This window comes from Sphaerodactylus townsendi, linkage group LG09 (assembly GCF_021028975.2).
Source record: "Sphaerodactylus townsendi isolate TG3544 linkage group LG09, MPM_Stown_v2.3, whole genome shotgun sequence".
NCBI lineage: Eukaryota > Metazoa > Chordata > Lepidosauria > Squamata > Sphaerodactylidae > Sphaerodactylus > Sphaerodactylus townsendi.
The window spans coordinates 14,569,870-15,143,875 of NC_059433.1; the positions used below are offsets into that span (position 1 = coordinate 14,569,870).

General features: G+C 50.0%; 5 protein-coding genes across 11 annotated transcripts in view; 4 read left to right on the forward strand and 1 right to left on the reverse strand.

The window, feature by feature from the left end:
- Positions 1-57,398: 57,398 nt before the first annotated feature.
- On the reverse strand, positions 57,399-215,648 carry PIGN (phosphatidylinositol glycan anchor biosynthesis class N). Its single transcript, XM_048508505.1, has 28 exons — positions 215,552-215,648; positions 211,426-211,665; positions 205,199-205,458; positions 202,719-202,840; positions 199,448-199,546; positions 195,778-195,884; positions 193,658-193,782; positions 192,181-192,311; positions 189,301-189,417; positions 186,334-186,374; positions 185,352-185,411; positions 180,608-180,700; positions 174,332-174,387; positions 170,264-170,342; positions 163,761-163,937; positions 160,076-160,215; positions 159,132-159,231; positions 158,938-159,030; positions 157,763-157,854; positions 155,341-155,452; positions 141,661-141,769; positions 138,160-138,262; positions 135,724-135,826; positions 132,949-133,047; positions 96,882-96,955; positions 87,536-87,578; positions 84,738-84,790; positions 57,399-58,478 (listed from the first exon to the last, which is right to left on the reverse strand). Exons 3-28 carry the CDS (start codon positions 205,423-205,425, stop codon positions 58,355-58,357), a joined length of 2,679 nt encoding a protein of 892 aa, XP_048364462.1. The 5' UTR covers positions 205,426-205,458; positions 211,426-211,665; positions 215,552-215,648; the 3' UTR covers positions 57,399-58,354.
- Positions 215,649-215,862: 214 nt separating this feature from the next.
- Positions 215,863-301,912, forward strand: RELCH (RAB11 binding and LisH domain, coiled-coil and HEAT repeat containing). 5 transcript variants are annotated; one of them, XM_048508034.1, is made up of 30 exons: positions 215,863-216,387; positions 222,499-222,588; positions 226,002-226,061; positions 230,098-230,169; positions 230,276-230,331; positions 230,592-230,705; positions 232,677-232,877; positions 233,457-233,548; positions 235,447-235,734; positions 240,858-240,933; positions 243,040-243,135; positions 258,290-258,402; positions 259,150-259,240; positions 260,395-260,466; positions 261,076-261,216; positions 262,442-262,606; positions 263,754-263,901; positions 273,941-274,097; positions 275,234-275,357; positions 276,139-276,187; positions 278,115-278,194; positions 280,506-280,612; positions 281,669-281,768; positions 286,288-286,370; positions 287,319-287,382; positions 289,063-289,201; positions 289,351-289,467; positions 290,931-291,019; positions 298,655-298,725; positions 301,366-301,912. In XM_048508034.1, the coding sequence occupies exons 1-30, from the start codon at positions 215,943-215,945 to the stop codon at positions 301,484-301,486; spliced, it is 3,621 nt and encodes a 1,206-aa protein (XP_048363991.1). In that variant the 5' UTR covers positions 215,863-215,942; the 3' UTR covers positions 301,487-301,912. The 5 variants fall into 5 exon arrangements, with proteins under 5 accessions (XP_048363991.1, XP_048363993.1, XP_048363994.1 ...); XM_048508036.1 differs by lacking the exon at positions 286,288-286,370 and adding an exon at positions 287,001-287,083; XM_048508037.1 differs by lacking the exon at positions 226,002-226,061.
- A 16,050-nt stretch (positions 301,913-317,962) lies between these two features.
- On the forward strand, positions 317,963-385,619 carry TNFRSF11A (TNF receptor superfamily member 11a). The gene is given in 11 exon segments (XM_048507309.1): positions 317,963-318,302; positions 353,410-353,491; positions 357,509-357,634; positions 360,628-360,701; positions 360,704-360,776; positions 361,732-361,825; positions 363,095-363,186; positions 364,757-364,864; positions 371,803-371,855; positions 377,135-377,933; positions 384,090-385,619. Coding segments are annotated over 11 exon segments (1,971 nt in total). The 5' UTR covers positions 317,963-318,248; the 3' UTR covers positions 384,506-385,619.
- Positions 385,620-405,825: 20,206 nt separating this feature from the next.
- Positions 405,826-438,287, forward strand: ZCCHC2 (zinc finger CCHC-type containing 2). 3 transcript variants are annotated; one of them, XM_048507885.1, is made up of 14 exons: positions 405,826-406,825; positions 410,646-410,751; positions 412,920-412,996; positions 415,456-415,527; positions 417,573-417,685; positions 418,742-418,836; positions 420,840-420,923; positions 421,771-421,828; positions 422,805-422,937; positions 423,313-423,377; positions 426,348-426,442; positions 430,635-430,763; positions 433,937-435,403; positions 436,222-438,287. In XM_048507885.1, exons 1-14 carry the CDS (start codon positions 406,007-406,009, stop codon positions 436,263-436,265), a joined length of 3,357 nt encoding a protein of 1,118 aa, XP_048363842.1. In that variant the 5' UTR covers positions 405,826-406,006; the 3' UTR covers positions 436,266-438,287. The 3 variants fall into 3 exon arrangements, with proteins under 3 accessions (XP_048363842.1, XP_048363843.1, XP_048363841.1); XM_048507884.1 differs by having other exon boundaries at positions 405,828-406,825; positions 436,364-438,287; XM_048507886.1 differs by lacking the exon at positions 430,635-430,763 and having other exon boundaries at positions 405,827-406,825; positions 436,364-438,287.
- Positions 438,288-510,835: 72,548 nt separating this feature from the next.
- The window catches only part of LOC125439401 (PH domain leucine-rich repeat protein phosphatase 1-like), a 108,740-nt gene continuing 45,569 nt past the window's right edge, over positions 510,836-574,006 (forward strand). The window contains exon 1 of the mRNA XM_048508507.1: positions 510,836-512,409. Within this exon, the coding sequence (XP_048364464.1) occupies positions 511,179-512,409 (1,231 nt within the window). The 5' untranslated portion in view covers positions 510,836-511,178. The remainder of the gene's footprint in view (positions 512,410-574,006) is intronic.

Below are 574,006 nucleotides of genomic sequence, written 5' to 3' on the forward strand. Positions count from 1 at the left end.
TGCCCCATCCCCCATTGTTTCCAATGGGAGTTAATAGGAGATGGGGCTACAGTTTTGAGGGTCCATAACTTTGGCCCCCCTGAACCAAACTGCACCAAACCTGGGGGGTATCATCAGGGCAGTCTCCTGATGAGACCCTGAAAGTTTTGAGACTGTGCCTTCAGAAATGTTTCCCCCCCCCCCCCCCCTGCCAGCCTGCAACCCCCACTGACAGCAATACAGAAAACTCAATGCAGAACAAAGATTCTTGGGCAAATTTCTGGGATGTTCCTGCAGGGGGCGTATTTTTGGATGTATCAGCACCAAAATTTAAGGGTATCATCTGGAAACTGTCCTGATGGGACCCCCCAAGTTTGGTGCAGTTTGGTTTAGGTTTGGGACCCCCCAAGTTTGGTGCAGTTTGGTTTAGGGGGTCCAAAGTTATGGACCCTCAAAGGGGGTGCCCCATCCCCCAGATTGTTTCCATGGGCTCCACTCGCTCTCTGCCCGGCATGCCTATGAACAGGAAAAAGGAAAATGGGTTCCTTTAGAACTACTGCAACCTGTTATACATTTGCGGTGCAGAATCCACCTGTGTTTGGGAGAAAGACTGCCAGGACAAATTTGAATTTGGGCAAAGACAAAGGGAGAGGGAGGGAGAGAGAGATGAGTTAGATGAAGGCGAAGTGCCTCGCTCGTTCTGGGAATCTGATGCCGGATCAGCAGTTATGCTGTCTGCTTTCAAACTATTCTGCTTGTAGATGTGTAAATAAACAGACATCACCCAAACGCCATAAATCTCCAGTGTTCTGTCAACCAAAGGAAACTGAACTCTTCAGCTCAGCCCCAGGTTTTCTCACTCAACAGGGAAGTGAGGAGTGCATAACAATATTCCGAACGCCTGCTGAGGTATGTGTTTGTGGAAGGGGGAAGTACCATGAAGCGTAAACGCGCCGTATTAACACAATTTGGGGCTGCGAGGATCTGTGATTATAAATTCCAGCTCCGGTGCTCCCTGTGGCCTTGGGCTGGCCATTAATCTGCTCTGGTTCTGGTTCCTCATCCATGAACAAGCTACTTTAATACCTACTTGACTTCCCAGGTGCTGTGAGGAGTCATGAAGCAGGAAGGAGGTAACAAGAGGAACCCAGCTTCTTTCCCTCCTGGCAGAGCCATCCCAGTCTCAATAGAAAGCAGTTTTTCAGTTGGGGATAAGGGTTGTCAGGTCCCACACTGTTGGGGAATGGGGGGTAGGGTTTCCGGATCCAGTTTGGGAAGTTCCTGGAGATTGGGGGTGGGGGCGGAGCTGGGGGGTGGACAGGGACCTCCGTGGGGCTCAATGCCAAAGGGTCCATCCTGCCCAGCAGTAATTTTATCTGTGGGAACTGATCTCTGTAGTCTGGAGATGAACTGTAGCCCCAGGGGATCCCCGGGTCCCACCTGGAGGTTGGCATCCCTAGTTGGGCCTAGAGGTCCCCCGGGATTACAGTTTATCTGTAATCCCGGAGCAGCAGTGGCGTAGGAGGTTAAGAGCTCGTGTATCTAATCTGGAGGAACCGGGTTTGATTCCCCACTCTGCCGTGGAGCTGTGGAGGCTTATCTGGGGAATTCAGATTAGCCTGTGCACTCCCACACATGCCAGCTGGGTGACCTTGGGCTAGTCACAGCTTTCTGGAGTTCTCTCAGCCCCACCCACCTCACAGGGTGTTTGTTGTGAGGGGGAAGGGCAAGGAGATTGTAAGCCCCTTTGAGTCTCCTGCAGGAGAGAAAGGGGGGATATAAATCCAAACTCTTCTTCTTTTTCTTCTTCTTCTATCTTCAGACTACACAGCAATCATTTCCCCCGGAGAAAATGGCTGTTTTGGCAGATGGACTCTATGGCACTGTGTACCACACTGAGGTCCCTGTCCACCTCAAGTTCCGTTCCCCCATCTCCAGGCGTTTCCCAGTGTGGAACTGGAAACCCTCCCCTCCCCCATGCCAGTGGCCAGAGGGGGACCTGGCAGCCCTACCGTGTATACATTCACAGATAACTCGTAGATAGAGGCTTTATGTTTACTGGTGGATTCCCTCAGAGTAAGGCCCAGAGCAGGCAGGTTGAAAAACCGAGAATGGTGCTGAATTCAGAGGAGGGAGGAAAACGTTCATGGTGATGGAAGCAGAAGTGCAACTGGGCAACCCGCAGGTGGCGGCAGAATAGTTGCTCAGGAGGCTGGGTTCAGCTCCTCTTCGCAGTGCCCCACACTGCTGCCCAGAAAAAGTGCAGAGAAGGGCAACGAGGATGATTGAAGGAACTGGAGCACCTTCCTTATGAGGAGAGGCTGCAGCGTTTGGGACTCTTTAGTTTGGAGAGGAGACGTCTGAGGGGGGATATGATTGAAGTCTATAAAATTATGCATGGGGTAGAAAATGTTGACAGAGAGAAATGTTTCTCTCTTTCTCACAATACTAGAACCAGGGGGCATTCAATGAAAATGCTGGGGGGGGGGGGGTTAGGACTAATAAAAGGCAATTAGGACTAATAAAACGTCTGATTGGTGTTTGGAATATGCTGCCACAGGAGGTGGTGATGGCCACTAACCTGGATAGCTTTAAAAAGGGGCTTGGACAGATTTATGGAGGAGAAGTCGATCTATGGCTCCCAATCTTGATCCTCCTTGATCTCAGATTGCAAATGCTTTAGCAGACCAGGTGCTCGGGAGCAGCAGCCGCAGAAGGCCATTGCTTTCACATCCTGCACGTGAGCTCCCAAAGGCACCTGGTGGGCCACTGCGAGTAGCAGAGTGCTGGACTAGATGGACTCTGGTCTGATCCAGCAGGCTAGTTCTTATGTTCTTATGTTCTTATGCCCCACTTCAAATAAGCCCCACCCTTTTCAGCATTGCCCTCTTCCCAAAACAAGTCCTGAACGATGAATAACAACTGATATTTACTATTGCCTTTAGTCTAAGCACTTTCCTTATAATAATGCCAGTAATCCTGAATTAATTAATGCTGCATTTTAGTTGGGGTAGGGTTTATTTTATTAGAGCTGTTTTAATCCATATTTATTGTATTGTATTTGATGTTGTGCTCTATCTGTGTTGTTCACCGCCCTGAGCCCTTTGGGGGAGGGCGGTTTATAAACCCAAGTAATAAATAAATAAAATAAAATAAATAGTGAAGATTCACAGTTGTTTTAGTTAAGAAGTGAATTAGGACCTAACTGTACTTAACATCTTCCTTGGATCTTCAGAGGCCTGATTCAGAACAGGATCGGTGTGCAGGGTGAGGGCGTAAGCCTTCCCCCAATACCAAAAATGGTCCTGGGTATTTTCTATTTGCCCCACTGCGGAAACCTAGACACAGCAATCAGTTCATATAAGGCAAATAGCCGCTCTCTGAGGCCATTTCAGTTCAGGAAAACAGAACAAGAGGAAGTCTTAAGCCCCCTTTCCCCACATGCCATGGTCCTGATTCAAACCAGACACTTGGGATAGGGTTCCTAGCTCTGGGTTCAGAAATACCTGAAGATTTTGGGGCTGAAGTTTGAGGAGGGGATGATTTGAGGACAGAAATGACTTCAATGGGGTATAATGTCATAGAATTCACAGTCCAAAGCAGCCATTTTCTCCAGTTGTCTGTTGCCTGAAGACCAGTCATAATCCAAGAAAATCTCTTGCCACCACCTGGAAGTTAAACTAGAGCACAGGAGTCAAACTTGCAGCCCTCCAGATGTTATGGACTACAGTTCCCATCATTCCCTGTCATGCTGGGAAGGTGGCTGCAAGTTTTGACACCTATGAACTAGAGCAATTTTCACCAATACGGGCTGGCAGTCACAAAGACTAAAAAACTTAGAAATGCTTTACTATTGTCTAATTTATTATTATGTATTAAGCAAACATCTGAAGTTTCAACAAAGTGTACTGTGGTGTGGGACTTACTCTTCAGTCTCCACTATGACACTTAAATAGTAACAATCTAGATATATATAAATCTATCAGTGCGTTTTTCTGATGACAGGAAATCTCCCAAACTACTGGACCGATTGCTTTGAAATTTCACACAACGTCACATTCACGTGCAGCCAGGTTTCCATACTGTTTCCACACCTCCAGTTATTGTGTACATGCCACACCTGTGACAGTTGGAACCACAGTTCTGTTCCGCAACAGCACCATCTGCTGACGGTGAGAGGAACACTCTCTGATACGGGGGAAACAACCATGCCTTCGTTGAAAACTGCTGCCATCTGGAGTGAAAAAGATGGGGCCCGCCATCTGGACATGGCCCACCCACCCTAGCGGAGGAAGGGGAAGGTGACGGCAGGTCTGGGGGTTTGCTGGACCAAACGCTCTGAAATTTGAACACAACGTAGCTCATGCCTCCCAGTGTGTTTTCAGCTACATAATTCGCCTGCAAGGGAAGGGAGTGAAAGACAGGGCCCGCCACCTGGACATGGCCCACCCACCCTAGCAGAGGAAGGGGAACGTTAGGGAGGGATGGGGCAGGGTGCCATGCAAGGGAACGGGAGAGAGGGAGGGGAGTGAGGGGCCCCTTGCCCCTCCCCTCCCTTGCAAGCATTGTGCAATGACACATGTTCGAACCGTTTGCTTCCCCTTTTCTTTCTTTTCTACTTCACCAGACTGAGCCACAGCAATGCATGGCCAGGCCCGCTAGTACAATATACCAGAATATGGGACTTGTCTCTCAGTCTCCACTGACATTTAAGTAGCATCAATACAATATACAAAATGTGCGACTCAGTCTTCACAAATACACTTTGTCATGTCAATACTATACACAGCAGCCTACACCTAACACAGAAGCTTTATGGTATGCTACAGTTTCTCAAGTTTGAAATAGATAATATCGCTGCTGTCCCACGCAACTGTACGCTGTGTTGAAACTTCAGATGTTTGCTTTGGATATAGTAGTAAAGTATATGATAGTAAAGCATTTCTAAGTTTTTATAAGATATTCAGTCTTGTAACTGCCCGCCTGTGTTGGTGCAAATTGCTCTAGTTTGGCTTTAGTTGCACTAATCCCCTAGTATTGCAACATGGTGGACCCACCTGGAGGAACCTGGGGGCTGGGTTTCAAATATGGCAGCCCACATCTGATCAAAAGTGCTCTCAGCAGACCCAGGGAAAGTGTGAGGAGAATGTAGCTCTTTATTCAGTACCTAAACTTGCCTTTACATAAGTTATATTCCGTGACTCAATGTTCCTTTTTTCCTGTGTGCCTGTGACTTAAAGTTTCCAGTTGTCCTTGATTTGTAATCAGACTTTAGAGATTAGTTAATAACTCCAGTGTTGCTTCATAAACAAAGATAAGATGAACCCTACAACACTTTTATGGCACGAAGAGTATACTCTTAAACACAGAGGCCAACTTTGAGGCAGTCTGTGTGCATAAACAAGCAGGGTGAAGAACGTGGTTTGCTACATTTACAATAACCTTGGACGGGGGGGTGGGGGGTGGAAAAAAGCACAAAAATCTTTTATTTTTAGAAAAAGCAGGAGGATGACACACCTGAAAACACCGTTGGTTACTCTATAAACATCCTGAATAGGCCTTTCTGCCAAAGGCATAGGCCGGATGTTTAAAGGACAAACAGTGTTTTCTGTCGAGATGCCATTTTAAGAGCTGCAGTCGTGGCCTTCAAGCGCTATTGCAAGACAGAGGTCTGAGTGCTATATAAACCTTTCGGGGGCCTAATTTGAAACTCAGTGGGCCTTTATATGAGGGATCTTCCAACCTTCCGGTTCATTTAGTCAGCTGGAAACGATGCTGGAGAGTTTGCCTTTTGAGTGGTTCCCATTGTGGACAGCGGTTCTGGCTGACAAGCAAAAATCTATTGCCAGTGCTGGAAAATGATTGCTAATGTACCTAGCCAGTGATGGATTTATCTATAGGCTTGGCAGGCTGAAACCTAGGGCCTCAAAATCTTAGGGGGGCCTCTGGCCAAGATGTATAATGTTTTTGAAGAAGAAGAAGAAGAAGAAGAAGAAGAAGAAGAAGAAGAAGAAGAAGAAGAAGAAGAAGAAGAAGAAGAAGAAGAAGAAGAAGAAGAAGGAGAAGAAGAAGAAGAAGAAGAAGAAGAAAAAGAAGAAGAGGAGGGAGGAGGAGGAGGAGGAGGAGGAGGAGGAAGAGGAGGAGGAGGAGGAGGAGGAGGAGTTTGGATTTATATCTCCCCTTTCTCTCCTGCAGGAGACTCAAAGGGGCTTACAATCTCCTTGCCCTTCCCTCCTCACAACAAACACCCCAGAGGCAGATGGGCCTGAGAGAGCTCTGGAGAAGCTGTGATCAGCCCAAGGTCACCCAGCTGGCATGTGTGGGAGTGCACAGGCTAATCTGAATTCCCCAGATAAGCCTCCACAGCTCAGGCGGCAGAGCTGGGAATCAAACCACGGTTCCTCCAGATTAGACCGCACGAGATCCTAACAACCTACGCCACTGCTGCTTATCATGACTTTTATCATGGCAGGCCTTTCTCACACATGCAGACATAGTGCCCTGTAGTCTCTAAACAGCCCTTCAATGATTTTCCTTGCATGCCATTTCAGAATAATACTGCCTTAAGCTGAGAACTTGACACCAGCATTGATTTCTGTATTGATTTGGACTTCACTGAAGTGGACCCAATTTTGTGGACCCCATCTTGGGGATGGGGGATGGGCGGGGCCTCACAAGTGGAATAGCCTAGGCCCCAGGGCCTCTCTTCATCTAAATCCAGCACTGTATCCAGCTACAAGGGCAGAGCACCAATCAGGAAAAAGGTGGCCGTTCCTGTGAAAATGAAACTTAATGGCCCTCAAATTGGGGAGAGCGGAGATGTCAGTTTTGCATGATATGTTGGAAATCGCTTTGAGCAATAAGAAACAGCAGTATGGATGTAGAATAAATTAATAAACAAGCCCAGGAGGTCTCACGGTCCCAGAATCAATCAGAGCAGGGCTGATTCCATGCTAGTCATTCAGTCCAGAATTGCAACTCATTTTCCACAGGCAATTCACTGTACTGTAGCATTTTCTGTGGGGTTTTTCAGACTTGATTTTTGTGATTAAAAAAAACCAACAACTTTAAAACACAATTGTAGTACCAAACTACCCTGGGTGGTTCTGCGTACAGGTGGAATCCTGCTGAAGAATCAGTTTTCTATAAGGATTTTCGTAGTCCCCGCGATAGACCCTGAATCTAGCTTCTAACAGGTCAGACACAGTACAGACTGCAATTCCTAGAAAAGACCAGTTCAGACAGTCAGAAGACACACGAAACAAGCTTCAGACTACACCCTCTGTCCATATTTTATCCTGCTTAACTATGTATTTCTAGAGGGGTTGCTAGGTCCCCTCTGGATTGGGGGGGGGGATCCAGATTGGGAAACTCATGGTGATTTGGGAATGGTGCCAAAGGCAAGGGACCCCAGTGGGGTACAAAATGACATACAGTCCACTGTCCAAAGCATTCATTTGTTTTCCAGAAGAACTGATCTCTGTAGTCTGTAATTTCAGGGGATCTCCAGATCTCACCTGGAGGCTGGAACCCCCAATTTCTAGTGTTTCCAGCATTCAGAGGAGATGGGGGGGGGGAGTGGAATTGATGACAAAATTCTCATTGTAAATTCATTGTGTCACGTTCTCTCAAAATTAGTGCTGGGTAAGGCTCTCTAATCCAGGCTCATTATATATTATATTTATGTGTGTGTGTGTGTGTGTGTGTGTGTGTGTGTGTGTGTGTGTGTGTGTGTGTGTGTGTGTGTGTGTGTGTGTACACATCAAAATCCACAAAGCAATAATTCCAGAATCATCATGTTGGTGCAATTTTGTCCCAGTAAAGACAAAAGATCTAATGCATAGCGGCATCCTAAAAGGGTGTTTTATGGTAAGGGATTTTCTTACTTGTATTGTTACTAGGGTTGACCAATGCCGAAAATATTCGGTAAAATTCAAATTCGGCTTTATTCAGGTATAAAATTATCTGTATACCTGAATAAGCCGAATACCATATTTGGTATACCCGAATATATTCGAATATCCCAAATAATTTGGGTCTGTCTTAATTTTTTTTTTGTATTTTTAGGGTTTTTAAGGTTTTCAGCATGTAGGGAGTACATTTTTAGGCTAGTGACACCCAAAATTGCAGGGTATTTTCAGGAGACTCTCCTGATGATAACATCCAAATTTGGTGAAGTTTGGTTCATAAAATTGGGCTCCCAAAGGGGGTGCCCCCATCCCCCATTGTTTCCAATAGGAGCTGATAGGAGATGGGGCTACCCCTTTGAGGTTCCATAAAATTGGACCCCCTAAACCAAGCTTTACCAAACTTGGGTGGTATCATCAGGAGAGCCTCCTGAAGATGCCCTGCAATTTTGGTGCCACTAGCTTAAAAATGCACCCCTGACAGGCTCCCCTAGGTAAGTACTGGGGGGGGGATTTTCTGTGGGGTGGATTCTTTAGGGTTTTTCTCTTTTTTTCTTCTTCTGAATTTTACCGAATATTTTCAGTATTGCTTAACCCTAGTAACAATACAAGTAAGAAAGAGAAAAAACAAACTAAAGAATCCCCCCTCAAATTCGACGGCATTCGGGGATTGTGCTGGGCTGTTTAGGAGAGTCCAAAATGATCCAGCGCTCGATCCTTGATGCTAGGAAGGTGTGTGTGTGGGAATTGAAAGACTTGCTTTCTGTCCTGTTTTCCCCCATCCCACCTTCCAACAATGCTACCGACTGGCTATAGGAAGATCAAAAGCAGTCCAGCAGTCAGTCAGCATTATACCAGGAAGAGATTATTATTATTGTGTGGGAAGAGATTGAAAGACTTACTTTCTGTCTGTTATCCCCACCCTTCCCATAGTAGCATGACTAGTGCTAGGCTGCTTAGGAGAAGTCAAAGAAACAGTCCAGCAATCCAGTCAACAATGCTGAGGAAAAGAGTGTAAGCAGGGTTGGGGAGAGAAATGAGACTGAAAGATCCTTCCCCTTCCCCCAGGAATTGGCTGCATTCTGGAGTCCCTTTAAATGATCCCCGCATGCAGCTGATTCCAGGAGGAAGGGGGGTGGATTCTTTAGTTTGTTGTGTTCTGTCTTTACAAACTAAAGAGTCTACCCCCTTCCCCCAGGAATCAGCTGCATCTTGGGGGATGGTTGCCAAATGATCCCCGCATGCAGCTGATTCCAGGAGGAAGGGGGGTGGATTCTTTAGTTTGTTGTGTTCTGTCTTTACAAACTAAAGAGTCTACCCCCTTCCCCCAGGAATCAGCTGCATGCGGGGATCGTTTAAATGATCCTCGAATGCTGTCGAATCCTGAACGTCAACAAGCCGGTCCGAATACTTTGTATTTGGGCCCTTTGTATTCGGGCTGAATGTGGTCCGAATATGCCCGAATCGCCCCTAAATTGGGCATATTTGGCGATTTGGCCTATCCGAATTGCCAGGCCTAATTGTTACTTCCACAGGAGATGAAAACACTGACATGGACTGAGGGATGGTATAGCACTAAAATATTGGTACCTTTCCTATCAAAGAAAAGAATTTTGAACTGGATGTTCTAATGAAGAAAGAAGCAGTATTAAAACCATGCTGGGTCCTTTGACAGTGTTTCGGTAGCAAAGAAGAATCCCAAAAGTTTTTCTATCTCTTTTTTTAAAAAACAGCATCCGACAAGAGTGTTGCTTGTTCTGATGGCATTTCAGGATTTCTTTTTGACATGCACAATGTTCAAGGCCTGGGCTTTCCAATAACTGAGATCACTTTTCTTTACCCTTGGTTTCCCAACCATTGACAAGCAGCTGTGGAAATATTTCATAAATGACAGGTTGGAAGGTCATTTGCAGAAATGTAGATACATTTGAGCCTTTTTATGGTATTCTGGTATCCCACTAGAAGGCGGGAGGGGAGGACATCTGAGATCTTGGAGAACTTTTTCTTGCTCTTCCCACATCTATGGCATTGAAAATGGACTGGACCACTGTCAAATTCTAAGGATTACTGTAATCATGAAGGTCTTTCTGTCAACCTAGAAAAATCAAAGGTTCTGATATTTATTTGTTTGTTTGTTTGTTTGTTTGTTTGTTTGTTTGTTTGTTTGTTTGTTTTATTGAATTTCTATACCGCCCTTCCCCGAAGGGCTCAGGGCGGTGTCCATCAATATATAAAACAGTTAAAATCCATTCCGCATTTATCTCAGTTAAAACCATATATAAATTATTAAAATTCTGATGGCAATTAAAATTGTTTCCCCTTCCCCATTTCTTGTACCCACGGAGGCCAGATATTTGTCACAGAGTGTGGTGTTATCCCGGCTAATGCAAATGCCTGAAGCCCGGAACAAGGATCCGTTTTACAGACCCTCGCGAAACGCTCTGTATGATCCAGCAATTCCCTGATCTCACCTGGGAGCCTGTTCCACCAGGTAGGAACCAGGGCCATAAAAAGCCCTAGCTACCTTGTAGAAGGCCAGCTTGGGACGCCACTTTAAGGGGCCAGGGATCACCAGAAGGATCCGCCTCCGAGGAAGCGGAGGGAGACCTAACGGAAGGCGATATAGGGAGAGCGGTCGATATAGATATGCTGGTCAAAATAACGATTAGAGCCATTTTAGTTAAAGGAAAAGAGGGCGAATCTTCAGATGGCATGTAATCTATAGAACAGGTTAATCAATTAATACTTGGGAATCTATCACAGAAATCACATATGGATCTGGTGGGGAATGCAGCCTTGGAAGTCGAGAGGACAATTTTAAAATATTTTTATACAGCAAAAGGCGAGTTTGCTCCCTCGGCTTTAAAGGTATATAATGCCAAGGTCTTTTCTATCAGCTTCTGCATGGTCCGGAAATTTGGATTGCTGATACCTCTGACAGAACAGACGATATTCAGTATAATTTTTTTCGATGCTTACTGTCTCCTAGATCTGTCTCAGACATAGTGCTGAGAGCTGAATTGGGTAAACTATTGATGGAGGCGAAGTCATGAATAAACATTCTTTTTAAAAGTTAAGATCTTAAAATCTGAGGATAGGCTTACTTTTTCTCATACGGGCAGATACACACATTATCCAATGGAATAATTTATTGGAAAAGAAAATGAAATGTTTAGGAATTACAAATGATATACTAAAGGCTACGGACTCCTTATAAATAACTAGGCCCATGGTGGCGAACCTTTGGCACTCCAGATGTTATGGACTACAATTCCCATCAGCCCCAGCCGGCATGGTCAATTGACCATGCCGGCAGGAACTTAAGATTGTTAACAATCCATAACTATCTGGAGAACAAAATTAAAACCACCAGGCTAAACTGCTAATCAAAACATGTGTAAAGAAATTGGATTCTAATAGTAAATTAGTTAAGACCCATAAGACACGCTTGGCCTCCTTAGGTATCTATCGCTTGACATTACCAAAGCTTAGGAGAGTTTTTATTTTGTCAAGAATGAATGCCCTTCCTTTGGCAGTTTTGGAGGGCAGATGTACAAAATGTTCCACAGCCAAATAGAACATGTAGATGCTCACGTGACAAAGTTGAACTTATTGAGCATACGATCATGGAGTGACTTATATTTCATGAGCTGAGGGCCAGTTTAATTACTCCTTTATTTTAAAATATGGAAATTTCTAGCAAGGCATCAGGTGGTCCTCGTGTGCAGGTGATATGGCTGTTACCAGATATAGAAGAAGAAGAAGAGTTTGAATTTATATCCCCCCTTCTCTCCTGTAGGACACTCAAAGGGGCTTACAATCTCCTTACCCTTCCCCCCTCACAATAAACACCCTGTGAAGCAGGTGAGGCTGAGAGAGCTCCGAAAAGCTGTGACTAGCCCAAGGTCACCCAGCTGGTGTGTGTGGGAGTGTACAGGCTAATCTAAATTCCTCAGATAAGCTTCCACAACTCAAGCGGCAGAGCTGGGAATCAAACCCAGTTCCTCCAGATCAGAGTGCACCTGCTCTTAGCCACTACCACTACGCCACTGCTGTTCTGTTACTTTGTCCATGGCAACGTTCACAGGGGCAATAGTTAAATACCAGAAGAATAATACTAAATAAGTCATTTTAAATTTTTTTATATTTTCTGCACAAGGCTGTTGCTGTGTGAGCAGACAAAGACAGACACACAGATAGATATGGAGACGGGCAGGCAGAAAGACACACGTATTAATTTGACTATTAGATTTTCAGATTCTGAGCAGATGTGGCTCTTTTGGAGCTAAGCAGAATTTCCTTCGGTTTGATAGCTTTTTATTCTAGAAGCCTGAATAGCCGTTGCAGTGTTGTTAAAGCTGGCGAATAAGAAAAAAAAACTCTGTTCAGCTATTGTGTTGGTTTTGTGGAGCTAAATGAGGTGATTCAACGCATGAATGTTGATAAGTATGGCAACATGATGATTTGCCCCAGTGAATTAGCCTCCACATTTCAAACAATCCCCGATAAACTTCCATACCATTTCAGTCACAATGTTTTACCACATGAGTCAGATCCTAAATTCAGCAGTGTTGCATCAAGTGATCTAATCAAACATACATCAGATGATGTATCTATAAACCAACCCCGGGTCTTCTGACTTCTAGATGTATTTTTAATTTCTCAAATGTTTTAATTTTTCCCCCTTGTTTTTTATGTGCGGACCTTGCAGAAAGGCCACGTAAAAAAATGCTTTAAATAAACAAATTGGGGGCAGTCGTTTTTAAGGCAAACAACGTGTATCACGATCAGTCCCTGAGCTCTAAGCCATCTGGCATTCTCCCTGTCAGATTAATGATGCTCCTCAAAACAGCATTACATCATCTCAGCCACCACGTCTTGGTTCTGACTGGAGATCTTCGACGTCTTCTCTTCCAGACCATCTGGGATTTGATACGAACAGAAGCTAGGATGGTGTTTATCTTCACTTGGAACCTGTAACCGAGCCCAAGGCTACAAAGATGGCAGGTCTGGCTGTGCAGTTAAAACCTTCTAACTTCTTTAGAAGATTTTTGGATTTATATCCCTCCTTTCACTCCTGCAGGAGACTCAAAGGGGCTGACAATCTCCTTGCCCTTCCCCCCTCACAACAAACACCCTGTGAGGTAGGTGGGGCTGAGAGAGCTCCAAAAAGCTGTGACTACCCCAAGGTCACCCAGCTGGCATGTGTAGGAGTGTACAGGCTAATCTGAATTCTCCAGATAAGCCTCCACAGCTCAGGCAGCAGAGCTGGGAATCAAACCCGGTTCCTCCAGTTTAGATACACTAGCTCTTAACCTCCTACACCACTGCTGCTCCCAAGTTGAGTTTACCAAGTTGAGGTTGATTAAAATGGCTGCTGGGGGAAGGGGTGGCTCGTGTAGGTTGTCCCACCTCCAATGCAACTCCAGATCATTCTAGGCTTAGCATTAGTCTCTGAATAATTTATAACAATTGTTCAATGAAGGAACAAGCATGGCATCATGCAGAGGAGACTAAATTATCATTATAACCAAATCTGCCTGTCACAGAGTTCTTCGTACTCCTGTAATGTCCTGACAGAAAGAAACACTCCAGTGGGACCATCCCTTCTTACCTCTGGTGAGGCAGGAAGAGCATCTGCTCCAAACGATGCCTCAGTGACTTTAATTTCCTTCTCCCTTAGCTATTCCTAATCTACTCATTTGACTGCCTTGGAGGGATCTGACACAAGGGGGAATGGGGAAGCCAGAGACTGTGACTCTCCCATCCTCTGCTGCTTTAATATATCTTGCAAAGGCACTTAACTTCGGAGCACACTAAATATAAACATGACCAGCCCAGCTTGGAAGCCTTTTGTGAGTAAACAGTTTGAGAGCCAAATAAATGGATGTGATAAAAACTCCCTATTTACTGCTCAAAATTTTTGGATCAAAGGAGCTTGCAAGAAGGAAAGGAAAAAAGGTTGAAAAGAAAAGCTAGGCCCTAGCAACAAAAATTGTTAATGGAGCATTTAAATTTTGAACAAAGCTTATGTAAGTTCACTGCCATTCTTCACATTCAGCACGTGACATCTTTCCCTCATATTCTGGGGGTGGCCATTGGGAGCCCCCAGAGCGAAATACTTGGGTCCTGCTGCTAGCATCATTTTGTAAGCTAGCATGACTATGTAGTAATGCCAACCTCCAAGTGGTGGCTGGAGATCTCCTGGGACTACAACTCATATCCAGGCAACAGAGATCAGTTCATCTGGAGACATAGCTCAGAAGAAGAAGAAGAAGAAGAAGAAGAAGAAGAAGAAGAAGAAGAAGAAGAAGAAGAAGAAGAAGAAGAAGAAGAAGAAGAAGAAGAAGAAGAAGAAGAAGAAGAAGAAGAAGAAGAAGAAGAAAGAAGAAGAAAGAAGAAGAGAAAAGAGAAGAGAGAGAAAGAAGAAGAAGAAGAAGAAAGAAGAGGAAGAAGAAAGAAGAAAGAAGAAGAAAGAAGAAGAAAGAAGAAAGAAGTAGGAAGGAGGAAGAAGACAGAAGAAGAAAGAAGGAAGAAGGAAGAGGAGAGGAAGAGGAGGAAGGGGAGGAGGAGAAGGGGGAGGAGGGAGGAGGAGGGGAGGGAGGGAGAATGGTGTGGGTGGTGGAGGGATGGGTGGGTGGATGGATGGATGGATGGATGGATGGATGGATGGATGGATGGATGGATGGATGGATGGATGGATGGATGGATGGATGGATGGATGGATGGATGGATGGATGGATGGATGGATTTATACCCCATCATTCTCTCCTGTAACAAGACTCAAGGTGGCTTACAAACTCCTTTCCCTTCCTCTCCCCCCCACAGACACCTTGTGAGGTAGGTGGGGCTGAGAGAGTTCCAAAGAACTGTGACTAGCCCAAGGTCACCCAGCAGAAATGTAGGAGTGTGAAAGCACATCTGGTTCACCAGATAAGCCTCTGTCACTCAGGTGGAGGAGTGGGGAATCAAACCCAGTTTTCCAGATTAGAATCCACCTGCTCTTAACCACTACAGCATGCTGGCTCTCTTTGGAAGGTGGACTGTGTCACATTATACCTCACTGAAGTCCCTCCCCTCTGCAAACCCCTCCCTCCTTGGGCTCCACCCCCAAAACCTCTAGGTATTTCCCAACCTGGAGTTAGTTGTTAGAATATCAGACTGGAGGCTTGTTCGGTTACCTTGGACTACTCATATACTTTCAGCCTAATATAACTCACAGGGTTGTTGTGAGAATAACACAGAGAAGGGAAGATTGTTGTTAGATAGTTTGGGTCCCCACTGAGAACCAAGACAAATAAGGTACAAATGAAGTAAATTCACCTCCTTGAAACATTTCCTGGCCACAGATATTTTATCTCCATTGGTATATGGAGATCTTACTTAGTGGATCTTAAATATAAAATTTGAAATCTCACCAGAATTGTACCTACTAGGTTTAGGGATTAAGAAGATTGTAAACATGAATATTGAATTATTGTTGTATATTTCTAAAGCAGCTAAAATATCACGACCAAAAATGTGGAGATCGGATAACTGTCTAGAAATAGAAGATTGGCTTCTAAGGATTACAGACTACTTCTATTTGGACAAGATGTCAACAAGGATTAAAGACCTACCCTTCACTAGATTCCAGAAGACGTGGAAGGATTATGTAGTATATCTGGAAAATAATTGCAATGAACAATTGATTAACAAATTTCTACAAGAATGATATATAAAAATAGAACATGAAATAATAGCATTATTAGAAGGATAACTTCATAGAACTTCAAACTATACCTTGGCAACTTAAAAAAACTACTTGGAGATTCTCCCGATGAGTTGGGAAAGTCAACATTAAGTGTATATAGCAGTGGTGGCGAACCTTTGGCACTCCAGATGTTATGGACTACAATTCCCATCAGCCCCTGCCAGCATGGCCAATTGGCCATGCTGGCAGGGGCTGATGGGAATTGTAGTCCATAACATCTGGAGTGCCAAAGGTTCGCCACCACGGGTATATAGGCTTTTTTTTTTCTTCTCTTGCCCTCTCTCTTGCTTCTCTCTTTTCACATTTTTTCATCATTGTTCTTTTTAATTTTAGTATGTGCATGTCAGTATTTGTTTATTTGTTCAGTTATGTTTTGTTATTATATAAAATGGAACTAATAAAAATACTTGGGGTGGGGGGGAGAAACAATTCCACCATTATGTGATTTTTCTCTCTTGTTTCAAAAAGTACTACCGGTATGTTGAATTGATTCTCCAATGCTTCACAGCCTCGTGCTACATTCTTCGTGCACTCAGTGCTTTGAAGATTGGCTGCCCCCCAAATAAAAGAACAAATAAAGAAAGGCTGCAAATAAACAAGCAAGTGAGCTCAGAAATTGGTGCCGAGGAGAAAGTTCAGGGAAGAAGAGAAGCGTGGAAAATGTAGTCAGTAGATCACATGGCAATTGAAGATGTTTTCAAAATGTTTCAGCCAAAGAATTGTTTTAAAGGGGGATTCATTTCAAACGTTTTGAGACTGGAAACAAAACGTTTGGAGGTAAAAACAATATGGAATTCCATGGAGGAAACATTTTATTTCCTGCCTCAAAACATTTTAAAAGGTTTGTGGGGAAAGGGCCATTGTGCTATTGCTGCCTCTGACAAATATCAAAGGTCACATTTTTTTAAAACTTGGGGAAAGGTTGGCCTTAGAGAATCTCACCTTGGTAGACTTCCTCTAGGGCTGCTAACCTTCCAGGTGGGCCCTGAAGATCTTCTGGAATTATAACTGATCTCCATAGAATCATAGAGTTGGAAGAGACCACAAGGGCCATCAAGTCCAACCCTCTCCCTTGCAGGAACACATAATCAAAGCACTCCTGACAGATGGCCATCCAGCCTCTGTTTAAAAACCTCCAAAGAAGGAGACTCCACCACACTCTGAGGTAGTGCATTCCACTGTCGAACAGTCCTGACAGTCAGGAAGTTCTTCCTAATGTTTAGGTGGAATCTCTTTTCCTGCACCTTGAATCCATTACTCCGTGTCCTAGACTCTGAGGCAGCAGAAAACAAGCTTGCTCCCTCTTCGACATGGCATCCCTTCAAATATTTGAACATAGCTATCATGTCTCACCTTAACATTTGCTCCTCTAGACGAAACATCCCCAGCTCCCTAAGTCTCTCTTCATAGGGCATGGACACCAGACCTTTTACCATTTTGGTTGCCCTCCTCTGGACACATTCCAGTTTATCAATATCCTTCTTAAATTGCGGTGCCCAGAACTGAACACAGTATTCCAGGTGAGGTCTGGCCAATGCAGAGTAGAGTGGTACCATTACTTCCCTCGAGCTAGACACTATACTCTTATTGATGCATCCCAGAATTGCATTGGCTTTTTTGGCTGCCATATCACACTGCTGGCTCCAAAAGAGTCCAGACTATAAAGATCAGCATCCCTGGAGAGAATGGCTACTTTGTAGTGTGGACTGTATGACATTGAACCCTGCTGAGATCATTCCCTTCCCCAAATCCTGCAATTGCAAGTCAGGGGCAGAGCAAGGGGGAACAGCGCCCAGGGCATGTGTGCAGTGGCGTATCTGCCTAGGGACAAGGGGTACCCCTTGTCCCCGGGCGCCACTCTTCTGGTCACGTGGGGGCGCAAAATCGGCCCCCCCACGTGACCAGAAGTCCTGCTGTCTTGTCATTTTTGCGTGCCTCAACCCCGTCCGAGGCATGCAGAAATGATGAGGCAACAGGACTTCCGGCTGCCTCCTAGCACCCTAGACCTTGCCCATGTCCATATCCATGGTGACATGGGAGGGTTGAGGAGTGGGGGGTGGAGCCTGGGGCATCAGGGGGTGGAACTGGGGTGGTGGGCAGCAGAGCCTGGGAGAGGCAGAGCCTGGGGGGCATCCTGGAGACAATTTGTCTTCAGGCACCTTTTGCCCCTGGTACGCCACTGCATGTGTGCATCCTGTGCCCCTGCCACACCCCAGTCCTGCCCAGGAATGTTCCTGGAATGCCCCTGCCATGCCCCCAGAATGTCCTGAAACACCACCCCCCTGCCATGCCCCCACAGGGGCGCATCCCCAGTGCATCAGGGAGGCCCTGCCCCCTTGGCTCTATTTGGTCAAAACCACAGTTCTCCAGATCAGAGTGCACCTGCTGTTAACCATTACACCACGCTGGCTCTCAAACTATAGTTTAGAAACCCTAGTCCAGTGATGGCGAACCTTTTCGAGACCGAGTGCCCAAACTGCAACCCAAAACTCACTTATTTATCGCAAAGTCCCAACACGGTAATTTAACCTGAATATGGAGGTTTTAGTTTAGAAAAAATAGTTGGCTCCGAGGCACGCGATACTCGGGAGTAAGCTGGGTGATAGTTGGTAGCTTTGCTTTGAAGCAACCATGCAACGCTTTGAACGGGTGAATCACGACCCTAGGAGGGTTTGCTCAGAAGCAAGCCCCATTGCCAGCAACCGAGCTGACTCCCAGGTAAAGGATCACGCGTTAGTTCTTCCCATGAATATCAGTGGGATTTAACAGCGCTTAACCACTGTCACAAGTCTCCACCTTGAAATCTTCAGGAATTTTCCAACTCTGAATTGGCAGCCCTATGGGCTAGCCAATGAAAGATGATATTTTATGTAACCTGCTATAGAAGTTGAATGAAGCCTGTCTTTAAACATTGGTATAAATAAGAAAGCAAGAGAAAATGAAAGATCTGTGGAGTCTGTGAATGGAACTATACCCCTGAGGGGAGGACAGAAACAAGAAAGTTGGACTCCCTGCTAAATACAGCCTTTATATACTTATGTACATTTGCCAATACTATTACTATTTTCAGGCCGTTTCTCAATGAAATAAAAAAGCTCTGATTTGTGCAAAAAATCAACTGTACTTTATTAAATGATACACATCTCTGTCAGGCCATCCTTCTGCAAGGGACGGAGATTAAAATAAATTCCTAGAAATCCGCAAGCATATCTGAACAAGATGGAAAAAAATATCCCGAGGCAGAACGAGGTTGGCTTCTGTTCTTGCCTTTTTATTTAAACATGTTTCTGTGGAAAACAGCGTGTTCTAGAAGAGCTCTTACTCAAGGCAAAATGGAAAATTTGGTTGGTTCGTTGGTTTTTGGGTAGCCAGTGATGAGTACAGCTGTTGTTACACAATTTCGACAAACAAAGGTAAACAACTTCAGCAAGGCTGGATCTATGGCTACAGTCACCTGACGTATCTGCGTGGCTCCGCTGCCTCTAGGGAAATGGAGGCAGCTGCAGACAAGATGCTAAGCTGGCTAGCTATTTGAAGGTTAACGTTTCAGAAAAGCCTTCTGCCTCCAAGTGAAGTCAGGGAAACAGAACCTGCTGCAGCTATTTTAAAAACAGTTTCCTCAGTGGTGGTTTCTGGAACATTCAGTGCCTAGATGTAGAGTCTACGCAAGGGACTCCCAGGTGCGTTGAGCCTGTGGGCCTTTTTGGATTTTGAAAGCAGCAGTGGGCACCTCCACAAAATGGCTGCCGCCTGTGGGTCACAGCTGTCCACAAAATGACTTCCATGGGATCTATAAGGAGCAGCAGTGGCGTAGGAGGTTAAGAGCTCGTGTATCTAATCTGGAGGAACCAGGTTTGATTCCCAGCTCTGCCGCCTGAGCTGTGGAGGCTTATCTGGGGAATTCAGATTAGCCTGGGCACTCCCACACACGCCAGCTGGGTGACCTTGGGCTAGTCACAGCTTCTCGGAGCTCTCTCAGCCCCACCTACCTCACAGGGTGTTTGTTGTGAGGGGGGAAGGGCAAGGAGATTGTAAGCCCCTTTGAGTCTCCTACAGGAGAGAAAGGGGGGATATAAATCCAAACTCTTCTTCTTCTTCTTCTATAATGGAATGCTGGAGGTTCTAAGTTGAGTGTCTTCTTAGGATGGAGAGTAGTCGTTTCTAAATAGCTGCTTCCTACAGACGTAAAGTTGATTTTTCCTCAGGTCTTCTGAAGAGCCTCCCATTCCAGTGAGATGGAGGAAAGCCAGGGTTGGCTTTTTAGCAGTTTCAAATTTGGGTGCTGTGTGGTTTCCGGGCTGTATGGCTGTGTTCTAGCAGCATTCTTTTCCGACATTTCGCCTGCATCGGTGGCTGGCATCTTCAGAGGATCCTCTGAAGATGCCAGCCACAGATGCAGGCGAAACGTCAGGAAAGAATGCTGCTAGAACACGGCCATACAGCCCGGAAACCACACAGCACCCAAGTGATTCCGGCCGTGAAAGCCTTTGACAATACATAGTTTCAAATTTAATCTAATTTTCAAAGCCATAATTCCCTCTGCAATTGGCTCTCTAATGTGCCCCCCAAGAAGTGGTGCTGGGGCTCTCACCCCCCCCCCCCCTGCAATAGCACTCCTTGGTACACCACTGTCCACTGGTCTCGTCAAGGTCAGTGTTGTGTCCTCTGACAGCCAGTGGCTTTCCAGGGTCTCAGAAGGAAGTAATCACTTACTGCTTGGTCTTTTTAGATGGAAATGCTGGGCTTTGAAACTGGGACCTTCTGCATGAGAAGAAAATGATCTGCCGAGAGGTGGGATCCAGCAGGTTCTCACAGGTTCCCGAGAGTAGGTTCCTAATTATTTGTGTGTGCCGAGAGGGGGTTACTAATTGGTGATTTTGCCACGTGATTTTTGCCTTAGTTACGACCCTCCTCTCAGCAGTAGCATGCAGAACTTGAAGCAGTCTAGCAGGAGGTGCACTGGCGTGCGTGGCAGCCTGTGCATGCGTGCATTCGTTTCCCGCCCAAGGACCGGCGCAGCGGCTGCGTCCTTGCCACAGCCCCGCCCAGGAATGCCTCGCCCCTGGAATGCCCGGCCACGCCCTTCGTCGTGCCCCGCCCAGCCCCATTGGCGCTACGCCACAGTTTGAATCCCACCACTATGGGAACCTGTTACTAAAATTTTTGGATCCCACCACTGGATCTGCCATGCAGTCATGGCTCCACCCCAGCAAACCTCTCCAGTCAATACGTTTTAACACTCCTGGCTTTGGCACAGTGAATTTTAACTATCACAGATTTCTCCAACGGCGAAATTTTGTTTTTAATTTGCACGGAGCTGGAGCTGGGGTAGAGTATGGTGAACAAATGCCCAGAGAGACCCAAATGCCAGTGTGGTAGCTGACATCAGTCAAGAGATAACCCTACGGTATACTGTAGTAAGCCTGCCAAAACTGATCACTCAATGAGCCCAGTGGATTTTATTAGGATACTGTTGCCGTACTGTAAATGTGAGCAAGTGCGTTTCAAGTGAGCTCGGCCCTGTTTCCTGCCTTCAAAAAGAACTTCTACCCAAACAGGCAGGTTCTATAATAGATGTAACAGCGGAAAGTGGAAAGAAATTGGGGCTGTAACTGCATTTGCTAGGTTGTTTTTTTTAAATCCACTTTGGCTTCTATGTCTTTAAAAGCAGCGTGACCTGTGGCTATTAGGTGGCTATAATTATCTTCTTATCAAGGAGCCGCAGACGCCTGGTTCAGTCAAAGTTAGTGACCTTGACTGAATCTTTTCTTGTCAGAAAGATAAAGCGATGGGCGAACCAGTACAATACACTAGCTTATCTTCTGGATGTGAAGCTGGTAATAATTATACCGGAACAGGCCCAGTAAATAAAAGTGATATCTAAATGCCCCCAGGGGCACAACGGATTTCTGTCTCTGGCTCTTAGCAGATGCCCTGCACTGTGCTTGCTTTAACTCTTCCCACACAGAGCCTTGGCGACTCGTACTGCCCTCCCCCCAGCAGTCTGGTGAGTCAAGAAAGATGCTTTTTTTTCTACACATCTCCCCAAGTGTGTCAACCCTGCTGCTGCCTCCGACTGTGTCAGACTCGAATGAATATCACATCAGCCGGGAGGCATTGGTGAATCAGTTGCATCATAGGGAAGAAGACAGCGGCGCTAGATTGAGGAGGGAGAAAAGCGCTGTTTCAGCACTCGGGTTGCTAGGCTGCCACCTCGGCACAAGAAATCCAACCAGCCCCACTCGGCCGATCGCGAGAAGCCGACAGAACTGGACTTGCCCATCTTCCCCGAGTATATTTTCAGATGGGATCGAGGTCATTGGCAGTTCCTTAGAAACACGGGTGGGAGAGGCTTTTCCTAGCTCGGAGTTGGGAAACTCTGGCCCCTTCCGCACACGCAAAATAATGCGTTTTCAAACCACTTTCACAACTGTTTGCAAGTGGATTTTGCTATTCCGCACAGCTTCAAAAAGCACTGAAAGCAGTTTGAAAGTGCATTATTCTGCATGTGCGGAATGAGCTTCTGTCAGGATGGGAGAATGATGCTGTGGGCCACTGTGGATTCTCACTGGGAAGAACAGAGGTATGTGTATGTACGGCAGGGGTTGGAAACTTTGATCATTCAAGAGTCGAACGGCATCACAGTTCACAGCAAGTGGTCCACACAGAGCCAGCCAAAGAAGCCTCTTTGCACAACTGAAAATAGCAGCCCCATTGGCGCTATGCCACTGTTTGAATCCCACCACCGTGGGAACCTGTTACTAAAAATTTTGGATCCCACCACTGCCTCAATTAGCATATATCAAGCAACATCACCTCCAGAACCAAAGGGACGTGGAAAGGAATTGTGCATTCCCATACAACCATATTCCCAGAATCTTTATTGGCCATGTGCTTAGCAGCAGCCCAGCACACCTGAAATCCAAGCATGCAGAAAGGTAGTACTTCAGGAGTTGGCCCTTTCACAGATTCTGCCTGCAAAGATGTTAGCATGCCAGCAAACCAAAGAGGGGCCGTGGGGGACAGGAGGGTTACATTTAGAATCATAGGATCATAGAGCTGGAAGGGGAAATACAGGCCATCTAGTCCAATCCCTTGCACAATGCAGGATCAACCTAGAGCAGTGGTGGCGAACCTTTGGCACTCCAGATGTTATGGACTACAATTCCCATCAGCCCAATTGGCCATGCTGGCAGGGGCTGATGGGAATTGTAGTCCATAACATCTGGAGTGCCAAAGGTTCGCCACCACGGACCTAGAGCATCCCTGACCTTGGCTCCCTGAGCGGAGGACCGGCCTTGCGTGCCAAGAGAACTAGGCTGCCAGGACACCGCCTAGCACACGTGCCAGGATTTTGCCTATCCCTGTAATTGTTTGCAACGATTCTCCTGGCAGGCAGGTAAAAGGGTGAAAAAAAATCTCTGGTGCCCCCAGACAGCTGTTCAAAGGCACAGAAGCCCTGCTGGGGGGGAAAATCCCCCCCTCCCGCACATCCCCGTACCATTCAAATAATTAAAAGTAATTTCCCTCTCTCCCTGGCCACAACAACTTTTTTTTAAAATGAGGCTATAAATATGAACCTATGCCCCTGTCGTGTGTTCCCCAAACTATATCATATATACCTCCGCCTTGGGCCCTGCAAAATGTTGCCGTCTCATATTATATAAATTACTGTAGCATGACTATCGCTACTTTTTGCAACGGGTTCCCTTATACCTGTCTTGTTCAGTTCATGCCCTTATAGTTCAGTTCACAAATTCAGGAAATTAATCACTTGTGAGGCTTTGGTGTCCCTGAGAGAGTCGTAGCTTAAATTTTGTGACAGAGATTAATTAAACAGAGCTCACTGGGAGGATTTTCTTCGTTCTCTTCCCTAGAAGGCAGACATGCGACAGCAAATAACATGGCTGCTATAAACCCCTTGAGATATAAGGGAAGGCACAAGCTTTTAGCATACAGTTACAGCTTACATATTTTAAAGTTTACAAATTATTCAGCTGAAAAACTTACCCACAGGTGTTACTGTGAAGGGAGTCTTCATTACTGCCGAAGTGGGAGATAAAGGAATTGCAGCTCTCCCTCCCTTTCCCCCCAGTCTTGCCCCCTACACACACACCACACACACACTGATCCAAGTAGCACACCTGAACTTCTGCTCTTAACATAAAATGAACAAGAGGGCAGAGAAGTTTCTAGCTCTTTGGTTGCATAGATACAGTGGTGGGATCCAAAAATTTTAGCAACAGGTTCCCATGGTGGTGGGATTCAGACAGTGGCGTAGCGCCAATGGGGCTGGGCTGGGCTGCAGCGAGGGCGTGGCTGGGCATTCCGGGGGCGGGGCATTAATAATTTCTCTGTTACTGTAAAAAACTCTTACTGTAAAAAAAAAGTTCCTAATTTCCAGCTGGTATCTTTCTGTCCATAATTTAAACTCATTATAGCAAGTCCTATCGTCTGCCAACAGAAACAACTACTTCTCCTCTAATTGACTGCCTGTCAAATACTTAATACTTTTAAATACTTAATTTTGTTTCTAGAAATCAAAAGAAGGATACTTTCCTTAAACCAGGAACTTTACCATATTTCTAAAACATGTTTTTAAAACATCCCAACAGGGAGAATTATCCCGTTTTCTACCTTAAGCTACCTTAAACTAATAGCCACGCAGGAAACAACAAGGACTTGATGATTTTTGGACCTAATGGAATTTCTAGCGGAAAAGCAGACCCAATTAAGTAACCCCCTCTCGTACACACAAATGAATTAGTAACCCATTCCTAGGGAACTGGTGAGAACCTCTGCGTAGATATGAGAAATGTAGGAGCCTGCACATGCTTCATATATCTCTGCAACAAAAGAACTAGAACCCCACTCTTTTATTTTAGGGATGTAAAGCAGGAGAGCATACAGGAATTGCCAATATCTCATTATAATGCTAATAGACAGCTATCTTAACTATTTCTGATTTTTAAGCTTCCTGACTCCTCTGCCTCCCCGACCCCCAAAAGGTCCATAGGAGGCATGAAATTGCTGACCTATAAATAATGTAAATAAATAGAAAGCATAAATTACAAGTGGTTTGTGTGAATTGGTGCCATTTATCCATCATCACAGAGAATGCAATCCCACTTATACCCAAAAGCAAAAATCGTGCCAGAGAGCAGGTCAGATACACCGGCCGATTACATCTCCACAACGAGGCAACTTTAATGTTTTTTCTCCAGACGCATGTTTCCAAAGCTCCAGATAACTGTTTTTGAACAACACTTTTCTGCATTCGCTCAAAGCTGCAATGCCTCTCCCTTTCCTCAATTCTTAGCTCAACCCTCAAGCGGTTCTCTTTTATGATTTGTTCCAATCTAAACATTTCCCTTCTAAGGATATTTCTGGAATGTGGAAACAGCCAGTGCTATTATTAGCACTAGATCACCAACATGTTTGAGCTCTCCTCTGGTAGCTTGGGCTTGGTAGAGGATTGTGCCCTCTGCATTTGTCTGAATGGGACTTTCACAAAGAGTAGGGGGGGATTCCTGATCACAGCAACTTCATGACTCTGTCAAGAAAACAAGAAACTACAGATACTTTTCACCATATCTTATACAGTATAGCACTGAATTTGATTTTTCCTACAACCACTCTCCGTTGCTTACTCTAAGGCGGCATCTTGGTATTTCAGTTCTTCTCTAAGGAGTGAAACATTTGGGAATCTAATTTCTAGCTTGTCTCAAAAAAATCTCTCTTTTCATCCCTAGCACCTATCCAAGCAAGGAGAAGCCATTCTGGGGAATACATTTTATAGCTTCCTCATTACTTCAGACTAGCCAATGCGTTTATTCCCATATAAATCTATCCTTCAATGCTTTGTTTCCCCTCTTTCCAGAAAGATGAATCAGTTTCTCTCTCTCTGTACTGCAGAGTTCCAGCCTAGTGCTGCCAATACACAGAGATGTCTTTTTTTTGGCCCTCCTCTCAGCCACCTTCTAGCAACCCCGTGGGTTTTCCTAAGCAAAGAAGATTCTCAGAAGGGGTTAAGTAGCTTATTGCCTCTGTGTAGTGACCTGTGAGACTGTGTAGTGACCTGAGACAGGAGCAGCAGTGGCATAGTGGTTAAGAGCAGGTCTATCCGGTATCTAGAGCAGGGTCTACCTGCAACCTCGCGGCTTCTCCAGATATTCATGGACTACAAGGTTCCCACCAGCCCCTCGCCAGCATAGCCAAGTGGCCATGCCCTGGCGGTGGGGCTGATAGGAATTGCAGTCCTGAGCTGCCTCTGAAGAGCCTGATTCCAGGCCAATTGACTAAGTGGAACAAGGGTTTGATTCCCTGCTCTTGCGCTTTGAGCCGTAATGGAGGGACTGGGGGAATTCAGATTAGCTTCCGGGCACTCTTCGGCCACACACACCAGCTGGGTGACCTTTGAGCTAGTCACAATTCTTTGGAGATCTCTCAGCCCCACCTACTTCTGGGGTGTTTATTGTAATGGAAGGGAGTTTATGAAAGCCTTTGAGTCTCCTTACAGGAGGGGGGGGGGGGATATAAATCCAACTCTTCTTCTTCTTCTTCCTTGATGGTCTCCTATCCAAATACTTTAATGAGGAGCCGACCCTATTTAGCCTTCTGAGGATCTGATAATACTCAGGCTGGCCTGGGCCATTCCAGATCAGGGCAAGCAAAGAAGGATGCAGTGACTTTATTATTGGATAAACCTCTAACTTATTTCTGCAATGAGGGTACCATAGATGTGAAAGATTTAAGCCTTCTATCTGTCCATAAGATGCAGATTTTATGCAGTGGAAAGAGATGAGCAGGCGTCCTTTGTGCGTTTTGCCCTCAGTTTCAGTGTCCTCAAAGGTTACGACATTGGTAAGTTGTAAGAAAGAAAGAAAGAAAGAAAGAAAGAAAGAAAGAGAGAAAGAAAGAGAACAGGAGAAAAAGAAAGAAAGAAAGACAGAGACAAAGAGCGAAAGAAAGAAAGAAAGAAACAACGAGAAAGAAAGAAAGAAAGAAAGAAAGAAAGAAAGAAAGAAAGAAAGAAAGATGTTAGCTTATGCGGCAGGATAACATTTATGATATTATTTTAATTTTTTTGCTTCCTTTTCAAATATGTATGCATGGCAGATAATGGGATGTAATAATAACTGGAGTCTCAATTCTTTGCTATTTTCAGTATAAGATTCCGCTTTGAATGATTTATTCTTTGGAGATCATCACCAGTTTCAACAATAACACCTCTTTTCATAATCTTGCGATGTTAAAGACATGAATATTAGGAGGACAGTGCAGCAAATTAAAATGTATAATAATAATGTGTGCTTCAGGATGGTTTAACAACTGCAAATGGGTGCTAAAAGCGTGCGGTCTTCGAATGGACCTGATACTATTACACAGATGACTGTGAAAGTTTGAAGTCTCTTAAAATACTCCTAGAGTAAATATTTTATAGGAACATACAGGAAACACATGGCCTCAGTGGCCTCAGTTCTGAACGGTATGCTTCCATGTGCTTTGCTACATCCTCCACTGAGATTTCTCTACAGTGCTCTCTCTTAGGGACCAGAGGTGGGATCCAGCAGGTTCTCACAGGTTCCTGAGAGTAGGATACTAAATTGACCCCAGTATGTGCGAGAGGTTACTAATTGGTGATTTTGCCCACATTTGATTTTTGCCTTAGTTGTACACCCTCCTCTCCTGGCAGTAACCCTTGATGAACTTGAAGCAGTCTTAGCAGGAGGTGGCAGCTTACGCCTGCAAGTGCATTAGTTTCGCTGCCCAAGGACTGGTAGCGAAAGGCTGCGTCCTTGCCACAGCCCCAAAAATTTGGGAATGCCCTTGCCCCAGAATGCCCGACCATGCCCTATCATGCCCAGCCCATCCCCGTTGAAGCTACGCCACAGTTTGAATCCCACCACCATGGGAACCTGTTACTAAATCTTTTGGATCCCACCTCCTGCTTAGGACCATCTACTTGGGGAACTGAAAGGTAGATCTTAAGTTTCTCCGTGGTTGGACTACAGACGCTTTGGGAAAGCGTCTTACCTAGTATTGCCCTGGATATTATTACCTGGAATTTCAACCTGGTAACTGGTGGATTACGTTTTGTGTCATTGCAATCTGATGTGGTGAGGTTAGCTTATCTTGAATCTCCAAGAAGAGTAGGCGCATATGCACCATTTCCTTTCTTCGGAGCTGGGGTGTGTGAATGTGTGTGTTATTAATACATTTAAAGGTAAAGTTCCCCATCAATCGTAGTTCGAATTCTGGGGAGTACCTGCGTACAGCAACAATTTCATAGGCAAGCTGTTTTGTGGTGAAGTAGTTTGCCATTGCTTTTCCGGCTATTCTTTTTACCCTAGCTATGAGCTAGTAAGTACTCCATTTACTGACCAAGGAAATATGGATGGATGGCTGGAGTTGACATCCATGCTTCAGCTGCCAGGATAATATCTGCGACTCCACGGGGGCGAACTCTCCCTGACTGTGTGTGAGTGGCAGTGCAAGCGGTGAGTGGCATACAGCTACTCATTAGAGGGAATATACATACATAGAGGAATAGCGCATATTACATAGGGAATAGTTAAAGGTGACCAGATGGTCAACTTTGGTGAACAAGGACAGGTGGGTAGGTGGGTGGCTGCACCTGCACTTGTACAGCATGGGGCATATGACCTTCTGGGGTGCTTCCGTTTCCCCACCTGCATGGTACGAGAAAATGGGAGCACCCTTATAGTTGCCGCACTACTGGCATAACCGCAGCAGTCTTGAGGAAGGCCGTGACTGCCGCACTACTTAGCGGAAGGCAGTCGGCAACCTTCCAAAATCGGGGCACTGGAAAAAACGGCGGGGCGTGGGACAAAATTGTTTTAAAGCGGGACTGTCCTTACCAAAAGCGGAGCGTCTGGTCAGCCTAGGGAATAGTATACATGCATACTATTGAGGGAAATAAATACTCCTATATATATATATATGCTTCCCTCTAAGACCGTTCCTTAAAGGCAGAATAATACTCGTGATGTACATTTAAAAGCTTCTTGATTCTCCCCAAATAAAAGCCCTACCCTGCTCTTTCTTCCACTTCATTGGAGCAAAGTTGCCGGTTACAGCAGAAACACAGTTCACCTTTTGGATCTGCAGGGAATAAATCCATTTGAAATGAAAGATGCACCCTCCCCAACATTATGTAGCTGTCATCCCAATGGCAGCCATTTTGTTATTTGCCTCTACTTCCAAGGCAGTAGATCACCTCCTAGTAGATCACAAGGCAGTGATCCCCTCACTAGAAAACACCAGTGGGGGGTGGGTGGGTTACCCGATCAACGGTTGGAAACCCTTGGAGATTTGGGGGGTGAAGCTTCTGGGGAGGACAGAGACCACCGAGGGGAGTACACTGACATACTGCCCTTTCTTCAAAGCCTTCTTCATTTTCGCGAGGGGGACTGATCTTTGCCATCTGGAGATGAGCTTTGATTCTTAGGAGATCCCCAAGTCTCACTCTGGAAGCCTGGCATTATTACCATGGCAGCTTTTTGTGGGGCACCCATCACCTTCAAAGTTCAAAGCATGCCCAGAGGTTGAGCCTAAGATTCAGGGCTTGCTGCAAAACTGTTGAGGAGTGGTCTTTTTTTTATTGATAATTTTTAAGCTATAAAAAAAGTACAGCGGCTATAAGTCTCTCAGTCAAGCGAACATATGTCATCGAGGCTACCTAGAGCTATTAAACTAGTGAGATAATATCGGTAGAACTTCGCCAACATGGTAATGACTGCATTTGGGGCGCCCAATCTGTCCGAATTTAGCGCGCACTTTTAACTTTAGGCAGGTCCTTAAAATATCCTGTGGAAATCCGCAATGGAAATTTAAGAATTTTAAAAATTGCTTAATTTTAGGCTGGACAAGGATAAGTATTCTGGAGACTTCTGGAGAAAATGGCGGCTTTTGAACAGATGGAGCCTTCAAAAAGGAGCGCCATTAGCTATAGAGCAGCGCTGCTTGCGTGCAAGACGAAGACAGGGTCTAGTTCTAGCCTCTCCACCAGCTTCTAGAGATCTTTAATTCCTCAGGCAAACTGGTTTGGGTCTCTCTTTTTTTGATCTACTACCTCTGACAGTGGCGCCTGCGCTCAAAGGGGCCAGTGACACACCAGGCATTACTTTGGCCCTGATGCGAAGTGACTGGAGACGTAATGAGGCATGAGAGCATATCGTTATTACGCGGCAGAGCGAGGACGCATGTGATTTGAGTTATGCTACGCTCTGACCTTCTGATACTAACCCAGGATCAGTAAATGTGTGTGTCTGCTGTTTGGCTTTTAAAAGCTGCTTTTCCATTTCCCATCACCCTCCATTCTCCTAAGCATTTTTTGTAAAATAATAATGTTTTTAAAACCAAGTTAAAGTATTTCACATTTAACAGCCATTTCCACTGATTCATGGGTTACCTTTTCCTACCTCGCATTACATCGGTAAGACTCTTCATCCCACTGATCGGAATTGGTGTGTGTGTGTGTGTGTGTGGTATTATTGTGTAATGTGTGTGTGTGTGTTGATGATTGCGGCGTATTATTGATGTGTGTATTGGTATTATTGATTGGATCATGATCCTCGTTTCATTATAGCACAAGAATTAGCACTGGTGGAGGTAATGCTGAGCGCCAATCATGGAGCTTGAGAGACCAGTTCACGCATCTGAATGTTTATCATTCCTTGCCAAGGACTCACAGCCAGAGGTGGGGATCAACCAGGTGAATTCTCACAGGTTCGAGAGTAGGTTACTAATTCATTTGTGACGCGTGCCGAGAGGGGGTTACTAATGCGGTGATTTTGCCGCGTGATTTTACCTTATGTGATGGCAGCCCTCCTCTCAGCAGTATTAGTCATAGAACTTGAAGCAGTCTAGCAGGAAGTGCACCCGGCAATGCGTGTAGCCTGCACCCTGCGTGCGGCATCGTCACATTTCCAGCTTAAGGACGGCATGGCGGCTGCGTCTGCCACAGCTAACCGCCTCGTTTTGTGATACTTGCCCGTACAGGAATGGCGAGGCCGCTGGATTGCCCTTTGCACCCCTCCCATTACGTGGTGCTATGCCACCGTTTGAATCCCCACCATCATGGGAACCTGTTACTAAAATTTTTTCACGGATCCCACCTTAACTGCTCACAGCTAAAATGCACCAAAACCAACTCCAAATTTGGATATGGGTATTGGAGTGATGACATGATGGAGATGCTGTGAAATTTCTGTCTGTAGCTTTTGATCTATGATGGCTCACTGACTTTTATGCCAGTCACTGCTGGAAGGGAGGAACGCACTTATCCCGATCACATAAAGCCTCATAAACTCGGCTTTCAACTGTGGCTACCTGAATAAAAAATTCTGTCTCCAGTAGATAGAAATAATAAAGCTGCACATAAAGCTAACCCCAGTGCCATAGAAAACCATAAGTAGGCCAGTCTTAATAACTGAGAGACCGAAGATCATAGATTTTAATAAGGAATTTTTGCTCTTTCAGTCCATTTTTTTTTACTTTTCTGGATAATTTGGTTTTATTGGGCTATTATTTCTAAGTCAGGTCTACAACCAGGATAATAAGCCTGGGGGCAGATTTGTTTTTCTCTTTCAACATAACTCTGTTACACGGCCAGTGACTATCATTTATTAAAATATGAATGTTTAATAATAACAACAACAACAACAAGCAATTCGAACAAATGCCATCAAAGCCAGAATTGAAAAGTCAACTACAGATCCCAAGTGCAGACTCTGCAAGGAAGCAGACGAAACAATAGATCACATACTTAGCTGCTGCAAGAAGATCGCGCAGACGGACTACAAGCAGAGGCATAATACTGTTGCTCAGATGATTCACTGACATTGCCACAACTACCATCTGCCTGTGACAAAGAACTGGTGGAATCACAAACCTGAAAAGGTCACTGAAAATGAACATGTAAAAACTACTCTGGGACTTCCAAATTCAGACTAACAAAGTTTGGAGCACAATGCTCCTGACCTCCGCGATTGTGGGAAAAAAAAAGTGTGGATAGTCAATGTTGCAATCCCTGGTGACAGCAGAATTGATGAGAAGCAATTGGAAAAACTTACACGATACGAGGATTTGAGGATTGAACTACAAAGACTCTGGCACAAACCAGCAAAGGTGGTCCCAGTGGTGATCGGCACACTGGGTGCAGTGCCTAAAGACCTTGGACGGCACTTAAAAACAATGGGCGCTGACAAAATCACCATATGTCAGCTGCAAAAGGCCACCCTACTCGGCTCTGCACGCATTATTTGTCGATACATCACACAGTCCTAGATGCTTGGGAAGTGTCCGACGTGTGATATAATACAAAATCCAGCATATTGATCTTGTTTGCTGTGTATAACTGTTTTTGTATCAATATGATGATGATGATGACGATGGCGGCGGTGGCGGCGGCGGCGGCGGCGGCGGCGGCGGCAGCAGCAACAACAACAACAATAATAATAGTAGTAGTATTGGGTTGTTTCCAGTCAGCCAACAGGGAACCAGTCAGCCAACAGGGGAACCCTCCTTCAGTCCTGGCAAAACACTTCAGAGCCAGATTTGCCAATACTGCATCTCTGATTTGGGTGCTGTGTGTTTTCCGGGCTGTATGGCCGTGTTCTAGCAGCATTCTCTCCTGACGTTTCGCCTGCATCTGTGGCTGGCATCTTCAGAGGATCCTCTGAAGATGCCAGCCACCGTCAGCCATTCTGCCATAACTCAGCTTCCACCAACGTGAAAGCGCCGACAATACACTGCATCTCAGAGTCTGCCATAGGGACATCGTGTCCTTTATAGATTTATTTTAACTTTTAAGATCTCCATGGGGCCAATCCTAGAAGAGACCATGGCGAGGGGGGGGGGATGAAGGGCTGCTGTCTACCCCTCCCCTTTAGTGCTGTTTTGAAGAGCCGGATCAGCTGTGCAATCTTCATGGCTCTTGCAAACAGCACGGATGGGAGAACCATCTTCTCCCTTTCTGATGACCTATAGAAGTGGTTATTAACAAACGAAAATACAGGGACCGTGAATAAACACAAAGAGAGGCTGCGCCGAGGCTCGCTGCTAAACCCTGCGAAATTAAAATGTCAAACAGCACCGCGGATGAAAGAGTATTAATAATCCCTTTAAAAATGTCTTGGATTACATTATGTAAAGCCTGATATCTGTTATTACCTCAGCGCTGGTCCTTCGCCCCTCCGGCTGTCCTTATGCTGATCATCCTAACAGCTTTCTTAGCTCTGGGTCAAGAACTGCCACTCCTGTCAAAAGAAATTTTCTAATGAACTTGCTGTGGGGGACCTGACGGATGTGTCAGAAGTGCCCAGAGAAGGAAAGGCGAGGTGACAGTTTTGCCATTACAGGACAAAAGGGTTAGGGAGGGGCAATGAATATTGCAAACTTACAAATGGGGCTGCTGGGAAGGGAAAATGTATGCTGTTCACACAAATGGATGCAACATCAGGAACCCCAGCTGGATGCAGGGGCGAGAGAACTGTAACCAGAGGTGGGATCCAGCAGGTTTTCACAGGTTCCCGAGAGTAGGTTACTAATTATTTGTGTGTGCCGAGAGGGGTTTACTAATTGGTGATTTTGCCATGTGATTTTTGCCTTAGTTACGCCCCTCCTCTCAGCCGTAGCACGCAGAACTTGAAGCAGTCTAGCAGGAGGTGCACCGGAATGCGTGGCAGCCTGCGCCTGCGTGCATTCATTTCCCGCCCAAGGACCGGCACAGCGGCTGCGTCCTTGCCACAGCCCCGCCCAGGAATGCCCCGCCCACGGAATGTCCACCCATGCCCCCGTCGTGCCCCGCCCAGCCCCATTGGAGCCACGCTACAGTTTGAATCCCACCACCATGGGAACCTGTTACTACAATTTTTGGATCCCACCACTGACTGTAACTGTAAATTATCTTATGAATTGTGCACAAGAGGTGGTATCTGATAAGGAGAGCAGGACTTCATCATGACCAGGCCTGCATGGTATGTATCTGTTGCTATCCCTTGGGGGCTCAAGTGGGGCTGCCAGGTCCCGGCACCCCCATCCACCAGTGGAAGATGGGGGGTGTGGAGTTGACAGATGCAGGCTGGGAAACTTCGGGAAATCCAGGGGTGGAGCCTGGGGAGGGCAGGGACTTCTGTGGGGAATAATGCCGTTTATTCCACCCAGCAAAGCAGCCATTTTCTCCCAGTGAACTGATCTCTGTGGTCTAGAGATGAGCTGGGATTCCAGGGGATCCCCGCATCTCACCTGGAGTCAAGGATCGAATGTTTGCGTTTGGTCTCTCCCACCATCTTTTTTCTTGTTTTAATCTTCCAAGTACAAAGAAAACCATCAGGTCTGGAGAAACGTCACACGTTGCCTTTTTTGAAGGCATACGGTCAAACATTAGAAACAGAGATGAATGAAAACCCAGAACATATTGTTTATCAGAGAGGGGTTCTTCCTGATATGTTGTCAGCGCACAGGAAGCTTGACGGAGGTAGAAAAGTAAACATCCAACTCTCCCCATCTGCAGCAGCCAGCAAGGATACAGTTCAGGAAAATATTTACCACAGTTCATCAGTTGTATACTCATGCTGTCTGCAAGCTCGCTCCAACCTTCTCATGGCCCTCAGCAAAATACTATAAAATCACAATTTTAGCACCATCGGCGCACAAGTTGTCCTTCTTTCCTTCGCTGACCTGAAGGAAAATCTCCTCTTTGCTTGTTGTATGAATTAAACCACTAAAACTAGTTTCCTTTATATAAATTACTAACAGCCCAATCCAGTACCTGGGGGCAGCTGGGGGCTGCTGCCACACTGCCTCGAAAAGGCTTCCAGGCAGCACTTGGAGGCAGCTAGGAAAAAATCCACCATCCAGAAGCCCTTCTTAATGGAAGAAGAAGAAGAAGAAGAAGAAGAAGAAGAAGAAGAAGAAGAAGAAGAAGAAGAAGAAGAAGAAGAAGAAGAAGAAGAAGAAGAAGAAGAAGAAGAAGAAGAAAGAAAGAAAGAAAAAGAGGTGTTTGGATTTATATCCCCCCTTTCTCTCCTGCAGGAGACTCAAAGGGGCTTACAATCTCCTTGCCCTTCCCCCCTCACAACAAACACCCTGTGAGGTAGGTGGGGCTGAGAGAGCTCCGAGAAGCTGTGACTAGCCCAAGATCACCCAGCTGGCGTGTGTGGGTGTGCACAGGCTAATCTGAATTCCCCAGATTAGCCTCCACAGCTCAGGCAGCAGAGCTGGGAATCAAACCCGGTTCCTCCAGATTAGATACACGAGCTCTTGACCTCCTATGCTACTGCTGCTAATGGAGTTATGCCATCCTTTGAGGCGGCATAATTCCAAGATCTGGACCAGGGTGTTCGTGGCCCTAACCCCCGGGTGCAAGCTGACTAAAGTTGGCTCCGCCACTGGTAAAACCCCGTCCCCCGTCCCCCTGCACTAGCATCTAATTGGATGCCTCCATGCTCTGCGGTGGCCCCAACTTCCAGGTTTTGCCACTGTGGAGCTGAGATGTGGTCAGGTGCTGATGCCAGCAGGGCCCATTATGCCCAGAGGAGAGAGTAAAGTGTCAGTTTGGTCATCCACTGCTACCTAGGGACATTACACACACACACCCCAGAGGTGGGATCCAGCAGGTTCTCACAGGTTCCCGAGAGTAGGTTCCTAATTATTTGTGTGTGCCGAGAGGGGGTTACTAATTGGTGATTTTGCCACGTGATTTTTGCCTTAGTTGCAGTAGCCTGCAGAATTTGAAGCAGTCTAGCAGGAGGTGCACCGGCGTGCGTGGCAGCCTGCGCCTGTGTGCATTCGTTTCTCGCCCAAGGACCGGCGCAGCAGCTGCGTCCTTGCCACAGCCCCGCCCAGGAATGCCCCGCCCCCGGAATGCCCCGTCCCCGTTGTGCCCCGCCCAGCCCCATTGGCGCTACACCACAGTTTGAATCCCACCACCATGGGAATCTGTAACTGAAATTTTTGGATCCCACCACTGCCCCCATCTGAATTGTGCTGCCCATCATGTATGAAGAATTATGACTGATTTTCACAAATCAATACCTTCCCCATCCCTTTTTTGTCTGATGGGGAAGTCTTCTGCATGTTGTCGTCATCTGGGAGGGAAAAAGAGAGACTTCAAAAGTGTCAAAGAACTTGCTGCTGAAGACAACTTAACTTTCTCTTTGTAAGTACCAACAAATCTCAAGTTCAACCTTGGTGGGGGGGGGGGATTTCATTTTTCTGCCTTGTGTTACAGGGGACTACTAGACTGCAGACCCCCCAAACCCCTGCCTCTGCTTCCTTTCACCTGTTGACTAGAGCTGCCAGCTCTTGGTTGGGGAATGTTTGGACATTTTGGGGGTGGAGCCTAAAATGGGTGGTGTTTGGAGAGGGGAGTGGCCTTGGCAGGGTATAATCCAGTGATGGTGAACCTTTTTGAGACCGAGTGCCCAAATTGCAACCCAAAACCCACTTATTTATTGCAAAGTGCCAACACGGCAATTTAACCTGAATACTGAAGTTTTAGTTTAGAAAAAAACAGTTGGGTCTGAGGGGTGCGTTACTCAGGAGTAAACTTGGTGGTAGTCGGTGGCTTTGCTTTGAAGCAACCATGCATCTCTTCCAATGGGTGAATCACGACCCTAGGAGGGGTTACTCAGAAGCAAGCCCCTTTGCCAGGTAATGCTTACTCCCAGGTAAAGGATTGTGCTTTTGTTCTTTGCATGAAAATCAGTGGGGTTTAACAGCGCTTAACAGGGTTACCTACACTGCTTCCCCAAAACTAGGTTTTAGGTTTAATGCTAATAATCGAGCCCAGCGGCCCAGACCAGCCTAGATGTGGGGGGGAGGGCACTCTGTTTGCACGTGCCCACAGAGAGGGCTCTGAGTGCCACCTCTGGCACCCGTGCCATAGGTTCGCCACCACTGGTATAATCCCAGAGTCCACGTTTGCTGCAGGGGATCTACCCACTGACCCATCCCATCTCCCAATCCCACCCTACCCTGCTTTCTTGCATCTATCTTTTTTTTCTCTAGTTTTCTCTCTCTTCCCATCCTGGGATCACTTTCCCACACTCCAGCCTTTTCTCCGCTCCCTTTCGACCGGCTCTAATAAACCCGATTCGGATCTTTCTCTCAAATTGTTGGGTTTGCAACAAAATATTTATATCATGACATTTGTACACATGACAGGCTGTTGCTTCATTGTCACTTAGCTGAAAACTCGAATTCTTATTCAAGGAAGATAAATAGAAATCACACTAAAGTCATTTGCTCTGGTTGGATAGCGAAAACACAAATGCCAACGCTTGGGAGAAACAAACACAATTTGAGTGTTCTGTGGTGCATTCATTTTTGGAAGGCATTTATTTTCGCCCTGCATCCATTTTCAACACCCATCAAAGAAAACCAAGGATCTAATAATACATCCACTCTTTCTTCTGCTGTGTCACCAGTATTTCTACCAGCCATAATGTTGTTGTTTTTTAGGGGCGTTTTAAGAGAGGGTGGACTGAGATAAAGATATGGTGACGTTATGAGTCTAGGAATGGCTGGACAACTTTTGTTCATTGACGATAGAATTTGTGAAACCCATCGATGATCTTGGTGGGGGAGGGGAAAGGGTTAGCTGCATCAAAACATTTTCACTGACTAAATCCAAAATTGCACTCACGATGGAGGTTGGCTAAATTATAGGCTAATCTTGCTCTGAAAACGGTGAAGATGAGAAATGCGATTCATCTAACTTTAAAGCTGCTAATGAAGACGGTCAATATGCATGCAGCTATTTTTAATTTCGTGTAATTGATTTGCAAGTCTGCAGGGACAATCCAGGCCTCTACTGTGTTCTCCCCTCCCATTTTGCAAGCCTCCAGCTCTGTCCTCGAAAGGGAACCGAAAGGACCCTGTAATGCCTCCTGCTTAGAGAAGCTGCTCATTGTACACACACACACAAACAAACAAACACACAAACACACACACACACACACACACACACACACTGGCCCTGCTGCAGAACGTTACAGCCAAGACAGAACCTCGGCATTAAAGCTAATTTGCCTCTGTTGCCACTTTCTGACCACACTATCTCAGCTACCGCCTATGAATAATTCTGTCCTTGGTTGCTTTCCCGTTCAGGGCAAATGTCTTGCCCTTTACTTCCAAGGCTGTCTGCAGTTTTCTTTGGCTCTCATCTCTGCTGACATCTCCTCCCACACTCCTAACCCACACTCTGTCCTGATTTAACCCTCTTTTACCCACTGTCATCTTCAGGTTTTCACCCACGTGTGGGATTGTTTTCTGTTTCTTTGGTGAGTCGCTGTCAAATGATTTTCCTGGCAATGAGCTGAAATGTATGAGGATTTCTGATGCCGAGCCCTCGGAACTAAAGTGAAGCCTGTGGTTATAGCTTTGAGCTGCTGATGTTCAGAACTATTTTGTTTTTATTTACTTCATTTATCGCCCACTTTTCTCCCCAACGGGGGTCTCTCCTCTCTTCCATTTTAGTCTCACAACAATCCTGCAGGTATGTTAGGCTGAGATTATGTGGCTAGCCCAAAGTCACCCTGGGAGTCTCCTTAGCATAATGGAGATACAACCCTGGCGCTCTGATGTCTTAGTCCAATAATGTATACTTCATGGCCTCTATCCTCCAGACCACAGGGAGGTATTCCTTCAGCTTCAAATATTATATTAGGCACAGGAAGAATTTCGAAGTAATTCAATCTCTTTATCACTACTCAACTCTTCCTCCAACATGTTAAAAAAAATCCAGCTGTCATATGTATTGTCAAAGGCTTTCACGGCCGGATTCAACTGGTTGTTGTGGGTTGTTGTGGGCTGTGTGGTCTACCAGGCCACGGCACACAGCCCGGAAAACCCACAACCATCAGCTGTCATAGTTACCATCAACAGTTCAAAAGCACAAAAGCAACCAACATTTTCTCCAGGGCAGTGATCTCGATTGCCTGGAGGTCAGGGGTCACTCTGGGAGATCCTCAGGCTTCATCTGGAGGTTAACCATCCAAAAAGCACCTGTTCTGTTCTCCAAGCAAAACTGTTTCTGGTGCCCTGTGCCCGGCCAGAACAGAGTGGGAGAGTCACAAGCAAGGTTTAACAGTTCAAATAAAAGGTTTAATATTTAGAAGAATGAAGACCCTAACTCCTCCCAGGGTCTGTGTAAAATAAAATACTTGCTTGACTGGAGACTTTTGTTCTTTCTTTGACTGCTTCCAGGAAAGTCCACTTCTTTAAGTTCCTTGAGTTTTTATCAGGCTACTATTCTCTGTAAACCTCAACTTTGTGCTCTCTGTACACCTTTGACATGGCAAAATGCTGCTGCCTCTTAACTCCTTGGGCCCCTGAACTGAACTGAGTTAAACTCCTTGGGCACCTGAACTGAGGGAATTTTTAGATTGGAACACTAGACGCTGAACGCCATCTATCTATCGTAATTTATTATATTTATCAGAAATGTTTTTATGGTTGCCGCTGCTTTTAAATGTTTTAACTGCTTATATTGACTTCTCTTGTGTTGTACACCGCCCAGAGCCCTTCGGGGATGGGGCGGTATAGAAGCTCAATAAATAAATAAAATAAAATAAATAAAAACAGGGGCATCGCTGGGAGATAACAGAAAGACTGTTTCTTAAACTTCTTAAAGGGACAGGGCAGTGGTGGGATCCAAAAAATTCTGTAACAGGTTCCCATGGTGGTGGGATTCAAACTGTGGCATAGCGAAAATGGGGCTGGGCGGGGGACGATGGGGGCATGGCTGGGCAATCAGGGGGCGGAGAATTCCTGGGTGGGGCTGTGGCAAGGATGCAGCCGCTGCGCCGGTCCTTGAGCGGGAAACGAATGCACGCAGGCGCAGGCTGCCACGCACGCTAGACTGCTTCCAGTTCTGCGCGCTACTGCTGAGAGGAAGGGCGTAACTAAGGCAAAAATCACGTGGCAAAATCACCAATTAGTAACCCCCTCTCGGCACACACAAATAATTAGTAACCTACTCTCGGGAACTTGTGAGAACCTGCTGGATCCCACAACAGGGGCTAACTGAAATTCCTTCCCTTTGGAGTCTATACAAAGAACTAAACCCATGCTAGCTATGGGAAACTTATACTTAACAATGAAAATAATAAAGGCTTCTGTGGGGGCATGACAGTGGCTAATGGTATTAATGTACCAGTGTCCCTAATATTCAATATACATTCACTTAAACAATTACAAATAACCTTTTATACTGTATAACATAAACAATATCTACACAGATTTATTACTGTGTGATAATTTACATGAAGAAACATAAACCAAATAGTCCTCTACAAAGGACTCACAACAACATATTAATACTGAACAATATCCATATGGGCTGTCACTCCCCGGTTGTTGAATGACTTCCTGTTATCTTGTAATTTTCCAAAAAATCCTTTTTCAAATAGGCTACAAAAAAAATCCTTAAGGGTTTTTTTCCCCCTTAGCTATATAAGAACTGGCTTTCCAAGATAGAGGCTCTGGCCTGTTACTTCGCTCTGCGAGCCCTTTGTTGAGGGACTATTTGGTTTATGATAATTTAAGTGAATATCCCCAGTGTGTTATGCAGCTCTTATTCAGGAAGAGATTTATCTGGTATGACTTAGAGGCACTATCCATGTTTGGAAACAGAGCTCGGCTAAGCCTTCATAGAAGGAGATATAATATGTTTCACCGCTAAATAAATTCCTTTGAAGAAGATCGATCCCTGTTGTGCATTATTTGCTTTGCCCCTGGTAATTTGTCTGGATACAGATGACCTCTTTAGCATGTTACGGCACTCAGCTGTACCTGATGGCAAGTGAAATTATCTTTAGTCACTTAGCATAAGGTGACCAGACCTTTGAGAACCGGGACAGGGGGGTAGGTGGCCGCGCACGTGTGCGCGCGGCCACAGGAGCGCACTGCCTTTTGGGGCTTGCCGTTTGCCGCCCTGTCACAGGGCAGGAAACAGCAAGCCCCAGAAGGCCGTGTTCCTGCGGCCGCGTGCAGGGGAGGCTGCCGCACTGCCTTGCGCCCCAGAAGGCAGTGCGGCAGCCTCCCAAAAATCGGGACAATTTGAAGAACCCGTGGGACACGGGACAAATTGTTTAAAGGCGGGACTGTCCCGCCAAAAGCGGGACGTCTGGTCAGCCTAACTTAGCAGGAAGATACAGACAGCCTCTCTACGTGAAGAGAAAGAAAAAACAAACTGCAATGAAGTTCAGACGTGTGGCAAAATGGTTAAACTGTGAATGAAATGCAGACATGTGGTGAAATGGTTGTCTGTATTTAGCTCAAGAGCGGGATTAATCTCTATTCTATGAGCCAGGAAATATTGCAGACCATACCTCAATAGATCCATATTGGAAAAGGAGTTCTGTCAAATCTTACTGAGGCAAGGGTGTCCACAGGGAATTACGTGAGGCCTGGATGACTTAGTGAAAAATAAATCCCTGTTCTTTCATATTTTAAAGCACTTTTTCTTCAGCGCTGAGATTTATTAAGACATTCCTTCTCCCACAGTGTCTTACTCACCACTATATGCATGGTTTTAAAAGATAAACACACCATCGAAAAGTTTAAAATCTTGGTAAATGGTCTCTGAGGAGGAATTGTTGAATTAATATGGTTCGAATCTATGCAATAATTGGCTTGGAGGAACTAGCCTGCTAATGATATCAAAGTGCTATTTAAAAAGGGTGAGAGCACAGGTCTGTCTCTAGCAATAGAATGTGTTGCTCTCCTCTCTCCATGTTTCCACTAATAAATATCTGCATATGTCAGTTTTATTCACATTTCCGTCAGTTAGTGGTTAACTGTCAATGACCCATTCTGCACAAGTCACCTAAAATGTTTGCAACATGTTTTCAATCCCCTACCCTTTACCTCAATGTTTGTCTGCACTTAATCCCTTTAAATGATTCATGGCTATTGTGCGGCGTTTCCCCCTTTTTTGGAGGGGAGGGTTATTTGTAGAATTGATACTTCATTGTTTCAATACTTCCTAGCTGCGATTCTCTGTAGCTACATGTGCTCAATAGTTCAAAGATTTAAGCTTTAAAAAAAAGGGGGGGGGAAACCAAAGAAATGATTAAAATAAAGAGAATGGAGTGACCTCAGGGACCCGATAAAATGGCACCAAGGAGGAAGTTTGGGGACAATACAGAGACGTGGAAAATGGCAGCGGGAAAGATTAAACATTTCAAATATGCTCACACAGCAAGGGAAGATGTCTTGAAAACATTTCAAACCAAAGAATCATTTTAAAAGGGTATTCAGATAAAACATTTCCAGGCTGGAAATAAAATGTTTTTGGAACCAAAGGGGGGGGGGGGGAATGCAGAACGCCACAGAGGAAACGTTTTATTTCCTGCCTGAAAGCATTTTAAAAGTTTGTGTGGAAAGGGCCTAGAGGGAAAGTGTTCTTATCATACATCAAGGGAACCACTGACCGCATAGGAAAACTGATGAAGAAGCATAACCTACAAACAATCTACAGACCCATTAAGAAAATTCAACAAATGCTACGTTCAGCAAAGGATAAGAGGGATCCTCCAGCTACTGCAGGAGTCTACCGCATACCATGTAGCTGTGGACAAGTCTACATAGGAACCACCACCAGCCGCGAAGGCGGCGTCAGACACGAATCTTGAAAGAACACAAAAGGCACTTACTGCGAAACTGTACTATTTCAGCCAGAAAAATCCAGCAATAGCAGAACACAAAATAAACCAACCTGGACACAGAATATTATTTGAAAACACAGAAATTCTGAACCATTCTCCGACAACCACTCACGATCCGTGGACTACACAGAGAAGCCATTGAAATCCACAAGCACATGGACAATTTCAACAGAAAGGAAGAAACCTTGAAAATGAACAGAATTTGGCTGCCAGTGTTGCAAAACGCTAGAGTCAAGACAGTGATTAATCAGCTCCACACAGACACAGGATGACTATAGACAATAAACAATCAAAGGGAACAAAGGCTAGACTACTTCTATTCAGATGCCTCACCTATTGATCTTGCTATCTCCGTTGTTACTCACATGCTACGCTTCATTGTTACTCACTTGCCAGGCCACTCCTATTCAGATCCCCTCACCTATTGACCTTTACTCACAGGTATATATACTCCCCTTGCTTTCCTTTCCTACTATCAGATCCTCTGAAGATGCCAGCCATAGATACAGGCGAAACGTCAGGAGAGAATGCTGCTAGAACACAGCCATACAGCCCAGAAACCACACAGCACCCCAGTTGCCATTTCACTGCTGAATTTCTGGTTTCACACCCTGGTTAAATGGAACTGTGTGCATGCATAATAATTGCTAAAAATGGTATCAACCATGGTAAAGGATGGTTAGAGAAGTGATGATGGTCCTCTTAAATTAAAAGGGAGCAAGAAATACAACAGCCCCAAGTCATAAGATTTGTTGATACTTGTAAGATATAAGTGTATTACAAAGTATCTCAGAGCCATACCATGTCAACGTCAAGATTTTGTTGGTAAACCATGCAATCTTGATATTAGCCAACTTCTACCCCACCTTAGCGCAATCCAGATTTACCTCCGCAAACCTTCTTCAGATTTACTGACAACTTCAGCAACATTAATAGCTCCTGGTAAATACCAGCATTCACAGAGTTTGATTTTACTATAACCTTCTTGTTTGATTTATAAAATATGCTATACTGGGATGGAAAACAATGTATAATGCGACATTTGTCAATATGCAAACGTATTCATTTCAACCACATTCATCAGTTTCTCGTGTAAACAAGTCAACTCACCATCCACATGATTCGGTCATGATTGCAAACAATACATTTCATGAAATTCTCAAAATAGCTCCAGAATCCCTAGGAAAATAACGTTTAACTCAAAACATATTTACTGTCATTCAAATATTGGTTGACAATAGTCATCCGCTCTTGGCAGGCATAAATCCTGATGTGATACAGATCCCATCCACAGATGGAATGAGTTGAGCTGGTTGAAGGATTGAAACGCTTTGGGATCAAGGTTCAAGGATGGAACCCAGAAGGCAAAAGGTGGAGCAAAGAGAAAATACTAATTCATCTAAGGTTCCAGCATAGACACACACTCAGAGAGTCTGAAAAGGTATCAGGGAAGTATTGAAAGCAGTTACAGTATTTAGAGAAACTGCTTTGGAAACCCAGAAAAAGCCTGGATTCAGTGGTGGGATCCAAAAATTTTAGTAACAGGTTCCCATGGTGGTGGGATTCAAACACTGGCGTAGCACCAGCTGGGAGAATGGGCGAGGAGACACCTGATGTGGGAATTGTGGCCGGGAATTCTGGAGGCGGGAATTCCGGTCGCGGGGGGGCTGTGGCAGAGGATGCAGCAGCTGTGCCAGTCGCCTGAGAAGGGAAGCCGAATGCACGCTGGCGGAAGGCTGCCCTGCGCCAGTGCACCTCCTGCTAGACTGCTTCAAGTTCTGCGTGCTACTGCTGAGAGGAGGGGCATAATGAAGGCAAAAATCACGTAGCAAAATCACCCATTAGTAACCCCCTCTCGGCACACACAAATAATTAGTAACCTACTCTCGGGAACCTGTGAGAACCTGCTGGATCCCACCTCTGCCTGGATTGAATGTAACAGGTAACATTGGCTACAAGCCTAATGCTGTAAATATTAAAATGCTCACTGCAAATCCTTTTGGCTTAAATGACACAGTTAAGAACCAGACTGCCTCCTATTCTCTCCATTATTGGAAAAAAATTATTTAGAGAATGGCCAGAATGGTGAGGAGGAGCTCTGGTTAGGGTTGCCAACCTCCAGGCGGGGCCTGGAGAGTTCCTGGAATGACAGCTCAGCTCCAGATCAGTCTCCCGGGGGGGGGGGGGGGAAATGACTGCTGTAGAAGGTGGACCCCGGCATTATATTCCAGTGCAGGCCTTCCCCAAACCCCAAACCCCACCCTCCCCAACCCGTCCTTCTAAAATTTCCAGGAATTTCCCAACCCAGAATTGGTAACCCAAGCCATGACTCCGTGACAGAGCATCAGCTTTCCTTGCCGAAGTCCCCGAGTTCGATCCTCAGCATTGCCAGTTAAAAGAATCAGACTGTTTGTGGGCCTTTCCCCACTTACCTTAAGCCCCGCGGTACTTGAGGAGAGTAGCGCGGGGTCCCCCAGCACTCCCCACGAGAGGGGCGGCACCAGCGCAGCCGCCCCGCCAGCTGCAGCTAATCGCACCCCCCCCTCGAAAGCGCCAAAGGCATCCCTGAATAGCTCTTGCCAAAGAGAGCGCCTTTTGATGACCTCTGCGCCAGAGCGCGAAGTCGTCTGATGAACGCTGCCAGACGCACGCTCCAGGGATGCCGCGCGCTGGGAATTGCGCGCAGCGACGCCGGCTGAGGGAAAAGTGGGGAAAGGCCCTATGATGGAAAATACCTCCCTCTCAGATAGCCACAGCCATTCAGAACAGACAAGGCCAAGAACAGTCAGGCCGCTGCAAGACCAGATGACTCAGGACAAGCCAGCTTTGTGTGCTCAAGTCATTAAACAAATATGAGATTTATTCTGCCCTCGCCCATAAAAATGGCTGCCCCGGCTTTAAATATCCGCGGTGCTAAACAAGCAATTATGTTTTCAGCAGCCTTGAAAATCGAGCAGACCATATTTTTCCAATCAAGCACCGAGTTGTTAATTACCCCGGCTATGATGTCAGCGTGGCGCTTAATTGAATGCAATTACTTCTGGAGGCCAGGCCACGATTGCATGAACGACCCGCGCCCGGTCCCCGCTGCCTCTTATCGGAACCGCTTTGCTGCGGAGTCCTCTGCTCTCTTCAGTCCCCGTTAAAAAGCCTGACTGAAGCTCTTTAGTGAACAGGGCCCATTTAAATGCCGCTTGTTAATATATACTAACTTTTATGGGGAACGTTTCGTGCAACAGCGCGGGAACTTATTACTTCCCCTAATTCCCTTTACTACACGAATGGAACAGGCCACGAATGCCAGCCCTGGTAGTTGGACATGACTGGTTTCCCGCAGGCATGACTGGTCGGGTGGCAACTGCCCAGAGGAAAAGAGGCACGCTTTAAGGGAGGGCATTTTTTCCCTCCAGGCCTTTTGCCAACCTTGTCTTTGTCTGGGGCAGTGATGGCGAACCTATGGCACGGGTGCCAGAGGTGGCACTCGGAGCCCTCTCTGTGGGCACGCACACACAGAGCTTGTCATGTGGGGGGGGGGTGGAAAAAGCCCCAAACACACATGCATCTAGGGTGGCCTGGGCCACTGAGCACGACTTGCGCGCACCGTGGTGAGCAGGGAGGACTCAGCTAGCTGGCCTGGTGCCTGTGCTCCACATGCGGGGGGCAGAGGAGGCAGAGATGTTAGAGAGGCACAGAGCAGTGTGCACGGGACTTGCTGGAGGCTAGAGCAGGCTGGCCCCTGCTCGAGCGGGTGGGGCGGAGGAAGAGGGAGCCAACCGTTTTTTCTAAACTAAAACCTCAGCATTCAGGTTAAATTGCCGGGTTGGCCCTTTGCGGCAAATAAGTGGGGTTTGGGTCGCAATTTGGGCACTTGGTCTCAAAAAGGTTCTCCATCACTGGTCTGGGGCAACATTTGATCTGCGCCTGTTGGGATGCCCCAAAGGACGGGACAAGGAGGGGAGAAACAGGGAGACGGAGGAGGGGTTTTAGGATTTAGTGAGCTGAAGTGTGGCAACTGAGCGGCGGGAATGAAAATGAGTACAAACCAAGTGAAAAGGATAGCATTGGAGTAAGAGAATGGAGGTGCGTAGGAGGCAGCCATCAGTTTTATTTGAATGTGGAGGGGGAGAGGAAACGGAAGGAGAGGAAATGAAACAAACTGGGGAGGTACAACAGACAATGAGACAAACTAAACTGGAAAGGTAGAACAGAGCCCATCTTTGTTACTTCTTGAGAGTCAGCGTGGTGTAGTGGTTAAGAGCAGGTGGACTCTAATCTGGAGAACCAGGTTTGATTCCCTGCTCCTCCACATGAGTGGAGGGCTCTTACCTGGTGAACTGGATTTGTTTCCCCACTCCTACACATGAAGCCTGCTGGGTCCCTCAGCCCCACCTACCTCACAAGGTGTCTGTTGTGGGAAGAGGAAGGGAAAGGAGGTTGTGAACTGCCTTGAGTCTCCTTACAGGAGAGAAAGGCGGGGTATAAATCCAAACAACAACAACAACTCTTCTTCTTCTTCTTCTCTTCCTCCTCCTCCTCCTTTCTCCTTGCCAAGATTCCCAATCACTTGGTGGAATTCGAGACTTTGGAGCCTCACTCCTGTACCAAACAGAAATTTGCTTCTGAGCCTGTGGGAACCCAACTCATCCGTTCCCACATCCCATTTGCTCAACCTCACCAAACAAATGAACAGGCTTCCAGACACATCCGCTGAACTGGTTTCTAGGACAAACTGGTTCAATAACAGTGGAAAGGGGAAACTAGTCTGAAAATTCCACCCTAGTAGTAAGAAAAAGTAAACGCTGGCTACCCTCTGTGGGATTCAAACCATGTTGTCACCAACCAAACACAATTGTTTGCTGGTTTGGGTGGGTTTTCCGGGCTGTGTGGCCGTGGTCTGATGGATCTTGTTCCTAACGTTTTGCCTGCATCTGTGGCTGGCATCTTCAGAGGTATATCACAGAGGGAAGTCTGTTTCATACTGTGTCTAAGTGAGAAGAGAAAGTTTAGTGTGGTATATTGTTCATGTCACAGGGTGGAAAACCAATCATTAAGTGTTTGGGTGGAACTTGCTATGCAAAGGTGTGTTTGAGTCAGTGGTGGGATCCAAAAATTTTAGTAACAGGTTCCCATGGTGGTGGGATTCAAACTATGGCGTAGCGCCAATGGGGCTGGGTGGGGCATGATGGGGGCGTGGCCGGGCATTCCGGGGCGGGGCAGTCCTGGGCGGGGCTGTGGCAAGGGCGCAGCCGCTGCGCCGGTCCTTGGGCGGGAAACGAATGCACACGGGCGCAGGCTGCCACGCATGCCAGTGCACCTACTGCTAGACTGCTTTAAGTTCTGTGCACTACTGCTGAGAGGAGGGGCGTAACTAAGGCAAAAATCACGTGGCAAAATCACCAATTAGTAACCCCCTCTTGGCACACACAAATAATTAGTAACCTACTCTCGGAAACCTGTGAGAACCTGCTGGATCCCACCTCTGGGTTGAGTGCATTGTATTGCGGGTGCAGTCTGACATAGTAAGCTTCTGAATTGTCCAGAATTTCAGTGTGAAACAGACTTCCCTCTGTGATACACCTCTGAAGATGCCAGTTACAGATGCAGGCGAAACATCAGGGACAAAATCCACCAGACCACGGCCACACAGCCCGGAAAGCCCACCAGAACCAGTTGAATCCGGCCATGAAAGCCTTCGACAATACAATTGTTTGCTTCTGGTTCCACACTGATTTTACACTTTGTGTAAAAGTTAAGTTCCTTAGAAATCAGTTGGGACTTACTCCTGAGTAAATATTGTCAGATTTGAGCTTTAAGCACCAAATGAACAAGCAAATAATTCTAGTATTAACACAGCGACATCAGGGCAACAGAGTCGCATAAGCACACAGCCAGAGGAATTATTGTTGGTATACCAGTAGATAATAACTATGGTTAGCTTAACAACACCAATAGGGTACCATTACCAGTATTAGTTATATGATGTAAGCACCCAGGGATGATGCAGAATATTTCACAGTTATTAACCGCTTTAATTAAAAGTTTGTAAACGTGATCTTATTTCCTTGCTGAGATAGTTCTTCCCATATTTTATTTTTCTGGTCTCCAAGGGTGGAACATCGTTTACGTAACTCGGCCCTTATTTTTCCTGTGTGCTTACTTTCCGTGTAAACATAACTTCCTCTAACAAAAACACAGAAGACTTGCTCAATAACTTCAAATACTCCTCCAAACTATATTTACTCAAAACTGAGCCTGCCAAGTTTGGCTTAAGCTATGACAAAACTTGATTTGGGTTAACATTTTGGTTTGTGCATTTTTTTAAAGGCTCCAATTTTGCTAAGGCTGCTGGTAACAAATTCTCTTTGAAACTGGAGGAAGAACTTAGTTGCAAGAAAGAAGTCCAATTGCTTCCTGTGGGACTTGGTTAACCGCCCGACTTTAGCTAGATGCGGATCGGAAATAAATTTTAAATAGGTGCTGGGGCGGTTTTACAGCCCCTTTTCAGATAAACTGCTCATTCTCCCATATATTTTGTAACGTTTGATTGATGGCTGCTCTCTACTCCAGACCTACAGATTAGGCATGCAAATGTGTGCAGCACCTTCCCAATTAGGTGAATGAAGCTGCGAAAACATCACCCATAATGTCACAGTTCATTTGCCTTAACTGGAAACACGGACATTAAAAAACAAGAAACACGCCAACATGCACCGCTTTCTTCTCCCCTCCAGCACCAGTTCAGGATTTTTTGTTGAGTGGGCATCTGAAACACTAATACTTGATGCAGGCCAAAAAAAGTCAGAGTTAAAGAACAGAATGGAAACTTTTAGTTCCCAAATGACTAGTAACGACACACTACCTGTGACTTCTGTGCAAATGCTCTAGAAGAGATCACACTTTTTGAGGAGTATGAAGAAGAAGAAGAAGAAGAAGAAGAAGAAGAAGAGGAGGAGGAGGAGGAGGAGTAGTTTGGATTTATATCCTTCCTTTCTCTCCTGCAGGAGACTCAAAGGGGCTTACAATCTCCTTGCCCTTCCCCCCTCACAACAAACACCCTGTGAGGTAGGTGGGGCTGAGAGAGCTCTGAGAAGCTGTGACTAGCCCAAGGTCACCCAGCTGGTGTGTGTGGTAATGTACAGGCTAATCTGAATTCCCCAGATAAGCCTCCACAGCTCAGTTGACAAAGCTGGGAATCAAACCCGGTTCCTCCAGATTAGATACATGAGCTCTTAACCTCCTACGCCACTGCTGCTCCTAACTGTGGTCAATCGAGATCCTTTAAAATGGCCCCTTCAAAATGTTTACCAAAAGAAAAGCATGCATCTTCACTCTCTATTTTTCTTGCACGGGTAGCTTGCAAGTCATAAATCACTGCCCCGCCCCCACAGGTTCATATGTCAGTGAGCATGACCAATCGATAAACAGTTTGTTAATTGCAACTGGAACAACATTTGTAAGGTTATTGGGAGGCATTATATTTATTAGTTAGAGGTTCCAAGCCAATTTGCTCATTAGGAAAGGCGACCTCCCTGAAATGTGTGTGTTTTTTTTTAAATGCTGAACTGGAGTTATGCAAGTTTTTGGAGCAGCCAAAATTTTTTTTACTGCCCAATATAGAAAATTAAGACTGGACTGTTAAGGCCACAAGAAACAGCCATTTGCTGCCAGTATGATTTCAGTTGATTGGAGCCCATGTAGGTATGTTCTAGGCTGGTGAGTTCATCTGTGGTGGGGAAACCCTGGCCACGTGTGGTGTCCTTCACTCTAAGCATACATTCCCTTCAGTTTCAATTTTCGGTTACACATATATTTCCCACTCTTTGGCAGTCACCCTGCCCTCAGATCGGAGAATCTCTGCATTTTCCGAAAGGTTTTTAAGTGCGGCTTTTCCTCTTCCTTCTCAGGGAAAGTGAAGGAGATCAAAATGTGGTAAGCTTTCTTCAGGTTTCCTCCCTCCTCCCTGCCTTCCACTGCCCACTCCACAGTAGCTCCACTGCCCACTCTTTAGGCCTCCATTGCAAAACAAGCAGAAGGGGTTCTTTTTTTTATTTTTCAGGTGGTCTATTGCTGGAGCGCTGAACCAGCTAAATTGACAAGGTTGGTTTGTGAACTAATGCTAGACCAAAGATGATAACAACAACAATAAAACCACAGGGAAACAAAGGCTGATTCCGCATGGGCCAAAAACAGCGGTGTGAAAATGGTATGAAAACAGTGTAAACCCTTTTACACTGTTTTAAACCATTTTACACTGTTTTCACACCGCTGTTTTTGGCCCATGTGGAATCTGCCAAAGAATCTATTAATCAGGAAACTGACACTGCAGAGAAATGTTAGAGAAGCAACTGCTTCTCAGCTACAGTGCCTGCATACACAACCCCTGGGCAGTAATAGGAGAATGTTGAGCATGTTCTGTGGCAGAGGTCCCCAACCTTTTTGGCAAATTTGAAATGCTGATTCAGTGTGGTAGATGCAGCAGCAAAATGGCTGCCACAAAATGGCTACCATAGGAGGTGGGCCCAGCCACAAAATGGTCGCTATAGCTTTACTTCAGCAAAACGGTCCAGATCTTTGTGCTATTGTGACAGCTGCCGCCAAAGCCACATTTTGAAAAATCTGCACAGGCAACCAACTCTCTAGTAGTCAATCAAAAGACCTACCTGGCCTCACCCACTTCTTGAAAGCCCTTGGCCAGCATTGGTGACCCCTGCTCTATGGGGCGCATGCGAAGGTGGCAACTCCAGGAGAGAAACTGTGGGCAGTTTGGGGACAGAGTGTGGGGAGGGGATGGAGCTCAGCAGGGGTAAGATGTCTGATAGTGTTCATTCTCAGAAGCAGCCGTTTTCTTCAGGGGAACCTGATCTTTGTAGACTGGAGATCAGCTGTGATGCCGGGAGAGCTGCAGGTGAGCAACCCCCTGTGCATGTTGGGTTGAGGGTCAGCAACCTGTGGCTCTCCAGATGTTCATGGACTACACTTCCCATCAGCCCCTGCCAGCATGGCCAATTGTAGTCCATAAACATCTGGAATTGTAGTCCATGAATTGTGGTCCATGAACATCTGGAATTGTAGTCCATGAACATCTGGAGAGCCGCAGGTTGCAGACCCCTGGAATTGTAGTCCATGAACATCTGGAGAGCCACAGGTTGCAGACCCCTGGAATTGTAGTCCATGAACATCTGGAGAGCCACAGGTTGCAGACCCCTGGAAGATGACCAGATAAGCCTGGTGGGAACCAAGGGCAGCCTCTCAATGTCCTAAAAATCTTCTAAACTCTGGGAGATTCTCTGGCTGACATCACAGTATGGGAAGGGCTCCCCAAAGACCAAATACGACCTGCAGCACTGTTTAAAACGCTCAGCAGGAATTCCATCCTGTGACGCTTTCAAGTGCTACTAAATGTCAAAACGTTCTCTTTTTCAAGCTACTGACAGACGATCTCTTGCACGATCAATTTACTCAGCCACAGAATTAATTAGATCCTTTTTTTCTGTTCCTTGCCAGGTCTGATGTTGAGATGACCTCGTGTATGTGTGTACTGGCGAAAGTGCCTTTTCAGCAAACGTCCCAATAGCAAGTAAAGCACCGCCCTTGATAAAAGTCTAACACAAAGGAAGAAAGAGAAGTGAAAACGGGCTTCCCTGTGCTTTTTAACCTCCTCAGTAATCGCCTTGGGCAAGGATGGAAGAATAACACATTTTGGACTTGCTTTATGCCCTGGGTGGGGGCACGGTCCCACAGCACGACAGCTGGCGAAGACCGCTTAACCTAGCTGAGTTCTGCCAGCTTCGAGACTCATGCTAAAGTCACATAGGCAGCCCAAAGACTTCTGCCTGCTTCCACCCAGAGGAAATCCGGAAATAGCAGAGCCAATCAGACTCTCTGTAGGGGGATCTATAAAATGGCCCGGAAGATGATTTTGCTAGTCATGAAGTTAATGAAACGGTTCTAGGAAGTCAGCTGAGGTCATTGACACAGTATCCTGCAAGAACACAGAAGAGGGAATTGGGCGGTTAACTTTTGTGGGTGTATCATCAGAGTGGAGACACTTCACGTCATCTTTCCTGATCCATGCATTTGTACATATGTAAAAACTAATCCTATCCCTCCCCACGCGCACAGGGTAAGAAGCATCATAGCTAGTCCAGATCTCTAACCAGCAGACCTGTCTTCTGTTCAGGCCATATTATTTCATAAGTTCTACCTGGTACAGATTTATACATTTTTCTCTTTACATCCCCGCCATCCATTTTTTGCCTTGTAATTTTTTGTCTTGTAATTTTGCAAAAAATGCAAATTGCCTACCCTTATGCAAAACTAAAGTCGGCTGCCAATGGGGTATGTGAGTTTCATGGATTTGCTATGGTTCCTTGGTGCTCCAGAGATGCTGCCATGTGCATCTAAGAAGAAGCATGTATGCTTATGACTTGCGTTGGGGGGGGTGTGTGTGGATCTCAGAGGTTGCAAGCATTCGGTATGAGCAGGAGCCGTCTCGAAAGTCTCTCTCTGTGTGTTGATACCGTCCGATCTAATTTCAGAGACAGAGTTACGGAAAACGGCAAATACCAACTGTGTCATATCACAATTCACGGCTAAATGCATATGCTATCTGCTCTCAACGAGGCAAGCAGAAGATCTGTCAAAAGACAGCAAGAAGCCTGTCACAGCGAATGTTTGGCCCACAGATCGTCACAGATCTCTGCATATATTGCGCTTTTCAATTTTGCAGAGGTCGACGGCATAGTTGCCATGGTCACCAAAAAGCCCATCTCAGTAGAGGCAACCATATATCAAGCAAATGTCTGCTTGCACGCACCGACTGCACGCACCGGGAGTGTATGGATTTTATTCACTCTGCCACAGGTGTGCCACTAATAAGCCAGCAACGGTTCTTGTAGCATTTTGAGAGCCAACATAGGGGAGTCCAACTCACAGCCCTCCAGATGGTCATGAACGACAATTCCCATCAGTCCCTCCCAACAAGAGCATTGGCTATACTGGCAAGGGCTGATGGGAATTGTCGTTCATGAACATCTGGAGGGCCGCGAGTTTGACACCTGTGAGTTAGAGGTTCAAACTGTAGTGTGGGATTATTCCCCGCAGCCTAAGGGAAACTATCATTGCAATGCAACAAGAATCCCCTTTCTGCTATGCAAGCTTGCTGGGTGACTCTAACCTACCCCACAAATTGTCATGCAGATTAAATGGGGGAAAGGGTTAAGCCCCTTGGGATCGCTATTTATACCCTGACTTTCTCCCTACCAAAGTAAATAAAATTTTAAAAAATCCAACAAACCAGATCTTAAAAGATTGAAAACCACCCCGGATTGTAATAATCATGGATAAAATTGCAACTTTAAAGCAAGTAACCAGCAGGAAAAGTATACAGAACTCTTTGATCAGCAACACACGCTGTTCACTGATTTTTGGAACAAGAAGTACCTTATCCAATCTGTAAGAACTAAAAATACTGGACTTGGTGTAAAGCCTGGATGAAAATATTTAGAACCTGGGACAATTGATCATTAACATAATGCATTGTCAAAGGCTTTCGTGGCCAGAATCAACTATAATGTTCTTGGGATCACAGTGTAGTAAATATAATTTATGTTCATAGTAGAAACATTCATGCAAAGTGTGTCCCGCCAGTGCATGGCTAAGAATTAAACTGCATGCTTTTCTATTGCACATTGTGGGCAAGAACCTATAATCAATGTTGAGGGAAAGGATTTAGTATTCCCATGAAACAGACATAGAACCGGGGGGCTTGTCCACTAGGACTACTCAGACATTCAATGTTGTGATGCTCATATTGGACTATAGCAGTGATGGCGAACCTTCTCGAGACCGAGTGCCCAAATTGCAACCCAAAACCCACTTATTTATCGCAAAGTGCCAACATGGCAATTTAACCTGAATACTGAGGTTTTAGTTTAGAAAAACCAGTTTGCTCCGAGGCGTGTGTTACTTGGGAGTACGCTTGGTGAAGCAACCGTGCAATGCTTCGAATGGGTGAATCACGACCCTAGGAGGGTTTACTCAGAAGCAAGACCAGCCTAGATATATGTGTGTGGGGTGTGTGTGTGTGTGGTGATTTTCCACTCCCCCTACATGACGAACTCTGTGTGCGCGTGCCCACAGAGAGGGCTCTGAGTGCCACCTCTGGCACGCGTGCCATAGGTTCGCCACCACTGGACTATAGGCTTTAGATATTCCTTCCTACTGAATTTTGGGTTAATATTGCATATCTATCCATTTATATGCGTATATGAAGTGTGCATTGCATCTTTGAGGCATTTGAGGCATTTTTGTAGCCTATAGTACAGTTCATATTTTTGGAGGTCTAATGTAAAAGGGGATTAGACAGATTCATAGAGGGAAGAACCATCAATAGCTAAAGGGAATCTCCACAGCCAGAGGCAGCAAACCTCTGCTTTCCAGTGGTAGGAGGTAATATCAGCAGTAGCGTATTTGCATAGGGGACAAGGGGTACCCCATGTCCCTGGGCGCCCCCTTGTGATGCTGTTTGAGGGTAGATTCCACTGGGAAAGAGTTGGTGGGGAGAGAGCCATGTATGTTTTGCTGGGGGGGTGGGAGGTGTTTTGTGAGCTGGTGCAAAAAATCATTGTTTGGTCGTGGTGGGGGAGGATGGCTGGCCATACCGGGGGGGGGGGGCAAACTCAGGTTTTGTCCCAGGGCTCCAGTTTGCCTAGATATGCCTCTGAATATCAGGGAAGGCACTGGCGGCTGCCTGCAGCACAGCGGCATCTATGTCCTGTTGGCCACTATATTACACTGGATGGTGGACAAGGTGGACCGCCAATCTGATGCAGGAGGGCTCTTCTATGTCTTGCACTGACCCCATCCCCCACACATATACAGTTATACATGAATAAATTCAGCACAGTCTTTATGCCGGACCGGCAGCAAGTTTGCTAATAACTTGACAATAGCTGGCATCAATCCTGCTGTTTATTTAAAATATGTCTCCCCCTAACAGTCCCATGTAAGAAGAACAGCAGCAAAAGATTAAACCAAAGCAGCAGTTAAAAAAAATTAACAGTGAAAACATAAAAGGAAAATATGTTAAAAAGGGAAAACGGGTAAATGACTGCAGCAGCAACCCCTCTCCTTGGATCCTAAAAATAAATAGCAGGAAAAACAAGCAGAAACAAAGCTAGTTTAGTTTTCGGCTTTAAAACCAGTAGTTAAAAACAAACAAGCAGATCAGAAAGTGGTCAAAAGGAGGCAGGATAAATAATTCAAGAATTAAACGGTCTTTGTTGGATGCCTAGAAGACAATGAATGGGAGCATCAGGGGAGTTCCAGAGGCTCAGTTCCTGTGGCTCATCCACTTTGCTTCTGAAAGGGAAGAGCTGCAGGCACATTATCAGGCACGTCCACAGAAGACACCACATACCCTGGTCCCAGATCCTGTAAAGTTTCATAGGCATTTGCCACACAGAGGGTCTTTCCCCACTCACCATTTGTTGCGGGCTATTCAGGGCAAATGACCCGGGGTTCGGCAGCGCTCCCCACCGCACCAGCGGCGACAACGCAGCCACCCTGATTCTGCCGCTCTCCCACCCCCTCATTTTAGGTCCTGGTAGAAGAACACCTTTTGAAAAGCCATACGCCAAGCGCGGGGGTGTGGGGAACTTCGGCAGGCGAGCGCGAAACTGAATTTCGCGCAGTTCCTGGTGACGTGTGCACTTCTCTCCAATCAGGCCACAGCGGGGCAGTTCGTGCGCGTTGCATGGGCAGACTTTTCCTTACTACCATTTTCATTCAAAAAATGGACGTCTGCACGTCGGGTTCAGCGCACGCGGATGAAGAATAGTACATTGTAAATTGTAAATTCAAAATTGTAAAATACGTCTGCACGTCTTCTCAGCAATTCTGTACGAGCAAGCAACCAGGAAGTTCCGCAAATTTTCGCGCGCCGCAAGGAGCGAGCCAATCCCAGCAGAGACCCGCCCTCCCGATCGCTGCCAAATGCGCGGGGTCATGGGGAATGCTGCAATTCTGACCCCGCGTTATTTAGGTAAGAGCAAACTGCTGTGGGGAGCAAGTTTCCGTGCTCGAAAGCAGCGGAGTCAAACGGACGCGGTTTAGATGACCTTCCATTTTTGAAGTGGGGAAAGGCCCAGAGACAAAGTTGCATAGTTTCTTTGTCCTGCTTCCAGTGGCTGCCCTCCCGTCGACCTTTAAAAGTAAATAGCAGTCGATATCATTATAGGATTGTGTCTAGCACGTTTGCTGAATCCCCAGCCTTCGTTTGGCAAAAAGTCTCCATACTCTTCCATTGAGGAGAGATCCCTTTCCCCTTATACCTTGGTAACAAAAAAGGCTAGAGGCTTATTTTCAGTGAAAACTGGGAATACAGACAACCTGACAGGCTTGCTGTTAATGTTAAAGCAAATATTCAATTGCTCATTAAGCCCCAGAGTGGTAGAGGAAGAAAACGGCAACTGCTGGGATAGGGAAAATGGCTGTCCTGTGGGAACATCCTCGCTTTCTCTCACACGCAGTAGAAGCCATTCAACTTTGGTGCAAATCTTTCCCAAGCTGTGCAGCAAATCAATATTGAGAAAGATCAAAGAAAAGCTGGAGGAACCTTGGGAGGGTGTGCTGTGATGTTGTGGGGAAGGGGAAAAACAATCAACTTGCTCATAGCATCAAACCTGGGGCAAATCACAGACATTGAAATGGCATAGCAGGCATGAAGTGAAACCCCTTTCCCCACCAACGTGGTCCCCAACCAACCACCCCGCCTCCACTAGCCTCCCCAGCTTTTTACAAAAATGTAAAGAGACGGGGTATCCTATAAAGCAACGGTTCTCAACCTGGGGGTCGAACGACCCTTTCACAGGGGTCTCCTAAGGCTCTCTGCATCAGTGTTCTCCATCTGTAAAATGGATAAATGTTAGGGTCGGGGGTCACCACAACATGAGGAACTGTATTAAAGGGTAACGGCATTAGGAAGGTATAGAGCTGTGGTGGCAAACCTTTGGCACGCCAGATGTTATGGACTATAATTCCCATCAGCCCCTTCCAGCATGGCCAATTGGCCATGCTGGCAGGGGCTTATGGGAATTGTAGTCCATAACATCTGGAGTGCCAAAGGTTCGCCACCACTGGTATAGAACCACCGCTATAAAGGATTCCCAGCACCTTGACTAATTTTTCATTCATTGTAGTGAACAGAGTGCCAGTGAGAACGGGGAAAAATTTCAGTCCTTGCTCCTCTCTGCATCTTCCTGATAGCCTTTGGGCAGATCAGCGTCTCTCATTCAAATGTAAGTCAGAGGATAAGCATAACAATGGAACTCCTGAGCTTCTAAGAACGGTGAGATCCCAGTGCAACAAAATTCCACCCTTGGCTGTGTCCATGAAGAGATCCGGGTTTTTCAAGTATACCAGAGAGGGAAACCCTCAATAAACAACTGCGACAAAAAGTAAAATTAACCCACAATATTTTCTTATATAAAAAGGACAATTCTCCCAGAAGTATAAAAGGACGCATACCGTCTTCAAAACGAGTAGAATAATAAAAGTCTGTTTCAGCCTTATCACACATATGAAAGCATCCAAATGTGACTTTTCTTTGAAAGTGAGAGAAGACCTCCAAGGAGTGCATACAGAGTAAGGCTGATGTTCCTGCATCCAATCCATTATTAATTCCAGAAGGGAACACTGATTAGGAGACCCAGTGGGCAAAATGCTTGCTTTGCCTACGAGCAACGGGCTTCAGAACAAGCTTGTCTTACTTTCCAAGGTGACTTCTTAGATGTTCTGGTGACGATCTGATTCACAACAGAGCTATCAAGCACAAAATCCATCCTAACGTGCACCATATTCTGTGTGTGCATGTAAATAAGACTCCGATCCTAAAGGAATGTGTACATGTCAAGGTACCCTCTGTAGCATCAAGTTTCCCAGGGATTCTTGAAAGTCATCTGTATTCATCTCTCAGGTTGACTGAAGGTTTTTTTTTTAAAGTCTCCATTGTTTGGTCACAACGAATGGTCCTTGGTTCCTTCCCACAGCTCTAGTCGCTTTGTGGTCAGCAGATGGGCCACTCCGCTTAACAGCATCGAGAAGATGGTGAAGGACATGACAAGGACATAGTGGCTGATGCTGCAGGCGGACAGAAAAAACACTGGTTAGAAGGGAAAAGACCACAAGTCAAGATGCTTATCGGAAACTAAGCTTATTCGTAAATTAGAGCGAGATAATCTTGATTGCCACACCGGCCAGACAGCTCCATCGATCAATATCAGTTTACCAACTGAGTTAGCGACAGCGGTACGGATTGCAGAGACAACACAAAAATCACAGGCAGATTTAATCTCTCAACATGCAGGTTTGTAATAAGCTGGGAAGAACTGCAAACTGCTTACCCGTATATACCGGCGTATAAGACGACTGGGTGTATAAGACGACCCCCCACTTTTCCAGTTAAAATATAGAGTTTGGGACATACTCGCCATATAAGACTACATCCAATGCTTATGGCATGCAGCTGCTGGACGTCCAAAGAATTGTGCTCCGAACAACTTGGGGAAATTTTCCCACTCAGAAGAAGAGGAGAAACTTGACCCCCCCTTTCACATTCACCAAGTTTCCAGATCATCTCTCCCTCTGGGGGGGGCACACTGACAGTCTCCCCGTCAACTGCTCCAGGCACCACCACTGCCTTTCACTCCCCCCACCAAGATCCAGCACAGTGCTGAGGGCAAACGCTGTGCGCCAATGCCAGGGGAGAGGAAGAGCGAGGCGCCGGGCACCCCCAGAGCATGCAGGAGAAGGAGGGAGACCTGCTGGGAGGTCCGTCTGGAGGGAGTAGCCAGCCCCACGGACACCGACAGGGCTGACTCTATAGGTAAAGCATGCACTAGGATCATGGCAGGTGGTGGCAACGGGCTGCAGTTGCACAGGCAGGGAGGCAGGCAGGTGGCTGGCCAAGCTAGAGTAGGGCAAGTTCCGTGTTCAGGAGTGAGGAACTGAACCCAGTGCGCGGGGCGGCAGAAGCAGCAGCAGCAGAGCTGCTGCTCCAGATCCTGGGCGCTCAGTACCACCCGCTCAGTACCCGGCGTATAAGACGACCTCAGACTTTACAGATGATTTCCCAGGGTTCAAAAGTAGTCTTATACCCCAGTATATAAGGTAGAGTGCCATAGTGACCCAAACTACTATGCATACGGATTGCTACCAGGACTGCTACAGGTAAGATTCAGAGCTCCGGGTCACCACGAATTCCCCCTAGGTCCATGCGGCCAGACAGAATAAATTGTTTTTTTTAAAATGGCTACCACATTTTCAAACAGGCCCCAGAACCGATTTCCCAGTCTAAAATCACCACAGCTCACCAAAGAAAGAGAGCCTTTAACAAATACACAGCTTTGGGTCAGAATGACACAGGTGGGACTTCTTTCTAAACAGGGTAATGGGAGCTACCATGCTGCTCGTATACTTCATACAGCCTAGCAACAGAGCGACCACTGGATTATCAGGGAAAGAGGGTGTTGATATCTGGTTTTGGACCATCAAGGAAGTACAGGGGTAAGATCCGGGCTTTGGAACATCTTGACAACACATTACACAACGATAAAATTAACAAGGGCTAGCTGGAGCTTGAGACACCAAGGTTTTAACCTAGAACCAGTTACTCATGCAGAAGTGCGACCAAAATAAAAGACAAGTTAGTTGCCTCTGACTTCCCCAATATAAGTCGAGATGGAATCTGTGAAGAGTTGAAAACAAGCATCACTTTCTGTGTGTATGGAAGCATTTCAGACTCCTGAAGGTTCGTGAATCCCAGTTCATCATGACCAGTGTCCCCTAGATCAGAACCAGTCAGGTCCTTTCCACACGGGCCAATAAGCATGGGTGAAAGGCGGGTTACACGAACCCGTTCACATGGATGGCTGTCCTGTGGTGTCACAGGCTTTTTTTGGGGGGGGGGGGCTCTGCCTCCCTCCGAAGCACAGCTTCAGAGGCAGGCACAACTGACCCCCAGGGCCACAAAATGGCCCTTTGTCCCTGCGTGGCTCCACAGATGGGAGCCGGGGACTGTGATTCCCTTGTTGGACCACAGCCGCCTAACGTGCCTCACAGCCACGGCTGTTTGCTCGGCCACAGCAGCGGGGGCATGTTAAAACAAAAGAACTGCACATAACACAGTTCTTTAAAAACCTGTGGGGGGGATGCGGAGCGGACTCACTTTAGGAGCGGGACCCGTGCGAAGTGTCCCCCCCCCCCACCCGGGTTTTATCCTGCCCTTAACCCGTGCGATGAGCCTTAGTGAGCGAGGGAAAGACACACGCATCTGAGGGAAGATAAATGTCAACGTCCCTCATAAGAACGCGGGGAGCTGCCTTATACGGAGTCAGATTTCTGGCTGATGAAGCTCAGTATTGTTGATTTAGACTGGCAGCTGCTCTCTGGCATCTCAGGCAGAGATATTTCATGTCACCCACTCCCAGGTATCGAACCTGGGATCTTCTGCATGTCAAACAGATGTTTTACCACTAAGCCACAACTCCCCCCCCCCCCGGAACCTGGACTATTGTACCAGTTCCAAACAGATCGTGATCCTTGCTTTTAAACATACATGGGCTCTTGATTTTTTAACGCACAAAATTCACGCGTGGTCCTTGAAAGGGGGTAGTTAGCTACCTACGCAGGCATCTGAGACTTTGCAGAATGTCTAGTATATGCCGCACAGCACATTTACGACGAGTTGCAATCATTATAAATGAACTTGTTTAGGGAAAACGATTCATAACGATTGCAACTCGTTGTAAAAGTGCTGTGCGGAATCACTCTTTCTTAAGTAATAACAGTAGCTCCTTCTAAAAAGCAACCCTGAAAGGAAACACTTCTTCACGCAACGTGTGATTGGTGTTTGGAATATGCTGCCACAGGAAGTGGTGATGGCCACTAACCTGGATAGCTTTAAAAGGGGCTTGGACAGATTTATGGAGAAGTTGATTTATGGCTACCAATGTTGATCCTCTTTGATCTGAGATTGCAAATGCCTTAACAGTCCAGGTGCTCGGGAGCAACAGCCGCAGAAGGCCATTGCTTTCACATCCTGCATGTGAGCTCCCAATGGCACCTGGTGGGCCACTGCGAGTAGCAGAGAGCTGGACTAGATGGACTCTGGTCTGATCCAGCTGGCCTGTTCTTATGTTCTTATGTTCTAATTTGTTTAACTGTGCGGGGCTAAATTAGCATGCTCTGGAATGTTAGTGAGTTTTTTTCTCCCGGCACAAGGCACCTCTAAGGTCAGACGGATTGCAACCCCAACTCAAAGTCGACACCCTGCTTATGAAAAAATGACAATCTTTCCGCTCCCGAATCGCCGTGAAGATGTGCGGACAGCGAGCAGTGCGAAAGAAGAAAACGCTCTCCAAGATTTTATTAGTAAACAGGACAAACAGCCATCCATCAAAGCACACCTGATTACCTCAAAGAGCTGGAGAGTGAAAGGAACGGCAAAGTTTTAAATCATATTAAGAAAGCCGTGCTGCTCTTCCTTAAAAAATAAAGACGGACAACCTCCTCCGTGCCCCCGCCACCTTCGTAACAGAGAAATGGAAAAAGCACATTCCACAAAGAAGGTACAAGTTCAGAAGCTGATAATATTCAATCTGGTTTGTCAACGGGCAGGAGCAGCCGCCCGAACAGCCAGGTCGGCCCCCTTTGGACTCTGCCGTTCACGGGAATGCTCACAATGAACAGATAACAGGGACCTCGCTTCAGAGACAAACCTAATATCCCAACCCAGCTGCTATAGCTGATTTTTTTTTGCCGGGGGGAGGGGGGGAGAGGGACACTTCAGGATTGCTAAAAAATGAACATTTGCTTAAAAATTTGTATCTGGATTCGAGTTAAAAACATCCTGCAGAGCTTTGTGACAGCCACATTCAGAGACTTCTGTGCTTCTCCAAAGGATGGGCTGCCAGCCGGGAATAAATTAGGCCTCTTCACACTTTTGGCAATATATATATATATTGGGATAAGAAAGATCCCAAAAATTGTCATTAAAGAGCTTCTCTATATATAGAGAGAATTATCCTAAGAGAATCTTGTGGTTGCTTTGAAAAATTCAAAGGACTTTATGTCTTCAGATTTCACACGTGTGTATGCGTTGTCAGAGTATCTGATTAGGATTTGAGAGATACGGTTCAAGATCCCCACTCTGCCATGAAAGCCTGCTAGGTAACCTTGGACCAGTCATGCATGCTCAGTCTAGCCTACTTCACAGGGTTGTTGTGAAGATGCAATGGAGGAGTGGAGAACAATGTGCAGAGAATGATGCCCCTATACAGACCCATGGTACAGCTTCATTTGGAATACTGAGTACAATTCTGGTCAGGGGCCCCTTCCACACAAACCTTTTCAAATGTTTTGAAGCAGGAAATATATTTCCTCTATGGAGTTTATTTTATTTATTTATTTATTTATTGTTTAGTTTTATATCCCGCCCTATCCCCGAAAGGCTCTGGGCGGCGTACAACAAAGTTAAATCACAATTCGGCTAAGTACAATCAAGACTAAACAATTAAGATCCAATATAAATAAATTACTAGCTCCCCATTTAAAACAGCGGTTAATACAAGTTTAAAATCGAATTGGGCGCCCAGCAAAGCCATTTTTTAAAACCCTCCCTAAATGGGAAGATTGCTGACTCCATCAATAAAAGATGTAAACAAACAAAGATGGGAGGGGGGCACACCATCAACGGCTGGTTACTCCAAAGGCCCGGTGGAACAACTCTGTCTTGCAGGCCCTGCAGAATTCACCGAGGTCCCGCAAGGCCCGGACAGCTGGAAAAAGAGTGTTCCACCAGGCTGCGGCCAAGGCCGTAAAAGCCCTGGTCCGCGTGGAGGCCAGCCGTATCATTGAGGGGCCGGGGACCACCAGCAAATTGGCCTCTGCTGAACGCAGAGGCCGAGTAGGGACATATGGTTCCACATTGTTTTTACTCCTTTTGTCTCCAAAAACTTATCTGCAGCCTCAAAATGTTTTAAATGAATGTCTTTTCAAAACGATTCTTTGGTTGAAAAGTTTTCAAAACATCTTCAGCGGCAAGTGAGATTTTTAAAAGACATTTTCCACACCTCTACGCAGCCTTTCTCTTCAGCGCCATTTTCTGAGCTCGTTTGGTTCCCCCTCACCTGTTTCTTTGCACCTGTTCTGTTTGGGGCGGGGGAGCTAATCTTTGAAGCCTCAAGTATATGAGGCATAGAGAATCGCAGCACGAGGTTGGGAAGCAGAGAAGCATCGATTCAACACCTACCTCCAAAGAAAAAAGGGAAAAAATCACATAATGGCAGCCATGAATCGTTTTGAGGGGGTGAGTGCGGACATACATTGTAGTAAAGGGGAGAGGGAATTGAAAACATTCTAGAAACGTTTTAGGTGATTTGTGCGGAAAGGGCAAGGGTATCTCATGAGGACATTGTAGAGCTGGAAATGGTACAGAAGGGGGCAACCAAGTGGATTAAGGGGTTAAAGTACTTTTACTAGGAGGAAAGGCTAAAGATTCTCAGTTTAGAAAAGTGACAACTAAAGGGGGAACATGATACAGGAGTATAAAATTATGTACGGGGTAGAGTGAGGGTAGGCAGAGAGATCTTTCTCTCCCCCTCCCAAGCTTGAGGGCTTCCAATAAAGCTGACGGGCCGTAGACTCAGGAAAGACCAAAGAAAATCCCTCCTTACCCAACCAGTGATTAAAATGTGGAATTTGCTGCCAGAGGATGTAGTGATGGTTGCAGGCAGAGACACATTTACAAGGCGATTAGACAGATTTACGGGGGACAGGATGCCAGAGTAGATGGTCTGACTGGGCTCTTATGATGTAAGTCACTTTGGTTACCCACTGCGGGGAAAAGTCTGGGTATAAAAATAATAAATACATAAATGAAATACACAAGTTAAAATACATAGCCTAATGCAGTGGTGGCGAACCTTTGGCACTCCAGATGTTATGGACTACAATTCCCATCAGCCCCTGCTAGCATGGTCAATTGGCCATGCTGGAAGGGGTTGATGGGAATTGTAGTCCATAACATCTGGAGTGCCAAAGGTTCGCCACCACGGGCCTAATGTAATGTCGAAGGCTTTCACAGCCAGATTCAACTGATTGTTGTGGGTTTTCTGGACTGTGTGGCCGTGGTCTGGTAGAGCTGGTACATAGCCTAAAATAATCTTATTCAGCGAAAAAGGTCTGTTTTCTTCAGGAGACTCTTTTCTGCTTGGCCCAGAGTCCTCCCAGCAAGCTGCCAGGGCAGAGTGGCTTTCCAGATCCTGGTTGCCCAGATTCTGCTTCACGTATAGAACTTTCACACATTATTATTTCCAAATAAATGCTCAAAGTCATGGCATGAAAGAAAGTACGATTCTGAAGGTTTTCTACAGCCTGGATACCAGCTGTGTATAGCAGGCCCTTTCTGAGCAAACCTTTTAAAACGTTTTGAGGTAGGAAATAAATCGTGTCCTCCATGGAGTTCTGCACTGTTTTTCCCCCTGACGACCAGAAAACGTTTTATTTCCAGCCTTAAAATGTTCTAAATTAATCACCCTTTAAAATAACTCTTTGGCTGGAAACATTTTTAGAACAGTTTCACTTTCTGTGCAATCTATTTCCTATGTTTTCCACACTTCTGTGCTGTTCCCAGATTTCCTCGGCACCATTTTATCATGTTGTTACCGCCCAGGAAAATAAACAAAATATTTTCCTGAGTCAGGTTGTCTGACTACACTGGTTCGATGCCCTGACGCAGAGACTTGCGTGGCTCAGAAGCCTCCATAAAGCTCACAGAGAACGCTTATGTATGATTGTGCCAATGCTATATGGTTTCCCTCTTGCTTGTGCCATTCTAGGATGTAATAAAAGCCCCTTTAGAGTTGAATTTATGATTTTCTTACTGCTTAGGATTTTAGTTTGACTAGGCCCCCAGTTAGTGTAAGGTTTTGTTATTATTAATTTAGGAGAGTCTTGCCTATAAGCATATGTATTTATCCCTTAAGGTTTCCCTAATGTTTAAGCTTAGAAATGTTATTTTTGAAATTTGTGTCTGATAGCAAAAGCAGTAGCCTGTAAGGGCTGATATTAAGGGACAAGAAAGTTGGCTCTGGAATGCAGCTTAGACCAACACCCAGCCAACTCCGTAGCAAAGACAAAGACCCTCTTTGGACTTGCAAATCAAATCTGTTGCCAGCACCCAGAGGTCCCCAGCCGTTGGAAGACATGCAGGGACCACCATTGGACAGTTTGAACTTTTCTTTGTTGCAATAATGTGAGGCGGGAGCCTCAGGGTATTACTAAAGGAAACAGCCATCTGATAAAGGAGATAGCTGGGTGCGGTAGCGAGCCCACCTGGATTTCTTGAATGAACTGTTATCTGCTTTCCCTTCAGCACCATTGCGAGATCCCGCGAGAAGATGTTTGACAGCGGGATTTTGCAATCCCATTCAGAAGTTGTAACTGTATCTTGCTTTTGTATTGTTGTTTTCTTATTGGTGTTTGGTGAGGGACTTGCCCCCTCACCTCCCCTTTTCCCTGCCCCTTTGCACCTTTGAAGTTTTGGAATAAAAGTTCTTGCACTGGGTTGCAAGAGCGCGATTTCTCCTGCCCGAGCTGTGACCATCCCCTGCAAATAAAATCCTTTTGCTTTGAAGAACGTCAGCTTCCTGCGTCTCATTAAGTTGCTGAGCTGAAATCACTTGTTGTTACCCGAGCAGCGGCGGTAACAATGTCACTGAGCTCACTCCGTTCCCCCTCGCCTGTATTTTGTTGTGATTTTGTTTGTTTTTCCATTTTTGAGGGGGTGCTCTTCCACGCATGACTATACAAGATATAGAAAACCGCAGAAAGAAGCTGGGAAGCATTGAAACATCAATTCAACTAATAAGTCGAAAAGGGGGGAGGGAACACAACAACAGACATGAATAGTTTAAAGCGGGTGACTGCAGACAAACATCGTGGTAAAGGGGGAGATTGAAAACGTTTTACAAACGTTCTAGGTCAGTGGTGGCGAACCTTTGGCACTCCAGATGTTATGGACTACAATTCCCATCAGCCCCTGCCAGCATGGCCAATTGGCCATGCTGGCAGGGGCTGATGGGAAATGTAGTCCATAACATCTGGAGTGCCAAAGGTTCGCTACCACGGTTCTAGGTGATTTGTGCAGAAAGGGCTGAAGTTGCCCGATCAGCCTCTTCATAGTCAAATCAATTCTCAGAGCCAACAATTGGCTCTCAGGCAGGGATTTTTACAATGCTACTACGCAAGATCAAGTTACGGCTAGCAGGGGTTGGTGACAGTCATCTTGACTACATGTAAAAACCTGGATTCTGAAAGGATGTTCCAGGGGTCACTTCTGGTCTCTTGACCTCTGCTAAAATTTAAAACATCCTGCCATAAAAACCTGGACTACAAATCCCGGGCCTTTCCCCACTCTCGTCGTTCCCCTCTATGCCACGCGCTGTTCTCAGCGCGCAGCATCCCAGGCGCCGTTAAGAAGAGCGCCTGGGATGCTGCTGAGGGGCGCGACAGCAGCAGCTTCGGGGCGGCTGCGCTGTCGCCGCCCCTCTCAGTGGGGAGTGCCGAGGGACCCCGCGCTACTCTCCTCGAGTAGCGCAGGGCTTAAGGTAAGTGCGGAAAGGCCCCCCAACTCCTCTGTTTCATTTTTAAGGCCTTGGTTAGCATGCTGCTGACCACAGTGGGGAAACCGAGAAGTTCTAGCCAGATAAGAAGTGTGGAAAGGTCACAGCAAAGGGTGAAAAACAGCTTAATTCAGGAATGTTAACCAGATTAGTTTGGGTTGAAACTCCATGTATGTTGTTTTTGTTCCTTTTTTAAACACTTAATTTTTTCAAAAAGGCTGTCCAACTCACCCCAAAGGGGATAAATATTTTTATCTACAACTCTGTGAAATTAGCTATATCAGATTGGCTTTAAGGAGCGCTAGAAGCAGACGCTCAGAGGACTTTATTGCAAATAATTCTTCCCTTTAATTCTGATCCCCTGGGTTTTGTTGAGGGAAATCCTGTTTTTCTTCCAGTCTGGCAAGATGCAACTGCGGGTGAGCTGGTCTCTATTAGCTGGACTAGCCCTTTTGAAAAAAAATGTGGAGGAGAACCCCTTGGAATCCCATATTATCCCATTCCAAAATGGGGACTGACGCTGAGCGGCACACGGGCAAAGTGGATGCTCTCTGCGACAGCTGCTCAGCAGAGCTGAGGCAATGGATTGTTGTCACGCTAATTAAAGCTTACAAATGGAGCTGCTGGCCAGGGCCCCTTCCGCACATTCATTCATTCATTCATTCATTCATTCATTCATTCATTCATTCATTCATTCATTCATTCATCAAATTTATAGGCCGCCTCATCCCTGAAGGGCTCGGGGCGGCTCACAACACGGCTGTTTTCCAAAACAGCAAATCAATACAACATAAAATCTAAACCCATTAAAACTCAAGCAGCAACTAATAACAATAAATATAGATTAAAACAACAAAGATTGTGTAAAAACACACACGCAGGCGCCAGATCTAAAGGCCAAAAGAAAAGGGAGGGGAAAGCAGGGCCCAAGATGGAGTCAGGGCCCTACCAAGATGGAAAAAACAGGCAGCTTTAGTTTCAGTTTCAGTGGGGGGCGATAGAACCGCGGCCGGCCCCTCCAAAAGCCCGGTGGAATAGCTCCGTCTTACAGGCCCTGCGGAACTCACCAAGGTCCCGCAGGGCCCGGACAGCTGGAGGGAGAGCATTCCACCAGGCAGGGGCCAGAGCCTTAAAGGCCCTGGCCCGGGTCGAGGCCAGCCGCATCGCCGCAGGGCCAGGGGTCACTAGCAGAACAATGCACTTTCAATCCACTTTGCAGCTGTGCGGACTAGCAAAATCCACTTGCAAACAATTGTGAAAGTGGATTGAAAGTGCATCATTCTGCATATGCGGAAGGGATCCACGAGAAAAGATGGGGTGTGATTCTGGAGCTGCTTATGAAATCAAGGGGAACAGGCTGGGATTGGAGACTGCATCCCACAAGCATTTCCTAGAATTTTAAACACCTTTAAATGTCCCTACTGTGGAACTGTTCCATTCTCTTTCCTCCTGAGCTGATTATCCAAAGATATAGAGAGGCCTGGTCTCTTAGGGGCCTTGTTTTCATTAGTCCACTTGTACAATATTCTGCTTTCAACAAACCCTTCCTTCGAACAGGCCTTTGGGGGAAGTGAGGATGAAAGAGAAGAAGAACATTGGATTGACACCCCTGCTTTTCTCAACTATACGCTCAAAGTGGCTGACAAACTCCTTTTCCCTTCCTCTCCCCCTCAACCGAAACCCTGTGAGATAGGTGGGGCTGAAAGAGTTCTGAGAGAACTGTGACTGGACCAAGGTCCCCCAGCTGGCTTCATTTGCAGGAATGGGGGAAAAAACCAGTTCACCAGATAAGAGCCTGTCGCTCATGTGGAGGAGTGGGGAATCAAACACCAGATTAGAGTCTACCTGCTCTTAACCACTACCCCACACTGGCTTACTGAGCTGCTGGCCTGAGATCACCCAGTGAGCTTCACATCATGGAGGGGATTCGAATCTGGATCTTCCAGACACTAGTCTGATACATACTAGTTTACATACAGACAGAACAATGAAATGCATTCCCCCACAATGAGCTCAGCTGCTGGTTCCATTCAGAGGTGGGATCCAGCAGGTTCTCACCAGTTTCCAAGAGGGGGTTACTAATTGGGTCCGCTTTTTCACCTCCACACCCTCGCCTCCCCGAGAGGCATCCTGCCTTTGAACATGAAGGTTCCATATATCAATTGCAACTAATAATGTAACTCCCTGAACTGGGTTAATCCCTGTCAGGTACTGCAATTCATTGATTCTCAGCCTTTCGTGCCTTTTATCTCACCAGTCTCTATCAAAGAACCTGTGTGTTTCACCATTGCTGTGTTCAGATTTCTGAGTTGGGGCATTTTCTATAATGTGATAATGATTTAGAAATGACCTAGTGCAAAAAAAAAATTGGGGGGGGGTCGTGGTGGGGTGGCTGCCCATGGGGGGGCATCCAACGCAGGTTTTGCCCAGGGCTCAGGTTTGCCTAGGTATGCCTCTGCCCCCTTTGCTGAGGGGGGGGGCTGGCGAGGGAACCTGTTACTAAAATGTTTGGATCCCACCACTGGTTCCATTCCTGGGAGGGTGCGCCTCACCTCCCACCAACCAAACAGGAAGAGGGTTTGGACTCACTGGATTGGGAATGTCATAGGCTGTTGGATATGGCGGAGCTCTTTAAACGCTAGTACCATGGAAGACCCTTTCCTATCAGGTTCATCACACTGTTCAAATGCAACGTTTAAGGGCTTGCAACCACTGGTGGGATTCTATTAATCTATCTACTGGTTCGGTAGATTTCCCCCCTCCCGCCGCCCCCCCTTCCCCCATCTCACACTTACCTGGCTGCTGTGGAAGAGGCCGGGCTTCTATCACTGCCAGGGGATCTGGATCTGCCTTTTACTTTTTTCCAGGCTTTTCCGGGAGTCTGAAAGGCCCCAGGGCTGGAAGCGAATGGCCTTTCAACACCCAGGAGAAGAATGGTGCCTCGGCTCCAGGCTCCTCCGGGGCTCTAACAGTTCACTTGCTTTTCCTTCCCTTAGGTGGTGGGATGCAACTGGTTCGGCGAACCAACTCTAATTTAGCGACCGGTTCTGACGAACCGGTGCGAACTGGCTGAATCCCACCTCTGCTTGCAACTATGCAGTGGTAGTTGGGAGGCAGCATCAATGGCCCAGGGGGTTCATTCCATGGGAAAGATCAAAGCACTGGGCCCTCACCCATACGACTACAGGCCTTTAAAAATCACTGGAGTGCTGTGGAATGAACCTATGGAAAAGTGGCATTAATGTATCCTTTGGATGCCACCAGAACAACACTGACACCCGCAGGCCTACATCCAAAAACCCCTGAGCAGGGGAGGAAATGGGGAAGATCCAGTGGTGGGATCCAAAAATTTTAGTAACAGGTTCCCATGGTGGTGGGATTCAAACAGTGGGGTAGCACCAATGGGGCTGGGCGGGGCACGACGGGGGCATGGCCGGACATTCCGGGGCGGGCATTAATAATTTTTGTGTTACTGTAAAAAACTCTTACTGTTAAAAAAAAGTTCCTAATTTCCAACTGGTATCTTTCTGTTCATAATTTAAACTCATTATAGCAAGTCCTATCGTCTACTGCCAACAGAAACAACTACTTCTCCTCTAATTGACTGCCTGTCAAATACTTAATACTTTCGAATACTTAATTTTGTTTCTAGAAATCAAAAGAAGGATACTTTCCTCAAACAAGGAACTTTACCGTATTTCTAAAACATGTTTTTAAAACAGCCCAACAGGGAGAATTATCCCGTTTTCTACCTTCGCTAACCAGCCACATAGGAAACAACAGGACTTGATGATTTTTGGACCTAATGGAATTTCTAAAGGAAAAGCAGACCCAATTAGTAACCCCCTCTCGGCACACACAAATAATTAGTAACCCACTCTCAGGAACTGGTGAGAACCTGCTGGATCCCACCTCTGGGAAGATCCTAAACAGCTGAATACCACCAGGGCTGAATTTATGTCTCATTTGTGTGCAGGTATGTCGGCTGGGTGTGGCCAGAGGTGCTAGCCACTTGGCAAGAGCTCTTGGCCAACAGGCTGATGCCCACAGGCTGTTTGCATTTTAATTCTTTTATTTCCCCCTTTAAATTGCATTGTTTAATTTGATGGTCGTTCCTGTATTTTACCATTTTCTATAAACTGCTTGGGGTCCCATCAGTGAGAATATCAGCACAGAAAATCCCAATAAATAAAATATGAGCCTTTGGCTTTTTTAGTTACTTTCTCATTAAGTTGTAAATCTTATTATTTTCCAGAAGGTGGAGGAAGGATGCTTTGGGACTGCTAAATTTCATAGATATAGTTCAGTGGTGGCGAACCTATGGCACGGGTGCCAGAGGTGGCACTCAGAGCCCTCTCTGTGGGCATGCACGTACAGAGTTCGTCGTGGGGGCGGGGAATCACCCACACACACACACACCTAGGCTGGCCTGGGCCGCTGGACTTGATGTGCATGCACCTCAGTGAGCTCCAGGTGGCTGCTGCCCGGGGGGGGGGAGCGAAGCGGCAGAGATGCTAGAGAGGCGCAGAGTGGCGCATGTGGGACTTGCTGGAGGCTACAGCAGGCTGGCCCCTGCTCGAGGGGGTTATTCAGGTTAAATTGCTGCGTTGGCACTTTGAGATAAATAAGTGGGTTTCGGGTTGCAATTTGGGCACTCGGTCTCGAAAAGGTTCACCACCACTGATATAGTTCATGTGACACCCACAAGGTTCTTCTTAGTTTATGACAACAATGCTATTTATTATTTATAGCCTGCCTTCAATGTACTCGATGTTTTACAGAAACAAATACCATGGCTGCCCAGCTCGCTCACAGCTGAAAAGAGCGCGAGGGAAGAAAAAGGACAATGTTTCTTTGCAAATGAATAAATAAAAATAAAACGCGCACATGCTAAGGAAAGCAGAGGAGATGCCAAGCAGCGAGGGAGGTTTGCTTATTCAGGCACACTGGGCAGACCCAAGAGGCTGTAAAGACCATGAAAGACAGCCGGTCCATTTCCAGTGATTTGCAAAAACAGAACACAGCAACACATCGCCCGTGCAGTGTTGCCCCATCGTGAGTGACATTTGTGAGAAATGCACCAACAGGCATCTCCTCCTATCATGCCGTCTTGAGACATGCATGGATTCAGGACTCCCTAAGTTGCAAACCCCAAGGTCTCATGGGAAGTGTCGTTTTTATTGTGTGCATCTACATATCTACCGGAGAAATTACCAGACGTGGTCAGTATTTTCGTTGAAACCATCTGGCAACCATATGCCTGCCTTGCCCACTGCTCCTCTGCACCCCCTTCTTCCTCATTGTATCGGTGCAGAAATGCCAACCCAATGAGAATCCCCACCCCCTACTCCCTAGATCTGAGTTACAGCTCAGTTGTTGGAGGGATGAATGGGAGGGGGGTGCCAATTTCATGCCAGCATTTGGGGGCAGCATTGATGGGCTGGACACAGAATTTGCACATGAAATATCTGCCTGAAACTGATGAAGGGTCAGATATTATTATTTTTTTGCTCTGATGCTGTAGGAGGCCCACAAGTTGTGCTCAGGAAGAGTCTGACATTACATGGATTCTCCCCAGAAGAGTGGGGGCCACGCAGTGAACCACCGGAGGAAAAACCCCTGTGTGGAAGCAGCCTTGGTTAAGAAACCAATTAACACAGACATGCACATCGCCTGGTGGCTCCCAGATCAAAGCATGAACTAACACAGTGATGGCCAACCTATGACCCATGTGTCTAAGATGACTCACACACGTGATGGAGCATGAAGCTTAGCCGCAATTGGGGAGATATTATACTTTTTGTACTTTACTCCACTCCTATCCTTTCAAGTGACAAGTCTTAATATATTTATAAAACGATGAGGAAGATTTATTTCAAAACATCCACTTAACTGCAGGAGGCGTTTCATTTTCATGTTCACAAATTCTCCAAGTCTACAGACGACCAGCTCTCTGGGAGAGCCCATTGACTGTGATTCGTTCTTCTCACTGGAAGCTGGACTTGTGAGACTTTGTGAGTTTATTTGTACTATTTGACGACACCATTTTTGTGATTAATTTCTTTCTGGACACCAACATACTGAGAGGTTTATTTAGGTGATCCCTTCAGAGTCGTCTCTAGCATATTTCTGTGTGCAGAGGGCACACAGTGATCCTGTTGACGCTGCCACATTGTTATGTGGTGTTTTCTCTATTGTTCTTGCATTTTGTAAATACTACATTAAACCGCTGTGCGCACATTTGCTGAGTCTAAATTTAGCAGCCCGAGTACAGTTATCTTTATTTTGTAGTGTTTCTTTGTATAATACATGGCACCACATATGATCGAATTGTATTTTTAAAAAACAATTGAATATGTTTCTCTTTTATTCAGGGGGAGGGGGCTGACACGCCAGCAGTCAAGTTCGGCATTTCACGAATTTTCAACACGCCAAACCCAAAAGCTTCGCCATCGCCGAATTACCATGATATTCGCAACAAGGTTGTTTCCCTTTGTGCAAGCCATCAAGCCGTGACCATACCTCCTGAGGCGTTTAGGGGGGGGGGACAAAACAGGGAGGAAAAATGGGATTTATTCCTTCCTTACAAGATTGTGCCGGATGTAGTTGTGCAAGGGAACTCTCGGCAAAGAGGCCGTGGAGGAAAAGAAATCACACTTCCGACAGAATGCAATTAAAAGCAATTCCTACTACATTTGTTATCACATAAAGGCAGCCTGCCAATAGAGCTGAGGCTATCAGAGACAAGGCCTGCCGTGCCCACAGGCAGACTGGCCTGGAAAATTAGTTTTCATGCAGGAGTAGCGTTGTAATTTTAAAAGGAAACAAAAAACCCCCCACATTTCTTGAACAAAAAGTCAGTATCTAGTTAAGACAGGTTGGCAGGATTTGATATTCTTACATCATTATTGCCGTATCTTTGCCTCAGTCCTCAGCAGGTGGAATATCTAAAACACGGCTTCTTCATCTTAGTTTAGGGTAGACTAAGGTGACCAGATGGTCACCTTTGTGAACCGGGGTGGGGGTAGGCAGCCGCGCGTGCAGCCACAGGAGCACACAGCCTTCTGGGGCAGCGCCCCAGAAGGCCGTGCGCGCCTGCGGCCCGTCAATCGCGCTCTTGACAGCGTCGCTGCGGAAGGGGCTGCCGCACTGCTGCTTAAGCCAGAAGGCAGTGCAGCAGCCTCCCAAAAATCGGGACAATGGAAATAGCCCACAGGACGCGGGACAAATTGTGTGAAGGCGGGACTGTCCCGCCAAAAGCGGGATGTCTTGTCACCCTAGGGTAGACCCAATAAGAACATATACAAATCAGTGAGGATTGAAACTGCAGGTATGATTGTAGTACAGCAGAGTGAGAAACTAAACGGACGCAGGAGACGTGCATTTTAAAAATATCTAGACATCTAGACATTCAGAAAGACGATTTGGTAAAGTTGTCCTAGGACTCAGGTCCTTCCCAATGCTGGCATAAGACTGTACGCCTGAATGTTTCACATAAACACATACTCTCCTGAAGGTCCTCGTGAAGATAGTAAACGTCTTCTGCCCACACTTCAGGCCAAAATATTTTAAAATAAGGGACAGGGATAAATAAGGGGCAGTTTTTGTTGCCTGGTCGGAGACTCTAGAATTACCACACTTGTTGCCAAATTCCTAGCAATGAAATCTTTTAAAAATCAAAATATAACAACATTAACCCACCTGTTTCACAGCCGGAATCACTGAGGTGCTGTGTGGTTTCCGGGCTGTATGGCCGTGTTCTAGCAGCATTCTCTCCTGACGTTTCACCTGCATCTGTGGCTGGCATCTTCAGAGGATCTACAGCCCGGAAACCACACAGCATCCCATTAACCCACCTGTTTCATAGTAATTGTTAAAACTGTTTTGATCTTGCCGGCCAATATTACATCTCCTAGCATCCATGTTTTAATTGATATACTTATCTTTACTTCTATTTTGAAGGATTTTAAATATGAGGTCTTAGGAACCGATTGGTAATTCATGTGAATAATTCCTTCTGTACTTTCCTTGAAATCATGTTTGTATTTTGTGACTGATGTAGTTTGATGCCCCCCCCACCCCCCCACCCCCACTTACCTTAGCTGGCTGGAGCCTGCCGTGGGCCACCCCTCAAGCAGCCTGGCAGGGCGGGGCCAAGGAGCCAGTAGAGGCTCCACTGGCTGAAGGATCAGCCTGGCGGGGCAGGACAGAGAGGAGGGGTGTGAGGAGCAATTCTCCGCCCCCCCCAAATGACCAGCTGGCGTGCGCCCAGGGACATGTGACCCCCACATTCCCCGTGACTGCTCCGCCTCTGGACTGGAAGGGTCTGCATTTTAAACCCTCTAGTCCTGAAAAAATCCAGAATCAGCCGTTTGAGTGAACCACTGTGCTCTTGGAAATAGCCTCCTACTTCTTTTCTTCCCCGTTAGTATCATTTCTACTGTTACTACTGGTAACTTTCTACTCCCGTAATATTTTTTTTGATAAAATAATTTTTTTGGGGGGAAAAGTAGCAAAATTTCTTTTACAAGTGACAGAACTTTCTAAGTAACGTCCAATGCTAGATACAGTTTGTCTGTGTTTTGAATGTACTTTTGATTTGTACTTCAGAAATGTCTGTAACGCTCTGGAGCCTATTTTAATATGCCTAATAAAGGTTGTTAGAAAAATAAACAACCAAGATATGTGTCATAGCACCAATGGGTATAATAGACAAGTTTCTGTTATACACAAGGATTGTGACCAACTAGTGGATTAATATTGCAATCTAAATGCAAAGCCACGGCTTGGATCCCATGCACATTTCCATGTGCTGTCCCCCGGAAGCTACATTTCTGAGGGTAATTCGGGCTGCTCTCAGAGGAGTGAATTGGCAAAAATTGTCCTTCCCCAATACCTGTGGAAATCTATACTCTGTTCAACAAGAAGACTTGTGCATCAATCCTCCCCTTCTTCCTGGACCTTCTTTGTGGGGGAGTGTTCCATGGTGGTCCTAGTGTCCACCCATACTTACATCTATATGATGAAAGAAGTATGGTTCTGTTATTCCCTTCCCCAATACCTGTGGAAATCAATCCTCCCCTTCTTCCTGGACCTTCTTTGTAGGGGAGTGTTCCATTGTGGTCCTAGTGCCGTGGTGGCGAACCTTTGGCACTCCAGATGTTATGGACTACAATTCCCATCAGCCCCTGCCAGCATGGCCAGTATGGTTCTGTTATCCCCTGTCCCCACACACAGTTCAAATGAACAAACTTTAAAAATACAGTTGAGGACTGGCCAGGGCAGATCCCACGACCTTGTCTTGAAGATAGAGATTCGGCGACTATGGCACAAACCAGCTGAGATCATCCCAGTGGTAATCGGCATCCTGGGCGCCATTCCGAAAACATTGGGGTGGCACTTGAAACATCTTCAAATCAACAAAATCAACATCTGGCAGATTCAAAAGGCAGCCCTGCTGGGATCTGCACAAATACTACGCCGATACATTACAATGTCCTAGGCCTCTGCGTAAAGCTCAAATGGTAATGAATGGCCAACAATCAGCTAAAGAACTGGCAGCTGTGATATTAAGCAAAAATAAGAAGAATTCAGTTCCCCCCCCCACCCCTGCCTCCCATCTTTGTGCCTGAGCAGAGTCACTTACTTGGACTATACATTAACAGTGCAGTTGAAGTCTTTATATGCCTGACTTTCCAATTACAACACAAAGGTACAGTCTATAAAAAGGTGCTATAAAAAGTTTAAGAGACAACCTGAATAAAGTTCGCTTGGATGCCTGTAGGAAACACAGACTTTTGTCTGGAAATGTAGAAGGGGAAAAAAAGACCCCAAAAGGTTAAAAAGTCCTAAAATTGTCATTACATAAATTATGGTTTATGTGCAGATATCTTAACGGGTAGATTTGAGAGTCAGTTCTCTCATTGTGATGTTGAAGTCATTGGAGAGCTCGTACACACCCTTAATCTCTAAAAACTTGTAAAAACCTTCCATTATCAAGATACATACACACTGAGGCCCCTTCCGCAAATGCAAAATAATGCGTTTTCAAACCACTTTCACAACTGTTTGCAAGTGAATTTTGCTATTCCGCACAGCTTCAAAGAGCACTGAAAGCAGTTTGAAAGTGCATTATTTTGCACGTGCGGAATGAGCCAGAATCTGGGAACATCTCACCAGATCCATGCCTTTGTAAGCAGTATAGATCTTCCAAAACTACAACACAGAACTGAGAAAACATTTACACAAATTCAAGTCATCTTGTACAGATGTCAGAACTTCTACCATTATCTGCTGTAAAGTCTGACAACCTGGCTACAGGTATTTAGGTGAAACCCACAACCAACCTTAGAATATACTGGTGGCACACCACAACTGGTTTAAAGATTTCTAATAACTTGGGAAGAAGGATAAGCTCCTCATGGGAATTAATTTTGTACGCATTTGTTTACTTCATTTGTACCTCATCTTCTGCCCAACGGGGACACAAAGCGGCTCACGTTGACATCTTCGCCTTTATTTTAACCTCACACAATAGTCCCTCTAAGGCTTCCATACCGTTGTGCAGAAACTCGCTCTCACTGAGCGGAACTGAACCACCAGCCAGCTCCCCCCGCGCCCCCCGCAGCCACCCAACCTGTACGGCACCAATATGGTGCCCACACAGCTTGCTGGGAACGCTGTAATAGAGTTATACTCACAAGTATAACTAGTCCAAGGCTACCTAGCAAGCTTCCATGGCAGAGTTGGGATTCAAACCTGGATCTCCCAGATCCTAGTCTTACGGTCTAACTATCACACCATACTTTTTTCTCCTACACCACAATAGCTCTCTAACAAAAATGGCCAGTGAATATCGGCCAGTGGTGGCGAACCTGTGGCACGGGTGCCAGAGGTGGCACTCAGAGCCCTCTCTGTGGGCATGTGCAAACAGAGTCACCCCAGCCCCCCCCACACACATATCTAGGCTGGCCTGGGCTGCTGGGCTTGATTATTAGCATTAAACCTAAGACCTTGTTTTGGGGAAGCAGTGTAGGTAACCCTGTTTGGGGAACCCAGTGTAGGTAACCCTGTTTGGGGAACCCAGTGTAGGTAAGCGCTGTTAAACTCCACTGATTTTCATGCAAAGAGCTAAAGCGCGATCCTTTACCTGGGAGTAAGCTCAGTTGCTGGCAATGGGGCTTGCTTCTGAGTAAACCCTCCTAGGGTCGTGATTCATCCATTGGAAGAGTTGCACGGTTGCTTCAAAGCAAAGCCACCGACTTCTACCAAGCTTACTCCCAAGTAACGCGTGCCTCGGAGCCAACTGTTTTTGCTAAACTAAAACCTCAGTATTCGGGTTAAATTGCCGTGTTGGCACTTTGCGATAAATAAGTGGTTTTTTGGGTTGCAATTTGGGCACTCGGTCTCGAAAAGGTTCGCCATCACTGAGATAGGCCCTCTTCTTGGTCCCTCTTTAAAATCAGATTTCAGATACTTTGTAGAGGTCAGAGGCTGATCAGCTGAACTGTGGGATGCAACATGCCCTTTCGAAAGGAACAGAGGTGACATTGCCCACACCTGTTGTAGAGAAAGTATCTGTATTAGCCTAACCGCAGCCATTTTATTTTAGCTTCACCGCAGCCATTTTATTGTGAACTTTGCAACAGCTTAATCACAGCCACAGCCCTTCTGTTGTAAGTTTTTCATGAAACAGTTCTTGAAAATAATTGCCTATCTTTGGCTTCCCACCAGCTCTCCCATCCTGGTACTGAGTAGTTAATTGAAGGCCTTGGCCCAGCTGCATAAAGTTTTGCTAACGGTTGAAACTGCAATAAACCTTCAGCCACAACACCTGATAAGAACAAGGACTCATACCAACTGCCTTAATTAATTGGCATCAATTTGGGATTGGTTCACTGAGATCACCTGATGTGTAATTTCTCCATATTTGCTTTTCAATATTGTAATAGAGGTACCCTTTTTTCTTGCTTCTTCCTGCCTGTAACTACTGATACTACATAATGCTACCTCATGCTGGCTAGAGTCTGTCTTTTGGACTATAAGACCTGCCTGCTTTTTGACTACTAAGCAATCATGGATAAGTTTTATATTTTGATTTTAGTTGGTTCAATAGTTTTGTCTCTGTTTGCTTTTATTCAACTGATTGTATGCATAATATGCCGACTGACTATCGTTTGTTGAATGACACTGCGTTCAATAAACTTCAAAGTTATGTTTTAAAAAAGCAACTTTTTCTCTGAGTCGTGTGTGCGTTCAAAATCCTGACCCACGTTTAAGGAGAGTAGGTAACTCTTCCTCTACACCTGTGCTTTTCATTGCCAGACTGCATTGGCCCCGGCCGTTCCCTTTGACTACTTATCAGAGGGCACTTTGCTTGTAACTCCACTTTTTCCTCTTTCTGATCCAGCCAAGACACACAAAGAAAATCCAAAAATAACCTGCAGTCTATAATGGATAATATGTCCCCATATTTCCTATCTACCTGCATATATATGCAGTTGGAAGTAAGATGGGTCTTTCCTCCTGCCACTGCCCAGCTGATGGGTCTGTCCCACCTCCAACATCCCAGGCAGAGTGTTCATTTACCTTTAACAGCACATAGCTCTGCAACTGTGATGTTGTCTAGGTTCATTATCCTTTTATAGGCGTCTGTAATTAGCTTTTTAGCTACAAAATTCACCCACTGTTAATTTATTGTCTGCTGAAGTGGGTGTTATTTCTGAATGTATTTGTTTTAAATTCTTTACCTCATTTGTTTGTGACAGTTCCTTTCTATGCTTGTTGCATTTTTACCATTCAGGGATTTGAAAGATAATATACAGTGGAAACAGTTTTCTAGGAAAAGTCCTCAAAACAATTCCTTGAAGGGGGTTTATTTTACACTGTTTTGTGCAATAGGTATTATGTTTTGTGTTGTTGCCACTTCATTTGTTGTGCAAACTCTGTGGGAAAAAAACTATTACCAATTGGCCATGCCAGCAGGGGCTGATGGGAATTGTAGTCCATGAACATTTGAAGCGCCAGAGTTGGACACTTCTGGCTTAGACTGTGTGGTTGATCGCCCAGATAATGTTCAGGAAATAGCAGCCACCGATTCAATGGGGGCAGCCATTGCGGCTGTGGGGAGCAGAATAGGCAAAGAAAGGGGCTTGCAGCCGAAAGGCGCCAAATTGCAGGGAGCTGCAATGATTGGCTCCAAGCCCAAAAGGCGGGAGGAGCTTACAGATAAAAGGCGCCACACCCTGAGCCTCGGCCTTCTTGGCTTGCTGAGGCTCAAGAGCGGCGTGACCCACCCACCCTCCCTTAGTTTACCTGTTAAAATTTTTTGATATGATATTGAATGTTAATATGTTATGGAATGTTCTGCCTTGTTGTATTTGTCGCAGCCCGGCGGGTTGGCAACGGGAGTCGCAACATCTGGGGGGAGAAGCCGAGCCAGGCGGCCAGTCTTCTCCATGGTTGTGCCCTGCGGAAGGGCTGGGGGGTGGGGTGGGCCGGTAAGCAAGCCGGTAGGCTTAGCTGGTGCCCGACACCCCAGCAGAAGGGGGTGGGGTGGGCAGGTAGGCAAGCTGGTAGGCTTAGCCGGTGCCCGCTACCCCCAGCAGCAGGAAGGGTTGAAGCCGGGGGTTCGCTCCTGGGGCTCCCAGCTTCCTGCAGAAGTCCCCAATGGAGATTGGGGACTGCATGAAGTTGCGACCCATTTGCTGCCCAGCTTCTGGTTTGGTTTAATTGTTAGCATTTAATAAATTGGGCTGCGGCCCAATCCATTTTTCCAAGCACTGTTGTGGTGTGTTTTATTTGCTGGGGAAGGGTCTCACCATCTGCACGCAAATAGCCATGCGAATCTAGGCCTACGCATATTCACAACTGTAGATGCACATGTGAATGTTACACTTCTCAGTGGGTTTCTGGGGGTGCAGACAATACAGATGAGGGTGAGACAAGAACTTCGGGGTCACTCCTGACCTCACCCCATGCAGGAGGAGGTTTCCATGAGCATCCCCCAAGCCAGTCCTATTTTGGAAGATTCCAACCACGCTCCCAGACACTCTTCTTCCCACTGTTCTGGGCTTCTGGAAACCAATCGACAAACTTAACAATCGATAAGCTTAATGGTGTAAGACAAGTTGTGAATTTTACTGCCCTTGGAAGAAAATTTGCAGCAAGCCCCATGGCTCAGCATGGTAAGTTGCTATACTGCAAAGCTCCGCTTATAACATAGGTTTGATCCCGACAGAAGTCGGTTTCAGATAGCTGGCTCACAGCTGACTCCACCTTCCAACCTTTGAGGTCGGCACAGTGAGTAGCTTGCTGAGGGTAAAGTATAGGTGACTGGGGAAGGCAATGGCAAACCACCTCATAAACATAGTCTGCCTAGTAAATGCCATGGTGTGATGTCACCCCAAAGGTCAATAATTACCCAGACACTGCGCACCCAGACCTATTTGCCTCCGAATGTTATCAACTTCTCAAATCAAAAATTTACTCAATAGGTTTATTACTGGAAGATCTCTGTATGCTGACACCCAGAGAGATCTTCCGAACCTTAAAAAGTAGACTTCTAGAACAGGAATATCATATCTTGTTGGATGGGTGAAACCAAATAAAATCATATGCTCACACCCTCTCTGTCGAATAATACCGGAACAGGGCACATAGCCAAATATCTTGAATTATTAACTGAGACCCCAACAGAGATGGATTATCACGCCAAAGGGCCAGTGATCAATACCTTCCCATGCGACCCGTACAAAGGGCCTCAGCGCATTACTTATCCATCCCTCTCCAGGATCGGGTTTGTCATCACACTGTAAAAATCAAGTGGAGACTCTTGCTCACATTATTCTTGACGGTCCGAGATATGTGGGCATCAGGAATTTCTCTCCCAGGCTGGCCCTAGACAAATCTGAAAGTGACTCTGACTGTTCTGTTGTGGAGCTTCTGTTAAACAACACAGATGTCATGCTCTTGGAAAAAGTAGCAAAATGTCTTTTACAAGTGACAGAACTTTCTAAGTAATGTATACTGCTATATACAGTCTTCCTGTCTGCGTTTTGAATGTGCTCTTGATTTGTATTTCAAAAATGTCTGGCAACGCTCTAGAACCTATTTTTAAATGCCAAATAAAGGTTGTTGTTGTTGTTTGTTAATTACCCATAGGGGACTGTTTTTAGTTTAGGAAAATTTGCTTTCTGTGGGCTGTTGAATACAAGCTTGGATCTAGCTTTTATTTGACTGTGCATCTAGAAAATGTGCTGCCTTCATTAAGCCACACTCATGCAGTCCTGGTAAGTGTTTTTAACACTGTAATCACACATCTCAAACAAAAGCATTTAATAAGAGAGTCAGGGCAGAGCTACAACTTCGCTATTACCAGTGTTAGAGTTCTTCCGTATCTTCTCGAAAATGTGCAGCAAATGTTACCTGTATGCTTTCACAATCTGTGTTACCTTGGTAACATTTCCTACATTGGTCAGATGAGGAAATTAATAATGTGATGTTAAAAGATAGGCAAGTTTGACTGAACATCATGGAGGTGACATTTCCCGATGGCAGCCCCATGTTTATTGTAGTGTGTACTTCTGCCATGACTATCTGCAGAGGTAGGACAAAAATTATCGCTAAGGAAAGGGAAAATAATCAGAGTTGGCTTGGCCATTAACGGAACGCTGTACTGCTAGGATTGCAAACAAGATCTGATATTACTTAATAGCCTCAACAATGATCTGGGAGAAGCCGGGGGAGAAATGGCAGGCCAATTAAGTGCAGAAATAGATCAGGGATATAAATGCCAAAACAAGACATGATATGAAATATAACAAGGAAGTCGTGCAAACAATAGGAGTCCTGGATGACCCAACATACGTAATCATAGGAATTATTCCTGTTAAGAAACACTGACTTTTGCCTGATACACAAACTAAACTGGGTGCAGGAGGAAAGACTTCCCAAACTGTATCAGAAAACAGTCTTTTTAAAACGGCTTCATGGACCAGAATTGTTCTACAACGCCTAAAATTGACGCTTTCCTAAAATCTTTAAGGACACTGACCTGAGAGATTGAAAACAAAAAGTTCTGTAGTTGCAAAGTGATCAGGGGTTATGTTCTGAAATCATTACTAACAAACTATGTCAAGGTCATTGGGAGCAGAAACTGTGTGTGTGCTTAACTAACAACAACCCTAACATACTGGCAGGAATTGTGGCAGCCAGCGTGGCGTAGTGGTCAGAATGCAAGATTGCAAAAGTAAAGATGGAGATTCAAATCCTCAACCCACCACCGAGCTCACTGGGCGACCATGGGCCACTCGCTGGGTGGGACAGATGTTTTACAAAATAAGTGTCAGTAAATACTCTCTCCCTTAGGTTGAGCTAAATGACGACAGAAGCCATCAGAGCTGTGAATGTTTCCCAGAACTTCCTGGGAAAAATAATCAACCAGAGCAGATTCAAGGTGACTATGGGACACTCCCATCTACCTAACTTATATACTCGCGTATACGTCTACTTTTTCAGCACATTTTTTGTGCTGAAAAAGCCCCCCTCGACTTATACGCGAGTGAGGGTCCCACTTAATTCTTGTGTGGCGTTCCCCCTCTCCCGTCTTCGCTCTCCTCTTCTCTGCCTTCCCCTTTTCAGCTGCTTTCTCTGCCTCTGCCTTCTTCTCGGTGGCGGCCAGTCGACCTGGGTGAGCTGGACAAGCTGCAGGATGAAGAGGTCGGTGGCAGAGACCTTGGGATTGGTGAGATGGGGGGTCAGTGGCAGAGATCCCCAAATAGCGCCCAACCATATCTATTTTTATTTTTGAAATTTACCAGCACCTCCTTCATTTCCCACCCTAGACTTATACTCGAGTCAATAAGTTTTCCCAGTTTTTTTGTGGTAAAATTAGGTGCCTCGACTCAAATTCAGGTTGACTTATACACGAGTATGTACATTACTTGATAGAGAACTGTTACAAGATGGCAAGACATCATTTTTACCTTACTTCTGCAAACAAACCTATCGTTCAAACCACCAGGCCAAATTCGCGCATCAAGGAAAGCAGCTTCACAAAATCGTGTTTTCGACCAACGCGAAGCCAATTTCATGACATACCAAACTGTACTTTGGCAATGGGATGGAACCATTTAAACGCTGGCAATTTCCAAACAGACTAGAAAATTCTTTCTGGGTTTTATGGAGAGCAAACTGCATATTTCTTGGAGGAAGGCAGAACTCTTACCGTGTTTCCCCGAAAATAAGACAGTGTCTTATATTAATTTTTGCTCCCAAAGATGCGCTATGTCTTATTTTCAGGGGATGTCTTATTTTTCTGTGTTCTGTTCGTCGGACATGCTTCCAAACAAAAACTTTGCTACGTCTTACTTTCGGGGGATGCCTTATATTTCGCACTTCAGCAAAACCTCTACCACGTCTTATTTTCCGGGGATGTCTTATATTCAGGGAAACAGGGTACTACTATGAAAAGCAGATTGAACATGTAAAAGGTAGCATCACTCATTCAGGGAAGGAGCTCAAATGAAGCAAGGGAGAAATCTAAACATGTAAGTAGGTCATTACTACAATTTACATATCCGGAAGCGAGATGGTGGAAACATTTACCTTCTGGCCTGTGGCAGGTAAAGGAAACGTCTGATTGAAAAGCAAAGAGTGCTCAAGCATTGCAGATAAAAAAAAGAGGAAAAGGGAAAAGAGACACAAGACATTGTACCTTGTTCCGATGTCCAGCCAGCTTCCATAATCTTTAACCAGGAAAAAGAAATGCTGGTGGGAAAGGGGAAAAAACAACAACTTTGGTCAGTCGATAAGTGTTGCACAATGAGATCATGACAAGGCAGAAACCCATGTCCCCAAGATGCTTAGTCAGGGCTTTTAAATCTTAAGGAACACCAGGGCAAGATCCAAAGGAGAATGTTTAACTGTAGGAAATAAGTCATGAGGGAGGTAGACTTGAGCAGGGGAGATGGAGGTTCAAATTCCTTGCCAAATCCTCTGAGCCAAACCAGTTTTGCAAGGATTGTATGCCTGGGGGAACCGGTAAGAGCAGCTACCTGGCATCTTTTCCCCACACTGATATCTACAAGAGCTGGAAAAGATAATGCACATTATGACTGGGGTCGGTTCCTTTATCTCTGCTCCTCTCTGTCAGCTGCTTCTTGCAAGGGATTGCCTGTTTCTGTCTTCTTTTAATGGGAGTCACAGGAGAGATGATGGGCTTTTCCGCACACGTCGTTTCCTTGCTTGGGTGCCCGAACTGTATCCCCCCCCCCCTCCCCGCCTTCCCAGCTGGGTTTATGCTGCCTTTAGTCATCCGTTTCCTATTTCGTCGCTGTTATCTCCAGCTTATTTTTGAAAATAATTGAAGTGCTTGTAAATAAGCCAGAGATACAAGGATGCAATACCGAAGTAACCACTAGGGGAAGCAAAACATGTACAGGAAGGGGAGAAACACCCCCCCCCCCCCGATACAGTACAGGCACATAAGTAACAAAAACAATAAGTGTGCTGAAAAGCCCACTTGTAGCTGCCAGTGATCACTCCACACATCTTTATCAAGCTTGGCCCTCTAGTCTTCAGCATTCCATTCTTCCTCAGCATCAGTTCCTGCTGCGGGGACTTCCCATGGACCCCTGTGTACTTAGGCCACCCAAAGGGGTGGCAATGTCAGGACCAAGCCTGTCAGTGCCCAGATGTCTTGAAGTAAGAATTGCAAATGTTTTCCTGTAACTGCTTTTCTGTTTCCCTCTTTCCTTCCTGGCAACTCCCTGGCATCAGCTCTCCTGCAAGAAGGTGTGAACGGTTCCCAGGTTCTTTGAAGCTCTGTAGTGCAAACTGTAGGGCACATTTGGTGTGGAACAAATGGGGGTGGGGGTTGAAGGATATACTCTCTGGATCTAAGCGGGAGAGCTTAGATTCAGCTTTCTATTGTTACTCTTCGCGTTGTCAGAAATAAACTGCTTTAGGACTTTCCTACGGTCTCTGTTATTTCCACGTTCGAGAGCCTGGCAGGCAAAAGTGCAGGGCTGGAACGACGGCACAGCTGGTGCCAAACCAGGGTGGAAGTCGACCAACATCGGCTCCACCCACAGGGATGCCCCTGCCACTCCAACGCAGCTGCGGGTGGCACAGGAGTGCCAACACGGAGCCCGACACTGCAGCCGATAGTTGCAGGGCACCGCAGTGGCAAGTTGCCAGCAGATGTGCCCTCTGCCAGAATAAGTGCTCTGCTGACATAGGTCCGCCCTACTTCCAGAGGGGGGTTCGCATACCCACACCCCCCAAATCGGGCTGTTAAACTATTGTTGCATGTTACAATTGCAATTTTGTCACAACAAACTCTAGAGAGAATACCATAAAGTGAACCAAACCGGGCCTCTGTCAAGAGTTCATCTAAACTGCTTTTCCTCATAAAACAATTATAACAGACTACCCCCTCATGAATCGGCAATATATGCGAGAATAATTACCTTAAATTTAATAGCAAGTAATTTTGAGCTTGTAAATCTTTCCCTCGCATGCATGGAATTACCTGAACCAATTTAAACCGAATAATAGCCATGTATTTTAAAAATTGATTTGTTTTGGAACCATCAAGGCGAGATGAGCTGACACGCCGGATCAGAGCCCAGAAGAACTACAAAGCATCACACGCTTTGCTTGTTTAAAATTTGTAATTAAAATGATGACAGGATCCCTTATCTAGCATTAGGTATCTTTCGTCTGTAGTAGCCTCTTGTGATGAGAAACGAAACAACAGAAGATACTGTCACTTCAAGTAAGTCCTCAGGGGGGGAAACTGGGACGTGGGACGTGAGAACACAAAAGGATAACACCCCCCCCCCCCCCCCCGCTGCTTTGAAGGTCCTTCCCCTGAAGCAATTTCACAACAAGTAAATACACAGTGACGGAATGAGCGTGCTTTTGGGGGACATTAGCATGACAGTTTGCATTTTTGAAGAGGCCGTTAGGGTTTTAACCATTTTTTAAATCTCAAATGTACAAGGTAGATGTTCAGACAGGTTTCTGCTCCCCTCTTATAATTTTACCCCTCCACGTATCCTCCTACCGTCATATGATCATTGTCATCTCTGCTTCCAAAACAAGAAAGCAGCCCGTGACATATTTTTTCCTTTTGTTCTAGAAAAGATGAAAAATTAAACTAGGCACCTAGGTGCATCCGGCATTCTCTTTCACTCGCGGGTTTGGACATCCACTATGAAATACATGAAGATTCAGGAATGCTCATTTAAAAATAGCACACATTAAAAAAAACCTGGAGTAATAAAGACAATGTCTCTTTTGATGCATTCGTTAGATGATGTGCTAGGAACTGTGATGGGGGGCGGAATGGTTTTTTCTCTCTGCAATTTATGCAGGATTTCAATCCATCTCCCTGCCCCAGTTCTAGAACTTTGAAGTCTGAAACTAATTCAGATATCTCTTGATTGAATTAGCAGAGCTCTCTTGGGTTTTGATCTTATTTGTACAGAATGTCCGACAGTAGCTTACCAAAGCCATGATGTCTGAAATCACAAGAACAATGAGAAAAAGCCTGAGGGGGAGAAACAGAGAGGCGGCATGTCAGAGGAAGACCAGAATTCATAGTTCAACAGAGTGCACCAGCAAAAGCTTCACAGATTTCCAAGAACATGACATAGCCGGTTCCCAGGGTATACTGCAGCTCCCCTTTGATCTGTATTATTATTACTGTTATTAATTTGATTTAATACCTCACTCTCTCCCACCAAAGCAGGCTCGGAAACAACTCACAATATATTTATACAATACAATCACTTAAAACGCCACATATAATATAAATATAATCTCATATAGATAATCTAATAAACAATATACAGATGGTGCTAAATATTTAACCAAGGGTGGAACAACCGACTGATCGTCCCTCCTGATTTAATAAAAAAAGGGGGGAAGGGGGAGAAGGGAGGCCGGCCAAGATAGACTGATTTACTCCCTGATGCTCCCCTTAACTAAAGGCTACATCTTGCAGGCCCTGCGGAATTGAAATAAGACCCACAGGGCTCTGGTCTCATTTGACAGAGCATTCCACCACACTGGAGCCGAGGCCAAAAAGGCCCTGGCTCTAGTTGAAGACAACCGGATACTTTTCGGGTTAGGGACCCTTAGCAGGTTGCTACGGAGGGAGCGCAAAGCTCTCTGGGGAACATATCGGGAGAGGCGGTCTCACCGATACGCTGGTCCCAGACCATTAAGGGCTTCAAATGTTACTTGTTAAATGTGTTGCACATTAAGGTTACTTGAGCTATGTGCACATTGTTCTATAGCAAAACAAAACACCCCCATAAATTATGCACCAAGAGAAACCCAGTTTTGTGATCTGTTTAAATAAAGCCAGTTTTCCGACCGTTCCTAATTTTTGGCGTAATAATTCTACCACAGCCCTGACCTCCAGGGCCCATTTCAGAAGCTGAGCAGGGTTGGACCTGGCTAGTATTTGGATGGGAGGCCACCAAAGAAGTCCAGGGTTGCTACACAGAGTCGGGAAGTGGCAAACCAGTTCTGTTAGTCTCCTGCCTTGAAAATCTGACTGGGTTGCCGGAAGTTAGCTGTGACTTGACGGCACTTTACACACACATCCCACCAGAGGGGAGCCAAGAAGTGCTTGAAAAAGCACTGAAATCCCCTCAAGTTACTGGACAGGTTACCTGGTTTCCCCTCTGATTCTAAGGCCCTTTCCGCACGGACCAAATACAGCGCCTTGGGGATGGCAAAAACGCTGTCCCCAGGGAGCTGTTCGCATGGGGGGCACAGCTGCTTTGCAGCCGCACCGCCCTCACTCCTCCCCAGCAGCGCGAAGCAGCCATTTTCCCACTTCGCTCCCCGAGCGAGGTTGTTGGAAAACGGCGGCTTCCAGCCGCTGCCATGCGAACGGCAGCGGCTGGAAGGTGCCATCCCTCCCCCGTGCCTGATTGACCTACCTTCTCTGCGACCGTCCAGCGCGTCGCTGAGGCCTGGGGACACGCCCCCCTGCCCTGTGACTCCGGAGCGGTCGTGCAGGGCAGGGGGGAAGTGTCCCCTGGCCTCGGCGACATGCCGGACGGTCGCAGAGAAGGTAGGTCGATCGGACGACGGCGCTCCGCAGCGCCGTCTTCCCTTTTGTTACTGGGACCGTTCATGTGAACAGTCCCGGGGGGGTTGGGTCGGCGTCATGTACGCCAACCCAACCCCCAGAGCGGCTGTGCGGAAACGGTTTCAGATTCTGCTAGGCCTTGTGGACATGCCGTTCAAGGCTAGTTCCACAGCCTTAAAGGCTTTACAAGAAGCAAGCAAAGATCCTGAAGATGTACAGCTGAAAGCTTTCATAGCCAGAATCACTAGGATGTTGTGGGTGTTCCAGGTTGTATGGCCATGTTCCAGTAGTATTTTCTCCTGCAGGATGCAGGCAAAACATCAAGAAATAATACTACTGGAACATGGTGTTGATCAGAAGCGTTTATTGAAAAGGTAACGTAGCACCCAGCTTGCAAGAAGCCAGTTCTGCCAGACCCGGCTTTTGCAATCCTCTTTATGAGAAACGAAATCCCCTGTCCTGTTTTCCCAAAGAATGCGAGAAAGAGTTACAGCACAGCCTGAAAGACTCCAAGGTCAGCGACAGAGATAATGTCACCTGGCCATCTGCCCCCACAGAGCAAAGGAACAGCTTCATTTCTCATGGGAGTAGAAGGTGTCAGGGCTAAGCCTTGTTTGGACACCAGGCGTGAGAGGGGAGCGAATGAGAACAAAGCAGGAATGTTCATCGACAGAAGGGTGACATCTAACAGGCAGAATACATATATCTTAAAGCAGTTACATTGGCCCCTTCCGCACACACAAAATAATGCGTTTTCAAACCACTTTCACAATTGTTTGCAAGTGGATTTTGCCATTCCGCACAGCTTCAAAGAGCACTGAAAGCAGTTTGAAAGTACATTATTCTGCATGTGCGGAATGAGCCATTGACAGGCCCGCACTTCAATCACCCAGATGTAAACACCATCTCCAGTTACATGGCCCGACCCTGGAACCAGGAATGCCCCTCAATCACTAGGTGCCATCCCTGATACAGGGCCATACAACCCAGAAAACCCGCAAGATCTTGAAGATGTTGGACTCTGTGGCCAGGACCAGTTTCTGTGCTCACTGACACTGCTGCAGAAACACAGAATGTGTCTTCCTCGTGCTAGAAGTATTTTGGCAAGCGAGGATGTTTCAGAGCACAAACTGCCACACTGCCCAACTAAAAGGGTCTGCTTGGGTAACCAATCACGCTTTCATTTCTCACACATCGCAGCAGAAGGCGTTTGGCACAAGCGTGGGGAAGACCACAGGGAAGAGAAGTCCAACAACATCTTTGAGGCTGCACACGCTTCTGCGATGGGAGTGTGTGGGTGCATCTGGCAAGGAGGCCTCATCAGCTTCAGGCAATAAATTCCATCCGCTCAGCATTACATCAAATCACCGAGGAATGTAAGCAGGCCACACTTTGCTGGAGCTGGAGGCACATTTCTAAGAAAAGTGGTGCCAGATCTGGGACCTGATTGAAAGCTACGCGGCCGGTGGGTGGGGCAACGAATACAGCTAGTCAGTCTGGAAACGAACACAGCTCGTCAGTATGGTATAAAGCCAGGTGGTGGCTGGAGATCTTCTGGGATTACAACTGATCTCCAAATAACAGAGATCAGTTCACCTGGAGAGAATAGCTGCTCAGCCCCCTCCTCCACTGCCAAAATCTCCAGGTATTTTCCCAATCCAGAGCTGTCAACCCTGTACAAAGCAGAGACCGAACAAGGAGCCCTCGGTTCAAATCAACAATTACTACACTGTCTCAGATTCAAGGAAATCAGATCCAAGTATGTGAATCTTACTCCTTTACATTTACCCGATCTCCCCGATCTAATTAGATTACACTACTTGTTGGACAAACCTGATCCTTCTCTCTGTATGATAGTGGCAGACTTTCTCCTGGAAATTACCAAACGCCAGTAGATTTCCTTCGACCTAACATTTATTTCCTGTATTGTATATGCTTTTTAATCCGGTTTTTATTATTGTTGTACTGTTCTCTATGCCAATAAAGGCTTGCTGAATATAAAGGTTCAAATCACCACTCAGCTAGAAATAGCACCACTTGGCCCTATTATCCTTCAGCCCTGTCCACTACACAGGTCTGTGAGATAACACAGTGGAGGGAAGTGCAGCCCTGTGCAGAGGTGGGATGCAGCCTATTCGCACCTATTCGGTAGAACCGGTTACTAAAATTTAACTCCACTAGGGACAAGGGGGTAATCTCTGTCCCTGGGTACAACAAATTTCGTCAAGTGGGGGATGCAAAATCGCCCCCCAGGGCCCCTTGCGGCCCCCTGCCCCCCATGGCACCCCCCCCCCCAAGTATGTATGAACTGTATGAAATAATAGAATACGGTAGTAATTCTATTTATTTATTTTTGTTCACTGGTATAAAGCAGGAGTATTCAAACTATGGCCCTACAGATGTTTGTGGACTACAATTCCCATCAGCCCCTGTCAGCATGGCCAAGTGGCAGGGCTGATGGGAATTGTAGTTCATGAACATCTGGAGGGCCATAGTTTGAAGACCCCTGGTATAAAGGTTGGGAAAGTATTATAGGTAAAGATTTTTCATTTCCCCTTGAAATTTATATTGGAAAGAGAGAAGTTTATACTACTCTTTTAGATTAAGGATTTTGGATCTCTTCCTCTGTTAGTTTTTTTTTCAAGTGGAATAGATAAAGTAGTTATAGGATTCTGAAGGGGAAGTAGAAAGTAGGGAGGGAGGGAAATATGGGAAGGAGGGAGGCAATATAGGATGTTTTAGCTGGGGGGGTTGAGAGATAGACAATTAGATATGTTTGTAATATGTTAACAATTGTAAACAGTTTTTGATTTCTCTCCTTACTTATGTTATTATTTAAAATTAATCAATATAATTATATAAAAAAGAAATAATACACTACCATACGGAATATTGCTTTTTTAATACTTTAAACAGTCATTATTTGAATCTAGAGGCGGGGCAAAGGGGAACTGCACCTGGGGCGCGCACGCCCTGCATCCTTGCCACAGCACCGCCCAGGAATGCCCTGCCCTGGAATGCCTGGCCACGCCCTGTCGTGCCCCGCCCATCCCCATTGGCGCTACGCCACTGTTTGAATCCCACCACCATCGGAACCTGTTACAAAAATTTTTGAATCCCACCACTGGCCCTGTGGCTCCAGGGTTACAGGTCATCTGATGGCAGCAAAGGAGAGTAGGGACAGCAGAGGGCAGCCGAGGCAGAGGGTGAGCAGGGACAGAAGCCGTCGAGCAGAGCTGGAAGGCTGCAGCAGCGGCCACTGGGGGAGATGGAATCCCTTTAGAGTTACACAGGCTTGGGGATCATGGGACAGAAGCTAGCCTCCAACACAAAGGGTGAGACCAGATGTTAGGGACGCCCTTAAAGAGGTCTGGGCTGGACTATGGAAGGTGAGGGGTGGCAGTGAAGGAACCCTAGTCGGCCTGAAGAGGGAAAGAGAGAACAGAGAGCGCCCTGCGTTGAGAGGCTGAGAATAGGCTCTTTGTAAGGAGACCATGCGCTCTAAATAAAATGTCTGAATACTGCAATTGGTGAGTGTATAAGGGAGACAAAAACAGACCCCTGCCCCACACTGAGTTTGCTAAGTGATGTCCTGCCGCAGGGTGCCCAAGGCACCCAATGAGCCCCCATATCAGGAGAATCCCGGGCATGCTGCTCATGGTTCTTTGGAAGTTCAAATGAAGACTAAAAGAAGCCCCACAGTGCAGAGTGGCAGGCTGCGGTACTGCAGCTAAAAGCCCTGCTCACAACCTGAGTTCGATCCTGACAGAAGTCGGTTTCAGGTAGCCAGCTCAAGGCTGACTCAATCGTCCATCCTTCTGAGGTCGGTAAAATGAGTTCCCAGCTGGCTGGAGATAGAGTGTGGATGACTGGGGAAGGCAGTGATGAGCCACACCATAAACAAAGTCTGCCAAGCAAATGTCATGATATGATGTCACATCATGGGCCAGCAATGACCCAGGGGACTTTATCCTTTGCCTTTATCCTATAACAGAGGTGTCCAACTCTGCTGCTTCAGATGTTCATGGACTACAATTCACATCAGTCCCTGCTGATGGGAATGTAGTCCATGCACATCTGAAGCGCAAAAGTTGGACACCTCTGTCCTATAAGGAAAAGCTAACACTACTGCAAGCACTCAGACACTCATGTTATCATTTTGTACATTTTCAGACGTGTTCTATAGTCAAAACCAGATCTGCACAAGGGTCTGAGACCTTGTTTGGAGTCATTTTCCTTCACTCGTTCAGTCAAGTTCCCAATCACAGCAGTAACACCCAGCACTTCTCACAACTCTGGCAGCAGGCCAGTGTTAAGAAGAAGAAGAAGAAGAAGAAGAAGAAAAGAAAGGAGGAGAAAAGAGGAGGAGAAAAGAAGAGAAGAAGAGAAAAGAGAAAGAAAAGAAAGAAAGAAAAGAGAAAGAAGAAAAGAAAGAAAGAAAGAAGAAAAGAGGAGGAGGGAGGAGGGAGGAGGAGAGGAGGAGGAGGAGGAGGAGGAGGAGGAGGAGTAGCTTGGATTTATATCCCCCCTTTCTCTCCGGCAGGAGACTCAAAGGGGCTTACAATCTCCTTGCCCTTCCCCCCTCACAACAAACACCCTGTGAGGTAGGTGGGGCTGAGAGAGCTCCAAGAAGCTGTGACTAGCCCAAGGTCACCCAGCTGGCATGTGTGGGAGTGCACAGGCTAATCTGAATTCCCCAGATAAGCCTCCACAGCTCAAGCGGCAGAGCGGGGAATCAAACCCGGTTCCTCCAGATTAGATACACGAGCTCTTAACCTCCTGCGCCACTGCTGCTCCTTTTATTTCAGATTTACTTTGATCAAGGTGTTTTATTGCATCTCAGAGGGTTTACATGCACTGGGTTTTTCCTCAAACCAAAGTACAAAGAAAAGCCATTTTGAAATTCTATCTCTCAGATTAACAGAACATCGGGTTTTTAAAAAAGAATTGTTCCAGGATGGTAAAGCAATCTCCCTTTATTGAGAGAGTCCAGTTTTGTGAATGGTGGCATGCTGTTTTCCCCTCAGCCTCGAGGCACAAGAAGCCAGCTAGGCGAGTCTTTGGTACACAAGACCGTTTATGCTCCAAAACGCAGATTTCAGCAAATGAGGACTCTGAGCAAATGAACTGAAATTCAGCTAAGGACCTCTTCATTATCTTTATCTTCTCATTAAGTAATTGAAATATTAGGCGACACGGACACTTATTATAAATGGCTAATGACCGGTTTTGCCTGGAAACGGCACGGAAAGAATGCTGCAAACAGCTGACCTAGCAGCAGGGAAGTGAAATGGGTCATTAAGTATAATAATAATGCTATCTGCAAGAATTATTATTATAAGAAGGCTATCAGTTGCAGGGCGAAATTTCATTAAAACGTGCCACACCGTAGCACTAAGTAAAATTATCCCAGCAGATTAGAACAAATAATTATCTCGCTGAGGGAAAAATGCCAACAGAATACAGTCCTATTTACCTCCGTATCAGTTAAATCAACGAAAGCTTTACAAGTTCATTAACAACATGACAAAGTCATGTTTTTGCAGATTAATTTACAAGCTTCGAGGACTTTGGAAATCAGAGGCACAATGGGATGCCGTCAAATCCTTGAAACGACTGTCAAAACATTCTGCAGCAACGTCGCAGAGAAATAAACATATATAGCTACCAACTGGCAAAGATCACCCACAAGAACATTGGTTACATCGCATATAGGATTGTCAGAGGCAAAAGCGTTTGTTGAGCTGATGTTGAACTAACCTCAGTCTTCTCTGTTCACAGGTTAAATGTACCCTCTATTGCAGCATACAGAAAAATGAGTACATAAAGGAGCAGCAGTGACGTAGGAGGTTAAGAGCTCGTGTATCTAATCTGGAGGAACCGGGTTTGATTCCCAGCTCTGCCGCCTGAGCTGTGGAGGCTTATCTGGGGAATTCAGATTAGCCTGTACACTCCCACACATGCCAGCTGGGTGGCCTTGGGCTAGTCACAGTTTCTCAGAGCTCTCTCAGGCCCACCTACCTCACAGGGTGTTTGTTGTGAGGGGGGAAGGGCAAGGAGATTGTAAGCCCCTTTGAGTCTCCTGCAGGAGAGAAAGGGGGGATATAAATCCAAACTCTTCTTCTTCTTCTATACAGAAACACCAATGATAGTTTTAAGATGTCTGTGTTGGACAGAAGGAAATAGCAAGCCTATGGCCTGGCTCAGGCACTTATCAAATAAAGGCAGCCGTTTCACATAGAGAGCCACAGGTATGCAACATTCTGATTTGCATGGTGTCTCCCTCCTCCACTTTTCTTTGAAAAATGGTTGACTGCATGAATAGTCGTCTGCTTGGAGCTGTCGAGTCTCACACCTAATAGTGGAAAGGAGAGCAAATCCTGATTCCCCACCACACTGCCTGCCTGTCACCAACGAGAAAGAGTCTGCATTGGAACCGTATCAAAGTTTTGAGATACTTTATCTGCCGACTCGCTTGACCTGTTTATTGCTGGGTTATATTACTCCAAATGGTAAAATCATGAGCAGTGGGGCAGAGGCGGTTACTGGAAACATCTGAGCAAGCAGAATAAAGTCCAGATGTAGCATTTGTCCTTTCTTCTTTACGGGAAAAAAGTCTGGACTTGTTCGCAGAGGCATTTGGCGAGACCCTTTCATTTTTGCTCCCGTGCCCTTCCCTCATCTTTTTTTATTTGTTCCCCCCTTAAATGGGTTGACCACCTATTGCCTGCAAGGTGCCAATGTGACTGGAATTTTAATGTGATGTGACTTTATTATTGTAAAGCTATTTGTTGTGAGCCCATCTGACCAGGGGAAAATGGAATATAAACCTAATAACCAGTGGTGGGATCCAAAAATTTTAGTAACAGGTTCCCATGGTGGTGGGATTCAAACTCCAATGGGGCTGGACGGGGCACGACGGGGGCGTGGCTGGGCATTCCAGGGCGGGGCATTCCTGGGCGGAGCTGTGGCAAGGATGCAGCTGCTGCACCAGTCCTTGGGCGGGAAACGAATGCATGCAGGCTCACACACGCCGGTACACCTCCTGCTAGACTGCTTCAAGTACTGCGTGCTACTGCTGAGAGGAGGGGCGTAACTAAGGCAAAAATCACTTGGCAACATCACCAATTAGTAACCCCCTCTCAGCACACACAAATAATTAGTAACCTACTCTCGGGAACCTGTGAGAACCTGCTGGATCCCACCTCTGCTAATAACTAAATAATTACCTCAGCACACAGAAAATTAAAACATCAGATAAATTCCATTTTCCAGCCATGCGAGTTTTCTTACACGCCTTATTTGTATTTGAACAAAACTTCAGAATAACACAATATTGAGGATCAAATGGACATTACTGTTACTGTTTAAAGGGTTGGATCCGAAATTTCCTCCTCCCCCTGCAGACAACCGTTCTTGCCCCCCCTCCCCCCGGCCTTTTCCTGGGGTCTCTTGACATCACCTAAACAGAATTTCAGGAGGCCATGGGTTTCATTCTGCTAGCTGTACTTATGATCCAACTCAATACGTACAACCAATACAAGATGTATTGTAAGAATACATTTACTGTTATTAGATCTTTTCAGTTTTGCCGGGGAACATCCAGAATTTTAATCACCTTGAATTTTCCGAAGAACGAACAGAGAAGGGTACAGGATGCGTCCAGTTTAGGGGTTTAGAAAAAAGAGACTGGAGATTTTTCTCTTGCCCCCCCAAAACAACAGCAACTTGAAATGTTTGCTATACCTTTTCGATGGTAGCTGTGTTGTGACTTGAACAGCTTCAAACGCACATGACACAAGAACAAAAGGGATAACGATCTGTTGGGGACACAGAAACTGAATTAAGCTAATGGTAATTAGCCGCTCCAAACCAAATTAATGTTGCTAATATTCACAGAGGCAGTCGAGCATATCCCAAAGTCCAAACATTTTTTTTCTGCTTAACAGACACACAACATTCAGCCGGGGCAGCATCAGTTTCACGGAATACACTTAAGATATACCAACGGGCCTTGTTCCAGTCTATCCAGCATGGTAAATATTTGGGAAACACCATTAAGATACAGAAAAAAGTGTTATACCAGTTGTTTTCGGCTTTTCTGTCTTCAAAGGCCATTTGCTGCACTGAGCAGCTACTGTGAGTAGCCTGCGGTGAAACCTGTACTTATTGGCTATGGAATGCCAATGTTTTGCAGAAGGTTCTGGGCAGTGGTGGGATCCAAATTTTTTAGTAACAGGTTCCCATGGTGGTGGGATTCAAGCAGTGGCGTAGCGCCAATGGGGCTGGGAGGGGCACGACGGGGGCGGGGCATTAATAATTTCTCTGTTACTGTAAAAAACTCTTACTGTAAAAAAAAAGTTCCTAATTTCCAGCTGGTATCTTTCTGTCCATAATTTAAACTCATTATAGCAAGTCCTATCGTCTACTGCCAACAGAAACAACTACTTCTCCTCTAATGGACTGCCTGTCAAATACTTAATACTTTCAAATACTTAATTTTGTTTCTAGAAATCAAAAGAAGGATACTTTTCTCTTAAACAAGGAACTTTACCATATTTCTAAAACATGTTTTTAAAACATCCCAACAGGGAGAATTATCCCGTTTTCTACCTTCGCTACCTTCGCTAACCAGCCACATAGGAAACAACAGGACTTGATGATTTTTGGACCTAATGGAATTTCTAACGGAAAAGCAGACCCAATTAGTAACCCCCTCTCGGCACACACAAATAATTAGTAACCCATTCTCGGGAACTGGTGAGAACCTCTGCATAGATATGAGAAATGTAGAGCCTGCACATGTCTTCATATATCTCTGCAACAAAAAGAACTAGAACCCCACTTTTTATTTTAGGATGTAAGCAGGAGACGCATACAGAATTGCAATATCTCATTATAATGCGACAGCTATCTAACTATTTCTGATTTTTAAGCTTCCTGACCTCCGCCTCCCCCCGACCCCCCAAAAGTCCAGGAGGGCAGAAATTGCGGCCTATAAATAATGTAAATAAATAAAAGCATAAATACAAGTGGTTGTGTGAATTGGTGCCATTTATCCATCATCACAGAGAATGCACCACTATACCCAAAGCAAAATCGTGCCAGGAGCAGGTCAGATACACCAGCCGATTCGGTTCCACAACAGGCAACTGTGTTTTTCTCCAGACGTGTTTCCAAAGCTCAGATAACTGTTTTGAACAACCTTTTCTGCATTCCTTTCAAAGGCAATGTCTCCCTTTCCTCCAATTCTTGCTCAACCTCAACGGTTCTCTTTTATGATTGTTCCAATCTAAACATTTCCTTCTGGGATATTTCTGAATGTGGAAACAGCCAGCATATTAGCACTAGATCACAACATGTTGAGCCTCGACGCTTGGGCGAGGATTGTGCCCTCTGCATTTGTCTGAATGGGACTACAAAGAGTAGGGGGGGGATTCTGATCACAGCAACCATGACTCTGTCAAGAAAACAAGAAACTACAGATACTTTTCACCATATCTTATACAGTATAGCACTGAATTTGATTTTCTAACCACTCTCCGTGCCTCTAGACGGCATCTTGGTATTTCAGTTCTTCTCTGAGTGAAACATTTGGGAATCTAATTTCTAGCTTGTCTCAAAAAAATCTCTCTTTTCATCCTAGCACCATCCAAGCAAGGAAAGCCATTCTGGGAAACATTTTATGCTTCCTCATTACTTCAGACTAGCCAATGCGTTTATTCCCATATAAATCTATTTCATGCTTGTTCCCCTCTTTCCAGAAAGATGAATCAGTTTCTCTCTGTACTGCAGAGTTCCAGCCTAGTGCTGCCAATACACAGAGATGTCTTTTTTGGCCCTCCTCTCAGCCACCTTCTAGCAACCCCGTGGGGTTTTCCAAGCAAGAGATTCTCAGAAGGGGTTAGCCATTGCCTCTGTGTAGTGACCTGAGACTGTGTAGTGACCTGAGACAGGAGCAGCAGTGGCATAGTGGTTAAGAGCAGGTCTAATCAGTCTAATCTAGAGCAGGGGTCTGCAACCTGCGGCTCTCCAGATGTTCATGGACTACAATTCCCACCAGCCCCTGCCAGCATAGCCAAATTGGCCATGCTAGCAGGGGCTGATGGGAATTGTAGTCCACGAACATCTGGAGGGCCATAGTTTGAAGACCCCTGATCTAGAGGAACCAGGTTTGATTCCCCGCTCTGCCGCTTGAGCTGTGGAGGCTTATCTGGGGAATTCAGATTAGCCTGTGCATTCCAACACAGGCCAGCTGGGTGACCTTGAGCTAGTCACAATTCTTTGGAGATCTCTCAGCCCCACCTACTTCACAGGGTGTTTATTGTGGGGGGGGGGGAAGGGAAGGGAGTTTGTAAGCCCCTTTGAGTCTCCTGACAGGAGAGAAGGGGGGGGGATATAAATCCAACTCTTCTTCTTCTTCTTCCTTGATGGTCTCCTATCCAAATACTAATGAGGGCCGACCCTATTTAGCCTCTGAGATCTGATAATACCAGGCTGGCCTGGGCCATTCAGGTCAGGGCAAGCAAAGAGGATGCAGTGACTTTATTATTGGATAAACTCCTAACTTATTTCTGCAATGAGGGTACCATAGATGTGAAAGATTTCGCCTTCTATCTGTCCATAAGATGCAGATTTTATGCAGTGGAAGAGATGAACGAGCCGTCCTTTCTGTGCTTGCCCTCAGCCAGTGTGTCTCAAAAGTTACGACATTGGTGTTGTAAGAAAGAAAGAAAGAAAGAAAGAAAGAAAGAAAGAAAGAAAGAAAGAAAGAAAGAAAGAAAGAAAGAAAGAAAGAAAGAAAGAAAGAAAGAAAGAAAGAAAGAAAGAAAGAAAGAAAGAAAGAAAGAAAGAAAGAAAGAAAGAAAGAAAGAAAGAAAGAAAGATGTTAGCTTATGGGCAGGATAACATTTATGATGTCTTTAATTTTTTGCTTCTTTTCAAATGTATGCATGGCAGATAATGGGATGTAATAACTGAGTCTCAATTTTTGCTATTTTCAGTATAAGATTCCCTTTGAATGATTTATTTTTGGAGATCATCACAGTTTCAACAACACCTCTTTTCATAACTTGCGATGTTAAGACATGACAGGAGGACAGAGTGCAGCAATTAAATGTTAATAATGTGCTTCAGGATGGGTTTAACAACTGCAAATGGGTGCTTAAAGCGTGCTCCGAATGGACCTGATGCTATTACACAGATGACTGTGAGAAGTTTGAAGTCTTTAAAATGCTCAGAGTAAATATTTTATAGGAACATACAGGAAACCCATGGCCTCAGTGGCCTCAGTTCTGAACGGTATACTTCCATGTGCTTGCTACATCCTCCACTGAGATTTCTCTACAGTGCTCCTCTCTTAGGACCAGAGGTGGGATCCAGCAGGTTCTCACAGGTTCCTGAGAGTAGGATACTAATTATTTGTATGTGCCGAGAGGGGGTTACTAATTGGTGATTTTGCCACATGATTTTTGCCTTAGTTACACCCCTCCTCTCAGCAGTAGCCCGCAGAACTTGAAGCAGTCTAGCAGGAGGTGGCAGCTTACGCCTGCGTGCATTCGTTTCCTGCCCAAGGACTGGCGCAGCGGCTGCGTCCTTGCCACAGCCCCGCCCAGGAATGCCCTGCCCCAGAATGCCCGACCATGCCCCTATCATGCCCAGCCCATCCCCATTGGCGCTACGCCACAGTTTGAATCCCACCACCATGGGAACCTGTTACTAAATTTTTGGATCCCACCACTGCTTAGGACCATCTACTTGGGAACTGGTAGATCTTAAGTTTCTCCCGTGGTTGGACCAGACCTTTGGAAAGGTCTACCTAGTATTGCCTGGATATTACCTGGAATTTCAACCGGTTAATTGGATTACGTTTTGTGTCATTGCAATCTGATGTGGTGAGGTTAGCTATCTTGAATCTCAAGAAAGGAAGTGGCGTATATGCACCATTTCCTTTCTTCAGACTCAAGGTGTGTGAATGTGTGTGTGTGTACATTTAAAGGTAAAGTTTCCCCATCAGTCGTGTTCGACCCTGGGGTACCACTGCAAGCAGCAATTTCATAGGCAAGCTGTTTTTGTGGGGTAGTTTGCCATTGCTTTTCCCGGCTATTCTTTACCCCCTAGCTATGAGCTAGGTACTCATTTACTGACCAAGAAATGGATGGATGGCTGAGTTGACCATAAGCCAGCTGCCAGGATATCTGACCCACAGGGGGCTTGAACTCCTGACTGTGTGAGTGGCAGTGCAAGCAGTGAGTGGCATACATACTATTAGAGGGAATACATACATAGAGGGAATAGTATACATAGAGGGAATAGTTAAGGTGACCAGATGGTCAACTTTGTGAACCGGGACAGGTGGGTAGGTGGGTGGCTGCACACGCAGCCGCAGGAGCGCACGGCCTTCTGGGGTGCTTCCGTTTCCCACCCTGTGACAGGGCGGGAAATGGGAGCACCCCAGAAGGCCGTGCACTCCTGCAGCCACGCGCGCGGGAGGCTGCCGCACTGCCTTGCGCCCCGGAAGGCAGTGCGGCAGCCTTCCAAAAATCGGGACACTTGGAAAAAACCGCGGGACGTGGGACAAATTGTTTTAAGGCGGGACTGTCCCGCCAAAAGCGGGACGTCTGGTCAGCCTAGGAATAGTATACATGCATACTATTAGAGGGAAGCAAATACTCCTATATATATATATGCTTCCCTCTAAGACCATTCCTTAAAGGCAGAATAATACTGTGATGTACATTAAAAGCTACTTGATTCTCCCCCAAAATAAAAAGCCACTCCTGCCTTTCTTCCACTTCATTGGAGCAAGAGTTGCTACAGCAGAGCCAGTTCACCTTTGGATCTGCAGGGAATAACCATTTGGAAACAGATACCCTCCCCAACATTATGTAGCTGTCATCCCAATGGCAGCCATTTTGTTATTTGCCTCACTTCCAAGGCAGTAGATCACCTCAGTAGATCACAAGGCAGTAGTCCCCCTCACTAGGCACCAGTGGGGGTGGGTGGGTTGCCCGATCCGGATTTGGAAACCCTTGGAGATTTGGGGGTGGCGCCTGGGGAGGACAGAGACCTCGGGGGAGTACACTGACATACTGCCCACTCTTCAAAGCCTTCATTTTCACGAGGGGGACTGATCTTTGCCATCTGGAGATGAGCTTTGATTCCAGGAGATCCCCAAGTCTCACCTGAAGCCTGGCATTATTACATGGCAGCTTTTTTTGTGGGGGCACCCATCACCCCCCCCCCCCTTCAAAGTTCAAAACATGCCCAGAGGTTGAATAAGATTCAGGGCTTGCTGCAAACTGTTGAGGGAGGGTCTTTTTTTGATAATTTTAAGCTATAAAAGTACAGCAGCTATAAGTCTCAGTCAAGGAATACAAGGCTACCTAGAGGCTTCCCATAAACTAGTGAATGTCGAGAACTACGCCAACATGGTAATGACTGCATTTAGGACGCAATCTGTCCAAATTTACGCACTTTTAACTTTAGGCAGGTCCTTAAATATCCTGTGGAAATCAATGAAATTTAAATTTTAAATTGCTTAATTTAGGCTGGACAAGATAAGTATTCTGGAGACTTCTGGAGAAAATGGCGCTTTTGAACAGATGAGCCTTCAAAAGGAGCGATTGCTAGGCAACTGCTTGCATTAGGGCAGACAGGGTCTAGTTCTAGCCTCTCCACCAACTTCTAGAGATCTTTAATTCCTCAGGCAAACTGGTTTGGGTCTCTCTTTTTTTGATCTACTACCTCTGACAGTGGTGTAGCGCCAAGGGGCCCGGGGGGCGTGACACACCAGGCATGCGCTGATGCAGGGGCGTGACTGGGGCATGGCAGGGGCGCAGAGCATATGCGTGGCAGGGGCGCAGGACGCATGTGCGCCCCGGGCCCAGTTCCCCCTTGCTACGGCTCTGACCTCTGATACAACCCAGGATCAGTAATGTGTGTGTCTGCTGTTTGGCTTTTAAAAGCTGCTTTTCCATTTCATCACCCCTCCATTCTCTAAACATTTTTTGTAAAATAATAATGTTTTTTAAAAAACCAAGTTAAGTATTTCACATTTAACAGCCATTTCCACTGATTATGGGTTACCTTTTCCCCTCCCTACATCCCACATTAAGACTCTTCATCCCACTGATCGGGGTGGTGTGTGTGTGTGTGTGTGTGTGTGTGTGTGTGTGTGTGTGTGTGTGTGTGTGTGTGTGTGTGTGTGTGTGTGTGTGTGTGTGTGTGATTGGATCATGATCCCCGTTCATTATAGCACAAGAATTAGCACTGGTGGAAGTGTGCGGGGCGCAATCATGGAGCTTGAGAGACCAGTTCACATCTGAATGTTTATCATTTCACAAGGACTCACAGCCAGAGGTGGGATCCAGCAGGTTCTCACAGGTTCCCGAGAGTAGGTTACTAATTATTTGTGTGTGCCGAGAGGGGGTTACTAATCGGTGATTTTGCCACGTGATTTTTGCCTTAGTGACGCCCCTCCTCTCAGCAGTAGTGCGCAGAACTTGAAGCAGTCTAGCAGGAGGTGCACCGGCATGCGTGGCAGCCTGCACCTGCGTGCATTCGTTTCCCGCCCAAGGACCGGCGCAGCGGCTGCGTCCTTGCCACAGCCCTGCCCAGGAATGCCCCGCCCCAGAATGGCGGGCCACGCCCCTGGATTGCCCCACCCCTCCCCATTGGTGCTATGCCACCGTTTGAATCCCACCATCATGGGAACCTGTTACTAAAATTTTTGGATCCCACCACTGCTCACAGCCAAAATGCACAAAACCAACCCAATGGATATGGGTATTGGAGATGACATGATGGGGTACTGTGAAATTTCTGTCTGTAGCTTTTGATCTATGATGGCTCACTGACACATGCCAGTCACTGCTGGAAGGGAGGAACATACCCATCCCGTCACATCGCCTTCTCCGCTTTCAACTGTGGCTACCTGAATAAAATTGTCTCAGATAGAAATAATAAACTGCACATAAACTAACCCCCAGTGCCATAGAAACCCGCAAAGGTCTAACTGGGAACCAGATCATAGATTTTAATAGAATTTTGCTTTCAGTCCATTTTTTTATTTTCTGGATAATTTGGTTTTATTGGGCTATTATTTCTAAGTCAGGTCTACAACCAGGATAATAAGCCTGGGGGCAGATTTGTTTTTCTCTTTCAACATAACTCTGTTACACGGCCAGTGACTATCATTTATTAAAATATGAATGTTTAATAATAACAACAACAACAACAAGCAATTCGAACAAATGCCATCAAAGCCAGAATTGAAAAGTCAACTACAGATCCCAAGTGCAGTGGGGGGGGGGTGGGGGGGGGGGGGGGTGGGGGGGGGGGGGGGTGGGGGGGGGGGGGGGTGGGGGGGGGGGGGGGTGGGGGGGGGGGGGGGTGGGGGGGGGGGGGGGTGGGGGGGGGGGGGGGTGGGGGGGGGGGGGGGTGGGGGGGGGGGGGGGTGGGGGGGGGGGGGGGTGGGGGGGGGGGGGGGTGGGGGGGGGGGGGGGTGGGGGGGGGGGGGGGTGGGGGGGGGGGGGGGTGGGGGGGGGGGGGGGTGGGGGGGGGGGGGGGTGGGGGGGGGGGGGGGTGGGGGGGGGGGGGGGTGGGGGGGGGGGGGGGTGGGGGGGGGGGGGGGTGGGGGGGGGGGGGGGTGGGGGGGGGGGGGGGTGGGGGGGGGGGGGGGTGGGGGGGGGGGGGGGTGGGGGGGGGGGGGGGTGGGGGGGGGGGGGGGTGGGGGGGGGGGGGGGTGGGGGGGGGGGGGGGTGGGGGGGGGGGGGGGTGGGGGGGGGGGGGGGTGGGGGGGGGGGGGGGTGGGGGGGGGGGGGGGTGGGGGGGGGGGGGGGTGGGGGGGGGGGGGGGTGGGGGGGGGGGGGGGTGGGGGGGGGGGGGGGTGGGGGGGGGGGGGGGTGGGGGGGGGGGGGGGTGGGGGGGGGGGGGGGTGGGGGGGGGGGGGGGTGGGGGGGGGGGGGGGTGGGGGGGGGGGGGGGTGGGGGGGGGGGGGGGTGGGGGGGGGGGGGGGTGGGGGGGGGGGGGGGTGGGGGGGGGGGGGGGTGGGGGGGGGGGGGGGTGGGGGGGGGGGGGGGTGGGGGGGGGGGGGGGTGGGGGGGGGGGGGGGTGGGGGGGGGGGGGGGTGGGGGGGGGGGGGGGTGGGGGGGGGGGGGGGTGGGGGGGGGGGGGGGTGGGGGGGGGGGGGGGTGGGGGGGGGGGGGGGTGGGGGGGGGGGGGGGTGGGGGGGGGGGGGGGTGGGGGGGGGGGGGGGTGGGGGGGGGGGGGGGTGGGGGGGGGGGGGGGTGGGGGGGGGGGGGGGTGGGGGGGGGGGGGGGTGGGGGGGGGGGGGGGTGGGGGGGGGGGGGGGTGGGGGGGGGGGGGGGTGGGGGGGGGGGGGGGTGGGGGGGGGGGGGGGTGGGGGGGGGGGGGGGTGGGGGGGGGGGGGGGTGGGGGGGGGGGGGGGTGGGGGGGGGGGGGGGTGGGGGGGGGGGGGGGTGGGGGGGGGGGGGGGTGGGGGGGGGGGGGGGTGGGGGGGGGGGGGGGTGGGGGGGGGGGGGGGTGGGGGGGGGGGGGGGTGGGGGGGGGGGGGGGTGGGGGGGGGGGGGGGTGGGGGGGGGGGGGGGTGGGGGGGGGGGGGGGTGGGGGGGGGGGGGGGTGGGGGGGGGGGGGGGTGGGGGGGGGGGGGGGTGGGGGGGGGGGGGGGTGGGGGGGGGGGGGGGTGGGGGGGGGGGGGGGTGGGGGGGGGGGGGGGTGGGGGGGGGGGGGGGTGGGGGGGGGGGGGGGTGGGGGGGGGGGGGGGTGGGGGGGGGGGGGGGTGGGGGGGGGGGGGGGTGGGGGGGGGGGGGGGTGGGGGGGGGGGGGGGTGGGGGGGGGGGGGGGTGGGGGGGGGGGGGGGTGGGGGGGGGGGGGGGTGGGGGGGGGGGGGGGTGGGGGGGGGGGGGGGTGGGGGGGGGGGGGGGTGGGGGGGGGGGGGGGTGGGGGGGGGGGGGGGTGGGGGGGGGGGGGGGTGGGGGGGGGGGGGGGTGGGGGGGGGGGGGGGTGGGGGGGGGGGGGGGTGGGGGGGGGGGGGGGTGGGGGGGGGGGGGGGTGGGGGGGGGGGGGGGTGGGGGGGGGGGGGGGTGGGGGGGGGGGGGGGTGGGGGGGGGGGGGGGTGGGGGGGGGGGGGGGTGGGGGGGGGGGGGGGTGGGGGGGGGGGGGGGTGGGGGGGGGGGGGGGTGGGGGGGGGGGGGGGTGGGGGGGGGGGGGGGTGGGGGGGGGGGGGGGTGGGGGGGGGGGGGGGTGGGGGGGGGGGGGGGTGGGGGGGGGGGGGGGTGGGGGGGGGGGGGGGTGGGGGGGGGGGGGGGTGGGGGGGGGGGGGGGTGGGGGGGGGGGGGGGTGGGGGGGGGGGGGGGTGGGGGGGGGGGGGGGTGGGGGGGGGGGGGGGTGGGGGGGGGGGGGGGTGGGGGGGGGGGGGGGTGGGGGGGGGGGGGGGTGGGGGGGGGGGGGGGTGGGGGGGGGGGGGGGTGGGGGGGGGGGGGGGTGGGGGGGGGGGGGGGTGGGGGGGGGGGGGGGTGGGGGGGGGGGGGGGTGGGGGGGGGGGGGGGTGGGGGGGGGGGGGGGTGGGGGGGGGGGGGGGTGGGGGGGGGGGGGGGTGGGGGGGGGGGGGGGTGGGGGGGGGGGGGGGTGGGGGGGGGGGGGGGTGGGGGGGGGGGGGGGTGGGGGGGGGGGGGGGTGGGGGGGGGGGGGGGTGGGGGGGGGGGGGGGTGGGGGGGGGGGGGGGTGGGGGGGGGGGGGGGTGGGGGGGGGGGGGGGTGGGGGGGGGGGGGGGTGGGGGGGGGGGGGGGTGGGGGGGGGGGGGGGTGGGGGGGGGGGGGGGTGGGGGGGGGGGGGGGTGGGGGGGGGGGGGGGTGGGGGGGGGGGGGGGTGGGGGGGGGGGGGGGTGGGGGGGGGGGGGGGTGGGGGGGGGGGGGGGTGGGGGGGGGGGGGGGTGGGGGGGGGGGGGGGTGGGGGGGGGGGGGGGTGGGGGGGGGGGGGGGTGGGGGGGGGGGGGGGTGGGGGGGGGGGGGGGTGGGGGGGGGGGGGGGTGGGGGGGGGGGGGGGTGGGGGGGGGGGGGGGTGGGGGGGGGGGGGGGTGGGGGGGGGGGGGGGTGGGGGGGGGGGGGGGTGGGGGGGGGGGGGGGTGGGGGGGGGGGGGGGTGGGGGGGGGGGGGGGTGGGGGGGGGGGGGGGTGGGGGGGGGGGGGGGTGGGGGGGGGGGGGGGTGGGGGGGGGGGGGGGTGGGGGGGGGGGGGGGTGGGGGGGGGGGGGGGTGGGGGGGGGGGGGGGTGGGGGGGGGGGGGGGTGGGGGGGGGGGGGGGTGGGGGGGGGGGGGGGTGGGGGGGGGGGGGGGTGGGGGGGGGGGGGGGTGGGGGGGGGGGGGGGTGGGGGGGGGGGGGGGTGGGGGGGGGGGGGGGTGGGGGGGGGGGGGGGTGGGGGGGGGGGGGGGTGGGGGGGGGGGGGGGTGGGGGGGGGGGGGGGTGGGGGGGGGGGGGGGTGGGGGGGGGGGGGGGTGGGGGGGGGGGGGGGTGGGGGGGGGGGGGGGTGGGGGGGGGGGGGGGTGGGGGGGGGGGGGGGTGGGGGGGGGGGGGGGTGGGGGGGGGGGGGGGTGGGGGGGGGGGGGGGTGGGGGGGGGGGGGGGTGGGGGGGGGGGGGGGTGGGGGGGGGGGGGGGTGGGGGGGGGGGGGGGTGGGGGGGGGGGGGGGTGGGGGGGGGGGGGGGTGGGGGGGGGGGGGGGTGGGGGGGGGGGGGGGTGGGGGGGGGGGGGGGTGGGGGGGGGGGGGGGTGGGGGGGGGGGGGGGTGGGGGGGGGGGGGGGTGGGGGGGGGGGGGGGTGGGGGGGGGGGGGGGTGGGGGGGGGGGGGGGTGGGGGGGGGGGGGGGTGGGGGGGGGGGGGGGTGGGGGGGGGGGGGGGTGGGGGGGGGGGGGGGTGGGGGGGGGGGGGGGTGGGGGGGGGGGGGGGTGGGGGGGGGGGGGGGTGGGGGGGGGGGGGGGTGGGGGGGGGGGGGGGTGGGGGGGGGGGGGGGTGGGGGGGGGGGGGGGTGGGGGGGGGGGGGGGTGGGGGGGGGGGGGGGTGGGGGGGGGGGGGGGTGGGGGGGGGGGGGGGTGGGGGGGGGGGGGGGTGGGGGGGGGGGGGGGTGGGGGGGGGGGGGGGTGGGGGGGGGGGGGGGTGGGGGGGGGGGGGGGTGGGGGGGGGGGGGGGTGGGGGGGGGGGGGGGTGGGGGGGGGGGGGGGTGGGGGGGGGGGGGGGTGGGGGGGGGGGGGGGTGGGGGGGGGGGGGGGTGGGGGGGGGGGGGGGTGGGGGGGGGGGGGGGTGGGGGGGGGGGGGGGTGGGGGGGGGGGGGGGTGGGGGGGGGGGGGGGTGGGGGGGGGGGGGGGTGGGGGGGGGGGGGGGTGGGGGGGGGGGGGGGTGGGGGGGGGGGGGGGTGGGGGGGGGGGGGGGTGGGGGGGGGGGGGGGTGGGGGGGGGGGGGGGTGGGGGGGGGGGGGGGTGGGGGGGGGGGGGGGTGGGGGGGGGGGGGGGTGGGGGGGGGGGGGGGTGGGGGGGGGGGGGGGTGGGGGGGGGGGGGGGTGGGGGGGGGGGGGGGTGGGGGGGGGGGGGGGTGGGGGGGGGGGGGGGTGGGGGGGGGGGGGGGTGGGGGGGGGGGGGGGTGGGGGGGGGGGGGGGTGGGGGGGGGGGGGGGTGGGGGGGGGGGGGGGTGGGGGGGGGGGGGGGTGGGGGGGGGGGGGGGTGGGGGGGGGGGGGGGTGGGGGGGGGGGGGGGTGGGGGGGGGGGGGGGTGGGGGGGGGGGGGGGTGGGGGGGGGGGGGGGTGGGGGGGGGGGGGGGTGGGGGGGGGGGGGGGTGGGGGGGGGGGGGGGTGGGGGGGGGGGGGGGTGGGGGGGGGGGGGGGTGGGGGGGGGGGGGGGTGGGGGGGGGGGGGGGTGGGGGGGGGGGGGGGTGGGGGGGGGGGGGGGTGGGGGGGGGGGGGGGTGGGGGGGGGGGGGGGTGGGGGGGGGGGGGGGTGGGGGGGGGGGGGGGTGGGGGGGGGGGGGGGTGGGGGGGGGGGGGGGTGGGGGGGGGGGGGGGTGGGGGGGGGGGGGGGTGGGGGGGGGGGGGGGTGGGGGGGGGGGGGGGTGGGGGGGGGGGGGGGTGGGGGGGGGGGGGGGTGGGGGGGGGGGGGGGTGGGGGGGGGGGGGGGTGGGGGGGGGGGGGGGTGGGGGGGGGGGGGGGTGGGGGGGGGGGGGGGTGGGGGGGGGGGGGGGTGGGGGGGGGGGGGGGTGGGGGGGGGGGGGGGTGGGGGGGGGGGGGGGTGGGGGGGGGGGGGGGTGGGGGGGGGGGGGGGTGGGGGGGGGGGGGGGTGGGGGGGGGGGGGGGTGGGGGGGGGGGGGGGTGGGGGGGGGGGGGGGTGGGGGGGGGGGGGGGTGGGGGGGGGGGGGGGTGGGGGGGGGGGGGGGTGGGGGGGGGGGGGGGTGGGGGGGGGGGGGGGTGGGGGGGGGGGGGGGTGGGGGGGGGGGGGGGTGGGGGGGGGGGGGGGTGGGGGGGGGGGGGGGTGGGGGGGGGGGGGGGTGGGGGGGGGGGGGGGTGGGGGGGGGGGGGGGTGGGGGGGGGGGGGGGTGGGGGGGGGGGGGGGTGGGGGGGGGGGGGGGTGGGGGGGGGGGGGGGTGGGGGGGGGGGGGGGTGGGGGGGGGGGGGGGTGGGGGGGGGGGGGGGTGGGGGGGGGGGGGGGTGGGGGGGGGGGGGGGTGGGGGGGGGGGGGGGTGGGGGGGGGGGGGGGTGGGGGGGGGGGGGGGTGGGGGGGGGGGGGGGTGGGGGGGGGGGGGGGTGGGGGGGGGGGGGGGTGGGGGGGGGGGGGGGTGGGGGGGGGGGGGGGTGGGGGGGGGGGGGGGTGGGGGGGGGGGGGGGTGGGGGGGGGGGGGGGTGGGGGGGGGGGGGGGTGGGGGGGGGGGGGGGTGGGGGGGGGGGGGGGTGGGGGGGGGGGGGGGTGGGGGGGGGGGGGGGTGGGGGGGGGGGGGGGTGGGGGGGGGGGGGGGTGGGGGGGGGGGGGGGTGGGGGGGGGGGGGGGTGGGGGGGGGGGGGGGTGGGGGGGGGGGGGGGTGGGGGGGGGGGGGGGTGGGGGGGGGGGGGGGTGGGGGGGGGGGGGGGTGGGGGGGGGGGGGGGTGGGGGGGGGGGGGGGTGGGGGGGGGGGGGGGTGGGGGGGGGGGGGGGTGGGGGGGGGGGGGGGTGGGGGGGGGGGGGGGTGGGGGGGGGGGGGGGTGGGGGGGGGGGGGGGTGGGGGGGGGGGGGGGTGGGGGGGGGGGGGGGTGGGGGGGGGGGGGGGTGGGGGGGGGGGGGGGTGGGGGGGGGGGGGGGTGGGGGGGGGGGGGGGTGGGGGGGGGGGGGGGTGGGGGGGGGGGGGGGTGGGGGGGGGGGGGGGTGGGGGGGGGGGGGGGTGGGGGGGGGGGGGGGTGGGGGGGGGGGGGGGTGGGGGGGGGGGGGGGTGGGGGGGGGGGGGGGTGGGGGGGGGGGGGGGTGGGGGGGGGGGGGGGTGGGGGGGGGGGGGGGTGGGGGGGGGGGGGGGTGGGGGGGGGGGGGGGTGGGGGGGGGGGGGGGTGGGGGGGGGGGGGGGTGGGGGGGGGGGGGGGTGGGGGGGGGGGGGGGTGGGGGGGGGGGGGGGTGGGGGGGGGGGGGGGTGGGGGGGGGGGGGGGTGGGGGGGGGGGGGGGTGGGGGGGGGGGGGGGTGGGGGGGGGGGGGGGTGGGGGGGGGGGGGGGTGGGGGGGGGGGGGGGTGGGGGGGGGGGGGGGTGGGGGGGGGGGGGGGTGGGGGGGGGGGGGGGTGGGGGGGGGGGGGGGTGGGGGGGGGGGGGGGTGGGGGGGGGGGGGGGTGGGGGGGGGGGGGGGTGGGGGGGGGGGGGGGTGGGGGGGGGGGGGGGTGGGGGGGGGGGGGGGTGGGGGGGGGGGGGGGTGGGGGGGGGGGGGGGTGGGGGGGGGGGGGGGTGGGGGGGGGGGGGGGTGGGGGGGGGGGGGGGTGGGGGGGGGGGGGGGTGGGGGGGGGGGGGGGTGGGGGGGGGGGGGGGTGGGGGGGGGGGGGGGTGGGGGGGGGGGGGGGTGGGGGGGGGGGGGGGTGGGGGGGGGGGGGGGTGGGGGGGGGGGGGGGTGGGGGGGGGGGGGGGTGGGGGGGGGGGGGGGTGGGGGGGGGGGGGGGTGGGGGGGGGGGGGGGTGGGGGGGGGGGGGGGTGGGGGGGGGGGGGGGTGGGGGGGGGGGGGGGTGGGGGGGGGGGGGGGTGGGGGGGGGGGGGGGTGGGGGGGGGGGGGGGTGGGGGGGGGGGGGGGTGGGGGGGGGGGGGGGTGGGGGGGGGGGGGGGTGGGGGGGGGGGGGGGTGGGGGGGGGGGGGGGTGGGGGGGGGGGGGGGTGGGGGGGGGGGGGGGTGGGGGGGGGGGGGGGTGGGGGGGGGGGGGGGTGGGGGGGGGGGGGGGTGGGGGGGGGGGGGGGTGGGGGGGGGGGGGGGTGGGGGGGGGGGGGGGTGGGGGGGGGGGGGGGTGGGGGGGGGGGGGGGTGGGGGGGGGGGGGGGTGGGGGGGGGGGGGGGTGGGGGGGGGGGGGGGTGGGGGGGGGGGGGGGTGGGGGGGGGGGGGGGTGGGGGGGGGGGGGGGTGGGGGGGGGGGGGGGTGGGGGGGGGGGGGGGTGGGGGGGGGGGGGGGTGGGGGGGGGGGGGGGTGGGGGGGGGGGGGGGTGGGGGGGGGGGGGGGTGGGGGGGGGGGGGGGTGGGGGGGGGGGGGGGTGGGGGGGGGGGGGGGTGGGGGGGGGGGGGGGTGGGGGGGGGGGGGGGTGGGGGGGGGGGGGGGTGGGGGGGGGGGGGGGTGGGGGGGGGGGGGGGTGGGGGGGGGGGGGGGTGGGGGGGGGGGGGGGTGGGGGGGGGGGGGGGTGGGGGGGGGGGGGGGTGGGGGGGGGGGGGGGTGGGGGGGGGGGGGGGTGGGGGGGGGGGGGGGTGGGGGGGGGGGGGGGTGGGGGGGGGGGGGGGTGGGGGGGGGGGGGGGTGGGGGGGGGGGGGGGTGGGGGGGGGGGGGGGTGGGGGGGGGGGGGGGTGGGGGGGGGGGGGGGTGGGGGGGGGGGGGGGTGGGGGGGGGGGGGGGTGGGGGGGGGGGGGGGTGGGGGGGGGGGGGGGTGGGGGGGGGGGGGGGTGGGGGGGGGGGGGGGTGGGGGGGGGGGGGGGTGGGGGGGGGGGGGGGTGGGGGGGGGGGGGGGTGGGGGGGGGGGGGGGTGGGGGGGGGGGGGGGTGGGGGGGGGGGGGGGTGGGGGGGGGGGGGGGTGGGGGGGGGGGGGGGTGGGGGGGGGGGGGGGTGGGGGGGGGGGGGGGTGGGGGGGGGGGGGGGTGGGGGGGGGGGGGGGTGGGGGGGGGGGGGGGTGGGGGGGGGGGGGGGTGGGGGGGGGGGGGGGTGGGGGGGGGGGGGGGTGGGGGGGGGGGGGGGTGGGGGGGGGGGGGGGTGGGGGGGGGGGGGGGTGGGGGGGGGGGGGGGTGGGGGGGGGGGGGGGTGGGGGGGGGGGGGGGTGGGGGGGGGGGGGGGTGGGGGGGGGGGGGGGTGGGGGGGGGGGGGGGTGGGGGGGGGGGGGGGTGGGGGGGGGGGGGGGTGGGGGGGGGGGGGGGTGGGGGGGGGGGGGGGTGGGGGGGGGGGGGGGTGGGGGGGGGGGGGGGTGGGGGGGGGGGGGGGTGGGGGGGGGGGGGGGTGGGGGGGGGGGGGGGTGGGGGGGGGGGGGGGTGGGGGGGGGGGGGGGTGGGGGGGGGGGGGGGTGGGGGGGGGGGGGGGTGGGGGGGGGGGGGGGTGGGGGGGGGGGGGGGTGGGGGGGGGGGGGGGTGGGGGGGGGGGGGGGTGGGGGGGGGGGGGGGTGGGGGGGGGGGGGGGTGGGGGGGGGGGGGGGTGGGGGGGGGGGGGGGTGGGGGGGGGGGGGGGTGGGGGGGGGGGGGGGTGGGGGGGGGGGGGGGTGGGGGGGGGGGGGGGTGGGGGGGGGGGGGGGTGGGGGGGGGGGGGGGTGGGGGGGGGGGGGGGTGGGGGGGGGGGGGGGTGGGGGGGGGGGGGGGTGGGGGGGGGGGGGGGTGGGGGGGGGGGGGGGTGGGGGGGGGGGGGGGTGGGGGGGGGGGGGGGTGGGGGGGGGGGGGGGTGGGGGGGGGGGGGGGTGGGGGGGGGGGGGGGTGGGGGGGGGGGGGGGTGGGGGGGGGGGGGGGTGGGGGGGGGGGGGGGTGGGGGGGGGGGGGGGTGGGGGGGGGGGGGGGTGGGGGGGGGGGGGGGTGGGGGGGGGGGGGGGTGGGGGGGGGGGGGGGTGGGGGGGGGGGGGGGTGGGGGGGGGGGGGGGTGGGGGGGGGGGGGGGTGGGGGGGGGGGGGGGTGGGGGGGGGGGGGGGTGGGGGGGGGGGGGGGTGGGGGGGGGGGGGGGTGGGGGGGGGGGGGGGTGGGGGGGGGGGGGGGTGGGGGGGGGGGGGGGTGGGGGGGGGGGGGGGTGGGGGGGGGGGGGGGTGGGGGGGGGGGGGGGTGGGGGGGGGGGGGGGTGGGGGGGGGGGGGGGTGGGGGGGGGGGGGGGTGGGGGGGGGGGGGGGTGGGGGGGGGGGGGGGTGGGGGGGGGGGGGGGTGGGGGGGGGGGGGGGTGGGGGGGGGGGGGGGTGGGGGGGGGGGGGGGTGGGGGGGGGGGGGGGTGGGGGGGGGGGGGGGTGGGGGGGGGGGGGGGTGGGGGGGGGGGGGGGTGGGGGGGGGGGGGGGTGGGGGGGGGGGGGGGTGGGGGGGGGGGGGGGTGGGGGGGGGGGGGGGTGGGGGGGGGGGGGGGTGGGGGGGGGGGGGGGTGGGGGGGGGGGGGGGTGGGGGGGGGGGGGGGTGGGGGGGGGGGGGGGTGGGGGGGGGGGGGGGTGGGGGGGGGGGGGGGTGGGGGGGGGGGGGGGTGGGGGGGGGGGGGGGTGGGGGGGGGGGGGGGTGGGGGGGGGGGGGGGTGGGGGGGGGGGGGGGTGGGGGGGGGGGGGGGTGGGGGGGGGGGGGGGTGGGGGGGGGGGGGGGTGGGGGGGGGGGGGGGTGGGGGGGGGGGGGGGTGGGGGGGGGGGGGGGTGGGGGGGGGGGGGGGTGGGGGGGGGGGGGGGTGGGGGGGGGGGGGGGTGGGGGGGGGGGGGGGTGGGGGGGGGGGGGGGTGGGGGGGGGGGGGGGTGGGGGGGGGGGGGGGTGGGGGGGGGGGGGGGTGGGGGGGGGGGGGGGTGGGGGGGGGGGGGGGTGGGGGGGGGGGGGGGTGGGGGGGGGGGGGGGTGGGGGGGGGGGGGGGTGGGGGGGGGGGGGGGTGGGGGGGGGGGGGGGTGGGGGGGGGGGGGGGTGGGGGGGGGGGGGGGTGGGGGGGGGGGGGGGTGGGGGGGGGGGGGGGTGGGGGGGGGGGGGGGTGGGGGGGGGGGGGGGTGGGGGGGGGGGGGGGTGGGGGGGGGGGGGGGTGGGGGGGGGGGGGGGTGGGGGGGGGGGGGGGTGGGGGGGGGGGGGGGTGGGGGGGGGGGGGGGTGGGGGGGGGGGGGGGTGGGGGGGGGGGGGGGTGGGGGGGGGGGGGGGTGGGGGGGGGGGGGGGTGGGGGGGGGGGGGGGTGGGGGGGGGGGGGGGTGGGGGGGGGGGGGGGTGGGGGGGGGGGGGGGTGGGGGGGGGGGGGGGTGGGGGGGGGGGGGGGTGGGGGGGGGGGGGGGTGGGGGGGGGGGGGGGTGGGGGGGGGGGGGGGTGGGGGGGGGGGGGGGTGGGGGGGGGGGGGGGTGGGGGGGGGGGGGGGTGGGGGGGGGGGGGGGTGGGGGGGGGGGGGGGTGGGGGGGGGGGGGGGTGGGGGGGGGGGGGGGTGGGGGGGGGGGGGGGTGGGGGGGGGGGGGGGTGGGGGGGGGGGGGGGTGGGGGGGGGGGGGGGTGGGGGGGGGGGGGGGTGGGGGGGGGGGGGGGTGGGGGGGGGGGGGGGTGGGGGGGGGGGGGGGTGGGGGGGGGGGGGGGTGGGGGGGGGGGGGGGTGGGGGGGGGGGGGGGTGGGGGGGGGGGGGGGTGGGGGGGGGGGGGGGTGGGGGGGGGGGGGGGTGGGGGGGGGGGGGGGTGGGGGGGGGGGGGGGTGGGGGGGGGGGGGGGTGGGGGGGGGGGGGGGTGGGGGGGGGGGGGGGTGGGGGGGGGGGGGGGTGGGGGGGGGGGGGGGTGGGGGGGGGGGGGGGTGGGGGGGGGGGGGGGTGGGGGGGGGGGGGGGTGGGGGGGGGGGGGGGTGGGGGGGGGGGGGGGTGGGGGGGGGGGGGGGTGGGGGGGGGGGGGGGTGGGGGGGGGGGGGGGTGGGGGGGGGGGGGGGTGGGGGGGGGGGGGGGTGGGGGGGGGGGGGGGTGGGGGGGGGGGGGGGTGGGGGGGGGGGGGGGTGGGGGGGGGGGGGGGTGGGGGGGGGGGGGGGTGGGGGGGGGGGGGGGTGGGGGGGGGGGGGGGTGGGGGGGGGGGGGGGTGGGGGGGGGGGGGGGTGGGGGGGGGGGGGGGTGGGGGGGGGGGGGGGTGGGGGGGGGGGGGGGTGGGGGGGGGGGGGGGTGGGGGGGGGGGGGGGTGGGGGGGGGGGGGGGTGGGGGGGGGGGGGGGTGGGGGGGGGGGGGGGTGGGGGGGGGGGGGGGTGGGGGGGGGGGGGGGTGGGGGGGGGGGGGGGTGGGGGGGGGGGGGGGTGGGGGGGGGGGGGGGTGGGGGGGGGGGGGGGTGGGGGGGGGGGGGGGTGGGGGGGGGGGGGGGTGGGGGGGGGGGGGGGTGGGGGGGGGGGGGGGTGGGGGGGGGGGGGGGTGGGGGGGGGGGGGGGTGGGGGGGGGGGGGGGTGGGGGGGGGGGGGGGTGGGGGGGGGGGGGGGTGGGGGGGGGGGGGGGTGGGGGGGGGGGGGGGTGGGGGGGGGGGGGGGTGGGGGGGGGGGGGGGTGGGGGGGGGGGGGGGTGGGGGGGGGGGGGGGTGGGGGGGGGGGGGGGTGGGGGGGGGGGGGGGTGGGGGGGGGGGGGGGTGGGGGGGGGGGGGGGTGGGGGGGGGGGGGGGTGGGGGGGGGGGGGGGTGGGGGGGGGGGGGGGTGGGGGGGGGGGGGGGTGGGGGGGGGGGGGGGTGGGGGGGGGGGGGGGTGGGGGGGGGGGGGGGTGGGGGGGGGGGGGGGTGGGGGGGGGGGGGGGTGGGGGGGGGGGGGGGTGGGGGGGGGGGGGGGTGGGGGGGGGGGGGGGTGGGGGGGGGGGGGGGTGGGGGGGGGGGGGGGTGGGGGGGGGGGGGGGTGGGGGGGGGGGGGGGTGGGGGGGGGGGGGGGTGGGGGGGGGGGGGGGTGGGGGGGGGGGGGGGTGGGGGGGGGGGGGGGTGGGGGGGGGGGGGGGTGGGGGGGGGGGGGGGTGGGGGGGGGGGGGGGTGGGGGGGGGGGGGGGTGGGGGGGGGGGGGGGTGGGGGGGGGGGGGGGTGGGGGGGGGGGGGGGTGGGGGGGGGGGGGGGTGGGGGGGGGGGGGGGTGGGGGGGGGGGGGGGTGGGGGGGGGGGGGGGTGGGGGGGGGGGGGGGTGGGGGGGGGGGGGGGTGGGGGGGGGGGGGGGTGGGGGGGGGGGGGGGTGGGGGGGGGGGGGGGTGGGGGGGGGGGGGGGTGGGGGGGGGGGGGGGTGGGGGGGGGGGGGGGTGGGGGGGGGGGGGGGTGGGGGGGGGGGGGGGTGGGGGGGGGGGGGGGTGGGGGGGGGGGGGGGTGGGGGGGGGGGGGGGTGGGGGGGGGGGGGGGTGGGGGGGGGGGGGGGTGGGGGGGGGGGGGGGTGGGGGGGGGGGGGGGTGGGGGGGGGGGGGGGTGGGGGGGGGGGGGGGTGGGGGGGGGGGGGGGTGGGGGGGGGGGGGGGTGGGGGGGGGGGGGGGTGGGGGGGGGGGGGGGTGGGGGGGGGGGGGGGTGGGGGGGGGGGGGGGTGGGGGGGGGGGGGGGTGGGGGGGGGGGGGGGTGGGGGGGGGGGGGGGTGGGGGGGGGGGGGGGTGGGGGGGGGGGGGGGTGGGGGGGGGGGGGGGTGGGGGGGGGGGGGGGTGGGGGGGGGGGGGGGTGGGGGGGGGGGGGGGTGGGGGGGGGGGGGGGTGGGGGGGGGGGGGGGTGGGGGGGGGGGGGGGTGGGGGGGGGGGGGGGTGGGGGGGGGGGGGGGTGGGGGGGGGGGGGGGTGGGGGGGGGGGGGGGTGGGGGGGGGGGGGGGTGGGGGGGGGGGGGGGTGGGGGGGGGGGGGGGTGGGGGGGGGGGGGGGTGGGGGGGGGGGGGGGTGGGGGGGGGGGGGGGTGGGGGGGGGGGGGGGTGGGGGGGGGGGGGGGTGGGGGGGGGGGGGGGTGGGGGGGGGGGGGGGTGGGGGGGGGGGGGGGTGGGGGGGGGGGGGGGTGGGGGGGGGGGGGGGTGGGGGGGGGGGGGGGTGGGGGGGGGGGGGGGTGGGGGGGGGGGGGGGTGGGGGGGGGGGGGGGTGGGGGGGGGGGGGGGTGGGGGGGGGGGGGGGTGGGGGGGGGGGGGGGTGGGGGGGGGGGGGGGTGGGGGGGGGGGGGGGTGGGGGGGGGGGGGGGTGGGGGGGGGGGGGGGTGGGGGGGGGGGGGGGTGGGGGGGGGGGGGGGTGGGGGGGGGGGGGGGTGGGGGGGGGGGGGGGTGGGGGGGGGGGGGGGTGGGGGGGGGGGGGGGTGGGGGGGGGGGGGGGTGGGGGGGGGGGGGGGTGGGGGGGGGGGGGGGTGGGGGGGGGGGGGGGTGGGGGGGGGGGGGGGTGGGGGGGGGGGGGGGTGGGGGGGGGGGGGGGTGGGGGGGGGGGGGGGTGGGGGGGGGGGGGGGTGGGGGGGGGGGGGGGTGGGGGGGGGGGGGGGTGGGGGGGGGGGGGGGTGGGGGGGGGGGGGGGTGGGGGGGGGGGGGGGTGGGGGGGGGGGGGGGTGGGGGGGGGGGGGGGTGGGGGGGGGGGGGGGTGGGGGGGGGGGGGGGTGGGGGGGGGGGGGGGTGGGGGGGGGGGGGGGTGGGGGGGGGGGGGGGTGGGGGGGGGGGGGGGTGGGGGGGGGGGGGGGTGGGGGGGGGGGGGGGTGGGGGGGGGGGGGGGTGGGGGGGGGGGGGGGTGGGGGGGGGGGGGGGTGGGGGGGGGGGGGGGTGGGGGGGGGGGGGGGTGGGGGGGGGGGGGGGTGGGGGGGGGGGGGGGTGGGGGGGGGGGGGGGTGGGGGGGGGGGGGGGTGGGGGGGGGGGGGGGTGGGGGGGGGGGGGGGTGGGGGGGGGGGGGGGTGGGGGGGGGGGGGGGTGGGGGGGGGGGGGGGTGGGGGGGGGGGGGGGTGGGGGGGGGGGGGGGTGGGGGGGGGGGGGGGTGGGGGGGGGGGGGGGTGGGGGGGGGGGGGGGTGGGGGGGGGGGGGGGTGGGGGGGGGGGGGGGTGGGGGGGGGGGGGGGTGGGGGGGGGGGGGGGTGGGGGGGGGGGGGGGTGGGGGGGGGGGGGGGTGGGGGGGGGGGGGGGTGGGGGGGGGGGGGGGTGGGGGGGGGGGGGGGTGGGGGGGGGGGGGGGTGGGGGGGGGGGGGGGTGGGGGGGGGGGGGGGTGGGGGGGGGGGGGGGTGGGGGGGGGGGGGGGTGGGGGGGGGGGGGGGTGGGGGGGGGGGGGGGTGGGGGGGGGGGGGGGTGGGGGGGGGGGGGGGTGGGGGGGGGGGGGGGTGGGGGGGGGGGGGGGTGGGGGGGGGGGGGGGTGGGGGGGGGGGGGGGTGGGGGGGGGGGGGGGTGGGGGGGGGGGGGGGTGGGGGGGGGGGGGGGTGGGGGGGGGGGGGGGTGGGGGGGGGGGGGGGTGGGGGGGGGGGGGGGTGGGGGGGGGGGGGGGTGGGGGGGGGGGGGGGTGGGGGGGGGGGGGGGTGGGGGGGGGGGGGGGTGGGGGGGGGGGGGGGTGGGGGGGGGGGGGGGTGGGGGGGGGGGGGGGTGGGGGGGGGGGGGGGTGGGGGGGGGGGGGGGTGGGGGGGGGGGGGGGTGGGGGGGGGGGGGGGTGGGGGGGGGGGGGGGTGGGGGGGGGGGGGGGTGGGGGGGGGGGGGGGTGGGGGGGGGGGGGGGTGGGGGGGGGGGGGGGTGGGGGGGGGGGGGGGTGGGGGGGGGGGGGGGTGGGGGGGGGGGGGGGTGGGGGGGGGGGGGGGTGGGGGGGGGGGGGGGTGGGGGGGGGGGGGGGTGGGGGGGGGGGGGGGTGGGGGGGGGGGGGGGTGGGGGGGGGGGGGGGTGGGGGGGGGGGGGGGTGGGGGGGGGGGGGGGTGGGGGGGGGGGGGGGTGGGGGGGGGGGGGGGTGGGGGGGGGGGGGGGTGGGGGGGGGGGGGGGTGGGGGGGGGGGGGGGTGGGGGGGGGGGGGGGTGGGGGGGGGGGGGGGTGGGGGGGGGGGGGGGTGGGGGGGGGGGGGGGTGGGGGGGGGGGGGGGTGGGGGGGGGGGGGGGTGGGGGGGGGGGGGGGTGGGGGGGGGGGGGGGTGGGGGGGGGGGGGGGTGGGGGGGGGGGGGGGTGGGGGGGGGGGGGGGTGGGGGGGGGGGGGGGTGGGGGGGGGGGGGGGTGGGGGGGGGGGGGGGTGGGGGGGGGGGGGGGTGGGGGGGGGGGGGGGTGGGGGGGGGGGGGGGTGGGGGGGGGGGGGGGTGGGGGGGGGGGGGGGTGGGGGGGGGGGGGGGTGGGGGGGGGGGGGGGTGGGGGGGGGGGGGGGTGGGGGGGGGGGGGGGTGGGGGGGGGGGGGGGTGGGGGGGGGGGGGGGTGGGGGGGGGGGGGGGTGGGGGGGGGGGGGGGTGGGGGGGGGGGGGGGTGGGGGGGGGGGGGGGTGGGGGGGGGGGGGGGTGGGGGGGGGGGGGGGTGGGGGGGGGGGGGGGTGGGGGGGGGGGGGGGTGGGGGGGGGGGGGGGTGGGGGGGGGGGGGGGTGGGGGGGGGGGGGGGTGGGGGGGGGGGGGGGTGGGGGGGGGGGGGGGTGGGGGGGGGGGGGGGTGGGGGGGGGGGGGGGTGGGGGGGGGGGGGGGTGGGGGGGGGGGGGGGTGGGGGGGGGGGGGGGTGGGGGGGGGGGGGGGTGGGGGGGGGGGGGGGTGGGGGGGGGGGGGGGTGGGGGGGGGGGGGGGTGGGGGGGGGGGGGGGTGGGGGGGGGGGGGGGTGGGGGGGGGGGGGGGTGGGGGGGGGGGGGGGTGGGGGGGGGGGGGGGTGGGGGGGGGGGGGGGTGGGGGGGGGGGGGGGTGGGGGGGGGGGGGGGTGGGGGGGGGGGGGGGTGGGGGGGGGGGGGGGTGGGGGGGGGGGGGGGTGGGGGGGGGGGGGGGTGGGGGGGGGGGGGGGTGGGGGGGGGGGGGGGTGGGGGGGGGGGGGGGTGGGGGGGGGGGGGGGTGGGGGGGGGGGGGGGTGGGGGGGGGGGGGGGTGGGGGGGGGGGGGGGTGGGGGGGGGGGGGGGTGGGGGGGGGGGGGGGTGGGGGGGGGGGGGGGTGGGGGGGGGGGGGGGTGGGGGGGGGGGGGGGTGGGGGGGGGGGGGGGTGGGGGGGGGGGGGGGTGGGGGGGGGGGGGGGTGGGGGGGGGGGGGGGTGGGGGGGGGGGGGGGTGGGGGGGGGGGGGGGTGGGGGGGGGGGGGGGTGGGGGGGGGGGGGGGTGGGGGGGGGGGGGGGTGGGGGGGGGGGGGGGTGGGGGGGGGGGGGGGTGGGGGGGGGGGGGGGTGGGGGGGGGGGGGGGTGGGGGGGGGGGGGGGTGGGGGGGGGGGGGGGTGGGGGGGGGGGGGGGTGGGGGGGGGGGGGGGTGGGGGGGGGGGGGGGTGGGGGGGGGGGGGGGTGGGGGGGGGGGGGGGTGGGGGGGGGGGGGGGTGGGGGGGGGGGGGGGTGGGGGGGGGGGGGGGTGGGGGGGGGGGGGGGTGGGGGGGGGGGGGGGTGGGGGGGGGGGGGGGTGGGGGGGGGGGGGGGTGGGGGGGGGGGGGGGTGGGGGGGGGGGGGGGTGGGGGGGGGGGGGGGTGGGGGGGGGGGGGGGTGGGGGGGGGGGGGGGTGGGGGGGGGGGGGGGTGGGGGGGGGGGGGGGTGGGGGGGGGGGGGGGTGGGGGGGGGGGGGGGTGGGGGGGGGGGGGGGTGGGGGGGGGGGGGGGTGGGGGGGGGGGGGGGTGGGGGGGGGGGGGGGTGGGGGGGGGGGGGGGTGGGGGGGGGGGGGGGTGGGGGGGGGGGGGGGTGGGGGGGGGGGGGGGTGGGGGGGGGGGGGGGTGGGGGGGGGGGGGGGTGGGGGGGGGGGGGGGTGGGGGGGGGGGGGGGTGGGGGGGGGGGGGGGTGGGGGGGGGGGGGGGTGGGGGGGGGGGGGGGTGGGGGGGGGGGGGGGTGGGGGGGGGGGGGGGTGGGGGGGGGGGGGGGTGGGGGGGGGGGGGGGTGGGGGGGGGGGGGGGTGGGGGGGGGGGGGGGTGGGGGGGGGGGGGGGTGGGGGGGGGGGGGGGTGGGGGGGGGGGGGGGTGGGGGGGGGGGGGGGTGGGGGGGGGGGGGGGTGGGGGGGGGGGGGGGTGGGGGGGGGGGGGGGTGGGGGGGGGGGGGGGTGGGGGGGGGGGGGGGTGGGGGGGGGGGGGGGTGGGGGGGGGGGGGGGTGGGGGGGGGGGGGGGTGGGGGGGGGGGGGGGTGGGGGGGGGGGGGGGTGGGGGGGGGGGGGGGTGGGGGGGGGGGGGGGTGGGGGGGGGGGGGGGTGGGGGGGGGGGGGGGTGGGGGGGGGGGGGGGTGGGGGGGGGGGGGGGTGGGGGGGGGGGGGGGTGGGGGGGGGGGGGGGTGGGGGGGGGGGGGGGTGGGGGGGGGGGGGGGTGGGGGGGGGGGGGGGTGGGGGGGGGGGGGGGTGGGGGGGGGGGGGGGTGGGGGGGGGGGGGGGTGGGGGGGGGGGGGGGTGGGGGGGGGGGGGGGTGGGGGGGGGGGGGGGTGGGGGGGGGGGGGGGTGGGGGGGGGGGGGGGTGGGGGGGGGGGGGGGTGGGGGGGGGGGGGGGTGGGGGGGGGGGGGGGTGGGGGGGGGGGGGGGTGGGGGGGGGGGGGGGTGGGGGGGGGGGGGGGTGGGGGGGGGGGGGGGTGGGGGGGGGGGGGGGTGGGGGGGGGGGGGGGTGGGGGGGGGGGGGGGTGGGGGGGGGGGGGGGTGGGGGGGGGGGGGGGTGGGGGGGGGGGGGGGTGGGGGGGGGGGGGGGTGGGGGGGGGGGGGGGTGGGGGGGGGGGGGGGTGGGGGGGGGGGGGGGTGGGGGGGGGGGGGGGTGGGGGGGGGGGGGGGTGGGGGGGGGGGGGGGTGGGGGGGGGGGGGGGTGGGGGGGGGGGGGGGTGGGGGGGGGGGGGGGTGGGGGGGGGGGGGGGTGGGGGGGGGGGGGGGTGGGGGGGGGGGGGGGTGGGGGGGGGGGGGGGTGGGGGGGGGGGGGGGTGGGGGGGGGGGGGGGTGGGGGGGGGGGGGGGTGGGGGGGGGGGGGGGTGGGGGGGGGGGGGGGTGGGGGGGGGGGGGGGTGGGGGGGGGGGGGGGTGGGGGGGGGGGGGGGTGGGGGGGGGGGGGGGTGGGGGGGGGGGGGGGTGGGGGGGGGGGGGGGTGGGGGGGGGGGGGGGTGGGGGGGGGGGGGGGTGGGGGGGGGGGGGGGTGGGGGGGGGGGGGGGTGGGGGGGGGGGGGGGTGGGGGGGGGGGGGGGTGGGGGGGGGGGGGGGTGGGGGGGGGGGGGGGTGGGGGGGGGGGGGGGTGGGGGGGGGGGGGGGTGGGGGGGGGGGGGGGTGGGGGGGGGGGGGGGTGGGGGGGGGGGGGGGTGGGGGGGGGGGGGGGTGGGGGGGGGGGGGGGTGGGGGGGGGGGGGGGTGGGGGGGGGGGGGGGTGGGGGGGGGGGGGGGTGGGGGGGGGGGGGGGTGGGGGGGGGGGGGGGTGGGGGGGGGGGGGGGTGGGGGGGGGGGGGGGTGGGGGGGGGGGGGGGTGGGGGGGGGGGGGGGTGGGGGGGGGGGGGGGTGGGGGGGGGGGGGGGTGGGGGGGGGGGGGGGTGGGGGGGGGGGGGGGTGGGGGGGGGGGGGGGTGGGGGGGGGGGGGGGTGGGGGGGGGGGGGGGTGGGGGGGGGGGGGGGTGGGGGGGGGGGGGGGTGGGGGGGGGGGGGGGTGGGGGGGGGGGGGGGTGGGGGGGGGGGGGGGTGGGGGGGGGGGGGGGTGGGGGGGGGGGGGGGTGGGGGGGGGGGGGGGTGGGGGGGGGGGGGGGTGGGGGGGGGGGGGGGTGGGGGGGGGGGGGGGTGGGGGGGGGGGGGGGTGGGGGGGGGGGGGGGTGGGGGGGGGGGGGGGTGGGGGGGGGGGGGGGTGGGGGGGGGGGGGGGTGGGGGGGGGGGGGGGTGGGGGGGGGGGGGGGTGGGGGGGGGGGGGGGTGGGGGGGGGGGGGGGTGGGGGGGGGGGGGGGTGGGGGGGGGGGGGGGTGGGGGGGGGGGGGGGTGGGGGGGGGGGGGGGTGGGGGGGGGGGGGGGTGGGGGGGGGGGGGGGTGGGGGGGGGGGGGGGTGGGGGGGGGGGGGGGTGGGGGGGGGGGGGGGTGGGGGGGGGGGGGGGTGGGGGGGGGGGGGGGTGGGGGGGGGGGGGGGTGGGGGGGGGGGGGGGTGGGGGGGGGGGGGGGTGGGGGGGGGGGGGGGTGGGGGGGGGGGGGGGTGGGGGGGGGGGGGGGTGGGGGGGGGGGGGGGTGGGGGGGGGGGGGGGTGGGGGGGGGGGGGGGTGGGGGGGGGGGGGGGTGGGGGGGGGGGGGGGTGGGGGGGGGGGGGGGTGGGGGGGGGGGGGGGTGGGGGGGGGGGGGGGTGGGGGGGGGGGGGGGTGGGGGGGGGGGGGGGTGGGGGGGGGGGGGGGTGGGGGGGGGGGGGGGTGGGGGGGGGGGGGGGTGGGGGGGGGGGGGGGTGGGGGGGGGGGGGGGTGGGGGGGGGGGGGGGTGGGGGGGGGGGGGGGTGGGGGGGGGGGGGGGTGGGGGGGGGGGGGGGTGGGGGGGGGGGGGGGTGGGGGGGGGGGGGGGTGGGGGGGGGGGGGGGTGGGGGGGGGGGGGGGTGGGGGGGGGGGGGGGTGGGGGGGGGGGGGGGTGGGGGGGGGGGGGGGTGGGGGGGGGGGGGGGTGGGGGGGGGGGGGGGTGGGGGGGGGGGGGGGTGGGGGGGGGGGGGGGTGGGGGGGGGGGGGGGTGGGGGGGGGGGGGGGTGGGGGGGGGGGGGGGTGGGGGGGGGGGGGGGTGGGGGGGGGGGGGGGTGGGGGGGGGGGGGGGTGGGGGGGGGGGGGGGTGGGGGGGGGGGGGGGTGGGGGGGGGGGGGGGTGGGGGGGGGGGGGGGTGGGGGGGGGGGGGGGTGGGGGGGGGGGGGGGTGGGGGGGGGGGGGGGTGGGGGGGGGGGGGGGTGGGGGGGGGGGGGGGTGGGGGGGGGGGGGGGTGGGGGGGGGGGGGGGTGGGGGGGGGGGGGGGTGGGGGGGGGGGGGGGTGGGGGGGGGGGGGGGTGGGGGGGGGGGGGGGTGGGGGGGGGGGGGGGTGGGGGGGGGGGGGGGTGGGGGGGGGGGGGGGTGGGGGGGGGGGGGGGTGGGGGGGGGGGGGGGTGGGGGGGGGGGGGGGTGGGGGGGGGGGGGGGTGGGGGGGGGGGGGGGTGGGGGGGGGGGGGGGTGGGGGGGGGGGGGGGTGGGGGGGGGGGGGGGTGGGGGGGGGGGGGGGTGGGGGGGGGGGGGGGTGGGGGGGGGGGGGGGTGGGGGGGGGGGGGGGTGGGGGGGGGGGGGGGTGGGGGGGGGGGGGGGTGGGGGGGGGGGGGGGTGGGGGGGGGGGGGGGTGGGGGGGGGGGGGGGTGGGGGGGGGGGGGGGTGGGGGGGGGGGGGGGTGGGGGGGGGGGGGGGTGGGGGGGGGGGGGGGTGGGGGGGGGGGGGGGTGGGGGGGGGGGGGGGTGGGGGGGGGGGGGGGTGGGGGGGGGGGGGGGTGGGGGGGGGGGGGGGTGGGGGGGGGGGGGGGTGGGGGGGGGGGGGGGTGGGGGGGGGGGGGGGTGGGGGGGGGGGGGGGTGGGGGGGGGGGGGGGTGGGGGGGGGGGGGGGTGGGGGGGGGGGGGGGTGGGGGGGGGGGGGGGTGGGGGGGGGGGGGGGTGGGGGGGGGGGGGGGTGGGGGGGGGGGGGGGTGGGGGGGGGGGGGGGTGGGGGGGGGGGGGGGTGGGGGGGGGGGGGGGTGGGGGGGGGGGGGGGTGGGGGGGGGGGGGGGTGGGGGGGGGGGGGGGTGGGGGGGGGGGGGGGTGGGGGGGGGGGGGGGTGGGGGGGGGGGGGGGTGGGGGGGGGGGGGGGTGGGGGGGGGGGGGGGTGGGGGGGGGGGGGGGTGGGGGGGGGGGGGGGTGGGGGGGGGGGGGGGTGGGGGGGGGGGGGGGTGGGGGGGGGGGGGGGTGGGGGGGGGGGGGGGTGGGGGGGGGGGGGGGTGGGGGGGGGGGGGGGTGGGGGGGGGGGGGGGTGGGGGGGGGGGGGGGTGGGGGGGGGGGGGGGTGGGGGGGGGGGGGGGTGGGGGGGGGGGGGGGTGGGGGGGGGGGGGGGTGGGGGGGGGGGGGGGTGGGGGGGGGGGGGGGTGGGGGGGGGGGGGGGTGGGGGGGGGGGGGGGTGGGGGGGGGGGGGGGTGGGGGGGGGGGGGGGTGGGGGGGGGGGGGGGTGGGGGGGGGGGGGGGTGGGGGGGGGGGGGGGTGGGGGGGGGGGGGGGTGGGGGGGGGGGGGGGTGGGGGGGGGGGGGGGTGGGGGGGGGGGGGGGTGGGGGGGGGGGGGGGTGGGGGGGGGGGGGGGTGGGGGGGGGGGGGGGTGGGGGGGGGGGGGGGTGGGGGGGGGGGGGGGTGGGGGGGGGGGGGGGTGGGGGGGGGGGGGGGTGGGGGGGGGGGGGGGTGGGGGGGGGGGGGGGTGGGGGGGGGGGGGGGTGGGGGGGGGGGGGGGTGGGGGGGGGGGGGGGTGGGGGGGGGGGGGGGTGGGGGGGGGGGGGGGTGGGGGGGGGGGGGGGTGGGGGGGGGGGGGGGTGGGGGGGGGGGGGGGTGGGGGGGGGGGGGGGTGGGGGGGGGGGGGGGTGGGGGGGGGGGGGGGTGGGGGGGGGGGGGGGTGGGGGGGGGGGGGGGTGGGGGGGGGGGGGGGTGGGGGGGGGGGGGGGTGGGGGGGGGGGGGGGTGGGGGGGGGGGGGGGTGGGGGGGGGGGGGGGTGGGGGGGGGGGGGGGTGGGGGGGGGGGGGGGTGGGGGGGGGGGGGGGTGGGGGGGGGGGGGGGTGGGGGGGGGGGGGGGTGGGGGGGGGGGGGGGTGGGGGGGGGGGGGGGTGGGGGGGGGGGGGGGTGGGGGGGGGGGGGGGTGGGGGGGGGGGGGGGTGGGGGGGGGGGGGGGTGGGGGGGGGGGGGGGTGGGGGGGGGGGGGGGTGGGGGGGGGGGGGGGTGGGGGGGGGGGGGGGTGGGGGGGGGGGGGGGTGGGGGGGGGGGGGGGTGGGGGGGGGGGGGGGTGGGGGGGGGGGGGGGTGGGGGGGGGGGGGGGTGGGGGGGGGGGGGGGTGGGGGGGGGGGGGGGTGGGGGGGGGGGGGGGTGGGGGGGGGGGGGGGTGGGGGGGGGGGGGGGTGGGGGGGGGGGGGGGTGGGGGGGGGGGGGGGTGGGGGGGGGGGGGGGTGGGGGGGGGGGGGGGTGGGGGGGGGGGGGGGTGGGGGGGGGGGGGGGTGGGGGGGGGGGGGGGTGGGGGGGGGGGGGGGTGGGGGGGGGGGGGGGTGGGGGGGGGGGGGGGTGGGGGGGGGGGGGGGTGGGGGGGGGGGGGGGTGGGGGGGGGGGGGGGTGGGGGGGGGGGGGGGTGGGGGGGGGGGGGGGTGGGGGGGGGGGGGGGTGGGGGGGGGGGGGGGTGGGGGGGGGGGGGGGTGGGGGGGGGGGGGGGTGGGGGGGGGGGGGGGTGGGGGGGGGGGGGGGTGGGGGGGGGGGGGGGTGGGGGGGGGGGGGGGTGGGGGGGGGGGGGGGTGGGGGGGGGGGGGGGTGGGGGGGGGGGGGGGTGGGGGGGGGGGGGGGTGGGGGGGGGGGGGGGTGGGGGGGGGGGGGGGTGGGGGGGGGGGGGGGTGGGGGGGGGGGGGGGTGGGGGGGGGGGGGGGTGGGGGGGGGGGGGGGTGGGGGGGGGGGGGGGTGGGGGGGGGGGGGGGTGGGGGGGGGGGGGGGTGGGGGGGGGGGGGGGTGGGGGGGGGGGGGGGTGGGGGGGGGGGGGGGTGGGGGGGGGGGGGGGTGGGGGGGGGGGGGGGTGGGGGGGGGGGGGGGTGGGGGGGGGGGGGGGTGGGGGGGGGGGGGGGTGGGGGGGGGGGGGGGTGGGGGGGGGGGGGGGTGGGGGGGGGGGGGGGTGGGGGGGGGGGGGGGTGGGGGGGGGGGGGGGTGGGGGGGGGGGGGGGTGGGGGGGGGGGGGGGTGGGGGGGGGGGGGGGTGGGGGGGGGGGGGGGTGGGGGGGGGGGGGGGTGGGGGGGGGGGGGGGTGGGGGGGGGGGGGGGTGGGGGGGGGGGGGGGTGGGGGGGGGGGGGGGTGGGGGGGGGGGGGGGTGGGGGGGGGGGGGGGTGGGGGGGGGGGGGGGTGGGGGGGGGGGGGGGTGGGGGGGGGGGGGGGTGGGGGGGGGGGGGGGTGGGGGGGGGGGGGGGTGGGGGGGGGGGGGGGTGGGGGGGGGGGGGGGTGGGGGGGGGGGGGGGTGGGGGGGGGGGGGGGTGGGGGGGGGGGGGGGTGGGGGGGGGGGGGGGTGGGGGGGGGGGGGGGTGGGGGGGGGGGGGGGTGGGGGGGGGGGGGGGTGGGGGGGGGGGGGGGTGGGGGGGGGGGGGGGTGGGGGGGGGGGGGGGTGGGGGGGGGGGGGGGTGGGGGGGGGGGGGGGTGGGGGGGGGGGGGGGTGGGGGGGGGGGGGGGTGGGGGGGGGGGGGGGTGGGGGGGGGGGGGGGTGGGGGGGGGGGGGGGTGGGGGGGGGGGGGGGTGGGGGGGGGGGGGGGTGGGGGGGGGGGGGGGTGGGGGGGGGGGGGGGTGGGGGGGGGGGGGGGTGGGGGGGGGGGGGGGTGGGGGGGGGGGGGGGTGGGGGGGGGGGGGGGTGGGGGGGGGGGGGGGTGGGGGGGGGGGGGGGTGGGGGGGGGGGGGGGTGGGGGGGGGGGGGGGTGGGGGGGGGGGGGGGTGGGGGGGGGGGGGGGTGGGGGGGGGGGGGGGTGGGGGGGGGGGGGGGTGGGGGGGGGGGGGGGTGGGGGGGGGGGGGGGTGGGGGGGGGGGGGGGTGGGGGGGGGGGGGGGTGGGGGGGGGGGGGGGTGGGGGGGGGGGGGGGTGGGGGGGGGGGGGGGTGGGGGGGGGGGGGGGTGGGGGGGGGGGGGGGTGGGGGGGGGGGGGGGTGGGGGGGGGGGGGGGTGGGGGGGGGGGGGGGTGGGGGGGGGGGGGGGTGGGGGGGGGGGGGGGTGGGGGGGGGGGGGGGTGGGGGGGGGGGGGGGTGGGGGGGGGGGGGGGTGGGGGGGGGGGGGGGTGGGGGGGGGGGGGGGTGGGGGGGGGGGGGGGTGGGGGGGGGGGGGGGTGGGGGGGGGGGGGGGTGGGGGGGGGGGGGGGTGGGGGGGGGGGGGGGTGGGGGGGGGGGGGGGTGGGGGGGGGGGGGGGTGGGGGGGGGGGGGGGTGGGGGGGGGGGGGGGTGGGGGGGGGGGGGGGTGGGGGGGGGGGGGGGTGGGGGGGGGGGGGGGTGGGGGGGGGGGGGGGTGGGGGGGGGGGGGGGTGGGGGGGGGGGGGGGTGGGGGGGGGGGGGGGTGGGGGGGGGGGGGGGTGGGGGGGGGGGGGGGTGGGGGGGGGGGGGGGTGGGGGGGGGGGGGGGTGGGGGGGGGGGGGGGTGGGGGGGGGGGGGGGTGGGGGGGGGGGGGGGTGGGGGGGGGGGGGGGTGGGGGGGGGGGGGGGTGGGGGGGGGGGGGGGTGGGGGGGGGGGGGGGTGGGGGGGGGGGGGGGTGGGGGGGGGGGGGGGTGGGGGGGGGGGGGGGTGGGGGGGGGGGGGGGTGGGGGGGGGGGGGGGTGGGGGGGGGGGGGGGTGGGGGGGGGGGGGGGTGGGGGGGGGGGGGGGTGGGGGGGGGGGGGGGTGGGGGGGGGGGGGGGTGGGGGGGGGGGGGGGTGGGGGGGGGGGGGGGTGGGGGGGGGGGGGGGTGGGGGGGGGGGGGGGTGGGGGGGGGGGGGGGTGGGGGGGGGGGGGGGTGGGGGGGGGGGGGGGTGGGGGGGGGGGGGGGTGGGGGGGGGGGGGGGTGGGGGGGGGGGGGGGTGGGGGGGGGGGGGGGTGGGGGGGGGGGGGGGTGGGGGGGGGGGGGGGTGGGGGGGGGGGGGGGTGGGGGGGGGGGGGGGTGGGGGGGGGGGGGGGTGGAGGGGAGGTGGTGGGGGGGGGGGGGGTTGTAGAGGGGGGGGTGGGGGGGGGGGGGGTTGGGGGGGGGGTTGTGGGGGGGGGGGGGGGAAGAAAGGGGGGGGGGGGGGGGGGGGGGGAGGGGTGGAGGGGGGGGGGGGGGGGGGGGGGGACAGGTATATACACTCCACTTGCTTTCCCAACATCAGATCCTCTGAAGATGCCAGCCACAGATGCAGGCGAAACGTCAGGAGAGAATGCTGCTAGAACACGGCCATACAGCCCGGAAACCAAACAGCACCCAAGTGATTCCGGCCGTGAAAGCCTTCGACAATACAATGCACATCATTCTCTTCCTATCCATTTCATCTTCCCAAAAAGCTAATGAGGAAGGTGAGCCAAGTGTGTGTCAATGGCCCCCGGTCTCCCAGAAAGTTTCCACAGCAGAGGCTGAATTCAAACTCAGGTCTCCTAAGTTCTAGTTCAACACATCAATGCCACTACAGGTTGAAAGAAGCCAAGTATCACGTACAAATGAAAACTGAGGCTTATCTGTTGGGACTTATGAACACATTTCTGGAAAGAAAACATGGAACTTTGTTTTTATATACAACAGCAGCAGCAAGAATATTATATGCACAGAAATGGAAAACCCCAGCTATTCGTACATTGTGGGTGAAGGTACTAGAGTAGGCTGACATGGTCAAGTTAGCTTCACTACTTAAAGCAAAGAACTTAATTAAGTTCATGGGCAATTGGAAACCTCAGATAGATTTTCTCAATAAGACAGAAAAAAACAAATTGAAGACTAGTAGTTTTGAAGTTTAACGATTGTTAAATTAAGATCCAACAGAGAAAAATTCTGACATCCTTTCGGGTTCAAGGCAGCGTACAGCAATTTTAAAACAATTTAAAAACCTTTAACATCTCCTCAATAAATACAGTATAATAAGAGGTGACACTTCCAAGTCATCTCAATTTAAACCTGTGCGACAAGGGACACTAAATTTTATTCAGATACCTAACGGCCACGTGGTGAAAATGTAGGGCTTAAGGGTTAATATTTGGTGTAGAAGAAACTGGAAGTCTAAATAAAATAAGCACTTTATAATTCGGTGAATTTCTGTTTTTGTGTATGTTTTGGACTTTACCAAAAATAGAAAAAAAAGACAGCAGCCAAGTATTATCGGTTAAAGGGAAGGGTGGGGAAAGTTTAGAGCAGTGATGGCGAACCTATGGCACGGGTGCCAGAGGTGGCACTCGGAGCCCTCTCTGTGGGCACGCACACACAGAGTTCATCATATGGGGGGCGGAAAATCACACACACACACCCCACACAGACATCTAAGATGGCCTGGGCCACTGAGGACCATGTGCAAGGCACCGCAGTGAGTAGGGAGGACTTGGCTGGCGGGCCTGGTGCCTGTGCTCTGGGTGGCTGCTGCCCAGGGTGGGGTGCAGAGGAGGCAGAGATGCTAGAGAGGCACAGAGCGGTGCGCGCGGGATTTGCTGGAGGCTACAGCAGGCTGGCCCCTGCTCGAGTGGGTGGGGCGGAGGAAGAGGGAGCCAACCGTTTTTTTTCTAAACTAAAACCTCAGCATTCAGGTTAAATTGCCGGGTTGGCACTTTGCGATAAATAAGTAGGGTTTGAGTTGCAATTTGGGCACTCGGTCTCAAAAAGGTTCACCATCACTGGTTTAGAGAGTCTTGGGAGGTTAGATTTTGGGGGTAGGCAAATGGTTCTCCCTACCTGGTCCCCTCTGATTACTTTGGGGCCCAAACTGACCCCCTGGGAACCTGTGTAGGGGAAGCTATGAGATCCCAAACCGGTTCCTGCTGTTTTTGAAAGCTAGCTGAGAGTTCAAGCATTCCTCAGCCATCAGTGAACTCTGCTCAAAAGTACTTTAATCTTGGACAGTTAACTGAAACAGTCACACAAAAATTACATTAATTGCTTTTTGACAGAGGTTAAGAGTTGAGCTCGGCCGTCTTATCTTGTTATACCAAATGTAACGCTGACTGGGTCATTTGCACTTGTGCTGATTATCTCACATTTAGTTAAGAACCAATCACTTATCTAGATAATAATCACATGATTATGATAGACCAGATTTAGAAAAAGATAAGATTAACATTTTTTCTCTCTAAATATGCATGACTGCGATCAGCAAATCAGGTTCTCTCGATGAAAGTCTCAGAATAAGATTAGGTGAAATTTCCGGGTGTGTAACTTTTTAGTGGGTAACTAAAAGCAGCGAGACAAAAGATGAAAGCTGTTTCGGTTTTTAAAGTATTATTTACTATAAAATGGCTAAGTGCTGCGAGGAGCCTTGATAATTTTAGCACTTATTTGATAGATCTTGCACCTGCAATCCTGGTCTTGAAGAAACCGTCCATCATGTTCTATTATATTGCCCTTTCTATGCTGTAGAGCGGGAAAGACTACTTAATCTCATAACTGATCTAGGCAACGCTACAGATGCTGTCAAAACTTTGTTCTTGTTAGACAGTAACTCAACTGTTACTATCGAACAAACTGCTAGATTCTTGTGTGTTGTCATCACTGGACGTTCCCAAATGCTTAGTAGACTCAGTCCCAATTCAGTGCTTAATTTGGTGAATTTCTGTTTTTTGTGTATGTTTTGGACTTTACCAAAAATAGAAAAAAAGACAGCAGACAAGTATCATCGGTTAAAGGGAAGGGTGAGGAAAGTTTAGAGAGTCTTGGGAGGTTAGAAATGTTTTGCTGACTGTTGTTTAAAGTGCAGCCATTTTGTGAGCCGCCTCGAGCCCTTCGGGGGTGAGGCGGCTTATAAATCACAGAATAAATAAAATAAAATTAATTAATTAATATTCCAGCTCTTATGATGCTTGTTTTTTTAAAACTTTTTTACCAGCCAATTTTAATTTCTATTGTATAATTTATATATATGCCATTAAAGGTTTCTTCATCATCATCATCATCATCATCATCATCATCATCATCATCATCATCATCATCAAGTAATTGTAGGGTTAATTTTTACAGGCTTGTATTTCCTACTGTCTTGCATAATAAAAGGAACGATTTATTTCCTCAATACAAGATATAGTCCTGTGCAGGTTCTCGGTCTAGTATGCCGGTTATAGTTTAAAGAACCGAACTCACCCCTTGTTTATTTTTGTTATCAGTTTTAAAGGTTGATAACCATTCTTTAATTGATAAATCCTGGAGAAGTCTGCCGCTGAGTGGTTTACATAGGCAAAGCCTTCTGAAATTGTTTAGTCCAGATTCTCACGTGTGGTAGAAGAAGAAGAAGAAGAAGAAGAAGAGTTTGGATTTATATCCCCCCTTTCTCTCCTGCAGGAGACTCAAAGGGCCTTACAATCTCCTTGCCCTTCCCCCCTCACAACAAAAACCCTGTGAGGTAGGTGGGGCTGAGAGAGCTCCGAGAAGCTGTGACTAGCCCAAGGTCACCCAGCTGGCGTGTGTGGGAGTGCGCAGGCTAATCTGAATTCCCCAGATAAGCCTCCACAGCTCAGGTGGCAGAGCTGGGAATCAAACCCGGTTCCTCCAGATTAGATACACGAGCTCTTAACCTCCTATGCCACTGCTGGTAGCGGGATCTCTCATAACACCGGGAGATTTCCGTGCCACAGCTGAAGTTTCCCCAACCAGGACTTTGCTCAAGAGCAAAAGGATACGAAGAAAAAAGATTGCCTGATGTCATCCACGTGGAGTTGTCGAAACGCAGTTATTTCAGAGGCGTGTGAAAAGCTGAGGGCAGCGAGCTATAAAAGAAAGAGGAAGAGAAATCAATACAGCGGTGTCAGTTGGTTCACGCTGATATTAAAGGTATATTTTCAGAAGAACAAATGACAAATAAAGAGGCTACTGTTTCAGAGAAGCCTGCCTGGGCTGCCAAGGCGGCCGCATCTCCGACAGCTTTATTATATTTTAATGACGCTCTCAAGAAAGTTATTGCTGAAATAGAATGATCCAGTAGAAATATCTCCGTCACCGCAGGTAAGGAAATAACTCCCTGACCTTTCCATTTGCTCTCTTATTTCCCTTTCCTTTCCCCAAACCTACTGGAGAGAGACGTGTTTCCATTATTCACTGAAGTCGTGAGAGGTTTGGCAGCTATAACAAAATCCTCTGGTGAGCGATAGAGAAAAGGAATTGTGCAGATCCATCTCCACAGCAGGCTCGCTTGTTTCTGGTCCGTGCTGCATTGTTTCACACAGTGTATGGCATCAGCACCTCTATGTGACCTATGATAGTTCAAGGCACCTAGCCCAACCCCCTGCTCAGTGCAGGAAATCCAAGGCTAGAGGACCAGGGGAGTATCTTGGGGAGGGATGGGCGTGTCCTGGGAGCCATGCACCTCGGTCATGTGGAGGGTGCACTGGGCCGTTCCCACCTGTCCTCCCACCAACGAAGCAAGCAACAGCTTACCCATCAACCCCCCATTCACTTGCCGGCTGCCTGCCGTTTCTCGTCCCCCCATGTTGCTGCTTGCCCACTCTCCACTGCTTCTCCCACCCTCCCACACTGCTTGCACACCTGCCCACTCGCTCCCCAATGCTTCTCCCACCTCCACTTGTATGCCCACCAGCCACCTGTCTGTTCCCTCATCCCCACCCCCACCCCGCATGCAGCTTGCATGTCCGCTGAAGGCCCGCTTGCTTCTCACTGCCCCCCCTCCCGCACACCACCCACCCGCCTGAATTTCCTCAGGTAAGAGCCACCAGGCAGGGGTGCGGAGAGTTTGGCCAGGTCTGGGTCTGGGGAGCATGGTGCCTGTCTTGTGAAGATATGCCATGGTAGAAGATTCCCTGAAAGATGGCTACCCAGCCCCTGCTGGAAGACCCCCGAACGATGGGGTACATTCCACACAGCTGATGCTAATCCTGATGATCAATTGAAATCTACCCCCTTGTAACTCCTTCCTGCACTCCTTTAAGAGAAACATACTGGGAATGCGAAGAGATAAGGATACAAATTCAGCTAGCCTTTGATGTGGGTGAGCAGAGCACAGTTTCTGTTGCTCCTCGAAGCCTCGGTTTCTCAAGAGCAAATCACCAGAGATTTTATAAACTTCCTTGTAGGAGATCTTACTACACTCCACACCTGCAGCCTTTGTGCGCAGAGAAGGCCCAGGAAAACAGCTGTTTATTAACACTGGGCCTCCTGATTTGGCAAGGCTTGGGAATCCTTGAGCATCAGGTACTGCTGGAAGTTGTTGGAAGTGGTTGCTGAGCACCGGATCTTCTGTCTCTGTGGCCTCCTGGTTGAGCACCCAGTTGGGCTCGCCATGACAGAGAAGGCCAGAGGGACTTTTTGGTGGTGGAGGAGAATAAGCGCTAACCAATGAATGCTCAGCATAAACTAATGCGCACAGCAGAAAACTCCAATTTAAGATACAATCGGAAGCACCACTGGCAGCTAGCGAAGAGCAATATGTTACGGCAGGGATGTCCAACTCTGGCGCTTCAGATGTTCGTGGACTACAATTCCCATCAGCCCCTGCCAAATTGGTCATGCCAGCAGGGGGCTGATGGGAACTGTAGTCCATGAACATCTGAAGCTCCAGAGCTGGACACCCCTGTGTTACAATGAACACGTCAGAAGGAGCCAACGTGTGTCCATTTTATAGAAGAAATTTGGGATGGGTACCTGGATATGCAGTTTTAATCACGCACTCAGCTATATGTGTGTTAAATGTAACATGAGGATTTCTCAAAGCACATATGAAAAAAAAATCAAGTGTGAACTGTACTCCAACATAAGAACATAAGAACTAGCCTGCTGGATCAGACCAGAGTCCATCTAGTCCAGCACTCTGTTACTCACAGTGGCCCACCAGGTGCCTTTGGGAGCTCACCTGCAGGATGTGAAAGCAATGGCCTTCTGCTGCTGCTGCTCTTGAGCACCTGGTCTGCTAAGGCATTTGCAATCTGAGATCAAGGCAGATCAAGATTGGTAGCCATAGATCGACTTCTCATCCATAAATCTGTACAAGCCCTTTTTAAAGCTATCCAATCCAAAACCTTTTGAGATTGTAAACATCTCTGGAATTCTGGCCCGGCAGAGTGGGCGCAGCAACAAAAAGGCTGCCACGGAATGGCTGCCACAGCCACAAAACAATTGCCACAGATTAACCTCAGTAACACAACACAGATCCTTGTGCTTTGGTGGCAGCTGCTGCCAAAGGAACATTTAAAAAAAGATCGACAAAGTGACTCAAATCTACAACAGCCAATTTGAAGCCTTGCTGTGCAGAAGCCCCACCAAGGCCTTACATGATTCCTGAAGCCACATGGCAGGTACCAGAAAAGGTGTGTGTTGGGGGGGGGGGGGGGGGCATGGTGCATTGGGACCCCTGTTGTACAGGTTGTGCATGCATTCCCTGTAACTCTTGGGACAGGCTTCCAGGGTGAATGGGGAGCCTAATCAAACATTACCTTGGGCTTCGGTGAAGCTCTGTAACCTTGCTGGGCTTCTTGTTCCACAATGATCCACATGGTCATCAACAAAGCCAAGGCTGGTGGGAAAAGGGCTTCACATCTACAGAAAAGATGACAAAGGTATCAGTTGGACCAGCGATTCTCAACCAGGGTTCCGTGGTACCCTGGGGTGCCGTGAGCATGTCTCAGGGGTACCGCAGCAATGCTAACGGCCCCCCTCACTTTTGCAGTGTCTCCCACTGGCGCCAGCAAGGACATGGAGCTGGCCCAGAGAGCAGGGCTTGCTGCAAGGTCAGCAGCCACTTCCCGCCACCCCCCTCCCAGTGTTTCCTATCTCCCTGGGAGGGGAAGGTAGGCAGGTGACAAGCAGGGGCACTGGGGAGGGGGGAAGGGGGGATGGCAGGGGTACCATGAGATATAAAGAGTGAGGTCAAGGGTACCGTGACGTCAAAAAGGTTAGGAAACACTGAGTTGGACAATAAAGCAAGGAGAGCGAAGGGATCAAAATGTAGATTTTTATTCCCTCCAAGAAACAGAACATAGGGAGGAGGTGTTACCAAAATGGCTCATGGGGGGCCTCTGTTTTAAGACACTGGTGTTTCTACTCTTCCTGCCAGTCCCTTGGGGTGCCTAGCAGTGCAGTGCCACTACAGGAGCCCATTCCCTGCATTGGCGAGTGTACCGACAAGGACACAAAAAAGCTTGTCTGGACTTGCCCTTGCCTGCACCTGTCTTGCAAATAGCCACCACACCCTTCCTGAAGGGATTAAGAGAACACAGTACCCCTGTAGAGTGTTTCCTTCTCCAGCCCTGGACTATACACTCCTGCAGAGAGAAAGGACTGGTTAACGTGTTTGCCTCAAGTGTTCCTGCCAAATATTGTAGAAACCCAAGAACTTCTTCCTCTGACTAATCTCTCCAATGACCACCTGATTTGTACGGTCGTTGTCCTACAGCTATAATTTAATCAGCTGCCTTCCCCCTTTCAGACACTTCCAACCTTGCACCATCAAGGTAATGCCTCAACCCATTAAATTAACGACCCAGCACTTAAGGTGGATGTTTGTCTCTTGTCTTTCCCCAGAAAGGCAGGACTCCTCTTTGTTCTGGGAAATTAAGGGTCACTCTGCATAACCCTGCAGGGCCCTTTTTCCATATAAGAAGATTCCTTTCCCAGCATTCAGTGTCCAGCACTTCTGAGCCTGCCTTGGGGTTCAGTTGCTGATGCGTGACACCTGCTTCCTGCCTTGCTTCTTTGGAGCCCAGTGCAGGTCGCTGGACTCTGCTTCACAGACACAAAACCACTTCAGGATCTGGTACAGTATCACCCCTGAGAATTCCAGTTCCTCCGCTATTTCCAACCTATCCCCTCAACTCTGCTTATATCAGTGATGGCGAACCTATGGCACGGGTGCCAGAGGTGGCACTCGGAGCCCTCTCTGTGGGCACGCGCACACAGAGTTTGTCATGTGGGGGGCGGAAAATCACCCCCTACACACAGACATTTAGGCTGGCCTGGGCCACTGAGCACGACATGCGCGCACCGCGGTGAGCAGGGAGGACTTGGCTGGTGGGCCTGGTGCTTGTGCTCCGGGTGGCTGTGGCCTGGGGGGGCGGGGGGCAGAGGAGGCAGAGATGCTAGAGAGGCACAGAGCAGTGTGCGCAGGACTTGCTGCAGGCTAGAGCAGGCTGGTCCCTGCTCAAGCGGGTGGGGCGGGGGAAGAGGGAGCCAACCGGTTTTTTCTAAACGAAAACCTCAGCATTCAGGTTAAATTGCCGTGTTGGCACTTTGCGATAAATAAGTGGGGTTTAGGTTGCCATTTGGGCACTCGGTCTCAAAAAGGTTCGCCATCACTGGCTTATATCCTAGGACTGTGTGCGTGTTCTACTGCTTTGGTCATTGTGTGCTTGTCTACTCTCAATATCCCTAAATAAACTTGTTAAAGTGTATTTGCTCTCCTGTGGGATTTCTTGCAAAAGTTGATCTTGGTACACATAGGCAACAAAGATTGCCTGACCTTTCGCTAAGTCAAGAGTCTGCTCTTGCTAATTCCCCCACTCTAACAGGGACAAACTCACACCCATTTCGGGTAACAGACAGGGTAAACAACTGGTCCAGTAACTTACAAGGCCACAGGGAAGGAAAGTCCACAATTCAGTTTCTACGTTTAAGTGAATGGACTTCATTTTCTTATCCTTTGAATGAACCCATCAGATACTGCAGAAACACACACTGGAGGCATGTTGGATTCATGCGGAAGATGTCTTAAATTATCCTGAGGCAATGAATCTTCAGAGGGAAACTCCTCCCCCACCTTGTGGCAACCCGCAATAAGTTTGGGGGTTTCCCCAGTCCTGCCCCCAAGACAGGCTTTGCATGCATAACCTATACATAAAACACAGAATATGCTGAATTTAAAAAAATAGAGTCACCCTGTGCTAAGCAGAAGGTACACGGACATCAGCGAAAGGAATATGCTCAGCAGCCTCATAAAGAGCACGGTGGAGCTTAACAGGGGCACCACCAAGGATGAAGCTGCAACAAATGGAAAATAGATGGTTAGCACATAATTGAATATTTGAGGTCTGGTTAGCCTCGACCAGGGACAGGGCTTTTTTGGTCCTGGCCCCAGCCTGGTCGAACGCTGTCTGATGAGACCAGGGCCCTAGGGGCTTGAGACAGTTCCTTCAAGACACAGCTGTTCCACCAGGCCTATGGTTGTGGTAGAAATAGTAACAACTGCTCCCCCTCTCCTGTTCCCCTCCCCTGCTATCACATTGGGATGTTAGCTGCCATCTGGGGAGAGTACTGAATGCTTAGAACCTAATGAGCTGAGTTGATTAAATAGTAAATGTTAATATTTTTTAAAACCTACATTGACTGACTGTGATTTTAAATGATGTAAGGCATTCTGGGCCTGCAAGGAGAAGAAGGGTGACTAATAGATGTAACAAATATTATTAATAACAATAATCCTTTCCTGGACTGCTCTCGAAAGTGTTCAGTTCTGGTCGCCACATCTCAAAAAGGATATTGAAGAGATAGAAAAAGTGCAGAGAAGGGCAACAAGGATGATTGAAGGATTGGAGCACCTTCCTTATGAGGAGAGGCTGCAGCGTTTGGGACTCTTTGGAGAGGAGACGGCTGAGGGGGGATATGATTGAAGTCTATAAAATTATGCATGGGGTAGAAAATGTTGACAGAGAGAAATTTTTCTCTCTTTCTCACAATACTAGAACCAGGGGCCATACATTGAAAATGCTGGGGGGAAGAATTAGGACTAATAAAAGGAAACACTTCTTCACGCAACGTGTGATTGGTGTTTGGAATATGCTGCCACAGGAGGTGGTAATGGCCACTAACCTGGATAGCTTTAAAAGGGGCTTGGACAGATTTATGGAGGAGAAGTCGATTTATGACCACCAATCTTGATCCTCTTTGAGCTGAGATTGCAAATGCCTTAACAGACCAGGTGCTCGGAAGCAACAACCGCAGAAGGCCATTGCTTTCACATCCTGCATGTGAGCTCCCAAAGGCACCTGGTGGGCCACTGCGAGTAGCAGAGAGCTGGACTAGATGGACTCTGGTCTGATCCAGCTGGCTTGTTCTTATGTTCTTAAAGCTAGTTTGCATTCCCATTCCTGGAAGTCAAAAGGTCTAGCTCAGTGGAAATAGGGGAAGACGCTTTCTTCCCTCTTCTGTAGTGAGAATTCCAGTGAGTACAGTTCAGACAGAAAAATTCACCCTTTTGAATGTACCTCACAAAAAGATAAGACTAATTTGGGAATAAACTTTTTTCCACAAGGTTTTATAACTTCTGCTTGTCGAAAGGTTTACTCCACAAAACTCAACTGGTTTGGCCTATCCAGGAAGACGTTTGCTGGCTGCCTCTGTCAGGAGAGTATTTTTCATTTGGGAATGACAACACCCTGGAAAGGCATCAGGAGAGAAAGAGAAGAAGCCGGTGGAGAACAGAGAAAAAAGGCTGTTGAAGTTGCTGGCGCTATCAACTGAAGTTAGTGCAGAGGTGGGATCCAGCAGGTTCTCACAGGTTCCCGAGAGGAGGTTACTAATTATTTGTATGTGCCGAGAGGGGTTACTAATTGGTGATTTTGCCATGTGATTTTTGCCTTAGTTACGCCCCTCCTCTCAGCAGTAGCGCGAACTTGAAGCAGTCTAGCAGGAGGTGCACCGGCGTGTGTGGCAGCCTGCGCCTGTGTGCATTTGTTTCCCGCCCAAGGACCGGCGCAGTGGCTGCGTCCTTGCCACAGCCCCGCCCAGGAACGCCCCGCCCCTGGAATGCCTGGCCACGCCCCTGTTGTGCCCTGCCCAGCCCCACTGGCGCTACGCCACAGTTTGAATCCCACCACCATGGGCACCTGTTACTAAAATTTTTGGATCCCACCACTAAGTCAATGGTCCCTTCTCACAGATCATGAGGAAAGTGTGAGGCAACAAGACAGAAAAGGGCAAGAACTTTCAGGTTATATATTTATTTTAAACATTTCTATGCTATCTTTTCACACAAACAGGGTCCCCAGGGCGGTCAATGTCATAGCAGTAAAAAAAATTGCATCACCACAATAGTTAAAATAATATGTAATAAACACGTATAAACAAATACCACGAAAAGGAGGGAGGTGCTAAGGTAGCCAGGTCCTCCCAGTCACCGGCTGTGGATTGGGGAGTAGGGTTGCCAAATCCAGGTTGGGGAACTTGTGGACATTTGGGGATGGAGCTTGGAGAAGACAGGGACCTCGGTGGGATAAAATGCCACAGAGTCCACCCTTCAAAGAAGCCATTTTCTCCAGGGGGGCTGGCTCTTGTTGCCTAGAGATCAGTCGCAATCCCAAGAGATCTCAGCCTGAAGCTGGGCTGCCCCAGGATGGGCTATTAAGCTGAGGGCACCCCAAACAAAACAAAAAAAGTTTTCATGCGCTGGATGGAGATGGAATTCCAAAGTTTTGCTGCTGCAACCAAGGAGGCCTTTTCTCAGGTTGTCACCCATCTAATGTCTGATTGCAGGGGCCCCTGAAAATGGGCACCCAAAGACGGATGGAGTGGATGGGTAGATTTATATGGGAGAAGGCAGCCCCTTCCATTCCTGAACAGCAGCACATATACATCAGTGATGGGATCCAAAAAATTTAGTAACAGGTTCCCATGGTGGTGGGATTCAAACTGTGGCGCAGCGCCAATGGGGCTGGGCGGGGCACGATGGGGGCGTGGCCTGGCATTCTGGGCCGGGGCATTCCATGGCAGGGCTGTGGCAACAGCAGCACATATACATCAGTAACAGGATCCAAAAATTTTAGTAACAGGTTCCCATGGTGGTGGGATTCAAACTATGGCGTAGCGCCAATGGGGCTGGGCGGGGCACGATGGGGGCGTGGCCAGGCATTCCTGGGCGGAGCTGTGGCAAGGACGCAGCTGCTGCACCAGTCTTTGGGCGGGAAACGAATGCACGCAGGCGCAGGCTGCCACATGCCGATGCACCTCCTGCTAGACTGCTTCAAGTTCTGCACGCTACTACTGAGAGGAGGGACGTCACTAAGGCAAAAATCACATGGCAAAATCACCACTTAGTAACCCCCTCTCGGCACACACAAATAATGAGTAACCTACTCTCGGGAACCTGTGAGAACCTGCTGGATCCCACCTCTGATATACATGCCCAGGACTGGACCCTGCTGATCTATTTCACTAGTGGAGGTGCATTCATCAAATTGGAGGAGACTTCCCCTGATATAAGACATTCCACTTGCATGTGAGTAAGGCTCCTTCACCAAAGAAAGAACATCTGCTAGTAGTACAGATCAGTGGAAGCCAACCCCCCCCCCATTATAAAGTAACAAAAATAACGATAAACCAACATTTTTTTAACAAGCTTAACATCATTTACATTCAAGATGAATCAAGAGAAAGAGGCTTACCTAATGTTGTCCAGCTTATAATTTGATTTATTAAAGGCAAGCCTTGTTTGCTTTCAAGACTGCTGTGAGTGTTTTTTACAACATAAGCCGAAAGTGCCAAGCTCAGCAACTACAAAGGGAAAAAGAAAAGAAAATAACAGGATTCTCTTAAAGAAGAGGGCCGATCACCAGGTGGGTTCCGCTACACTGCAGTGATTCAAGAGCACTAGAGGATAAAAGTTAATGTTACTGTACTGATTTTCCCTCCTTTAAAATCCAGATCAAAAAAAGAAAGGAGAAGTAAGTAGGTCTGTCTAGTAGGGTCGAGGAGCCGCATTTTAAATGGCAGGATATCATCATAATTATCATCAAACCTTTATTGGCATTTCAGCAATGAGTCAGACATAAACATAAAAAGAACTACAGCCAGAGGGGAAAATACAGTCCAGCATTCCCATTAGGTTTACCACACTCTATGTCATATGTCAGTGGTGGCGAACCTACGGCACGGGTGCCAGAGGTGGCACTCAGAGCCCTCTCTGTGGGCACTTGCAGAGTCACCCCCAGCCCCTCCCCCATACACACAACTAGGCTGGCCTGGGCTGCTGGGCTTGATTATTAGCATTAAACCTAAGACCTAGTTTTGCGGAAGCAGTGTAGGTAACCCTGTTAAGTGCTGTTAAACCCCACTGAATTTCATGCAAAGAACTAAAGTGCGATCCTTTACCTGGGAGTAAGCTCAGTTGCTGGCAATGGGGCCTGCTTCTGAGTAACCGCTCCTAGGGTCGTGATTCATCCGTTGGAAGAGTTGCACGGTTGCTTCAAAGCAAAGCCACCGACTACCACCAAGCTTACTCCCGAGTAACTCACGCCTTGGAGCCAACTGTTTTTTCTAAACTAAAACCTCAGTATTCAGGTTAAATTGCCGTGTTGGCACTTTGCGATAAATAAGTGGGTTTTTGGGTTGCAATTTGGGCACTCGGTCTTGAAAAGGTTTGCCATCACTGTCCTGTGCGGTTCTCTGCCTGGAAACCGGTCAACATCTCCTAGAAAGAAGGGAATGGCTTGTAACTTTTAAGTTCTGGCTGCATCTCTGTTTTAGTTCTGACGATACAAGCTTGATCTGTAAGCCCTTAGCCAATCTTCTGACTGACTGGTGGGCGCTCAGGGTACAGAAAGTCTCCACATCGGGTTTCTCTTTGGACTCTTTGGCCTTGCTTTCATGGGGGGAACTCTTTCAAACTTTAAAAGGGAGGGTATTGGGCTGCTGGGCCTTTCCCCTCACTCTCTGCGGGAATTCCACTTCCCATACACAGTGGGGCTAAGTACCTTCCCCAATTAACTTTGCCGAGCCTTGGAAAATCAATTTCACTTGCTAGGTGTTTGGCAATAACTGTGGGAAGACATCAAAAAATTCCCAATCAACAAAGAGTATGTGCATGCAGTCTGAAATCTGTAGAGTCTATTGGTGTCAATCCCCTGGATCAGGACCCAATAAACACGCGAATGGTTCAAGGATTTTATTGGCAGACTTCAGAGAACAAGGAAGAAGACGATTCTGGCGAAAAGGCGCCAAGCAATTGATAATTTGACCCACACTACCCCACCCCTAGAGGTGGGATCCAGCAGCTTCTCACAGGTTCCCGAGAGTAGGTTACTAATTATTTGTGTGTGCCGAGAGAGGGTTACTAATTGGTGATTTTGCCACGTGACTTTTGCCTTAGTGACGCCCCTCCTCTCAGCAGTGGCGCGCAGAACTTGAAGCAGTCTAGCAGGAGGTGCACCGGCGTGCGAGGCAGCCTGCGCCTGCGTGCATTCGTTTCCCGCCCAAGGACCGGCGCAGCGGCTGCGTCCTTGCCACAGCCCCGCCCGGGAATGCCCCGCCCCCAAAATGCCCGGCCCCACCTCCATCGTGCCCCACCCAGCCCCATTGGGCGCTACGCCACAGTTTGAATCCCACCACCATGGGAACCTGTTACTAAAATGTTTGGATCCCACCACTGCCCACCCCCACATGAGAACAGTACAGTGAAGAGAAGCCCAGACTTGAGGCCCATCCTGGCAGCCCGGCAGAGAGCCAAGCGCCTGCAAAAGCGAAAGCAACTCCACATGCCTCCTCCTCCCAAAGCCAGGCCTGACATTTGGTCATATATTACTTTAAGGTATGTTATGTTACATTTAATTTATAATTGTCCTTTCTATTAATGCAAACGGCAGGATATACACAGGGGGCTATCGATTGTGAACAGAACACATTTGTGGAAATGTTTGGATTTGGGTCCCATTTTTGCCTCTGTTTGTTTATAAACAGACATGCCGTTCATGGTTGATGGCACGAGCCGGGCATTTTGCCATTGAATAAAAAGGATCATCCAGTCAGCTTCCAGGAGGGAACTAAGGACACACACACCCCGCTCCCAAGAATTACTGCTCATCTCCGGACTCCAGAGATCAGTTCCCTTGGTGAACACATGATTGTACTCCTGTCTATCATAGTAACACCATTATCAAATTTGCCGATGACACAAGGTGGTGGGGCTCATCTCTGGAGGGGATGAGTCTGCCTATCGGAGTGAGATGGACCGACTGCTCTCATGGTGCAGGGAAAATAACCTGGTTCTTAATACTAACAAGACAAAGGAGCTTATAGTGGACTATAGAAGGAATAGCTCAGAAATTCAGCCCTTGACTATAAATGGAGATCAAATTTTGGCGGGTGGCTGTTAAGTTTTAAATTTCTGGGCGTCATGATTAAAGAGGACTTGACCTGGGGTGTACAGACTGCCGCGGTGGTTAAGAAGGCCCAGCAAAGACTGTAGTATCTGAGACTGTTAAGGAAGCAACAACTGAATGGAAGCTCCTGGTGTCCTTTTACCGCTGTGCTGATTGAAAGTGTCTTAACCTACTGCATCTGTGTATGGTTCTCCAGTTGCACAGTGGCAGATAGGAAGGCGCTCCAAAGGGTGATCACTACTGCACAGAGGATTATCGGCTACCCTCTCCCCTCCTTGGAAGAACTCTATAATTCCCGAAGCCTAAAGAAAGCCCAAAATATTCTGAGAGACCCGTCTCCTCCAGCACACTCTCTTTTTTAACTGTTACCATCCGGCAGACGATACAGGTCTATCAAAACTAGGACAAAGAGGCTTAGAGACAGCTTCTACTCTAGAGCTGTGGCTATGCTGAACTCCGTGGCTTCGTGTTGATGTGTTTGGGGCTGCGATAGGGATAGGTGGAGGAAGGAGGTGAATTAAAATTTATGAGTCACAGAAAATTGTGTGTGCATCGAGGAATGCTGCTGTAAATTTTGTTGTGCGTGCACAATGACAATAAAATGCTTATGCTTATGAACACGGATGCGTTGGCGGGTGGGCTCTGTGACATTGTCTCGAACTGAGGTCCCTGGTCCTCCCACCTCCAAGTCTCTAGGATATGCAAAGTAAGCCCTAAATATGGGGCAGAGGGGGAAAGCGTTGGGGTTTGTTACATTTGCTTTTAAACCCAAAAAGTTTTTTTAACAATTATCGTAAGCTGGCTTGAACCACGAGGAAAGGCGGGGACATAAATGTAGGAGGAGCAGCAGTGTCGTAGGAGGTTAGGAGCAGCAGTGGCGTAGGAGGTTAACAGCTCGTGTATCTAATCTGGAGGAACCGGGGTTTGATTCCCAGCTCTGCCGCCCTGAAACTTTGGAGAAACATCTGGGGGAATTCAGATTAGCCTGTACTCCACCGCGCCAGCTGGAGTGACAGGCTGATCACAGCTTCTAGAATCTCAGCCCACCACCACAGGGGTGTTTGTTGTGAGGGAAGACAGGAGATTGTCAGCCTTGAGTCTCCATACAGGAGAAAGGGGATAATCAAACTCTTCTTCTTCTTCTTCTTCTTCTATGTACAATATCATCGAGGAACAGTGGCGATACAGGTAACCAAAGTCTCCTCTGCGGGCCACTGTAAAGGTAACTGCTGGCATCAGTCGTTAGGGTTAGTTTTAAAGACTCCACATCAGCAAACAGATGGTAAGAATACTTCATTATTTGTGTGGAATTGCTAATGCAATGATTTCTGGGCACGCTGTTGGAGAACGGAGAGCATAATTTTACTCTTATGTCCACAAGATACATTTTGGGATGTCTTATTCTTCTCATTCGAAAGCCCTGATACGCTTTTTTCCCCTTTTTTCGCAAATGACAGATTCCTAATAAATCCTGTCTCCGCTTTTCCATCCTCTCAAGTTGGTTTTCTTTGCAACGAGAAAGCTTTTCCTTTGAAAAGCCACGAAGATCCTCCAAAGCCAAATGCAAGCCTCATTTATAGGGATGGCAACAACTGTTTAAAATGACAGAGCGGATCATCAAGTGACGTCAACACAGAATGCAGTAATCGTGAGAGGCAAACTCAAAGCATAAGAAGGTGCAGGTTCACCTAGTCCAGGGGTGTCGAACTCTGGCGCTTAGATGTTTATGGACTACAATTCCCATCGCTTACTGCTGGTGCTGGCCAGCCTGTGGGGCTGATAAGTATGGACCCTCATGTTGGTCTCAAGTTAGACCTATCGAACCTCATTGGGTGTGGAGTACTTGATTATGGGTGCTGTACTCTAGAAACTAAGGGCAAAATTGGAGCGAGGGGTTAAAGGGAGTACAAGGGATGAGGAAGGGAGGGATATGCAAAGTGAAACTAAATATGGGACGGGAAGCGTTGGGGTTTGTTACATTTGCTTTTAAACCCAAAAAGTTTTTTTAACAATTATCGTAAGCTGGCTTGAACCACGAGGAAAGGCGGGGACATAAATGTAGGAGGAGCAGCAGTGGCGTAGGAGGTTAGGAGCAGCAGTGGCGTAGGAGGTTAACAGCTCGTGTATCTAATCTGGAGGAACCGGGTTTGATTCCCAGCTCTACCATGGAAACTTTGGAGGCTTATCTGAGAAATTCAGATTAGCCTGTACACTCTGTAAACTGGGTGACCTTGGGCTAGTCACAGCTTCTCCAGCTCTCTCAGCCCCACCTACCTCACAGGGTGTTTGTTGTGAGGGGGGAAGGGCAAGGAGATTGTCAGCCCCTTTGAGTCTCCTGCAGGAGAGAAAGGGGGGATATAAATCCAAACTCTTCTTCTTCTTCTTCTTAATAAAGAAATAATAAATAAAAATGCAGAAGAGTTGACGGAATTGGCAATGTTTAGCCGGAGTCCTGCAGTAATAGAGTAGGATATAAATAAAATAAATAATAGAATAAAAGACTGAGGGGGGATCACACTCTTCAAACAAGAGCTGGAGGAGGGTACTCCTCATGGAGGAGGAGGAGAAAGAAGAAGAAGAAGAGTTGGATTTACATCCCCCCTTTCTCTCCTGTAAGAAGACTCAAAGGGGCTTACAATCACCTTTCCCTTCCCCCCGTTCCCACAACAAACACCCTGTGAGGTGGGTGGGGCTGAGAGAGCTCCAAAGACCTGTGACTAGCCCAAGGTCACCCAGCTGGCGTGTGTTGGCGTGCACAAGCTAACCTGGTTCACCAGATAAGCCTCCACAGCTCAAGTGGCAGAGTGGGGAATCAAACCCGGTTCTCCAGATTAAAGGGCAAAAACTTGTCCTCTGCTGCTCCAAGGGAGATCACTGGGAGATCATCGGACAGGGGCTGGATAGTCACCTACTGACTTTGAATTTCCTGCACTGTGCAGGGAGGTTGGACTAGATGTCCTGAAAAACCTCCTCCAGCCCTAAGCCTCTCTGGCCTCCCTCCCTCCCCACTTACAATTCATGCAGAGGTCACCCATTTGTTTTGATAGCAAGCACTGTACCACCCTCCTGATGTCTTGGATGCCCCCTGAAGAGTTCAGCCACTCCCAGAGCAAACTGTTGATTCATACTTGCATAACTGCATTTCACGCTCGAGTTCAGCCCAAAGGACGACTCAGGAGGAAGTTTGTTTTTTTTAAGAGAGCGAGAGCGATTTGTCAACAGGAGTCGGTTTCAAGCTTTCAGCGTTACAGATTAGAGAGGTAATTAGAGTAGATCATCAAGCAGCAACCATTTGGCAGTGGTTTTTATGTGGGTTTAATGAACTCCGCCTGATGTGCCGTCATGTGACGATCCATAGAGGAAACTGTACGACTCATAACGTTCCCTTCGGTGCCTTTTCTTCCACTACCCCGCCCCAAACATCTCAGACTTTGGATTCAATTAAAATATTGCTAACCTTCCCATATCCAAATGCTACAAAGGTAATCCCAGGTTCTGGCCAACAATAGATTGTTACTCCGTTTTACATCCAAACATTCAGAAAAATAAAAGGGCCGAAGGAATCCAGCCATAAATAAAGGAGTCACGGTTCTTTCTTTACAAGGAAGGCAGTTTCCCGGCCAGCCACCCCCAGCAGACGAAGAGAGAAAGGAATTAGGCAGGGAGAGAGCAGGCTAGAAAAGGCTAAACACATTTGCACATGTTGCAAAAACATACCCAGATGGTTCCATCCCAAGCGAACGACAGCCAGTTCCCCGGTGTGTTTATTTAGTAAACTCACAGCAAGACGGTGCCGGGGTGGTTCTGTTTGCCCCACAACTGGCAAGAGTGCACAGCAACCTGCCCAACTAACTGATCGCCCAAAATTTGCTATACACGCCATTAAAAAACAAAACAAAACAAAAAACAGACAGGCCAGGGCATGCTTGTTTTGGGTTTCTCAGGGCCATTTTCATTACAGTGAAATTCAAATCTGAGCACCGGAGGTATGTCAGTCTCCAGGTGGGACACAGGGATCCCCAGGAATTACAGCTCCTCTCCAGACCACAGGGATCAGTTCCCTTGGAGAAAACGGGTGTTTGGAAGGGGGGGCTCCATGGCCTTGTACTCCACTGAGGTCCCTGTCCTCCCCAGGCTGCACCCTCAAATCTCCAGGAATTTCCAAACCTGGATCTGTGAGCACCCGGGCCAAAAAAGCCGCGCAACACAAACAGCTGCATTAGGACAGGGGAAAGAGAGTGAAGTCACTCTCTTCCACTGGCACCACGAACTCTCTACCAGGGGATGGAAAACATACAGAAAAGGGCAAGCAAAATAATCATGCAGTAAAAGCCCCTTCTCTATGAGGAAATGCTAAGGAATCTAGGACTTTGAGATTGGAGCTATGAAAGAAGATGGTGAAATACAATCATGTATTGACTGCAGAAAGCAGGTAGAATATTTCCTCCCTCTCACAAATTACCACTTAGGCGTACCCAACAAAAGCTGATCAGCCCAAGATTCAGTACAAACAAACAGAAGCATTTCTTCATTCAGCAAGTAGTTTTAACGTCAAGTATTCACTGTCCCGGAAGACAACGAGGGCTACTAACTTAAATGGCTTTAAAGAGGGATTAGACAACTTCATGGAGGACGGATTCACCAACAGCTGTCATACTACAGGACCGTCTCACTCCTTACGTCCCGAGTCGTGTCCTCCGCTCTGCGGAGGCGAATCTACTGGTGGTCCCCGGCCCCTCCATGATGCGGCTGGCCTCCACGTGGGCCAGGGCGTTCACTGCCCTGGCCCCTGCCTGGTGGAATGCTCTTCCTCCAGCAGTTAGAGACCCTGAGGGACCTTGGAGGATTCACTTGGGAGGGCCTACAAAATGGTGCTGTTCCACCCGGAGCTTTTTGAGGGAGGCCGACCGCTGAGCCCGCCCCTCGTGTTGTCCTGCACACTGGCTATCTATTGGACCATCTGCCAATCCCCTCCCTTCCCATGGTTTGATCACTGGGGTTGAGTACCAGACGTCTTCTATTATTAATTAAATTATTTATTGAAGGCTACTACTGCTGCCGTAGTTTTATAGTTTTAAGGCTTTGTATTTTAACTGGGGTTATTCGATTTGTTTTATTGTATTGTTGTTTGTTGTGCACCGCCCTGAGCCCTTTGGGGGTAGGGCGGTTTATCAAATCAAATCAAATCAAATCAAATCAAATCAAATCAAATCAAATCAAATCAAATCAAATCAAATCAAATCAATAAAATCTATGGCAACTAAATGGAACCTCCATGTGCAGAGGCAGTGTGGTTGAAGACCAGTAACAAGGCAAGGCTTGGGCCTTTATGTCTTGCCTATGGGCCCCCTGGTGGCATGCAGTTGGGCACTGAGAGAAAATACTGGGCTAGACCAGGGGTAGGGAACCTGCGGCTCTCCAGATGTTCAGGAACTACAATTCCCATCAGCCTCTGTCAGCATGTGGTGTGCATGCTGGTGAAACTGATAAGAACCAGTTCTGGCACAGCCTGGAGCCACCCAGATTCCTGAGCTAGGCTGGTCCCATTTATCTGAGGTTCCTGTTGTATAAAATGGCTTGTCAGGGAGACACAAAGGGTAAATCCCCCTCATATTCATGTTTAAAATTCACCACAGGTCTGAAATCATGAGTGTCCTGTTATTTCATCCCTCTGGAAAACGGACACATGTATCATATTGTCAGCAGACAAACTTCAAGGATTCCCTGTGGGCAGGAGGAGGAGGAGGAGGAGGAGAAGGAGAAGGAGAAGGAGAAGGAGAAGGAGAAGGAGAAGGAGAAGGAGAAGGAAAAGGAAAAGGGAAAGAGGAGGAGGAGGAGGAGGAGGAGGAGGAGGAGGAGGAGGAGTAGTTTGGATTTATATCCCCCCTTTCTCTCCTGTAGGATACTCAAAGGGGCTTACAATCTCCTTGCCCTTCCCCCCTCACAACAAACACCCTGTGAGGTGGGTGGGGCTGAGAGAGCTCTGAGAAGCTGTGACTAGCCCAAAGTCACCCAGCTGGCGTGTGTGGGAGTGCACAGGCTAATCTGAATTCCCCAGATAAGCCTCCACAGCTCAGGCGGCAGAGCTGGGAATCAAACCCGGTTCCTCCAGATTGGATACACGAGCTCTTAACCTCCTATGCCACTGCCACACACCTAAAAGTTTCCAGATAAGTTAGCCACGGCTGATCCCTGGCTTAACTAGGGTACTGCCGAGTATCCAGTACAGTTGTTAACGCGGGCACATGGGAAGCAGAGCTGGGCAAGATACATCTTAAAACCGGAGATTAATTGCCAAAAAAATAATCCTCAGAGTAACACACATTTCCAGAAAAGGTTAGCACTTAATCGCAATTCCATAAGTTGACAACACCCAATTTACAGTCGGTGAACTGTTTTGTAACTCCCTAAATTCCCCTCTGACTTGAATTGAAGGTGACTCTACTGGAAATACACAGATCAACAATAAAATCAATTACATTCGTTGTGATCCTCATCTGAATTGCTCTCATTCTTAGCGGTAATGCTAATGGCAAAGCCAACATGCCAAATCGGTCGGAGCCAAACTCATGCCAGGGTGGGGAAATAGAAAAAGGATAATCCAAAGCATTTCTAAAGCAAGTAAAATGCTCATTACGAGGCTGTGGCAAATTACACAGGGAGAATGTTTTTTCAGGTAATCAATGCCTTACTTTTCCCATCCACCCCGTATTTACACTGACATCTAGTGGCAGATGGAAACGTGTTTCTCTTTTGCTGAGAAAACAACAAATTGATAGGCCAAACCCTTCCACAAACCTACATACCTGCGGGACTGCCTTTCCCCATATTGCCCCTCTAGACCAGTGATGGCGAACCTTTGGCACTCCAGATGTTATGGACTACAATTCCCATCAGCCCCTGCCAGCATGGCTAATTGGGAATTGCTGATGGGAATTGCAGTCCATAACATCTTGAGTGCCAAAGGTTTGCCACCACGGCTCTAGACCCTTCCGCTCATCAGGGGTAAATCTATTGGAGGTTCCCAGCCCTAGACAGGTTCAGCTGACCACTACTAGGGCCAGGACCTTTTCGCCCCTGGCCCCTACCTGGTGGAATGAGCTCCCAACTGAGATCAGGGCCCTGCGGGACATTGGTGAGTTCCGCAGGGTCTGAAAGACCGAGCTCTTCCGCCAGGCCTTTATATTTCGCCAGCCGGCCTGATCGGAACATCGTGACCTCCCTTGGGTGCCTATTATTATTATGGGGTTTTTATCGCCATCTTTTATCGTTTGTGTGTTTATTTATTTAGTTGATTTACACACCGCTTTCCCCCAAGGGGCTCAGGGCGGTTAACAAGTCATTAAAACACAATAAATAATTAAAACAATCAACCCTTCCAACAGATTAAGAGCCATTTACTTTCGATGGCGTCAGATGTCTTCTCTTCTCCTTGTCTTGTGCCCACAGGAGGCCAGATGTTATTATAGCGATATAGCTCTCAATTAGATATTACCCCGGCTGGCCAAATGCCTGGCAGAACAGGCCCTGCGGAAATTCTGCATATCCCGCAGGGCCCTGATCTCACCTGGGAGCCTGTTCCACCAGGTAGGGGCCAGGGCTGTAAAAGCCCTGGCCCTTGTAGAGGCCAGCCGGGTCGCTTTGGGGCCAGGGACCATTAACAGGTCCGCCTCTGAGTTGGCTGCTATAGTTTTAATCGATGTGGTTGTTGTACTGTTTTAATTGTTTTATACGACGTTAGCCGTCCTGAGCCCTATTGGGAAGGGAGGGAAATGGATGGGTGGATAGATGGATTGATTGATGGATTGATGAACAGCTAGCTAGCTAGACAGACAGACAGACATGGGCGGGGGTTGTGGTTGGTAAATGGTTCCCACTTAGCTCAGAGAGAGGTTCTGACTACCCCATCTCTGGTAATATCTGAACAGTACTTTTAACATAGGAAACAACCAATCTATTTAAAACAACCAGTCTAATAAAGAGTTCTGGGGAATATGAAAACTCACATTCTGCTTTGTGTTATAAGTCTCACCTGCAAGCCATTCCTTTCTCTCCAGATATACAAGGTTCAACAATGGTGGGGAAACATACCGTACTCAAAATACTGTGGTTAAAAAAAGGTTATAATTATACACATTTAATATTATATCTTACTGCATGTACACAGTAAGATATATTTTGCTTGCTTTTAACTTTGTTATTTAAATTTTATTCTGTAATTTTGCTTGCTTTTAACTTTGTTATTTAAATTTTAAGAAATTGCTGCTGTGGAAATTTGTTTTAATGGGGTTAGTTTTAGTTAGTTTTAGTTATGTATTTTATGTGCTGCTATTGGAACTAATGTGGTTAGTTTTAGTTATGTATTTTATGAGCTGTTATTGGAACAGCTGTATTGTGAGCCGCCTCGAGCCCTTCGGGGGTGAGGCGGCCTAATAATAATAATAATAATAATAATAATAATAATAATAATAATAATAATAATAATAATAATAATAATAATAATAATAATAATAATAATAATACGTTTGGTGGGACGGCGCACACCACAGGTCATACAGAAGTCAAGTGGCTCTTTGGGTGAATAGTCATTGCAAATGTGGCTCTCCGTGAGCTACGAAGAGAGTTCAGTGCCACTGCTTTGAATAATGAAACATAACCTATTTTCACAAAATGGTCTGGAGTCATAAGTTCTTCATTTTCCCCCTCAAAATGCCAACTCTGAACAACCATCTTTGTGCTTCATGACAAGAATGCAGGGCAAAAGGCATGTTTCTTTTTGAAAAAAAGATAGAAAATGGTAAAATGAAGGCAGAATAGAACAGTACAGATCCTCTGAAGATGCCAGCTACAGATGCAGGCAAAACGTCAGGAGAAAATGCTACTAGAACACGGCCATACAACACGGAAACCACACAACACCCCCGAACAGGGCTTATTATTATCTATAGCAGTAATTGTGAAAGCCATGTTTCACATTCCCCTCTGAAAACACCCTGAGCGGAAAAAAAAACACCTCCTAATCTCTTAATGTTATAACTATAAAGTGAGGTCTATTTCAGGGGAATGTTAGCAGCACGCTCATATCTTATTTCTATAACTAATTGTTTCTAATATCTATGGGCACATCTGCACTACAAATTTACACAGATTTTAAATCCAATTTAATTAGCGTCCTCCCTGTTCCAAGAATTCTGGAAACTGGAGTTCAGAGAAGTTGTTGAGAATATAGTTCGCAATGTTCCTCAGACCTCAAATTAAATATTAAACCAGTTTTAAGTCAGTTGCAGAGATACACTCTATGTTGCCAAGACTACAAATCATGGAATAATTGTAGAATTCTAAGCCACGAAAGATAATCAAAGTGCAACCACCTGCCACAAAATGGGATCACTTAACTGGCTGGTTTGTACAACTAAACTTTCTCCCTCTACAAAGCAGAAGCACTGAAAAAGAAACCAACCACTTCAATAGACAGCGGACTATTAAGCCTTGCAGAGAGAATTTACTCCAGACCAGGGGTAGGGAACCTGCGGCTCGAGAGCCGCATGCGGCTCTTCTGCCCTTGCACTGTGGCTCCACAAGCCGAGCCGCTGGCCCCATTCTTGCCCACCCTGCAGGCAGCAGGGCAGTCGCACCAACTGCCCATGGTTGGCTGGGCCGTGCCGCGGGCTTCCCCTCTCGCCCGCCCCATTGGAGCGGGGCGGGCGCTTTCCCGGCGCCAGCTTCATCCTTGCCCGCCCTGCAGGCAGCAGGACGGGCACATCCATGCGCTTCTCAGAATGAGCGAAGTAAAAGGTAAAAAAACCCCTATATATATATAGTGTTATCTTTATTTTAAATGTCAAAAATTATTTGCGGCTCCAATTGTTTTCTTTTCTTGTGGAAAACGGGTCCAAATGGCTCTTTGAGTGTTAAAGGTTCCCTACCCCTGCTCCAGACAGTAGCCAGAGAGTCGCTGTAAAAGAAATAAAGACTAAAAGGAACCTCTTATTCAGCTCAAGCCTTTGGAGTAGGCTTTGGAAGTCCTTTTGACGAAATTAGTGCCAACAGCCAGTACACTGGTTCTCTGCGGACGCTCCGACTTCTTATCGGACCTTGGAAGAAATTATTCTGCGTTGGCTACGAAGGACTTTTAAATTGTGCATTTGCAGTTTAGGATTATATTGTACAAAACCTTAACTGCCAGAAGAGAAGCACTTCCTTGTATTGGTGGATAGTGTATATTGTCACATTGTGCCTGAGCTTTTGTATTTTGTGTTGTCTGTCAATTGTATTTGTATGTTCCCACCTGATATAGAGTACTCAGTGGTGGGATCCAAAAATTTTAGTAACAGGTTCCCATGGTGGTGAGATTCAAACTGTGGCGGTAAGCCAATGGGGCACAGGCGGAGACACCTGACGAAGGGGGGGGCTGGGCGAACGACGGCCGGAATAGCCGAGACATTCCCTGGGCGGGGGGAGCTGTGGCAAGAACACAGCTTTACCTAAGCGGTCTTAGGGCAGGAAACTAATGCACTCAGGCGCAGGCTGCCACGCACGCCGGTGCACCTCCTGCTAGACTGCTTCAAGTTCTGCGCGCTACTGCTGAGAGGAGGGGCGTAACTAAGGCAAAAATCACGTGGTAAAATCATCAATTAGTAACCCCCTCTCGGCACACATAAATAATTAGTAACCTCCTCTCGGGAACCTGCTGGATCCCACCTCTGAGAGTACTGCAGTTTCACAGTGTGGTAACCTCGAGGTTATTACTTCTTGCAATGAAAAGGATACCCACAGAAAAAAGCCCAGCTCAAGATGACACAGTCCTATGTACCCCCAAAACATGAACGTACATACCAACAGCAAGCAGCGGGGAAACTCTTTGTTCGTAGCAACACAACCCAGTGAAATATACAAGGCTGTTTTTGGAGAGCATCGGCAAAAACGAGCACCGTTATTAACAATAACTGTGCTGCAGAAGTTACTGACCTGAAGGAGATACAGTTGAAGATCTTTACTACGCAGGTATTTTTTCTTGCTTTTCCAAAGCAAGGCCACCAGGCAGGATGAAGACAGGAAGACCAACAAGCCTGCCGCCGTCCTGTAGGAGACAGAGCGGGCCACTTCAGGATTCATCGTCATGCAGGTAAAGCAATCAAATTCCTAGCACACAACTGAAGAGGATGGATAAAACATTCCACTGAATTTGGGGGACAGGGGAAGGTTCAGAGTCAACCACCGTAGACCATGGGCCTTTCCCCACTTTTCCCTCTACCACCGTCGCTGCGCGCTACTCACTGCGCGCGTCATTTCTGGCGCGCGCCCTGGCTTCCCCACGACCCCGCACTCTGCGCGGGGTTGTCAAAAGGCGCCGTTTTCTCCAGCGCCAGGAATGACGCGTGCTGAGGGGGCACAACAGCGGCGTCGGGATGGCTGCGTTGTCACCGCCCCTGTAGTGGGGAGTGCCCCGGGACCCTGCGCTACTTGCCCCAAGTAGTGTGCAGCAGTAGGTAAGTGGGGAAAGGCCCCATGACTTCCTTTTCAGTCTGGTTCAACAGCTTTATGAAGCCACATTTTCGCCTCAAGCATTAACCTCACAATCAGTTCACCTCTGCAGCAAAACTCTGCCCAAATAAGGACACATTATAAAAGTTTGTTCTTTTTACCTTTCAGTTCACAAATTAGGCACCTTTCCCATGCCAAAAGCCATTTCTGAAAGGTACTGGGATGCGTGTATGAACAACATGATCATGTGGGCTAGAAGAGGAGTTTGGATTTATACCCACCTTTGTCTCCTGTAAGGAGACTCAAAGGGGCTTACAAACTCCTTTCCCTTCCTCTCCCCACAACAGGCACCTTGTGAGGGAGGGAGGGCTGAGAGAGTTCTGAGAAAACTGTGACTGGTCCAAGGTCAGCCAGCAGGCTTCGTGTGGAGGAGCAGGGAAATAAGTGAATTAGGAGAGTGGTGGTCTGGGGTTTATGTGGCCCCATCACCAAGTATGAAAGCAAATGCATTCCTCAGTAGATTGCAGTAGTATTTCTGCACAAAGATCCAATTAGAGAAGGACTACCAGTTTCACTTCCCTTTCTCAAGAACCTCCTCAATCTTACACTGCTCTTCTTCTTCCCCTTTAGCTACTAACCTCTAACCACCCCTCTCAACCACCCCACCCCGCAACTGCCCCGCTCACAGGTCCCCACGACTGCCCCTCCCACAGTAGAATTCTCCTTTGAACTCCCTGTCAATCCCAGTTCTCAGTCCTTCACAGTCTCCATTACTGTTTGGGGCTTTAGGTCCAGAGCACCAATTGTACATTTAGCTGACGGTCACTGCTTAAGAACATAAGAACATAAGAACTAGCCTGCTGGATCAGACCAGAGTCCATCTAGTCCAGCACTCTGCTACTCGCAGTGGCCCACCAGGTGCCTTCGGGAGCTCACCTGCAGGATGTGAAAGCAATGGCCTTCTGCTGCTGCTGCTCCTGAGCACCTGGTCTGTTAAGGCATTTGCAATCTGAGATCAAGGAGGATCAAGATTGGTAGCCATAGATCGACTTCTCCTCCATAAATCTGTCCAAGCCCTTTTTAAAGCTATCCAGGTTAGTGGCCATCACCACTTCCTGTGGCAGCATATTCCAAACACCAATCACACGCTGCTTCTAGAGGCTCCACCCACCCCACTCTTTTGTGATTGACCACCAATCACACGCTGCTTCTAGAGGCTCCACCCACCCCACTCTTTTGTGATTGAGATCTGCAGAGCAATTCTATGCAGAGTTACGCCTTTATAAATCCACTGACTTCTCAGGAGTTAGACAACTGTAACTTTCAGAGGCATCTTTCCTCAGTCTCTTCCTGCCTGCATCATGTTAGCACAGCAGGGGCTTTTCTTCCAGCTTCTTCCAACACAAGAAGAAGCTCTTGATTCTATCAGCACACCAAGTTCTACCTGCCAGCAGTGTCTCTCTCTCTCCATAGATTATTGAAGGGAATTGGAAGTGGAAAACAACCCCAAGCTGTTCTCACAGCCACATTAAATACCAAAATCCACGATAACTTCCCATCTCCAGCGAGAAACCAGGCTGAATCTGAGTAGGATTTCTTTTTGCAAGGAATAAGAATGCAGAACAACTGCTTTTAAATGTCCTTTTCCACAAAAAGCGAACGTAGCCCTCTGACAATGTAGCTTCCACGAAAAGAAAAACTGCTCAAAATTTCGAGGTAATTTAATCACCATCAGCAAATAATGCATTTCCCCATAATTACCTTATTTAAATTCTGAATAGCATCGGCAGCGTCAGAAGGCTGCCAAGAGCAATTCCCACCCAGGCTCAAATTCTATTTAAATCTCTGTACGTTGAATGAAAACACAAACGGAAAAAACATGAAAAGAACGAGTCAGCGCTCTTACACCAGAGGAATATTTTGATCTCTTCCTACAACAGGCAGCCAGGGGAAGACCGACAGGAGCAAACACGACAGAATCCAGCTTAGAACCGTTGTCTGAAATAAACAAATTTGTGAAGAGTCACACGCACAAATGGAAATAATTGTGGAAACTGCAATGCAAAAGTTGAAAATAATTTGAAGAAGAAGAGTTTGGATGTATACCCCACCTCTCTCCCCTGTAAGGAGACTCAAGGTGGCTTACAAGCTCCTTTCCCTTCCTCTCCCCACAACAGACACCTTGTGACCGTGGTGGCAAACCTTTGGCAATTGGCCATGCTGGCAGAGGCTGATGGGAATTGTAGTCCTTAACATCTGGAGTGCCAAAGGTTCGCCACCACTGCTGAGGTAGGTGGGGCTGAGAGAGTTCCGAAGAACTGTGACTGGTCCAATCTTACCCAGCAGGAATAAAGGAGTGCGACATCTGATTCACCAGATAAGCCTCTGCCACTCAGATGGAAGAGTGGGGAATCAAACCCGGTTCTCCAGATTAGAATCCACCTGCTCTTAACCACTACACCACTTTAGGTAAGATCATGCCAAGGGAAAACTTTGGTAGCAGGGTGAAAAAAACTATGCAGGGTCAAGATGCAGCCTAACATCTCATAACAGATTTCTAAGTTGGCCCCAACCCTGTAGGGAAAAAACTGTGTTTTCCATTACACACTATAAGTTATCTAGTCATAGTTAGAGAACCATAGAAAGCCAATATGGTGCAGTGGTTAAGAGTGGCAGGTCCTAATCAGCAGAACTAGGTTCAATTCCCTATTACTCTACGTGAAGCCTGCTGGGTGATCTTAGGTCAGTCATAGTTCCCCCAGAACTCTCTCAGCCCACAAAGGCCCTTTCCCCACAAACCTTTTAAAACATTTTGAAGCAGGAAATAAAACATTTTCTCCATGGAGTTTCGCATTGGTTTCCCCCCCTCCCCTTATGTTCTGAAAATGTTTTATTTCCAGACTCAACACGTTTTCAATGAATCCCCACCGACGGCCAAGAACGGTATAAGATTTATTTTGTTCCAAGACAACCCGCAGGTCCATGGAAGAATTAACAGCAGGTAAAATTCCCACGTAGGTATAAGATGGATAAGACAACCCCTTCCAGCAAAACTATCAGTAGCTCCTGGGCAGAAAATACCTTTGCTTGGGTCCACAGCCGGCTGACCAAAGGCCACATTGAAAAGGTCATCAAGGCAAAGCTGAGTGTGGGCTGGTAGAAGAAGGACAAGACCTAATGTTTACAAAATGAGCAGAGGGGGGTGGGGGAAGAGAGCCATATTAGCAACCATGACATTGACGTCAAAAAAGTGAATTATCTGACACATTACTTACCAATATTTCAATTCCCACAGTGGATGCCAGTAGAAACCCAACAGAATGAGCCCACGGAACGTTCAGGAGGGATGAGGCCAGTGCTTGAATGACGGGATAACTGTTGGAAAAGGTTAAATTGGACAATCTCCGTTAAATTACTTAATTGAAAGTAACTTCTTATTTGGGCGTTGGGGGTTTTCCATGTGGTATGGCCGTGTTCGAGTAGCATTTTCTCCTGACGTTTCGCCTGCAACTGTGGCTGGCATCTTCAGAGGATCTGATGGTAGCTACCATCAGATCCTCTGAAGATGTCAGCCACCAATACAGGCGAAGCGTCAGGAGAAAATGCTACTGGAACACGGCCATATTGTCCAATTTAAGCCCATTTGTCTACTGAAGTGGACTGGAGCCTCCGTACTGCACCGTAACTGTTGCGTTGGCAGAAGAATCCTTTTAACAGACTCATATTTATTTCACAAACCTAGACAGCTTAGGATTTGGAGTCATGGTTTTCAATAACGTTTGGCTTATAGCTTTGAGCGACACATCCAGAGGCAAAATGAAGAAATCCTGCTCATGAAAGCAGTACAGGAAACTGTGTTATTAAAAATTCTGTGTTCACATTCAGTTAAGTTACTACTATTAAGTACATCCTGTCTAGATGTCAGAGGGCCCTTCTTTGCAGTCCATCAGCATCAAAATCACAGGCCATTTGGTGAAAAGGGTGAATGAATGGATTTCAAGATTGCTCTCACTTTTCCTACAAGTTTTTCAAACTTACAAAGTTTTTCAAACTGACAATGTTAGCATTAATTTCTAATATACGCTGCCTTTTTGAGAAGCCAGCTATACTGATCAAGCTGAAAGGTTTCGAGAAAGATCATTCAAGGAAGAAAAACAACTCTGAAGTATTTCAACCACAGCAGCTCAAGAAAATGTGGGCTTTTAATTTTAAAACTTACTCTTTTAAAACTGCAAACCATATTGGTACCGGTAACAGACAATAAATGTAATAAGTCCACGGCAAGCTTTGAACGAGCAGAAAAATTACTATCAGTACGCCAACAGCAGGAAACGCGTATCGGAGAAGACTGCTGATCTCCTGAAAATCAAATAGATATTTGTAAACATTACACTGATTTTTAAAATGTATCTCTTTAATACACCAGGTTTGCAATGTTGAACTACCTTCGCAAATTTTAACAAGTCTTGTGGTACAAAGGAGATACACTGATCAGTTCACACACACACGGATCTCATCTAGCAACTTATTTGCTTAGAACTAGATATTATGACCCAGGGATGCTGTATTTTAAAAAAGGGCATCCGGGGTCAAATCACTCTACTCCATAGGTATCAAACTCGTGGCCCTCCAGATGTTATGGACTACAGTTCCCATCATCCCCTGCCAGCATGATGCTGGCAGGGGATGATGGGAACTGTAGTCCATAACATCTGGAGGGCCGCGAGTTTGACACCTGTGCTCTACTCCATATATAACAAAATGTACCCATATCTCAACGACATTCGACTGTGTGTTTTTCCGCTCCTCCCAACCATAACCAATGCTGTGGAGTAGGACTGTGGAACCCGCTGGAATCCTGGCACTTTGTAAATTCTGTTACACGTTACCAGAAAAGCACAGCTCAACACGGGACTTCCATTTTCAGCAGCAGCCCTGCCCTTACCCCTGTAACGTGACCCCAGAGCTCCAGGTCTTACAAGATCTGTACCGATTCACGTCAGGTGATGGAGCATGTCTACACACCCTTGGTTCCACAAACCAAATTGGACAGCTTGGGTAGCCGTGAAGTTGGTACAATTTTGACCAAAAAAGAGGGACGCTTTTTTACAAGACAACTTTTAAGGAATAGAGAAGCCACAACAGAGAAGCCACATTTGTTTTTGGATTTGGTTGTTGCTTTTTCCATCAAATCATAGCTGATATATGGCGCCCCTGTAGGGTTTTCAAGGCAAGAGATGTTCAGAGGTGGTTTGCCATCATGTGCTTCTGTGTCGCACCCCCAGCGTTTCTTGGAGATCTCCCATCTACATTCCTGCCAGGGTGGGTGGGTGGGTAGGTATGTAGGTATGTAGGTATGTAGGTATGGATGGATGGATGGATGGATGGATGGATGGATGGATGGATGGATGGATGGATGGATGGATGGATGGATGGATGGATGGATGGATGGATGGATGGATGGATGGATGGATGGATGGATGGATGGATGGATGGATGGATGGATGGATGGATGGATGGATTTATTATACTTGTATACCGCCCTCCCCCGGAGGGCTCAGGGCGGTGAACAACAAAACATATAAATAGGCTGAGAGTGTGTGTCTGGCCCGAAGTCATCAAACAAGCTTCCGTGGCAGAAGAGGGATTCAAACCAGGGTTCCCTGGAATGCAGTTGGACATTTTAACCCCTCCATCATGCTGTTTCTTATTTGTGGGTTCTAGGGAGTTGCTAACAGAAAGTTGTTCAAAGATGTGTTTATGTGCTCAAAAGGTTATAAATGCATGTGTCAAAGTTAGGTTATGTTAATAATACTGGACCTTCCAGGGCGCATATTAACATTGTGGAGGAAGGCAACGGCAAGCCACCTTTGCTTATTCACCTGCCTTGGAAAAGGTATGGGTCCCACACACAAAAGAGCACTTATTCTTGAAAAGACGGTCAACATTGAAGTGGCAAAAGTATTTCGAATACTGATACATTCACTTCAGTTACTAAAACCGTGCATTTTAATTAATTGACTTTCAAAAATCTTTTAAAAAGAGGATATTTACAGAGGTAACATTTGAGAGTTTTGGAACTGTTTGAACGCTATTTCAGAGCAAATACCAAGCCTGCAATGTTACCACTCTAATTTCTTTTTGGTATTTATTCAGAAGCCTCAGTAAAGCCAGATTATATAATTTCACACTAAACATTGCAAAAGGCCACAAATGAGCCCAGAATAATGTGCTAGGAAGTCGTTTGAATGCTGAAAGGGCATGAATTTGTACCGGCAAATGAAACAAATCCTTTTGTTACGAGAGCTCTAATTTTCCTCCCCTATAACATTTTAGCTTTAGATTCATCTTTTTCAGCCAAAATGCCTTTTCATTTCCTAATTAAAGGGAAATGACTCGCTTCAGGGTCTGAAATTTGAGACCATTAAAGTCTTAAATGTGAGTCTATCTCACGCAAGGAATTTGAACCATTGATGTACTCCAGGGCCACTCTGGAAAGTAGCAAATGCCAAAGAGTGTTAAAGCCGTGTGGCTCATACACAGAAGTTCCCTACTGCAGTTCGTTTCAAGGGACATCAGTGATCAAGGCAGCAAAGCATAAAAAGGCAGGCTAATGGCCCAAGAAGCTTTTAAAAACTAAAATTTGATGGCAGGATAAGCCAAATCATTTGTGGAAAAAGATGGCTTTTGAGAAAGGATTTCAAGGACACGACCATCTGCTATGAGAAACTAATAGGGACCTCCATGACTGGAAAAAGACAAGGCTCATTCTCAAAGTACCCAAATCCAAGATCAGTCTAACTATTTCATCACCTGTCTGAGTGACTGATACTCTACCTCAGTGGTGGTGAACCTATGGCACGGGTGCCAGAGGTGGCACTCAGAGCCCTCTCTGTGGGCATGCGCGCACAGAGTTTGTCACGTGGGGGGGAAATTCTGAGTAAACCCTCCTAGGGTCATGCTTCACCCGTTCGAAGAGTTGCATGGTTGCTTCAAAGCAAAGCCACAACTACCACCAAGCTTACTCCCGAGTAACGCACGCCTCGGAGCCAACTGTTTTTTCTCAGAGCCCTCTCTGTGGGCATGCGCACACAGAGTTTGTCATGTGGGGGGGAAATCGCCCCCCCCCCCCCATCTAGGCTGGCCTGGGCTGCTGGACTTGATGTGCGTGCACCTCCGCAAGCAGGGAGGCTGGTGGGCCGGGTGTCTGTGTTCCAGGTGGCTGCTGCCTGGGGGGGAGGGGGAGGGTGCTGAGGCGGCAGAGATGCTAGAGAGGCACAGAGCGGCACATGTGGGACTTGCTGGAGGCTACAGCAGGCTGGCCCCTGCTCGAGGGGGTTATTCAGGTTAAATTGCCGAAATGGCACTTTGCGATAAATAGGTGGGTTTTGGGTTGCAATTTGGGCACTTGGTCTCGAAAAGGTTCGCCATCCCTGCTCTACCTCCTGGAGGCCTGGGGAAGGGGAGAGGTTGAGGAGGGGGCAGGGCTGCTGGCAGGAGCCGACTGAAGCTTTAAAGCGGAAGGAAGGGCCAGAGGGAGGGAGGAAGGAAGAGCCCGGCTCCGGAGGTATGGCTTGGGCTGGAAGCCGGGGAAATACGCATCATGGGGCCACCACACCCCTAACCCCCACAACGTGAGAGGGAGGACTGTAGTTATTCTAACGACTGACCCTATATGAAGTTTACGTCACATGTAAACTTTCCACCTGAACCTTTTTTAAACAAATACAGCAGATAAACTCTACCAATTGAAATCCTGCCATGCAGGTTGAAGTAACATCGTGGCTTTGCTGGTACAAGCCCTACAAGAGTTTTGTGTATCAGACACAGCAATGGATTTCTCTGCACAAAACAGCTCAGTCTGAGTAAGCAAAGACCATAGAAGAAAACACATTTTAACTTACTCTGTTTGGGGCACTCCAGATCAGACTTCCCTGTTCCTTTACAATGACCAGAATCACGTAAGAGGTCCACCCCACAAAACTGAGGGCAACGCTGATGCCTAAGAAAAACCGGTCGTAGGTGTGATAATAGGACAGCCCTTCTAAAGCAAGGCTGATCAGCTCACTGCAAAGAGACACCTGTGGATAGGAGAGGAACAAACAAATGTGAAAGTTACCTTATTAGTTGAGAGTTAGACTCGTGGTCTATCACACCCCAGCATGCCTGGCAAGGGAGGGGAGGGAAGAGGAGGGTGCCTGGCATCTGGACCTGTCCCACTCACTCTAGCAGAGGGAGGGGGAGGGGAGGGAGGGGTGGCATGCAAGGGAGGGGAGTGAGTGAGGGGTGGCATGCAAGGGAGGGGAAGGAAGGGGAGGGGAGTGAGTGAGGGGTGGCATGAAAGGGAGGGGAGGGAAAGGGAGGGGAGGGGGCCCGGCATCTGGACCTGTCCCACCCACCCTAGCGGAGGGAGAGGGGAGGAAGGGTGTGGGAGGGAGTGAGGGGAGGGGAGTGAGTGAGGGGTGGCATGCAAGGGAGGGGAGGACCAAACTGTAGTGTGCTGTAGCTGACTGATTCTTCCCTTTGAGGTTCTAAACTCTAATGCAGTGTTTCCCAACCTTTTCAAGGTCAGGGTACCCTTGACCTCACTCTTCATATCTCACGGTACCCCTGCCATCCCCCCCACCTTCCCCTCCCAGGGTGAAGGAAAGCACTGGGGTGGGGGGGGGAGTGGCTGCTGACCTTGCGGCAGGCCCTGCCCCCTGGGCCAGCTCCATGACCTTGTTGGTGCCGGTGGGACACCACAAAAATGAGGGAGACCGGTAGTGTTTCTGCGGTACCCCTGGGACATGCTCATGGCACCCCAGGGTACCACGGTACCCTGGTTGAGGATGGCTGCTCTAATGATAAACATTAGATCAGGGATGTCCAACTCTGGCGCTTCAGGAGCAGCAGTGGCGTGGGAGGTTAAGAGCTCGTGTATCTAATCTGGAGGAACCGGGTTTGATTCCCCGCTCTGCCGCCTGAGCTGTGGAGGCTTATCTGGGGAATTCAGATTAGCCTGTACACTCCCACACACGCCAGGTAGGTGACCTTGGGCTAGTCACAGCTTCTCGGAGCTCTCTCAGCCCCACCTACCTCACAGGGTGTTTGTTGTGAGGGGGGAAGGGCAAGGAGATTGTAAGCCCCTTTGAGTCTCCTACAGGAGAGAAAGGGGGGATATCAATCCAAACTCTTCTTCTTCTTCTTCAGATGTTCACGGACTACAATTCCCACCATGGGAATTGATGGGAATTGTAGTCCATGAACATCTGAAACGCCAGAGTTGGACACCCCTGCATTAGATGGGAAAACTGAGCGGAAGATTGAAGACTCTTCTTTTCCTGCGCATTCAAAATTGCTGTCCACAAACTGTAGGCAGCCCAAATAGCCCAGGTTAGCCCAGGTTTATCAGAGCTTGGGCGCTGAGAAGGGTCAGTCACGGTCAATGCTAGGATAGGAGATGACCAAGGAAGACACAGGTCACTATGAGAAGAAGGCAGTAGCAAACCAGCCCTGCTCGTCTCTTGCCTGGAACTATCTGTGGATGGAGTCAGTTGCGACTCGATGACACGTTCTTCGTTGGTCTGCTTTGCTCCATACAGTGATACGAAAAGATACATTCACAGTGTATTTATTCATTAGGGGAAGAATCTCAGCTGATGTTTTAATGCACTGTCGGTCATCATAGAATTCATCGAGGCATGATATGGGGTTCCAAGGAGGTCTCCCATCCAGAGACTCGTCTGGACTAGACCATGCTGTGCTTGAGAAATGAACAGCACAGGATTTACCTCCACCGCCATTGAAGCCTTGGAGGAAGAGAAGGCCGGACACCACCCCTCCCTACGCTGACAGCGTGAGGGCCCATCAGTCAGGCTGTTAGAGGCCTGCTGGTGCAGGCCAATGATGTGGTCAAGAGGCGGAGCCGGGGTGCACGCCTTTCCCCTCCTTGAGCAGCAACGGGTGTGCCTTCAGACGATGCCCAGAGACCAATTTTTGGTAATGGGTGAATTAGTGACAGTTCATATTGTAATAGACTCAGTTAGGAGCAGTATATGTCCATGGTGGCGAACCTTTGGCACTCCAGATGTTACGGACTACAATTCCCATCAGCCCCTGACAGCATGGCCAATTGGCTGGAGTGCCAAAGGTTCGCCACCACTGGTATATGTGAATGCTCAGGACAAATAATACTTTTTATGTAGTTCTACTTGTTTTTGCATGTGTGCTATCCCCCACACTCCTCTTCAGGAACAACAGGGTAAGCAAAGGCACTGCACAGCTCTACCTTTGCTTTGGTGTCAGACAAGGATGCATTTTATCTCCCTATCTCTTCAATCTATATGCAGAACATTATCACAAAGAAAGCTGGATTAGATTTAGATAAAGCTGCAGCGAAAATTGGTGGAAGGAACATTCACAATTTGAGATATGCAAATGACACCACGTTATGGGCAGAAAATAGTAAAACTTGAAACGACTGATAAAGGCTAAAACAGAAGCGCCAAAGCAGAATTAGAATTGAGCATCAAGAAGGCAAAAGTAATGACTGCAGGGGAACGACACAGTTTCAAGGTTGATGATGAAGAAATTGCATTTGTTAAAGGTTCGTTGGCTCCACTGCCAACCAAAAGGGAGACTGCCATTGGAAGAGACCACAAGGGCCATCAAGTCCAACCTTCTGCCAAGCGGGAACACACATTAAAGCACTCCTGACAAATGGCTATTCAGCCTCTGTTTAAAAACCTCCAAAGAAGAAGACTCCACCACTCTCCGAGGCAGTGAATTCTACTGTTGAACAGCCCTGACAGTCAGAAAGTTCTTCCTAATATTTAGGTCAGTGGTGGCGAACCTATGGCACGGGTGCCAGAGGTGGCACTCAGAGCCCTCTCTGTGGGCACGCGCAAACAGAGTGCCCCCCCACACACACACATCTAGGCTGGCCTGGGCCTGTGGGCTTGATTATTAGCATTAAACCTAAGACCTAGTTTCCTTTGGGATGAAGCAGTGTAGGTAACCCTGTTAAGCAGCTGTTACAAAGCCCACTGGGATTTTCTCATGCAAAAGAACTAAAGTCGCTGCATCCTTTTACCTGGGAGTAAGCTCAGTTGCTGGCAATGGGGCTTGCTTCTGGCAATGGGGCTTGCTTCTTAGTAAACCCTCCTAGTGTCATGATTCACCCATTGGAAGAGTTGCACAATTGCTTCAAAGCAAAGCCACTGACTACCACCAAGCTTACTCCTGAGTAACTCACACCTCGAAGCCAACTGTTTTTTCTAAACAAAACCTCAGTATTCAGGTTAAATTGCCGTGTTGGCACTTTGCGATAAATAGGGGGGTTTGGGTTGCAATTTGGGCACTAGGTCTCGAAAAGGTTCCCCATCACTGGTTTAGGTGGAACCTCTTTTCCTTCATCTTGAATCCATGGCTCATTCTGCACATGCAGAATAATGCACTTTCAAACTGCTTTCAGTGTTCTTTGAAGCTGTGCGGAATGGCAAAATCCACTTGCAAACAGTTGTGAAAGTGGTTTGAAACGCATTATTTTGCATGTGCGGAAGGGGCCCATTACTCCGTGTCCTAGTCTCTGAGGCAGCAGAAAACAAGCTTGCCCCTTCTTCAACATGGCATCCCTTCAAATATTTAAATATGGCTATCATGTCCCCCCTTAACCTTCGCTTCTCCAGACTAAACATCCCCAGCTCTTTAAGCCTCTCTTCTTAGGGAATGGATTCCAGACCTTTTACCATTTTGGCTGCCCTCCTCTGAATATGTTCCAGCTTGTCAATATCCTTCTTAAATTGCACTGCCCAGAACTGAACACAGTACTCTAGGTGAGGTCTGACCAATACAGAGTAGAGTGGTACCATTACTTCCCTCGATCTAGACACTATGCCAGTGTTTACCAACCTTTTCGATGTCACAGTACCCTTGACCTCACTCTTCATATCTCCCGGTACCTCTGCCATCCCCCACCTTCCCCTCCCAGTGCCCCTGCTTGCACCACCCCTCACCTTCCCCTCCCAGGGTGAAGGGAAGAACTGGGGGGGGGGGGGAGTGGCTGCTGACCTTGTGGCAGGCCCTGCCCCGAGCCAGCTCCACGTCCTTGCTGGCACCGGCAGGAGACACCACAAAAGTGAGGGGGGGTTAGCATTGCCACGATACCCCTGGGACATGCTCACAGTACCCTAGGGTACCACGGAACCCTGGTTGAAAATCACTGCATTATGCTCTTATTGAAAGACAGAATTGCACTGGCTTTCTTGGCTGCCATATCACACTGCTGACTCAAACCAGAATGAGACTGAGACTTGGAAGAACAGCCATGAAAAAGCCAGAAAAGTGTAAGAATGTGACTCTGGTGTCTGAGATTAAGAGCTTTTGTGCACTTACTACTTGCCTCAAGGTTGTTTGCTTTGAATGGGGTTTTCCTGCAGTTTTTTGTTTACACAAGAGATCGGGCCAGAATATTCCCACAGTTGTTTGGTCTATTCAGCAGAGGCAAGCTGATGCATAACAACGGCATTTATTTTCAAGGAAGGCACCTCTTTCAACCATCCGTATTAGCGAACAGACAAGAACTAAAAACTGAGACCAAGAGATCCACCCAATAGGACCAAACTAAATCACACAGATAATAGGGGAGGGGCAGAGTCTCCTAATCTATACATACATACACAATAAACATGCCACCCCAGCAGAGCCCCTTTCATCTAAACTATTGCATTTTTTAAAGGTCCTTTTCTTCTTGTCTAAAGTACTTCTGCCGGTCCAACAAAGGGACAAATCCTGAATACCCTGTGGTTTTCATGCAAACTCTTTAAAACACGCGCGCGCGCGCGCACACACACACACACACACACACACACACAAAGCCCTTCCGATAATTCGGAAACCCTGGCCAGAAGAGCAGGAAAAACTGTTGTTGGGTGAGCTGGTGAAGTCAGGAAAGAGCAATAAAATCCAGATGAAGATTTACGGTCATGTTCTGCCCGCATTTGGAAGCCGTGCAGCTTCTCTGCTCTGCGGTGGTTTCAGAAAGGGCAAAAAAAAACCCAATACATAAAAGAAAGTCTACAGCGAGGGAAAGGTAAGCTGGCTGTCAGGGAGAACTCAAGGGCAGAAATGGTGTGCAACGATTCATGTCATGAATCTCTATTACTATGTATGGTTGTGAATGCTGGACAGTGAAGAAAGCAGACAGGAAGAAAGTTGACTTATTTAAAGGGTGGTGTTGGAGAAGAGTTTTATGGATGCTCTGAACTGCCAAAAAGACAAATAAAGCAGGTTCAGATCAAATCAAGCCTGAACTCTCTGTAGAAGCTAAAATGACTAAACTGAGGCTACTGTACAGTTTACATTATTTATATTATTATTACATTATTACATGATTTACAATGGGTTTGGGGAGAGGAGGGGCTTCAATGGGTAGGATGTCAGAGTCCGCCTTTCAAAGCGTGAACTAGATTCTATCACCTGGAGACAGTGGCGTATTTATCTAGGGAACATGGGGTACTCTATGTCCCTGGGTGCCCCCTAGTGGGGGGCGCAATAATTTCAGGTTCATTTGTGTGTGTTTTGAATTTTTTTAGTGTTTTTTCAGGCTACCAGCACCAAAATTTCAGGGATTTTTCAGGAGACCCTCCTGATGATACCAACCAAGTTAGGTGAGGTTTGGTTCAGGGGGTCCAAAATGATGGACTCCCAAAAGGGGTGCCCTATCCCCCATAGTTTCCAATGGGAGCTAATAGAAGATGGGGGCTACACCTTTGAGGGTCCATAACTTTGGACCCCCTGAACCAAACTTCACCAAACCTGGGTGGTATCATCAGGAGAGTGTCCTAAAGATACCCTGAAAGTTTGGTGCTGTTAGCTTAACAACTGCACCCCTGACAGCAGGCACCCTTCAAATTTCCCCATATTCTCCTTTTAAATCGACCCTCTTTGGCATGGACTTAAGGGAGAATGTGAGGTCCCCAGTTTAAACATTGAAATTGATGCTGTTTGGGGGTGGATTCCACTGGAGGTGTTTTGTGAGAGATGATGCTGACATTTGTTTGGTAAATGTTTTGCTGGGGTGATTTGTGAGAGATTTAGATACTTAATACCCACTTGCACTGGCTTGGAGCTGTTTCTCAGGCTAATAACCTACCTTATAGGGTTGGTGTGAGGACAAAATTAGGAAAGAGAATTGGTGGGGAGAGAGTCATGCACGTTTTGATGGGGGTGGGAGGTGTTTTGTGAGCTGGTGCAAAAAATTATTGTTTGGTCGTGGTGGGGGAGGGTGGCCACCCATGGGGGGGGGGGGCAAACTCAGGTTTTGTCCCCAGGCTCCAGTTTGCCTAGATGCGCCTCTGCCTGGAGATCAGCTGAAATGTGAGAAATCCAGCCACTACCTGGAAGCTATTTGGGATGATCCACTTACCGCTTCCTTGTATTTTTCATGTTGAATATAAGTCCTTGCTTTTCTGAGAAAGTCTGTTTGCTCTGAATCAGAAAGAGGCCTGGCACAAAAAAGACAGGGAAAAAAATAGCTTGAAATACCAGTTTTATTTCAACTTTCGAGGAAGGAGAGGCCACTGTGGATAGACTTTAAAAAATTATCTCAGACCTATTTAATATCCAGCCATGCTTAATTTTTACAGCTCTGTTTTCCACTGATCATTGTCGCAGAAGCACATTTACAAAAAAACAAAACACTGCAGGATATTTTTCATTGGCAAGATGGCCCCTTGGGTGCTTTTAACATACAGAGCAACAGAGAGAGCAAAGAGATTTACTGCCAAAATTAAAGTCTCAGGAGAAAGCCATGGAGTCTGAGGAAAACTATGGAAAAGAAAAGCATTATAATGAAGCAGGCCACCTAAAAATAGGACTTTAGATAATATCATTTTTGAAGGAGAGGTGGCACAAAACAATGACCTAAGCTATGGAAAAACATTTTATTTCTTTTTTTCCCCCTAAATATTTCGGTATAGTTAAATAGTTTCAAAAGCTCATTTTGAAACTAGGCCCAAAAGTGTCTGTGAGGCCGAGAAGATCAGGCAGCATACCAACATTTTAAATAAAATTAAATAAAGCTAACATCATACACTCTGCAGTTCCTTTTCTAGTTTAATTGATAGACCACTGAATATGCTAAGTTTGGTTGGCTTATTCCTGCCAACTGGCTGTTTAGCTCCATCTCTCACCGGTCGAAAAATGTGCTTACTGACCTAGTAAAAAGAGTACAATGAGAAGGCGCCTGAAACACACAGATTTGGTTCTGTTACAAGTTAGGGGCTGTAAAATTGGGACTGTTTAGTAGAAATGATGTGAGATTTAAGTTGTACGGGTGATAGGGGGAAACTCTTGAGGGGGAGCAGCAAACACAATGAACCCCAACTCATTTCACAAGTTGGAGAAGCCATAAGGTTTATGCCAGAAACTTGAAACAAAGACCTTTGTGTAACCCCTGAACATTGCTTGGAAATATTTCTATGCTATCCATATGTCTATACCTTCTGGCACCAAATGTGTCTGAATTCTTTATTTTTGACTTCTCTCTGCCATTTCATATGCTCTCTTCTTTCTTAATGCCATGTACATTAAGAGCAGCAGTGGCGTAGGAGGTTAAGAGCTCGTGTATCTAATCTGGAGGAACCGGGTTTGATTCCCAGCTCTGCCACTTGAGCTGTGGAGGCTTATCTGGGGAATTCAGATTAGCCTGTACACTCCCACACAGGCCAGCTGGGTGACCTTGGGCTAGTCACAGCTTCTCGGAGCTCTCTCAGCCCCACCTACCTCACAGGGTGTTTGTTGTGAGGGGGGAAGGGCAAGGAGATTGTCAGCCCCTTTGAGTCTCCTGCAGGAGAGAAAGGGGGGATATAAATCCAAACTCTTCTTCTTCTTCTTCTACATTTCTGATTTGTCTTTTATAATAAGTAGATTTTAGTTTTGAGCCTGTGCCATGCATCTCTCAGGTTTTTTTCCCTGGTTAATATTAAGTTTTATAGAGGAAATAATACGGAAAAGAGGGAATAACATAGAAAAGATTTTGAATGCCCTAAGAGCAAGAGAGATTTTCCTGTAGCCTATAGTTTTAATAAAGGGGTTTAGCGGTCTTGGCTGGGGACTGCTTGCTTTAGACGGCAGGAATCTTTGCACGTTCCCAGAAGTTAACTCTCTGTCACAAGTTCAGCACATAAATCTGCATTACCTGTCACTTTTCTGAATGCAACTGGGAGGTCTGAATTCGTGCTAACAAAATCTTTCAGATCACTGCGTTTATGTAATGCTGAGAAGACCGAGGAGGCTCCAATTACAGCCTCTAAAATCACCACAGCTCATCGAACAAACCTCACAACAGCACAGTCAAAGCTCTTTAGTTCCAATAATATAAATAACATAATTCATGAGCAAGAACAATCAATTGTGTAACTCGACATTAGGGCTAATTGTGCAGAGGCTGATAAATCGTCCCTTGTGAGACGTTACTGACTCTCGCTGGGAGTACACCTGACAAAATTAATGCTTCCACCACATCATTCATGACTCCAGTTAAAAAATACCGAACAGCATTTGACAGCCAAGACGGCAAGTCGGAGATCAAAATGAACCAAGAGGAGGAATCTCAAGGGAGTTCTGGCTGACCAGCAATTCCCTGCCTGTCGCTTCTGTGTGGAAGACCTCGTCGCGGCTGATTATGTTTTCTTTCTTGGGGAGGGGGTGCTATTCAGCCCCATTTGAAATCAGCAGAAGAAAACAAAATCCAAAAAAATCAAATGGAACACTATTAAGCATGCTCGATTCTCTCTCTCTCTCTTTTAAGGATGGTTAAGGATGGTTTTTCCCTGGTTAATATTAGGTTTCATAGAGGAAATAATACGGAAAATAGAACAGGATTCTGCCCAGCACATATACTCTGTGGTATGGCCAGATTGACGTGGCGGTTAGAATTTCACATGACCCAGGTTCAAATCCCGCTCGGCCATGGAATTTCAGCAAGTGACCTTTGGCCAGGCTAACCTCTTTTTTTTCATTCGATGTAAGGGCCTAACTGGGTGAAAAAGTGGGATGATAAAATGTTATAAATAAAGAACTATATAATGTAAATTTTAAAAACCCTGCCTCATGGGTCTATTCTTATACAGCGGTACCTCGAAAATCGCAGATAATCCGTCCAGAGGTTATCGGCGATTTCCAAAACTGATGTATTTCGAGGGACGTCGTTTGCGCACGTGCAACGTCATTGGCACATGCGCAACGGTGTTTGCGTATGCGCAACAACGTTTGCGTACCCTTGGCGGCCACCAAAAATTGAGACGGCCGACGATTTTCGAGTGCAGAAATCGGCGCCTGGCAATCGTCCATTACTGAAATCGACAATCATCGAAGGCGTCGATTTTCGAGGTACCACTGTAAGGGGAAAATGGAAGAGGGGAGAAAGCTGTTACAAGAGACTTTGGGTCCCTTATACAACAATCCATAAACAGAAACAATTTAAAAAAACCTTGTGTGCACATGGAGACTAATAAAAGGCATAGTACAAACTAAAAGGATATGAACAGTACTATTCCATCAAGTTACCTCACTGCAACCAAGGCCCAGTATAGTCATAACGCTGAACGCTAGTCCCACTTAAATCAACAAGCTAAGATTGGAATATGTCTGCATAAGATTGCACTGTAAATATTGTACACGACTGTGGTTTCTACTTGGGTTGAAAACTAAAATCTATAACAAAATGGTTGTATTTATTATAAAGTGTACACAAAAACGTTTGTTAAAAATACAGGTGGTGCCCTAAAAAATCAGCATGAACTTCACACAAATCTCTAACACTGCTGATGCGACAATCATGACCAGTCCAGGATCATATGTGTTTGTGTTCTGACAGGCATGGCATCCTCTTGGAGAGAGATTCCATTGCATTGTAGCTGCTGCATTTCCCATCCTAGACTTATACTCAAATCAATAAGTTTCCCAGTTTTTTGTGGTAAAATTAGGTGCTTCGACTTATATTCGGGTCGACTTATACTTCTGTTACAGAGTGGTTCTTTAGTTGAAGGAGTTAGGAACACTAATACACTTTGCCAGTTTCTCCTTTAAACTAGCCTGGGATCACTTCTTTCACAAGAGCAATTTCCCATTAAACTCTTAGGGATCACCCAACAGCTTTAGAGATATTTCCCTAGATTACTTCCTGATCTGAAATCCCAATGTGTTCCTTTCAGTCCAGAGGAGAATCTTCCACCAAACAGACTACAGCTCACCAGCTGTCTCTAAGCTCCATCTGTTAACTTCTCTTCCAGTCAACTGTCAGAACTCTCCAACTGCCATTCTCAGAATTCTACGTGAACTTCCTGTCAAGTCAAAAGGTTCCATGACTGGGACAAATTCTTATGATACAATTGTCCAACACAACCATCATTTATTGATCATTTGAATTGGTATATGAAAGAAGACAAGAAAAACAGATGTTTTTTAAACCTACAGAATAAAATGCACTTACCTGAATGGTGAGAACAAAAACGGTAATGTTGTTTTCTTCTTCTGAGCCATCTTAACCTGAACACAACAGAGAATAACAACAAACACTGTTTTAAATGTTTCATATACATTAATCAGAAGAAACAAATGCCAGCACCCTACAACTTCAATACCCTCGTTCAAGTCTTCTTCAGGCTTCCTTATGGTTGAGAAAAGCAGGGTATAAATCCAAACTCTTCTTTGTCTTCTATTTGTTTACTTACATTCTACCCCCTGTTAAAATTCTGACACTTTCAACTCAGTCACAGCAATCAAACGATGATCTCTTCTGCACAAATATGCTTTTTAAGACAGAACACTCGAAAATTTTAACAGGGAAAACCATCTCATTGATACCGTATATACTTGCATATAAGTCGAATTTTTAAGCACATTTTTGTGCTGAAAAAGCCCCCCTTGACTTATACACGAGTGAGGTGTATTTTAAAAAATATTTTAGGGTTTTTACTTTGTCAGCCGCCAGGGGGCGCAATTTTTAGGGTAGCGGCACCAAAATTTCAGGAATGTTTTAAGTGAGTCTCCTGATGGTACCACCCAAGTTTGGTGAAGTTTGGTTCAAGGGGTCCAAAGTTATGGACTCTCAAAGGGAGAGTCATCTTGGCCCCATTTCCCACTATTTCCAACGGGAGCTAATAGTAGATGGGGCTACATTTTGAGGGTCCATAACTTTGGACCCCTTGAACCAAACTTCACCAAACCTGGGTGGTATCATCAGGATAATCTCTTGCTGATACCAGCCAGGTTTGGTGATGTTTGGTTTAGGGAGTCCAAAGTTATGGATCCCCAAAGTGTGTGCTCCCATCCCCCATTGTTTCCAATGGAAGCTAATAGTAGATGGGGCTACCCTTTTGAGAGTCCATAACTTTGGACCCCCTGAACCAAACGTCTCCAAACCTGGGTGGTATCATCAGGAGGGTTTCCTACAGATACTCTGTAATGTTGGTACTGCTAACATAAAATTCCTCCCCTGACCAAAAATCCAGTTTTGAAGGATTTTAACTCTTGTGTTTTAGCTTGGTTACTGATTGAGCTAAGGTCTTTGTACTTTTAAAGTTATTGTTGAGACCATATTGTTTTTGTTGACCCTCTTTTCCACTTACAGAGCTAGTTTATTTTCTTTGAAATAAATATTCAAAAACATTTAACCTACTGATGCCTCAAGTAATGTAATTTTATTGGTATCTATTGTTATTTTTGAAATTTACCAGTAGCTGTTGCATTTCCCACCCTCGACTTATACGCGTGTCAATAAGTTTTCCCAGGGTTTTTTGTGATAAAATTAGGTGCCTCGACTTATATGCAGGTCGACTTATACACGAGTATATACGGTACTTTCGAACTGTTTTTCCTTTTTAAAAGAACAACTTCCTTGGTTGTATGGATGGGAAGATATCCTCAAAAGTGTGCAGTCAATGCTTGGTGAAATGTTGCGATCACAGAATAGTTTCCACGGTTCAGATCCATTTATTTTACACATTTTGCTTGAGAGGCTATCTCAGTCATCAGAAAGAAGTCTAGGATGAACAAACATCTGACAACTCCTAAAGAGTCTTTCCAGCTATTAACCCTCCTGGCTTATCGGGACTAAGCTTCCATCTATTATCCCTCATGTACCTCTGGAGAAATATTTTTTCCCCCACCCTTCCTTTTGTCCCCAACCAGGCACCATAGAGCGGGTGGGCAGAAGTTGCAGTGAGCCTGGTAACAACATCAGGGGGAGACAAAAAAGGGAGGGGAAAGAGGGGAAAGGGTGGAGAGATCAAACCAGCCAAAACCCTGTGGGTGGTTTCTTCTGGGCTGGCTGGGAGTCTCTGGGAGGAGGAAGGCTCTGCCTGGGAGAGAAGGCAGCGGCCATTTCCCCGTAGGCCGTGTGCTAGGCCCAGTGATGGGAGCTTCCTCATAAGCAATAGCTACTTAAGCCGAGGACCTACCCCGCTGGACAACAACTAGTAGGCAGGGTATGTGGTAACGACAGGGCCAGAGGACTTGCGGTTTGCTTTTCATTAGTTTGTGTTCCTTGTTGTCTTTGGGGTGCTGTGCCAGAAAAGCTCTCTAAATTATTGTTCTGTTATTAAAGAATTGACTTTGTTAAATCTTTAGCAGGAGTGGACCGTTCTCTGTACCGCGTGTGCTCCCCCCATTTTGGACACGCTAGTGGGAGAGGAGACTGAGAAGTCCTGGTCCTTCCCAGTGGACAATCCAGAAACTGACCAGGTGGTGGCAGCAAACCCTGGAAATAAGATAGCCCTCTCCAGGGAAAGGTTGGCAACTCTGGGAGAGGTCAGAGGGCGAAATAGGGCCTGCAAGCCATAGGCAAGCCTGTTTCGCCACAACCTCATAACAACATCTTGGCACCATTTCAAGGGGGAAACAGCACTGGCCTTGGATTTGACAAAAAAGAAAGATGGCTTCTATCAGGTTTTTGGTGGCACTGTATGCAAAACGAACCAAGCCAAGGGTCTTCAACATAGTATCCATGGACACTACGGCACCTGCCAATAACTTTGTTGGGTCCACCCAGTGTTTTTAGAAAGCCAGCTAGGTCAAGTGGGGTTTTGGTCCAGCAAGGCTTCTAACTGGCTGAGCAGATTTCTAAAAAAGTTGCTTTGGCAGCAGTTGCCACTACAGCACAAGGATCCTCACTGTGTGACCGAAGATAAGCTGATGCAGTCATTTTGTAGCTGGCTGTACCTCCTGTGGCAGCCATTTTGTAACAGCCATTTTGTAGTAGTGCCCATCAAGCTGCGTCAGAATCTGAAAGGTGCCCACAAGCTGAAAAAGGTTGGGGACCCCTGGACTAGGTGATCACTTCCAGAAGTTTCATGTAGATGTTCAAGAGTACCAGGGTTCAGAATCCTGTCAGATCACTTTCAGTGAGTGCATGGTCACAAATTGCTACCTCCTGGACATAGGTGTCAAACTCGCGGCCCTCCAGATGTTATGGACTATAGTTCCCATCATCCCCTGCCAGCATGGCTAATTGCTCATGCTGGCAGGGGATGATGAGAACTGTAGTCCATAACATCTGGAGGGCCACGAGTTTGACACCTGTGCTCCTGGATATACCAAACTAGAAAGAGACAAATGAAGTCACTACAAAGTAGGGCCAACCCATTCTCAAAACTGCAGGCTATGCAGAAGCGTTTGAGGAGAAAATATTTTAAAAGCCACTGAAAGGTAAAGGAGAATGAATAGGAGAACTCCTATCATCTATCTCCAGAGGACAGCTGTCAGAACATGACAGCTAAAGCATGCTGAACTGTAAAACCTGATCCAATTCCAGAGAATTAAGGGATCTGGAAAATCAATATCAGCACGGCATCTCTAACAACAGAAGAGCCCTGCTGGATCAGGTCAGAGGTCCCCCTCGGCTAAAATCCTGTCTCTCACAGCAATCAACCAGGTATTCGGAAGGCTAACAAAGCACAGAGGACAAGGCCATCCCTCGATGTTGCCTTCTAGCCCTGAAGCTCAGAGTATTCCCTCCCCATCTACTTCTGGGGAAGGGTGATAGAGTGCAGTTGCCTCTGAGTTTCTCATAGGTCAGTGGTGGCGAACCTTTGGCACTCCAGATGTTATGGACTGCAATTCCCATCAGCCCCTTCCAGCATGGCCAATTGGCCATGCTGGAAGGGGCTGATGGGAATTGCAGTCCATAACATCTGGAGTGCCAAAGGTTTGCCACCATGGTCATAGGTACTGTGAGACCTGAATTGACAAATGGTAGCTACAAATCTCCCGTTGGGATCTTGCCCTAGAAAGGAGGAGCAGTTGAGAGATCAACCACAATGTCTGAAGTAGTTCTCCTCTTGAGTAAGCAGTGAAAACAAAGGCTCACTTGAGAGTTGAGAACCAGAGTTTTTTCTGCCTCTGCATATGGAGGCTTCCTTGAGTCACCATGGCTAGAAGACACTGATAGACCTATCTCATCTTCTCTTTAAATCTATCTATGCTTGTGGCCATCACATCACTAAATACTGAATTCCACATTTTAATCACTTGTTGAGTAAAGGAGTACTCTTTTGTCCACACTGAATCTACTGTTCTCAACTATTACTCATTCATTTACCTTGGCCAAGAATACGTGATAAAAAGGTAATCAGTAATCGCTCAAGTGCGCTTTGTCCTGCACTAGTTATTTTCTGCACACGGCAAATAAAATTTTCCTTTTGGTTGCCAGGAATCATCCCCGTGAAACGTGCAAACATGTGCTATTTTTGACATTAGCAGTCTCAGTTTTCTTGGCTAGCTTTAATCACTCAGGAGGAGAAAGGTCAAGCAAATCAATGGCAGGATGAGTTATTCCCTTTATACCTTCCAGTGACTGGAGGTAATGCACCAAAACTGGACAAGCAGTGTTACTGGACCTCTCTCCCTGTGAAACCATGAAAATAGTGCTATCAAAGGCCGTTTCCGCACGGCCCTTAAATGGCGCCCTGGGGACAGGATAAACGCCGTCCCCAGGGAGCCATTCGCACACAGGCATTCCTCTCCCAGCGCTTCAGTTGCCCTGGAAAACAAACCCCTTTAAAGGGTTGAGTTTCCCCGAACAGCGGAGCTCTTTCGGGCGCAGCGGTGCTAACAGCACCGCCAGGAACACGTTATTTCTTCGCCCGAATAGCCTTATCCCCGGCGTCCGGCCTGCTGGCCATCGTTGATTATCGCCTTGTCCCTCCGACCCCTGGAGGTCGGAGGGCAGCGTGCATGGCAGCTTCTCGACAGCGCCAGCAGGTCAACGACGTAATACAGTTCCTGAGTGGGACGGGGAGGGGGGAAGAGGCGGCTCCATGCGGAGCCGTCTGCCGTCTGCCGGCCTCCGCCTGCACGCCGGCAGAATTCTTGCCGACGTGGAGGCGCCTCGACGGCCGTGCGGAAACAGCCTAAGTCAACGAAGTTGTCCTAGCTATTACGGGGTTAAATCTCTTCACTTACCAATTGGCTAAAGTTCTGCTAAATGACATCTTGAAAGGAAACCATGTTTTGTTAAGTGCCAAAAACACAGCATAGACCTTCAAGTGGTTCTCGCAGAGCATTCAGCTCAAATTAGCCCAGGTTCTCTCCCACCCAGGTTCTAAGATTCTCCAGGTCATTTCCACTACCTGTAATGCCCAGTTATTCCCCAGGAAGACCCAGATTTGTGGTCTAAGGAGAAAAGGTCCAGGACTAAATGCATCAATAGCCAGAAGCAACATGCCTTTCCTATCTGACTATCAAGAAAGAGTTGGAGTTTTATGGGCTGCTGTTGTTTTATTTGTATGGTTTGCCCCTAACTTATTTGTATTAATTTTGTTGTACACCGCCCGGAGCCCCTCGGGGATAGGGCGGTATAAAAATCGAAATAATAAATAAAATAAATAAATAAAAACAGCAGGACAGAATTGCCAGAGAATACTGGAAACAATTTGAATTGATGCGTCTCCAAGACGGTTCACCCTAGCAGGTCTATTGCCTATTATACAGGCTACAGGACTTCTGAATATGTTCATAAGCCATGGACTGGCTTGAGATTCAACTTCCAAGCATGATTTCATTTGGCAGGTACTGAGCGAAAGGAATGTTCTAGCCTCAATTGTGAAGAAACATAAGCCCCAGTTCTGCAGCTGGGTATAACTCAAGAGTGCATGCCAGCAAGGCACTTTGTGGATTGCCAGCAATAGCCTTTTACAGCTCAGTTAAGAGATCAGAATTAAATTCCAGGGCTAGTTCTACCCTTCTATGAAAGAAAAGTACTGCTTTCACTGGCATTGATCCACATTGGCTAGCCAGAGTTCAACCCTACAAATTTAAAACATTTTTACTCCAGAACAACATCACAATTTCTACGAAACATTTACATGTCAGCTCAAGATCAACCAAAACATTGCATACAAGAATTCAAGTTAATGCTACACAGCGCTGTTTATTTATTAATTCAGTATCACAGTAAACACATTCCAGTTGCAAGAACTTTATTAATTCAATGCCTGTTGAGTAAGCCTCGCTGAAAGAAACTGGATTTACTTCAAAGTAGATCAGCTTCGGCTTGCTTCCTAAAACGCCATCCACAGCAGGACTACTCAAAATCCTGCTCAGATCTATTCAACGGGGCTGACTCCCAGGAAAGTATCCTTAGGGTTCCCCCATAGAGTACATAAACTTGCAAATTCTTGTGCTACCTGCTGTAAGAGTTATGAAAGGTAAGTTGTTCCTCCCTGCAAGTGTTCATGGGAAAGGGTAACGCTTCTGGGTGACAAGTTACCTTGAACTGTTGGAGGATCTGAGCGGCATTTGTAAAGATGCTTTCTGCCTTAAAACGAGCTGTGTTGTTCAGGTATCCCAGAGGCAGAATTCCCTGAAAATAGAATAATATTCATGTTTATGCCCACAATCCAAGCTCAGGGGGAGAAGGGAGACAGCAACCATACATACCGTGTTTCCCCGAATAGAAGACAGCGTCTTATGTTAATTTTTGCTCCCAAAGATGCGCTATGTCTTATTTTCAGGGGATGTCTTATTTTTCTGTGTTCTGTTCGTCAGGCATGCTTCCAAACAAAAACTTTGCTACATCTTACTTTTGGGGGATGCCTTATATTTCGCACTTCAGCAAAACCTCTACTACGTCTTATTTTCCGGGGATGTCTTATATTCAGGGAAACAGGGTAGTAGTCTCTATTAGACAATAAAATATGTTGTTCTGTACAGTTATGGGGGGGGGGGGTTAAATGATATTTTTCCTCCACAATACTCTCTCTGGAGTGGATCCACCCATGGAGCACAATTTTCCCCACCTCCCTTCTCTGCAAAGGTAGAGGAATTTCAGAGGGAATTCTGAGCTGCCATGGGAAGGTGGTGGGCATAATCCTTGCACCCATCAAAACAGCTAGTCTGGGTCTAAGCCCATGTTATCGTTTCTTCTTAGAGGCAGTTCTCAGTTTGGTTCCTGTCTCGTTTTCTCTAATCACAGCTGAGACAAGCGAACGTTGCTGGAAATTGTTGTTGTCGTTTTTCTGGGCTGTGTGGCCGTGGTCTGGTAGATCTTGTTCCTAACGTTCCCAGCGGTGGATGCAGGCAAAACGTGAGGAACGAGATCTACCAGAACACGGCCACGCAGCCCAGAAAAACCACAACAACCGGTTGAATCCAGCCATGAAAGCCTTTGACAATACATTGCTGGAAATATTGATTTCAAACATGGGCATGCCACACTCCGAGAAATCTGCCAGACGCATTTTCCGGAACAGGGCAAGTAAGGCCATCCCCATAGGAAAAATAAGATCAGAGTCGCGAGTGTGGATAAAACCATAGTTCTAATTCCATGAAGTGAAGAAGTGGAGATTATGAAGTGGCCCAGCTTGCCAAAAAATGGACTGCATTCACACCATTGACAGCCTCTGATATGACCACTTGCGGCTCATGCAAGTGATTTGGAGACGTGGCCTAGCAGCCATAACGGGAACAGACGTGGCCTAGCAGCCATAACGGGAACAGAGGTCCTTTCACATATATGCATTCCCTTTTTGTTAGGTACAAAAACTGAGACCCCCTGTTCGGAGATAAATAAGTTGCATTTCAGAAGCCAGGATCAGGAGGCAGGTAACACTCAACAGATTCTCTTTCCCTCGGGATGTGAGGGCAATCTGGCTGTGACCTCTGTCACCCCACTGATCGCCAGGGTTGATTCAGCCAATCGGGCTGGCTAGGCAGGTGCCCCCATCTCCCTCACCACTCCATGTGCGCCCCTCCCGAAGCTGCGCACTCAATGGAAGAGGTTGGCTGGACCATCCCAGATAGAAGGAGTGTACCATTCTTCAGTCAGGGGTATACGATACATAAGAACATAAGAACATAAGAACATAAGAACAAGCCAGCTGGATCAGACCAGAGTCCATCTAGTCCAGCTCTCTGCTACTCGCAGTGGCCCACCAGGTGCCATTGGGAGCTCACATGCAGGATGTGAAAGCAATGGCCTTCTGTGGCTGTTGCTCCCGAGCACCTGGTCTGTTAAGGCATACCTTTGTGATCCTCTGCTAGAACCTCCAAACAAGCTCAAGTTCTCTTTCCCTCTGTCTATGTAACTGAATGTAACAGATTTGAGGACTTCCCTTTATATTTAGGAGCATCTACCCCAAAAGTGCCCTCATGATATTTAGATTTTTTTAAACTGTTTCTCAATACAGGAGCGCACTTATGCTTCCAAGGTTAAACTCTATATCCCTTCTCAAGAAATGCAATGTTGAATGCAAAGGACGGCATACTCAGATGGACTTTGTAACTGTTTCTGGATAAACAGAAACTTTGAGGCACTGTTAACCGGAATGCTGTACCTTTTGCCACCTTAAGGATTAGTAAATTATTCCTCTTTTCTGGAATAATGAAAGGCTGCCAATAGCCGATAAGGTCAAGAAATTCTTGGCAGGTGTGGATTTAGGAGTTCCGATGGCTGTAGCCAAATCATTTGCTCATGTAATTAAATCCAAAGGACTTCAAGTAGGTAACAGTTCGATTATTTAAATTATTTGTGTGTGACTGCGCTTCTGGAAAGATGGAAACGTTGAGCCATTGTTTACTGGTACGATGTACCTTTTGCATTATTAGGGATTTGTGGATTACTCCTCTTTTCTGGGATAATGAGGGGTTGTTAATACCAGATAAGATTAAGAAATTCTTGGCAGATATGGACTGCGGAGTTACGTTGGCTGTAGCCAAATTTTTTGCTCATGCAATTAAATTCCAAGGACGTCAAGTACAATAACTGGTTGGTTACTTGCTTTTTTTTTTTTGTTTATCTAGTGTGACATTGCTCAAGGCCTGTAGGCTAAATGAGCAGTATCATTACAGAAAGTAACTCAGCAGCTAATATGCTCTCCCATGGGGGGAAAAAATAAAGAGATGTCAGGTAATGGACGCAAAACTAGGGTTTCGAGCTCTGGGTTGGGATATGCCTGGAATTTTGCGGGGGGGCCCTCCCCCCTTCTGTGCTTTGCTCCTTGGCTCTTTTGCTCCCTATCTTTTATAATTTATTTTTGCATATTTATTGTTATTTTTAGGGAGGAGTCCAGCCGCTCCCTCCTTTTTGGGGTGGTTTTAAAGGAATTGGGTTACGGGACGCCATTATTATTGTTACTGTTTTTGACCGCTGTTTAAAATGGTTTTAATGGATTTTAGTATATATGGTCACTATTGTGACCCTTGTTATAAATTGTATATAGATAGTGTTGTGCACCGCCCAGAGCCCCTTGGGGATTGGGCGGTCTATAAATTTAAATAGGTAGGTAGGTAGGTAGGTAGGTAGGTAGGTAGGTAGGTAGGTAGGTAGGTAGGTAGGTAGGTAGGTAGGTAGGTAGGTAGGTAGGTAGGTAGGTAGGTAGGTAGGTAGGTAGGTAATTCCCCTGTAATTCCAGGGGATCTCCTGGCCTCAACTCACTGGAATCCTAGGGCAGAGGTGTCCACCTCTGGCACTTCAGATGTTCATGGACTACAATTCCCATCAGCCCCTGCTGGCTATGAACATCTGAAGCACCAGAGTTGGACACCTCTGCCCTAGGCAATGCTGGACTAAGGCAGTTTAGATCCTGTTTAAACTCAGGAAGGCTCAGAGGATGCAAGCCCCCACTGTCCCCCTAGGGCAGTGATGGCGAGCCTATGGCATGGGTGCCAGAGGTGGCACTCAGAGCCCTCTCTGTGGGCACGCGTAAACAGAGTTCATCATGTGGGGGGGGGGGGGAAATTGCCCACGCACACACACATACACATCTAGGCTGGCCTGGGCCGCTGGGCTCGATTATTAGCATTAAACCTAAGACCTAGTTTTGGGGAAGCAGTGTAGGTAACCCTGTTAAGCGCTGTTAAACCCCACTGATTTTCATGCAAAGAACTAAAGCGCGATCCTTTACCTGGGAGTAAGCTTGGTTGCACAGCAATGGGGGCTTAGCTTCTGAGTAAGAAGCCCTCCTAGGAGTTAGAAGTGATTCACCACGTTAGTCCGAAGAGTTGCATGGTTGCTTCAAAGCAAAGCCAGCAACTACCACCAAGCTTACTCCCGAGTAATGCACGCCTCAGAGCCAACTGTTTTTTCTACACTAAAACCTCAGTATTCAGGTTAAATTGCCGTGTTGGCACTTTGCGATAAATAAGTGGGTTTTGGGTTGCAATTTGGGCACTCGGCCTCGAAAAGGTTCGCCATCACTGCCCTAGGGATCCGTGCAATATGCAACCGCTCTCTCCAGTATCACTTTCCACCGCCAGTTGTCCAATGGGCCATTTGTTGGTGGGCTTCATATTTGTGTGTGTGTGTGTGTTTAACAGAGTTCTAGTCCACCTTTCTAGCTTTTCCTTTCAGCAGCTCAAAAAAAAAATGACAACGCAGTGAAACAAGGTGGACACAAGAGCTAGTTTAGAGTCTGCTCAGTCAAGAAACCCACTGTATGAGCTTGATCTGGTTGTTCCTCCTCAGGTTAACCAGCCTCTATGGGTTATTCTGAAGATCAAATACTCCTTGGAGAAAGGACGAGATGACAATGTGATCAACAGAGCTGCTCAGCTCCATCTCTGCTTCCTTCCCTGCCCGAAATCATGCTACCAGTGGGAGAACAGAGCTTTTCCCCACAACGCTCCATAGCGACACGTCAGTGGCTGCCCTGAAGAACACCCCAGAGCTAAGCACGACTGTAGAGAATAAGGCATGGAACGTTCGCTGGCTGGCAACGGCTCTGGTCTGCAAGGCCAGAGTAGCAGCTACTACTGTTGCTAGTGAGGAATATGGCTAGACCCGAAGCCCGATGCTAAAAGGCATTGGAGGTATGATAGTGGAAGCGGGTTCTGGAACTTTCTGCCCTTCTCCCCGAAAAGTTGGTAGGTAGTTAAGTTAGTAAAATATATATATATACTTGTGTAAGTTATATGACACACCCACCCTCACCAAATCAATTGCAATTCCAATAATGCGATGAACTTTTTTACTGATTTATAGCCAAGACAGAAAAAAACCCTACTGCATGGCTTACCACAGAGTTCAGGGGGAAAGGGACTCCAATGAGAGAAGCCATCAGTGGTGCAATATCAGCCTGCAAAAGAAACATGTATAGAGAAAGGCAAAACAGAAATAAAAGTTTATGATATTTTCAGAAGACAGACAGCTATGGCACTTCACAGTTTACCAACCAAAGACGGCTATTTATCAAACCACTGTTTCCATATTTCGGGAGCTGCTGACATTTCATACATTGTCCTACTTCTAGAAAATTCAACACGTAGGTCAAAGCAGCAGAAAGAAACAGTGTTGGTTAGAAGTGCACGGACAAGTTTGCTTTGAAAACTGAGAGACTCTGAGACAGGCAGGCAGGCAGATGGCACACAAAGGTTAAGTTCACCTTGGCGTTAAGCAGATGGGCCACTTCCTAACGATGGAGCTATGGTAATACAAAACCAGATCATCCCATAACCTAGGTTTGTAAACCCACTTCAAACCTTGGTTATAAGCTCCATTAAAGCTTAATGATGGGGAAGGATCAGGTCCTGAGTGGGAATCATGGAACCAATTATGGTAAGGTGACCAGATTTTCACCTTTTTAAAGCGGGACGCACACGCACGCGGCCGCAGGAGCACACTGCCTTCTGGGGTGCTCCCCGGTTTCCTGCCCTGTGACAGGGCGGGAACCGGGAGCGCCCCAGAAGGCAGCGTGGCAGCGCGGGAGGCTGCCGCACTGCCTTTTGGGACGCTCCCGTTTCCCGCCCTGCCGGGAGCGCCCCAGAAGGCAGTGCGGCAGCCTTCCAAAAATCGGGACATTTAAAAAACCCCGCGGGACGCAGGACAAATTGGTTAAAAGCGGGACTGTCCCGCCAAGAGCGGGACGTCTGGTCACACTAAACTATGGTATCAACCATGGCTAGGAGATATAGAGCTTTATATCAATCCATACCGACCTGGCCTATCAACCACAAAACGTGCCTATAGTCATTTTTCAACCCTTATGAAATATTAGATACCTGGTTGACATCCTGTCGCTTCCAGGTTTCCAGTTTCCACTCTATAAACAGGATAAGAAAAAGGAAAAGACAATTTGAGACACAAGGAACAGATATAAACAGATTTGAGGAAAATAAGTCAGGTGAGGTTTAATGAATTGCCAATGCTTCCTGAAGAACATAATGACCTTGTTCCCTACCAAAAGAAATTCATGTCCCAGTTTTACACAGATCTAAGGAAAACTCTAAAGGCAGTTTAAAAACAAAAGTGCAACGATCAAGGCAAAATTACACATTGAAGGAAAAAGCCTCCCAGTGAAATTACAGAAGACATGTTCAGATATATAAAGCCTTAGGCCAGTGATGGCGAACCTTTTTGAGACCGAGTGCCCAAATTGAAACCCAAAACCCACTTATTTATTGCAAAGTGCCAACACGGCAATTTAACCTGAATACGGAGGTTTCAGTTAAGAAAAAATGGTTGGCTCTGAGGTGTGTGTTACTCGGGAGTAAGCTTGGTGGTAGTTGTTGGCTTTGCTTTGAAGCAACCATGCAATTCTTCAAACGGGTGAATCATGACCCTAGGAGGGTTTACTCAGAAGCAAATCCATTGCCAGCAACCAAGCTTACTCCCAGGTAAAGGGTTATGCTTTAGTTCTTTGCATGAAAATCAGTGGGGTTTAACAGCGCTTGTCAGGGTTATCTACACTGCTTCCCCAAAACTAGGTCTTAGGTTTAATGCTAATAATCAAGCCCAGCGGCTCAGGCCAGCCTAGATGTGTGTGGGGGGGGGGAGGCACTCTGTTTGCACGTGCCCACAGAGAGGGTTCTGAGTGACACCTCTGGCACCTGTGCCATAGGTTCGCCACCACTGCCTTAGGCCAACAATTGAATCTTAATCTGAGGCATCGTAAGTATTGCTAATCCAATGAGCTAGGGCTCCACACAGAGGCTGCCATAGTCCGTATGGAGTTGAAAGAAGGGAACCTGGGATCCCTGGACAACCACCAACATCCCATAATGAACCTTTCTTCCATCTATTTCTACAGCTCTCTGGAGTGGGAATCCTACAGCTGTACCTCATGACTCCCTTCCACTAAATCTTCCTTTCACAGAAAAAGACTCCCTCCAAAGCAGAATGGCTTTTTTAAGGGGGAAAGGCTTCTCTGATGAAGAAACCCCTTTCTTCATGGAAGAAAGTGTCTCCCTGTTATGGAGAAACTTGGCAAAAGGGTGTCATGATATCCAATCTCAAATTTCTAATCCTGGTATTCCACTCCTGGGGTTGTGGGCTCCGGATCAGTGGATCATTCTGGATGTTATTGTGTTTCACTAACTGGATTGGAGACACGCCCTCACCTGGGAGTAGAAACTAAGCCAGTGGGCTCCTCAAACCCATGAGATCTATGAGAGGTCATAGGAGAAGGGTTTTCTTCTCCAGTGTGTTGTTAAAGGCTTTCATGGCCAGAATCAACTGGTTTTTGAAGGTTTTCTGGGCTGTGTGGTCGTGGTCTGGTAGTTTTTGCCACTAACATTTCACCTGTATCCATGGCAGGCATCTTCAGAGGTATATCACAGCAAGATGTGTTTCTCATTGTGGAACGGTGTAGAGTGATTGTCGGGTGGGTATATTTGCATATGTCCAGGTGGAGTTCATTTACAGTTGCATTTGATTGTCTCTGGTTTTGGGGGTTTTTAGTACCAGCAACCAGGTTTTATTGATTTTATACTCTTCTTTTTTGTTGAACTGTCCCAGTGTGTGAAGATTTCAATGGCTGCCCTCTGTAACTACTATATCAGACTACACTGTGCCAGGGAGAGAAACACAGGTTTTTTTCATGTCATTGAAGTTATGTTTGTGTGAATTTGGGCTCTGACTGACACCTGAATAGGTACACATGGCCAGCACTGTGGGACCTTGCATTTGTACAGCATCTTGTTTAGAACACACTACCTATAAAACACTACCTCTACAAAGACACTATGTGATATTTACGGGAGTGAAAAGGAGGGTGCTTTTCCCCCGGCCAGTGTCGTCAGGCCTTAATTGATCCTGCAAAGGAATCTGCCCATGTGCTGACAGGCAGTGAGGCCTTGGACTTGCATTCAAATCTCCCATGAGTGATTAACTGGTAAGTCAATTTCAATTTTACCCTTTAATGGCATATAAGTTATTAGTATGTTTCCATTTAAAAGAGAAAACTTTTAAAACATTTAAATACGGGTGTTTAAAATGCTTTCCAAGAATTTAGCCACTGCCAAGGTGATCGATGGATTACAGTCACTTAGCAATAAGCGAGTGGTCTGGAACTTGGAGTGCTCAAGTCTTGGAAGCAACAAAGGGTGAATTAAAATCATGCGCAGGAATTTACTGTAGAGAACCAGCATTCCAGAAGAATATGAGTTATGGTTTCTATAGATCCACATCCGCAACGGCATAGTCTCTGGTGTTTAGGGATCTGGAGGTATCTCCCTGAGGTTTCCGCTGATGGGAAAATATTGAGGTGTGCTAGCATGAATGCACGACGTTGGTTAATGAATAGCAGAGATGAGAGATATTTAGCTCTTGCTCTGTAACTTGGTTGTATTCCGAGGGAGCGAGGAGAGCATACAGCCGCCTTTGTTGGATAGAAACAATGATGTTCCAGATCCCTCAGTCTTTCGCGGATCTGATTGAAAATATGCAGTTCACTATCAGTCCCAACATTGTCCAAATCAAATCCTATGGTTCTGATTTTGTTCTCAATGACTTTAAACCAGTAGAATTGAAAGCTGTCTTTAAAAAGGTTTGAGTTTATATCACCTGCAAGTGATCTAAAATGTATTTTGAGCCAATACTTTATGGTGGCAATCCAAGCTTCTTGATAAGTCTTGGCTTATCAAGGCATATTGAGTTAATTGAAGCAACAAAGTAAGTCTACACAAGCGCCTGAACACTAAACATGCACCCAAACATCATGCATAACACACACAAGTGATCCCACTCACCTTCTAAAAATTTATCTTCAAATTGTTGGGAAGAGACTCGTTGTGGAGATTCGATTCCTGCACCCCAAGCAACTAATGGTGTCAATGTTTCTGAAGGATGACCAGCCCCATGAGATCCTAAGCCCAGGAATGAAAACAAAAAATTAAAGTAATTTTTAGAATAAGTTGCTGGCTTTCTATCACCACACTCCCCATTCAGACTTTCTTGAACGACACATACAAATTGGCAACTTGACCAGAGTCACTGGAAAAGACAATAATGCTAGGAAAAGTTGAAGGCAGCCGGAAAAGAGGGAGAATGAGATGCAGCATGAGATGCAGTGACTCTACAAAGGAACATAAGAACATAAGAACAAGCCAGCTGGATCAGACCAGAGTCCATCTAGTCTAGCTCTCTGCTACTCGCAGTGGCACACCAGGTGCCTTTGGGAGCTCACGTGCACGATGTGAAAGCAATGGCCTTCTGCAGCTGTTGCTCCCAATCACCTGGTCTGTTAAGGCATTTGCAATCTCAGATCAAAGAGGATCAAGATTGCTAGCCACAGATCGACTTCTCCTCCATAAATCTGTCCAAGCCCTTTTTAAAGCTACCCAGGTGAGTGGCCATCACCACCTCCTGTGGCAGCATATTCCAAACACCAATCGCACGTTCCGTGAAGAAGTGTTTCCTTTTATTAGTCCTAATTCTTCCCCCCAGCATTTTCAATGAATGCCCCCTGGTTCTAGTATTGTGAGAAAGAGAGGAAAGTGTCTCTCTGTCAACATTTTCTACCCCATGCATAATTTTATAGACTTCAATCATATCCCCCCTCAGATGTCTCCTCTCCAAACTAAAGAGTCCCAAACGCTGCAGCCTCTCCTCGTAGGGAAGGTGCTCCAGTCCCTCAACCATCCTTGTTATGGCTCTGCAAATGGAGCCGCAAGGGCTTGAGAAGCCACGGCTGAGAATGCTGGACTCGGCTGCCCCAAGCATAGCATTCCGCTCTCTCCCGCTCCCCACCCCAGTCACCTTTTCCCAAGCCCTGCAGGATTTGGGAAGCAACAGCAGAGGGGAGAGCTGAATACTGCATTCAGCTGCTCCAAGCACAGCACTCAGTTCCCCCCACCCACTGCCAAAAAGCTAATAGACCCAAACCATATTCGGTTTTATTGACTCCCAGAGCTGAATAGACTGGGGTTTTGGTTTTGTTTTGGTAAACAAGGATTTTTTTTCCAGTTTTTGGGATGATTTGGGTTTATCCAATCATTACCCCTATTGCAGACCAAGGGCTGCTTCCATGGGCTGCTGTTTTATGTCTGGATTTTCATGCAGCCGTACCTGCATGCTCAATTCTGTGTCCCTTAATGCACTCTCCATCTTTACAAATGGACAATGATACACACAACTTAGGTTCTTTGGTCTCAAAAGGAATAAAACCTGGATAAGGTGGTTACTTTTCCCACCCCTCAGGAAAAGCCAAGTCAAACAACATTAATATAATAATCAAGAAAGGGATTTAGGCGTCTTAGTTGATAGTTCCATGGGAATGTCAACTCAATGCATGGCAGCTGTGAAAAAAGCAAACTCTATGCTGGGGATAATTAGGAAAGGAATTGATAATAAAACTGCAAAGATTGTCATGCCCTTATATAAAGCAGTGGTGCGACCGCACTTGGAGTACTGTGTCCAGTTCTGGTCGCCGCATCCCTCAAAAAAAGGATATTGAGGAGATAGAAAAGATTGCAGAGAAGGGCAAGCAAAGGATGATTTGAGGGACTGGAGCACCTTCCCTCATGAGGAGAGGCTGCAGCGTTTGGGACTCCTTTAGTTTGGAGAGGAGGCGTCCTGGAGGGGGGGGATATGATTGAAGTCCTACTAAAATTATGCATAAGGGGTAGAAAATGTTGACAGAGAGAAATTTCTCTCTTTCTCACAATACTAGAAACCAGGGGCATTCATTGAAAATGCTGGGGGGAAGAATTAGGACTCAATAAAAGGAAACACTTCTTCACGCAACGTGTGATTGGTGTTTGGAATATGCTGCCACAGGAGGTGGTGATGGCCACTAACCTGGATAGCTTTAAAAGGGGCTTGGACAGATTTATGGAGGAGAAGTCGATTTATGGCTACCAATCTTGATCCTCTTTGATCTGAGATTGCAAATGCCTTAACAGACCAGGTGATCGGGAGCAACGGCTGCAGAAGGCCATTGCTTTCACTTCCTGCATGTGAGCTCCCAAAGGCACCTGGTGGGCCACTGCGAGTAGCAGAATGCTGGACTAGATGGACTCAGGTCTGATCCAGCAGGCTTGTTCTTATGTTCTTAAGTGCCATCAAGTCACAACCAACTTATGCCCACCCTGTAAAACTCCACCCCATAGGATTTTCAAGGCAAAAAAGTAACAAAAGTGATTGGCAGCAGAGGCACAGTGGTTAAGTGCAGGTGCACTCTAATCTGGAGAACCAGGTTTGATTCCCTGCTCTGCCACTTGAGCTGTGGAGACTTAGCCTGTACACTCCAATTAGCCTGTGCACTCCCACACATGCCAGCTGGGAGACCTTGGACTAGTCACAGCTTTTCGAAACTCTCTCAGCCCCACCCACCTCACAGGGTGTTTGTTGTGCGGGGAGGAGAAGGAGAGGGGATTGTCAGTCCCTTTGAGTCTCCTTACAGGAGAGAAAGGGAGGGGGTATAAATCCAAACTCTTCTTCTTCTCCTTCTTCTCCCTCCACACAGCAATCCTAGTCTTTCTTGGTGACCTCTCGTCCAAGCACCATGGTTGATCCTGCTTAGCTCCCAAGCTCTGACAAACTTGAGCTAGTCTGGGTTGCTCGTACTGCTACAAGTACTAAGGCTGATCACGCAAGATGATCAGCAAAAGGATTCTTTAAAGTCTCACCCCAATCTGTCATTCCATGGTCTGAGGTCAAGATAAAAGCTGTGTTGCCATCATTTCCATAAAAATCTTCAACTAGTGACACAATTTCTTTCACACCTTCATCAACCTTCCTGATGTTCCTTTTGTACTCCCTACAGAGAAAAGGATGAAAAGGACAATGTTCTCGGAATTATAACAGTTTTGGACCAGAGTCTGATTTTCCAACGCGACTTAACGGAAACAAATAGAGTTCGGTTTTCCTTTCCAGTTTGCATTTCAGCCGTCCCCTTAGATTTATGCAGTCATCCAATTTCTTCTCCAAGACAATTCCTTATGCGAATGACAGAGACAGTTTATCATACAGACAGATAACATTTTGAAAATGTGACTGATTGTCTTCCATCAAACTTCTCCTTTCCACTTTGCCTTCATGAGCTTACATTCACACGATCAGGGGGGGAAAAATCACGATTCTGAAAAGCAGATACGATTTTAAGGAACTCACCAACTTCAGACTATAATTCTGTAAACTCCGTGAAAGAAGCTGTGGCACATTTACATTTAGAATAGTAATAACCACACACGTTCTTCCCCAACCCCATCCCGGGCTACTCGACAAGGAGAGTGCCGTTACTTTGCCTTTAAAGCTCACCAGTCACCAAGAGAGTAGGACAAGACTTTCTTCCCACCAGCTGGCCCAGGAATCCCCCCCCCATCGCCCCAAAATTCCTCACCACCCCCTTTGATGTTTCCATCACTGCTAGGGCGCCCACTTTGGGAATCCCTACTCTAGTACTGAGAATTGTTTTTAATTGATCCTAAAAATTCTACACATGGCATTAAGAGCTCGTGTATCTAATCTGGAGGAACCGGGTTTGATTCTCCGCTTTTCCGCCTGAGCTGTGGAGGCTTATCTGGGGAATTCAGATTAGCCTGTACACTCCCACACACGCCAGCTGGGTGACCTTGGGCTAGTCACAGCTTCTCGGAGCTCTCTCAGCCCCACCTACTTCACAGGGTGTTTGTTGTGAGGGGGGAAGGGCAAGGAGATTGTAAGGCCCTTTGAGTCTCCTGCAGGAGAGAAAGAGGGGATATAAATCCAAACTCTTCTTCTTCTCTTCTTAAATATTTTATTAAACATGGAGTAAATCTTTTCACACCATTACCATGTAACCCACTGGGGTTCTTAGGTCTACCTTTTTTGCTCTCAGAGTCAGAATTTCAGAGTCAGAATTTCAAATCCCATCACCGCACAGATGCATGCGCTTGTTAAAAGGGGTTAACATGAGTGAAACAAAAGTATTAAATCAAACTTGAAAACAAAAAGGGGTTGATCCAATCACAATAATGCATTCTGAAATTCACTGATCTGAATGGAAGAAATAAGCCTGCACTTAAATCTCTCTGATGGACGAGTGGAACTTAAAACTGTTCAGCGGTGGCTGAATTGCACCCGAATTGCATTACGTTTCAAATGATAACAATTAAGACAACATACCTTGAATGAGGTCGGTGAGCATGTCCATTTGTGTCTATCCCTAATAAATGAAGGAAGAAAACTATTTTCTGCCCGTGCAGTTTAGAAAGCAGCGTTTCATTTCTTCCAGCAGAGCTGAAAAAATCCTATGTGGAGAAAAAAATGTTTAAAAGTTAATCTGGACGCTATTTGCTAACACAGATGCCAAACAGGTCACCAAGCGAGCACACAAAAAAGAGATTATTACTTTAAATTCTTTGTAAACAAGAGCTTCTATCCAGTTTTGTAGAAGAAACTGGAAGCGCCACTTTCATTGAAGTCTGGACACCATCTTGTCAAGAACTGGAACAGGGGCCACCCCAGGGTTAACACAGTAGGGCAAGAAATGTTTGACATAATGTCAAGAAACCAAATATGGCAAGAAAAGCAAAAAGACATGAAGTGGATCTGGACGGAATTCAAAGACTGGTTAAACGAAATTGGAATTACAGAAGAAAATTGGATAAGAAGATTGAAAAGAATGGACCTGCTGCTGCACATCTGAAGAAGAAAAGAAGAGGGGGGAGGGAGAAAAAAGGGGGGAAAGGATATGGAGGATGAAATATAAGATGTACAATATAAATCTGTAACAATCCAAAATATCAATTAAAAATGATTTAAAAAAACACAGTAGGGCAAACCATGCCACCATCTTAACTATTTGCTGATTGGGGATGTAAAGTGCTGTCAAATCATGGCTGACTTAGGGCGACCCTGTAGGGCCATGCTGGCAAGGGCTGATGGGAATTGTAGTCCATAACATCTGGAGTGCCAAAGGTTTGCCACCACTGCTGTAGGGTTTTCAAGGCAAGGGATATTCAGCAGGCAACCCTTGCCTGAAACCTCAGGCTCCTTGTTGATCTAATTGGGCAAACCCTGCTTAACTTCCGAGCTCTAATGCAACTAGGCTAGCCTGGCTGACATAGACGGCCTGCCGTCTGCTGAGAACTAGTGTGTTTGTGCACGGCTCTTTTGTCTAAAGTTCTTGGATGGTAGTGGAAAGTTCCATCAAGTCACAGCTGACTTATGGTGACACCATCAGGTTTTCAAGGCAAGAGATGTTGCCTGCTTCTGCAAGGCGCCCCTGAACTTCTTTGGTGGTCTCCCATCCAAGCACAAACCAGGACCAATCCTCCTTAGCTTCCAAGATCGGATGAGATCAAGCTACTTGGGTCATCCAAGTCAGGGCAGACAAACAGAGGTGGTTTGCCATTTCTTGACTCTGTGTCATAATCCTGGACTTCCTTGGTGGTCTCCCACCCAAATCTGATGAAATCTGATGAAACTGGGCTAGCCGGGGCTATCCAGGTCAGGGCCTTTCTTGATTAGAGCCCAGCAAATTTCTCCTAATAACTCCTAATCGAAGAAAAGTGCATTTGGGGACACTGAGGCAATCCCAAGCAGATGGGAGTGAGGCAAGAAATTTGCATGCACCTGCCACATAGAGCCCCATTACTGTTAATATCATATTTCTACACTTCCCTCGCTACACAGAAGTGTACGTAGAGCCTACTACCATGTAGAACAGTGTTGGCGAACCTTTTTGAGACCGAGTGCCCAAATTGCAACCCAAACCCCACTTATTTATCGCAAAGTGCCAACCCAGCAATTTAACCTGAATGCTGAGGTCTCAGTTTAGAAAAAACCGGTTGGCTCCCTCTTCCTCCGCCCCACCCGCTCGAGCAGGGGCCAGCCTGCTATAGTCTCCAGCAAGTCCCGTGTGCACCACTCTGTGCCTCTCTAGCATCTCTGCCTCCTCTGCGCCCCCCCCCCCCCCGGGCAGCAGCCACCCAGAGCACAGGCAACAGGCCCGCCAGCTGAGTCCTTCCTGCTCACCGCAGTTCACGCACGTCGCAGAGGAGGCAGGTTCTCCAGATTCAGTGGCCCAGGCCAGCCTAGATGTGTGTGCAAGTGCCCACAGAGAGGGCTCCAAGTGCCACCTCTGGCACCCGTGCCATAGGTTCGCCATCACTGATGTAGTACCTAGAGAACTACACAGAAATTCAACTACAGTCCAATACAACTAGGGAAACATTGATATAATTGCCAAGTGACACCTAAAATTATATAATACCAGCAAAAGAACACAGCTCTTTATTCACCTTGACATGGTCAAAAACCCAAGTATCGAGTACGGTGGCATCTTCTGCTCCGAAGTCTTCACTGTTAGCTTCATAACAATAGGTGTACACATGATCCCCACTGGCACCTGCAAGGAAGTGCTACAGATGAAGAACCTCAAACTTGTTTTGTTTTTTGCCGTTGCTGTTGTTTTTGGAAACAGAGGAACAGCTTCCTGGCTGAGGTGTAACATGCTTAAAAACAACCAAGTTTTTACCCAAAAAAAGGAGCCAAGATGTCACTACTGTGCAGCCAGCAGGGAATCGAATTTTGGCCACCAATGGGGGAGCAGGACTCGCTTTGTGAGTCCTGCTCCCCCATTGGTGGAGGGCTCATTGTTGGGACATTCAATTCCTTAGCCTTTTATTGTTTAGGATTGAACAAGAAAGTGTTATGAATGAAAACAAAGTACCGTATATACTCGCATATAGGTAGACTTTTTCAGCACATTTTTGGTGCCGAAAAAGCCCTCCTCGACTTATAAGCGAGTCACCCCCTGACCCACTGACCCGCCGCGGTGGCAGTGGGTCGGTGGGTGGGTGGGCAGGAGCCTGCTGGATGCCCCACAGGCATGTGCCCGGCATCATGGGCCCCCAGCTCTTCCCTGCCTGCTCTGGCGTTGTAAGCAAGGAAATGACAAAGCAGCCAAGGGCTGGGGCTGCTGTGGGGATCTTATAAGATGCCTCAATTAATGTGAATTTATTGGTATCTATTAACACTAAAAGAAGAATGGAGAAGAAAATAATGATGCTAAAAGTTTCTGGCAGATTCATAAATACACCACAGTCTGACAACTGAAATTAAGGTTAAACAACATAGATTTCTGTCAGGGTCTGGTAAGCCCTGGGGTTCCTTAAAGTTGTAAAATGTAAGTAAGGAATCAGAGATATGCCTCCTCCCAAGGCAATCGTCAGTCCATAGCCATGGCAGGCAAGTTAGATCCAGAACAGTGTTTCTGTAATGCTGCATTGGATCTAACCCGGCATTCAAATAAATAAAACCTCAGTCACTCACTTCTAAGCACAGTGGCGAAATCCTCAGGCCCGTCTGGGCAAGGGGGATTCTACAACAACAACGAGGAGGAGGAGGAGGAGGAGGAGGAAGAGGAAGAAGAGGAGAAGGAAGAAGAGGAAGAAGAGGAAAAGGAGGAAGAAGAGGAGGAAGAGGAAGAAGCAGCAGCAGCTGCAACAGCAGGAGCAGATTGGATTTATACCCCATCTTTCTTTCCTGTAAGGAGACTCAAGGTGGCTTATAAGCTTCTTTCCCTTCCTCTCCCTTCCCTTCCACAGCTAGAACTGTGACTAGCCCACAGTCACCCAACAGGAATGTTGGAGTGCGGAAACACATCTGGTTCACCAGATAAGCCTCTGCCGCTCAGGTAGAGGAGTGGGGAATCAAACCAGGTTCTCCAGATTAGAATCCACCTGCTCTTAATCACTACACTATGCTGTTGAGTCCTATGTTCATCTACATGCCACATTCGCCTTTCCCATGACAGTTCAGTGAGTGCAAAGCCCCTTTCGAAAAAGCTAAAACTTGATAGTTCAGGAAAAGGGGAAATAAATCCAGCGAGGAACTCAGCCATACCCTCTGCTTTCTTACTGAACAGGTAAGCAGGATTTTAATTTTTAAAAGAATATACTTGCTAAATCCTCCCCACGTGAAAGAAGTTATCTGGAAAATGCTTGGGGGGAAAAAGGAGCATAAGAAAAACTTGATTACAGATTTCTTTTGAAAATGAACTGCTGTTGGTTTTTTCCTTGGAACTGTGAAAGATATGGATGGCTCCCTTTCTGACATCTCCAGAACAGCCGAAAGCAAATGCTGCGTGAACAACTGCCTCCAACGCCTGATTGACTGATGGCACGGATACCTGGAGAGCCCATTTCCATAGGTTCTGCATAGCTTCCCAAAGAAAATATATCTACTGTCACTTCATAGAATGTACTATTCTATTGATAGCATACAGTACATGATTGTTTTTAAAGCTTTCAGTTTTCAGAGGAGGAGGAGAAGAAGAAGAAGAAGAGGAAGAGGAAGAGGAAGAAGAAAGAGGAAGCAGAAAGAGGAAGAAGAAAGAGGAAGAAGAAAGAGGAAGAAGAGGAAGAAGAAGAAAGAGGAAGAAGAGGAAGAAAGAGGAAGAAGGAAGAAGGAAGAAGAAGAAGAAAGAGGAAGAAGAAGAAGAAGAAGAAGAAGAAGAAGAAGAGGAGGAGGAGGAGGAAGAGGAAGGAAGAGGAAGAAGAGGAAGGAAGAGGAAGGAAGAGGAAGAAGAAGGAGGAGGAGGAGGACGAGGGGGGAGGAGGAGGGGAGGAGGAGGGGGGGAGGAGGACGAGGACGAGGAGGAAGAAGAGGAGTTTGGATTTATACCCCTCTTTCTCTCCTGTCAGGACACTCAAAGGGGCTTACAGACTCTTTCCCTTCCTCTCCCCAAAACAGACAGTAGATGGGGCTGAGAGAGTTCTGAGAGGTAGATGGGGCTGAGAGAGTTCCGAGAGAACTGTGACTGACCCACGGTCACCCATCAGGCTTTATCTGTAGGAGCAGGGAAACAATCCAGTTCACTAGATAAGAGTCCACTGACTCTTAACCACTACATGACGCTGGCAGCTAACATACCACAATAGAAAAATGAGAATTCAATAGGACAGTGCTGGGACACCTGAAGAAACCTCAGCAGGCACCCAGTTCAGAATTGAGGAGTGACTTTTTCAAGGTGCAAATATAGATGATCTAAAACAAGTTTAAAAGGAGGGGAAAGCACGAACAATGTTCCATCTTTGGTCCTGACAGCCAGGTTTTGCATAGAATGAAAACGGTACCAGAGAGGTTCCTGGGTTCAAAAGTATATTTCAGCCCTGATATTCAACAGATGACCTTGGTTCAACCATCCTCTTTCAGCCCTTCATTAAAAATACTTTGATCCCATTTTTCCATTTGACATTCCAGGAAGCTCAGCGGACTTCCCAGAGTTAGAAAGAAGGAGACTGTTAGATAAAGAAGGACACGAGTATATTTGAAAATATAGCTGAATATTGATAAACCAGTTACTCAACACTGATAAAATTCTGCAGAGAGAGCATTTGGAATGTAGCAAGGCAGCCATAACAGCTCTAAACCTTTGGATGCTACTTCTTGGTAGGGATTCCTAGAGGTATGTGTGCCTTTACACCAATAAAACCCTGCTTGCTTTTAATTGCTAATGCAACTACAATTAACTATATTTCCAGACAGAGGCTCATTCCGCACATGCAGAATAATGCACTTTCAAACTGCTTTCAATGCTCTTTGAAGCTGTGCGGAATAGCAAAATCCACTTGCAAACAGTTGTGAAAGTGATTTGAAAATGCATTATTTTGCGGGTGCAGAAGGGGCCAGAGAGAGCAAGTAACTTTTCACTGTGCTCAGGAAATAGCTTCATCACCACCAATACAGAGATTAATGATCAACAGTTGTGGCAGGCAGGCCCTTCAGACACTGTGTCAACTGACAAGAATGAGGTAAGTATAATGTATCAGTCAGGCCTAAATTCATATTTATTGACATTGGAAGAGAACGGTCCTTGAGGAACACAGAGAAAGCTTGTTTTGAGTGCAGCATTTCTGTGACAATGCCTTCAAAGTTCTGTACACATTAAGAATAAGACATGCTTACCTTTAGCAAACATAGGGAGAATATCGGGACTCCCCCAACTCCAAGTGTATTGACTTTCATTGAAAAGCGAATCAAATTCCACTGGGTTTTCTTTCCACCCTGTTAGTCAAGTGGTAAATTGTCACTGCAGTGTTAAAGGGAACGCAGCCAAAGCTGATGCCCTGATTCAGAGGGACAAAAGCCAACACATAGAACCGAGACACCTGACTGCATATTGTGGCATTGTTCAATGACAGCACACCAATCTCTTCCAAGAAGTATGCACATTTGCCCCATTGCGCAACAGATGCATTATATGTAATCGGCCACAGTCTGCCTAATAAACATCATAATGTAATGTCACCCCATAGGTCAGTAATGACCTGGTGCCTGCAGGAGATCTTTTTTTGATCTATCAATCTATATGATTTTCCAACATGGACAAAATCTGTGGATACTTCAGTCTCGAGAACAAGCAAGACAGTTCTACAATCCTGAAAAAAAGCAACAGGTTTACAGCAAAATCTGAAATCTTAGAAAGGGGGAGGATTTAAATTCCTCCAAATTATGGAAGTAGCACTTGTAGCTTTAAGAAACTACTGCCTTCTCATTGGCCACTTGGCAGGTTTATGGACAACCACAACAGTATTGCCAGCCTTCAAGCCTTGGTCTCTGTCAGTAAAAGGCAGGGGAGAGGAGGTAGAGCACTTTTCAGGGCGGTTTTAATCTCTGAGGGAGGATTTAACAAGGTCAGGCCTGGCAGCAATTGCTGGGCAACTTGCTACCGTGCAATTTGCATGACTCTCCCAGGCCCAAATTCTTGCTACTGTTCAACAGCTGCCATCAGTTTCAGACTAGATTTAGGATACTGGATTTAGGTAGTCCCAGTTCAAACCACAACTCTGCTGTGGAAACTCACTGGATAACCTTGGGGCAGTTACACATTTTCAGCCTAACTTACCTCACAGAGTTGATGTGAGGATAAAATGGAAAGGAGGAGAATGATGTGTGCTGTTTTGGGTCCCCACTTTAGAGGAAGGTGGGGCATATATGAAATGATATACCTGAGGATATGCGGGAGGTGGAGAGCAGATAAGTGGTAGGCTAGTGGGTGGGCAGGAAGAAGAAACGGAAGCAGGCAAAGACAAGAATATGGGACTTGCCAGAAGGAGAGAAAGAAGAACAGTTATCAAGGTGCAGATGACACCCTTTTCTGTTGATTGAGGGCTGGCTGGCCACTGCCCAGGATACAGTGGCCCAATGTTTGGAGGCCAGGGTGGGATGGCTATGTCAGAGCATGTTGAAATTAAATCCATCAAAGACAGAAGTCTTGTGGCTGGGATGAGGGGGTCCAGACTGGGGATTCCAAATGCCGAACTTAGATGGCAAGGCTTTAACACCTGCCTCGTCCCTAAAGAGCCTGGGTGTGATCCTGGAGTCCTCCTTGTCTGTGGGGGCCCAGGTTGCACAAACTGCCAGGACAGCCTTCTCCCATCTCCATCAGGCCACGCAGTTGGCCCCCTGTCCTGTACAGACTTGGTCACAGTGATCCATGCAACCATCACCGCCAGGCTAGATGACTGTAACTTGCTCTACGCTGGTCTACCCCTTGACACTGCTCTGGAAACTGCAGCTGGTCCAGAACATGGCAGCAGGAGTGCTCACTGGGACACCAGCAAGGGAGCATATCAGTGCACTCCATTGGCTGCACTGGTTACCAGTCGAATTCCAGATCATCTTCAAGGTTTTGGTGCTAACCTTTATGGCCTTGAGCAGTCTAGGACAGTCATATCTTCAGGACAGCCTCACCCTATACTGCCCCCGGAGGGCTCTTCGATAGCAATTTTCTGGGGGTCCCTGGCCCTAGGGATATTTGGTTGAGTTCCACCAGAGCCAGGGCCTTTTCAGCCGTGGCTCCTGTCAGGTGGAACTCACTCCCAGCGGACATTAGGGCCTGCGGGATAGAAACCAATTTCTCTGGGCCTGCAAGACCAAAATGTTCTGCCAGACATACAATCAAAGATGCCGATCCCAAACAGTAATATCTTGGCCCAAAATTTGCACTCCCTCTTCTCATACCCATAAAAGTTAGAGCTGGGGTGAGAATAGGACTGGTATATTGGTAGGTTGTTGCTTAACCGCCATCTGTGGAACTGTATATATTGGAAGATTTTAATTATATTTCTCTGTTAAGACTGTTTTTTAAACATGTATGTCTAGCTTCCCTTCTTTCCCCCGCCACAGAGGTAGGTGGAGTTGAGAGAGTTCTGTGAGGTAGGTGGGGTTGAGGGAGTTCTGAAGAACTGTGACCGGCTCAAGGTCCCAGCAGGCTTCATGTGGAGGAGTGGGGAAATAAACCCAGTTCACCAGATTATTTATTTATTTATTTATTTATTTATTTATTTATTTATTTATTTATTTATTTATTTGTTATTGGTTATTACATTTATTGGTTGGTTATTTGTGTGGATTTGGGTGGTTTATATACGTAGCCCACTCCCGGAGGAGCTCAGGGCGATGAACAAAATATGAAATAGAGCTCATACATCAGATTAAAATTCAGTAAATATCAGTTAATAGGCTCTAATAAAATAAACCCCACCCCATTAAAATGCAGCATTATTAAGAACAACATAAAAGATGGCAACTGCTAACCATTCCCTTAAAAACCAGAAGGAAGGGGCGGTAGGCTCTGCTTGATGTTATAAGGAGGGAGGTAGCCCATCAGCAGCTGTGAAAGGTCTCCCAAAGGCCCGTGGAACAGCTTCGGTCTGCCCACAGGGCCTCTATGAGAACTCACTAAGGTCCTGGCAGGGCCTCCAGGACCCAGCTTTGATGGAAGAAGCACGTTCCTCACCAGGCCGGGGCCAGAGCTGTAAAATTAGAGTCCACCACCCATGTGGAGGAGTGGGGAATTAAACCCGGTTCTTTGGATTAAAGTCCACTGCTCTTCACAGGAAACAGCACAGAGAAAGAGAAACAAGGAGCCTCTGCAAATCTTTCCGTGTCTCCCACTTCTGCAGTTCCTGTTATGGACCTCCCACCACGAAGCATTCACAACTTTTCAAACACTGTTTAGAGCCTAGAACTTTCTAGCATGGGGCAAGAACATTTGAACAAACCCAGAATAGTTTCAAGCAATAGTAACAATGGACAAACCATTCATTGTTCAAACACCCTTGAACCTTGAGTTGAGTAAATCTGACAGATGATATCATTTAACAGTTGGAAGGTAAACATTTTTACACTCAGTCAATAAAAGTTCCTTAGGATCAACAAGCTACTGGCATACCTTTAGCAACAGCACTGACATCCTCATAAAATCCAGCTATGAGGGCAACGTGCCCTGGTCTAGATTCCGTTGGGACACGAGTATGAGATACTCCCCAGCTGCCTTTGGATGTTATAACATTCCTGAAAAGAAAATACCAGGAAAATATGTGCACAGTGTACAGAGGGGATAAGCAGAGGAAGGTTACAATCACCCTTACCCAGAGGTGGGATCCAGCAGGTTCTCACAGGTTCCCGAGAGTAGGTTACTAATTATTTGTGTGTGCCGAGAGGGGGCTACTAATTGGTGATTTGGCCACGTGATTTTTGCCTTAGTTACGCCCCTCCTCCGCTCCTCAGCAGTAGCGCGCAGAACTTGAAGCAGTCTAGCAGGAGGTGCACCGGCGTGCGTGGCAGCCTGCGCCTTCATGCATTCGTTTCCCACCCAAGGACCGGCACAGCGGCTGCGTCCTTGCCACAGCCCCGCCCAGCAATGCCCTGCCCCCGGAATGCCTGGCCACACCCCCATCGTGCCACGCCCAGCCCCATTGGCGCTACGCCACTGTTTGAATCCCACCACCATGGGAACCTGTTACTAAAATTTTTGGATCCCACCACTGCCCTTACCTATGGATTCTACTGCGCAGGTAAGAGGCCTGAGGTAAGTTTTCCACATAATGAGCCCTGGATTTCAAGGGTGAGTCTTTAACTAGGCCTTATATACTTGCCCAAAAAGTAATAAGAGCTTGTTGGTTCCCAAGGCTCTCCTGACCCAGTCAGTATTAAACAAGGTATTTCCCTGGAGCTTCAGGCTCACAACTGGTCTCCAAGAAGTGCATTATTCCAAGATGGAGTAGGAAAGAAATTGTGCGGCATAAGGAAAATACTCTGGGGTGTAGTGGCTAGTCCCAAGAACTCTGTCATATATATTTCCATTAGTGGCTTGCAAGGCAATGTATCACTAGAAAACCCTATAACTATAACCTGAGATGTATCTATTAGGAATTGTTGATAAAAATATAGATAAAGATTAAGCTACACTGTTTAGATATTTGCCAACAACAGCTAGGATTGTTATTATTATTACTATCTACCTTCTCTTTATTTTTAACTGTTATTTACATGTATTTATTTTTAAACGATGCAATAGCTGGAAGTGCCTTTAGTTATAATGTAAATATTAGAATGAAATTTCTGTATCTGTTTATGCATTGTATTTTGTGAATGTTGAAATAAAAACTTATTGCCAAACATACCTCTCTCTCTCCCCCTCTCCCCCTCTCCCTCCCTCCCTCTCCCTCTCCCTCTCCCTCTCCCCCCCCTTGGGCTGTATTCCCCTTGAGGGGGTTAGCACTGGCATTCTCTTTGCCAAATAGCTCAATTTTGGGCATTTTCAGGGGTAAGGTTGACCGCACGTATATCTTCAGCAGTGCTGTCCAGCCACCATTTCTCTGGTCTTCCACGTGGGTAGTGGCCACCAGGGTCAAAGTTTAGGGCCGTTTTTGCTACAGAAGTCTCCTCTAGGCGCATAATGTGCCCGTACCACCAGAGACATGTTCCCCTCATTTTTTTTATAATTGGTGTAATTCCAAGTCTTTGCCGTATGACTTTGTTTGTAACACGATCGAAAAGGATCAGGCCAAGCATCCACCTGACCAGAGCATCTTCATTTCTATCACATGAAGAGTCTGTTCAGGTTTCCGAGTTGTTGGCCAGCATTCTGTTTCACATAGGGCCACAGAGTGGATAACTCTGGTGTAGGGGTGAGCCCCGCAAACCCAGCAGAGCCTCAGAGAGAGCGCGGGAATGCCTGTGCCATCTGTGCCCTTCTGGGTGCACATGCTCACCTGTCACAAGACCCCCATGAGTCATAGGTCATGAGATACCTGACTCACTGTCACAAGATGTCCCGGACAAAGGGGTGCATACCCCCAGGTATGGATTAGGCCCAGACAGGAACGTTTCCTCCAGCACGTACGCAGCCCCATGAGTCATGTATTGTACAGTATTCTCCCGCTCTCCCGCCTCCCGACCCGCCTCTTGGAAAAACCTAATAAAAGGTGCCAGGGACCAGACTACGGCAGATTAGCCAGATCCACGGATCACGCTTCCTGCCACTGGCTTCTCTCCATCGGATGATATCGCTGCATCTCGCCTCTTCCTTGCGACCCTCGCGGGCCGACTTCACTCTGGTGCACATTTTTGCCCTCAGATGTTCAGGTATTCTTTTGTCACACAGGACTCCTGTGGTTTGCCGTCACTTCATCCATGCTGCATTAACTCTAGATTGAGCATCTGGTAGGGTATCCCCATCTGCTGAGACCAGGGATCCAAGATATTCAAACTGAGTGGTCTTCTTCAAGTCCTGGTCGTTAATTTGGATTGTTCCATCTGTTTGAGGGCCACAAAATGTGTTCTTTCTATGGCAAACCCCTTCAGCTTTACTAAAGAATTATACATGTTTATACCTCTGGACTGAGAGAGGAAGGAAAACAAACTCACCTCAGGTAAGGAGCTATAGAAGAGCCATTGTTATCCAGTTCGTAGAGGGAATCTGCCCGCAGGCCATCAGCAACAAAAAGAACTAGGCGCTTTGCAGGTGGCGGCAGCAGAGTCTGATGAGGAGTCATGCCATGAACCAAAGGAGAAGTGAAGTAAATGTCAAAAATCGAGATCAGAAACACACAATGTATGAGGAGACCAGCAGCTATGAAGATTGGCATATTCATGGTGATGAGCTGTCATCGGAGAAAAGTCCAACACTAAGAAGAACAAAACAATAGTAGGTGGTTATTCAGTCAAAGCATTATTACAAACGGACAAAATCCATAGCACAGAAACAAAAAATATGAGAACTATGCGTATCTTACAGCTTAGAGGCTCTTACACACATAGAAAATGCCTCGAGGAGTATGTCATCTCTCTCGATGGATGGATGGATGGATGGATGGATGGATGGATGGATGGATGGATGGATGGATGGATGGATGGATGGATGGATGGATGGATGGATGGATGGATGGATGGATGGATGGATGGATGGATGGATTGGATGGATGGATGGATGGAAGGATGGATGGATGGGTAGGTGGATGGATGGATGAAGGTAGGTAGGTAGGTAGGTAGGTAGGTAGGTAGGTAGGTAGGTAGGCAGGTAGGTGGGTAGGCAGGTAGGCAGGCAGGTAGGCAGGCAGGCAGGTAGGCAGGCAGGAAACATAAGAACAAGCCAGCTGGGATCAGACCAAAGTCCATCTAGTCCACAGCTCTCAAGTCTACTCGCAGTGGCCCACCAGGTGCTGCTTTGGGAGCTCACATGGTAGAAGGGTAGGTAGGTAGGTAGGTAGGTAGGTAGGTAGGTAGGTAGGTAGGTAGGTAGGTAGGTAGGTAGGTAGGTAGGTAGGTAGGTAGGTAGGTAGGTAGGTAGGTAGGTAGGTAGGTACGAACGTACATACAGAAACATATATATTTATGAGAATTGAGTAACAGTGCAAATAAAGCTTTTGAAAGCTCGCAAAACCGTTTGCCACAATAAGGCTACAATCCTAAGAATGCTTTTCCTGGGAGCAGGTGGCAATAAATACTTTTGAGTAGTCCTGCACAGGATTGCCTTCTAAATGCATTTGTCCTTAAGATGCTACAAGATTGTTATTAGATTCTAGAATTTCATTAAACGCTTATATTTTTTGAAATTAAAACAAGAAAGGTCCCCCTGATGACCTTCCAGGGGGTTGGACTTGTTATCCCACGAACATGTTTTCTGATGCGCAGCATGGTAGAAATGGCAATGAAATGACACAAAGTGTTAAATGGTGATAGAGCATATAGGTTTCTGTCCAATAAATACCACTTCTGTGCCTGTTACTGTCTTTTTAGAACTGGATTCAGATGAAAGACAGAGACTTTGAATAAAAATAGTTTTCCAAGATTGTTTACTTGATGCATTACCCTGAGGCAATGACCTTACAACAACTTGATACAATTGCTGATTTAATCAGAGGGTAGCTCCAGTGGAAATTATGGATGTTTGGAGGAGATCTTGTCACATCTCAGGATAACCTGGCTATATACACAATACATGCGTGCTAAGGAAAACAACTGGGATTCCTGGAAAATAATTTCCATTTCCAGAAGATGCAAAAGCAGGGACAATGTTACCTAGATTAACACAACAGTCACAGATTTTTCCTTTATTGTCTAGAAAGGCCTCAGTTGCCACAGTATCCTACCAGGAGTACATTTATTCAATGAAGTCTGCCATGCCTAGATTCAAATATTCCCTAGCTGTGGATCTATTTTATATTGGAAGCCAGAAAGTCTCAGAAATTATGGATATCACCATTATTATTTTGGATGCCAACTGGGTGGACTCTATTCAGAATCGAATTAACCGATAAACCAGATTCATGTAATTATGTGAAATGCTACAGTACGCCACTTTTTCAATCATTTCATCTCAAGGTTAGCTTAAACACAGAGATTGCATTTGTTTGCAAAGGACACAAATCTGGTTAATTCTTGGGTTCAGGCGCTCCTTCCTTATTTTTAAATAAACGGCATTCTAAGATGGAAGACAGAAGTCTTCAAGCTGATTATAATTTGTCACAAAGTCTGGATGCAGGCACTTGGACCAATTGAATTTCTTTTCCTGCAACTAGAAGAATCCTGGCTACTAAAAAGAATCAAGCATAGATTTGTCAAGGTTGCTTTCTATGATACCTAGCGAGCTGGATGAACTAAGCAGACTATTGTTCTTATTAAATACTTCTGATGCTACATTCTGTAAAATGGCTGCGAACTTTCTGCTGGAAATATCCCATAAGCAACACTATGTATGAATCAACTTCATTTGTTATATGTTGCAAGCTTGTATTTTGATGCGATTTAGATGTGATTTTATACTGTTTATGCCAAATAAAGGCTAAATGAATGAAGATTTGTCAAGAGGCCCACAATCAGACTTCGTGACAAATTGGAGTTGGTCCAAATACTCCTGTCTTGAATGTCAGTGTCAGTGGACTATGTGAGGTGAGAGAGAAGCATGGGAACTCTACAACTAACCAGATTGGTTCCCATTAGGAAAGAAGGATAAAGACTGTAACCAGTCATAAAACACCAGTGCAAATACAACTGTTTAGAAATATCGTTAAAACATCACAGCAAAACAATTCTAGCACTGAATGCTCATCAGTGGGAGAAAGGAACACTTCCCCTCCCTCCCTTGCATGCCACCCCTCCCTCCCTCCCTCCCTCCCTCTCCTCCCTCCCTCCCCTAGGGTGGGTGGGCCATGCCACAACAGAAGAGTTGTCTTTGTGTGTTACTTTTCTTTACCTTCAAGGAGTCTCAAAGCAGCTTACAGTCATATTCCCCTCCTTTCCCCACAGCAGAAACCTTGTGAGATAGGCGGAGCTGAGGGAGTTCTGAGAGAACTGTGACTGGGCCTAGGTCAGCCAGCAAGCTTCGTGTGGAGGAGTGGGGGAATCAAACCTGCTTCTCCAGATTAGAGTCCACCACTCAGAGGATCCTCTGAAGACACCAGCCACAAAGGCAGGCAAACCGTCGGGAGAAAATGCTTCTGCAACATGGCCGTACAACCCAGAAAACCCACAGCACCCTAGTTTCTTTACAGTTTGTAGAGTATTGATATAATAGGGTGCTGCCAACATGGTTTTTAGACTGCCGTCAGTTGATTTGTTATGCTGCATACTGAATTTTAAATGTTTTTAGATGTATTTTACGTAATTTATTGGACATGATATTGTATTGTGAACCGCATAGAACAGTGATGGCAAACCTATGGCACGGGTGCCAGAGGTGGCACTCAGAACCCTCTCTGTGGGCACGCACAAACAGAGTGTCCCCGCACACACATCTAGGCTGGCCTGGGCCACTGGGCTCGATTATTAGCATTAAACCTAAGACCTAGTTTTGGGGAAGCAGTGTAGGCAACCCTGTTAAGCGTTGTTAAACCTCACTGATTTTCATGTGAAGAACTAAAGCGCGATCCTTTAAGCTTGGGGCTTGCTTCTGAGTAAACCCTCCTAGGGTCGTGATTCACCCGTTGGAAGAGTTGCACGGTTGCTTCAAAGCAAAGCCAACAACTACCACCAAGCTTACTCCCGAGTAACACACGCCTCTGAGCCAACCGTTTTTTCTAAATTAAAACCTCAGTATTCAAGTTAAATTGCTGTGTTGGCACTTTGCAATAAATAAGTGGGTTTTGGGTTGCAATTTGGGCACTCGATCTTGGAAAGGTTCGCCATCACTGGCTTAGAGCCCTTCAGGGATAAGGTGGTCTATAAAATCCAATCAATCAATCAATCAATAAAGTGCTGAAAGACCAGGAGACCTCTCTGCATGAAGCTGTCTTTAGGCTGACTGACAAGAATATTTCTGCCTTCTATCTCTTCTGCTTACATTGCTGGCCCGTCTATCACCTGCGAAGATTTTTTTCAAGCTACAGAGCTTGTTCCGTTCTGCTGCACCAGGTGCTGTAAGATGAATGGAAATGCCAACGTAATGAGGCAAACGCAGGCCTAGTCTTCCCCCAAAGCCATCACGTCTAACGTGGCAGCTCTTTCAAACTCTCCAAGTTGCAGATGCTGAGCTTGCCTCAGCTAAAAAAAAAACCTGAGCACGATATAAATCTTTATGAAAAATACAGCCATTTGCTTTCTATTTATATTTATGTTTTCAATATAAGGAGAAATATATACAAAGCATTATTCAAATGAAGATGCCATGCCGGCACAAGAGCAGATTGAAGGAGCCAGGACACTCAAAATATGGTTAGTCATCTTTTCCAGAAGGACCACGATCCATGGGGTATCCTGGGCTTGTTGCATAGAATTAAGGAAACGCTACGGAAAATACATTTTCAAAAACTGTCAGCGCCATCACATCTACATTACCAAAGGGGTAGAATTAGCCACTATATTTCTAGGTGACGGGTAAAATGTTTCATTATATTATTGTTTAATTTAAACTGTCAAGGAGATAAGGTACAACTTGCCCTTAAATAAATGGAAATGGGAGAGGAATGGCACTTCGCAATTCTATGTTAAAATATTAAAGTGATATGCAAAAACCGCCACACTGTTCAACTTTAAGAACAAGCTTGGAAGCCAACTTTGAGATTGTATTCAGAAGGCATGCCAAATGGAAGTTATGCAGCCATTTTATTCTAATTTAACCTTCCTTAAGAGGTGTATACAAATCAGCAGCATTAAAATGCTACACAAAAATAACGTGCACCAAGTGCTGCACCAGCTATTGACAAGGGAAATGAGCATGAATAAATTTGCATGATGCTCACTGCAATGCAATAAAACCTACAAAATAGGATTCCATATTTAAATTTGTTGCAGTAACTTGTATTATTTGTTTTAAATTAATGAACAGTCAACGTTTTCATTTAGTGCTTTCTGCATTACAACAAATGTCATGTTTTAAATTGTAAATGTGGTTTAGTAATGCAAATGCAAGGAATAATGCTGCAGAGAAGTACATATTCCAATTCCTATCACTGCACTTATCAAGCTAACTCTTTGATTCACTGATTCCTATATACAAAGTCTCCAAGGGACACAACTGAGTATTATTTGTAATGGTAAGTTGTGAAATGCTTCCATGTTGTGTTTCCAATCTCAAATTATTTAAACAGTTAGAAAGTGAAAGCAATATTTAGAATAAGGGATATATAAAATAGTTAATGAAAACATAGCTACACAAAACAATACAACCAGGGAAGAGGGTGAATATCAGTAACTGGGAGTGCACCAAACAAAACCAAAAAATCGCCACCCACTGGCAGAAGACAATAGAACAGAGATGGCGAACCTTTTTAAGACCAAGTGCCCAAATTACAACCCAAACCCCAGTTATTTATCACAAAGTGCCAACCTGGCAATTTAACCTGAATGCTGAGGTTTTAGTTTAGAAAAAACCGATTGGCTCCCTCTTCCTCTGTCCCACCTGCTCAAGCAGGGGCCAGCCTGCTCTAGCCTCCAGCATGTCCTGCATGCACCGCTCTGTGCCCCTCTAGCATCTCTGCCTCCTCTGCACCCCCCACCTCGGGCAGCCGCCACCCAGGGCACAGGCACCAGGCCCACCAGCCAAGTCATTCCTGCTCACCGCAGTGCGCGCACGTCGTGCTCAGTGGCCCAGGCCAGCCTAGGTGTGTGGGGGGGGTGGGGGGGGTGTGTTTTTCCACCCCCCACATGACGAACTCTGTGTATGTGTGCCCACAGAGAAGGCTCCGAGTGCCACCTCTGGCACCCGTGCCATAGGTTCGCCATCACTGCAATAGAAGAAACAAACAAATCTCCCAATAAAAGGAGTTCCAAAATTCTAGCACATAATGATACAGTACATTACATTACTCAATCCAATCACTGCGGCAATTCTCAGAAACAGGTCTCTTACACAGCAAGGCCTGAAAGTCAGTCACTGGGACAATTCCAAAAGGACACAACATGAGCTTTCTTCATAAAAAGTGTAAGATGAAAGGCCCAGCGAAAATACAAAACGCCATGCAAAACAGAACAGCCTCGTCATGCTCTGATCTGGGTTCAGGCTGATGGTGGACGGAAGCTTGAAGTCCTAGCAGAACTTCACCAATTGGCCATGCTGGAAGGGGCTGATGGGAATTGTAGTCCATAACATCTGGAGTGCCAAAGGTTCGCCACCACGGTTCTAGGATGCTCCCTACTCCCAAGAAAGTCTCACTTACCTTTGTAGGATTCCCTTTCATTGCAGTTCCAGTGACCGTAGTATTTGAGTAGTACTCCAGTTGAGTAGTATTTGTCTAGAATCCCAGTGCTGAATTCTTATAAGGCGTTCTAAAGACAACAGCATTGCTCATCTGACCGTTCTAGATTTGTTGTTAGCCTTGACTCTGGTTTCTTACATTGAATGCTGCCTTTGGGTCGCGTGCCACTGCTACTTCACCAAGCTTCCAACTTGTGCGTTCCTAATAAATGGAGGGTACGCAGAATGAATCAGTCCATGCCAAGTGTTTTGATTTACAACTAGTCTTCCCTCCATTTTTCCTGCTGCTGCACCATGACTGGCTCTTCTGTTAATCGTTATCTGAATTTTTTTTTCCAATCCAAAAACCTTTATTAGGCGTAAACCAGAAGTACCATACATTCCAAGTACAAAAAAAGGATCATTGTTATATATCTTGTAGAACATGGATTAAAAATGTAGCAACTGCTTCAGAAATTTCTACATTAGGGCTGTTCAATAGCTTAGACATTTTTAGTTTGTCTGAGAGAAACATAAATTCTAGGGGTAGTAAAGCTCCCAGATCGGTTCTAATATCATTATACCTCGAACAGTAAAGCAGGATATGAGGGATTGAGTCCATAGCGTTGGGACAGTACCGACAACAACGCTCACTTTGTGGGATGTTAAGGAAATGACCTTGAAGATAGACAGAGGGGAATGAGTTTATTTTTTATTTATTTATGGGATTTTTATACCGCCCAACCCCCGGAGGGCTCTGTTGCACCTTGCTCTTGTCATGACCATCTGCACTTATAATTAACAAGCTGTTCTAAATATACAGCAGGGCTAGATTTTTTTTGGGGGGGGGGGAGGTGATCCCAAAGTATAGAGGGGAACAGGAGCTTTGTGCAGCACTCAGGAGAGATTGGTATTCCTGGTCGTACAGTCTGATCTTTACATGATGGTAAATTTCCATGGCGGCGTTATCTTAATTTCCAGTAGGGTTGGAACAAAAATCTGGGGATCGTCAGGACTTCAATGAACGCATCACCACTCTTTTACAGGGGTTACTGACCTCTGAGAACAACACCTCAGCAAGTGTCTGTTCCAGCTATGCCTGCTCTTCTCTTGCTTTGTCCTGAATTCTTTTTTATCCTTGCATTGGCCGTGACCAACCACAGCACAGATATTACACTGACATTCAGTGCCATCCTAAGAACACTTTCCAGGGGCAAAGCCCCAACAACAGACCTGAGCAGCATCCCTAGCAGAACTCTGCTCAAAATTCTACGACAGGGTACCACCAGTGGAACAGAATGGCTTACTGGCACAAATCCAGTGCCAAACATGTATAACGAAGGTCGGAGAAAAATAAAGAGGACGCGGAAGAGTTACAAGGGATACTTAATGCACATTTAATGAACAAAAAGACTGTTGAGATCTGGTAACAGCAGACACAGTGGAAATGCCACAAAGGGAGAAATAAAACTTTGGAAGATTATATAATTTAATTGCTGGTAGAACCAAGTGAATGAATCAATCTTAGGGTTTTTTCCTTAATAAAGGGAAGTACCTTAACATAAATCAACTAAACAAACAATGAATACTGTAGTACATATTGAATTCCACCAGGGGATGCTGCAAATTAATTTCACCACTGAATTTCTCTTTAGTTCCACCCCATTTTGAATTTCACCACTTAATTTCTTTTTAATTTCACCGTTGAACATCATTCTAAGCAGAGCCAACCAGAACTCCAACCTGCTTAACATAGAAACAATGCAGACACAGTATAGTGATAGTATTGAATACCTACAGTGCCTTGAAACTCTCTAGTGGCCCTAGGGAAGTCACTCAACCCAGCATTCATTTCAGGACTATTGGAACATTTTGGAGATAAAAACCATAAGCCTCTTAGAGGAAGGGCTGGATGAAAATGAAGTAGACAGTATCTACAGCTGTGTTCTCCAGTTGCTAGAGTGTGTACGTTAGTGCATGACACCAATCTCACTGAAACTGGACCAATAGCCACTTGCAAGATATATCTAATAAAAACTGTATGAACATTTTCATGTTTAGTTGCAGAAATATTTCATCACAGAACAAATGCTTTTAAATCAGCTTCCAGAGAAGAAACCAAACAGTAACTACTGGTTCACAATCAGTTCTGGCTGCATCAAGCCCTGCCTGAAACGTACTTTCTGACAACACAAAGATATCTAATTTGGATATCATCAGTGAAAACATGTTCAAGAAATGAAATACCTCTTCACTTTGTAATTAAAATGTGGAATTCACAGCCAGAAGATGTAGTGATGTGCACAGGGGCAGAAAGTTTTCAAAGGGAATTAAGACAGATTCATAGACCTGGATAGATTATGTTTGGGTAACTGTAAATGCGGGTCATTTGTTACATGTTAATATTTGTTGATGTCTTATGTGTTTCAATGGTTTCATGTATGTTTTATGTTCAATGTGTTTTTTTAAAGAAGGAAATTAATAAAAAGTATTATTGATTAAAAAAAAGACAGATTCATAGACCTGTGTTTATCAGCAGCTACTAGCTATGGTAACTGAGCCCTTACATTCAGAGACAGTAAATCCCTGGATACCAGGAGGAAACATCAGAGGATGGTCTTTATGCCCCATTGCAGCTCCAAAGGAACTATTTGGCCACTACATCTGTTCATATGCTGGGCTAGATAGACCACTGGTCTAATCCAACAGGGCTCTTCTTATGTTCTTAATCGGCTGAATTCCAATTGGGGCAAGTCAGCACAGATATCAGCGTGACAGATTATAGTCAGGAACACGAACGTCCAAACTCATACTCTGCCCCAAAACTTGTAGCGTGATCGTAAGCCACTTACTCTCAACCTAACCTATTTTATAGGGTTGCAGGGGGAATAAAATGGAATTAAGAATATGAGGCACCTCCCACTGAGCTAATTGAAGGAAATGTGGGTTTAAAATGTGCTTAATAAAACTATAAATAATTGCTGCAATGGAAGTTATACTTCTACCCAGTCACTTTCTGAGGCTGTTCGGGAGCCTCAGCAAATAAATATTCATGGATTCCGCCCAAAACTTGCTTGGATTAAAGTATAGACCAGTGGTTTCCAACCTTTTTTCCCTCAAGTCCCTCTTGGCAACCCAGTTCCCTAAAATTGTACCCCCATGTTAACAAACCCATTATGCAATTTTTTTTTCAACTTCTCCAGATACCGGACAGGAAACCATGTAGTTTGGATTTGCAAAAAAAATTGTTCACCCACTAAATAACGACAGTACTGTAACTCTGACAACAGCCAAACTCCTATCATATCTAAATAAGAAATGTGAATAATACTTTCTGAGCTGAGGATGAGTCTGAGCATTACTGCTTGTCTTGTTGCTGTTTCCTGACCTATCACTGAATAATGTAACTTTATCATTAATCCCTAATAAAAGTTGACTGACAAAAATAGACTGCCTAGTAAACGTGATGGGACAATAATATAAGTGATATGGGGTCAGGGATTGCGCCTAGTTGATTGAGATGCTTTCCTAGCTTGATGCAGTTGTTACAAAATATATTGTTGGTGATTGTATCTAGTTGATTGAGATGCATTCCTACCTCAATGTAACCACTACAAGATATATGTAACCAGCCTGCTAAATGCTATAATGGGACATTCTTTCCTTGGTCTTTTCTTTACGGCTTCACATGCTAAGTAGATAACTAGGCTTAACCCTGACACTTCTGGTCTCATGGGAAACGGGATGTTTCCATTGCTTTGTGGGGGCAGGAGGCTTTATTTCCATCTGTCGCCAACCTTGGGGCACCCAAACTCTGAAATAACTCTTTCTCACATTATTTGGGGAAACAGAAGGGGGGATTAATTCTGAATAAAGGGGATAGCAAAAGCCAGGTTTGCCAGAATTGGCTTTAACAAGCTGGGTGCTTCGTTGGGTTCCAATAAACGCTGCTGATCAACAATACAGAGTTCATTTATTGATTCATGGTCCGAGACCTAACATATGGGGTGCTTGAACAAGAGACTACTTATACCTTCACAAATGCAAAGCACAAGCTAATTGCACATACATTAACTGTCACATTTATTGCCTTCCCCCGAGAAACTCACTCTGAGCTCCAGTTACAGCAAAACTCTGCGCTCCCTTCCAAAGTGCCCTAATGCATCATCCAGAATGAGGACTCCACACTAACCCGGAAGCAACAAATACCGCGTGGGCCACTCTCGCCTTTCTACCTCTATGGGACAGCCCGGCCAATCACGTGACTACTCAAGGCCGCATTTGCTAATCCCGCCCCCCTTCTTTTCCTAACCAATGGCGCGCGAGGGTTTCTTCCCCCGCCCCCCGGTCGCGCGCGTTATCGTGCGAGAGTCCGGGAACGGGCGCGCGCACTACTCTCGCGAGGATTGGTACCCGGAAGTTGAGCGGGGGAGGAAGAAGGGAGTGATCGGCGGGGTCGCTGCTGTGGTAACGGGGTTCAGCGGAGGCGCCTCTCTCAAGATGGCGGCGGCGGGGGCTGGCGGGGTGAACCCTTTTTTGAGCGACTCCGAGGAGTCGGACGCGGAGGAGAGCAGGCCGGGCGGCGGAGGGGCCAGCAGCGGGAGCGACCCCGGGGGCTCCGCCGCCGCCCTCCCGCCCCCCTCGGCGCTCTCTTCCTGCTCCTCGCCGCCGCCGCCGCCGCTGCAGGCCGAGGAGCCCCCGCGAGTGCCCGTGGACGCCCTGGCGGCTCAGCTGCTGCGCGACCAACTGGTGCTGACGGCCCTGGAGCTGCACACGGAGCTGCTGGAGAGCGGCCGGGAGCTGCCCCGCCTGCGGGACTACTTCTCCAACCCGGGCAACTTCGAGCGGCAGGGCGCGGGCGTCCCCCCGGCCCCCACACCGCCCGCCTCCGCCGCCCCCGGGGCCCTGGCCGGAGCAGGCAAGGACGGCGGCCCAGGACAGCTCAGTAAGTGGCCCCCTCAGCCCGGGACCCGCCTTGCCTTGCCTCTCCCCCTGCCTCGTTTTGGGGGCGACAGCAGCCACATCCACCCTTCAGCTTGAGCGTGGTTATTATTATTCCTTCCCCACCCACCCCCGGGCTTCCTGCCAAAAGCTGAGGACGTTGTACAGCGCTCTCCCCCCACTCCATTTTTATCCTCACAACAACCCTGTGAGGCAGGATAGGGTGAGAAAGAACCGCTGAGGGACCGCATTCTACAGCTTTGTTTTGTTTCCTTGTTTTGTGTGTGACAGCATCCTCATGCCCTTGAGTTTCAGTATTTTTTTTGGTTTGGTTCGTTGTGTTGCATTTTCCCCCCTAGGGCTTTCTTTAAGCAGCTGAGACCATTGGACAGCGCTCTTCCCGTTCCATTTTTATCCTCACAACAACCTTGTGAGGCAGGTGTGTGTGAAGGAGAACCATTGACCCAAGGTTGTCCAGCAAGCTTCACGGTCAAGTAGGGATTTGACCGTAGATTTCTCAGACCTTAGTCTAACCGCACTGTGTCAATAGCATATGTTGGGTCAGTACTGAAAGGGTACAGCCAGAGATTGTGTGCTAGAATTGCCAGTCAGAAGGTACAGCTTCTAAGCAGCAACTGCTCTCATACTCCAGGTTACCTTCTCGTGTTTCCGTCCTTTACATACGTATCTTCATGGGGCATTGCACATGTTCCGATCCTCGAGCAGTGTGAGACTGTCTTGGACCTCTGTGCATCATGGACATAGAATAGTAGCAAAGGTCTTGCTTCACTAGGCTAGGTTGTTGCTGTTAGCTGGATTTTTTCTGCTTCATTATTTGTCTTATGGAGGAGGCAAAAGTTGGCTTTTCCGCTGCTTCCGTGTTTGGTGCTGAGGCATCAAGCCAAGGACTGGAAGAGCTCTCATGGATTCAGACAGTACTGAATTTTTTAAAAGAACTGCTGTAAAAATCTCCACATCTTTGGTTCCTTAACTGGCACTTGGAGTTGTATAATTTTGTTAAACTGGAGGTAGCTTTCTTCATGACTCGTCCATTCTGAATGTTAGCAGGGTTAAAATATGGAAGGGTGGTTGGCACACAGCAATGTCTTTAAAAATGAGCAATCCTGGAAAAGTCTGTCTTAGATTATGACTATGCTGCATGTGGAAATGGGGAAAGTGTTTGAAAATGCTTCAGTAGCCTTTGCTTATCAGGTTCAATATTGTAACGTACCTGTAAAAGTACTTCTGAATTATGATCATCTTGAGGATGGCACTTTGTCGTCTAGAATGTGTGTACTAATGCTGTTTAGATGATGGCACTTGTTGGCTCCAGCAAATTGGATTCTATGGAGTGAAAGAGTAAAATGTTGTAACTTGAAGTCTTCTCTATTTTGAGAAAAGGGCAAATCTAATGAGAATCTCTGCGTTGTGGAAAATTTCTGTGCACATTCATGTGTGTGTATTATTGTCAGTCGCCTTGGATCAAAAAGAAAGGTGGAATATAAATGTTTTACTAGATACCCAGATGTCTACACCAGCCAGGATGCCTCAAAGCTGACCAAATAATTGAGTCACTTTTCTAAAAGAAATGATCAAAATCTTCACCAAATCTAATGTGTTCTAATAATTTTTTTAGCTTGACAAGGTGATCCTCAAACATACCAGTGTTTAGAATTTAACTCTGCAAAGGATTCCATTGTTCGAATGGGAGGTAAAGGTTTTCATTATTACTTTTTGTTCACCTGATATACATATGGGGATGCTTGTGTCTTTCTTGCCATATTTTTAAAAGAGTTGGGAAAATATGACTAACAAAGTTGCATTGCAAATCGCGATTGTGCGAAAATTGACCTTTTTAATTTTTTGTGAACTTTCCAAAGTTTTTCAGTGCACCAAGTCAACTGTAGAATTTTTTAAAGAGTTTCAGCTTGTGAATATGTTGTACCAACTCTTTACCAACCCACCAAGTTAACTTGTTCATTTTTTTTGACTGTGTCGCTATGGATTGGTCAGCTTTGTGGCAAAATCACATTCTAAAAAAGCCGTTTCAAACATCTGTACAGCGAGGACAGAACTTGACCAGTATAGCCAAAGTGCAATTTGATTGTCACTGGTGATGGTATAGTTGGGAAATATGCCTCTCCTCCCGCCCCAAGACAGAAATTAATGAAGCTGTAAAAAATGTTTGATTTCTCTGCCAGTTCATGTTTTCAAAATAAACCTGCAGTAAAAGCAGCCTAGTTACCCAAAGTGAATAGCAGTTCCCCCCAGATGTTCTTGTACTGGCTGCCGCAGCTGCCGCAGCACTACAAAAGACAGCACAGTAGTTGCATTGCACAGGAGCCCCAGTTGATGTGTACTATTGTGGGCCTTAGCTGGCAGTACATTATGATTGCCTCTCCTATTCTCTATGCTCATATACTTTGCAAGGAAAGCAGTGCAGACTGGCGGAAGTGTGGTCTCTCTAAGTTTTCCCGCTCTTTCCACATAGCTCCTCTGCCTTCTGGGCCAGGAAGTGGGTGAAGAGCGCTCTCATCCAGCAGTAGTGCCAGAAAGATGGGCTAGATGGAGCAATTAATACTGCTTCTTAACAGTGAATTATAACATCTTTTTAATCCGGCTGTTGAAAATGAAGCTTTTTTCCCCTCGCAAGAATGACTGTACTTTGACAGGAGCTGAAAATGACATGCTTCTACTCCTACTTCACCCATGCAGGCATTTAGCAGAGTTATCTTACGAAGATCTGTTTCATTCATTTCTTAGTAGCTTTGTTGTGCAATTAGTGCTTAGCAGTGTAAGCAGAGTTGCATCCTTCTAAGGGTGTACCTGTGCTTTGGATTGTGCTGCGGGTGTTATCTGAAAAAGACCATGTATTGTAGGGCAGGTTGTGGTCGCTACTGTAAACATTTTTAAACAAAGCTTGTTTTTCATTAAACATATTAAAACTCTTTAATGCGTGTTTCTTGTTGTATGACTTAACTCATTAACTGTCTGAAATGTAGCTGTTTCTCTCTAATGGGTAATATTAAGATGTGATGGACATAAGTGTGTGGAGTATCATAAAATAATTTCCAGCTTTGGCTGAAAAAACTTGTTCTACCTGACTGTAAATGAGAATTTAAACAGTATTCGTTGCATAAAGTGTTCCAAGACTGACTGGAAAGTTGCACTATGGAAGAGTCTGGGAGTTCAAATTAACATCAGAACTGTGGCCTATGGTTATTTTATCTGCTGCTTTACTGTCATGTTAAATTATTGAGCTCGGGATTAAATATGTAGTTTCACAGATGGTTTGCAGTACAATTCTGAACCAAGTTACCATCTGATCCTGAACTTTCCTTGGACCTCACCCTTAAGTCTGTACATTGTTATTGGAGCAGGGCAGATGGAAGAAAGGAGAAAACTGCTTTTTCTAGATGAAAGTTGATTACATCTTCCTCTTCTTGCTCCATCTGAGTTCTTAGAGGAAGAAGAGCTTGGATTTACATCTCACCTTTCTCTCCTGTAAGGAGACTCAAGGTGACTTACAAGCTTCTTTCCCTTCCACTCCCCACATCAAACACCTTGTGAGGCAAGTGGGGCTGAGAGAGTTCTGAAGAACTGTGACTGGCCCAAGGTCACCCAGCAGGAATATAGGAGTGCGGAAACACATCTTGTTCACCACAAAAGCCTCTGCCACTCAAGGGGAGGAGTGGGGAATCAAGCCCGGTTCTCCAGATTAGAATTTACCTGCTCTTAACCACTACACCACGCTGCAAGGAGAGTCAAGGACTCACTTAACAATTCCATGGATCAGGAGCTGTTAGATGTTTTTTTATTTACTTTGACCCCCCCCCCGAACCAAACTTCACATGATTTTTTAGAAATCCAGTAGACTGTCAGAATAACAATATAATTTTTAAACATTATTAAAACAGTTATTTTAGGGCTACTATTTCAATACATGACAGTCTTGATATTAAAAAGTATTTTGGGGTGCCTTTTTTTCGCATGAATGGATACGTTGTTGAGTGAGACCAGGATTAGTTGTTTTCTTCTAATCACAGTGTACATGGTTGTACATTTTCAATATTTTTGATGTAGCTGCTCCAGTTTTTTTCTTATGGAGTGTGTTAATGGCTCTCTTGTAATATTTTGCTAAGGAAGGAGAAAGACACCCATTAACAACTGGGGTTTGTTTGTTTTTTGCTAAATTGAAAAGTGAAATTGAAGTGCCTGAAAGAAAATATAAAATTCAACCATTTGTTGATGTTAATTCCACATGCTGGTATGATGAGTAATAAAAGTAGAAAAACACTCTCTAGTTCAGTGGTTCTCAACCTGTGGGTCGTGACCCCTTTGGGGGTTGAATGACCCTTTCACAGGGGTCGCCTAAGACCATCGGAAAACGGTCTTTTAATATTTTATATATACCAATTTTATGGTTGGGGGTCACCACAACGTGAGGAACTGTATTAAAGGGTCGCGGCATTAGGAAGGTTGAGAACCACTGCTCTAGTTCTACAGTCAACTCAGCATAGACTTTTAATCTGGGTCTACAGATAGAGAAGCAAATCTCATCTATGGCTTGTAGTACTTTTCACCAACTGTGGCCCTGTCTTGAGATGCAAGATTTGACTGTTGGTCTCCTTAGCACTGATCACGTTCATCTTTGCTGTGCATGGAACTGCCTCTTCCCACAGTTCAAAAGTTTCAGCTGGTTCAAAATATGGCAGCTAGCAGGTGTAACACACAGTGAACAAGTCTTGCTAGTTGTTAAAATATTTATACTGGCTGCTGACTTGCGTCCAGGATCAGTTCAAACTGCTGCTGTTGACCTGTAAAGCCCTGTGGGGCCTCTGAAAAATCACCTTCTTCTATATCACAGGTGTCAAACTCGCAGCCCTCCAGATGTTATGGACTACAGTTCCCATGCTGGCAGGGGATGATGGGAACTGTAGTCCATAACATCTGGAGGGCCGCGAGTTTGACACCTATGTTCTATATGAATCTGTCAGCCCATTGAGGTCATCGGTAGAGACTATGCTGCCCCTGTGTGCTGAAACTGGAATGCACAGTAAAGATGGGGCTGTCTAACCTTTGTGCCTGTGCTTTGCCACTCCCTGCTCACAGTGTGGTGTAGTGTTTAGCAGGTGGCCTTAGGACTTAGGAGACAAGGCTTCAAATTAGCAGTGGTCGTGATGTTTATTGGGTGACCATGGACCAGTCGTAATCTGTCAACCAAGCCTACCTAACGAGGTTGTTATGAGGTTAGATGAAGAAAAAGCCTGTGTCTGCCACCTGGAAGAAAGGTGAGATAAATATAATAAATAAACAAGAGGCTCTTTCATTTTTTTTGTAGGCACCAAACAAAGGACTCTTTTATTCTTCCAAGCATTTTAGTCTCAGAGTCTATTTTTAAACTTCCTTGTCCTTGCTGTATGTTTTTATAGTGTGGTTTTAGGGTCATTTTAGTGTTACAAGGTACTTACAATCTTATCTTCTTTGTTGTGATTAGTTGTGATTCATAGTTGGTGGTTTTTTGTTTAAGTTTATTTACTCAGCCCTGTTGAAACTGTGATTTTAGGTGGTGTTACATTTCAAGCTGCCTTGATTATAATTTGTCAAGAGAAAGGCTATAATAAGCAAATAAATTGTTGAATTCGCATACAACTCCATGTAACTGTAGAATATCATCTTGTAATTAAAATGTGAACTCCGTGTATTTTAGTTTTCCCCCCTTTTATTTTTTTTACCTGACGTTACCATGTTTCTCATTACCAGGGGTGTTGAACTCATTTCCTAAAAGGACTGGATATGACATAAATGTGATCAGGCCAGGGGTGAGGGTGGCTGCCTCAGCTGACCCCAGAACTGCACTGCGGGGGGGGGGGGGGGAACCTGGATTGGCAAGTCCAAAACTGAGATGGGGTGTGTGAGGCTGCCTTGAGAAGGTTTATCACACCCATGAGCCAGCTGAGGGAGCAAAGGTGGGAGAGGGGGTTGCCTCCTCTGGCTCATGGGCCTGATAAGACCCTTCAAGGGGCTGGATGTTTGACAACCCTGGTGTCTGCTGCTCTCCGCTGCTCTTCTTCAGATGATGGCTTTAACCATTTTGAAAACATCCTTTTCGTAGATCGTGCTGGAAGCATTAGCACTCTTGACTCCTTGGACTTCGCAAGGTACTCAGATGATGGGAACAGAGAGACAGATGAACGGGTGGCTGGTGAGTAAAGTTTCAGATAAGAAAAAAACCTCCTGAACTGAAATGATTTTTGATATCCATACCCTTCTCCCCATACATCTCGAGTGTAATGCCTTAAAAATATTTTGAGTTCAGGTTGATGATACTATCCCTTTTAGTAGAAAGAGGCTTTAAAAATCTCCCACGGGGACAATTAACCCTTTATGGTTTTTCTCTCAGTGAGAGGTGTCATCAAACAGAAATAGCAGAAGTCTTTCAAGTGGGTAGTATCAGACCTAGAGCAATAAGGGGCTAAAGTCCACCTGTTACTTCCTGACAGAGCAGACTTTCCCCCCTGCCACTTTTAGCTACTGCCTACTAACACTAATTGCCACTACTGGGAATCAGTGGGCCCCCAAGTATAGCATGGGGTATAGGAGCAGGTAGAAATCTCATGCGCTTTCTGCTTTTGTGAGTGGGGGGAGGGTTAGTATCCAACCCCTTATAAATAAACTAAAGCAATATTAAACATGACATTACAGTGTACAGTTGTCCCTTCCACATCACTGGGTTTAGGGTCACAGTGCCCCCCCACCCAAATCTGGAAGACCAGCATGAAAAAAATTTGCCCTCGCTTTTTCTTTTATGGGGTGTTCTCAAATAAGGTGCAGTCACGTTGCAACCGGGGCGGAGTCACAGGCATATATAGCCATCCGAGCCATGTGCTCAGATTCCAGGGCAGACAAATAGAAGTTGCCCAGAGAAGCCTAATTGCCGTTGCCACAGCAACAGGCCGCCAGATAAACCTGCAGGCCCACCACTCGCTTCCATCTGACCCGCGACAAGCGAAAACCACAATGTGGAAAGTCACAATGTGGGAGGGACAGCTGTGTTTTTTTATTAAATGGCTTCTTGGTTGATCTGAATTAGATTTTGTAAAATTTTAAATTAGAAATTTTATTTCATGTCAAACCAGCCATTGATTCAGAAATCTAAAAAATGACTAATGGGGTCAGCTCAGCAGTGCAGAATAAAGTGGTACCTCTAAACAGTACTAGCATTGAAATTGTTGTTTGCTTCACTTCAGGTTGATGACCTCATGAGTTTCACATTGAGGAAGGCTAGTGAAAATGGATTAGGTTTTATTAAAAAAAAAGGTTTTGTGGTTTTAACAACTGTGATAATAAGCACATTTGTGCACATGTCCTGTCATATTTTACAATTATCTGATCACTGCTCAGTAGGAAAACCCCCCTTGCATGTTGATGCAGGAGATTGGAGTGCACCGAATCCTGAATTCGGCCTTAATTTGGGTGCGTTTTCGGGCATATTCGGGCCAAAATTGACCCTGCCGGAATATGAACAAATCCGAATGCAAGGCTTTCGGGCTTTGGGGGGTGTTTTTTTGTTTTTTGTTTTGCATTTTGGCGTGCAGCGGGCACATTTTTAAAGCTGGCTGCACCAACATTTCAGGGTTTCATCCGGAGACTCTTCTGATGATGTCACCCAAGGTTGGTTAAGCTTGGTTCAGGGGGTCCAAAGTTATGTACCCCCAAAGAGGGTGCCCCCATTGTTTCCAAAGGGAGCTAACAGGAGATGGAGGCTGCCCCTTTGAGTGTCCATAACTTTGACCCCCCCCCGAACCAAACTTCACAAAACTCAGGTGGTATCTTCAAAACAGTCCCCAGATGAGACCCTGAAATTTTGGTGCCAGTAGCGCCCCTGACAAGAACCCCAATAAATGTTCCCAGATTCTCTGCTCTGCAGTTTCTTTGCTCCATTGTAGCCAATGGGGAATTTCTGAATGTGCAAGCAGGCTGCACATTTTTGAAGCTAGAGGCACTAGATTTTCAAGATGGCTCCAGGAGGCCCTCCTGGTAATAGCATTCAGGCTGGTGAACTTTGCTTCTGGGGGTTCAATGTTATGGGCCCCCAAAAGGCGTATTTTGTTTCCCCACACCTACACATGAAGCCTGTTGACTCAGTTCTCGCAGAACTCTCTCAACCCTCCACCACCACCACCCACAGGAGCAAAGTTCACCAAGACTGCATGCTGTTACCAGGAGGGCCTCCTGGAGCCACCTTAAGTTTGGGTGGGGGGGGCAAAGTTATGGCCCACATCTCCTGTTAGCTCCCATTGGAAACAATGGGGGCACCCACTTTGGGGGTACATAACCAAGCTTCACCCAAAAAATCAGACAGAGCCGAATTTTTCAGGTATATCCGAATATGTTATTTATTTTATTCGGGCAGATTAGAATTAGATAATTTTATGCCGAAATAAATCCGAATTTCCAGGGTGTTGACCATGCCTAATGCAGTCTGCATTAGGTAAGAAATCTGGGGATATTTATCCCAAACTCTGTTTTGTTCTTGTTGTTAACCTGCTGTTGCAAGCTCAAGGGAAAATGCTGATTCCTATTTTGCTTATATATGATATTTTGATCATATTAGAAAAGTTCTGTGAGCCAGATTAACTTTGCACAACACGGTTACATTATCTTTTTGGTCTGGAAAATAACAAGATATCCTCTCTGATCATGTAACAGTTGGGTATCCCTGGCTATTCAATTAACTGTCTCCTTCGTCTTTAAAACTTCAAAGTATTCTAGGATCACAGAACAGAATTCACCGCCTTCATTCATAAATGTGAGACAGCTTTAAAGTTTCTGGCAAGCGTCTTAACATTAGGTTTTGAATGCTGGGAAGTCAGACAATCTACTTGCAACTTGAATTCTGTGTAACAATTATATACAGACTGGATATTTGGTCTTCAAAAGAAAATTGAAGCAGCATTTAAATAAGTATTATTTTGAAAACCATCAGAGATTTCTGTAAAAAAAAAGCTTTCACAAAACATAGATTAAGCGATTTTTTGTTTCTTCGTATTTCGTGTAGAGTTCAATTCCTTCTTGCCCCTTCTGTTGATTCTTTAACCAACACCTTCCTGACCCAGTATTTCAAAAGAAAACAGAAATCCACTGTTTAGTCTGGATTCAGATGTCTCTAATGACCTCTAGTTTATTCATGCCAACTTTGAGCATGGTTATTCTCTGGCTTGATGCCAGACTTCCAGGCTTCTGCCTAACCACAGTTTGTTGTGACATCCGGATTCAGACATTTTAGCCACTTGGATTTGTTTCTAGCCTGTAAAATGGGGGTTTAGACTGAGAAAAAAATTGTATTGTCGAAGGCTTTCATGGCTGGACTCAACTGGTTGTTGTGAGCTTTCCGGGCTGTTAATCTGGTTAATCTGGCTTTCCGCTAGGAACAAGATCTACCAGACCACGGCCACGCATCCCACAACAACCAGTTGAGAAACAAATTCATTGACTGTTGTGGATTTTCCGAGCTGCGTGGCTGTGGTCTGGTAGTTTTTGCTCCTAACTTTCCATCTGCACCAATGGCTGACATCCTCAGGGGTATGTCATGGCAATGTATGTTTCTCTCCATAGCACAGTGTGGAGTGACATCTCCCTGTGACATACCTCAGAAGAAGTCAGCCATGGATGCAGGTGAGCAAAAACTACCAGATCATGGCCACACCAGGGGCAGATCTGCTGGAGGGGCATGTGGGGTCACATGTCCCCGGGCGCCACCCATTTGGTGCCGTGGGGGCGCAAAATTGCTCCCCGTACGTGTTCAAGCTGCTGGCCCCGCCACCTCTGTTGAAGGCTGTGCCTGCCTCGCTCAAGCAGGCATAGCATCTGATGGAGGAGGGGGGCCAACACTGGGCCAGGATCCTGCCGTCAGGTGCCCCTCAACTCGAGGGGCATCCGGTGGGCCTGCAGCAAGCTCCTGGCCTGGGGTCATCTGCTGCCGCCACCACCACCGCCACCACCCATCAGAGGCAGGCACAACCTCAGATAGATGGTGGGTGGCAGCTTGATCACATGAGGGGCGCATGATTTTGCGCCCCTCACATGATCAAATGGGTGGCACGAGGGGGGGGGGCACAAAAGAAGGTCTTGCCCCGGGCACCATTTTCCGCCGATATGCCTCTGGGCCACACTGCACGGAAACCCACAATAGCCAGCTGATTCCAGCTATGAAAGCTTTCAACAATACATAAAACAGAGTCATATTTGTTGGAGTGCAGACGTTAGATGTTCCAACAAATAGTGGCTTAATGACTGACTTCCTAAACATGGACGCTGTCAGGTTCCGCTTCGTGTGCAAGGACAGGAGGTAGTAAGAAAGGAGGCGCTTGTGAGCACAAGAATCCAACCGAGCTTGCACTCAGCAAGAACAAAACAAAGCGACATCTTAAATACAGAGTCAAGTAGAAAAAACCCCAGCCTCCAGTTGCTCGGCATTGCCAACAGAAGCCTGCTCTGATTGCACCTTACTCTTGATATAAGCCGCGTAATGTAGCTTTCCCTAAACCAGGGGTAGGGAACCTGCGGCTCAAGAGCCACATGCGGGTCTTCTGCCCTTGCACTGTGGCTCCACGAGCCGAGCCGCCGGCCCCATCCTTGCCCGCCCTGCAGGCAGCAGGGTGGGCACACCAACTGCCCACGGTCGGCTGGGCCGCGCCGTGGGCTTCCCCTCTCGCCCGCCCCGTTGGGGCGGGTGCTTTCCCGGCGGCCAGCGAGGCCGAACTGCCAGCTTCATCCTTGCCCGCCCTGCAGGCAGCAGGGCGGGCGCATTCATTTGCTTCTCAGAATGAGCGGAGTAAAAGGTTAAAAAAAAACCCTATATATATAGTGTTATCTTTATTTTAAATGTCAAAAATTATTTGCGGCTCCAAGTGTTTTCTTTTCCCATGGAAAACGGGTCCAAATGGCTCTTTGAGTGTTAAAGGTTCCCTACCCCTGCCCTAAACCTTTGCCTCGCACTCCCAAAATGGAGGATTCATCCCAAAATGTTTGCACATATATAAATAGCTTTTCTGCTATATATATATAAGAAGCTTTTCTGCTTCTCTTGGCTTCTCTTAAGTGTTTCAGGTATGCCTGCCCTAACAGGCATACCCCCCATCCTTGCTATGGGGGCTCAACTTGGGCTCTAAATTTCCAAGGTTTTGCTGGGTTAATTTGATGCAGACAAAACGAGGAAGCGCTCTGTCGCACCTTGAACGCGAACGAACATATCGTTGCAAAGGCTTTTGTGAACTACGCCCTACTTCAGACACTTGAGGCGTGGCAGAACCTTTTTCTTAAGGTCAGGACTGCTGCCAAGCTCCTAACAGCAATTATAAAGCCTCAGTCGTTCAAAGCAACAGTTTGCTTTTGTTGGACTTTTTGGGGCTCCAACTATGCAATAAAAACACTGTTTTTCTTCACAGTTTATGTTTGTTTTTTTATTACAGCCTAGGATTGCTGGACCCAGGTTGGAAAATACCTGGAGATTTTCGGAGCGGGGCTTAGGGGGGGAGGGGAACTTCAGTGGGGCATAAAGGCACAGAGTCCACCTTCCAAAAGCTGCCCTATTGTCTGAGTGAACTGATCCCTCTCACCTGGAGATCAGTTGTAATCCCAGGAGATCCGTTGTAATCTCCAGCCATCATCTGGAGGTTGGCAACCCTATTACAGCTTTGTGTCACCTTTGCTATGGTTTTGAGCCCACTAGGTGCTTAAAGATGCTAAGAGTGTGAAAAGAGAAACCATGCAGCAGAGTCAACTGTTTTAATGGGGAAACCATGTTACAATCCCAATAGCTGTTCACTGTGTTTGAGCCTCGACAGTCCATAAAATAGTTTGCCGTCTGACATGGGTTGATGTAATATGGGTTTTCTGACTCTCTGTGCCCTCAGTGATGTGTCTGGCTGTTAAACTTCCATTTCCTTAGTGAAATCTCTGACCTTCTCTCTGGCTTGTGTGCTTGCTAATTTGTTTTAAACATTTTTATCATCCTGTTGCAGGGCATTTCTGATCTGCAATTGTTCTGTAGCCAACACTGTTATAGCTTTTATGTGAAGAGATGTCCATTATTCTTAAACTGAATTACTGAATCGGGTGTTTTTAAGTTGAAAGGTTCACTAAATTGTAAAGCTGGCTCCTTTCGTAGAATGCACTAGCAGAGAAAATATCTTAGCACCGTTGTTGTCAGACTTTGTTGCACAGAAATATTTGCAGATCAGCATTGCTGACTACTACAGAATTTTTCACACTTTTTCATCAGATCCTCAGTTGTGCTTTTGTATTTCTGCAGTAAAATTCTGTGCATCAAACAATTTACTTCCATGTAGTAGGTGTGATGTACTATAGCTACCCTGTTCTGTTTTTGAATGAGAAAAGAAATGCAAACTGAGTGAATTTTTTTTCCATACATTCTTGTGACCAAAAGATTGTCCTCAAGAAAATGGAATTTTCTGTACATGTTCTCCACACAGGCCTTCTAATTGAGCTGTTATCCTCAAATACGATTTGTGCACAAAGATCTGAGGCTCTTAAGATATTCCAAAGTAAACATTTTTAGCAATTGGCTGTTGTGGGTTTTCTGGGCTGTGTGATCATGGTCTGGTAGTTTTTTCCTCCTAACGTTTCACCCACATCTACAGCTGGCGTTGTCAGAGGCATGTCACAGTAAGATGCCTTTGTACTGCGATGTGCGTCTGAAGATGCCAGCAGTATATAACGGGCAAAACATTAGGAGCAAAAACTACTACACCAGGGCCACACAGCCCAGAAAGCCTACAACAGCTAATTGATTCCAGCCGTGAAAACCTTCGACAATACATTTTTTGCAATTCGCTGAAAATTAATTATATTTTCATTTGCTGTTTCATTGTGACACAGTTTAAGGTTTGTGATCTGGCCGCCTGTTATCTCAACTGTTAGATTAACCCCTTCACTCTGTTAGTATGGGGCCAGTGTGGGTTTTACACTGGATTAATTTTCTATAAATTCCTACCTGTTGGAGAAAAAAATTGATTAATCAGTATTAAACCACAGCTTGCCAAAACAAAGTAGTCAAATGGGTTTGTTTGAAGAAAAAAAACGAGTCTTTTGTTTCCTAGGGTGGCAGTGGCAGGGTGAGGTGCATTTGATCACTCGGTAAGCTGCTCCGCACAAAAAGCGTCCCACAAAATGTTCCCATTGAATTATTTTTAAATGGCCTCCAGTGTAGTAGCAGTCACATGCACCCTGTTCCCCTTCAGTCTCTGTAACTGCATAGTGATTCCCTTCTGTTTACCAGAGTTGCAGCTAAATAACAGGTACCCTCAATGCAAGACACCCGTATCTTCCCTGTTTCCTAGTTTTAACTTCTTAGCTTTGAAACATTAGTGTGCATTAACACTGTGTGCTAAAGGTCCCTCAAACTTTCCGAACAAGGTAGCGATGGTACAGTGTTTTGCTGAAACCTACAGCATTCCTTGTCAGACAGCCGAAGTTATTAAGACCAGGTTTTAATTATGGAAAATGTTCACCAGTTTGCGTCAGTCTAACTCTGCTGCATGCGTTCATGAGTTCCATAAAGATTGCATGCTTTGTCTTTAATACAAATTGTATTTTATTTTCATACCCATCCTTGCTTTTTTATATTTCATTTTTGTTTCCCTATTCTTGGTTGGATGCCTGTATATGTTTAATCCAAATCCTTGTCCAGTCCTGGAGTTTGAACTACGGAAAGCAAAGGAGACCATTCAGGCCCTCCGAGCCAACCTGACTCAGGCTGCAGGTGGTGTACATAAACCTTTTCCTTAGTATTTGTATTTTGACAAAATAGTAGCGGCTGGAGCCTTACAAAATGGAGATTAATACCTTTTGTGTATTGCTGTTTGCAGAAAATGAAGTTCCTTTGCAGGAATGGAGAAATTACAAATCAAGTCCTGAAATTCAGGTAGGTAACTTCAGACGCTTCACTTGTTATTAGCTCATGTCAGTTTTGCAGTTACTCACCCGCTTCTAGGCAGCAGTTTTCTGATCACACCTTTCAAAACAACTCTGTGACTCATAGGTGTGTGTGATTTTAGCAGTCTTAACACTTTCTGCAGGTTGCAAAACGTTTATACTTTACTGCTGTTCTTAAAATCTGTGGATCATAAGAGAATGGGATCGACATTTGCTAAACCTGTAATATTTGTTTGTTCTTGTTCCTAGGAGCCAATTAAACCTCTTGAAAAAAGAGCTCTCAACTTCTTAGTCAATGAATTTTTATTAAAAAATGGTTACAAGCTGACTTCAATCACTTTTTCAGATGAAAATGATGATCAGGTAAGGTTGCATGTTATTCACTTTCATAGCAGACATTTTTAGCCGTTCATTTTTATGTGTGTTTTCTGGCCTTGCCTCCAACAATTTGCTTCTTCCTTTTTTCAGATTGCCTAGTTAGATCTCTATTTTGTGAAATAAATGGATGCACGGTTATTTTTCTGTTCATGATAGAAAATTAAAAAAAAAATTATAACCAGTCTCTCTATTGGCTGAGCAGAAGTATGCCTGAGCTAATAATCAACATGGCTGTCTCTTTGGACATTAGGAGTGTATGATGATATCACTGTCCCAGTTTAATATTTCATTTATTCAATTTGTACCCCACCCTCCCCTGAAGGGCTCAGGGCGGCTTAACAACAGACAAATCAAACAGCATCAATCATAACATATCAAAAGTAAACAACATTTCAAGACATAGTAGCAAAATAGCAATAACATCTTAACAACAAGAAGCAGTATAGTAAACATCTCAAGCCTGACAATTTGCTAAACCAATAGCAGCAGCACTAAGAACAAATCCACACCTATCCATACTGAATCCATACAATAGCATGGATTGTGAAAATCATTAGTTGGCTACGGACTGTGAATGTGAGAAAATCTTACTGATAACTTATTTAGTACTCTTCCGATGGTAGATCTTGGGAAAATGAAGTTTTGTGTTTTTTAAAAAGCCCTAATTTTGTCCGTGAGATCTTAATGAATGAGCTAGCGGAGACTGACAAAGCTAACCTTAGGTTACTAGAAATAAAAGTGCCCTTGTAACAAAGCGTAGAATATGTAGCTTGTACATTTGATATTTCACACAGACCTCCTACAACACATCTGTACCATGCATCTATAAACAACCACTTTGCCATTTAACAGAACAGTATAAATAACCAACTAGTTTAGGATGAGAAACTGATTCCAGGTTAGCTTGTCTATCTAGGCTTCACTTTTCCTCTAAGCATATTTACATTATCTGTTCTAGAAATAATTCCGTGGAACACATGGAATCTCTTGGGTTTGGTTTGGTTTTTGCTGTTTGTTTTTGGCTGTAATCCAGCTGTGTTTGTCCTTTGGGTAGTTTGCATATTCCATAAGAATCTAGTTTTACTGTCACCGAACAGGCACATCTCAGTCCCATAACAACCTTTCTGGATTTCTGAGGTCATATTAACTTCTTATGGCACATTATTCCCATCCCATCTGACTCCAAATGACTTTTGCACTGTGCCTTCTAATGGCTGAACAGCTAAGGAAATAGTGGTTTTCCTCCTTTGTTTGAAATATCTGTTCTTGCTGGATGCTCACAATGCAGTCTGGATATTTACAAATAATAGGTAGAATAGAGAAATTATGAAATGCTCCCCATGAAGTGGAAAAACATCCTTTTAATAACTTGTATTAAGAAACTGCCATTGCCTGTATTTTGAATTTCAAAATCTGTACCTGTGCTATTTTTTCCCCTTGGTGACCAACTTCCTTGTTCTGCCACGAACTGTACTCTGCATTTTATTGGGTTTGCTGATTGTTGGACCAAGTTGAATATATTACTCTGGATGAATAAATTGTATGCATTCATTAAATCCAAATCACCTAATTCTAACAATTAAGGCTGATCCAGAGAAACTGACCTGGCTGTTAGTGGCGCAAGAAGAAGAATTGTTTTTTATACCCTGCTTTCCTCTCCCTTTGAGGAGTCTCATAGTGGCTTATAATCACCCTCCCTTCCCCTCCCCACAGTAGGCACCTTGTGAGGTAGGTGGGACTGAGAGAGTTCTGAGAGAACGGTGACTAGCCCAAGATCACCCAGCAGGCTTCCTGTGGAGAATCGAACCCAGTTTTCCAGATTAGAGTCCACTGCGTCACGCTGGCTCCCAGTGAATGCAAGCGGTTGATTGCTGTGAGGCAGAGCTTCTGCTTGTGTACATAAGAACCGCTGACAAGAGAAAGCACCATCTATCTTCTGCTTTTGCCCTCCCAAAGGATTTTGAGTTGTGGGACGATGTGGGACTGAACATTCCAAAGCCTCCGGACTTGCTACAGCTCTACCGCGATTTTGGGAACCATCAAATATCTTCAAAAGATGTTTTGGATGTAGCAGTTGGCACAGAAGAGGATGAATTAGAAGCCACCACTCCTATCCTGGAGAGCATTCCCAGATTTGGAACACCACAGTCAATAGAGGTAGCAAAATGTATTTCACTTTTGCATGTTTAAAGATAGCTACCCAGAATACAGGGCAGCAAATTATGTTTTTTCTCTCCATGTCATGTCACCCCATGGGTCATTAATGACCCTGTGCTTGCGGGTCTACCTTAAGAACATAAGAACAAGCCAGCTGGATCAGACCAGAGTCCATCTAGTCCAGCTCTCTGCTACTCGTAGTGGCCCACCAGGTGCCTTTGGGAGCTCACCTGCAGGAGGTGAAAGCAATGGCCTTCTGCGGCTGTTGCTCTCGATCACCTGGACTGTTAAGGCATTTGCAATCTCAGATCAAAGAGGATCAAGATTGGTAGCCATCGATCGACTTCTCCTCCATAAATCTGTCCAAGCCCCTTTTAAAGCTATCCAGGTTAGTGGCCGTCACCACCTCCTGTGGCAGCATATTCCAAACACCAATCACACGTTGCGTGAAGAAGTGTTTCCTTTTATTAGTCCTAATTCTTCCCCCCAGCATTTTCAATGTATGCCCCCTGGTTCTAGTATTGTGAGAATACTACCTTCAATGACTACCTTAAATTACAATTTTTTTCTTTTGTTTAGCAATGTGTAATGGTGCAGAAATTGGAAGATCAAATTAATGCATTAAGCACTGAGAAATGGTCTCTGATGGAACAGATACAAAGACTTGAACGGTATGTAGTGTCATACTGTCACTTGTGAGCTTATTTTGTATCCAGTGGAATGCAGTTGAAACTGATGAAATGATGAATCACTAGATATTCAGTTGCTTCCTTAATTAGCAGCGTATTTTGGTACACTGCTGTCTTGACTATCATAGGAAATGTGGAGCATGCCAGATGTTCACTGGATTATGTGCTACAAATGCATGAGAATAATAGGGCTTGTGCTATGTAAAGTTGCTTGTGCACCGTATACCTTCCTACTCAAATCTCTCTTAGTTGCTGTTTTCAAAGGAGGGGGAGGCTGTAGCGCTGAGAGCGGGTGCTAGTGGTACAGAGATTCTAAGGCTTGAAAATGTGGCAAAGTATTTTATTAAAGACCAGTCTTGGTGATGGTTTTATCAAAGGTAACACCTACTGTTTCAGTTTCATTTCTTCCAATTGCTTTTCATCCAACGCTCTGTAGCATTTTAAAAACTTCTTAGACCTTTTTTCTTTTTGCTTTGAATATTCAAACCCAGTGCAAGCTTGAGATGTCACTACCGCTGTCACCTGCTCAATGTAGATGACCAGGGGTTAGGTCATATTCCAAGGTTGAGGCCAGACAGGGCTGCTCTACCTGTCCAAACCAACCTGGCCCTAGGGATCCATACATCAGCCACCTTTAGACTAGATCAGGGGTCTGTAACCTGCGGCTCTCCAGATGTTCATGGACTACAATTCCCATCAGCCCCTGCCACCTTGGCCATGGTGGCAGTGGCTGATGGGAATTGCAGTCCATGAACATCTGGAGAGCCGCAGGTTGCAGACCCCTGGACTAGATTATGGTATCTTGCTCTATGTAGGGTTTCTCTTGGGCCTACTCCGGAAGCTGTAGCTAGAGGGAATGGCAAACCACCTTTGCTCCTCACTTGCCATGAAATCCCCTTATGGACTACAATTCCCATCAGCCCCTGCCAGCATGGCCAGTTGGCCCTGCTGGCAAGGGCTGATGGGAATTGTAGTCCATAACATCTGGAGTGCCAAAGGTTCACCACCACTGCCATATGTCCTGACTCGGCCTCTGCAAATTTGTTGGTGGTCCCCAGCCCCTCAATGATGTGACTAGCCTCTACCTGGGCCAGGGCCTTTACTGCCCTGCCCCTGCCTGGTGGAATGCTCTTCCTCCAGCCATCAGAGCCCTGCAGGACCTCGGACAGTTCTGTAGGACTTGTAAAACATAGCTTTTGGAGGGGCCAGTTGCTGATTGCCTCCCACGCCATTTCCCCCACAAACCATCATCATTGGCCGCCACATGCGGTGTCCGGTTCCCTCTCGGGGATAGGAGGTTTCTTTCAGGTTGCCATCTAATGTTAGATTTATTTCTTTTTTGAGGCTGTATTTAATTGAGTCTGTTTTATAGATTAGATTGTGATTTGAATTGTTTAATTTTTGTCTTCTGTGCACCTCCCAGAGCCCTTCAGGGGTAGGCAGTATAACGGGAGGGAGGGAGGGAGGGAGGAATGGGTTGTGACTTGATGGCATGTACATACTCCTCTTACATACAGCATGACTGCCACACTCGCCAATAACTCATTTTATAGATTTTCTGTGAATTTTTGTGAATGCCAGGCCTGTCAATTCTTAAGTGGATATTGGAGAATGCAGAAATTTTACTTACCTACTTGCTGGTGATTCGTTATGTGATGTTAAGGAAAGTTCACAGAGCTTTACTCTGAAGCATTCAAAACTGCTTTAGGTTTCTGCCTTGTAAAATAGCCTGCATAAATGCTCCACAAAACATCTTCGGAAAATGCTGCTAATATACTTCAAAGTAGTGATAAATTGCCAGCAGCAACTTATAGCTTGTGCTTCATGCAGCAATCTTGAAGGAGAGAGCTACAACCAACTCTTTTCTTTCCCTCTTGCAGTGAAATAGACTACTTAAGGAATGAAAAAACTGCTGTTCCAGTAATATGTGATTCGGCCCAGTCATCTTTAGCTCAAGTGCCTCTGACATTCCCTGATGATAACGGAAGATATTTGGATATCCAGAGTTCAACTACTGACAGTAACCACGGGGAAACTGAACAGGAAGGGCCTGAATCCAGAATTCCTAAAGACAACACTACAAGTTGTCTCCCTAGTAAGGAGAGAGAAAAACTTCCATCTTGTTCACCTTCCATTAAAGCTGCTGTATACTTTGATAAACCCAATAGGTTAGTGATTCTTTAGAAAGTCTCTCTGCAATAAGAATATCAGTTTTGACAACTTGAATGGGTTGAACGTAAAAGCGGAGCGCTGGTGGGGTGGAGCGGGGCACATGGGGTGGGGCACGTGGGGCGGGGGCAGGCAGCACTGCAGCAGGGGTGCAGGGTGTGCACACATGCCGGGCGGGGTTTCCCCTCACTCCGCCTCTGCTTGAATGCTTACTGTACAAAAGGCATTTAACAATGCATGGGCAATCTGCATTTATTGCATAACCTCAGCAAAGCTTTTATAGGACTTTTTTCCTTTTGGAGTGTTGAAACGGAGCAGCCCTTTTGAGGCGTGAAAATGATACCGTGCCAGGGGTCTTAAGGAAGTGAGAGGCTGTATAGAGTTTACAGAACGTCTGCTATCTAATTATGAAATGCTAATCTGCATTGTGTAAACCAGCTTTCTTGTATTCATGATGCTTAAACTATCTGGACCAGCTGTTCCATAGAGCTATTGTGAATAAGTGTGAAATGCTAATTTTTTTAGCAGCCTGGACTGTGGCAGCAGAAATTGTCAATCAAAGCTCTAGCGGCAAGGACAGTTCTTTCTTGATCTGGAACTATTGAAGTCCGGTCTGCACAATATTGGGTAGAAAGCCATGTGCATGGGGTGGGGGCACAATGTGTAATATATGGGTTGAAGGCAACATGCAAGGATGGGCCCTGGTCTGTGTGCCTTTTCTACAACATGGACATATGGACAGCAGTGGCGTAGTGGTTAAGAGCAGGTCCATTCTAATCTGGAGGAACCGAGTTTGATTCCTGAGCTGTGGAGGCTTATCTGGGGAATTCAGATTAGCCTGTGCACTCCCACACACGCCAGCTGGGTGACCTTGGGCTAGTCACAGCTTTTTGGAGCTCTCTCAGCCCCACCCACCTCACAGGGTGTTTGTTGCGAGCGGGGAAGGGCAAGGAGACTGTAAGCCCCTTTCGGTCTCCTGCAGGAGAGAAAGGGGGGATATAAATCCAAACTCTTCTTCTTCTGTATGCACATTGCTCTCTGATCAGGAACATTTCTTTTTCAACACTCCCGATCCCAGAAGTGGAACCCACATGTCTATCATTTGTGTGCATACACGCAGAATACTGGAATTAGACTGTCGATGCGTAGGTGCACGAGAAGCTATTTTTCCCTTATGCGTGATTGCCTCCCACCCATATTTCACAAGGATAAGGCTATGAATGTGTGTACTGTGTGTGTACTGTGTGTGTACTATGTGTGTACTATGTGTGTACTATGAATGTGGGGAACGTTGCAGTGTTCAGATGATATCGGCAGCTGGTACTTCACATTTGGATGTGCCTCTTTTCTGTGCCGCTGGCCGCCCTCTCTGCCAAAGAGCTTCTAGTCCACTGTGTCTCCTGTCTGGTCCTTACACAAAAAAGAACTCTATGGATCGATGTGTGAGGAAATTCAAGCACCAGAGTGGATAAAGCTTCCAGAGAGGCACATTAAACTGTCTTGCAAGTTCTAGGTATCGAAAGCCTGCTATCTGAAAAGGTTCCACTCTGTCATGTTCTCTTTCAGTGTTCAGCCACCTCTACCCGTACGAGGGTACTGTCTTGCATGCTTTCCTTATTCCCACTAACAGCAGTCAGTCACGTGAAGAAATGCACAGCATGGTGATCAGTGTTGCTGCGTTACAGAAAAGAGCTTGGCGTGTGGGTGCTGCTGTCACCGGCATCCCCACGTCATCCAGAGTGTGCCGCTCTACCCTTGCAGTCTTAGGTCCTCTGCGCAACTGCGACTGTGGGATCACACTTTGCTCCCCAGCCCCACAAAAATATGGCTGGATCCATTCAAGAAGTGTTGTTGGAAGCTCCAGCCCAGCAGCTTAAGCAGCTGCAACCCCACCTCTTGTGGACCACTCAGAAAGCCCTGCCAAAGAAGGCGGGATGCGGCTGTCTAAGGGCCGCTCCAACATGGCCTCTTGAGATGTGCTCTTCCCTGCCTCTTTGGCAACACGTTAAGAGAACTGGGAAGGCGCTGCCACAGGGGGAGGGTTACAGCTGCTTTGGGAGAGGGGGGGCAGCTGCCTGGTGCAGACCCTGCCTCTGTTTTGTGCCAGCCCACCAAATGGTTATGTTAAGGTGGCCCCCAGAGTAAAAGAATATAGACTGCTCCTGATTTGGCACGTTTATCTGTCATATTTTCCCTTTTGTCTGATGGAGTTTAACGTGACGGTTAACAGATGATTAGAAAAATGTTCAAGGGCATTGTGTGCTTTTGTGATCTTGGGTTTGCTCAGTATATGAAGTGCTAGGGCAGTGGTTCTCAACCTTCCTAATGCCACGACCCTTTAATACAGTTGTGGTGACCCCCAACCCTAACATTTATCCATTTTACACTGATGCAGAGAGTCTTAGGCGACCCCTGTGAAAGGGTCGTTCGACTCCCAAAGGTTGAGAACCACTGTGCTAGGGGCTGAAGCATACACAGTGGGTTAGATCCTGCAGAGACTTTCCAGCTGTGCGGGTCCCGAGCTCATTTGCTGCAGTAGAGCTCTGCCAAAAATTCTGCATGATCTAACCCAGGATCTTTAGTTAGCACAAGTTTGTGTCTTTCGATTTATTTGTGTTTGCCTTGATAATAAGTGAGTAGAAATAATCCTCAAGTGGCAGCCAATGTGTTTGGACATTTTCGTTCGCATTTTAAGCTAAAACAAATGCACCTTCACACTGTAACTGTCAGCTGCTGCTGGTATCATTCACAGATAACATTTCTTTGAACAGAGCAGCTGGCTATATTTTTTCTCACTTAAAGCCAAAGATGAAAATGTACTTGATTATAAAACCTTGTTTTAGAAGCTGCCACTTTTCTCTTAAGATCAGAGGTGTCCAACTCTGGCACTTCAGATGTTCATGGACTGCAATTCCCATCAGCCCCTGCTGACATGGCCAATTGGACTGGTGGGAATTGTAGTCCATGAACATCTGAAGCGCCAGAGTTGGACACCCCTGCTGTAGATATAGTGTCAGTTTCCTGAAAACTTCCTTTATATTTTGACAGTGAAAACAACATTCCTTGTGGTCAAATACTCAAATGCTGCTTGGCAAATAGTTGTGAAATGCTCAGATGCTGTTTGTCTGTGGAATGTTGCCTAGAAGCAAGATGGGGGAGGGGCCATTTGGGGCAGTAGCGGAGGGGGGGGGGTTGTGCTCCACAGGTGGAAATCCCTTCCATGCCCAGAAACTTTCCATTAGATTCAAGCCATTGTAGCTGTGTTGAGGTATAACCATGTTTTGTTATTACTCCTTTAAAAATCATTGAATTGAGAGGTGCCTTATAATTTTATTCAATTTTTTCTTAAGAAGCCATGGGTTCAAACCTGCATGCTCATTGTGTGCACTGCTAGGAATTTGCAGATTTGCACTTCTCCAAGTACCAAAGCCTTGTTCTCTCTTACAAATCAGGGTTGTAAAAAGAGTGCTCAGAGCATGCTAAGGCCCAAAAGCTGTTCATTCTGGGGGTTTTTCTTAGTCTGTTCTTCCGATAGCTGCCCCCCCTACTCTCCCCGATCCCACTCCTGAAACTCAACACGGAGCAAACTATCCTATGGCACTTTGGGAGTCGATGAAAGTGACAGAGGAAGCGCAGTTGCATGCAGGGAGCACCTCTCTGGACCCAGGTCATGGGTTTGGATTCCACGGATCTCTTCTACTGGCTGTGGCAGAAGGGTCCTTTTGCTGGTGCAGGATACTCAGAAATGGCTTTTGCATCTAAGAGGGGAAAAATCTCCTATGATAGGAAGGTACCTCTGTTAGCAGAATGGGTCTGTAGGATCCAACCTCATAAGAACATAAGAACTAGCCTGCTGGATCAGACCAGAGTCCATCTAGTCCAGCACTCTGCTAGTTGCAGTGGCCCACCAGATGCCTTTGGAAGCAATGGCCTGCTGCTGCTGCTCCCGAGCACTTGGTCTGCTAAGGCATTTGCAATCTCAGAACAAGGAGGATCTTCTATAACATCACCTGAATGAACAGCTAAGACAGCTACTTAAACTGATATCTTCATGTGCTGTTTTAAGAGGCCTTCTTGTAATATTCCCAGTGTAAGAATTTAGTTGCAATTATCTTGAAATGCACAAGGTCTGTTCTGTAGCCTTAGATGAGGACTGAAAAAAATCTCCCCTTCTCTGTTCTTAGATGCTTTGGTGAAATTATCCAAGATGTTGAGCAAAAAAGAACGTTTTTCAGTGCTTTATTTTCCTCTGGAAATTTGCCATTACTAAAGTTTTATTTTATAAAGCTTATGACAATGAGTGCCACTCACAATGAAATACTAGGCAAGCTGGCGATTATACCTTGAAAACGTACAAGAGCCTGCAGATGTTTTACAGATATGTAAAGGGGGAAATAAAGCCACAAATACAACTAATAAATAAGTTTTTTTTAAGGTATGAAATTGGCTACAAAGGTCAAATCAAAACCAAAATAGTTTTTTTATGTGCCTCCTTTAACAGAGTTGAAGGGGAAATTTCCAATTTGCCTGTCCAGTTTGGAACTAACAAGTGATCCTAGAACCATGGTAGTTCATAACATCTGGAGTGCCAAAGGTTCGCCACCACGGTCCTAGAATGACAATGTGGTGAAGGAACTTAACAGTACTGTTCTAAGCAGAATTTACACCCTTCTACGCCCATTTACTTAAATGGGGTCAGAAAGGTGTGCCTATGTTTAGGGTAGCTGTGCCATTGACCCTACATTGTTGTAAAGTTCATTGTCCAATGGAAGTCAGAATAAAATGCTGGATCAGATTATTCTGTTTTAAGGTGTCAGAATATTCTCTGGATATTTTTCCCAGAAAATGGCGTTCTCTGTCAAATCTTCTGGAAAATGTTCCAATTCCTTTTTGTAAAAAATAATATTTTCCTAGCATTAGCAGTGCCTTTGAATAATGTAACTATTGTAGGAATACTCTTTGTGTCTAGAAAGCAGTTTAAATTTCTAAAGGTATATATATATCATCTCCCTTTTCAGCTTTTCATTGTGAAGCAAATAGATGTTCTCTACTAGTTACTTGCCAATTGTGGTTTTTGTCTCCTACCTTTATTTCCCCAATAACTACCCAAATGCTACACCAGGAAGCTGTCGCCTGCATTCCATCAAGCGTTGCTGTCTTTCTGTCAAATGTCAGCAGAAAGCCGCTTGGGCTCAGAGGTAGGTGTAAAATACTAGTAAAATGTTAAACCTCTGTATCATCTGTGCCTAGGAAACCATTTCAACCCTGCAGTTTGATCTTCGAGGTATACTTCGGGCAGATACTTAGAGCTCTTTTGAGCAGCTGCAGAAGCTATGTGCTAGCTAACATCTGTAGCAGGCCTGTCCACAGAAGCACATAGGAAACGATGTTATCATGCGAAGTGGGGGCTAGAATGTGCAGAAGTAGAAAAATTTTGGACAATTGTATTGTTATATATCGAGAAACTGGTGAAGACAAATATTGATTTAAATAATGACTTAATGTTCATGGGTGTAACGGAAGACAGAAGGGTGGATAAACAATATAGTTATATGTATAAAATAATGATTAAAGCAGCACATGCAACAATAGCCTTGGGCTGGAAAGAAAAGAAAAAATGGACACTTCAGAAATGGTTAGAATATATCTGGGAACAAGTGACACTTGATATTTTTGATATATTTTCCAAAAATAAGACGTGGCAAGATAAACAGAATGAAATTTTGAAGATATGGATAATATACGTGGACTGGATGAAAGAAGCTCGAGTCGATGAAGAAATATGGGAGAAGAGGCTACAGAGAATGAACTTACTGTATTGTCGAAGGCTTTCACGGCCGGAATCACTGGGGTGCTGTGTGGTTTCCGGGCTGTATGGCCATGTTCTAGCAGCATTCTCTCCTGACGTTTCGTCAGGAGAGCAGCAGTGGCATAGGAGGTTAAGAGCTCATGTATCTAATCTCATGTATCTAATCTGGAGGGACCGGGTTTGATTCCCAGCTCTGCCGCCTGAGCTGTGGAGGCTTATCTGGGGAATTCAGATTAGCCTGTACACTCCCACACACGCCAGCTGGGTGACCTTAGGCTAGTCACAGCTCTTCTGAGCTCTCTCAGCCCCACCCACCTCACAGGGTGTTTGTTGTGAGGGGGGAAGGGCAAGGAGATTGTAAGCCCCTTTGAGTCTCCTGCAGGAGAGAAAGGGGGGATATAAATCCAAACTCTTCTTCTTCTTCTACAAAGACTGTACTATCTGAGACTTTTAAGGAAGCAGCAACTGGATGGAAAACTCCTGGTGTCCTTTTACCGCTGTGCTATAGAGAGTGTCCTAACCTACTGCATCTGTGTATGGTTCTCCAGTTGCACAGTGGCGAATAGGAAGGCGCTCCAAAGGGTGATCACCACTGCACAAAGGATTATCGGCTGCCCTCTCCCCTCCTTGGAAGAAATCTATAATGCCCGAAGCCTAAATAAAGCCCAAAATATTCTGAGGGACCCGTCTCATCCAGCACACTCTCTTTTTAAACTGCTACCATCTGGCAGACGATACAGGGCCCTCAGAACTAGGACAAAGAGGTTTAGAGACAGCTTCTACTCTAGAGCTGTGGCTATGCTAAACTCCGCTGCCTCATATTGATGTATTTGGGGCTGTGTAGAGATGGGTGGAGGATGATGATGTATGAGTCTGAAATTGTGTGCATCGAGGAATGCTGCTGTAAATTTCGTTGTGCGTGCACAATGACAATAAAATGCTTATGCTTATGCTTATGCTTCTTCTGCATCTGTAGCTGGCATCTTCAGAGGATCTTTGGCTGTGGCTGGCATCTTCAGAGGAACATCTTCAGAGGATTCCTTCCATTCCTACCATCAGATCCTCTGAAGATGCCAGCCACAGATGCAGGCGAAACGTCAGGAGAGAATGCTGCTAGAACGTGGCCATACAGCACGGAAACCACACAGCACCCCAATGAACTTACTGCTGTTTGTGTGACAAAACTACGAAGAAGAAGTAATGGGGGAGGGAGAAAAAGGGGGAAAAGTATCGTTTGAAAATGCATGAAGAAGGAAAATACTATAAACTGTAAAACTCAAATGTTACAATAAATTTTTTTAAAAATCATGCAAAGTGGGGGAGGCTGCAGGGATGCTATTCATGCGAAGGCATCAGTTCATGCATGTGGAGTTCACCCAGAGTTCTCCCAGGGGCTTGCATGATCCTGCCAGATGGCCCCTGAAAGGGACTCCGGTCTTAAGCACTGTGTCGTGCCATTACTGCCCATAGTTTAAAAAATTAATTCTGCTTCCAGGTGTCTCGGATTGCCGATAGCGAGAAAAGCGTCATGCTCATGCTGGGGCGCTGTTTGCCTCACATTGTCCCGAATGTCCTGCTTGCGAAGCGAGAGGTGAGAAATCCGGAAACGGTTCTGTTTGTTTTCATGTGACCTTTTTTTTAATATTGCTGTACAAGTTTGTAATGTTTCTCATGTGGAAGTCTATTAGTGCAATCACCTTCTTACTTTTGTGCATGCATCTCTGCTCCTAGAGAATGGTTGTGCACCTCTGCCAGGTGAGTTTAGCAAACAGCATGGTCTCCTAGCTACCTATCCTTTTGCTTAAGATCCTGATGGCACTCTGCAAGGCTGTTGTTGTGAGTCCATCTGTTTAGCCCTTAAGTTTGCTTACTTGTGTTAGCCCAACCCACTTCTAGTGCTTATGTGTACTTAAAGTAGACTTAGCTGTGTACCCTGGGGGTGAATTTGTTGCCCTTTTCCCCCTCTGAAATCGGGGATTAGTTGGGCCTGCTGTCTAAAGTATACATACAACATTTAATTTATGACTTTATTTCTGATATGAATCACACTGTTTTTTGGTAAAACGGGATTCGTCTTGGTGTCACTGTCGGTGATGAGAAGCGGCGTATAAGTATTCAGTTCCCTTTTGTAATCGCTGACATTATATTAATGCAGCCTTTTCAAGAAGAATGTCCTAAGCAAATTAACATATGCAATTTAAGGTTTTTAATGTTGACTTGGTGACATTTTTACAAAGCGAAGATCCTGTTGATGGGAGCAATAGTGAGGACTCTGCTTTATTAGTGGCAAAATTTGCATTCGTTACAAACGGATGCGATTGTTGCCATTATGGGTAGAACTTTTTGACCGGTATAAAAAAGACGGCTTGGTAAGCTGAAAATGGTGGGGTGAGGGGAGGTGTAGAGATTACAGCCAGCTTGGCTTTACCTGTTAACCTAGAGGGCTAGTTATGCATTTGGCATTGAAACCTGTTGAGGCTTTTTAGAAAGGTAACTAAGTCAAGAAAGGTGTACTGATCCTTCAGTTGCAGTGCAACTGAGTTATTTCACTTCTCTAAATTTTTCTTTAATGATGAAATCTTGCTTGTAATGACATTCAGTTTTGAATGGCTTAAACTGCATGTCTTGTTAGAAAAAAAATCTCCGACTTCAGTGGTGGTGGTGAAAATCCCAGATCGGTTGTGTTCCAGGATCAGTGACCAATTTCTGGCTGTTGCCGTTCAGCTTGGCAGGATGCTGGTTTAGCTTCTCTTTGCAGCCCTCCTGTTTACACTTGGATATTGTGTTCTATTTCTGCAGCCCTGTTTCCTGCTTATCTTACCCTTGCAAAATCTATAGAAGTAACATTTAAGTGTCATTCTGAACAAATTAGAAATGTATTTTGTGCTTGTCTGTGTTTTTATTTCAATTGGCTTGCATGTGAAACATGCACAATGGTTTTTGAAATGTGCCTTTAATCGAACGCTTGCCATCATCCCAAGACAGTGTTCCTTATTATCATTGGCAGACTTCTGGAAATGGAAGAAAAGAACATTGGTTGTTTACATTCGGTTAGAGCTACTCTTGTACTGCATGAATAGAAGGGTTCTCTTCTTATGCCAGAAGGGGTGGCGATTTCCACGTGCAGCCCTTGGCCGCCCGTTGTGCTTTCTGGGGGTCCGCTACCCCCAGGGTGTTGCAGTTGCCGAGAGAGAGGCAGCAACAGTTTTGAGGGTCCAAGAAAATGGATTTTATTTGTGCATCATCAAAACTAATCCCTCCCCTCCCTTGCATGCTACCCCTCATCCCCTCCCTCCCCTTGCATGCCACCCCTCCCTCCCTCCCTCTCCCTCCACCATGTCCAGATGCCTGGGGGCCCTCCCTCCCCTCCCTTGCATGCTACTCCTCCCCTCCTCCCCTCCCTCACTCCCCTTCCCTTGCATGCCACCCCATCCTCCCTCCCTCACTCTCCCTCCCTTCCCTCTCCCTCTGCTAGAGAGGGTGGGCCATGTCCAGATGCCGGCCCCCTCCCTCACTCCCCTTCCCTTGCGTGCCACCCCTCCCTCCCTTCCCTCTCCCTCCGCTAGGGTGGGTGGGCCATGTCCAGATGCTTGGCCCCCTCCCTTCCTTTGCATGCCACCCCTTCTTAGCTTCTGAGATCTGATGAGTGAAGCATGTGCATTTCCCCTCCCAGCCCTATTGCTATTCAACTAATAATGTGCCAGTGGTTATGCAGAAGTCCACAGTACTGTCTGGCTTCAAAAAGTATAGGTACAGGTATATAACACATGCATGTACACAACATAGCTTTGTTGTGTAGGCTTCTAGCAATTATAAGACTATAATGTATATTAGTAGTACCCGGGTGCTATTGTGCCCAATGGCATAATGAGGAAAACCAACAATGTGGGCAGCGCAACCCAGATGGGGGGCGGGGCTCAGCCTGGCACAGCAAGGCGAAGGCAGCACCATGCTTTCTCCAGAGAGCTGGCAAAGGGAGGAGGGAAATTGAAAAACCCTCCTTCTGCCTGAATTGGACACTTTTGTATGCTATAAGTCTGTGGACGGGGGCATTTGTAGGCTGAAGACCCAGTGAAAGCTGTCTAAATTTGGCTCCACCCCAGGAAAGCCTCCATTCCCCCCCACACACACACACACCAGCATGCTCCCAGATGTCAGCATAGCCTCCAAGTGCTGGGCTATTCTGGGTCAGGGCACCACAGAGCTGGCATTGGCCACCCAGTGGCATATTTACTCTCCCTACTGGCATAGGTGCCTCTTACACCAGCGGGGTGGGCAAGCATGTCAGCATGAGCCCACACCACTTCCATGACCCATCCCTCACCATCTGGTTTGGGCTATCAATGTATCCTTAATCAGTATTTTATACTATAACTTGTCACATGACGTATTCAAATTATGTATTGCACAATATTAAATTTAAAACACGGTAGATATGTGTTTGTCTGTGGTGTTCTGAGTTTTACAGAATGTGTGTCTGTGTATACACACACACACGCTTTGGATTTTTTTGAGAGATCTTCAGATATTAAATAAGGCAGATCGTCTTCTGTACAGGCATCTGTTGGCTATGCTTCTGTTCTCATCAAGTAATTTCCAAAGAACTGTTGAACCTAATTACGTGAGGCCAAAGGGAATTCGAGCTTGCCTGGAGCAGCGGAGTTGCGTGGCAAGCTGTTTTTCAAAGTATGGAATTCTTGAAGCGGTTTGTGTTGCATTGTGAGGCTCAGCTATTCAAAGGAAAAAGTTAAAATTCTGCTGGGCTCGTGTAAACCCATTCTGCCAAAGCATGAACCATGCTTTGGATTCCAGCCAGGCTCAGTAACTTAGTTATTAGAGCTCTAGAGGTATTGTGAACTTTTTGTGAAAAGGCAGCTTTGGCGGGGGGGGCTCCTTGAATCTTTGTAGCCTTTTCTGTTGAACTTTAGTGTGGACTTAGTGGTCCACTGATATTCTAGAATGTGCCATCGCATACCCAATTGCTTAACTACAGATGATAAATGAGCCCTTTAACAGTAGCTAGACTGTAACATAATTAGCATATTCGGCCAGTATTTTCTTTCAGAATTTACCGTATATACTCAAGTAAAAGTTGACTTTTCCCACACATTTTAATGCTGAAAAAGCCCCCCTCGGCTTATACTCGAGTATATACGGTAATTCCAAGATGGCCGCCAGAGCTCTGGCACACCGAGAAAGGAGATCACACCAGCTGTGGCAGAAGCATTTTGCCTGCATCCAACTATGAGTATTAAATTCACCATTCCCTTTTGTGGTTTTATGTAAAGCTAGGCTTGTAAATCCTCCAGCTTTGATAAAGCCACAGTCTTTGCAATTAGAGTTGCTCCATTGGCTCTGAATGCCATGTTAGGTATTACTCTGTGCCCTTGAAATTTGTGTTCTGACAGGCATGGCATCCTCTTGGAGAAAGATTCCATTGCGCTTGTACCCTTTAAAGACTGCAAAATGCAAGTCAAGATTTGTTACGAGTAAATCAGGTCAAGCTGAGTTTTTGTGCAAATTCCTCTCTGTAAAGCAGTACAAATTAAAGCTGAAAAGAGAGGGTCTTACAGTTCTAAGGACAGAAATACCCTCTGTGCTATTTAGCAAGTGTTGTAGGTGACAGAGAGACACTGTAGATCTCCTAATGGCTAAATCTTACCTGTGAATAAAATATGTCCCTGAACATGCAAGGATAAAAGCGTACACTGTTCACAAGGTGGTGCTAACAAACAGTATCTGCTTCCTTTAAAAACAGCCTTGCTTAATGACATTTTTTAAAATCTAGTGAGCCATTTTTGAGGGAGGCCTTGTGGGTACTCACAGTCTTTGGCATGAAGCAGCCACGCAGTCTCCCTTCTTGCCTTCATCCTCTGATCATGAAGATTGCTTTTAGTCAACTTTTCTTACAACCAGTGAGATACCTTCATGAATTTAACAGTATCTATTTTATTTTTGAAATTTGCCAGTAGCTGCTGCATTTCCCACCCTAGACTTATATTCAAGTCAATAAGTTTCCCAGTTTTTTGTGGTAAAATCAGGTGCCTCAACTTATATTCGGGTCGACTTATACTCGCGTATATACGGTAGCTTGACACAAAAGGCAAGTTATTTTTTTTCTGCTGTTTTCTTTGAAGAGCATTTCGCTACCCCATGTCTCAAAGTATCTTTGACACTGAAAACCTCTAGATTTGCAAAAAAAATCTGGTAAGTTTTAGAAAATCAGTTTAAGCTCCATGTCTCAGCCAATGTACATTGTCAGGATGACTGGATTTTTAAAAATCTTGTCTAAATTTTTATCTTTCCTGCTGCTTTTCATTTAACAACATCCTTGGACAAGCTAAAATCAACCTGCCACATGTAGATGCAGGTCTTTGCTGGTAATGGCAGGATTTTAGCTGCGTATTTATTTAAGATGACATTCAGAATTGTCCTTTACCGAATGTGTTGGTAACAACTGTCTCGTTATGGAGTGTGTGTGTGGAGGGGGGAGCAGTTACATACTGGCACATAAGCAGCATCGTGAAGTGAGGATAAAATGCCCGTGAATTGCTGTTGTTTTCGTTAAGACATTTCTAGCATCTCCTTTCCCAAAACGTATAGTATTTATGGACAGAAACCTGGCGACAGAGAAGTGAAAGAAAAGAGCGCAGGCATAGCTTTGGCAGGACTAAATTGCCAATCGAAAATTTAGGAAGAGAATCCAAACACACTTTTTTGTATCCTTCCGGTGAGGAAAATTTCAGGCTTTTTATTCAAAAATAACATCTACCGGTACTTAACAAATATGCTAGAAGTATCTACCGGTACTTGGAATATAATGGAACTGGGGTGTCGTGGGGCTTCCGGGCTGTGTGGCCGTGTTCCAGTAGCATTTTCTCCTGACGTTTCACCTGCATCTGTGGCTGGCATCTTCAGAGGATCTGATGGTAGGAAAGCAAGTGGAGTATATATACCTGTGGGATGTTCAGGGTGGGAGAAAGAACCATTTTCCTGTAAAGGGTGCAATTAGCAAGCTTGATTTGCACGTGTTGGGTGGATCCACCCATTTAGCACGTGAGTAACCATGAAGATAGCATCATCAATTAATGAAGGCAGCTGAATTGTAGTAGCCTGTCCTTTTGATCCCTTTGATTGCTTACTGGCTGGAGACATCCATGGTCTGGGTGGTGTTCATCAGGAGAAAATGCTACTGGAACATGGCCATATAGCTCGGAAACTCCCCAGCATCCTAGTGCCGTGGTGGCGAACCTTTGGCACTCCAGATGTTATGGACTACAGTTCCCATCAGCCCCTACCAGCATGGCCAATTGTAGGGGCTGATGGGAATTGTAGTCCATAACATCTGGAGTGCCAAAGGTTCGCCACCACTGTCCTAGTGATTCTGGTCGTGAAAGCCTTCGACAATATAATAGATCTTCTGTACTGGAGAATATATCACACTTACTGCCTTCGGGCAGAATTTATGTACCCTGAGCAATTCGTAGGTAGCTTTTGAGCCCTTTCTACGTACCTTTCCCGCCGAAGGGATGCCCTTATCCTCCTGCTTTTATCCCCCTGTCCTCTCATGCGTCAGGACACCTCTGCGGAATAAGGTTTCTCACTGTTTCTCCACTCCCATTGATAGAAGGAAGTTTAGAAGCACTGGTGCAGCGATGCAGCGAAGGCTCCAGTCTCCCATAGTATGCATGAAAGACTGTGACCAATGGACGTGGACACTCAGCTAATTCCGTCTGATGCAATATCCGGCTTTCTGCAAGGTAAAAGCATCAGCCTTGTCGGCCCCATAACACCCAGTCTGGATTGCATAACACAACCATGCCAAGAAGAGTAAGCTGATACCTACCCATCTATTATTGGCATCATTCTTCAGTTACTCTTCACTGCAGGAGGGAGGTGGAGGCAAAGTCTGTTTTTAAGTGTGATCGCTCCACACCCCAAATACCATGTTTTCCAACTGGCAGCTGCCTCTATAGTGTTACATTCTGTTCCAGAGGTCTCTAACCCCCTCCCCAGCAGCTTTAAAAGAGGTCTCTAGGAGGAAAGGCAAACCCCACCCTCCCCTCAGTTTTGCAGGTCAATATCTCTCCCCCCTCCGTCAAGCCACAGCTGGCTTATGGTGACCCTCTACAGCAGGGGTGTCCAACTCTGGCTCTTCATATGTTCATGGACTACAATTGGCCATGCCAGTAGAGCAGCGGTTCTCAACCTGTGGATCACGACCCCTTTGGGGGTTGAACAACCCTTTCACAGGGGTCGCCTAAGACCATCGGGAAACGGTCTTTTAATATTTTATATATATATGGTTGGGGGTCACCACAACATGAGGAACTATATTAAAGGGTCGCGGCATCAGGAAGGTTGAGAACCACTGCAGTAGAGGCTGATGGGAATTGTAGTCCATGAACATATGAAGAGCCAGAGTTGGACACCCTTGCTCTACAGTTTTCAAGGCAAAGACTTTGGGGGGTGGTTTTCCATTGCCTGCCTCCGTGTCACCACCCTGGTATTCCTTGGTGATCTCCCATCCAAATCCTAGCAAGGGTCAGGGCTAAGTATTTGTGACTAGCCCAGGGACACCCAGCAAGCTTCCAAGGCGTGAGTGGGGATTCAAACCTGAGTTTCCGGTGTTCTAATCCAACACTATCAGCAGTTGCAAGGTTACACAAGTCTATGCTATATAAGATTATAAAACTATACAGAACTCTTCAGCAAGAACACAGTGAACAAACGCACTGAACTTAGACACTCTGAACTTAGACTCACTCAGAACTTAGCATATACAATGATTTGCATTGTATACATCCAACAAGGATACTTTTCCCCTGCCCTGGCAAGAGCCTCTCATTGGTCTAGAGCAGGGGTAGGGAACCTGCGGCTCTCCAGATGTTCAGGAACTACAATTCCCATCAGCCCCTACCAGCATGGCCAATTGGCCATGCTGACAGAGGCTGATGGGAATTGTAGTTCCTGAACATCTGGAGAGCCGCAGGTTCCCTACCCCTGGTCTAGAGCAGGGGTCCCCAAACTTTTTAAACAGGGGGCCAGTTCACTGTCCCTCAGACTGTTGGAGGGCCAGACTAAAAAAAACTATGAACAAATTCCTATGCACAAATGATTGTAAAATGTTTGATTTCACCTTTCAGCCTTTCTGTCATGGTCTATTTTTAGAACAGTGACCAAAGTATGTCAAGTACAGGGTGGGCTCCAAATATTGTTGGGGAGGCTGTGGAATACCTTCCCCTGTAAAAAAAAAAAGCAGAACTTTCCCAATGAAACATTCCATCTAACCCAGGATCAGGTATCTTCCTGGGTTCTTTCCTCCCTAGCAGCCAGCGGTCGATTTGCCAGCCTGGCTGATGCCAATGGGAGTGAGGCGGAACAGAAAGCCTGAGAGCAACACATGGAGTAGCTGAGAGGGAAGGGCGGAGCAGGCGTTGCCACATGCAAGGTTTCCAACTCTGGGTCAGAAAATTCATGGAGATTTGGGGGTGCCATCATGTAACTGCAATCAACAGCCGTTGGGGCCGGTTCCTCCTCTCCCTCGAGCCCCCACTGCACATGAATGGAGCCATCGCCGCCATGCCTGGTGGGCCGGATAAATGCCTTCAGGGGGCCACATTTGGCCCCCGGGCCGTAGTTTGGGGACCCCTGTTCTAGAGTCACAGTTGAACTCACCAATCATGTTAAAGGTTAACTGCTACTGCACCCTAGACCAGTGATGGCGAACCTTTTTGAGACCGTGTGCCCAAATTGCAACCCAAAAACCCACTTATTTATCGCAAAGTGCCAACACGGCAATTTAACCTGAATACTGAGGTTTTAGTTTAGAAAAAAACAGTTGGCTCTGAGGCATGCGTTACTTGGGAGTAAGCTTGGTAGTAGTCGGTGGCTTTGCTTTGAAGCAACCGTGCAACTCTTCCAATGGATGAATCACGACCCTAGGAGGGTTTACTCAGAAGCAAGCCCCATTGCCAGCAACTGAGCTTACTCCCAGGTAAAGGATCACGCTTTAGTTCTTCACATGAAAATCAGTGGGGTTTAACAGCGCTTAACAGGGTTACCTACACTGCTTCCCCAAAACTAGGTCTTAGGTTTAATGCTAATAATCAAGCCCAGCAGCCCAGGCCATCCTAGGTGGGGGGGGGGGGCTGGGGATGATTCTGTTTGCGCGTGCCCACAGAGAGGGCTCTGAGTGCCACCTCTGGCACCCGTGCCATAGGTTCGCCACCACTGCCCTAGACTGACTGTCTCTGGCCTTTGTTGTTTGGCAAACTTCTGCTGACTTAGAAGATGAATCTTTTGTGAACCTTTCTTTTTTATATATCATGACAAACACCTTATCTGCTATACTGCACAGGCTGACGTAGCCACTACCTACACGTGGACAAATGCTTACCTAAAAGCCTGCTTTCGTTTTGGAACCAAGTATGTTTTTTCAGTCTTAACGGATTCCCCGTCTTCCAGTGTATATCACAAAACCTTTTAAACGCTTTTACGAGTTTTATAAGACCAGTCAGTAAGAGTGTCGTGGGACAATCCTGTACAAAGAGACACTTCTAAGCACGCTGATGCCAGTGCACTTAGATGGGGGTAATTCTGCTTAGGATTGTGCTGTTCACATCAAATTAAAATCTGATTTCCTACATCAGCATTAATATTTCATAAAGAAGTGAATGAGCTGAAGCTGCCAATCTCTACATCTTACTCCGGAGGTCAACTTTATTAATCCCAACAAATTTCAAACTTAGATTAATTCATTTGTCGGAATTATATGAGTTTCTATTTCAGAGCGTCTGGAGAGGGTTGCAGAAATCAGCACTTAGAAAATTTCTGTGGTTTTCCTCCGGTTCCCTTTTAAGTACCCAGGATGAGATTCGTGTCCATTGGCAACAGTTCAGTTTTCTCAAAATCACCTTTGATACCTTTACCCCAGAAACTTCATAGCCACTTAGATCTGAGTAGGACCTTAAAGGCTGGCAACATTTTCAGTGCATAAGTTTGTTCACACACGCGTCGCAATGAAGAGCTGAGTCTTTTTATCCCAGTCAGAAGGTAGGAGAAAAAGAAGAGTTTGGGTTTATATCCAGTGGTGGGATTCAAATAATTTAACAACCAGTTCCGGTGATGGGATTCAAATAATTTAACAACTGGTTCTGCCGAAGTGGTGCGAACCTGCTGAATCCCACCACTGTTTATATCCCCCCTTTCTCTCCTGTAAGGAAACTCAAAGGGGCTTACAACCTCCTTTCCATCCCCCCCCCAACAACAAACACCCTGTGAGGTGGGTGGGGCTGAGTGAGCTCCAAAGAGCTGTGGCTCACCCAAGGTCACCCAGCTGGCATGTGTTGGAGTGCACAAGCTAATCTAATTCACCAGATAAGCCTCCAAAGCTCAAGTGGCAGAGCGGGGAATCAAACCCGGTTCTCCAGATTAGAGGGCACCTGCTCTTAACCACTACACCATGTTGGTGTTGTATCTTTCCATCCTTTACAGCAGGGGTCTTCAAACTATGGCCCTCCAGATGTTCGTGGACTACAATTCCCATCAGCCCCTGCCAGCATGGCTAAGTGGCAGGGCTGATGGGAATTGTAGTTCATGAACATCTGGGGGGGCATAGTTTGAAGACCCCTGCTTTACAGTGTATATTGTAATTAGCTTGACTAGAGCAGAGGGGAAATGCTTGGGGTCAGAACATTAGCATCTTTAATGAGATACAAATTCTGTGACCTTATTCAGCCCCAGAGGAGGTGGGGAGCATCGTTCTGAACCAGCGTGGTTCTATTGTTTCCTCTGGACCTGTCTTGTAGCAGGTTATCCCTTGGTATCATTCTGGCCTAGTTGATTTGCTTCCTTACTAAACTAGGTGAGTGTTTGTAGTAGACCCCGCAGGTGGGAATCTTGTGTGGTGGATCAGAACATGGCTGTAGCATAGAGCTTGGTTATAGACGACGATTTATTTGATCTGTTTTGGATCATGACCGGAGGCACATAGATACATTTGGCAATCAGCAGATTTTTGGTGTGAGGTGGTTTTTATGCTTACATTACGTATTTGTTCAATGGTGTCTAAAAAGTTATTGTGCCAGAACGCAATTAGTGCCATCATCCATGGAGTCACACCCTTCGAAGTCCAGTGACTTTAGTGGCTTAGGAGGGTGTAACTCTGTTTAAGATTACATCGTAAACTGTCAAGAGTGTTCCAGTTTTCCATGAGTGGGTGTTCCAAATCTTCAAGCTTCCCTTCTGTGAACTACCGTCCTTCCTTTCCTGTGCACAGAAGGGTCCTCATTTAGTGGAAAGGGAACCTTAGGTTTTTACACAGCGTCATCTCAGGTGAAGGCACTAGGATAAGTTTTAGAACGACTATTCTAACTTTTGCATCCCTTCAGGATGTTCAGCCACACATCTGAGATTAATTTTGTATGCATGCTCTCAAATATTCCACAGCTGTGTGGGTCCTACATGTCCTTTCCTCACAGCTGCATGCATGCATATGTTCATTCATGTTTTAATTTCACTCTGAGATAGCAGTTCTGTCTTAGGCCCCTTGGAACAAATGAAACAGACATAATTCACTAAAAGTTCATATTCAGTAAATCTTTATACAAAACAAATGCTTAGGTCCAGTGGTGGGATCCAAAAATTTTAGTAACAGGTTCCCATGGTGGTGGGATTCAAACAGTGGCGTAGCGCCAATGGGGCTGGGCGGGGCACGACATGGGCGTGGCCGGGCATTCCAGGGTGGAGCATTCCGGGGCAGGGCTGTGGCAAGGACACAGCCGCTACGCTGGTACTTGGGTGGGAAATGAATGCACGCAGGCGCAGGCTGCCACGCACGCCGGTGCACCTCCTGCTAGACTTCTTCAAGTTCTGCGCACTACTGCTGAGAGGAGGGGCGTAACTAAGGCAAAAATCACGTGACAAAATCACCAATTATTAACTCCCTCTCAGCACACAAAAATTGTTAGTAACCTACTCTCGGGAACCTGTGAGAACCTGCTGGATCCCACCTCTGCTTAGGTCATGCTTCTATTATTCTGCTCATACTCTCCTCCACATGTCTTGTCTTGTTTTCTCAACTGGATTATCACAGTTTACTTGGGAAAATAATTATCTTCTTTCTGGATGAAACTATGGGGAATGAATGGGTCTTTTTAATTAATACAACCAAGCCTTCTTTTGGCCTCTTTTCCAGATATTCTCTACCTGGGTTTGATAAATGTTGCTTTGATGACATTTAATTATTTTTTTTAGCTTAAAGGAGATGCCCTGTAAAATAATCTAACCACAAGTTTTTATGTCAAGATGCTGGGATCATGCCATAAAAATGATCCAGTTTTACAGACTTGAACCCCCACTATCCAAATTAAAACTGTTCGGGTAGAGCAGCCCTCCCTTCCTAAGTTGAATAGTTCAGGCAGTCCTCGAGAAGATTCTCGTAAAATTTGGTATTCTAACAAGTCCCTGGCATTAGCCTTTCCTGTCACACTGAATGTGGTCATTTAAATTAAGTTAGATTTTAGTCATTAGGTTTGAGAGCAGCAGAAGAGTGGAGGTTGCGTTAAGAACCGTACTATGAATAACCCCACATGGAGGCAGAATTGCAACACTTTCTTCCCATGGTGAAAGCTAATAGAACAGTTTTCAGCTAATCAGGCACCCTTCCAAAATTAAATTGTCCTTCACAATGAGCCAGGTGTGTTTACATAGCAGGATCACTGATATCAAAGGCGAGGGAAGGGCAAACGGTCAGCTTGTTAAAAGCCTGTGAAGCTCTGGCAGGCATGGTGTTTTCATAGCCCTGATGGGAGCCCCAGCCCCTCTGTAGCAAGACAGTATGCCATCTGATGTGATGGTCCCAATTACCTACTAACTACCATGTATACCACTGTTGCCTACCTAACATACTGTAAAGCTCCACCCCGTGCAGTGTTCAAAAATGTTTTGGGATGGTCTTTCTGATATCTTCAGTCTAGATTGATCGTCTTCTTTACTAAAGGGGAGGGGAAGAAGCAGCTGGAACTTTAGGGCATGAAAGACAACTGAGTTTGGGGCACATGGGAACAATTTATATAACTGTGACTTGCGCAGAGGGATATCTTCAGTCTGGTGGAAGAACAAGTATAAAATGTTGTTCTAAGAACTAATACTTGGACTTCCAGAAAGCTGCTAGATTAGCTGAAGGAAAAAAGTTATAAAGCCAGCAAAGGAAGGATTCATAATTTGAATCCATAGTTTTCTTTCCTTACTAGAACTCATGATTTTTCAAGGAGAAGTCGATTTATGGCTACCAATCTTGATCCTCTTTGATCTGAGATTGCAAATGCCTTAACAGACCAGGTGCTCAGGAGCAACAGCCGCAGAAGGCCATTGCTTTCACATCCTGCATGTGAGCTCCCAATGGCACCTGGTGGGCCACTGCGAGTAGCAGAGAGCTGGACTAGATGGACTCTGGTCTGATCCAGCTGGCTTGTTCTTATGTTCTTAAGGAGACAGTTAAAGTTCTTAATGAAATGCAGAATTATGGTGAAGTGCCATATATATATTCTCTATGTTCAATGTAAATCTTCTCCTTCTCAACAAAGAAAAAACCCTTTACCAGCACCGTGCTTCATTTTGGCTTTCTCTTGGCAATCGGCTGAGAAAGCAAATTGGAACCGACTGTTTTTGATTAGAAGACGTTCATTACTCTCCAGTCACCCTGGCATAAAGCTCCCTGCTTCGTTCTGTGCTTTCTTTCTGTGCTGGGATCGAAGGTTAATGAAAGCATTTCGGACAACATTATTCATTACTTCCTCTAGGAATTGGTGCCATCTGATTTAGAGGCTGTACGTGGAAATAGAAGTGACGGCCGTGTTTTGCTCTAATGTAATTCCACTAAGAGCAGTGGAATCGTCTTTCCAGATTCTGAATGTTTCGCCGGGGGGGGGGGGGGGGTTTCCAAGCCCCAGGGAAATCTGTATTTCTCTGAATTTAACCCATTTAGTTGGAGAGCACAATGTATATATTGTATAAAAGTATAAATCTGCAGACATTCCTGAATTCCTGGTTTAAGTAGGTCTAAATAAGACGGATCTGTTGTAAACGAGTGTAATTGTGTGAAGGACTAATCTGCACAATGTCCAGAATCTTTCATGTAACGAACGTGTTGAATTGTTCACTCGGAGCCATCGTTCGGACTTTACGAACCAATTCTTCTTCGTGGTTTCCTTCCTGTCTGCATAAACAGCCTTCTGTATCATTGTTTACATACTAATTTTGAGTCTTGGACTCTAGGGGGGGGGGGGGGGACCCTGTAGTTGGAAACTTCAGGCCTCTCAGCAAACTGCAGTTACATTGAAGTGTTTCTAAATTGGGAACTGTTTGTGCTCAACTGTGAGGGAAGGAGGGGAAGGAGGAGAGTACCTAAAACAAACCAGACTGATTTTCATCAGGTTTGATATTTGACGTAAACTCTTGTAAAAAGAAGAGGAAGAGTTGGTTTTTATACCTCACTTTTCTCTACCACGAGGAGTCCCAAAGCAGCTTACAAACTCCTTCCCTTCCTCTCTCCACACCTTGTGTGGAGCTGGGAGAGCTCTCAGAGGACTGTGATTGGCCCGAGGTTATCTGGCATGCTGCATGTGGAGGGACGGGGAAACAAACCCGGTTCTCCAGAGAGCAGGTGGATTCTAATCTGGAGAACTGGGTTTGATTCCCCACTCTTCCACCTGAGTGGCAGAGTCTTATCTGGTGAATCAGATATGTTTCTGCACTCCTACATTCCTGCTGGGTGACCTTGGGCCACCTTGGGCCACAAGGTGTCTGTTGTGAGGAGAGAAAGGGAAAGGCTCTTGTAAGTCACCTTGAATTTTCTTACAGGAGAGAAAGCTGGGGTATAAATTCAAACTAGGGTATAAATCCAAAGCTGGGGTATAAATCCAAAGGAGCAGCAGTGGCATAGGAGGTTAAGAGCTCGTGTATCTAATCTAGAGGAACCGGGCTTGATTCCCAGCTCTGCCGCCTGAGCTGTGGAGGCTTATCTGGGGAACTCAGATTAGCCTGTGCACTCCCACACACGCCAGCTGGGTGACCTTGGGCTAGTCACAGCTTCTCGGAGCTCTCTCAGCCCCACCCACCTCACAGGGTGTTTGTTGTGAGGGGGGAAGGGCAAGGAGATTGTAAGCCCCTTTGAGTCTCCTGCAGGAGAGAAAGGGGGGATATAAATCCAAACTCTCTCTTAAACTCTCCTTCTTTGGCACTGTACTTCATTGGCTTTGTATCAGGTACTGTATCAGAGACTGGGAATTCATCCTTTCACTCCAAGGCTATGATGGACTTGCTGTGATGGATGAACGTCTGTGTACACCATACCTATGTAAGTGTATCAGGATAACTGGATATGAGGTTATGGTCTAGCAGCTGACATCTTTTAATGCATCACACTAGCTCAGTTTCAAGTGTGTCTGTTGCCTTTAAAAAAACACACACAACCATTTCTTTTCTTCCGTTTCCAGTAACAAATTTGCTACGTAAAGCAAACCAAAGTCTCTAACACTGTCTTTCAGTTGCAGCAAGCCTGTAAACAGGGTGTTTGTGACTGCCACCTTTAGATCAGCCTATGAGGAAGCGGAACGCAAGTGTGCATTCAGTACTAGTGACTGGGCTTCATTCTGCTTCTCTTTAGGTGTTAAGTTTTTCTCCATGAATCGCATTGTCGTTTGAGACCTTTTCGCCTTTCCTTCCCCCCTCGCCTCTTTTAGGAACTGATTCCTCTCATCCTGTGCACAGCTTGCCTCCATCCTGAACCCAAAGAGAGAGATCAGCTCCTCCATATCCTGTTCAACTTGATCAAAAGGCCAGACGACGAGCAAAGGTGCGTCCTCTTCTGCCGTGGGGAAAGACGGCCCGTGAGAGAGGAACCAGGCCTGGACCGTTAACTTTTGGCCCTTAAAAATTAAAGCTGCTTTTTGATGCCGGGCTGTTTTGCAGAGGTGTGGATATGGCCGAACTTCTTCTCCGCCGCTTATTTGTTTAGTTATTTATTAGATTTTTATCCCGCCCCTCCCAGGAGAGCCCGGGACGGCGAACATCAGTATAAACCAAATAAAACGATGCAATATGAAACCAGTATAAACAAGCAACCATACCAACTAACAGCTTAAAATAGTAGAACAATAAATGAACAGATGGCGATAAGAACCCCTTAATAGGCACCCAAGGGAGGTCATGATGTTCCGATCAGGCTGGCCGGCAAGATATAAAAGCCTGGCAGAAGAGCTCGGTCTTGCAGGCCCTGCGGAACAAACCAATGTTCCGCAGGGCACTGATCTCGGTTGCGAGCTCATATTTGTCACATCTCCTGTGAGAATATATTTCTTTGATCTCTCGTGGGGATTACCTTCAAATAGGGGGGAAATGTCATGTGTGAATAAGCCTTTTGTGTTACTTTTCTGACTGTCAGAGTGTAAATGTTAACAGCAAACCATTTGGCTATTACCTGAGTGGTCTTTTCAGGCTGCTCCATCTTCTTTTATCCACCTTAAGACCGTCTGTGGGGTCTCTCTAAATAAAGAAATGTTTCATGATTTGAGCAGGCAACCTGAAGATTCTTATGTTGCAGGCAAATGATTCTGACGGGGTGTGTGGCGTTTGCGCGACACGTTGGGCCCACACGTGTAGAAGCAGAACTTTTACCACAATGTTGGGAGCAGGTAATCCGTTGAGGGTTTTTTTTTAAGTTTACTAGCTTCCAAATCTAGTCCCACAGCTGATCCTAGTGAATTATACTATATTTAACATATGTTTCAAAAAAATTGAGTTGGTATATTACAGTGATGGCGAACCTTTTTGAGACCAAGTGCCCAAATTGCAACCCAAACCCCACTTATTTATCGCAAAGTGCCAACACGGCAATTTAACCTGAATGCTGAGGTTTTAGTTTAGAAAAAACCGGTTGGCTCCCTCTTCCTCCGCTCCACTCGCTCGAGCAGGTGCCAGCCTGCTCTAGCCTCCAGCAAGTCCCGTGCACACTGCTCTGTGCCTCTCTAGCATCTCTGCCTCCTCTGCGCCCCCCGCCCTCGGGCAGCAGTCACCTGGAGCACAGGCACCAGGCCCGCCAGCCGAGTCCTCCCTGCTCACCACAATGCGCACATGTCAAACTCAGTGGCCCAGGCCAGCCTAGATGTGTGTGTGTGTGATATTTTCCGCCCCCCACATGACAAACTCTGTGTTCACGTGCCCACAGAGAGGGCTCCGAGTGCCACCTATGGCACCCGTGCCATAGGTTCGCCATCACTAGTATATTAATTCTGCCTGTTCACACCGAGTGGAGGACCGAGGCCATCAGCAATAGTGCAGGGCAATCCAGGATGTTTTGATCTGATGGTTTGAAGTCATGGGTGTCAGTAAAAGTGAAGCACAAGTAGCGGCTCAAGGTGCGGCACTTGGCAGACCCAGAAAATTACTCCAACACAATCAAAATGGGAATATTATTAAAAGTGATTTTCAGCCTAGCAGTTCCTTTCATTCACGAAACCATTGGTGGTTCTTGCATGGCTCTTGTATGTGCAGTGGGAGTCCCTGGTTAATGCTCAATATGTGGGTTGAATTGTGTCAATGAAATGGACACTTGTGTGTGTGAGTTAAATGCCACCAAGTCTCTTCCAGCCTGTGGCAACACTATTAATTCATGTCCTCCCAAATGTCCTGTCATTAACAGCCTTGCTCGGATCATGCAAACTGAGGGATGTACCAACCCGTTTCATTTTTAATGCTGTGTTTTGTGATCGGTGGAACATAGAAATCATTAAAGTGCAACCAAATACTGGAAGGAGTGAACTGCTAATGGTTGTTTTCTTTCCTACAGATCAACCATAAATATCCAGAAAGACGGCTATTAGTGGCAGAATCTTGTGGAGCGTTAGCACCTTATCTTCCTGTAAGCATTGCGTGCAGCTGTTGATATTTCTCTCAGATTTAAGTGTAAATGTTCGTGGCTGTTGAAATCTCTCTCAGATTTAAGTGTAAATGTTGTGTGTGTGTGTTGATACTTTTCTCAGATTTAAGTGTAAGACTTCTTTCAAGGTTCACATGTCTAAAATAGTCCGTATGTTCCAAAGAGTCATTTGGATTCACAAAAGAGGCTTATACTAGTCCAGAAGAGTTTGATATTTTGTTTCTTAGTTCCGGACCAACAGAGTATTGTGCCGTGTCACAAACTGCTTTTGAAGTTTTGACATAGCGTTTGGGAAGATGGCTGTTCCAGAATTGGGCTTGCAAAACAGCTGTGCAGTTAATTTCCAGGACTGATGCTGGTTACATCTATTGGTGGTAATCACAGACACCAAGATGGCCTCCATGGGAAAACGTTCTGTGCAGAATTAACCCAACATTTTTGCAGTGTTTCCTAATTGATAAAAATAATTAGACCATTACAGATGAGCAAACATTATCCTTTGTTTTTCAGTGCGTTGTTGTGTGTGCTATTAATTGACTTGAGCTCCCACTTCTTATATATTGCAACCAGTCTCCACTACTTTGTTTTCAGAAAGAGATCCGTAGTTCGTTGGTACTTTCTATGCTGCAGCAAATGCTGATGGAAGATAAGGCGGATTTGGTGCGAGAAGCAGTGATCAAAAGCCTGGGTATCATCATGGGCTACATTGATGATCCAGACAAATACCAACAGGTATTGTATCTGAGTGACGCCAAGTGCGTGTGACAGTTCTGTTAGATGAATCAACTGTGATCATTCTTTGCCAGTTTTGCACCAAGAAAGCTGTAAGCCTGAAAGGGAATATTCTTTAAAATAACTAACTCTTGCTGCTTGTTCTGATCTGGTAGCCAGTGATCTGCTTATTTTTATCTTAACCGGGGATGCTTTTCCAAATAGGAAGTGGATTGTGAATTTTTTTTGTAATGATATACCCAATATATTCGTTGTAATCTGCCTGACAGAGAAATATATAGTGTGTCCAAAAAGTGTGCTTTGTGTAGCCTTTCTGGACTTAAAGGTCATGTTTGACTTTATCAGGCAGCATCTTCCATCAGTCACAGAGTTTTTAAATTCAGTATTCAGCATGTTTTGTTCTGTAAATTTAACCTATTTGAAATGGGTCTTCTGTCCTTTCTTTATCTTAAAGGCTTAAAACAGATTAAGTTCAAAATCTAAATAATAACATTTCCTAGCTTTTTCCTCCGTCATCCAGACGAGTTCACTCCTTAGCACAGAGAAATATTTCAGGGCTTTTTAGAGGTAAACATTTGTTTTTAGTCATCTGGGTTTTTTCCAGCCCTTAATCTTTTTCCGCTGGAAAATTCCGCAGCTGTTCATTAGCCCCCACCCCACCCCCTTTATCACATGCAGGCCATAATAGGTTCTTGTGACCTCTGATCATCCCAGTCCAAATATCCCTTAATCGAAGATCTCCCTGCCTGCCCGACATACTGTTCCAAGGCAAACTGAAGAACAGATGTTGGATCCCTCATAATGCTTATCAAGCCCATGAAGTTGTCAGAATAAATTAGGAGAGTGGATTTATACCCTACTTTTTTCCTCTTGTCAGGAGTCTCAAAGTGGCTTACAAACTCCTTCCTTTCCACTCCCCACAACAGACACCTTGAGAGGTATGTGGGACTGAGAGAGTTCTGAGAGATCTGTGACTGGCCCAGGGTCAACCAGCAGGCTTCATGTGTAAGAGCAGAGAATCAAACCCAGTTCTCCAGATTAGAGACCACCACTCTTTACCACTATACCACGTTGGCTCTCTTTTGAGCTATTAAGTATCTAAGGATAACTATTAGGAAACTCCCTACCTGCAAATACCCAGTATTTTTGCTTATTGGGGGAATGCCTAGTAAACATAAGCCATGTAACTGAATGTTGCTAAAGGAGCCCCCTTCTCTGCTACCAGGGTTTTGAACTTCTACTCTCAGCTTTGGGTGATCCATCGGAGCGAGTAGTTAGTGCAACTCACCAGGTGTTCTTACCTGCCTATGCTGCCTGGACCACTGAACTGGGAAATTTGCAGTCTCATCTTATACCTGTATTGCTTAGTAAAATTGAAAAACTACTCAGGGTAAGTAGTGTCTCAGTCTTTCAGACATTTGACAATACATCTGCAATGAGCAAGCATATTGTAATTCATATAGACCTTCTGATTTTGGGGTGTATTTACTACTTACTGGTACTGTTAGTAGAGTCTTACACTCTGCATTATCTTGTGCAGGGTATTTTGTGTATGCCTTTTAAAAATGAGCCCTCCGGGGGAGGGCGGTATAAAAATGCAATAATAAATAAATATAAATAAATAAATAAATAAGGTAACAGCTGCATTTGGTGCCTTTGCATAAACATGTATTCATCTAAGAAAATTCATCTGAAGCCTCTAAATTAACTGGAACTTGGTCATTCAATTCCTCTTGGACATGTTTATCGCCTTCTACTAGCTATGATGAAATCGTTGGGTGTGCGCACGGAATTCCAGCTTGCCCCTTGTACTGAGCCTCAAATTGTTTTGTGACTATTGAGAAGGTTGCAGGGCGAGTCCAAATGTAGACCACATTTCTAGCTCATTTTTATTTTCAAAACTTTACATTGAAATTTAAGATACATTTCTGTAGCGAATGTAAGCGATCTGTACTCCTCAGTAACCAGTCGTTGCCAAGATTAAGAGCCAATCCCAGATTTCAGAGGAAGGGGCTGGAGACTGTCATAGACACAGTAATGACAATGGATGTCGTCCAGACACTTTCAAGATTCATTGAGAATGGGCACTTTCGCACATGCAGAATAATACACTTTCAATATTGTTTGCGAGTGGATTTTGCTATTCCGCACAGTAAAATCCAGCTGCAACTTGCATTGAAAGTGCATTCTGCATGTGCAAAAGTGCCCAAAGATTAGCTTGCACACTTACATTTTCTGATTTAGTAATAAATGAGACTTAGAAATGTTTAATTGTATCTGGGCTGCGCCCAGTGCAATCTCATTGAAAAGGACTTTTAGAAAGGAGTAAAAAGTGGATCGATGGTTTTCTGATCAGTGGTTGAGTTAGCGTAGAAGACAGCTGCCTCCAAAATCCCAGCTTCAACACTGTTTTCTTTGTAGTTTATCTCTCTGCTGTGTCTCGTTTCCAGTGTTTCTCCACTAGATTCTAGGAGGTGAAGGGACTCTGGTGGTAGCGAGAGAGCAAAGCCTGAGCTTCTCCTGCTTTGTCTTTTCAGGAAGGAGAGCACGGGCTGGATGAACACAAGCTTCACATGTACCTCTCGGCTTTGCAGTCGTTGATTCCTTCACTTTTTGCTCTGGTGCTACAGAATGCGCCTTTCACCAGCAAAGCAAAGCTTCAGGGCGAAGTCCCACAGATAGAAGGTACACGCTTCTTTTTTACCCCAGGGAATATTTATTAAGAAACTGGCCACAGGTATTTTTTGTAATAAACGTTAAGTGACATTATAGCCAGTGTTCTAGGTAGGTTAGAGTAACGTGGCAGTGGAAAGTGCCGGCATGTCACAGTTGACTTACGGCGGCCCCATAGAGTTTTCAAGGCAAGTGAAATGAGACTTCCTGAGACTTTTAAGGAAACAACAACTGAATGGAAAACTCCTGGTGTCCTTTTACCGCTGTGCTATAGAGAGTGTCTTCACGAAGCACTCTTTTACCTTCTCCGCAAGTCTTTTATCAAATATTTATTAACTTTTACCAAATATTTATTAACTTTTACCAAATATTTATTAACTTTTATCATATTTTTAACCTTCTGCCGTCTCTCATAATAATCCCATCAAGCTTGAATAAGTTGCTCCAAATGTTTTGAATTCCTCCAAGTTGGAATGAGCTTGCAGAGTCTGTGAGCTCTAAATTTTAACTTACTTCTGTTTTAATACAAGCAGCTGGGTCGCAGCAGCTTTCTCCTGCGTTTGTTTCGCTTCTCCTCCCTGGAAAAAACTATTTGGCTGACTGCCATTTTTTAATTGCCTAAACGAAGGAGATGACCTTGAGGAAACGCCACGGGTCAAATCTGGAGCTCTAATACCTCGAGACCAAAACCTTCCTAAACAAAGAGTAAAATAGATGATTTTTACTCACCAATTACTCTCCAGCAATCTCATCGTAATGAACTTAAGCTTTCAAAATAGGTTTTGAGGTTTTGGAAACCTCTGTTTCGGAAACTTTTGCTGCTCCTGGCCGAGCTCCTTTTCACATGAAGAGTCTTTGCTAATGAATGTAGTAGCGAATAATAGCCTACATGAAGAGAGGAAAGTGCTTATCCTTCACCCCTTACTCCCACTTGCTGTAATCAAATCCGAATGCTTACACCAGCAGCAGGAGTTCCTCTGTAGTTTAACCATCATGAGCCCTTATCATTATGCCAAGCTCAGAAGTAAGGTACTTAACAGATTTACATTTTCAAAGGAGGCTTTTCTTATTTCCAAGACCTTCGAGAAATTGCTTGGTTGCCTTGCTTCTTTGAGTGAGAGGGAGTGGGTTCTCTTGCCTCTTCCATCTCAGAACAATCCAGGGACTTCCAACTATCCTGATTCACCCACTTTATATAACTCTAAATACTCATTATTCTAATCTCATTTATTTTTTAAGCTAGATAAATTCCTCTCCACCATACTCTAGTGCTGCCTTTTGCACCACCAAGTGTCGGTTGATATAGGGGACTCCCCTGCTCTTAACAATGGTGGGTGGTCAACTCTTTCACAGGATCATTATATCCCTTAGTAAACTCCTCAACTGTCAACTTCAAAAGAAGACTCCACTCTGAAATCCTTTAAAAGACTTCCATATCGAAATAAATATACAAGATTGGTACTAAGCTTTTGAGTCCCCCTGGACACCCCTTCCTATCTTCTATAAAGCACAAAGCTTTTTTTTGCTAAAAGCTATGACATCTCTGGGTAAACCAGGGCTTTTTTACAACACCAAAATCAATAAACTGGTGGACATCTCTAGCAACAAGAAGTCCATTTAATAAAGTAATCTCTCTTAAGGAACTCCTAGAGCTTTCTCATCCCTGTACTCTACTCAGAGACTCTCAAGCAAGAAGAACACTGGAAAGGAGCCCGATTTAGATAGAGATTAACTCCCATCCTGACAGAATGGAACTGTCTAAAGACTCTTTATTGAGGGATGGCCGAGGAGTCATCAACGTCCACACAAGAACTCAGGCAGTGAATCCTCATCCAACTAAGTGCAGAGTGGTGGAAATTATTAGACAAACCCCAGATAGACTCCAGCTCCTCACTCACAACTTCTAGATCTCTCCATCCCATCAACAGCCAATACAATACCAAACCATTAAACAGAAGAAAATCTCAAAAGCCCCTTTAAAACCACTGAATCAAGAAATAGATATTGATTCATGCGTTCAGAAAAGAGTACTCAATTACAGAGAGCTTCACAGTAGCTTAGGAGAAGAAAATCTTGGGCAGCCGAACTGGAAGAATTGCAACTATGTTCCTATTTCGATCCTAGTCCAGGTACCACCTCGGACACTATAACTTCACAATGGAGACAGATGCAGACCCTAATATGTATTAGGTTCCAAGAGTCCCCTCTAATCGAACACTCTAATCCACGATCAATGAAGGAAAAGAACACATGAGAGGGATTTTCGCATTGATCTTTCTATTGGCCTTCTTCAAAGAAAGATCCAGCTTGAGTATTTCCAGCCTCCTCTGCACCTGCTGCACTTGGTCAAAGAAACTTCATTAAATCAGCAGCTCAAGTCCACCACTATGACATCATCCCAAATAACGGCTCAACTTCTCAAAACACGGAACAATTTCCAAGAGTACCCATTTCAGTCACACACTCCAGACATGAACTCTATTGTTAACAGAATTTCATCTAATGGATGTGTACAGTACCCTCAGTCACAGATCACACACCACTGGGCGGTTACAGCCTGACGCCAGAAATGTCCTACACTATCGATACTTTCCTTGGAACATATCAGGTGTGGTGCCGCCACATTACAGGTTGATTCTGATTTAATGAAATTTCTAGCCAGTTTTAATATTATCTCATTACAAAGAGACCTGGACCAGTAGCAACATTCATCTTGCAGGTTATGCCTCCCTTCTCAATTCCAGCATTCAGGTTAAAAGCCAGAGGGAGGATGAGAGCAGGTAACTTGTATCCTAGTCTCTCTCAGCATGAAATCCAATGCAGTAGCACTAAACTTCGTGCTCCGCCTTTGGCCCAAGCCCCTATTGATTTCAAGCAGCTCTAATCTGAAATTTTTACTAGTAAATGTTTATTTTGCCACCCGCATAGAAGAGGGCAAGCATTCTTGTAGAGAGAACTGGTCACGCGATTCCATCCAATACATACTTTCGCTGAGCAGCAACATCACTCTGACACCATTCGTCATTGCTGGTGATCTTAAACGCACCAGGATTGGAGAAAATGATTCAGCCCTAAGTCAAAGATGTGGCTTAAATTTGGATGACATTCAATCTGACACCATATCTCAATGCCAGGTTGTCCAAGCTGATCACACCATAAATCAAGCAGCTCCCCATTTGATAGATTCCTTTGCTCTATCAGCAAATAGGAGTAATTTTAAATGGTCTTCCTCCCTTTGATTACTTCCTGGAAAGTTCACGTTTAGATCTGCTGCGTGGAGTGAGTGTGATCGATTAATGTAATAATATCGCCTCGAACTAACAAACCACATTGGACCGCTTTGCAATTATGGCTCCTCGAACGAAGGCGAGGAGCACTCTCCCCTTCTTCTTAGACTAATAAAACAAATCCCTTCGAAGCAAATCAGCCTCCAGGAAGAAGGGTCTTCCCTGTTATGCCCCGGCTTAAGCTGGGCCGCTTAAAGAAACTGAACTAAGCGTCAGCTCATTCTATTATTTCTGATGATCGGATGGCTAACTTTCTTCAACAGTTAACTGCTGCAAAGGACAGCAGAGGAGGTCGGTTGTCAAATCTATAATGAACTGGTTTCCTATCTAACCACTCCAGGGTTCCAGTAATCCAATCACATCATAAACTTTTCACATTCAGTGAATCCTTCCACCTGGTTTTGACGGAGAATGTATGAGCAGCAAGTCCCAACTCCGGAAGTTATTTCATACCGCCATTGTGAACTTAGGAGGAAAGATGTGTCACCGTATCAAAAGAAATTACCTCGCATGGCTAGAAAGTCCTATCATGATCTTTTTAAAGACCAAAAAAGAAATTACATCTTTACAAAGATTTGGAACAATCTCCATCAAGCTCTTTAACTCCAGGGACAGCAAAAAGCTTTTGGCGCATAATTGAATCTCAAGCAAGTGCCTTGGGTGAGCCCTATACAACCATCAGTTCTCAGATTTCAGTGGAAGCATGGAGGACACATTTTACATATGCCATTTTCTGCAATCCAGAACTTTTTGGATTATTCCATGTGCAACTGGAGCAGCCAAAGCATTTACCAGAATGGCCTCCTGTCAGCTCGCGATGAGGTGGTCACCCTGTATATCTAACCTAAAACAAGCGGAAAGCGCCAGGCCCTGATGGCCTGCCACCTGAACTCTTTAGAAGATTCCCCGGAGTTCTGGGCCCCTATTTTGGCTACCCTTAATTTACCAAAATTAATAGCAGTGGGCTGTATCCCTAAGTATTGGACTGGAAGCTTAATCATTGTACCTCTACATAAAAGGTGTGATCCATCAAATCCATCTAACTATCGCCTCGATAAGCTTGCTTTCAGTGGCTACAGTAAGCTTTGCATACGGTACCTTATGATGCGATTCGTCTCACTGCCTGGTCCTCTTCAGTGCTAGGCCGGAACAGATAGGATATGCCACAGGTAAATCCACCCTTGACCATTGTCTGGTTTTTTTAAATCATTTGGCATGGGAGAAATATTGCCACCCCAAAGGGTGAGAGTAGAAACTCGCACCTAGCGGCTTTCCTAGATCTGAAATGCGATTTGACTTCTATCCCCAGGAATCAGCTGTGGGAAAAATTGACAAGCGTTGGGAATAGACCAGAGATTACTGTTTCTTATTAGCCAGTTGTATTCCTCAACTACCTGTCCAAGTTAGATTTATTGATCGTGCTGGCTACTTAACTTCACCTTATAGTTTTCTAAATACCAAAGGGAGTCAAAGCAGTGGGTTGTATTCTTGCTCCTCTCCTGTTCAATCTTTTATTTAAATGACCTTGCTCCTCATTTATCTCTAGACTGAAAGTCACGCGACCCATTTTGGGACAAAGACCCACATGTGCACTGGCTCTATGCAGAAGCGACACTGTGTTACTGTCTCACCGAGTCCAAGGTGGGCCTGCAAAGACTACTTCTCAAGCGCTTTGCTGGGCGTTACTGCACAAACACAGTGCCCTGTCGATTAATTACAACTAAATCCAAAGTGCTGATTTTTTGAATTCAAAAAAAACTTCAGCACGTGGAAAATAAACAGTACTACATTGATTGAACAGGTCCCATTCATACTAGATATTTAGGAATCACCTTCCACCATTCCTTTCAATCCTGGACCTCTCTCATATCCACCAGACTCCTCAATACAAGTAAAACCAAAGTGTTGGCAATATCCAGATTTTTTCACACCAGAGTAGCGGTCAATTTTTTCACCTGCCGCTTAATGGAAGTTTTTCAGTTAAAACTACTGCCACAATTACTTTTACGGAGGCTCAATCTGGGGAGCAAAAACCGCTGTGAGAAATTAGAGAGTGTTCAATCTTTGTTTTAAATTAAGTTGCGCTGCGTTTATTGGGTCTTCCTCTAACTCCAGTGCAATGCTACTCAAGTTCTTTAGTTTAGGAAACCGGAGCCAAGGCGATTTTTTCACGGGTTTGGCTTTCTTTGTTTAAATACTGGCTTCGGGCAGCTTCATTTTAGAGCCCTCCGGGCAGTCTGACATATCCTCCTGTTAAGCTGACCACTTCCACTCCACCTGGCACACCAAAATTATCAATCAAATAAACAACATAGGTGTATCTTTTTTGACCAACTCCTGCTGATGGACCGAAAAGACGGGCTTCCGGAGTTTTGAAGAACAACGTGAACCTCTTGACATTGAAGGGCAGCTTCTCACAGCTGGAGCCTGCAGAACTTGTTCTCCCACATTTTATGGCATTTCACCACCATTGCTCGGGTTTTATATGGCTAAATATCTGAGTAATTTAATCAATCCACATCTCCGCAGATATTTTATGCTTGCTCGGCTTAATGTGCTACCGACTGCCCAAACAAGAGGCAGATATCATGGCATCCCACAGGAGAACAGGACTTGTTCCTGCTTGGCGGGCCTACCCGAAACAACTTGAACACGTGCTCCTTCATTGTAAAAGATTTGGCAGTCTAATGCTCGGTTGCTTCTTTCTCGAAAAGGTATCTTGAAGAAATTTCGAGTGAGATCAGACAAGGAAATAGTTTCATACTTGCTTAGTGACCATCATCCCAACACTACTGAATCAGTTGCCAGGTTTTTAACAAAGGCACTTGGATCAAGGGTGAAACCTTTGTGTAAATTTTAGTCAATTGGTTTTAACATAATTTGCATTTTACCACTTTTTATATGCCATTAAAGGTATTGTATTTGTATTTGTATTTGAGTGTCTTCACCTACTGCATCTGTGTATGGTTCTCCAGTTGCACAGTGGCAGATAGGAAGGCGCTCCAAAGGGTGATCACTACTGCTCAGAGGATTATCGGCTGCCCTCTCCCCTCCTTGGAAGAACTCTATAATTCCCGAAGCCTAAAGAAAGCCCAAAAATATTTTGAGAGACCCGTCTCATCCAGCACACTCTCTTTTTGAACTGTTACCATCCGGCAGACGATACAGGTCTTTCAAAACTAGGATGAAGAGGCTTAGAGACAGCTTCTACTCTAGAGCTGTGGCTATGCTAAACTCCGCGGCTTCGTGTTGATGTGTTTGGGGCTGTGTAGGGATGGGTGGAGGAAGGGGAAAGTGAGGGTGGGGTATGAGTCTGAAATTGTGTGCATCGAGGAATGCTGCTGTAAATTTCGTTGTGCGTGCACAATGACAATAAAAATGCTTATGCTTAAATGCGGAGGTAGTTTGCTATTGCCTGCCTCTGTGTGGGCTGAGTGTCAGACCCCCGGTCCGAAAATAATAGAAACTGTAGATTTGCTCTAAAGTCTTTATTTCGAAGCGATGGGTAAACATCAGCAAAGACAATTCTGAAGATCCCACACAAAACACTTGCCTATATCCCCCAAGGCTCCACACCCCCCCTGCAACCAAATAGTTCCTTCTATCCCAAGAACAAAGCATGAAGGAGCTGGGAACATTCACACTTGATAAGGGGTTGCTGTTTCTGGCTCCAAGGCCGCAGACAGTGGGAGCGCCATAGCCGGTCACCTGCAGAGAAGAAAGCTTTACAATTCCCTTGCAAATGCCCGCCCACCCCCAACCATCAGGCTCAAGCCTGATGCTGAGAGAGTTCTGAGAGAACTGTGACAGGCCCAGAGTCACCCAGCAGGCGACACGTGGGGAATTGAACCCAGTTGAGCTCATCTGATAACTAATGGAATATTGTTATTGCAAATGCCTTAACAGACCAGGTGCTCGGGAGCAACAGCCGCAGAAGGCCATTGCTTTCACCTCCTGCATGTGAGCTCCCAAAGGCACCTGGAGGGCCACTGCGAGTAGCAGAGAGCTGGACTAGATGGACTCTGGTCTGATCCAGCTGGCTTCTTCTCATGTTCTTATGTTATCAATGGAGAAATTTATTGACACTTAATCTGTGACCTTCTTTTCTGTCTCCATCATCAGCTTCATTTTGATAGCCCAAACCATTTCATTCCATTTTCAAATCCCCTGTTCTTAGACCGAAGCCTTGGACAATTAAACTGTGACGCTTAAATAAGACCCATACCTTCAACCCCTCCCTTTGACTCTTCTCTGCAGCCTCTAAAAAATGTGTAACAAAATAAGTACGTTGAAGGTCAGAGTCCTCCAAGAGAAATTGAACCTTTTGCTGTAAAGTTGCTTGAGAAAATGTAGACCATCTATTAAAACAGGGCACAATCCATTTTAGCGTAAGTTGGGACACATTGGGGAATTCCAAAAGAATATGCACCATGGAGTCCACTGACTGAAAGGGGCAGGGACATAACCTGTCTGAAAAAGGAATCCTTAGCAGACGACCCAAAAAAACTATTGGAAAGGGGCAATTAAATCTTGAGTGTGTGAAGGTTCCACGTAACTTTAACGAGAGAATCCCAATAGGAAGAAAGAATATCCATCAATGGAAGACCCAGGGCAAGTGTAATCTCTATCTGTGGGTTCTGTGGGGCAGTACTTGGAATGAGTTTGCAACAATTTTTAAAAACAAAATGGTTTACTTTCTTAACAAATAACATATAACATCAACATTTAACATCACATTTCAAGGTCCTGTTCAGGTTGCAATTTCAAGTCCTTATATTTACAGTCTACTGATACTGCCAAGTCCAATTCTTCTTTGCAAGTGGGTTGGCTCCTGAAGACTCCAAGGGCTTGATGAACAGGCTTCAACATGATGAAGGTTTCCAGGAGAACTCTCACCCATTACAACCACAAAAAGAAACCCTTAACAAGGTGTTAAGGGCTTATACAACCAAGGTCCGAGTCTGGTAGCCTTGTCTCCTCCAACTACATGAGGTCTGCTGCAGCCTCTTGCTGCTTTGAGTCTCCACCCCTTACTGGGTCAACCCATTCTGGTCATGGGGGTTACACAAGCAGAGAACACGTCCTCTGAGCATCAACATGAGTGGAACTCTTATCTCTAGCATAGCTCAATTTGGCCACACGATAGGCCAAACGTAAAAACACACAGGCAGAGGCCATTGCTGCTCTGTCAGTGATGGTCACAGGCATCGCAGTACCTTCTCCTGGGATAGCAACATACATGTTCTTCAATTAAGGTGGGCCTGAGGGAGCATCAGCGAGGATGGTGTGTGTTTAACTGCCTCGCAACCCATGGCAAACGTTCTCTAGCAGAAGGGCAGACCACCAGCTCTGTTCCTCAGGGTGTTTTTCAGAGTCAATGGAAAGCTACAGGTTTGGCAAAAACCCAAGAATAACAGCCCAATGCAAGGAATAGTGCAAATAAATTCGTGATAGCTATATTCTAAGTCACAACTATAATATCCTTATAACTTTACAACATACAGATATACAGGTAAGTTAAGGACATTCATCTATATCAGCCGGATATAACGGGACGTCTCATTAAATGGAGAATTCGCATCAAGTCTATGTATGGTGAAGCAATGATGAGCTCACCACACCGCCAAGGAACGTTGGAATGGAGCAAAAGTGTCCGCCGCCAGTTCTTTTCACCGTGTGGCTTGTGAAGGCAACGAGTCCAAAGTCTCAGCGTTCAGAAAATAATGAGAACGAAAGGCAGTACCAATAATCGGCAAAACGCACGCGCGCCTCGATAGCGTTTTCGCGACTCTTCTTCAGTGCATATGTGCTGCAATAATGCTTTCCAAAATCCTTTCAATTATAGCTATATATTTCCTAAAATCCAATCAATATTTTTATAAATATCGAAAGTCTATACATATTGTTTTTACAATCATTGCACATTTTTTTGAAGATTCTAGACATATTTGGCTAATTAAATAAGTGTAGCACTACAAACCAATATCTTAATAACTACCGTTAAAAGTGACTATTCTTATGTGGGTGATTATATACAATGTGTGATAAAAATACATTCATTCTAAAAATATTTTCATTTAATTATTAAAGTTATTAATGTTATGATTATTATAAATATTATAAATATTATAAATATTAATATTAAGTAGCAACCACCAGAATAAATATTATAATTTAAGTCATTCTCTACGTAGTTTTTCAGAGTCCCCAAGGAATGAGCAAGCTACGTGTGAGTCAGTTCTCAACCACAAGACAAGGATTTAAGCCAGTTTAATGTTCTTCAAATCTCTCAGGCTCAATCTGCTTAAATCGTCGTCCTGTAACATTGATTAAAATAACTTTGGGTAGGCTGTAGCAGTTTGGGGGGTACTTCATTAGGTGAAAATCTTTATTTATTTATTAAACTTATAGGCCGCCTCATCCCCGAAGGGCTCCAGGCGGCTCACAACACGGCTGTTCCAACGAACAGCAAATCGACAACATAAAAACTAAAATCCCTTAAAAGCTTAGGCAGCAATAAATTGAACAGCAGAAGTAGTTTAAAACAAAATTGTTTAAAACAGGCGCCTGAACCAAGGCCAAGGAAGGGAGGAGATAGGTAGGGCCCGCGATGTTATCAGTGGATCAGGGCCAACCAAAATAAAAAGATGGAACAGGCAGCCTCAGTTATTAGTGTGAATTGTTTTCTTAATAGTTAATGGGTCACTGGAAAAAAAAATGGGATTTTTAACCTTAGGTCACAATTGTTTATTGTCCGCTTCCAGTGACGAGATTCCCAAGGCCTGTGTCACCTCTTCAGGATGTGGCCACCATCATCGGAAGCCGTGAACAACTGGCCGTTCTGTTGCTGCTTTATGATTACCAGCTGGAGCATGAGGGTACCACAGGCTGGGATACCTTGCTGTGGGTTGTTAATCAGCTGTGAGTTCTTGTGTGCTTCACTTAATTCCTCTGAACGATCACAAAGTGTTGGAAGCTCTTTTTTCTCATTCTGTCTTTCTTTGCAAAAACAGTAATGCTGGGTGCTATTTTTTTAGACCAGAGGGGTCCAACTCTAGCACCTCAGATGTTCACGGACTACGATTCCCATCAGCCCCTGCCAGCATAGCCAATTGGGCATGCTTAGAGGAGCTGATGGGAATCGTAGTCCATGAACATCTGGGCCACTAGAGTTGGACACCCCTGTTTTAGACAATCAGAACTGACTGCATAACTTTGGCTTTGAATGGTGGTGGTGAATAGCCCAGTAGTGTTACCTTGGAGAATATTGAATGTAATCTTTAGACAAAAACATCGCTTCTCAGTATCTCCTGCTTCTCAGGAGCAGCAGTGGTGTAGGAGGTTAAGAATCTGGAGGAACCGGGTTTGATTCCCAGCTCTGCTGCCTGAGCTGTGGAGGCTTATCTGGGGGATTCAGATTAGCCTGTACACTCCCACACAAGCCAGCTGGGTGACCTTGGGCTAGTCACAGCTTCTCAGAGCTCTCTCAGCCCCACCCACTCACAGGGTGTTTGTTGTGAGGGGGAAGGGCAAGGAGATTGTAAGGCCCTTTGAGTCTCCTGCAGGAGAGAAAGGGGGGATATAAATCCAAACTCTTCTTCTACTCTTCTATCTCAAACCCTGAGTAATTGTAATTTGTTATCTAGAGAAGCATGAACTGCAAATGTTTTACTGGTGTTTGTTTTTTGGGGCATGGGGGTGGGGTTTGCCGTCAAGTCTCGGCTAACTTACGGCAACCCCTGGTGAGGTTTTCGAGAAAAGAGGCATTTTGCCATTTCTGCCTCCCCATCACCACCCTGGTATTCTTTGGAGGTCGCCTAGCCAAACACATGGTAGGGCCAACTCTGCTTAGTTTTTGAGATCTTGATGAGATCAGGCTCGCCTGGAGCTATTCAGGCCATGGCCCTTGTATATTAGCACTATTAAATGTATTGTTCCAGAAGACCTAAAGTAACACGTTATACAAGCAAGATGTGCGAATGTTTGGATACAGTATTTGGAAACCCATCCAAGCAGTGATTTAAAACAAATAATCTGATGCAGCTTGTTTCTTTCAGGTTGCCGCAGCTCATAGAAATAGTTGGCAAAATTAATGTGGCCTCCACAGCCTGCGTGCATGAATTCTCGAGGTTCTTCTGGCGGTTCTGCAGAACGTTTGGAAAAATCTTCACAAATACAAAGGTAAACGCACTCCTTCAGGGAAGATTGAACCATATCCCATACAAAAATAAACGTTGTCCTTCACTTTTATGGAAGCATTCAGGAAATTTTAATTTGTCCTCTCGCAAACATATATAGCACTTTATCTGACAATTGAATGGTGATCCATCCACCAGCTGATTTTAAGTTGTTACTACCAGAGTCACTGGATTCCTTTCCTCAGCTGTGAGATTGAGAAATCACAGCATCAGCCAAGCTGATTTTAAAGTCTTGTATTTAATTAACCAGTTAAGGTAAATACATCCATATCTGGACCAGATTACAAAAATGGAAGAATGCTTAATAAGGCATTATGTCGATACATTGTGTCGATATAAGGCAAATAAATAGAATGCTAGGATTTTTTAAGATGTTCAGCTATAGGATTGTAATTGGAAAGGAATCTTTGCTGTATCAAGATTTTTCTGTTTATGTGGAAATGGAGCAAAAAATACGCCTGCAATTTTTTTTTTGCTTCATTGGCACAAATAATTGGTATCTTTAAAAGATGATTAAACATCACAAGTTTCTTTCAAAGAGAAATCCATTTCTACGGACACTTCATATTAAAGACCAGAAAGCGCTCTCCAAAGTGTGTTATATCTTTCTTTGTTTCCCGTCTGTTTTTAAATTCATCCTGACTTCAGAGTTGTACTACAAAGGACATCTTAAGCACTGTACTTGATATAAACCTCCCCAAAACACCATTGATGGCTTAAAACCAGCATCAGATTTGAAGTAGTGTCTTGTATTCCATTTTTAGGTAAAACCACAATTCCAGGAAATCCTACGGCTCTCTGAGGAGAACGTTGGTGAGTAGTAGCATTAGTTCTTTTTTTTTTTAATCCTAAACTGGTGACAAAGCTCTAAATCCATTACAAACTACCTTTCGGAGACAGTTGTAATGGGAGAGAGGGGGTGGGGTTTGTTTTGGGTTATTCAACTAGCTTTACATAGAATATACATAAGTCAGGCAAACTTTCTAAATTAGTGTGTGTATTCTGAGATTGTTACAAGAAACTAGTTTGCTTCATTGTGTTGACCCCTGTAGTCATAAAATCTCCTCAGTGGATGATTTATGGGCTGTCTTATCCCTTATGATTTTGGCATTGATGTATGTGCATATTAAAAATTGAACATACGCTTTCCAAAGCATAAGCAATGTGCACAGAGAAACCAAATAATGTGTGAAGTGGCCATGTTCAGAAGTTCATACAACAATTTTGATCAGGATTCTTAGTAAATTCTGTGTTCCCCGATATTCTAACATGTTACAATTCCTGAGAATGTATATTATAAAGTAATTTGAATGTCACAGTTAAATTCAAGTCCAGCGGCAGCTTATCGACTTAGAAGATTTTTGGTGTGTGAGCTTTTGAGAGGCAAAGCTTCCAACTTTCCTTGGTCTCTAAATCTACTGCTGACCAATATGGCTATCCTTGGAAACCATCTTGGACATAGCAGGTTTTCATCATGGTGTTGCCAGTTCCACGGTGAAGCATCAGTACTTGTAAGGGTTCGTTTTTAGCTACTCTGTTTCCCCGAAAATAAGCCTAGCATGATTTTTCTGGATTTTTGGAGGATGCTTGAAATATAAGCCCTACTCCAAAAATAAACCCTAGTTACAGATTCTCGGCGCAGCTGATCTGGTCACATGGGGGGGCACAAAATCATGGGAAAAATAAGACATCCCCTGAAAATAGGTCCCCATGTATCTTTTGGAGCAAAAATTAATACAAGACCCTGTCTTATTTTGGGGGAAACACGGGTATGTATTTTTCTTTCTTCAGTGCTTGAACTTAACAAGTACAGTAACTGTTGGCATTTTGGTTCTAGCTTTTGTGTGCGCTTTTTTTCAGTCCATGGCAAATGCAAAAGGAGCACCACAGCATTATGAAACAGCCGTGGCTCCGTAGTGCAGCATCTCTGCTTTGGGGCAGAAGATCTCAAGTTCAATTCATGGCCTTTCCAGTTTAAAAAAAGCATTTTCTCCTGACCTTTTTCCTGCATCTGTGGCTGGCATCTTCAGAGGATCTGATGGTAGAAAAGCAAGCGGAGTATATATAATGAACACCAACCAGACCAAGGATGTCTCCAGGCAGTAAGCAATCAAAGGGATCAAAAGGCCAGGCTACTACAATGCAGCTGCCCTCACTAATTGATGATGCTATCTTCATGGTTACTCAGATGCTAAATGAGTGGATCCACCCAACAAGTGCAAATCAAGCTTGCTGATTACACTCTTTACACTTGTTAACAGGCAAATGGTTCTTTCTCCCACCCTGGACTTTCAACAGGTACATGTACTCCACTTGCTTTACTACCATCAGATCCTCTGACGATGCCAGCCACAGATGCAGGCGAAATGTCAGGAGAAAATGCTACTAGAACACGGCCATACACCCTGGAAACCCCACAACACCCCAATGGTTCTGGCTGTGAAAGCCTTCAATGTTACTTAGTAGCTGAAAGAACTTGGAAAGCTGCAGCCAGTCGGAATGGAAAATCCTGCATAAGGCAACTTTGTGTGTTCAAAATGGCTAAAATGATGTAACTTTTTACAGCTTATTATATAGAATGGGATGTTAAAGTTCTATTTGCTGCTGTCCTGTGTACTTCCACCAAAAAATAGTTCAAGAACTCACCCGATATGGTAGAATTAGGCAAATGTGTACCTGTGTTTCAGGATCAAAATATTAACCCCTTCTATAATTTTTCCTCTTCTTTTTTAAAATTCAGATACTTCAGCAGGGAATGGAGTGCTAACGAAGGCCACGGTTCCTATCTATGCAACAGGTGTACTGACATGCTATATCCAGGCAAGCGATTCCATTCAGTTCTGAAAAGCTCATTTCACTCTAAAAATTAGGATATGATAAGATGGCTTTGATACTACTAATTCTTCATCGTGCCTTCTTTTGTGCAGGCCTGCCACGGTTGAGACTGATCAGCTTCTTGTAGAGCCTTCTAGAATCCTTCCAAGCGCTCCCCCTCCCCTCCCTGGCTCAAAGAGTCATGGGGGAGAGAGGGGAGGGGTGATTGCTTCCCTCAGTTCTCTTTTAGCCACCGTGAGTGGAGAGTGTGGTTTTTGCATTTTTTAAGATTATAGAATTGCGGGGAGCGCTTTTTAAGAAGTGTTCCACTTGATGGGCAAACAATTTGAGCCCGTGGCAACTTGTGATCTTGCCATGCTGTCTTAGGCTCATTCCGCACATGCAGAATAATGCACTTTCAAACTGCTTTCAGTGCTCTTTGAAACTGTGCGGAATAGCAAAATCCACTTGCAAACAGTTGTGAAAGTGGTTTGAAAACACATTTTGTATGTGCGGAAGGGACCTCTCAAAGCAGGTTTTTGGGTGGCCATTCCCTCTGCAAAGAGGGTTCGTGACCTTCAAGCCCTCCTCCGAGTCCCACCATTTCTATAGTTCCATTCAGATAAAGTAGTCGTAGGTCTCATTTGTCCAAGGTGGTCTCCCCTTTCCACCTTTCATAGGACATTGTCCTCCCCGCCTTTCACCCTAACTTTGCACAGATGCTGAGAGGGCCTCACATTCCTTGGCCCTTGGTAGGGTGTTATTATTCTATGCCTAAAGAACCAGGGCAGGTACAAACAAGGAAAGACAGCACACCCAGCCATGGCTGCTGTAGTGTTATTACCCTGCTATAGCTCTAAGTTTAATAAAAGTGTTATTTTCTGCTGTGAATGGTTCCGAAAGAGTCTCTTTGCAGCCTCATCCCGCCTCCATTGTTGTTCTTAGCTTGCTATTCTCCCTTGTGGGTTTGTACGGAAGGCCACAACAAAGAACAACGTTGCACTTATCTGTTCCTCAGAACCCAAAGGATAGAAATCAGTGATAGCTTTTATTTTCAAGTTATGATGGGGAGGTAACCTGTCTTTCTTCAGCTACAGCTGGAATTTGTGTCTGATAAAAAACCAAGATCCACTAGGATATTTTCTTTCTTCTGCAAACTGATGCTTCTTGCCCTTTAAGAATCAGGAGTATTAGACCAAAAAGAGGTGTACCAGTGTTTACGTAGCCAGCTGCAGTCATCCTTCTTTGGTGTGGGGCAGTTCAGTTTGCTTTTGAGAGGCAGTGCAGACCCAGTGCAACTATTCCAGCGATTCTTAGCTGGTTAGGTGTGTGGGAGCGGAGCATGTGATGACACAGTTTCTGCATCTCTGGAAATGTCATAGCTCCTGCCACTTGCACAATGTGATGGAATAATAATTGTTTTCAGAGCTACTGCATGGAATGCCATGGTCAGGCAGTACTGTTAAGGAGTCCCAGCTGAAATTATTGTTTTATTAACTTGAAAAATGTCACAGGGACATGATAAGCAGCCTCTTCGTTCATATAGTATTACACTGCTTATTAGTTTGCAGATTTATCATGATTGTGTACAGGGATAAGGAAATATTCTTTTACCAGGCTCGTACACTTAACTGTCATCATTGAAGGGCTGCAATGTGTGATCTCTGCTGAAACAGTACAGTTAATTTCTGAGCTTGATGGAATTAATAATCTCGATTGCTGTTCAGAAATGTCAGTGCCTGTGTGCCAAAGCTTGTGGGCAGGTAAATAAAACAAGTCCCAAATTGTCAATTAAAAAAAAAATTCAATCCCTGAATTGTAAAGCCAGGTACAAGCTCCTGGCTTTACAAGGTAAAAGAACAAATTTAACTACCGAGAGATTAACTTCCTTATCGCTACCAGCCAAGAGAAATAAAAGGTGAAAATCATCCAAACAGAAAACTTAGCAATAAGAAATGTTATAAAGCACTCTTTTAGTGGAATATAAACCACTACTAAAGAAAAAATGTTTTAGTGATTCAGCGCCTGCTTTTTTGCACAGACAGGAGCTGCTTTTGGTTCCTAATCTTTTAGTGAACTAAGAACTGCCCAGTTGGTCTGAGATATCTTAAGAGTGAGCACCCAGATTGCTAAAAGTGACTGTCGGAGAGGGAAGCAACCAAGAGGCTGAGGCATAGGCACAGCATCTGGATTAAGAGGACATCTGGATCTCAAAGTTGTTCATCTCCTTTTGAGGACTGTGGAATTAGAAAGGCCTTTTAGGCAACTCACGGTGGTTTGTGAAATTAAAACTGAACATTTTAAAACCTGCTTTCAGGAAGAAGACCGAAAGCTGCTAGTTGGATTTTTAGAAGATGTGATGACCATGCTTTCATTATCACATGCTCCTCTTGATAGCCTGAAGGCCTCTTTTGTGGAACTGGGGTACAGTATATTTTGTTTTTTGAATCACACTAATGTAATGCCTAGCTTTGCATGGAGGTTCCAATGTAAGAACTTAGCATCTCGTGTTTCTAGGAATCTGCTCCTAACCTTTATCAGTTGAGCCTCTAACAATGACTTTGGAACATCCATAGCTTGCCTTATTTATGACATGGCCCCACCTTGATTACTAGGGAGACCGTCCCGTTCAGACTACTTGAATTCTGGCTCAGCAAAATTAGGCTGCTAGTTTCATGCTGATATTTCAGTGGTGGCGAACCTTTGGCACTCCAGATGTTATGGACTACAATTCCCATCAGCCCCTGCCAGCATGGCCAATTGGCCATGCTGGCAGGGGCTGATGGGAATTGTAGTCCATAACATCTGGAGTGCCAAAGGTTCGCCACTACGGCGATATTTTAAAGCTGTCCTAGAATTGAAGTTCTTGCAAAAACATGTACAATGACTATTGTTAATCGGTTTACCCACCAATCATACCTTTTAAATTTATCAAAAGAAGTATTCCAAAACATGAGGTGCGCCTGCTTCAGGTACTCTGGAGACCTGTTGGTCAGGCTATTTCCAAATTATCTGCACAGTGCCATCAGTTTACAGAATTGTTAGTATAGTAAGACAAGTCTCCGAAAGGAGCGTCATTGTTGTTTTGCCGTCAACTCATGGTTTCCTGCAGAATTTTGAAGGCATGAGACTAACAGAGGTAGTTTGCCATTGCCTGCTTCTGTGTGGCGACTCTGGTATTCCCAGATGGTCTCCCACCCAAGTACTAACCAGGGCCAACCCTGCTTCCGAGATCTGTCAAGATCAGGCTATCCAGGAGCATACAAGCCAGACTTGCTAGGGAGAGGGAAAGGAAAAAGGGGTACAAGGGATAAATGTCAAGAAATGTGCTAGCATACCTTTTGTAAGGAATTTCACCGCAAACAGGGAAGGGACTTGAAGGGCCAATGTGACGGCCTCCCACCTATATTTCAGGGAAAGCAGGTGGGACCGCTTGGGAGCAAATGTCTACTCATAGATCTGTCTTCTTTGTTCTCGTAGCGCAAACCCAGCATACCACGAGTTGCTGCTAACGGTATTGTGGTATGGAGTTGTCCATACTTCAGCACTTGTTCGATGTACGGCCGCTAGGATGTTTGAGGTGAGTGCTCATCAGACTCATCCTAATTACAACACGAGGTTGCTGTATAGCCGGGGATCTGGCCACTCGTGAGTTCCTTGAAGGGCTCCCCTGGTGGTCACCATCCTCACCCTCCCATAAGGGGGGAGCTGTAGAGGAAGGAAGCAGTGAGCAGCAGGGAGGGTTCAAGGGTGCCTAGAATAGGTGCGTATCTCAGAGCTGGAGGACTCTGAGGAGAATCCTCATCTTCCGTGGGACTGTCAGTCATGGCAAAGAAAGCCGCATGTGACTTGCATGCGTTGTGGCGTGGTGTCCCTGCTTCATGCAGAGCGAATGACTGACAGCTCCCTCAGTCATATTTCTGGTGGCGTCTTCTCTTGTCAATATGGAAGGTGAACAGAGGGAGGAGGTTGGAAGTGTCCAGTAGACAGAATTAGTTGATGCTCGGGGTTTTATAACGTCTTCATACGAGCCAATTCTGATAAGTGTGTTTTAATGCTGCCTTATATCGTTTGAAATTGCTTGTAACAGGTTGTGCACTGTGTGATGGAGCAGAATGTTTACACTGTGTGTATTCTGGATTTGGTAGCGGTATATGTTTTCCAGCATTCATTTTATTTTTAAAAATATGACTGGTTTGCCTGTATTTGCAAGGTGTCTTCATAATAACTGGCACACTGGATACTCCCAGTAAACTGTTCTGTTTTTAGACTTTCCATAATACAGGTGCTAATTTCACTCAGAATGGGAAATGATCAGTTTTAGATTTTTTTAAAAAAAAGCAATAAATTCTGCTGATGTAGGCATCACTGTAGTATAGATTTCTACTTTAGGCTAAAGACTCATTAAATGAGAACTGTGGGAAATTCCTCCTTGAGTTCAACCAACCTTTCCCTCTTTACAAGTGGAAAACATTGATGGTTATGATCGGCCATTTTGAAATGTTTTGATTGGTTGGGAGTGGTTTCTAAGAGCTGAATTTATCAAGTCCTGTCTTCTTTTTTAAATTATTTTGGGGTCCCGTGGGGTGCTCTCTGAAGCTAGACTGCAGGTTTGTTTTCCTGCAATCTGTGTCCTGCACAATTTTCTTTTTAGCTTTTAATTTTAATTGATGTTCTTTCTAGTGTTTTTTCAGACACTTTCGGTAATCTATAAACAAATTGCAAATTAAATCGCAAGCAAGCCTGCTGGTGGATATATCATAAAAAAAATTACACCAACTTTTAACCCTAGTATACACACATACAGGAAGGGGTCAGAGGCTGTCTTAAACAAACATGCTATAATGCATCTGGCTTTCCTATCTCTCTCTCTTTTTTGTATTAATTCTTATACTGTAACCTTGTAACTAGTCTTTATTGTTCTCCATTGACACCAGTCTAGTGCTGGTTTGAACATGGCCCATGCACAATCGGAATATGAACCTTTATCTATTTAGTGGATTTTAGGGCATCAGAATGGACCAGGGCAAACTGAGGTCCCTTGCTACTTGTTGGTTTCAAAGAATGCTGTTCTGTTCTGGTCCAGGAAGAAAATTCTTAATTGATCTTGATTGCACAGTGTTGGCTAATACAGATTACTTATGCCTTTGAAGTTTGAAAGGTCCTGAACATACACTCCCGCTCACATTAAAAACCTATTTCAGAAGTTCAGATAAAATTAGACCAAGTAAGACTTCAGTCACCTTACATGTGGTTTAAAGCAAGCCTTAAGGAGCAGCAGTGGCGTAGTGGCTAAGAGCAGTGGCTAAGCGCAGGTGCACTCTGATCTGGAGGAACCGGGTTTGATTCCCAGCTCTGCCGCTTGAGTTGTGGAAGCTTATCTGGGGAATTCACGCCAGCTGGGTGACCTTGGGCTAGACACAGCTTTTCGGAGCTCTCTCAGCCCCACCCACCTTACAGGGTGTTTGTTGTGAGGGGGGAAGGGCAAGGAGATTGTAAGCCCCTTTGAGTCTCCTGCAGGAGAGAAAGGGGGGATATAAATCCAAACTCTTCTTCTTCTCTTCTTAAAATGAATGTCAGTGTGGCCTTCTTTGAAACCAAAATACATTTTAAAATAAGAAGACTGGTTCTCCGACGTTCGATGGCTAAAAAGTCATAACAGATCTGAATTTTGAGATTTTTGGAGGGATATGCTTTCTAAGAGAGCCAGAATAGTGCAGCAGGTAAAGCTATCAGACTAGGACCTGGGAAACCCAGGCACAAAACCCCACTCACACTTGCCTGATATCTTAACCACTACACTACGCTGGCTCTTTCAAAAATCTCAGAATTCGCATATGTTACACACACTGTTCATCCTTGACCCTGGCTACTACCCTGTTTCCCCGAATATAAGACATCCCCGAAAAATAAGACATAGAAGAGGTTTTGCTGAAGTGCGAAATATAAAGCATCCCCCGAAAGTAAGACATAGCAAAGTTTTTGTTTGGGAGCATGCCCGACGAACAGAACACAGAAAAATAAGACATCCCCTGAAAATAAGACATAGCGCATCTTTGGGAGCAAAAATTAATATAAGACACTGTCTTATATTCGGGGAAACACGGTATTTAGGTGGGAGACCTCCCAGGAATAACCGAGTCGCGACAAAGAGGCGGGCAGAGGCAAACCACCTCCAAACATCCCTGGCCTTGAAAACCCTCTGCAGTCGCCATGAGCCAACTGTGGCTTGACAGCAAAAAAAAGGCCAAGAGGGTAGCCATTTTGGTCATCATTAGAAGAGCTAGATTTGTTAGCACATTCGAGACCAACAAGTTTTTCAGTATCTGACAAAGGGAGATTTGACTCTCTAAAATTTATACGGCAAACATTTTATTAGTCTCTAAGATGCGACCGGAATCAAATCTAGGAATTTTTTGTGTGTGGTGACTGCTGTTGAAACACATGAGCATCCCTCATGCATAGTTACTTAAAATGGAATTAACATTCTATATTAACTATTGGAGTGTATTAACTACTGTAGTATGTACGCTTTTGTCTAACACCGACAGTATCAGCATTTGTAAAGCTCCACTGTTTGCTGTGGCAGGTCCCGAATAACTGTCTGCTTTTTGCGTCTAGCGGAAATCTCTAGGCACATAATGAATCTGCATTTCTGGGTCATGTTGTACCATTTGTTTTAGGGAGACATCCTCCTAGGGGAAAAATATTATAACAATTTAATTGTCGCATTTGTTTCCACTTATAGTAAGTAAGAAATGCATTATCTGCTGTCTCTTTTAAATGTTTTTACACACACACACACACACACACACACACACATAACATACAATGTCTAAGAACTAGGCCCTTCTGTTCTAACATGGTCAGATTTGCATAAATGGCTCAGATGTTTAATATACATCCTTTGCTTGCAGAAGTCATAACACCTTGTTAGTCGTGTAATGTCTTGAAGGGAGTCAGGTGTAAAAGGTATTGCTCACATGTAAGACCCAGTGTAATAAATGGCAGTGGCGTAGTGGCTAAGAGCAGGTGCACTCTGATCTGGAGGAACCGGGTTTGATTCCCAGCTCTGCCGCCTGAGCTGTGGAGGCTTATCTGGGGAGTTCAGATTAGCCTGTGCACTCCCACACACGCCAGCTGGGTGACCTTGGGCTAGTCACAGCTTCTCAGAGCTCTCTCAGCCCCACCTACCTCACAGGGTGTTTGTTGTGAGGGGGGGGGGCAAGGAGATTGTCAGCCCCTTTGAGTCTCCTGCAGGAGAGAAAGGGGGGATATAAATCCAAACTCTTCTTCTTCTTCTTCTTCTTCTTCTTCTTCTTCTCACAAGAGCTCGTCTTCTCTTGCCCTTCCTCAGAAAATGGCTTTAAGAATTCATTCTGTTTTAGTTAACACTGATATCTCTAGCGCACGGCATAGATTTTTTTTAAAAAGCCACTGGGTAGTACCTGGCCATTCCTGGGGTACCTCTTGCCAATGTGGGATCCATTCAGGAAATGTCCTCCATATCCCCCAGTACCAAATTCACAAGCCCCTGTAAAATGCAGTACCCGAGCAGGTTGGTAAGAGCGGTGGACTCTAATATGGAGAACTGGGTTTGATCCCTGACTCCATTACATGAAGCCTGCTGGGTGACCTTGGGCTAGTCACAGTCCTCTCAGAACTCTCTCGACCCCATCTACCTCACAAGCTGTCTTCTGTGGGGAGAAGAAGGGAAGGCAATTGTAGGCTTCTTTGAAACTCCTTATAGTTGAGAAAAGCAGGGAATAAATCCACACCCTTCTCCTCTTCTTCGGAATAGCGTCACCCTTCCTGCACCATGATTTCAAATCACAATACTGATTTGCAGTTTCTTTAGAAAAAAAAAACTTCACGGCTTCTCCGGTTTGTGCTGCCCGCTTGAGCCGCTTTGCGCTTCCGTCATGCCTTCTGCGTGTTTATTATGATTGAAGCACTTTTAGCGTGTCGTGGTATCTGCTTCTAACTTTTGGTTTGCTTTTTGTGTTTCTCTTCCTCTTGGTTGTGCTGTTCTTCTCATGATGCTGTGCTCGCTCTTTCCGTGCGTCGCCTGTGATGCCCCCTCCGCCCTGCCCACTCAGCTGTTGGTGAAGGGGGTCCATGAGACACTGGTAGCTCAGAGGGTGGTTCCTGCTCTCATTACACTCTCCAGTGACCCTGAAATGTAAGTCTCCTGACTGTCTTATACATCCGGCGTCCCTCTTACAAACTGTCAAGAAATAAACCACCAGGATATGGGGGAGTAGTTAAAAATTTCACTTGTTACTGGGAAATTCTAGTATTTAAAAAAAACAACAACTTTGCTCCTCTGTCCGAAGAGCATTTTTGTGAACTGCAGCGATTTCGGTACCTGAGCATGTGCCGAAAGTGGACTCTAATCTGGAGAACTGGGTTTGATCCCTGACTCCATTACATGAAGCCTGCTGGGTGACCTTGGGCTAGTCACAGTCCTCTCAGAACTCTCTCGACCCCATCTACCTCACAAGCTGTCTTCTGTGGGGAGAAGAAGGGAAGGCAATTGTAGGCTGCTTTGAAACTCCTTATAGTTGAGAAAAGCAGGGAATAAATCCAAATCCTGGTGTTTGTTTCTTCCCTGTTGGAGAGGGATGCCAGACTCACTAACGCGTTATTGCCAGTAAATGTCGAAGCGTGAAAAGAGTCCTTAGCAGCGTGACTGCCCCGTTTGGGGGGTCAGAGCCAGGCCAGGGAATTTGCCTGCCCATCCTCAGTCACAGCCACCGTCGTTCTCCTTCCCATTTAAAACCATATTTATTGCATGTTGACTGGTTTACAGCTGACTCTCCGAGGCATGAGGGAAGCCTTAATTGACAAGCGGGTTGCTCCGGGCCTTGTTACCTTGTCCAGTGATCCTGAATTGTGAGTTCCTAACTGTGACTTTGAGTTAAGCCTGTCTGTCTGTCTCTTCCCCCCTCCACCCGTGTTTTGGGGTTTGTTTGGATTTTTTAAAAAAAAACATTCCTCCTGGTCTATCTTTTGTCATTGCTAGAAACTAATCTGTCTTAAAATACGAACAATGAAATTGCATCATGTGGGGGTTTGAAAGGTTTTTAATGTTGATGGCTGATTTTTTTTCCTTCAATTTTTCTCCTAGCTCTGTAAGAATAGCAACCATTCCTGCTTTTGGAACCATCATGGAAACGGTCACTCAGAGAGAGGTAGGGTTCCTGCCTGTTGTAGTCAACATAGCTGTTCAGCTGTATAAGGAGTCGTTGATCCTCTCCCTTCCCCCTGCCCCCCCGTCCTCGCAGTTATCGAACTGTTAACATTGTGTGTTCTGTTATTTCTTAAGCACTCACTGTTGGGAGCAAACTTTAGTTTGAGTTCAGTTGAGTAGCGAACTTGGGTAAAGACCCCCCCCCCCCCCCCCCATGTCTCTCAGCCAAGGGTTCTAGGGTTTCAGTCCAGACTCAGTGTCTGGGGTTCAGTAGCACAGCCCAAAGTATATCAAGGCCAGGTAGAGCAAGGTTCCAAGTGTCAGGGAGCACACCTGACAGCAAATGGGGCTCTGGTTCTGCAATGATAATATGCTTCCCTGAATCGCGGCTTCCTGCCACCTTCGTACTTTGTAACCTGTAGCATGTAGATTGCGCCCAAGAGCCAGTTGGGCTGATAGACCTTCCTGTTAGCTTGAGAATGAACAATCGTTTCATTCTTGTTTTGTAATGCTTTGCTTTGATGTTTCTGGGGACTGAAGGAAGGGGGTCCCTTTGAGGCAGTGGTTCCCAAATTTATTTGGCCTACCGCCCCCTTTCCAGAAAAAATATTACTTAGCGCACCCTGGAAATTATTTTTTTAAAATTTTAATAGCAATTAAACAGAAAGATATATGTATTAATGTTTCTACCTGTGGCCATCACCGCCCCCCTGGATGGCTGCAGCACCCACCAGGGAGCGGTGGCGCCCACTTTGGGAATCACTGCTTTGAGGCATTAAAAGGGGTGCTAGGAGAGCCAGTGTTTAGAACTGACTCCTTCTAGGGCTATGCCGATGTCTGACAGTAAAGACTTCTGATCCTAATAACCGAGTCCGGTATTGGTCCAGATCCGGGGCCTGACACCAAGAGCTTAAACAAGGCAGTGAACTGGTGGGCTCCTTGGCCTGGTTACAGACTAGTTGATCCCACCCTGGCTGCAGCCTCGTATAGGGAGTTTTCCTACAGATGTTGCTGGGTTCCACATTAGGCTTCACCTCCTCTGCTTCTCAGGTGCTTTGGGAGACGGGGGGCGGGGAGGGATCTCTCTCTCTAGCTCTAATATTCCCAGCGAATGTCAGCAAATGCAAGGAAAGGTCTCTGTGGGCTACATGTTGGGGGCCCCTGCAGTGGCCTACGTGGCCTGTGGCTGGCTGAGTTCCTAATAGTGGTAATCCTGCAGAGTTTGCAGTTTTGTAATTTCAGCCTGTTCCTGATTTCTAAAATAACATTCTTGAGGAAACGGAGCTAAGAACTCTGTTCTGACTCACACCAATCCAAAATAAGTAATAGTAGGGCGGTTTAGAATTCCTGGTCATACAGTTGTATACATTCAGGTTCCTCATTCTCTTAATGCATGCCCTTTTTACTGGAGAACAAGATGTGCTTTTTGAGTGCAGAGGTTAGGATCAATCAGGAAATATATTTTGCTGCACAAAAATTAAACAGCAGCAAGGACAAATGGTATTAGTTAAAAGATTGCTTGTGAAAGTGTTCACTTAAAGTTTCTGACTTTTGCACATTTCATAGCAATGAAAAAGTTGATACTTTCCCATCTGATGGAAGGTGAAGTTGTGCTAAATAGCTTTTAAGGTGGTTCTACTAGTATTTAACTGTTGCTTATTTTTTTACCACATTTCTTCAGTTATTAGAGAGAGTTAAAATGCAGTTGGCTTCTTTTCTGGAAGATCCGCAGTACCAAGACCAACATTCCTTACACACAGAAATCATAAAAACTTTTGGAAGAGTTGGGCCAAATGCCGAGCCAAGATTTCGAGATGAATGTAAGTTTTCGATGCAAAACCAAGCCATCCCTTTTTTTTTGTTCCTGTGTGCCTGTCCATCCCCCGCCCCCCGTAGAATTATTGCAGAACATTCTTCCAACCTTCAGTGAATTGCTGTGCATTTTATTTCAAATGTTTTATTTTTCCAGTTGTCATTCCACATTTGCATAAACTCGCGTTAGTGAATAACCAACAGTCTATGGATTCGAAAAGATTGGACATCGCAACGCATCTCTTTGAAGCGTACAGTGCCCTCTCCTGCTGTTGTATCCTTTGTTTATTTTGATTTTTTTTCAAGTACCCTGAGATCACTTAACAATACTCAGTCGTGTTTCAGAACCGAGACCTCTGCCGCGTGAATCTGAAAGATCTGCAGCCAGAGCTGGGGTGTCCAACTCTGGCCAGCAAGATGTTTATGGAATACGATTCCCATCAGCCCCTGCCATCATGGCCAATCTGTCAGGGGCTGATGGAAATAGTAGTCCATGCACATCTAGAGGGCCAGAGTTGGACACCCCTGAGCTAGAAAATCCAGCTATGCCGCTGTCCCCACTCTGCCATGGAAGCTCACTACGTGTCCTTGGTCCAGTCACACACTGTCAGCGTGACCAGTGGTGGGATCCAAAAATTTTAGTAACAGGTTCCCATGGTGGTGGGATTCAAACAGTGGCGTAGCACCAATGGGGCTGGGCGGGGCATGACAGGGGCGGGGCATTAATAATTTCTCTGTTACTGTAAAAAACTCTTACTGTAAAAAAAGTTCCTAATTTCCAGCTGGTATCTTTCTGTCCATAATTTAAACTCATTATAGCAAGTCCTATCGTCTACTGCCAACAGAAACAAATACTTAATACTTTCAAATACTTAATTTTGTTTCTAGAAATCAAAAGAAGGATACTTTCCTTAAACAAGGAACTTTACCATATTTCTAAAACATGTTTTTAAAACAGCCCAACAGGGAGAATTATCCCGTTTTCTACCTTCACTAACCAGCCACATAGGAAACAACAGGACTTTATGATTTTTGGACCTAATGGAATTTCTAACGGAAAATCAGACCCAATTAGTAACCCCCTCTTGGCACACACAAATAATTAGTAACCCACTCTTGGGAACTGGTGAGAACCTGCTGGATCCCACCTCTGAGCATGACCTACCTCACAGCCTTGTTGTGAAGTTAAAATGTAGGAGAAGAAAACTATCTAAGCAGCTTTGGGGCCCCATTGAGGAGAACGGCAGGGTATAAATGAAAAAGCATGTATCTTGGGGAGGAGAAGAAACTATGCTGAACCCAAAGTTCTGTCTCCTGCCCACTGGGCGGCTTTTAGAACTACCAGATAACTGTGGAATAACTCTTTGATCTCTGTCTATTTCAAAAAGTGTACTTTGACCTCCCACCCAGGTGGGGGGAGTAAAAATTATTGTGGTGCAAAATCCAGTCCTTATGCCTGAGCATCTTAATGAACGAGGGCGAAAAAAGATCTGGACTGTTGCTCTTCCTTCTTCATGCTCACTACAGTTCTCTGAAATTATTACAAATGCTTTGTGTTCATCTGTTACTTCCTTGTTTTTCCCTGGGAAATAGTGCAGTTTCTTTGGGAAGAGTTAACTTTTTGAGGGGCTGCCGGACTTAAATAAGACATTTTTAAGCAAATATCGTATATTGTGATCTAGTACAAAATCGTTGACCACTTCATTGCTGTGTGAGACCTTAATTTTTGCCCATCAGTTATTTCAGAGGATTTAATGGTCAGTCACTTTTTACCTGGACTCAGGTGTTTACGAAACGACATGGAAACTCTCTCGCCAGAACATGAAGTAAGTGATTGCGCTTGCTCGTTTGTCTGTTGGGATTTTAAACGGCAGAAGAAAGTAGATGTTTTGCCATTCAGCTTTAAACAGCCCACACTAAAACGAGTCATATTTTAATCTGCAAGAATGCCAGTGCTGAATTAGAGCGCCTGCTGATTAAGAACATAAGAAAGAACATAAGAACAAGCCAGCTGGATCAGACCAGAGTCCATCTAGGCCAGCTCTCTGCTACTCGCAGTGGCCCACCAGGTGCCTTTGGGAGCTCACCTGCAGGAGGTGAAAGCAATGGCCTTCTGCAGCTGTTGCTCCCGAGCACCTGGACTGTTAAGGCATTTGCAATCTCAGATCAAAGAGAATCAAGATTGGTAGCCATAAATCGACTTCTCCTCCATAAATCTGTCCAAGCCCCTTTTAAAGCTATCCAGGTTAGTGGCCATCACCACCTCCTGTGGCAGCATATTCCAAACACCAATCGCACGTTGCGTGAAGAAGTGTTTCCTTTTATTAGTCCTAATTCTTCCCCCCAGCATTTTCAATGGATGCCCCCTGGTTCTAGTATTGTGAGAAAGAGAGAAAAAATTCTCTCTGTCCACATTTTCTACCCCATGCATAATTTTATAGACTTCAATCATATCCCCCCTCAGACGTCTCCTCTCCAAACTAAAGAGTCCCAAACGCTGCAGCCTCTCCTCATAAGGAAGGTGCTCCAGTCCCTCAATCATCTTCGTTGCCCTTCTCTGATTGCCGAATAAAGACCATAATTGATTGTCAGTCAAAATGTATTCTGTATTTCAAGGAAGTACAAAGGCTTATTTTAGGAGAAACCCTGCAGAGGTAGCCATCTAGGGTTGCAAACGTCCAGGTGGGGCACGGAGACTTCCTGGAATTCCACTGATCTCCAGGTAATAGAGATCAGTTCCCCTTGAGAAAATAGCTCCTTTGGAGGGTAGACTCAGTGGGACTGCGGTCTCTCCCCTTCACAAGCCCCAGCCTCTCCAAGCTCCTCTGCCCAAATCTCCAGGAATTTCCCGCCCCCAAGTTGTCAACTCTGTAGCCAGCCGGTGAGCTAAAAACTGAAGATGCCCAAACCTGAGATTATCAGTTCTACCACCAGTAAATTACCTTTGCTAAAATCTATAAGACTTTTGCCCAGTCCTGAAGCCCATTTCTCCAAATTGTTCCCTCTCGTTTCACACGCATTCCATTTAATAAACAGCCCTACTCCTTGATAATGTAATGTTTTTAAATGTAAAATTAAACCGTGAGAGAGAGAGAGAGAGAGAAGACTGATCTAATATTGCCCGGTTCCAGAGATGTTAACAAGTAAAATCAAACTGGAACTATTGGCAGCAGCAAGAACATTTCTGATAAAAGCAATAACATTAGAGCTAAAAATCACAGCAGCAAAATAATTCAAACAAACAACAAAATACCAAGTATAAAAAGTAATAGCAGCATGTCTGCCTTCTCCTAAAAGCAGGCAATATCAGCAAGGCCTGTGTTGGGCACAAACATATTGTTAATGATGGAAACAGGACTGAGGCGAGGGATGCATTTAAAAAAATCCATGATCTTCGTATCCACGTTTGGAGGTTTGACTGCTTCAATGTGTGTGAGGACTGGTTATTTGTGTGTGCTTGTGTACGTGTGCTTGCTCATTTCTACCTATAGGTGTTGTCCGTAAATCAGTTCCAAAATTGTAGTATTGTTTCTAGGGGGTTTTAAAGTTTCAAAACCCCTGCCTCAGTGGTGGGATCCAAAAATTTTAGTAACAGGTTCCCTCGCCAGCCCCCCCTCAGCAAAGGGGGCAGAGGCAAACCTGAGCCCTGGGCAAAACCTGGGCCACCCCACCATGACCCCCCCCCCAAATTTTTTTGCACCGGGTCATTTCTAAGTCATCATCACATTATAGAAAATGCCCCAACTCACAAATCTGAACACAGCAATGGTGAAACACACAGGTTCTTTGATAGAGACTGGTGAGATAAAAGGAACGAAAGGCTGAGAATCAATGAATTGCAGTACCTGGAAGGGATTAACCCAGTTCAGGGAGTTACATTATTAGTCGCAATTGTTATATGGAACCTTCACGTTCTAAGGCAGGATGCCTTTCGGGGAGGCGAGGGCGTGGAGGTGGAAAAGCGGACCCAATTAGTAACCCCCTCTCGGCACACACAAATAATTAGTAACCCACTCTCGGGAACTGGTGAGAACCTGCTGGATCCCACCTCTGCCCTGCCTGCTAGAGGTCGACCAATTCCATCATTGGGACAGGGGATGCAGAAACAGCAACATATGCCAAGTATTGCATACTCCCATCAGTTTAACATACAATCCTTTCATTGGGATTGTTCTGGACAGCGGCAAAGATGCGGTTACATTGGTAGAGAGCAGAGGGGCATAATGCCAAAATTGAAGCAGGTTGCACAATAAACCAGGGAAGCCACAACAGACAAGCCACACACAGAGAGAGAGGGGAAACGTGCATCACCACCAGCACAGCCCTCTGCCTGATTTCTTAGGCAATTTTACACCGTCCACATTATTTTGGAAAACAGAGATTATCACAAAGAGCCAAAAATCCCGAGGGTACCCATCATGTAGTCCAGGGGTCTGCAACCTGCGGCTCTCCAGATATTCATGGACTACAAATTCCATCAGCTCCTGCCAGCATGGCCAATTGGCCATGGTGGCAGAGGCTGATGGGATTTGTAGTCCCTGAACATCTGGAGAGCCGCAGGTTACAGACCCCTGATGTGGTCATTGTAAACCGCTTGAACGCAAGTCGGAGCAGTGATGCCCACAAGAATGGGAAACTCCTTATTGCTGCTTCTTAAAAAGGAGAGCAGAGCTTCACTCAGTTGCAGAGCAGATGAGGCCTTCGTCTCTGCCGAATGAAAAAAGCACATTCCAACTATTACTTTGCGACGTTCAGCCCCTGTTATTGTCCCAAAGTATCTGTACCTTTGTCAATCACTAATTCCCAGTATTGCTAAAGACCAGATAATAGTTTTCTGAGCCTATGTTATTTTTTCCCACTATATCAGTTGGCAGCAAGGAGCATATTAAACTTACCAGCCAGCCACAAATGTATGGATAAGCCATTGTCAAAAGGGAACATTTCCATGGCACTGTTGCGGTGAGAATTTCTGTTGCAGCCAGTAGGGAAAAGAAAGGGGTGCAGCAGCTACAGAGTGGCTTAAGTCACAACAGAGTTGCGTGCCTCAAGTACGCTCTTCGGTGTTATGAGGAATTAAAGGATTTCATATCTGAACTATGGGTGGGTTTTTTGAGCTGGTTGGAGAACAGGTTCTGGATGTCAGGAATGATTTATGCAAAGATGGCTCCACTGTATTGCTCATTTGGACAACATTTCCTCCCTATTTGCCCAGTCAGGCATGTGGATAGCTGGGATGTCGTCTAGATCATTGACAAGTATGTACTTGTTAGTAGTGAGAAATCAGCAAACAACTCACTGAAGCTACTGAAAATAAGAGAAGCGTATTAGATTCCTAAAGCATTAGCCGCTTGAGAAGGATCTTGAATAATTTTCCTTCGAAAGCAGGATAATTCAATTAATTTCAGATTAATCATCCACTGCATCATATTATAAACTTGCCCTTAGTTGCTTGCTTGCTTTGCACTAGTGCATTTATTTAAAAACATCTACATCCCATCTTTCTGTAAAACTCAAGGCAATCAATGGGCTTCGCCACTACGAACACAGATATTAAAACAGTAGCAAATGTAATCACATTTGCCACCCTAGGGACACGTTACTATAAAATAGCATAAGATGTTTTACACCGTTGACAAGCACAGTCAGTTCATCAGCACATGATACCCCAGTTCTGGCAGTCGGCAAAGGGACTGCTTCCAAAAGCTTCCCTAAAAGGTAAGCAGGTAGATTTTATTGCATACGGCCAAAAGCCACTACAAAGCTTGTATTAAGTAGAATAATGTGGGTTCCTTTGAAGCAGTTGTGACACCAAAAAATATTTCCACAGATTCGTGTGAGCTGGCAGAATAAGAAAAATTATTGTGAACTGCTTATCTTTTGCCAAGCTTCTTTACAATTCACTTAGGATGAATTCACAATACGTTCATGGATCCAGCGGTCTATTCTTCTCACAGAATTGCTTTTTTTCCAGCAGGAGGCACCTCCCCCTGGCACAAGGCACTCCAAAGAGCGCCTTGCATTGGAGCAGAGTTCCTCCATTAGGAGATCAGATCTGTGCAGTCCATCCCAATGTTTACATGAGGAGACAGACTTTAATAGTATGCATTAGTGCATGGGACATCTGCTGTATGGATGGGAACCAATTTTTTCTAAACCCTGTCTGAAGTTTTGGGCATCACTGTGGCTGTACTGCCCTCAGAATGTGGGCTTGCCTGCCTCCAGGTGGGGACTGGGATTCTCTTGGAATTACGGTTCATCTCCTGAGTGCAGAGATTGGTTCCCGTGGCGGCTTAAGAGGAAGGACTCGGTGGCATGACGACCCGGCTGAGCCCCTTCCCCACACGCTGCCCCCAAATCTCTAGGGATTTCCCAAGCCAGACTTGGCAACCTACAAAGTAGCAAGTTTCTCTCTAAAGCAGGGGTCTGCAACCCACGGCTCTGGAACCGCATGCGGCTCTTTCAGCCTTATACTGTGGCTCCACGTGGCCTGGAAGTCGGAGGGTAGCATGGGCATGTCCCTCTAGGAAAGGTGAGTGGAGGGGCCAAACTGGAGGTGGCTCTCTGGAGGAGAGCTCCATGTGGAGCTGCCTCTCTGGCTCAGTAGATATTTGGGGCTGTGGAAAACAGGTCCAAATGGCTCTTTGGGTGGTAAAGGTTGCTGACCCCTGCTCTAAAGCATTCTCTTGTTGGCTTGAGGTATACGTCCATTTTTATACTTATATATTTAGAAACAGAAAAGAGAGCCATCGTACGTTTAAAAAAAGACAGATCATTTCAGTTCGAAACCTCGCTTCAGGTCTCTTTATTCCTTGGCTTGGGAAATAGAGTAACAAGAAAAATCCTGTGTGTCTGTCTGTCTCGCAGGCTTTAACTCCCTTGGAATTGTAAACTGGGGGCTGGCCAATTTGAAGGATGGCAAAGGGCTCCCAGTTTGCAAAGAGGCAACAAAAGGGAAGCATGACTAATTCATTGTATGCCTCCACAGTGAGTCATGTGGGCCCTATTTTTGAGTAGGTCAGTGAGTTCCAGAAATATTCAATAACACTTCCCATTTTTCTCCCGCTATAGTAAATGTAAAGCAACTATGAATGAAGAGTTTGTGAAGAACCTCCTCAACTTCTGCATATATTTCTAGCATTTCTGTGCTCTTCTCCACTGAAAGATGACAATAGAATTGTATATTCATCTGCCATCTTCTGGACCTTCTCTGTTCTAGAATGGTCCTCTTGGGTCCTAGTGCCAACCTAGTTCTGACTCCAAGGCACTAAAACCCAAGCGGAGCATTCTAGAAGGTCCAGAAGATGGGGGTTTGATATACAATTTTGCTGTGATTTTTCAGTGGAAAAAAGTATAGTGAAAGATTATGGTGGACTCTTGCATCACAGATAGGGTTGCGAGGCCTGACGTCGGCAGGAGACTGGGGCTGTGGTATGGAGTGTGGCCATCAGCAACAGCATGATATCACATCTTTCTAGGAATCCACAGAACATCTGTGGTAAAACCATAGAGTTTTCAGTAATTCCTAGGGAGGACTGATGTCAGTGCTGAATTACCCCCAGAGGTGACATTACAGCATGGGCCTGGCAACCATTTTTTTAATTTAATTTTTTCTCCTACTGCTCTGAGGTGTGGCAGGAAAGGGGAGCTGGGAGCAGGGGGTTCAAAGGTTTCCTACACCTGTCAACTCTAATCATAGATCAAAAATCAAATACATGGTAGCCACCACCCTACACAAAATTTGTCCCTTCTGTCACAATTTCAGTTTACCATCTACTTTACTTCACCAACAGTTCACAGACTGAAATTTGAAACATAATATCTGCTGGGGTGCTGTGTGGTTTCCGGGCTGTATGGCCGTGTTCTAGCAGCATCCTCTCCTGACGTTTCGCCTGCATCTGTGGCTGGCATCTTCAGAGGATCTTCAGAGGATTCAGATCCTCTGAAGATGCCAGCCACAGAGGCAGGCGAAACGTCAGGAGAGAATGCTGCTAGGACATGGCCATACAGCCCGGAAACCACACAGCACCCCAGTGATTCCGGCCGTGAAAGCCTTCGACAATACAATATCCGCTGGGTTTGAGGGAATAGAATCTGGGCCTGAGCGTAAGCCCACCCAAGCCTGGAACAATCACTGAGGTGAAAAGTGACAGGCAGAACACTGTTTCTTTTACAAAGTGAACAAGAACAAAGTTTTATTTGAGAAGACATGCCACTTGAAATAAATATTAGCATTTCTGCTAAACTGACCCCCGGAATCGAATTCTTCTCTTTCCCACCTCGCTCCACACTGGGATTTCCTCACTCCCCCAGTACATTTCCTGTGGACGGGTTCAGAGCACTTCTCTGATTGGCTGCTGCCTCCGTTCTGTCTGTTCCACCTATTGCATTATATTCTCTTCAAGGACCAGGTGTGGGCCACCATCAATTCACAGATGTACTTAGCTTCAGCGCAGTTGCTGTCTCATGAGTATTCAGATCTTGCCCTGGGCCTTTGGGTAAAGCTGTCATGTTGCCGCCAATATGGAACTTTTCAGCAGAACCCGTTTGCACGCTCAGCTGAAAGTCCAGAAATCATGTGTTGGGTGTGTAGGGGGGTGGGATGGGGGACACCAGTCTTTCATTAACATTCTGAAAACATAGTTGCACCTTCCTACAGCCCAGTTAAAACAAATTAATTGAAATGACAACTGTTTCTTATCACATTTCCTGGTTTTGTGCTCTTCACCTTTGGTATGCAAAACATCTGAAGATATGTACAACCTAGCAATGTTTGTAAAGGTTTGTCCCTCTTGAACAGTCTGGCCTGGAGTTTACCCAGTAATTCCACAGCAAGAAGCTCAGTCATCTTCAACCACCTGTGGAAGACTTGAGTTAGGGAAAGTCAGTATTTAGCACACACAAAGAAAAGCTTGGCGGATGAGACTTGCTTTACGTTACAACTTACACATGGTGAAAAGAATCAAAACACAGTGGTAATATTGGCTTAGAAGCAAAGGGGCAATATTTCAGTACAGACCACTGTGTGTAGGAGTGGCGTAGGAGGTTAAGAGCTCGTGTATCTAATCTGGAGGAACCGGGTTTGATTCTCCGCTCTGCCGCCTGTGCTGTGGAGGCTTATCTGGGGAATTCAGATTAGCCTGTACACTCCCACACATGCCAGCTGGGTGACCTTGGGCTAGTCACAGCTTCTGGGAGCTCTCTCAGCCCCACCTACCTCACAGGGTGTTTGTTGTGAGGGGGGAAGGGCAAGGAGATTGTAAGCCCCTTTGAGTCTCCTGCAGGAGAGAAAAGGGGGATATAAATCCAAACTCTTCTTCTTCTTCTACATTTTGTATTTATTCATGGACTTTTAGCGGCTACTGCTGCAAACTTCAGTGCCTGTTCAAAATGTGATGCATTTGTTTCCTATATTAAAAATATTTGATTTTTGAATTGAAATATAGTGCTTTCTTGTGTCCTAGGGTATTTTAAGTTCCATGATAAAGGAGTGTGAACAAAAAGTGGAAAATCGGGGCGTCCAAGAACCACAAGGGTAAGGCATTTTACTTTTCGGAACGAATTGATGTCTGTCTGTCTGTCTGTCTGTGAACCGTGGCAGTACAGAGCAAAAACACCCTCCTGTTTTCCAGCCTCTGAAAATTCAGTCATATTTATATGTTGATTTTAAGTGTTACGTGGGTCTCTAAATAGAAGGGGGAGATCATAGGAAAACAGAATGGATATACCTTGGGAGTAGAAGGACCTTCAAGGAAGCAATAGTTCATATGTAACGATTCCCAGGATCTGCCTGATAAGTTTCTCAAAGCAAGAGAGTGCAGACTGAGTGTCCAGATGACATGGCGATGTGGCATCACTGCAAGCCCGCCAAGAGGGAGGTATCCATTTGGCTTTGATGCTGGAGATGCCATCGGCTGAAGATAACGTGGAAATAAGCTGTTTCAAAACAAATGGGCAAGAAATTAGAGGGCTATTGTGGAACATAATATTATAGAAAATAATAGTATTAATGCAAGTCTGGACAAAAAAAGAATCCTAGGCCTTTGCCTTGAGGATCAGGTCTAGGTTAGGAGAGAGGGGATGATCACAACCAACCTCACTTTAGCTGTTGCAGTTTGAGGTTACCAGCACCATGTTCTTTTCCTGTATAAACCCTTCCAAATATTGAGCCTTGCTGTACCTAGTTGTAAAAGTCTTAGGGGAGCTGGCTGACCAAGTGTTAATGTCATAATCAAGAACGCTTAAGCCAGAATAATGTATTCTCGGCTCCTCTGCATGCTCTGCCCGCTAGAGCACTGGGCAACCAGCAGGCTTTTCTCTAGGGCAGTGGTGGCGAACCTATGGCACGGGTGCCAGAGGTGGCACTCAGAGCCCTCTCTGTGGGCACGCACAAACAGAGTGTCCCCCCCCCCAATCTAGGCTGGCCTGGGCCACTGGGCTCGATTATTAGCATTAAACCTAAGACCTAGTTTGGGGGAAGCAGTGTAGGCAACCCTGTTAAGCGTTGTTAAACCTCACTGATTTTCATGTGAAGAACTAAAGCGTGATCCTTTACCTGGGAGTAAGCTTGGGGGTTGCTTCTGAGTAAAGCCTCCTAGGGTCGTGATTCACCCATTGGAAGAGTTGCATGGTTGCTTCAAAGCAAAGCCACCAACTACCACCAAGCTTACTCCCAAGTAACGCACGCCTCAGAGCCAACCGTTTTTTCTAAACTAAAACCTCAGTATTCAAGTTAAATTGCTGTCTTGGCACTTTGCGATAAATAAGTGGGTTTTGGGTTGCAATTTGGGCACTCGATCTCGGAAAGGTTCGCCATCACTGCTCTAGGGCACTAAGCCTAACAAACTGCCACAAATGGTTGTTAAAGCACTTGTCCCAGGTTTTGTGCAGGCATTCAGGAATCTGTCGTTACAGTAAAATCGTGTGGGTTATGTTGGTGTGGGTGGCAGCTTTCAGAAAGAGGTGTTTGGCCTGGATCACTGCAAAGCTACTGCTGTTCCTCTGTGTTCACATACTGATTTTAGCAGCACACAGGGGTTCTGTTGTAACAAACTTCCATGTACAGAACAGTAGGAATGGAAGTTTAGAGCACAGTGGTCTTAAGATCCTTCTGCTATCCATATAAGGCACACACAGAGAGAGAGTGTGTGTGTGTATATATATCTAATCTATATGTATCTATATATCTATAGCAGCCATTCTCAACCAGGGTTCCGTAGTATCCTGGGGTGCCGTGAGCATGTCCCAGGGGTACCGCGGCAACACTACCGCCGCCCCCCCTCATTTTTGTGGTGTCAAGGACATGGGGCAGGGCCTGCCACAAGGTCAGCAGCCACCACCACCCCCAGTGCTTCCCTTCAACCTGGGAGGGGAAGGTGGGGGTGTGGCAAGCAGGGGCAATGGAAGGGGAAGATGGGGGTGGCGGCAGGGGTACCGTGAGATATGAAGAGTGAGGTCAAGGGTACCCTGACCTTGAAAAGGTTGGGAAACACTGATCTATAGCTATATCATATCTCTCTCTCTATATGTGTGTGTGTGTGTGTGTGTGTGTGTGTATCTACCAGACAGACAGACAGATACACACACACACACACACACACACACATGTCTGTATAGATATATAGATATAGTCCACTTCACTGGACTGGTTTCCAAGCCAGCATACACGGATTGGGCTGCATGAAAAGGAGCCGTCAGTAGTTTCAGTTCTTCTTCATTTAACCCCTCTTTGTGTTTCTGCATAATTGTGTGTATCTGTTTGTATACAGATTTTTAGACCGTTTTTGCGCAGTCAGGTTACACATTCAAGTAGGGGACTTCAATGTTGAATGAAAATTGTTGTGTTTTATTGCTAATTAGGGCTTTCTGGCCACCTAGAAGGCAAAGATTCCATTTGAAATTTAGCTGCCACTGGCAAAACAGGTGGCCGGAGCAAACAGGTGGGCATTAAGCTGGAGCATTAAGCTCACTGAGCTGGAGTGGGGGGGGGCGGGGGGGAGGTTGTCTTGTCTCACTCTATCGTTTTTTGTGTGGCTTAAAGTTGCCTTGAACGGCATCGGACCATTGGGCCATCTGGCCTACTACAGTTTCCGTTTCCAAAGACCTTGGAAAGCTCTTGCCAGTGAAAAGATCTTTCCCAGACTGTCTTTCTGATTTAATTTTCCCTTCCTCCTAGCTCTATGTCAATTGCATCCAGCCTCGTGAGTGAAGACACAAAGACCAAGTTTCTAAACAAAATGGGCCAGTTGACCACGTCAGGGGCTATGCTGGCTAACGTATTCCAGAGGAAGAAGTAAGCTGGAGGAGGAAGTCCTTGTAAAACACATGAGAGACCTCATAAAAGACCGGTTCCTCGTACTTGAAGTTCTTGCCTTTTTATTTCCCCCATCTTTCGTTCTTGTAGTATAATTTTACTCCGACCTACAAAGATATTTGCACTGCTCTTGAATATCGCTGTATATCTCTGTTAACTTTTGGTTAAACGTGGTTGATCATAAAACTAAATTAAGTCTGTATCAAGTCCGTGTCTTGTGTTCTTGTCTTTCCGGCATAATTTTATATATGTATTATATATATAGTGAAGATTTTTTTTATTTCCTGATGGGATCTTGGCTGATATCTGTATTATAAATGAAGCTATGATGACGGTACTTAAAATAATGTAAATTTGAAGTTGCTGTTATGAAGTAATAAACGTGGAGATTACTTATGTATTTAAGTTATGAAAGAGTTATGCAGAATTTTTTTACCGTTTCTAAAATGAAGGGCAAAGTCACCAGCACTGCTCTGATTCCAGGACTGGGTTTGTTTGTTTTCTGTAAGTATATTGTATATTTTTGAATCACGAGAGGGGAGAAAACAATATATAACATTACTGTTTACGCTGCACATCTTTGTGGGAGGCTAGTTGATCATAGAAGTGATGGATCTATCAGATGATTAAGGTCGATTCCGCACTTGCGTTATCAACCTAAGTTTGAGCTGCGTTGAACCTAAGTGCTCCAGCGAGACAATACCACTGGGATCGGCGTGGTTTCCTTTTGTTACCAGCTTTGCTTTCCCCATGCTTAACGGGTCAAATTTCCGACTCCAGCTGGGAACTACTACTTTTTCAGGGAACCATGCTCAAACTCAGCTCGATTCCAGAAAAGTGCGGAATCTCTGGTGCCAGGAGTCCCCCATTCAGCCAATCACAGCTGAGAGTTTCGGGCATGCGTACAGCTGGCCAATCAAAAAAAGCCACCTTCGTCCCTCCATTCCTGTGGCAGTTTTTTTTTATAACGTGTGTGGGGATAGACGGAACATGGCCGTAGAACAGTAGCCTATTGGAACGGAGCGGCGAAGAGGCACAGGATGATTCCGCCCTCCGAGCTGGGATCAAGCTGGTTGCAGTGGGGAACAACAATGGCTTCGACCTAGGTTAGTACCCTTCTCAGGGAACTGGGTCGAACCTATTTTACTCGTGTGCAGAATCGCCCAGAGACGATTCCGTATCTCATGTGTATTGGAGTTCTTAATGTCTGTGAAGCAGCTGGGCATTAGCCTTTTTGATAGAAAGCACACCCAATAAGCATAGGGTGGAGGCACACCGGAACCTCCTAAAATGCAATCCTAACTGGGCACAGTTGTAAGAATGTCATACTGACTCCAAATGGGACTTAACTTCTAGACAAGGAGACTTAGTATTGCTGCCTTTCAGTGCAATCCAAATCCCAAAGGCAGCTGGGGTTGGCCCCAAGGGCACACTGCCTCTCCACCTCCAGGGGGCTTCCAGCCAGCACAGGGAGGCAGACGAAACAAAAAGCCTCCCCGGCCACCAGAAAGTCCTCAAAGGGGGAAAAGGGAGTTACACCACCCAAAAAGGTGACACAAGTCCCTCCTCCCCATCAGGATTCCTGAGGCGAAAGCCCAGTGGGAGCCGACTAATGTCGGCTATGCCTCCAGTAATACCCCCGGTTGTGCCAGCCTACACAATTCTGGAAACAGCTGGAGGTAAGTCGGGCACCATGAAACTCTGTAATGCGCGCCCACCTCCCTGTTTGGCCTCCCAGCCAGAGCCCTTCGGGGGTGGGCGGTTTATTAAATTTAATAATGATAAGTGCTACTTATGCGGGCCGGGAAGGCAAACGCATCCGTGAAAGCCCATGCCACCTCCTGTAGACATAGACAAGCCTTTATTGGCATTCCAAAATACAATAAAACAATTGTCCATAAAAGACAGATAGATACAACAACCATTCAGAGTCTTATCAATAGTTTAGTCCAAATGGACTCATCAAAAGTGCCATTCCCATACACCTCTCCACAGACTGGACTGAAGACCCACCAACAGAGCCCAGGCATCACAACAGCATACAGTATCAGCACTCCGCTATAAAACACAGAGTTTGTTAGAGTGGCACCTAATACAGAACAAGGGATAGGGGGCAAGGAAATGGGCAAACAATTGATTTGACTCCCATAGGTTGCCACAGCCTTCAGTTGTCACACCATCTGGCAATCGATAACAAAACTACGACATCTCTCAATGAATCATCCACAGGTTATTTGACTTTGGGTGACCGTGAACCCACAGGTTGCTGGCAGAGGTAGGCACTGTATACCAGTAGCAAATAGTTAATGTAAGCAACACTCCTGTAGCCATTCTTCCCCCACCCACCCCCATCCGGATCTGTCTGCTTATGTAAATTTTAAAATACGGAGGTGCCATACAGAATTTCATCCTTGACCCTGGCCAGTATTTGAATGAAAGACCATGAGCATGATGTGGAGGCAGGCAGTGGCAAACCACCTCCAAAAGTCCCTTGCCTCGAGAACCCTGGGTGGGGGAGGGGGGATGTCACCATAAATCAGCTGTGATTTAACTGCAAAAAAATGCAGAATCAAGACAAAGGTTACAGCGTGATTAAGAGCTGTTGGTTAAGAGCAGGTGCACTCTAATGTGGAGAACCAGGTTTGATTTCCCGATCTGCCACTTGAACGGTGGAGGCTTATCTGGTGAACCACATTAGTTTATGCACTCCAACACGTGCCAGCTGGGTGACCCTGGGCGAGTCACAGTTCTTTGGAGCTCTGTCAGCCCCCCCCCCCCCCACCTCACAGGGTGTTTGTTGCGGGAGAGGGGGAAGGGAGATTGTCAGCCCCTTTGAGTCTCATTACAGGGAGGATATTAATCCAAACTCCAATCCAAATAGCCAGAGCCGTGTTTCAAAGGAAAGTCTCTTATGGAAGCCATATTTGCAAGCAAGAACACTATCCACCTTGGCCAGAGATCACAGGTGTGCATACCCAGAGTGTTTCTGGTCATCAGACAAGGTAAGCACCTCTTTAAATGGGATGCTAGGCATAAGGCTCTTTCCCATTGGTCAGCATCCCTTTCAAATCAGGATTCATAGCATTTGCAGTACAGGGCTGAATTAACCTGTTGCATTTTACCCTCACTACACAGCACCATAATGATCAAGAGCAATCATTTGTTTGGCTCTCAACACTGCTGCCATTTTAGTAATGGAATTATTAATGCCATATTACGTTTTCCTTTTTAAAAAGTCTGCCGGTATGCTCATGTTTGGGGGGGGGGGGGCAGTCCTATTTCTTCTCCCCCAATACAAAATGCTTTGCCTTTCCTCGCCGCCCTCTTTTCAGAGACTTTAGTTCTAGTCTAAAATCGCTCTCAGTGCAGATATACTCAGCGTGACTCCAAGCCAATTAATTTCAGACTGGAGTAGCTCTAAGTGCAAAGGCCCTCTGCTGTATAGCTGGAGTAGCTCTAAGTGCAAAGGCCCTCTGCTTTATAGCTGCGGTGGCGACCATCTACTTGAGATCCATTCTCCAAATTAAACTGGATCTTTTGTTCTTTGACATGCACTAAGAAGACGGTTTTTCCAGGCTTCTGCTGAAATGTGTTCACGTGCTTTGCCCGTCGGTAGAAATAAACATTCCATTCAGATATCACAGTGTTATGTAAGCGCTGGTACAAGATGACAGGAAAGGGACACAAGCCCGGGGGCACTGCAGACGACAAGAGTGCTTCATCTCATTAAAAAAAGCTGTTGCTTGTCATGAATAAGCCAAGGAAATCGGGCTGCTGTTCACACTCAGAGAGGCAACTGTGCTGTACTCGTCTCACTCTTTGGGGGGTGTGGTGTCAAACCGGGGCATGAACACAAACCTTGCCACACTTGCTCCAAAAATTGCCACTCTTCTGGGAGCACGGTTGATGATTGGAGGGGGGGCACACATGGAGAATAGTCAATGCAAAAAGGATGAGACGACACTTGATAATTTAGATATCAGCACAGTATGGGCAATGGACACAAAACAGGAACCAGAAGAAGAAGAGTTTGGGTTTATATCCCCCCCTTTCTCTCCTGCAGGAGACTCAAAGGGGCTTACAATCTCCTTGCCCTTCCCCCCTCACAACAAACACCCTGTGAGGTAGGTGGGGCTGAGAGAGCTCTGAGAAGCTGTGACTAGCCCAAGGTCACCCAGCTGGTGTGTGTGGGAGTGTACAGGCTAATCTGAATTCCCCAGATAAGCCTCCACAGCTCAGGCGGCAGAGCTGGGAATCAAACCCGGTTCCTCCAGATGAGATACATGAGCTCTTAACCTCCTATGCCACTGCTGCTCCAGGCTGTGGATTGTGTGTTAATACAGTGTTTTCAACTGCCCATCATAGGTTGTACCCTACCACCTTTTCCACGGTTGCAAGGAGGAATGCCCCTTGTCAAATGCCCTTCTCACTACATCCCAGTGGCTTTGGGGCCATGTGGATCCTATGTTTCCTAAAGCCGCCTTTCTCTGTCAGTGGGAAAAGCTGCTAGAATCCAACCCCTTATCTGTATTGTTCTACAAACATCACATTTTGTTCAAGGTGTCAAATGGGTCAGTCCCATGCAATCTACAGCCTATTGCTCACACTGAGTTGCAAATGTATAAGCAGACTGTTTGGTTATGAAATGCTGGCAGGATTCCTCATGAACTGGAAGTAGCAAAGTCTCTTGTCCTTTCTTGAGTTAAATAAAATGTTTTGCATACCTGATTTGTACGTTTATTTTTAAACTTCCAAGTGATACCCTTTTTTAGTTTGTTTGTTTTTTAGCTTATCAGTTAATTCTTGACTTGGTGCCCAGCACCTTGAATGTACTATTCCTTCAGTACTTTTAAAATTTTCAGAATATGCCCTTGAAGCGCGTTATGAGCAGGGCATGCTGACCCAATCCTGTCAACTGCGGTCCTCCACAAAAGTCACATGCAACTCACAAGCTATTGATTATCACTGTTTCAGAGGGTATAGAACAGTGGTGGCGAACCTATGGCACGGGTGCCAGAGGTGGCACTCAGAGCCCTCTCTGTGGGCACGCGTGCACAGAGTTTGTCATGTGATAATAGTGCAATTATTTCAGGGAGATTATTAGCATTAAACCTAAGACCTAGTTTTGGGGAAGCAGTGTAGGTAACCCTGTTAAGCGCTGTTAAACCCTACTGATTTTCATGCGAAGAACTAAAGCGCGATCCTTTACCTGGGAGTAAGCTCGGTTGCTGGCAATGGGGCTTGCTTCTGAGTAATCCCTCCTAGGGTCGTGATTCACCCGTTGGAAGAGTTGCACAGTTGCTTCAAAGCAAAGTCACTGACTACCACCAAGCTTACTCCTGAGTAATGCACACCTCTGAGCAAACCATTTTTCCTAAACGAAAACCTCAGTATTTAGGTTAAATTGCCGTGTTGGCACTTTGCGATAAATAAGTGGGTTTTGGGTTGCAGTTTGGGCACTCGGTCTCGAAAAGGTTTGCTATCGCTGGTATAGAATCATAGAGTTGGAAGAGACCACAAGGGCCATCCAGTCCAACCCCCTGCCATGCAGGAATACACAATCAAAGCACTCTGGACAGATGGCCATCCAACCTCTGTTTAAAAACCTCCAAAGAAGGAGACGCCACCACTCTCCGAGGCTGTTTACCCCACTGTCAAACAGCCCTTACTGTCAGAAAGTTCTTCCTAATGTTTAGGAGGAATCTCTTTTCCTGTATCTGGAACCCATTTCTGTGTGTCCGAGTCCCTGGAGCAGCAGAAAAACAGCTTGCTCCCTCTTCAACGTGGCATACCTTCAAATATTTAAGTATGGCTGTCATGTCAACCCTTAACCTTCTCCAGACTAAACATACCCAGCTCCCTAAGCCGCTCCTCACAGGGCATGGAATCCAGACCTTTTACCATTTTGGTCGCTCTCCTCTGGACCCATCCCAGCTTGTCAATATCTCTTGAAATTGTGGAGCCCAGAACTCTACACAGTATTCCAGGTGAGGTCTGACCAATGCAGAATAGAGGGGTAGCCATGTTGGTCTGCAGCAGAACAGTTAGATTTGACTCCTTAGAGACCCACAAGTTTCAGGGCATGAGCTTTAACGAGCAGAGGCGTACCAGGGGTAAATGGCGCCCGGAGACAAATTGTCTCCAGGACGCCCCAGGCTTTGCCCCTGCCCCGCCCACCTTGGCTCCACCCCCACTGCCCTTGACCCCACCCATGTCACCATGGACATGGGCAAGGTTTAGGGTGCCCACCTCCCCCCCAGACTCCCCCAGCAGGACTTCCTGGTCACGTGGGGGACCGATTTTGCGCCCCCCACGTGACCAGAAGAGTGGCGCCACTGTTCAAGAGTCAAAGGTCCCTTCATCCGACATGAGTAGAAAAGTGTAGAGCATCACTGGGTTAATAGACTAGTTTTCTGTGGTTCTTGCCATTTTCTTTATAACCACCCTTATCTTACCTCAGCACAAGAACAATACATGTGTTGATTGTTCAAATAATAGCTCAAAGCACACAGCCTGTGTGGGTCATACCAGCAGTTATTTGCTTTGGTTGGTTTTTTCCCCTCGCTGAATGAAAGTTCTGTGGGCGCATTGTTCGCGAGAGGGAACAGATGCAACTCTTTCACACCTGCATGAATAGCGCCACTACTAACATTTGACAAAGATACTGGAATGCTCCTCCTTTCTCTGCTCTAAGATAACAAAGGTGAGGTTTCAGGTGCTAGGTTGAAATTAAGGGGCAGTCTGGAAAGCTTGAAGGCGCTGCTGCTCCAATTAACAGAGAGTTTGTGTTTGTCACAAAAGACTCTCAGTTCTGAGCTGCATCACAAAACATTATGCTCTTCTGTTGGATACTTGCTCTTGTCCTCTTAATAGTGTGCACTGATGACATAGGATACAATGGGCTGGATTCTACTATCTTTTCCATTGGAGGGGAAGTTCTTGTTGGACCACCAAAAAAGATTATGCTGGGGCTTGCATGGACAAAAACCAAGTGAGATGGGTGTTGTAGAAAGAGGGAAGTAGGGTAAGACTGAGTGAAAAAAATGGTTAGAGCTGCATTCCCTGTAGCAGTGAGATCCATCCAGTGAACACAATAAATTTTTTCTGATAGAAGGCTTCTCAAACCCCAAGATGGTAAAATCTTAATTCTATTCCCTGAGGCTGTTGAACAGACTTGAAAGGAAGGCTAATTGCTAGCTAATGTTTAACAGATAAGCATTTATTTTCACTGGCAGGCTGCAGATTGGGTGTTGTAGTGGCATGTTATCTGCTATGCATAGAGGTAACCAACTTTTCAGAGCAAATATTCTACCCACTGGTGATATCTGATTGCAAGAATATTTCTTAAGCCTCCGGAGAGTACTTTACACTTCACTTTCAGCTGTAGCAGAAACTAAATAACATTTAAAAGTGTTAATGGGCAATTTCCAGGCAATGATTCCTATCTTCTATTTTTATGCAGACCTCTATTCCGCCCCCCCCCCCCCCACACACACACACAGAGATTTTTTAATAAATTTTCTGGCAGAAGCAATAGGAAGTTCAGGAAAAAAAATTTCTAAAATGGCTAGCTTAATGATAGAATCTATCATTAAAGATAAAATTATAAAACATGTAGAAAAGCAAGACCTGCTGAGAAAGAGTCAGCATGGCTTTTGCAGAGGCAAATCCTGTCTTACAAACTTACTAGAGTTCTTTGAGGGTGTAAACAGGCATGTGGACAAGGGTGAACCGGTGGACTCTGGCCCCTTCCCCATTTCTCTTGCTGCCGCCGTCGCTGCGCGCTGCTCTGAGCGCGCGGCATCCCTAGCGCGCGTCTGGGCGTCCCCACGACCCCGCGCTGCCCCCGCGCTCTGCCAAAGGCGCCGTTTTCGCCAGCGATGCCGTGCGCTGAGCGGGCACAAGAGTGGCAGCGTCGGGGCAGCTGCGCTGTTGCCGCCCCTGACGTGGGGAGTGCAATGGGACCCCGCGCTACTTGCGGAGAGTAGCGTGGGGCTTAAGGTGAGTGGGGAAAGGGCCATTGTCTACTTGGATTTCCAAAAGGCTTTTGACAAAGTTCCTCACCAGAGACTGTTGAGAAAACTCAGCAATGAAGGAATAAGAGGGGAAGTCCTCCTATGGATTAAAAACTGGTTGAGAAACAGGAAACAAAGAGTGGGTGTAAATGGGAAGTTCTCACAATGGAGAGATGTCGGGAGTGGTGTCCCCCAAGGATCCGTATTGGGACCAGTGCTCTTTAACCTATTCATAAATGACCTGGAAGTAGGGGTGGGTAGCGTGGTGGCCAAGTTTGCAGATGATACCAAATTATGTAGGGTGGTGAGAACCACAAAGGATTGCGAAGAGCTCCAAGCGGACCTTGATAAATTAGGTGAGTGGGCTCAGAAATGGCAAATGCAGTTCAATGTAGCAAAATGTAAAGTGATGCACATAGGGGGCAAAAAAATCCAAACTTCACATACACGCTACAGGGGTCAGTGCTATCAGTCACAGACCAGGAAAGGGATTTAGGCGTCTTAGTTGATAGTTCCATGGGAATGTCAACTCAATGCATGGCAGCTGTAAAAAAGGCAAACTCTATGCTGGGGATCATTAGAAAAGGAATTGATAATAAAACTGCAAAGATTGTCATGCCCTTATATAAAGCAGTGGTGCGACCACACTTGGATACTGTGTCCAGTTCTGGTCGCCGCATCTCAAAAAGGATATTGAGGAGATAGAAAAAGTGCAGAGAAGGGCAACAAGGATGATTGAGGGATTGGAGCACCTTCCCTATGAGGAGAGGCTGCAGCGTTTGGGACTCTTTAGTTTGGAGAGGAGGCGGCTGAGGGGGGATATGATTGAAGTCTACAAAATTATGCATGGGGTAGAAAATGTTGACAGAGAGAAGTTTTTCTCTCTTTCTCACAATACTAGAACCAGGGGGCATACATTGAAAATGCTGGGGTGAAGAATTAGGACTAATAAAAGGAAACACTTCTTCACGCAACGTGTGATTGGTGTTTGGAATATGCTGCCACAGGAGGTGGTGATGGCCACTAACCTGGATAGCTTTAAAAGGGGCTTGGACAGATTTATGGAGGAGAAGTCGATTTATGGCTACCAATCTTGATCCTCCTTGATCTGAGACTGCAAATGCCTCAACAGACCAGGTGCTCGGGAGCAACAGCCGCAGAAGGCCATTGCGTTCACATCCTACATGTGAGCTCCCCAAGGCACCTGGTGAGCCACTGCGAGTAGCAGAGAGCTGGACTAGATGGACTTTGGTCTGATCCAGCTGGCTTGTTCTTATGTTCTTATGTTCTTAGCTAGGTCAGTATGAGGAAGGGTGGTTGTGCCATCATCCTGGTTATAATAAACTAGAATAACCCTACAGAGTTAAACTTTGCAATGCATACCTCAGCAGAGTTAAGAATGGGGCTGCAATACCCCCCTTCATTTCATAATGGCATATCTACTTTTGAAATTTGGTTTAGCTGGGAAGAGAGAAGTGGATCTATACTGCTTCACTTTCCTGGCAACTTGGCAAGTTAAAGTTATGCCATGAGACTGATAAATGTAGAATCTGCACAGCTATGTGTATGCTTCAGTTAGGCAGTGGTACAGAATGATGGGATCTCATCCATAGAATTCTGTGTCCTGAGAATTGTTTTAAATTGTTTTTTAAATGCAAGCTTCCATGCCAAGCCCTATGGCTCCAAAACACTGCTTGAAAGCTGATGGACAGTCCTTGGTGATTTCTCCAGGTTGAAAGAAGATGCCAATGTGCATTTAGAGCAGTGGTTCTCAACCTTCCTAATGCTGCGACCCTTTAATACAGTTCCTCATGTTGTGGTGACCCCCAACCCTAACATTTATCCATTTTACAGATGGAGAACACTGATGCAGAGAGTCTTAGGCGACCCCTGTGAAAGGGTCATTCAACCCCCAAAGGGGTCCCGACCCACAGGTTGAGAACCGCTGATTTAGAGGGTAGGGCACATTTTCTTCTCCCTATGATGAGTAATGCAGAATTATGCCTAGTAGAATTAAATAAAATAAGAAAAATCCTAAATTTATTCTGGTTCCAGAATTTTGTTTTTCTGGTTGCTGAATGGCTCAGAATCATGATATGCCCTAATTTCCATTTAGTGCAGAATACATTGTGTGTGGGGGGTGATCTTGTACCAGTCACTCACTTGTAGCTTAACCTACCTCACAAGGGTATTAATAGGATAAAATCAAAAAGGAGAGAATGTTATAAGCCACTTTGCATTTCCATTGGGGGAAAAATTGATATATATTAAGTAAATAAATAGACACACATACCCAAGGAGCCAAGAGTAGCTTACATAATGTTCTCAAACTGTATGCCTTATAGGACATTTATGCACTTGTGGTCTGCCTTGCACTGAATGTTCATTCCCTTTGAGTCAGATTCTCAGATATGCACAGGTTTTCCCCACCCCTGAACTCACCTTACCTTGCTACAAACCAGAGAATCCCTGTGGTTTCTGAAAACTGGTGAAGTGCAACTTTTCCCCTGCCTTCACAGAAAAAGTGAAGGAGATGTCTATGTGTCAATCTTTCTTTGAGCTTTCCTGCTTCTCCCTGCCTTTCCCGAGTTCCATCATTTGAGACCAATGAGAAGGGCTTTTTACTTCTTTTAAACATTAAAGGTCTAGCAATAGCGTGGTGGATCCTGCCAGCAAAATAATGCAGGAGGAAAAAATAGCCAAACATGTAGCAAAAAGTGGCAGCAGAGGTGGGATCCAGCAGGTTCTCACAGGTTCCCGAGAGTAGGTTACTAATTATTTGTGTGTGCCGAGAGGGGGTTACTAATGGGTGATTTTGCCACGTGATTTTTGCCTTAGTTACGCCCCTCCTCTCAGCAGTAGCGTGCAGAACTTGAAGCAGTCTAGCAGGAGGTGCACCGGCGTGCATGGCAGCCTGCGCCTGCGTGCATTCTTTTCCCGCCCAAGGACTGGCGCAGCGGCTGTGTCCTTGCCACAGCCCCACCCAAAAATGCCCAGCCACCCCCCCGTTGTGCCCCGCCCAGCCCCATTGGCACTATGCCACAGTTTGAATCCCACCACCATGTGAACCTGTTACTAAAATTTTTGGATCCCACCACTGAGTAGCAGGCAATAGAAACCAGGAAGTGGTAGGCAGATAGTAGTACTACCATTACAATACAGAGCAACCATGGGGCTTGTTAAAATTTTTATCAGTAAAAACCTATAACTGGAGAAAAAAATCCAGTGAATTATTGATAGACCAAAGACAGGAAACCAAAAAAAAGGAGTGCCAAACAGGGTGTTGTGAGGAAACAAGCAGCAGGTGGGCAAAACAGTGACTCGGCTAGGATTAGTTCACAGCAGGGTAATCTGGTGAGGACAGAAGACTGCAGGGAACCACGGGGTAAGCCACAGGGTAAGAACTGCGTGCATAATAGGTCATAGACACCATTCATGAAAAATCAGGGTTGCCAACTCCGAGTTAGGGAATTCCTGGAGATTTGGGGGTAGAAGACTGGGGAGAAAAGGGACCTCAGTGTGGGTATAATGCCATAGACTCCACTCGACAAAGTTTCCGTTTTCTCTAGGAAAACTTGTCTCTGTGATCTGGAGATCAGCTGTAATTCTTGGAGACCTCCAGGCCCTGCCTGAAGGCTGGCGTACCAATGTACAGTCATCTTTCATCTACCAAAGCTGCACTGAAAATCCCACAATTGTTAAATGATGGCTGTACCAACCTTTAATACCTGAATATCTGGTAGCAATGATATTCAAGCACTTGCTGCTTTGCAGAATTGATTTAAAAGTAACATCTGATTTTAAAACTCAGTCTGAATCAGGGATGACTAAGGAACAGATGCTTACACGGGCAGAACTGTCTGCACAAATACAAACAGGAGGAACAGACTTAATGTTCCAGCTTACAGTGCATGCATTTCTGGTAGTTTCTTCAGAGGAACAAAGGTCTTGTCTGCATCACGATCTCTACACCAGAGGCGTACTGGGGCCAAATGGCGCCCAGAGACAAAAAATCCTCTGGGCGCCCCCGCCCCGGCATGCGGAGCCCCGCTTACTCGCGAGCCCCTTACTCCAGCCCCTCTTCACTGCCTAGAAGCGGGGGAGCGAGTTTCCCTCGCGCTCCGGCTTCTGGGCAGGGAGGAGGAGCCATGGGAGGGGCTCCCAGTCCTACCCTCCCCAGCCAGGGAAGGCAGAACTGGGAGACCTGGCAGCCTGCTCAGCTTTGCGCCTCCAGCTGGAGGCAAGAAGTTTAGCTGGCTGCCGAGGCTCCCAGTCCTTCCCTCTGCAGCTGGGGAAGGCAGGATTGGGAGCTCCGTCGGTGGCTCCATTTGGTCACTTGGGAGGGGGGCATCCGACGTCCCCCATGTGACCAAAAGACGTGCGCCTGGGGATAGGGAGTACCCCATGTCCCTTGGGTCGTACGCCACTGCTCTACACAGAATAAGGATCTCTACACAGACCCTGGCTCAGGTCTCACCGCAGAAGGTCTGAAGGGGCAGACTTACAACAGCCTTGCTCACCTTGATCAAGAAGGAGATAAGCTAAATTTTTCAGACAGAGGTGGATTTAAATTTAGAGGGTCCTCCACATTTGAAAAAGTAGTATATTTCGACATTAGGCTAATATGCCTATTGTTGGTATTGCCATAGTTTAATGCATCAGCGTAGTGTAATCAAACCCTGTATTAAAGTTCTAGGAAGGCCTTTTCAGGAATGGCCCTTCAAGTCTGGTAGGATTATCCCCCCTCCTTAAAGAGGCTGTTATTTATTTTGCTTCCCGTCTTTCTCCACAGCGAGGGCAAAAGGCAGCCTGCACTGTTGGTCTCTGCCCCATTTTCTCCTCACAACTCTTGCCAAAATTGCTTATACCTGCCAGGACTCAGAAACCCGCAATTTGGCAGGTCAGAAGCAGTTCAGAACCAGTTAACCAGCATCTGTTCGGCCAGTGTGGCGGAATTTCCTGTGCTGTGGATAAGCAGTTTGAAATGGTGTGTTTGAGATAGGGTTGCCTCTGAGCTGGGGATTCATGGAGATTTGGGAGGGACCTCATTGGGGAAAGTAGCCACAGAATCTGCTCTTCAAATCAGCCATTTTCTCTAGGAAAACTAATCTGTGTAGTCTGGAGTTATAATTCCAGGAGCTCTCCAGGCATTTCCTAGAGGCTGGCAATTCCACACCATCTCTTGGCCATCTCTAATATCTAAATATACTGTTGAATTGGATCCAGGGTTTTCCTCCACCAATACTGGGTGACGAGGAGTGAGGGAAGTCACAGTACACCACAGTACGGAGCAGGAATGAAAGAGGACACAGTGAAAACCAATGTGATTTTGGGCTGTACCAATAGGAGTACGGTGTCAAGACCAAGGGATGTAATTGTACCTCTCTATTTTGCATTAGTTAGACCTCACCTGGAATACTGTGTACAGTTTTTGGCACCGCAATTCAAGAAGGATATTGACAAGTTGGTCCAGAGGAGGGCAACCAAAATGGTAAAAGGCCTGGAGTCCATGCCCTACGAAGAGAGGCTTAGGGAGCTGGCAGAAGCGTACCAGGGGTAAATGGTGCCTGGAGAAAAATTGTCTCCAGCATGCCCCCCAGGCTTTGCCCCCCACCACCCTAGCTCTGCCCCCTGATGCCCCAGGCTCCACCCCCACTGCCCTCGACCCTGCCCATGTCGCCATGGACATGGGCAAGGTCTAGGGTGCCCACCTCCCCCCCCACAGACTCCCCCTGCCAGCTGGGCTCCCAGCCTGCAGTCTCTGCTGACCTTCCCACCCCTTCCTGCTCCCATGTCACCATGGACATGGGCAAGTCCTGCCGCCTCATTGTTTTTTGCGTGCCTCGGACGGTGTTGAGGCACGCGAAAACAACAAGACAGCAGGACTTCCTGGTCACGGGGGGGGGCAATTTTGCGTCCCCCACGTGACCAGAAGAGTGGCGCCCGGGGACAAGGCGTACCCCTTGTCCCTAGGCAGATACGCCACTGGGAGCTGGGGATGTTTAGCCTGGAGAAGTGAAGGGAAAGGTGGCACATGATAGCTATGTTTAAATATTTGAAGGGATGCCATGTCGAAGAGGGAGCAAGCCTGTTTTCTGCTGCCTCAGAGACTAGGACACGGAGTAATGGATTCAAGGTGCCATGTCCAAAGAAGAGGAATGGCCCTCTTGCAGTGGTGGGATCCAAAAATTTTAGTAACAGGTTCCCATGGTGGTGGGATTCAAACTGTGGCGTAGCGCCAATGGGGATGGGCGGGGCATTCCAGGGGCATGGCCGGGCATTCCGGGGCGGGGCATTCCAGGGCGGGGCTGTGGCAAGGACGCAGCCGCTGCGCCAGTCCTTGGGCGGGAAACGAATGCCCGCAGGCGCAGTCTGCCACGCATGCCGGTGCACCTCCTGCTAGACTGCTTCAAGTTCTGTGTGCTACTGCTGAGAGGAGGGGCCTAACTAAGGCCAAAATCACGTGGCAAAATCACCCATTAGTAACCCCCTCTCAGCACACACAAATAATTAGTAACCTACTCTCGGGAACCTGTGAGAACCTGCTGGATCCCACCTCTGCCCTCCTGCACTGGCGTAATGCCCATTGGGCAAGGTGGGCAGCTGCCCAGGGCATCACCTTGTGGGGGGCATCAAAGTGCTGGGTTCGTTTTTGGGTATTTTAGTGGTTTTCCATTTTTTGGCCTGCAGGGGGCGCAGTTTTTAGGCTAGCAGCACCAAAATTTCAGCGTATCATCAGGAGATGCACCAAATTATGCACCAATCCTGGGGGGTATCATTAGGGCAGTCTCCTGATGAGACCCTGAAAGTTTTGAGACTGTGCCTTCAGAAATGTGCCCCCTCCCACAGCCTGCAACCCCCATTGACATCAATGCAGAAAACTCAATGCAGAACAAAGATTCTTGGGCAAATTTCTAGGATGTTCCTGCAGGGGGTGCATTTTTGGATGTATCGGCACCAAAATTTCAGGGTCTCATCTGGAGATGATGGCACCCCCCAAGTTTGGTGCAGTTTGGTTCAGGGGGGCCAAAGTTATGGACCCTCAAAACTGTAGCCCCCATCTCCTATTAGCTCCCATTGGAAACAATGGGGGATGGGGCACCCCCTTTGGGAGTCCATAACTTTGGACTCCCTGAACCAAACCTCACCAAACCTGGGGGGGTAGCATAAGGACAGTCTCCTGATGATACGCTGAAATTGTGGTGCTGATATGTCTAAAAATGCACCCCCCTGCAGACACCAATGTCCTGGTGCAAAACAAAATTTGGTCGTGGTGGAGTGGCCGCCCATTGGGGGGGGGGGGAGGCACTGGCGTTCCTGCCTAAGGACATGGGGTACCCCTTGTCCCCGGGCGCATCGATTGAGGTCACGTGGGGGGCGCCAAAACATCCTCCAACAGAGCAAGGAATTGAGCAAGCCCTAGAAAGCAGGCACTGAAGCAGCGGACTGCTCCCAGTGCCTGTCGTAGTCCCGCCCAGGGGGCGGGGGAGAAGTCCCACTGGGCTCCCAGGAGCAGGACTGGGGAGCTCCGCCTCCCCTCCCTCTAACCCAGCATGCCTTATTTCAGAAGCCTTCTCCCTGGCAGCCCGGCGCCAGCAGGCACAGGAAAAGGCAAGCTGAGCAGGGAGCCCAGAAGCAGCAGCAGGACTGAAGATGATGCTGACGTTTGCTTGGTAAACCTTCAGATGGGGGTGACTTGTGAGAGATTTACATGCTTAAAAGTTAATTCCCCTTGCACTGGCTTGGAGCTGTTTCTCAGGCTAGCAGCCTACCTCACAGGGTTGGTGTGAGGACACAATTAGGAAAGTGGTGGGGAGGGAGCCATGTATGTTTTGCTGTGGGTAGGAGGTGATTTGTGAGAGATGATGCTGATGTTTGCTTGGTAAACCTTCAGATGGGGGTGACTTGTGAGAGATTTACATGCTTAAAAGTTAATTCCCCTTGCACTGGCTTGGAGCTGTTTCTCAGGCTAGCAGCCTACCTCACAGGGTTGGTGTGAGGACACAATTAGGAAAGTGGTGGGGAGAGAGCCATGCCTGTTTTGCTGGGGGTAGGAGGTGATTTGTGAGCTGGTGCAAAAAATCATTGTTTGGTCGTTGTGGGGGAGGGTGGTCGTCCATACCTGGGGTCGGGGGGGGGGGGGGCACCAAACTCAGATTTTGTCCCCGGGCCCCAGTTTGCCTAGATTCGCCCCTGGGGGGAGGGCATCCAACTCAGGTTTTGCCCAGGGCTACAGTTTGCCCAGGGCTGCCTCATTACGCCCTGCCTCTTGGCTCGTGTTGGGCCACTGTGGCCAATGCCCCACCCCACAAAATAACCCCGAGGAAAGCCACTGGCACCTCGGAGCTGGTTGTGAATTGAGACCGTCGGGGAAGCGTTCCTGAAGAAGAGGGCGCGGCCGGTGGCCAGCCCGGCGTGATTGGTTTCCTCTTGCCTGACCCTCTTGGCCCGTTTTTGGTCGCTCTGGCCAAGGCTTCCCCCCGCCCCCAGAAAACAACCCCCGAGGAAAGGGAAGCCATTTGCCCGGCCGCAGCCGAGCCGCGAGGAAACCTTCGCAACGGGAAGCGCGAGGAGACGAGGAGGGAGTTGCAAGAGGGCGGGGAAGAGCCGAGCCCGGGCGGAGGGGAGGCCTGTCCCCGCCGTCCCCTCAGGGCGCTTCCCGGCGCCTCTGGCTTTGGCGAGCGGAGCTCCCTGCTCAGGTGAGGGCGCAGCGGCCCCCCCCCCCCCGACATGGGGGTCCCGGGGCTGGTCCTCCTCCTCCTCTTCCTCCTCGCACACGCGCAGGTAAGGCTGCAAACGGTTTCCCTTCCCCGCTTCGCAGGTTTGCTTCCCCGCTGTCGGATTTCTGCAGGATGAGCTTGCAAGACCGCGCGGCAGCTCCGGGGGAGTTGCCCGGGGCGAGGGGCCCACGAGCGCAGCGGTGGGCTGCCCCCCCCCCTCCCCCCGTTTATCTCCTTTATTTGCTTGTGCCTTGTTGCTTATGAACCAGTTTTGGACTTGAGACTCAAGGGTGCAAACTAAGCAGTGCAGTTGGATAGCATGAGGGAGCTGATAAGCAATATGCCCTGGATGTCGGATTGCAAAAACGGGGGAAGTGCCAAAGGAGTTTCAGACATGGTAAAAAGTGCAAAAAAAGGTTTCAACCCCCCCCTCCCCATCCCTCTTCTCTCCTCTCCTCCCCTCCCCTCCCGGTTTGTCAGATTAGGGCACTTCACCCCAGCTAACTGTTAATTCTGTTCTCACCAACTGCATAGAGCAGTGGTGCCAGAGGTGGCACTCAGAGCCCTCTCTGTGGGCACGCGCAAATAGAGCCCCCCCCCGCCCCCCCCCCACACACACATCTAGGCTGGCCTGAGTCGCTGGGCTTAATTATTAGGATTAAACCTAAGACCTAGTTTTGGAGTGTAGGCAATGTTGTGTAGGCAACCCTGTTAAATGCTGTTAAACACCACTAATTTTCATGCAAGGAACTAAAGTGCCCCTTGGGGATGGGGCGGTTTATAAATCGAAAAAATAAAATAAATAAATAAATAAAGTGCAATCCTTTACCTGGAAGTAAGCTCGGTTGCTGGCAATGGGGCTTGCTTCTGAGTAAACCCTCCTAGGGTCGTGATTCACCCGTTGGAAGAGTTGCACGGTTGCTTCAAAGCAAAGCCACCGACTACCACCAAGCTTACTCCCGAGTAACGCACGCCTCGGAGCCAACTGTTTTTTCTAAACTAAAACCTCAGTATTCGGGTTACATTGCTGTGTTGGCTCTTTGCGATAAATAAATGGGTTTTGAATTGCAATTTGGGCACTCGGTCTCAAAAAGGTTCGCCATCACTGGCATAGAGGATTCAGGTTTGGAAAATTTAGGATCGGAGTTACAACTTGTTATCTCAGCTGCTTCTTTTCTTTTTTTTTTACATGCAGAATTTGCGCTTGAATGACTCCGGGTGGGGTCCACACCCACCCTAGTGCCGGCTGGAGGGGCATGCTGACAAATGGTCGAAGGGGGGGGGGGTGTAACCCCCTTTTTGCCTCACTGTGGCTATGGGGCGATCCCTGCTGTGGCTTGCAGGGCATGCATGTTCTCAAGCGCGCATGGTGTAGTGGGTAAAAAGCCATGAGGTTAAAGATCCAAAAGGCACAATGATATAGCAGTCGGGTTCAGTAGGCTGGAAAAGCGGCCGGTCGATTTAGGGGCGCTCGCAAGACAGTCTGCCAGGTGCGTTTCCCTGCTGGGAGTTCCAGAAGAAAGGCAGACCGAGATCTGCCCAGTCCACTTTGGCCCATGAACCTCCAACTTGAGTCCTTTCCTAGCACCTGTGAAGAACATCGCCCTTTTCCTTATGGAGAGGCCCAGCAAAGGTGGAGAAGGAGAGAGGGAGAGAGCCTGGAGCTGTCTGACATGAAGCTGCCTTGTATTGAGTTAGATCATTGGTCCATCAGTGAGCGCTGTCTGTTCAGACTGGCAGTGGCTCTCCGAGGTCCCAGCTTGAGGGCATTCACCTCACTTGATCCTTTAAACTAGAGTTGGGGTGGGAGGAATGGACTTGGGGTGTTTTGCAGGCAAAGCAGATGCTGTCCCTCTGAGCCACAGACCCTCCAAAAGGGTCTCTTACTGTTGCCAAGTCCTCCATATCCAAAATATATGCTGCCAAGACACTAAAGTACACAAGCCACTCCTTGTCAGTTTCGCAGAGGAAAACTCTGGCAGGGATGTCCTATAGCTTGCAAAACATCTCTAGCAGAATGTGTGCAAAAATGCTGCTGTATGTATGGTGTGGGCTGTAAGCATTGGAACTGACCTGTTAGTTCACCCGGTGGTGGTTAGCGTTGCTGTCCCTCCTAGCCAACGCTTTTCCAACTGGAAAGCCCTTCGGTGGTGAGGCTTTGACCACTTCCCTTGGGAAACTGTCCCGTGAAGGAAACTTTCTGCTTAAACATGTAAATGCTGTTCTATAAACAGAAGGGTGGGTTGTCAGAAAACTTCTCTCGTGGTTGACTTTTTAAAGGACCCTTTCCACCCTTGGAGACTTTAAGAAACAATCATTTTAAGTTTTGATCGAATGGTTGAAACAGGTCAAGTTGTAGAAAGACAACAAATCCCGGGTTCAATTGTGCCATAAAAGCCGGCTTTTTGTTACTGGCCACTATTGTGTCTCTGAAGCTTGAGTTGTGCAGCTCAAATAATAATGTACAGTTGAAAGAGCTCATGTTGCATAGTGTTTGAGCAAGTTATGCCATGGGTATTGTAGGTGGCTGAGGACCTCTTCCAAGCTTGATCTGTGATGCTAATGGCCTACTTTACAGGAGTGTTGTAAACATTAGTGCAGGATAATGTACACTAAGTAGTTTAATCCCTTTAAAACTGTTGTGTGAATGCTTAACAATATTACCAATATTGCCGCGGCTCTACCGCCCCCCACTGAGGCTGCCAGTTTTCCATCTTGGCAGGACCTTGATTCCATTTTGGGCCCTGCCTTTCCCCTCCCAGCCTTTTTGATCGGGCGCCTGTCCTTAATTTTGCTTGCTCTCAACTTTGTTATTTAAATTTTAAGAAACTGCTGCTGTGGAAATTTGTTTTAATGGGGTTAAGTTTTAGTTATGTATTTTATAGGCTGTTATTGGAACAGCTGTATTGTGAGCTGCCTCGAGCCCTTCGGGGGTGAGGCGGCCTATAAATCTAATAAATAAATAAATAAATGTTATCAGTTTGCTGCATTGCTTTTTTCTTTATTATATTTGTGCTCTGTATTATGCCTAATATGCTAAGCTTGTTCAGTTTCTGTAATCCTAGTTCTAGGCTCCTTAGAGATCCCCTTCATATGGATTGTATCAGTTTACACAATGTACGAATCCCCATGAGAAAGGTGGCTCTCCAAAGTCTGAGAGAACTGTGAGAAAGGTGAGAAAGAGAAAGGTGATCTATAAAATGAGAAAGGTGAACTATCAGAAAGGTGAACTATAAAATAAATATAGTTCACCATGAGAAAGGTGAACTATAAAATAAAGAAAGAAGAAAAGAAGAAGAAGAAGAAGAGTTTGGATTTATATCCCCCCTTTCTCTCCTATAGGAGACTCAAAGGGGTTTACAATCTCCTTGCCCTTCCCCCCTCACAACAAACACCCTGTGAGGTAGGCGGGGCTGAGAGAGCTCCGAGAAGCTGTGACTAGCCCAAGGTCACCCAGCTGGCGTGTGTGGGAGTGCACAGGCTAATCTGAATTCCCCAGATATAAGCCTCCACAGACTCTCAAAAAAAAAGAGCGTGGGGCAAGAGCTGGGAATCAAACCTTGAGTTCACTCCCAGATTATTAGATGCACGAGGCTGTGTAACCTCCTACGCCACTGCATGGGATCCAGCCAGCTTCCAGCCGGTGGAAAAGCTATTTCTTACCTCCTGTTACAATACAGAATTTACATTTGAGGCTCCAGTGCTTGAACAGCTGCATGGCGGGCAGAAGGGCTTTCCCGATCCGATCATTTCCTCGTAGAAGAAAGCGTCCCCTGCTAAATTATGAGCTTATTTGATGTATTTTCACCTTGATCTCGCCATTTGCACTGTGATGCTAATAATACTGGCTCCCCAAAATGGCTGGCTACCCCAAATACCTTAAAATTAAAAGGTAAAAAATAAGTCCCAGGCCAATAGTACAAAATAAAGTAAAGATACATGGTGGTTAAGTGATGTAGTAGTTAAGAGCCGTGGATCTGGGAAACTGGATCTGATTCCCCACTCCTCCATATGAAGCCTGCTAGGGGACCTCGGGTCAGTCACAGTTCTCTCAGAACTCTCTCAACCCCATCTATCTCATAAGGCAGCTGTTGTGGGGAAAGAAAGGCAATTGTAAACCACTTTGAGACTCATTAAAGTTAGAGAAAAGTGGGGTATGAATACCATCTAAAATTCTCAAAATTCCCTACACATTCCACCAACAGCCTTCTTCAGAGGAATCTGCTAGCTAGTCCTTCACTGTTTCTTCAAAAAGAGTTTCTCTTAAACAAGCTTCAGTACAGGCTAGTCTTGTGCTTTTTTTCAAGAAAGACTTCAAGACACAAAACAAGTAGGGAATTTTAACTGAGAAATAAAATATATATTATGTATATATTGTTTTGCACCAACGAACTTGGCTTTATTTTTAATCTCTTAGTGACCAGTATGGCCCTTTTATTTTCCCCTTGATGCCAAAATTAAAACCACCACATTTCTTTTAAGTTTTAAATTTGCTGAGTGGTGGCGGGGGGGGGGGGGGGCCTCAGTAAGAATCGAAAGATATTGGTCTGTCTCCTTTTCTCCCTCTGAATTTTCTGGGGGCGGGAAAGGGGAATCTCAGCTGAGACTGGATCCCACCTCAACTGAGATTCCCCCCATTTTTCTATCAATAGGACCATAAGGGGGGGGGGGTGTATATCCTTTTTATTATGTTTTTGGTCTTGTTAACATCCATTGTGGAAACTGGGAAGAGCAGAGAGCTCTCAACGGAAGCTAGCAAGATAGAAAGGCAACTTGTCCTCAACTTGTTGAAAGTACAATAACCCTGTCAACAGACGCTTTGCAGTACTGATTATAAATCCATCTGTAACAACAAAACAATTCCCTGTTCAGTAATTTCCTGGTATTTTTAAAATCTTTTCCATTTTATCTTTTTTTTAAAAAAAATAACATGTAATTTCCTGGTATCGCCGAGTGCTCTTTGGCCCCTGATGAAATTATATCTCCATGGAACAATGTGCAACTAATAGCATGCAATAAGTGATTCATAGTGTCTCCCCCCCGCCACCCACTTGCTTATTCCCATCCACAGAGATTTATAAACTGTGAATGCATTTGCTAATGTTGCTTGTACATGTTCTGTGAGGATCTCATCACACTAATACAAATTAATACAAATTATTACAAAATTAACCTAGATTAGGGTATGGGTAGTTTCAGCCAACTGCAGTGGAATCCTGAGCTATCGTAGATTATATACAGGTATCCCTTCCGCATCGTGACTTTCCCTATCACAGTTTTGATGTATCATGGTTTGGCATAAGAAATTAAATGGGAATTTGGGGAGAGTTTTGCAGAAGCCGTAGACAACTTGCCAGCAAACGACACAGAAAAAGTTTAGAAACTCAGAAATGCATAAATATATGTACTGTATAATGTAGCATATTGTATCTTTTAATTCCATAAATATACACCATAAATTTCTTTTTTATTGAGTGAGACTATTGGTGACGCACGGGGCGGAACTCCGCATCCCACAGGGGTCGGGGCTCTGTGACCTGTGGGGGGGCACCTGGAGGAGGTTTTGTCCCCAGGCGCCATTTCCCCCCCATACACCTCTGATGGAGCCTACTGAATTTACATTTTAAAAAATGACATTACTGTATCTTTTCAATATATCTTCCTATCTTATATCAGTTATTGTGAAACATGTACTGCCTAAATCCTTCTTCTTCAATTTTAATTTTATTCTTAATTTCCAACTATATTAATTTAAAAACCTGTTCCATTTTTCTTAAAATTCTGAAATTGATCTGTTGTGTATGTTGATAATGCACTGAAGTACTCTGCTATGGATGAGGAAGATCTATCTTGAGGAGAAGTTCGAAATAGAGAGAGAGAGCTGGCAGCCTGTCGTTTGTCTGTTTATCCGGGGAAAATATTACAGTCTCAATTGGTCATTGCCAAGAATTTATTGTCGAGAAGGACTGCAGAAATGGAGAAGGACTTTAGACTTCTCGCCAAGAATTTATCTATGAGAGGAACGTTCATCTTAAAGAAGGATTGCAGAATGGAGGAGGACTCTTGACTTTTATGAGACTGGTAGTGTATGTTCTAGGGCTGCGCATCTGGATAAAGCTGAACTGAAAATAAACCTCAAAAAGTCAGTTCAGATTGTTTCAGGTTGGCTGAAAAAATGGTAATTTTTGGCTGAAAAAATGGTAATTTTTGGCTGAAAAAATGGTAATTTAAGGGAATTGAAAAATGTTGAATTTTCCTGGCATTTTTCAGGTCACTTTGGCCCAGCTGCCATTTAAAATAAAATGTGGAGGAGGGACCCCTTTCCCCCTCCCTTACCTGCCGAACTCTGCCTCCCAAGTCCACATGGGTTCTCAGGCAGCAGAAAGTTGATTCGTCTGTGGTATTGCAGCAGTTTTACAGATACCACGGACTGCCAAAAAGACAAATAAGTAGTTTCTAGATCAAATTGAACCTCAACTCTCCCTAGGAGTTAAAATGACCAAACTGAGGTTATCGTACCTTAGTTACATTATGAGAAGTCAGGAATCCTTGGAAAAGAAAATAATGCTAGGAAAAGTTAAAGGCAGCAAGAAAAAAGGCCCAGTAATGAGATGACTGGACTCAATAAAGGAAACCACAGCCCTCAGTCTGCAAGACCAGAGCAAGGCAGCTGATGTTATGATGTGCTGGAGGTCACTAATTCATATGGTTGCCATAAGTCAGAATCGATTTCATGACATTACACTCACACACACACACGTTCTATGAAGATTTTTTAAAATGTAAGATTGTCTACAGCATTAGATAGAGACAATTTCTGTGTATACTGTAGATATATGTAATGTATAAACTTTTTATGTGGCTAATAACCCACATTTAATATTTGGTAATAAGTATGATGATAATATTATAGGATCATAGAATTATAGGCAAATTCCATATGGGCCAAAAACAGCAGTGTGAAAATGGTGTAAAATGGTTTAAAAGCAGTGGCGTTGGAGGTTAAGAACTCGTGTATCTAATCTGGAGGAACCGGGTTTGATTCCCAGCTCTGCCGCCTGAGCTGTGGAGGCTTATCTGGGGAATTCAGATTAGCCTGTGCACTCCCACACACGCCAGCTGGGTGACCTTGGGCTAGTCACAGCTTCTTAGAGCTCTCTCAGCCCCACCTACCTCACAGGGTGTTTGTTGTGAGGGGGGAAGGGCAAGGAGATTGTAAACCCCTTTGAGTCTCCTGCAGGAGAGAAAGGGGGGATATAAATTCAAACTCCTCCTCCTCCTCCTCTTCTTCTTCTAAAACAGTGTAAAAGGGTTTACCCTTTTCACCATTTTCACACCGCTGTTTTTAAAGGGAGAATCTGGGGTCCCTAGTTAAAACAACAGTGAAAGTGATGCTGTTTGGGGGTGGATTATCTCCCACTCTGAAACAGCATCACTTTCAATGTTTAAACTGGGGGTCTCAGATTCTCCCATTAAATCCATGCCAAAGGGAGTGGATTTAAAAGGAGAATCTGGGGAAATTTGGGGGGTGCCTGCTTTCAGGGGTGCAATTGTTAAGCTAGAAGCACCAAATTTTCAGAGTATCTTTAGGAGACTCTCCTGATGATGCCACCCAGGTTTGGTGAAGTTTGGTTCAGGGGGTCCAAAGTTATTGACCCTCAAAGGTGTAGTCTCCATCTTCTATTATCTCCCATTGGAAACAATGGGGGATGGGGGCACCCCCTTTGGGAGTCCATAACTTTGGACCCCTGAACCAAACCTGGGTGGTATCATCAGGAGAGTCTCCCAACAAATCCCTGAAATGTTGGTGCTAAAATTAGCCTAAAAACTGTGCCCCCTGCAGGCCAAAAACCGAAAAACACTTAAATAAAAAAAAAAACCCACATTGGGGTGGGGGGGCAGCTTTGGACATGTAATGGGAAGGCTGAACCCGAGGAACCCCCCCCCCCTTACCTACATACTTGGTCTGTGGAATGTGTTTTGTATATCAAATAGGATTGAGTACTACGGTGCCTGGATGTAACCTATTTGTATGTGTGAGTCAGTGTGTTCAGTTTGTATGAAAAGCCAAAATCTATCCCTTCCCCAAATTTCTGAGGATTAGCCATGACGGCTGCCTGTTCTCATATCTGCTCTATGAAACTGGCACTTCTTCTCTGATCCTGGCTAGATCTTTGGGTCTCAGCCGCAATTTACGGGAACAGGTTCCTCATTTTGATTTTGTACGTAATATGAAGCACACATTAATCTTCCACCACATTCTCTAATAATATGCTTGTGTTTGTGTGTGTGTGTGTGTGTGTGCGTGCAAAGGTTTTGGTATGATTTGTACTTCTATCCACAGAAATTATATCTGTCCAGATCTTCTCATAACAGTGACCTACAACTAAACATCATTAGATCTGGGTTGGTGGCCTATAAAATACGGAATGGTGGCCTGTATCTTGTGTTGGGGAGTAGGGATGTCACTAAGACTACATGTCAAATTGATATCAAATTTAAAGTTCTGTGTATTTATTTATTTAGATCATTATACTGCACTTTCATTCCCAAATGAGGATTTAAAGCAGCTGGTCTCCATTCTTCCATTTTATCCTCACACAAGCAACCCTGTGAAATCAGTTTGAAATAATGACTGGCCCAAAGGAAGCCTCCATAGGGGATTGGGATTTGAACCCAGGTAACTCAAAACCTAGTCTGTCCCTCTAGTCACTACTCCACGCTGGCCCCGAACACTTTTGGTCCTGTTGCTGTTAGATTAACCTTGCTAAAAATGCCCCCTCACTCCACACTACTCCACATGAAGAGAGGTTTTTTATGAACAAAATATTCACAGATATGTACTCTGCACCTGCATTCAGAACTTAGGCCTTTCTTTACAAGCATTACGTTCTCACATTCAGAAAAAACACACTATGCGCCGTCATCTAAGAATGCACAATTGTCACGTTGTCTGAAAAGGCGATGCTTTTATTTGGCATCTTCCTTGCACACTACTTGAAAACTGGACTGGGGGGGAGGGGGGGGAGGCAAGGTTCATATTCATGTGAACCGAAACTCCAAAATATGTGTGTTATCTCTTTCAGACAATATGTCAATTCTGAAATGATGGTGTGTAGAGGTTGCTGTCTCAGTTTTCACAGCAGAAGAACCGGAGAAGCACAGCACTTTAAAAGGGCTTCTCAATTTGTGAAATGTGTAGAAATATTCTGGTTGTGACTTAGTAGTAGAAGAAGAAGAGTTTGGATTTATATCCCCCCTTTCTCTCCTGTAGGAGACTCAAAGGGGCTTACAATCTCCTTGCCCTTCCCCCCTCACAACAAACACCCTGTGAGGTAGGTGGGGCTGAGAGAGCTCCGAGGAACTGTGACTAGCCCAAGGTCACCCAGCTGGCGTGTGTGGGAGTGCACAGGCTAATCTGAATTCCCCAGATAAGCCTCCACAACTCAAGCGGCAGAGCTGGGAATCAAACCTGGTTCCTCCAGATCAGAGTGCACCTGCTCTTAGCCACTGCTCTTAGCCACTACGCCACTGCTGCTCCCTTACTTAGTAGAAGTAATGCATTTTCCAAGTGTGTATGTACCTCATGGCCTTACATGACAAATGTCTTGATTTTGTCTTCATATAGAGCTAACAGGTATAAGCCAGTAATTCTCAGAGTATTGTGCTAGAACTGAAATGACACATGTTCAGTTTCATGGTGGTTACCTGTAAGACTCAACAGTTACCTGTGTGATGCAACTGAGCAAACAGCAGCTCCGCTAGGCTGTTTCAGGCCAAGGAAACGGGAGGTTGAAAATTCCTTCTTCTCTTGCTTCACTGTCACCTTAAACAGCCTTGCAGAGTTGGTCTGGGGATAAAATAAGGGAGCAGAAAACCATGCAAGTTGACCTGACCTCCTTGAAGGAAGAATGTCATAGTTTTAAAGAACTCCAAGCCTTTAAGAAAAATGTTGTGTAATACTTAACACTTGTGTAGTGCCTTCAAGTATTCAAATACTTTGCACTTTATTGCAATCCCAACAACCTTATAACCTCGGTATTATTATCCCCATATTGAAGGGGTGGAGAGCAAGTGACTGGCCCAAGACCACTAATAATGTTCAAATCAGGGACTTGTCGGATCACAGCACAGCTACTATGTTATGCCAGCTCTGTAAACACATATTGTTATTTATTTGGAGCCATCCGTATTATTCCCAGGGCAAGTGTAGTACATGGTATACACTGTAACAGTACCTCTGTAAAACAACTTTATTTCTGAAATGGGATTTTTGTTCCCGAACTGATAACGTCGTGACATTTAATAAAGCAATGCCTTCTTCAGACATTAAGCCAGCAATGCATTTGCCAAATAAGCCAAACACCCTCCTCAGTTATTAAACTGTCGGCTTGAAGCTTTTGAAAACAGACAAGAACAGAGCAAGCCTCGGCTGCTTTCCTCACACCCATAATGTCCTCTTTTTGGATTTGTGGAAGAATCAGTTTTACTCAGCATTTCCTCCAAGTGAGATTTGTTCCTTATGGTGGCAACTCCTGCCCAAATACATGGACAATGGTGGTATGAACATCCCCCCCACCCACCCTGCTGCCATTTCTCCCAGCAGTGAGAAGTTCCAGGGTGCAGCTACTGGGTTTGGTTTCCTTTTATGAGGGAGCCCAGATATCATTATTTTAATATTCAAGTAGAGCACAAGCGCAGCAACGTCGGGAATAAAAGTGACCCCCTGAAACTAAGCCACCAAGTTCATAATTGCAGAAGTTTAACAAACAAGAGTGTGTCTCTCCAGCTCTCTCATTTTGACCTTAGTGGTTTACAGCGTCAGATAAGGCGCCTATTTGTCTGTCCATGGAGTGAATCAGTATTCATAGGCAGAAATGAATTTGCCGTCATTAAACACAACATTCTAAATTGTCCATTATTATTTATTTATTTTTATTTATTTATTATTCAATTTTTATACCGCCCCATCCCCGAGGGGCTCTGGGCGGTGTACAACATCGTAACTAACAAATGTAAAATAAACAACTAAAACTGTTAAAACTATTAAAAGCAGCGATACAATAGAACACTAAACATAGTAAAGTGATTTAAAGGATGATTTAAAGGATGGCGTCCGACAATTCCATTTTAAACTCTCTTTCAGGAGGGAAGAGCCGCCAGTCCCCAGATGGCAAAAGGCGTAGATGTAAAAGCCGGGGGGGGGGGGGCACCATCAGCGGCTGAAAAGTTCCTCCAAAGGAGCCGGCCGCGAACCAGCCTCCGCTCTTGCCCACCAGGCCCTCTCGCCGAGGAATTCAGTAAGAGTCCTGCTTGGGGCCAGGACACTGGCCGAGGAGGAGAGTTGCCCCATTCCAGGCTGGGGCCAGAGCCGTAAAGGCTCTGGCCCGCGTGGAGGCCAGCCGTATCATCGAGGGGCCAGGGACCACCAGTAAGTTGGCCTCCGCTGAACGAAGAGGCCGTACAGGGACATGTGGGGTGATACGGTCTCGAAGATACGAAGGTCCCAGGCCGCGTAAGGCCTGTATTATGTCTGTATTCCATGGGCTTAAATATGTTATGTTAATACACTGGCAAGATTGGGGGGGGGGGCATGTAGGAGGAGAGCCCATATATCAGAGGTGGGATCCAGCAGGTTCTCACCAGTTCCCGAGAGTGGGTTACTAATTATTTGTGTGTGCCGAGAGGGGGTTACTAATTGGGTCCGCTTTTCCATCTCCACGCCCTCGCCTCCCCGAGAGGCATTACTGCCTTTGAACGTGAAGGTTCCATATAGCAATTGCGACTAATGATGTAACTCCCTGAACTGGGTTAATCCCTTTCAAGTGCTGCAATTCATTGATTCTCAGCCTTTCGTACCTTTTATCTCACTAGTCTCTATTAAAGAACCTGTGTGTTTCACCATTGCTGTGTTCAGATTTGTGAGTTGGGGCATTTTCTATAATGTGATGATGATTTAGAAATGACCTGGTGCAAAAAAAAATTGGGGGGGTCGTGGTGGGGTGGCTGCCCATGGGGGGGGGATCCAACTCAGGTTTTTCCCAGGGCTCAGGTTTCCCTAGGTACGCCTCTGCCCCCTTTGCTGAGGGGGGAGCTGGCGAGGGAACCTGTTACTAAAAATTTTGGATCCCACCACTGCCATATATCATGTTTTTTCATAGTTTCCTGTCTGCAGGCCTATGTTGAGGCAAAGAGGTACTTCCTCAAGCCTGCATATACCCAGAAATAGATGCAGGATGCAAATGTAGTTCACCTGTGGCGAATTCTCACCTCCAGGGGTGGATTAGGGGGTCAGAATTCTGGGGTCACATAGAGCTGGGCAGATAATGGGATTTCCTCGACACTTAATGAAAAATGCAGACAACAAAGTAGACAAATGCATAAAACGTTGTTTTTATATAATGTTTGAGTTTGGGTGATGTGGGGGCATTCTGAGGGGATTTTCTGAAAACCCATGATGGCTCTTGGCAACGTTACCGCCTCTTCTTTCCTCACTCTCTCTGTCTTCCTAGACTGCACACAGACTTTTTCCTTCAGCTGAGGAACTCTCCTCCATTCTCTTATGGGTAAATCCCCAACTGTTGCAAAGCATTTCCTAACTATTAATTCTCATTCATGAAAAGAAGAACTTTGTTATTGGTCTAAAGTAAGGTGACCAGCCGTCCCGATTTTCGCGGGACACTCACGCTTTTGCGCAATGTGTCCTGCGTCCCGCCGGGCTTTGACATTGTCCCGATTAGGCAATGTGCTCCTGCAGCCGCGTGCGCTACATTAGCATTGGGCTTTCCTGTTTCCAAGGAAGGGCCGTGAAGGTAAAAGGTACAAGTACGCTGGGATATCATTCTTCAGTTTTTTGGCGGCATTTCATCAGGAAAACAGGGAAGCCAGAAGGCAGGTGCGCAGCACAGAGGGAGCACCTCCGCCGCACTGCCTTCTGGGGCGCTTCCCTTGTTTCAAGGCGCCCCAGAAGCAATCGCGACTGCTGTACCCAGCACCTCGAAGCACACTGCAGCGGCAGCGCTCCCCGTCAGGAAACAGGGAAGCGCCCCAGAAGGCAGTGCGGCAGCACAGGAGGGAGCACCTCCCGCGCTGCCGCAGTGCCTTCTGGGGCGCTTCCCTGTTTCCTGACCGGGGAGCGCCGCCACAAAAGGCAGTGTGCTCATGCGGGTGCATGCGTGCGCGCGGCCACCCCGCTTTTCAATAATAAAAATCTGGTCACCTTAGTCTGAAAGCCAAATTTAAAGGGTTTTTTTTGGGGGGGAGGGTTATTTATGAGTCCATCCGTTCACTGGAAAAGTGAGGGTGGATTAGGAATGTGTCACTTTTAACAGAAAACAGAGCACACAATTTGAAGGGAACTTATTTGAAAATTAAACTAGGAGACAGCTGCCTAAGGAGTAGAGTGGGGGCCCCCCAACCTTTTTCATCCCACGGACACTTTTGGTGTTTTGACACAAGGTGCTGGACACAACCACAAAACGACCACCTCGTGAGCAGAGCCAACCACAAGATGTCAGGGAGCGAGGTTCTACATACCTCATAGTAACTCTTCGACATTTCAGGGAGAAGCTCTGTTTGACAGGATGCCTTTTAAAGTGAACGTATAGTTTTAAAACATTTCCTTGGCATGTACAGGCAGCCTACTTTTAGTCACTCAGTGAAGATCATTGTGTTGTGGTGGCTGCTGCTTTTTGAAACGTCTGCTTAGCCAATGAGAAGTCTTCTTGGGCAAATGCCCAATCTGGGTCCCATTTTTTAAAAACACTTGGCTGGACTCACAGGCATGATATTGAGGATCCCTGCAGTAGAATGTCTGGAGAACCAAGATGGAGGGACTGGGTTTCACACACATACCCCTCAACCACTTACTCCACTTTCTGTTTATTTTTTAATAATAGCAGACTGCCCCCATCCACTTGACACTGAATATGGATCCCTTGGCATATCTGTCTAAGGCTGGGCCTGGATCGTGACCAGAATCTTCTCGAACTCTCTAGTTCACAGGTGTCAAACTCGCAGCCCTCCAGATGTTATGAAATACAGTTCCCATCATGATGCTGGCAGGGGATGATGGGAACTGTAGTCCATAACATCTGGAGGGCCATGAGTTTGACACCTATGCTCTAGTTAATACAAACACAAAGTTGGCTTAGTAACCACACCAATCCTGGGCTTTGCTTGATCTCCTTTGCACACCAAACACTGGGTCAGATCTAGCACAAGGCTGTGCCTGCTGTCTCTGGTGGTGACTATCTGAAGAGTCAGGAGATCTTGAGATTCTTTAATGGGAAAACATGAGAGAGCAAAACGCATACTCGACTGTCTCCTGTATACAAAGTACCGTACATTTTCTGTGGATTCCGATTGGTGCGCTTTTGCTACCTCCCATTTTTGGTGCAACACATAAAACCAGCGTTTTCTAAAGTTGTTTCACAGTTCTTCCTGTTTGTCGGGGTCCAATACCAGCAGCCCTGAATTAACCATTAAGCAAAATAAGCACCTGCTTAGGACCGTGGCGCGAGTAAAGAGGGCCCCGTAGAGATTTTTTTTAACCTGTGCCAGATTTACAGTGGACCGTGATGCAGTGTTGCAGCTGAACCAGAGCCCACAAAAAGGGCCCCCTCAATAAATGAAAAAATATTTATATTAATTGTAGCATTGAAAACATTAATAATATATTTAAATCATGTCAGTTAAAATGCTACGTATTTTCAAGGCAAAAAGTAATGGAATACTGGGTGTTTTGTTTCATACAGATCATGATATTTATTCATTAGAATCTACATGTTTTACAGTTTACTATTGTTTTTATTGTTTTTATTTTGAATTACATACACAGCATATGGAGGTGCCAAAATCTTTTCGGTGCTTTGGGCCTCTAAATGTCTTAATCCTACCCTTAATACCAGTCATAATGACAGATCATTTCATGGTGTCGCATAGCAGCTGAAGAATGTGTGTGTGTGTGCGCGCGTGCAGAGGCGTACCTGGGATAACCGGCGCCTGGAGACAAATTGTCTCCAGGACGCCCCCAGACTCTGCCCGCCCCCACCCCACCCCCAGGCACTGCCCTCAACCCCACCCATGTCACCATGGGCAAGGTCTAGGGTGCCCCCCTCTCCCCCCCCCCCAGCCAGCAGCCTGCAGTCTCTTTTGACCTCCTCTCCGGGCAGGCCAGAAGAGACTGCAGTCCCGGCCTCTGAGACCTTCTTTTATAAGCACTGAGGCTGGGGGGGTGGGACTTGGGGAGCAGGAAGGTGTGGGACAAGGGGTGATTTTGCGCCCCCCCCCCCACGTGACCAGAAGAGTGGCGCCCGGGGACAAGGGGTACCCCTTGTCTCTAGGCAGATACACTACTCTGTGTGTGTGTGTGTGTTCTTTCATCCAACTCAGCTTCAATTTGTGAAGTTTTAGGATGGCTTTATTGTTTGAACCACTCACAATTCATTCTTTATTGTTGGAAGGCTAGAGGATCTGAGGCTGCTGCTGAAGAGAAAACCATTATCTTCCGTTGAGTTTGTGCTCGCTGTCTGCATTTCCTGAGTGCACATTTGCTTTATGGGATGAAATTGTTGTGATGCGGTTTATACAAAAGCCACGCTGGAAAATTTACATCATGAAAACCATTTCCTTCATGGCTTAGGGCTTGTTTTGAATTGAAGACCTGGAAGGTAATGTTTATGTCGAGTGTTTATGGTTCTGTTTATACCAAGCTGGCTTATGAATTTTTTAAGTGAAGATTTTTTTGCTACTGTTGCCTGAAAGGCACAAAAATACAGCTTGTAATCTTGCATAGATTTTTAAGGCAAAATCTTGGTTTCTGTTATATTCCTTTGTAATAACCTTTGGATTGAATGCCCCCTTTTAAATGTCTCTTTTACACGACTGGTAAATTATGATAATCTGCTACTACTGTCTTATGTGCCAAGATGTTTTAATGAAAACTTACAACAATAAAGACATATTTGCAAGGATGGAGGCAGATGAAAAATTTAAATAATGGCAGCTGGATTTTCAACAATGGTTTCGGCTTGACTTCTCAACTTGCACATGTGCCTATCAAGTCAAATACAGCTTCAACTTGTAGGCGAGCGCACCCTCACCCCACGCAGTGGTGGCGAACCTTTGGCACTCCAGATGCTATGGACTACAATTCCCATCAGCCCCTGCCAGCATGGCCAATTGGCCATGCTGGCAGGGGCTGATGGGAATTGTAGTCCATAACATCTGGAGTGCCAAAGGTTCACCACCACGGTTTAGTGGATTGTCTGACTTTTTCACTGAAAGGGCACAGGTGCATTTATTTTTTCATCCCTGCACCTCATTAAAAAAGTTAAATGGTTGCAAAGCTATTGTGACTGTGTGGAGGGATGCTAGTGATGGCACAGTCTCTAGCCAATAGAAGCTTCTTGCGTGAGTTCTGAATGTTCACTACAATGTGGTAAAATTCAGCCCACGTTTACTTGGTTGCAATAGCCTTGTAGCAGCCATAGCAGCTGTGCTTCTGATCCATGCCTTTCAAAAGACTCAAGAACACAGAGAATATGCTCTGCCTGCAAAGCATGGCATCATACCGCGAGATCACGACGTAGCGATAGCCAATGGTAACGAGATCCCGCCACACTCATCGTGAGATGTCTCGAGGTAACGGTGGCCAATGAGAACACTGGGATGTCGTTATCACGTTGTCACGTCACAGCGTGCGAACGTGAAGACGGGGGCTGAGCGTCACATGGAACACGCCCCTGGACGGCACAACAGCCAATTGGAACTGTCGTTTGTACTGCATTCCAGGGCGATGCAAAACCACGGTGTTTCTGAAGCAACAAGAACATCCATAACAACCTGGTGATGTGTGAATAATCTCGAGCAACGAAACATCAACAAAAAGGTCAGGATGTCGATGCGGATTGCCTTAATTCAAGAACAAACCATGTGTGCGAAAAAGCCCTCAGTCAGATCGACCTCACTATCCTGAGCTCCTTGGAGGAAGAGTGGGATAAAAATGCTCTAAACGGAAACCAGATGCTGTCAAAACAAAGTCTGACACCCGCACTTTGCCCAGAGAAGCTTGCTGAGTGACCGTGGGCCAGGCAGTGTCCCTCAGCCTACTTCCCTGGCTTGTTGCGAAGATAAAACAGAAGAAGGGAAAGCAAAGTTGTAAGCGACCGTGGGTGCCCATTGAGGAAGGAAGTGGGGCACAAATATCTGAAGCAAATAAAAGGCTCCTTGTCAGTTTCATGGGCCCTTTCAACTGAAATCTTACTGCAGCGTCTGGAGATTGGTTGGTGTTAGACTTGGGCTGCATAGAAAACTGTTAGACCTCTTCTCCCCACTCTGGGCTGTCTTCACAAATCAGTCCCTGACCCTGGGAGAGCAGCGTGGCAGTCGTGGGCAAGGAAGTGGTATGGCTCACCATTTGTGATGTTACCAGGGTTGGTATTTTGTTCTTTTGTATTCTGTTCTCAGTGAAACCCTTGAAGAGACAAAACCATGGCATTGAACCAACAGGACTCTGATAGGGAAAGGTGCCATTCTCTAGGAAATCGTGTACTTTCTTGAAGGAAAGGCATAAGAACATAAGAACATAAGAACAAGCCAGCTGGATCAGACCAGAGTCCATCTAGTCCAGCTCTCTGCTACTCGCAGTGGCCCACCAGGTGCCTTTGGGAGCTCACATGCAGGATGTGAAAGCAATGGCCTTCTGCTGCTGCTGCTCCCGATCACCTGGTCTGTTAAGGCATTTGCAATCTCAGTTCAAAGAGGATCAAGATTGGTAGCCATAAATCGACTTCTCCTCCATAAATCTGTCCAAGCCCCTTTTAAAGCTATCCAGGTTAGTGACCATCACCACCTCCTGTGGCAGCATATTCCAAACACCAATCACATGTTGCGTGAAGAAGTGTTTCCTTTTATTAGTCCTAATTCTTCCCCCCAGCAAGATCAACGGCTGTACTATTGGTTGCACCATAAACCAGTCACCTGGCCTAGTATCTTATGCTGAAAAGAGGGATAATGATCAGTAATAAGATGATTTAATAAAATACTTTGGTTCCATTAGCTTTCCACGCATTGCCACAGTGTCTGGCAATAGGCAGATTTTGAAAAAAGTGAAGGACCAGGTTTCCAGTAGAGTCAGTTGAAAGCTTAATGTCTCATCTGTCCTGGCAGATTGCTAAAAAAGAAAAGAAAAGGGGAAGGGTGTTTTCTCATGCTTGTCAGGAAGCCACACCTGGTGAATGTTGGAGATTCTTGCTCCTAATCCCAGGTGGTTACGGTTACCTTCATGCACTTTAAACAAATGTCACCTTTCAAAACAATGAAGTTGCCTTCACGGAATAATGCCCAAGAGACTGCTGGTTGCTGGTCCGAGTGAATCTGCTTAAAGGGTTATGGAAACCCCCTATGGAAAGCTCTCCCAGCTTTTCTTTTTCTTCAAAAAGAAAGGGACCTTTGCAACTCTATCCTTCGTCAATGATGTGTGTCTCTCTCTGAATAGTCACTTGAGCACAAAGTAACTTTAGCAGTCCGTGACACACAATTTCTGGTGCAACTGGATTGCTCAATAGCGCCATAAATGAATGTTTCTCAAAACCACACTAGGAGAGTGGCCGTTTGAATTCTGCCACTCCCTTCCATTGTACCTTGCTGTCTGAGCTTGATAGTCTGTGTACTGAAATGGCTTTGACAGCAAGATGGGTGCAAATAAATAAATAAATAAATAAATAAATGCAGTGGGGCTGTTTGTTGCAACAGGGCAGTTTGCAATTTGTTGCAATTTGGGCAGTTTTGACCATGGCAGTAAAATTTCCTTGGCTTCTCTAGTGAGCTGCATTTGGTATGTGGGTGGATATAGTTCATGCAGATTTTAATTAGCTATGATATGATATGATTCCGCAAAGTGGATCTGGAAACAAAGGATCCTGGACATTGAGCATCAGGCTGATATTGAACAGGCACCCTCCGTCCATCCACCCTCCGTCCATCCACACCGCCCAGAGCCCTCCGGAAGTAGGGCGGTACACAAAACCCAATAATAATAATTCATTCATTCATTCATTCATTCATTCATTCATTCATTCATTCATTCATTCATTCATTCATTAATACAAAGAATATAGTAAAGCTGGCTGCTTGCTTGTCATAATGGTCATAGGAGACCTTTTACATTTGGTAGGCGTGCTGCTCTCCCATGTACAGCTTTAGCAAGTTGTTACGGAAATATTTATTTTGCCCAAAGGCTTTGCCCCTGCACTGATGGCAAAGATTGAGACAGTGTTCTTGTACGCTGCCCCTCTTGCTGACATGTTTGTGCAAAGACTGTTACTCCATTGCTTAGTGGAATTCCCAGAAGACCTAAATTTGGAATCCTCCAGTCTACTCCTTAAAGGCAGAAAGCCACAGCACAATTGCAAAATTTTGTCCAAAATTTTGTGCGACAGTTTATAAAATAGTTGGGATTAAGTACCGGTAAATCCCTTTTCTGTTGATTATCAAGTTAAGATTTTAACATATTTATTACTATCTAATTCCCAGTTTTTACGAATGATGTATTAAACCAGGGGTGTCCAACTCTGGCGCCCCAGATCTTTATGGACAATTGGCCATTCTGTCTGGAACTGATGGGAATCGTAGTCCATGAACATCTGGGGCGCCAGAGTTGGACACCCCTGTATTAAACTAAGTATGCTGGTCTTTGAGCATATAATAACAAATAAATATAAATTAAATACATGTAGATATTCATTAGGAATGCCAATCTCCAGGTGGGACCTGGGGATCACTCAGAATTACAGCTCATGTCCAGTCTAGAGAGACCGGTTCCCCCAGAGAAAATGGTTGCTTTGGAGGGTGGGCTTTGTGGGAGTTGACCTCACTGTACCTCGTCTTCCCTGGGCTCTGCCCCAAATCTCCAGGAAGTTCCTAATCTGGATCTGGCAGCCCTAGACCTTCACCCCTGGCTGGTGGTCAGGGAAGACCTGGCAACCCCAGTTTGAATGCTGAAAAAAACAGTGTTGATGCTCTGACCACTCCACCAAATGTCTCTCGCTTGCCCTCATATTAATATTCACTTTCTCAAGCGTGGTGCTGACCTTCTCCTACATGTTCCCGTTGAACTGGGTCGACACCATGCTGGGAAGAAACTTGAGCTTTCCTAAAGTATTGCTAGTGTTGTGAGAACACAAGTCAAGGTTAACAGGTGCTGATTGCTGACTTTTATGACTGTCTTTGCCTCTTTGTCAAAAGAAGGAAGCCGTGTTTTATTACTTTGCGGCTAGATCCTCATCCGGAAGGTGAAATAATATGGCCAGTGCTGGCTTTAGATGAGGTCTCTCTCAATCCCCCACCCTCACGACTAGAGGAAGATAGAAGAGTGTTTTAAACAAAAACTGAGGCTCATTCCGCACATGCAGAATAATGCACTTTCAAACTGCTTTCAGTGCTCTTTGAAGCTGTGCGGAATGGCAAAATCCACTTGCAAACAGTTGTGAAAGTGGTTTGAAAACGCATTATTTTGCGTGTGCGGAAAGGGGCCTGAGTGAAGCCGAGGATGATGGCGGGTGTTTAAAATCCCACAATTCACAGCTCCTCCTCCAGAGGACATAAGATGTTATTGTTAAATAGTGATTGGGGGGGGAAATGAATAAATGTTAAAATTAACGCTGAAAACGCACTGTAGTCTCTCAACAACCCTTCAGCTATGGCAAAAGACAGCATGCGTAAGAAAAACCTGTGACCGTGTAAAAAATATTAAATATTTTTGGCTGGAGGCACCCTAAATTTTGAGACCCTCGGCTTCAGCCTGCCAAACCTATAGGTAAATCCGGCACTGAATATGAATACAGAATACAGGAGCAGCAGTGGCGCAGGAGGTTAAGAGCTCATGTGTCTAATCTGGAGGAACCGGGTTTGATTCCCAGCTCTGCCGCCTGAGCTGTGGAGGCTTATCTGGGGAATTCAGATTAGCCTGTACACTCCCACACACGCCAGCTGGGTGACCTTGGGCTAGTCACAGCTCTTCTGAGCTCTCTCAGCCCCACCTACCTCACAGGGTGTTTGTTGTGAGGGGGGAAGGGCAAGGAGATTGTCAGCCCCTTTGAGTCTCCTACAGGAGAGAAAGGGGGGATATAAATCCAAACTCCTCCTCCTCCTCCTCCTCCTCTTCTTCTTCTTCTTCTTCTTCTTCTTCTTCTTCCTCTTCTTCTTCTTCTTCTTCTTCAGAAAGCACTCCTTTTGTGGCTAAAATTGTGTTGCAACAGACTTTCCTTTTGTTATGAACTCTGGAGAATGTATAAATGTGTATATTACAATTGCAATTCCCGCAAGATAAGAGGAAGCGTCACGGGGCTGAAACATTCTGATTTCTTGCTATTCTGTTCAGTTTGGCACTGTGTTCTGTTACGGATTTGCATGCTGTTCCTTAAAAGCTAGGACGTTGTCCCTTTGTAACTCTCAATATTTCAAATCTAAAGAGGAACTGTCAGGCTGAAGCCAAAAAGAAAGAGAGTGCCTTCTTTGTTCCGTATGTGTAGGCTTTCTGGCCAGGTGCTGATGAGCAGACCATTGGCCAAGTGCTAACTTGCCATGCTGTGTATACAACTGCTTGCTAAATCAGCTGTTTGTATCATTCTGTCAAGTGCCAGGCCCAGTGTTCCCACACTTTGGGAATTGATCAGAAATCCCGGGCAGCAGGATAATTGTTTACTTCAGTAAAAGATTTCCAAACAGTATGGATCTTACACAAAACAATCTGTACAGTTAACTCTAGAGAGGGTTAGTCCGTTTCCTTCAGTGGTCTCAAGTGACTTGCAGGGTTAAACTCCCCTTTGCATATTACTTGCTTATTGGCATAATTAATCACTGGTCATAAATCGCTGTTTTTTATAAGATTGGAACCTCACAATAAGGTCTCTAATTGCACGTATTCATGGACAAACCCAGTGATTATCAGCCATGAAAGCCAACAGCAGAAGCAGAAACCTTTTCCATGTTCAGAAGCATAGTGCTGGGGACAAACCAACGGAGCCTATCACCTTAACAGCCTCCTTCTGGACTTCCAGAGATCATGTGGCTGGCTACTGTTGCTAACAGAAAGCTAGAGTAGATGGACCTTTGGCCTAGTGCAGCAAGGCAGGTCTTGAGCCCAACCTTGGTTAAGAAAGGTGGGGTAGAAGTCAAGTGACAATAAATAATAATATGTGCTCAAGTTAATGGGTTGGATCCAGAGTAAATTGGTAATGTCTGGTTCCCCCTCCCCCACTGTGGTGATGGTGTGGAAAGTGCCATCGAATCACAGCTGAGTTATGGCACCCCAGCAGGGTTTTCCAGGGCAAGAGACGTTCAAAGGTGGGTTGCCATTGTTTTCCTCCATGTGGACTGTAACGTAAAAGGGACACCACCCTGACTGGGGAACACAGACACTGACAGAAAGAAACGCTGGAACAGATTTTAAATGAACAAAACTGAAAATGTTTATTTAGGGCTTGACAGAGAGGCTTCTCAGGTGATTTGAGAGGTTTCAAAAGCTTGTCGGTTACAGAAGGAAAAACTTATTTCTTGAGAGGTTACCTCACAGACACTAGATGGTCTCTGTTCCACACACCCCTTTCTCGTTCATATACCCCCAAGTCTAAGTCTGGTAGGACTGGCACCCACTAGCCACCTACCCTCTCAGTCCCCTACTCAGGCCTAAAATGCCCCCTTTCGGACTGGACTTCTGGTGACTGGGTTTTGAACAGGGGATGGACAGACTATGTCTGGGCAGGCTAGCTGCCAGGCACCTGAGCGGCGGTTCACACTCCACCAAGACTCAGGGACCTTCCACACACACACTCCCTCAAGCTTCCTCAGCTTGAGGTCACAGAATCAACTTTCTGCTTGTATCAGGAGCTGGACAGACCGCCCCACTCTGCTCTGCTCTCTGGCAGACTCCGATCAGCACTGAACTCCACTCTCCGTGCTGTAAGCATACTAGCTCCCCCTAGCTTTTGCCAAACGTTATTGGACCTTTTTCAGCTACAATCCAGGTCGGTTCTTTCTACTTGTGGAGCCTTTTTTCTCTTTTTCTGGCTGTTGCTACAAGGCCTGTCTACTCCCTTTGGCCTGTCATGTCGCCAGCCCTTCAGGGGAGTGAGGGCAAGTTCGTTACATGGACCAAGAGAGCTGTGACCCCTTCATGTATCATTTGTATCTGGGTTCCCTGCCCTTCAGGGAACAGCATTTGTGTGTGGAGATCAGCTGGGTGGTAGTGGTGAGGGAGGCAGAAAAAGGCCATTCAGTCTCTAGAACATTTTGTGTGGATCCAACCCAATTATTATTATTATAGGGCTAAGGGCAAAGGCTGTTTTGTTATTCATATATCACTGGATTGGATCTGCGCCTTGAGGATCCATTCCTGCTACGAATGTCAATGTAGACAGGCCCTCAAGGAACCAAAGATAGTCCAGACACAGTTCTTAGCGGGTTCCACGTAGCGTTTAATGAGTACACAGGGAGCCTGGAACCAAGACAAGGCTAAGAAACAGAAGCTTGGTGACCTCCGGGTACCGAATCACAATGTTCGCGACCACAAGCTTGTGCCTCAGCTGCAACCTTTCTGGTATTATAATAGCCAGCCAGTGGAATCCAGCCCTACAGAGTGGAGCAAGAACAGTTACCGCAATCCAAACTCAACCGGGTTTTGTTTCCATCCCATTTTCTACAGCTCTGAAATAAACGCATCTTAAATAGGACCTTTTACTGATATATATGACTGGAGGGCCACAACGAGTGCTGGATAAATCCGGGAACGCTGTGTTACCCTCAGGATGTCACTAATTAACACAACTGTTTTAACTCATCTGAGCTTCTGCTGAATACTACACCTAGAAAACAAGGATGGAAAATCCGGCAAGTTCTCACCGTCAGCTTTCATATCCCAGTGAAGTAAATTATTTAGCAGCAGAGAAGGCCTTACTTGTGCAATGAGGATAAGCATAAAGAATGTGTGGGAAGAGAAGAGGGCATGCTGTAGTCTGATCTCTTTGAAACTGAGCAGCGTCGCTACCTGGGAGACCACCAAGGAATACCACTTTTGCGAAGAAGAAGGCCACTTGAATCCACCTTCTTCTTGCCCTGAAAGCTCCCTTTGCCTTGAAAGCTCCTTGCCTTGAATCCACCTTCTTCTTGCCTTGAAAGCTCCCTTGCTGGGAGTCCACCATAAGTTAGCTGTGACTTGATAAGCGCGACCTCTTACACACACACACACACACACACACACACACACACACACACACACACACAGTTTAAGAGCAGAGATGAATGTGGTACGTTCACTGTTAATATATTTTCTATTTTAATTGAAACTTTTTAAGGTATATGGCATCAGTCTTCTGAGCCCTTAAAGTCTCTAAGTGACAACTCTGCCCCTTGGGTGTCAGTCACAAGACCACGCGATTCAGTTGCAAAAAGAATGCTTTTCAGAAAATAAAATGCTTTTCAAAGTTTTTCTCTGTAGGTTTAGAAGCAGCAGAGGCCTTCAAAAAAATCACAATTTTGGGGTTCACCTTACAATTCCCCCCTCAAAGGACTCTCTGCGCTATGCGAACCTACAGAGCTAAGGGGTTCATGGGAATGGTATTTATCAGAATGAGGAGGCTTGAAGGACCTCCTGGACTCTTCTGAGAGCCATAACTGGAACCGGCAGGTTTTGGAGATGGCTGAGGTGCAGGGGTGCATCTGATGCAGCTGCATCTTTTTTTTATCAATCTGTTGAGAGACAGAGACCTCAAGAAAATCCTCCTAGCCCTCAGATGCTTGAACACCAGGTCTCCAAGGACTGGAACATGGGCCAGTTTCTTTATGCGGGTCAGTGATCTCCCTCCAATAGCCTTTACCATGATGTTCATCAATCTGGCAGGCAGCAATTGGACAGGTTAGCAACTGCCGCGATGAGCGCTTGGCACTTTCCAGTCATAAGGAGAAAAAATTAAGAGCTAGAGTAGAATCTGAATTCAAATGTGAGTCATCATGACAAGCCCACTGCCAAAAGGAGCTAAGAAGTGACTCAGGACAAAGGGCAATATCTCCCAAACACACTGGGATCAGAACTGCAAGGCTTCTAGGGTTGCAAGAATCTCTTAAATCAAATGCAACAGAACTCTTGCACAGAACTTTAGATCAATGTTAGCAGGAATTTGCTGTTTGGGGCACCACAGTGAGCAGGTTGTGGGAAATGGGGGAATACCTGATATTTAGAAACACTGGGATGGGGTTGTCTCGTGAACACTACTAAATAAACAATATCCCCCCCCCCTTGGGCCAGGATCATGAAAGGTATCAAGTGTGAGTTCTGGATGGGGACCTCCTGTCACTAGAGTTCAGGGGTCTTTTCAGCTGATGAGTCGTTCCACCTGAGCAGCCTGGGTGCCTGCCTCAGGGATCTTTAGAAGAGTCAGGATGCTGGGGGGCTGTCACGAGTTCACCTGAGCGGCCTCCAGAGAGGTGCTGTCCCTTCAGGGCTTTTCCAGGTGCAAGAGGAGACTTCAGAGAGGGGAGTGCAGTTGTTCGGCCTGAAGCCCGGCCTCCAGCCGGTGCGTCTCAGTGACTTTCCAGGAGCAGGAACTGCAGGAGGCTGACAGCTTGAAGAGGAACTGGAGATCTTTGACTGAATCGAGTCTAACAGAGGGCGCACGTGGTCCAATTCCCGGGCTCCTGGGAACCTTGGTGACCACCCAATCACCAGGCTCCGATATCATCATGGAAGTGGACCGCCTAAGCTTGAAGGGACGCTCCTAAGCGGGGAGAGAAAACGACAGGGGGCCAGAGACCGAGACAAAGACATAACCATTCTTTTCTGGAATACCCTCCCCAATTTTTTAGGCTTCTGCCTTTCTGGGTGCCAGCAGGTGCCTTTAAGGGCCAAAGGTCTACTGGAACACACGCGTTCAAATGGAGAGAATTTAAGTTTTCTCCGGGGTGTGAGGCAGATGATGGACAGAGACAATGGGGAGTACTTGGGGTGTGGATGATTGTGAGCTGGGTTGACCCTGTTGACAAGTTTGACACATTTGAACAATGTATGGTGCAACAAAGGGCGAACAGGACTTTTGACTCTGGAAGTACTGTTTCCATAGTTCAATCAGGCTTTGTCTTCTCAAGATGGAACTTCGTGTGTAACTGCTTGACAGATGGAACGCCTGAGGGGGCATCTGGAATCCAGTGGCGCGGGTGTCAGGGATGAATGAGCCAAGCATTGTCAGCCTGCGCTGTTTACATATATCCCAGGGAACCGGGCAAAGTGCCCTCCTCAGCTTCTGGGTATAGACAGGGGAGGCATCCATCAGGGAAGGAGATGACTGTTGCCACAACACACGAAGTCATGTCGGGCTAAGAGGGGCAGAAGCGGCTGCTTACAGCGTGCGGCTGCCAAGTCCAGCGGCTGCCGATTTACTTTGGCCACTAGGAGTGTCTCTCTTTTGGTGTCCCTTGCAATGGATCCGATGGATAGCAGCTTTGGAAGTCTCATACAGTTTCCAAGAGTTGGGAGACTGCAGCAGCGCATTGACGGATGGGGAAATCCGGCTGATCTGGAAGTCTTTTTTTTTTTTTTCTCGCCAGAGGTTGGCAAAGGCATGCAGTGACCTCTCCAGACATACTTGTTGTCTGTATAAAATGGTGACTTCTTTTTCAGCTGAGACTTTAAGCGAGCTTTGGTAACATGCAAGCTTCCGAAGGCGCTTTCGGCACGTTGGAGCTGAGCAGCTGGCAGGAATGGAGCCAGCACTTTGACCGAACACGCTCACACATTTTTCATTTACTACTGCCCATCCTGTGTGTAGGCGGGAGCCATCCATCATGAAACTGGAACCATCAGTGTAAAGGATCTCTGAATATAATAAGGGAACATCTTCAAGGTCTGGTCTGAGCTTTTGTCTGGTAGTCAATGACAGACACACAATCGCTTTTTTTTTTTGGAAGGAGACATCTTCTTCATGGTGTCATTAGGTTCTGGCCTCCAAGAGGGTGAAGGAAAGTAGCTGGATTGTTGCGAACAGAGGAGTCTCAATGTAGACCTCTCTGGGTGTTCCAAGAGAATTGGTTGGTATTTCCATCAGGCTGGGCCGGGTTAGCCAAACTTCGGTCCCCTCGCGACTTTTAGAATGGTTCTAATGGGAGTGTTGAGACAGGATCTTGATATAGACCCTCTAAAGGTAAAACTTCTGGGCTTCTTGGGCCAGCAGGGAGCTGCCAGCTGCCACTGCCTGTAAGCAAACGGGTCAGTCCAGAGGCTGTGTCTTCTAAGAAGCGCTTTGTTGAAGTAGGCAATCACCCAAGGTCCCATGGAGGGAAGGCTTGAGTCAGGACACCACGGGCTATTCCTTGACCATCAGCTTGGCGCCCGTCATTGGGCAATGTAGAGGCTCGAACCCTTCTCCGGGTCCGAGAAAGTGAAGAGCTGGAGCTTTTACTTCAGTCTGGCTCTTCAGTTGGGTTACCCAGCATCTGACTTCTGCGTGGCTCCGAGGGTAAATAGGGAAGTGGATTGGTTGGTGGTCTGCTGTCATCAGGATCTTATAGAGAGATTTTGTAATGTCTTTATAGTATAGTCCCAAATCTACAATCTGCAAAAAAGCCGGCCAAGCCAAGAAAGGAGTGCAGTTCGGCAGGAGTCACTGGGATTGGGAGCCTGTTGATGGCTTCTAACTTCGGCTCAGGTGCCAAGGATCTCTGCCCGCTGCAGAGATCATGACCTAAAAGCCAACCTTCTGTTGAACCAACTGGGCTTTCTTCTTGGAGACCCGATAGCCACGCATCATGTGGAGAAAAATTCTGGTGAGAAGAGAAACTGATGCGAGCATGGCACCTCGCTCTCGCATCTCCCTCGGCTGCCAGAAGGGGAGAGTCATCAACATACTGCAGCAGGACAACGCTTGTCCTCCCGGGTCTGGCCCACTCATGCGAAGATCTCGGCTAGCGCTTGACCAAAGATAACCGGGGAGTTCTTGAGAAACCCCGGGGCAGACACCTCTCCTCAACAGGCTCTGCTGGCTTCTTGACCCTCGGAATGGTAGGTAAAAGGCAAAGATGAGTTGGCTATCATGGGGTGCAGGGGAACACAGAAGAATGCATCTTTCTGGTCAAGGACAGTATAATAGATAAGTTCTGAACATAAGGCTAAGAATAACGTGATAAGGAATCCAGGAACGTTTTGGCACAAAGTCTTCCCAGTACAGGAATTTATGGCTCAGCAGGTCACATGCACCATCTTCACTTCACTGGATGATTTTTGAACGGCCAAGATCGGGGTGTTCCAGGGGCTATCTTCTGCACGGAGAGGAAGGAGAACACCCCCCTCAAGGAGTCAGACCAATGACCACTGATAGACCAGGTAATAAATTCTTCTTCCAGCCTGCACTGCCACTGATATTCACTGGGGTGACATTTGGGTGAGAAGCTTGACCACAACTAGGGGACAAAGTGACAGCTAATCCTGAGCTTTCCATTGTCCCAGACTCCTGGCTCTGGAAACTTCTTAGACCTCAGTCCCAATCAGCCAACTCCTTCACCTAGGGAGCTGGAGGGACGCCTCTCCCTCCACCAGAAATCCTAATTCTTGTTTCTCAAAAGAATTCTGTTGGTCTGTGCCTCATCTCCCAAAAACTCCAATGACAGCGCTTTGTAGAATGCAAAAAGTTTGCGTCCCCATAATAGATTCACATCGAAGCTTCAGGATAAAATAGATAGAATTCAGTTCAAATGGGGTATCACAATTCAGGAGAGAGAGATCTCTGCAGGCTGATACTGAATGGTGGACTGTGTTCCTGTGGCTCCTTGGACCAAAATCTTAACATTTTTTTCAATGCGATGGAAAGGGGTTACGGTTTACAGCAGAGAGGAGCTGCTCCAGTATCAATGCTAAAAGTGTCATGGGGTTGATCTGCCACCCTCACTTCTTGCACTCCGGGGCTCAGGGTGGACTGTGCCCCTGGACCCCTTTCCAGTCTGAATCACTAAACAGCTGTTGCCATCAGTGGGGTAGGAGTTAGGGCAGAATTGGGTGTTTGGACCATCAGGATCTTCAGAGGTAAAACTGTCTAATAATGGCATCTTGCAAGCATTAGGAGAAACTGTGCAGGGCTCTTCTTTGGTATCTTGGAAGAGTTCTTTCCACCCGGGCCCATTTCTACTTCTGAGAAAACACCAACTTCGGTGAATGCTTTTGACATCCCTCCCAAGTTGCCAGCTGGTGGATGGCAAAATTGCATTAAGCTGTGAAATAACTTTTTTTTTTTTTTTTTTAGGCTGACTGGAAAATCTGGCCCCTTTAATTCTCTTGACAGATTTAAAAAATCTTTGAAGGTCCCCAGTGGCCTCATGCCGAAATGTTCTGACAGATGAGGGAAGAAGCCAGCCCTTTGAGGCATAGGGGGAAAAACAGTGGTTTTGCTGAACAAGGAGTGTAAATGGAAACAGGAGTCTCGCCGGGGTTTTCAGGGTTGTCATCAAGCAGCCTGCACTTTGGATGGAGGTGCCGAGTCATTCACCGAGGCAGAGGGTGAGGACCCTGGCAGGAGGCCTGTTAGGGGAGGGTGCAGAGCAACGGAGGAGCTGTCTGCAGAGTATAACTGGGAGGTGGATCAGACTGTGAAAGCAGATCAGGCTTTCTCTGGCACTCAGAGGACGATTTCAAAACAACATTTTTTGCTTTTTTAACTTAACATTTTCATTACAATGTTTTGGGATTCATAGTATGGAATACATACAAATATTAGAGTTTTGCCACATACAAATATTAGAGTTCTGCCAAATTTCCTCTCCTTAAACCAGTAAGTCCATGCCCGTAAAACATCTGGGTCAAAGGTACCATTTGCATCCCACTGTGGGGATCCCAGATGTGGTTTTGTAGTGGGTACAAAATGGAGGTACAGTTATTTTATCATTTTTCTGTTTGCTGAGCTCCTTTGCTCAATCCTTTTCTTCCAGTTCCACAGGACACACTCCAGAGGTGTTAACACTGGGTGTTGGTCCTGGGGCTTACTGCCTGATTGTCCCATGTTTCAACTCAGGCTTGAATACAATTACACAGGTTTAAACACACTTAACAATGATCTAACACACATCTAACACAGATCTAAACACACAGTTAACAATAATCTAACACCAACTTAAGTTGCACACAAAATGCTCTAACAACAGATTTCTACAATATTTCACCATTACAATGAGAGACAAACTTCTTTTACTTTTCTAACAACTCAATTCTACAAAATTCAAAAGGACAAAAATTCTTTACATTTTTCTAACAATTAATTCTACAAAATTCAATAGCACAAAAAATTCCTTTCACTTTTCTAACAATTAATTCTAATAAAAGATCTCAATAGTACAAAAATTCTTTTACTTCAATAGTTTGTTATTTGCAAAGACGCTTCAATAACCTAGATTCTTCACTTCAAAGGTTTATTGCCCTGACTACCAAGGCACTTCAATAACACAGAATTCCTTACTTCAAAGTTTGTGCCCCGACTATCACTACACTTCATCAACACAGAATTCTTTTTTACTTCAAAAGTTTGTGCCTCGACTCATCAAGGCACTTCAATAACACAGAAGATTCTTTGCTTTTCAAAAAGTTTGTGCCTGACTACTAAGGCACTTCCACAACATTAGAATTCTTTTATCTCAAAAGTTTGTGCCTGACTATCAAGGCACTTCAATAACAAAAGAAATAATATCTACCATGAACAACAATGCAATGCATTTCAAAGACCCTTTGTTCTCTTAAAAGGTCTTTTTTCTTTTCTTTACCAAAGAAAGTACATCCTACAGACAGACGTCTCTGCCGAATTTCACGGAGTGTACTTCACCAATACGTGTGCTGTAGGCTGTTCAGTCCTAACGTTAGGCAGGCCCTTGAACCCCGCACTTTCAACAACAACAACAAAAAAATTCACTGACCAAACAGGAATCCGGCTGGATGGTCTGACCAGTGCTGGAATCCCAATCCAAACAGAAAACCTCCCACGCCCTCAATCAGGACTGGCCGAGCCGGCTTGGGTGTCTGGTGGGTGCAGGGTCAGCAATGTCAGGGCGCGCCAAAACGCCGGTCCTGTCCCCCACTTGCCTGCTAGGTCCGGGGAGCTGGTTTAGGGGCAGGAGAATCCCTCACCTCGAGCCTTCCCCGACCTCGCGGGCCCCACGTTGGGCGCCAGGAAACTGACAACTCTGCCCCTTGAGTGTCAGTCACAAGACCACGCGATTCAGTTGCAAAAAGAATGCTTTTCAGAAAATAAAATGCTTTTCAAAGTTTTTCTCTGTAGGTTTCGGCTTAGCAGAGAGGCCTTTCAAAAAATCACAATTTTGGGGTTCACCTTACATAAGCAGACTTCAGGGTGTTTGTGTGTGTGTGTGTGGGGGGGGGGGGGTTGTGTGTGTGTGTGTAATCCTTCTCTATTATATTACACTTTCTCATGTGTTCACTAAGTTGGTAATGCATCTTTGTTATTGCTTTGTCTGTCTAAATTATACCGTTTCTACTAGGTAACCAAGAGATTGAGAAAAACCAAACCAAATGAAGAAAGTACCAAGATTAATATTGAAAATAAAAATGGCTACATACAATTAATAATATTTCTAGGAATACATAGCAACGCACACACTGTGTGGAAAACGTTTGGCCTGATCAGGCCTAGAAAAGCGCATGAAGTATTTGTTGAGGCAGTGTTGGGAACCCATTTAAATTGGGGGCGGGGGAAGTTTCAACTCAGGAATTCCTTTTCTGAATACCAAAGTCTTCTCTGGTTTTCTTATTCTTAGGTGGAACATCCATTTTATGCCTCCATATCTCAGTTTAGGTTTTCTAATTACGCGTTGGGCAACCTTGGAGCAAATCAACCAAATATTTACATATAATAAGCTAAAATTGTCACAAATTGGTAGTTTAATTTTCAAGCGTCAGAAGAAATGGATTATGTTTCTTCAAAGAGCTGTGAATTTCTCTTTGTTAAGCTAGTTCCTGTTAGATTATTTTATCAAATCTTTCTTAACGTGGAAACCTCTCTTTTAAAGAAGTGTTGTTTTTATTAAGGGAAACCGTTGACAGGTGAAGGGAGGTTGTATAGCTGATCTTTTGATGAGATATGGGTCTTAGTTTATTGCTTTATGATATATATGCTGTGCTTCTAGTACAAGGGACTGTTGGCGTAACTGCAGCTCACTTATGATAACCCCATAGGGTTTTCAAGGGAAGAGACAAATAAAGGTTTACCACGAGAGCAGCAGTGGCGTAGGAGGTTAAGAGCTCGTGTATCTAATCTGGAAGAACCGGGTTTGATTCCCAGCTCTGCCACCTGAGCTGTGGAGGCTTATCTGGGGAATTCGGATTAGCCTGTACACTCCCACACACACCAGCTGGGTGACCTTGGGCTAGTCACAGCTTCTCGGAGCTCTCTCAGCCCCACCTACCTCACAGGGTGTTTGTTGTGAGGGGGGAAGGGCAAGGAGATTGTCAGCCCCTTTGAGTCTCCTACAGGAGAGAAAGGGGGGATATAAATCCAAACTCTTCTACTCTTCTTCATTGCCTGGTTTTGTGTAGCGAGTTAGTACATTCTTTGTGGTCTCCTATCCCAGTGTTAACCAGGGCCAAACCTGCTTAACTTCTGAGGTCAGATGAGGTTAAGCTAGCCTGGGTGATCCAGATCAGGGCTGAACAGAGTCAAGAACCTTTCATTTACTGAGAGCTATTTTTGAGTGATGAAAAAATCCCAAGCTAGACCAGCACGTAACCAAGTTTTTCCTGTCCTAAACACTAGACTAGGAAGACCCCTAGAAATGAAGCTATCAGGGAAGCAGCACAGAAGAAAAATCCTTTAAAAATAAATACAAATACCTTTATTGGCATATTAAAAATAAGTTAAGATCAATATACATTAAAATGTCAAGGTTAAAAAGGAAACAGTTCAATTTCAAGTTTTTAACAGGCCTTCATCAGTAAGAGAAATTTAGCAACAGAGGCAGTAAGTACTGAGTCTTTGTCTGAAAGAAGAAAAGAAAGTTGCTTCGTTTTATTTAGAGACGTTTTGGCTTGTATTGCTGGGATGATTAATTTCTCTCGCAGGTCATTATACAGCTGGCAGTCAAAAAGTAGGTGGGAAATTGTGTCAGGCATTTTCCCTCTGCTTTTCTATGAAATAAAACTACTGTTTGTTTTTTTAAAGAGAAGCGTAGAGCTGATCTTTTTCTCATCTTGTTTTGGGGCTTTTCAAGGACAGGCTCTAGTAAAGTGGTTTTGCTATTCTTGTGGGTGGACTGGCTAAAAAAACCCCTGTGAAATTCACTTAGCAGCAGGAGACCCAAAATGAATAGGTTTTTAAGCTGTTTTGAACCACTTCTGAGTTGGCTGCTCTGTTGTAAAGCCAGAGATGCAACCAGTTGAAGAGACTTCAAGAGACTTCTAACTTTACGATGGCCAAACTGTTAGGGTTGCCAAACTCCAGATGACGGAACACTGGGGTTCTCCTGGAATTGTAGCTAATCTCTAGACAATAGCGATGAGTTTCCTGGGAGAAAATGGCAGTTTTGGAGGGTAGACTCTGTAGCTTTATACCCCACTCTATGGCTTTATACCCCGCTTTATACCCCTCCTCACCCCAAGCTCTCCCTCATACTCCTCCAAGTCTTTAGGAGTCCCAGCCTGGAGTTTCAACTCTACAACATTATATGGTGTTAGAGACAGAGGCTCCTTCCGCACATGCAGAATAATGCACTTTCAAACTGCTTTATTAATTTATTAATTTATTTATTATTTAAATTTATTGACCGCCCAATCCCCAAGGGGCTCTGGGCGGTGCATAACATCATCTATGTACAATATATAACAAGGGTCACAATAGTGACCATATGTAGTAAAATTCGTTAAAACCATTAAAACCATGTAAACAGCGGTCAAAAACAGTAACAATAAAAATGGCGTCCCGCAACCCAATTCCTTTCAGTGCTCTTTGAAGCTGTGCGGAATAGCAAAATCCACTTGCAAACAGTTGTGAAAGTGGTTTGAAAACACATTATTCTGCGTGTGCGGAAGGGGCCTTAGGTTCAAATCTCCTGACAAGGCTCTTGATCCTAAAGCACAGCCACCAAGAAGGATTTCAGTTGGGGCAGCACCAGGTAAGAGGGGTTTTAAAAATTTCCCATGCCATTTCCACAGTTGAAGCTACTCACTCCACCACACATTAGATCTGTCATGGGTAACCGAAGATAGTTCAATTAGGGGAAAAGCACAGGAAAATATTTTCTTAAAAAGTTTTTCCCAATTCCTCAGCCACAATCTGAATCAGGCTTCCTACTGGCTGCTTTTTAAGCTTAGAAAAAGAGCACTATGAGAAAACTGATAATCTGTTTCCAACATAGCCTGAAAGGTGGCGATTCAGCCCTATCTATACTTCCAGGGTACAAAGCAGAAATTCAAAACAAGAGGAGTAGGAAGTGGCTCAGTGGGGAAATGCAGATCAAGGGTATGCAACCTACAGCTTCAGAATCAGCTGTGGCTCAGTAAGGAACCAAATCTGGCTCTTTAAAAAATGAAACCCTCTTAAGGCATGTTGAAGGTGTAGGTGGGATGCTGGAATAAGCAGCGTTAAAAAAGAACGGCAGGCAAAGATTTTTATTGGACTAGAGGCCTTCTTAGCCATGCTTCATGGAAATTGAAATTGTACAAGTAATCCAAGGACACCCATGATGTGCCGATTTATTCCAGTGCACTAAAACAATCATTTAGGTGCTCCTGTGAAAATGTATTCCTTTCGGTGAGACCTCATGCATGCTACTGCTGCAAAAAAACAATGTATTGGCTGAGAAAACAGTATGGATTTATTAATGCATGTGTTGGTTATTGGTAATGTGAAACTGTATATCTTCAGTTATGCAAATGGCTCTTTTTTAATACTGGCTTTTTGTGGAACTCTTGGTCTGAACTTGAACGTAGCTTGACTCTATAAAAAGGCTGCTGAACTGAGCAGTCGAATTTTATATCCCACCTTTTATGTCCTTCTTGCCAGAATTTGATAAAAAAAATGTCGCCCTTTGCCTGTCACCAATTATTTATTAAAACGATACCTTTATAGCCACTGTGCAGCCACAGTCAAGCAGAATCCAAGATACATTCTGAAATGTCCTCTTTTTCTGTCCTCTAGATGTCCATCCAGATCACCCCTCCTTGTAGCAACGAGCAATATTATGAATACTTGGGGCGATGCTGCACCAAATGTGAGCCAGGTAAATGTTCTAGAACATTCTTTTTATTCCCTAGTTCAAAGCCTTGTTATGAATAGCTAAATGTCTCTGTAGCTGGGAAGGTCCGAGGGAGGTTTGCTCCTGGCGGGGAGCAGGTATGGAGAGGCAAGAACCAGGACCTCGGGGGCTGTCAAGAGAAGCCAAGAGATGACCAGTAATGGGGCAAAGCCTCGTAGGCCCATCAGAAACACTGTCAGCGTGAACTGTTTCGCTGGACAACCGTGCTGTTGGGGCAGTTGGCAGCGGTGGCCCCGATTGGGAAGAGGGTGTGCTTGAGGAGAGGCTGGAGGCTGGCAGAAGGCGGAGGGAAGCTGAGGAGTAGATCTGCATGTTGGGGAGGACATTAAACTCAGTGATCAGGAATGCTTTGGGGTGAGGAGGGAAGAGTGGAGGAGGAATCTGCCGGTGGGGAAGAGTAAAGTAAGCCACTGGAAGGCTGGTGAGGCAAGTCTGTGCATCTTGTCCTGAATAAAGGCTACTTTGAGTCACATGCTGGTGTTACATGAGTACTTCTGGGGGTGAGCAAAGGCCATGTAGGTAAGGCGCCTTCCCAGCCTACTGCATCCTTTGAGCAACAGGGAGGCACGGGCGACACCCATCATCTCATCAGTGTTGTCCCCTTGCTGTTCAGGCAGCTGCTTTACGTTGTTCTGAACATACATTATAATTTTACATCAATCAAGAGAATCTTGTTTGGTAGGTGAGATAAAGCAGTAAACAACATGTACATTGCCCGAGAACATTGTTCTTTCCCGTCCGTGGTGATGCGAAAATCTCTCAGGGAAATGCAGCCCAAATGTTTCAGAGGCCTAGTTCTTGCTGAGGTGATAAACCTATACCTGAGTTGTACCAGTTTAGATTTTTTTTTAATTTGTAAACTGTAGCTGCAGATCTGAGGCATGGCAGAGACTAACGCTGCCCACCCACCCCCCAAATACATTTTTCCCCATCTTCAATTTGGCCCCAAGGAACAGTTGTTTGCCCTATGATGAAAATGTATAGGTCACCTGTGTCCCACCTATATATATTTCCCCACAGGGCAAACAGCAGCAGTAAGATCAAGTAAATGGTAGAGCAGAAATATTTGCTTTAGGGACATCCATGGCTGCTATTAGAGATAAGAAATATAGGTGAGGTCCAATCGTAGGCTCATTCCGCACATGCAGAATAATGCACTTTCAAACTGCTTTCAGTGCTCTTTGAAGCTGTGCGGAATATCAAAATCCACTTGCAAACAGTTGTGAAAGTGGTTTGAAAACACATTATTTTGCGTGTGCGGAAGGGGCCATAGATTTCCCCGTGTCTCCTATGGTTTTACCTATAGAAATCCTGGGAAGAGCGTGCCATGCTGGATCTGACATGCCAGCTTTTAAATCAGAAGAAACATTCTGTTCTGGCTACCCTGATTTGCAAACGGTGTCGCTGAAAACACACGCTGGACAGGCATAATTTCTTCCATGCATCACTTTTAAATGACAAGAACGGAGAGGAAGAAGACAAAGGGATCAGGGGACTTTTGTGACACATAGAAAGAGTGGTGGTTATAAAGAACACTTTGCTGTACAAAAACGAAGGAGGGAATAGGTTATGAAGTAAATGGAGAGAAGGGAACACAGTGAAAAGCAGGGGCTGGCGTCCATTAGTTCTGTCAAGGGTCAACTGTCAAAGGCCACCACACAGGAATAGATGGAAGAACTAGGGCAGTGATGGCGAACCTTTTTGAGACCGAGTGCCCAAATTGCAACCCAAACCCCACTTATTTATCGCAAAGTGCCAACACGGCAATTTAACCTGAGTACTGAGGTTTTCGTTTAGAAAAAAACGGTTGGCTCCCTCTTCCCCCGCCCCACCCGCTTGAGCAGGGGCCAGCCTGCTCTAGCCTGCAGCTAGTTCTGCACGCACCGCTCTGCGCCTCTCTAGCATCTCTGCCTCCTCTGCGCCCCCCCACCTCAGGCAACAGCCACCCGGAGCACAAACACCAGGCCCACCAGCCAAGTCCTCTCTGCTCACCGTGGTGCGCGCATGTCATGCTCAGTGGCATGTCATGCTCAGTGTGTGTGTGTAGGGGGTGATTTTCCGCCCCCCACATGACGAACTCTGTGTGTGCGTGCCCAAAGAGAGGGATCCAAGTGCCACCTCTGGCACCCGTGCCATAGGTTCGCCATCACTGAACTAGGGGAATGAGGGGAGCATTTAGAAATCACACTTGCTCTTTTTAGCCTGCAGTGGTACAGTCTGTGATCAGAACCAACGGGTTGAAATTAAATCAACAAACATGTTCAGCTAAACAGTAGGAAGAACTTCCTGATAGTCAAGGCAGTTCTTCAATAGAATAGGCTTCCTCGGGAGGCGGCGGGCTCTCCTTTGGATGTTTTTAAGCAGAGGCTAGACGGCCCTCTGACAGCAATGCTGATTCCCTGAACTGAGGCAGGTCACGAGAGGCAGGGCAGGAAGAGATGAATCAACGCTCATCTCTCATGCCCCTTTCTTACATGCCCAGCATAATGCCAATCACCACTTTGTGGTCAGGAAGGAATTTTCCTCCAGGTCAGATTGGCCAGGGATCCTAGAGGTTTTTTTTGTCTTCCTCTGGGCATAGAGCTGGGGTCACTGCGGGAGCGGGGCACAAGGTGAATTCCCTGAGTTGTGCATGTGGTTGGACTAGATGAACTCTGAAGTTCCTTCCAATTCTAAGTTTCTATGTTAGTCTGTTCAACTAGCTCAGAATTCTGTTGCTTCATTCTGCTGCTAGTATATACTTTGCCCTGGGCTCGAGAAACAAATAATGTTTAACTGGTTGTGGAAGTTTATTGTAGCCGATCTGGTGGATCTTAGCCTGGGCTTCGTGCGTGGCTGGCATCTTCAGAGGTGTATCACAGAGGGAAGTCTTTTACACACTGTGTAACAGTGTAACAGACTTCCCTCTGTGATACACCTCTGAAGATGCCAGCCACAGATGCAGGCGAAACGTTAGGAACAAGATCCACCAGGCCACGGCCACACAGCCCGGAAAACCCACCACAACCAGTTGAGTCCGGCCCTGAAAGCCTTCGACGATACAAATAATGTTTATCTCACTACCCCCTTTATTATCATCTGAGCTTTAAAGATGTGTCTGTCTGCAGTCCCCATTATCCAGCCATCACATGCTTCATGGCAGAGTGTACACCTTGCAAGACCAGGGCTGAATACGTGTTCCTTTTTTCCATGTTCCACCAGCATGTGGCTCAAATTGTGTGCATGTATTTTCCCTTTACAGACTGATGGAGACTTGTTTTGGTTGTCAAAGATAGAAGAAGAAGAGTTGGATTTATATCCCCCCTTTCTCTCCTATAAGAGACTCAAAGGGGCTGACAATCTCCTCCCCCCCCCCCCACACACACACACCAAACACCCTGTGAAGTAGGTGGGGCTGAGAGAACTCCGAAGAACTGTGACTAGCCCTAGGTCACCCTAGCCCTAGGTCACTCCAGACTAGAGTGCACCTGCTCTTAACCACTATGCCACTGCTGCTCTCCTGTAGTCCCATCTGTTTTGGCTATCAGAGATAGTCCTGCAGAGACTTTTTGGTACTGACCCTATTCTCCCTGCCATTAAAGCGTCACTCATGAACTTCCCTTGTGAGCAGCTATATTCTATCAGCCTCCATCCTGGCAGGCTGCATCTGCCCCTTACTAGACCCCGGCCACTGCCTGGGGTCGATATATTTTAACTCTTAAGTTGGTCACCTTACCTTCAGTATGTTGACGAATGATATTCCAAGTAAGGAACTGGAAATAATGATCACATCACTGCTAAGTCTGTGTTAAGGTTGGTTTGTTTGCTTTGCAGAACTCCAGATGTAGCCTGTCTGTCTGTCTGTCTGTCTGTCTGTCTGTCTGTCTGTCTGTCTGTCTGTCTGTCTATTTATTAATTATTCAGCTTATATACCGCCCTCCCCTGGAGGGCTCAGGCCGGTTCACAACAAACAACAACAACATTTTCTTTTCTTCCTCCCAGGAAAGTTCATGTCCTCAAAATGCACTGCCAGCTCGGAGACTGTGTGCCAGCTGTGTGGCCCCAATGAATACATGGACATATGGAATGAAGAAGAAAAGTGCTTCTTGCAAAAAATATGTGATTATGGTAAGGCAAATGCACGAAGGTCTGTGCTCTTGTCCTGCAAGGGCGTATTAGGAGCCCCAAGTGTGTGTTTATTTATCTACTTCAGTCATTTGGACTCTACCTGGCCTCCCAATGGGAACCCAAAGCAGCTTCCGTTGTTCTCCTGTCCTCCAATGAAACCTCACAACTCTGTGGGTTACATTAGGCCAAGTGTGTGTGATAGGTCTAAAGTCACCCAACAAGCTTCCATGGCAGGCAATTCATAGCCGTGTCTCCCAGATCCTGGTCTAATGTTTACTAATAGGCTTTGTCAGTGGGGCGGCACCCAAGAGGCTGGGGGGGGGGGGGCGTGACACCCCAGGTGGAGCAACGGCAGAGGTGTGGCCAGGCTGTCGAGAGGGCAGGGCAGGGGTGGGTGACACTGTGGCAGGGGCGCAGGGCGCGCATCCCCCGGGCACAGTTTCCCCTCTCTCCACCTCTGAGCTTTGTTTATTGGATGGTTTGCCATTGCCTTCCTCAACTATCTACACCAGGGGTCCCCAAACTTTTTAAACAGGGGGCCAGTTCACTGTCCCTCAGACTGTTGGAGGGCCGGACTAAAAAAAACTATGAACAAATTCCTATGCACAAATGATTGTAAAATGTTTGATTTCACCTTTCAGCCTTTCTGTCATGGTCTATTTTTAGAACAGTGACCAAAGTATGTCAAGTACACAGGGTGGGCTCCAAATATTGTTGGGGAGGCTGTGGAATACCTTCCCCTGTAAAAGCAGAACTTTCTCCCTAATGAAGCATTCCATCTAACCCAGGATCAGGTATCTTCCTGGGTTCTTTCCTCCCTAGCAGACAGCGAGCGATTCGCCAGCCTGGCTGATGCCAATGGGTGTGAGGCGGAACAGAAAGCCTGAGAGCAACACATGGAGTAGCTGAGAGGAAAGGGCGGAGCAGGCGTTGCCACATGTAAGGTTTCCAACTCTGGGTCAGAAAATTCATGGAGATTTGGGGGTGCCATCATGTAACTGCAATCAACAGCCGTTGGGGCCGGTTCCTCCTCTCCCTCGAGACCCCACTGCACATGAATGGAGCCATCGCCGCCATGCCTGGCGGGCCGGATAAATGCCTTCAGGGGGCCACATTTGGCCCCCGGGCCGTAGTTTGGGGACCCCTGATCTACACTTTACATCCAGCAAGCAATGGCACATCCTAGTGCAATTTGGGCCCTGTGGAAGAGTTCTCCTGCAAACCATTAAGGGCATACTACGTTCCTTCTACTGCTTTTTCGCAGCCTGTGTAGTACAGTGGTTAGAGTGCTGGACAAGGATTTCAAAGACTCAGATTTGAACCGCTACGGTACCTTTGAACCAAGCAGAGATGTGTGGGGTGAGGTGGGCATTTATAGCATGGCTACTACAGCAGTAACAAAAGCTTTCAAAGACTTCAGAGCCATTGTGGGATAGTGGTTGGAGTATCAGACTAGGAACAGGGAGATTCAAGTTCAAATCCCTACTTGGCCATGGAAACTCTCTAGTAACCTTGGTCCATTCACAGTGTCTCTACTCAGGGTTACTGTTCTGAGGGGAAAAAATGGAAGAGAGGAATATGATCTTGTGAGCCACGTAGAGGCCACATTAAATTTACTTGTTTCTCTATATTTTCCTCCATAGTATTGTTGATAGACAGTGGCAGGGTGGCGGGAGGGTGTTGCACTGTTATTGTTTTATGTCTGCGGGAATCACAAGCCCGCTTACCTCAGGGCTCTTAGCTGTGCAGTGAGGCTGTAGTATGGTCTCCTCGCGTTTCTCTGTTTACACGCAAGAAGGCATTCATTGCCTGCCCTGCAGCTGGCTTGCTGAAGTCTCTGCTTTTCCTGGTTCTCTTAACTCTGCATATCAACTCCCTCTTAAAGGCACAGATCTCATCACACCTGATAGTTGCAAAATAAAGGGCTTTGTTAAAACCCTTTAAATTGCAGTTACATCGATATACCTACTATTTCAGTTATATCAATATTGTAGCCCCATTCCAAAAATTACCCCCCAAGAGGCAAAGCAATTCCCTGAACCAAACTCTACTTAAGAAGGGGAGCATGTCCTAGAACTGACACACACACACACACACACACACACACACACACACACTTCCTGTGCTGCTGCCATGGGAGGAGAGTGAGGCTTGTTATTAAATGGTTAGTCCACCATTTGTAATTCATCTTACAGATATTTCCCCGCCACTTGATTTGCCAGGTTTTCCAATGCAATAAAACATAGCCATTTTGCAGTGATTTTCTCATATCTCATACTGACATAAGTATAATAAATGGCAAAAATTGAAGTAATAACAAATCTGAAAAGGGGGAAGGGGAGAGGTGTGCACGGGAATGGGCTGGGCTGGTGGTAGGTGGATGGAAGATATCCGGGGCAAAGCTGTGCTTACTAGCAAATTTCCCCTGCTCTGGTGGTGAAGAAAATTAAGATCACGCTTACAGTGGTGTTGCTTGACCAGAATGGAAATTGAAAGCGGGGTTTGAGGAAATACAGCTGTACAAGAAATCTTGCTGCGACGGATATTTGCCCCTGCCACAGCAGACACCTTGTGCATAATGGACCACCAGTGATGGAGATTCCAGGGGGCGCATGTCGGGGGGGGGGGCGGAAAATTGCCCCCCCTGCCCCCCCACACTTACCTTAGTTCAGCCTGAAAGAGCAGGCTGGAAAAGTGGCCTGTTCACTTGAGGCTGAAAATGGCCTGGTGGGAACTACACTTCCCAGGAGACCTTGCAAGAGGGCGCCAGGGGGCGGAAAACTCAGATTGCACATTGGGCGCAGTATGGCCCAGCTACGCCTCTGTGGGCCACAGGTAGGAAACTGTCCTTCGTGTGTGAGCAGCAACCAACATAGAGCTTCAGGCTGGCGTATCTGCGGTGTGAGCACGCTTCATGGCATGCAGTGCATTCTGACTGAAGGAGATGCGACTCTAATAACTTCTGCTGTTTGTTTTTTATCTTTGTTTTGAAGGGAAAGAAGAAGTACACCCAGGAAACAGCACCTTCCCCCGACTGTGTGCTTGTACAGCCGGCTACCACTGGAGTTTCTAAGACTGGGTGACTCGGCTAATCGGCATGAAACACTGTACCGTCCTCAGGGTTTCGGAGTCAAGTATCCTAGTAAGACTTTGATGCTGTTTTTGACTTACAAGGTGAAGTCAGACAAGGGGAGAAACATTTTCAAGTACAAGAGAACTGATTTTGAGCTGGCAGCCCCCCCCCCCCCCCAAGTCCTTCTTTCCTGGCGTGACGCTGATCTCCTCGCACTGCCCTGCTGGTCTCAGTCCATTGAACACAGCTCGGATCAGAAAACTGGCACTAATTGGCACCTTTGCTGGCAGGCTGAGCTGAAAGACTGGAGACCAAATGAGCTTGGAGATTGACTGACCTTCCTTTACCCGTGGAAACGAGGCCTCCCAAACAGGCAGGTGGCCTGCTGGTGAGGCAGGGGAAAGAGAGCCTATCTAATATCTGGGAAATGTAACGAGGAACCTGGGCTGTGTATCGGTGCTGGAACGTGTTTTATTTTGAGGCCTCTCATGTTGCTAGCTCCAGATTCCTGGAGATTCTGGGGAGACGGGAGGTTACTGAGGGTAGAATACACTCTCCAAAGCAGCAGCGTTCTCTATGGCAACCGACTCTTGTAACTCTGGGAGAATCCCAGACCCTACCTTTAAATTTCACCTTTTGTTACAGGGAAGAATATACAACACCGGTCAGCATGTCTTGAAAATAGTTACGAGCAGTGTATTGTATTCCGGCTTTCATGGCCAGAATCACTGGGGTGCTGGGTAGTTTCCGGGTTGTATGGCCGTGTTCTAGCAGCATTCTCTCCTGATGTTTCGTCTGCATCTGTGGCTGGCATCTTCAGAGGATCCTCTGAAGATGCCAGCCACAGATGCAGGCGAAACGTCAGGAGAGAATGCTGCTAGAACACGGCCATACAGCCCGGAAACCACACAGCACCCCAATAGTGTATTTATTTGAGGTATTTCTTCACCACCTTTCATCCCGGCTCAATCCATTTTGTCTCATCTGGTCGACTCATCCCTGTTGTTTATCATTTTTCTCGTAGTACAAAAAGACAAGGATACAGTATGTCTTCCGTGTCCCACGGGCCACTTTTCTAATACCTCTTCTTCAACCGATGAATGTAAACCCTGGACTAAGTAAGTGTAATTTTAAAGTGCATTGTTTGTTCTCCAGCATCTTACAATAAATAACATGCAGCATGACTTTTCAGCCCTATCCAAATGACTGGCCGCCTCGACATGGCTCCTCACCCACACCACCATTCCATTCCCAGGTGGACTTTCTGGTGGCACGGAGAGCCAAAAAGGCAAAAAATAGACCTGGTGCTGGAAAGCCCTCCATAGGGTTTCCGTGGACCGACGCCACCAAAAGGGGGCATAAGCAACAGGGGTGCAAGGACACTGTCATGGCGCACACCACCACATCCGGCCTTTTGGGCAAATTTCAGTGGTTGCCTGCGGCAGACCCACCCCTCCATCAGGACAAGTGCCTTGGGGAGGGCAGATCCACCGGTGTAGGCCCACATTGCCTCCAGTGATGGATTCAGCCGCCCACTTTGGATGGGGCTATAAATCATGTGACAAGTTGCATTTGCCAGACGTTTGCAAGGAAAAGGAGATTAAGAAGATATGTGTGTGTGTGTAAAGTGCTGTCAAGTCTCAGCCAACCTGTGGCAACCTGTCATGGAAGATGCTATTGCTACAGTAGAGGGAAGTCACATATGACTGTGAAAAGCATCTTTGCCTTTTGATCTCCTGAAGGGAGGACAGGAAGCCATGCAAAGGTGCCAGGATGAAACTTCAAAGGCCTAAGTTACCTCGTGTCCTGAACAGAGTTTTCCTGAGAAGGGGGAAACAAAGGTTTTTGAATTCCATCTTGAGACGTGGTCAGAGAAGCATCTCTGGGCCATGGGTTCCCGGAATGGGGACAAAGAACCAAAAGGAATGTAACCAGCTGAGCAATCTCTTAACTGCATTAATGTTTTATTTCTTTGTTTTGAACTTTTACAATAAATCCTTGAACAATCAGCTGGTCTGGAGTCATTAGGAGGGAAAAAGGACCCGAGACCGAGGTGGGATAAGAGTGGCTCTCCCAAGCTTAATCTCAGCCTCAGTTGTCATACAACCCTATAGGATTTTCAAGGCAAGAGACAAACAGAATTGGTTTGCTATTGCCTGCCGCTGCATAGTAACCCTGGACTGCTGGTTACCAGGGTCGACCTGGTTAGTAGTCGGATAGCTTTAGAGATCTGATGAGATGGAGCTAGGTTGGACAATTCAGGTCCCGGCAGGAAGATAAAGTCCACACGTCCGAGCTTCAGTTAAAGGCTGCAAACAATCTGTTCTCATATTTCAGTAGCATTGTCACTGTATTCCTTTTTTCTTTTTTCTCCATTTCTTTTGAAGCTGTACACTTGGAGCCGAGGAAAAAATTCCTGGCAGTGATACGTCTGATGCCGTTTGTGAGAAGCTTCTGAAGACCATCCATCCGCAAGATGGTAAATTTAATAATATAAAAGCATCTGTTGGTCAGTAGTAGGAAGCGATGGGTAAGATGCAAAGCTCTGTGTCATTCACAAGATTCCTGCTAATTTGTCTTAAATGGAAGCAGAGTTATGTTGGATCTGGAGTAAGATTTTGGTCTTAAAGAACTTAGGTACATACTTTTTTCTCAATTGGAAGTGAACACTTACAAAAATATTTTAATTTTTGTATTGTCGAAGGCTTCTATGGCCGGAATCACTGGAGTGTTGTGGGTTTTCCGGGTTGTATGACTGTGTTCCAGAAGAATTTTCTCCTGATGTTTCACCAGATGCAGGCGAAATGTCAGGAGAAAATTCTACCAGAACACGGCCATACAACCCGGAAAACCCACAACACTCTATTGTACTTTTGTTTCAGTATCTCAGAAAGCTTATGATTGCAGTTATCCTTAAATTTCACTGGTATCATGGATGCCATTTGGGAATCCATTCCAGGTACTCTTTTCTGATTCAAGAGTATTGAATGCCAGGTGTCCTTCGATGTTTTCAATGGGCAGTAGACCTGGCATCTGGGTGCCTGATCTACTGCTGCTCCGGATACTTGCTCAGTTGCCCACTGAAACTTCTGGCAGATGTCCTGTTATCCTGACTCTCGTGGTCAGGTTTCCCCGCCATCTCACTGCCGCCCCTTTGATTCCGGTTCAAGCTGAAATAACCCCCAACCCCCAAAAAAGAATTCCAGAAATTTTGAGCTATAAATTTCAGGAATTCTTAAATGTTTTGAGTGACTTTTCCCATTTTGACTATCCCCAAGCTGAAAAGAAAGAACTAATTTGGGGTATGGTTTCAGTGCAGAAATATCCAAATGTACACCCCTGCTTTCAGTTACTTGGGGTTTCTTCTGGCAAATAAGGATTTATGTAACACTGGGATGCCTGGCTTGGATCCTGTTTAAAATTTCCATTGACATGTGGCAGTTTTCACTGATACCCTCTCCCCACAACATGAGATTTCCCTTCCTGGTATATCTGGGGGGGGGGGTCCTGTTCCCCTTGGAGCAGCATAGGAGGGTACTGCAACACAGGGAGTCAGCAAAAATTGGCCACCTCTTTGCACCCACAAAATTCTTGGTAGAATCCAAGCCTTTTCTTTTTCTTTTTGCACGTACTCTAGACTGATAATGCAATCGACTTGTAGTGTAATTTAATTTCCCAGTTTGCCTTACGTACTTCCCAAATTGCTTGTGGTATCCCACAAAGAAAGAACATGACATATAACAATTTGATTCAAACACGATTCAAATGTGAAATTTGAGTAGGAGGATCAATCAGCGCTCCAGTTGTTTTTCTATATACTTTTAAAAAATTGAGATTTTAAGCCAGGGGTATCCAACTCTGGCACTTCAGATGTTCATGGACCACATGGCATGGCCAGCAGGGACTGATGGGAATTGTAGTCCATGAACATCTGAAGTGCCAGAGTTGGACTCCCCTGTTTTTAGCTGTCCGGCACTTACGTTAGCATAAAGCTTATTTCCCTATAAGCCTACGGTGGGCTGCTCTTACAATTTTTGTTCTTTTTCCAGAAACAAACCAATTATTTTATATGTTGGTTGCTCCACTCCTCCTTGTCGCCTTGGTTGGTATTGCTGTCCTCGCTGTGTACTATCGAAATAAGGGGAAAGTGTTGACAGGTATGTAGCATCTGATGGGACTTCCTCATGTGGTCGTTGCATTTTCTGTTTGAGCTACCTCATTGTCCTCCCATCAGACAGTAGTTTATTTTTCCCCAAATTAATCTGTGGTATGTTTTTCAAGTTCTGCATTTTCGCAAATACACGGTACTGTTCACAAATACCTTGAGGCTATGTCCCGTCTCACAATTACCACCTGGAATAGCCCCACCAGTCATAGAATCATAGAGTTGGAACAGACCACAAGGGCCATCAAGTCCAACCCCCTGCAATGCAGGAACACATGATCAAAGCACTCCTGACATATGTTCATCCAGCCTCTGTTTAAAAACCTCCAAAGAAGGAGACTCCACAACTTTCCGAGGCAGTGAATTCCACTGTCGAACACCCTGACGGTCAGGAAGTTCTTCCTAATGTTTAGCTGGAATCTCTTTTCCTGTACCTTGAATCCATTACTCCGTGTCCTAGTCTCTGAGGCAGCAGAAAACAAGCTTGCTCCCTCTTTGACATGGCATCCCTTCAAATATTTAAACATTTAAACAAATATTTAAACAAATATTTAAACACTTAACTTAAGCTTCTCCAGACTAAACATCTCCAGCTCCCTAAACCTCTCTTTGTAGGGAATGGACTCCAGGCCTTTTACCATTTTGGTTGCCCTCCTCTGGACCCGTTCCAGCTTGTCAATATCCTTCTTGAATTGCGGTGCCCAAAACTGTACACAATATTCCAGGTGAGGTCTAATCAATTCAGAATAGAGAGATACAATTACTTCCCTCAATCTTGACACTACTATTGATTCAACCCAGAATCGCATTGGCTTTCTTGGCCATCACATCACCAATCAAACACCTAATACAAAAATGGCACTTATACACTATGGGTTCAATTCATTAGACAGTTGTCTTGTGTAAACATATTGCAATGAAGGGGAATTGTGGGAAATTACTGCCCATGCAAAAGCTGTCCAATTAACTGCTCTTGTACAACTCATGCTCTCCTTCTCCCTGATCCAGCTCCTGTGGTCATCCTGATGCTCTGTTTATTTCAATGCGGAGAAATGTGCACTCTCTGTCCCTGCAGAAGCATTTCCTCCATTGAAATGAATGAGATTCCCTTATGGAAGGGAGCTCCCTCTGTCTAAGAGCACTTTTGCATATGCAGAATAATGCACTTTCAATCCACTTTCAATGCAGCAGGATTTTACGGTGCGAAATAGCAAAATCCACTTGCAAACAATTGTGAAAGTGCATTATTCTGCATGTGCGAAAGGGCCCTCACACGTGTGAAGTTGCCTTATCGCAAGTCAGACTGTTGATCCATGTGGATCATTTTTTACCTGCTGTGACAATGGCCTTCAGAGGGCTCAGGCACAGAAAGCGCATTCCTGGTGTCTCATACCTGAGATCTTTAGCTGAAGACATTGAACCTGAAACCTGCTTGTCAGACATGTGTGCTGCCTCTGAGCTTTTGCAGAAGTCCCATGATGGCCTCTGTGGCAATCACAGATTGATATCTCACCATATAACTGAATATTGTGGTGAGGGCTGCTGGGAAGTGTAGTCCTTGGCCATCTGGGAGGACCCAGATTCCAGCTCTGTCCGAAAGGGTAAGGACTACACTTCTTAGCAGCCCTTGCAAAGGCTGCTGTTACAGGGAATGCTGCTGCCTTCGCGCAGGCACTTTCCAAAGAGAAGAGGGTGCCGTTGCGAAAGCAGCTACACGAAGGCAACAGGCCAGAGGTGGGATCCAGCAGGTTCTCACCAGTTCCCGAGAGTGGGTTACTAATTATTTGTGTGTGCTGAGAGGGGGTTACTAATTGGGTCCGCTTTTCCGTTAGAAATTCCATTAGGTCCAAAAATCATACAGTCCTGTTGTTTCCTTTGTGGCTGGTTAGCGAAGGTAGAAAACGGGATAATTCTCCCTGTTGGGCTGTTTTAAAAACATGTTTTAGAAATATGGTAAAGTTCCTTGTTTAAGGGAAGTATCCTTCTTTTGATTTCTAGAAACAAAATTAAGTATTTGAAAGTATTAAGTATTTGACAGGCAGTCAATTAGAGGAGAACAGTTGTTTCTGTTACAGTAGACTATAGGACTACTATGATGAGTTTAAATTATGGACAGAAAGATACCAGCTGGAAATTAGGAACTTTTTTTACAGTAAGAGTTTTTTACAGTAACAGAGAAATGATTAATGCCCTGCCCCCGGAATGCCTGGCCACGCCCCGTCGTGCCCCGCCCAGCCCCATTGGCGCTACGCCACTGTTTGAATCCCACCACCATGGGAACCTGTTACTAAAATGTTTGGATCCCACCACTGCAACAGGCTCCCTGCTGGCTCCCTCCCTTTGCAAAGCTGGGATCCATCTCCCCATCTTCACAGTTACCCTGCTCCGCCTTCCTTTGTAAAGCCAGGATCCATATTTGCAAACAACAGTTTTCTGGAGCCCATTGTATTTTCTCACTCAACGGGCTTTATTGCTAGTACATACCTATATGCCTTCAAGCTGCAACTGATTTATGGTGACTCCAGTGAGGCACTTCCAAGGCAAGTGAGAAGCAGAGGTGGTTTGCCATTGCTTTCCTCTACAGAGTCTTCCTTGGTGGTCTCCCATCCAAATACTGACCCTTGTTAGCTTTCAATATTTGATGAGTTCTGGCTATACCATCTGGCCTTCCCTCCCACAGATTGACAGATACAGGTCATTTAAGTTGAAATACTCGAAGCAGAGACGGTTTGGTGCTGTTTCAGTTGCTCAAAAGAGGCTTGCTTCTCAATGTTTTGATTTTACTGGATTGTGGGTGAGGCTGTGAGTCAGTTTACACACATGCAGGAATAATTTAAAGTGGTTTTGTGGACAGCAGCAATCCTTTGGATGGGATGGAAACCAGTGAGAGGGACTGCTCCAAATCAAACCTTTAAATCAGGAGTGTCCTGGCCCTCCAGATGCTCCTGGACTATGATTCCCATCAGCCCCTGCCAGCATGCTGCAGGGGCTGATGGCAATTGTAGTCCATGGTTGGGTCACATCAGGGGCAACTTTCTAGTCTGGATTATATCTGTCTACACCTATTATCTGGGACTTGACTCTGATTTAGGAGTTTTTCACTAACAAAAGGTATTGTTTTTATCTGCATTTCTGCAAACTGAGAGAGATATAACATTATAATGAAATATATATTTGATTCAAAAACAGACCTACAGTTCCCCAAATGTAGTTAACTGGTAAGCAGTGTTTTTCCCAGTGAAACACAAGCATGGAACATAGAATCATATAATTGGAAGGGACCACACAGGCCATCTAGTCCAACCCCAACTTAATGCAAGATAAACTTAGAGCACCCCGAAGTTTTTGTCCAGCCATTCCTTGAAGACTGCCAGTGCGAGGGAACGCACTACCCTCCTTGGCAGCCAATTCCAATGCTGAACTGCTGCTACTGTAAATCCCCCCCCCCCTAATATCCAATCAGAACTTTTCTGCCCGTGATTTAAACCAATTATTGCAAGTCCTACCCTCTGCTGCCAACAGGAACAGCTCCCTCCCCTCCTCGAAGAAGAAGAAGAAGAGTTTGGATTTATACCCCACCTTTCTCCTGTAAGGAGTCTGAAGGTGGCTTACAAACTCCTTTTCCCTTCCTTTTCCCGCAACAGATACCTTGTGAGATAGGCAGAGCTGAGAGAGTTCTTGAAAGATCTGTGTCTAGCCCAAGATCGCCTGGCAGGCTTCATGTGGAGGAGAGCAGAAACAAATTTAGTTTGCCATATAAGAGTCCGCCGCTCATGTGGAGGAGTGGGGAATCAAATGTGGTTCTCCAGATTAGAGTCCACCGCTCTTAACCATTACACCACACTAACTCTTTTGCTACTACGAATTGTTGTTTTTAAAAACAGAGGCGACCACAGTGATGGCGAACCTATGACACGTGTGTCAAAGGGGACAGATTAGTTCCGGATTAGAATCCACCTGCTCTTAACCTCTACACTACATTGGCTCTCTAAGGCCCCTTCCGCACATGCAGAATAATGCACTTTCAATCCCTTTTCAATGAACTGTGCAGCTGGATTTGACTGTGCGGAATAGCAAAATCCACTTGCAAAGTTGGTTTAAAGCAGAGGTGGGATCCAGCAGGTTCTCACAGGTTCCCGAGAGGAGGTTACTAATTATTTGTGTGTGCCGAGAGGGGGTTACTAATTGGTGTTTTTGCCTTAGTTATGCCCCTCCTCTCAGCAGTAGCGTGCAGAACTTGAAGCAGTCTAGCAGGAGGTGCACCGGCATGCGTGGCAGCCTGCGCCAGCGTGCATTCGTTTCCCGCCCAAGGACCAGCGCAGCGGCTGTGTCCTTGCCACAGCCCCACCCAGGAATGCCCCGCCCCTGGAATGCCTGGCCACGCCCTTATCGTGCCCCGCCCAGCCCCATTGGTGCTACATCACAGTTTGAATCCCACCACCATGGGAACCTGTTACTAAACCACTGGTTTAAAGTGCATTATTCTGCATGTGCGGAAGGGGCCTAAGTGACGGCCTTTTGAATACTTCAAGAGAGCAATCATGTCTCCCCTCCAGGCTAAACATTCTCAAGTCTCAGACTTTTTTGCAGGCCGCGGTCTCCAGGCCCCTGATCTTCCTCATTGCTCTCTTCTGCACTCACTCCATCCTCCATCATTCACTGAAACGCTATTTCTATGCAGTCATTGAGTTTTTTGTCCCTTTCAATTCTTCCCTATGCTAAATATAACTGTTCCTTTGGAAGTTCATGTGATAGGTCTTGAAACAGAATAGCCAGCCAATCGTGAGCTCACAGCACCATCATTAATAGGTCAGTCATAGCCTGATGGCGCATGACATGGAACAAAGACCCGGTTAGTGTGGAATATTCTATTTTAGGCAGGGAAGATGAAGACAGACACATCTCCCAGTTTTTGAAAAATTGCAGGAAAATTTTTAATGAGGAGTCCCCCTTTTGCACAAAATCTGGGCTTTTGAGAAAAGTAGATTTTAAAATAGTTTCCTCCAAACTGGATTTAGGAATGAATTCAGTTTGGATCTTACAAATACTAAATAGAGCAGTGATGGCGAACCTTTTTGAGACCGAGTGCCCAAATTGCAACCCAAACCCCACTTATTTATCGCAGCTGATGTGCGCCCTCCCCCTCCTTCCCCCCTTTTTTACGCTCTGGGCCCTTAATTTTTATGGGGCCCTCAGCTTTTTGGGTCTGTTTTCCAGGGTGGGTTTATTACGTTTTATGAAGTTTCTGTCAGATGCCACTGTAATTTTATTCAATTCGCTGTTTTAATTGGGATTTTAATGTTACTGTTGTTATTATTATGTTGTTCACCGCCCAAAGCCCTTCGGGGGAGGGGCGGTATATAAAATTGCATTGAGGCCAAGAAAGAAGAAGAAAGAAAGAAAGAAATAAAAGAAGGAAAAAAGACAGAAAAAAAGAAAAGAAAGAAAGAAAGAAAGAAAGAAAGAAAGAAAGAAAGAAAGAAAGAAAGAAAGAAAGAAAGAAAGAAAGAAAGAAAGAAAGAAAGAAAGAAAGAAAGAAAGAAAGTGCCAACCCGGCAATTTAACCTGAATACTGAGGTTTTAGTTTAGAAAAAAACCGGTTGGCTCCCTCTTCCTCCACCCCACCTGCTCAAGCAGGGGCCAGCTTGCTGTAGCCTCCAGCAAGTCCCGCGTGCACCACTCTGTGCTTCTCCAGCCGAGTCCTCCCTGCTCACCGCAGTGCACGCACAGAGGCCCAGGCCAGCCTAGATGTATGTGAGTGGGGGGGGTGATTTTCCGCCCCCCACATGACAAACTCTGTGTATGCAGGCTCACAGAGAGGGCTCTGAGTGCCACCTCTGGCACCCGTGCCGTAGGTTCTCCATCACTGGAATAGAGCATCTCTCCCCTTTCTCCTTGCCGGCTCCTGTGACACCCCCCCCCCCAGTGTTTTGGAGAGTTGGGGGATCTTTAGAGGCTGAGTAGGATGCAGAATGATTGCACACGAAGGAGAAACTGACATGTTCCGCTCCCTCTGCTCTTCCATGAGCTTTTCCTCTGTCAAGCCAGGGGTTTGTGCCAGGGGTGTGTGGCTTCAACTGATCTCTATTCTCTCTGAAGCCACCAGCACAATCCTCTTGGTCCGAAAGGCTCCCTGCCTTTCCAGGCCAGCTTTTTAGGGGGGGCAGAAGCTGTAGGGAAAAAGGAGAAGTTCATATCATTCATGGTTCATAAGATGTAACCATGTCTACTATCCTTTAACTTCATGTGTTGACATGAGTAGCTACAAATGTGTCGTTGGGGAGCTGCATGGGAAGGCTACATGTGCAGCCCCCCCCCCCACACACACACAAGTGGGACCAACGGCATAGGTCAGTGATGGCGAACCTATGGCATGGGTGCCAGAGGTGGCACTCCCTGAGCTCTCACTGTAAGCAATAATACAGAGCAAGTTCTCCCCCCCAACATCTTGTGGGCTTCGGCCTGGGCTGCTGGCCTCGGTTACAAGCATTAAAACCTAAGACCTAGTTTTAGGGAAGCAGTGTAGGTACCCCTGTTAAGCGCTGTTACACCCCACTGACTTTCATGCGACGAAGTAAAGCTCGACCCCTTACCTGGGAGGAAGCGTGGTTGCTCGCAATGGGGCTTGCTTCTGAGTAAAACCCTCCTGGGGTCGCGGATTCACCCTGTTGGAAGAGTTGCACGTTTTCGTTTCAAAGCAAAGCCACCCATCTACCTCAATCGGAGTTTTACTCCCAAGTAATTCATGCCTCGGAGCCAACCATTTTTCTAAACTAAAACCAGGTTAAATTGCCATGTTGGCACTTTGTGATAAATAAGTGGGTTTTGGGTTGCAATTTGGGCACTTGGTCTCGAAAAGGTTCGCCATCACTGGCATAGGTGCAGTTTGCTTAAGATCTAATTTGTCCTGATCTTTGTCTCTCCTTCCAGCAGATCTGCAGTACTGGGTGAATGGGATCTGCGCGCAAATAAAAGGGACAAAGGTAAAAAGCTGAGACTTATTTCCCACCCTCTTTGGTGCTTTCTGTGCTCTCTGCTTTCTTTGGCATCTCGAGTGCAACTAGTGGTGAAATAAGATCACAGAGTTGCCTGCCGCTATTCAGTGGCTGCCAAAACCGCACGAGGAAGGGCAGGAGCAAACGGCAAGATTGCAAGGAACAGGGATCCACAAAGGATCTCCTAGCAGGGCCAGTGTCATTCTGCGCCACATCTTGTTCAGATCGACGGGATTTCACATAGATCGGTCATCAGGGTTTTTACTGAAAATTGGTTGTCAGCTTTGCTGAGTCAGATAAGTTGTCCAGAATCCCGTGTTTTTGTTGCCACACTAATCCATTCCGGCTGTATTGTCCATAGTTTTTAAAGAGAAAATTCAGCACTTTTTATTCCTGAAACAACAAGGATGGAAAATATTTCCAAACGTGCTTCTAAAGCATTTGGTTATTACGGTATGAAGTCACTAATTTCCGCTTCTGTAGCTTGGGAAACCTGGCTACGCCAATGGAACAATAAGAGCAATTTTTCATGACTTGCAGTGTTTCAGTGTAGAAGGAGTTTTTGAATGGACTGTCTCATTCATTGACCTCTGAAGTGATGCTGCCCAACCACAGGTGTGTCTCTTCAGTGCAGACCGGGAGTCAATTTTGACAGAAGGAGAGTAGGAAAAGAGAAAGCAGAAAGTTAGGAAAACAGGACGGACATGCTAGAAAATGGCAGTGTGTTCTAGTGTCTTTTCTGGGATCTGGAAGTCGGCTAATCTGGTTCGGGGCTAGCAACGCCTCTTTGCACTTTACTCCGTAGCTCTATGGACAAGCTGAAAGGCTGCAGCGATGTCCGGGTGAGAGAAGCTCATCCCTCTATCATAAGTGCCAGGGCCAGGCCTGGCAACTGCAAATTCACCAGGGCAGGGAAAGCCCTTCCCACACCCATGGGGTACAGCAGAGCAGTATTGAAGGGCCACGGTACAGCGATATCACTCTGAGGGCAGGCAGGAGCCCAGGCGGCGACTCCCCCCTGCCAAGGAGCAGAGGGGGGAAGCAGGTAGAGGCAACACAGCCGTCACTGGCCACAGGAGCTGCAGCAGGCCAAGGGCAGGAGCCACTGGAGGGGCCTGGAGACAGGCAGAGGCCGGAGAAAGTGACTTCCTGGGAGCAGCACCGGCCAGCAGGAGTTTGCTTTGAAGCCTCAGATTGGGCTAGGTGGATGAGCGGCAGGCGAGCCATTGGCTCGAAACCAGTTTGAGCCCAGCTCCACCCTAAGTGGGGTGGCATCAGCTCAGGATGGCCCTCGGCCTCCAGGCAGGCCTTTATTAGGGTTCAACCCCAAGGTATTTTGGGGAGGATTGAGGTCCAAAGCACCATTCTGGGGTTAAAGGGGATGGTGAACCTTTTCAGACCGAAGTGCCCAAATTCTGCAAACTCCAAAACCCACTTATTTATCGCAGCGCCAACAACGGCAATTTAACCTTATTACTGAGTAAGTTCTTAGTTTAGAAAACCGTTGGCTAAGAGGGCGAATACTGGGAGTGCCCGGTGGTAGCCAGTGGTTTTACTTTGAAGCAAAATCGGGCGGCAACTCTTCCAACGTGGGCGAATCAGGACCTTTAGGAGGGTTTTACCATAGTCTACTGCTACAACCCGCCATTCCCTGGTGCTGATCACGATTTAGTTCTTCACATGAAAACTGCGGGTTTAACAGCACTACCAGGTTACCCGGCACTGTTTCAAACCAGTCTTAGGTTTACTGCCACACCGGTTCAGCGCACCAGGCCAGCCTAGATGTGTGCTGGGTTTGCGCCAAGGTCTACAGAGAGGGTTTGATGCCACCTCTGGCAATAACACCGATCTAGTTTGTGAGCCAAGGCCGGGGAGGAGAGGGAGGGTATGACGGGAGAGTTTAGTGTTGTAAACCCTGCAGCTTCTTGTGGCTGCAAAACAAGGAAGGCTGGAGGTGCATCCACCCCCCAGGATATGGCATTTGACACAATCCTATTCAGAATTACTCCGGTTTATGCCCACAGATTTAGACTGGAATAGCTCTGCATAGGGTTACATTGTTAAAAGCTGCAGAGTTATTGCTAAGAGTCATCGTTTCCCAGATATCTGACATTTACCACAACATATCCACAGTAGGATTGGTGCAGCTTGTCATTATTCAGAGCATGTCACGTGCATTAAGTCTAGTATTCCCTGCAACAGCCCTGTGAAGTAGGCCAGTATCGTTGTTTCTGTATTGCAGCAGCAGCTGTGAGGCTGGTAGAGAAACGCTTGCCGTCGTGTTGGATCTCATGGCTCTATTCCACTAGTTTGGCTGTTCTTTTCGGACAGAAGGAGGCTTTCCCCCCAAATTGTTAGCTGCCTTGAGTTCTGTAAGAGTGTAAGGTGGCTGATAAATGTTTTACATGAATAAAATAAATGATGCAAGATTTTCTGCTGAAAGTTTTGTATTCAGAGGCTCCTTCTACCAGGGAATAGGGTGGAAACACAATTTGCCAGTGACACATAATTGCTGGATCCAACCCTAGTGTATTCATAGCTGCTAGATTTTGTTTTACTGGGCTTTCTAGAACCACAGTTTACCAGGCTTAACCTTAGTAAACTGGAGTTCGGGACAAAATCCCTGAGTTTGATACCGGTGAATGGGCGGCCACCCTCCCCCACCATGAACAACAAAACAATTATTTTTGCACCAGTTCACAAACACCTCCCACTCCCAGCAAAAGATTCATGGCTCTCTCCCCGCCAATTCTTTTCCTAATTGCCTCATCACAACAACTCCTAAGTGAGGGAAGGTTGTTAGGCCTGGGAGAGAACAACTCCAAGCCAGTGCAAGTGGGTATTAAGCATAAACCTCCTCACACAAACCACCCCCAGCAAAAAAAACATTTACTGCAAACAAATGTCAGCATCATCTCTCACAATAAAATTCTCCAGTGAGAATTCCACTCCCCAAACAGCATCACTTTCAAATGGTGTTTTCAAATCTAGGGAGCCTTCAGAGGATCCTTCTTTTAAATCCACCTTAAAGGGAGAGAATCTTGGGGTCTCCGGTTAAAAAAACAAAATTGGAAAAGTGATGCTGTTTGGGTGATTCTCCCCAACCCTGAAACATCACTTTTGAGGGTTGGAGATTTAGATGAGTTCACTGAAATACCAGATTCAGCTCAGAATCTGGGCAAATTTAGCAAATTTGGACAAAAAGTGTCCAATTATGTCCCAAGCCCAAAATGTGAATGCAAGGTATTTGGGCTTTGGGGGGGTATTTTGGTGTTCTTCTGACTGCAGGGAGGGCATTTTAAAGGCCAACAGCACCATGATTGGGTATCATCCAGAGACTGCTCCCTGATGAGGTACCTCACCCAAGTTTCCATGATGTTTGGTTCTAGGGAAGCAAAGTTATGGATCGCCCAAATGGAATGCCTCCCAACCCCATTGTTTTCAATGGGAGCTAACAGTAGATGGGGGCTACCCATTTGAGGAGGACTCATAACCTTGCTCCCCTGAACTCTTAACTTCACCAAACTCTGTAGGTGGGTATCATAAGAATAGTTACCAGATGACATGTCTCTGAAATTTTGGTGTCACTAGCTTTTAAAAAATACACTCTTCCAAGCACCCCAAGAAATTTGCCCAAGATTCTTTGTAGTGACTTTGGCTCCATTGTGTAGCCAATGGGGAATTTCTTGAGGCAGGCTGCATTTTCTGAAGATAGTAGGCATTCAGACTTTCAAGGTTGTGGTCTAGGAAGCCCCTCCTGGTAAAAGCATCCAGGCATCATGAGACCTTTGCTTCTTGAGGGGGTTCAATTTTATGGACCCCTCTCAAAGGCTTTATTTTTGTTTCCCATGTTCCTGCCCATGAAGCATACGTGGGCTGGAGTTCTCTTCAGAACTCCTCCTCAACTCCCCTCCCCCCCCCACCTCCTAGAAGCAAAGCTCACCAAGCTTGGATGCTATTACCCAAGGGGCCTCTTGGAGCCACCTTGAAAGTCTGGCGCTCTATCTTTTAAAAATGTGTGGTCAGTGCTTACACACACCTCAGAAATTCCCCAGAATCTGCCAGGTTTCTCTTCAGCATAGTTCTATGGTGGGGAAACATTATTTTTCCCACCATAGACTTCTAATGGGGCTTTTCATTATGTCTAGTCACTGTGGTAGAGAAGTTTCAACATATGCAATGTGGTAGTGGTCTTGTTCTTGGGTGGGGCACTAAAAGTTTTGCTCCTTTTTCCTGATGGCCGTTTAATGCTTCTTTTCGGGTGGGGCATCAGGTTCACCTCTCCAACTTCTGGATGCCCACAGCATTTTAGCAGCAATTCTGGCTGGTTCCTTTCAGGAGACTCACACCAAGCAGCCCTGCAGGAAACTGCAGCCTCACCCAGAAAGCAAGCAAGACCCCTACCACAGTGCCTCCCATTGAAACCCCTACCCCACAGAGCCATTCTGGCCAGCATGGAAACAAAATAAGCCCTTCTTTTTTGGGGTCCATAAAATTGAACCCTCAGATGCAAAAGGTCTCTCATGCCTGGATGCTGGTTCACCAGGAGGTGGCCTCCTGGAGCCACCTTGAAAGTCTGGTGCCTCTGTTCTTCAAAAAAAATGTGCAGCCTGCCCACACACTCAGAAATTCCCCTATTGGCTACAATTACAAAGCTCACTGCAAAGTTCAAAGAATCTTGGGCAAATTTCTTTGGGGTGCCTGGAAGGGGTGTATTTTAAAGCTAGTGATGTACCAAATTCTCTTGTAGGGTATCATCTGGTAACTATTCTTATGATGCCACCCAAGTTTGGTGAAGTTTGGTTCAGGGGGAGCAAAGTTATGGTCCCTCAAATGGGTATCCCCAATCTCCTGTTAGCTCCCATTGAAAACAATGGGGATGGGGGCACCCCCTTTGGGGGTCCATAACTTGCTTCCCCTGACAACCAAATAACATCACCAAACCTGGGTGGTATCAATCAGGAACACACGTCTCTGGATGGCAACTCCTGAAAATTTGGTGTTGCTAGCCTTAAAAATGCGCCCCCTGCAGGCCAAAATGTAAAAAACACTAAAAAATTAAAAATCACACAAACGACCCTGAAATGGTGGCGCCCCCCCACGTGACCAAATGGGGGGCGCCCGGGGACATAGGGTACCCCCTGTCCCTAGGCAGAAACGCCACTGCAGTTTACACTCCAAGTCCTGTAATAAGGCAGCCTTCAAGTCATATCCAAGTACAGTAAATACTCTTATACTTACAAGGTTTTTCTTTGGATTCCACTTAGGACCCCCCCACGGAAACGTTTGTAAACACAAATTCAGTGAGTCTTTCTGGTCTTCAGCTTTTGAAAGGAACTTACCTGCTGGATCTTGATGAATATTCATTTTCTGACGACCTGTGTTTCACCACGGGCCACCTTGTGAGTGAAAAAGCTGGCGCTGATACAATCCACTATGAATCGGGAGAGGACTTCCCAGGGCTGTCTCTGGGGAGCGAGACTGAAAACGACCCCCTTTGTCAGATTCCCATGGAAGATGAGTACTTGGACCGGACCCCCCGAGGCTGTGGTTACCTGCGTTTGCTGAGTCAGTCTGACAGCACCCCTGCCTTGCTGTTATCGGAGCCACTGGAGGTAGGGGAAAATGATAGCCTAAGTCAGTGTTTTGCCGGAACGGAGAGCTTGGTGGACTTATCAAACTGCTGCAGCTCCAGTCTTCCGTGCGGAACAGACCCTCCTCAGGCTTCCTCTGACAAATACCCACAGAATTCTTGTCATCAATGCGGATGCAACACCACAGGGACTATTGAAAGCCAAGACATGGGGGGCTCCCATGCCAACAGCTGCCCTGCCTGTGGAGCATCTTCTAGAGAGTCTCCCAGAAAACTGGGCAGTGCTGCAGATTCTTCAAAAGAGAGTGGACCCTCACCACAGGGCCCCTGTGCCTTGGACTCTTCCCCTGGGAATCAGAATTTTCCAGGTGTCAGAAGTGAACCGTGCGAAGCAACTGAGGCGAAGTTCCAGAATGAATCAGGAAACAGTGCCGGATCAAACCACAGCTCTTCAGATCTTCCAGCAGCATCTGGTGAGTCTCCAAAAACTAGACTGTTAAACTATACTTGCAGGGGCATAACGAGGCAAACTGGAGCCCTGGGCAAAACCTGAGTTTGATGCCCCCCCATGGGCGCAAGGGAAGTGAGGCGGGAGATTTCGTGCAGGTGGCACATATTTTAGGAGGTATCTGGCATCGGAAATTTTCAGGAGTATCATCAGGAGACTGTCCTGATGACGCCCACCAAGTTTGGTGAAGTTTGGTTCAGGGGGGCCAAAGTTATGGACCCTCAAAGGTGCAGCCCCCATCTCCTTAGCTCCCATTGGAAACAATGGGGGATAGGAGTTATCCCTTTGGGGGTCCATAACTTTAAACCCCCTGAACCAAACTTCACCAAACTTTGGGGGTATCATAAGGACAGTCCTCTGATGATACCCTGAAATTTTAGGGCCAATATATCTAAAAATGCACCCCCTGCAGGCTGAAATGTGAAAAACACCAAAAAAAATAAAAACACAGGAGCATGCCCTGCAAAATTCTTGAGCCCTGGGCAGATGCCCACATTGCCCAATGGACATTACGCCACTGTATACTTGTGCTATTTAAGTACTGTCTTCTTTGCATTCTGTTTGTTAATCTCTCTGAGTTACTGCTGGTGTTTGTGAATGTTTGGTTATGCACTGCTGATGTTGGGCTCCATTTGTTTCCTTCTATAACTAAAAGATGCCAAAAGAGAGGGACCTTTTCTCTCCCTCTCTGTTTTAGCTTCATGTCAGAACCACGTGTGCTACAGACACTTGGCCACATGATGACCTCTGAAGCCAAAACAAGGTGAGGCCAGGACTGATTGCTCTCACTTTTGCTGAGTTTGTTGAAAAGTAGAGGGGAAACCCGGCAATAAAGGGCAGAATGGATGAGCAGAGGAAAGTTTTCACGACCCTTCCCCCCAAAGACAAAAAAGGCCACGAAGCTGCTGCTGAGATCTTTCATCTCAGCTCTGATTCTAATTGAAGCCCACAGCCAACCAGATAATTCTGATGCAACTGAAAAACAATATTCTGGTAGTGTTGAGTTCCCACAAAACCCAGCTCCATTTATTTCACGTTTAAACCCAGATTTTTCTGCAGCAAGGACATATGTTTCAGCAGTTGGCCTTTCAGTGAAGTAACACCTGTGTGTTCTGGAGTCTGTTTAATGGTTACATCCCTTCAAGACAGGCTTTAATTGGACAACTAGAATGTATGGGGTTAGTCTGCAAAAGTCCCTATGACTATTACAGGGCTATTCAGAGTTACTCCAGTGGAAACCAGTGGGCTTAGGACTGCACTGTGTGAAGTGAAACTCTGGGTTTCCCAGAATGTGAATCTTCCTTCCTTCCTTCCTTCCTTCCTTCCTTCCTTCCTTCCTTCCTTCCTTCCTTCCTTCCTTCCTTCCTTCCTTCCTTCCTTCCTTCCTTCCTTCCTTCCTTCCTTCCTTCCTTCCTTCCTTCCTTCCTGCCTTCCTTCCTTCCTGCCTTCCTTCCTGCCTGCCTGCCTGCCTGCCTGCCTGCCTGCCGGCCTGCCTGCCTGCCTGCCTGCCTGCCTTCCTTCCTTCCTTCCTTCCTTCCTTCCTTCCTTCCTTCCTTCCTTCCTTCCTTCCTTCCTTCCTTCCTTCCTTCCTTCCTTCCTTCCTTCCTTCCCTGTTTTTTCAAAGAAGGATAAGATTTTAGCAGTTATGACTGCAGAGAAAATAATACCAAGACATTGCCAAAGAAGATCCACAGCATGTAAGGGTTACATTCCAGCCAAAATGAAGGTTTTTGAAGCTGGAATGCAAACTCCTCCTGTTCAACTTGAAATAGAAAATTAAATACATTTTAAAATGTGACAGCCCTGCTGTTTCGGGGTTGGAAACATGGGAACGGAGTCTCTGTGGAAGCTGTCCACCCCAAGCAAAACAGCTTTGCGTTGCTTTGCAATCAGGTTTGCCCCGTTCGTTCAGCTGGCAGTTCATATGCGAGCGTACACGACTGCACCAAAAGGAACGAGCCAGGAACATTTGTTTTCCCTCCGATTCTGGAAATGGGCTAGACCCTGCGTGGTTTCATGCTGGTGCCAGTGGTTTCTCCCCACCCAGCAAAGAAACCTCTATCTTCTGGCATGCTCCAAAGTAGTCAACTGTTTGCCCGGCCAAATATTGTGGCAGTGGTGGAAGAACAAAATGCAAATTCCTCCAAACGCCAACTGCAAATGGAGTTTTGCAACTGACCTGATGAAAACATTGGTCACGGCTTCTTTCTTAGTACTACATATCAGCCCTTGATAAAAAAGAATAACTGTACCGTAGTTGGCCACATTATTTTACTTCCCTTAATGGTTACCCCAATGTTGCAATACCTTTTGTTAATAATATAGTTTAGAAGAAGAAGAAGAAGAAGAAGAGGAAGAAGAAGAAGAAAAAGAAGAAGAAGAAGAAGAAGAAGAAGAAGAAGAAGAAGAAGAAGAAGAAGAAGAAGAAGAAGAAGAAGAAGAAGAAGAAGAAGAAGAAAAAGAAGAAGAAGAAGAAGAAGAAGAAGAAGAAGAAGAAGAAGAAGAAGAAGAAGAAGAAGAAGAAGAAGAAGAAGAAGAAGAAGAAGAAGAAGAAGAGTTGGTTTTTCTATCCCACTTTTCTTTGCTTTAAGGAGTCTCAAGGCGGCTTATGGTCAAAATCCCTTCCTGTCCCCAAAGTAGGCATCTTGTGACGTAGGTGGGGCTGAGAGAGTTTGGAGAGACCCGTGATTGTGATGGGATCTGTTCTTTTTCGGAGAGCCTCAAAACTCTTTTTGCCTTCATTCTTTCAGCTATAGTGGAAGGGGGGACATGAAAGTTCAAAGTGTCTTTCCAAATTAAGCTAAGTACTTCTTTCTGCCTGAAGGGTGAGATGTTATTACTCTCCTGCATCTTCACAGCAGTTAATAGAAATAAGTATGACAGCATCTAACAGTTTTGTACCCTCTGAGCTGGAGAGTAACGTAGCTTCCCTGCAAAGACGTGAAATGGGCTGCAAGCCATGTTCTGAGTTAATGGTTGAAAATAGTTGTATGTCAGTATTAGAGAAGATAACGGTAAGCAAGTTACATGTTTAAAGGGGCTTCAAAAACAAAAAATAAAATATTTCATTGCTTGCTCCACACAATTCAAAACTCATTACCACAGTACAGGGGTGTACCCCTAATGGGGACATGGGGGCCGGTTCCTTTCCCCCTAGGGAGCCTCCCTGAAGAAGCAGCCTGGTGGGGCTGCTGCAGGACTCCCCTTGGCCGGACGCTGCCAGGCTGCTCCTAAGGTAAGTGTGGGGCCAGGGGACACCCAGGGCAGGTGTTGCCCTGGGTGCCATTCCACACACACACACCCCGTACGCCTCTGTTAAAGTATACCCAAACTAGTAAATTTTTCTGATGCACTGATCATTTCAAAAGTATATAATTCTCCTTGATCTTACCTAAGATGGATTTTCCAGATGGAATTGCTTTTTGTTCCCATAATTTAGCAAACACTAACAAAGCAGCTAGAAGTCCTTTAACCAGTGCTGGAGATCCCTAGGAACTGAGTCTGGACGTTTATTTATTTTTATTTATTTATTGAACTTATAGGCCGCCTCATCCCCGAAGGGCTCGAGGCGGCTCACAGTACGGCTGTTCTACCAAACAGTAAATCAACAGCATAAAAACATTAAACCCTTTAAAACCTATGCAGCAATTACAAACAACAAAGAACTATAAATTAAAACAACCAAAGTTTTTATAAAACAAAAGTTGTGTAAAACAGGCGCCCGATCTAATGCCAAAAGAAAGGGAGGGGGTAGGCAGGGCCCGCGATGGAATCAGTAGGTCAGGCCCAACCGTAATAAAAAGATGGAAACAGGCAGCCTCAATTTCAGTTACTTGGAGCATGGATTGTTTTATCAATCTGCATTAATAGAGTTTTCTGTTTATTGGTTGCCCGGCCAAATATTGTTTATTTATATCACTAGAAAAAAGTCTGAGTCCACACAAAAGCTTATACCAAGAATAAAACTTGGTTGGTCTCAAAGATGCCTCCGGACACAAACTTTTTGCTGCTGCTTCAGACCAACATGGCTACCCATTGGAATCGTTTTGCATCACTAACATTTAAACACTTGATATTACAGATTAAGTGTCCTCTTTCTCTGGAGTACTTAGACAGGCTGAAGGGTCTCAGTACTTGCAGAAAAGAGCACCTCATTCAATTCTACAGATCCAAGTACCTGTCTTAGTTGCATGTGCTTCTGGCTTTTACTCATGTCCTTCCAGGAGACAAGCAGGTGTTGATGTACTGTAGTAGCATGACACAGAGGTGATGTCTCCTCCTGCCTCTTGGCAACTTCTTCTGCAAATCTGTGCTAAAATAGACGAACAAGTAAGACCCTTTATGGTCGAATCCCCACTACCGTCTTAGCCAGGTTTCAGAACACAAACTAACCAGGTTTGAGGGACGACCTCCCCGGTCGAATCCCCACTACCATCTTAGCCAGGTTTCAGAACACAAACTAACCAGGTTTGAGGTTGTTTGTGTTCTGAAACCTGGCTAAGACAGTAGTGGGGATTCGACCGGGGAGGTCGTCCCTCAAACCTGGTTAGTTTGTGTTCTGAAACCTGGCTAAGACGGTAGTGGGGATTTGACCTATGAGAGTTTCCCCTGGTCCAGAATCACTATTGGCTAATGCAGCTATAACACTGCCTTGTGCCCAGTCTCCTAATCGTGATTTGGAGGTAAGGTGTGCCTCGCAGCTCTTGCTTTCTTCTCTTTCCCTCATGGTTCCTTCCTTTTCATGGCTAAACATGGTGAGCATTGGCCATGGTTCTAACTGTGGTGAACACAATGCTACTATGGTTTGTGACAGCAAGTAGAATTAACCGTGGCTAGCATTCAGTTTGGCCAGCCATGGTTAGTGTCAAGCATTTAAGAATGCCGTCATGCATGTATGATTCCTCTGGAGAACTCGAGCAACATGAGAACGACGTCTGCCCTAAATCTTTGAGTCTTTGAGCATTGGTGTGCATGATAACACAGTCCGTGGTCAGAATCCAAGTGAAAAGGGAGGAATATTTCATCCACAGGCCACTCTGGATCTTCTAAACATATCCATGAGATCGGACTTTAATAGTTCTGTGCCGGGAAAATTTGGACAAGTTTTTGCATATCTCCATGCAGACTAGGACTTTCCAGTTGCTGCTAGTTGCCAAGGCAGTTCCCACTGATCTGTAGGAACTATGATCTGTCATGGAGGTTTTCCAGGAAGTAAGCGCAAACCTAAACAGAGTTACGCCTTTCTAAGTGTATTGAAGGTTAACCCATTTCGGTTGAGCAGCCCATTTAAGATTGTACTGTCAGTACTCCTAGTGAAGACTGAACACATGTTGGGATGGAATGATGCATTCTAATTTTACGCTGGTTGCTTATTTCCTTTGCATTTTTGGTAGACTGGGGGCTATCTGCTTTCTTTACAAGCAGATTTTTGGCATTTTCTTCCATTGAGTGATTGCCCATTATTCCTGCTCTAAGACAACTCATACATTTATTCCATGACTGCTGAGCTTACTCAGGACATTTTGATGTGGTACCTTGTGAAAAGGCTTTTGGAAGTCAAAGCATATAAATTGTGTACCAGGCCACCATTGTATGCATATTTGTTCACTTTCTCAAAGAACTGTAAAAAGTTGGTGAAGCAGGATTTCTGTTTGCAGAAGTCATGCTGATTTTCCCTCAGCAGGCTTTCTTCCTCTATGTCTGTGGTGGCGAACCTTTGGCACTCCAGATGTTATGGACTACAATTCCCATCAGCCCCTACCAGCATGGCCAATTGGCCATGCTGGCAGGGGCTGATGGGAATTGTAGTCCATAACATCTGGAGTGCCAAAGGTTCGCCACCACTGCTCTATGTGCCTAATAATTCTGTCATTGGCTACAGTTTCCACTAATTTGGTTGGGAAAGATGTGAGGCTAACTGGCTAGTTTTATACTGTGTAGTTTTATGCTGTATTTTAAAGTTGTATTTTATATTATGGTGTTTTAAAGTTGTATTATATCATGGTTGTTCACCGCCCTGAGCCCCTCGGGGGAGGGCGGTCTATAAGCCCAATAAATAAAATAAATAATACATAAAATAAATGCTTATATTGTTGCTCTCTTTCTCCGTTTCACCCTCTAGGAAATGTGACTGGAAATAGTAACTCTACATTCATCTCAAGCGGACAAGTCATGAATTTTAAAGGTGACATCATCGTCGTCTACGTTAGTCAGAACTCCCAAGAGGGCTCAACATCTCCCGGGGCGACTGAGGACAACCTGGGTAGTCCAGTGCAAGAGGAAAACCTGAACCGCTGTGAAACATTTGCAGGCAATGTTCACCACTATAAGGAGAAATGCGCAGAGACGGATTCCTGTCTCTGTACTGAAAGCCAAGGAGGAGGCAGCTCTGGGGAACAGAACAAGGGAACTGCTGGGCTGGTAGTTCAAGAAGAGTATCAGGACTGTCCAAACAAAGAACACTTTGGCAACGAAGCCTCCCAGCCGGTTCAAGAGGAAGGGAAGCCAGAACAGTTTCCAGAAAAGATATTGCACTGATGGAAATGGCTACTTGCCAGTTTCCAGCAACGGGACACTATCCTTGAATGTGCTCTGGAAATATTATTTGGATTGAACTAAATAATACCGGACTCCTAGTCACCGTTAAGAAATCAGATGGTGCGCATATGAAACTACCTTGTCTGAGTTAGACTAGCTGTATATCAAACTCAGTATGGTCAGCTGTTCTCCGGGATCCTGGGGAAAAATCTTTCCCAGGGTCTACAACCAGAGAACTTCAAACTGGAAAGGCTGGGGTTGGAATCTTGAACCCTCTGCGTGCATTGAGCTTTGTCCATCTCACTGATCGCTGTGACCATCTGGTCAGAACTGGGTGGGTCCTTTGCCCTTCTTGGAAGGACAGGGGATTGTTGGATACCTCAGTGCTGGATGGTGCATCTCACAACCATCAGAGAACAAACTGAAATGCCAGGAAATCTGGGCACAAGTTATGTTGCTGGTGTTGCACATGTACTAAAAACGGAGCTCTAAGCACCTATGGAATGTGTGCAAGCTGCTAAACACTCCAGTCAATGTGCTTGTCTTTTGTTCTAATGGAAGATTTTGGCTGTGTACACATGTTGTATGAAACCACAGTTTTTGCACAGCCAGCTGTCTGATGGGGCCACCTAAATTACAGCCGTATCCAGAGGGAGGAGGGGTAGATGGACAGTAGCTGGGCAAAAAAAGAGAGAAAATCAGTGGCCATCTTGAAATTCTTCTTTGCAGTCCAATGGGCTGTGCCACACTTTTAGCTGGTATAAATCTACACCAGCAGAAGGAGGTGAGACTGAAATATCTCAGGAAGCTGACCCAAGTTGGCACTACGCCTGGGAACGCCCCCATCAATGCCCCAGCATGGGCTCCAGTGCTGGGGGAGTGCTGGGGCCGCAGCAGCATTTGCGCCTGGGCTACACAAGGGGATCCCTGGTGGTGGCATAAGTGCCTCCATCAGTGGTGTGGATGATGCCACTTGCCAATTTCCATGTGGAGTGGCATTTATGCTGCTGGTGGGGTCATAAGAACATAAGAACAAGCCAGCTGGATCAGACCAGAGTCCATCTAGTCCAGCTCTCTGCTACTCGCAGTGGCCCACCAGGTGCCTTTGGGAGCTCACATGCAGGAGGTGAAAGCAATGGCCTTAAGAACATAAGAACGAGCCTGCTGGATCAGACCAGAGTCCATCTAGTCCAGCTCTCTGCTACTCGCAGTGGCCCACCAGGTGCCTTTGGGAGCTCACATGCAGGAGGTGAAAGCAATGGCCTTCTGCGGCTGTTGCTCCCGATCACCTGGACTGTTAAGGCATTTGCAATCTCAGATCAAAGAGGATCAAGATTGGGAGCCATAAATCGACTTCTCCTCCATAAATCTGTCCAAGCCCCTTTTAAAGCTATCCAGGTGAGTGGCCATCACCACCTCCTGTGGCAGCATATTCCAAACACCATTCCCATGCCATTCCCACAACCCTCTCCCCCTTCCGGATTGCAGTTAGTCACCCCAGTCAAACAAATTTGGCATGCCTTCCTGTTTTCCATGCCAAGGACTGGAGGAAGTAATACTCTGCGCCTTCCTCATTTTCGCAGCCCTCTCTAAAAGGAGTGAAGCAAACTGCTCACGCTAGTTCCCAAACCCTTAGAAGACTCCTTTGATTCACAAGACTTCAACCACCATTTTCGGGTGCCCGTTGCTGATTTAACCAGAACGGTAACCCAGCTCTTGCGAGAGAAACCTCACCAGAGTTCTGGAAGCTCTAGAGGACATGAATGGTGTGCTGAGCTATTTTGAAGAGAGAAGGAATAGGGAAGAGGTACAAAGGGTTATCCCTTCCAACTCCCGGGTGAGGGATGTGGCATCAGCCGTAAGGCAGAGGAGTGAGCAGTGATGTTGGAGGTTTTTGCCCCCTGGCATCAAGACACATCACACGACCACAGAGGAGGTGTGTTCAGTGGTGGGATCCAAAAATTTTAGTAACAGGTTCCCTCGCCAGCCCCCCCCCCCCCCCAGCAAAGGGGACAGAGGCGTACCTAGGAAAACCTGAGCCCTGGGCAAAACCTGAGTTGGATGCCCCCCCACATGGGAAGCTACCCCACCATGACCCCCCCAAAATTTTTTGCACCAGGTCATTTCTAAATCATCATCACATTATAGAAAATGCCCCAACTCACAAATCTGGACACAGCAGTGGTAAAACACGCAGGTTCTCTGATAGAGACTGGTGAGATAAAAGGTATGAAAGGCTGAGAATCAATGAATTGCAGTACCTGAAAGGGATTAACCCAGTTCGGGGAGTTACATTATTAGTCGCAATTGCTATATGGAACCTTCACGTTCAAAGGCAGAATGCCTCTCGGGGAGGCGAAGGTGTGGAGATGGAAAAGTGGACCCAATTAGTAACCCCCTCTCGGCACACACAAATAATTAGTAACCCACTCTCGGGAACTGATGAGAACCTGCTGGATCCCACCTCTGGGTGTGTTCCTTGAGCGTTCTGCCTCTATTATGTAAACAGTCAATCCAGCATGCATTCAATTGTCGGTTTTCCCCATACTTCGGGTGGGCAGTCAAAATGTCACAAATGTATGCTGGTACTGTTAAAAGATAATTTATTGCTGCCTTCGTTTTTTTAAAGTAACATCAATTTTTAAAGAGCTGCAAAATCTTTTGTGGGATGGGAATTAGTGGGTTTGTGACCCCACAAGCGCCAGCCAGTCAGTGCTGTACCCAGCTGGCTTCTGTGTAGATGCACAGAAGTAGTTTTCCCTGGGTTTGACCTGGAGGGATGGTCTTTTGGGGCCTTTCCCCACTCTCTTCGATCTCCCCTATGCCGCACGCTGCTCTCAGCGCGTGGCATCCCTGGCGCGTGCCCGGGCGTCCCCACGACCCTGCGCTCTGCGCGGGGTCATCAAAAGGCGCCATTAAGAAGAGCGCCAGGGATGCCGCGCGCTGAGGGGGTGCGACAGCGGCAGCGTCGGGGCGGCTGCAGCAATAAGCCTATCGTGTGGAGTGCCGGGGGACCCCGCACTACTCTCCTCAAGTAGTGCGGGGCTTAAGGTAAGTGGGGAAAGGCCCTTGGTTCTTCAAGTAGACTGTAAGAAGTATACTTTCAGAGTGAAGCGGCTCTAATATCCAAATAGCACTCTGTTGGCATTCAGCCTATATAAACCAACTGTTAAAGCAGGAAGTGCAAGTTTAGCATAGGCGTGAGACCCCAGAAATCACATCCTTATTTATGTAGTGAAAGTTGCCTATGGCTGATAACCAGCATCTTTCCTCAAGTCATTTACAGCCAGAATACACAATGTGAAGCCCGCATGTCAGGGTTCGTGTTCCCAGCCCTATTCCCCGTTATTTGTTCAAGTAGAGACTCACCTTTCCAGAAGCTCCCACTTCCTCTGTTTGGGCGCAAATGGGAGAGGAAGAGACTTTGGGGTTCCAGAAACAGCACTTGCCAGGTGTGGAGTGGGGGGGGGGCACCCTGTTTGCCCCTTGTGTTTGGGAAGGAATACAAGATTCCGGAGAAGAGGCAAACACCTCCCTCCCCAATGCAGTTTTGGGTGGCAAAGTGCCACGAGAGGAAAGCCCTCGCTTCCTCACAGCCCGGTGTTTTCCACACAGCACAAAAAAGACACCCAGAGGACATCGGAAAAAGAGGCATTGAGTTGACCTGCCCTCTGCAGACCGAGTTTGTTTTTCTGTGCAGTGAATGTTTTTCTGTGCAGTGAGAAAAAACTAAAGTTGGTCCACAGAGGGCAGGTCAACTCAGTGCTTCTCTATGGGAGGTTGATGGGTCTTCTAAGCGGCTAAGATTCTCGTATCTGGGTTCGCATAGCTACGGAGATAGCTCATCGGGGGGAAAAATTAGGAAAACTATATATTGCCGGAATTGACAGGACCAGCTGAGTACAACTGTGCACTTTCCGGGGGGCTGAAAAGACGCCCAGGATCAGAGCCTGCAGAGCAAACTTCCTGGGGCAACCTTCAGCAGGGAGAATCTCTTTAGTTGCACACAAAATGTCAGGCTCCAGCTGAGGGTGAAATTGACCAGAGAACAACACGGTCGGGCGGGGAACATAAGACATCTCCTGGCCTGCATTCCACATGGCCAAGGAGGGAACATCTGCGGGGCAACTTGTGAGGAAAGAGTGCACATTTAAGTGACTTCCCAGAATGATGCCTTGAGCGGAAATGTCCGGAGGGCGTTTTGGGGAGATGCTGTGCAGAGTTCCTCCCCGAAATGCTTCTTAAAACAGCCACAGGACGTTTCATCTTTGCAGTGTGGAAAGGACCCCTGTTTGCAGCTGATTGAGGAAAGAGAACTTTTTGAAGGTGAGTTACCTCTGGAGCATATAACCACCACTTGGGTTGGGAACTTGCACCCTGATGTGGATTTCGTAAAGTTTGTTTTGGCCCTCAGGCACAAACTTTTGCGAGAGGCAGTTGAAGAGGTGCTGAAGTACATCAAATTTTGTCAGGAACCAGATGCTCCATAGATAGTGCCCTGATGCTCATTGCAGCAATAAGCCCGTTTCTGGCCTTAAGTGCTTCCAGTTTTCAAGGGTCTCATGTGAGTGGATGATTCTCTGTACAAAGTAATGCTCTCCTAAAAGAAAACAGTAAATCAGTCTGGACAGAGATTTACCACCCTGGTAAGAACTCAGTGCCCCTGGCCTGGATGGTCCAAACTGGCCTGATCTTGTCAGATCTCAGAAACTAAGCAGGGTTGGTCCTGACTAGTATTTGGAAGGTCCAAGTCCAAGGTTACTATGTTCAGGCAGGCAATGGCAACCACCTCTGACCGTATCACTTGCCTTGTAAACCCTACACTAGTGATGGCGAACCTATGGCACGGGGTGCCAGAGGTGGCACTCGGAGCCCTCTCTGTGGGCACACACACACATAGTTCGTCACATGGGGGGCAGAAAAATACCCCCCCCCACACACACACACACACATCTAGGCTGGCCTGGGCCACTGAGCACGACGTGCGCGCAACATGGTGAGCAGTGATGACTTGGCTTGTGGGCCTGGTGCCTGTGCTCCAGGTGGCTGCTGCCCGAGGTGGGGGGTGCAAAGGAGGCAAATATGTTAGAGAGGCACAGTGTGGTGCTTGCAGGACTTGCTGGAGGCTAGAGCAAGCTGGCCCCTGCTCAAGCAGGTGGGGCAGAGGAAGAGGGAGCCAACCGGTTTTTTCTAAACTAAAACCTCAGCATTCAGGTTAAATTGCCGGGTTGGCACTTTGCGATAAATAAATGGGGTTTGGGTTGGAATTTGGGCACTCGGTCTTAAAAAGGTTCGCCATCACTGCCCTACACGGTTGCCTAAGTCAACTGCAGCTTGACAGCATATTGCAAACACACACACACACACACACACGAACTAAGGCCATTTAAAGTGTATCACGGTGACCTGTATTGTGGATGGTGCAATTTAATTGCATATTGGAATAGACGAGTCTCCTCCAGAATAGTATGGATTGAGCAGGGTGTCTGCATAACATGGCGGCTGATTTAGAACTAATCTGTGGTTTTATTACTGGTGCAAGCCCACTTTGAGTTTGCTTTAGGGTTGTGATTGTATTTTAGCAGGCCATAGTGGTGCTGCTGACCCTATTAAGAACCCGAACCCTGACTGGGATTCTCTCCAAGCTATTGGAACGCTATGTACATGATGTATCACTTTTTACAATGCTTTAAACTACACTAAGGATTTTATGAACGGAGAAACTGGGTCTTTACCTGCACATTCAGATTGCTCTGTTGCTGAAAATTCTGATTATTAAAACAGAAATGACCTCTTCCAGTATGCGATGACCTGTCTTCTGTGTTTCTTTCTGTGGCTCTTTTAACAACGGAGAGCTCTGAACTGCTTCAGCAAAAGATCTTGGCCCAAGCTGTGCCTTATTATTTGATAGAGTTTGATGATACGGGAGTGAAGGAGTAGAGGTCCAGCTTGACTCCGGTCTCACTGCTTATCTTCTCCAGCACAGTGTAGTGATTAAAGTCTCAGACTAAAACCTAGGAGATGCAGGTCCATATCTGTACTCTGCTGTGGGAGCTCGCTGAATGACCCTGGCCCCAGTGGTGTACCACTAACGGGGGCATGGGGTATCCCATGTCCCCAGGCGCACGCCGCCAAGCCACACCCTGCTGGCCTGCGGGGCGGCTTAGCAGTGGGCAGCCCCACCCTCCCAGCCTCTCTGCAGGTCAGCTTCTGCCATCGGAGCTGCCCTCGGGGGGGGGGGAGAAAAAGAAGAGGAGGAGTTTGGATTTATATCCCCCCTTTCTCTCCTGTAGGAGACTCAAAGGGGCTTGCAATCTCCTTGCCCTTCCCCCCTCACAACAAACACCCTGTGAAGTGGGCGGGGCTGAGAGAGCTCCAAGAAGCTGTGACCAGCCCAAGGTCACCCAGCTGGCATGTGTGGGAGTGCACAGGCAAATCTGAATTCCCCAGATAAGCCTCCACAGCTCAGGTGGCAGAGCTGGGAATCAAACCCGGTTCCTCCAGATTAGATACACCAGCTCTTAACCTCCTACGCCACTGCTGCTCTTAACCTCCTACGCCACTGCTGAGTCATGCCCTTGGCACCATTTAGGCCCGGTACGCCCCTGCCTGGGCCAGCCACTCTCTGTCTACCTGTTGGCCTGGCAGGCTGCACCTCACCTTCTGGCAGGTGAATCCTTGGGGACTCCACGCCCCGGGAGCCCGTGTCTCCCAGCAGCAACGGTGATCCATGGAAAGGGCAAGACTTCCCATCATTACCAGTTCTGGTGGTGTCATTGGGTCATGCTGAGAAAAGCTTGTGCCATATGGATATAGGCTAACTTTACAGGAAACTAGACCACTGACTTCCTGACCAGTAGAAGCGAATCAGGACCCCAGAGATTATTCTGAAAGAGAAGTGAGATTCCCTCCTCCCATCTGACATCGCTGAGAGCAGGTAAGTCAGATCAATTTGAAGTGCAAAAGCTCTACATCTTATCTTGTGAACAGTAGCAGAGTTTGCAGACGTTCAGCATGGGACTTTCCCCTCATTATCCCTTCACTCTTTGATCAGGAACCAGGCTATTGCTTTAAATTCATGACATGGCCAACCGCTGGTGTTTATAAACTGTCAGGTTGATTGATGTAGAGCTGACCATTTTTCTTGACACCTTTGCTGTAAACATTTTTGTTTGCGCAGAGTAGTATAAAATAAATTGTCTGAAGCTGACATGCTGCCTATAGCTTTCATCTGTGACTATGAAGACTGAGCTCAGGAGTATTTGTTTGCCTTTAGTCTTCCGCTCAATCGTTTCCACCACAACCACCATCCTAATATTGGTGGGGTCCCCAATGGCCTCTGTTTACCCAGCAGGGACCTTGGGCCAGTTATCTACCATACCTGCAGTGGAATGTGCTGTCAACTTATCAGATTCCACTGGATCCATGGGCGACCCCGGCAGCCCCCCAAGTACCCTCCAGCCAGTGCCCTCCTATGGCTCCTTATCCACCTGCTCCCCAGTGTTCACAGCCTGAAGCATGTCTTCATTTTTTGGGAGTTTCTCTGATTCCAGCCACAAAGACCAGGCTTCCCGTTCCAGTCTCAGATCTGAGTTACCTTCAGACCCATCACCAGATAAGGCTGTAGGAGATAGTTTGCCTAAATCTCTCAGTGATGACTTGTAATACTTTTCTGAACGGATGCTCAGAATGGCCGAGGCTTTGAACATGGAGAGAGTGTCTTCTAAGCCTAAAGCCAAATTCTTAACTGCATTCTATTCTAAGGCACCAGTGACTGTCACCTTCCCAGTCCTGGAGGATTTCATGGACGTTGCCGAAATCATCTGGGAGCAGCCTTCCTCCATCATTGCAACGGCCAGAGAGGTTGAAAACCCCATTGTAAATCATCCCAACTTTATTTTGATAGTTTGATTTCTTACACTTCCACATCCTGCACCTTCCTTGCAATTCGCTTAAGATGAGATGTAGTACGAGAGAGGGCAATCAGTCAGCCCCTTTAAACAAAGATGGCTGCAAGGCTGATGCCCTGGGTAGAAAGGTCTACTCAGCTGATGCCCTTCATCTCCGTATAGAAGAAGAAGAGTTTGGATTTATACCCCCCCTTTTTCTCCTGTAAGAAGACTCAAAGAGGCTGACAATCTCCTTGCCCTCCCCCCCTCACAACAAATACCCTGTGAGGTGGGTGGGGCAGACAGCTCCATAGAGGTCTGACTAGCCCAAGGTCACCCAATTGGCATGTGTGGGAGTGCACAGGCTAATCTGAATTCCCCAGATAAGCCTCCACAGCTCAGGTGGCAGAGCAGGGGATCAAACCCGGGTCTCCAGATTAGAGTGCACCTCCTCTTAACCACTACGCCACTGCTGCTCCAACTATCAGGCTATAGCCAACTATCAGGCTATAATGGATGCTTACCAGCTTTTTCTGTGGGAGAAAATGGCATCTTACGTTGTTGATATTCTACTGGAAGACAAACATACCTTAGCTAAAGTTCTCATAACAAAATCGACAAAGTTGGCAAAACATCAGGCAGGCATGGAGCTGACTTCTTGTTGACCATGGCAGCTGCAATGACACTTAAGTTCAATTGGTGGTTTATAGCAGTGGTAGGATTCAAAAATTTTAGTAACAGGTTCCCATGGTGGTGGGATTCAAACAGTGGCGTAGCGCCAATGGGGCGGGGCGGGGCGGGGCATGACGGGGCGGGGGCGGGCATTCTGGGGGCGGGGCATTGCTGGGCGGGGCTGTGGCAAGGATGCAGCTGCTGTGCCGGTCCTTGGAAGCGGAAAGCAGAATCGCACGTAGAGCTGCATGAGGCTGCCATGCATGCTGGTGCACCTCCTGCTAGACTGCTTCAAGTTCTGCGAGCTACTGCTGAAAGGAGGGGGCATAACTAAGGCAAAAATCATGTGGCAAAATCACCAATTAGTAACCCCCTCTCGGCACACACAAATAATTAGTAACCTACTCTCGGGAACCTGTGAGAACTTGCTGGATCCCACCTCTGGTTTATAGTTTTGGATCTTAAAGATGCTTATTTCTACATTCCTATTCATCCCAAGCATAGGAAGAACCTATGTTTTTAACGTGGAAACTGGGTTTTTCAGTATACAGTTCTCCCCTTAGGACTAACTACTCCCCCACCCCCACCCACAGTGTTTTCACAAAGTGTAGTTACTGCCTTTTTACAACCAAAGGGCTGCACAGTCTTCCCTTACCTAGATGACTGGCTGGTAAAAGCTCCCTCTGGCCTCTTCCGCACATGCAGAATAGTCCACTTTCAATCCACCTTCACAACTGTTTGCAAGTGGATTTGCTATTCCGCACAGCTTCAAAGTGCACTGAAAGTGGATTGAAAGTGCATTATTCTGCATGTGCAGAAGGGGCCTCTGAGGAGCAACTTCAGGATCATCTGCCATTTATATTGTCACTTATTTAGAGGTTGGGACTCTTGGTTAATTGGCAAAAGTCCAAATTACAGCCTAGTTGCTTATTGAGGCACTCCTGGACTCTTCTTTAGGGAAGGCTTTTCCACCCTCCTGAATGGTTGTTTGCCATCAAAAAACTGGTGACCAGAATTCAGTAAAATAGATACCAATCCACTTTGTGCATTCAGATGTTATTAGGCCTGATGGCATCCACTACAGCAATTCTCTATTTTGCCAGATTACAACTGAGGCCACTGCAAAATTGGTTTTTGAGGGTCTTCAGCCCAATGGTACAATCTCAGGCTGCCCACATTTACATTCACAGAGCTGTTCTCAGAACTCTGGTTTTAGTGGTCCAGGAACACTAGCCTACTAGCTGGTGTCCATTTTGGTCCTTTCATGTCCACAAAAACTGTTACCTCAGGCCCTTTCCCCACCTATCGTTTGCTGCGCGCTACTGCCCCCAAATAGCGCGTGGTCCAGCGGTGCTCCCCACGAGTCCGGGCGGCGACAACACAGCCGCCCCGACTCTGCGCTCTAACGTCCCTTCAGCGCGCGTCATTTCTGACGCTGAAGAAAACAACATCTTCTGACTGCCCCGGGCAGAGCGCGGGGCAGTGGGGAACACGACCCCGGGGCAGAAATCGCTCGCGCTCAGAGTAGCGCGCTGCAAAACTTAAGTGGGGAAAGGCCCTCAGATGCTTCCATTCTAGGTTGGGAAGCCCACTGCGAGCGGTGTTCTGTACAGGAAGTGTAATCATGATTCGAAATGTCACATTAACTCCCTAGAACTAAGGGCAATCTATTATGCCTGAAACAATGTTTAGTAAATGTAAATGTTAGTAAGGTTGCAATCTTTAATAGATCCTTTGGTTACATTATTCAGTGAAACTGTTTGATCAATTAAAATGTGTTCCCAATTAATCTAGCAGAAAATGGGTTTTTTTAATTGTTAACCATTTAAAGATGTTACATGTCACCTGTGGTTTTGATTAATCATATGGTGTAGCAATTAGAATGTTGGACTAGGTAGGATCTGCAAAATCCAGGTTTAAATTCCCACTCTTCTGCGGAAGTCCGCTGGGTAACCTTGGTCCAGCCACAAACATTCAATCTAACCAACCTTGCAGAGTTGTTGTGAGGATAAAATGAAGAGAACAATGTAAGAGATTTTGATCCCTGTTAAACAGAAAGGCAGGGTATAAATGAAATTAATAAATTAATAATACTAGTATTGCGTTCAACTTAAAAAACAAATGGTGGTTGCCACCATAGAAAAATATTCCTCCTCATTCAAGGGGAACACATCTTCTAAGATGGTGTTTTTTGTGACATGCACGTGCATAATCTTTTTCTTCAGAATTATGCCTTTATTAACATGCAAAAGTTTTGTGTATTCCATGAAAACCCAGGTAATTTAACTGCACGACTGTTTCAGTTCTAAACTGTATCACTGTTGCTTACTGAATGTCATTCCTCCAAAGCAAAATATTATGTGAGATAACCAGCAGGACTCGACATGCTTTTATCGATGTGTCTTGAAAATGGCATGACGGGTTTTTTTAAAAAAGGATCTGGGAATCATACAGACTGTTTCTATCCAGCCATGAATTTTAGATGTGCTTATGGTTGACAGAAATTGCTCAGCGGGGACCGTGGCTGAATGATGTTTTGAAGAGCTTCCGGCACACACCAACAAGCTAAGACAGAAACGGCGGAAAGCATGGCTTTTACCTCCGTTTCTTATAAAATATGTATTCGGGGGATATGGCAAATATAATTGGCAGTCGTAAGTCTGCATCAGGGAGCCTATGTACTGTGGTCAGTATCTTTACTCTAAAGATCCATGGAATCATATAGTTGGAAGGAGCAATTTAGGCCATCTAATCCAACCCCTTGCTCAATGCAGATCAGCCTAGAGCAGGGGTGTCCCAACTCTGGCACTTCAGATGTTCATGGACTACAATTCCCATCAGACCTCCTGGCATGACCAACATCTGAAGCCCCCTGGCCTAAAGCATCCCTGACAATTGTTTGTCTAACTTCTGCTTAAAGACTGCCCATCAGAGGGAACTCACTGACTGCCCAAGCAGCCGATTCTACTGCTAAACTACACTCATTAAAAAAAAATAGTGATGTCCAGTTGCTACTTTTCCACCCATAATTTATACCCATTATTGTGAATCCTTGAAACACTGAATTCAAAAGTGACATATGACGTTGGCATGAGAATGAAAGTAAGGGAAGAAATGGGATTCAGTGTTATTCCAAGTCTTTATCACCTTTCACAAGGTAATTGAATCCTTAGCTTATTTAATAGTTAAACATATCTCTTGCACTTGTTACTGGCCAAGGAGTAGTAGTAGTAGTAGGAGTTTGGATTTATATCCCCCCCTTTCTCTCCTGTAAGGAGACTCAAAGGGTCTTACAATGTCCTTTCCCTTCCCCCCCTCACAACAAACACCCTGGAAGTGGGTGGGGCTGAGAGTCCTCCGAAGGACTGTGACTAGCCCAAGGTCATCTGGCTAGCATGTGTTGGAGTGTACAGGCTAATCTAGTTCACCAGATAAGCCTCCACAGCTCAAGTGGCAGAGCGGAGAATCAAACCTGGTTCCCCAGATTAGAGTGCACCTGCTCTTAGCCACTACACCATGCTGACTACCACCTGCTTCCTAGCTTTTAAAAAAAACAAAAGTAGTTCCACAAATTATTTGATAGGTAATTGTCATATTTTAGTCATATTGTAATCGCATAGATAGAAGTGGCTTCTATAATACGTACTGAGGATGTAGTATGGTGAACAAGGAGACCAAGTTTGTGCTAGACGTTCATTGACTATCAGCATAGGATTGGATTGTCGCATTTTAGTGCTATCAACAAGAGATCAGCAAAGTTGTTGCTGCCTTTGCGGCCATGTTCACACAAAAAGACTTCTGCCAGCTCTGATCGAGGCAGGACCGACTCCTGAAAAATGTGTGAGCTTGTTGGTTATGCTGCCTCCAAATGAGCTTAGTTATTTTGAATACTGCCAGGGCCTGCCCTGTCTAGCCTCAGTTTGGGAAGAGGACTCCCTGGAGGAAGACGAAGACCCTCTCAAGAACCCCTCGTGGGTCTCATTATGTCCAAAACTCGCTGGGGAAGTTTTACAGTCTGAGCGGATTTGCCCACCCCTAGCACCATTAGAATTGCCCTCAGGAGTAAAAATGGTGGAGAGCCCCTAACAAAGGTCGATTCCCCACTTCAAAAATGAAAGTAGATACAAACCGGTTTGGTAAGATTCAGGACCTTTTGAACACAGTTTCATGGTCCCCATTGCAGCTTCTGCCCCCAAACGCAGCAGCCATGCAGGAGTCCCCACTGTTGGCGGATCAAACGTGCGATCCGCTCAGGGGCTATCCTGATTGGCTGCTGCGTTGTGCTGGGGCGGGAATTTTTTTTACTTTCAAACTGACGGATCCACGTCTCTGCAAGCATGCGCAGAACGACTCTAAGCAGAGACGAAGTAATGGGCAATTAAAACAAAGGTGTTTCTGCGCACCTGCATGTAGTCGGATCCATGCGGATACAACGTGAAGCACTGTTTTGTATTGCCTTCTACTCAATCAGTCAAAACCGGCCCCATGTTGCTTTGTATCCTTGTGGATCTCCGGTCCACAAAATAAAAAAAGGGCTGCGCGCAAGTCGCGCATCGCGCACAGACCACTGCACCCTAATTGGATGGGAGGCTCCGCGTCACTCGCAAGGGCTGGTAGTTTGAATCTGGATTCACCCCCCAACTTCCCCACCACTCCAGATTGCCCACGCGTTTTTCAAAAAGGTCTACTTTCTTCCAGGTTCTAAAATAACACGTGCTGGGGGGGGGCGGGGGGGCGGGGGGGGGCCAGAAACGGGATGAATGCATGTTTGGCACTGGTGAAGTGGGGAGTCTGCAGGAAACTTGGATATTTGGGGTGACGAGCACGCATCTAAGTGGGGAATTGACCAAAGCCTCAATCAGACAAAGAAACCCAGACCTGGGTTCTCCTGTCTCATCCAGGAAAATAGCATGATGCTTGAGATCTCTGCAGGATCCAGGGTGCAACTGTGACTACAGGGAGAGATAAATCAGAGTCGCCAGCCTCCATATGGCATCTGGAAAACTCCCACTATTATAATTGATCTCCAGGCACCAGAGAGCAGTTCCCTTGGAGAAGATGGCTGCTTTGGGCGGTGGACTCGGTAGCGCTGTACCCCACTGAGGTCCCCTGTCCTCCCCAGGCCCCACCCCCAAATCTCCAGGAGTTTCCCCACTGGGATTTGATAGCCCTACCCCACATCCTTCTCCCCACCCCCGACACCAGTAAGTAGCCAGGGAGGACCCGGCAGCCCTAGAATGCAGGGTACAATGGCTTTACAAAGAGTTCTCAAAGATCACACTTAAGCTTAGAAGTTGGTCCCACCTTGAAAAGTTTGAGAACTGCTAGTTAAACAGCGCCATATTAATTTTCTCGCAGCTACCAGGATATATATACACACACACACACACACACACATACTCAAACAGCCATGATTAAAGATGAGATTTTAATGACAGTTTTTAACAAAATGAAGGAGGGTTAAACAAAAATCCAGAGTAAAAAAAAATACTTGACAAGAATTAAAAAAGATGCCTCCTGTTTAGATTGATAAAGAAAAGTAGGTGGCTCCATCCTTGAGCAGCAGTGGTGTAGGAGGTTAAGAGCTTGTGTATCTAATCTGGAGGAACCGGGTTTGATTCCCAGCTCTGCCGCCTGAGCTGTGGAGGCTTCTCTGGGGAATTCAGATTAGCCTGTACACTCCCACACACGCCAGGTGGGCGACCTTGGGCTAGTCCAGGGGTAGGGAACCTGCGGCTCTCCAGGTGTTCAGGAACTACAATTCCCATCAGCCTCTGTCAGCATGGCCAATTGGTAAGGGCTGATGGGAATTGTAGTTCCTGAACATCTGGAGAGCCGCAGGTTCCCTACCCCTGGACTAGTCATAGCTTCTTGGAGCTCTCTCAGCCCCACCTACCTCACAGGGTGTTTGTTGTGAGGGGGGAAGGGCAAGGAGATTGTAAGCCCCTTTGAGTCTCCTGCAGGAGAGAGAGGGGGGATATAAATCCAAACTCCTCCTCCTCTTCTTCTTCTTCTTCTTCTTCTTCTTCTTCTTCTTCTTCTTCTTCTTCTTCTTCTTCTTCTTCTTCTTCTTCTTCTTCTTCTTCTTCTTCTTCATGCAGCCCACCCCCTCCAACACCCCCCTTCCCCACTCCATGCTTCCCAGAAAAGCAGTCTCAGGAGGGTCATTTGTGCAGGCGGCGTGCCTAAAACCACGCTAGGTCCTCACTTTCTTCCTCTTTCCAACCCGTATGTTGCCTCCACAATCAGAAGGGTCAGGTGTAGAGCAGCATACCAGTGAACAGCTGTCTCTATTTGGCCTGGTTGCAGTGACTGAGCATCCCCTAACGGCCTGCCCGAGAAAATGCAGAACTGCCCGAGAAAATGCAGAACTCCTGGCAAAGCCAGCTGGGCGCGTATGTAAACCATTTTGCAAGAGGCCTAAATCGAAAGGGGAATGCAAAGGCTCTGCTTACCCTTTTTGCCTTGGTGTGTAATGGGACAGAGCTCCTCAAGATGAAAACTTTGGCCCCCTTTCAAAGGGATCCTAAGCAGGGTGACACCCTTCTAAATCTGTTGACTTCCATGGACTTAGAAGGGTGTAACTCTGTTAAGATTAACGCTTAGCTGCTGATGCCAAAAGCCAGGAATTCACTCGAGAGCAACAGATTTTACCAAGAGCTTCCCAGTTTTGTCCAGACGCAGGCAACTGTTACGCTAGTTTCCTTTTATCTCTTTCTGCCGAAGACTACAATCCTTTTCATGCTTATTTGGAAGTCAGCTCCATTAGAGTCAGCAGGACACCCTTCCAAGAATGTGTGCTTGGAAGTTCCTTGCAAGCTACACTGCTATGCTTATTTACTTCAGAGCAGGCCCTGTTGAAGCTGAAGTTCTTGGACTAAATACAATCACAAGACACTGGAAAGTCCCACAGACAGTTCTGCTATGATGGAGACAGCTATGTCCAATTGGGTGCACCCTGTAGACAGAGGTGGGATCCAGCAGATTCTCACAGGTTCCCGAGAGTAGGTTACTAATTATTTGTGTGTGCCGAGAGGGGGTTACTAATGGGTGATTTTGCCACGTGATTTTTGCCTTAGTTACACCCCTCCTCTCAGCAGTCGTGCGCAGAACTTGAAGCAGTCTAGCAGGTGCACCGGCGTGCATGGCAGCCTGCACCTACGTGCATTCATTTCCCACCCAAGGACTGGCACAGCGGCTGCGTCCTTGCCACAGCCCCGCCCAGGAATGCCTCACCTCCGGAATGCCCGGCCACACCCCCGTTGTGCCCCACCCAGCCCCATTGGCGCTACGCCACAGTTTGAATCCCACCACCATGGGAACCTGTTACTAAAATTTTTGGATTCCACCACTGCCTGTAGACACAAAGGGGTGCTCCTGTTCTTTCAATGTGGTGAAGGACAGTTCGACAAGTGTTTTGCTTTGGAGGTGAAGCAAGAGGGCTCCAGGAAGGCGACCTATACCACAAGATTGTTGTGGAGGGGCGGGGTAACCCATACGCATCTCCTGATGCTGGCCCAACTTGGAGAACCAATGGTGTAGATTTATTTTTCAAATATGAATGAATTATTTTCCCAAAGCTACTCATATGGAGTTTCACTGCCTTATGAATCAGGGCTGCCATTTGCTGGCAGAGGTGGGGGTCCTCCACCTCTGGTTTCCCACAGCTGCTGCTGCCCCTGGCAGATCAGAAATAGTGTAAACAAACCCATAGTGTAACATCACTTCTGGGGGAAGAATGGAAGTCATTCCAGTCCATTCTAGGAATGGCTGGAAACTCTAGGGTTTTACCGTAGTTGTCCTTACTTCCTAGAGAGGTGTGACATCACTTCTAGGTTTCCCCTGGTAAATGACACCACACTGATGCCAATGGTCAGACATGCCTGGCAACCCTAGCGTAGATTTAAATCTATGTTTCCGATATACAACTCCATGGCTTTAAAATTAATTTTACTATTAGTTTCTTGGACTGTTAGCGGTATCCTGTAGCAGTGGCGTAACCACAGTAACACCTTGCTTTCACTCAATTGGGCATTGTTAGCCCAAACCATTTCCTGGGCAATCGATTGCACTTATTTAAATTGCTTTCCGAGAGAGCACAGTCAGGACGGCAGCTTTGGCCTCCTTTCCCCACCCCTTGTGCTGGCTGAGATCCAGGCCGGTTCCTGACTTCAAGCCAAGCTCCTCCAGCAACGGCTCTAAGTTTCAGTTTTGTTTCATGAGAATCACTGCAGGAAGGTTTCACTTCTCTTCCTCCACACTGGTCTCCTCCCATCATTCTCTGCACAATTTTCAAAATGCCAGGCTCCTTTTACTTAGCCAGGCTGTTTCCTTTTTAAATCCCTGTGATCATTACTGTTGCAGAAATTGTGACATTAGCACAAGGACTTGCAGGGGACATCTCATTTTCCCCTTCCTCGTTATTTCCTCTTTCCCTTCCCTGAAAGCCCCCCTAGTCTCTCCCTTTTCCTGCCTCCTTCTCTTCGCTGTCTCCACCCACTAACTAACCTGCATTTATCTGCCTCTCCATCTTCAGTTTTTCCTCCTTCCTTACCCCTAGTAGCCTGTACCTGGGACAACTGTGGCCCAGTTGCCCTGTGCTAGTTTCCAGGCCAAGTCCAGTGAGTTGCACAGTGAGCAATCTGCAAGGACTTGTGAGCTCCCCAAACCCTCCCCAGCAGCAGTGGCATAGTGGTTAAGAGCTGGTGTACTCTAGTCTGGAGGAACAGGGTTTGATTCCCCGCTCTGCCACCTGAGCTGTGGAGGCTTATCTGGGGAATTCAGATTAGCCTGTGCACTCCTACACATGCCAGCTGGGTGACCTTGGGCTAGTCACAGTTCTTCTGAGCTCTCTCAGCCCCACCTACCTCACAGGGTGTTTGTTGTGAAGGGGGAAGGGAAAGGAGTTTGTAAGCCCCTTTGAGTCTCCTACAGGAGAGAAAGGGGATGTAAATCCAACTCCCCTTCCTCACTTCCCCTTGTATCACCTCTTTCCCTTTTCCTGGCAAACCACATATCTTCTATTTCCTCGTTCCCTCCTCCAGGCAAACCCCATATCCTCCTTCTCCATACTGGGGACCAAACCAGATTTCTTCATTCTCTTCTCCACTAGTTTATCCTCCGAAAATACCTGTGAGCAGTGATGGACTGGGAATGAAAAACGCAGAAAAGTGTGCTCCCCCTATTAGATTTTCTCTTTCACATGAAATCTGGTAATTTAGTGGGGTGCTTGAAGGCTGTCTCTGTGTGTGCCAGGAACAAAAGTTACTCTGAGCCTTTGGTCTATTATTCATACTAACATAGGGTGTAGTGGTTAATAGCAGGTGTATTAGGTGTATCTAATCTGGAGAACTGGGTTTGACTCACTATACAAGTGGCAGACTAATGTGGGGAACCAAGTTTGTTTCCCCACTTGTATGCATTAAGCCTGTTGGGTGATCTTGGGCCAGACACAGTTCTGTCAGAACTCTCTCAGCCCCACCTGCCTCACAAGGTATGTATGGTGGAGAGAGGAAGGGAAGGAGTTTGTAAGCAGCTTTGAGACCCATCCAACTGAGAAAAGTGGAGTATAAATCCAAACTCCTCTTCTTCATTATAGGAACTTCATTTCTGGATAGGACAGAGTAAATAGTTTCCTTATCTAGTCTAACTAAGATGGAAATACAGGATGGTTGCAAGATGGAAAAGAAGGCCTTTTTGTGAGTGGAGTGTCCCTAAAAGTACCAGGCTGTACATCAAAGGGACAAGTTTCAGAACAGCAGAGAAAGGATGCCCAGCACCTGGACTCTTCCATTTTTCAGACTCTCCTGTCATAAGAACATAAGAACAAGCCAGCTGGATCAGACCACAGTCCATCTAGTCCAGCCCTCTGCTTCTCGCAGTGGCCCACCAGGTGCCTTTGGGAGCTCACATGCAGGATGTGAAAGCAATGGCCTTCTGCAGCTGTTGCTCCCGATCAGAAGCATGCCAGGGGCAAATGGCGCCCGGAGACAAATTGTCTCCAGGACGCCCCCCAGGCTCTGCCCCCCACCACCCTAGCTCCGCCCCTGATGCCCCCAGGCTCCACCCCCACTGCCCTCAACCCTGCCCATGTCACCATGGACATGGGCAAGGTCTAGGGCAGGGGTAGGGAACCTTTAACACTCAAAGAGCCATTTGGACCCATTTTCCACGGAAAAAGAAAACACTTGGAGCCGCAAATAATTTTTGACATTTAAAATAAAGATAACACTATATACATAGGGGTTTTTTTTATCTTTTACTCCGGTCATTCTGAGAAGCGCATGGATGCGCCTGCCCTGCTGCCTGCAGGGCGGGCAAAGATGAAGCCGGCGGCTCGGCCTCACCGGCCGGGTGAGAGAGGAAGCCCGCGGCGCAGCCCAGCCGACCGTGGGCAGTTGGTGCACCCTCCCTGCTGCCTGCAGGGTGGGCAAGGATGGGGCCGGCGGCTCGGCTCGTGGAGCCACAGTGCAAGGGCAGAAGAGCCGCATGCGGCTCTTGAGCCACAGGTTCCCTACCCCTGGTCTAGGGTGCCCACCTCCCCCCCCCAGACTCCCCCTGCTGGCTGGGTTCCCAGCCGGCAGCCTGCAGTCTCTTCAGAAGAGAGGGGGGAGTCCAGGGTGGGGTTGAGGGCGCTTGGAGGCAGCAGGAAGTGTGCCTCAGATGGGGTCGAGGCACGCGAAAACAATGAGACAGCAGGACTTCCTGGTCACGTGGGGGGTCGATTTTGTGCCCCCCACGTGACCAGAAGAGTGGCGCCCGGGGACAAGGGGTACCCCTTGTCCCTAGGCAGATACGCCACTGCTCCTGATCACCTGGTCTGTTAAGGCATTTGCAATCTCAGATCAAAGAGGATCAAGATTGGTAGCCATAGATCGACTTCTCCTCCATAAATCTGTCCAAGCCCTTTTAAAGCTATCCTTTTAAAGCTGTCAAGTCCCCCTCTGACATCAGACATTAAGAAACAGCTAAAAGTCCTTCATTTCCAACACTGCCGCCCTCATCCCATCATGGCCCCACCATCCAGAAGCAAGAAGGGACCCTGTATGCCTTCCCCTGTACCCTTGAAGGGAGGACGGGTGCCTAATTTGCTGGGTGCCATTTTCTTCATCTCACACAGCGTTTCGGAGCCACTTCTCAAGCCTCTGACAGGCTGGGTGCTGCTTCCCCAGTTTAGCGGAGGGCTCAGGAAGGCAAGACTCGCCTCCTCTCACTGGCTGTGTGGGCTCGGGCCTAACCCCATTGCAGACATGACTCACAGGGAGGTGTCTGAATGACTAGTCCCACCCCGCCTGGAGTGTGTTCCAGCCTTGTGATCGGCACCTAATTCCAAAGTCACCCAGAGACTTTCAAAGGCAGGATGGGGGTTTGAGGTCCCAGTTTGGAACTCTAGTCACTTCAGCACCTTCTGCAATTGGCTCTCGTGAGATGGATGCTGCTCAGGCCAGGCACGAGTTTTATTTAGGTGGAGCGCAGTAAGTTGCAGGGTATCAAGGAACCCGAGTGTTTCTGGCTGAGCCACAATCAGTTCTCCCTCAAAGGCCAAAACAGCCCTGGAAAGGACTATCAATTGAAAGCTCTAAAAACAATGCCAGCAAGGGCCACCCACCCTGCTATGGGACTGCCAGGAAGGGTTCAGGAGTTGACCATCTGATGGGAGGCAGAAGGTCCCCCGTGGAATTGACAGCATCTCCACTTATAAAGACCAGGTGAAGTGAATTCTGAATCACTTCCTGAATCTCTGGAGCTGCTGCCACTCAGAACAGACAGTCGCAGACCAAGCAGCTTCATGCGTTTCCCTCCCCGGCAACCATGCATACAACAAACACACCAGTGTTTCCCATCCCTTTTCGGCGCTCAGGGTACCCTTGACCTCTCACTTCTTCATATTCACCTGCTGCCACCTCCACCTTCCTCCCATTGCCCCTCTGTTAAGCCACACACTCCCACATTCCCTCCCAGGGTGAAGGGTAGCACCTGGGGTGGTGGTGGGCTGCCACTCCTGTGGCAGCCTGCCCTGCCCTGCTGGCTCGGTGGGAGACACCACAAAAATGAGGGGGGGGGGCTGTGTGTTGCTGGCACCCTGGGACATGCTCACGGCACCCCAGGGTACCCTGGTAATGGCTGGGTAATAAAAAATGGCTGGGCTGGAACATCAATTAGAGGTGGGCTTCAACTCCTTTCTCACAGCATGGTGGTGAGCAGGTGTCAGCTCGGGCTGCCTCGACTGCTAAGCCCCATAATCCCCGCCAGCAGTATGCTGGCAGGGGATTATGGGAACTGTAGTCCATGTACTATCTGAGGGCTGCGGGAAGCTCTGACACCTGTGGTGTAGTGGAGCTAAGAGTACCAGGCCCACACTCCACACGTGAAGCCTGGCCACGATCATGCCTCTCGAACTTCTGGCCCTGCAGTGACGCCCAGGGTGCCTGCTGCTGGGGAGAGGGAGAGGTTTGCCTGTAGGCCATTCTGAGACTCCTGGTGGGTTCTTCCTACATAAAGCCTAATTCCTTGGCGGAAGCCCCGAGGGGAGCTTTAGGACCCAGCGGGAAGCTCAGACTTTCCCTCAAGAGAGCCCGCTGAAGCCGTTAAAACGCTGACGCCACCCAGGGACGCGGCTTCGGCTGGCTGCTCGGAGGGGAGCCCGGCCTCCCCTCCGTCGGGTCCCTTGCCCTTTCAAAACCCCATCTCCTGCCGGGCGGGCGGGGCTCGTGCTCGCCACTGCTTCGCCCGCCCCTCCCCCCCTTTCGGGTGCGTCTCCTCCTCAGCGCGTGAGCGGCGACGCCCGCCGCCATTTTCCCGGCCGCGGCCTGAGAGGCGGCTCCTCCTCCTCCGCCCTGAGGCGGAGCGGGGGAGGCGGGGACGATGAGCGGCGGCGGCGGCTGGTAAGGCGGCTCCGGATTGGCGGCGCCGGCCCCGCTTCCTGCCGCTCCTCCCGAGGATGCTGAAGATGAAGCTGCCGGCCCGTGAGGCGGCGGAGGAGGAGGGGGCGGCGGCGGCGGCGGAGGAGGGGGGCCCTGGCGGGGCCGGGGGCTGGCCGTGCTGCTGCTCCGGGGCCGGCGGCGGGGGCGGCGGCGGCGGCGTGTCGGGCGCGCGGGAGGCGGTGTACGAGTGGTTCGGCCTGGCGCTGGGCTCGGCGGAGCGGCTGGAGTTCGCGGTGGGGCTGCTGGACCTGCTGAACCCGCTGGAGCTGCGCTTCCTGGGCTCGTGCCTGGAGGAGCTGGCCCGCAAGGACTACCACTCCCTCCGCCACTCCGAGGCCAAGGCCAACGGCCACCCCGACGCCCCCGCCCCCGAGCAGCCGCCGCCGCCGCCGCCGCCCCCCCCCTCGGGGGTCCCCACGCCGCCGCCTCTGCCGCCCGCTTCCTCTCCGGGGTCCCCCCCTGCGCGGCCCTCGGGCGGCGGCGGCGGCGGCGGCGACTTCCGCGACCCGGCGGCGCGCTCCAAGCTGATCGTCCACCTGGCCCTGCTGGGCTCCGAGAACCGCGAGGCCGCCGCTCGCCTCCACCGCCTCCTGCCCGGCGTGGACTCGGTGCTGCGGAGCTGCCGGCCAGGAGAGGCGGCGTCGGAGGAGGAGGAGGGCGGCCTGGGGCTGGTGGCGCAGGAGGAGCTGCTGCTGCTCTTCACCATGGCCTCCTTGCACCCGGCCTTCTCCTTCCACCAGAGGGTCACGCTCAGGGAGCGCCTGGACAGGCTGCGCGGGGCCCTCGGCCGGGACCCCCAGGACGGCGCCGGCGGCTGCTCCTGCCACGGCAGCCGGGTGAGCCTGCCTCGCTGCTTCCCTTTGCAAGCCCCCCAGGCAGACCCGGAGAGGGAGAAAGACTCCCCCTCCCCTCACGGTGATGGCGAGCCTTTGGAGCTCTTGGGGAAGTTTAGAACTTGACTTCAAAAAAGCGAAACAGCTATTTACATATTCGTTTATTTTTGAAAAATGCAGTCCAATCATGTATGGTGTATTGTATAATGAAATGTCAGACCGTTAGAAAAGAGGTAGAATAGTTGTTGGGGGTCAGTGAAGGCTGCCGTGTTGCCCACAGTTGTCATGGCGGGTCCTCTGTCATCGATTCGCCATCACTGCCTTGTGCCATAGCGGTGGAATATTTGGAATAAGGGGTAGCCAAGAGGAAATTTCCCCCAATGTTTTCTTTTTAAACAACTCATAGGCCGGGTAGGGAGCGACCTATAACTCTAGATGTTATGGATCTGCCACTTCCAGATAAGCCCCCCCGCCAGCATGGACTGAGCACTCCCATCAGCCCCTGCCAGCATGGCCAATTGGAGCTGATGGGAATTGTAGTCCATAGCATCTGGAGTGCCAAAGGTTCGCCACCACTGCTAAAACATAGGTTAGCTGATGGGCTGCCAGCCACTGGGAGGTTATTACTACCCTCACTAAACTGGGGGTAGTAGTGCTTTTCTGGAGATTTCCTGGAATTACAGCTGGCCTCCAGTTTAGAGATCAGCACCCCTGCTTTGGAAGTGGACTCGGTGGCATCATTTTCCACTGAAGTCCCCCCTCAAACCCCACTGCCCCCAAGGTTCCAACCCCCCAAATCTCCTGGTATTTCCCAACTTGGAGTCGGCATCCTTATCATGGGAAGGGACAGCCAGAATTTATTTGTTATTATTATAGTCTTTCTTTCTCACTGGGATTCCATGCGGATTGCTCAGTGCCAGCAAATGCAGTCAACTGGATGAGATACTTAATAAGCAGTGTAATAGGACTGGGGATGCAAAAATCAGACCACAGCACAAATATTATGACAATTTTAAATAAGCGGTAAATTGTCTTACATAAGTGCACTAACTAAATAGCGCATGCTGTAGAGTGGTTGTGTCCACAGACCCATTCCTTACTTGAAACGCCTTTTGAACCATTCTTGTAATATCACCTTTGTAAAAAATGCTCTCCTGAAGGATTGCAGAATGCTAGAAATGCGGGAGCCTTCGTGACCACCTCAGGCACGGCATTCTACAAGATGGGGGCCTCTGTAGAGAATGCCCAAGTACAGGATGGTTACTGTAGTGGACCCTGCCCAGATGAGTCAAGTTGTGGTACAGCATGGAAGGAGAGGGAATCTTGCAGATACGAGGGTCCCCGGTTCCACACGTGATGGGCGGTACCTTGAACTTAGTCTGGTAGTTGATGTGCAGCCAAGGGAGCGACTGCAGAATGGATGTAATATGCATGCTTTGACTAGCTCCTGGGGCATTCTGCACCAACTAGAGTCTCTGGGTTGACTTCTTTGAGGGGAGACTTTTATGTAGAGATGTAGTGGTTTAGTTCTGATGTCACTGTAACCTGGATCCAGGTGGCCAGATTGGTCAAATCAAGGGCACTTTCTGAGCAAAACTAAGTTGGAAGAAAGTGTTTTTTGAGCAACATCCTCTTCTGAAGACAGCATGGAGTTATGCTGGTGGAAATGATTTCCCTAGGGTACTTACCTTGGCAGAGGGGCAAATCCGCTGGCGCCTGGCCACTGCAGTGCCCTCTGACAGCTGGCCACAGCGCCCGACCTTGCGTTGGAGCTCCCATGTTACCCCCAGCTGTGTCATTGTGGTGGGGGCATTCTGGGAGGCAGGGCCAACCTTAGTTGTCCTCCAGAGCCCAGCTGGCCCCTTTGTTCCAGCGAAATCAGTGGCAGAGATATATCATGATTTTCATGGCATATCTATTCTCCTCTATGAGGGAGTTTTAAGTGATTTTTTTTTAGTTTTTTGGGCTTCCCACATTGGGTGTTGTTCCTTGGAATGGGTGGCTACCAAGTGGTGGCTGTCCCCGGGCCACCTGTCAGCGTTGTGGATTGTGCTGCTGTTAGGCTCTTAGGGTCACTTCTGCAGCTGCTTGCCATTCCCAGCTTTAAAACCTCTGGAGGAATACTTCGCAAGTATTGGATGTTCATTTAATAACGTTTTCCAGATGTTCAGGGAATCCATAATTCCTATCAGTTTTTCTGTCAGGCATGGCCAATTGGGCCATGCTGGTAAATAGCTGGGATGGGAATTGTAGTTCCTGAACATCTGGAGAGCCGCAGGTTCCCTACCCCTGGTCTAAGATGTATGGATGGAGCCATTATACTTGGTCATAATATTTAAAAAGTTGTGAAAGATGAGCTTGGAGATACCATATATTGGCAGTGTTCACTCTACAGCTTGCAGAGAACCACGTTTGCAATTGCCATCAGCCAGAAGATCCACAACTACTATTATCCCAGCATGAAGACTACACTTCCGGGAGACTTGCAGATTACCTGTTCCCATGATGGCAGCTGTTTCAAGATGGAAACCACCTGCCAACCACAGGCCTTGCCTACTTTCCTGAAATATGGGATGGATGCCACATTGGGGAAGAGACAGTGCCCAAAAGAGCCACTAGCAGCATGTCAGAGCCACATGTCGTCCAAGCTGCTGCCATGTACTGTCTTGCATCTAATTCTGAATCTGGACCCTAGTGGATGAATTTTTAAAGATCCGCTAATGGGAATTGTTCTTCCAAAAAAATTAAAAAGATCCCTAAAAAACCCTGCAAGTTCTTACAGGTTCCCCACTTGTTGAAAAAAATGTCCTGCTCTTTTTGAGTCAGCCTGCATTGCTGAATTCACACAACTTTTCGTAACTTTAGGTGCCATTTTTAGTTTGTTTTTACATGTAGAGTAAACTAGATTGCAGTAGTAACTTCAAAAGCTCTAGTGGAGCTTGATCAAGAATGTCTTGAGCATTTAAACTATATTTTTGTTACACTAATAACCAAAATACTTCTACTGACTGCAAAAACAAATGACCTCTTATGGAAGTTAATTTTTTAAAAATGTAATAAGTTACCATAGCTCTTAACATTAAGTAATGCAAAATAAATGTAAACAGTTCTGTAGACACATCTTTACCTTCATGGAACAACAATATGCCTTCAGTAACAACATTTTAATCTTTAAAGAAAATAAAGTAGTAGCAGTTCTACTACTTGAAGTAGCAATTCTTAAAAAACAGGCTTTGTTTTTTAAGGTAGTTATTGTTAATACCACTGTAATGAAATAAAGAGTGTAAACTGTCGCTACGTTGTGGCAAACGCATGCGTGATTTCATGGGGCATTTAACAGTTCAGTTGAATGGGGTTTGCTGTCTACTCTAGTTGAAACAGTTAAAAGCATAAGCCCACTGCTGCATCATCTTCCCCAGCTTCCTGTTTCCAAAATGGCTGAACAGAAATTTCTGAATAGCTTCAGCATAGGCAATGAAGAAAACTGCTGCTCCCTAGTGTTTTGTCCTCAGCATGTGGTATCTAGATGGTGACTCTGGATTTTAGTTTTTTTGAGAAAGTTTTTTTACACACACACACACCACATTCTATGCAATTTGCTATCCCGTTATTCTTAATCATATTTCTCCTTTGTTGGAGCATTCTCCCTCTAAAGTGGACAATTGTAGAGATCTAACTGCATTCTAAAAACTGAAACATTTTAAGTTGTATACAGGTAGTTTTCCAGTGCATGCCTTGTCATATGCATATTTCTCAGAGTCTTTTGTGATCGTATTTTGATACTTCTAAATTAACTTATATTTCTTGATTTTTCTTTCTTTAGAACTTTTCCCCTAACTGCCTGCCAATCAATGAGAACAGTCTGTTTGAACAAACAGCAGTGCTTCATGATAAACGCATGGTGACCTCCCATAGACCACAGCAAGAAGGTACATTCACAAAAAAAATGTCTCGTGCTTTGTCTTCAGAGTATATTTCATTGTCGTGTTCAGCAGCTATAAATGCAGCTCCTTTTGGCACTTGCTTACAGGCAGAATGGTAAAGGGCCTGTACCGTTTTATGCTTCTTCCCCTCCTCCCTTTGCTCCTGGACCATGAATCCCCTCTGTTCCTGCAAATCATGGCTAATTCAGGCTTCTGGTTTAATCAGGGTGGAAAAGGAGCTTGTAAGTCTGGTTTATTTTAACATCAGAGCCAGTATAATGCTCAGTTGTTACCACAGCTGGCAAGCCACAGGGTTCCCCTAACGGAGGGAGAGAGAGTGAAGAAGGAAGCATGCAGCCCTGGGCCCCAGTCTCTGTTACCCACTGCTAAGAACTGTGTGTATTTTGAACCTGAATATCATCACTCTTGATTTGTTTTGGTAACATCAGGGTGATCTGCCTAAATAGTAAAAATTGATTTCCCCTGACCTAAGTGATTTGAATATATGAGAATCGCTTGGTAACTGTAGCAACAACCCTTCAAGATAATCCAGTATAAGTACTGAATACTTGCATTCATGTGGGTTAGATTTAGAGTACGGGGCTTAACTAACATAATTCAGGGAGCATTGTGGCCAAGCTAGAATTTGAGTAAACGATTTCCTCTTCCAAGCTTATGCTCTTAAACAGGATGTTACACCCGCACTAGGTCACATACGATATGCATTAGCAACTGTCTATACCCCACCCCCCTGCTCCGGTCCTTTCTCCTGATTTATTCCCCTAATTATACCTCAAAGTATTTTTTCACAACAAAGAATGAAAATTAAGTACTTCTACGAAATGTATTAAGTGTACGTACATTTGCTTGAAGGAAGTATGGCACAAATGCCGTAGGTTGACCTTTTCATTGTCATATAACCAAGGTAATTATACTCCGTAGAGTAGTGAAGACTGTAATTCTATAGTAGATAAAGATGCAGTGACCCATGCGGTGACGTCGCATCATGACGTTTAGTAGGCAGAGTGGTTTGCCATTGCCTTCCCCAGTTGTCTGCAATTTACTCCTAGTAAACTAGGTACTAATTTTACTGACCTTGGAAAGATGGCAGGCGGAGTCAATCTTGAGCCAGCTACCTGAAATTGACTTCTGTTTCGATCGAACTCAGAACACGAGCAGAACTTTGTAGTACTGCAGCTTACCAATCTGCCCCACGGTGCTCCTAATGCTGTAGTGCCATTAAATAAATTGTATCAAATAGTATAATATGTGATAATTGCCAGAAGAGGCAGTGAATCTGCTTGAAGGGGGCATTCCTGCTTGCCTCTTTTTTGCAGTAGAATCTCAGCTTTTTCTGCTTCCATAGTAACTACCCTAAGTGTGTCTCCTCATCTGATTGTGCAAATGCAATTGGTATGACATGTCCCTTTCTGCGCTTCATGATGGAAATACATGTTCCATTTTCCTTAGAGTGGATAACTGAATGCAAAGACCAGTACATTTTGTTGAAGTCAACATATTGCTGATTAAGAAGATATAAGAAAGTAATTCAAAAGTGTGCATTGTCCTTTTAACACTTATGCTCCAAAATGCCTCAACCTGTGTCTGTGTCCTTGACACGAGGTTCAGAGTTAATTTTTACCTGTCACTGAGATAATGCAGTTAGTGTACTTGTATAAATAATGTTGTTTAAGTGAAAAGCTGAAGAGCCTTGTGACCAATATCGGTGTCCCTCTGCCCATTGTGTTTGATCAGAGGACATGGACCAAAAGAATGTCTCCACTGCATAATGGTTTTGATTCAGCTCGAGGATGCTACAGATTCTCAAGGGAGACACTGACGTGTTGATAGTATCCAGAAATGCTGCTGAAGGCCTTGGGACCACAGTGTACAAGCAGGAGCAGGCGCTGTAGCCTGGTGGGAAGGACATGGCTGATGAGATTTCTTCGCCTGTGGCTGGCATCTTCCGAGGAAGATGCCAGCCACAGATGCAGGCGAAACATCAGGAGAGAATGCTGCTAGAACATGGCCATACAGCCCGGAAACCACACAGCACCCAAGTGATTCCGGCCGTGAAAGCCTTTGACAATACAAAAAGGAGGGCTGCCTAACAAGTGATAGTTAACTGGGGAAAGTACTTCTGATCTTACATCTTTGGCTTGTGTTTCTTGCAGCTGTACACATTGAGAAGATAATGCTGAAAGGTGCACCAAGGAAAAGGGCTGACAGACATCTAGAATATACTTTCACAGTGAGTTGTCTGTGTTTACAAATGTGAGATGGTCAAAGTTATTTGTCACGTAAAATAGCAGTATGCAAAATAGGGACCTGTGAGGATTTGTGGGGGAGGGGAAAGCCTGTATTTCCCATTTTCAGCTGCATCTCTGGTTTCCCTCCGTCTTGTTAGTACCTGCAGCTTAGTTCTATCTCCTCCCCTTCTGGTAGTGGCATCTACTGCTGTAAAGTATGGCATCATTTTGCGTTTCTACAGCCATCCAAAATTGAGCAGGAGAGAAGTCGCAGCATCAGATGATTTTTTTAAAAAAATTGTGTTTTCAGAACTTTAAATCATAGCTGTGGCTGACCCTATTGTGTTTATCTGCCTTTCTGCACATTTACCAGCTCTTGGCTGTTAGAGTTAGGGATGGTAGAGTTTGAGCTAAAGATCTGAGCTAAGGATAGCCTTCAGTGTACTTGTAGTCTTAATATTTATTCCTTTATTTTCTTCTTTTCTATCCCACCTTTCTCCCTAGTGGGGAGCCAGGGTGGCTTACATATGTCTCCATTTGATTGTGACAATAACCCTGTGAAGTAGGTTAAGCTGAGAGTGGGTGATTGGCCCAAAGTTACCTGACAAGCAGCTGTGGGGATCTGAGCTTGAATCTCCCAGATCATTGTCTGACACTCTAATCACTACATTCCATTGGTTATATGGGAGGGGGATCCTTGCCACTTAGATGCATGTTGTTGATCATGTCCATTCTTCAGTTTTAAGACAATACCTGCATTTGTATGAAATAGACAAAAGGAATCTGCAAATGGTGGCCAGAAAATGAATTCTGGCAGCAAATAAATCATATACTCTTCCTAAATGGCTCCTGTGTTGAGATGCAACATTAGTTGTTGCTTAGAATTAGAGGGATTGCTACCATAGTTGCTTTCAAGCCTTGCTGAAATATGTGGAACCCCAACATAACACGCTGGAGTGGTATGGGACATGTCCTAGAACCATCTGGAGTAAAACGGAGATTGAGAGAGTAAAGCAGACAGCATCAGGGTTTGTAAGTGTATACTGATACATAAATAAAACCAATGAAAGCTGAATGAGTGAAACAGCAGTCCTGAACAGTACATACATATTTGTAATAAGAGACCTGTGAATTTGGTACAATCCTTTCTTATTAACAAAATATTGTAGAAAATGGAAAATGTGAACAATACAAATGCTATGGCAGTGTAGTTGAAAGTGTTGGGCTATTTTGTCCTTCAGGCTGATATTTCACGTAGTATCGTGCCTTATATTGCCTGAAATAATCTAGAAATGATATTTGATATGTCAAGTTACCTCTTTCAGTGTCAGGGGGTTTAGGAACTATATGTCAGCATGGAAATGGGGTGTGGATTTGTGCTTTGTTGATTACATTGCTTCTGAATGCCGAAAAAATTGTGTAAGCAGCTGTTACGGTGTTTCCCCGAAAATAAGACAGTGTCTTATATTAATTTTTGCTCCCAAAGATGTGCTATGTCTTATTTTCAGGGGATGTCTTATTTTTCCATTCCACAACTGCATGCTCTGGTGTTCTGTTCGGATCCGGGCATTCTTCCAAACAAAATCTTTTGCTACATGCCTTTTACTTTCAGGGATGTGCTTCTATATTTTAGCACTTCAGCAAAACCTCTACTACGTCTTATTTTCAGGGGATGTCTTATTTTCGGGAAAACAGGGTAGAAGTTTCTGTTTGAGTATTAACTTATGTCACTATGAAGAGAGCCAGTGCAGTGGTTAGGACAGGGGTGACAAACATGCAGCCCAGGGGCTGGATTTGGCCCCTTGAGAGGGCTTATCAGGCAAGCCTTTCCCTTGTTCCTGATCTGGCCAAGTGAACCTGCTGGCCTCACCAGCTCAGACCAGTAGCAGAGTAAGGGGGAGAGGTTCCCTCAGCTGGCTCACAAACTTGTTAAACCCTCTCAAGGCAGCCACCCCACCCTGCTGTGTGCTCACTAGTCCAGGGCAATAACAATAACACACCCCCCCCCCCCCCAGTCTCTGTCCTCTCGGGGCCAGCCAAGGCAACTCCTCCGCCCTGGGCTTGGCCCAACCAAGTCACATTTTTGGTAACAAATGTGTTTGACACCCCTGTGTTAGGGGGTGGGATTAGGACTGGATTCAGATCCTTATCCCAGCCATGAAGCTTACCACAATCTTATAAGATTGTAAAACCAATTGAGTTCATCCTCAGCCTAGATAAAAGCCTGGGTGAAAACAGCCTGCTTTGACCCGGTGCCTAAAACAGAGCAGGGAGGTAGCCAGGTAAGCCTTGTCACTGATGAGTTGCTGTGTGTCTGGTGAGTAGCTTTCTCCCCTCTGCAAGTAGGTCATAAGGGTAGGCCTTGCAAATGTGTTAATTGGTGGGCTGGATAGTAATAATGTGATAGATGCTCGTCCTACACAGGGCAAGTTTGCCTTATAACCACCTTTTTTTTCATCAGGTAACCTGGTCCGATCGTTCTGTGTCCTGTGTGACAAAAACACACCAGGATCTACAGGAATTTCTACTGAAAGTAAGTATTTAAAGAAGATGCAGTATTGTAACCTTGCTATTGTATAAGGCGCAGTGAGTGCTAGCTGGAGATAAAAAGTGTTTGCGTGATTTGCAAGGTAGATACAAATAGCTGATATTCCCAAATAATTGCTTGTCCTACTGGAGAAATGAACTTAAGAGATTTTATGTGCACTTTTAACTTGGTGTTTCTCACACAATGCTCAGCATTGCATTAAGGTTGATTGATTGATTTTGTTATGGCTTTAGTTGGTTGGTTACAGGTAGTTATTTCAACATGTACAAGGAGTAGTTGCTCCTGTAGTCACAGCTGAGTTCTGCATGCTACGTCCGTTTCTTCTGGTCTAGAGGGGTGATGATTCAGTGACATCTTCTCCATCGCCATGGCCTCTTTTCATTGTCACAGTGGGTCTGGTTTGCAGCGCCCTACATGTTCCATTGTATTCTAGTTTAGCGACCTGTTTGACCTTGCTTTTCCAGATGTTCATGGATTATGGGGATTCATCAGCCCCTGCCATGCTGGCAGGGGCTGATGGGATTCATAGTCCATGAACATCTGGAGAGACGCAGGTTGCAGACCCCTGGTTTAGCCAATGTGTAAGGAAACAGCTTGGGAGACTATGGCACTGTGAAGAATGTTCTTAATTGGTGGTTCAGGATTGGTTATGATGATTGAGATGGAGGGAGCTTCCTGTGATGAAGGGTCATTATCCAGCGTGAGCATATTATTACATTTTTCCTATATCAGAATTAGTTCTTGCTTGGTTGTGATTTTTACGAGAGAAGCAGATGATCACCGCAGCGTCAAAAATAGTATGCTGGTCGTTGCTGCAGGATAAGGCCTCCTCCTGTACTTACAGTATATCATCTTAATAGAGCCCATCATATATTTACAGCTTTTCAAAGCCATCTGTTAAGATCTGAGTCTAATGCAAATGCTGCGGCTGGAATCAGCTGACTGTTGTGGGTTTTCTGGGCAGTGTAGGTCTGGCAGTTTTTGCTCCTAATGTTTTGCCTGCATCTATGGCTGGCATTGTCAGAGGCATGTCACGGTGAGGTGTGTTTTTCTCTGTGGGACAGTGTGGAGTGATTATATGGTGGGGCATGTGTTTAATCCACATCACAGGGGAGTGAGACGCATTTGCTGTTGCATTTGCAAATGCAAATACAGTTATGTGATTGCAAATGGAACAGCAAATGTGCCCCAGTGAGGTGGATAAAACAAATGCCCCAACGCATGTGCCACAGAGAGAAACACGTCTCACCGCGACAAGTCTCTGAAGATGCCAGCCATAGATGTGGGTGCAATGTTAGTAGCAAAAACTAGCAGACCATGACCACACAGCATGGAAAACTCCCAACAGCCAGCTGTGTCAGTACTGATGCACATTAATGTCAATTTAACCTTACTCTAGAACATGGAAAATGTAGTAGCAACGATCATGAAATCAAAATATTTGTGAACATGGTCCTTGCATTATGGTTCAGACCAAAAAGAGGTTTTGCCTCCATTAACATGTAAGTGCAAATATTGAACATCAGTGAAATGTTCGTTTGCTTTATCATCAATGCCTCTGTTGTTTTCTGGGTTTTTAAGAGGTCTGTATTCATAGCAACCTGTACACAGGATACTCTGAGAGTAAAAATATTTGTGAAGTGGGAAATCCAGAGAGCAGTTTCTTAATATGGTTTCAGATATGAAAACTTGCTAATTGTTTTTCAGATGGTTTGGTAGTGATGTTTCAGTCCTGTTGCTCTGTGGAAGATATAAAAAATAAAACAAAAATGACTACAAAATAGGAAAACTGTGATAGCTTTCATCTGGAATCTAAGACTACTGGTTCTATTGTAGGGTGCAGGGTTGTTTGTTTGATTATTTGGGTTTTTTTTTAACATTGTCAGTCCCTGATCTGTTTTAGTAGAGATCCAGGTAGTACTAAGTTTGTTAGAATTGGAAATGTGGAGCCTTTCCTCCTTAAGCTTTTAAAATTACTTTTAATACAGATTAATTTTTTTGTCAGTAATTAACATTACTTGCCCCTTCAGCTTCCAAAGGAACTCTCTTCTGAAGCCTTTGACAAGACAATTTTAGGAGCACTAAATCAGGGGTTCCAGAGACAAGAAGACAGACGACATCCAGATTTAGAACCTATGATAAGGTAATAGAATGGAGTGAAGGGTATAACAGTGTTTACTAAAATACTCAGATTGCTTTGCTGTCAGTTGCTGTGTCTGCATGTAGTTAATATATTTACCGGAAATGTGACTGCTTAAACAGGAAAACATTTAGTTTGCATAGCTCTAGTTGTGTTAGACAGCTCAAACTGGGACTTCCAGAATTCTAAGTGATATATTTCTGGAGGTGGGATGCAGCATGAAGACAAATCACAGTAGCTGCTTAAAATATCAGAAATGGCAGTGATTTAACAGAAGGTGTTGCATTTGCATGCCAGCTTTCATGATCCTGCGTTGACATTTCTAGGTTGTATGGGGGAAAATTGGGTAAGGAGGGTGTGTAATAAAGGCCTTTACACTGGAATAATTCTGCCTAGGATTGCGTGGTAAACTTATATGGGTCATGTCTTTCCCTTCAGTTTTGTTTGCCCCTCTTCTATCGATCAGTGCTTTGAATGTAATTTTTGTATAGGGCCTACATGGGTGATATTTAGCCCTTGTACACCTAAGCAAGTAGTCAGCTACCCATATATAATTTGGGAAACAAATGCAGATTGCACATTTTTGAGTTTTGGGGTTATGTTTTAGATACCATTCTGCAAAAGTTTTATTTAACCCAGAGTGATTACAGCACTCTTAATGGGTTATGCACCTCATCTTATTTACCATTATTCCATGTGCAAAATGAACTCTTTCACTTGTGGCTATTGTGTTATGTGTTCTAGAGTAGACAGAAGCTCTCTACCACACATCTGCAGTGAAAGGCCTGCTTCTGCTACTTCATAATTCGTGAAGTAACCCTTATTCTGGGTCCAGCATTAGCCTTATTGTATTGTCAGAGGCTTTCACGACCAGAATCAACAGCCCATTAGCTTTTTTTTCAAACTGTAGAAATTAACTTGTCACTCTGAAATAGGGTGTTGGTTTTTTGTTTTGCTTTGCGTTGACAGAGAGATTAACTGAATTAGCAGAAAAATAATACCGAATTTTAACCTTAAGTCGCCTTCTTTCATGTAAACGAACTTCCTCTTTATGTATAGGCAGCTGTTTTCAACGACATCACAAGCTTTTCTGCAGAACCCGAGTGTGAACTACTTCTTTCAGTCTCTGTCCTCAGAAACTTTGCACAGTCACAGTAAGACATTTCTAAATGTTCTCCTGAATGTATTGACAGTGCACATGAAACCCCCGTCACTCAGTGTATTAGAAGCCTGATGCTTGAGTCAGATTAGCTGACAATCTTAAATTTCACATGCAGTTGACATTGACTTCAACAGGACTGTCAGTTTAAATCCAAGTAGTCCATCTGAACTGAGTTGTCAGTAAGGCATCAGCCTGAGAATTGTTACTAACACCGTTTTTGGGCAGCCCCATCCAAGAGCTGAGGCAGGTGGCTGCGCTGCCACAACCGCGATGCCACGCCACTCCCAGAGAGAGTTCCCTGCAGTGTGGGGAAGCCTGCAACACAAAACATACTCTCTGCTGCCAGGAAGCCTCTATGGGACTTGAGTCCCATAAGTCCGAATTTCCCACTGCCAGCATAACCTGGCAAATGGCCATGAGGAAGCCAACTACCATTGGTTCCTCCTCTGGCCATGCTCCCAGACCACCACTGTTGTGGTGGCAGCGGCAGGGGTGCCGGGATGCTGATGCAGCATCCCACACCACTTCCCAGTACTGGGGGAGGCCGATAGCAGCTGCACACCAGCTGTTTCACCTTTCCACTGAGGTAAGTGCACCAGGGAGGGCCAATGCGTCTGCATGAGGCTGTGCCATTCCCAAAAACCCTTTTGGGTCCCCCCTTTGGATGTGGCACTTTGGCCCCTTCCGCACATGCAAAACAATGCACTTTCAATCCACTTCCACAATTGTTTGCAAGTGGATTTTGCTATTCCGAACAGTAAAATCCAGCTGCAAAGTACATTGAAAGTGCATTATTTTGCATATGCGGAAGGGGCCTTAGTCTTTAAATTTGAGTTCCATCACCTACTGCACAGAAAGCCACAATCTGCTAAGCTATTGAATCTGGGAACAATTCAGGATGCATTTTACTTTAAGGCTGGTTAGGATTTGATGCCAGTGTCCAGTAAATTATATCATATACTTTCTTAGAACAAATGACTGATCCTGTTGGACTCATGCTTTTCTTACAGTTAATAATTGAGTTTTTGATGTCAAATGATGAACCTCTATATATACATATTCTGCAACTCCTGGGGGGCGGGGGATGTGTTCACTATCTGCTACTCCATGGGTGCTGAAAAACTACCATTAAAAAGTGCCAGTGAGAAGAGAAGGGAATTGTAACAAAATAAGCCCAAATTTATGTTGTTTAAATATTGCTTCAAAGGCCTTGGTGGATATACTGATGACAGCTGACACACTGAAATATGTTGATTTCATTCATGTTATAGTGAAAAGATGGGGAGATTTTAGGTGTTAGCTCAGAGGAAGGTAATTTAATTCCAAATAAACTCCAGTTTTTCCCTTTGTACATTGTACATTGTGTCAAACCCAATGCAGTGAAGGTGTGTGTGTGTATGTGTTAACTGTCTTTCACACAGTATTCTTCACAACCTCCTGCCCCACCAAAAGGTTTATCCTCAGCGGCTTGTCTGCCAAGTCAAAATTCCCAGAAGTAAAATCCTCAAGACACCCAGTGCTCACTGAATACTGTTTTTAGGCCATTTAAGTATGTAATACACCTAATTAGAAGATATTTAATTATGTATGGAGGATGAGAGTTAACAATGCAAGATTCTATACACAGTCTCAAACAACCAAATGTGGGATGTATTGTGATTGTGGTTTAGTATGCTTCCTGTTTTGGAGAACATTAAGCAATATGAAGGATCCATATGAGCTGCTATAAACTGCTATTTTAAAGAAATTTGGCCGCCAGCAAAATGTTGCATTATTAGATAATACTTTCCTGTTTGGAGAAGTGTCAGCTCTATTAACTACTTTATTCAACATGTGAAAGTAGCTTGAACTATATGACAAAATGTTTAGTGCTGTGGCCAAAAGCTACTTGCTGAAATGTTCAAAATTTCATAGTTCTTTGCACAGCTCACTTTTTTTCCAATTTCAGCTACTATTGTAGTATGTGTCTGAAACTGTTCAATGATTACTTTTCAGATAACCTTCAGTGTTCTTTAAAGACATCTAAGACACCAGAACACTTCAAGGAGGACAGTTCAGAGGCTTCCAGTCAAGAAGAAGGTAAAACCACATGCTGAAAGATGAAATGTTGGGTTTATCGATGTATGAAACAGTAGGTGCTTTTGTGGAAGTGAAGAGTTAGGATTAAGAGTACTGTAAACTGAAACAGAAAGACCGATGCAGTACTGCAGCATGCAGATCTGAAGTTGGTAGCTGCACGGTTATGGCTGAGGGTGCACACTTTTGTTATAAAAACAGAAAAGAAAAGCAGGGCTCAGATCAATATGAGGTCAACCATGGTGGGGTTGCACTGTCATTTTGCCTTGTAACATCTGCATAGGCTTTATAAGGTTTCAGTTTGGCATTAGTTTGGCAGTTTGGCATTAACTAACCAGCCTAAGTACATATTTTTAAAACCAGTGCTCCCTCCCAGTCCCCCTCCCCCCTGGGTCCCAGCAACTTGCAATCAATCTTCTATCTTCAATTAATAAGAATCTAAAGAAGAACACATCATGTTCTAAAGACTTACAAGGCTCCTTATAATGTCAGTTGGAAGAGGAAACCGAACATACTTTCTCCTGAAAAACTGGGTTGAAGAAAAGTTCTTAGGCAGACCAGCGGGCTAACTTGAAGGAAGCTTCAGCCATGCTTTATAGATAATCAGTGGTTCAGACCAATTGCAGTTTGGAATAAGTGAATACAATGCAAAACTAATAAATCAAAGTGCTATATAGTTAATCAAATTAATGCCATTTAATGAACCAAATTAATTAAATGACATTACTTATCTATTGCCTTTCTACAGAACTGTCAGTGTGTTGAATTTGGTAGATGACAATTTTCTAGTTGGTTAAGAAATTAATAGTAAGTTTTTGTTTTGCTTATTCATACTTCATTTCCCCTTCAGAAATAATACAGCACATAGCGGTCCATAAGAAACATAATGGAAAGTGTCATGTTGCCAAGTAGGTATTGTTTTTTTAGAAAAATGCATGGCTGTATCATTATTTTGGTGGATGTATCATGATGGATTCCTTTGATGGGTTTAGAATAATTTCCTCCATCTGTCTAGAACAGGGGTAGGGAACCTGCGGCTCTCCAGATGTTCAGGAACTACAATTCCCATCAGCCCCTACCAGGTAGGGGCTGATGGGAATTGTAGTTCCTGAACATCTGGAGAGCCGCAGGTTCCCTACCCCTGGTCTAGAAGTCAACATTTAGGCCTTTTTAAAACGTGGGGTGTAGAGTGTACAAAGAAACGGGTGTGCAGAATATTCTTCCGTGTCTTTGCATGTAGCTAGAGCATAGGGAATTCAGAGAATGTTGGGAACTGTAGTCCATAACATCTGGAGGGCCGTGAGTTTGACACCTGTGAGCTAGAGTGTCAGTGTCTAACTTTACCTAGAATGCATGTTCCTTTCTTTCTGCTTTCCTACCTTTCTACTCATCCTCTGATGTCTTCACCATGATTTCAGGCTGTCAGTTCTTATTGTCTACTTGCAACAGCTCTCCAGTGTTGCAGGTGTAAATCTTTCTAAACATCTGCTATGTTCTCCAGGTGGCTGTTGCTACTGGGGTTTGAAACTGGGCCTTTCTGCCTGTAAAGCAGATGGTCTACCTGTGAGCTACAGACTCTCCCCTCGGATGCACCTTGGGAAATAATTTCTCCCTTCGTAACTTTCTGTACTTAAATCAGGTGATAAAATTCAAATCTACATTTGACTGGGTAAAAAAATAACCATTACTTCTGCTGAGTCCTGTTACAGATTTCTGTTGATCACTCCCTGTGAGTCCTGTGTCTGCAGGTGATTCAGAAACCTGATCTGTTTTGAGAAGTATGATGAAAAGAAATGGTCTTTGGGAAAGTACATAGTGGTTTCTTTGTATTTCAAATTGGAGGCATAAAAGTAGTGAGAATGTTGTGCGTTTCTTTTGTCATAGCTCTCTAAACACAAAATGCTCTGCCATGGATGGCTTTGATAAAACCCATTCTGAACACAATGGTATGGCAGACTGGAGAAGGAAAAGCTGTGTTATTCAGCAGCACCCAGAGCACTGTACACTACTAGATCAGGTATTTATTTTCGTAATGTATACAAAACTTGTTATATAATAAGTGCACAGCCTTATAAATATCTGTGATATTACGCTGAATTTAAGTGACTTTAATTTTACCTTTTGCAGTGGAAATGTCTGTCTGGCTGCTTATGGAAAGGGGGCAGGGGCCACTTTTTATGTAGGCTGCAACTGGACTCTTAATTCATTGAATGATACAAAACATTGATTTTGATAGATCTTTCCCTGAAAGTATTACATATTCCTAACAGTTTGTTGTTTCTGTCTTTACATATTCAGTTTATGTTGTTCTAAATAGGCATGTGCAACTTGGTGGTAGTTCTGTTACTTTGAGCTAATCTGAGGGCTCCTAATCTGCTATTTTGTTGTCTAGAACCCAGGAGAGAAGAGGGCCTTGCCTGTAATAAGTAAGAAGAAAGGAAAGCTGCAGTCAGAAAAGTAGGTATTAACTTGCAAAGTACATTCAGTATTGCTTGTGCATTTAGCATTAATATGGCTATTGAAATGTAAAATGAAACTTCTTGGTTTCTGTTCATGTAAAAGCTGAAGACCTGTGATTTTTGTTACATATCAAAATCCATGGATTTGATGCCCTTTCAGTGCAATCTGCACTTGATCTTAGCCAAAAGGCCGAGAAGTGCAGTGGGGGCGGGGGGGGGTTGCCCCGTGGCTGAGGTCAGCACAGAGGTAGTGCAGCTGAGCTGCCTCCTAAGTGTCTTGCTTCATCACGGCCAGCAACCTGCTAGGGAACATTTTGGCCTGTGCAAGTTTTCACTGGCAAATGTGGATGTTCATCTTCATGATCTTATGTGCAGCCCCACATGGAGAAGAGTGACAAGCTTTTCTCTGCATTCCTGCATCTCCAGAGTGCCCCCCCCCCCCCCCGAGTTGAGGGCGGGAGACTTTCTTGCTGAAATGGTCACAAGGAGGGGAGGAGGAGAGAGCGATCTCCTCAGTTCTCTCTTTGTCACTGTGTTGAGAAGGTGTATTCTGCTGTCTCCCTGTGTTTGCTATCCTAGTTGTTCCTTCTGTCTCAATTTTGGTATGGAGCAGAAGTGCTCCAAGTGCAGAGCAAAGATGACCAAGAACAGCCACTTGGTGTTAGGCCTGTTTTCAGCTTACACCGAAGGGCCACCATGTTGGAGTGTTGAGAGCGAAGGTGATCCTGTACAAGCTTTCGATCCATTCCAAGGGTAAATCATTTAAAGCCCTCTCGGATGTCTCGGCTTCAACTGTGCAGCCACCCACCTTGTGTCTGATGCACATGCAAGTGTGTGTGTGTGTGTGGGGGGGTGCTCTTTGTGTTCCTTGAATGTGACTTTTCCTGGACTTTGGTCCTCTAGGGACCCAACAATAATTTGTACTGATCTCTTAGGCTCCAAGAGGGACTGGCCACCATCCTCACAAAACCCGTCCTTGTGGATTGGTCCAGGCATCCATACTGTCTTGGGTGCATGGCTGTTCAGTGCCACTTTGCTATTCCTGCTCTCTCCAATGAAGTGCTGTTTTTCTTTGCCATTTTCCTGCACGTATTTATGTTGGGACACTTTGCAGAGAGCTCCCTGCTCCTTTGTAAGGCAGTTCTAAGTGAATGTCAATATGGGACCCTAAGCAACTGAGAAGTGGACCTCTTTTGAGAGCTTCACGCCTATTTCCTTCACTTAGTAAGCTTGCTAATCTCCCAATATGGAACTGCATAGAAGCAACGATGATGAAAACATGGTTGCACTTACCTAAACTGTTGTTCATCGAAAAGTCTTCTCTGCAGCCATACATCCCTTCCTCCTGGCCTGCTGTGAACTCTCTGGAACCTTAGTTTCTTGGGGTCTCTGGTGGTGGCGTGGAGAGAACTGAGGGAGTAGAGCTCCTCCTCCTGGTCTTGTGATTGTTTTGGCAAGAAAGCACTAGAGGGAGGAGAGGCGCTCCTAGTCTGTTAGAAAGCTTTGGAAATTTTTTCAGTGACTGCCCTCACACACACAGTCCTGCGCTATGGGCCTACACAGAAGCAATGAACATCCACACATTTTAAGCGGTGAACATACGCAGACAAAGCATGTACAAGCTGACTTAAGAGGAAAAGGAGGAAGTTGGATAGGGTTTTGGGGATGAGTGGTAGTTACCAGTCTCAAAGAGACATCCACAGAAAGGTACACTGAAGAAGAAAACCGGCATTTCCAGGAGCAAAGACCCCAGATGCGGGGGTGGGGGGGGCACGCACACACACACACTGAAAGGCCAAAGGAACGATATTGTACCCCGGAAGGGATCCTGAGGTGGTATGAGGTAGGAAAGCCCGAGACAGAGAATTGATTTCTTTTCTGGGGTTCCAGCAGAAAGATAGGAGAGGTTCGATGAGTCACCACGACCCAGGAGAATGCCTGGATTCTTCCCCTGAATACTGATTGATTGCTGGGTTGGGTGCAGATACTTCTAGTAATGGTTTGCTCGGGGTGCTGATTAAATCACCTTAAGGTGACTCAGTGGAGATGAGCTAGCCCCAGTGTCCAGCCAGTCATACTTTTAGGGCCTGTGGAAAAATTCAGCAGTTAGCTGCCCTCCTTGTCCAGGCTTGATATGCAGGATGGGTCTCAGAATTCTCTGAGAGGCATCCGTTTTGTGGGGAGCAGCATCTTGCTCTTATGCCAGTTTTTGCCCCCCTGAGCCTTCATGGCACTCCTTATCAGGGTCTGACTGCTTACACTCTATTGTACAGTGATGGCGAACCTATGGCACGGGTGCCAGAGGTGGCACTCGGAGCCCTCTCTGTGGGCACACACACACACAGAGTTCGCCATGTGGGGGGCAGAAAATCACCCCCCACACACACATCTAGGCTGGCCTGGGCCACTGAGTACGACATGTGCACACCGTGGTGAGCAGGGAGGACTCTGCTGGCAGGCCTGGTGCCTGTGCTCCGTGTGGCTTCTGCCCGAGGGGGGGAGGGTGCAGAGGAGGCAGAGATGCTAGAGAGGCACAGAGCAGTGCATGCAGGACTTGCTGGAAGCTAGAGCAGGCTGGCCCCTGCTCGAGCGGGTGGGGCAGAGGAAGAGGGAGCCAATCGGTTTTTTCTAAACTAAAACCTAAGGATTCAGGTTAAATTGCTGAGTTGGCACTTTGTGATAAATAACTGGGGTTTGGGTTGCAATTTGGGCACTCGGTCTCAAAAAGGTTCACCATCACTGCTATAGTAGATAGGTGCAGACTTCTCATGCAGTAGTCTAGTTATAGTTGCAAGGTTTCTACAAGCTATGTCCATATACCAAAGCTGAAGTTCCCTGTATCCCATAATGTAATACTTTCTGTTCTGGCCTCAGCATCTTGCTACTTTGAGCTTAATGAACTATCATCATCATCATACAACTATGATAATTTTTAATCCTTTTGGCAAATCTTTGTTTCCCTCCTCAGAGATAAAGCAAAGAAAACTGATACCAGGGTAACAATCAGAACTAACTGCGTAAGAGTCGCAGACAGTCACCACTTCCAGCCAGGAACAGCAAAAGGTGCGAAATCTATTTGAAGAATCTTTTAAATATAGTGGGACACTTCATAACAGTCTGTTTGATCTGTGCCATGGGTAAACATTTAGGTGCCGTGTGTATTACATTCATGCTTGGAATAGCTGTGCAGTATGTTGAGAACTGTGATGGCTACACGTTGTAGTATTCCCTTGATTAAAATAAAAGTCTGCTTTCCATGATTAGAATGTACACTGTTTATGTTAGAATTCTGCGGTTCCACCTGTGGGTTGTGCACTTGTGCAGAGCCAACTCCAGGAGCAGTCTGAAGTTTTAGCCTGGAAACTCATCTTCCCTTCCCCCACTCCTGCTGGTTTACTTATGCAGCATCTGAGGAGGACAAGCCCTTTCCTGCTCACTTCTCTTCTGATCACTGTGATAGCAAGAGCTTGAGGAACCATTGCCAGCGACCTCCTCAACCCTTCCTTCTCCCTCCATTTAGTTGTGGCTTTTGTATTCCGGATAGAGGGGCAACGTCCCTCATTTTGCTTGCACTGATGTTTTCTTCTAGTCCTGAGTGCTTGCGGCATGGAGATGCCCATTTTTAAAAAGACCAGTTCTTGGGAATGAAAGAAAACCCCATATGATGTGTCTTTGTCAGAAACATCAGATGGGCCCTTGTCCATGTTGTTGGAAATCCTTCATGGCATTATCAGACTACAGGGCATTGTACTGGAATAGCCCTGAGTAGCCAGGGCCTTGTTTGACTTGTGGGCCCTTTGGTTATGCCTGCAATGGAGAAATTATGTTGTGCCTCTGCCACCCCCATACTTCCCACATTGATCACCAGGGCCGATGTACAGGGCTGATGTACAGTCGTAGGAGGTTAAGAGCTCATGTATCTAATCTGGAGGAACCGGATTTGATTCCCAGCTCTGCCGCTTGAGCTGTGGAGGCTTATCTGGGGAATTCAGATTAGCCTGTACACTCCCACACACGACTCCCACACACGCCAGCTGGGTGACCTTGGGCTAGTCACAGCTTCTCAGAGCTCTCTCAGCCCCACCTACCTCACAGGGTGTTTGTTGTGAGGGGGGGAGGGCAAGGAGATTGTCAGCCCCTTTGAGTCTCCTGCAGGAGAGAAAGGGGGGATATAAATCCAAACTCTTCTTCTTCTGAGGGATTGGTACCTAAGCAGTTGATCATAGGTCTCACATCTGCAGGAGCTGAAGAAGGGAACAAACTGTTTTGCTGCACTTCTCATTTCTGGCAGCCTGCTCTTCCTCTGGTTGTTGTGTATGCAAGCCTAGTCTTCAGTACTCATCAATCACAGCTATACCTGGCAGTGATAGATTTCCATTCTGTTAGTGGTACTATTCAGTCCCTCTTGGGCTGGTCCTTGTTAGGCTTCTTACTGCATGTCCCTCAGATGCCTTCTCCAAGATGCCGTGTTGCATCCGATTGAAGGGAAAAACTGATGACAAACCCATATTTATTTCTCCTTCGGTCCCTTCTCTCCCTTGCAGGCAGGCGCTTGTCCAGCTCATCTATATGATTTGACTCTTTCTCCTGCCTCTTTTGACATTTGTAATTCTGGGATTAGAAATGTCAAGAGTGTAGCAGTTGGGGGAATGCACCACCCATCATAACCCCACGTGACGGTTAACTTAGGAAGGATATCAAGATAAATGAGTGGGACAGGGGTGTGTGTGTGTGTTTTGTTTTTTTGCAAATTCACCCTTGGGCCTCTGCATGGAGAAGTGTTGTTCTGGCACCATCACTCCTTGCTGTTTATAACATGAATCTGACAGGAGCTTCTGTTGTGTGGTCCCTTGAATTCTACATTCTCACACCTCTGCGACAGCATCTTCAGCACCCTTTGATTGCTGTAGTTCACTGCCTCATTTAGTGGCTTCAGTACTGACTTGTGGTTTAGAACAACCAGCTGCTTAGAACTAGTGGCCTCCTGTGTGGTGGTTACCTCAGCAATCACTTAGGTTGCACTTCTTTTAGCGAAGCATATGAAGCAGCATCTTCCCTCCTCGTTTGGACTCCAGTTCAAATTAATTGGGAACATCTCGAAGTAAGAAGCTGAAGAAGTTTGACAAGAATAAAAAGCAGAGCTGAAAGAAGTTTTTGTGTGTGTTGAAATGGAAGAGGTCCTTGATTGTGCGAAAATGGCGGATACACTGCTGTGCTGAAACTTGTAACCTGCCTATTTACTTTGGGATGTCCATTTTTATTTTCTTTCCTGATATGCAGGATGGGGAAACCTTCCCCACTCCAAATGCGCAAAAAGCACTAGCTGCCTATTTGGTGAGACTCATTTGTTCAGAAATAGGGATGTGCAGCTCCCAAAAATTGGGGTTTTTTCCCCTGATCCAGGTATTAGGGAGCTGAAAATGTCATTATCCCTGGTTTCTTGCTGTCCAAATACCACTTTAGTATTCAAATGTGGGTTTTGTTCAGGGTTCCATTTTTTAAAACTTTTTTAAAAAAATTCTTTTTTGAATCTTACTGGTAGGGTGGTTTTCAAAGCTACTGGCACTAACATTCCAGTGGAACTGCAATTTTCAGTCCTTCAAATAACTCCCAAATTTCAACTGAATTGGACCTTTGAATGAGGCACCTTTAGCCATCTTCCATCAATTCCTATAGGGAATAATATGTTTTAAAATGTTGAAAAAGGAATCTTGCTAATCTACAGACTAAAAATAACCCAAATCCACTGAATAGAAATGTTGTTGTCAGCCTGGCAAATGTAAAACCAAAGAATTCAGCCAATGTGAAAATTGATAATCCACAGCAAAATGAAACCTGAGCATCCAGGTCAATGTACAACCCCAAAATTGCCCAAGCCTAGTTGAACAGGAACTATTGCAAGCCTAGCACATATAAAACCAGGCGTTCTTGCCAATGTACAACCTGAGAATCTACAGCCGATCAAGCCTGAAGGGAGAAAAAGTAACCCTGACATGAAGCACCTCCAGCAAAGAACATACATAATCTGAGACAAATCAATCTGGCAAGCCCACACCAAGCCCGTGAAGACACAAGCACTCCTTGTAGCCTTCAAAAACTAGCTCCCAATATTGCCAGTTAAACTTTTATGTTTCCAGGATTTTCGGGACCCACCTCTGTACCCTGGAGAATTCCAGATACCATCTGCAGATCCAAATATAACGGAAAAATATCTGGAAAATGGTAGCTTGGTTATATTCCAACACACATCCCAATTGAAGAATGTTATTTTCCCCCTCCTTTACTGCTATTGTATTGCTTGTTTTTCTAATCCTGAGGAGGATCTGCAGGGTCCCTCCATCCTCCCCACAGCTTGCCTTGAGAGCTGGCTGCTTCCGTTAGAAGCTTGCCAAGCTACTGATTCACCTGGAGTCGAGGGTCATTCTCCCAGAGCAATGGCTGTGCCACCTCCATTGGTAGGAAACAAACACCTCTACAAAAGGCAGGACAGCTGCCTAGTCCATTCCTTCCATCTCAACCAGTTGTACACTTCACATGCAACATTTGGCTGAGCAGTCCTTCCTCACCATTCTCTGCAAACTACAAACAGAAATCATGAAGACTAACAAAGGCACTGCAATTTCAAAACTGTGCCAAATATTGCAATTTTACGAAACAGACCATTTTATGATAAAGCAATAAAAGTAAGCTTGGGCTTCTTAAGGAAGTTACTGTATATACCTCAGTTTTTCAAAATGTTCCATTCCCCCATGGCTTAAAAAATCCCCCTTTTTTCATTTTTGAACTTGTGTGACTTGTGGCAGAGCTGGCTTTACAGGCAGATGGCAAATATCTGCCATTTTCTCCCCACTGGTTGAAAGTTTGGCATTTCAGGAGGCAGTAGGAGCTGTGGTGCAAAGTGGGAGGCCATCAAAATCTTTCTGGTGAACTAATTCCTTTTATAATTATGTAGGATGCAACCCTATATTCTGTGACAGGAAGATCAGGTAGAAATCCCACTGGGCATTCTCGACTTTTTGCTTGTGCTTAAGTAACTCTTTAGATCTCTGACATGGATGCTAATGTATCATAGTGATGAAGAGCACTGTAAGGGGTTTTATGTTTGCTATGGGGCTACATTTACATGTGTTAATTGTCAAATACAGCCACATTAGATAGATGCCTAGTTTATGGGTAAAAGAGTCAGAGAAGCACAGCTGAATGCGTAATCTTATAGTGTTTGGCAATAACCTTGCTGATATCAAATTTCTTTTAGATTCAAATTTAGACATTACTATTGGACATGACCCATGTGGAGAAACCTCTTCAGAGAGTTACAGTTCTCCTTCTAGTCCACGGCATGATGGAAGGGAAAGCTTTGAAAGTGAAGAAGAAAAGGACAGAGGTTGTATTTGTGGAGCATGTGTGTGTTTAAAATAATCTTGACACTCACAGATGGTGGTACACTAGGAATATTCAGAATCTATTTAGTGCTCGTCTCTTTTCATTTGGATTCGTTTTCATGGTAAAACATCAGGGATAAACTTCCAAAACTTTGACTGTGGTAACATTAATTAGAATATGATAAATTCAAAATCTGGAACCTTCCTGTGCAGAAAGAAAGTCTCATTCTGAAATCTACCATGTTTGTGTCACTTTCTGTAGCCCCTCTCTAGCTAAGTCATTATCGTCTTTGTAAGAGCTGTATTTCTTCAGAAAATAGGATGCTGCATCTAGCCTTATAAAATTCCTATTGTTCTTTGTGGTCTCTGTGCATCACGATGATGGGTGGAGTCAAGTATGTGCAAATTCAAACTGGAGAAACTTGAGAACTAAGCTTAAGGAGATTTTTTGGCACTACCACTACTACCTAGTGGTAATACACTTACTCAGAGGGTGGAGCCGAGGGCCTTGCTTCATCTTTCACTACACTTGAAGGCATGCAGAATTTCTGTCCATGCCTTTTTGTGAGCTCAACTGTTTTTCTCCTACTTAAAAGGCAGAGGGTGAAGAAATTCTGTTTTTTCCATCCTAAATCTTTGCCTTTGGAGCTCAGGGGACACCAGATTTTTTCCCCTCCTTTGCTGCCCCCCCTTTTTCTTTTCCACTTTTTTTCTGCTCTTGTTTATGGGACAGAAATCGACTTTTAAAGTGCTGCATCTTCCCTGAGGTTCCCTGTTAGATATAGTTATGTCAAGTGTTTGCAGCTGGAGAATAACATCAGGTTGGTTCTAGTTCTAGCAATGGAAGCTCAAACCTGCATGCAACACTTTCCATTCAGCTCCAGAATGGATGATGGCTTCAAGAGGTTCAGGAACTCCGGTCCACTGCGCATCCTGTGGGCCTATCACCTGGTCCCTGACCTCGAGGGCAGTGCTCTTATTATTGCCCCTGTCAGAGACTTCCCCTCCATCTCTTCCTCTTGCTGTTTTGCTACTTCCTTCTCCAGGGTGACCTTCTGTCAGCCACAGTTGTCATTGTAGTTCTCCAACACTGCAGTGTCTTCCAAGTGCATTTCTTGACAGCTTCCCTTAGACATATCCATGCTACACAACTACTTTCCACCATAGGAATGCACTGCTGATGATGCCTGGGTCCTAAGCGTTATTTGCATAAGTTACACTATAGAGTTTCTGACCGTGGCACCCACCTCATTGGTTAGGCTGCCCTCCCTTCTCATCTGGAAGTCTCTCTTCTGTTTTCAACTGATGCCATCAGTCCTGCTTCAGCCTCTCAAAAGAGGACAGGATTCTATTCCCACAGTTTCATGCTGCCCAAGAGAGACGGTGCCCAAGAGAGACAACAAAACAAGAATAATAAAAAGGAAGAACCCTGGAGAGTATATGGGGTTGATGGCAGAGATGCAGACAACAGGAAGTTAGCTACCTGTCCTGGACTTTAGGTGGATGAACTGCTGCATCCTCACCAAAACAGTTTGGATGGTGTCCTTGGGTGCCATTATATAGTGACTTCGTTTACCACTCAGCAAAGAAGCAAGTAGATACCTTTTTCTCTCTCATTTTCTCTACCAGCTGGCAAAGCAGCGATTTACCTGCCCACCCTACCTGTTGCTTTACTAGGGCCATGGCAAACTGCACAGTTTTTGTTCAAGGTATACCCATCTCAGATGTCTGCGAGGCAGCAACCTGGTCACAGTCTTCAACCTTTGTACAGTACCACTTCTCAAACATTCAAGAGCCCAAACGGACATGGGTTTGGGCCAAGCTGTAATGACCACCTGTTCCAATGAAATATACATGTTGCCGTCTCCAGTGGGAGCCAGTGGGTCAGCTTGCTAGTCATATCCCATCATTATGATGCACAGAGACCATGAAGAAGAACAGGTTGCTAACTGGTCACTTGTCTTCTTTGAGTGATGGTCATCTGTGCAGTCACACAACCTGTCCGACTTTCTTGCAGACATTTTCCTTTTTCTCTCCTGCAATGTCTTTAGAAAAATTAACTTGGTGGGAAGTGCAGTTCTGCCCTCTCTGGGCTTGTGTGTTGCCATCAGTGTTGAAGACTCCCTTTAATCTTGGCTCTAGAAGTTTCTCCCATTTGAATCTGTGTCTGATCAATTCCTGTTAGCATGACTGCACAGAGGACCACTCAAAGAACAAAAGTTATTGGTGAGCAACCTGCTCTTTTCTACAGTCTTTTTAACCTTCCACCTGTGTTCAGAGTGAATTGCCTTTGCTAACCTTCTAGAGCAGTGGTGGTGAACCTTTGGCACTCCAGATGTTATGGCCAATTGACCATGCTGGCAGGGGCTGATGGGAATTGTAGTCCATAACATCTGGAGTGCCAAAGGTTCGCCACCACGGTTCTAGAGCAACAGGTAGCTAACTTCCTGTTGGCTGCATCTCTGCCATCAACCCCATATACTCTCTTCCTTTTTATTACTCTTGTTTTGTTGTCTGAATGTAGAAAAGAACACTGACTGGGGAAAGCAAGTAATAGGAACACCTTACACAAAGCTAGCTTTTTCTGGCTTGGCTCATTTGACAGATTGTGGCTGTTCTTGAATTGATGCAACTTTTATATCGGACATTTTATATTTCACTTTTTAAGGAGAATAGACTTTCAGCAATAAACCATTTTAGCTTTTTTGCTTCCAGCAGTTAAAACTGCTCATATATTTGTACACAGCATTTTATATCTCACCCACTGGACAATTAATGCATAAGATACTGCCGTCCAGGGCATTTCAAAAGCATTTTAGTAGTAACACAACTTGCCTCATGATCATTACTTTTGTGGCCCAGAGTACTCTTGAGTAGTAATACTTCTGAAAAGTTTATCTGTCCAGTTTCTGTGGTGCTTGTTAATTTCTTTTTGGTCTGGGTATATGAAAACCACCATGAATACCTCATTAAGGAGAGCACAGGGCATAAAGATGTGAAAGAAATTAAAAAAAATTGTCAGCTGCTGTAATTCACTCGATTATCAATCTGACTTTTTTGTTAGTGTTGTAGAACATCTCAACTACTATTACGGCAGTCGGGGGTGGGGGTAAAACTGGGAAATTTTAAAAAAACTTGAAAATCAATAGCTTAACGATGACTTCTTTCCCCACAGACACAGACAGCAATTCTGAAGATTCTGGGAACCAAAATGTGTTGAGATTTACTGCTTATAGCAGCGAAGATGTCAATAAATCACCTGCACGTCTGTCAGTGAGAACTCAACGTGGAAATATTGTAGAAGATCCCCTCAGTTCACAGTTCAAACCCATTTCCTTTATGCACTGTCTGATGCACAGTGGCGCACAGAAGCCCGAGATGGCCATTCCACCGCGTGTATCTGCTGACGGAAAAACTTTGGGAATGGTTGGTGGTGGTTCTGTTGCCCTTTCCCCAGCGAGAGAGCCTGCTGCAAACTCAGCTGTCGGGATGGGCTCCGCTGGCGTATCTGAAAAACACCTTGAACTTCTTTCTCCCGCTTTGCCGACCACGTTCCTTCCATCCACAATCCAGCCTGCTAGCCCTGCTTTACAACCCGCAATACACAGAATGAAAATCTGTTCGTCGCAGGCCTCATCGGAAGGTTGCATCGTGAGCGGACTGCAGCAGCCAGCAGGGAATTTAAGCATTGGATCACCAAACACTGCCTTTCTCCCAGTCCACAACCCAGGTAACTTTTCCGGATCTGCAGTTTCTGTTACAGATCCCGTGTCAAAATCTGCATCCCATGTTGTGGGCCTAAATCAAGTGGTCCCTCATGTTGAGGGAAACTCTGGAGCGATCCCTCAGCCTTCCAGCCTAAAAGTGGTAGTTCCCGCAGCTGGTATCTCGACAGGACTTCCACCAGCTCCTTTTACTGTACCAGTGACTCTTCATACTACCAGTGTGCTGCCCAATCAGAGTACGACTGTGCTGAACACTGTTGCCTCGACACCATCTCCGTCACCTGGCCTGTGTGTCAGTCAGGTCCAGCCTACTGTTCCTCCTGCGGTACCGACTCACACGCCAGGACCTGCCCCTAGCCCGAGCCCTGCTCTAACACACAGCACCGCACAGAGTGACAACACCTCGTATATCAGTGCTGCTGGAAATACTAGTGCTAATGGGACTTTGCTATCTCCACAGCAGTTGGGGTCTGGGCCCTGTGGGTCCTGCGGTCGCAGATGTAGCTGTGGGACCAACGGAAACCTTCAAGTTAACAGTTACTTTTATCATAACCCGCTTCACGGACACGTCTACCGAGTTCCACCTTTCTTCCCTCTGCCATCGCTTTGCAATGGTAGCTACCTCAACCAAGCACATCAGACTAACGGAACTCAAATCCCTTTCTACTTGCCTCGGGCCCCGTACGCAAACGGGCTGATGCATGACCCTGTCATGGGGAGCCAGACCAACTATGGCATGCAGCAGCAGATGGCAGGATATGGGAGGTTCTATCCTGTGTACCCAGCTCCAAATGTAGTTGCCAATGCTAATGGATCAGGGCCCAAGAAGAATGGGAATGTGTCCTGTTATAATTGTGGTGTTAGTGGGCACTATGCACAGGACTGTAAGCAGTCATCCATGGAGGCCGGTCAACAAGGTAATCATCACCCCCAACACAGTTGCTTCTGAGTTCACCTCTCTTATTGACCCTGCTGATCCCCTGTCCTGCTGCTGTTTGTGGTTTGTATGACTCTGTGTGATTGGCTGTAATATCCACTTAGAAGTTTGTAATTGGCCCAAATAGGTACATCGTCCGAATAGAACAAAGGGAGCATTTGTTGACAACCAGTCATGCTTGGCTGCAGGAAAAAAACAAATCAGAACTAGCTTAGTATACTTTCCTGGCTGTTAGAAATTATGCTGCCAAAATGCGAGTCTTTGTTCGAGATGGAACCCAAAGCAGTCAGATACAAAACCTCTTGGCTTTTAAAATGATCGCTCACACTTGTTTCATATGTTGTGTGCTTGATCAAACTAATATGGGCCGTTTGTACCTATGCATTAGATATTCTGTTGCCTTCCTCCTCGATCTTGGTAGATCAGAGATATTTGTTACAAAGGACATAGATGTGCATACATGTGAATAAGCTATTGCAGTTAACGGGTGCCGTCATTTGCAAAATTTAAATGTTTTGTAATTGCAAATGTTAAAAGTAATATTTTCTTCCCTTTGCTTTTTCTGGCGTAGTTCTGTCTTGTGAAATGTTAGAGGAAAATACCAATTTGGTCACCACGAAATTCTAAAGCTGTCTACATATTATTCGATTCCACAGCTTCAGAATTTCAGCATGTCACCAAAAAAGGTGGAAATATTTTAGAATTTCAAGTCTAGTGCACTCTTATTTGTTTTAACGTTCATTTTGGAGAAATGTTTTTTAGAATGACTTCCTTTTTTATTTACATACCAACTTACAGGTAGGCTATACAACTTCAGAAGCCTCCTATGGATAGTAGAATAGCCTTTTGGGAGAGTATGTTCACTTTGCTTCTTTGTAGCTTTTTATACTTTTATTCTAAGTGAAAGCGGTGACTCAGTAAGTTCTTTTTCCTGTTCTAGGCACTTACAGATTGAGATATGCACCTCCCCCACCCCCTTCTAATGATACGTTGGATTCTGCTGACTGAAACCAAGTAAACATTGCCTACATACCAAAATGAAGGTTGGGAAATCTGGGGGATTCTTTGGATTTGAGAGATTCCGTGTGTGTGCTTTCAAAAAATATTCTGTTGCATTTTTTTTCCCCCATTGCTCATGAACTTTTGTTTTCATGTGGAAGAAGAAAGCAGTATTGCCCGTGGTCTGACTTGCAAAAAAGCATGTTGCCATCTCAGCCAATCAATCCAGTGAGCATTTGAATGAATAGACTTTTGCACTGAAGACAAAACACATGCAATGTTTACTGCATTTTTTTTTAAAGAAAGTCATTCGACCTCTGACTACACTGGTTGAACAGCCATATGTTTGAAAAGAGAAACTGGGTCATGCTCCCTAAAGTCATCTTTCCGTTCCCCTCCTCCTTCTCCTGCTGATACGTGTCCTTTCCCTCCCTTGGCTGGGTCTTCATGTCTCCATGGGACTGGGTAGGATACTCAGCGGTTTAAATAGAGCCTGCCCATAACTCTAGTAAACTGAGTTCCTCTGTCTGTAAACTGATGGGGGGCCACTGATTTCTCATTAAACTGAAAACTCTTCAACAGTGTGTATGCATTATCTGACAAATATATAGCTCTTATGTGCCTAAATGAAAATACATAGGATGGGGAAGGCTTAAAACAGTATGAACTTCAAAACCGATTTCCGAAATAGAAATAAGTTGGACAATTTTGCTTCTGTTGTAGTTCTGTGTTTGTTTATTTTTTAAGCCTGTTGATTCTAAGTCAAAATGGGACGGGGAGCCTGGTCTGAATGCCTTCGCTTGTGTGTCCACATTTGTGATGAAAGTTGGCAGTGAGAACCTTTGTACTTTAGTTTGTCAGTACAAAAGAAACATGACTTGATTTTAACTTTTCCCCTTTAGGCTGTTACAGTGTCGTATTTCGAATGTAAAATGTTATTTTCTTTTTTCCCAATCTGGACAGAAACCTGTGTGTATTTTACAGCACCAAATTGGGTATTTCTAGAACCAGAACCAGTCTACCAAATAGCAATGTCACTTTCTTATGACAACTTACCACTGTGTGATCACAGTATAATGTGAAAGACTCCAATGAGTGTGAAGATTGATCATGTCCGTGTCATGTCACAAGGTGTAATGCTGCTGTATTTTATTTCTAAAAGCCAATATATCCTAAATTGCTTCCAGGTAATATTTTTGATTTCTTAAATGCACTGAATTTATCTGGAAGAAGACTTCTGACTGTTGAAATGAACACTGAATTACCACAATTTGTGTACCCATAGGTATTCGCATTCCTCACGATTCATAGCAGAAATATAGATTTTACTTATTTGGAAAAAAAATTAGATGCACATGCGGCAGAACAAAGTCCATTTTAGGATCAGTCAGCTAACTGCTAAAGGAGAAAAACTTGAAAATTTGATTTACAACATTTCTTCATAGATAGCATTTATATTTATAGCACCAATATATTTTGAGATTGGGGAGTTAAAGGGTAGATGAGAGCTTTTAATTTAAAGAAAATTAGCATAGAAATTCTTTTTTGTTAAAATATTTTATTTGCTCTGGGTATCTTGGACCATATTAAAATGAAATAACTGCTTCTGAGTTTAGTGAGGGTGCGAAAGCACCAGTGGACTCGCATTCTGAATTATCTGCCAGTTTAGGGGCTTATTTTATGATTTAAGATACTGTACTGTAAATAGGAGGTACGTTGCCTTCTCTTTATTTGTATGTTTACCATATACTTTGATATTTGAAATGTGATGTACTGGAAAGGTCACTTATATTTCTAGAACAGATTGGATTTTATGCGGCATTTTTCCTTGAATTAACAGCAATAAAAAAGAAGGGGGAAAAGCATGTTTGCAGATACTGTACTTAATTATTTACGACAGCAAAATTGCCCGTTTCCCGGATGGGGGCTGAAAAACTATCATCAACAGCTTGCTCCCAAGACTCTAAACAACACAACATGGGATAGAAATATTCACAAGTGAGTTGAGAAGAGCGGGAATAATTTCCTAACCAAGGGAAGGTCTAGTTCAGGCCAGACTAAAAACGCCCTAAAAATTAGCTGATGGTTAAAACATTACAAATTATGTGGGGTAATTGAGCTTCATTGCTGGAGCGTGGTGGCTGTTCTCACACTGTTTCTGGTTACACAGATGTTCACCTTAATCTGTGACTTGCTAATTGTGACGTGTGTGTGTTTAAACTGGGTGCCGTACTCAGATCTCTGTTTCTCCCTTAGGGTACACTCTTCAGAACAGGAGGTGTGGGAGAGAATATATCCACACAAGGGGTGTCATTTATTTACAGGGCTTTTGTTGAAGCACGGGAAGACTGCTTCCCTCTTTGGTTAAATCAGAGAAGAGAATGCATGTGAATTGAAGAAACGGTTCAAACTTAATCTGAAGACCGGAACATAAATAACAGAAAAGGAAAAAAAATCAAAACAAGGGCAGGCAGATCTATGAGGAGTTGCTACATGTGAGATGCTAACCAAGTTATAAAGTGACTTTTTTGTTAAGGTTATGTACCATGCTGGATGGGACAAACATTCACTTACCTGCCTGAGATCCCAAAGTGGATTTATATTATTCTCCCTTTTACCCTCACAACATCTGTGAGGTAAGTTAAGGTGAGTGTGTGTGAATGGCTCAGAATGATCCAGGAGGATTCCATGTCAGAACGGGGATTTGAACCTGGGTCTCCTGGATGCTAGCCTGACACTCTTAACTGCTGGACCACACAGGAGTTCATTGTGGGTGGGGCAGAGGCGTAGCTCCAAGGGGGCGGGGGGTGACACTGGGCACGTGCCCCTGTGGGGGCATGGTGGGGGTGTTCCAGGGCGGGGTCGGAGGCCGCACCAGTGCACCCGGCGGTTTTTCCCTCTGCTACACCTCTGAGGTGGGGTGGAAGTGTTAGTGGTTTGGGAGCATCAGTATGCTTATCACTAACCTATCAAGTGAGCCTGGGGATGTTAATGGAAGTGGAAAGGACTTCCAATGAAAGACACCTGGCCATGTTTTTATGCATCCCACTAATTCAACACATGGAACAGGCAGTGGCTTAGGTAGCAGATACCTGAACGTATGAGCTGAAGCTGAGGCAGTGTGTATGCCTGAGGTTTGGAGTTAAGCAAGTTGGGTCCACCTAAAATCTGTTTGGACCCACCTAAAAAGCCGGGTAATGAAATTAACCTTGCTGTGAACAGTGCCTCAGTCTCTCCTGATTTGGTGATGCAGGCTGAGAAGTCTGCTTAGAAGTCGTCGGCGTTCTGACCTGAGCTTTCGGTGCCTGCGTGGCCCCCCCACGTCCAACATGAGCAGCTGATGGAGAACGCTGTGGTGCCTTGTGGGGCGGGGCTTGTTCTTGAGACTGCCCGTGTTTGCCTGCCTGAAGGCACTGGGTTTGCTGTGGAACGAGGAATAGTTGGGTGAGTCCCACATGAGTCTGCTGTGGCTTCTCAGAGGTTGAGGCCTATACATGACCCAGGGCCTTTGTGTGCATATTTTGTAGTATAAGGATTGTCAATCACTGCTGAGGTCTGGGAAGCTGAAGCCAAGCTATTGCTGGTTCACTTCAGAGGTTCAAGCTGTGATAGCAAAATACACGTACAAATTACAAGGCCCGTATTTTACAGTTGCACTTAACTGCTGTCTGAGGTGCAACTTAACCGCAGGTGGTGGACTCCAGTTCTTGATGAGGTCTGCTTAGGCCAGTGAGCAGTGGTTGTGGCTGCAATGAGTAGCTGATTGTGTTCTCAGTCTCACAACTTTACATATTCTATAAAAATAAAAGGAGATGTATTGTCGAAGGCTTTCACGGCCGGAATCACTGGGGTGCTGTGTGGTTCCCGGGCTGCATGGCCAGGTTCTAGCAGCATTTTCTCCTGACGTTTCGCCTGCATCTGTGGCTGGCATCTCCTAAAAGGAGATGGCTATGCCTCCTGGCTTTTGGAGTACATAAGAAAAAGGGTTACCAACTTCCAGGTGGAGACTGGAGATCTCCCAGACTTACAGCTGGTCTCAGGTGGCCCATCGTTTCCTTTGGAGAAATGGCTGCATTGAAGGGTAGAGCCCATGATGATGATATTCCACTGAATTCCCTCCCCAAACCCCATCATTCCCAGAAGCTCCAGGAATTTCCCAGCCCAGAGTTGGCAGCCCTAATAAGCAGGTGGAGGTTACACTGAACTTTGTGACAGGTATTAGATGCCTTCCCTTTGCCTTGGAAACTCAGTACAGGGTAGTAAGAAACACAAGGAAGTCTTCCGATCTCCAGGGAACTCTTGAGTGTTCCAGTCACAGCATAACTGGGAAGATGGATCCAGCATGTCCCTTTCTCCTGCCTTTCCATCTGGCACCAAGCTAGGGAATCCCGGGAAATAAACGATGGTATCAGCCTGGAAGTCCAGTCATGGAAGGCTGCTGGCCGGCTACAGTCACTCAAAAACAGCCATGCCGCATTGACTATGGGAAAGCATCTCTTTCACATTTTTAAACCAATGTTTTGGAGTTTCTCCCCAAAAAACTTATGTGAATTTTTTTCACTGCCTGAAGCTGAGCAGTAAGGTGAGCGGCCCACAAGGATCAATTACGGAAATAATAGAAGGAACTCAGCAAGGCAGTTGTGCTAGGGCAGTGATGGCGAACCTTTTCGAGACCTAGTGCCCAAATAGCAACCCAAAACCCCCTATTTATCGCAAAGTGCCAACACGGCAATTTAACCTGAATACTGAGGTTTTAGTTTAGAAAAAAACGGTTGGCTTCGAGGTGTGAGTTACTCAGGAGTAAGCTTGGTGGTAGTCAGTGGCTTTGCTTTGAAGCAATTGTGCAACTTTTCCAATGGGTGAATCATGACACTAGTAGGGTTTACTCAGAAGCAAGCCCCATTGCCAGCAGTCAAGCTTACTCCCAGGTAAAGGATTGCGATTTCGTTCTTTGCATGAAAATCAGTGGGGTTTAACAGCGCTTAACAGGGTTACCTATACTGCTTCTCCAAAACTAGGTCTTAGGTTTAATGCTAATAATCGAGCCCAGAGGCCCAGGCCAGCCTAGATGTGGGCCGGGGGTGGGGGGGGCACTCTGTTTGCGCGTGCCCACAGAGAGGGTTCTGAGTGCCACCTCTGACACCCATGCCATAGGTTCGCCACCACTGTGCTAGGGAGTTGTGTTGTTTTCTAGCCAGCTTCTTTGCATTAAATGTGCCCTGTTTTTAATCACTTTTCTCTTGTTTCCTTAACTGCTTCTTGGTCACTGTGCCTGGGTCCTTCACATCTCTTCATATTATTCCAACTCCAGATCTCCAGGAATTTCCCAGCACAGTGTTGGCAACCCCTACATCGTTGCTGAAAGGGGGTGGACGGTCCTTTGATTCTGGCAGCATTAATCCTATTCAAAAATGCCTCTTGCTCTGCGCACAAATCTGGTTTTGTTTGCTTGGGTGTTTGCATTTTTCCAAGAAATTATTTCATCTCTGCTGACGTGTTATTTTTACAGTTGGCTGTGCCTTTGATATAAGGACGCGTTAGGAGTTCTGACAGACAATTGTGTGGAGGCGGGGTGGGGGGTGGGGAGAGAATCAGCAGCTGCTGACAAGGGAGTTTCCTTGAGTTACTTGGGGGTGGGGGCAGTGGTGGGATCCAAAAATTTTAGTAACAGGTTCCCTCGCCAGCCCCCCTCAGCAAAGGGGGCAGAGGCGTACCTAGGCAAACCTGAGCCCTGGGCAAAACCTGAGTTGGATGCCCCCCCCATGGGCAGCCACCCCACCACAACCCCCCCATTTTTTTTGCACAAGGTCATTTTTAAATCATCATCACATTATAGAAAATGCCCCAACACAAATCTGAACTCAGCAATGGTGAAACACACAGGTCCTTTGATAGAGACTGGTGAGATAAAAGGTACGAAAGGCTGCGAATCAATGAATTGCAGTACCTGGAAGGAATTAACCCAGTTCAGGGAGTGACATTATTAGTCGCAGTTGCTATATGGAACCTTCACGTTCAAAGGCAGTATGCCTCTCAGGGAGGAGAGGGCGTGGAGATGGAAAAGCGGACCCAATTAGTAACCCCCTCTCAGCACACACAAATAATTAGTCACCCACTCTTGGGAACTGGTGAGTACCTGCTGGATCCCACCTCTGGGTGGGGGCAAACAGTAGTTAGTCTGAGCAAAGCTCCCTGAATCCGTCACTGGGAGGACATGCACTGGTTTGAATACCAGGGGTCCATCAGAACTGGTATTGCCAACTATGACTGGTAGGGGCTCTCTGGGATCTGAGGCTGAGGTCTTTCATTTCAGCGGTGACTGATATAATGTGAAGAGGAGTTTCGCTTTATACCCCACCTTTCTCTCCTGTAAGGAGACTCAAGGTGACTTACAACCTCCTTTCCCTTCCTCTCCCCACAACAGACACCCTGTGAGGTAGGTGGGGCTAAGAGAGTTCCCAAGAACTGTGTCCGGCCCAAGGTCACCCAGCAGGAACGTAGGAGTGCGGAAACACATCTGGTTCAAATAAATGTCCCTTGCTCATGTGTGGAATCAAACCTGGTTCTCCGGATTAGAATCCACCTGCTCTTAACCACTACACCACACTGGCTCTAGTGCAGTGGTGGTGAACCTTTATTCTCCAGGATGCTAGGTACTACTTTCAGTCTCCCTGCCAGCATGGCCAATTGACCATGCTGGCAGGGGCTGATGGGAATTGTAGTACATAACATCTGGAGTGCCAAAGGTTCGCCACCACGGCTCTAGTGAGTGTGCTGCTTTAAGTCAGTGAAAGAGGTATTATCCATCTGCCTCTTCAGGTGGGTCCCAGCAACCAGGACTACTGAGAGAGGGGGCTGGGGGAACACAGTTCCCAGGACCAAATCGGATGGAGGGCCCCTGAATCCAGCATGATGCTGCAGTCGCAGAATTCGTTTATTTATTCCAAGCTTGAGTGCAATTCTGCACTGCAGTTCCGAGGGCCACAGGAAATACAAAGCACAATAAAGTGGGGGTGATTCTGACTCTGCTGGCCAGGCCTTTCTGCATGTTTACTGGGAGGCTGTGGGAAATCCTTGCTTCTCAGATCCTGCTCAACCAATCAGCCAAGCCAGCACTGGAGAAAGGCAAGATCGGCCAGGACGAGCAGCAGTCATTTCTGGGATGCATCCACCTAATAAGGTCATTATCTCCAGCAGTCCATGGGTCCCCTCTTTCTTGAGGTCCCCCATTTGCTAAGGAGATGGGGGCTACCCTTTTGAGGGTCCATAACTTTGGACCCCCTAAACCAAGCTGCACAAAACTTGGGGGGGGGGGTGGTCCCATCAAGATGGTCTCCAGATGATATACTGAAATTTTGGTGCTGATACGTCCAAAAATGCACCCCCTGAAGGAACATCCCAGAAATTTGCCCAAGAATCTTTGTTCTGCATTGAGTTTTCTGAATTGCTATCAATGGGGGTTGCGGGGTGGGTGGGTATTTTCTGAAGTTGCTAAGCATTGTCTCAAAACTTTCAGGATCTCATCAGGAGACTGCCCCTGATGATACCCCTTGTTTGGTGCAGTTTGGTTCAGGGGTCCAAAGTCATGGGACTCCCTCAAAAAACTGTAGCCCCATCTCCTATCAGCTCCCCATTGGAAACAATGGGGATGGGGTGACACCCTCTTTGGGGAGTCCATAACTTTGGACTCCCTCTGAACCAAACCTCACCATACATGGGCGGTAACATAAGGACAGTCTCCTGATAATACCCTCAAATTTCGGTGCTGCTAGCCTAAAACCAGTGCGCCCCTGCAGGCCAGCCAATGTTCACTGAAAACCACCTAAAATACCCCAAAATCTGCAACCGAACTGCATTTTGATGCTCCCCACACAGGTGAAAAAGGCCTGGGCAGCTGCCCACCTTGCCCAATGGGCATTACGCCCCTTGTCATGCTTTTAATTGTACACTCAGGTGACAGTCTTGTACACACTTAGGAGCAAACTCACTGAACATGGAGTTAATGCCCAGAGGCATAATGTACGCTTGCAGGGGGCAGGTAGGAGTTCTATGGGCCATTTCATGTGGCGAAAATGCTGGGCGGGGGAAGGTGTATAATCAAGCAGCCCCAGCCCTGATCTGATGCAGAGTCTCAAATGCCAACTAATTAAAATAAGGAATGGTCGAGGGGTCATTATGGGTTGGACCCCCCACTATCTTCTGAGGGTCAGTTGAGGGTTGCTGGCTCTGGGTTGGGAAATACCTAGAGATTTTGGAGGTGGCACCAGAGGAGGGTAGGGTTTGGGGAGATGAGAGGCCTTCAGCCATAGAGTCCACTTTCCAGAGCAGCCATTTTCTGCAGGCAAACTGATTTATGTTGCCTGGAGACCACTTATAATCCAAGGAGATGGTCAGTTGCCACCTGGAGGTCGGCAAGCCCAAATCTGCTCCAGTTGTCAGACTGCAGTCCTCTTCACAACCATCTGAGAGTAAAGTCCACTGAATTCTGTGAGACTTGCTTCTGAGTAAACCCACATAACATTTTCAGTGGGTGCTGAGAATTAAAGCAGCCTTCTCTAACCCCAGCTCAGTAAAACACAACTGAGGGGTGGAAAAACATAAACAATACCCACATTCTTGGTGATGTTCTTGATAATTTTGCATTGGAAAGTGGAACAGAGAAGTCCTGACTTCTTGAGCCGAAGGCTGCCTGCATTTATTTATGTATTTATTAAATTTATTTCCTGTTTTTCGGTAAGAGACAAGATAAAGCAGCACAAATAGATGAAAGGCGGCCATCGGGAAGGAGCCTCCGTGTCTCTCCGTCCCTGCAGGGGTTCCTTATGTGCAATTCTAAATTAGACTTGCGCCATTCTGAATCAATAGGGGAGAAAAGAAGCAGAAAACACATCGCTTTGTTGAACAAGCATGATTCAAAAACACTTTTTTAAAAAGTTCCTCTGAAATCCACTCCACCCCTTTCAATGACCGAGTGTTCATCTTGGACTTCTGTCACATTGATGGCTCCGTTTTTCCAGTAGAGAAGGAAAACATGCTCTGTACATGTGCAGAGGGACTTTCCTGCCTGAACTGTCCCAGATAATAATACTGCCCCTATTAGGGTTGCCAGCTGCCTAAAGGAGAACATGGCCTGTCCCTTTAATAGAGGCTTAATTTGTGAAAAGAGCCAGTGTGGTATAGTGGTTAAAGGAGCAGCAGTGGCGTAGGAGGTTAAGAGCTCGTGTATCTAATCTGGAGGAACTGGGTTTGATTCCCAGCTCTGCTGCCTGAGCTGTGGAGGCTTATCTGGGGAATTCAGATTAGCCTGTACACTCCCACACAGGCCAGCTGGGTGACCTTGGGCTAGTCACAGCTTCTCGGAGCTCTCTCAGCCCCACCTACCTCACAGAGTGTTTGTTGTGAGGGGGGAAGGGCAAGGAGATTGTCAGCCCCTTTGAGTCTCCTGCAGGAGAGAAAGGGGGGATATAAATCCAAACTCTTCTTCTTCTTCTCTTCTAAAGTGTTGGACTAGGCCTGGCAAACCCACAAACTTGTGCCGCAGAGACTTCAGGTGACAGAGATTGGCTCACCTGGGGAAAATGGCTGCTTGGGTCAGTCACACACTCTCAACCTCAACCACCAAAGGATTGCAACGCAGAGGCAAGCAATGGCAAACCACCTCTGAAAGTCTCTTGCCTTGAAACCCCTGCCTGGGTTGCCGTCCATCACCTGCGACTTGACATGGAATGACACGAAGTGAAAATGAAGATGACGTGGAGTGAAAATGGGCAGTTGAAATTTTTCATGGCATGATGGAGGTAAATCAAATCACCTGACAGACAACAAGCTGATCTTGACTTTGCAACCTAACATACACACACAAATGCCAGCAACTGTAATACCAATTCACTCTTGCCTCATCCCTCAGGAAGTGACTCATAGATTTTAGCTGTCACTTTATTCTGACAGTCGTCAAACATTTTTAAATGGTTTTAAAACTTCTTGTGGGTTTGAGGAAGAGAAATGTGCTTATTGTGCCCAGACTCAGCCAAATATTTTCCTCTGTTCAAATCAGACAACATGGAGATCTTTTACATCTTGATCCAGGGCAGAAAAAGATGTCTTAACAGAATGGAGCAGTGATATTTTCAGATATCATCTTCTGTTCTTAAAATTTTTATCTTTGCCTTCCTTTTTAGAACAACTAGGCCGATATATAATGCTCTACATTTCTTCATTCTCCTACAGTCCTACATTTCTTCATTCACATTGGCCCCTTCCGCACATGCAGAATAAAGCACTTTCAATCCACTTTCAATGCACTTTGAAGCTGGATTTTACTGTGCGGAATAGCAGGATCCACTTGCAAACAACTGTGAAAGTGGATTGAATGTGCATTATTCTGCATGTGCGGAAGGGACCTATGTCTCAATGTCTCCTCCTATAATTGTCCCTTGTATTCTATATGGCCTTGTTTTAAGTACTTCGAGGACAGGGCTGTTTTTAGGTTTCTGTAGGCCCTTTGAGTCCCTTTAGGGAAGAAAGACAGGGTATAAATGAAAAAAAATATCTCAAAAGAACCCTGAGAGGCTATAATGACTTGGTCAAGACTTCACAGTAAGCCTAACATAGCTGGACCTAAAAGGTAAGTTCCCATTGTTTTCTTGTAATTTAGTTTCATAATAGTGCAAATTTGATTGTGTATCTCAGCCCAATATTTTTTTATCTTTTTACATGTCCACCAGGAGTGAATAAATGTTCCTGGTTTTTTTCTGCACTTCCAGCACATCGGGGAGATCTTAGAATTCATTTTGTTTCAAAGTGGTAGGTGTGTAATATATATTCTATAATACATTTTATATTATTCTCCCAGATCATTGAGTTAGGGGTGTATCTATAAATATCTCTTTGTAGAAACTTATCCATTGCTCTTAATTTTATATTTCCTTTCCCTATATTTTGTGCCCATTTCACCATATATTATTTTTTATAATTTCTTTGTTCTATTTTTTTGTCTCTAGTAGAATTTTGTAAATTGTACTCACATTTTTGATGTCCTGTCTGATCAACGCTTAAATCCTAGATTCTGTCTCTTTTTTTCTTTTCTTAATCCCCAAATTTTTTTTTGTCTTCTTTTAGGTTGTTTTGTTGCAATTGCAGGTATGTATACCAATGGCACATATTTCCTTTAATAATTATATTCTCTTTCTTTTCATTACAGGTTCATCTTGATTCCATTGAATTACCTCTGTCAGATCTTGGCCATTGTTCTTCAAGGCTCCTTTCCCCTCCCAACATTAGATTCAACTCTGGAGACCCATGTTGGCATTTTGTTATAAGAATTTATTTCTATATTTTTACCCATATTATTTGTAGAAGTCTGTTCCTAATAAAATGGTTTTTGAATAATTTGTCTGCAATTATTTGTTTATTTCCTTTTGTGTGCTACAAAGATAATGCATGCCAGCCCTTTTGTATGTTATAGCCTTCTAAATTGTAGTAATTTGTGGTCATTTAGTAATAATATCCATTCTTTTTCAGCCATGTGATGCTTACCGCATCGCGGGTACAATTCCTTGTAGATCTTGGAACTCCCAGCCCTCCTTGATGTTTGTTTTGGATAAGCCGTATCTGTATCTGACTCTGGGTTTCTTTCCCTCCCATATAAACTTTGAGATTTCTTTTCGCCATTTTTCAAAATTTGCTTTTGATATTATAAAGGGAATATTACTAAAGAGGAAGAGGAATTTTGGCAAAATATTCATTTTAGTATACTTTATTCTCCCAAAAGAGATGTTTGGAGGCCTGACCATTTTTTTTAGATTTTCTCTTTAATCTTTTGTCCATTGTATATCATAGTTACAGGCATCAGGTTTTGATTATTTTCTTCTAGGTTATCCCTTGGGTATTTAATTTTTTTCCATTTTATGTTAATTTTGGCTTCTAGGCTTATTTTTTTTCGCTGGCCATGTTTAATATGAACATTTTCAATTTCTGTAGATTAATTTTGAAGCCTGCCAAATATCCAGATTTTTTTACATTTCTAATACTTTAGCTGCCTTAGCTGTTGGGTTTGTCTATGATCAGGACTATATACTCATCCTAAGGTATGCTGTGGTTTTCATACAATATTTTTTAATCTTTATCCCATCTAAGAATTCCAGATTATTTATTTTTCTTAACAAAACCTCTAGCGTTGATATAAATAAAAGAGGGGAGATTGGGCATCATTGTCTGGTGCCTCTTCTAATTTTATTGTACTGCAAGTTCTCTTCATTTATTCTAATTACTGCTTCCTGTCTCTTGTATAGATGGCTTTATGGCCTTTAAGAATCATCTCTATTCCCATTTTAACTAAGACTCTTGTCATAAATTCCCAATTAATTTGGTCAAACGCCTTTTCGGCGTCTACGAATATAATCGCTGTTGGGAGGTCGGGTTTTTCTTGTAAATATTCTATCACATTAATTATTTTGCGAATGTTTACATTAATTTGTCTTCCGGGGAGGAATCCTGTCTGATCTTCATTTATGGGTTTATTGAGGGTTTTTTGAATCTATTGGCAAGAATGCTAGTGAATATTTTATAATCTAAATTGAGTAGTGAAATTAATAAAGTCTTTTGTCTCTGGGATTTCTTCTTTACTCTTTGGGATTAACGTAATTAAGGCTTGATTCCATGATTTGGGGGTTGTTCCCCGTTCCATTATATCGTTATATAATCTTTGTAAAATGACTCAATAATCTTTTCTCTGAAAGTTTTATAGTATTTTAATATAGTCTATCCGCCCAGGTGATTTATTCTTTAGGTTCTTTATAGTATCGGCAATGTCTGTTATACTAATTGTTTTGTTTAACTCTTCTATTTGCTCGTTTTCTAGTGGTTTCATGTTTTGATTGTCTAAAGTAGTCTCTATTTCGTTTCTTACTCACTTTTATGTATAAACGCTGGTAAAAAATTTTCAAAGGTTTTAATTTTGTTGTGGTTCAAATTAAATTAGAGTTTTCTCTTATCTGGTTTATTATCTTTTTGTCTTTCTGTTTCTTTATTTTGTTCGCCATCCATTTCCCTACTTTATTGTCTAGTGCGTAATATTTTCGCTTCATTTGTATTATATTATTTGCAATTTGAGTTGTTGTTAACATTTCAATTTTATCTTTAACTATGTTAGAAAAGAGGTTACCCTATAATTGCAAATACTTACTATTTCATATGATTGCAGCAGCAAGGATAGCGTTAGCACAGATGTGGAAGTCCGAGGAAATACCAACCCTAGAGGACTGGAGAACTAAAGTGCAAAAAATGTTTGTATTGGACAAAATTTCCTTTAAGCTCAGAGGGAAACCAGCCGAAGAATATTATTCAACATGGCAGCCGTGGACCAACTATATCAATAAAGTCTAAAGGTCGTCATCCATCTTTTTATGAATTCAGAATATAGTAATATTTACTAACACTATTATAACTGTTTTATACAGAACAGAATGATACTTTAGGTTCAGTGACCAGGGAACGTTGGATGTAAGGTAGAGGGGAAGTCTGTGGGGGGGGGAGGTGGGGGGGAAGGTGAGGTGGGAGGAGGAAAGGAATGTTTAGGAAGAACGTGCTGTAAATTCCTGTATTAGTTTATATAGTCAAGCTTGACAAATGTTCTTCTTTTATTTTTATTTTATTACTGAATGAATTAATCAGCGCTCACAAAACGAAGCTGTATTGAACTAACATTTCCTTTCTGTAATAAACTGTAAATGCAATAAAAAAAAAATTTACCAAAAAAAAAAGACTTCACAGTAAGCCTAAATTAAGGCTGAGTGAGGAATTCTAAAGACCTAGCCTCAAAGGTCTGTGTCTAACACTGTTTGTTGGTTGGTTGGTTAGACTTATAGGCCACCCTGCCCTGCAAGCTTACAACAATCCTGTCATCAAGTGGTTCTCACTAATCACTTCCCACTAATCACTTCTCAGGTCCGGTACAGCACAATCTGTAGGTAAACCAGTGTAAAGGAAGGCTGGTAATTACTGAAAGGCAGAGGTGGGATCCAGCAGGTTCTCCCAGGTTCTCGAGAGTAGGTTACTAATTATTTGTGTGTGCCGAGAGGGGGTGACTAATTGGTGATTTTGCCACATGATTGTTGCCTTCGTTAAGCCCCTCCTCTCAGCAGTAGCGCGCAGAACTTGAAGCAGTCTAGCAGGAGGTGTGTGGCAGCCTGCGCCTGCGTGCATTCGTTTCCTGCCCAAGGACCGGCTGCATCCTTGCCACAGCCCCACCCAGGAATGCCCCGCCCCTGGAATGCCCGGCTATGCCTCTGTCAGGCCCCGCCCAGCCCCATTGGCGCTTCGCCACAGTTTGAATCCCACCATCATGGGAACCTGTTACTAAAAATTTTGGATCCCACCACTGCTGAAAGGTGTTTTATCACGACTCGCAAAGTCTGGTGTTTTGTTCCCACTTACATTGATGGCCCCTGTGAGTAGCAGAGGTGTTCTGGGACTGGAATGACAGCCCCTGTGAGAGAAATCAGCGCTTTGCACCTGTGGTCACAAACCTTAGAGTGGAATGAAATACCATCATTACACTCTGGGGGCTGTCATTCCAGTATGAGAACACTTCTGCTACTCCTGGGGACTGTCATTCCACTCTGAGACCTGTCAGTCCAGGCCCAAAACAGTTCTCCCAGGGGCTGCCTGCCCGTTCCAGGATAGTAATTCCAGTCCCAGAGCACTTCTGCGTCTCCTGTGGGCCATCATTCCACTTTGCAAGCTGTCATTCCAGCCCCAGAACGCTTCTACTACCTGCCGTGGTTGTTATTCCACTCGGGCTGTCAGTGGGCCACAGTCCTCAATCCAAAATCAATTCTGCATTGTCATTGCAACTTTCCTCATGCTGCAATGTCTTTCAGGGTAGTCCTGGCTCTCATTAAACCCAGTGGGCCTTTAAGCATCTCCCATTGTTCTCAATGGGCAATCCTGTCATTTGTGCATCTTATATGTCCTGCTGCAAGCATGCAAAATCCTCTCGAATGCTGTGTGCAGATACAGGCTGCAAAGAGAAAGCTGGGGAGAAGGGCATGGAGAGGGAGGCAGTAAGGGCAGAGGCGTAGCTACAAGGGAATCGGGGGGGGTGTTGCGTGTTGCACTGGGCACGCAAAAAATGCAGGTTTGTGTTTTTTGTTTTTTTAAGTTTTTTAAGTTTTTGGCTTGCAGGGGGCGCGGTTTTTAGGCTAGCAGCACCAAAATTTCAGGGATTTTTCAGGAGACTCTCCTGATGATGCCACCCAGGTTTGGTGAGGTTTTGTTCAGGGGATCCAAAGTTATGAACACCATGACAGCAGGCATCGCACACACACACACACACCCCCAATTTCCCCAGACTCTCCTTTTAAATACACCCCCTTCGGCATGGATTTAAAGGGCGAATCTGAGGTCCCCAGTTTAAACATTGAAAGTGATGCTGTTTCAGGGTGGGGAAATCTGTGAACCTAATTAGTTCCCTGACTCTCTGCAGGTGTTAATTGGCTGCTCCTCAAGGACATGTTCCCAGGCCTGCTGATCAGCGCACCCAATTCAGCTGTGAATCTGGGAGGGAAAACTCACTTTCACCCAGGGTTCATACATACCGTCCTGTGATTGGTTGAGGAGATCAGGAGTTTTCTGGAAGAATAGCTAGAGAATCTTAAGCTCTCAGATAAATTAGGAACTATTTATCAGCCCCTGTCAGCATGGCCAATTGGCCATGCTGGCAGGGGCTGATGGGAATTGTAGTTCCTGAACATCTGGAGAGCCGCAGGTTCCCTACCCCTGAGCTAGAGAAAATAATCTGCCAATCCTTGACCTTCTCTCTCTTATTCTTCCTTGCTGCTGGGAGGATTCTTGTATTATGCTCTGGAAACTCTTTTTCTTGATAACCAACTGCACTGTGTTGGAACTCTGGTGAGTAAGATAGCTAGTCAGCAGTGGCGTAGTGGTTAAGAGCAGTGTATTATTATTATTATTATTATTATTATTATTATTATTATTATTATTATTATTATTATTATTATTATTATTATTATTATTGTGCATTTTTATGCCACTGAACTGTATGCCTTATTTGTATATCTTTCTAGCATTTGTTCAGTTAAGCCTTCTTTTGCGTTATGGTGTGTGTGTTATTTAGGGCAGAGGTATGCATATCCCCGGGGGTACATGCCACAGCTTTTGAGGGTATGCAAAAAATTCACGAAATTCAAGAAGGGACTGCTCTCTGGAATGTGATTGGTTTTTCATTTTGTTAATGAATGGTGGTGGGTTGTACCGCATTCTCCCAGTTTTCCCGGCGGGAGAAATAAGTTTGTTGCCATTCACCGGTTTCACCATTTGCATTAATCCAGTCTTACTTAAAGCTCAATTATTTATGCATATTGACCCAAACCGCCCTTTCCAGGCCAGACCCTCCCCATCTTTATTTATTTATTTATTTATTTATTTATTTATTTATTTATTTATTTATTTATTTATTTATTTATTTATTTATTTATTTAATTTATTAATAATTTATTAATTTATTAATTTATTAATTTATTTACTTGGTTGATGACTTCTGTTTCTGTGTATCTGAAGAAGTGTGCACGCACACAACAGCTTATACCAAGAATAAAAGTGTGTTGGTCTTTAAGGTGTCACTGGATGCAAACATTTTCCCTGCATAAGCAACTAAAAATAATATCAGTGGATTTAAGCAGATCCAGATTCATTTATTTAAAGAAGGGGTCTACAACATGCGTGAGGCTGCAGGTATGTTTTGAATTCTGACCAGTGGCGTACCTTCAGAAAATGGCGCCCAGGGCAACTTCTGAAATTGTGTGCTCCCAGAGGGGTGGGCAACCAATGAGCGGATGGGGGTGCAGGTGGGGAGGGGTGGCTGAATGTGTCCCCCGCATGACCCTCACAAGTGGCGCCTGGGGCATTGGCCCCCTCTGACCCTCCTAGGTATGCCACTGATTCTGACACAGCATTGTGGGTGCAGCAACAGAGTGGCTGCCACCGGGGGGCAGAGCCAGCCACAAAATGCTTGCCACAGCTGAACTTCAGCAACACAGTATAGATCAGGGGTAGCTAACTCTGGGGCTTCAGATGTTCATGGACTACGATTCCCATCAGCCCCTGCTGGGCTGGGAAGCCTTCTTTCTTAGAGTTGTTGAATGGGACGAAGAATTAGTTTTTATTTTGTATCGTCGAAAGCTTTCACATATGGGAATTGTAGTCCATGAACATCTGAAGTGCCAGAGTTGGACAACCTTTATAGATTCTTGAGATGTGGTGGCAGCTGTTGCCAAAACAGTTTTTTTAATCTGCACAATTAGATCTCCGGGGTGCTGTGTGGTTTCTGGGCCGTATGGCCGTGTTCTAGCAGCATTCTCTCCTGACATTTCGCCTGCATCTGTGGCTGGCATCTTCAGAGGATCTGATAGTAGGAATGGAAAGCAAGTGGAGTATATATATATATATATTCCCTTCCTACTATCAGATCCTCTGGAGATGCCAGCCACAGATGCAGGCGAAACGTCAGGAGAGAATGCTGCTAGAACACGGCCATACAGCCCGGAAACCACACAGCACCCCAGTGATTACGGCCGTGAAAGCCTTCGACAATAAATTAGATCTCCAGTTGTCAATCAGAGGCCTTGTGGGGCAAAAGCCCCACCAGACCTCATTCACTTCCTAAACACACTTGGAGGGCACCTGTTAAGGTGTTGACGGGGACCATGGCACTCACAGGTACCACACTGGGGGTCCCTGATTTACAACATTTGTATCCTGCCTTATCTCTAGGATATATGCTGAATAGGAGAACATTAACTCTTTCACGTCCTGGACTGTTTTCCCAGTCAAAAGTTACCAACTATTGGTTGTGAAATATAAACGTCACCACACAATCACTCAACACTGTGCCATGGGAAAAAACACATTTTACCATGACATGTCTCTCAAGATGTCAGCCATGGAGGTGAGCTAAACGTTACGATCAAAAACTACCAGATTATGGCCACGCAGCCCAAAAAACCCACAACAGTCAGTCCTCCTTTTCCTTGCCTGTAATCCTTCATTGATTGGCTCCATGGTGGACTATGGAGCTCTTTTATACTGTCTGGACAAGGTATATGGGGGTTTTTTTGCTGTTAATTTTATGATCTTATTTTTTACCAAAGTTTTGAAACACAGCTCAGAGACCTACAAAATTCTTATTTGTCCTTTTATTTTACCTAGCAGGTCTCTGGGATCTTTGGTTATGAAACATACCCGGCCTTTGCTGCCCTCTGAAGGCCAAACGAAGACAAATAAGAAGTTATGCACAGTTGCCTGTAACATTATACGGAAGGGTCTTTTGAAACGAGAAAAAAGACAGTTCCAGGGAAGCAAGTGGGATTGAGAAAGGGGCAGGCTGGGGAGGTCTTCTTCTTCTTCTTCTTCTTCTTCTTCTTCTTCTTCTTCTTCTTCTTCTTCTTCTTCTTCTTCTTCTTCTTCTTCTTCTTCTTCTTCTTCTTCTTCTTCTTCTTCTTCTCCTTCTCCTTCTCCTTCTCCTTCTCCTTCTCCTTCTCCTTCTCCTTCTCCTTCTCCTCCTCCTCCTCCTCCTCCTCCTCCTCCTCCTCCTAATGCTTCTCCTCCTCCTCCTCCTTCTTCTCCTCCTCCTCCTATTCCTCCTTCTCCTTCTCCTCCTCCTCCTCCTCCTTCTTCTTCCTCTTCTTCTTCTTCCTCCTCTTCTTCCTCCTCTTCTTCCTCTTCTTCTTCCTCTTCTTCTTCTTCTTCTCCTTCTCCTTCTCCTCCTCCTCCTCCTCCTCCTCCTCCTTCTCCTCCTCCTCCTCCCTCTTCCTCTTCCTCTTCCTCTTCCTCTTCCTCTTCTTCTTCTTCTTCTTCTTCTTCTTCTTCTTCTAACCATTTCCAGAGGCAGCATGGTGTAGTGGTTAAGAGCAGTGGACTCTAAACTAGAGAACTAAGTCTGATTCCTCACTCTTCGACATGAGCTTATCTCGGAAACTGCATTTGTTTCCCTGCTCCTCCACACTAAGACTGCTGGGTGACGAAGCAGCTTACAAACTCCTTTTCCCTTCCTCTCCCCGCAACAGCAACCTTGTGAGGTGGGAAGGGCTGACAGAGAATGGGCTGGCCCAAGAGCTCCCTCCTCAGCCCCACTTGGCATCAAGGGTGTCTGTTGTGGGGAGAGGGAAGGGAAAAGGAGCTTTGTGTTGCTTTGAGACTCCTTGTTAGGATACCCTTTCCCCACTTTCGCCCTTCCTCTATGTCACAGGCTGCTTCCTAGTCGCTGCGGCATCCCAGGCTACTGACTGTTCTCATCGATCCTTCACAAGCCTAAGTGCTGGCCACTGTGCATGCTGAGAAGAGCTTGGGATGTTGGGTGGCTGAGGGGCGCTGACAGCAGCAGCTTCAAGCGGCTGCGCTGTCAGCTCTCAGTGAGTGCTGACCCGCGCTACTCTCCTCGAGTAGCACGGAGCTTAAGGGAAGTGGGGAAAGGCCCAAGATGGGGTTTAAAAACAAACTTTTCTCGTCTAAATAGCTACCTTCTGTGACTTTGCCTGCCCCCTGGGGAGTCCCACATGTATTCCCTTTCCCACTCTTCTGGAGGAAAAACAAAACCATCCAGATGGAGTACTTTGGAGCAGGAAAGGGGTCTTTAGTGATCTTGAAAATGCATCTGTACAAGCCTGTAAAAACCTGGCTTTAGCCAGGAAACAGCGGTGTATTAAATTTAAGTAAATAAATAAGAAGCGGCAGAGGATGCTACAAACTTGAGAGGATAGAATAGACCAGTGGTGGCGAACCTTTGGCACTCCAGATGTTATGGACTACAATTCCCATCAGCCCCTGCTAGCATGGCCAATTGGCTGATGGGAGTTGTAGTCCATAATATCTGGAGTGCCAAAGGTTCGTCATCACGGGAATAGATTGTACACTTTTTGGTGGGAAATGGCATTTTGAATGCTGCCTATATAGTAAAACAAAGAAATCTTCACTTAGAAAACATGGTTAGTGGGAGAGCCACGCTGGTCCAGTCCCTGCTTGCAAGGAGTTTCGGAGATGGTGGGCTACCAGTAACTGTATGCCAGCAGCAGTTCTGTTAGCATGGCCGTCACTGAGATGCCTGATGAATTCAAGAGAGAGAGAGTGAGTTCAGATTAGCTGGTTTGAGGGTGAAGATAATAACCTCCCCCACCAACTAGAGGTGTCAGCCAGTGGTGGGATCCAAAAATTTTAGTAGCAGGTTCCCATGGTGGTGGGATTCAAACTGCGACGTAGCGCCAATGGGGCTGGGTGGGGTATGAAGGGGGCGTGGGCGGGCATTCTGTGGGCGGGGCATTCCTGGGCAGGGCTGTGGCAAGGACACAGCCACTACACCGGTCCTTGGGCGGGAAACAAATGCACAAAGGTGCAGGCTGCCACGCACGCTGGTGCACCTCCTGCTAGACTGCTTCAAGTTCTGCACGCTACTGCTGAAAGGAGGGGCGTAACTAAGGCAAAAAATCACGTGTCAAAATCACCAATTAGTAACCCCCTCTCGGCACACACAAATAACTAGTAACCTACTCTCGGGAACCTGTGAGAACCTGCTGGATCCCACCTCTGGGTGTCGGCCTCCAGGAGGGGCCTGTGGATACCCTGGAATTAAAGCTCATCTCCAGACCACGGAGATCAGTTCCCTGTGAGAAAATGGTGGACTTTGTGGCATTTTACCCCACTGAGGCCCCTTGTCCTCCTCATTCTCCATCCCCAAATCTCCATGAGCTTCCGAACCTACCCTTCACCCATCCTCCACAGATGGCCTAAGGCACAGGTGTCAAACTTGCGGCCCTCCAGATGTTATGGACTACAGTTCCCATCATCCCCTGCCAGCACCATGCTGGCAGGGGATGATGGGAGCTGTAGTCCGTAACATCTGGAGGGCCACGAGTTTGACACCTGTAGCCTAAGGGAATCTGGCAACCCTCCCCCCCCCCACTCCAGAAATTAACTGAATACAAACAGAGTACTGTAACAAGCCATTCTTCCTACTCAAAATAGAGTTCTAAATGCATGCAAACTCCCCCGGTCGTATTTCATACAATCATTTGAAAGATTTTAAAGATAAATATACCAGTGAAACCTGAGGCTTATCTGCTGGGACTTAGGGATAGATCTCTGGAAAGAAAACATGGAACTTTGTTTTTATATTCAACAGCAGCAGGAATCGTATTAATATGCATAGAAAAGGGAAACTCCGTTTATATCTCCAACTGAAGAATGGTGGGTGAAGGTATTAGAGTTGTCAGAGTTGGCCAAGTTAACTTCGCTGATCGCAGAAAACTCAATTAAGTTTATGGACCATTGGCAACCCTTGATAAGAGTATTTAGACCCAACAGGGGAAAAAATAAATTAGTAGTTAGTAGCTTTGAAGGTTAAGGATTGCTAAAATAAGAACCAATAGACAACTTTTGTTGTTTTAATTTCTATTCATTCAAAGTAACTGCTGCTGTTAGATTTTAATGGGGTAAAGTTATATTTTTATATTTATTTGCTGCCATTGTGAACAGCCATATTGTGAGCCGCCTCGAGCCCTTCGGGGGTGAGGCGGCCTATAAATCGAACAAACAAACAAATAAATAAAAGTGAGACTTTTTATCAGGAATGGCACTAGAGATTTACTTTTTTCTAGGTGGTTAATGACCAGCTGCTAAAAAATGGTTAGGGTTAATATTTGGTGCAGAAGAAATTGGGAGTCCTTATGGAATAAATGCTTGTAATTTGGTGAGTGTGTGTGCTTTTGGTGTTGGAAAGATTTTGAAGTACAAATAAACATTACAGCGAGAAAATAAATAATAAGACGGGAGGTTATTGCAGATATTTGCATGAAAAAAATTGTAGGTGGTTCTGATGTCTTCTTTATAATTGTCTCTCTCTGTCTGACACATCACAGGAGAACAGAACCTTTAAACCCAGGTAAACCTAAATAAAGATGTTATCTAGTTGTTGTTTTAAAAAAGAACACGGTTGAACTAATTTAAAAGGGGAAAGGAGAACAAAGTTTAGAAAGGAACAACCCTGCTATAAAGATGCAACAACCTTGATAAACCAGCTTCTAGGGAAAGGATTGTGCTGAATATCACGTAGGGTCACACTAAAGGCACGATTGCCTTTGGTGTGAATCATTTATTAACCAGCGGAGGACACCCTATGTCACATTGCCACAGACAAGCGTCCTAGCAAACTGTGATCGCTCACTGCAGGATTCCACCAGCTAGTACTAGAATGATGGGGAGACAGAGGAAATTTCACAGACTGGAACTATTCTTTTCTCTCTTTTTTTCTTAGTTCAGGAGAGAATGCCTTCTCTGTTGGCGATCTCTCTAACTGATATGCTTTGTACAGCAGCAAATGTGAGGACTACAGGTACCCTGCCGACTCCCTGATATTTCCCATAACAAACATATAAGCCTTGGTCAATGAGTGGGCCAGGATAACAATGTGATTTGCGTTGCGTACTGGAAGCATCCTCCTGACAACTTAGTGAAAGTTCCTGGTTTATGGAAAGTATCCTTCTTTTGATTTCTAGAAACAAAATTAAGTATTTGAAAGTATTAAGTATTTGACAGGCAATCAATTAGAGGAGAAGTAGTTGTTTCTGTTGGCAGTAGACGATAGGACTTGCTAGAATGAGTTTAAATTATGGACAGAAAGATACCAGCTGGAAATTAGGAACTTTTTTGTTACAGTAAGAGTTTTTTACAGTAACAGAGAAATTATTAATGCCCTCACTTGGAAATGCCCGGCCACACCCCCGTCGTGCCCAGCCCAGCCCCATTGGCGCTATGCCATTGTTTGAATCCCACCACCATGGGAACCTGTTACTAAAATTTTTGGATTCCACCACTGGACAAATGTGGAGGGTGCTCTAATGCTTAGTTTTGTTCCTGCCTACAGGGGAAAAGAGAAACGCTCCTCCACTCTTTTTCTTCTTGGAAAGGAAAGCAGCTGGAGAGGGGGGATAAACCAACAGATAAGGAAGAGGTTGAATTGCCCCATCTGGCTTATCCTAAAGCTGCTGGGTGTTTGGCTTTTCTCTCTTTTTTAGAAAAAGAGGTTGCTACTGGACTCTAGTCTAACTGTTCTTTAAATACTCGTCTTATTGCCTGGCCTCCTTCGAGCATATAGTTTGCTCCATGTGAAAAGCAAGCCGATTTTCCCAGATGCCAGGAACTTTTCCTATACTGCAAGTTAATTAGGGTCAAACCATTTTTTTTGTTAATTAGGTGGGGCCCAGGGGTGGGGCCCTCCCCTTAGCCCCGCCCCTGAGCCTACCCCATTAAAAATGTATACCTACGTCACTGTCGCACAGCAACTGCAGCCATTTTCAAAACGTTTCAGCCAGAGAATCATTTTAAAAGGCGATTCATTGAAAATGCTTTGAGACTGGAAATAAAACATTTTGAGGGTAAAAACAATGAGGAACACCGTGGAGGAAACTTTTTTTCCTGCCTCAAAATGTTTTTAAAGGTTTGTGTGGAAAAGGCCACTTTGCAGCTGTTCTTGCGGATTGTTTCTAGCCTTAGGACTGTTCTATCATTGTTGTTTTAGGCTGCGGAATGATCTTCTATGCTGTTTTTATCCCACCGCTCATCCTTCTGGCTTCTTCTGTTATTGATAATTGTTATACTGCTTTATTGCACCGTTATTTTCCTTGTAGAAAATTTTCTAGTAAATAATGCAGTCCCCTGGTGACGCAAAACACAAATGGCAGCCTGATAGTCCATTTCAGCATGGTACAAAGATGGCAGGTGTATTGGGAAAAAGTAAACAGAAATGTGCCAACAAACAGGCGGTGGGGGGTGGGTGGGCGGAGAGAGAGCTGAGAAAATGGCGCTTGGGAAGAAGTTCAGGGAAAGCAGAGAAGCATGGGGAATGTAGTAAATAGATCGCACAGAACTGAAGACATTTTTCAAAATGTTTCAACTGGATAATTGTTTTAAAAGGGGAATCCACTTTTTAAATTGTAGCGGGGGGGGGGCGCTAGTCTTCAAGGCATAAATTATAGGAGGCACAGAGAATCCGGGCAAGAAGCCTTGAGGCACTGCAGCATCAATTCAACATGGATCTCTAAACAAAGGGGGGGGGGAGAGAATCACATAATGGTGGCCAGGAATTGTCTCGAGGGGGCAAGTGTGGACATACATCATGGGCCCTTTCCCCACTTACCTTAAGCCCCGCCACTCTCCCCGGCAGCGCTAGTCCCGCACTCCCCACTACAGGGCGGCGACAGCGCAGCCGCTCGGACGCTGCTGCTCGCCCCTCAGCGCAGCGGTAACCCTGGCGCCTCAAAACGCCACTTTGATGACTCCCGCATCATGCTGGGTCGTGGGACGAGGTGCGCTACGCATAGAGATGCCAAGACGCTGAGAGCAGCACGCAGCAAAGAGTGGTCAAAGGTAAGTGGGGAAAGGGCCATGGTAAAGGGGGGGGGGATTGAAAACATTTTCAAGGCACTTTCGCTGATTTGTGCGGAAAGGGCCAATGTTCCCTAAACAGAGTCTGCCGTCCTCCTCCCCCAACTAGCTCACTTCATTCTTCCTGTTGATGCTTTTAGCTTCATCACCGTCTTCAGAGGACCTTTGAGCTCAGAGCTGATTATGAGGGAAGCTGTTTTCGGATGGTCTCAAGCTAGTCCACTTGCACGAAATGCTTCAAGACACATTTCCTGCTTCTAGAGTGATTGTTCGAGCTCTTCTCTTGCCCACATTAATTATTTCCAGTTTTCCAGATAAAAGTAAACACAGTTCATTTTGGTATTCGCGTGTCATTTGACTATAATGCAATCAAGTTATATTGTGGGATTGGCCAGTTAAGGAAGGCAGAGACGGTAGCTGGAAGATCTATATTGCTTGGCACAAGTTGGTCTGTTGTTCGCTTTGAAGCTGTAAAGCAAAACAGTAGCTATTCCACAAATAACTCTGGGCAGGCTCGTTTGCCACAATGGCTATGTGGCAAACAGTCGCGCAATCCTAAACACTGAGTTAGAAGGCTGTGGCTCTGCTGAGGATTGCAACGCAACAAGGATATGAGGCTTTTCCCTTTTATGTTAAAGAAGAAGAAGAAGAGTTTGGATTTATATCCCCCCTTTCTCTCCTGCAGGAGACTCAAAGGGGCTTACAACCTCCTTGCCCTTCCCCCCTCACAACAAACACCCTGTGAGGTAGGTGGGGCTGAGAGAGCTCCGAGAAGCTGTGACTCGCCCAAGGTCACCCAGCTGGCTTGTGTGGGAGTGCACAGGCTGATCTGAATTCCCCAGATAAGCCTCCACAGCTCAGGCGGCAGAGCTGGGAATCAAACTCGGTTCCTCCAGATTAGATACCTGAGCTCTTAACCTCCTACGCCACTGCTGCTCCAGCCTATATACTTCTAAAGCCATCCTTTTCCTGACTTGCAGAGAACTTGCATAACTATCTGTATTAGAGGGGTCTAGTTGCCAGTGCTGGCTATAGGAATTCTTGGAGGGTTGGGATTGTGCTTAGGGAGGATGAAGTTTGGGGAAGGTGCTCGGGGAAATAAGGTGACAGAGTCTGTCTTCCGAAGCTGCAGTTTCATCCAGGAGAACTGATCTCTTCAGTAATTCTGGGACATCTTTGGGCCCCACTTGAAAGTTGGCCTCCCTGGCCACTTGAGGTGGAAGGTAGGGTTGCCAACTCCAGGCTGAGAAATTCCTGGGGATTTGCGAAGCCTGGAGAGGACAGGGGCCCCAGTGGGATACAATGCTATTTAGCCCCACTCCAAAGCGTCTATTTTCTCCAGAGGAACTGATCTCTGTAGCCTAAGGTGACCAGCCATCCCGCTTTTGGCGGGACACTCACGCTTTTGCGCAATGTGTCCCGCGTCCCGTGGGCTTTAAAATTGTCCCGTGTGCACCTCCCGCGCTGCTGCACTGCCTTCTGGGCGCCTGTTTCCTGACCAGGGAGCACCGCAAAAGGCAGTGTGCTCCCTACGGCCAAGCGATAGGTGCGTTACAGTCAGCCCCGCCACAGGAGCAAAAATCTGGTCACCTTACTGTAGCCTGGAGTCAAGGACGTAGGTAAGGGGGTGTTTCTTGGGTTCAAACCCCCCCATTCATGTCCGAAGCTCCGCCCATCCGTTTGTGGGTTTTAAAAACATTTTAGTGTTTTTCAGGTTTTAGCCTGCAGGGGGGCGCATTGTTTAGGCTAGCAGCACCAAACTTTCAGGGATTGTTTTGGGGAACCTCCTGATGATATAACCCAGGTTTGATGAGGTTTCGTTCAGGGGGTCCAAAGTTATGGACTCCCCAAAGGGTGCTCCCCATCCTCCATTGTTTCCAATGGGAGCTAATAGAAGATGGGGCTACACCTTTGAGGGTCCATACTTTGACTCCTGACCAAACTCCACCAAACCTGGCAGGTATCATCAGGAGAGCCTCTTATTGATACCACCCAGGTTTGGTGAAGTTTGGTCCAGGGGTGGAGTTTAGTTGTAATTCCAGGTCCCCCCTGGAGGTTGGTATCCCTGCTTGGAAGTTAGTGGTCCTAATAAGGCATAGGTGTCAAACTCGTGGCCCTCCAGATGTTATGGACTACAGTTCCCATCATCCCCTGCCAGAATGCTGGCAGGGATGGTGGGAACTGTAGTCCATAACATCTGGAGGGCCACGAGTTTGACACCTGTGTAGTAAGGGAAGGAAAGTTCCTGAGATCTCTTCAGGATATGACAGCATACATGTGTGTTCAGGGCAATGAAGAAGCTGTCAAATAATCTCTACAGCAATAGCAATGTTTTTATCTGCCGTCGCTTCCAGAATCAAACGAAACAATCATCAGCAAGCTATTGTCTGTAGAAACCTGAGCAGCTGCTTCACCCCCACCCCTTTCTGAGAGCCTCGGGGCTTTATGGGTCACATCCTTCAAAATGAGAAGTGTTCAAGCTGAATGAAGGGAGAAATACATGCAGTCCATTTCACTTTTTGGACACAAGAAAATTTGATGGGCTGCCAGTGTAGAGGCTATGTCTGCTGGAGCGCTCCCCCCTCAAAGAATTACTTTTCCACAATGCATCATTCTTCATTGGGGGGAGGGGACGAGGGACGGAAGCAGTGCAGATGGCTAGAAATTTTAGTTGCGTGGTCTTCAGTGAGGTCAGCCAAGTATTCTCCTTTCTGCTCTTGTTATGAAGAACAATGCAAATTTGCCGGCATTACAATGTTGTTTTAGTCTTAACATAAACAGGACAAAAACTCCCCCCCCCCCTCTCTCTCTCTCTCTCACACACACACACACACACACACCCTAACCTGCTTTTATTTTCTACTTTTTAAAAGAGTTTCTTTTTTATTTTTAGTTCACATTTCAGTGTCATAAAACACATGTCTCTTGAGCTCAGGAGCATGAGATACATCTTGGATTATGTAGCTGTGGTTCTCTGAGTAAACAGCAATTTTTCTTCCCTGAATTATTCCAAAATGTGCTTCTTGACAGTTCAAGAAAGAAACCGTGTTTTTGCTTGTGAGTGGTGAGAGCTGGCTTTTCTGTAGCCGATGGTTATTAGCACAAATAAAAATTAGTCAGCGGATGTGTAGGCCCCAAACTGTTTTCTACAAGTAGTGTTTTGGTTATGAGGAGACTGCTTTTTCTAAATGGTCAAACAATAATTTTATTTCTGTCAAATGTAATCCCCCATGCAGGCCGATAGATCATTTTAATTGAGCCTGGGATTGGTGTTTGGATTGCATACAGCTGGCATTGACTAGACAGTGTCAGTTACATAAACACGACTAATACATATGGTTGCCAACTTCCAAGTAGTGGCTGAAGATCTCCTGGGATTACCATTGATCTCTCGGCAATAGAGATCAGTTCACTTGGAGAAAATGGGCGATTCCGCACACGAGTAAAATAGGTTCGACCCAGTTCCCTGAGATGGGTACTGACCTAGGTCGAAGCCATTGTTGTTCCCCACTGCAACCAGCTTGATCCCAGCTCGGAGGGCGGAATCATCCTGTGCCTCTTCGCTGCTCCGTTCCGATTGGTTACTGTTCTATGGCCATGTTCCGTCTATCCCCACACATGTTATAAAAAAAAAACTGCCACAGGAAGGGAGGGACGAGGGTGCCGTTTTTTGATTGGCCAGCTGTATGCATGCCTGAAACACTCGGCTGTGATTGGCTGTGAATGGGGGACTCCTGGCACCAGAGATTCCGTACTTTACTGGAATCGAGCTGAGTTCGAGCGTGGTTCACTGAAAAAGTAGTAGTTCCCAACTGGAGTCCGAAATTTGACCGTTACACAGGGTGAAGCTGGTACAAAACCCCGTCGATCCCAGTGGTTGTACGGAGCACTTAGGTCCAACGCAGCTCGAACTTAGGTCGATAACGCAAGTGCGGAATCGACCAATGTCTGCTTCGGAAGGTGGACTTTATGGCATTATACCTCATTGAAGCCCCTCCCTCCCCAAACTCCACCCTCCTGACGCTCCACCCCCAAAATCACCAGCTATTTATCAACCCTACTACAGTTTCCTTGCTCTTCATGCTTTTCTGTCACATATTTGTATAAGCTGTATTTTTTAAAAAATCAGCTCATAAATGCTGTTGCAGTAACTGAGAGGGTAGAAACGGATAACTGTATGTATGAAGTATGTAGTGACTTTTCCCAAGAATTACCAGTTGTAAAGGAAAAGCATATATTGCTTAGCACTTCAAAGTTGGACAATATTATGAATGTAAAGGAAGCCATTGGACAAAGGACTTGCCAGGTTTCAAGGCATCAGCAAATAGCAGCTGAGCTTTTTGGGCCTGAACTAGTTTCCAGTCAAGCAAAAAAACAGGCTGAAAAGACTCAGGAATTCAGGGGATGGCTGCTGAGTAGAAAAGGAAAATTAGCCTGGCTTGCTCCCATTCTTTAAACCAGGGATGGATCTGCAGAAATCACCAGGAGAAAGTGCACACAACATGGAGGTAGGCCTTATCACTGGACTCAACAGAATCCACAGGCCTGGCAGTCTCCTGGAATGGCAACGTTTTCAAGATATTGCTCATGCAGCAGATATTCTGAGTGATGTCCCCCCAAATATCTTGATGTACCACAGAACATGTGAGGATACAAGCAGTGGTGGGATCCAAAAATTTTAGTAACAGGTTCCCGTGGTGGTGGGATTCAAACTGTGGCGTAGCGACAATGGGGCTGGGCGGGGCACAACGGGGGCATGGCTGGGCATTCCGGGGGTGGGGCATTCCTGGGCGGGGCTGTGGCAAGGATGCAGCCGCTGCGCCGGTCCTTGGGCGGGAAACGAATGCACGCAGGCGCAGGCTGCCACGCACGCCAGTGCACCTCCTGCTAGACTGCTTCAAGTTCTGCACGCTACTGCTGAGAGGAGGGGCGTAACTAAAGCAAAAATCATGTGGCAAAATCACCAATTAGTAACCCCCTCTCGGCACCCACAAATAATTAGTAACCTACTCTCGGGAACCTGTGAGAACCTGCTGGATCCCACCTCTGGATACAAGAAAATCTAGCTGTTGCCTCCCAACCATCCTCTTCAACATTGTAAGGTATCCATCTTTAGTGCTGTGATACAGTTATCTGTGAATAATATCTGCACTGTTGATCACCTACCAATTTCTACAGGCGACAGTGCTGTTCAAGGCACGCAAGCAGGACAAAAAGATGGCTGTCCACTGAAAGAAATCAACAGAAGAACCTTGGAAATCAACACTGAAGAACCTTACCACCTTGAAGAGCATCTTCTTCTCCACCTCGGAACATATTCTCTACCTAGACTTCTATCTGGCTGGAAACCCTAGAGTTGTACCCAGTGCAGCATTTCTGTGGGTGGAAGCCCCATGGATTGCAACTTTCTTAGCTTCCTCCTCCCAGGGCAAGCTGAAATGCCCTCAACATCCTGTTCCTGGGAGAGGAGACCACCTGGATACTCAGAGTGGCATATCTGGAGGTAGAGTTGCCAGATCTGGGTTAGGAAATACTTTGGGGGATGGAGCCTGAAAAGGGCAGGATTTGGGAAGTGGGGGGACTTTAATGGGGTATAATGTCACAGAGTCCACCTTCCAAAGCAGCCATATTCTCCAGGTAAACTGATCTTAGAGGTGGGATCCAGCAGGTTCGCACAGGTTCCCGAGAGTAGGTTACTAATTATTTGTGTGTGCCGAGAGGGGGTTACTAATTGGTGATTTTGCCACGTGATTTTTGCCTTAGTTACGCCCCTCCTCTCAGCAGTAGCTCACAGAACTTGAAGCAGTCTAGCAGGAGGTGCACCGGAGTGCGTGGCAGCCTGCGCCTGCGTGCATTCGTTTCCCGCCCAAGGACCGGCGCAGCGGCTGCGTCCTTGCCACAGCCCTGCCCAGGAATGCCCCGCCCCCAGAATGCCTGGCCACACCCCCGTCGTGCCCCACCCAGCCCCATTGGCGCTACGCCACAGTTTGAATCCCACCACCATGGGAACCTGTTACTAAAATTTTTGGATCCCACCACTGACTGATCTCTATTGCCTGGAGATAGGTGGTAATCTCAGGAGTTCTCCAGCCGCTACCTGGAGATTTGCACTCTTAGGTGCAAAGTTCCTTCTAGTGAGAGTGAGAGAGCTTTAACTTCATCAGAGAACTCTGTTGGTGAAAGATTTAACCACACATTACACGACAGGTTCATGATCAGCTTTCCAGATGGTTTCTTTAATACTGAAATAACAGTGGAGAGGCAGGATTAGATCAGAACTACAATACTGAGAAAAATGAGGTTAACCCCTTCCTGACATTACTTTTCTGAAAGAAACTGTCATTGAAGGTGTTGGGTGAAAGGGAAAAGGCAGATACCGTATACACCAGTCTTCTTCTGCTTTGTGGCTGATACTAATCCAACTTTATTCCTCCTCTCCCCACGGTGCCATTCGTCACGGCAGGGGGAAGACAGGGACCCATATTGTAGCTGCCCTTTCCCTCTGCTGTGGCTAATAAAATCATCCTCCCTCATAAAATCATCCTCAAACAAACAAACCTGAGATGTTACTAACCTTCCTCACCACGGCCTTTTCTCTGACCCAGTCCTGCCCTTCATCCTGGCCGCTATTTAATAATTAGGTGTCAGGAGATTCAGTCCACGGCAGGGTACGATTTGCACATCAGTGTTCAAAGCCCAGCCCAAAATTCTTTCCCCTGTACAAAATTGATATCTGCAAGTGTTCCTCACTGCCGACACAATTTATAGTTTTGGTAGGGAGACAGATATTGCTCAAAGGAGGCCGGAACCAGATGTTTCAGTCCCCAAACCAACCCCTTTCTTCCTCTGCTCCCCAGTGGAGTTCGTATTTTCAGCGTTAGGCATCCTTCACTCGGCCACCTAGGGCCACTGACATCTTATTCCTGGTGAGTTGAAAGAAGAAAGATGAAGATGAAGAAATAAGTGCTGTACCTTATGATTCTTGACAAATGTATTTTCTTTTATGTACACTGAGAGCATATGCACCGGAGACAAATTCCTTGTGTGTCCAATCACACTTGGCCAATAAAGATTCTATTCTATTCTATTCTAATAGCTTCCTTCACTACAGCCATCTTGGATGGAGTCCCAAGGTTTCAGGGCTCTTGGGAACCATGCAAAGTTTGTGTATCACAGCTGTAAGAGCTGCATATATGGCAGTAACGTTGTGTTAAACAGATGAAGAGGCAGGAAATATCTCACTCTCCCCCTTTCCATTCTCATGGGTATTCCTAGACTCACGTTAACCTTTTCTTGCATTTCAGTTAACCCCCTTGGAAGAGAGATGTTGCTGCAATTTTTCCCATCATTTGATTTTGCAGGGTGTAAGCCAAACTTTTTTTTAAAAAAAAATTCTAATCAAATTAATGAATTCAGTTTTTTGCCCAAGGAAAAGTAAGCGTATGTATATCACTGTAGCTGTAAACCTTTATTTTGGGTTCTCAAACACAATTTCAATGATGAATGCAAAATTATAAAAAGGACTGCTGAATGGCTTAATCTTTGTGGAACTTCAGTGAAAATCTTGGAGGAAAAAGTGAAATATTGGGCAATAGATGGGTTTTGAAAAAGCAATAGGAAAGTGTAGACCAGCCATATATGAGAGGAAAAATGTAGGAGTTAGTATCTAAAGATGGTTGTTTTGCCAAATTTTCCTTCAGCGCATGTGTTTTAATTGTTTTGTGTTTCATATATATTTTATCTTGGCTTGAATTGTTTTAATGATGTTTTTGTTTAATTAGTGTTTAAGATGAGCTTTTATTACCGGTATGTATATTATTAATCTTCCAGTCACCATGGTGGCCCTGACGTGGGCAGAAAGTACTCCTCGTGGGGTTAAACAAGGTTGCATACTGGCTCCTACGTTATTCAATTTATTCCTCAATGATTTACCTCATGCTTTGGTGTCTGTGAATGGGCATAGTCCTAAATTACATCTTACCCATGCTCCTTTAATGTTGTATGCAGACGATGCGGTGTTATTGTCCTTGTCCAGTATTGGCCTTAAACGCCTAATGTACAGTTTTGCTAATTATTGCGAAGAGAACAGACTGGAAATTAACTATGCTAAAACTAAAGTTCTCATTTTTGCTAAGAGTTGGAAGCCCTCGTCCTGGCAAATTAAGGACCACAAAATTGAGCAGGTCAAATATTTCCGATACCTTATTAATCTTTCAGTCACCATGGTGGCCCTGACGTGGGCAGAAAGGTGGGGTATAAATTTTGTAAATAAATAAGTACACAAGGATATAAAAACTGAGAATATGGAATCCATTTTTTTCCTCTGAGGAAAATGCACAGAAATAAACTCCCCAACAGAAGCAATATAGGTGGAAATACTGGGTCCTAAGAGTTATTTAAAAGCGGGGTGTATTATTGTCTTGCTGATCAAACCCTTGAGGCTGATCTTGACGTGGAGAAGGAAATAAGCGAGGAGACTAAAGCAGGTAATTTTAGGATACTGGTGGACTTCAACTACGCTCATATTGACTGAGTAAAATATGTGCTCAAGTCATGCTTTAGACCAGGTGCTCGGGAGCAGCAGCAGCCGCAGAAGGCTATTGCTTTCACATCCTGCACGTGAGCTCCCAAAGGCACCTGGTGGGCCACTGCGAGTAGCAGAGTGCTGGACTAGATGGACTCTGGTCTGATCCAGCAGGCTAGTTCTTATGTTCTTATGCTGTAGAAATGAGATTCCTAGATGTCATAAATGACTGCACTGGAACAGTTGGTCATTGTGCAAATGAGAGGGGTAGAGATCTCAGACTTGGTTCTGAGTGACACTCGAGATCTGATGAAAACTGCAGAGGCTATTGGGAACCTATTGGGAACAGTGACCACAATGCTATTAATAATGTCAACATTCATGTCAATGGAAAATTGCTTGCAAAGTCCAAAACAATAACATTTGATTACGAACGAGAGAACTTTACATAGTGGGGGAACTAGTTGAAAGGAAACTGAAAGGAAACCACAAGATAGGCAAATCTCTAGAAGATACTTGGAAGCTGTTTACAATCATACTACGCTACCTGGATAGAATGTATTCCCCAGGCTCATTTCTGTTCACTTCACTACTGTTAATTTGCAATCATTTAACCGGCAGATTAAAAAAGAAAAAAGAGAAAACCAAAAGGTAATCAATACTGAATCAGCAAGATCAACCAGAAATCTCCATACTTTACTGGCTGTATAACAACCGCTGCGTAAGAAATAATATCTTTCTCCTCAAATTTTAAAAAAAAATGACCTTAAATTCATCCAAATGTCTGAAAGGCAAAATCAGCAAGGAAAAATCAGACATTTTCTAATATCCTGAAAAAAATTCACAATGTAGGGCAGGACTAAAAAGAGCTTTGAGAATTTTGGCGTTGTATTGGAGCACCTGGTTATTAATTACACTAAAACTAAAATCACGCATTTCAATATCAGGATTAAACAACTATACCTAGATTATTGATGAGCAGCATATACAGCAGGTGATATGCTTCAGGTGTCTTGGCATGGTCTTCCAGTACAATGGAAGGCTAAACTGCTCATATTAGTGCTATAGTTAATTCTATTCAAATAAGAACTTTGGCCATATTAAGATATTCTGTGCTAAGGAAAGTGGCTTTATTCTAGCTGCAATTAAGCTACATATAGCTAAATCATTTTTTTCTTTTTCTTTCCTTTTTTGTATCATTTGAATATTACATTTATATTAATGCTTTTCTTCGTTTGTTTTCAAACAGTACTTTCCCCCCTTTTTCCCCCTCCCCTCTATATTTTTCATATTTTTGTCAAACAAACAGCAGTAAGTTCATTCTTTGTAATCTTTTCTCCCATTTCTCCTCATTGACTCCAGCTTCTTTCAGCCAGTCCGCGTATACGGTCCATATCTTCAAGATTTCGCTCTGTTTATCTTGCCACTGTTTATTCTTTGTTATTATGTCGAAAATGTCCAGTTTCACTTGTTCCCAGATATATTCCAACCATTTCTGGATTGTCCATTTTTTCTTTTCTTTCCAGCCTAAAGCTATTGTTGCGTGTGCTGCTTTGATCATTATTTGGTACATATAGCTACGGTATATTTTTTTATCTACCCTTCTATCCTCCATTACACCCATGAACATTAAGTCGTTATTTATCCCAATATTAATCTTCACTAGTTTCTCGATATATAACATTACGGTTGTCTATATAGCTAAATCATTAGCACAACATACTTATGGTGCCTAACTTGACCCTTATTCTAACTTTGCTCCTTTAGAGAAAATACCAACAAGGCTTTCTTAAGCCCTGTTTAATGTACACCCAATATACACCCAATGCAGTGCTTCGACAGGAGGCTGGGTTGTTAAAAGTAGAGGCTAAGGCCTGAATAAACTGTCAACTATTTGAGGAAAATCCTCCTTCAACCCTTTGGTCTTATATTCTTTTTTCTGTCATCCAATCCTTGAAGTCTGGGGTTAATTAATAAACTCTTTTCTATCAGTCTAGAACAGTGATGGCAAACCTATGGCACGGGTGCCAGAGGTGGCACTCGGAGCCTTCTCTGTGGCCACGTGCACAGAGTTTGTCATGTGGGGAGCGGAAAATCACCACCACCACCACCCCCCCCACACACATCTAGGCTGGCCTGGGCCACTGAGCACGACGTGCGCGCACCGCGGTGAGCAGGGGGGACTCAGCTGGCGGGCCTGGTGCCTGTGCTCTGGGTGGCTGCTGCCTGAGGGGGGCGGGTGCAGAGGAGGCAGAGATGCTGGAGAGACACAGAGCGGTGTGCGTGGGACTTGCTGGAGGCTAGAGCAGGCTGGCCCCTGCTCAAGCAGGTGGGGCGGAGGAAGAGGGAGCCAACCGGTTTTTCTAAACTAAAACCTCAGCATTCAGGTTAAATTGCCAGGTTGGCACTTTGCGATAATTAAGTGGGGTTTGGGTTGCAATTTGCGCACTCGGTCTCAAAAAGGTTCGCCATCACTGGTCTAGCACCTGACGACTTATTAGAAATAAGCTTGAGGAGAGCAAAAAATATGGTTAGTCAACAACTCATAGACTTTGGTGCATTCCGCACAGCCCAAATGTAATGTCTTCAGGACATTATATATAGTGTTTAGGGGAAGAACGTTGCACAGCTCTCTTCCCCAAAATGTTCAGCTCGTCAAATTTCTCTCAATCCAGGTTTTTTTAAAAAAAAATCACTAAACTAGAGATCTTTTCCCACCAACCCAAGTTGAGGACGATTCCTGCCTGCTGAGCGAATACCAGCAGGCAGGAAATGCTTTATTTCCCCCACCTAAACCTCTTATTTTCATTCCTGCTGCTTGCGTCCACCATTTTGTAGGCTGCAGGAGATTTTCTGAGGAGATTCCCCACAGAAGTTTCCTCTGCTTGCCGCTCATCTGTTTGCTATTCAAGTAGACGAATAAACTTTGTTTAGCCTAGCGATCCCGTGCATGCGTCACTTTTCCTTTTTGTTGTTGTTTAGAGGGGGATGTCTGCAAAGCTACAGCTACACCACTACAGAAGCTTCAACATGTGCATATTTATGTTGCCGTAGCTTGCAGACATTCCCCTCAAAATAAAAAAAGGAAAAACAAACACATGCATGGGATCACTAGGCTAAACAAATTTTATCCATCTACTTTTGCGAGCGAAATAGCAAACGGATGAGTTGCAAGCAGAGAAAACCTCTGTGGAGAATCTCAGGGAGCACACAAACTGGGTGGCCTCACTGTGAAATTGACAAGAGCTCCGTGCAGCAGGCGGGGGAAAAAGATCCATTTTGGCTGACAACGCGTATGGTGCAGCAGTGGCGTAGGAGGTTCTCATGTATCTAATCTGGAGGAACCGGGTTTGATTCCCCGCTCTGCCACCTGAGCTGTGGAGGCTTATCTGGGGAATTCAGATTAGCCTGTACACTCCCACACATGCCAGCTGGGTGACCTTGGGCTAGTCACAGCTTCTCGGAGCTCTCTCAGCCCCACCTACCTCACAGGGTGTTTGTTGTGAGGGGGGAAGGGCAAGGAGGTTTTAACCCCCTTTGAGTCTCCTGCAGGAGAGAAAGGGGGGATATAAATCCAAACTCTTCTTCTTCTTCTCCCATGCTGTAGGAACACAGAACACCAAAATACATCTTTTTATAATGTCCTAAAATATGTTATATTTGTGCTGTGTGGAGTTCACCATTAAGTTACAAAATGAAGATAGCCTTTTTTCCAAGTCCATATAGATTATTGAAGAATTGGGAGGGATTTCCCATTGCCCCTTTCTTAATATCTATTACCTTCTATAAATTAGGTGGGCCTTTTCAAGAGTACACTTTAATGCCTTTCTATCAGCTCTGCTGAGAGGGAAATTTCAGCATTTACCTATGGAGGCCCAATTCGGTCCGTGTAATTCTGGAGCAACTGAAATTGTGATTCAAATTTTATTGCACTGTGAATTCCCCAGATTAGGAAAGGCACTGTTAACTCTAAAAGAATACTTGCATGGTTAACAATGCCAGTCAAAGAAGCTAAAAAATGCAAGAGGCTTCTTTTTAAAAGTGGAAGGTGTGTGCCAATGAATTGAACAGAAGGAACCACAGCTTCTGGCAAAAGAAAAGTAAGTTAATAACTAGGGATGCAAAAAGAGAATTTGAAGAGCATGCTGCTAAAAGTATCAAGACAAATAGAAAACATTTCTTCAAATATATTGAGAGCAGGAAACCAGTCAGAGAAGCAGCTGGGCCTTTGGATATCCAAGGAATAAATGGAGTATTAAAGGAAGATGGAGAGATTCTGTGTTCACATAAGGAACGTGTGGGGCATGCATTCACACCAGAACCGTTATTTCCAGGAAGGGAGTCTGAAAAACTGAGACAAATTGAGGTCATGAGAGATTAAGTTCTAGACCAATCGGGGAAATGAAAAAGTATCCAGGTCCTGGTGGCATACAGTCAAAATTCTTAGGGAAATCAACTACGAGATAGTTGATTTTCTAACCCATATATGTAACTTATTAAATTCAGTTCTGTACCAGAAGATTGGGAAGTAGTAAGTATAGGCTGACCAGACGTCCCGCTTTTGGCGGGACAGTCCCGCCTTTAAACAATTTGTCCTGCGTCCTGCGGGTTCTTCAAATTGTCCCGATTTTTGGGAGGCTGCTGCACTGCCTTCTGGGGCGCAAGGCAGTGCGGCAGCCTCCCCCGCGCGCGGCCGCAGGAGCGCATGGCCTTCTGGGGCTTGCCGTTTGCCACCCTGTGACGCCCTGTGATGGCCGTTTGCCGCCCTGTGACGGGGGTAGGCGGCCGTGCGCACGCAGCCGCAGGAGCACACGGCCTTCTGGGGCTTGCCGTTTTCCACGCGCAGCCGCCTACCCCCCCCCCGTTCCGGTTCACAAAGGTGACCATCTGGTCACCTTAAGTCAGTATGATCAGAGGAAAACCAGAAAATTGCAGGCCATTTAGCCTAACATCTGTCTCAGGCAAATTAGTATAAACTATATATTGTCGAAGGCTTTCACGGCCAGAATCTCTGTGGTGCTGTGTGGTTTTCGGGCTGTATGGCCATGTTCTAGCAGCATTCTCTCCTAAAGTTTCGCCTGCATCTGTGGCTGGCATCTTCAGAGGATCTGATAGCAGGAAAGGAAAGCAAGTGGGGTATATATACCTGTGAGTAAAGGTCAATAGGTGAGGGCATCTGAATAGGAGTGGCCTAGCAAGTGAGTAACAATGATAGCAAGATCAATAGGTGAGGCATCTGAATAGAAGTAGTCTGGCCTTTGTTCCCTTTGATTGTCTATAGTCATCCGGTGTTTGTGTGGAGCTGATTGCTATTGCAAATGATTGTTGCTATTGCAAATGAAAAGAAAGGGGCAGCCAGTGTCTTCTGGCACGGGCCCAGAGCTGGATTTATGCACAAATTAAATAAGTGACAGTTTAGGACCTCAGATTAGTAGGGGCCTATAAATACTAATTTTTATTTTTACTAAATTACTGGAGGGACATGAGTTCTCTTAAACTTGATTTCAGCATGTCTTTATTCCTACCCAAGAAGTCTTGAAAGTGGTGGCCATGGAAATTTCCTAAAAGCAAATTCAGTAGTGCTGCTGTTATGAGAACTGGACCGCTGCTCCAACTGGCCTTTTCCTAAACAACCCGATGTTACAGTTGCGGGGAAGGAAGATGCACAGTCCAGATCCCAGTTCTGATGCCTGAACACCACCTTTTCAAGCAGCCTCGGAGAGAGACTGTGACCAAGTGAGGGCTGATCCATCTTGCATTCCATCAATTTCTCTTTTGTTCCCTGCAGTTTTGTGCATTACGTTAGAAAGCACTGAGCAACTCCAAGGGGAAATGCATCTTGGCCTGAACGAAATTCCTTTGTTATGATTCATTTCAGCTGATCTCAGGATTGCTAATATCTGGGGAAAATTAAGTCTTTGATAGAACTGCTGTTGAGTCACCTGGGAACAATTAATCATTCAGCTCTATTCTGTTTCCCCCCCTAACATAAGAAGCCTTTTCTCATCTTTACTAAACAAAAGCAAGAGCCGGATCTACATTATTTTGAAGGAGGGAGGGGGCAAAAGTACAAAATGAAGTCCCAGGTATATTATAGACATATTTTTTTCATTGTACATAAATATATAATCAACTCATTTAAATGATAGAACAAATTATGCTGACTTTTATGAACTGTTAATGAATAATTACACTTTTACATTATTTTAATATTTGAATGTTCCCTCAATCCCTGTTAAAGCTGCTGACACTCCATGTATCATTTTGAGTTTCTGAACCCCCGATTCTTTCTCCCAGATTTCAGATTTCTGCAAATCTGGGGCATTTTCTAGGTTTGTTTGTTTACAGTTCCAGTCACAAGATTTACCGTATATACTCGTGTATAAGCCCAGTTTTTCAGCCCTGTTTAAAGGCTGAGAAAAGCCCCCTTGGCTTATACGGGGATCACCATTTTCTATCAATCACAAGGAGGCTGGGGGCGGGGCTGGGACAACCTCCCTGCCACCATTGCTGCCCTCCTCAGAGGGTGAAGGGGGAGCCCCGAGGCACCCTGGCTGGCTGGGCTTCAAACCCCAGAGGCAGAGGGAGCTCCTTATTTGGGCAGTGACATCAGGGGGAGTCACTGCCCAAATAAGGAGCTTCCTCCGCCTGCCAGCTGGGTTTGACAAAGCCCAGCTAGCGGGCAGGCCCCTGACCAGCTGTTGGTCTCCCCCACTTCTCTGACAATCTCTCCTTCACCTTCTCTGTGAACCGACCCCTTCTCTCTTTTGCCTCTATCTCTTGTCCTTCAAAATCCCCAACTCCTTCCCTGTCAACTTACCCCCTCTCTCGTTCTTCTCCTCTCCTTCTCTGACAGACCTCAACTTTCCCCCCTCCCCTTCTTGTCAACATTCCCCCAACTTTCTCCTTGAGCTCCTGTTGCTGAGGGGGACCTGTGGGACTCATGGAGGGAAGGAAGCCCATCATTTAACAAGCAAAAATATTGGCATGTGAAGCACAGAAATAATAAGAATATAAATATTTTAAGCAGCTGTTTAAGTGACTGCAAGCCAAATGCGTCCCTCCACATTTTAGACTGCCACTCTTTCTTGGATGTCAAGGCCTGGCACGGCTGAGATTCCTCAGTGCCTGTTCCGCCCTCTTTTTATTATTGTCCCTGCCTCCTGTACCCTGCTCCTTGTCTTCTGACAGATGCAAATAAAATATCTGCCACTGCAATCATGCCATTGCATTGTGAGCTTAGAGCGGATTAACTCTGCGCACAGCATCGTTGGTAGTAACTGCCCATTTTGGGGCACCAAAATTCCAGTCTTGCCCTCCCGGCTCTCTGTTAGAATGTTTGTGCAGCATGTCTGTGGCCTGAGGGGTTGGTATGCCCGTAGAATGTTTGCTCAGATGGCCAGAGATGAGCAGTGAAAACAGTAAATAGGTAATACTGTTAGGTAATATGAGTGGAAGTGAAACACATACACACTTTGCCGTGTGAGACGTCAAGTGGGGTCCCCCCCCTCACAAGCAGGTAACTTTCACTCTCTGTGCCTCACCCACTGCTACCACACAACACACATACACATCCAGCTCATCCTCACACACCTCACTCTGCCCTCCCTCACATCCAACCACCACTTACCCACTTCCTCACCCATATTCGTCACAGCTCTCTTTTACTAAAAGCGAGCTGGAGTTTGCTTTTTTTTACTAAGAAAATCCACGGGGTGGGGGCGAACCAACACTACCGGCTCCGCTTCTTTTGCATGTGGCCCTTTAAGAACCCAGGGAGCTGGCCTCAATCTGAGCGCCTCACCACCCTGCCTCTGCTACCTGACTGGGATTGCCTCCTTGCCCCAGTTCTGCCTCCCCCAAGCCAGGACTGTGCGTGTCAACCAGCCTCATGGACAGCAGGATTCGCACTCTGGACAGTTCCGTTGTGGAATGGAAAGGGTTACATTTTACTAAAAAAAACAAGACACCACCATATAACGATGTGAATTGAAAAGGGAAAGAGGGATTCCATTTGACCACCCCAAAAGGCTATGCTTCGGATCATTGGACCTGCATGGGCATCTGTATGGGTTGCGGACTGTGATGAGAAGGACAATTGCCACAGCAACGCGTGGCCGGGCCCCGCTAGTATACTATAAATCTTGTATTCATCTATATGTTTCGTGTTTTTAATTAATGTGCATTGTCTTGCAAAGTTCTGTTTTCACAACGCACGCAGGGAGAGATTACATTCAAACCACTACTACCATTTAGATCTCCCAGTGCAATACAACAAAAAGGCAGCTATAATTGCTCAGGCAGGTTCCCTTGGTCCTATCACTTTTCTCTTATTGCTCACAGTGCAAAACAGAACTCAAGATGGATGCTGGAAGCTAGTGGGGAGAGTCACAGCTGTCTTGCCTCCTGCTACATGGTGATCGCCTCCCACTAGAGCCCCAAAGTCTTTTATCAGGGACATATAATATATTGCAGAAAAATTATTGAGAGTTTGGCCATGGTTTCTGGTGGCCTGTTACCATGGCAACAAAAATGGCGGACTAACTCTTGCTCAACAAAGGTACCTTGTGAGAATTCACAATGCCTTATGGGCTTGCTGTTCAATTTTTAATGAGAGTTGGGGCGGGAGAAGAGGTAAGGAAGATTATTTCCTTCTGCTCTTGTCAATGCGTGATGGGTGTAGCTATTCTCATAATTAGCTTCCTCAGGCAATGACAGGTCTCCGTCTCTACATCTTTGTAGACTTGTACCACCAGAGCCACCACAGAGATTTGTGGGTCCAGCCAGAAAGTAGCCTTTAGGTAATGTCTTTTTTTTTTTTACGAGAAGCCATTGTGGTTAGAAATCCTTGGCAACTGTCACAAGAAACTCTTTGTACATCCTGTAGGCAATGAGCATATTATAATCTGCAATAGAGCTCGGGGTGACTTCTGGGCCGCAACCTCATTCGAAGGAATAATTGCCGAGTATTATGAATGAGAGAAAATCTTTTGAATTAAGTGAGCCGGAGCCAGAAGAAATTACAAGTCCCTAATAAGTTTGACCTAACTGAGCTCTGACTTACAAAAGATCATGCTGGACTACATTTTCTTAGTTTTTAAGGTGCCACTGGAATACGATTTAAGTCTTCAGTCCTTGTTAGTTTTTCCTAGCTTCATATCAGCATAATTCTCTTGACACTCACAGTGAACAAATAGTTTAAAAGCTGTAAATGAACCAAATCTAAAAGAAAATTGCAGGAAACTAGTAATGGTAAGATCCGCTACAGCTGTGAGGCATTTCTCTTTATTTAAAGTAGGCTACATAAATATTGATCTTGCCTTGGCATGCCCTAGATTCATTTGCACAGACATTAATAAATATGCTTGAGTATTAAATCAATCTGATTTTCCTGCATGGTAAACACTTCCAGTTCCGAATACGTGGACTACTGCTTGACAGTTTTGACAAGTGTAACAAGGTTATGTAACAAGGATGGTGTTATTCTTAGGCACCCAATATTACCAAGAGCTTTGCCTTGTTTTTCTTAAGTAAATGGTGTAAACCACAGTTAAATTGTATAGATGTGTCTCTTGGAAAGAGGAAATCCTTTTTTTGTGATCCTCTGCAGCTCCGGGTCCCAGAAATACGCTTTCTCATTAAGGATTACCGTGAAAGGTAAGAGGAATGGACCGAAATCAAAAAGAGGAGAGAAAAACAAAGGAGCGTCTGACAAAAAAAGAAAACAAATTAAGTCAAGCGGCAGCACTTGACTAAAATGGACGAAATGAAGATTGTATCAATTAACATTAATGGCCTAAATCTCCCCTCCAAGTGGACAAAAATATTTAATTCAAAAAGTGAAATGCAGATATACTATGTATCAGAGAAACTGATATGAAGAAAGAAGAAAACATGACCATGTTTTAAATAAAATTAAGTGTTTGTGGCATTGTCGAATTAAAAAAAAGAAAGGAGTTGCAGTTTATATAAATAACTTATATATAAATACGGTAGAGGAATTTAAAAAAACAAACCAGGAAGATACATAATTCTGAAGATTAGGCTCCCAGAAGGCTAGCTTTCCTCATTAGCTCTGATTTATGCCCCAACAATGCAAGATAAATTTTTTGCTCAAAAATTTTCCAATTCATATTAGACTTTTAAGAAGGAAGAAGAAGAGTTTGGATTTATATCCCCCCTTTCTCTCCTGCAGGAGACTCAAAGGGGCTTACAATCTCCTGGCCCTTCCCCCCTCACAACAAATACCCTGTGAGGTGGGTGGGGCTGAGAGAGCTCCGAAGAGCTGTGACTAGCCCAAGGTCACCCAGCTGGCGTGTGTGGGAGTGCACAGGCTAATCTGAATTCCCCAGATAAGCCTCCACAGCTCAGGCGGCAGAGCTGGGAATCAAACCCGGTTCCTCCAGATTAGATACACGAGCTCTTAACCTCCTACGCCACTGATATTCAGTGACATGAACTGAGTAATGGACAGACCCCCAAAAAGACAGATCCAAAAACAAAACAAAGCACACAAGGTGGTAGACTTTAAAAAATGTGTTTATTTCTATGGAAATGCTACCATACGAAGATGCATGGCAGATTAAAAATCTGAATACTAGAGATTATACTTTCTTTCCTGGCAGATATCAGTCATGTTCAGGGATAGATTTGTATTGGATATCTAAAATTTTAATTATCAATCCAAAGAGCGCAAATACTCAATCAAAGATTTTTGCAGATCGTAATCCGGTAGAAGTAATGTAGCAGCAAAGCAGAGGCAGAAGGGGGAAATGGAGATGAAATGATGATCTTTTACTACTAGAACAAATAGGAAAGAAATGGAGAAGGGACATAGAATAATTTTTAAAATATCCTTCTTGCAACAATTTGGGAAACCAGTAAAACTTACATGAGAGGGAATTTAATAGCCACAACTGCAAAACAAAAGGAAGAAAAATTGGAACAAACCAAGAAAATGTTAGATAGATGATGAGTATGGGAGAAACAGCACAACAATTGCCTTGATAAAATGACTCTAATTGAGATCAAGCAATGAAAGAACCGGTTAGATACGTGTCATAGACCTGCACTCACCCATCAAGGTCAGAGGCAGTTCACAGAGAATCCAGCAGTTTAATACACACTTACAGCCCCATTCAAACTTGGTGGTGGCGGGCTGCTGCATTGATGGAGGCTTCCTTGAGTCTCCTTATAGGAAAGGTGGGGTATAAATCCAAACTCCTCCTCTTCTTCTTCTTCTTCTCCTTCTCCTCCTCTTCTTCTTCTCCTTCTCCTCCTCCTTCTCCTCCTTCTCCTCCTCTCCTCTTCTTCTTCTTCTTCTCCTCTTCCTCCTCCCCTCCTTCTCCTCCTCCTTCTCTCTCTTTCTCCTCCTCCTCCTCCCTCCTCCTCCCCTCCTTCTCCTCCTCCTTCTCCACCTCCTCCTCCTCCTCCTCTTTCTCCTCCTCCTCCCCTCCTCCTCCTCCTCCTCCTTCTCCTCCTTCCCTCCTCCTCCTCCTCCTCCTTCTCCTCCTCCCCCTCCTCCCCTCCTTCTCCTCCTTCTCTTTCTCCTCCTCCTCCTCCCCTCCTCCTCCTCCTCCTCCTCCTCCTCCCCTCCTTCTCCTCCTCCTCCTCCTCCCCTCCTTCTCCTCCTCCTTCTCCTCCTCCTCCTCCTCCTCCTTCCCTCCTTCTCCTCCTCCTCCTCCTCCTCCTCCTCCTCCTCCCCCTCCTCCTGGCGGCATAGGGAGGCATGAACAGTTAAAAAAAGCCTCCTTGCAGTTGAGAAGCCCCCCTTGGGTTGGATCTTCTTACGCTGCTTTTTGGCAGCATAAGTTCAAGGCCCAGGCTGCTTTTGTATGTCCCAGGCAGCACAAGTCTGGTGGCCTGGGCCCCCCTGCCACACCCCCGCCCCACCCCCGCAATGGTGTCAGCAGTGACAGGGGCCCTGGGACGTTGCCGTGGTGTCCAGCCTGGTGTCCCACTGCTGGGGAGGGCCACGGAGGCCGCACACCAGCAAAATTGCCAGCTCTACTGGGCAAGTGCCCTGGGGAGAGCACATTCAGAGGCGCAGCAACGCACAGCTCCCACAAATGGATTTGGCCCCCCTCTGCATGGGACTGTTATGATCACAAAACACCAAATATAGCGGGGTGCAGCCAAGCCAAGCCAAAATCAAAGTCCAAACAGGAATGCAGTGACGGAAACATGAGCATTAATACATTAAAGTTTTCATATTTATCAATACTTTAAATCATTAATATTTGATAGTCTAGGAATTGAAAAATTAATTTTAAATTTAACTTAAAATGATGATAAAAACTGCAGTTTGTAGTGAAAATACGGAACAACGACACCGAACGCTGCGTAACGGCAGTCTGCACTCGGAGACTGTTTCTACACAGGCAGGAAACAGTGCCTTAGGGACAGTGGTGGGATCCAAAAATTTTAGTAACAGGTTCCCATGGGGGTGGGATTCAAACAGTGGCGTAGCGCCAATGGGGCGGGGCGGGGCATGAAGGGGGCGTGGCCAGGCATTCCGGGGGCGGGACATTAATAATTTCTCTGTTACTGTAAAAAACTCTTACTGTAAAAAAAAGTTCCTAATTTCCAGCTGGTATCTTTCTGTCCATAATTTAAACTCATTATAGCAAGTCCTATCGTCTACTGCCAAAAGAAACAACTACTTCTCCTCTGATTGACTGCCTGTCAAATACTTAATACTTTCAAATACTTAATTTTGTTTCTAGAAATCAAAAGGAGGATACTTTCCTTAAACAAGGAACTTTGCCATATTTCTAAAACATGTTTTAAAAACAGCCCAACAGGGAGAATTATCCCGTTTTCCACCTTCGCTAACCAGCCACATAGGAAACAACAGGACGTTATGATTTGTGGACCTAATGGAATTTCTAACGGAAAAGCAGACCCAGTTAGTAACCCCCTCTCGGCACACACAAATAATTAGTAACCCACTCTCTGGAACTGGTGAGAACCTGCTGGATCCCACCTCTGCTTAGGGATGGTAAAAACACCATCCCTGGGGCGCTTTGCACAGCTGCCGTGCTTCACTCCTCCCTAAACGGGCGAAAAAATGCTAGCTTTCAAAACTAATAGCCTTCCTGGTGGGCTCCCCGGCAGAAGTTGGCAGATGCTCGTGTGTGTGAGAGGCACGCCCTCTCTCTCTCTCTCTCTGAGGATACTAGGGGGTGCCTCGTTATTGCTGACAACCTTCTGTTTTGATAGCTTAATCTGGTGCTTCAGTTTCTGGTTTTGATATTTAAGATGATGGTTAGCAGACAAGGCAGTGACGAAAGAAAGATGTGTGCCTAAAAGGCCCATTTTCCAACCAGAACAGTTAGCTGATATTCCTGGCAAACAAGGGTCGTTTCCCCACTTACCTCGACCAAAGGTTGCTGCACGCTACTCCCAGCGCGCGTCATTTCTGGCACGCTCCCGTACTTCCCCAGAACCCCACGCTCTGCACGGAGTCATCAAAAGGCGCCATTTCGAGGAGCGCCAGGAATGACACGCGCTGAGGGGCGTGACAGCGTCAGCGTCAGGGCAGCTGCGTTGTCGCCACCCCTGTAGTGGGGAGTGCTGGGGGACCCCGCGCTACTTGGGGAGAGTAGCGTGCAGCATCAGGTAAGTGGGGAAAGACCAAGATTGTCCCCAATTGGTGTTTTTGAGCCTTTTCACTTTCTGTTGGTCATTGTCTTTGGGAGGGCTTTCTGTACAGGTTGTGTTTGTGTGAGCTATTTCATTCTCTATGTCTGTGAAGCTGAGGCAAAGGCTTTGCTTGTGCACACTGTAAAACTTTGCAGAGGAATTCGTAGAGGCTTGGTTGTGAGTTTGCTTTGCCTGTCCTGTGCTTGGAAGCCGACAGGCAGCAGAAGAAACAGGCAAAGGCTTTGCTTGCATTTGCTGGCAGGAAGGCAAGATTGCAGAGTTGACGTACATAGCGGCAGAGGCAGAGCTGGAGCGAGGGAGATCTGCGCCCAGGGCACGCGTGTGCCCTGCGCCCCTGCCATGCCCCTGCCACACCCTGGAACGCCCACAACACACCACACCCCCACCACGCCCCTGCACTGGCGCGCGCCCGGTGCATTGCACACACACCTGTCCTCTTGGCGCTATGCCACTGGGCAGAGGGGGCCATGATGACCCTCCTAAGTACCAAATAAACAGAACGACTGTCTTGTCAATGCGGGGTTGGAGAGGAGAGGCTTTCTACTCCTACCATCCCCCACTCCCCAAACAGCAAACACATGGAGATGTGGAAAATATCAGTAATGATGAGCTATGAAATCACCATTCCGGTTGTGAGACAGGACTACTGAATTAGGTATTAGGAAATTAACTTGGCGGGGAGAAAAATACTCTGACAGAATGTGCAGCTTGGTAAATTTCAGGATGATGCAGGGTTTAGCTCTTATCTTACATAAGATAAGATGGCCACTAACCTGGATAGCTTTAAAAGGGGCTTGGACAGATTTATGGAGGAGAAGTCGATTTATGGCTACCAATCTTGATCCTCTTTGAGCTGAGATTGCAAATGCCTTAACAGTCCAGGTGCTCGGGAGCAACAGCCGCAAAAGGCCATTGCTCTCACATCCTGCATGTGAGCTCCCAAAGGCACCTGGTGGGCCACTGCGAGTAGCAGAGAGCTGGACTAGATGGACTCTGGTCTGATCCAGCTGGCTTGTTCTTATGTTCTTATGTTCTTACACGATTCTGGTAAACAGTAAATAATGCTCGTGTATCTCCCTGCTTGGAAGAAGGTTGCTGACATGTTATTACATTTGTATTTCATTATAACTCTCCTATTAGGACTAATAAAAGGAAACACTTCTTCACGCAACGTGTGGTTGGTGTTTGGAATATGCTGCCACAGGAGGTGGTGATGGCCACTAACCTGGATAGCTTTAAAAGGGGCTTGGACAGATTTATGGAGGAGAAGTCAATTCATGGCTACCAATCTTGATCCTCCTTGATCTCAGATTGCAAATGCCTTAACAGACCAGGTGCTCGGGAGCAGCAGCCGCAGAAGGCCATTGCTTTCCCATCCTGCACGTGAGCTCCCAAAGGCACCTGGTGGGCCACTGCGAGTAGCAGAGAGCTGGACTAGATGGACTCTGGTCTGATCCAGCTGGCTTGTTCTTATGTTCTTATGTTCTTACACGATTCTGGTAAACAGTAAATAATGCTCGTGTATCTCCCTGCTTGGAAGAAGGTTGCTGACATGTTATTACATTTGTATTTCATTATAACTCTCCTATTAGGACTAATAAAAGGAAACACTTCTTCACGCAACGTGTGGTTGGTGTTTGGAATATGCTGCCACAGGAGGTGGTGATGGCCACTAACCTGGATACCTTTAAAAGGGGCTTGGACAGATTTATGGAGGAGAAGTCAATTCATGGCTACCAATCTTGATCCTCCTTGATCTCAGATTGCAAATGCCTTAACAGACCAGGGGCCACTACCCACTTACCTCACTAAACTGCAACGCCGCTGCGACCCCGCAATGAAAAGCCTCCGTGGCTTCTGACCACGGAGACATTTGTTCCCCACACGTTTGCAATTCTTGAAATAACGCGGGCAGCAAAGAGCGGGAGTTCCGTTGCAATGAGGGGAATGGAGCGCTCCGATTGGCCGTTGAACGTGTGCGTCATGAGTTACGAGAAAGTGGCAGCCAGCCGAGGGCGGGTCTCCAGTGTGATTGGCTGGGAAGTGGTTGTTTATGATAGGTTCGCACGAGCGTGAGTGCGAACGTCATCAAAGAGGCGCTAACAGCCCTCTATTAAGACGTCGGCACATGCTGACGTCAGCAGTAAATCGTTGGCTGCGCTTTCTGTGGAGACACGTCATCAGCAGTGTTTGGAAGTGAAAGCAGAAGCCAGCTCGCCGCGACGCCTCTTGTACTTCCTCATTCGCCGGGCGCCGACATTTTCCATTTGCTCGGCACGGGCTTTGAACAAGCTGAGGCGTGAAGGCGTGACTTCGACTGGATGTGCACGTGTCCACGTCATCACTACGCGCACTTTTAGACGGGGACACCCCCACTTAACAAGATGGCGCTCCCTGTTCCCTGATTGGCCGTGAGCTGCGCGTCACAGCGAATCAGCCGCGCGCAAACAGCCGAGGTTCCCCACAACCCCACGGCACCCGCAGGGTTTTTAAAAAAGTTGCTCTTTTTAGCGGAGCTAATTTGCCGCGCAGCCAGGAGGCGGGAGAGAGGTAAATCCCTGGCAGCCGCGCAGTGAGCGCCGGAGATGTGGGGAGCGTCCAGGACCCCCGTGGCTTTTAAAGAGGTGACCCCGCGGCTTATGGTGAGTGGATAGTGACCCCAGGTGCTCGGGAGCAGCAGCCGCAGAAGGCCCTTGCTTTCCCATCCTGCATGTGAGCTCCCAAAGGCACCTGGTGGGCCACTGCGAGTAGCAGAGAGCTGGACTAGATGGACTCTGGTCTGATCCAGCAGAATCTTTCTTATGTTCTTAAGGCCATTGCTTTCACCTCCTGCCTGTGAGCTCCCAAAGGCACCTGGTGGGCCACTGCGAGTAGCAGAGAGCTGGACTAGATGGACTCTGGTCTGATCCAGCAGGATCTTTCTTATGTTCTTAAGGCCATTGCTTTCACCTCCTGCCTGTGAGCTCCCAAAGGCACCTCACCTCCTGCCTGTGAGCTCCCAAAGGCACCTGGTGGGCCACTGCGAGTAGCAGAGAGCTGGACTAGATGGACTCTGGTCTGATCCAGCAGGATCTTTCTTATGTTCTTAAGGCCATTGCTTTCACCTCCTGCCTGTGAGCTCCCAAAGGCACCTGGTGGGCCACTGCGAGTAGCAGAGAGCTGGACTAGATGGACTCTGGTCTGATCCAGCAGGATCTTTCTTATGTTCTTAAGGCCATTGCTTTCACCTCCTGCCTGTGAGCTCCCAAAGGCACCTGGGGGGCCACTGCGAGTAGCAGAGAGCTGGACTAGATGGACTCTGGTCTGATCCAGCAGGATCTTTCTTATGTTCTTAAGGCCATTGCTTTCACCTCCTGCCTGTGAGCTCCCAAAGGCACCTGGTGGGCCACTGCGAGTAGCAGAGAGCTGGACTAGATGGACTCTGGTCTGATCCAGCAGGATCTTTCTTATGTTCTTAAGGCCATTGCTTTCACCTCCTGCCTGTGAGCTCCCAAAGGCACCTGGTGGGCCACTGCGAGTAGCAGAGAGCTGGACTAGATGGACTCTGGTCTGATCCAGCTGGCTTGTTCTTATGTTCTTATGTTCTTACACGATTCTGGTAAACAGTAAATAATGCTCGTGTATCTCCCTGCTTGGAAGAAGGTTGCTGACATGTTAATTCACGCCTACTTGTGCAAGTGAGAATTTGGGTTGTCTGTTGAGCAGGGAAATTGGCTGGAAATTGAGATGGAAGACCCTGGATACTTTCACCCCACAGTAAAGAAGTCATACCCATAAATGCATTTTCCCTCTGAAAACCATGGAAATGACTGATTTCCTAATAACTTTAATTATGACATTAAAGAATCAGGCTCTCTTTTTTTTCAGCATGATCTGAATCTTACTCTTTGAGAGTGGGTTGCGCTCATCCTTACTATTTAGTACATTTTTTAAAAGCTACTAACCGGTTCTGCATGGATCCTGAAGTGATCAGATTCCACAGCGAGTGTACGGAAGGTATGTAAATGTAAATCATGGCTTCTCTTAATGAAGCCGGGGCAAATGTCATTTGGCTGGGGGTGAAAAATCCTTCAGAATCAGCTGCCGATCACAGTTAACTGGGAAGTCTTCCAAAGCATAAAGAAAAATCCCAAATTCATAGTGGAAGGAACAGAGGCATCAGGAGAAGGGCAGGTTGGTATCTCTGGGTTTCACAGAGGGGCTTTCCCCACTACAGAAGTGAGCTAAGGTCGACTCGGTTCCCTTCAGTGGAGGGCAATTCCAGGCTGTCCCCACAGCAACTGAGTTGGCCCCCTGGAACTGAGCTAAGTGGGCGGGATCATCTTGGTGCCTGTTTCGCTCCTCGATCGTGATTTGCGCTTGTGTTACGCTGGGAAGCAGGAGCGTTTTTTTTTACAGTTTTTAGAGTTTGCAGTTTACAGTTACATGCGCTTTCCGCCCGCCACGACTCTTCCATTCTGCTCATGCCACAAAAGCGGCTCAGGATTGGTTGAACGGGTGAGGTGTAGTTTCGATGCTTCCCCACTTCGAAGCTTTGAAGCGGTATCAACCTTGTTCCAGCAGAAAAGTGTAGTTCATAACTGCGACAAGGATGTCGCAGTTCTGAGGGGGGGGGGGGACCTGAGATGAAACAATGCTGAGCTTGGGGGCAGTGGGGATTCACTGAGGCGAACCTAGGTGGAAACCAGTTCAACTCTGTCAGTGGGGAAAGCCCCAGAATGTGTTTTATGAAGCATCTCAGTTGAAGAGGGATCCTCTGCATCTCTGGAAGGTGGGGGCATCAAGTGTGTGAAATAAAAAGAAAGGAGGTTTCCTTTTTCATTTTCTTAAGGGAGCGACGCAAGTTTATTCACTCCACTTCCTCATGGGAGCAGAGCAGGATTTATTTCTATGCCACTCTAGTGGCTGAATAGAAACTTGAATGGGTTTACAAGACTGAGTTAAATTTAACCGTGTGGCCTCCAGAGCATCATAGTCCCCACCAATACAGTAAAGATAATTATACCAGCTCTTTTTTTGCTCTTCTTTTTGGCACCCTTAAACCTCAGGCCTCCCTCTAAATTTAGTCTCGTCTAAATGATACACTCACCACAGGGAGTTCTCTGTTCTCACGAGACATGTTTGTTTATTTTGAAAGATTACCCCTTGCGTCGTGAGCCTGCCCCCTCATGAAGTCACCTCAAGAATTCCGGAACGATTTGATGAGGTCAATCAATCAAACCTGTCAAATCTTTATTAGGGTCATAGACCATCATAAGATAAATGAAATAAAGGACACTTATGAAAGGATAAAACTTATTAAAACAGTAAGCATAAGCACTAAAAGGGGTAAAAAACTTATAAGGAGGGTAGGTATACGAAGACACTAGAATTGTGATGTTTGAGGTTATGGTCACTAAACCTTTTTATCTCATAGCTCATAGCTTTTATCTCATATCTCATAGGAGCAGCAGTGGCGTAGGAGGTTAAGAGCTCGTGTATCTAATCTGGAGGAACCGGGTTTGATTCCCCGCTCTGCTGCCTGAGCTGTGGAGGCTTATCTGGGGAATTCAGATTAGCCTGTGCACTCCCAACACACGCCAGCTGGGTGACCTTGGGCTAGTCACAGCTTCTCGGAGCTCTCTCAGCCCTACCTACCTCACAGGGTGTTTGTTGTGAGGGGGGAAGGGCAAGGAGATTGTAAGCCCCTTTGAGTCTCCTACAGGAGAGAAAGGGGGGATATAAATCCAAACTCTTCTTCTTCTTCTTCAAACCTTTTTCATTATGATCAGAGTGGGCAAGACTTTTGAGTATCTTCCAGCTGCGGGGTTCGGATTGCCAATGGCACGCCTTCACAACCACTTACTCTCATATGACTGGGGACCTGCATTGAGGCCCCCCCCATAATCTGAGGCTGTAAAGGTGACAAGCTGAGATAGATCTTTCTTGAACATGGCACCAACATTATGGAATTTCTTCCCCAGGAAGATTCTTCTACTTCCACCAGTGGGTGAACACTTTCCACTTTCCCATTTCATCTTCAAGCATACCTTACTAACCCTCCTTCTTGTTTCTTTATAAATGTTGACTTTCTGTGTGTGTACAGTTTTTAAAAGTCGATTTTTGATGTCTTTTTCATTGTTCAGCACCTTGACAGCCCTAACTGGGCAGAAAGGTGGCATACAGATGTTTGAAGACGAGCAACCTTGTTTATTCAAAGTATCGGTTTTAAATATAGCTTCTGCAACTTCCTTTAGAAAGGACAGGACCCAAAGTCATGGGAAAAAATCCTTTACACCACACAGTGCATAATACCATTTGCAACCATCAACATTCATGCCAACTACTCATAACAGGCTAACCAAAAACATGGTTACTTTAACATTTAAATTGGATATTACTCTGCCCTCTGTGTTCTCCAAGACGCTAGCAGCCATCTTTTGGGCAGGTGAGTACACAGTATTTTTATGGATTGAGAGATTTACCCACCACTGTCATTAAAGGGTGTTTCCCCACTTACCTTTGCTGCCCTTTGCTGCGCGCTACTCTCAGCGCGCGTCATCTCTGGCGCGCGCCCGGGCGTCCCCACGACCCCGCGCTCTGCGGGGGTCATCAAAAGGCGCCGTTTCAAGGAGCGCCAGGGATGCCGCGTGCTGAGGGGGCGCAAGAGCGGCAGCGTCGGGGTGGCTGCATTGTCTCCGCCCCTGTAGTGGGGAGTGCCGGGGGACCCCACACTACTTGAGGAGAATAGCGCGGGGCTTAAGCTAAGTGGGGAAAGGGCCAAAGAGTGGAAGTGGAGTATCCTCGTCACTCTATGAAAAGTAATTCTGGTGGAAGGAACTGGGATGGCCAGAAGATCCCATATATTCTATGCATCTCTGCAAACCCCACAGTTAGCATAGCAGTTTGGGTCACGAAAATGCTGAAAATTCGGTGCGGAGAGAAAAGTGTCTCTGCTTATAACAGCAGGAATGTTTCTTGCCCCAGTTTCATAGGGTTAGTCTCTGTAATCTGTCAGTCCCACCCCCCCAACCCCACCCAGAGCTCAAGGTGGCTTATGCTTTGCCTTCACAACAACCCTGTGAAATATTTAAGCTTGACAGATAGCCCTAGGTCAGTGGTGGCGAACCTATGGCACGGGTGCCAGAGGTGGCACTCAGAGCCCTCTCTGTGGGCACGCGCAAAGTCACCCCCCCCCCACAAATCTAGGCTGGCCTGGGCCGCTGGGCTCGATTATTAGCATTAAACCTCAGACCTAGTTTTGGGGAAGCAGTGTAGGTAACCTTGTTAAGCGCTGTTAAACCCCACTGATTTTCATGCGAAGAACTAAAGCGCGATTCTTTACCTTGGAGTAAGCTCGGTTGCTGGCAATGGGGCTTGCTTCTGAGTAAACCCTCCTAGGGTCGTGATTCACCCGTTGGAAGAGTTGCACGGTTGCTTCAAAGCAAAGCCACTGACTACCACCAAGCTTACTCCCAAGTAATGCACGCCTCGGAGCCAACCGTTTTTTCTAAACTAAAACCTCAGAATTCAGGTTAAATTGCCGTGTTGGCACTTTGCGATAAATAAGTGGATCTTGGGTTGCAATTTGGGCACTCGGTCTCGAAAAGGTTCGCCATCACTGCCCTAAGTCATTCAGCAAGCTCCATAGCAGAGAGGAGATTCAAATATGGTTCTCCCAGATCTGACAGCATCACTCTAACCACTATACACTGTTGTCCTTGCACATCCACTCCCTTCCCCATCACACTGCGTTTTATGTGCCACAATTCTAGGCTATTCTTAGCTGCACCCTGAACACATTTGCAAAATGACATCATGGGACAGAATGCAAGCTGGTGCATTTGCTTACCAGATTTGCTCAGCGAGGGTAGCCTTCAAGCTCTGTTGCATCGTCGAGTGTGTACGCTGGCTTGACAAGCATGGGGATACTTAACATAATATCACAAAGGTAGCTACAGCACAACTCAGTGCACAGAACATTTACATAACCCAGTACAGAGAGGAGGAGGAGGGAGAATCGTCTTTCAAAAGGAGCCCAGAAGAGTAAGCCGTGCCAACATGGCAGTAGATCTATTGCTACTTACAAAAAGTATGAATGCATGGAAAATCTAATCAAAGAAGTGCCAGATCCTATCAGTGTGGGTGTAACCGCTGGTGATAAATAAGCATTACAAGACCAATAGTGTGTATAAACACCAACAAGAGGGACAATAGCTTTCTGTAATGAGCTAGCTATTTCTGGCATGAAATTTGCTAATGAATTCAAATGTGGTGGATTCCTGCTGGAGGCTCAGAAACAAATCATCTCATCTCTGTTCCCATATCCCCACTGTCTTAAAACACAAAAACATCAATCATAGTATCAAAGGGTCATTCATCAGTGTATCTTCTAATATAATATATCATCTGCCAGCAAAGCCCTTCTTCCATTTACATAGGCCAAGCAGACCATAGGATAAATGAATACTAATATGCTTTAAAAGGTTAATGTTTAAAAACCATAAAGTCTCCACATCACTCTTGCTCACATTATTCTACTCTTGCTCACATTATTCTTGACTGTCCGAGATATGTGGGCATTAGGAATTTCTCTCCCAGGCTGGCCCTAGACAAATCTGAAAGTGACTCTGACTGCTCTGTTGTGGAGCTTCTGTTAAACAACACAGATGTCATGCTCTTGGAAAAAGTAGCACAATTTCTTTTACAAGTGACAGAACTTTCTAAGTAATGTACAGTCTTCCTGTCTGCGCTTTGAATGTACTTTGATTTGTGTTTCAAAAATGTCTGGCAACGCTCTAGAACCTATTTTTAAATGCCAAATAAAGGTGGTTGTTGTTAAAAAAAAGTCTCCACATCTAATCAGGAAAACATTGCCCAGTGTAGAACTATCAAATTGAACCGGTTGTTGTGGGTTTTCTGGGCTTTGTGGCATTTGCAGGTGAAATGTTAGGAACAAGATCTCCCAGATCACGGCCACACAGCCCGGAAAACCCACAACAGCCAGTTAGAATCCGGTCGTGAAAGCCTTCGACAATATATCAATTAATTAATTAACATTAATTAACATTAATGTAATTAGCATGAATGCAACAACAACAACAGCAACAATTAAATACCCTGATTTGAGATTCAGCGACTAGGGCACAAACTAGCTGATGTCATTCCGGTGGTCATCGGCCCCCTGGGCGCCCTTCCGAAAACACTAGGACGGCACTGAAACATCTTCAAATCAACCAAATCAATCTCTGTCGGGTTCAGAAGGCAGCCCTGCTGGGATCTGCATGAAGACTATGCCAATACATTACAACGTCCTAAGCCTCTAGGTGATATTAAACAAAGTTTAATAATGATAATAACAATAATAAAAAACAACAACAATATGCTGATACATTACAACGTCCTAGTGCTGTAATGTATCTACTGCACTGTTTTAACCTGTTTCCCTCACTTTGTAGCTTCTTCTTCTTGCAGAGTTTCTGCACTATCTTTATACCCACTATTTAAATGATCAGCGTGTATCTGAGGAAGTGGCCCATGAAAGTTGATGCCAGACAGAATAAAAATTTTAGGTGCCACAAAACACTTTGTTGCTTTTTCCTGCAAAAAAACTAACAATTTCTCAGTAACTGTCCCAGAAATGTGCCCCACCTCCTCCACATTCGTAGCCCCACCTTTTTCCACAATGGAGATCCAAAGTTTAAATCATTCTACTTTCCTGCCTCACAACAATCCTGTAAAGCACTTCGGGGGTAGAGCGGTTTATCAAATCCAATGAAGGAAGGAAGGAAGAAAGGAAGGAAGAAAGGAAGAAAGTTGGTTAGGGTGAAAATGTGCAATTGGTCCCAGGTCAGATTTCTTTGGCTGAGTAGGGATTCCAACTTGGGTCACCCAAATCCTATCAGGGTCAGATCTTGGGGGAGGATGGGGACAGCTGTTCTGGGTACACAGATATGGAGTAGCATTTCGAAACTCATCTGCCATCGCATTTGCCTCCCTGAGGCAAGAGGAGACACTGGGGTGGGACGAGACAGGGGTGTGCCCAGTGGTGGAATCCAAAAATTTTAATAACAGGTTCCGATGGTGGTGGGATTCAAACAGTGGCGCCGCCGCACACACGCACCCCCAGTCCCTATTGGGCAGGGTGGTTGCTTTAGTAACCCCTTCTCGGCACTCAGAAAAAATTAGTAACCACTTCTAGAGAAGTGGTGAGAACTGGTTGGATCCCACCTCTGGGTGTGCCCCACACCACTTCCTGAATATGGCAGCTGTCAGGGGCGTAGATACAGAAAATGGTGCCCGGGACAAGCACAGAAATTGTGCCTCTGAACTCTGCTGTGCTAGTATGCCTCCTCAATGGGGCAGTGTAGTTTAGGGGGAGGGCGTGCAGAGCACCCCTAGTTGTACTAACTGGAAGACAGAAAGACAGACAGACACGGAAGGAAGGAAGGAAGGAAGGAAGGAAGGAAGGAAGGAAGGAAGGAAGGAAGGAAGGAAGGAAGGAAGGAAGGAAGGAAGGAAGGAAGGAAGGAACAGACACACACTATGGGAAGGAAGGAAGGAAGGAAGGAAGGAAGGAAGGAAGGAAGGAAGGAAGGAAGGAAGGAAGGAAGGAAGGAAGGAAGGAAGGAAGGAAGGAAGGAAGGAAGGAAGGAAGGAAGGAAGGAAGGAAGGAAGGAACAGACACACATTTCTAACGGAAAAGCAGACCCAGTTAGTAACCCCCTCTCGGCACACACAAATAATTAGTAACCCACTCTCTGGAACTGGTGAGAACCTGCTGGATCCCACCTCTGCTTAGGGATGGTAAAAACACCATCCCTGGGGCGCTTTGCACAGCTGCCGTGCTCACTCCTCCCCAAACGGCGCAAAAATGCTGCTTTCAAAACTAGCTCAGGGCGCGCGCCCGGGCGTCCCCTTTTTCTGGAGAAAAAGGATGCTTTGTAGGGTGGCCTCTATGGCATTATACCCTCCGAGATCCCTCCTCAAACTCTGCCCCCCCCCCCCCCCCCCCCCCCCCCCGCAAACTCCAGGGATCTCCCAACCTGCTTCTGGGAACTGTATTGCTGCTGTCTAGTTGCTTCCATTTTATGTCATTAATAGCCTTTGATGGCATTAACCCTTTGATGGCATTTACCCTTTGATGTCATTAACAGCCTTGCTCAGATCTTGTTAACTAAGGCATGCGTGCAATTGTGTGTACATACTTAGAAGTAAATAGAAGAAGTAGAGTTGGTTTTTATACTCTGCTTTTCTCTACTGTAAGGAGTCTCAAAGTGGTTTACAAACTCCCTTACCTTCCTCTCCCCACAACAGGTGCCTGGTGAGATAGGTGGTGCTGGGAGAGTTCTGAGAGAACTGCGAGTAGCCCAAAGTCCCCTAGCAGGCTTCATGGATAGGAATGGAGAAACAAATCTAGGTCTACAAATAAGAGTCCGCAGCTCATGTGGAGCAGTGGGGAATCAAACCCAGATCTCCAGATTGGAATTCGGCAGGTTAGAGTCAGTGTGGTGCAGTGGTTGAGAACGGCGGACTCTAATCTGGAGAACTGGGTTCTGTAGCAAAAAAGATACAAGATCAGGAAATGGTTAGTTTACTTACAGTGCAATCCTGTGTTTGTTTAAGCAGAACTAAATCTTGGTTCAGTCAGTGGAATTTTCCTCCATGAAAGTATGGATAGGATTGTAATATTACTCTCAAACTGGTTGAATTAATGGTTAGGTGGGTAGGGAAAGAAGCTTGAAAGAGGATTTTGAGGCAGAGGATTGCCATGAGTTGGAAGTGACTAGATAGCACATATCTATTTTTTTTATTAATTCAATAAGCCTTTATTGGCATATACACGATAGTATAAAAATACAGTTCCAGTTGAAAAGTGAATAGTAAAAAACTTTGCGTTTGTCATACATTCAGTTTACAAACTTCTGACAAAAACTTTGCCACTATAAGGCAACAATGGAAATCCTGACAATTTAAAAGCATAACTACTTTATCTGATTCAGTATAATTAATCATAGGGTCTATAGCTTGGGATAGCAGGCTGGATCGGAGTTCTTGGTATAATAATACGCAGTTCAGGAGAATGTTGTGGGATGGAATCCACAGCTGTCCTATGCTACAGGGACAGAACCTCTTATCGCTTGGAAGACCTTTAAGTCTTCCTCTATGTAGCGGAGATGGCATGATGTTAAATCTAGCCAGCATATAGGCTCTCCTGTGTATGGGATTTGTGAGCGCTGTAATATAATATGCTGGGTATCCCTGCGTGAAAGGAATTGACATATTTGTTGGTGAACAAGATTTATTTTCCAAGCTCTGCAGTTGTTGATAGTCCATTGATAATAGCCTCTGTTTAATGAGGGCAAAAGTTTCAGTAAAGGTTAGCATATTGAAGGAGTCACTGTCATAACCCACCTTTTGCAACAATAAGAGACCCAAGGTGGCTTACATGATTCTCTTCTGCTGCATTTTACCCTCACAACAACCCTGTGAGGTAGGTTAGGCTGAGAGTGTGAGACTGGCTGAAGGTCACCCAACAAGCTTGCAGGGCTTGGATGGAGATTTGAGCCAGTGTCACGACCCTCTAACGTTTTAGTCAGGGTCCTGCCATGTTTCTTTCTACAGAGTGCTTAATGCTGAAGCGGACTTGAGAGTTGTTCCGCTTGCCATTTCTCCCTGTACCAGTCTGCCCATATCTAATACTGCATCTGCAATGGCGGTAGTGGGTTGGGACTGGATGTCTTCATCCCAGTTCTCGCTATCTGAGGAATGTGTGTGCATGTGAGTATGTGACAGTACTATTTTGCCTCAAGGAAGATAAGGGTGGGGTTGTGGGCCTGATGTATCTGTGCTGGAGGATATATACATATACATACATATACATAAGCCTTTATTGGCATAGTCAAAAAAAGTTACATGAATCGGGAACAATTGCATGGATACATGATAGATAAAAGGCCCCACGGGGAGCACAACAAATACGTTCTACTGGGAACTCTCAACTATCTCCGCAATGAAATTGGCGATCTCTTCACAAGGACCGGGGTCGGAGTTGTTTAACAATAGAGATAACCTAATCAGATCAGGCAGCCCAGATTGAAAGAAAAAGTGTAGGTTGGTATAATGCTCCAGTGTAGGCTGGAGGATATAATGCTTTGCCTGTTCTAAAGTACTCAGTTCTGACAATATAAGTCAACAGTTTTTCCTGTGCTTGCAATCAATGAATAAGAATTCTGCTTCCGAAGTACTGATTCATTTATTGGACAAGTTTGGAGTTTTGGCACCCAGATCCTAGTTTGACACTTTAACCACTACGCTACACTGGCTCCTTACGTAATCTGTATATGACACACGCACACATACACAAACTGAAGTTTTAAAGATCAACAATCCGCGGCTTATGGGCCCAAACCCAAAAGACTCTTTACAAAAAGTCAAGGCATATTGGAGGCATGCTAGAATACCCGGCATGTGGTGCAAATGGGAGGCAAAGATTTTAATGGAATGAAAGGGCAACTAAGAGATGTTTTGCAAAAAGGCAAATGACGAAGGTGAACATTTATAATAATAGAACTACCACTACTGTTGCACTCTGGCTATAACTAATATTTCAAATACGTATATCTATATACATGAGTTTATATCATTGTTCATATTTTTTATATTTCATTAGTTGTAAACACAATCATTTCTTGTCGACTACATCCAACAGGTAAATTCAACTTATTTTTAACAATTATAACAAATAGATTCAGGGTCATCCGTATTAATTCAGGTAAGTATTTAGTTCATGTATATGTTTTCGCATTGATTGAATACTTACCTTAAGGATGCTGAACTGATGGGAGAGTATGAACTAAATACTTACCTGAATTAATACGGATGACCCTGAATCTATTTGTTATAATTGTTAAAAATAAGTTGAACTTACCTGTTGGATGTAGTCGACAAGAAATGATTGTGTTTACAACTAATGAAATATAAAAAATATGAACAATGATATAAACTCATGTATATATAGATATACGTATTTGAAATATTAGTTATAGCCAGAGTGCAACAGTAGTGGTAGTTCTATTATTATTAATATTGACTGTTGCACCCCCCTTTTCTTATGTGAAGGTGAACATTTGCCAGTAAGTCAGATGTGAACCATGCACAAACTTATGCCAGCGTAGCTTTAAAAACCCAAAGCCATGCAGGGCATTACTTATTGCAAGGAACGTGTGTGTCACTTTCCAATAAAGGGCTGTTGTCCGCGGGTGACTGGGCTGCGGAGACTTTTCAGATGACTAATCGGTACGTTGGTTATCGGCAATATTAAGTTGTATATTTTTTAGCCGTGCAAACGGGCGTTCTTTTACAGGCTCTTTGATCTCTTGCTCTAAATTTGGATGTAGTTCAGCCCTTTAATTATAAAAGGTCGCCGGCCCCTGATTCAGATGATTAACTGCCACTTCAAACTCGCTGCCTTAATAATGACAGTGTAAAAATGGTGTGTGTGTGTGTGTGTGTTTTGTGTGCTTGGCATCCAACTTGAAAACCTTTCTGCTTTTGATGGTGGCTCCTTCCGCGCACAAGTGCCCTCCGAACGCCTGCCAGCGTCTGCATTCGGCAAAACAGTAAGCCACGTTCTGCTGACGGAAAACATATCTGGGCGGCTTGTTGGAGAAAAAAGTAATTTTCTGTCTCTCGGGGATGAGGATGTCTCTTGCTCGCTGCCAACAGTTCTCACTTTGGGACAGAACGTCGCATTTTTCTAACATTGCACTTGGCAAAATGTTGTACTGCAGCCTTGCCCAAAGAAAAAGACATCTGTAGGAGGGAGCGAACGCAGACTGAAGCCGCAGTTATTAATCAATAAACAGGCAGCGGAATCTGCCAGTCTCCGGGGAGAGCTGAGAAGATCTTCTCTGTTTCAACAGGCATTTTGAGTTAATTCATTGTTGCTGTCCTGGTCAAGACTGAAGATCAAGCTTAAGGCTTTCCTATAAAACCATACTGGGCTCAGAAGGAATGTGGTACCATATTTTCTTACTTTGCAAATTTTTGTCTTATTTGGCTTCAGATACACCTCAGTACTGTTTACTATGGAAGTACTTTCAGTGTTCCAACTTTGGCCATTAGTTTTTTTAAAAATTGTGTTCAGGGTTGCTGGAAGAAGCAAAATTCTGCCTTTTCCTAGTAACCCTAGTGACTATGGAGTGGGGCAAGTCATGCAATTTGATTCCATAGGGGCTTGGATTCACAATACCTTAAGAACATAAGAACAAGCCAGCTGGATCAGACCAGAGTCCATCTAGTCCAGCTCTCTGCTACTCGCAGTGGCCCACCAGGTGCCTTTGGGAGCTCACATGCAGGATGTGAAAGCAATGGCCTTCTGTGGCTGTTGCTCCCGAGCACCTGGACTGTTAAGGCATTTGCAATCTCAGATCAAAGAGGATCAAGATTGGTAGCCATAAATCGACTTCTCCTCCATAAATCTGTCCAAGCCCCTTTTAAAGCTATCCAGGTTAGTGGCCATCACCACCTCCTGTGGCAGCATATTCCAAACACCCATCACACGTTACCTTGTGGAGCAGGTAAATTGCCTGTCAAGTACCCGTCAAATGCTGTACCTTAGAGACAATGGAGTACCAGGAACAGTATATGGGGGCATTTGGAGCTACAATAGGAGTGGGGAGGCAAGGAATTTGCAGTTTGCAGGAGGAACCTATTCCATGTGTAGAAGCATTCCAGTGGATTTAAGCCATGATGTTTGGAGTTGGATTGGGGGGGAAATTTTGTCTGGCTGTCTATGATGGTTCTTGGCAGCCCTGGTTGTATTCATCACTATGCCTCTTCCTCTCAAAGCTGTGATTCACAGTGGATCGCCCCACACATGCCAGTATATTCTTGAGAAGAAGAGAAGAAGAGTTTTGGATTTGCGCTCCACCTTTCTCTCCTGTAAGGAGACTCGAGGTGGCTGACAATCTCCTTTCCTTTCCTCTCCCCACAACAGACATCTTGTGAGGTAGGTGGGGCTGAGAGAGTTCCAAAGAACTGTGACTAGTAAGGTCACCCAGCAGCAATGTAGGAGTGCGGAAACACATCTGGTTCCCCAGATAAGCCTCTGCTACTCGGGTTGAGGAGTGGGGAATCAAACCTGGTTCTCCAGATTAGAATCCACCTGCTCTTAACCACTATACCACGCTGGCATGCAAGAGAGTTGCCAGCTCTCTACTGGGAAATAGCTGGAGGTTTTGGAGTAGAGCCTGAAGAGGGCCGGTTTGGGGAAGAGAGGGCTTCAAAGGAGTATAATGTCACAGAGTCCACCTTCCAAAGCAGCCATTTTGTTCCCAGGGTCACTGATCTCTGTGTTCTGGAGCTCAGCTGTAATTCCAGGAGATCTCCAGGCTCCACTTGGAGGTTGGCAACTCTAGCCAGAGCTCCTCTCTGAGCTCAAGGTGCTCCCCACCCTTCTGGCCAGTTTCCAAATTATGTTTCCCCCCCCCCCCAATAATGGAGAGAATAGGAGGCAATCTGTGTTGTTTAAGCCAAGAGGTGGCCAGGTGGAGTGAGATTCAGAGGTAGAGCGCTCACAGGGACATGTGGGGTCACATGTCCCCAGGCACATGCCTGCTGGTCATGTGAGGGGGTGGAGAATCACCCCACACACCCTTCCCCTCCCCTCCCCTCGCCCCCCAGACCCGTCACCTTGGAGCCTCCGCTGGCTGAAGGAGCAGCCTGGCGAGACGGGGTTGAGGGGCAGCCCGCGGCAGGCTCCCACTGGCTGATAAGGGGGGCGGGGGGCACCCAGAGCAGGTGTTGCCCCGGGCGCCATTCCCCACCCCCAAGCCTCTGTTGAGATCAGCTGCAATTCCAGGTGATCTCCAGCCACCACCTAGAGCAGACCTGGACATTATACGGCCCGCGGGCCACATCCGGCCTGCCGGATGACCCTGACTGGCCCCCCTGCCTTGCTGGGGAGCGAGGCGTCTTTGAAAGCCCCGCAGAAGCCGGCAACCAAGGCAACCGGCTTCTGCGGGGCTTTCAAAAGCACCAGTCGATGAAAAAAGTAGGTCAAGGGACTTAGGTCTCCCCACTTGCTTGATTGTCACAGTGGACAACTATGCAGGTAGGTTAAGCCTGTGATTCTTTGTGCCAAATAGTGTTGCATGCAGAACTGTTGCCACTGATTCCAAGTTGATCTGTGCAACTATCTGTCACATATCAGCCCCTATTATGCAGAATTGAGTTCAGCCTTTTGGCCCGGCCTTCTCTCCACAATATTTTCTGTTTCTTATGCGGCCCCATGGAAAAAATAATTGCCCACCCTTGACCTAGAGGTTGGCATCCCTAGCATACAAGAACCTCTGCCCATCATTCCTTGGCAGGGATAATTCATTGATTTACTTATTTAGATATTTCTGGCCTGCTTCCTCCCCAACGGGAACCCAAAGGGGATTAAAAGATGGTTCTCTCCTTCCCTATTTTATACTTGTAAAAGGCTTGTGAGGTGGATCATGTTGAAAGAGAGTGGATAAGCTAAACTCAGTCTAGAAACATAGCTGATATAGTGGCTAGAACTCTGGACTTAGGACTGGGGTACCAGGTTCACATTCTGCAGTGAAGTTAAGCGAGCTCATCGCTGGCCGCCGAACCGACCCAACGCGTTCTGTAGGGTGAGTTAACAGTGCAATCCGAAACAGAGTCCAACCACTCTAAGCCCATCGGTTTCTGTAGGCTGAACGGGTGTTGTTCTGTAAAAGAAAGAGGAGAAGACCACATCTCTTCCCTTAAGCTCCTTGTTCGGGGTAAAAATAAATAAATTAGATAAAATGCAGAAATAAAATTCAAAACACTAATGTTATATTACCTTAGCCCTACTCGTGTAAGTGAATAGACGAGATGCTAATAAATACAGATAAATAATAATTATAGCATGACATAAATGTAAACATGGGATAATATCAGGTAAATAACGGTGAATATATGCATACATAGTAATAATGAATAATCATGGCGTAAAGGCGAGTGAAAATATATGTTCATGAATACATGAATAAACGATAACCTGAATAATTGAAGGATTGGAACACCTTCCTTATGAGGAGAGGCTGCAGCGTTTGGGACTCTTTAGTTTGGAGAGGAGACGTCTGAGGGGGGATATGATTGAAGTCTATAAAATTATGCATGGGGTAGAAAATGTTGACAGAGGAATTGAGAATTTTTCTCTTTCTCCACAATACCTTACTAGAAACCAGGGGGCATTCATTGAAAATGCTGGGGGGAAGAATTAGGACTAATAGAAAGGAAACACTTCTTCACGCAACGTGTGATTGGTGTTTGGAATATGCTGCCACAGGAGGTGGTGATGGCCACTAACCTGGATAGCTTTAAAAAGGGCTTGGACAGATTTATGGAGGAGAAGTCGATCTATGGTTACCAATCTTGATCCTCCTCTTGATTCTCAGATTGCCAAATGCTCTAAGAGCAGACCAGGCTACCAGGAGCAGGTTAAGCTTAGGCAGAAGGCCATTGCTTTCACCTCCTGCATGTGAGCTCCCAAAGGCACCTGGTGGGCCACTGCGAGTAGCAGAGAGCTGGACTAGATGGACTCTGGTCTGATCCACCAGGCTAGTTCTTATGTTCTTAATAATTAATATTTAAGAGAACATGAACTCCATGAGAAAGGAGACATTAACGGACATCTACTTCTCTTCCTTCCTCTGCCTCTTAAAGGTAAGCCAGCTGCATTCTGGTCTATGAATCTGGAGGGTACATTACACGCTCCTCCCTCTTTCCCCTGCCTCTCTCCCACCCGACCACAGATGGATGTTGACCATCTTCTATTGAAGGAACAAACAAACGTATTGTAACAACTGCTTTTGGACACTGTTCTCCCGTGCTCTGTTTTTACCCTCACAACAACCTCGTGAGATAGGCTCTACCGTGACCTGTCCAAAGTCATCCGAAGAGTTTCCGTGGCAGAGGGGGGGGGGGGTTCAAACCTGGATCTCTCAGATCCTAATTGGACACTTTAACCACTACATCGGTTGGGAAGAATTTGTGATGAGGGAAGCACCCTTCCTTCTAGGGTTGAGAGCTCTGGGTGGGGAAACACCTGGAGATTTGGGGGGGTGGAGCCTGAGGAGGGCGGAGTTTGGGGAAGGGAGGGACTTCAATGGCCTATAATACCACATAGTCCACCTTCCAAAACAGCCACTTTCCCTAGAGCAGTGATGGCGAACCTTTTCGAGACCGAGTGCCCAAACTGCAACCCAAAACCCACTTATTTATCGCAAAGTGCCAACACGGGAATTTAACCTGAATACTGAGGTTTTCATTTAGAAAGAAATGGTTGGCTCTGAGGCATGCGTTACTTTGGAGTAAGCTTGGTGGTAGTTGTTGGCTTTGCTTTGAAGCAACCGTGATTCGAACGGGTGAATCACAACCCTAGGAGGGTTTACTCAGAAGCAAGCAACCAAGCTTACTCCCAGGTAAAGGATTGCGCTTTAGTTCTTTGTGTGAAAATCAGTGGGGTTTAACCGCACTTAACAGGGCGACCTACACTGCTTCCCCAAAACTAGGTCTTAGGTTTAATGCTAATAATTGAGCCCAGTGGCCCAGGACAGCCTAGATGTGTGTGTATGTGGGGGGGGGGGAATTTCCCCCCCCCCCACATGATGAACTCTGTGCATGCCCACAGAGAGGGCCCTGAGTGCCACTTCTGGCACCCGTGCCATAGGTTCGCCATCACTGCCCTAGAGGAATTGATGCCTGTTGCCTGGGGAGTGGTTGTAATAGTGGGAGATTTCCAGCCACTACCTGGAGCTTGGCAACACGACTTCCGTCCCATGCAAATGCCACTCCATTTCACACTGAAGTTCCAAGAGAAGCACAGGGTTCGGCCTTTACTCCTCGGAGGAGTGCAGTGGAGTGCAATCTTAGAACGGTTATCAGGAAATATCTTCCTCTCCCTCCTCTGCTTTTCTTTGTTGAAGTAACTATCAGTGCCGTGCTGAACCAAGGAGAGGCACGGCAGAGGAAGCAGCCCGAGGGTGTTGCGCTACCTCCAGCCACCCTGCAGGAATCACGTACACAGAGACTAAGAATACTCTGGAGGTTATTGCGAAACGTCGTGAAACAGCAAGAAGCCCAACTGAGAACAGTGTGCATTTAATTTCTGTAAATATTATTATTAACAAGCTGAAGTTAATTGTCTATAGCCATAAATGCTGGGAGCTTCTTGACCACCGTTGCGGTCCTTCATGAGAACATTTAGAATCAGGGAAGGATTTCGGGAACACCTGAAATCGAGAGTGGCCTGGGTATTTCCCTTCATGCATCTGTAAGTAAAAGAGCTACAGTCTCATTTCCACCCCACTTTCATAAATAATAACAGAGTATTCAGGGAAAGGGGGCAGAAAACTGTAGAAGAGGAAGAAGAGGAGGAAGAATAATAATAATTTGGATTTATACCCTGCTTTGTAAGGAGTCTCAGAGTGGCTTACAACTCCTTCCCATCCCCACAACAGACACCTTGTGAGGTAGATGGGGCTGAGAGAGTTCTGAGAGGACTGTGACTTGCCTAAGGCCACCCAGCAGGTCTCCTGTGGAGGAGCGGAGAAAACAAACCCTTTTCTCTAGAGTCCACTGCTCTTACATCCTGCTGGCAACCAAGGGATTGCTGAGGCTCTGAGTATGCATGGTGAGTCTGCTGGAATAGTAATCTCTGAGAGGTGTCAGTCGATATGACATGAGGAGAAGTAGATGTGACCTTGGGAGATCCACAGGACTGTATCTCAACTAGATGTTTCCACAGGTGCAGAGACTAGATCAGTGATGGTGAACCTTTTTGAGACCAAGTGCCCAAAATGCAACCCAACCCCCACTGATTTATCGCAAAGTGCCAACATGGCAATTTAACCTGAATACTGAGGTTTTCGTTTAGAAAAAATGGTTAGCTCCGAGGCGTGCAGTACTCAGGAGTAAGCTTGGTGGTAGTCGGTGGCTTTGCTTTGAAGCAATCGTGCAACTCTTCCAATGGGTGAATCATGCCCCTAGGAGGGTTTACTCAGAAGCAAGCCCCATTGCCAGCAACTGAGCTTACTCCCAGGGAAAGGATCGCGCTTTAGTTCTTCGCATGAAAATCAGTGGGGTTTAACAGCGCTTAACAGGGTTACCTGCACTGTTACTCCAAAACTAGGTCTTAGGTTTAATGCTACTAATCAAGCACAGCGGCACAGGCCAGCCTAGATGTGTGGGGGGTGCACTCTGTGGAAGGCTCTGAGTGCCACCTCTGGCACCTGTGCCATAGGTTCGCCACCACTGGACTAGATATTTGCATTGGTTCCTTCTCATGGAGGTCAAAAGTGCCTTCCTCGTATCCTGTTCTGGCAGTATACAGGGTCCCTGGAACAGGATTTGGGGGGGACATTTTGGAATACCATGGGGTGGGGACAAGAAAATTAGACTCTGTCAGCAGATGTCCTTATGCCCATGGAAACATTTGCTGGAATCCAAGCCATAAACACATTTCTGTGTTTTCCTCAAGATCAAATAGCTGATAGGTGGACTCAGAGGTGCCATGACGGGGGTGGGGGAGCAAACCCTTTCCCCCCACATTAGGTTGGATCGGTGGGGTGAGATTTGGCAAATGCTACAGTGGGGAAAGGGTGGACTTGCTCCCTCCTGTTTCAGGGCTCTGAACCAAATTGCTTCACGGCAGCTATAATTTGTTAAGGGACATCCCTTCAAAGGTTTGATTGATCAAGATAAAATAATTATACGCTGCACGATCTCTTTAGGCGCAACTGACAAAGCAATAAACGGCAAATGCATGAAACGTAATAAAGCCATAAAACAAAAATGCAGCCAGATCTGTCAGACCAGTTTCCCCCCCTCCTCCAAATGCCCTCCGAAGCAGCCGCATGTGAACAGAAACGAACAACAGGGCTTTCCGCATCCATTCTAGTTAAGCCATTCCAAAGGACCTGAACACAGAAAAGTCTGTGGCCAAACGGAGAGTCCTGACTCGAGAGGGCGCTACAAGAGGAAGCCGTCTAAAAGATGCAGCTGGGGCATGAGAGCATATCCAGGGATGGAAGGTATCAGTAAATATGAGCGCCCAGGCCACGAAAGGCTTCAAAGGTGATAACCAGCATTTTGAGTTGAACCTGGCAGCAAATAGTGTAGATGCTGTAGAAGAAGAAGAAGAAGAAGAAGAAGAAGAGGAGGAGGAGGAGTTTGGATTTATATCCCCCCTTTCTCTCCTGCAGGAGACTCAAAGGGGCTTACAATCTCCTTGCCCTTCCCCCCTCACAACAAACACCCTGTGAGGTGGGTGGGGCTGAGAGAGCTCCGAGAAGCTGTGACTAGCTCAAGGTCACCCAGCTGGCGTGTGTGGGAGTGTACAGGCTAATCTGTAGCACTGAAGTCATGTGTTTTAGGGTTGCCAGCTCTGTGTTGGGAAATACCTGGGGATTTGGGTGGGGGTGTTGGACCCTGGGAAGGGCAGGGTTAGGCAAAGGGAGAGACTTCAGCTCTACTTAATACCAGAGTCCACCCACCAAGGGAGCTGTTCTCTCCACGGGAGCCGATCTTGGTAATATGAAAATCAATTGCAATATCAGGAGATCTTCAGATATTACCTGGAGGTTGGTAACCCTTTATGCCTTCCAAGTGGCTGACCCTCTAGAGCAGCATTTCTCAAAGGGTGGGTCGTGACCCGGCACTGGGTTACGAAAGCAAAATGCTGGGTCACCTAATGTCCAGGGCTGGGGCTGACCACCCCACCCCCGTCCTTGCTCGGAGGGCACCACCCACCTGGAGTTAGACCAGCCGGGATGATACGGCAGCTTCGAGGCTCCTCTCTGGCCAGCCGACCACCCAAAAAGGGGCTGGGGACGGAGCCGCAGCTCACAGCAGACGCTGGTACTACAAGGGAGGTGGGGGCAGAAGCGGCACTCTGGGGAGCCTCCCTGATGCTGCCACATTAGTGTGACCAGACGTCCCGCTTTTGGCGGGACAGTCCCGCTTTTAACCAATTTGTCCCGTGGGGTTTTTTAAACGTCCTGATTTTTGGAAGGCTGCCGCACTGCCTTCTGGGGCGCTCCCGGTGACAGGGCGGGAAACCGGGGAGCGCCCCAGAAGGCAGTGTGCTCCTGCAGCTGCGTGCGCGCGCGTCCCGCTTTAAAAAGGTGAAAATCTGGTCACCTTATGCCACATGCATATGAGGCACGGCGCAGGGCTAGGTTTGTCCCTGCTGAGTCAGCACGGGCAGACGTGTGGCAGGGTGATATTCAAATTCCTTTTATTTTACTAATAAATGGGCCATAACATTTTTAGTGGGTCACAGAGGAGAGATATTAAAATAACTGGGCCATGGGAAAAAAAAGTTTGGGAAACGCTGCTAGAGGAACCTTGCTACAGCCCTGTGTACTGACCAGAACATCTGTGACTTCTTCAAAGGCAGCCCCAGGTACAGAATGTTGCTGTACTCCGGTCCGGAGGCGATAGTAGTGTGGATCACCGAGGCTATGTCAGTGGAGTGTAAATAAAGGGCCAGTTTGTGAACCAAATACCATTGAATAAAGGCACCTTTTGGGGAAACACCAACCTGTTTATCCATCAACAAGGCTGCATCCAAGAACTCCCCAAGGTCTTCACTTGATGTACCAAAGAAATGCTCAACCCCATCTAAGGGTTGTAAACATTACTGTGTGGATTAGGCTTCAGTTTGTTCATCCTCAGCCATTTGAAAGCAGCGTCCACACAAGTGATGGTGAACCTTTTGGGCTTGGCGGGTAAAAAATTCAGAAGATGCCTAACTTGGCTGGCGTGTCACCCACCTCACCCCCCCCCCCCACCGAACAAAAGAGAAACAATTCTTTACATATTCATTGATTTAAAAAAAATACAGTCCAATCAAGTGTGGTTCTATGCATTATATAAAGAAATGCAAAATCATTACAAAAATGACTCAAACAGGGAAAATAGTTGCTGCTCCGATCGGCACATCCAGTGGCTACTGGCTTAAGATGGCCCCAAGCCTGGCTGAGGCTAGAACAGGGGTGTCCAACTCCGGTGCCCAAGATGTTCATGGACTACGATTCCCATCAGCCCCTGCCAGCATGGCCAATTTGGCCACGCTGACGAGGCTGATGGGAATCGTAGTCCATGAACATCTGGGGCACTGGAGTTGGACACCCCTGTGCTAGAGCAAACTGAACACACAGCTGATCTTCCTCTACTTTTATACTGTTGGTTTCAAGCCCACTCACCCCCCTCGCAAGCTTCACCTCCAGTCAGGTGGAGCTTGGGAGGTGGAGGCAACAGTATAAATGTAGAGGGGGAGCAGCTGTGCGCTCAGTCTGAGCCTGGTCTCAGCGATGCTTGGATCCAACTCTAAGCAGCTTAGAACTGGATCCAAGCCCAGCTCATGCCAGGCTCAAACAGGCCCTTGGTCCTCTGATCTCCACACGGAGATCTGGCGTGGTTGGCCTCACACCCAAACTACACATTGGAGATGGAAGTGGGGCACTCCCAACCTCCACCCAGTGGGGGAGTCCTGCTTGCTGGTGCTAACTTGTGATCTCCAATGGGGTGTGGCTCGCCCTGGACACCATTTTAACAAAATATGCCCCTGGTCTGCCATCATTGCTCCAGACCAGTGTTTCCCAACCTTTTCGAGGTCAGGGTACCCTTGACCTCACTCTTCATATCTCACGGTACCCCTGCCGCCACCCTCCACCTTCCCCTCCCATTGCCCCTGCTTGCCACACACCCCACCTTCCCCTCCCAGGGTGAAGGGAAGCACTGGGGGTGGTGGTGGTTGCTGACCTTGTGGTAGGCCCTGCCCCATGGGCCAGCTCCATGTCCTTGCTGGCGCCGGTGGGAGACACCACAAAAATGAGGGGGGGGGCGGTAGTGTTGCTGCGGTACCCCTGGGACATGCTCATGGCACCCCAGGGGATCACGGAACCCTGGTTGAGAATGGCTGCTCCAGACACTGGCCAAAGCCTTCTACCGTGGTTTCTGGGGGCTGAAGTAATGAAATCTATAGCCACTAGTGGCAAAGCCCATTTCCTCCGCCTGTTGTTCGTCATTCACTGCACACTGCCTGATAAATCAAGACCAGCAAATCTTTCCAGCAGGGGGAGAATGTGTGTGTGTGTGTGTGGGGGGGGGTGTTGCCTGGGCTGGCAGTGTTCTCTAACAGATGCTGGTGGCCACATGCTCTGCACCAGCTCCGTGCTGCTGCTGGTTGGCGGGCCAGAGTGGTTTGTGGGAGTGGGGGGAGGGTGGGGGGGGGGAAAGGTTCTCATGGGTGGAAGAGTGGTGGCTGGCCCCATGGGAAGGGCTGCATCCCTGTGCTCTGGGCAACAGGCTGGGAGGACATTCCATCCTTTAGCACTTTATTATTGGTACTATCATGGGCCATCTGGCCTATTGATGACAACCTACTCTGAAGTTCCAAATGGTCTTGGTCAGAGGTTTAACATAAAAGGTTAAAGAAGACTGGAGCACCCCACAAAACATGTCCCAACCAGCTGACTCTGTCTATGGATACTTTTGGTTTCCCACCAACAAAAAATGAATGAAACTATTGGAGGGCTGTCTGATGCTAAACTCTGGGATTTCCTGACCTCATGTCTGCTCGGCCTTTCTGAGAGCCATAGAAGCTGCAGGGAGGGCAAAACGCAATGTTTATTGTATGGCAATCCCAGGAATTTGTTTGGTTCTGGATGGTTTTTTTAACAGCACTTACTTAGAGGCCTTTAACTTGCTATTTCTAAATCCACAATTTTCACCTCCTTTTATATTCTTCTTATATTTAATTACTGTACATAAGTAATTTAAGTACTGTTAAAACTCTGGTTTCTTAGACTGCAATCCTACTCCCTTTTCCAAACCTTCCTCATGTTCTGAGTTCTATGCCAGGTGAGATTATTGAATGAATGTATAAGAGCATCCATGAATTGTACAAAACAAAGGCAAACACAAAAAAATCCTGATGTCAATTTCGGTTTCAGTTGATCTTGGACTTCTCTGCTAGGACTGCCCAGATATTCACATGTATTTCATTTATTTAACAACTTTCATAGCCTGCCTTTCCTGCAAGGAGATCACAGTGGTGTGATGTCATTTGACCTTCTCCATCTTATCTTCCCAACAACCCTATGAATTAGATTAGCTTGAGAGAGTGTGAAGAGCCCAAGGTTTCCCAAGGAGTTTGGGGGCAGTGTGGGGAACTGGACCTCCCAGATTTTGAGAGCTGCTTCACCACGCAGAACATTAATTTGGGATTGCACTGGATGCAGGTAGAAAACTTCTCCCAGGTGCCCTAAGAATGCTTAATCTGGGGGAAACTCACTTGCTCTCAGGGCCAAATCAAGGTTGGTGTCTGTAGGGATTTTTTTTGTAAACCAGCTGTCGTGGGACTGCAGTTTTAAGAATAAATTATATTCATGGAAGTAAGCCACACTGAATCAAATTAGACATACTTTGGATTGCTCTTACCTTTTTTTTTTTGAACGGGAGATATAGTTCAGTTTTCACCTGCTTTACACCTGAGAGCCAGCATGGTGTAGTGGTTAAGAGTGTCGAATGAATATCTGGGGAACCCAGGTTCAAATTCCCACTCTTCCACGGAAGCTCGCTGTGGGCCAGTCACACTCTTTCAGCCTAACCTACTTTACAGGGTTGTTGGGAAGATAAAATGCAGAGAATTATGTAAGCCAATTTAGAGTTCTATTGGAGGGAAAGTTGGACTTTATATTGATAAAATGGGAAAAATACACAGTGGTGTTAGAAAAATAGCTGCCTTCCATCAAAGGAGTCTACCACATGTGTTTCTGCAACTCAGTTTGGGGTTTGCCCTTGAAGGAAGGCCAGGCCAAAGAAGAAACTGATGGGCAACTTCCTTGGCCCTGGCTAGCCGGATCTTGGAACCTAAGCCCTGGTTAATATTTGGTTGGGAGACCACCAAGGAATTCCAGAGTTGCGACACAAAGAGGGAAGCAATGGCAAACCACCTCCGTTTTGCTTTCTTTGAAAACCCTTTGGGATTGCCATAAATTGGCTGCGACTGGGTGGCACTTTGCACATAACGAGAATCCTTTTTGTTATCATTTTTGCCCACGTTTATTCATTTTTATGTGTTTGCCCACGTTTATTCAGGTTTAACATTCGTTTCCTTCTCTATAACTCCTTGTCGATAAAATAAAGTTTTGTTTTTTTTTAAAAAAAGAGAGAGAGAATCCTCCTTTCTTTTGTCAGGTCCCAGCATCACTTCCTTCCTCGCTGAAACTCCTGGGATTTAAGCGATTCCTGCTCTGGGATGGGAACAAACCTACATCCCCCGATGACTATTATTAACCTGACATCACTTTCAGCCAAGGGAACTGGAACCAAACTCCTTGGACTTGTGCAAATGCACTGCCGTTGCCAAGAAGCCTGCCAAGTGACGCTCGCGCAGCCCCTCTGCAAAAGTGAGGAAAGGGCAAGCATTAAGACAGATGGGAGGGTCAGAAAAAAAACATGCTTCACTGTGCGCAGGCGCAGCAGCAAAGACGAAGGCGTTCGAGCAGAGGTAAAAGAAGGTAGCCAGATGCCTTATGGGATGCAGCTGCAAGATGCCTTATGGGATGCGTAGTCCACGCGCGACAAGACTGCACCAGAAGAGCGGAGTGGCGGGACTACGCCTCCCGGTATGCTCGCGCGTCTTCTCCTTGAGGCGCCCATCATGGCGGGTTTGTTTACGCCTCGAGCCCCGCCCCTCGCGTGGGATGGCGTCACCCTCTCATGAATATTGAGCGGCGTTGCTAGGAGAAGGAAGACGTAAAATAATAAAAAAAAGAGGACGCCCCAGCGCCGAGGCCTAGTTCGATTAATATTCATAAGGAGCCTCCCAAGGAGAGGGCCAGTGGGAGGGGAGAGCGCGAAGGCGGCAGCGGAGGGGGCGGCGGCGGCTGTTTCTGCCTCTCGTCTCTCCCCCGCCCTCAGTCCTTCATGGCGCTGGCCGGCAGGGCGGCCGCGGCAGCTGCGCGGTGGCGGCGGAGGCGCTGAGCCGGATGGAAGGCGGCTGCCGGCGGCGGCCCCATAATCGCGCGCCCCGCCCCTCGTGGAACGCCGCGCGCCCCAACGTTCGGCGATGGAAGCTGCGCGGGCGGCCCCCCCGGGAGGCAGAGCGGCGCCGCGGCCGGCCAAGGGGGACGCCCGCCAAGCAGCAGCAGCCCAGCAGATCCAGCAGCAGCCCCAGACCCAGCAGAGGCGGCGGCGGAGGCGCGCGGCAGACGGAGCTCCGCTGGCGGCCCCCGGGGCTCCCGCCGCCACCATGACGACGACGACGGCGGCGGCCCCTTCACTGCTGGCGCGCCGGGGGCGGCTGAAGAGGGACCCCCCCGCGGCCGCCGCCGCCGCCGCCCCCCGCAGCCTGGACCGGCGCGCGCTGCTGCTGCTCCATCCGCCGCCGCCGCCGCCGCCGCGCCACCTCCAGCCCCTGCAGGCGCCCGAGCGCGACTGGGTGCGGCGGGACCTCCAGCGCGGCTGCGTCCATGTCCTCTGCTGCCGCCACCGGCACCCCCAGCAGCACCCCCAGCACCGAGGGGGCGGAGGCGGGTGCTGCTCGCTGCGCCCGGTCCTCTGCACCCTGGAGACGCCCGCCGCCCAGGTCGCCGCCCGGCTCCTCCAGCGCGGAGCCCACGCAGGCGGCGCCCTCCGGGTGGTGGGCAAGGACGCGGCGGCCGGAGAAGGAGAAGACGGGGAAGCGCCGCCCGCCGCCCCCTCGCCCTCGCCCTCGCCCGCCGGCAGCCTCAGCCTGAGTCCGGTCCGGAGGCCGCGGAACCGTCGGGGCCGCCCCCGCCCTGCCCACCCCCATCCCCACGCCGGCGGGGCAGCAGCAGCAGCAATCGCGGCGCCCCCCGAGGGCAGCCCCGGCCGGGCCAGCAGCCAGCTCTACCTGTCGGGGCCGCCGCTGTCGTGCCCGTCGCTGCTGGGCGCCTCCGACCCCGAGAGCTCCTCCGACCGCCTCCTCGCCGCCGCCTCCTCCTCGGCATCGGCCTCCTCGTCCGACGAGCTGGAGGAGGAAGGGGACGAAGAGGAGGAGGAGGAGGAAGAGGAGGAGGAGGGGAGCGGGGCCGGAGAGCCCCCCGGGAAGGACCCTGGAGGGGGAGGCCGGGCGGAGGAGGCCGGGGAAGACGCCGACGCCGGCCCGGCGCTCTACGTGCAGCTCCCCGGCGAGCCGGCGCGGCGGCTGGAGGCCCACGAGAAGCCGCTGCAGCTGCAGCACGACTACCTGGCGCAGCTGGGCCTCCGCGACCCGTGGCGGCTGCAGGACGAGGGCCTCGACGCCGAGACCGGCTGCCTCATCCGCTTCTATGCAGGTGCGTCGCCCAGTGGCCACCTCCAGGGCGGGGGGGGGGGGCTCCGGGAGATCTGAGCAGGGGCGCGCGGGGAAGCAGTGGTTCCCAGTCTGGGGTGTGCGCCAGAGAGTTTGGGGGCGCCCGGGAAAACAACCCCCCCCGGTGGGTTTTGTACTATTGAGGTCCAGTTTGAGGGAAAGGGGGTGCCGAGCGGGGGAGGGGTGAGTGGGAAAAGGTTGGGAATCACTGCACGTCTAAAGCACACATTTCCTCGAGGGGAGAGGCGCTGTGGTTGCAAGGGGTCTCCAGGCTCCACCTGGAGGGTGGCATCCTTGCCTCTGGAAGATCATGCTGTTTGGGAATGGAAGCAGATGCATCCCTTGCTGGGGGGCGGGGGGCGGCGGGTGTTTAAATGGGGGAAAGTGCGAACAAGACTTGAGCCTGGGCTCGGAGTGGAGAGGGGGAGATTGAGGAGAGAGGGGTGTGTTCAGATCCTGCCACAGTGTGTGTTCAGATCCTTTTTATAGATCCCCCCTTTCTCACTTGAGATCAGTCAGGCATGGGAAGCCTGCCAAGGGAAGGGTCAAATCCAGATTCAGTCCATTCTCTACCCCCCCCCCCCCCCCCCCCCCAAATAACTACTGGGCAATGAATATGAGGAGGTAAATACCATCCTTCGAAATAGATGTGCTGAAACTTACATGCTGCTTGCATCTTGGTTGCTCTCTGGGCTTCTTTGTAGGCAACAGAGATGTTTCAATGTGCATAATACTTTTATTTGGTATCTTTTGTATGTTGCTTTTCTTTAATAAGCTTGGTTTACGTGCATGGCAATCTGAGGTGCAGTGGAAGAAATAAAGCAAAGCCGCCGCCCCCCCACCCAAAAGACCTTATCCAACTGAAGGCCGGATGAAGTGAGAGGGATTGGGGTCTTCAAACTATGGCCCTCCAGATGTTCATGGGCGACAATTCCCACCAGCCCCTGCCAGCATGGCTAAGTGGCAGGGATGATGGGAATTGTAGTTCATGAACATCTGGGGGGCCATAGTTTGAAGACCCCTGAAAATTGGAATACAGATGTTTTGTTTCTCTGCCTTCCAGAAATGGTGCAGCAGGTGAATGTTTTAGAAGTCAGAGGCTGACTGATTTAGAAGTCAGAGGCCCCACTGTCTGTTTCAGGTGATGCCTGTTTATTGGGCCAGTTATGCAGGAATGAGGGTAGACATGGCTCAAAAGGTTTCAAAAATAAAAGGCAAGTCTTTTCAAATGTAAAAGGGGGGGGGGGTGCAACTCATCTTAAAATTCTTGCATAGATAGCCATTCCTTGTCTGCTCCTTTAGAGTCCAAGCAATCTTAGAATTGAAGTTCTTTGCATTTTACCTGTTGCTATCTCGCTCCAAGGTGTGGCAGTGGACATTTTGTTGTTCTCTGGTTGGTTTTTAAAAAGAAATCTGCCTGGGGCTCCAGCGTCGCTTGAACTGTGTTTGTGCACCTGAGGATATCTTCAGGCTTGCCCTTCTCAAATGGGGTTTTCTTTGCTGTGTAGCGAAACCTCTGAAATTGTCACAAGAACCTTGAACCCTGTTTTGGGTGACAGGCGGCCACCATACACGAATATGGAGGAAGCTACCTTGAACCACCTGCCGGTGAAGGTCATCTAACCTGGATAGCTTTAAAAAGGGCTTGGACAGATTTATGGAGGAGAAGTCGATCTATGGCTACCAATCTTGATCCTCCTTGATCTCAGATTGCAAAGGCCTTAGCAGACCAGGTGCTCAGCAGCAGCAGGCCATTGCTTTCACATCCTGCACGTGAGCTCCCAAAGGCACCTGGTGGGCCACTGCGAGTAGCAGAGAGCTGGACTAGATGGACTCTGGTCTGATCCAGCAGGCTAGTTCTTATGTTCTTATGTTCTTATGTCTTGTTTACTCAGTTTGCCAGCGGCTCTCCGAGTCCTTTGCATTACCTGCTGCCTGGTTCTTTTTAACTGAAGATGCCGGGGATCGAACCTAGGGCGTTCTGGGTGCAGAGCAGTGGCTCCTCCCTGGAGCCATTGCTCCCCTGAAGCTGCTGTAAACGAAAACAGAAAGCCGGTGGCTTCCTTACAGCAACTCTTCAGTGTTTGGCCCAAGGCTACAGTCCTGTCTCTCAATTGTGTGGGCCGATCCTGTTGGTATCACCTGATGCAGCCTTAGCCCCATTGAACGTACACCTTGGTTGACTGGCATGGGATAGTGCATGTTGGGTGCATAGCTGCACACAGGTGGATTCTCAGTAGAGAACTGAGGCAAACTTCTGAAGGCCGGAGGGAAAGCCCTGCAGGACAGTTTCCCCAGAATACTTGACATTCTTCCCTTGCAGATAGATGGTAATGAGTTTTGTGTTAGTGCCCCGTGGATTTCCTTGACTGCTCAACAATGTGCTCATGGGAAGGTGAGTCATGTCCTCTGTGACCTTTGCCAAGAGAGGAGGAAGCCTTTGCTGCCAGTACAACCAGTCTGTCTCTAGTTAAGTCTTGGTAGATCTGGGGTTAAACCTGTCACCTGTGTGCTGCTTCATGTAAGCTGTGAAAAGCAAAACGTGTACTTTTTGAGCGAGAGTCTCAGTCTTTAAGCAGATCTGGAGCCTTAAGTTTTAATGCACTCATGCTTTTTATTGTTAAAAAACGGCCTGTGAAACTTTGTGGCCAGCGAGCCAAATACAGTGGACCAGTTGCCTACTGTGGTCTGACAATGTACCGGGTTATCTCCCCTCTGGTTTTGTGGCTGCCCACAGCAGAACTTATGCCTTAGTGGGCAGCACTCATTCCTGGGTGGGCACAGCTTGTATAAGCCTGCTGTTAAGGTTCCACTACGTGGGCCGAGAGGAAGTGAAGATCAAGTAATTAAGGTAGTGTTAGGAAAGTGGGATTTCTGGGGGTTGGTGAGGAAGAGGGCTGCTGGTAAGCTCTGTAGTTTTGAAATCCCAGGTAGTGGTTTTTGTTTTAAACGTGGCTGTATTTTTATTATCCATTGTGAGTGTTGGGGCATCGTTTGAGCTGCTACCAGGATCCACAGATTTAATACCTGTAGGCTGGTGAGGCCTAGTCTGATCTTTTAAACGTGCTGAACGCAGGCAAGAAGCTACTGGGTTTGAACAGCTTCTTAATCCTCCTCTGATAGTGGAAAAATTACACAATATTCTTGCATTTTTCAGGGTGATGGTCATTGGTCCTGAAGTTAAAGAAACTCATTTTTAGGATTCCAGAGTCTTTTGCTACTACATTGCATATTTAGGTCCTGGAGTTAAAGAAACTCATTTTTAGGATTCCAGAGTCTTTTGCTACGACATTGCATATTTAGGTCCTGGAGTTAAAGAAACTCATTTTTAGAATTCCAGAGTCTTTTGCTACTACATTCTACAGGTCTGACTTCTGGGGGAAAGGGAAGATTCACATGGATGTTCCCTGAACGTTTAAATCTGCATATGAGCATTGTGTTCCTTAGTGTGGTTTCAAGTCTTGTCGAGATCTTGCACTTGGTGCGGGCAGGATTGATGGATAAAGTTGATGGGGGATTTGGTTCCCTATGAGATGGGGTGCGACATGCATAATAAGCAGCACGTTGTAATTGTCCACAGAACAAGGCAGCAGTGGGAATTTCAGAAGTTCTAGCTTTTATTTTTCTTGCATGTCAAGCTTGCACCTGCCGACATTATTGCTCCTCTGTCATTATTAAAGCTTCAGCAAGCCTGGTTTTCTCTGAATCCAGTTGTGTGGTAGAGTTGCTGCGAGCATGGATTTCTTTGACCCCTTTCGTCCTTGTTTAAAATATCTGCTTCCCAGGGGCTTTGTGCACGCACTGTATTTTTTTTAACCCCTTGCTTACTTGTGGAGAACAGTTTGCCTTTAGGTAGCTGCCGCCCCGATTTGAAGCTGCGGATGGAATCCACTTGCTGGGTTTATGTGACAATCTACAGGCGTAAAAGTGCCGTGTGGTTTTGCAGGGGCATGATTTTCAGTTTTGCCCGTGGGCCTTTAAGAGAGCAACTCACTCCTATGCCAAAAAGGATGAGGAAAGAGGGCAAGCTGCTTTTGAAAGTAGTTTTCTCACAGGTGCCGGGTGAGGATGTTAAAAGGAGGTGAAGATTGAAAAGGATGGGATTAGGAGCAATTCTAAAAACGGGCGTAGAGCACATGCCGGACTGGTTTTGGAGGATTGTGCTGTCTGAATTTTGTTGGAAGGGAGATCACGTTTTGGAGAACATTTTGCTCTTCTGCCTCTGGAGTAGTTATTTGTGAATGCCGGCTTTGCAAATTTTAAGTTGAGTTGCACATTTGTAAGAACACATGGCTTTTCCTGACACCTCCTTTCCTGCCCCGGCGCTGACTGAACAGTCTGTTTTTATTCTGGCACTGTGGAGTTGACTGTGATGCATCAGTATCCATGTGCCGCCGCTCGAAATCAAATTCCGTTTAAGCTGTAGGTTTGCCCAGCTTCTGTACGGATGGTTTATAGATCGAAAAGAGCTCATCGGCCCTGGACTTTCCACTGTGATAGTACGGGCGTGTGCAATCACTTACGCTGTGATTTTTAGCACGCAAATTGCTGTTTTGGAGCTGTTTGGCTTTATAAATAGACAGTTCAGCTTTTCGTTTTCCCCCCTTCGCAATCCATATTTTCCAGTATGAATTAGCAGTCTTGAAACCTTATAATCAGGGGCATGTTTGTCATGGAAAAGCTACTGATGTGGCCTCGCGTGATAGAGTTGTGGTTTAGCAGGGTGCTGTGGTCAGCCAGAGCTAGTGATGATGTCAATACAAGCACGTGCTCCGATTGCTTCTCTTTTACTGGGTGGGTTTCATTTCTGAATTGCCACTCCCTCTGGTGTCCTGAAGCTCAAGCGAATGAGCAGTTTTAGGAACATGGGTGAATTCTAGGTGAAGCTTGTAAATAACTAGGAGTCTTGTGACACCTTGAAGACAAACATCTTTATCTAGGAAATATTTTCACGGGCTAGAACCCACTTCAGAAGTAAGCAGGTCATTTTATATAGTGCTGGAAGGTGCTGTCAAGTTGCAGCTGATTTATGGCAATGCTGTAGGGTTTTGAAGGCAAGAGATGGACAGAGGTGGTTTGGGATTGCTTGCCTCGGCATAGCTACCCTGGATTTCCGTGGGGGTTTCCCATCCAAGTACTAACCCCCCTGGACTGAAGTCCTCCAACAAGCTTCTGTGGCAGAGTGGAAGTTCGAACTAGAGATTCGTCCTCACCCAACACCCTAACTCGGTGATGGCCGAGACCTTTTCGAGGACCGAGGTGCTTAATTTGGCAAAGGCCTTTATTTATCGCAAAGTGCCAACATGGAAATTTAACCTGAATACTGAGGTTTTAGTTTAGAAAAAACAGTTGGCTCCGAAGCGTGTCTTACTCAGGATTAAGCCTTGTGGTAGTCAGTGGCTTTGCTTTGAAGCAGCCATGCAACTCTTCCAATGGATAAATCACAACCCTAGGAGGGTTTACTCAGAAGCAAGCCCCATTGCCAGCAACCGAGCTTACTCCCAGATAAAGGATTGTTCTTTAGTTTGTCACATGAAAATCAGTGGGGTTTAACAGCGCTTAACAGGGTTACTCACACTGCTTCCCCAAAACTAGGTCTTAGGTTTAAGGCTAATAATCGAGCCCAGGGCCCAGGCCAGCCTATCTGTGGAGGGGGGACACTCAATTTGCGTGTGCCCACAGAGAGGGCTCTGAGTGCCACCTCTGGCACCCGTGCCATAGGTTCGCCATCACTGCCCTAACTACTATACCCCGCTGGTTCTCTGTGCATCTCTGTTTCGTGACCCTTCATCCTGCCTTGTTATGGGCAGTGTGAGCATGGTGTGATTTATGGCAGGTGGCCCTTTCAGCGTGGCCTGGCTAATTTTATTGCTGTGTGCAAAACGATCGGTGGTATTGGGTTGCTTTTAGGGTAATTGTCTGCCTCTGTCAACAAATGCAATGGTATCTGATCAGTCATCTTCAGCTTTTAGAGACCCGGGGTTCACCTGTAGCACCCAGGTGGAAGCGTAGGTCCCACAAGGCCCCCGGTCACGTGAAAGTAAAAAAGGGACCAGAGTCATTAAGCACCCTGTGGAAAGGGAGGTGTGCTCTGTGTGGAGCACTGGAGCATTGCATGGTTGCTGGGGTGGGGTGGGGGTGGGAGGTGAGGATGGCTGAAGGGGAGAGAGGGCTTTTGCGGGGAAGACCGGCTGGCTCCTCTTTATAGCAAAGTGACCTCCCCAGCTGCTCTGCTTGTGTGCACAGAGGCAGAAAGGGACCCCCACCCACCTATATTCCCTGTGCATTCAGGCGCTTCCAAAAAGCATTTAAAAAGGTAACGCTGCATTGGAGTGTCTGACCCACCGACGGGTCAGGTTCTTTGTCATGTAAGGGTCCTGACCCATGGCTGCTGACGACTGGTGCAGAATAAGCATGTGTGGTTATGTTGGGAAAAGCTACTACATCAGTGATGGCGAACCTTTTCGAGACCGAGTGCCCAAACTGCAACCCACACCCCACTTATTCATTGCAAAGTGCCAACACAGCAATTTAACCTGAATACTGAGGCTTTAGTTTAGAAAAAATGGTTAGCTCCAAGGCGCACATTACTCCGGAGTAAGCTTGGGGTAGTCAGTGGCTTTGCTTTGAAGCAACCGTGAAACGCTTCGAATGGGTGAATCACGACCCTAGGAGTGTTTAGAAGCAAGCCCCATTACCAGCAACCAAGCTTACTCCCAGGTAAAGGATTGCACTTTAGTTCTTCCCATAAAAATCAGTGGGGTTTAACAGCACTTAACAGGGTTACCCACATGCTGTGCCCAGCGGCCCAGGTCAGCCTAGATGTGTGTGGGGAGATTTAAAAAAAAAACCCCATGACGAACTCTGCATGCGTGCCCACAGAGAGGGCTCTGAGTGCCACCTCTGGCACCCGTGCCATAAGTTCGCCACCACTGTACTACATCCTTCCTCTTTGTTCAGTTGGAAAGTGTGCTTTTCTTTGCATTGTCGAAGGCTTTCGCGGCCGGATTCAACTGGTTGTGGTGGGTTTTCCGGGCTGTGTGGCCGTGGTCTGGTGGATCTGGACGCAGTGTGTAACAGACTTCCCTCTGCGATACACCTCTGAAGATGCCAGCCACAGATGCAGGTGAAATGTTAGGAACAAGATCCACCAGACCACGGCCACGCAGCCCGGAAAACCCACCACAACCAGTTGTGCTTTTCTTGTTTCTGTTTCCCTTTGCCCGTGTGTAAGCAATTAACTCTTAACATGCCTCTGCGTCCTATGGGGAAACTTGCTTTAAGCTCTAAAGCAGCGTTCATAAAGTGGGGTGCTGTGTGGTTTCCGGGCTGTATGGCCGTGTTTTAGCAGCATTCTCTCCTGACGTTTTGCCTGCATCTGTGGCTGGCATCTTCAGAGGATCCTGGGGTGGGGGGGGGGGGGGGTGGGGGGGGGGGGGGGTGGGGGGGGGGGGGGGTGGGGGGGGGGGGGGGTGGGGGGGGGGGGGGGTGGGGGGGGGGGGGGGTGGGGGGGGGGGGGGGTGGGGGGGGGGGGGGGTGGGGGGGGGGGGGGGTGGGGGGGGGGGGGGGTGGGGGGGGGGGGGGGTGGGGGGGGGGGGGGGTGGGGGGGGGGGGGGGTGGGGGGGGGGGGGGGTGGGGGGGGGGGGGGGTGGGGGGGGGGGGGGGTGGGGGGGGGGGGGGGTGGGGGGGGGGGGGGGTGGGGGGGGGGGGGGGTGGGGGGGGGGGGGGGTGGGGGGGGGGGGGGGTGGGGGGGGGGGGGGGTGGGGGGGGGGGGGGGTGGGGGGGGGGGGGGGTGGGGGGGGGGGGGGGTGGGGGGGGGGGGGGGTGGGGGGGGGGGGGGGTGGGGGGGGGGGGGGGTGGGGGGGGGGGGGGGTGGGGGGGGGGGGGGGTGGGGGGGGGGGGGGGTGGGGGGGGGGGGGGGTGGGGGGGGGGGGGGGTGGGGGGGGGGGGGGGTGGGGGGGGGGGGGGGTGGGGGGGGGGGGGGGTGGGGGGGGGGGGGGGTGGGGGGGGGGGGGGGTGGGGGGGGGGGGGGGTGGGGGGGGGGGGGGGTGGGGGGGGGGGGGGGTGGGGGGGGGGGGGGGTGGGGGGGGGGGGGGGTGGGGGGGGGGGGGGGTGGGGGGGGGGGGGGGTGGGGGGGGGGGGGGGTGGGGGGGGGGGGGGGTGGGGGGGGGGGGGGGTGGGGGGGGGGGGGGGTGGGGGGGGGGGGGGGTGGGGGGGGGGGGGGGTGGGGGGGGGGGGGGGTGGGGGGGGGGGGGGGTGGGGGGGGGGGGGGGTGGGGGGGGGGGGGGGTGGGGGGGGGGGGGGGTGGGGGGGGGGGGGGGTGGGGGGGGGGGGGGGTGGGGGGGGGGGGGGGTGGGGGGGGGGGGGGGTGGGGGGGGGGGGGGGTGGGGGGGGGGGGGGGTGGGGGGGGGGGGGGGTGGGGGGGGGGGGGGGTGGGGGGGGGGGGGGGTGGGGGGGGGGGGGGGTGGGGGGGGGGGGGGGTGGGGGGGGGGGGGGGTGGGGGGGGGGGGGGGTGGGGGGGGGGGGGGGTGGGGGGGGGGGGGGGTGGGGGGGGGGGGGGGTGGGGGGGGGGGGGGGTGGGGGGGGGGGGGGGTGGGGGGGGGGGGGGGTGGGGGGGGGGGGGGGTGGGGGGGGGGGGGGGTGGGGGGGGGGGGGGGTGGGGGGGGGGGGGGGTGGGGGGGGGGGGGGGTGGGGGGGGGGGGGGGTGGGGGGGGGGGGGGGTGGGGGGGGGGGGGGGTGGGGGGGGGGGGGGGTGGGGGGGGGGGGGGGTGGGGGGGGGGGGGGGTGGGGGGGGGGGGGGGTGGGGGGGGGGGGGGGTGGGGGGGGGGGGGGGTGGGGGGGGGGGGGGGTGGGGGGGGGGGGGGGTGGGGGGGGGGGGGGGTGGGGGGGGGGGGGGGTGGGGGGGGGGGGGGGTGGGGGGGGGGGGGGGTGGGGGGGGGGGGGGGTGGGGGGGGGGGGGGGTGGGGGGGGGGGGGGGTGGGGGGGGGGGGGGGTGGGGGGGGGGGGGGGTGGGGGGGGGGGGGGGTGGGGGGGGGGGGGGGTGGGGGGGGGGGGGGGTGGGGGGGGGGGGGGGTGGGGGGGGGGGGGGGTGGGGGGGGGGGGGGGTGGGGGGGGGGGGGGGTGGGGGGGGGGGGGGGTGGGGGGGGGGGGGGGTGGGGGGGGGGGGGGGTGGGGGGGGGGGGGGGTGGGGGGGGGGGGGGGTGGGGGGGGGGGGGGGTGGGGGGGGGGGGGGGTGGGGGGGGGGGGGGGTGGGGGGGGGGGGGGGTGGGGGGGGGGGGGGGTGGGGGGGGGGGGGGGTGGGGGGGGGGGGGGGTGGGGGGGGGGGGGGGTGGGGGGGGGGGGGGGTGGGGGGGGGGGGGGGTGGGGGGGGGGGGGGGTGGGGGGGGGGGGGGGTGGGGGGGGGGGGGGGTGGGGGGGGGGGGGGGTGGGGGGGGGGGGGGGTGGGGGGGGGGGGGGGTGGGGGGGGGGGGGGGTGGGGGGGGGGGGGGGTGGGGGGGGGGGGGGGTGGGGGGGGGGGGGGGTGGGGGGGGGGGGGGGTGGGGGGGGGGGGGGGTGGGGGGGGGGGGGGGTGGGGGGGGGGGGGGGTGGGGGGGGGGGGGGGTGGGGGGGGGGGGGGGTGGGGGGGGGGGGGGGTGGGGGGGGGGGGGGGTGGGGGGGGGGGGGGGTGGGGGGGGGGGGGGGTGGGGGGGGGGGGGGGTGGGGGGGGGGGGGGGTGGGGGGGGGGGGGGGTGGGGGGGGGGGGGGGTGGGGGGGGGGGGGGGTGGGGGGGGGGGGGGGTGGGGGGGGGGGGGGGTGGGGGGGGGGGGGGGTGGGGGGGGGGGGGGGTGGGGGGGGGGGGGGGTGGGGGGGGGGGGGGGTGGGGGGGGGGGGGGGTGGGGGGGGGGGGGGGTGGGGGGGGGGGGGGGTGGGGGGGGGGGGGGGTGGGGGGGGGGGGGGGTGGGGGGGGGGGGGGGTGGGGGGGGGGGGGGGTGGGGGGGGGGGGGGGTGGGGGGGGGGGGGGGTGGGGGGGGGGGGGGGTGGGGGGGGGGGGGGGTGGGGGGGGGGGGGGGTGGGGGGGGGGGGGGGTGGGGGGGGGGGGGGGTGGGGGGGGGGGGGGGTGGGGGGGGGGGGGGGTGGGGGGGGGGGGGGGTGGGGGGGGGGGGGGGTGGGGGGGGGGGGGGGTGGGGGGGGGGGGGGGTGGGGGGGGGGGGGGGTGGGGGGGGGGGGGGGTGGGGGGGGGGGGGGGTGGGGGGGGGGGGGGGTGGGGGGGGGGGGGGGTGGGGGGGGGGGGGGGTGGGGGGGGGGGGGGGTGGGGGGGGGGGGGGGTGGGGGGGGGGGGGGGTGGGGGGGGGGGGGGGTGGGGGGGGGGGGGGGTGGGGGGGGGGGGGGGTGGGGGGGGGGGGGGGTGGGGGGGGGGGGGGGTGGGGGGGGGGGGGGGTGGGGGGGGGGGGGGGTGGGGGGGGGGGGGGGTGGGGGGGGGGGGGGGTGGGGGGGGGGGGGGGTGGGGGGGGGGGGGGGTGGGGGGGGGGGGGGGTGGGGGGGGGGGGGGGTGGGGGGGGGGGGGGGTGGGGGGGGGGGGGGGTGGGGGGGGGGGGGGGTGGGGGGGGGGGGGGGTGGGGGGGGGGGGGGGTGGGGGGGGGGGGGGGTGGGGGGGGGGGGGGGTGGGGGGGGGGGGGGGTGGGGGGGGGGGGGGGTGGGGGGGGGGGGGGGTGGGGGGGGGGGGGGGTGGGGGGGGGGGGGGGTGGGGGGGGGGGGGGGTGGGGGGGGGGGGGGGTGGGGGGGGGGGGGGGTGGGGGGGGGGGGGGGTGGGGGGGGGGGGGGGTGGGGGGGGGGGGGGGTGGGGGGGGGGGGGGGTGGGGGGGGGGGGGGGTGGGGGGGGGGGGGGGTGGGGGGGGGGGGGGGTGGGGGGGGGGGGGGGTGGGGGGGGGGGGGGGTGGGGGGGGGGGGGGGTGGGGGGGGGGGGGGGTGGGGGGGGGGGGGGGTGGGGGGGGGGGGGGGTGGGGGGGGGGGGGGGTGGGGGGGGGGGGGGGTGGGGGGGGGGGGGGGTGGGGGGGGGGGGGGGTGGGGGGGGGGGGGGGTGGGGGGGGGGGGGGGTGGGGGGGGGGGGGGGTGGGGGGGGGGGGGGGTGGGGGGGGGGGGGGGTGGGGGGGGGGGGGGGTGGGGGGGGGGGGGGGTGGGGGGGGGGGGGGGTGGGGGGGGGGGGGGGTGGGGGGGGGGGGGGGTGGGGGGGGGGGGGGGTGGGGGGGGGGGGGGGTGGGGGGGGGGGGGGGTGGGGGGGGGGGGGGGTGGGGGGGGGGGGGGGTGGGGGGGGGGGGGGGTGGGGGGGGGGGGGGGTGGGGGGGGGGGGGGGTGGGGGGGGGGGGGGGTGGGGGGGGGGGGGGGTGGGGGGGGGGGGGGGTGGGGGGGGGGGGGGGTGGGGGGGGGGGGGGGTGGGGGGGGGGGGGGGTGGGGGGGGGGGGGGGTGGGGGGGGGGGGGGGTGGGGGGGGGGGGGGGTGGGGGGGGGGGGGGGTGGGGGGGGGGGGGGGTGGGGGGGGGGGGGGGTGGGGGGGGGGGGGGGTGGGGGGGGGGGGGGGTGGGGGGGGGGGGGGGTGGGGGGGGGGGGGGGTGGGGGGGGGGGGGGGTGGGGGGGGGGGGGGGTGGGGGGGGGGGGGGGTGGGGGGGGGGGGGGGTGGGGGGGGGGGGGGGTGGGGGGGGGGGGGGGTGGGGGGGGGGGGGGGTGGGGGGGGGGGGGGGTGGGGGGGGGGGGGGGTGGGGGGGGGGGGGGGTGGGGGGGGGGGGGGGTGGGGGGGGGGGGGGGTGGGGGGGGGGGGGGGTGGGGGGGGGGGGGGGTGGGGGGGGGGGGGGGTGGGGGGGGGGGGGGGTGGGGGGGGGGGGGGGTGGGGGGGGGGGGGGGTGGGGGGGGGGGGGGGTGGGGGGGGGGGGGGGTGGGGGGGGGGGGGGGTGGGGGGGGGGGGGGGTGGGGGGGGGGGGGGGTGGGGGGGGGGGGGGGTGGGGGGGGGGGGGGGTGGGGGGGGGGGGGGGTGGGGGGGGGGGGGGGTGGGGGGGGGGGGGGGTGGGGGGGGGGGGGGGTGGGGGGGGGGGGGGGTGGGGGGGGGGGGGGGTGGGGGGGGGGGGGGGTGGGGGGGGGGGGGGGTGGGGGGGGGGGGGGGTGGGGGGGGGGGGGGGTGGGGGGGGGGGGGGGTGGGGGGGGGGGGGGGTGGGGGGGGGGGGGGGTGGGGGGGGGGGGGGGTGGGGGGGGGGGGGGGTGGGGGGGGGGGGGGGTGGGGGGGGGGGGGGGTGGGGGGGGGGGGGGGTGGGGGGGGGGGGGGGTGGGGGGGGGGGGGGGTGGGGGGGGGGGGGGGTGGGGGGGGGGGGGGGTGGGGGGGGGGGGGGGTGGGGGGGGGGGGGGGTGGGGGGGGGGGGGGGTGGGGGGGGGGGGGGGTGGCCAATTGGCCATGCTGGCAGGGGCTGATGGGAATTGTAGTCCATAACATCTGGAGTGCCAAAGGTTCGCCACCATTGATCTATGCATTACAGGTAGTCCTCAGTTGGTAGGGTACAGCGTGCATGAATGTAAATATGGGGAAAACCCACCAGCAGTGCGGTTGGTACAGCATAAATGTTTAGGACCTTGGCTGCTTACTTTGTTGCATATCTTGCTCACTGTGTTTCTGGTGGGGCAACCTGTTGTTCAGTGGAAGACCCTCTCAAATGGACTCCTTGTGAGTAACACGTGGCCACGTCTTTTCTCCCACACCCCTTGCTTGCCAGTGAGAAATAAGGTGGAGGGGAATCCGGTCGAAGTGACACCCCTGAGCACACAAGCATGCTTTAAAGTTGCACTAGCCTTGCTGTAGAGAAATTAAGCGATACATTTCCTCTGTTTGGCTGTGCATGTCAAAGCAAAACTGAAGCTAAGATCGTTTGATGTCTGTCTCTCTCCTCATGCAGTGGAAGGGGTATGATAGTCGCCTGTCTGGTATGGAATTAACAAGTTGTTCCAGCAATGGCTTGTTCCAGTGACCTCCATGGACAAGAGTTAAAGCAGGGGTGTCAAACATGTGGCTCCTTGAGGGGGCTTATCAGGCCCACGAGCCAGCTGAGGCAGACCCCCCACCCGATCCTGATCTGGCCCGACCACTGGGCTTGCCAGGCTGGATTGGTAGCGAGGGCGGTTGTCTCAGCTGGCTTGTGGGCCTGATAAACCCTCTCAGGGTAGCCACCCCTGCTGTGGTCTCGTGAGTCCAGCCCCCCCCCCCCTCGTGCTGTTCTTCGGCCATCCAAGGCATCTTCCCACCCTCCCTTGGCCAGACCAAGTCACATTTACGGCATATCCTTCTCTTGTAACAAATGAATTCGACATCCCTAAATTAAAGTCTGTTGATATAGGTGAGTGGGCAACCGTGATGGTAACATATCAGGCACATTTCGTGGTGTGTGCCAAAATTCATGTGTGTTTTTGTTGCCCTTGTGGGTGTTTTCCTTAACAGTGAAGGAGGATAACCAGTGGCGGGATTCAGCCGGTGCGCACCGGTTAAGTAGAACCGGTAGTGAATCCCACCACCGCGCTGGCTACCGTGCCTCCCCCTCACGGCTCACTTGAGCTGGGGGGCGGGGGTGCAGCAGCTGGCGGGGCCATGGCTTACCGCCAGCTGCTTCCACCTCCTCCTTGATCTCCATCGGCGGTGGCCCTCTGCTGACGGAGATCGACAAGGAGGCAGAAACAGCCGGTGGCAAGCCATAGCCCTGCTGGCTTCTGTGGCCCGCCTCCCCCCTCAATCTCCATCTGCAGTGGCCAGGGTTGAGTGTGGGAGGGGGCGGCAACCGGTTCTGGTTGAGTGGGGGAGAGGGCGGCAACCGGTTCTGGTTGTTAAATTATTTGAATCCCACCACTGAGGACAACATATTATATTGTCTTTGACTTGTTGCAAACCTGACAATAAAAATACCCTGTGCATAAAAAGCTATGACTTTAGACCACAATGGTCTGAGTTTTGGTTTTTGTTGCTAATTTGGTTATTGGAATAAAAATACATTTGCTAAATTAGCTCTATTTAAGACTGTGGGTAAATGTTCCAGTTCTGACTTTTCTGGCATCGCAGTCGAGTTAGACTTTCCTGCTCTCATCAGTTTGGAAGCTTAGTGGGGTTGGTGGGTTTTAATCTGGAGAAATGGGTTTGATTCCCCACTCCTCCACGTGAGTGGTAGACTCTTATATGGAGAGCTGGATTTGATTCTCCACTCCTCCACATGCATGGCATACTTTTATCTGGAGAACCGGGTTTGATTCTCCACTCCTCCACATTAAGCCTGCTGGGTGACCTTGGGCCAGGCACAGTTCTCTCCGAACTCTCTCATCCCCACCTGCCTCACAAGTTGTGAAGGAAGGGATTGTAAGCTGCTTTGAGACTTCTTAGTGCGCAGAAAGGGGGGGTATAAAACCCAACTGTTCTTCTTAGCCATGGTTAGCAGTTGGATGGGAGACCACCAAAGGTTGCTCCACAGTGAAAGCAACGGCAAGCCACCTCTGCCCACCTCTTGCCTTGGATGCCCCATAATGGGACCCCCGTAAGTTGGTTGTGACTTAACAGCTCGCTTTAACTTTTCTGGCAAACCTTCCTTGTGATGTAGCCTTGCCGCTTTCAGTAGAAACCTCAGGCTGTTTTAAATAATTCAGAGTTACTTTATACAGCCTAGGGCACAACAGAGCTTGCCACAACCCAGATGCATGGACGACCTTATGTGGTCTGAAACGGAGAAGTATTTACCACGGTTTCCCATTGTATGCCTCCTCATCTGTCTGCCTTGTCTTTCCCTTTTTGTACGTTTCCACAAGGTCCCTGGCATGGCTGCATCTAACACCAAACTATTCCGCCTTCTCTTCCCCCACAAATGACTTATGCTTCTTGGCATGCCGAAAGGAACATCCCTTTTCTAAGGTCTGGTATAACATCTGTAGGACTGCAGTTTCCCTCCTCTGGGATGCAACATCTGGCACGTTACCCCGTTGCGTAGCAGCATTTGTGAGGAGGAAGTGACTAATGAGGGTAATGTGTGACAAGCGGATGTTCAGTAGGTGTTAATAAGTAGTCCAATTGCAGCTTATGCTAAAGGGTTGGTGTTCTGTTCCGTTGACTGAACATGCGGCTGCAGTTGGCAGAACGCTCTGCCCCCACCCCCGATGAGTTCATGGCCAACTCTGAAGCCAGATTCAAGGCTGTTACCACGTGTGAAACGTTTACACCGAGTCAGGGTGGTCAGGTCACATTGCCTGCTTTGAGTGACCTACCTCACAGGGTGTTTGTTGTGAGGGGGGAAGGGCAAGGAGGTTGTAAGCCCCTTTGAGTCTCCTGCAGGAGAGAAAAGGGGGGGGTATAAATCCAAACTCTTCTTCTTTGAGTGACAGCTGAGAACTGGGGATCACATTGCCTCTGACCTATTCTGTTTGACTGGAAATGCTAGGAATTGAGTCCCCTCCCCACTATTCCTGTAGGCCGCCCCTGTTTTGTTTCATAAAAATCAGCATTTTTGTAGAATGTGTGTCCAACGTGTTTAATATGTTGTTTTCATGTTGCATAGTGGGGGTGGAAGCTGATAAAATGTCTTAAGGCCACGTAATGAGTGCATGGTTTACGTGAGGTCCTGAACTACATTTATTTTAGGGTCACTGTTTTCCATTCAGGCTCCACATAACAGCACTTATGCCTGCTTCAGTGTTACGGCACTGGAGCTAGCTTTTATAACTTGGTGGAAAGGGATATCACTGTTTTGCTTGAATTCATATACCTGCTGAGACCCAACACCTTTTCTTATCAGTGACTGATTTTCTATTGTGCCACTGTTTGTCCAGTAAAAGTTCTCTTATGCCACTTTTGCGGCGCTTGATTCCCTGAGGTGGGATCAGGATTTGGGCAGCAGTTCTGTTCTGGTTAAAGTTGCCTTATGATCTTATAAAGGCTGGATAGCTCAGGCTAGCTTGCTCTTGTGGGATCTTGGTAGCTGCTAAGCAGAGTCAGCCCTGGCTATTTAGATGGGAGGCCACCAAGGAATATCAGAGTCACCACATGAAGGTAGCCAGTGGCAACCACCTCTGAACCTTTCTTGGCTTGAAAACTCTTCGGATCACTGTATATCAGCAATGGCTAGAGGGCAAAATAAATAAATGACTAGGACAGCTTAATGGATGAAACAAGTTTGCTAAAGTCTTGGAGCAGATAGGCTAGAACAGGGGTAGGGAACCTTTAACACTCAAAGAGCCATTTGGACCCGTTTTCCACGGGAAAAGAAAACACTTGGAGCCGCAAATAATTTTTGACATTTAAAATAAAGATAACACTATATATATATAGGGTTTTTTTTACCTTTTACTCCGCTCATTCTGAGAAGCGCATGGATGTGCCCGCCCTGCTGCCTGCAGGGTGGGCAAGGATGAAGCTGGCGGCTTGGCCTCTCCGGCCGCCAGGAAAGCACCCACCCCGCTCCAACGGGGCGGGCGAGAGGGGAAGCCCGCGGTGCAGCCCAGCCGACCGTGGGCAGTTGGTGCGCCCGCCCTGCTGCCTGCAGGGCAGGCAAGGATGGGGCTGGCGGCTCGGCTCGTGGAGCCACAGTGCAAGGGCAGAAGAGCCGCAGGTTCCCTACCCCTGGGCTAGAAGAACTGAAGACCACTTATTCATATAATCTATTAGTTTATCGAGCGCCTTTGGAGAAAGGCGGTACTAGAGCTTACTCTGGTCCAGTTCTCGTCAAAATGTGTAGCCTAGATGCAGGGTTACCCACATCTGTCTTCAGGTGAGGCGGATGAGACTCAATAGACCACTTCTGAGAACTTTCTCCCCAAATATGAACTTGAGTCTTGGGGATCAGACTAAATTGGGACCATCTTCTTGGCATTTCGTCTTCGATGTATAGGAAACTAAGCACTTCAGGGAGAACTGAATTCAGTAACCTGGCATTTCATACGAGTAGACCTGTCTTTTTTTTAACGTCCTTCTTGGAAACATAGAAAATCAAGCGAAGTCAGCTGTAGGTTTATAAAAATAAGCAATCCATACTGGTGATACAAAATGTTTATGAAAGTTGTTGATTGCGGCATGTTTCTGGATCCCAGATCAAAGGGTCTATTTTCAGTTTAGCTGTTTTCTGTGTCTCGCAGACAAGTAATACCAAACAAAAACGTGTGTGTTTGCTATCTTGATTTCTGTTTATTGTTAATACAGGAAACAGGCCTTATCTAATAAGAGGATGCATAGTGTTTAATAAACAATATTAAGGTTGCAACGTCATATGCATATAAATTAGCATTCTTACTGGGGCCTGCTTGCAAGATGATCATTTAATTGCAGCTTTCTCACCACTTAGCCTTGTCTTTTAAAAGTGCTTTGTGATACAATTCAGTAAGGAACGTCTCAACCAAGGCTGCATCATTCTGGAGTTATTTTGGTTTTTTTTTTTTGCGCAACAGAAGAAGGAATGTTGCAGTCTGCGGCTTGATGAAGAGGTTCGTTCGTCTTCTGGAGCTCTCTTGCATAAAGCTGGCTGCTCTTAGACTGTGAATGTTGGCTTTTGCTATTCTCGGTGCCATATTCTACGTGTCAGCAAGCGGTCATTTATTGCCACAGCGTTTCCTGTAGATTTTGTCTATTGTTAGATTGTCTGGCTGGCTAAATAGCATATCTCATTCTGGAATGCGGTAATGAAGCAATCCACCTTACACAGCGCGTTCAGGGAAGTTATCTTCTTCTTCATGGAGGCCCACTGTGGAAATAAAGCGTGAACCAGAGGACTGCAGCACATCTACCATCATGGCATATGACCAATATTAATGACATGCTGTACTTGGACAGATTGCAAGAGAGGTTGAATTGAATATTTTTGCACTGTTCTTGGGTACGCCTTTCTGCCTCATCAGAGAGGGGGAGTGGATAAAATTTCGAAGAGAGGAAAGGTTTGCAAATTAGCGAGCAGATTTATAATCCAAAGTGAAACATGCAAGCTTATCTAAAATGCTCCAGGAATATTAAGTGGCTGCATTAAATCTGAATTGTATTAGTAAACAGGGAAAGGGATACCAGCCCAATTTGCTGACTTGTGATAGCCAATTAGTTTAGTCGACTTTGAACTGGGCGTTTAAAAGATCAATTTTTAATTGTTTTGGGAAACTTTACTTATGGATGAATAGTAAGGTTGGTCTCAAACTTCAGTGGGAGAAAATTTAAGTATTAGGTACAGTTTATTTGGCTGTAGTGGTGCTCCATCGTTGATAAGTGGTGTGTTATTTTGCAAAGCTTGGTTAAAAGTTATTTCCTGTTGAAGTCTGGTTTTAAATCCAGTGAACAAGGGTAGCCATGGTTAGTTGAGATCAAGTTTTGAGTCTGTACATGAAGGCCATTGGAAAAGTAGAATGGAATCCTCAGACTTAGTCCTGTCTTAATTAGGGTTAGAGGTCAGGATACATCTGCAGGTGTCTTAAATATTGACTACATGTCATAACTTGGCATACTGACGTACGTTCCCATGCTTCCATTAAATCTGTACTCCTGTGGAGCTTCCTATAGTAAGTGTTGGAGTAGTTTAAAGATATATTAAAAGTATTATACTAGAGCAGGGGTGGGCAATTATTGTTTCCATGGGGCCGCATAAGAAACAGAAAATATTGTGGAGGGCCGGGCCAAAAGGCTGAACTCAATTCTGCATAATAGGGGCTGATAAGTGACAGACAGGTGCACAGATCAACTTGGAATCAGTGACAACAGTTCTGCATACAACACTATTTGGCACAAAGAATCACAGGCTTAACCTACCTGCATAGTTGTCCACTGTGACAATCAAGCAAGTGGGGAGACTTAAGTCCCTTGACCTACTTTTTTCATCGACTGGTGCTTTTGAAAGCCCCGCAGAAGCCGGCAGCCAAGGCAACTGGCTTCTGCGGGGCTTTCAAAGATGCCTCGCTCCCCAGCAAGGCAGGGGGGCCAGTCAGGGTCATCCGGCGGGCCGGATGTGGCCCGCGGGCCGTATAATGCCCAGGTCTGTACTAGAGAATACTTGGTCTGACTTATGGCGTATGTTTTTTATGTTGAGTTTAGGTATTGGGCTTGAAGAAGTATCCATGAAATTTAAACCTTACTGGTGGTTAATTGCCCCAAATTTGTTTTGGCATGATGTTTGAATGTTAATGGTTGCTTATAGGAAATGTTTACTTATGGATTCATGGATGCATAGCTATTCAGTTTGGATTGGAGTTATGGAAGCATGCGTGTTTTTCAGGTTTTTTGTATGAAAAAAATACAGGACACTGAAGCATTTAATTTACTGAAATTTATTTAGTAAAAAGTATTACAGTCTTCTAGAATTCTTGCTGTATCTACAAGGAAAAAAGAAGTCCCCATTAGATATTATATGCATTGCTTAAAAACATTGTTTAACTCATTGGGTTTGAGAGAACTCATTGGGTTTGAGAGAACTTCTAGCTATTGGTGCCGAGTGGCATCAGTATAACCTATTGATGCACCTACCCACTGATTGATGTGGTCCATCTAAGCCAGGGGTCTGCAACCTGTGGCTCTCCAGATGTTAATGGACTACAAATCCCATCAGCCCCTGCCAGCATGCCACTGAAACAAATTGGGAGGCCAAATAGTATCGCTTGGGATGATGAGATTCTGCACCTTGGTTGTCAGTTGCCGTACCTTCCTGTGTGCGTTTCGGCATTTGGCTCTTTGTCCTTCTGCGCTTTTTTGGAGCGATGCATTCTCTTCTAAAACATGACTCCACTTTTCATTTTGTAAAAACTATTTTAAATGAAAGGACTACCCAGGTCGGGGAACAAACTGCCACTACGTAAGTAGTAATAGGATAATGTTAGAGGTTACACCAGCCGTAAAGGGACTAATGCAAATACTCCCATCTCTTGTCATAATACTGTTCATCTGGAGTTAGTCTTCACTGGTTTAGGACTCTAATCACAATATTCTCCTGGAGATCCCCGATTAGGGATTGGGTATTTCCTTTGCAAGGTGAAGTTTATTTATTTTTATTTATTTATTTTTTCGATTTATAGACCGCCCCATCTCCAAGGGGCTTTGGGCGGTGCACAACATCCATATGTATACAAATAAATAGAGGTTCACATTAGTGACCCCATGACGATCAATATATTAGCTAAAATCTATTAAAATCTATTAAAACAGCGGTCAACATAACAATGACAGGCGTCCTATAACCCAGTTCGTTAAAATCTCCCCAAAAAGAAGGAGAGGCCAGACTCCTCTCTAGGCGGGTAACATAGATGGAACCAGAATTAAGATGGTAAATAAATGCATAAAAACATAAGGTTGGCGCTTAGATATGCGATTTAGCCGGCCCTTGACCTATAACCTCTATATCCAAAACATCTCTGAATCTATGTGGGTGCTGACAGAAGGTGAGCTCTGTCCTTATGGTGTTTGTTAGATTGTAATCTTTGCATCAATTATATGCTAGGTAGTATTCTAACTAGTTTGAAAGCGTAATAAACCGTTTAATGACAAAAGCATGGTTTAGCTGTTTTTCAAGGTAACGAAACACATTTCTGGAGGTTTATTGAGGATTTGGCAACCTCTGTGGAACCTCTGTGTTCAGAGGGAATCTGTTTCTCAGTACCAGTTGCTGTAAAAAAGGGACTTGTCTTGTTCGTTGGCTTTCTGGGCGTACCTGGATAGCCCAAGCTATCCCAGTTTTGTCAAGTCTTGGAACTTAAGCAGAATGGCAATGGTTAGTAGTGGTGTAGTGGTTAGTGCGATATGGTGGTTAAGAGCAGGTGGACTGTAATCTGGAGAACCGGATTTGTTTCCTCACTCCTACACATGAAGCCTGCTGAGTGAGCTTGAGCTAGTCACAGTTCTTCCTAAATGTCTCAGCCCCAACTACCAAGGTATCTGTTGTGGGGAGAGGAAGGGAAGGTGCCTTGAGACTCCTTCCAGGAGAGAAGCAGAGATTGAATCCAAACTCTTCCTTCTCCGACTTGGATGGGAGATCACCAAGGAACGCCAGGGGTAAGACTAGGAGGCAGGCAATGGCGGATCACCTCTGAATGTCTCTTACCTTGAAAACTCCGTGGAGTCGCTATAATTCAGCTGAGGCTTGACATCATTAAGAAAGTGGCTAACTATAGTTGGAGATGGAATGCTGGATTGCATGGATTTGTTTATTTTATTTTATTTCCATTTCCATTCCAAATTCCTTACTAGGATTCACAGTGGATTAGAAGAATGATTGACTGACGAGTTCCATTAGTAAGTCAATTACAAAATATAATGACATTTAAATCTAGCAGCGGAGATTCCTCGTAAAAAGATATGCCAGAGGGCTGGGATTGAGGAACCTGAAGAGAAAAGCACATTATCCCTAACAGAGGTCACCTGCAGGTCATCACAGCTATCTTTTGGTTTGATACTCCAGGGCTCTCCAACCTGCAACTCTCCAGATGTTCATGGACTGCAAATCCCATCAGCCCCTGCCAGTATGGCCAATTGGGATTTGTAGTCCATGAACATCTGTGGGTGGGTGTAGTCCATGAACATCTGTGTGTGGGTGCGCGTGTGTGTGCGCGCTGGAGATTTGTAGTCCATGAACATCAGGTTGCAGACCCTTACCCTACGTTCTTAACTCTGCACAGCTTTGAAGGAGTCAGGAGCTCCCGATAAAACTTGAGTGTAGAGATGGGGATGCATCATTCATTCTATACTTAGGAACATCTGTGCTTGGTTGCCTTTCAGTGGCCAAACTGCTTTCTTGTGGCTTACGGGAAAAGGTTTTTCTGTGTTTTATCCGGCACAACATTGGTGTCTTCTTTCCCCATCCTGGGTTTCATTTTCCACGTTCAAACACACTTCGTCTTGAATGGATTCTGTTCTTTTGCACAACTTTCTGTTCAGCGTGTACCACTGTGAACAAAGACAGGAAAAATCCCTATAGCAAGTGTTGCGGAAAGAGAAATCACACTAACAAAAACCTTTCAACAGGAGGTAACTAGGTCAGAAGGGAGAGTAAGCTTTTTTAGCAAACACCGCAAAAATCTGGAGCTACCATATTGGCAAGCAGTTTGGCGTCCCTGGATGGTGTTTAGGGTGGGGCTGGCGAGCGATTCCTGGTTTTTCAATTGTAAAACGTGACTGGGCCTACGCCAGTGATGGCGAACCTTTTTGAGACCGAGTGCCCAAATTGCAACCCAAAACCCATTTATTTATCGCAAAGTGCCAACAGGGCAATTTAACCTGAATTCTGAGGTTTCGTTTTAAAAAAAACAATTGCCTCCGAGGCGTGCGTTACTTGGGAGTAAGCTTGGTGGTAGTAGTTGGCTTTGCTTTGAAACAACCATGCAACTCTTCGAACGGGTCAATCACGACCCTAGGAGGGTTTACTCAGAAGCAAGCCCCATTGCCAGCAACCAAGCTTATTCCCAGGTAAAGGATCATACTTTAGTTCTTTGCATGAAAATCAGTGGGGTTTAACAGCGCTTAACAGGGTTACCTACACTGCTTCCCCAAAACTAGGTCTTAGGTTTAATGCTGATAATCGAGCCCAGTGGCCCAGGCCAGCCTAGATGGGGGGGGGGGGCGCAATCCCCCCCACATGATGAGTTCTGTTTGCACGTGCCCACAGAGAGGGCTCTGAGTGCCACCTCTGGCACCCGTGCCATAGGTTCGCCACCACTGGCCTAGGCTGTTTACAGTCCTAAGAATATCATGTACTATATCGTTTTTGAAAGGCTGATCTGTCAGGCTTAACGTTTTGCAACAAACGTAAAGGCAGGTGAGCTCCAGGCTGGAGCCCTGGCAGGTGTTGAGACAAACAGGAGCAACTACTTTACGATACTGTTGGAACACTAATATTGCACAAAAAGTATACCAGCATGTACTGTGTTCAGATTATCAATATTTCTAATAATAATCGAGCAGTGTGTTCCTGATGACAAACCAGAAGAAGCAAAGGCTGCTGAGACTTGTAGTCCTTCGGTCAACCAGGAGGGCAGAGTTTCCAGCGCCACTCACAGGGGCAAGAACTACACTTCCCAGCAGCACTTGCAAAGGCTGCTGCTGTAGGGAATGCTGCTACTTTCCACTTCCAGCCAATTGCAGTGACAAGCCTTGGAAAAGGGGGGGGGGGAGTTCAGGAGGAAGCCATACTCCCCTCCTCCCCCTACTGTGTGCTTCTCCCTGGTGGCAGCGAGCCTTGGAAAGAAGAGAAAGTGCAAGAGGAAGCCATATTAACCCCCTCCCCCCCCCCCCCAGCATACTTCTCCCTACCAGGACTAGGCCCCTGTGATGAACTTTGAAGAACTGGGAATACAGGACAAACACTTTTGAACCACAGCTGAGCTGGGGTGGGGAGGGGGGTAAATCTGAAAAAGGAGAGCCTGTTTGCAAAGTGGGGGAGCCTCTGTGTGTGTGTGTGTGTGTGTGTGTGTGTGCGTGCGTGCGTGCGTGCGTGCGCGCGTGTGCATGGTGTGGGGGAGTTTGTAAGTAAGCTTTTTTTCCATTGAATAATCAGGCTAGGTTTTTTTTACCTGCGTTAAATTGTGGGGATAAACAGGAAGGAAAGGCTGGAGGGGTTGGGCCCGTTGGTTGGTGCCGTTAACCCACCAACAGTTTTCTAGAGCCCATTGTATTTGTTCGTACAATGGGCTTTACTGCTAGTTTCCAATACTGCTTGTCCAGTTGTTTTTATTTCTAAGCTGACGTAGAGGGTGGAGAAATCCTATCAATTTGCCACTCTTCTTGTGATCCTCATTGTGAATATCATAGGGTTTAATCTGAGGGAGATATCTTTTGAGGTCAAAAGCTGTTTCAGTGATGGGAGGGCTGAGTGATCTTGCTTCCTCTGCTTCATGACCGTTTGGGAGGGAAGGCAGCCCACCCTCAAATTTGGACCCAGGTGTGTTTGCTCCAAATTCTCTGAAGTTTCTGGAGCCTTCTAGCAAGTTCTCTGGGGCTGGACTGCTCAGTCCCACGCATGTCTGCACAGAGGACACTCGATGAACAACGGTTAAAGGCAAGTGTGACTTTTGAGCCGTGGAACTGAGGAGACCATGCGTGAGGTGACTCGCCTATGAAGATCGCAGGCATATATTTTGGAGCCCTTTGTAACTGGAGAAAGGCGCTTTTGCACGGCTGGACGTTGTAACAAACGGGGCATTTTACAAGTTGCCGCAAACCTACCTTGACTCCATAAAACGTTTGTACGCTTGTGATAACGTCAGTCACCTCAGGGAACAGGGAAGAGGGTTGGGAGAAGTCACCGGGCCTGCTTATTTAGCGCAGACACTCGGAAAAGGCTTCTTTTCGTTTTTTATGCTGCCTAATTATATTATCAAATAAAAGGCTGAATCCATTAAATAGTCCAGCCTTTGTGAAGCCTCTGAATTGCTTTTAATTTAGCGGCTGCACAGAAGCTGAATTCGGGTCATTCATGGGCCTGCACTATCTCCTTGGCCAGCGGCCAGGCCTATTCATGCTGTTCTGAGGGCAGGAAATTCTCACATTCATTCAGGAGTGGACAGGGGTTGGTGGGGAGGGGGCTGAGCTATAAGCAAGTGAAGGCCTTTTTTTAAAAAAAAGTGTGGGTTGGGGAAAGAATTTTAAGAATAGATTTTTGAAGTGATTCCTCGGGATCTGTTTACTAACTGCTCCGTTTGTGAGTGAAGACCGGAAGAGGTTTTAATGCCGCCATTCAAATAGGATGTTTGAGGTCACCTTTGGAAAATTCTGTGGAGAAATGAAACTTTGAGGGAGAATTTTATGAGGAAAGAAGCAGTCTAGCTTTCTTTCTCTTTTTTTTTTAGCCCGAGGACAATGAAAGGTTTTCACACTTGGCCATGCCTTTGAGCTGCAAACTTTAATTCCCATTAGAGCTCCAAATATTCTTTTTTTTAAAACCAATGTATCAACTAACACTTGAAATCAACGAATCAATAGACGCAGGTTTAAATCAGATTGAGTAATGCACTTGCTTGTCCTAGTGAATTATTGTAATAACCGATTAAAGAAAAAGATCTTAAAGGTAGTATTTCCCCCAGCAGTGCATGCTTGCTTGATGTATCAACTCCAGCTGATATAAGGGAAAGAATTAGATTTCAGTAGTGGAAATAATAAGCCATTTTGAAATGGTGATAAAATTCATATTTCAGAGATTATCATCCCTGTAACGCTTTTTAGCCCAACATATTCTAAAATAATTACTTAACAGCTTCTTCACAAAAAACTATTAGAATTTTTCTAATTTTTAGAATTTTTCCTTCATTACCCCCCCCCCCCCAAAAAAAAAACCCCACCCCATGTGAGACTGGAAGATGCAACATGCAAGCCGGGAAGTTAGCACATGAAATGTGAAACCATGGCTCAAGTCTCACCTCAACCACACACCTACTCAGGTGCTTTAGGTAAGGTACTGTCCTCTGTTTTAAAAAAAGGGCTGAAGTCATTTGCATTGCATGTGGAACGCTTACATTGTGCTATCTTAGTATACAGCTCTGTTCAAAATCATGATATATATATATTTACATATTTCTACCCAGCTTTTTGCCCTAGTTGAAGGACCCAAAGAAGTTTTCAACATTGCTTTTCCCTCCTCCAGTTTACCCTTTCAGCACCCTGTGGGACAAGTTCTGCTGAGAGAGAATGTGTGACCCAAAGTCACACCTAGTGAGTTTCCATGACAGAGTGGAGATTTGGATTTCCAGCCTTCTGGTGGGACTTGGGCCCCCATGGAATTATACCTTATCTGCAATCTTATCCCTCTGGCGCTGCCCCCCCCCCCCCCATGGACGGGGGGGGGGGGGACCAATGGCAACCCTAGTGGGGATCCAAACCTGTGCATCTCAGATCTCTCATTAAACGTTAATGGAACGATGGATGCCATATTAGTATAACGCCTTCACTGCAGCATTTGTCCTTTAACTCTTAATTGGCTAGGGATGGTGATGGCAAACCACTCTGTAAACATTGTCTAGTTCAGAGGTGTCCAACTCTGGTGATTCAGATGTTCATGGACTACAATGCCCTTCAGCCCTTGCTGGCATGGCCAATTGGCATTGTAGTCCATGAAAATCTGAAGTGCCAGAGTTGGACGCCCCTGGTCTAGTTAGTGTTGGGATGTGATGTTACTCAGTGGGCCAGTAATGACCTGGTGCTTGTCCAAGGGATTGCGTTTACTTTTTTAGATATAGGTATCATATTCTCTGACTTCCCAGTTTTCAATTTTAAAAATCGTCTCTAGTAGAGATATACCTTTCCTTCTTCTATCTCTGCGACAGAAGGAGCTAGATACTTATTTCTTGTTTTAAATGAAAGCTGGGAATTCGGAGATATACATTGACTGAGTTAACGTTATTTATAGTCTGCCTTTCTCTCTGTGACTCAAGGCAGATTTGATATATTATTATATTGATTCAGATTTTGATATGTTGTCATATTGATACAGCAATATCCTAGATCCAATTAAAAAAATTAAAAGGGCCTCTTGAAGCGTGGTGAGGGGAATGGCCACTGTGGTTATGAAAAATCACTGCCGCTGGGAAGGAAGATTTCCCTACCTGCGCTAGTCACCTAGCTTTGACTCTGATCTTTCCCGAAACTTTAGAGCAAACCAGGCTTGAGAAAGATTGGAGAAAAGCCAGGAATACCCCAGGAGGTGTGTGAAGGTACCACAAGGTTGTGGGGAGGCAGGACCCCCCCCCCCCCATTTCCAAAAGCATTGAACCTGGAACAGATGAGTCGTGTAGAAATGGCCTCGGAAACAGGGATCTAACCTGGTTAGAAGGGGCTTCTGGTGTTTACATTCCTCTTCACTTGAGACTGTTTGTGTTTTGAATTATGTATCTTGAGGGGTGGTTTGACCTCCTTGAAATGATATTATGACTGACTGGCCTGTCATAATTTCCCACTTACGTGTAAGTAAGTACAGTATCCTCCCATTAAAAAGCCAATTCTTGCTTACAGCTATTTGCATGAAGGCCTTAACGTAGCGTGTGTGTGGTTTAAGAACCGACTGGCCAGCATGATTTTCCCCAACCCAAAGAATTTTTTGAAGGCTTTGAGGGTTATTAATAAAAAGCCAGGGCTAACCATATCAGCTGTTTCACAACTCACGAGGGGATTTAAGGAGGACCGGGAGAGGGGAAATGTAGATTTGAGGAGAGATTACAAATGTAATAAACTCTGTCGCCAGGCAGCCCAGCAAATTAGATCTGGCGTTCCTTGAAAACAAGAATAAATCAAGTGTTTGTTTTTCTTTTTTTTTTAGAGGTAGCACAGGAAAGCAGAAGCTGAATACTCATTTTAAAGGTCTACTTCCTAATTCTTATATAAAAATGGGGTATGGCTGAATTGCATACCATCTAGGGAAAAAAACTTGCATAAATAATAAATATCTAGTGTCTTTAAAAAAAAGAGCTAAAGTAACATCAGTGGTGTCTTCTCTTCTCCTTCCAGTAAATATCCTCTTTAGGATATGCCTAAGGCAGTGGTGGCGAACCTATGGCACGTGTGCCAGAGGTGGCACTCAGAGCCCTCTCTGTGGGCACGCGCAGAGTCGCCCCCACCCCCACCCCACCATCTAGGCTGACCTGGGCTGCTGGGCTCAATTATTAGCATTAAACCTAAGACCTAGTTTTGGGGAAGTAGTGTAGGTAACCCTGTTAAGCGCTGTTAAACCCCACTGATTTTCATGCGAAGAACTAAAGCGCGATCCTTTACCTGGCAGTAAGCTTGGTTGCTGGCAATGGGGCTTGCTTCTGAGTAAACCCTCCTAGGGTTGTGATTCACCCGTTGGAAGAGTTGCATGGTTGCTTTAAAGCAAAGCCACCAGCTACCACCAATCTTACTGCCGAGTAACGCATGTCTCAGAGCCGACTGTTTTTTCTAAACTGAAACCTCAGTATTCAGGTTAAATTGCCGTGTTGGCACTTTGCGATAAATAAGTGGGTTTTGGGTTGCAATTTGGGTACTCGGTCTCGAAAAGGTTCGCCATCACTGACCTAAGGGAAGAGAAAACACATAGCTGATAAGATGGCCCTGCGGAGTAAGCTGTCAGAGCGGCGCATGACCTGACTTTTTTCTTCTTCTGAAATTGGCATGCTTTTTTTTTCATATTGACACAAATGTTGTAAAGATGAGGTCCGAAGTTGCTGGACATGCTACGTTTGAGATATTTTATGTATCTAGCAGTTTGAGTCCCTTCCAGTCGGTCACATCTTCAGGTATCTTTGTGAAATTGTTTCGAGAATGAACGCTGTTCTCTTTGTACTGGGGGGATGGTGAGCTTCTGTAAAGTAAGAGGCCCTTGTCTCCTTTTTGCTTTGATTTTGCTTGCTGTGCAGAGCAGACAGATATGTGGCTCACAGAACACGTGAACGTATGATCGGACCAATAGAGGTTTGAAACCAAGCATCTTCTTATGTTGGGGAGAGTTACTTCCCAATATTTCTGCTGTATATAGAGAGAGCCCAGTCCTACACATTAGAACAGGGGAATCCAAGTCTGGCGCTTCAGATGTTCAAGCCAGTAGGGGCTGATGGGAATTGTAGTCCGTGAACATCTGAAGCTCCAGACTTGGACACCCCTGCATTAGAACATATGTCTGAATGCTCCATGGGTAGACTTTCAGCTTTAGAAATTGTCTACGCTCACCCTTTTTCATCTGGTAGTCAGGATCCCCCCAAATTATATCCAATTGTGTTTGTTTTCTATGTTGTTTTCTACATAGGTGGTATAATTATTCTATATAGATGGTGTAATTATTATGTGATATTATAGGACAGTGATGGTGAACCTTTTCGAGACCAAGTGCCCAAACTGCAACCCAAAACTCACTTATTTATCGCAAAGTGCCAGTACGGCAATTTAACCTGAATACTGAGGTTTTAGTTTAACAAAAACCCGTTGGCTTCAAGGTGCGTGTTACTCGGGAGTAAGCTTGGTGGTAGTCGGTGGCTTTGCTGTGAAGCAACAGTGCAGCTCTTCCAAAGGGTGAATCACGACCCTAGGAGGGTTTACTCAGAAGCAAGCCCCATTGCCAGCAACCAAGCTTACTCCCAGGTAAAAGATCTAGGGATTCTTCTCCACCCAAAACGCACCATCAGTCATGCATACAGGTTCTGGTTATGTGGACGCTGGAACCATCAATGAAAGGGCAAGGAATTGCCAGAAAGAAAGAGAAATCAAATGGCAACGTTGCTTGGCTATTGCTTGCTTAAGTAGAATGTACAGTATGAAATGAATCCATCTCCTATGATAGTCCTCTGAATTACAGCTGAATTATGGAGACTCTGTGGGGTTTTCAAGATAAGAGGTAGAGGTGATTTGCTACTGCTTTCCTCTGCCTAGTTATCAGGGACTTCCTTGGTGGTCTCCCATCCAAAGTACTAATCAGGACTGACCCTGCTTAGCTTCCAAGGTGTGGTAAAATCAGGCTGTATGTACTTAGATGCCTGCAGGTTCCTTTTGGATGTTATAGAAAGATATCTCAAAAAGGATATCGAAGAGATAGAAGAAGTGCAGAGAAGGGCAACGAGGATGATTGAAGGATTGGAGCACCTTCCTTATGAGGAGAGGCTGCAGCGTTTTGGACTCTTTAGTTTGGAGAGGAGACGTCTGAGGGGGGATATGATTGAAGTCTATAAAATTATGCACGGGGTAGAAAATGTTGACAGAGACATTTTTCTCTCTTTCTCCCAATACTAGAACCAGGGGGCATTCATTGAAAATGCTGGGGGGAAGAATTAGGACTAATAAAAGGAAACACTTCTTCACGCAATGTGTGATTGGTGTTTGGAATATGCTGCCACAGGAGGTGGTGATGGCCACTAACCTGGATAGTTTTAAAAAGGGCTTGGACAGATTTATGGAGGAGAAGTCGATCTATGGCTACCAATCTTGATCCTCCTTGATCTCAGTTACCAAATGCTGTAATAACGAATAGGTGCTTTCGGGAGCAACGACTTTGCGAGAAGGCCATTGCTTTCACATCCTGCACATGAGCTCCCAAAGGCACCTGGTGGGCCACTGCGAGTAGCAGAGAGATGGACTAGATGGACTCTGGTCTGATCCAGCAGGCTAGTTCTTATGTTCTTATGATATCGCTATAGCCTCATGCCTGTTCTCCAGTGTATGTAGTAACCTCTGCTGCCTGCTGATCTTCCCTTGTGTAGGTATCTTCTGTTTTCTCTCTCTTTTTCAGCACGTGGCATGGCTTTTAAAGGGGAATGTCTCCAGATAGGAACCTGCTTCCTGTGGGTTGGTTTCCTCCCTTTAGAGCACAGGTGGATGCTGTAGCAAGCTCAACAAACCAATTTGTCTTTGGGCACAGTGCCATCCTGCCGTGTAGATAGGAGGATCGGCTGCAGCATTCTTTCAAGTCGAAGCTGCTAATGAACCTCTGAGCACTCTGAACATCTTGAGCCAGTGTAAGAGACACTACTGCAAAAAGGTGCCAGTGGCGGGGAGCATCACAAAACGGCGGGTGTTGCCAAGTTGGTGTTTGGGAATTGAAGCCAAAAAGCATCTCTTCCCCGAAATAAAAGGGAAACATTGCTTCTAATGGGGCCTCCAAAAGATGGAAATAGCGTTTGCCCAACGGCAATTGATATCGGTACTTGCTTTTCTCATATCCCCCCCTTTTTTTTTTTGCAGAAAAGAGCATTCTGCTAAGTCTGTCAAGTGTTCGAGCGAGAACCCAACCTCTACAATGTAAACTGTAAACAGAACGTTGAAATACTGTGAATCGACTAGACTTGTTTGTTGCAGTCTTTGCAGCGACATGGAGATCATTTTTATCTTGACATTTTATATTTTGAACAAGTTGAAAGTAAAAGGTGACGGATGCACATTTTATTGCTAAACGACGAGGGTGAGTTGCTTTGGAGCTCTCTCAGGGACATGTGGGTGCGTAAGCGGTATGTATCTCAAAGCCTGTCCCTTTATGCAGTTTCTTGTTCTTTCAAACATTAGTTCAGGCTTTAAGCCTACAATGGAATTTCGAGAGTGGAAATTAACTGTGCTGGGCTTGAGATGCCTGAAAGCCGTGGCCTTTTACAACCTAGATAAGAACCCAGATGCTGGATGAGGGAGTTTCTGACCTGGCTGCCTTTTAGGTCTCCCAGGCTGAGAAGAGTGGACCCACATTCGGTTCAACTAGCTGATGAAATTATTGGTTTGTCGTCTAGGACAGTGATGGCGAACCTATGGCACGGGTGCCAGAGGTGGCACTCGGATCCCTCTCTTTGGGCACGCGCACACAGAGTTCATCATGTGGGGGGGGGGGCGGAAAATCACACCCACCCACACACACATATCTAGGCTGGCCTGGGCCACTGAGCATGACATGTACGCACTGCGGTGAGCAGGGAGGACTCGGCTGGCGGGCTGGTGCCTGTGCTCTGGGTGGTTGCTGCCCGGGGGCGGGGGGCAGAGGAGGCAGAGATGCTAGAGAGGCACAGAACGGTGCACGTGGGACTTGCTGGAGCTAGAGCAGGCTGGCCCCTGCTCAAGCGGGTGGGGCAGAGGAAGAGGGAGCCAACCGTTTTTTTCTAAACTAAAACCTCAGCCTTCAGGTTAAATTGCCAGGTTGGCATGCTTGTCCAATAAATAAGTTAAGGTTTTTTACGGTTTGCGAATTTGGGCACTTGGTCTCTCCAAAAGGTTCCATGCATCATGGAGTGTATTGGAAGAAACAAAAGTGAATTTAGCCTGAATTTTAAATTCTTTCCCAGCTATCTGTTGACGTTTTTTGCTGGCATTTTAAAAAGATGCCTTAGTATGTCTCCCTTATGTTGAATTAAAGGGCATGATGTAATTGGAGATCATTATATCCTTTCCCCCCCTGTTCTTCCCTGTTTCCGTGTGTCTGCTGAAGCATAGCTTAATTTTAAACTGACTGAATATTCTCTTGATGCTGTAAACAGAACAGGGAAGAGATTCGTGCACTTTTTGAAGCAGGGCCCACTTACCAAGTAGAAGAAGAAGAAGAGTTTGGATTTATATCCCCCCTTTCTCTCCTGTAGGAGACTCCAAGGGGCTTACAATCTCCTTGCCCTTCCCCCCTCACAACAAGCACCCTGTGAGGTAGGTGGGGCCGAGAGAGCTCCGAGAAGCTGTGACTAGCCCAAGGTCACCCAGCTGGCATGTGTGGGAGTGCACAGGCTAATCTGAAATCACCAGATAAGCCTCCGCAGCTCAGGCGGCAGAGCGGAGAATCAAACCCGGTTCCTCCAGATTAGATACACGAGCACTTGATCTCCTACGCCACTGCTGCTCCTCTCTTCTACTTCTCCCCCTCCACCATAAATACAGGAATTTCCCTTAAGCTTAACACTGATCAAGTTCATTTATAAATATGTAGGACTATGAATCAGCCACGTCATTTTTTGTACCGTTTCACACGTTATGCAGGCACAAGCCAAAATTCGGGTTTGTATGTGCCAGAACGGCCTTCTTCTAGATCAGGGGTCTGCAACATGTGGCTCTTCAGATGTTCATGGACTACAAATCCCACCAGCCCCTGCTGCTGGCAGGGGCTGATGGGACTTGTAGTCCATGAACATCTGGAGAGCCGCAGGTTGCAGACCCCTGTTCTAGATGACCGTGCCTGAGAGGGCCACAGTCCACATTTAGGTCCCGACCCAGAGGTTGGAAACCACTGGATACTGAGACTGCTTTCACCATGGTGGTTTAATGGCTGAATAACCCAAAGCTCTTCAGTACTTTGCACTTGGCCCCAAAGGGTATAGAAATCAGCACTGGGCTGGTTACATGGGAAAGTTCTTCAGATTCTCCACTTGAAAGTCTTTTAAAAAAATTTCAGCTTTATTAATGTACTATTTAAAAAATATACATAATTCAATGTACCTTCAGTGTTCTACTCTGAATTCAAACAACGACATCGAACTTCTTCACAAAGACATGACTAATAGCTTTTTCTGTATCATCCCTGAAAGTCTTGGCTAAAGCTTTTGAGTGTTGGCTAACCGTGACTGCAGTAAATCACCTTGTTACCTATTTTTAAAGGTTTTTGATTACATGGGCAGCTGAAAGAATTAAGCAGACACAGTGAAAATAGGTTAGTAGATCTTCTGCATTTAGAACCGAGGCCTTCAATTCAAATCATTCCGTATATTCGAACGATTCATATTTTAGAAGAAGAAGAAGAGTTTGGATTTATATCCCCCCCTTTCTCTCCTGTAGGAGACTCAAAGGGGCTTACAATCTCCTTGCCCCTCCTCCCTCACAACAAACACCCTGTGAGGTGGGTGGGGCTGAGAGAGCTCTGAAGAACTGTGACTAGTCCAAGGTCACCCAGCTGGAGTGTGTGGGAGTGTACAGGCTAATCTGAATTCCCCAGATAAGCCTCCACAACTCAAGTGGCAGAGAGGGGAATCAACCCCGGTTCCTCCAGATCAGAATGCACCTGCTCTTAACCTCCTGCGCCACTGCTGCTCCTTTTAGTTCGAAGAACTATGGTTCCGTACAGAGGTTTATCTGTGCTTCCCTGTTACCCAGAGAGATTGTCCCCTTCTGCACATGCAGAATGATGCACTTTCAGTGCACTTTGCAGCTGGATTTTACTGTGCGGAATAGCAAAATCCACTTGCAAACCATTGTGAATGTGGATTAAAAGTTCATTATTCTGCATGTGCGGAAGGGGCCATTGTGTTGGTTTTCTTAAAAATCTACAGTACTGTGTCTAGCTATAACCAGTAGTGTCACTCTTGACAGCTGCAAACTCTAATGCCTATTTAGTCTGACCTGATAGCTCCTAACATCTAAGCAAGACATTGGCTGTCAACCCGTTTGCTTTTAGCTCTGTGAGAGGTAGACATGTTCCTTTTTTCGTCATTTGAAAGCTTCAAGAAAGTGCTGAGATTAACTGTTCTTCCAGAGCAACAGGATTTTTTCTCTCAAGGCAAACACAGGGGAGAGGTGTCCTCCTTTCAAATTGTGCGTCTTTTTGTGTTGCTCTGTGTCGTGTGATCTAGGTTTGCGAAAGGTAACTGAGTAGGTCGGCAAAAGCAGAAAAAAAATACTAAGTGGAACAGTGATGGGACAAAATAAGTTGTCTGTATGGTGAATGTTGTCATCCTCCTCAATGGCTGCTTTTTTCCCAGGTAATCTTGACATTTATAATTTTTCAATTCTGGTGTGATGGTCAGGGTCACCAAGCATCTGAAATGGAGAAAGCTCCTGGTCCTGAAAATCCTCTTGGAACAAAAGACTGTTCACCTGGGAATATGATTGTGATGGAAAAATCTCCTTTTAATGTGCTCCACAAAGAAATGTTCCTTATCCATATTCGCCTCTTCTCCACGGTAAAGCCACTTACAGTGAAATAATAAAGGGAAACACTAAAATCAAATAAAGGGTTTTAAAAAGAGATCTGACAACAAATCAGGAGGTTAAAAACTGACAATGGAACAGCAGCTTTTACAAATAGTTAATGTGACAATAGTATCAGACAATTTTGTCACCTAATGAAATCCCCCCCCCCCCAGTGAGAGCCGTAATACCACCTTCACCTTCACCTCCTCCTCCTCATTGGCATTTAGCATAAAAAGTTACAGAAAATTGCAATTTGAGTCCTGTATCCCTAGTGATATAAATAAATTTGACTACCTCAACTGTTGTGTGAGAGTTCTGACCACCTAAAGATAGCATACTGTTTCCTTGTCAGTAAACAAGGTACCCCCACCCCCTTAACAGCAACCCACTGAGGTGTTTAAACTCTCAGTGGAGCAGCGCATGTGCCACGGTTTTGGGTTGTCTCTGAGAACAGGGGCAAAGTCTTTCTCTGTGAGGTATGTGCAAATACCTGTCCTGACGGGTGGCTGTAGGGAGAATATTAAGACGAGTTTACATAAAAAAATCATCGGAGGTAAGGGGATGCAAGGTGGGAAAAATAAGTAGGAAGAGTTCCCTGGGTGGGAATCACGCCAAAATTCAGTGGTGAGCAAATCCTGTCATGCATGAGAATATAAGGTTTCCCTTTCAGTGTCCTAAGTCTTCTGCATCAGTGCCCTTAATCAGAGCTGTAGAGGGAATCCCTAATTTTACAGGTGACTTGCTTGGACCTCTTAGACCCGTGGTGGCGAACCTTTGGCACTCCAGAGGTTATGGACTACAATCCCCATCAGCCCCTGCCAGCACGGCCAATTGGTGGGGGGGGTGGGGGGGGGGGGGGAGGGGGGGGGGGGGGGGTGGGTGGGGGGGTGGATGGGGGGAGGGGGGGAGGGGTGGGGGGGGGGGTGGGGGGAGGGGTGGGGGGAGGGGGGGGGGGGGGGGGTGGAGGGGGGGGTGGAGGGGGGGGGGGGGGGGGGGGGGGGGGGGGGGGGGTTAAGGGGGGGGGGGTGGGGGGGGGGGGGGATGGGGGGGGGGGTGGGTGGGGGGGGGGGGGGGTGGGGGGGGGGGGGGGGGGGGGGGGGGGGGGGGGGGGGGGGGGGGGGGTGTTGGGAGGGGGGGGGGGGTGGGGGGATGGGGGGGTGTGGGTGGGGGGCAGGGGGGGGGGTGGGGGGGGGGGGGGGTGGGGGGGGGGGGGGGTGGGGGGGGGGGGGGGTGGGGGGGGGGGGGGGTGGGGGGGGGGGGGGGTGGGGGGGGGGGGGGGTGGGGGGGGGGGGGGGTGGGGGGGGGGGGGGGTGGGGGGGGGGGGGGGTGGGGGGGGGGGGGGGTGGGGGGGGGGGGGGGTGGGGGGGGGGGGGGGTGGGGGGGGGGGGGGGTGGGGGGGGGGGGGGGTGGGGGGGGGGGGGGGTGGGGGGGGGGGGGGGTGGGGGGGGGGGGGGGTGGGGGGGGGGGGGGGTGGGGGGGGGGGGGGGTGGGGGGGGGGGGGGGTGGGGGGGGGGGGGGGTGGGGGGGGGGGGGGGTGGGGGGGGGGGGGGGTGGGGGGGGGGGGGGGTGGGGGGGGGGGGGGGTGGGGGGGGGGGGGGGTGGGGGGGGGGGGGGGTGGGGGGGGGGGGGGGTGGGGGGGGGGGGGGGTGGGGGGGGGGGGGGGTGGGGGGGGGGGGGGGTGGGGGGGGGGGGGGGTGGGGGGGGGGGGGGGTGGGGGGGGGGGGGGGTGGGGGGGGGGGGGGGTGGGGGGGGGGGGGGGTGGGGGGGGGGGGGGGTGGGGGGGGGGGGGGGTGGGGGGGGGGGGGGGTGGGGGGGGGGGGGGGTGGGGGGGGGGGGGGGTGGGGGGGGGGGGGGGTGGGGGGGGGGGGGGGTGGGGGGGGGGGGGGGTGGGGGGGGGGGGGGGTGGGGGGGGGGGGGGGTGGGGGGGGGGGGGGGTGGGGGGGGGGGGGGGTGGGGGGGGGGGGGGGTGGGGGGGGGGGGGGGTGGGGGGGGGGGGGGGTGGGGGGGGGGGGGGGTGGGGGGGGGGGGGGGTGGGGGGGGGGGGGGGTGGGGGGGGGGGGGGGTGGGGGGGGGGGGGGGTGGGGGGGGGGGGGGGTGGGGGGGGGGGGGGGTGGGGGGGGGGGGGGGTGGGGGGGGGGGGGGGTGGGGGGGGGGGGGGGTGGGGGGGGGGGGGGGTGGGGGGGGGGGGGGGTGGGGGGGGGGGGGGGTGGGGGGGGGGGGGGGTGGGGGGGGGGGGGGGTGGGGGGGGGGGGGGGTGGGGGGGGGGGGGGGTGGGGGGGGGGGGGGGTGGGGGGGGGGGGGGGTGGGGGGGGGGGGGGGTGGGGGGGGGGGGGGGTGGGGGGGGGGGGGGGTGGGGGGGGGGGGGGGTGGGGGGGGGGGGGGGTGGGGGGGGGGGGGGGTGGGGGGGGGGGGGGGTGGGGGGGGGGGGGGGTGGGGGGGGGGGGGGGTGGGGGGGGGGGGGGGTGGGGGGGGGGGGGGGTGGGGGGGGGGGGGGGTGGGGGGGGGGGGGGGTGGGGGGGGGGGGGGGTGGGGGGGGGGGGGGGTGGGGGGGGGGGGGGGTGGGGGGGGGGGGGGGTGGGGGGGGGGGGGGGTGGGGGGGGGGGGGGGTGGGGGGGGGGGGGGGTGGGGGGGGGGGGGGGTGGGGGGGGGGGGGGGTGGGGGGGGGGGGGGGTGGGGGGGGGGGGGGGTGGGGGGGGGGGGGGGTGGGGGGGGGGGGGGGTGGGGGGGGGGGGGGGTGGGGGGGGGGGGGGGTGGGGGGGGGGGGGGGTGGGGGGGGGGGGGGGTGGGGGGGGGGGGGGGTGGGGGGGGGGGGGGGTGGGGGGGGGGGGGGGTGGGGGGGGGGGGGGGTGGGGGGGGGGGGGGGTGGGGGGGGGGGGGGGTGGGGGGGGGGGGGGGTGGGGGGGGGGGGGGGTGGGGGGGGGGGGGGGTGGGGGGGGGGGGGGGTGGGGGGGGGGGGGGGTGGGGGGGGGGGGGGGTGGGGGGGGGGGGGGGTGGGGGGGGGGGGGGGTGGGGGGGGGGGGGGGTGGGGGGGGGGGGGGGTGGGGGGGGGGGGGGGTGGGGGGGGGGGGGGGTGGGGGGGGGGGGGGGTGGGGGGGGGGGGGGGTGGGGGGGGGGGGGGGTGGGGGGGGGGGGGGGTGGGGGGGGGGGGGGGTGGGGGGGGGGGGGGGTGGGGGGGGGGGGGGGTGGGGGGGGGGGGGGGTGGGGGGGGGGGGGGGTGGGGGGGGGGGGGGGTGGGGGGGGGGGGGGGTGGGGGGGGGGGGGGGTGGGGGGGGGGGGGGGTGGGGGGGGGGGGGGGTGGGGGGGGGGGGGGGTGGGGGGGGGGGGGGGTGGGGGGGGGGGGGGGTGGGGGGGGGGGGGGGTGGGGGGGGGGGGGGGTGGGGGGGGGGGGGGGTGGGGGGGGGGGGGGGTGGGGGGGGGGGGGGGTGGGGGGGGGGGGGGGTGGGGGGGGGGGGGGGTGGGGGGGGGGGGGGGTGGGGGGGGGGGGGGGTGGGGGGGGGGGGGGGTGGGGGGGGGGGGGGGTGGGGGGGGGGGGGGGTGGGGGGGGGGGGGGGTGGGGGGGGGGGGGGGTGGGGGGGGGGGGGGGTGGGGGGGGGGGGGGGTGGGGGGGGGGGGGGGTGGGGGGGGGGGGGGGTGGGGGGGGGGGGGGGTGGGGGGGGGGGGGGGTGGGGGGGGGGGGGGGTGGGGGGGGGGGGGGGTGGGGGGGGGGGGGGGTGGGGGGGGGGGGGGGTGGGGGGGGGGGGGGGTGGGGGGGGGGGGGGGTGGGGGGGGGGGGGGGTGGGGGGGGGGGGGGGTGGGGGGGGGGGGGGGTGGGGGGGGGGGGGGGTGGGGGGGGGGGGGGGTGGGGGGGGGGGGGGGTGGGGGGGGGGGGGGGTGGGGGGGGGGGGGGGTGGGGGGGGGGGGGGGTGGGGGGGGGGGGGGGTGGGGGGGGGGGGGGGTGGGGGGGGGGGGGGGTGGGGGGGGGGGGGGGTGGGGGGGGGGGGGGGTGGGGGGGGGGGGGGGTGGGGGGGGGGGGGGGTGGGGGGGGGGGGGGGTGGGGGGGGGGGGGGGTGGGGGGGGGGGGGGGTGGGGGGGGGGGGGGGTGGGGGGGGGGGGGGGTGGGGGGGGGGGGGGGTGGGGGGGGGGGGGGGTGGGGGGGGGGGGGGGTGGGGGGGGGGGGGGGTGGGGGGGGGGGGGGGTGGGGGGGGGGGGGGGTGGGGGGGGGGGGGGGTGGGGGGGGGGGGGGGTGGGGGGGGGGGGGGGTGGGGGGGGGGGGGGGTGGGGGGGGGGGGGGGTGGGGGGGGGGGGGGGTGGGGGGGGGGGGGGGTGGGGGGGGGGGGGGGTGGGGGGGGGGGGGGGTGGGGGGGGGGGGGGGTGGGGGGGGGGGGGGGTGGGGGGGGGGGGGGGTGGGGGGGGGGGGGGGTGGGGGGGGGGGGGGGTGGGGGGGGGGGGGGGTGGGGGGGGGGGGGGGTGGGGGGGGGGGGGGGTGGGGGGGGGGGGGGGTGGGGGGGGGGGGGGGTGGGGGGGGGGGGGGGTGGGGGGGGGGGGGGGTGGGGGGGGGGGGGGGTGGGGGGGGGGGGGGGTGGGGGGGGGGGGGGGTGGGGGGGGGGGGGGGTGGGGGGGGGGGGGGGTGGGGGGGGGGGGGGGTGGGGGGGGGGGGGGGTGGGGGGGGGGGGGGGTGGGGGGGGGGGGGGGTGGGGGGGGGGGGGGGTGGGGGGGGGGGGGGGTGGGGGGGGGGGGGGGTGGGGGGGGGGGGGGGTGGGGGGGGGGGGGGGTGGGGGGGGGGGGGGGTGGGGGGGGGGGGGGGTGGGGGGGGGGGGGGGTGGGGGGGGGGGGGGGTGGGGGGGGGGGGGGGTGGGGGGGGGGGGGGGTGGGGGGGGGGGGGGGTGGGGGGGGGGGGGGGTGGGGGGGGGGGGGGGTGGGGGGGGGGGGGGGTGGGGGGGGGGGGGGGTGGGGGGGGGGGGGGGTGGGGGGGGGGGGGGGTGGGGGGGGGGGGGGGTGGGGGGGGGGGGGGGTGGGGGGGGGGGGGGGTGGGGGGGGGGGGGGGTGGGGGGGGGGGGGGGTGGGGGGGGGGGGGGGTGGGGGGGGGGGGGGGTGGGGGGGGGGGGGGGTGGGGGGGGGGGGGGGTGGGGGGGGGGGGGGGTGGGGGGGGGGGGGGGTGGGGGGGGGGGGGGGTGGGGGGGGGGGGGGGTGGGGGGGGGGGGGGGTGGGGGGGGGGGGGGGTGGGGGGGGGGGGGGGTGGGGGGGGGGGGGGGTGGGGGGGGGGGGGGGTGGGGGGGGGGGGGGGTGGGGGGGGGGGGGGGTGGGGGGGGGGGGGGGTGGGGGGGGGGGGGGGTGGGGGGGGGGGGGGGTGGGGGGGGGGGGGGGTGGGGGGGGGGGGGGGTGGGGGGGGGGGGGGGTGGGGGGGGGGGGGGGTGGGGGGGGGGGGGGGTGGGGGGGGGGGGGGGTGGGGGGGGGGGGGGGTGGGGGGGGGGGGGGGTGGGGGGGGGGGGGGGTGGGGGGGGGGGGGGGTGGGGGGGGGGGGGGGTGGGGGGGGGGGGGGGTGGGGGGGGGGGGGGGTGGGGGGGGGGGGGGGTGGGGGGGGGGGGGGGTGGGGGGGGGGGGGGGTGGGGGGGGGGGGGGGTGGGGGGGGGGGGGGGTGGGGGGGGGGGGGGGTGGGGGGGGGGGGGGGTGGGGGGGGGGGGGGGTGGGGGGGGGGGGGGGTGGGGGGGGGGGGGGGTGGGGGGGGGGGGGGGTGGGGGGGGGGGGGGGTGGGGGGGGGGGGGGGTGGGGGGGGGGGGGGGTGGGGGGGGGGGGGGGTGGGGGGGGGGGGGGGTGGGGGGGGGGGGGGGTGGGGGGGGGGGGGGGTGGGGGGGGGGGGGGGTGGGGGGGGGGGGGGGTGGGGGGGGGGGGGGGTGGGGGGGGGGGGGGGTGGGGGGGGGGGGGGGTGGGGGGGGGGGGGGGTGGGGGGGGGGGGGGGTGGGGGGGGGGGGGGGTGGGGGGGGGGGGGGGTGGGGGGGGGGGGGGGTGGGGGGGGGGGGGGGTGGGGGGGGGGGGGGGTGGGGGGGGGGGGGGGTGGGGGGGGGGGGGGGTGGGGGGGGGGGGGGGTGGGGGGGGGGGGGGGTGGGGGGGGGGGGGGGTGGGGGGGGGGGGGGGTGGGGGGGGGGGGGGGTGGGGGGGGGGGGGGGTGGGGGGGGGGGGGGGTGGGGGGGGGGGGGGGTGGGGGGGGGGGGGGGTGGGGGGGGGGGGGGGTGGGGGGGGGGGGGGGTGGGGGGGGGGGGGGGTGGGGGGGGGGGGGGGTGGGGGGGGGGGGGGGTGGGGGGGGGGGGGGGTGGGGGGGGGGGGGGGTGGGGGGGGGGGGGGGTGGGGGGGGGGGGGGGTGGGGGGGGGGGGGGGTGGGGGGGGGGGGGGGTGGGGGGGGGGGGGGGTGGGGGGGGGGGGGGGTGGGGGGGGGGGGGGGTGGGGGGGGGGGGGGGTGGGGGGGGGGGGGGGTGGGGGGGGGGGGGGGTGGGGGGGGGGGGGGGTGGGGGGGGGGGGGGGTGGGGGGGGGGGGGGGTGGGGGGGGGGGGGGGTGGGGGGGGGGGGGGGTGGGGGGGGGGGGGGGTGGGGGGGGGGGGGGGTGGGGGGGGGGGGGGGTGGGGGGGGGGGGGGGTGGGGGGGGGGGGGGGTGGGGGGGGGGGGGGGTGGGGGGGGGGGGGGGTGGGGGGGGGGGGGGGTGGGGGGGGGGGGGGGTGGGGGGGGGGGGGGGTGGGGGGGGGGGGGGGTGGGGGGGGGGGGGGGTGGGGGGGGGGGGGGGTGGGGGGGGGGGGGGGTGGGGGGGGGGGGGGGTGGGGGGGGGGGGGGGTGGGGGGGGGGGGGGGTGGGGGGGGGGGGGGGTGGGGGGGGGGGGGGGTGGGGGGGGGGGGGGGTGGGGGGGGGGGGGGGTGGGGGGGGGGGGGGGTGGGGGGGGGGGGGGGTGGGGGGGGGGGGGGGTGGGGGGGGGGGGGGGTGGGGGGGGGGGGGGGTGGGGGGGGGGGGGGGTGGGGGGGGGGGGGGGTGGGGGGGGGGGGGGGTGGGGGGGGGGGGGGGTGGGGGGGGGGGGGGGTGGGGGGGGGGGGGGGTGGGGGGGGGGGGGGGTGGGGGGGGGGGGGGGTGGGGGGGGGGGGGGGTGGGGGGGGGGGGGGGTGGGGGGGGGGGGGGGTGGGGGGGGGGGGGGGTGGGGGGGGGGGGGGGTGGGGGGGGGGGGGGGTGGGGGGGGGGGGGGGTGGGGGGGGGGGGGGGTGGGGGGGGGGGGGGGTGGGGGGGGGGGGGGGTGGGGGGGGGGGGGGGTGGGGGGGGGGGGGGGTGGGGGGGGGGGGGGGTGGGGGGGGGGGGGGGTGGGGGGGGGGGGGGGTGGGGGGGGGGGGGGGTGGGGGGGGGGGGGGGTGGGGGGGGGGGGGGGTGGGGGGGGGGGGGGGTGGGGGGGGGGGGGGGTGGGGGGGGGGGGGGGTGGGGGGGGGGGGGGGTGGGGGGGGGGGGGGGTGGGGGGGGGGGGGGGTGGGGGGGGGGGGGGGTGGGGGGGGGGGGGGGTGGGGGGGGGGGGGGGTGGGGGGGGGGGGGGGTGGGGGGGGGGGGGGGTGGGGGGGGGGGGGGGTGGGGGGGGGGGGGGGTGGGGGGGGGGGGGGGTGGGGGGGGGGGGGGGTGGGGGGGGGGGGGGGTGGGGGGGGGGGGGGGTGGGGGGGGGGGGGGGTGGGGGGGGGGGGGGGTGGGGGGGGGGGGGGGTGGGGGGGGGGGGGGGTGGGGGGGGGGGGGGGTGGGGGGGGGGGGGGGTGGGGGGGGGGGGGGGTGGGGGGGGGGGGGGGTGGGGGGGGGGGGGGGTGGGGGGGGGGGGGGGTGGGGGGGGGGGGGGGTGGGGGGGGGGGGGGGTGGGGGGGGGGGGGGGTGGGGGGGGGGGGGGGTGGGGGGGGGGGGGGGTGGGGGGGGGGGGGGGTGGGGGGGGGGGGGGGTGGGGGGGGGGGGGGGTGGGGGGGGGGGGGGGTGGGGGGGGGGGGGGGTGGGGGGGGGGGGGGGTGGGGGGGGGGGGGGGTGGGGGGGGGGGGGGGTGGGGGGGGGGGGGGGTGGGGGGGGGGGGGGGTGGGGGGGGGGGGGGGTGGGGGGGGGGGGGGGTGGGGGGGGGGGGGGGTGGGGGGGGGGGGGGGTGGGGGGGGGGGGGGGTGGGGGGGGGGGGGGGTGGGGGGGGGGGGGGGTGGGGGGGGGGGGGGGTGGGGGGGGGGGGGGGTGGGGGGGGGGGGGGGTGGGGGGGGGGGGGGGTGGGGGGGGGGGGGGGTGGGGGGGGGGGGGGGTGGGGGGGGGGGGGGGTGGGGGGGGGGGGGGGTGGGGGGGGGGGGGGGTGGGGGGGGGGGGGGGTGGGGGGGGGGGGGGGTGGGGGGGGGGGGGGGTGGGGGGGGGGGGGGGTGGGGGGGGGGGGGGGTGGGGGGGGGGGGGGGTGGGGGGGGGGGGGGGTGGGGGGGGGGGGGGGTGGGGGGGGGGGGGGGTGGGGGGGGGGGGGGGTGGGGGGGGGGGGGGGTGGGGGGGGGGGGGGGTGGGGGGGGGGGGGGGTGGGGGGGGGGGGGGGTGGGGGGGGGGGGGGGTGGGGGGGGGGGGGGGTGGGGGGGGGGGGGGGTGGGGGGGGGGGGGGGTGGGGGGGGGGGGGGGTGGGGGGGGGGGGGGGTGGGGGGGGGGGGGGGTGGGGGGGGGGGGGGGTGGGGGGGGGGGGGGGTGGGGGGGGGGGGGGGTGGGGGGGGGGGGGGGTGGGGGGGGGGGGGGGTGGGGGGGGGGGGGGGTGGGGGGGGGGGGGGGTGGGGGGGGGGGGGGGTGGGGGGGGGGGGGGGTGGGGGGGGGGGGGGGTGGGGGGGGGGGGGGGTGGGGGGGGGGGGGGGTGGGGGGGGGGGGGGGTGGGGGGGGGGGGGGGTGGGGGGGGGGGGGGGTGGGGGGGGGGGGGGGTGGGGGGGGGGGGGGGTGGGGGGGGGGGGGGGTGGGGGGGGGGGGGGGTGGGGGGGGGGGGGGGTGGGGGGGGGGGGGGGTGGGGGGGGGGGGGGGTGGGGGGGGGGGGGGGTGGGGGGGGGGGGGGGTGGGGGGGGGGGGGGGTGGGGGGGGGGGGGGGTGGGGGGGGGGGGGGGTGGGGGGGGGGGGGGGTGGGGGGGGGGGGGGGTGGGGGGGGGGGGGGGTGGGGGGGGGGGGGGGTGGGGGGGGGGGGGGGTGGGGGGGGGGGGGGGTGGGGGGGGGGGGGGGTGGGGGGGGGGGGGGGTGGGGGGGGGGGGGGGTGGGGGGGGGGGGGGGTGGGGGGGGGGGGGGGTGGGGGGGGGGGGGGGTGGGGGGGGGGGGGGGTGGGGGGGGGGGGGGGTGGGGGGGGGGGGGGGTGGGGGGGGGGGGGGGTGGGGGGGGGGGGGGGTGGGGGGGGGGGGGGGTGGGGGGGGGGGGGGGTGGGGGGGGGGGGGGGTGGGGGGGGGGGGGGGTGGGGGGGGGGGGGGGTGGGGGGGGGGGGGGGTGGGGGGGGGGGGGGGTGGGGGGGGGGGGGGGTGGGGGGGGGGGGGGGTGGGGGGGGGGGGGGGTGGGGGGGGGGGGGGGTGGGGGGGGGGGGGGGTGGGGGGGGGGGGGGGTGGGGGGGGGGGGGGGTGGGGGGGGGGGGGGGTGGGGGGGGGGGGGGGTGGGGGGGGGGGGGGGTGGGGGGGGGGGGGGGTGGGGGGGGGGGGGGGTGGGGGGGGGGGGGGGTGGGGGGGGGGGGGGGTGGGGGGGGGGGGGGGTGGGGGGGGGGGGGGGTGGGGGGGGGGGGGGGTGGGGGGGGGGGGGGGTGGGGGGGGGGGGGGGTGGGGGGGGGGGGGGGTGGGGGGGGGGGGGGGTGGGGGGGGGGGGGGGTGGGGGGGGGGGGGGGTGGGGGGGGGGGGGGGTGGGGGGGGGGGGGGGTGGGGGGGGGGGGGGGTGGGGGGGGGGGGGGGTGGGGGGGGGGGGGGGTGGGGGGGGGGGGGGGTGGGGGGGGGGGGGGGTGGGGGGGGGGGGGGGTGGGGGGGGGGGGGGGTGGGGGGGGGGGGGGGTGGGGGGGGGGGGGGGTGGGGGGGGGGGGGGGTGGGGGGGGGGGGGGGTGGGGGGGGGGGGGGGTGGGGGGGGGGGGGGGTGGGGGGGGGGGGGGGTGGGGGGGGGGGGGGGTGGGGGGGGGGGGGGGTGGGGGGGGGGGGGGGTGGGGGGGGGGGGGGGTGGGGGGGGGGGGGGGTGGGGGGGGGGGGGGGTGGGGGGGGGGGGGGGTGGGGGGGGGGGGGGGTGGGGGGGGGGGGGGGTGGGGGGGGGGGGGGGTGGGGGGGGGGGGGGGTGGGGGGGGGGGGGGGTGGGGGGGGGGGGGGGTGGGGGGGGGGGGGGGTGGGGGGGGGGGGGGGTGGGGGGGGGGGGGGGTGGGGGGGGGGGGGGGTGGGGGGGGGGGGGGGTGGGGGGGGGGGGGGGTGGGGGGGGGGGGGGGTGGGGGGGGGGGGGGGTGGGGGGGGGGGGGGGTGGGGGGGGGGGGGGGTGGGGGGGGGGGGGGGTGGGGGGGGGGGGGGGTGGGGGGGGGGGGGGGTGGGGGGGGGGGGGGGTGGGGGGGGGGGGGGGTGGGGGGGGGGGGGGGTGGGGGGGGGGGGGGGTGGGGGGGGGGGGGGGTGGGGGGGGGGGGGGGTGGGGGGGGGGGGGGGTGGGGGGGGGGGGGGGTGGGGGGGGGGGGGGGTGGGGGGGGGGGGGGGTGGGGGGGGGGGGGGGTGGGGGGGGGGGGGGGTGGGGGGGGGGGGGGGTGGGGGGGGGGGGGGGTGGGGGGGGGGGGGGGTGGGGGGGGGGGGGGGTGGGGGGGGGGGGGGGTGGGGGGGGGGGGGGGTGGGGGGGGGGGGGGGTGGGGGGGGGGGGGGGTGGGGGGGGGGGGGGGTGGGGGGGGGGGGGGGTGGGGGGGGGGGGGGGTGGGGGGGGGGGGGGGTGGGGGGGGGGGGGGGTGGGGGGGGGGGGGGGTGGGGGGGGGGGGGGGTGGGGGGGGGGGGGGGTGGGGGGGGGGGGGGGTGGGGGGGGGGGGGGGTGGGGGGGGGGGGGGGTGGGGGGGGGGGGGGGTGGGGGGGGGGGGGGGTGGGGGGGGGGGGGGGTGGGGGGGGGGGGGGGTGGGGGGGGGGGGGGGTGGGGGGGGGGGGGGGTGGGGGGGGGGGGGGGTGGGGGGGGGGGGGGGTGGGGGGGGGGGGGGGTGGGGGGGGGGGGGGGTGGGGGGGGGGGGGGGTGGGGGGGGGGGGGGGTGGGGGGGGGGGGGGGTGGGGGGGGGGGGGGGTGGGGGGGGGGGGGGGTGGGGGGGGGGGGGGGTGGGGGGGGGGGGGGGTGGGGGGGGGGGGGGGTGGGGGGGGGGGGGGGTGGGGGGGGGGGGGGGTGGGGGGGGGGGGGGGTGGGGGGGGGGGGGGGTGGGGGGGGGGGGGGGTGGGGGGGGGGGGGGGTGGGGGGGGGGGGGGGTGGGGGGGGGGGGGGGTGGGGGGGGGGGGGGGTGGGGGGGGGGGGGGGTGGGGGGGGGGGGGGGTGGGGGGGGGGGGGGGTGGGGGGGGGGGGGGGTGGGGGGGGGGGGGGGTGGGGGGGGGGGGGGGTGGGGGGGGGGGGGGGTGGGGGGGGGGGGGGGTGGGGGGGGGGGGGGGTGGGGGGGGGGGGGGGTGGGGGGGGGGGGGGGTGGGGGGGGGGGGGGGTGGGGGGGGGGGGGGGTGGGGGGGGGGGGGGGTGGGGGGGGGGGGGGGTGGGGGGGGGGGGGGGTGGGGGGGGGGGGGGGTGGGGGGGGGGGGGGGTGGGGGGGGGGGGGGGTGGGGGGGGGGGGGGGTGGGGGGGGGGGGGGGTGGGGGGGGGGGGGGGTGGGGGGGGGGGGGGGTGGGGGGGGGGGGGGGTGGGGGGGGGGGGGGGTGGGGGGGGGGGGGGGTGGGGGGGGGGGGGGGTGGGGGGGGGGGGGGGTGGGGGGGGGGGGGGGTGGGGGGGGGGGGGGGTGGGGGGGGGGGGGGGTGGGGGGGGGGGGGGGTGGGGGGGGGGGGGGGTGGGGGGGGGGGGGGGTGGGGGGGGGGGGGGGTGGGGGGGGGGGGGGGTGGGGGGGGGGGGGGGTGGGGGGGGGGGGGGGTGGGGGGGGGGGGGGGTGGGGGGGGGGGGGGGTGGGGGGGGGGGGGGGTGGGGGGGGGGGGGGGTGGGGGGGGGGGGGGGTGGGGGGGGGGGGGGGTGGGGGGGGGGGGGGGTGGGGGGGGGGGGGGGTGGGGGGGGGGGGGGGTGGGGGGGGGGGGGGGTGGGGGGGGGGGGGGGTGGGGGGGGGGGGGGGTGGGGGGGGGGGGGGGTGGGGGGGGGGGGGGGTGGGGGGGGGGGGGGGTGGGGGGGGGGGGGGGTGGGGGGGGGGGGGGGTGGGGGGGGGGGGGGGTGGGGGGGGGGGGGGGTGGGGGGGGGGGGGGGTGGGGGGGGGGGGGGGTGGGGGGGGGGGGGGGTGGGGGGGGGGGGGGGTGGGGGGGGGGGGGGGTGGGGGGGGGGGGGGGTGGGGGGGGGGGGGGGTGGGGGGGGGGGGGGGTGGGGGGGGGGGGGGGTGGGGGGGGGGGGGGGTGGGGGGGGGGGGGGGTGGGGGGGGGGGGGGGTGGGGGGGGGGGGGGGTGGGGGGGGGGGGGGGTGGGGGGGGGGGGGGGTGGGGGGGGGGGGGGGTGGGGGGGGGGGGGGGTGGGGGGGGGGGGGGGTGGGGGGGGGGGGGGGTGGGGGGGGGGGGGGGTGGGGGGGGGGGGGGGTGGGGGGGGGGGGGGGTGGGGGGGGGGGGGGGTGGGGGGGGGGGGGGGTGGGGGGGGGGGGGGGTGGGGGGGGGGGGGGGTGGGGGGGGGGGGGGGTGGGGGGGGGGGGGGGTGGGGGGGGGGGGGGGTGGGGGGGGGGGGGGGTGGGGGGGGGGGGGGGTGGGGGGGGGGGGGGGTGGGGGGGGGGGGGGGTGGGGGGGGGGGGGGGTGGGGGGGGGGGGGGGTGGGGGGGGGGGGGGGTGGGGGGGGGGGGGGGTGGGGGGGGGGGGGGGTGGGGGGGGGGGGGGGTGGGGGGGGGGGGGGGTGGGGGGGGGGGGGGGTGGGGGGGGGGGGGGGTGGGGGGGGGGGGGGGTGGGGGGGGGGGGGGGTGGGGGGGGGGGGGGGTGGGGGGGGGGGGGGGTGGGGGGGGGGGGGGGTGGGGGGGGGGGGGGGTGGGGGGGGGGGGGGGTGGGGGGGGGGGGGGGTGGGGGGGGGGGGGGGTGGGGGGGGGGGGGGGTGGGGGGGGGGGGGGGTGGGGGGGGGGGGGGGTGGGGGGGGGGGGGGGTGGGGGGGGGGGGGGGTGGGGGGGGGGGGGGGTGGGGGGGGGGGGGGGTGGGGGGGGGGGGGGGTGGGGGGGGGGGGGGGTGGGGGGGGGGGGGGGTGGGGGGGGGGGGGGGTGGGGGGGGGGGGGGGTGGGGGGGGGGGGGGGTGGGGGGGGGGGGGGGTGGGGGGGGGGGGGGGTGGGGGGGGGGGGGGGTGGGGGGGGGGGGGGGTGGGGGGGGGGGGGGGTGGGGGGGGGGGGGGGTGGGGGGGGGGGGGGGTGGGGGGGGGGGGGGGTGGGGGGGGGGGGGGGTGGGGGGGGGGGGGGGTGGGGGGGGGGGGGGGTGGGGGGGGGGGGGGGTGGGGGGGGGGGGGGGTGGGGGGGGGGGGGGGTGGGGGGGGGGGGGGGTGGGGGGGGGGGGGGGTGGGGGGGGGGGGGGGTGGGGGGGGGGGGGGGTGGGGGGGGGGGGGGGTGGGGGGGGGGGGGGGTGGGGGGGGGGGGGGGTGGGGGGGGGGGGGGGTGGGGGGGGGGGGGGGTGGGGGGGGGGGGGGGTGGGGGGGGGGGGGGGTGGGGGGGGGGGGGGGTGGGGGGGGGGGGGGGTGGGGGGGGGGGGGGGTGGGGGGGGGGGGGGGTGGGGGGGGGGGGGGGTGGGGGGGGGGGGGGGTGGGGGGGGGGGGGGGTGGGGGGGGGGGGGGGTGGGGGGGGGGGGGGGTGGGGGGGGGGGGGGGTGGGGGGGGGGGGGGGTGGGGGGGGGGGGGGGTGGGGGGGGGGGGGGGTGGGGGGGGGGGGGGGTGGGGGGGGGGGGGGGTGGGGGGGGGGGGGGGTGGGGGGGGGGGGGGGTGGGGGGGGGGGGGGGTGGGGGGGGGGGGGGGTGGGGGGGGGGGGGGGTGGGGGGGGGGGGGGGTGGGGGGGGGGGGGGGTGGGGGGGGGGGGGGGTGGGGGGGGGGGGGGGTGGGGGGGGGGGGGGGTGGGGGGGGGGGGGGGTGGGGGGGGGGGGGGGTGGGGGGGGGGGGGGGTGGGGGGGGGGGGGGGTGGGGGGGGGGGGGGGTGGGGGGGGGGGGGGGTGGGGGGGGGGGGGGGTGGGGGGGGGGGGGGGTGGGGGGGGGGGGGGGTGGGGGGGGGGGGGGGTGGGGGGGGGGGGGGGTGGGGGGGGGGGGGGGTGGGGGGGGGGGGGGGTGGGGGGGGGGGGGGGTGGGGGGGGGGGGGGGTGGGGGGGGGGGGGGGTGGGGGGGGGGGGGGGTGGGGGGGGGGGGGGGTGGGGGGGGGGGGGGGTGGGGGGGGGGGGGGGTGGGGGGGGGGGGGGGTGGGGGGGGGGGGGGGTGGGGGGGGGGGGGGGTGGGGGGGGGGGGGGGTGGGGGGGGGGGGGGGTGGGGGGGGGGGGGGGTGGGGGGGGGGGGGGGTGGGGGGGGGGGGGGGTGGGGGGGGGGGGGGGTGGGGGGGGGGGGGGGTGGGGGGGGGGGGGGGTGGGGGGGGGGGGGGGTGGGGGGGGGGGGGGGTGGGGGGGGGGGGGGGTGGGGGGGGGGGGGGGTGGGGGGGGGGGGGGGTGGGGGGGGGGGGGGGTGGGGGGGGGGGGGGGTGGGGGGGGGGGGGGGTGGGGGGGGGGGGGGGTGGGGGGGGGGGGGGGTGGGGGGGGGGGGGGGTGGGGGGGGGGGGGGGTGGGGGGGGGGGGGGGTGGGGGGGGGGGGGGGTGGGGGGGGGGGGGGGTGGGGGGGGGGGGGGGTGGGGGGGGGGGGGGGTGGGGGGGGGGGGGGGTGGGGGGGGGGGGGGGTGGGGGGGGGGGGGGGTGGGGGGGGGGGGGGGTGGGGGGGGGGGGGGGTGGGGGGGGGGGGGGGTGGGGGGGGGGGGGGGTGGGGGGGGGGGGGGGTGGGGGGGGGGGGGGGTGGGGGGGGGGGGGGGTGGGGGGGGGGGGGGGTGGGGGGGGGGGGGGGTGGGGGGGGGGGGGGGTGGGGGGGGGGGGGGGTGGGGGGGGGGGGGGGTGGGGGGGGGGGGGGGTGGGGGGGGGGGGGGGTGGGGGGGGGGGGGGGTGGGGGGGGGGGGGGGTGGGGGGGGGGGGGGGTGGGGGGGGGGGGGGGTGGGGGGGGGGGGGGGTGGGGGGGGGGGGGGGTGGGGGGGGGGGGGGGTGGGGGGGGGGGGGGGTGGGGGGGGGGGGGGGTGGGGGGGGGGGGGGGTGGGGGGGGGGGGGGGTGGGGGGGGGGGGGGGTGGGGGGGGGGGGGGGTGGGGGGGGGGGGGGGTGGGGGGGGGGGGGGGTGGGGGGGGGGGGGGGTGGGGGGGGGGGGGGGTGGGGGGGGGGGGGGGTGGGGGGGGGGGGGGGTGGGGGGGGGGGGGGGTGGGGGGGGGGGGGGGTGGGGGGGGGGGGGGGTGGGGGGGGGGGGGGGTGGGGGGGGGGGGGGGTGGGGGGGGGGGGGGGTGGGGGGGGGGGGGGGTGGGGGGGGGGGGGGGTGGGGGGGGGGGGGGGTGGGGGGGGGGGGGGGTGGGGGGGGGGGGGGGTGGGGGGGGGGGGGGGTGGGGGGGGGGGGGGGTGGGGGGGGGGGGGGGTGGGGGGGGGGGGGGGTGGGGGGGGGGGGGGGTGGGGGGGGGGGGGGGTGGGGGGGGGGGGGGGTGGGGGGGGGGGGGGGTGGGGGGGGGGGGGGGTGGGGGGGGGGGGGGGTGGGGGGGGGGGGGGGTGGGGGGGGGGGGGGGTGGGGGGGGGGGGGGGTGGGGGGGGGGGGGGGTGGGGGGGGGGGGGGGTGGGGGGGGGGGGGGGTGGGGGGGGGGGGGGGTGGGGGGGGGGGGGGGTGGGGGGGGGGGGGGGTGGGGGGGGGGGGGGGTGGGGGGGGGGGGGGGTGGGGGGGGGGGGGGGTGGGGGGGGGGGGGGGTGGGGGGGGGGGGGGGTGGGGGGGGGGGGGGGTGGGGGGGGGGGGGGGTGGGGGGGGGGGGGGGTGGGGGGGGGGGGGGGTGGGGGGGGGGGGGGGTGGGGGGGGGGGGGGGTGGGGGGGGGGGGGGGTGGGGGGGGGGGGGGGTGGGGGGGGGGGGGGGTGGGGGGGGGGGGGGGTGGGGGGGGGGGGGGGTGGGGGGGGGGGGGGGTGGGGGGGGGGGGGGGTGGGGGGGGGGGGGGGTGGGGGGGGGGGGGGGTGGGGGGGGGGGGGGGTGGGGGGGGGGGGGGGTGGGGGGGGGGGGGGGTGGGGGGGGGGGGGGGTGGGGGGGGGGGGGGGTGGGGGGGGGGGGGGGTGGGGGGGGGGGGGGGTGGGGGGGGGGGGGGGTGGGGGGGGGGGGGGGTGGGGGGGGGGGGGGGTGGGGGGGGGGGGGGGTGGGGGGGGGGGGGGGTGGGGGGGGGGGGGGGTGGGGGGGGGGGGGGGTGGGGGGGGGGGGGGGTGGGGGGGGGGGGGGGTGGGGGGGGGGGGGGGTGGGGGGGGGGGGGGGTGGGGGGGGGGGGGGGTGGGGGGGGGGGGGGGTGGGGGGGGGGGGGGGTGGGGGGGGGGGGGGGTGGGGGGGGGGGGGGGTGGGGGGGGGGGGGGGTGGGGGGGGGGGGGGGTGGGGGGGGGGGGGGGTGGGGGGGGGGGGGGGTGGGGGGGGGGGGGGGTGGGGGGGGGGGGGGGTGGGGGGGGGGGGGGGTGGGGGGGGGGGGGGGTGGGGGGGGGGGGGGGTGGGGGGGGGGGGGGGTGGGGGGGGGGGGGGGTGGGGGGGGGGGGGGGTGGGGGGGGGGGGGGGTGGGGGGGGGGGGGGGTGGGGGGGGGGGGGGGTGGGGGGGGGGGGGGGTGGGGGGGGGGGGGGGTGGGGGGGGGGGGGGGTGGGGGGGGGGGGGGGTGGGGGGGGGGGGGGGTGGGGGGGGGGGGGGGTGGGGGGGGGGGGGGGTGGGGGGGGGGGGGGGTGGGGGGGGGGGGGGGTGGGGGGGGGGGGGGGTGGGGGGGGGGGGGGGTGGGGGGGGGGGGGGGTGGGGGGGGGGGGGGGTGGGGGGGGGGGGGGGTGGGGGGGGGGGGGGGTGGGGGGGGGGGGGGGTGGGGGGGGGGGGGGGTGGGGGGGGGGGGGGGTGGGGGGGGGGGGGGGTGGGGGGGGGGGGGGGTGGGGGGGGGGGGGGGTGGGGGGGGGGGGGGGTGGGGGGGGGGGGGGGTGGGGGGGGGGGGGGGTGGGGGGGGGGGGGGGTGGGGGGGGGGGGGGGTGGGGGGGGGGGGGGGTGGGGGGGGGGGGGGGTGGGGGGGGGGGGGGGTGGGGGGGGGGGGGGGTGGGGGGGGGGGGGGGTGGGGGGGGGGGGGGGTGGGGGGGGGGGGGGGTGGGGGGGGGGGGGGGTGGGGGGGGGGGGGGGTGGGGGGGGGGGGGGGTGGGGGGGGGGGGGGGTGGGGGGGGGGGGGGGTGGGGGGGGGGGGGGGTGGGGGGGGGGGGGGGTGGGGGGGGGGGGGGGTGGGGGGGGGGGGGGGTGGGGGGGGGGGGGGGTGGGGGGGGGGGGGGGTGGGGGGGGGGGGGGGTGGGGGGGGGGGGGGGTGGGGGGGGGGGGGGGTGGGGGGGGGGGGGGGTGGGGGGGGGGGGGGGTGGGGGGGGGGGGGGGTGGGGGGGGGGGGGGGTGGGGGGGGGGGGGGGTGGGGGGGGGGGGGGGTGGGGGGGGGGGGGGGTGGGGGGGGGGGGGGGTGGGGGGGGGGGGGGGTGGGGGGGGGGGGGGGTGGGGGGGGGGGGGGGTGGGGGGGGGGGGGGGTGGGGGGGGGGGGGGGTGGGGGGGGGGGGGGGTGGGGGGGGGGGGGGGTGGGGGGGGGGGGGGGTGGGGGGGGGGGGGGGTGGGGGGGGGGGGGGGTGGGGGGGGGGGGGGGTGGGGGGGGGGGGGGGTGGGGGGGGGGGGGGGTGGGGGGGGGGGGGGGTGGGGGGGGGGGGGGGTGGGGGGGGGGGGGGGTGGGGGGGGGGGGGGGTGGGGGGGGGGGGGGGTGGGGGGGGGGGGGGGTGGGGGGGGGGGGGGGTGGGGGGGGGGGGGGGTGGGGGGGGGGGGGGGTGGGGGGGGGGGGGGGTGGGGGGGGGGGGGGGTGGGGGGGGGGGGGGGTGGGGGGGGGGGGGGGTGGGGGGGGGGGGGGGTGGGGGGGGGGGGGGGTGGGGGGGGGGGGGGGTGGGGGGGGGGGGGGGTGGGGGGGGGGGGGGGTGGGGGGGGGGGGGGGTGGGGGGGGGGGGGGGTGGGGGGGGGGGGGGGTGGGGGGGGGGGGGGGTGGGGGGGGGGGGGGGTGGGGGGGGGGGGGGGTGGGGGGGGGGGGGGGTGGGGGGGGGGGGGGGTGGGGGGGGGGGGGGGTGGGGGGGGGGGGGGGTGGGGGGGGGGGGGGGTGGGGGGGGGGGGGGGTGGGGGGGGGGGGGGGTGGGGGGGGGGGGGGGTGGGGGGGGGGGGGGGTGGGGGGGGGGGGGGGTGGGGGGGGGGGGGGGTGGGGGGGGGGGGGGGTGGGGGGGGGGGGGGGTGGGGGGGGGGGGGGGTGGGGGGGGGGGGGGGTGGGGGGGGGGGGGGGTGGGGGGGGGGGGGGGTGGGGGGGGGGGGGGGTGGGGGGGGGGGGGGGTGGGGGGGGGGGGGGGTGGGGGGGGGGGGGGGTGGGGGGGGGGGGGGGTGGGGGGGGGGGGGGGTGGGGGGGGGGGGGGGTGGGGGGGGGGGGGGGTGGGGGGGGGGGGGGGTGGGGGGGGGGGGGGGTGGGGGGGGGGGGGGGTGGGGGGGGGGGGGGGTGGGGGGGGGGGGGGGTGGGGGGGGGGGGGGGTGGGGGGGGGGGGGGGTGGGGGGGGGGGGGGGTGGGGGGGGGGGGGGGTGGGGGGGGGGGGGGGTGGGGGGGGGGGGGGGTGGGGGGGGGGGGGGGTGGGGGGGGGGGGGGGTGGGGGGGGGGGGGGGTGGGGGGGGGGGGGGGTGGGGGGGGGGGGGGGTGGGGGGGGGGGGGGGTGGGGGGGGGGGGGGGTGGGGGGGGGGGGGGGTGGGGGGGGGGGGGGGTGGGGGGGGGGGGGGGTGGGGGGGGGGGGGGGTGGGGGGGGGGGGGGGTGGGGGGGGGGGGGGGTGGGGGGGGGGGGGGGTGGGGGGGGGGGGGGGTGGGGGGGGGGGGGGGTGGGGGGGGGGGGGGGTGGGGGGGGGGGGGGGTGGGGGGGGGGGGGGGTGGGGGGGGGGGGGGGTGGGGGGGGGGGGGGGTGGGGGGGGGGGGGGGTGGGGGGGGGGGGGGGTGGGGGGGGGGGGGGGTGGGGGGGGGGGGGGGTGGGGGGGGGGGGGGGTGGGGGGGGGGGGGGGTGGGGGGGGGGGGGGGTGGGGGGGGGGGGGGGTGGGGGGGGGGGGGGGTGGGGGGGGGGGGGGGTGGGGGGGGGGGGGGGTGGGGGGGGGGGGGGGTGGGGGGGGGGGGGGGTGGGGGGGGGGGGGGGTGGGGGGGGGGGGGGGTGGGGGGGGGGGGGGGTGGGGGGGGGGGGGGGTGGGGGGGGGGGGGGGTGGGGGGGGGGGGGGGTGGGGGGGGGGGGGGGTGGGGGGGGGGGGGGGTGGGGGGGGGGGGGGGTGGGGGGGGGGGGGGGTGGGGGGGGGGGGGGGTGGGGGGGGGGGGGGGTGGGGGGGGGGGGGGGTGGGGGGGGGGGGGGGTGGGGGGGGGGGGGGGTGGGGGGGGGGGGGGGTGGGGGGGGGGGGGGGTGGGGGGGGGGGGGGGTGGGGGGGGGGGGGGGTGGGGGGGGGGGGGGGTGGGGGGGGGGGGGGGTGGGGGGGGGGGGGGGTGGGGGGGGGGGGGGGTGGGGGGGGGGGGGGGTGGGGGGGGGGGGGGGTGGGGGGGGGGGGGGGTGGGGGGGGGGGGGGGTGGGGGGGGGGGGGGGTGGGGGGGGGGGGGGGTGGGGGGGGGGGGGGGTGGGGGGGGGGGGGGGTGGGGGGGGGGGGGGGTGGGGGGGGGGGGGGGTGGGGGGGGGGGGGGGTGGGGGGGGGGGGGGGTGGGGGGGGGGGGGGGTGGGGGGGGGGGGGGGTGGGGGGGGGGGGGGGTGGGGGGGGGGGGGGGTGGGGGGGGGGGGGGGTGGGGGGGGGGGGGGGTGGGGGGGGGGGGGGGTGGGGGGGGGGGGGGGTGGGGGGGGGGGGGGGTGGGGGGGGGGGGGGGTGGGGGGGGGGGGGGGTGGGGGGGGGGGGGGGTGGGGGGGGGGGGGGGTGGGGGGGGGGGGGGGTGGGGGGGGGGGGGGGTGGGGGGGGGGGGGGGTGGGGGGGGGGGGGGGTGGGGGGGGGGGGGGGTGGGGGGGGGGGGGGGTGGGGGGGGGGGGGGGTGGGGGGGGGGGGGGGTGGGGGGGGGGGGGGGTGGGGGGGGGGGGGGGTGGGGGGGGGGGGGGGTGGGGGGGGGGGGGGGTGGGGGGGGGGGGGGGTGGGGGGGGGGGGGGGTGGGGGGGGGGGGGGGTGGGGGGGGGGGGGGGTGGGGGGGGGGGGGGGTGGGGGGGGGGGGGGGTGGGGGGGGGGGGGGGTGGGGGGGGGGGGGGGTGGGGGGGGGGGGGGGTGGGGGGGGGGGGGGGTGGGGGGGGGGGGGGGTGGGGGGGGGGGGGGGTGGGGGGGGGGGGGGGTGGGGGGGGGGGGGGGTGGGGGGGGGCGGGGGTGGGGGGGGGGGGGGGGGGGGGGGGGGGGGGCTTGGGGGGGGGGGGGGCCGGGGGGGGAGGGGGAGGGGGGGGGGGGGGGGGTGGGAGGGGCGGGGGGGGTGGGGGGTGGGGGGGGTGGGGGGGGGGGGGGGGGGGGGTGTGGTGGTGGTGGGGGGAGCATGGCCAATTGGCCATGCTGAAAGGGGCTGATGGGAATTGTAGTTCCTGAACATCTGGAGAGCCGCAGGTTCCCTACCCCTGGTTTAGAGGAACTATGTCCTTCAAGCCCCATCCCATAGCCCGGGCATGCAACCACCCCTACACTTCTGAAAGCATTATTTGGGCTCTGAGAATATATTTCCAACAAGCCCTTGATTCTACGAACTATCCTCTTCATCTGTTCTCCTTCTCCCTCTTCCGGATGGCTGTGATAGCAAACCAGTAGAGGTATGGAGAATGTTCGCTTGTTCGAATGCTAGCTAGAAAAAAATAGCTGGAAGACGATTTTACAGTTTAACCTGTTAACTGTGGGGAAGCGATCAATGACTGCTACACCCTTAGTTGGAAAGGGATCAAGAGAAGAGATACAGAACCTTCCCTTCTTGCCTCTGAATTCCTCTGTCGCCCACCCATTTGAATGGCGGCCCATTGGCATTCTAATATCAGCATGCCCAAATAGCACAAAACGTTGAGGACCTCTCCTTTGTGTGACTCTATTCAAAGGGCCAGTGAACGTTTCAGCTGCGCTTAACCAGATTTCCATCTCTTTTGCTTTCCATTAAAGTTTATGTATTTACCACAGACCACTTTTGGAGCGGTGAATTTTCTTTTTCCTTATTAAGCGCTCTTCTAGAAGAGCTGTGTGGGGAACAGTCTCCTGGGCATCATTTTGTGGTTGATCGTTAGCTGCTGGCCCCTTTTAAAGATCTTTAATTTTTAATAGTTGTTTATATATCTGCTGATCATTCCTCTGGATGGATTTTTCTTGCCACACTTTTTAAAAAGTCTGGTGTCAGCTAGGAATAGGCAAAGGCTGTCGGAAATGACATGGTCTCTCTGTGAATAGCCTGGCAAAGGGAAAGGAGCCAGCTTATTCCAGAGCAGAGGTGTCCAACTCTGGTGCTTCAGATGTTCATGGACTACAATTCCCATCAACCGCTGCTGGGATGTATAATTCAACCTGATTGTGGGAGAAGCAGTATGTCTCGCCATCTGGGGTTTTTAGTTGGATTGTTTTAAATTGTTTTATTATTTGTTTTTATTTATTGTTATTTATAGGAATTTTATGTATGATTTTAGGCTTTCTGCCATTGTAAGCCGCCCTGAGCCCTTTGGGGGCGGGGCGGGGTATAAATATAAAAATAAAATTAAAATATACAGTTATGTTGTACATATAGTTTTACTCCTCCAAAGAAATCTGGACAGATAAGATACCAAATCGGTGTTCAAAACTAAGCTATCTTTTCGTTTAGAAACCTGACAGTTGGATCCAGTGAAAGATTTTTGGAGACAGGAGGGGTGTTTGTCTGCAGAATGAGATGTTTTTACTTCCTGTCTCCTGTGAAGGGCAACTTGAGAACAGGAGGCTCCCCGGGAACAGTGGGGTGGGGGATGGGGAGGGATATCACATCATGCGACAGGAGAGAAAGAAGAATGGTGAAAAATTGCCCCTTCTTCCAGATACCAAATACTCTGGGATCCAAGTGATGTACAAAAATTGAGTTATAAAACCTATGTCCTTCTTTTTTCCTCACTCTTTTTTCCTTTTTTCCTTTTTTGGCCTCAAGTTAATATAAAATACAACTTTTAATATTTGCTGTAATGGGTGCATTTGTGAAACCTTCCCCCAAGGATATAATCCATATTCTCTGGGAAATCTTCTTGCCATAAATTTGTCTGTTGTGTCATCTGTGGAAAACTGAGAAAAGTGTGTGTTTGTGTCATCTTAGTTATCTCTGCTATTCCAGTGGCATTTCTAGAGGATACAGGGTTGGATCCAATGAATTCCTCCTGGTAGCAGAGGTTGCTTCAGTTTCTGCCTCGTATTGTTTGTACGGTGCTCTAGAAAGCAATGTTTGAAAGATGAAGATACCACTAAGAGCCGAAGCAGCTGACCAGTCACGTTCTTCAGTGTGTGCATATGTCCTGTAATAATGATTTAGAACAGAAGAGCAGTAGTGTTTTGGATGCTTTCCTATGAAGCACATGTAAGGGGCGTGACTGTAAAGACACCCCCCAGTGCCGTGGTGGCGAACCTTTGGCACTCCAGATGTTATGGACTACAATTCCCATCAGCCCTTGCCAGCATGGCCAATTGGCCATGCTGGCAGGGGCTGATGGGAATTGTCCATAACATCTGGAGTGCCAAAGGTTCGCCATCACTGCCCCAGTGCCTTTTAATCTGGTGGCAGGTTGCTTCTGGTTATCATAGTTATGAGCTGTCTAATCTTTTTTTTGAAAGCCACCTAAGCCAGTGGCCACTGGAAAACCTTATGGCAGCAAACTTAATTGTGGCTTACGTCATTCAGTTCTTTCTCTTTTCTTCCTCTCCTGAAAGTACTGCCATCATTTCCTTGGGCAGGTGATTCATTTAAGTAAATTGGTGTAAGTACTGTTATGAGGAAGTATCTCAAAATTCAGTCATCTTCTCCAGGTGTGTATAAAGGCAGACCCTGTGAAAAGCTAGGTCAGTGGTGGCGAACCTATGGTATGGGTGCCAGAGGTGGCACTCAGAGCCCTCTCTGTGGGCACGCGCACAGTGCCCCCCCCCCCCCATCTAGGCTGGCCTGGGCTGCTAGGCTTGATTATTAGCATTAAACCTAAGACCTAGTTTTGGGGAAGCAGTGTAGGTAACCCTGTTAAACGCTGTTAAACCTCACTGATTTTCATGGGAAGGACTAAAGCACAATCCTTTACCTGGGAGTAAGCTTGGTTGCTGGCAATGGAGCTTGCTTCTGAGTAAACCCTCCCAGGGTCATGATTCACCCATTGGAAGAGTTGCATGGTTGCTTCAAAGCAAAGCCACTGACTACCACCAAGCTTACTCCTGAGTAAAGCACGCCTTGGAGCCAACTGTTTTTTTCTAAACTAAAACCTCAGTATTCAGGTTTAATTGCCGCGTTGGCACTTTGTGATAAATAAGTGGGTTTTTGGGTTGCAATTTGGGCACTCGGTCTCGAAAAGGTTTGCCATCACTGAGCTTGGTTCACAGATCGGGGGTGCAGTTCGGCACAGCCGTCACCTGAGAAAACTCCTCGCCCTCTTCCACCACAAGTGAACCTCACTTTTGAACTTTTAAGAGGCTACTGAAGACCGTTTCATTTAGGACTACATTCCACCAATTCAGTTTTTATTTGTTGGCAGTCCTAATCGAGATTTTAAATTGTGGTTTGTTAATAGTTTTATTTACGTTGTGGGAAGACTTCAGTTCCCACAAGGTAGGAAGGCAGCTAATAAATGTTTTAAACAGACAAACAGCCATGATGACTAAATGGAGCCTACCCGTGTTCAAAGACAGTAACCCTGTAGGTAGTAGCTGGAGGGGAGGGGCATGTGGCTGGCCACAGGACTAGCTGAGCTTTTGGTGTGTGTGGCCACTCTTATAGTAAACTGCCGCTCGAAGGAGGTAGGGTGAGGTAAAATCTCTCACGAGGCAAGTGTGGCTGAGCAGAAAGATCGAGCGCTGGAATTATTTGAAGCACAGTTTGCTGCTGCTTTTTCATCTCTGTATCTCTAGCTGTTAGCATCCAGCGCACACTTGTAACTTCCAAATCTACTTTCAGCTTTTGCCGTCTTCTCTCACTGCTATTTGAACCTGGTCACACCAGAGGAAGAGATAAAGTTTTCACGTGGTGGCTGATCAATTTCTTAGTGAGATTACCACTGCTTTGCCGAAACAGTGCACAAGAGTTTGCTGTAGTTAGAGACGGGATGTAAAGTGGAAGTGGCGTTATTTGCGGTTGCCCTTTGCTTCCGTATTTGTAGGTTCCCTGAGAGAATATTCTTTGACTCTGGGGGCAGAGAGTGAGTTTATTTTTATAAATAAAAACCTGATGAATCCAGTGAAATGCTCTCTTCTGTACTTTCCCCCCTTATCAATTTGCAGATTGTGGTGGGTTAGCAATTAGGATTTCATCTAGAAAGTGCAGCTAATTGTGTCAATCCACTGGGGGGAAAAAACCCCCAAAGCAACAGTAGCATAACACCTTTTTGGTGAAAACATCTAAAAATATCATAAAGCAGAGAGAGCAATTTTTCAGGTGCCCCAGGGCATCTGGTGGATGGTAAACAACACACAAGCTATCACAACCAATGTGTCAAAATAACAAAAGGGAGAGAAGAGCGAAAAATTGTTTCTGGGCATGATGGACCCCCGTTCATCATTGCATTCAGATGGACTCTAGGAAGGGCTATGCCGACTCCCATCAGCTTATGCTGTGTTCAGTGCAAAACTTTCCTAGTTGCCATGCCAGAGGTCCATAGCCCAGGAGGGCAATGGGCTCATCTGGTTGCTTGGGGTGGATGAGTTGTGTAAATGCTAAGTCTCATGGGTAAGTGATGGTGTCCGGTTAGTGTCACGTTTAAGTCAAACCCTTGTGCAACATGAGCGGGGTGTAAACCGACGGACTGCACCCATACTGGTGACCAACTATGAATGTTCCCCCATGTAAAGCTCAAATCTCCTTGCAAGATTTTTTTTTTAAAAAAAATAAAAGAATAGCAGAGCAGAGATGTCCTCTTTCGCTCCAAGGAGAAGGCCCCTTCACGGGTGAGTCCAACGGTCATTTCAAGTCCAGCTTGATTCCTCCTTTCCCAATTTTCTATTTGCAGGAAGCTTTTTTTTTGTTATCATCAAAGAGACGTGATTCGTTTACCGCCACTGTGACATGGTAGAATCCGGTTTGTCCCTTCATTTTGCTTCGTGCGTGGACCAGACCTTGAACATTCATGGTGATACAAGTGCTCTTATCACATCGTCTTCACAAGTTAGGCAGCTCTTGCTGCACCTATTTAGTCACGAATTTTTGCAAGCCACATGGGCAGTGTCCACAACTACTTTTTCGCTTGGTTTTGAAGATGCTCATGCTAATGATGAATGGAATATAAAATTTGATGCTGCCACTAGCACTGAGGGCAAATTCTCACATTGGCCTCTAATGTGTAGATTGTAGCACTAAATCTGGTTGTGCGAAGGCGTGAAACTGCTGTCGGGAATCTGTAATCAGATCGTTACCTCTTTGATATTAATAAAAGGTCACATTATGAGAGTCGAGGTGAACAGTGAATGTTTGTCTCTTATTGCTTAGGCTGACTGTAGGGATATTTTTTTCTTCACACGTTCTTAACTTGTGAATTTTATTACCACAAGATGTAGCGATGGCCTTGACTTACTTAGGTGGCTTTAAAAAAAGAGTCTTTCCTCTAATTCATGGAGGCTAGACACAATGGAGTCTGCTGGCACTACAAACACATATTTATTGAAGCATGAACATTTGCTGGACTGGGCTTATACATGGCAGCTAAATCAAGCTTTCCTTTTTAGAAGTATCTTTCCTCTGCATACTAAGGACAAATGGGGTGGAATGGCTATCTAATCATGGGCAAGTCAAAAATGTAGATAAGCTGGAAGATCTGTCTAGTCCTGCATTGTCTCTCCTAATGGATGCCTTGAGAAAGCCTTGGAAGACAGCTTGCCTTTGATGTAAACTTTCTGAGTTTGGCTGCCTTCGAAAACAGAATGATTGGGTATAATCTTTCAAGGCAACTCTTCAGCTCATCATGTATTATGAATAAATGGTGGTTTGTTCATGGTGACCATGAACCCAGTAAATTGTTGGTCTCTTGGGTTCCCTCCCCTCCTCCCCCTATATTGAAGGTAGAAATCTTCAACAAGTTGCCGTGTGGAATTCCAATTACTGGGAAAGAAACAGCCCTTAATTTAGGATCCCTACATTTTCATCACAACTCTTCTGAAGTTGCCTTCTGCGTTTGACCCTAACTAGTCATGATGGCTGAAGTTTTTATGTGCAAGGAAGAGGGCACATATGCTGCCACAGGAGATGGTGATGGCCACTAACCTGGATAGCTTTAAAAGGGGCTTGGACAGATTTATGGAGGAGAAGTCGATTTATGGCTACCAATCTTGATCCTCTTTGATCTGATATAGCAAATGCCTTAACAGTCCAGGTGCTCGGGAGCAACAGCCGCAGAAGGCCATTGCTTTCACATCCTGCATGTGAGCTCCCAATGGCACCTGGTGGGCCACTGGGAGTAGCAGAGAGCTGGACTAGATGGACTCTGGTCTGATCCAGCTGGCTTGTTCTTATGTTTTTATGTTCTTATGAACCTGGTAACCAATCAAGGTTCTTGCCTGCCATGAATAGACTTTGGGGCTTTTTTGTGTGCATCTCAACTGAGCATTTATGAACATCTGTATGGTACAAGCAAAGTTGGGCAAATTGGAGGATACTTAAACCTGGTGATTGGAGCAGTGAATAGGCTAGATAGATGTTTTTACAAACCAGAGCAGTATCCCTGGTTTGCAGAAAAATGTTAAAATCTAAAAAAACATCACTGGGGGCGGGGAGGTTCTAAA

What these genes read in the sequence shown, in the direction of transcription:
- PIGN (XM_048508505.1), bottom strand. Translation starts at nt 205,425, where the DNA reads ATGAATATGCCAATCTTCATAGCTGCTGGTCTCCTCATACATTGTGTG. An exon ending in TGGTTTGCAGTTTTAAAAGA is followed by an intron (nt 159,232 to 160,075) that starts GTAAGTTTTAAA and finishes CTTTTCCAACAG; the next exon opens with TTATCCCGTCATTCAAGCAC. An exon ending in TTTCAGACATCATGGCTTTG is followed by an intron (nt 84,791 to 87,535) that starts GTAAGCTACTGT and finishes CTTTCCCACCAG; the next exon opens with CATTTCTTTTTCCTGGTTAA.
- RELCH (XM_048508034.1), top strand. Translation starts at nt 215,943, where the DNA reads ATGGCGGCGGCGGGGGCTGGCGGGGTGAACCCTTTTTTGAGCGACTCC. An exon ending in AATCAAGTCCTGAAATTCAG is followed by an intron (nt 230,332 to 230,591) that starts GTAGGTAACTTC and finishes TCTTGTTCCTAG; the next exon opens with GAGCCAATTAAACCTCTTGA. An exon ending in GGCGTCCAAGAACCACAAGG is followed by an intron (nt 298,726 to 301,365) that starts GTAAGGCATTTT and finishes CCTTCCTCCTAG; the next exon opens with CTCTATGTCAATTGCATCCA.
- ZCCHC2 (XM_048507884.1), top strand. Translation starts at nt 406,007, where the DNA reads ATGCTGAAGATGAAGCTGCCGGCCCGTGAGGCGGCGGAGGAGGAGGGG. An exon ending in CCATAGACCACAGCAAGAAG is followed by an intron (nt 410,752 to 412,919) that starts GTACATTCACAA and finishes TGTTTCTTGCAG; the next exon opens with CTGTACACATTGAGAAGATA. An exon ending in GGCTTCCAGTCAAGAAGAAG is followed by an intron (nt 420,924 to 421,770) that starts GTAAAACCACAT and finishes TTTCCCCTTCAG; the next exon opens with AAATAATACAGCACATAGCG.